Consider the following 576,716-nt stretch of genomic DNA (forward strand, 5'->3'; position numbering starts at 1 on the left):
TGGGTAAGTGTGCTTGGAACATACCCTTGTCTTCTCTTCTTTGGATTCTTGATTGCAACACTCTTCACTGCCTGGATATTCACATGGCCTTATACTCTCTGCCTTCTCTTCTGTATGTCATTCAGTGTTGGGCCCACCTGGATAACCTGAGATGATCTCATCCTGACATCCTTAATTTAATTATATCTGCAAAGAATATTTTCCTAAATAAGGTCATAGGCACAGTTTTGGGGGACTAGAATATGGATATATCTTTTTGGAGACTGTGGTTTAACTCACTATAGGCTAAATTCTCAGCCCTGAAAAGGGTCCTACACAAAGTGAGGGCACTCAATGGAAAGAAGGTCTCTGAGACTTGAGATAGGAACATGTGAACGGAACCTTCAACCCACAGATTCTCCAGGACTGTCTGGTCCAGGAGAAGGGACTCCTCTCTCTCTCAGGTTCAGACCCCCAGGGCCTGGAGATTAGGCAAAGCCTGTGTTTGTTCTTTGCATGAAATTAAGTAGTCTTAGTGGTCCATTGCAGGCGTCTCTATTTGTGATTGACCTTTACTTATTTCTTGCTTTATGTACTTACCTATATGTCAAGCACATCCGTGCAAAGAGACCACCAAACAGGATTCACTTGGGTGCAAGTGGGCTGAGTCCGAACAGAGAGTCAGCAAAGAGAGATGGGGAAGGGGTTGCTTTATAGGAGTTGGGTAGGTAACGGAAAGTTACAGCCAAAAGTGGTTATCTATTGTTAGCAGAGGAGGGGGTTACAGGGTACCTGGTGGGGAGATCATAAGATTCATTGTCCAGAAAAAGAATGGCACAAAGTCGCTTGATCAGGTAAGGTAGGGCAGGGACAAGTCACAATAGTAAAATACTGTAGTATTAGTTAATCAGTTAAGGCAAGAACTGGCTGTTTCACTTCTTTGTAGTTTTCTTCTTTGGCTGTTCCAGACTTCTTGGCTCCTGCAGGCCACCTGGATGTGTATGTGCAGGTCACAGGGGGTTATAATGGCTGAGCTTCAGCTTAGAGACCTGACACTATATTCTCTGTTTTTCTCTTGAATAAGGTAGTTTACTTATTAAATTCTTCCCTAAAGATACAGCTCTTGAATTAAAAAGTACTACTACTACTAGCATTTTGCTTTAGTCACTAAGTTCTGCCTTTATTTTTTTGTCTGTTTTTTATGTTTTTGTCTATATTTTGTTGATATTTTAAAGTTTTTTTCTTGTTTTTATTAATATGATTATTTAAGGCTCTAGAATTTCTTCTGAGTGCAGATCTACCTGGGTCATACAGAAGTTTTCATATGTGGTCAGTTGTTTTACAAATATTCAACGTCTTTCTCTTTGGCCCTTAATGATATAAGAAAACTTTCAAAAACTGTGTTTTATAGCGTTTTGGAGTTTTAATGCTTATTTAACTTCACTGCATTTTAATTAAAGAATAAAAATATATTTTTTAGAAATCATTGAAGTTTTGTGGTCTGAAATGTCTTTTTTATGATCTGTGGAATCTGAAGAAAAAAGCATTCTATATTTATATACAGATATTGATCTATATCTATATATCTATAGATCTATATAGATATAGATCTACAGATCTATATATATATGTATATGTATATATAGTCGCACCAGGCCCCTGGCTGCAACTTTTCGTACCCTATCTATAGATCTGTAGATCTATATCTATAGATATATATAGATATATATTTTGAGGCAGAGTCTTGCTCTGTTGCTCAGGGTGGAGTGCAGTGGTGTGATCTCAGCTCACTGCAAGCTCCGCCCCCCGGGTTCCCGCCATTCTCCTGCCTCAGCCTCCTGAGTAGCTGGGACTACAGGCACCGCAACCATGCCTGGCTACTTTTTTGTATTTTTAGTAGAGACGGAGTTTCACCAGGGTGGTCTTGATCTCCGGACCTTGTGATCCGCCCGCCTCGGCCTCCCAAAGTGCTGGGATTACAGGTGTGAGCCACTGCGCCCAGCTTACTTTTTGTTTTAAGAGCATTGATGTTCTGTTATTTAATCTCTACAGTTCATAACTGGCATATCTTAATTGTGAATCACACACTTAATTTTTCTTTCCTGTTCCTTTTTCTTTCTTCTGTGCTTTTTCTGCCCTGTGTATTAAAGAGAAGAAAATCAGTGATGCCACACAAAACACTCCGTAGTAGTCAGATCACAGCGATGGTTTTAACATTTGTGGTGCTGACATTCTGTTCCTGTTCTTTCACTGAGTTCTCCCACCATCAGGCAGGTTCCATGCTCATCACCAGGCCCCTGGCTGCAGCTTTTCATACCCTATCAACATTTGGTTCACTGATGTTTGTTGTTTGCTAGATTTTTCGAGCAGTTCCATATAAACAATGTTCCCATATCTTTAAACATTCAAAAATCAGTTTGTGTTGCTTTTAGACTTGATTGAAAGAATAGTAGTATAACATCTCTGGGTTGCAGTTTCTTGGTGCAAAATTTCACAGGTCTCAGCTCTTCCAATACTGAATACTGCTACACACTGACCTTGTGATTACAGATTCAAGTTGCCATCAGCCTTGCAAGACACAGACAACTTTAATCGGAGGCCACATTTACTGGACTTTAAAGGAGGACCCAGGCCAGGAGACACAGCTGGTGCCCTGGGGCAGCTCCCTTTGCCCTCTCACCTATCCAGGGCCTATGTGGCTGCCACAAACAAGAGTCAGGGTGCTTGTGGGCCACCTGGATAATCAGAAGCCACAGCCTTGATTTCCCAACAATTTTTTATACTGTTTCTAGACACCAAGCTACAAGCCGCATATTAATTAACAGCCCCTGTTCCAAGGGCAATGGAACATAGGTGATGCGGGAGACATCACACATCTATTTCAAATCTGTCATTTCCAAGTGTGTCTGTTAGCGTCTGTCGAATTAGGAAATTATCCCCACTTTAGTCACTTAAAACAGCAACAGTTTGTTAACCTAAGGATCTGCTGAAGAGTTTCCATGGTCTAGACTGGTTCCCGCTAATCTCGCCCGGGCTTGCTCATGTGTCTGCAGTGCCTTAGCAGATGGCAGAGGGCGACTAGCCCCTCATAGCCTGCCTGTGATCTGGTGGTTGGCCATTTGCCTCTGGCTCAGCATGGTGATTGTTTCAGTATTTTGCATTATTTTGTTGTTGTTTTTTGTTGTGGGTTTTTTTTTTTTTTTTTTTTTTTTGAGACAGGGTTTCACTCTGTCACCCAGACTGGAGTGCAGTACCGTGGTCTCAGCTTACAGCAACCTCTGTCTCTCAGGCTCAAGTAATTCTCCCGCCTCTGCCTCCCAAGTAGCTGGGATTACAGGCAAGTGCCACCACCACCCAGCTAATTTTTGTATTTTTAGTAGAGATGGGGTTTCACCATGTTGCCCCAGGTGGTCTTGAACTCCTGGCCTCAAATGATCCAGCCGCCTCACCTTCCCAAAGTGCTGGGATTACAGGCGTGAGCCACCATGCCTGGCCTGTTGTCGTTAATAATGATAAAATATTTGGTTCAGCTTCTCAATGGCCACATTTTACAGCTTCAGATGCACTTTCTGGACTGGACTGGTGTAACTCTGCTTATTTTGCATTGTTTGAAGGCATTTATAATTAATTCTGATTCCTCATTTCAGACTATGTTTTGTTTTTCCTGAACCGTCTCTTTCCTTGTAGGTAGAGGCAGCATTTCATGGAGGGCCAGGTCCCTGGCTAGGACAAGATAGAGCCACAGAGTCATATTTGGTCTCCAGCAGCCATTATTCTGACCCAGCCTGCCGTTTGGCTGTGGTGGGTTTGGTGGCCCACGTCTACCTCTACCTCTGTTTCTAGACTGTGACCCAGGATCAGGGGAAATTAGTAGCCAGCCCGTGCCTCCAGTGCCACTGTGGCGAGCCCTGTAGGACGGGCCCCTCACACTGGGCTTTCTGGTGTCTGTGGCCTCAGTGTCAGCTCTCGGCTCCTCCCCACGAGCAGCCCTACTCCGTTTGCCCTGGGCTGGCGGGCTTTTTCCTGTCTTGTGGTTTGGTGTTTCACCTCACTGCGTTTTCGTTAAACGTAGACTTCTCCTTTCTGTTTCAAGTTCTGTGGATGATTTTGGGAGAACGTTTTTTTTTTTTTCTTTCTTTCTTTCTTTTAAAATATATATATATATCTGCAAATACGCTGCCTCATTTCCCACCTCAACTTTCATCTTCCACTTTCAATCTTTCTTTTTTTGGAAGGAGGGTGGGATATTTTCAGAGTTGTATTTTCGAAGAATCCTTTCAATTTCTTCATTTTTGCGCTTTATCACTGTGTGTGTGTGTGAGAGACAGACATACAGCATACATATAGAAAGATGTGCAAAATGTAAATGTATATTTCACAAGTGGTTATAAAGCCATATAATGTGCAACAACCACACAGGTGAAGAAATAAAGTCTTACTGAAACCTAATAGTCCCCCAGGTGTTCCTCCTCATGCTCCCACCCCAGTAACCCCAGGAGTCAAACACTTTTCTGCCTTCAGTGTCATCATGTCTTAGCTGTGTTTGTAACTTTACCTCCTATATATGCATTATGAAAGAGCTGCTGCTTCTTGCTATCTTTTTCTTGCTGTAGGTCTTGTATCTTCAGAGATATTAGAAATAGGGTTCCAAATAAAACGTTTTCTGTTTCTGCACTCTCTCCCTTCTTCTGTGTTTCCTTTAATCTGTCAGATTGATTTTGTTCCACTCATATGAAAACTCTCTCCCAAATGCCTCGTGATCTGTGGCTCTGCATTCATGAGTAAGTGTGATGCTCTGAGAGATGACTGGGAGTCTCATGGGAGGGTGTGTATTGGCCAGTGGTCCCCTTAACAGAGTGGGCCTTTGTTGTTGGTCATCACCTGACTCCAGCGTCTCAAGGAGAATTTCCTCCTTGGAGATAACATCTGACCACAGCCTTCTGGGAGTCACAGAAACGGTCTTGTGTCCCTGCATTAGAATGCATGTAATCACTTTATTTCTGAATTTTAGCCTCACTGAGTCCCCCATGGTTGCTTCTTTGCTGACTCCAAGCTATGGAACTTTCTGAGATTCTCTGAGTGAATCACATTTCTTTTCTTCCTAGGTTTCAGCTTTTCTTTATTCTACTAAATCAATACCTACTAGTCTGTTAAACATCAAAGAAATATTAAATTTTATATCTTCTAATACTACTTCTCCCATTATTTTGTCCCAGTAGGCTTATGGATGTTTTAATTTATTTGCTCTCCTCTTAGTTGATTTTCTTTCTTTCTTCTTTCTTTTCTTCTTCTTCTTCCTTTTTTTTTTTTTTTTTTTTTTTCCTTTTTTGAGACAGAGTCTTGCTCTGTTGCCCAGGCTGGAGTGCAGTGGCACGATCTCGGCTCACTGCAACCTCCGCCTCCTGGGTTCAAGTGATTCTCCTGCCTCAGCCTCCTGAGTGGCTGGGATTATAGGCACCCGCCACCACGCCTGGCTAATTTTTGTATTTTTATTAGAGATGGGGTTTCATCATCTTGACCAGGCTGCTCTCGAATTCCTGACCTCAGGAGATCTGCCCTCCTTGGCCTCCCAAAGTTCTGGGATTACAGGTGTGAGCCACCATGCCTGGCCTTAGTTGATTTTCTTAAGGGAGAGCAGATAACGTTTGTGCTTCTACCACATTTAACCAAAATTTCAATCAGGGATAGTTTAAATAAAACTTTATATCAGAGTTTCACATTTCCTCCATTCTCTTTCTAGAAGTTTTTTTTTTTTTTTTTTTTTTTTTTTTTTTTTTTTTTTAGTGTTTTTATTACTTGAAACTGTGTATGTGAGTGCAGAGATATAATATTAAAATTTATCAAGTTTCAGGTTGGTGATATTAATCATTTATTTTAGCAGTGAAATTAAATGTTAACATTCAACTGTAAGGTTGGAAGATTTAGCTAATGCCTTCTCCCCCATTGAATTAATACAGAACGAAAATTTATATTTCTGATACAGACAGGAGACAGGGAAATGCTGGGTAGAAGATGATGGTGCCCTGGCAAAGGCCCCCCCTTCAAGCCTGGAAGCCCACGGCCCTAAGTGGGAACAGGCATTCCTGTTTTCCTGTCCAAAAGTTGCCTTTTCACCTGCCATGCCCCACTATCCTGTACCCATGTAAATCCCAATCCCCAGGCTCCAGAAGCAGGCGAGGAAGTGACCAACAGAAGAGTAGAAGAACAGCCGAACCGTGTGGCAGAGAGAAGAGAAGGAACATCTGAACATTGAGAGTAGTTCAGCTTGGGATGGTTGAAGACAAGATCAGCTGCTGCACAGCCAAACTCTGGGGAAAGATCATCTTCCCACTCCATCCCCCTTCCAGCTCCCCATCCATCTCACTGAGAGCCACCTCCACCACTCAGTAAACCCCCGCATTCATCCTTCAAGTCTGTGTACATCCTGATTCTTCCTGGATTCTGGACAAGGACCTGGGTACTGACAGGGCACTGAGCTGGTTAACACTTAAGCCGTCTGCAGACAGCAAAGCTAAAAGAGTGTGCTGTAACACACACCCACTTGGGCTTTGGGAGTTGTAAGTACCCACCCTTAGATGCTACCGTAGGGCCAGAGCCCAAATCACATTCAGCCTGGCTCCTGCACCTGCATGTGTGCCCCCCTCCCATAGGGGTTTGAGTGTGCAGTGGCAGAACATAGGAGCCACACCCCTGTCACATGTCCTGTGAGGGGGGTCAGGGAACTCTGTTTGGTTTCCACTGGTGGATACGAGATTTTGCAAATGATACACTGTAGATCAGATACTCTCAAAGAAAAAAAAGGCTACAAAGTTGTAGAGTTCAATTACCTTATTCATGAATACTTTTTCCTAACCTAATTAACTCAGTATATTGGCATCACTAGGATTTTGAACTTTACCCAATACTGGTTTCTTTCTTCCTGAAGCATTTGTTTTACTGCCCCATTTTATTGCTTTCAGTTAATGAAATCTGATTCTAAAACCAAGAGTTCCTGAGGTGTTAGCCACCAGCACTATCCTCCCTACCATCACCTTCATTCTGTCTGTTCCACCTATCTTTTGGGGACATCACAAGTTAAGGTTATTAACCTTATATCATGTTCCCTTCTCCCTCCATTTGTACTCATTTTGTTTAGTGTAGGTAATTCAAATGTAAATTGTTTTGGTCACAAACCCCAACTGCTTGCTCACTGAATAGCCTGCAATCTGCCTTTTGCAATGATCACTTCGTCCTGGAGGGTACGTTGGCATCATTGAGTCTGATGGCACCTGCTTCTGCCATGTTAGAACACTGCCTGCAGCCCTTGGATCTGGACTTCAGTCAGACCAGCAACAGATTCGCTTTTTTCTCTTCTTTGTTTGCCTGTTTCTCTGTCATCTGATTGTTTTAAAGGTGAAGGAAAGTAGTAGTACAGAAATAATAACACAAAATTAAAATTAAATTAAAATGTAAAAAATAAGTACAGAACTAATTTTTCTCTGGCTTGATTTTAAAATGTTAGTTCCAAGTGCTTTAGGTTGGAGATGTTTCTGACCTGAGCATGGCTCCCCCCACATAAGCATCCCTTCACACATTCTTTGAAATCAGCTGCTCTGATCCTAAATGTAGGCCTCACCTCTCACCAACTGTATAATCTTGGGAAAGTAGGAAACTCACTTTACTTCTTTATCTCTGGGACAGGGATCCAACCCCCAAGGGTTGTTGAAAGGATTAAATGATATAGTGTACTTAAAGTTCCTGGTAGATAAGAAGCACTCCATAAGTAGTGGCCATTTTTATCATCTGTGTAGATGTTAAAGTTTGCCAGGATATTCTAGGATTATCTACTCTGCAATCCTGTGCTGCTTTCATACATTTCCTCTGATAAAACTACCCTAGGACACTGAGAAAAGATTTTTCAGGGCTGACTGAGCCCTGCTTAAATATTTTCCAGCTGTTCTGGCTCTTAAAAAAAAAATAGATTTTTAAAAGAGAATTAACTCTCTTTTTCTTGCTCTTTATTCTCTGTGTCTGAGGGGAGACCCTACCAACCTCCCATCTATGACTCCCGATAACCACAGGATACATCATTATCTAGGAAGAGAGGGAGAGGGCCACAGGCTTGGCAAAGTCAGAACTTCCAGTCTTCCTGCTTTCCAATATCCCTGGGCTTCTGGCCTTGCACACAGTTAACGTGTTTCCTCTAGTGCTGAGTATTGCATTCTGCCCCTTCAATCAGATCACTTTCACTAAAAGTTTGCATCTCCCAATATCAGCGATGAGGAAACCAAGTGAAATCTATCAATCCGTGTTCAGAATGGAATGAAACTGAAGATCCTGTTTCCCCAGATGGATTATTACAATCATCATAGCATTTGAAGAAGCCAAGATCAACAAAAAAAGAGTTACCAGGTGTGCGTGTGTGTGTGCTATTTGAATATTAGACATAGTAATTTTTCAGAAAAGATTCTCATCTCTAAAAAATGTTTCCTCCCTCAAGATGAAAAGAAGTATAGCTCATTTCATTTTAGGACATAATCTGTCTTTGGGCTTCAGCACTTTAAAATTAGACATATCTTTGATACAATATTCCTTTGATTGTTAACTTCTCCAGAAAAGTTCAGCTCTTTGGAATCAGATTGAGATTTTTTGTTAAATGCTTATATTTGTCTTCAGTGCATTCATGTTTTAAAGCAATATATTGAAAATTTGAAATTGTTTTTGCTTCAAATAACTACATTGTCTTTTTCTAAAATGAGAAGTTGCAGTGTTCCATGTTCTGATTTGATATTTTTCATGATTTCTGTTGGTAGTCTTGGATGTTTTCTGTACTTGTATTTAGAGTATGCACACTTGCCTGAGACAGTTCTATTTCTCACAGTCATCACTGTGCCATATATTGCCTCCCCGTCATATTCAAAAGATTGTGCTAAGGCCAGGCGCGGTGGTTCATGCCTGTAATGCTGACGCTTTGGGAGACCTAGGTGGGTGGATCACGAGGTCAGGAAATGGAGACCATCCTGGCCAACATAGCGAAACTCTGTCTCTACTAAAAATACAAAAAATTAGCCAGGTGTGGTGGTGCTCACCTGTAGTCCCAGGTACTTGGAAGGCTAAGGAAGGAGAATCACTGGAACCCGGGAGGTGGAAGTTGCAGTGAGCTGAGATCACACCACTGCACTGCAGCCTAGGTAACAGCCAGAGACTCCATAAAAAAAAAAAAAAAAAAGTGGGCTAGAGCTTGGCTACACTGTGAGATTTATTGTCTTTGAACTGCCACTTATTCTGAGCTGCTCAGTTCCATTAATCAGCCTGACTTACTGACTCTGGAATTGTGTGCTCATATCAGATAGGCTGTGGCTAAAGTCCATCCATTATATTTCTAGGCCCTCACTTCTCTGTACAACCCCAGTTCAATCATGCTGGCAAGTATGTGGGGCACGCTCAGCCCTGAGGAGTTCTATAAGGGAAAGTTCCACATGGGCTTGGATTATATAGCCAACAATTCAGAGCAAATCTGTGAAAGCTTCATATGTCATTTACAATTTGTAGGCACTGCAGAACCGTAGATTTGAAAGAGAGAAGGCTATGCCTTCTGATGATAGTCTTAAATCATGGAAAGCTAAAACAATAAACAGCTCAAATTCAGTGTATTTTTGCCTTGGAAAAAGGGTTAGACTTCATGGTTGCAATTCACCTCACTCACCTGTGGCTCATGGATTCTGACATCTAATTAAATTGATCAGCCACAGTGATCACAAGGCGATTGTTTGCCAAACACTACTGGCAAGTAAACTTAGCTCATACTTGTGATTTACTTTATGGTTTCTATACGGAATTGGGAACAAATAAGAAATTTGTTTTGACTAGGAAATTGTACACAATTCTAATCATAATTTGGACTGGAATAATAACCACTGTGCATTTGCTTGTTTCTGACTTTGTTAGTCTTCATAATATTCCTTTCAGGAGGTTGGCTGTATTTATAGTTATTTGAATTTTGCCAATGTTTTCTTTCCATAAAGCTTGTTGTATTTAATTGTCTTTAAGAAAAGAAACTAAAAGTATCTGTCAACTTTCAAGCAATAAGCTTTTGTTAAAAATCAATATTTATTAAAGCAAATGTCATTTGAAAATTCAAACTGTGTAACTTGCAAACATTTCATTAAAATAGTTTCAGTAATATATTTTTAGCTTGAGTGGGTCAAGATAATAAGTCAGTATTTTCTCTCAAATTCTGATAATGAGAGGTGGCAATGTGCTAGCAGCCCTCACTCTCCACACCTCCTCAGTCTTGGAGACCACTCTGGCAGCGCTTGAGGAGCCCTTCAGCCTGTCACCGGACTGTGGGAGCCCCTCTCTGGGCTGGCTGAGGCCAGAGCTGCCTCCCTCTGCTTGCAGGGAGGTGTGGAGGGAGAGGCGCCAGTGGGAACCGGGCTGCTCATGGCTGCGCAGGGCGCTCACAGGCCAGTGTGAGTTCTGGCGGGCGTGGGCCCCGGCCGGGCAGTCCCCACAGTCGGAGCGGCCAGCTGGTGCCGCAGGCCCAGGGCATTGAGGGGCTTAGCACCCGGGCCAGCAGCTGCGGAGGTTGAGCTGGGTCCCCCAGCACTGCTGGTGCTGCGCTCAAATTCTTGCCCGGCCTCAGCTGCCTCCCTGCAGGGCAGGGCTCAGGACCTGCAGCCTGCCATCCCCAAGCCCCCCCCATCACCCCCAAGCCCCCCCCGTCACCCCCAAGCCCCCCCCCCACCCCATCCACGCCATGGGCTCCCCGGAGGCCCAAGCCTCCCCGATGGGCACCGCCCCCTGCTCCGGGATGCCGGGTCCTATCCACCGCCCAAGGGCTGAGGAGTGCAGGCCCGGGGCTCGGGACTGGCGGGCAGCTCCACCTGCAGCCCAGGTGAGGGATCTACTGGGTGAAACCAACTAGGATCCTGAGTCTGGTGGGGACTTGGGGGAACTTTTATGTCTAAGGGATCATAAATGCACCAATCAGCACACTGTGTCTAGCTCAGGGTTTGTAAATACACCAACCAGTACTCTTGTGTCTAGCTCAAGGTTTGTAAATACATCAATTAGTACTCTGTATCTAGCTAACCTAGTGGAGACTTGGAGAACTTTACATCTAGCTATAGGATTGTAAATGCACCAATCAGCACCCTGTCAAAACAGTCCAATCAGCTCTCTGTAAAGTGGACCAATCAGCAGGATGTGGGTGGGGCCAGATAAGGAAATAAAAGCAGGCTGCCCGACCTAGCCAGCTGCAATTCGCTCTGGTCCCCTTCAACTATGTGGAAGGTTTCTTCGTTTGCTGTTTGCAATGACTCTGGTTGCTGCTCACTCTTTGAGTCCATGCTGCCTTTATGAGCTGTAACACTCAGGGCAATGGTTTGCAGCTTCACTCTTGAAGCCAGAAAGACCACGAACCCACCAGGAAGAAGAACTCTAGATGTGCTGCCTTTAAGAGCTGTAGCATTCACCAGGAAGGTCTGCAGCTTCACTATCAGTGAGACCACAAACCCACCAGAAGGAAGAAGCTCCAGACACATCTGAAAGTCTCAAAGAACAAACTCTGGGCACAGCATCTTTAAGAACTGTAACACTCACCATGAGGCTCCACGGCTTCATTCTTTAAGTCAGCAAGATCAAGAACCCATCAATTCTGGGTACAATAATGTATGTAGAAAAGTTCTTTGAAACGATAATGAAACTTAAGAAAAAGCAGTCAGTTAAACCTACTGATGAGTCTTTATTTCTTTTTAGGACATAATCAGTTTTTTGACTTCAGCATTTTGAAATTAAAAATACCTTTGATAGGATATTTCTTTCACTGTTAATTTCTCCAACAAAGTTCTGCTCTTTGTAATTAGATTAATGATATTTTTTGTTAAATCCTTGTATTTGTCTTCAGTACATCCTAGTAGACTTAAGTTTAGAAAACAGATCCAAGAGTTAAATTCCAATAATTAGCAGGAATGGAAAATGGAGGATTCTAATTTTTCTTAAGAAAAAATGCGTTCTTATCATTGGCAAAAACAATGAGTTTATTCAGACATTTTTATTCCGTTATTCTGTGAGTAAAGAAAGGAAGAGGAGGCATGTTGAGGTTTTCTTTTCTTAATGATGTTACATTAATTATTGCAGCCAACATACGCTTTTGGATATGATACAAAAACATACCTGCACTAATGATCATAAGAATACTCCTTTTTCCATCCCTCAAAATTGCCTTTGACAAGATGATCTTCTGTGTATCTCATCCTACTGTCTGTATTTCCCTTCTGCTTTGGTGGAGCGGAGTCTTGTTTATGAGACAGAGGGGGAGAGAGAGCACGCGAACAAATGCATAAGCAGCGGCTTTGTGGGTAGAGCAGATAAAATTTCCCAGACAAATTTCATGAGTGAAAGATGGCCAATTTATTTCTTACATAGCTGGATGTCATTTTTATTTTGTGGATTTTTCCATCAAGTAGTGAAAACTCACAAATACTCAGTCTCCTCTGGCCATTTAAGCACCCTCTTTGTCCAGAGTCAAGTCAGATTCTTGGCGGCCCTCCTGGCGCCACCTGTGTGAGGGGAGGAGGAGGTTTCTCGCCCGGCATCGTCTGCTCCGCACACGGGCGCTGTGGAGGTGTCCGCCATTTTGTTTGGTCTCAGCTGCCGGTTGCCAGAGGAATCCTCTCTGCTGGCCGCAGGCCCACTTCATGGTCACACGCCTCCGCCAGCGGCTTCTCCATCCCTCCCTGGCAAGCTGAAGTACTCGCCGGCTTCCCTGGCCCTCTAGGGTTCTCGGGCTACCAGGTACGGGGCTGTGTGAACCTGGCACCTGACGGCTGAGACAGACAAGGCGGACGTTCTGCTCGCTGGTCCCAGGGCCGCGCGGGGTCACAGGGCGCTGCCGCTGTCCTGGAATCTACTCGGGATTCAGGCGCACCCGGTGCTCACGGATCCACCGAACCCGTCGGGTTTCTGCGCACGAGCTGGCAGCACCTCCGCCCTTTGGCGGCGGATAGAGGACTAGAAACGACGGAGGAGACGTGAAGCGGGGGGAAAAGCTGGATGAGAGGAAGCACAGGGAGTGGAAGGCAGCGTCCGGGGGACTCGGCCCCTCATACCATTTTGTCTCAATGAACTGTCTGTGGCGAACCGTTGTCTGCTTGAGAGGAAAAGGGAAGTCACATTTGGTGCCATCCTCTGGACTCCAAGTGTTTTCGTGCCTGGCCATTTTATATATATATATAGAGAGAGAGAGAGAGATGGAGTCTTGCTCTGTCTCCCAGGCTGGGGGGCAGAGGCGCGATCTCGGCTCACTGCAAGCTCCGCCTCCCGGGTTCCCGCCATTCTCCTCCCTCAGCCTCCCGAGTAGCTGAGACTGCAGGCGCCGCCACCACGCCCGGCTAGTTTTTTGTGTTTTGTTTTTTTTTTTTTAGTAGACACGGGGTTTCACCGTGTTAGCCAAGGATGGTCTCTATCTCCTGACCTGGTGATCCTGCCGCCTCAGCCTCCCAAAGTGCTGGGGTTACAGGCGTGAGCCACGGCGTCCCACCTTTTTTCTTTTAAAAGATTGTACCCTTCCAAAAGCAGCCTGTGTAGCCGAGGTAAACCGTGTGTGTGTGTGCACGTGTGTGCACAGGCGTGTACATAGGCATATATGTAAATAAATTAAACTTGTCTTTTTTTTTGAGATAGGGTGTGGTGTGATCATGGCTCACTCCGGCGTCCATCTCCCCCACTCAAGGGATCCTCTCATCTCAGCCTCCTGAGTACCTGGGACTATGGGTGCATGTCACCACACTCACCTAATTTTTTCTGTTTTTTTTTTTTTCTATAGAGATGGGGTCCTACTATGTTGCCCGGGCTGTGTCTCAAACTCCTGGACTCAAGCAATCCTCCCACCTTGGCTTCTCCAATTACTGGGATGACAGGCGTCAGCCAGTGCGCCCAGCTCAAATTAGCTATTTTTAAAGTAATTGATTCTGAAAGGCAAATCAGAATGTATAAAACTCAAATGAACTTTTCTATGTTATACACTGTTTCTGTACTATTCAGTCTTGACTCCTTCCATTCTTCCTGCCCACCCTCAGGCTAGTTCCAATCCAGGTGCCCTGTTTTCAGTTCCTAAACTACACCATGTGATCTCAAGCATCAAGCATTTTTGTCTACAACATTCTTCCTTCCTTCCTACAGCCAGTGCTTTATATAATTAACTTCTATTCCTCATTTTTTTCTCCATTTTGAGTAATAGACTTGGGAAAAGTCTTCCATAAATTCGTAAGTTTAAGTGAAGAAACCCTTACGTGTGTGTCCATAGTATCCCATAGTGCTCGGGACTGTGTTATCATAACACTTGTATCATTGCCTCGTCATTGTCTATTTACTACCAGATTAAGTCCCAGAGGCTTCTTTTTTGTTGTTGTTTGGTTGTTTGAGATGGAGTCTTACAGTGTCACCCAGGCTGGAGTGCAGTAGCGTGACCTCAGCTCACTGCAACCTCCGCCTCCTGGATTCATGTGATTCTCTTACCTCAACCTCCCGAGTAGGTGGGATTACAGGTGCATGCCACCACGCTGGCTAACTTCTTGTATTTTTAGTAGAGATGTGGTTTCACTGTGTTGGCCAGACTGGTCTCAAACTCCTGACCTTGTGATCTGCCTGTCTCAGCTTCCCAAAGTGCTGGGATTACAGGCGTGAGCCACTGTGCACAGCCCCAAGAGGCTTGTTGTAGGTCTTGTCTGTTGTTCTATTCTAGAGCCTTGCACAGTGCTTGAAATATGGAAGAATCTGTAAAAATTCATATTGAGTACAGCTGGCTCTCTGGATCCAGGGGCTCCGTATCCTTGGATTCAACCAACTGTAGATTGAAAATATTCAAAAATTAAAAATAATCGCATCTGTACTGAGCAGGTACAGACTTTTTCTTGTCATTATGTGTAACAACTAATTCATATAGTTACAACTGTATGAATAACATAGTGTAATAACATATCGTGTAACAGCTATTCACATAGCATTTACATTGTATTAGGTATTCTAAGTAATCTAGAGATGGCTAAGGAAAAAGCGAGGATGTGTGTAGCTTGTATACAAATAGTGTGCCCTTTTATATCAGGGACTTGAGCATCTGTAGTTTTTGATGTCTTTGGGGGTCCTAGAGCCACTCCCCTGTGGATACGGAGGGATGAATGTATTGAGGTGGTAAATGACTTGCTCCAGGTCACACTAGTGAGTAAAAGAGCAAGGGATGTGCCCTTGGCCATTCAGTTCTAGAATCTATGCATTTAACCACGATGCATATGGCCAGACACAGAGCTGTTATTCCAGAACACTAAGAATTGGTAACAAGGGCTCTTTCAACTATTGAATCTAATCCCAATTTCAACCAGATTAAATCTATATCATTACTTTTTACAAATGTTGTTTCCTGGGTGAGGCCTTTTTGGAATGATGAAGTTAATTATGAAATAAAAACGGAAAAATTGAATTTCGTCCAAAATACATCTTCTGCAGATATAAATGTCGTGTATATTATATATATATGCATCTGTATATATGCACATCTTTACATAGATATACCCATAAATGTGTATGTTATATACAATGTATTAGGGAGAGTTCTCCAGAGAGAACATATATACACACACACACACATCACATACATATACACACATCCCCCGATATACACACACATCCACACACGCATACATACACACACACACCCTGTCAAGCACCTTGTAATAATGTTTCAGTTAACAGGAGACCACATAGACAATGGTGGTACCATGACATGAGATTCTAGTGGAGCTGGAAAATTCCTATTGCCTGGTGATGCTGTGGCCAGAATAAAGTCATAGTGTGGCACATTACTCATGTGTTTGTGGTGATGCTCATGTAAACAAATCGTGCTGCCGGTCACATAAAAGCATAGCACAGGCTGGGCGTGGTTGCTCACTCCTGTAATCCCAGCACTTCGGGAAGCCAAGGTTAGTGGATTACCTGAGTTCAGGAGTTGGAGACTAGCCTGGCCAACATAGTGGAACCCCACCTCTACTAAAAATACAAAAATTAGCCAGGCGTGGTGGTGGGCGCCTGTTATCCCAGCTACTCTGGAGGCTGCGGCAGGAGAATGGCTTGAACCTGGGATGTGGAGCTTGCAGTGAGCTGAGATCACACCATTGCTCTCCAGCCTGGGCAACAGAGCAAGACCCCATCTAAAAAAAATATGTAACACATGTAATTATGTATCGTACGTATTTGACAATAATAAGTGGCTATTACCTGTTTATGTGTTTACTACATCATATGTTTTATCCTTATGGTAGAGTGTATTTCTACTTATAAAAATAGTATTAACTGTGAAACAGCCTCAGGTACCTCCTTCAGGCGCTCCTCCAGAAGGCATTGCTGTCACAGGAAATGACAGCTTCATGCGTGATTGGCCCCTGAAGCCCTTCCAGTGGGACAAGAGGGAGATGGAAAACAGTGACATTCATGATGCTGACCCTGTGTAGGCCTAGGCTAACGTGTGTTTGTGTATTAGTTTTAAAAACTAAAAATTAATAAGCATAGAGGAAAACTTAGAGATATGAAGAAAGAAAATATTTTTGTGCAGCTGTATAAAACGCCTGTGTTTCAAGCTAAGTGTTATTATAAAGCAGTCAAAAGGTTAAAATTAGAAGTTTATGAAGTGAAAATGTTACATCAGCCAACTTTATTACTGAAGAAAGAGCCTTTCTTTTTTGATGACGTAGTGTAGCCTCTACATAGTTTTCGTGAAGTTTGCAGTTGTTACCCAGGCCTTCATAGGTGCTCACTACTCACTGACTGACTCCCCCAGAGCAGCTTCCAGTCCTGCAAGCTCTATTCATGTGAAGTGAACTACACAGGTGTACCAGTTTTTATATTTTATACGAGAATTTTACCATCCCTTTTCTATGTTTGGGTACATAGATACTATTGTGTTCCCGTTGCATGCAGTATTCAGCACAGCAACCTGCTGTGCAAGTTTGCAGCCTAGAACAATAGGCTATACTACATAGTCCAGGTGTGTAGGAGGCTGTGCCAGCTGGATGTGTGTAATTGCACTCTAGAATGTTCACACAAAGGCAAAATTGCCTAACGACGCATTTCTCAGAATGTATCCCCCCTTGTTAAGTGACACATGACTCCATGTATATATACAGAGAGAGACAGCGCACACATAAGAATGACAGGGAGAGAGAGATTTATTATAGGATTATTATGGGACTTGGCTCCCATAATTCTAAAGACTGAGAGGTCCTATGATCTGCAGAAGAACTAGGAAAGCCGGTGATACAATTCGGTCTGAGTCCAAAGGCCCACAAATTAGGACGACCACACTAGCTGGGTGTGGTGTTGGTGTCTGTAATCCCACCTATTTGTGGGGCTGAAGTGGGAGGATCATTTGAGCCAGGAGTTTGAGACCAGCCTGAGCAACATAGACCCTAGCTCTAAAACAGAAAAAAGAAAATCAGGAGCACCAGTGCTCTAGGGCAGAAGAAGATGGATGTCCTAGCTCAAACAGAGAGAAAATTCTCCCTTTCTCTGTCTTTTTGCTCTATTTGGGCCCTCAGTGGATTGGATGGGATGCGCCCAGCTGCTTAGTGACGGTGATTTTCTCTACTTGGTCTACCAACTCAAAAGCTCATCTTTTCTGGGAACGCACTCACAGACACACAAAAATTATGATTTATCAGTTATCTAGGCATCCTTTAGCCCAGTCAAGTGGACACATAAAGCTAAACATCATGTACATGTATGTCTGAATATATATATGTTCCTTACCCTGGATTTCTCTTTCCTTATCACTCTTATAATTTGTGTGTTTATTTGGGGAAAGAATAGTTATCAAGACTTCTCTAGAGGAAGTCAACTGTCTTCGTAAGCTTCTGAGTTACAACGCCTGACTCTATCCAATCTAAGTTAAATTTAAGAATGAATTTTGAGTACATCTGGTTTGTATATGGTATTCTGGCAGAGCTCATTTTAATTCATCTCTAAAAGCATCCAGTGAGCACATACCAAAGAATGGCCGCATTTCAGGCTTTGGACTGTATAAATAACATACATCCCAAAGTAAGGAAACCAGACGATAAACACAATAGTTTACAGAGAATTTAAAGGAGGATGAGTGTCGTGAGAAGAAAATAGTAAAAGGTAAGGAGGAGAAGGAACTACATCTTTTGGGATCGCAATTTTAAATAGAGTCAAAACTTGAAATAATTTTAGAATGTTGCAAATATATCTAAAATAAGTAGGAAATCTTGTTACGGTCACATAAATCCAGAATTAGAAAAATAGCTAGAGAATAAACGGAAAATTCAAAATTAATATATTAGAAAAATTTTGGAACTTTTAAATTATAGCAAGGTAATTAAAATATTTTCATAAAGGTAACTTTATTTTGTTGTCAGGAATTAGGCAAAGGCTGCTGAAATATTCACAAATACGACCCAACTCTAGAAATGAGGAAGTGGTGCATCTACGGATATCCAGGAGGGAGTGCTGAAAGAACAGCTCATGCGACAGTGCAGGCAGAGGCAGGCTGATGGCAGCAGTGACTCCAGTTTGCTCTCACTCTCTGTGTCCATTCACTTTGGTAGTATCCTGTTACAGACGCTGGGATTGGAAACCAGATTGCTTTGACAAATGAGGCGTTAGCAAATATGAGACATGCAGCAACTTGAGAAGCACCATGCACTGAGGCTGTTTATTGATACACTTAGAGACCCGAGACCACTACGCAAATATGCTCCGACTAGCCCTCTGGAAGATGAGATGACTGCCCCCAACAACTGAGCCAAGCGTAGTTTTGTTTTGTTTTGTTTTTGTTTTCAAATGAAGTCTTGGGTTTTTGCCCAGACAGGAGTGCAGTGGTGAGATCTTGGCTCACTGTAACCTCTGCCTCCCGGGTTCAAGCAATTCTTCTGTCTCGCTCTCCTGAGTAGCTGGGATTACAGGTGCCTGCCACCATGCCCAGCTAATTTTTGTGTTTTTAGTAGAGAGAACGTTTCACCATGTTGGTCAGGCTGGTCTCAAACTCCTAACCTCAGGTGATCCGCCCTCCTTGGCCTCCCAAAGTGCTGGGGTTACAAGTGTGAGCCACTGTACCCAACCCTGAGCCAACCTTGGTTTAACTACCAGTGATCTGAGTGGCCAGGTGGTCTTTGATAATCCACGAGCTGACCAAGGTTATCACAGATGCTCACGTGAGTCTAGCCCAGAGGAGAACAACCAAGCAGAGTGCAGCTGAAATTGCTTTCATAGAATGGTCATCATGTTAAACCAGTAAGGTAAAGTGGTTTGTTACACAGCAAAAGCTAACTGACACAATGTATCTAACTACTTCAATTCTGACAGCCCATCATAGAATATTTTAGGTAAGAACTACTTCATCTAATTTATGGTCCTTTATATTTTTCTCTGTTGGAAGCATTTCATAGAGACAAACTAGTTGCTATTTAAGTAAAATAATGCACCATTATGCATACATTTTGTTACCTATGTAGACGATGAGAAAATAGAATTGTTTTAAATTCCTAGGGACACAGATAAGTTCTAGGTTGACATTTATCAAATTTTCATTATTATGTCTAAGCAGTCTTTCCCTACTACCTCCCAAAAAAACAGTTACCTGCTAGGCACACATCTATCCTATGAATTTGTCAGCACAAAGGAACAAGGACAGCAGTTATGCTTGATTATACAGAACAAATGCAGAGTGTGAAAATTGAAATTAGACACACTTATTATAAAATGTGATGATTATTTCCATTCCAGAACCAAATTGAATTAAAAAAAAAACCTTATTGATCTGGATTGAATTTCAATTTGCTAAGATTTGAGTAAGCCAACTTCTGCCTAGTAATGTTTGAATAGAAAGGCTTATGAGGCCAGTAGTCTGTTCATCACAGGTGATAAAGTTTTTTTTTTTAAGTCAATAAATTGCTTTTTACTACTACAGTAGAAATGTATGCTTTATATGCCAACAAAGAGTTGAAATGCCAGAAGCACTTGAGGACTAAATTACGGAGCACTTATTTCATCCCAACAGAACGCTAATGCCAGTGCTTGATTACAATAAGCCATCCGATTGCGTGAATTTGGGCTGCAAGGCACCCAGGCTTTTATATTCATTAGCAAAGTTATTGATTCTGGAAAGTTACCGCTAATAAAACTACACTATTTTCTCAGGCCCGTTATATGGGCGCAGACAAATTATTTGATCAATGGTATTGAGCAAAAGGAGAAGCACTCATTGTCTCTAATCTCTTTTCCCTCCTCCCTGAATTGTACATGGCGACCAGCAGCAGCATGAAGAGGAGCTGTGGGGCCACATCTGATTTGGTTTCATATAGCTATATAAATATTTGATAATTAAATCACATTGTTTCAATAAAAATATTAAATAAAAACTAAAGTTGAAAATGAAAAAATAGGCCAGGTGCATTGACTCACACCTGTAATCCCAGCACTTTGGCAGGCTGAGGTGGGTGGATCACTTGAGATCAGGAGTTTGAGACCAGCCTGACCAACATGGTGAGACCCCCATCTCTACTAAAAAATACAAAAGTGGTGGCAGGCACCTGTAATCCTGGCTACTTGGGAGGCTGAGGCAGGAGAATCGCTTGAACCCGGGAGATTGAGGTTGCAGTGAGCCTAGACTGCAACATTGCACTTCAGCCTGGGCAACAAAAGCAAAACTCCATCTCATTAAAAAAAAAAAAAAAAAGGCAAAATAGTATAATATTATATTCATAAAAATAATTTTACATGTACACAAAGATGTAATTTACTGTACATTAGCTTCAACAAAAGCATCCATATGTTACTCAATTTCCAGTTATTGGCTGCTTGAACTTTTATGCCCTTTTGCTCTATCTGTTAAAGAATGTATACCTCCATAGAGCTTCCGTAAAATAGTTTTTAATTAATTTAATCAAAGAATATTGTTCAAAGAATACAGTTAATACACTGAATGGAATTTTTATAAGTAAAATTAATAAAGATGGAAATCTGTTACTTAAAAAAATAAGATTCTAGCTATTCTATCATTGTTTGTGTTTCTATTTAAATATTAGAATCACCTTGCCAAATTCCACACAAAAATCCTGCTGATATTTTGATTGGAATTGCATTGAATCTATTACATTAATTTGTGGAAAATTAATATTTAAAAATACTGAGTTTTCCAACCCAATCACAAAGGCAGACCTCACCATTTATGTAGAAATTTAATTTTCTCAGCGATGTTTGTAGTTTTCAGTATGGACATTTTCCACCTATTTTCTTAAATTTATCTCTAAATATGACATATTCTTTTTTTTTTTTCAGACGGAGTCTCGCTCTGTCGCCCAGGCTGGAGTGCGGTGGCACGATCTCGGCTCACTGCAAGCTCCGCCTCCCGGGTTCCCGCCGTTCTCCTGCCTCAGCCTCCCGAGTAGCTGGGACTACAGACGCCGCCACCTCACCCGGCTAATTTTTGTACTTTTAGTAGAGATGGGGTTTCAGCATTTTGGCCAGGATGGTCTCGATCTCCTGACCTCATGATCTGCCCGCCTCGGCCTCCCAAAGTGCTGGGATTACAGGCATGAGCCACCACCTGTGGCCTAAATATGACATATTCTTGATGTTCTTACATAAATATTTAAAGTTCACATTCATAAGAAAATTCAAACCACCAATGGGAGATATTATTTGTAAAACATATGTCTGACAAAGAACTTGTATCCAAAAAGTATAAATAACTTTTGCAATTAAATAATAATATAAAGAAAAATTACAAATATGGAAAAGATTGAGATACATTTGACAATAGAAGATTTATGACCCACAAGCAGATTAAACATCATCAGTTATCAGGAAAATGAAAATTAAAATCACAGCAATTTATCCATTCACACACTAAAATAATTACAATTTAAAACCCAATAGTAATAAGATTTGGCAAAAATATGGGACAGCAAAATTTCTCATATACTGCTGACCAGGTTTATAAAACGTTGCAATCACTTAGGAGAATTGTTTGGCAGTTTCTCAGGCTTAGATATTTGTCCCAAAGAATTGAAACACGGGTTCACAAAAATATTTGCTTAGAAATGGTCACAGCAGCTTGATTCATCATAACCCCAAATGAGAGACAATCCAGATGTCCATCAAATCACAGACATGGGCAAATGAATCAACAACATAGATCTCATGTTCTTTTAGGTAAGTCTCTTCTAAGTAGACAGGTTTTTATTTTCCAATCCAGTAAGACAAATTCTCTAGAAAACTGGACATAGTACCTACCTCACAAGTTCATTGTGAGCATTAAATGAATTGGTTTATTTAACACGTCTCAAACATTGTCTGAAAAATTCAGAGCACTGTATGTTCAGAGCACTATATATATGAGTCTTGGTTATGAGATTACTGAACCTTCTGTGTGTCTTGCTTTTCCTGTATTTCTTGTCCCCTGGTTCCCCTTCCTCATGGCTCCTTTTGAAGAGAGTATTTAATTTACATCTCCATCACTGTTTGGAAGCTATGTCCTTTGTTATACTATTATAATAGTCACTCTTAAAATTTGAATGTGTGTATAAAACGTAAGTCCTAAAGTTGATCAGTGTCTGTACTTTCTTCACCCTCAGATTCAAGGACCTTAGAATGATTTATTTCTTATCATTCCTTGCAAATCACGTTTGCAATTGTTGTATTTTTAAAACTTCTGCCTTGCTTTTATAACCGACAAATTAGACATTGTTTAATATTGAACAAAAGCAAGAGTCAGTCAGATCTACTCTGTGTTCCTTATCTCCCTTCCTTGATACATTTCAGACCTTCCTTATGGGACCCTATTCTTTGTTTTTGAAGCCCAGCCTTTAGAAACTGTTTTATTGAGGGTTATTTAGAAGTAAACGCTTTCAAAATCTGCTCATTTGTCTTTTTTTTGGTCCTCATTCTTGAAGGATACTTTAGCCGTATAAACTATTCATCATTGCCCGTTATTTCTCTGAATACATTGAGGGCGTTCCACTGTGTTCTTGCTTTAATACATTGAGGGCGTTCCACTGTGTTCTTGCTTTGCTCATTGTTTTTGTAGTTCAGCTAGCTGTCAGTCGGAATGTTCCTTCGTAGGATTTGCGCTTGTTTCTTCTCGGTCCCTTTGGGCACTGTAGACGCAGGTCCTCTTTATACTACAATTTTGGCTTGTGTATTGAGGTCCACATAAACAGTATGGTCTGAGGTCTACATAAACAGTATGGACTGAGGTCCACGTAAACAGTATGGACTGAGGTTCCCAACCATGGCAGCCCAGTGGGTACCACATTAGCAGGGGTGAAGTTTTTACTTTTTCTCCATCTTTATGAAAATGGAGACAGGAGTTAGGTAGATTGTTTTTCCATTCTCAGGGGTCTGGCTTTGTGCAGATGGTCTCAGGTCTGAACTCTAGGCCACAGGACACTGGGTGTGGTCCCAGGGAGTCTGGTGGCTTCAATTCTAGCTTTCCTCCTCATGCTGTGGCCCTGCCTAGGTCCTGCCCACATGGACTTCCTTCACCTTCATGCAGGCTCATCCATGCTTTACATGTTATGCAAGCCCATTTGTGTGGCCCAACTTAGCATTTTGATTTGTTACATGAATAAAAATGAGAAGAGATGCAAGATACCTAGTCAGTCATATTTGTGGAAATCGAAACCCAAATTACCCCCACACATTTTTTCATCCATTTGAATTTATCCAGTTTGAGGAAAATGTCTTAACAAATAAGCAAGTTTGGTTAGTCCTAGAAACAGTATCTCTAACTTCTAACTTGGAGCAGAGAAGACATCTAATTTCTCTTTACTTTCTACTGCATGATGTGGTAGAAGGCTTGCTTTTGGCTATGCTGGAAAACATACAGAAAGGAAAACCAAAAAATAAGCTTTAGGATTTAAAATCTCCACTCAAGATGCAGGTGGAAAATTAGAAAGCCACTGTGGTGATCTTAAAAGATATCTTGTATATCTGAAAGTCAGCTGCACAAAGGAGAAAACATCAAAACTAATTGCATTGATTGTGTAGTTTCGGTACCTGTTAAATGCATAATTCCACTGATTTAGTTTGGCAATGGCTGAGCAACTGGTTATAAAGGAAAGGGACCCTAAGATTTAGTATGGCAAACCGAGATAAAGTTAAGAAATCTAGCCCACCTATCTCCTGAAAGCTCTTTGTAGCCAGAATCACCTCTGCCTAAGTTGTTCTTGGCTTGAAGATCTGCTCTGGGAAGAGATACCATGTACATCAATGGAACTACAAAATCTTGAAAACTTATGCCAGAAGGAAGTTGGAAAGCATAAAAGAAATACATTTATTCTTCTTAACTGTTTTTTTCTGCCTTCTCTGCCCTCTGTTGCTATAATTTTGGATTTGTCTATTTTTATTTTCATTTCTATCAAATGTTTTATATATTTTGAAGCTGTTATGTGATGCTTGCGTTTAGGATTCTTGTGTCCTCTTGATGCATTAACACTTTTATGATTATAAAATGGCTTTCTGTACCCTGGCATCCCTCCTTTTCCTGATTTAATTAGATTTCTTATTATTAGAACTTATGTAGTACATTTTTGTTCTTCCTCTTACTTTTAAAGTGAATTTCTTTTAGATGGAATGTTGTGTCTACGAAAAAAAATCTATGTTTTCAAATTTAGTATTTAGAATATTCACCTTTAATGTAATTATGGGCATAGTAGGGTTTAAATCTACCATCTTGCTATTCATTTTCTATTTGTTCCATATTTTTCTTATTTCTTTTGGGTGTCCACCTTTTTTCATGTTAACTGAATACTATTTAATGTTTGTACACTATGGACTTATTAGCTACAGCTCTTTGTTTTATTTTATAAATGTTGTTTTTGGGTTTACAATCTTTAACTCATCACAATATACTTTAAAATAATATTTTACCACTTTGCATGTAAGACCATTAAACAGTGTACTTTCTGTCTCCTGCCCATTTTTAACTTATCACAATGTACCTTCAAATAATATTACCCATTTTGAAAATAATTAAGAAACTTATAAGAGTATGTTTCCTTTTTCTCTTTTTTTGAGAATTACCATGCATTTTATTTCTGCATATGTTATAAATTTCACATTACATTTTTGTCTTGCTTTAACTGTTAATTTTATTTTAAATAATTTTTTTAAAATGATAAAAAAATTACATTTACCCCCAAGGTAGCATTCTTGTGTTCCATCTTTTTTGTATATTGTAAATCCAAGTATCTATTTGATATTATTTTCTTTTATTATAAATAACTTATTTCTGCATTTATTATAGTGTTAAGTCTGCTGTTGACAAATTACCCCAGCTTTATTTTTCTAAAAAGTTTGTTTTATCCTTATTTTTGAATGATGGTGTTGCTGTTTGCTGAATTTACAGTTCTAGGTTGACAGGTTTTAAATTTTTAAAGTAAAATTCTAATCCCTTGTTTTTGCTTCCTTCCTGATAAATTTCAGTCATTCTCATTTTTGTTCCACTGTGAGTAGTATGTTTTTTTTCTTCAGTTGTTTTCAAGCTTTTTCTTCACGACTAGGTTACAGTAGTTTCATTTGGATATAGCTTGTGGTGCTTCTCTTTGTGGTTTGTCCTGATTTTAGTTAGCTGAATTTGTTGGATTGGTGAGTGTATAGCTTTCATTAAACCAGTAAAATGTTTAGCTATTTTCTTTTACGTATCTTCCTACCTCCTTCCTCCCCATCCTACTCTTGCTTTCTCTCAGACTCACTTGCATGTGTGTTAGATTGCTGGCCGTTTTTCCATCGTTCACTGAGTTTGTATTTTATTTTTAGTTTTTTTTTTTTTCTCACTTTGCTTCAGTTTGGATAGTGTCTGTTGCAATATTTTCAAGTACGTCGATCTTTCCTTTCACAGTTTTGAGTATGCTCTTAAATCCAGTGAATTTTTCAATTTAAATATTGTATTCTGGGCTGGGTGCGGTGACTCACACCTGCAATCTCAGTGCTTTGGGAGGCCAACGAGGGCGGATCACCTGAGGTCAGGAGTTAGAGACCAGCCTGACCAACATGGAGAAACCCCGTCTCTACTAAAAATACAAAATGAGTGGTGGCACATGCCTGTAATCCCAGCTTCTCGGGAGGCTGAGGCAGGAGAATCGCTCAAACCCAGGAGGCGGAGGTGGCAGTGAGCCAAGCTCAAGCCATTGCGCTCCAGCCTGGGCAACAAGAGTGAAATTCCATCCCCCTGCAAAAAAAATTGTATTCTTTAGTTCCCAACTATTGATACACGGATAAAGTGTACCACTGCCACCACCATTATCAACATCATCACAACAGTGTTTTATAGCACTTTTAAGACTATAATTGCTTTTATATATATTAACAGATTTTACGCTCACTGACGCTTGGTTATTTCTGTCTTAAAGATACGAAGTGTGAGGCTCAGAAACAAGTCAGTTATTCAAACATACTAGGAAAATAATTGCATGCTAGGACTGAAATCTAAATCTATCCAAGTCAATTTTTATTTGCTGCTTCATGCTGCCCCTATCTATAGTTGATCTTTGACCACACCATGATCTTAGGAGACTAGGAAACAATCAAACCACAAGTAAGAAAATGATTCTTCTATACATTTCAAACCAAATAGCTATCTAAGACAATTTATCCAAATAATGCATGTCAAATGAAAGCATGCTTCCATTCTCTAGATACTATAAGCAAAACTGTGAAAGATAGCTTTGTGCCCCCAGTGAAGAGCAGTCAGGCAACCATGCGGCATACCTAGCGATGCAGTATTTATTATTTCTTGAGCTTTTATTGCTTGGTGTTCAATAGTCCTGTGAGATGGTTCTCATGACGCTTTATTTATACATGAGAAAACTGTCTCACAGAGGTTGCATAACTTGCTCAGAGTCCCATGGATAATAAGTGGCCCAGGCAGCACTTGAGTCGGGGTCAGTCTTGCTTTTTGCTTTTCTTATTCACTGTCCTACCGTGCTTCTATGTTTGTGTCCCTTCTCAGTCCCTTCTGTTGCACTGTTGATTTGTCTTTTTTTAATATACATGTGCTTTATTTACTGCAATTGACAAATAATAATTGTGTCTATTTATGGCATTCAACACAGTGTGTGTTTTTTTCTTTTTTTGTTTTTTTTATTTTGAGACAGAGTATTGCTCTGTCACTGAGGCTGGAGTACAGTGGCATGATCTCAGCTCACGGCAGCCTCTGCCTGCTGGGCTCAAGCAATTCTCCTGTCTTAACCTTCCAAGTAGCTGGGGCCATCCAGGCATCCACCACTGTGTCTGGATAATTTATTTATTTATGTATTTATTTATTTATTTTTTGTAGAGCCCTTTTATAGAAATCTCCCTATATTTCCCAGGCTGGTCTCAAACTCCTGGGTTAAGCAATCCTCCTGCCTTGGCCTCCCAAAAGCCCTGGGATTACAGATTTGAACCACTGCACCTGGCCTAACATGATGTTTTGAAATACATATATATTGTGAAATGGATAAATCTAGCTAAACACATACTTATTTTTTTGTTTGTGGTGAGACCACTTAAAGCCTACTCTTTCGGCAATTTTCAAGTATATCAGCATGGGGTACAACAGAGCTCTTAGACTTGTCCCTATTGTCTGGATGACATGTTGCATCCTTTGACGAACATGCTGATTTATCTTTAACATATTGTATTGCTACCTTGTGGTAGGCAGAGCTTTGGTCCTTGTGATCTCAGCCACCTAGTGTTACATCCTGTTCTGTTACATGGCAAAAAGGCTTTGCAGATGTAATTAATATTACTCCTCAGTTGACTTTAAGATAGGGAGACAAACCTAGATTATCCAGGTGAGCTGGATCTAATCTCATGAGCTCGTTAAACATCAGAAGAGGAGGGTACAAGAGAAAATCAGAGATTATAAGTGAAAAGGTTGGAGATGTCATTACTGGCATTTAAGATACAGGGGGCCAAAAGCCACAGAAAGTGGGTAGTTTCAAAAGCTGAGCCAATAGCTAGCGAAATCATGAGGACACTCACTCCTTTAGCACCATGGAGCTGAATTCTGCCAACAATCTCAATGAGCCTGGAAGCAGGTTGTCCCTCAGACGCTCCAAAGAAGAGTCCAGGCCAGCTGACAGCTTGACTTGCACCTTGTGTGCCCCTATATAGAGAACCCAGTCAAGCCGTGCTGTACTCAGACTTCCCACTCATGGCACCTATGAGATAATAAATAGGTGTTGTGTTAATTTATGATGGCAGCAATAGCAGACTAATATATACTATAGGGACAATTAATTTCAAATTTTTGTGTGTGAACTCTCCTCATTCACTGTCGTGGCACACAAACACATTCACACGCACACTCTTACAGATACTCAAGTTGTATACTTTCAGAAGAGGCTTTCTCTGTTTTTAAAGTTTACGGTTCTCAGCATTCGTACCAAGGCATGCTATTCCTTTCGTGTCACTTTGGACAGCCTTCCCTGCTGTCATCCTCAGCTTTTTCTTGCATTGTCTGTTTTCCCTTTTCCCTGTTTGCACCTCAGTTCTTTTGTTTTCTGTTAATTTTAGAACCTGATTATATACACAGCTAGTCCACAAACACATGTATAGTTTTCTTCACAAAAAATCAAGGGAAGGACTTTGCATTGTGTGAAGTGTTTGCATCTTTATATTTTTATTTGATCCTTACTGCAAAGTGGCATGTGGATGCTTTTCTACTGCTGGATACAAAGGTATCTATTAAGATAGAACTACTTCTCATACACGTGCTGTAGGATTCTTGGACCTGAAGAAAATTTGGCTTCTGAAAAACTGTATTATCATAATCAGAATTATATTTGATAGAGTTCCTAATATTTTATTAACATCAGGAGATTCGATTGAAGTCAACATTTGCAATGGTATTAAGCACTTTGTTTAAAGGCAGAAGAATTATAATGCATCAATCTGTATGTTTATACAAATTTGACAACTATAACACATGCCACTTAAAAAAACTGTATTTACCATGCACAGTCTCATATAAATACAAGCTGTAAGTCTAAGAGCCACCCTAGATTCCATTCTCTCCTTTACCTCCAGTGACTAGTCCGTCCCCAAAGTGAGTTTATTTTTCTTCCTGAATGACCCTAAGGGGTAAAAATAGGTTGGATAGTTGGAGACAATATGATTTACGGTTATACAGAAAAACTTTTAACTATTGACACTATACAAAGGTCTAACTTTTTCTTTGGAGGAAGATATTTTTCTTACTAGAATTTACTAACTAGATATTTAGTGGGAATATCAGGGAATGTACTGGTATCAAATGGTTGGTTGCAGGTCCCTTTCAAAAATGAGCATTTCCAATTCTGCATCAACATCGTTGTTCACCCAGCTGCGGAGAGTACGATCTTCATCGTTGTTCACCCAGCTGCGGAGAGCACGTTCTTCCAGACGTACCTTCAGGCATTTCCGGGCAGCTTCCGGGCTTCCTTTGTTTGGAATCCTAAAGTAAGCAGCTTTTCCCAAAAAGAAAGTCCTCAGGAAATACTTTGGAATAAATTAAATGGCATTTTTAGGCATTTTTATTGATCTGTTGTTTACAGACTATTTTGAATCTATTGACTTATTTTGTGATAAGCAGAACTTTTACAGCATCTCAGTGGAATCTGATTTCTAGATTTACTTGCCACCTTGAAGCGATAATTACATTGTTTTTGAGAAGTAACATCTTTGTTTCCATAACATAAGACCTTCAGTTTATAACACAATGTACAACTGAGGCTTTCTTTTCTAAAAGCGCTGATTTATTTGAAACCTGTCTAAATTCGGCTAGGTTTCATAATTGGAGCAATCATCAATATAGTGTGAATGACCTTATACAATATGATTTTATTAAGTATTTTTATTAAAACTAAATGAAGTCATAAAAATTTGATTTTTTTTCTAAAGAAAAAATCTATTGAAATCCATGGACCTAAAATGTGGCCTATTATTTTAAAAAGCCTATTTAAATATATGTTTGAAATAGATACGTATTTCTAGCATATTTTATTCACCCAGTACTTATTCTTTTATGAGAATTACTCCACAGAAAGTCATCTTGTTTTATAAAAATAACTGAGAAAGTCATTTTTTTCTTCCTGACAACATATAAATGTTGGAAGCCACATCTTTATTAAGTTACATTCAGCTGATTGCATTTATGAAATTAATCTATGAGGTTAAAAAAGAGTGAAATAACTATAGTATTCAAAAGATATCACTAACAAAAATCATTGATAAATTTAAATAAGTTATTAACATATACTAATGTTAAGTAGTTCATTATACTTTAAATATTTCCAGTCTATTATTAGTTAAAAAGTAAATCTGCTAGTATTTTCCCCCCAAATTCATTATTTCACTGAATTCCTCTCATCTGAACATAGCTTAGATGTATTAAGATGTTGCATAAGATGGCTCTCAGTAGCTATTTAATTTATTCTAATTAACAAATGTCTGCATTCTTAATGTGTTAATTATTAGGGCTCCCCAATCTCTTATTCGAATATTTCATTCAACAAGTATTTATTGAATGCTTATTATGGCAAACCCTCTTCTAAATATTGGAATAATAGTGATAACAAATCAAAGTTTATACCCTCAAGGAGCTTATGTTGTAATGAAGGATGTAAACAGTATATACACAGTGCACTGTCAGCTAGTGATAACTCTGGAAAGAATAGTGAAATAACAAACATACAGGGATAGAAAGTGATGGGAAAGCCTTGTCTCCACCGTCCTTCGTCTCCTGTCAGCGCTCCAGCCAAGTACTTTATCCAGAGTCGTGTTAAACACACTTCCTTCTGTTACTAGGCATGTCCTGGTCCCTCTCTCTGAAACACTTTGCTCTTTGCCTAGCTAACTGCTATTCTTCAGTCATAGTCAAATACTGCTCCACAGGCAAGCCTTCCCACTCCCAGCCATGCTCCCAGAGCATGATGAAACTTCCATGAAATTTGACACTGTTTGTATGATTATTTGCTCACTCTATTCTCCTCAGTAGAGCATGGGATTATATATATGTAATACTTTATATATATGTTATTGTATATATATGGCATAAAGTGAATGTTCAATAGAATTAGTTGAACACGTTATTTAAGTATAATATACCAAGAAGTCAGGTTCTAAAGACCGCATATTTTAACCGTTCTATTTATACGGGATGTTTAGAAAAGGCAAATCTATGGAAAAAGAAGGCAGATAAGTGTTTATGTTACCGAAACACCAGGGGTTCGGTCAAGGTCCTGCTACTCGCTGCACAGAAAGCCAGTGATTGAGACCATGGGTATTGCCAAGGAAGAACCTTTAATCAGGTACTGCAGCTGAGGAGATGGAAACTCAGTCTCAAATCCATCTCCCTGGCCCACTAAAACCAGGAGTTTGTATAGCAGGGAAAAAATACAACTGTGTGTAAGGAAACAGGAACTAGGGAGACGCAAGGAAGCCATCAGGGTGAATGCGGGGTCTGGCATCTCGTTGTCTGGATGCGATGATCTGGTGAGTTTTAGTTGTTTGATACTTTTTTTTGACAGACCTGATGATCATTTTCTGAGGGAGGAACTCAGATTAAACAAATATAAGTTTCAAGCTTTAAGATTAGAAGGGTCGATTCCTATATTTATCAAAAAATACCTGTGAGACCCCTGGGTCAGTTTCATTCACCCAGGGCTGAGAGAGGGAGTGGGGATTCACTGCTGACTGGCCTGAGGGAACTTACTGCAAAGATGGAAATGTCCTCAAACTGGATTCTGGTGATGGTTGCAGACTTAGCAAGTTTACTAAAATCATTGAATCATACATTAAAATTAGATGAATTTTATGATATGTAAATTATATCTCAATTAAGGTCTTTTTATTTTATTTTTGTCTTTTTGAGACAGTGTCTTACTCTGTTGCCCAGACTGGAGTGCAGTGGCACGATCTCAGCTCACTGCAACCTCTGCCTCCTGGGTTCAAGCGATTCTCCTGCCTTAGCCTCCCAAGTAGCTGAAACTACAGATGTGCACCACCACGCTTGGCTGATTTTGTATTTTTAGTAGAGATGGGATTTTACCATGTTGGCCAAGCTGGTCTTGATCTCCTGTCCTCAAGTAATCTGCCTGCCACAGTCTCCCAAAGTGCTGGGATTACAGGCGAGAGCCATGATGCCCAGCCTCGATAGAGGTCTTTAAAAAAAAAAAAGATGAAGTGATTGGGGGAAGTGTAAGGATTTTGGGGTGGCCAGGGAAGGTCTCTTTAAAGAGATGCTATTTGAATAGAAAACTGACATGAAGGCGAGAGCCCTGAAGATGTCTTGGGACAGAGGGCTCCTGGCGGGGGAGCAGTGGGGTTCTTAGGTGCCTTGCTATGTGGAAGAACCGTGGGGAGTCCAGGTGGCTGTGGGGTGGTGGAACGGGGGCCACAGGAGGAAGCGGAGGCCGGGAGGAGCCAGTGAGGTCTGTGAGATTTGGTTAATTAGGGTCAGGGTACTGAATCTTATTTTAAATGTGATGAGGAGCTATTGAGGGATTTTAGCAGGAGAGCAACATAAATTGGTTTACATTTTGAAAGAGTCACTTTAGCTGCTGTGTGGAAAAATAGAAGCAGGAAGCCCAGATAAGAAATTGAGTAGCCAGTTGCGAAATGGTGGTGTTATGAATCAGGGTGGTAACGGTGGAGGCAGTGAAAAGTGTAGATAGAAATATGTGAGAAAATCACAGCCTAGTCTAAAGACTGCGAATCACTGAGTGAATATAGTTGGGGAAGTGGGTGGAGCAGAGCAGCCTAAGAAGAGAGTAAAGAAGCGTGCGGGGTCAGATTACATGAGGCCTTATAGGGCGTGGGACAAGAGTTTCGCTTCATTTTAAATCCCGTGAGAAGTCATTGGATAATTTCAGATGTGAAATGACACAGTTGGACTCACTCACATAAAGATTCTTCTGTCTACCATGCGGAGAAGAGATCATTGGGGAAGAAGAGTAGACACCCGAGAGCAAGTTAAGAAACTAATGGCAGAGGTTAGGCAAGAGATGGTGGTGGTGTAGATTGGGATGGTGGCAATGCAGATGGAAAAATCAGCATTTACAAGAGCTCCTTTAGAATTGGAACAGATGGGATAACTGGATATGAGGAAGAGGAAAATAAAGAGTGAAACATTTTTGGTTTGGGTAACTGAGTTACAGTAGTTTTTTTTTTTTTTTTTTTTGAGACTGAGTCTCACTCTGTCACTCAGGCTGGAGTGCAATGGCACCATCTCAGCTCACTGCAACCTCTACCTCCCGGGTTCAAGTGATTCTCCTGCCTCACCCCCCTGAGTAGTTGGGACTACAGGCGTGCACCACCACACACAGCTAATTTTTGTGTTTTTAGTAGAGCCCAGGTTTCACCATGTTGGCCAGAATGGTCTCGATCTCTTGACCTCGTGATCCGCCCACCTTGGCCTCCCACAGTGCTGGGATTACAGACGTGAGCCACCATGTCCGGCCCAGTTACGGTAGTTTACTCCAGAATAATACTACATGTATAAACATAGGTTACATACACACTTAAAAGAACATTAGAATTCTTTTTTGTTTATCTTTGATGTTTGGCTTTGATTTAATGGGATTGTACTATACACATTACTCTTAAGCAAGCCTTTAACACTCAGCACTTTAAGGAGCTTGGTACATAGTAGGCTTAAATAATATTTTATCAAACTGAGCTGGAGAGTTCTTAGATATTGTTCTTACCTCAAATTCAGTCATCCCTGAGTATCTGCTAGGGATTGCTTCCAGGAACCCCTTGCTTTTTAACCAAAATCCACAGATGCTCAAGTCCCTTATACAAAACGGTGTTGTGTTTGCATGTCACTGACACACATACTCCGTGTACTGAAATAATCTCTAGACTCCCTGTAATACCTAACATGATGTAAATGCTACGGGAACCGTTGTTTTACTGTGTTGTTTGGGGAATAACATCAAGTCTGTACATTTTTCAGTAGAGATGCAATGATTACAGGCCTAACTGCCTTTTCAATCTGCACATGGTTGAACGCATGGATGCAGAGCCCATGGGTGCTGATCGCTAACTGTATATCCCTAGTTCAGTAGATCAGCTGTTGAATCAAGGAAAATAGGAGAGTTTGGGTCACAAAGATGCTGAACAATCAAGCTACTGAGATGAAGGACATTGTGGAAGCTCCAAAAACCTTCTGAAACATTTAGTCATGCTCTTCTTTGAAGTCTGTGAATCCTCACAGCTGTCAGCATGAGAACCAAAGGCTGCAGTAGTGCACACAATGTCCTTCATCTCACTAGCTTGATTGTTCAGCATCTTTGTGACCCAGCCTCTCCTATTGTCCTTGATTCAATAGCTGATCTACTGAACTATGTAACTGAATTACAGCTCCTCAAACGCGGTGCTCTCTTCGTTTGGAATGCCCTGCTACTCCTGTTATTATTATGATGACACACTGGTGATTTCCTTCCTATGAGAATCTTCCCTAATTTCCCAGGTTGTAAGTTAGATATCCTCCTGTGTGCGCCCTGAGCCCTGTACATCCCCATCATCACAGTGGTTCCTTGCCTTGTAATTGCTTGTTTGCTTTTATGTTTCTCCCATTGGACAACATATTCCTTCAAGCCAGAGAATTTTCCCTATAATATTATCCTCAGAACTTAATATAGTGCATGTTGTCATATTAAAACTTGATAAATAAAACATACAAAAGTAAAGGAAAATTATTCTTCTATACTAGAGAATACAGTTCCTAGGGAAAGTATGTATTTAGACCACATGACTAAAGCAAGAGGTCTGGGGAACACCCATATTTAAGGAATGGGGAGGAACAAAAGACATAAGAAAAAAGAGAAATGGGATAGCCGTGAAAGCGCCAGAACAATATTCAGAGTATTTATCACGGCTGTCTGGGAAAAATACAATTTCAAGAAATGAATGATCAGTCATGTCAAATGCTTATAAAAGTCAGGAATAATGGCTATGAAATGTCCAATCAACTTGGCAATTAAAAACACACTGATGACTTTATGAAGCAGTTTCAGTATATTGGTGGAGACAGAAGCCAGATGATGGGGTGCCGTGTAATCAATGGCACACCGCGGGTTGATGACAGCACAGCCCTGCTTTAACACGGCAGGAAACACGATGCGTTCTGTGGCATCCTCCTACTCACTGTCTTCTGTGGATTGTGCCTCCTGGTGACTGATGGATGTTTAATTTCCTGAGGGCAAGCAAAGTCATGGCTTTAATATGCCTGAGAATAATGAGGGATGACGCAACTTTGGATAAGCCTGTAGAAGAGACGAGAGAAAGGAACAGGTGTAGAAAAGCTCTGGAGGGGGCTGGGCATGGTGGCTCATGCCTGTAATCCTAGCACTTTGGGAGGTCAAGGTGGGTGGATAGTGAGGTCAGGAGTTCGAGACCAGCCTGACCAACATGGTGAAACCCCATCTCTACTAAAAGTACAAAAATTAGCCGGGCATGGTGGCACGCACCTGTAATCCCAGCTACTGGGGAGGTTGAGGCAGGAGAATTGCCTGAACCTGGGAGGCAAAGGTTGCTGTGAACTGAGATGGCACCACCGCACTCCAGCCTGGATGACAGAGCGAGACTTTGTCTAAAAGAAAAGAAAAGCTCTGAAGGGAGAATTCTTGAGTGTGTGATGTTTGAAAGACTAGACCAACGGGCAGTTCACTGGGACACTGGGTGGGATTTGCAGTGGATACTGCAGAGCAGAGTTTGGGAAGAGAGATTTGGCCCAGAGACTACACCCTGCAGATCTCCACTTACAGAGGAGTTAGTGACCAAGAGCCTGGCCATTGAGCTGAAATCCACCGTGTATTTGTGCTGTAACCACATTCCCATGGGCTGCTTTCCAGTCAATGACTGAGGTGGAAGCAGGGATGCCCGTTCTGGGAGCCATGAGCTCCTCTGATGGCTGAGGTTGACTCATGGACCTCCAGTAGCTTTGCTGAACCTTCCATAGACTGGAAAGCGCCTAAGATGTTTTCTTGCAGACTCCTCTGGCTTCTTCACCATTTTCTTTCACAGTAGTTTTCTTAATAAAATCCTTGCATGTTTAATTCTGTGCTGATATCAGCTTCTCAGAGTCCAGACCAATATAATATCTAATGGGTATTTTTATTTTTGAAGGGAGGTGAATTACTGTGTTGTTAGTATTGTACCCTTCTATCACACATGTTTCTTCAAGATATATTCAGTAAAATACCCATTTCTCACTACTGCTGTTTGGAGTAGGTCTTTTTTTTTTTTTCTTTTTTTGCGGGGGGAGATAGTCTCATTGTATCACCCAGGCTGGAGTGCAGTGGCGCCATCTCAGCTCACTGCAACTTCTGCCTCCTGGGTTCAAGCAATTCTCCTGCCTCGGCCTCCTAAGTAGCTGGGATTACAGGTGCCCGCCACCCCACCTGGCTTATTTTATTTTTATTTTTATTTTTGTATTTTTAGTAGAGTAGGGTTTCCTCATGTTGGCCAGGCTGGTTTTGAACTCCTGGACTCAAGTAATCTGCCCGCCTTAGCCTCCCAAAATGCTAGGATTATAGGCATGAGCCACTGCGCCAGGCCAGGTCTTCTTTCTTGAGGGGAGGGACACAGTGAAATAATGAGAACTGTTCTGCAAAATAGAACAGGGTCCCATGTAGATGATACAGTGATATTAAATAGAACATTCCCCACAGAAGTTTAATGCAATTAGTATCAAGGTGATGCTTATTAAATGGTAATGCAAGCATGCCATTCAGGAGTCTTGCTTTATACCTAAAAAAATGATGTGTTCCTGATTGTGGAATATCTTTACAGGTAGAAGGCAGGTAATAGTTATATAGAAATAAAACAAAAATAACCATGTATAGGATACAGCCTCAAAGATTCCCAGAATATTAGAGCTACAAGGCACGTTAGAGACCACCTCCTAATTTTAAATGCTCTTTTGAATATTTTAGTGAGAGAAGTTGCAGCCTGTTGAGACTCCACAAGATGAAAGATATGAAAAGAGGACATATGCATGAATGCCTGCATGGAGAACCACCCTTGCTGCTGCTCCCACTCTAATGATCATGCCCATTATTAACTGAGGGATGGTTGTGGGCCTTGTCTTTGCATTACACGGACCAAGAACACTTCACAGGACTCAGAGAGGTAAATAAGAGAAACCTATTTTTATAGAGGATGAAAATGAAGCACACAGGGAAGTAAAGTGCCCAGTGTGAAAATCCCATCTGAATTGGCTTTAGAAACCGTATATTTACTTTTTCATATAATTTGTTTATCTAGAGAAAAAAATAACAGATGTGTTTAATGGCTTTGGAAACATTTAAACAGGTGGACCTCAAAATATGGGAAATGAACATATTGCCGTTGTTTATTATAAGTTTCCTTCCTTCTATTTTTGCTTAAAATTCTTCAAGGCCTTTGGATATGTAAAAAAAATGAGCATTTGTTTTATTATGTTGCTTAATAGAAACAATTTTTTAAAGTATTGAATTATGCAGTGACCAAAATACTGATTCTAAACAACAAAACATGCAGCTGTTATGAATCCTGGACGAGCTCTGGAAATGTGTGGTATTATCTTGCAGAGAAGCTGTTTTTGTTCTAGTCAAATATGGAAATTAGTTTAGAAACTTCATTTTAATATATAATTCTGATTTCAGTGTTACCAGTAAATATTAATGTCCTTTTCTAACAGTCTTAATTTCCTTTTCTCAACTCCCTTGAGTGATATATTTTTTTGAAGCATTCATTTACCATCAAGAGAAAAAATAACATAACCATGTGTACTGAAATGTATGGCTTACAGGCCAAAGAGTTACAGAAACTAAACTTGTTCTCCCACTCCTTTACTCGTGCCATGCACTTACAAAGAAAACTTTCGAAGTCTATTGTTCTTACTTTTACAATTTATGATGTAGTTAACCCTATTCACATTGTGTACTGAGGTAGGTCAGAATTTCTTCTCACCCTTTTCCCCTTCTAATGTGACCTGTTCTTTTGCATCATGAGTCATAGAAATGTAAGCTAATACATAAGGTTTCTGAAAAGATGAAGAAAGAGCCAGAGAAATAATAATGCCCTGAGGTTGTGCTTATAAGGTATGTTCTACATTGGCAAGAACTGCTTTGCTTGGTAGATGCGCTCCTATAAGCCCTAAAAGAAAGGGCAGGTGGCTGTCATACTCCCCTTATCCTCCAGACACAATCACCTGAGACCATTCCCTAGGCCTTCCAAGGGGAAGCCCAGGCGAAACTGAAGGACAAGCCTTCTGAGATGGACAGAAAAAGAAAAACGTGAAATCTTATAGTAAGGGTAAAAGGCCAAAGATACTTAGGAACTGTAAGGTAGAGAGGAAAGAATGCTGGAGGCAGAGAGACAGGTCCTCTGTGGCCATGACAGTAGACTTTCAGTGGAGTGATAGAGAACTTGAGGAAACTCAGTAAAGTAATAACAGTATACTTCCGGGGGAATGATAGAGAACATGAGGAAACTCAGTAAAGTAATAACAGTATACTTCCGGGGGAATGATAGAGAACTTGAGGAAACTCAGTAAAGTAATAACAGTATACTTCCGGGGGAATGATAGAGAACATGAGGAAACTCAGTAAAGTAATAACAGTATACTTCCGGGGGAATGATAGAGAACTTGAGGAAACTCAGTAAAGTAATAACAGTATACTTCCGGGGGAATGATAGAGAACATGAGGAAACTCAGTAAAGTAATAACAGTATACTTCCGGGGGAATGATAGAGAACTTGAGGAAACTCAGTAAAGTAATAACAGTATACTTCCGGGGGAATGATAGAGAACATGAGGAAACTCAGTAAAGTAATAACAGTATACTTCCGGGGGAATGATAGAGAACATGAGGAAACTCAGTAAAGGATATTTTGCACCATGGTTTGGACTCCATGCATGTATTGGGTTTATAGTTTTTATTCTTGGTCTGGGTCTCTGTTTTTTTTTCTTCTTCTTCTTCTTATATGTTATAGTGTTGGGATTCACTCAGATGGTGGCGGAAGTATTAAAGGGAAATATTAGGGAAAGTTATAGGGAATAGTCACAAACCTTTTGGAAGGCCGAAATGTTACATAACTTGTAATAATTGAACAGACTGAGGCAGCCAATACTTACCTTAGAGCATTAGGTCATAGGGTAAATATAGGGACAATAGAGGCTTCCCCAGTTAAGTCTGTTTACCCTACATCCATTAACTAACCTTTGAGCCCAATGGCCCTCTTGCGGGGAGGTCAACTAGGGATATTGCCCTGTAATGGTATTTACCTTAGACCTGGGTACCTGAGCTTTAGTCATTCCTAGAACTACTCTCTTAACCATGTTAATTATCCGCAAGTGTGTTGACTCAAAGCTTCTGTTGTTAATTGTATACCAAATAAATGCCTGGAGTGTGAGCTGCTCAGGGCCACAGTAACAAACCTCTCTTGGTGTGCAGACGGTCACACAAGCAGGCCTGGCCAAGCAGAGTATCTGTGTGTCAGTGTACGTTTAATTCATCCATCGTTTGGGTCAGGGTCTGCGGGCCGACCCCCGCAGCTAATGCCCTCAAGTGTGAGGAGCAATACCTCATTATAGACCTAGTTGTGAAAAGGTTTTAAAATTAATGAGACAGTAATCAGGTATTTTAAACAACTGAATTTTATAAAACCTCATAACACTGAGTGGGAAAAAAATTTAGATATCACTGTCAACTCCTTGCTCTTACACATAAACTGATGGTCAAATGTGAAAAGATTTTCCCAAGTTAATATTACACATGATCAGTGGATATGATACTAGAGCCAGTGTTTGATCTCCAATTCCAGTTTTCTTACTATAATAAGAAATGTGAGGGAACCAACCAGATAAAGTAAAGAAAAAAAAAACTACAGTTTCCATAAGGATCCACAAAAACTACAGTTACTATGAGGATCCACCTACTTTCTTGACAACAGAGTAAGAGAAAATGTGGCAAGTGGCCAGTGGGCCCTCCAGGGGTCTTAGAGTGGCTGACATAGTTCCTGAACAAGGGTGGAAATCCAGCCGGGTGCAGTGGCTCCTGCCTGTAATCCCAGCACTTTGGAGGCCAAGGCGGGCAGATCACGAGGTCAGGAGATCAAGACCATCCTGGCTAACACGGTGAAACCCCGTCTTTACTAAAAAATACAAAAAACTAGCCGGCCAGGAGAATGGCGTGAACCCAGGAGGTGGAGCTTGCAGTGAGTAGAGATCGCGCCGCTCACTCCAGCCTGGGCCACAGAGTGACTCTGTCTCAAAAAAAAAAAAAAAGAGTGGAAATCTAGATGGATTCAGGGATAGAGCGTGGTAACAAAAAGAGAGAGGAAAGAGAGAGAAAAGTAAGGAGCACAGAAATAGAAAAAAGCATCTAGCAGTGACATGAGTTGGAATCTGGGCACAGGGGCCCGTGTCCAGGCTTCTTACCGAGCTGTCTGCTTGCAGAGCTCTGCACCCACAGCGGCAGGGCAGTGACTGGTCTGTCGGCGCACCCCCTCCTTCTGTGCTCTTTTCTTTATCACGGGGGACTGGATATCCGCAAGCTACATTTTCCAGACTCCCTTCTGACTGATATTTAATAAGATTTTGATAATGGGAGGCACTGGCAAGAAATGGGAAGGTGGGAGAAAGGGCAAATCCGTATTTTTAGTCATTTTTTTTTTCCTGGTAGTGCCTTTGGCAGCAGTAACCACAGTGATAAGTGGTTGCAAGCCCGGGTTCCCTCTAAGGCGGCACAGTTCCAAGGGCAGCGGCAGCAGCGGCTGCTCTCACAGCTTCATAAGCACCGGCACTGCTGGGCCCTGGCTCTTGCTGTATCAGGAGCGCGAGCTCCCGGCCTCCTGCGAAGTGGCAGCGGCTAGAGCAGGAACTCCAGCATCCTCAGCCCACAGCCGCGTGGACTTAGGGTCACACCATTGCTCTTTGGGGTTGTTTTTGGCTCAAGGAGTGGTTGTGGCATCCTGCAGTTACAAATAGGAGTTCCTCGGGTACCAATCTCTGGGGAGCCTCATCGCCTTCTTGTTCCTGCCTGGCTGCTTTTTTGTAATATTTAAAATCAATGTTCAAATCCAGTGTGTTTGAAATGCTTAGAATTGGCTTTGTTTTCCTAACTGGGCACAAGAGACACAAGCACTACGAGATACTTCTATGTCATGCTGTTAAAAAATACGACCAAGTTTTACATTATTCATCCATTTCTGCTGTTTCCATGAAACTGACAATATAGAAAGACCTGTGTGTGTGTGTGGGGGGGGGGGGGGGCGTCCTGGAATATGTCAGTTTATATTTCTATTGTGTCAGTTTTATTAGGGTATATGGTGAATATAAATATGACTATTCTAATTAAGTGGCTGTGCATTTTCATATTAGAATTCATTATGTTGCCTTCTCAGTACAAGCACTTTCTGTGTAGTGCTTGAGCATGTAGGTAAGTCAGGAGGTCACCTACACAGTGTGATTTGAAGGTGTGAAGGTATCTATCTGCCTCAAATAGCGATTAAATTTAACAGGTGCATATTCTGTGGTGAAAAACACACAGTCAGCCCTCCATATGGTTCTGCATCCATGGATTCAACCAACCAAGGATAAAAATATTTTTTAAAAATTGCATTTGCAAGTTAATTAAAATATAATGCTCAAGAAAATTCACAACATGAATGAAATGTTACAGAAGCTATAAATCTATCGGGTTTATCAGTCGCTCATTTTTGAAAAGGGTCTTTGGATTATAGATTTCCACTTCTTTTGCAAAGAAACATTGAGGTGAGAATTTTGTGGATACTCTAAACAACAGTACATCGGTTTAATATGTATTTTTTTAAGCCTGTAAATAAAATTTTTCTGTATCCACTTTAAAGTGTGTTGGGTATATAAGTGAATTGGACTGTATTTCTAATATGTTTGTAGGTTTAATTTTATATAGTTTTTAAATTGCTCTGTGATTGGCCACTGAAAATGAGCTTTTTAATTGTTGAGATTTTCTTACTGGCCTCATATGGAAGGATTTGTATATCCTCACCATATATATATTTGTATATATATTTATCACCATATATATTTATGCACATATATACACCATATATATTTGTATTTATATATGGTGCATATATGTGCACATATATGGTGTGTATGTATATATGTATTTGATATATTTATGGTGCATATATATTTGGTATACATATGGTATGTGCGTGTATATATACATATACACACCATATATATACCATTTTTTATTTGTGTGGCGAAAAATACTCTTTTTTGGTGTAAAACGTTTATTTTCTTTGCTAACTGTTAGTTTATAAAAAAAGAATTCATTTTTACTGAATATCTATAGACCTTTTTGGTCAACATTCCCTAAACACAGTATAAGAACTATTTACATAGCATTCACATTGTATTAGGTATTATAAGTAATCTAAGGATGATTTAAAATATACAAGGGGATATGCATAGGTTATATGCAAATACTGTGCCGTTTTATATCAGGGTCTTGAGTATCCACGGATTTTGATATTAGCAGGAGGTCCTGGAACAAATCGCACATGGATACAGAGGGACATCTCTCTCTCTATCTTTGATATTGTTATATCATATTATTTATATTATATATTTATATTTATATATTAGTTTAAAGGATTGTTATAAAAGTTGGTTTTAAACCACAACAGCAACCAAAATGATGATGTGATGTCACAGAGGAATATGGTTGCTATCTTTAATAAATATTACGGACATGAGAGAAAGAGAGAATGCTGCTAGGTCACTTAAAAATGGAAACGTGATTTATGGGAATGGTCTTGTCCATATGTAATCAACACATGGAATCTTTATGTGTCAAGAAATTTCCCATTCAGGAGAATTCTGTAGGTGAAGGTTCAGAGGGAGCCATGGCAACATGCTGGGCAGGGGAGGGTTAGACATACCCTCACTGGAGGGATCGTGTTCTGGAAGTGATATCTAACATCCCGCCATTATCCGGAAGTGATATCTAACATCCCCCCATTATCCGGAAGTGATATCTAACATCCTCCATTATCCGGAAGTGATGCCTAACATCACCCCATTATCCGGAAGTGATGCCTAACATCCCCCATTATCCGGAAGTGATGCCTAACATCCCCCATTATCCGGAAGTGATGCCTAACATCCCCCCATTATCCGGAAGTGATGTCTAACATCCCCCATTATCCGGAAGTGAGGTCTAACATCCCCCATTATGCGGAAGTGAGGTCTAACATCCCCCATTATCCGGAAGTGATGTCTAACATCCCCCATTATCCGGAAGTGAGGTCTAACATCCCCCATTATCCGGAAGTGAGGTCTAACATCCCCCATTATCCGGAAGTGAGGTCTAACATCCCCATTATCCGGAAGTGATATCTAACATCCCCCCCCATTATCTGGAAGTGATATCTAACATCCCCCCCATTACCTGGAAGTGATATCTAGCATCCCCCATTATCCGGAAGTGATATCTAACATCTCCCCATTATCCGGAAGTGATATCTAACATCCTCCCATTATCTGGAAGTGATATCTAACATCTCCCCATTATCCCGAAGGGATGTCTAACATTCCCCCATTATCTGGAAGTGATGTCTAACATCCCCCCATTATCTGGAAGTGATATCTAACATCCCCCCATTATCCAGAAGTGATATCTGACATCTTCCCCATTATCTGGAAGTGATAGCTAACATCCTCCCATTATCTGAAAGTGATATCTAACATCTCTCCATTATCTGGAAGTGATAGCTAACATCTCCCCATTATCTGGAAGTGGGTATCTAATTTCCCATCATTATCCAGAAGTGGATATCTAACTTCCCGTTATCTGGAAGTGATAACCAATATCCACCATTAGTGACACGCTTCTGTGTTTCAAGTTATATATTTCAAGAAAGTCCTTGTTAAAATAACAGGGATTTATTAGGGAGAATAGCAATAGCACAATGTCTTCTTTTTTTTTTTTTTATTTGAGACAGAGTTTCGCCCTGTCGCCCAGGCTGGGGTGCAATGGCATGATCTTGGCTCACTACAACCTCCGCTTCCCGGGTTCAAGTGATTCTCCTGCCTCAGCCTCCCGAGTAGCTGGGATTACAGGCATGTGCTACCACGCCTGGCTAATTTTGTATTTTTAGTAGAGACAGGGTTTCTCCATGTTGGTCAGGCTCGTCTCGAACTCCTGACCTCAGGTGATCTACCTGCCTTGGCTCCCGCAAAGTGCTGAGATTACAGGCATGAGCCCCCGTGCCCGGCCACAATGTCTTTATCAATCTACACGTAAGGAATTTTCTGGTAAAACAGTGCTGGGCAGATTGCAAGTGGGAGCTGTTCAACATTGGGTGTTGAACAACAAACTTGAAAGAAAAGAAAGAAAGAAAGAAAAGAAGACATAATCCGTAGGCTGCATTTTTGTCTGTTTTTGGGATGCAATGGGAAGAAAAATGAGGTCCGAGGCATTTCGTTCTTTTCTAGCCTAAGAGTAAGTGCTTTTTGCTCCTGGCTAACTTTAGGAAAGTGAGGCCATTCACAGACAAAGGACAACTGAGCACCAGCTCCAGGGGACCATCAGCAAAACCTTTTCAGAAGTTGTGAAGAGTAGGATATGCAGTCAGGGAACAGAGCAGAGGCCTGCAGATAAGGTACTGAGGACAAGGTAGACTCTGTCACTCGAGGATGAGCAGTGCTGCTGCTAGGTCACTTCAAGATGGAGACGTGATTTATGGGCATGTTATTGTCTACATGTAATCAACACATGGAATCTTTATAACACTTGTCCACATTTCTACGAATTAAAGTTTTTCCTATGGCCTATAGTTAAGTGTGCTTGTGAGGTGTGTGAGCAGGTGCACATATGCTGTACATGGGGGAGGATGCTGGATAAAGAATATTGCCTACACCGTCTAGCAGATCATTCCCAGATGCAGTGGTGGAAACATAACATAGAATATAAGGAGGTTCCTAAAAATATTCACTTGGGACCATACAATTGAGCAAGGTTGCACATTTATGAAGCTCTACAAAGCACAGGTTGGTTTAGCATTATCTGCTGAGCCATTGGGCAATACCCTGTGAGGGGCACAGAGAGATGGGATGAGGCACACAGAGGGCATCTGGGGAGGTAGGAAACAGCATGAGGACAGGAGGGGCCCCTGCAAATAGAAGGAGACTTGTTCAAGGGAAGAAACTGAAAAACAAAACCCAAGGAAGATGAGAGGGAAAATCAGGGGCTCTGTTGAGTTAATCTGTGTGACTCAGCATAAGGAGATGACAGGGAAAATCAGGGGCTCTGCTTAGTTATCTGTGTGACTCAGCATAGGGAAATGACAGGCAAAATCAGGGGCTCTGTTGAGTTAATCTATGCGACTCAGCATAAGGAGATGACAGGGAAAATCAACGGCTCTGCTTAGTTATCTGTGTGACTCAGCATAGGGAGATGACAGGGAAAATCAGGGGCTCTGTTGAGTTAATCTGTGTGACTCAGCATACATGGGTACTGCATGGATAGAAAAGCATGATAAAGTTTTAAAAAGGATTCTTAAGTGTTGATAATGATGATGTTGATGATGATGATTTTGAATGCAAAAATACTTTGATTGTGATGATCTCTACAATTATGATGTTATGCAAAACCAAAAACATAAAAAACAAACTGATGTTCATCATCAGTTTGAGGTTAAGAAAACTCATTATGTTCCCAGCATACCTTTTTGTTGATTGAACAATTGAACAGCAATCGGCAAAAACCTAATTTCTAAATCCCTGACAGCCATAATGATAATTTGAATCTCACTTGGAGAAATTTTCATCCCAAATTGTGTTCCATTACTTCATAGGAGTGTACTGAATCCATTTTAAAGGTCAATGAAAATAATAGCTTTTTTTTTTTTTTTAAATTTCTGAAAACAAAAGGTCCTAGGAGAAAAGTAAACCTGTGTCTCCTGTGAAGTCCCTTCTCCCAGACATGCGTCTCTCATTGAAAGGGTAGGAAAGAATTCGGGTTGGGACCAGCCCGTGTAACCAGCAGTGATAACTACTTACTTTATTCCTAAAAACTCCAGGCTGTGATTACAGAAGCACAGGTGAATGGGGGAAAAGCAAAAGGAATGGAGGAAAAAAAAAATGGAGGAAATACATCCTGCGCTTTCTTCCCCGACCAGTCCAGCTTTCACCCAGGACTGTTCTTCATGGGATGCACGCCTCTTGCCACTGGCATTCTTAGGCAAGTACTGGGAAGACTCGAAAGAAAAGTGTCAGAGGAGCAACAGGCAGCAGGTTTGGGGAGGAATGAAAAGCAGAGATGGACAATCTTATGGTTTTGCCCTGAAAGAGGACAGAGACTTCACTTTACTAAGTCTGTTCAAACATCCGGAATCAAACCGAGAATGGCTGTGATCTAAGCCTTTCTCTAGGCCCCAAGTTTACAGCAGTTTGTACTCCTAGAAAAAGAATAATCACTGCATTTACCCAACTAAATATTTCTGTCCCTTTCTCATGAAAAGTGAGGTTAAAGATTAATGTAAAAACATTGCAGCCCATAAATTTAGGATGACTGTATAATCTTTCCTGCTTTGAACATTGTCATACCTTTTTTACTCATTCAAAATATTTCTAAAAACAATAGAAAGGTCTTGACAACCTTGATGACTGGAATGTGAGCTAAAGGGCGATATATATACACATCACATATACACACACATATATGCACATATATATACACATACATACATATATACACACACGATGTGTGTGTGTGTGTGTATGTGTATATATATTACATCTATTTACATATATATAACATTTCCTTTGATTCGATTTGCAGGCCTCAATCTTATTCTCAGAACCAATGTCACAACATGGTACAAAGCTCTCATAACCATATTTGCCTTCCAAGGTAACCCACAGAATACATCTTCCATTTGTTATTCATATAGTCAGCTCTGGTTGCAATTGCCATTTACCAGTTTCCATCTGTTAGAGGTTTTTCTTGTACCCGATGGCAGTTGAAGCAGATTGAGAATGTAACAGAAAATGTTTTCTTGGCACAGAAAAGGAATATTTGTTTTAATTGACAAGGTGTAACATTTATGAGATAAAAATGAATTTTAGACATCTCATTTATTTTTACGTCAGTCTGTTCAAGACAATTATTGGCTTTTAGGCATACATACAGAAACCTCAGGAAATTAGGGAAAAGACAGAAAAACAACTCTTGAGAATGTCAATTCAAGCTGATCTTAAAGCTTCCAGGGAAATGGCAGGTTTGGAGGTTGGAGATGAGAATTCAGGGGACAGTGCGAAGTCTCAGTGTCTTGTGTGCTACTGTGATTATTTTAGAAAATAAAGGAGTGCTGATTTTTTAAAAAGCAATTTCCTCTGCTCAGCAATGATAAATAAATCATTCTGTTATAAATGAGTCTAGAGTCAATGCTTCAAATGAGAAAAAAATCAATCCACCATTTCTCCTTAAGAACGGTTATATATTTGATGAGTATCTTTCTTCTGATAATGATTTCTAAAATCTTATTTCTTGGTACTCCCATGAGTACTATATTGAACAGTAAAATGTTAAACAGTTTTTGAGACGAAGGCACTGTTTCTATTCAACTTATCACAATTACTGAGTAAACTGAGGGTATCAGGGACGTACTGGATTGTAGTAGCTTAAAGAGACACTAGGACAATGACAAAGTAAAGTTGAAATTAGCTATTCTGATCAGTAAAAAGATAAAATACTTCCCCCAAAGGAAATAAAAGTGTTAGTGACATTCTCTTGAGATAATTTTATCAAATAGAAAAAAAGAATAAAAGGAATCTATGCATTTGTAACCCAGCGATTCTCATTAAATCATTATACCATGCTAACAAGACAAAAAAGTGTCTATAGATGGTACTCCATTTTCAATTGGGAAAATAGCAGGTCTAATTTGAAATAATCCAAGGCTATGGGTGCTATAGGATGGAAGGGGAATTTTTAATTGACACTAAAGGCACACATCAGGTGTCCCCGAGGGCCACGCTATGAGGAAGCACTTATGATATGTTCTAGCTTCTTGTAACGGTGCTACCCTCTGGAAGACTGTTTGCCCAGGGCTGGGAATTTATCTTTGGAGTTGGTTTAGGAGTCAGGGTGAAAAGGAGGAGCAGTAGCAAGTGAGGCTATTGGAAAGCTTCTGTAAAAAGTGGCCCCTTCATTATTATCCCATATTCTGACCAAGCAGATAAATGAACCTGTAGTTTCATTCCACATTTTCAAAAGCAAAATTTCTTCTACTAAAATAACTTGTTATAAAAGGTATGTACTAGTTCAGGGTTTTGTTTTTCTCTGTCAGTTTGATAAATGCTGTTTGGACTCTTATAATCCCCCTAATAATTGACTGGGGTCACAGTGTCTCTAGGGCGACCCTGCACATTTTCAAACCGCTTCACGGGGTGCTGGTATTTAGAGAATGCTCTTGAAGTTCTGCTTCCCATTGACCTTTCAAATCCTGTTAATTGCTTTCACAGTAAGCATTAAAAGTCAGGCCTGGCGAAATCAAGGAAGCTGAAGGGAAGAGATGAAGTTTCCATGCGCAGGAGCACAGCCAGGATGAAACGAGAAGTAACTACCGTGTCCAGTGTGGCCCAGGTGGAGAGTGGGGTGTGTCTGCCACGAGACTGTTTGGTCCAGAGGAAGCCGACTCGATTCGCTTGATCTCGGGGGTAACTGGAGAGATAGCAGCTCTCTCTAGAAGTCCTTTTCTGAAGTTACTGAGACCTCTGACACTTCAAATCCTTAAACACAGGAAAAACTACCGATTGATGAGAATGCCTGTAAGAAGACTGAAATATCAGGTAGTGTTGGACTAGTGGTCATTTGTTTCAGTCTCGAGATTCTATATTTCCTATTCTGAAATTTCTGTTTATTATAAATCTTATAATCTTTAAAATTCTATTTTTACAAGTCTGAGATGTGGCTGAATTTCAGTTTATAAGAAGAAATAAGGCATATATGAATTCCCTTAACAAATAGCACAGTTCAATTTCTGATAGTTGTTACCTGACATTTATAATGTTTCTTTTTATCAATTGATCTTCAATATTCCCTGCCATTAAATGGAAGATTAGTGTAGTTTTTTACTAAATTATTTTGGCCTTAAAGTCTGTTCTGCCAAATTGAAGTACTTGGATAGAACTAACTTTTGCTGTACAAAGTGGACAGTTAGCCATGGAGTGAGCTATTGAGAAGAAAGAATACTTTCTGAGCAGAAAACTCATTCTTCTTTTTCTAATAGCTATATTAGGAGATTGAATTGGGGCCACTGTGCTCTTTCTCTTGGGCAGGAAACATGTACTTTTTTTGCAGTCAGTAATGTTTTCATAGCTGTTATCTGACCCTTACACTGAGCAGAAGAGTTTCTGGGACAGGTTCCTTAAGTGTACAAATAATCAGTAGTGTATAGGCTCAAAAAATAGATAGATTTCTCATCCATATGAATGAATGGAGCAGGTAAATTAGATGAGGGAAACTGGATCATAATCTTGAGAGGAAGCAAGAGGAAAATTCAGAAAACATTTCACCTACACCTAGTTCTGTTAATACCTTGCCATTACCATATTATGTATGCAGACTGAGTACACATTTTCAGAGGTTAGTACTGCAGCCAAGCAAGCAAGCATACTGTTAATCTGATATATATATATATAAAAGGACACACATAACTTACAATATGATAAAGCAAATAGGCTTGAATGGCATTGCAGTTCACACAGACTCTGCCATTATGTTGCTATTCAACTTCTGAAACATAATTTTAGTTTTGTCCTCTTGCCTCTCTTGCCTTGCTATAGTGATTTAGCTTTAAAAATGCAAGCCTGCACCTCAATTTCCCTGCTAAGCATCCTCTATTGGCCCCTATCTCCTTGAGGATACAGACCAAGTCCATTCCAGAACAGCTTCCATGCTCCAGTCCTACCCACTGCATTAATCCTATCACTCTTCTTCTTTTCTGCTCCAACCATAGTAAAATTCTATTGGTTGATCAACATGTGTTTTCTTTTCCTTTCCCCTTTCCCCTTTCCCCTTTCCTTTTCTTTCCTTGAGGGAGTTTTGCTCTTGTTGCCCAGGCTGGAGTGCAATGGCGCCATCTCTGCTCACTGCAACCTCCGCCTCCCAGTTACTCTTAGCCTCCCAAGTAGCTCGGTTTACAGGCATGCACCACCACGCCCAGCTAATTTTTTTGTATTTAGTGGAGATGGGGTTTCACCATGTTAGTCAGGCTGTTTGTGAACTCCTGACCTCAGGTGATCCACCCGCCTTAGCCTCCCAAAGGGCTGGGATTACACGCGTGCGCCACTGGGATTACACGCGTGCGCCGCCTTGCCCGGCCTCAAAATGTCTCTTGATACAAAGATTTCCTCTACACGGTAATGTTCCTCTCATCCTCCCTCTCATAACAGCTACTTGTCCATCGGGTTTCATCTTAGACATTACATTTAGGGAGAATCTTCCCTCACAGAGCAGACACATCAGGTCCCCTGTGCATTCTCTAATGGCAGTCTTGTATTTCTTTGTAACAAAATCGAATTTATTTAATATATGACTTTCCTATCACTGAGCCTTTTACTTGAATGAGGGCAAGTGTTCAGGAAATGTTTCTTGAATAAATAAATGCATGGTAGTTCTTTATCATTTGTTATCATTGGTCTAGTTACAGACTCTGAAGCAGTTGGAGATACCAGTATGACTGAATTTCTCTATTATTATTTTCTTTCAAATACATGCGCGCATACACACACACACAGCTTGCTTGCAGTTTCCCAGAAATACAATTCCAGAGCTATAGGTCCCTCATCTGACAGCTTGTCCCCATGTTCTCATTTGTCCCTCTGATCTTACTTGTCAGCGCTTCCCAGCACCTGGGGATTGTGAAGCAGCACACGCAGGGGCTCCCTGCTCCATGTTTCCCTCCAGGAGCCACTGTGTCACAGTGTAGGCTGCTTCACTTGTGCCTGAGGGAGGACAGACAATTTGCTCATCAGGATTCAGGGAGGAGAATGTGGACGCTCAGACAGAGGAGTGCTGTCGCTGTCTTTGCTTGGTGCTGCTATATCGGAATACCACAGACTGGGTAGTTTATAATAAACAGAAATTTGCTTTCTCACAGTTCCGAAGGCTTAGAGTTCAGGATTTAGGGGCCAGCATCTGGTGAGGGGCTTCTCGCTGCATCCTTCCACGGTGCCAGGCGGCAGTGCAGGAAAGCACATGAGAGACTGCAAGAGAGAGCTGAACTCACTTTTGTAACAAACCCACTCACCCCATAATGAATTTACTCCTGTGTTCAACACATAAACTTTTGGGGACACATTCAAACTATAACATGTACTATTGAAATGTCACTCTGACAGGGGACACCTGTCTGGGTGCCCCAAGCTGGAGATTCTGCTTTGCATCCCCAGTTAATAATTAGTAGATAAAAGAAAGAGACTCTGGGCACTGGGACCTGGGGTCTATGAGTGGTGTTGAAAAGGAAGAGCAAACCATGACATCAGGGCCTGAGTTTCTCACACACCTTTCTCCCTCCCCCAACCAGGCAAAAGTAGATACAACAGAAGGAGGAATTACAGAAGAAGTCACATGACATTATTGCCTACAACTGACTGTTTACCTTGAATACTTGAAGACCAGAATGAAGATTCTTGGGGAGAAGAATTACAGCCTTAGCATGGAGCAGGCCTCGGTGCATCAGCTTTCAGCCAGGCATGCCTGCCAATGTTCTCGCTGTATCAGCTTTCAGTTGGGCACGCCTGCCAGTGTTCTCACTGCATCAGCTTTCAGTTGGGCATACCTGCCAATGTTCATCGTCCTCCTGGGATAAGGAAGGCACCATGATAGACATCTGGATAAGTAAATAGGAAGATGGATATCCAAATCTCTCTCTTCACAATGAGTTTCCAGTTAGATGGAGGAGAGAGTAATACAACGCAGTAAGTGTGGGAAAGATTAAAATGCATGTTGTGATATACCACAGGAAATCAGAGGTTCATTCTAAGGGGAATGGTGGAAATGTCAGTGAGAACATGCCATCTGGGTGGTTTTTGTAAGATGATGTGAAAGAGAAAAGGTAAAGATTGAGTGAAAGAGTGCATGAGCAAAAGATGCAATGTGAGATGGTCTGAACAGTTTAGAAGAATAACCTGGGTCAGGCACGGTGGCTCACGCCTGTAATCCCAGCACTTCGGGAGGTTGAGGTGGGCAGATCATGAGGTCAGATCGAGACCATCCTGGCCAACATGGTGACACCTCTTCTGTACTAAAAATACAAAAAATTAGCCGGGCGTGGTGGCGCATCCCTGTAGTCCCAGCTGCTCAGGAGGCTGAGGCAAGAGAATCGCTTGAACCTGTAGTCCAGCTACTCAGGAGGCAGAGATTGCAGTGAGCCAAGATCACACCACAGCACTCCAGCCTGGGTGACAGAAAGACTCCCTCTCAAAAAAAAAAAAAAAAAAAAAAAAAAAAGAATAAGCCAAGGGAATGAAAGTGCTCTGTGTGGCTGGAGCACAGGATGTCTAGACAGAGGGATTTGGAAAGAAACATAGGATACTAGATTTGGAACAGATCATTCAGGTCCTCAAGACCTTGAAAATAAGGCTAGAATTTTTAATATTATTATACTTCAAGCCATTGATTATACTGCAGGCCATCGAAGATAATGCCCTTGTTTTGTATTGTTTTTATTTTTCGGAAAACACAGTATTAACTTTTTTCAGGTTGTAGGATTCATCAGTTCCATAACCATTTTTGAATGAGTATTATAAGGTCAAGGACTTTTCTAAAAAGATGGATATGGTCTCTTCTGTCATGGGTCTTACATTCTGTGGGAGGAGACAAACAGTAACTACATACAATGAGCACAACAATTGAAGTGATTATATGAGAATTAAAGGGGTGGGCTTCTGGCAACTTCAGACACCATGGTCATCAATGGCCTTTGATTCGTAACACGAGCTAAGATTCCTGTTTTCACAGATCCCTGAGGAGATGTCTACTAAGGGGAATCTTGTGGCCACTGTTACCTTCTTCCGTACTTACCCTGCTTCATGGAGTAAGAATGATTAAATTATTGATTACATAGGGAAAATCACATCTTCAATTGTTACTTTCCTGTTTTTTAATTCTTCATCGCAGCCTGCATGATATTCACATAATCTTTTCTCCTGCTTCCTCCACGCAATAAGCTGCTCAGGCAGCCTTTGCTCTTCCGAGCTTGTTTGTATCCGAGAACGAGGTAAGTCTTTACATTGGTAGTAAGTTTAAGTCATGCTGAAAAGGAGTAGAATGCCTGATTCTCCTAGTCTCAAGACAAGCCATTTATTTGTTTCTTTAAAAAGCAGAAACTTTCATTGCTCTCTCTGATATGAAACTAGATGAGGTCATCTACTCTGAGTGGCCAGGTCTTCTATAATTTGTAATTGAAATGCACGTTACTTGCTCACTGCACGTACAGTCCAGTTAACAATAGGGATATCTGATCCAAAATAAGTGAGTTTATTCCGAAGCTAACTTGAGGGAAGGGGCAAAGCATCCTGCCCTTGAATGTGCCGCTTCTCCTCTGTTACATAAAGTGGGCATTTTCATATGGTAAGGGAGGAAACAAGCAAGGGCAGGGTCCCCCTGCTCTGGTCAGTTACCTACTGTGTCCTGAATTGGTGGGTTCTTGGTCTCACTGATTTCAAGAATGAAACCACGGACCCTCACGGTGAGTGTTACAGTCCTTAAAGATGGTGTGTGTGGAGTTTGTTCCTTCAGACGTTTAAAAGTGTCTGGAGCTTCTTCCTTCTGGTGGGTTCGTGGTCTCGCTGTCAGGAGTGAAGCTGCAGACCTTCGAAATGAGTGCCTCAGGTCTTAAAGGCAGCGCGTCTGGAGTTGTTCGTTCTTCCAGGTGGGTTAGTGGTCTCCCTGGCTTCAGGAATGAAGCTGCAGACCTTCACGGTGAGTGTTGCAGCTCTACAGCTCAGAACAGCAGCATGGACCCAAATATTGAGCAGCAGCAACATTTATTACACAGAGCGAAAGAACAAAGTTTCCACAGTGTGGAAGGGAACTGGAGCAGGTTGCCCTTGGCTGGCTCTGGCAGCCTGCTTTTATTCCCTTATCTGGCCCCACCCACATCCTGCTGATTGGTCCATTTTACAGAGAGCTGATTGGTCCACTTTACAGAGAGCTGATTGGTCCGATTTGACAGAGTGCTGATTGGTATGTTTACAATACTTGAGCTAGACACAGAGAGTGCTAGTTAGCTAGATACAGAGTTAGCTAGATACAGAGTACCAATTGGTGTGTTTACAAACATTGAGCTAGACACAGAGTACTAATTGGGGCATTTACAATCCTTGAGCTAGACACGAAGTCACAGAGTGCTAGTCGTCCAAGTCCCCACTAGGTTAGCTAGATACAGAGTACCAATTGGTGTATTCACAAACCCTGAGCTAGAGACAGAGTGCCGATTGGTCCACTTTACAGAGCTGATTGGTTCGTTTTGACAGAGTGGTGATTGGTGTGTTTACAATCCTTGAGCTAGACACAGAGTCACTGAGTGCTGGCCAGCTAGCTACAGAGTTAGCTAGATACAGAGTACCAATTGGTGTATTCACAAACCTTGAGCTAGACACAGAGTGCTGATTGGTGCATTTACAATCCTCCAGCTAGATATAAAAGTTCTCCAAGTCCCCATCCGGTTCAGGAGTCCAGCTGGCTTCACCCAGTGGATCCTGCACCTGGGCTGCAGGCGGAGCTGCCTGGCAGTCCCAAGCCAGGCCTGCACTCCTCAGCCCCTGGGCTGTGGATGGAACTGGGCACCACGAGCAGGTCACTTGGAGCTCAGGTAGCATGGGAGCCCAATGCTGGGGAAGGAGCTTAGACACTGCAGGCTGCAGGTCCAGAGCCCTGCCCCACAGGGAGGCAGCTAAACCCGGGAGAACTTGAGTGCAGTGCAGGTGGGCTGGCACTGTTGGGGGACCCTGGGCAACCTCCCCAGCTGCTGACCCTGGTGCTAAGCCCTTCACTGCCCTGAGCCCAGGGTGCCTGAAGGCTGCTTAGTGTGCAGGGCCTGCCATGCCTGTGCCCGCTGGAACTCACACCAGCCTGTGACCGTAGTCCGGGTTCCCACCCGCGCCTCTCCCTCCGCACCTCCCCACAAGCAGAGGGAGGAGGGCCTCAGCCAGCTCAGAGAGGGGCTCCCACGGTGCCGTGGCGGGCTGAAGGGCTCCTCAAGCGCCGCCAGAGTGGAAGCCGAGGCTGGAGGCCCTGAGAGTGAGGGCAGCTAACACTTTGTCACCTATCACTACCAGGCAGTTGAGCTGGCACCTTCCTGTGCAGAGTTAAGTTGTAAAACTAGCCAAGTGGGCATGCTTTCGACATGCTGTCCTGGTGGGTGTGAGTTCCTAGGTCACCACTGGAGGATGGCAGTTCCGCGGCACGCCCCTGGAGGTGAGAGTCCCATGGGGGCATGCTTCGGTCTGTAAATCCATCGTCAGCTCTGGAGGAGAGATCTGTCTTAGAGCACGAAGTTACAGGAACTTGCCGTGCAGGCAATGTCCGGTGAGGGAGAGGTGAGAGATTATATTTGCATTTCAGCAGAGCTAAGTAGAAAGCAGAGAGGGAAAAATATAATTAAATCACCTGTAGAAAAATAGGGGTACTTGGGGCCGGATGCAGTGGCTCATGCCTGTAATCCCAGCACTTTGGGAGGCCAAGGTGGGTGGATCATGAGGTCAGGAGTTAGAGAGCAGCCTGGTCAACATGGTGAAACCCTGTCTCTACTAAAAATACAAAAATTAGCTGGGTGTGGTGGCAGGTGCCTGTAATCCCAACTACTCAGGAGGCTGAGGCAGGAGAATCGCTTGAACCCGGGAGGTGGAGGTTGCAGTGAGCTGAGATTGTGCCACTGCACTCCAGCCTGGGCAACAAGAGCAAAACTGTCTCAAAAAAAAAAAAAAAAAAAAAAAAGAAACAGAAAAATGGGGGTAATTGGTTACATTTTAAGAACCTAAAAATCTAGAATTTCATGCAAAACTCTTGATTTTCAACTTGGTAATTAATTTTCAAATGTAAACATACTGTGTTTTGCAAAGAACAATAAGACCAACCAACCAATAAAGGCAAAAATTAAGAAAAAGAATCCACACCAAGAAGCATGAAGACTTGATTAGAGACAAATACAGATAGAACTCTGTTAGTACAGACCTGAAGAAGGGAGATGTGTTCAGTGTTTACTGCCATGTGCCAAGCAGGGGCTGGTGAAGACAATGGCAATGTGAACAGCTAGGAGGAAGGCAATATCCGGTAAATTAGAGCCGACGACATATGAGTCCAAAGGAGAAAAGAGGACACTGAGCCCAAGCTCCATGATTGGGAGAATGGTGGTCCCGTGATTTGCCCCACTGAACCCTAAGAACAGATCTAAGGGATAGTGATCTTTGAGCAAGCTCCTTTCCCTCCCTCACACGTTCCAGGCTGTGTTCACGCCAGGCCCTGGGACTGAATGATACCCGTGGATCGGGTTCACTGGCGCCCCCTGCTGGCACGGAGCAGCACAAAGGCTTCGACACTGGATGGGCTGATACATTCATGAAATCTCAAAAAACTAGACAACGTGGACCTGGCCTGGTGGCTCACGCCTGTAATCCCAGCACTTTGGAAAGCGGAGGCGGGTGGATCACGAGGTCAGGAGATTGAGACCACACTGGTCAACGTAATGAAACCCCATCTCTACTAAAAATACAAAAAATTAACTAGGTGTGGTGGTGGATGCCTGTAGTCCTGGCTACTCGGGAGGCTGAGGCAGGAGAATCACTTTAAGCTGGGAGGTGGAGCTTGCAGTGACCAGAGATCGCACCACTGTACTGCATCCTGGGTGACAGAGCGAGACTGTGGCAAAAAAAAAAAAAACAAAAACTAGAGAACATGTTATTAATAGAAACAAAGAATGCCCATCTGATAAAAGGTACAAAACTGACCTTAAAATGACTTAGCACTGGAAAAAAAAAAAAAAAAAAAAGCAGCAAAGTTTTGGTTACTGAAGTTTTTAAATAAGATTCTATTAAAACGGTGGGTAGATCTCTCCAAAGCAGAACAAGAAAACCACTAGTCTTCCTCCTTACTAAATGATTGTATGATTTTGTGAGTGAGGATTAAGTTCTGCTTTTAAATATAATTGCTGGGTAATATGAAAATAAACCAAATCTGTAAAATTTAAGATAAAAAGATCAATATTCTCAATTCTATAAAATTTGTGTCACCTAATTGTAGATAATAAAATATTTTATGTATTTTTTAAAAGATAATTAATAGGCATAACGACTATTGTCAAATTATCCAGATTTGTGCTCTTAGTTGCCAATTTTCAGTTCTTTATAAAGTGCGGTTATTCTCAGTGAGAAACAGGAGTCTCACAGGATACATTTAAGTCTTCACTTTGATTTACAAGCTCCAGTGTTAATTAAACGAATGCCAAGTATGCTAATAGTCTGGAAATCCTTTGACAAATACGGATAGAAATGACAGGTCTGGCACATACACATATAGACGGAGGCTTGCCTGATTTTTAAGAGGTGTTTAACAGATTTGGCCTTATAATACTTATTCTGTAACTATTCATTTTATCCTGGAAAATGATGTCTATAAAGTTTTGGAGAGAAATTGCTCTATAGAACAAACTGACATTTCACAGGAATAAATCCACTATTGCTAAGAAAAGTGGCACTGGGGATGGAGCCCCAAAGTGGCAGAGGCAAACACAGTCCTATCAACCTCTCCCATCCCCCTATGTACATATTAGTCTACACTTAGTCTGTCTTTAGGAACATTTTTACTGACCTGCTTTCTAACTTGTTGGTCCCTCCTCTTCCCTGGGATCTACATATCAGGGTAGTTTCATAATTCTCTGTTGTCCCAGTTATGTGTTAAAAGTGAGCATGTTCACTGAGTAATGATTTTACTTTTTAAACCTCATCTTTTACCTTACCATCAGTTATATTAGATATGATATTTAAGGTTCTAAAAGTGGAGTTAGAACTAACTACGTACTGAGGAGAAGCCAGCTGGGCTTCTGAGTCGTGTGGGGACTTTGAGGATTATAAACACACCCATCAGCACTCTGTGTCTAGCTAAAGATTTGTAAATGCACCAATCAGCACTCTGTAAAAACGGACCAATCAGCGCTCTGTAAAATGTCCAGTCAGCATGACATGGGTGGGGCCAAATAAGGGAATAAAAGCTGACCACTGGCGCCTGCAGAGGCAACCCTCTGGGGTTCCCTTTCATGGTGTGGAAGCTTTGTTCTTTCACTCTTCACAATAAATATTGCTGCTGCTCACTCTTTGGGTCTGTACTACCTTTATGAGCTGTAACACTCGCCGCCAGGGTCTGCAGCTTCATTCTGGAAGTCAGCGAGATCACGAACCCACCAGGAGGAACAAACAACTCTGGAGGTGCCAACTTTGAGAGCTGTATGACTTGCTGTGAGCGTCCACAGCTTCATTCTTGAAGTCAGCAAGACCAGGAACCCATGGGAAGAAATAAATTCCAGACACATATTGGGTGAATAGATCATGGTATTTAAGTTAGGAAAGCTTGTATTTTATCGTGGATGTGCCATTTACTAAATGCATGATTAGTTCTATTATAGATATATACACATTTTCTGAGACAGAGTCTCACTGTGTCATCCAGGCTGGAGTGCCATGGTGCAGTCTCGGCTTACTACAGCCTCTGCCTCCTGGGTTCAAGCAATTCTCCTGTCTCAGCCTCCTGAGTAACTGGGACTACATATCCAGCTTTTTATTTTTTTATTTTTTTTAATTTTTAGTGGAGACAGGATTTGGCCATGTTGGCCAGGCTGATCTTGAACTCATGCCCTCAGACGATCTGCCTGCCTCAGCCTCCCAAAGTGCTGGGATTACAGGCATAGGCTGCTGCATCTGGCTGTATATTTTAATATGCAAATGTATTTTCAAGATAATAAATTTGAATAAAAACAAAATAGTAAAGTTAAATAAAAAACTTTTTACACAAAGAATTGGTTCTTCAAAAAGGTTAACAAAATTGAGAAATGTTTTGCTAGAATGATTAAGGAAGAAAGAAGACTCAAAAAACTGAAAATCAGAAGTGAAAGAGGAGACATTACTATCAATTTTACAGAAATAAAAAGGATTATAAAAGAGGACTATGAATAATTTTATACAAACAACATCTTCGGTGAGATGGACAAATTCCTAGAAACACACAAATGGCCAAGATTGAATCACGAAGAAACAGAATATCTAAACAGACTTAACAGTAAGGAGATTAACTCTGTAATAATCTCCCAGCAAAGAAAAGCTAAGGGTTAGATGGCTTCACTGGATAATTCTAGCAAACATTTAAAGAACAATTAAAACAAATCCTTCTCAAACTCTTAATAAAAAGCAAAGTGGAGGGAGTACTGCCAAACTCAATCTATGAGACCAGATTTACCCTGATACCAAAATCAGACAAATACACTACAAGAAAAGAAAGTACAGACCAATATCCCTGATTAATACTGATACAGAAATCCTCAATAAAATACTAGTAATCTGAATTCACAAGACATTAAAAAGATTTTACATTATTACAAAGTGGGCTTTAGTCCTGGAATGCAAGAATAGTTCAATATATGAAAATCAAAGTAACACCCTACTTTCACAGAATGAAGAACAAAAACCATGTGATAATCTCAACTGATGCAGAAAAAAAAATTTGACAAGATGCTCTTACTACAAAACACTCAACGAACTAGTAATGGAAGGAAACTTAGTCAACATAGTAAAGGCCAAATATAAACACTCCACAACTAACATCCTACTCAATGGTTAAAGACTGAATGGTCTCCCTCTAAGATTAAGAGGAGCAAGACAAGGATGCCCTCTTTTACCATTTCTATTCTAATTAGTATTAGGACTACAAGTCCTACCTGGAGTAATTAGGTAAGAAAAAGAAATAAAAGTTATCCACATGAGAAAGGAAGAAGTAAATTTATCTCTGTTCACAGATCACATAATCTTATGTGTAGAAAACCGTAACTGTTACATAAAAATGAATTCAGCAAAGTTGCAGAATTCAAAATCAACACACAAAAATCAATTGCATTTATATATATTAATGATGAGTAACTCAAATGAAATTAAGAACAATTCAATTTACAATAGCATTAAAAAGAATAAAATACTTAAGAACAAACTTAACCACTGAGGCAAAAGACTTGTACACTGAAAACTATAAAAGAAAGATATACATAAGTGGAAAAACATCAATATTCATGACTTAGAACAGTTATGTTGTTAAGATGTTAGTCTTCCCCAAAATGATCTACAGATTCAATGCAATCCCTATCAAAATCTCAAACCTGTTTTGCAGACATGGAAAAATTCATTGTTAAATTCAGATGGAAATTAAAGGAATCTATAATAGCCAAAATCATCTTGAAATAGAAAAACAAAGTTTAGAGGTCTCATACTTCTTGATTTAAAAACTCACTGCAAAGCTACAGTAATCAAAACAGTGGTTATTCTCATAAAGACAGGAATATAGAGAAATGAAATGGAATAGAGAGCCTAGAAATAAACTTTCACATACATGGTCAAATGATTTCAACAAGGGTGCCAAGAACATTCAATAGGGAAAAGGCAATCTTTTCAACCACTGGTCCTGAGTAAATGAGGTAATCACATGCAAGAGTTAAGTTGGACCATTACCATAGACCATATACAAAAAATTAACTAAAAATGGATCAAAGACCTAACCCATAAGAGATAACAGTATAAAACTCTTAAACAAAAATATAAGGGGAAAGCTTCGTGACACTGGATTTGGCAATGATTTTTTTTTTGGTATGACAATAAAAGCATAGATAACAAAGAAAAGTAAATTGGACTACACCAAAGTTAAAAACTTCTGTGCAGAACAGGCTATAATCAACGGAGTGAAAAGGCAACCCACAAAATGGGAAACATTTGCAAATAATATAACTGATTAGAGTTAATGTTAAGAATATATAAAGAACTCTTAAAACTCACACACACACAACCCAATTAAATGATAGACAAAAGCCCTGAATAGACATCTTTACGAAGAAGATACACACATAGCTAATAAGCACATGGAGAGATGCTCGATACCACTATTTGTTAGAGAAATGCGAGTCAAAACCGTGACTTGCAAAACACTAAGATACCACTTTATACCCATTAGGATTGCTACTATTAAAAAAAAATCAGAAAATAACAAGCATTGGAAAGGATGTGCATAAACTGGAAAACTTTTGCATTTTTGGTGGGAGATAAAATGGAAAACAGTACGGTGGTTACTCAAAAAATTAAAAATAGAATTACCATATGATTCAGTGATTTCACTCCTGGGTATATATCAAAAATAAAAAGAAGCATTCATGCAGATATTTTTGCACCTATGTTCATAAGCAGCATTACTAACAATAGTCAAAAGGTGGAAGTAAGCCAAGTGTTCGTTGCTGGAGGAATAAACAAAATATGACATTTACTTGCAATAAAATATTTTTCAGCCTTAAAATGGAAGGAAATTCTGATGCATGCTACAACTGTAGGTCATTGTGGTAAGTGAAATAAGCCAGTCATAAAAGGATAAATACTATATGATTCTGAAACAGACCCAGTAGTCCCATATATTTTTTTAAATTTTTCGATGAACATAGAAATTGACCCCTGTTGTATTAAAGTTTGAAATTTGTATTTGTTTTTTCTGAGTTCCTTCTTCAAGAAATGACCTTCAGGCCTCTCAAAAAAAAGTATTAAAGAACTGAAACTCGGCCGGGTGCGGCGGCTCAAGCCTGTAATGCCAGCACTTTGGGAGGCTGAGACGGGCGGATCACGAGGTCAGGAGATCGAGACCATCCTGGCTAACCTGGTGAAACCCCGTCCCTACTAAAAAATACAAAAAAAAAAAAAGCTAGCCGGACGAGGTGACGGTGCCTGTAGTCCCAGCTACATGGGAGGCCGAGGCAGGAGAATGGTGTAAACCCGGGAGGCGGAGCTTGCAGTAAGCCCAGATCGCACCACTGCACTCCAGCCTGGGCGACAGAGCCAGATTCCATCTCAAAAAAAAAGAACTGAAACTCACCCAGTTACCACATCCAGACAATGAGATGCCAGACCCCTCATTCATCATGATCACTTCCTTGCCCCTCACTAGTTCCTGTTTCCTTACACATTGTTGCTTACACATTGTTACATTCCTTCCCTGCTATATAAACTCCCAGTTTCAGTTGGTCAGAGAGGGATTTGAGACTGAGTTCCCATCTCCTTGGCCGCAGCACCCGATTAAAGCCTTCGTCCTTAGCAATACTCATCGTCTCAGTTCTTGGCTTTCTGTGCAGCCAGTAGAAGAACCTAGACTGAACTGGTGTTTGGCTAATCATCCCGCTTACACAGTGTACTTAAGAGTAGTCACATTCATAGAGACAGAAAATAGAATGGGGTTGTCAGCAGCTGGTGGAGAGGCAATGGTGGGTTCTTAAGTTTAATGGTTAGAGTTTCAGTTTTACAAGATTGAAAGGGTTCTGGAGATGGATATTGATGATGGTTGCACAACCATGTAATGTTCACTGAAGTGTACTTTTAAAAATGGTTAGGATGATAACATATATAACTTTATTATTATTATTATTTTTTGAGATGGAGTCTCTGTCACCCAGGCTGGAGTGAAGTGATGTCATCTTGGCTCACTACAACCCCCACCTCGTGGGTCAAGAGATTCTCCTGCCTCAGCTTCCCGAGTGGCATATGCCACCATGCCTGGCGAAGTTTTGTATTTTTAGTTCAAGACGGGGTTTTACCATGTTGGCCAGGCTGATCTTGAACTCCTGATCTCATGATCTGCCTGCCTCAGCCTCCAGAGTGCTGGGATTACAGGCGTGAGGCACTGCGCCCAGCTTATAACTTTGTTTTTTTGTGTTGTTTTTGAAACAGAGTCTCGCTCTGTTGCCTAGACTGTAGTGCGGTGGTGCGATCTTAGCTCACTACAACCTCTGCATCCTAGGTGCAAGCGATTCTCCTGCCTCAGCCTCCTGAGTAGCTGGGACTACAGGCACCTGCCACCATGTATGGCTAATTTTTGTATTTTTAGTAGAGATGAGGTTTCATCATTTTGCCCAGGCTGTTCTCAAACTCCTGACCTCAGATAACCTTACATAACTTTTATATAGGTATATTTTATCACACTTAAAATATTAACACATCTTAAGAAATTCAGCCAACACAAATTGCTGAGACAGCATGGAGGTATGGAAAAGAGCTTTTCAAGCTAGAAAGACCTAAGTTTGAAATGAGACCTAAGTTCTGCTATGTTTTAATGCTATGGCCTCAGAGATGTCAGAGTCACGTTGACACTCAGCTTCCTCATATTATGCGATGACCATTTGTAGAGGTATGATGACGAGGAATTGAGGTTGTGTATTTACAGTCTCCGGCATGGCCTGTGACTCTCCAACAAGTCACTGCAATGAATCTTCCTTTGCAGTTTCCTCAGGTAATAGCAAGGTGTAATTGACTACAAGTAGGTCTCTATGCTTTAAATATAAATATTAATTTCACATAGATGATCAAATTTAGTTTCCACAGTATGCTATGGTTTACACAATCCTTTATATAGTATTTTATTTTCCTAACTTTGGAGGTAAGCATTATGAATCATATTTTAACAATGGATGATCTGAATATAAAAGAGATTACAGGATTTGATTAAGATCATATATTGTGATTCAACACCATATTTTCTTACGTCAATTTCATTGTTATTTATATGGTACAACTAGGAAAGGAAAAAATAATCCAAGCCCTATATTAAACCATACCTGTTGCTGAGTGTCTTCAAAATCATTTTATTTTCCTTCCCAAGATTAAAAAAAAATAATAGAATTCTATGTGCTTGTCTGATGATTCGTAACTTTAAGTCAGGGATTATATTTCCTCTGTTTTTTAGTTTTATTCTATAGCCTATGAGTATATTAAGCATTCAACAGACATTTGTTGAATTAAAATGGTATAAACTATTGATCTGAAATACTGCATTTGAAGCTTGGTACTTCATGCATTTTGTTCATATCATTTATGTACTAAATTAAGTTTTTTTATTTTGAATCCTGATTGTGTTTTCATAAACATTTATTCTAATGCTAAAATTTAATATCAATAAATTATATCTTGGAGAAATAATTTAACAAACTCATATTTGCTTGGCGTGATTATCAAAACTGCAGAATCTTTGGCAATATAACATACTGGGAAAAGAAATTGGACAGAAATCAGAACTAACCTTCATTATAGGTTCCTGGATTAGCTCCGATCTATTCAAGTACCCTTGAGCCAAACGTTTAAATGCTCTCTGCCTTGATTTCTACATTTCCCCAATGGAGATGATAATATTTACATGGCCTATGTTGTGAGCTTCCTTTTTCTAGATCATGATACTCAGTATGACATAGTAGTTCAAATCACTTACTGTTTTCATAACCATAGGCAAATCTCTTCACACTTCCATCTGTAAAGCTGCCTAATAATAGTATCTGTGTTCTAGTTTATCATGAGGATTAAATGAGTTAATATTTATGAAGCATGTGACATTTGGCATATATGCAAATGTCGGTTAAATTTTATGTGCATAAGTGTGGTGTGTGCACACTTTGAAAAGTGTAAAAATACATTTATAATATCAGGTCAATTAGTATTTTTTCTCTCTAAATGCTACTCTAGTTATGTATATGCACTTCAAGTACTTGACTCTTAGTTTTCTCATCTGAAAACCTGCATTATCTTTTATTTAACTTATATTTTTGATCATTAAGTGCTCTTACATACCCCATGCTCAATAAGACAGATAAATAGAGAAATCTAGCATGAAGCTAGAAATTAAGAAGGTATATTGTTTCTATAAAAAAGAACAATTTTGACTAGGAAAGACAGAAAACAAGAAACATACCAATGAGGCCAACTGGTTTATAAGGTGTTGTGACTGAGTCCCAGGTTTTAAGGTGCATGCAGTTCTCACATATGAATTTTCATAGAGGCCCTTGAAGAAGAGAAAAAAGTCTATGAAAATGCAGCCAATAGAAGATCCTCCCCTCCCTTGAACTACAGCCAACCTGACTCCAGATGCAGAGGCTGCCTTTACTTGGGGACGTGTGTGGCCAAGAGGAAAGAGGGGTTTCCCTTGAGTAGAATAAAGCTTATACAGCCAACAGCAGACTCCCCAGATGCTAGTAACTTGCCACCAGTAGTGTACACTGTGTCCAACACGCAGAGGCAGGTTTGAGTGTAATTCCCAGATGGCTTGTGATCAAAGACTGGTCTCCAGTGAAGAAGACTTGGGATGGGTGGATGGATGGGTGGATGGGTGGGTGGAAGAATGGGTGAATTTAACATTGAAGTATAATTTACTTAACAGTAAAATGTTCAGTTTAATAAGTTTAGGCCAATTTATATTAATTTTGATTAATCTTGTTTTGTTATGGAGTGTTATTTTTTAAGACAGCACTAAGTGTAAAGACAAATCTTGAGATCGTTATGCCAAAGACAAATTTACTCCGTAAGATTAGTCCAAATTATCAAGTATATTCCATCATTCTGAATACTCATAAAACATACTTTGACTTTTATTATTTTAAGTGAATATTTGGTGATTTCAAATAAACCCAAATATAAGAACTTTCACCGTGCAGAAATTTCCAAAATCAAAACCAAATAGAGAGTGTGATAAGTTATACTCATTAGACAGCAATAGAGAGGCCCACTGTAATGGAATATGGGGTGACTGTGAGGATGCTGCAGAAAAAATTGCGATGATTTTTTATCTAAAGGTGTGCTTAGTAAAGTAGGAATAGAAAATAAAGACAAATATGCAATTCCAGAAGTTATAAAAATGTATTCAGGATGTATTTTGAAAACAAACCCAACTGCTAAAATTATGTTGAGTCGACCTGGAAAAGAATGAAGCTGAGATACCTCTTAGTGATACTTTCACATCCAGAATTATGCTTAGATTCATGATGCATTACAACTAATAGAAGTATTTAATTATGAGAAAAAGCAGACCAAGGAGCCATTAAGAAAATATAATTAAATGCAGATTAAAGGGGCAGGGCTTCTGGTTTGGCAGACACTTACACTTCAAAGACTGGAACTCTCTTTAATAATACTTCAGTTATCTAATAAAAATGATCATTTGGAAATCATGCTGGTCACTTCTGTCTGGCTCAAGTGTCAATGTTCTGTATACACTGGGTACTTTATTCACACTGAATTGCTTTTATACATCAAGAAAGGTGTTAACTCTTACTCTTCATAAAATGGACTGTGGTAATTAATTCTGATGCCTGGAAGCAAATAAGTAAGTCTTTGAAATATTCATTTTATTTGTACAGACTTAGATATCTACTTTTTAGGAAAATCACACTTAAATATCCCTTTCACTTCTGTACATATTTGACATGGTTTGCTGTCAACTGTTACTCAGATTATATAGAAATGTTTTGTTGCAATGAATTTATCCAGTTTCTTTAAAGGAAGAAGCAACAATGGATTATTTCAAGAAGAATGTTATGTGATAGTCCATGTGAATGAACTTTTAAAAAAATTAGCATAGGCATGTTAATAGCAGTGTAGATTTTGGTAATCAGCTAGCATAATTAGTCCAGAATTATATGGACTTTTTAAGTTAAAAAAAATCCTGGAAATTTAAATGTAATTAATTAAAAGTTTAGTTTAGTTATAAATATGATTAAAGCATTTTTCTCTAATTCATACTTAAATTTGCATTATTTGCAAAACATACCAAAATTTGGACATTTAAGCATCATTTATTCTGAAAAAAGTATAAGGCATAGTAAATAACATACCAATATGGGACATGGGAGATAAAAATTGATCACCCAATAGATAAAGAGAAAAGATCTTTAAGGAAAAAAAGTAACTTTAATTGGCATATAATCAGAATATATACAAGCATTTTTGAGTTCTTGTTTTCCTATTAACTAAGGTGGAATTTTACTGGTTTGTAGACCAAGGCTTCACCTCCATAAATGTGGCCCTGTGATTAAGATGGCTTGGGGTCAGACAGACCCAGTCCTGCTATTTGTCAGTTGTGTAACATCAGACATGCTCAAAACCTCAACTTACTCATTTTGTGGAATAATAATAGTTATTAAGACTGGTGAGGGCCAGGCATGGTGGCTCACGCCTGTAATCCCAGCATTTTGGGAGGCTGAGGCAGGCGGATTATGAGGTCAGGAGATCGAGACCATCCTGGCTAACCCAGTGAAACCCCGTCTCTACTAAAAACACAAAAATCTAGCCGGGCGTGGTGGCGGCGCCTGTGGTCCCAGCTACTGGGGAGGCTGAGGCAGGAGAATGGTGGGAACCCGGGGGGCGGAGCTTGCAGTGAGCTGAGATGGTGCCACTCACTCCAGCCTGGGCGACACAGCGAGATTCCGTCTCAAAAACAAAAACAAAAAAACACAAAAAACTGGTGAGGGTAATAGATATATGTGAACTAAATAAAAATATGTTTTAAATGTCATCACTTGTTTTGTATTTCTTAATAAATGTATCTTTCTCAATTTCATTATTCAGCAGATGCAGACACTTAGACTTTCTGCTGTTTGGAATAATGTAGTATATTTCATCATATGGCAAGTGCTACCAGAGAGAAGTAGGATTATTATTTATTACGTTTTTTGTAAAATCCAGAGGCCCGTGCCAGGAGTTTTATTCAGCACGACTCCTCTTTGATTCATGTCACACCTAGTCACGATGAAGGTGGTTTACAAAAAAGTAGAAGAAATGAAAGAAAAACAAAAACTCTTCTTGCCATGATTTCTAAAGTAATGAAGAAATGATGTCACTTGTAAAAGGGGTTTCTAAGATAACCTATCTGGAACAGAAGAAAGCAAGAGTCCGGCACCCCTAGCAAATCAATTGGTTTAACATGTTTTCCCTTTTAAAGTAAAATAAATACAAATTTTTATACAGTACCATGTTTTAATATAGTATAATTTTTCTACTGGGGATTTTATAGTTTAATAGACTTTCATCATTAGTGTGCTAAGTTTCAAATCCTGGTCCTGCTCTATATTTTTTGATTTGTTTGTTTGGATATTATTACCAAAAACACAAAAACAGGCTTGCAATGGCTGCAGATTCACAGAGATTATTAGAAATAAAAGTTTATTGTTAAATATTTTGTCATAGCAAAATATATTTTTCTTTAAGAGAAAAAAGTTTATCTAAATATTATCAAATTTATTACTTTCGTCACTTACATAAGTTAACTAGTTCATATGCATCTATATGTCTAAGTAGAGACAACCAACTTCAACATTAATGTGTTTTATTTTCTCAAAGTTTGACTTCAGACAAAAATTCTAAAACTGAAAGATAGTAATATTTAAGGATGTCTTCCTAAAATTATCTTAAGTACATCAAATATTTCCAAAAATGTGTTTTTCTTCTGAGGGTTTTGTATGCTGGTAAGAAATATTTTTGGAACAGAATAGAGAAGGATTAAGTGAAAAACAAATGTCCCCTTTTACTCTTATTCCAGTTCTCAGAGGAAACACTTTCTTGCCCGGACTTCCAGTTATTTTCTGTACATAGAAAGTATATTATATATAGCAATATAAAATTTGTCATGAATGAACTACTCTATACACACTCTGACAGTTACTTTTTAAGTTAAACAATATCTCAAATATCTCACATATCTATACTCTAATAAGTATTACATATATATTACATATATACTTGCCTAATTAGTTTTTGGTGACAATATATTGCATTATTATACAAATGCAAAAATGTACCATAATTTTTAATAACAAATCTCTTTGCAAGGGTAGCTCCAGCTTCTATTAGGAGTGAAATCCTGGATAAAAGATAACCAACTTGTCTCCAAAGTCGATTCTCCAAAACTGTTTCAGTTTCCATCCCCACATGGTAATATCAGTACAATAACAAAGTGCCCATTGTCCCACAACCTGTTTAACATGGTCACGCAGCGGGATTCTGACTTTGCCAAATGGCTTACTTCAATAAGCTTCGTGAATGTTTAAATGAATGGATCTTAGTTTATGAATGAGGATTACCATCCTCTCATACACGACTACTGAACGTATCTCACTTTCTGAATGGGGATCATCTTCTCATATACTACCACCTTTTTTTTTGAAACAGGGTCTCACTCTGTTGCCCAGGTTAGAGTGCGATGGCATGATCATAGCTCACTGCAACCAGTCTGGAACTCCTGGGCTCAAGCTACCCTTCCACCTCAGCCTCCTGAGTAGCTGGGACTATAGGTATGAGCCGCCACACCCAGCTAATTGTGTGTGTGTGTGTTTGTTTTAGAGAACACCAGACTGGTCTCAAACTCTTGGGCTCAAGTGATCATCCTGCCTCAGCTTCCCAAAGTGCTGGGAATCGGGCATGAGCCACTGTGCCCATCCTTACACTACATTTTTTTTTTTTTTTTTCCTTTTTTGAGATGGAGTCTCACTTTGTTACCCACGCTGGAGTGCAGTGGTGCAATCTCTGCTCACTGCAACGTCCATCTCCGGGGTTCAAGTGATTCTCCTGCCTCAGCCTCCCGAGTAGGCTGGATTATGGGCGTGCATCGCCATGCCTGGCTAATTTTTGTATTTTTTTATAGTAGAGATGGGGTCTCACCGTGTTGGCCAGGATAGTTTTGAACACCTGACTTCAAATGATCTGCCCGCCTCAGCTTCCCAAAGTGCTGGGATTGCAGATGTGAGCCACCGCGTGTGGCCCCCTTGTACTACCTTTATATGTCTTGCCTGATTTGTTCTTCTGACCAGATTTATAATTAAATAACCTTGTTTTCCTTACTTTCAGGAAATTTTAATTTATCACGAAATTAGTTCTGTTGTTAATATATGTTGTACATATTTACTCTAATTTATCTCTTTTAAAATGTTTTGTTTCTTCACCAGACGCGCTGGCTCATGCCTGTAATCCCAGCAGTTTGGGAGCACCTGAGGTCAGGAGTTCAAGACCACCTGGCCAACATGGTGAAATCCCGTCTCTACAAAAAACAAAAACTAGCCAGGTGTAATGGTGTGTACCTGTAATCCCAGCTACTCAGGAGGCTGAGGCAGAGGAATTGTTTGAACCCGGGAGGTGGAGGTTGCAGTGAGCGGAGACCGCACCACTGCACTCCAGCCTGGGTGACAGAGCAAGAGCCTGTCTCGGAAAAAAAAAAAAAAAAAAAAAAGTTTTATTTTTTAATATATAGATACTTCAGTGGGACGTAGGAATGATCTGGGTCTATTTTTTCTTTCTTTTATTATACTTTAAGTTCTGGGATACATGTGCAAAACGTGCAGGTTTGTTACAAAATAGGTATACACGTACCATGGTGGTTTGCTGCACCCATCAACCCATCATCTACATTAGGTATTTCTCCTAATGCTGTCCCTCCCCTAGCCCCCCACCTTCTGACAGGCCCCAGTGTGGGATGTTCCCCTCTCTATGTCCATGTGTCTCCTTGTTCAACTCCCACTTATGAGTGAGAACATGCGGTGTGTGGTTTTCTGTTCTTGTATTAGTTTGCTGAGAATGATGGTTTCCAGCTTCATCCATGTCCCTTCAAAGGACATGAACTCATCCTTTTTGATGGCTGCATAGTATTCCATGGTGTACATGTGCCACATTTTCTTCATCCAGTCTGTCAGTGATGGGCACAGCAACTTGGGTCGGTTTTCCAGGGACAGGTCTCTCTGCAGATTGCTGCAGCCTCCTTCGGTTTGTGCAGATGGCCCTCAGACAAAATGTCAGCATGTCTCTCAATGAAGCTCTTCAATCCACAGCCTTTTTTTTTTTTTCCAGCTCAGTTTTTTCTGGTCAATGCAAAGCTGACTGCAGTTTTTGTTCTCTTTTCAATTTTGCAATTTTTCTTCTCTGTGCTTGACCTCTGAATTGGGATTTATGTTGAGGTAAAGAATTATAATAACCTGCAGAGTCTCCCTTAAATCCGATACCTCCTCTTTCTCTTTCTCTCTCAGAATGGAGTACTCCAGAGCAATGTTCTCCACTTCTCCCATGGCATCATGACACCCCTAAATCTCTCTTCTAATTAGGATATTCTTCTCTGGGCTCTCAGGTCCCTGGAGGTCTCAGGGACATTGGTGCCATGTTCAGTGTCTAAAAGGTAAGGTTTTTGCTCTTTGTACTTCTTCAGTTTGGCCCAGATGTCCTTGTATTTGTCAGATATTTTTCACAGTGATTCCTACGTTATTTTAAAGTCAGTTCTCTCACCTATTTTAACTTTTTGTCTACATAGGAGATATCAGAGACAGGATATATATAATAGTATTTTATTCTTTCAGGAAGCTATAAATATATTTAGATTATTACAATTTGTACAGACTTCAAGCAGAAATATAATCACACCATTTATGACAGGTTATCTCCATAAATAGATATTTGAATTGGCCTCCAAAATGACCTTAGAGATGTACTTACTTAATGGTGGTGGCCTTGATCCTTCTGTGATTAGATGATAACCCAGCATGTGGCCACAGTAGCAGAAACACAGAGTATGTGCTGGTTAATTGGCTCTACTTGCTTCATGTATTATTACAGCTTATCTGCTGCTTGTGGACTGTCACATGCCGAGCTTCTCAATGATCAGAGAAGAAATCAGGTGCCGGGTGGCAGTGCAGACCCAAGAAGTGTCTGCTTTTCTGTTTTTCCACATGAAGTCATTACTCAGCATTCTTTTCTTCCTTTTCAATAGTGGAGAAGCCCATGGTATGTAAAGCATGAGTAAAGTTCAAATAGGGTCAAATTCCGGAAGGCAGCACAGAACTCTTCCTCCTAGCTCTGTTACTCTGGCCGTACGTGCTTGTATCATCCCATGCAGCAGGGAATGGGGGCTGCCATTTTCATTTTGATCAATCATCCCTCAAAAGGGCATTTAGAGAGTCATTAGAGTCTAGAGTTGTGAAATGAGTAGAATAACAGAAGGTAGCATGTCAGAAGACCGTGGGCAGCCCCCAGGCTGTATTTGCAGTCCCCGCTCTGCATAATGTGTTCATTTGGTATGTAATGATGCACGCACGTAAGAGAACCAAACACTCAAATGTTTTGGCTATCATCAAAATTATACTTTGAGTTTCAATGTACTTATGTCTTCGAAAATGGTATTTTATAGACCAGAAATGTACACAGTGTTCTGTGTTTTCAATGCACAAAAATAAACCTTATGCATGTAAATGTAGGCCTCCCTGCTGGGCTGTATTCATTCCTACCATGGACCCTGCAAATACTGTAGAGCTATCCAAACAACATCTAAACTTCAGATGGAAAATTCCTAACTCCTAATATTACATACATTCAACTATTTTGATATAAAAAATAGGGAGAATGACAATCATTATAAGAGAAAGAAAATATTTTTCTCAATAAACACAGATTCCTTAACACGGACCCTTTTCTGCAGCTTCAGAAGACACCAGCAGTGGAAGGTTGTAGGATTCATCAATGGCTAGGGCTGGTTACAGGAAGATATTATGATGCTTTGAAGGTTGTCCTGGTCATCTTTATAAAATATATGTCAAACACACCTGCTGAGACTTACAGAGCACTGACAGAGGGTAAGAGACTAGAGAAGGAAAAGCTTTGATAAGATAGCTGAAGACATTCAGAAAAGATGGTAACTAATCAAATAAACATCCTCTTCCATGCACAGTGTCAAGAATGCAGCTCTGGAAACAATGCCTTTGTCATAGCGCTGTTGGCCATAGGGTGTGTGCCTTGCTCCTCTTCTGCTTCGGGTTTGGAGAATTTTTGTTTGTTTGTTTGAGACAGAGTTTTGCTCTGTTGCCCAGGCTGGAATGCAGTGGCGCAATCTCGGCTCACTGCAACCTCCACCTCCCGGGTTCAAGCAATTCTCTGCCTCAGCCTCCTGAGGAGCTGGGACTATAGGCGCCCACCACCACGCCTGGCTAATTTTTTTGTATTTTTAGTAGAGATGGGGTTTCACCATCTTGGCCAGGCTGGTCTTGAACTCCTGATCCCATGATCCACCGCCTCTGCCCCCCAAAGTGCTGGAATTTCAGGTGTCAGCCTCCGCGCCCAGCCTGAGAATTTTAAAAAGAAGTAGAAAAGTGCTATTCTTGATTAAGCAGCTGTCATATCCGACACTGGAGAATGTGGGCACAAGCTCACATGGTTCATTTCTGCCCCCTTGCAATCGATACATTATTGTCACCACTCTATGGGGAATCAATGAGAATCGTGGCAGAAAAGTACTCTGCTGAATGGTGAGGCAAATATAAACCTGGCCTAAGTGAATCAGAAAACTCTCCATTTGTAATACACTACTGGCTCCAGGACTGGAAATTTTCAGGAGTAGTATAGGCAAGGACTAAGGATATCGAGGGTTCTTGGGTATGCTTGGATGAACAAATATGTAGTGTGTTGGTCCTGGCTGAGTGCAGAAACAAGTGAACACAATAGGGCTTGACAGCTTAGGAGAAAATGGAGGGAGGCAAGAGGTTGGAGGACTTAGTGGATTCATGGAGAACAAATGGAAATATGGAAGGTAGAAGGAGAATGAGAAGAGGCAAGGCAAAGTAGGTGATGAAATTACCCAAAGTGTGACTCTGGGATTGGGTTGCTGAAGAAGAGATAATAAATTCTTTAAAGTAAGAGTGGTGAATTGCTTATCCCATGTGACTTATTAGAGACAGAATTTGAAATATAATTTGGGTTTACATTATGGAATTTGGTGTATTATGCCATAACAATGCTGTGTCTCTTAATCCATTGTGTTCATTAAGGTGGAACTTTACATGTGTCTCAATATCTGAGTATAATCTTATGCAATAAATAACAGAAGTTGTATTCTCATCACCAATTTGGGGTGTGCTGATTTTGTTTCCAAGTTTATAAAATGAAAGTCTTGATTGTTGTTGGTTAAATATTTGGAAAAATTGCAGTTCAAGAGCAAAGTTATGTTTTTTACTCATCAAATTTTTTGAATGAAAAATTATGTGAATGAGGTAACTTTTGTATGAATTTTTAATTTTTAGTGAAATTACTTGTTATGTTTATTCTCCAAAATATTATCAGTCACATTAAGAAAAATCATAGAAATATGCTTTAAAGATTCTATTCACAAAGGCAGATTGGGGTATCTCACTTGCCTTAGAACCTAATGTCATACTTTAAACTTAAGTTTATTTAGTGCTTAAGACTACTGTCAATTTTTTTTTAAATTATGAAACTAGGAATCATTGTTCTGTTAAAAGTATTTTTCTCTAGCTATTCACAGTAACACTGAACAATGCAGTTTACTTACATCTTTTTCTGTTTGACACAAGACAGTTATTGGTAAGTATAATTATTAGATAAAGTATAGTTATTTTCCATGTTTAAAATATGAAAATATGCAATATAGGTTGGTACTAGGAGGGGAAATCTGCTTCTGATCAAAATTTTATTTTAAATAGCATTTTTATTTCTTTTGTCCTAAGTTATATACTTTTTCTTCTATTACTTATTGTGAAGTTACTTTAAAACAAAACAAAATCAAGGAAAGAAATCAACCAAGATTTAAAAACTAATAATAGCAGAATCTCCTCAGTTCTTTCCTCTTCTCCACATAATAGCAGAATCTCCTCAGTTCTTTCCTCTTCTCCACTCCATCCTGCCTTCACAGATTTTTTGGTTTCCAAGGGTAGTCGAAACATTTTAGATATTTACGCCAAAGGGCATGGATCTGGGATACCATGGGTCCTGCCAACTGAAGGTTTAGCCAAGATAACTTACTATGGAAGGAAAGTAACTCTTCCAATCCATGGTTCTTAAAAGTATAAAATTATACTTTTATACTTTTTAAATTTTAAATGAAACGTCCCGCAGCTTTCAACGCACACCCAGTTCAGAGAACTTGAATCTCATCCAACATGCTTCCACAGTGATCCCAGTCTGAGAGGACTATGTTATTATGGAAATGCATAGCTTGCTTTCTAGGTAACAAATGATAAAACTCTTCATAGAGGAGAATTTGGTCATCGGTGTGTTTCTCTGTGTATTGAAGGTCTGCTGTGAAATCTCTCGGGAATCTCTCAGCTGGTTTGTACCACCGTACCCTACTGGTCTTAGACTTTGTATATTAACTTTCCAGAACTCAGGCTCGCTACAGACTTGCTTTAGGGCCTCTAAATATTTGTTTATTTTTCATGCCAAGAGTTTTATCCTTATTTTTGGAGACAGAAGAGGATGTGAGTGTTGAACTGTATTTCAGAAAAATCAGTCAGGTTACCCTTGGGACATCAAAATGATCAAGGCAGTAGATACAGTGAGTGTCTGCTAAGTATTTGCTGAGACTCTGGTATGATTTGTGTAAGTCTCAGGATAGTTATCTGAACGATATCGCCATGGCAGTGGACTCCTGCACATTCACAGTCCTGGAAGGAGCCTGTCCACATTGGCATTCCGGAAGTCCATAAAAGACAAACGCATATGCAGTCCCCGAGAAAGCATTGTTGTAAACAAATCTGCACTAGATGGAAACTCTTGTTATGCAGTGCTGGCATGCATGGAAGAGTAAGTCCAGAACTACATCTGGAAGTTCTTTTAGCATCACAATTCCTTTTTATTTTATTTATTTCATTTTATTTTATTATACTTTAATTTCTAGGGTACATGTGCACAACATGCAGGTTTGTTACATAGGTATACATGTGCCATGTTGGTTTGCTGCACCCATCAACTCGTCATTTACATTAGGTATTTCTCCTAATGCTATCCCTCCCTCAGCTCCCCACCCCATGACAGGCCCCCATGTGTGATGTTCCCTGCCCTGTGTCCAAGTGTTCTCATTGTTTAATTCCCACCTATGAGTGAGAACATGTGGTGTTTGGTTTCTGTCCTTGCGATAGTTTGCTCAGAATGATGGTTTCCAGCTTCATCCATTTCCCTGCAAAGGACATGAACTCATCCTTTTTTATGGCTGCATAGTATTTCATGGTGTATATGTGCTACATTTTCTTAATCCAGTCTATCTTTGATGGACATTTGGGTTGGTTCCAAATCTTTGCTATTGTGAATAGTGCCAGAATAGTATACGTTTGCATGTGTCTTTATAGTAGCATGATTTATAATCCTTTGGATATATACCCAGTAATGGGATCGCTGGGTCAAGTGGTATTTCTGGTTGTAGATCCTTGAAGAATCGCCACACTGTCTTCTACAGTGGTTGAACTAATTTACACTCCCACTAACAGTGTAAAAGCATTCCTATTTTTCCACATCCTTTCCAGCATCTGTTGTTTCCTGACTTTTTAATGATTGTCATTCTAACTGGCGTGAGATGGTATCTCATTGTGGTTTTGATTTGCGTTTCTCTAATGACCAGTGATGATGAGCATTTTTTCATGTGTCTGTTGGCTGCATAAATTCTTCTTTTGAGAATTGTCTGTTCATATCCTTTGCCCACTTTTTGATGGGGTTGTTTGTTTTTTTCTTGTAAATTTGTTTAAGTTCTTTGTCGATTCTGGATATTACTCCTTTGTCAGATAGGTAGATTGCAAAAATTTTCTCCCATTCCATAGGTTGCCTATTCACTCTGATGGTAGTTTCTTTTGCTGTGCAGAAGCCATTTAGTTTAACTGACCCTGTTTGTCTATTTTGGCTTTTGTTGCCATTGCTTTTGGTGTTTCAGTCTTTGCCCATGCCTATGTCCTGAATGGTATTGTCTAGGTTTTCTTCTAGGGATTTTATAGTTTTAAGTCTTACATTTAAGTCTTTAATCCATCTTGAATTAATTTTTGTATAAGGTGTAAGGAAGGGATCCAGTTTCAGCTTTCTACGTATGTTACGCAGTTTTCCCAGCACCGCTTATTAAATGGGGAATCCTTTCCCCATTTCTTGTTTTTGTCAGGTTTGTCAAAGATCAGATGGTTGTACATGTGTGGTGTTATTTCTGAGGCCTCTGTTCTGTTCCATTGGTCTATATATTTGTTTTCGTACCAGTACCATGCTGTTTTGGTTACTGTAGCCTTGTAGTATAGTTTGAAGTTAGGTAGCACGATAGCATCACAATTCTACACACATTTGCAGGAATGATTTTTTAAAAGACAACCTCAATTCTTAATGATTTTTAAATTTTTGTAAAATAATCAAATGCAACCAGTGGACTGATTGAATAAATCTACTTTTCCCTTTTTGTTGATGGGCCCTAAATTTCCAAGTCTTCTGTGTATAAGGTGGGCTTAATTTTAAGAATAGTCATTTTGAAGTTAAAATAACTTGCTTTCTTTATACCCAATTTTAAAATTCAGAATGCCATATCAGCCACTTTATGGATAATATCTCACATACTTCTTTCTCTGAATATGAGAATTTCTTTAATTTAATGCAAAAATGTTTCGACTTACAATGGCATATTTTAATATAACATCTTTAATTTCCAACTTTTTTCTTTTGGATATACTTTTATAGAAAAGAATGCAGCATTTATTAAACCACTATTTTGCTTCATCTATTGGCAGCGTGTTTAAGGAATTCAGTTTATACCTTGCGGGAATCTTTTTCAGATAAACCGTATATCAAGTAGTTTTGTGGTTTTTGAAAGAACTTTTTGGCATTCAGGGCCATTTCTTGTGCTGTACAAAGCAGCCCTTAGTGCTTTCTGGAGAGCAGACTACTTAAAATTCATATGAACACATTCAATGTAATATGTATGTTTGGAATCACCACTGAAATATTTCTCTATTTAATTGGGGTGGTTCATGCTAATTCACATGGCGGACATTGGCAGCTATTTTCAGTCTACCAATTTTTTCTTTGGGGGACATAGTAAAATCTCTGCTTCCATAAATGTTTCCACTTTCTGAATGCTGCAGTTTTCCTTTCTTCTTCTAGCTCTTTCTTAGTGGGCAGAGAGACCAGGAAATGCTAGTTGTTTCAATGCAAGCCTGGCAGGCGAGCACACCTCTCCTCCCCAGGAACCGAGTAAGCCATGATGCTCAACTCCAATGACTGCTGAATTTTAACAATTGAACCCTTTCTTTTTACCCCTCATGTCACATAGAGCATATGCCCTTGAACAGTCAGGAAATCAAGTATTGCTTCCATTCTGGTCATGGTGCTAGAAATGCAGGGTTGTATCTCTTTACCTCAACCATTTCCGTCTCCTCCCTCTGCTCCTAGGAAGCTGCTGACTCACCCTTTTCTTGACAAGTCCTTTTGGGTAGTCTTCCTGGGTAGCATCTAAAATGAACCCCAAACTGTCACACTTTCTATCTCTTTCTGTCTGCCACATCTAGAATCACAATAAAGAGGACACCACTGGTAAGGACTTCAAATGCATGCCAAATGGTCAGGGTCATGGGCTCTAGGAACAAGTGCCAGCAAGTCACAACAAAGGGTTAAATGAGACCAATCTGCCCACTCCACAGTGGGCACCTCTGGACTCTGGGTGGATCTGAGGACTCTTCTTTGGTCAGAATGTGTTGGAAACTTACTTCTCAGTGCAACAGTTTTGAGGCATGGGACCTTCAAGAGGGCAGAGCCCTCATAAATGGACTAATGTCATTATCGTGGAGACAGATTCATTATCAAGAAAGTAGGTTTGTTATAAAAGCAAGCTCAGGCTCCTCTTGCTTTTGCTCTTGCTCTCTCTTGCCTTTCCGCCTTCCATCATGAGATAATGCAGCATGAAGGCTCCTGTCAGATGCCAGCATCATGCACTGAAACTTCCAGCCTCCAGAACCATGAACCACATAGACTTCTGTTCATCGTAATTTACCCAGTCTGTGGTACTCTGTTACAGCAGCATAAAACAGACTAACACAGACCCATCACCTCCTGACACAGATGTAAAGTGAATCCCTAGCAGGCACCTTTGTCCCTCAGAAAAGTCCTGGAGGCCCAGTAGTGGAACAGCAGCATACCAATATCTTCCCCACAAAAAATCTTTCTAATTTCCTCTCCAGTGTTTCTAAAAGAATGGAGGCAAGTGGTCTTTTAGGGGTCCCCAAATTATTCCCAGCCACCTCCTTGGCAAGGTCTGCTTTGATGGATTCACAGATGGTTCTGCAATATGAGTAGCATTGATGGTTCCTATCCTGGGGCCTCAGTCAAAACTGAGACAGAGAATACTCATTTAACATTCACTCACTTAGGTATCCACAGAAGATACAGTTTTGTTATTCTCTACCATGGGCCTGCTCTTGCCAATGTTTCAGCAGATAGCTGCATAATTTAGAATTTCCAGTTAATAATATTTCAGTTTCAACTGTCTCCTTTCAGTTTAAATACTGAGTGTATTTAAAATAAATACAACTCCCTATTAGATACTAAAGGATTGTTCTGGAACAACTGAGTCTTTTGAGATAAATCTTCAATATTCTACTTTTCTCTCATTTCTCCCTCTCTTTTTTTTTTTTTTTTTTTTTGAAACAGAGTCTCACTCTGTCACCCAGGCTGGAGTTGGAGTGCAATGGTGTAACCTTGGCTCATTGCAACCTCCACTTCTTGGGTTTAAGTGATTCTCGTGCCTCAACCTCCAGAGTAGCTGGGATTACAGGCATGTGCCACTACACCTGGCTAATATTTTTTGGTATTTTTAATAGAGACATGGCCCGCCTTGGCCTCCCGAAGTGCTGAAATTACAGGTGTGAGCCACCGTGCCCAGCCTCACTCTCCTTTACTTCTCCAGATTGGTGGCTGTGTCTATGAGGAGGACCCTTTCTATGTCTGCAATAGGAGGAGAGTGAGTCCTTGCATCCGCACAGCAGCCTGGAGTGTCACTCTGGACACTCTCCTGCCTCAGCCTCCCGAGTAACTGGGACTACAGGCATGTGCCACCACACCCAACTAATTTTTGTATTTTTAGTAGAGATGGGGTTTCACTACGTTGGCCAGGATGGTCTCGATCTCCTGACCTCGTGATCTGCCTGCCTCGGCCTCCCAAGGTGCTAGGATTACAGGTGTGAGCTCACCGCACCCAGCCGATAGTTTCTTATACCGTGAAGAAGCTCTTTAGTTTAATTAGATCCCATTTGTTAATTTGTGCTTTGTTGCAATTGCTTTTGGTGTCTTTGTCATGAAATCTTTGCCACTTCCTATGTTCAGAATGATATTTCCTAGGTTATTTCCCAGGGTTTTTATAGTTTTGGGTTTTATATTTAAGACTTTAATACATTTTGAGTTGATTTTTATGTATGCTGTACAGAAGGAATCCAGTTTCAGTCTTCTGCATACGGCTAGCCAGTCATCCCGGTACCATTTATTGAATAAGAGTTCTTTCCCCCATTGCCTGTTTCTGTCATATTTGTCAAAGGTCAGATGATTTAGGTGTCTGGTCTTATTTCTGGATTATCTATTTGGTTCTATTGGTCTATGTGTCTGTTTTTGTACCAGTATTGTGCTGTTTTAGTTACTGTAGCCTTGTAGTATAGTTTGAAGTCTGGTAATGTGATGCCTCCAACTTTGTCATTTTTGCTTAGGATTGCCTTGGATATGTGAGCTCTTTTTAAAGTGTGTAGTTCAGTAATGTTAAGTATATTCACGTGAATAATCTTGCCAAAGTAAAACTTTATAGTCATTGAACAACAATTCCCACTTTTCAACTTTCCCCAAACCCTGGTAACCACTATTCTAACTTGTGTTTCAATTAATTTTGCTACTTTGAATACCTTATATAAGTGGAATCATATGGTATTTGCCTTTTTGTAAGTGACTTATTTCATTTAGCACAGAGTCTTCGAGGTTCATTTATGTTATAGCATATGAAATAATTTCCTTCGTTTTTAATGTTGAATAATATCACACTGTGTGCCTTTATCACATTTTGTTTATCCACTCATCTGCTGATGAACGTTCAGGTTGCTTCTACCTTTTGGTTGTTGTGAATAGTACAGCTATGAACATAGGTGTGAAATACCTCAAGACCCTGTTTTTAATTGTTTTGGGCATATATTCAGGAGTGAGATTGCTAGATCATATTCAGTTTTTCAAAAACCACTATGGCTTTTGAGCCAATGCTTCAACAGATAGCTGAATAATTTAGAATGTTCAATGAACAATATTACAGTTTCTTCCAGTTTCAACGATCTCCCTTCAGTTTAAATATGGAGTCTACTTAAAATACACCCCCCTTCGATTTTAAATGATTACATTGAAATAACTGAGTCTTGGCCAGGCGCGGTGGCTCCCGCCTGTAATCCCAGCACTTTGAGAGGCCGAGGCGGGTGGATCACGAGGTCAGGAGATCGAGGCCATCCTGGCCAACACGGTGAAACCCCGTCTCTACTAAAAATACAAAAGCTAGCCAGGCGAGGTGGCGGCGCCTGTGGTTCCAGCTACTCGGGAGGCTGAGGCAGGAGAATGGCGGGAACCCAGGGGGCGGAGCTTGCAGTGAGCCAAGATGGCGCCACTCACTCCAGCCTGGGCGACAGAGTGAGATTCCGTCTCAAAAAAAAAAAACAAAAACTGAATCTTTTTACGTAAATCCTCAATACTTCACTTGCCATAGCTATTGCACCGTTTTACAACCCCCACAGTGCACAAGAGTCCCGATTTGTCCACATTCTTGTCAATACTTGTGATTTTACTTATTTATTTTGGTAGTATTCATCTGAATGGGATTAAGGTGACATACCATTGTGGTTTTGATTTGCATTCTCTGATAATTAGTCACTCATTATTACTGAGCATCTTGTACTTCTGTGACAACATGTGGGAATTTTTCTTCATTGTACAACAGACATCAATATACTGGCATAATTCTACACTTTACACGATTTTTTCTAACACTACACCAAAGCAAACACTAAATCCAACTTCAAATTGTCAGGATTACTGGTCCACTCCTCTGCCCACCCATAGGCTGATTATAAATCTTTGAAATTAATTACATCTAAAATTTTTTTTTTCCTGTCAAGTCATTCTTGATGAGTTTCCTCTGCTCACATTGGCAGTCCCTTTCTTTCTCATGATTCTTTAAGTCTTCATTTTGTTAGAGGACAAGTTTTCAATCATGATCTGAAATTATATTGTGTGCTTTTTTCCTGAGTGTTTAATCCCTTAATTTACAAGTGGATGTAGGAACGCACACCCAGGAGGTGAGGTAAAGAATCCCGCTGAGGGAGCACTGGAATCTCAAATCTGTTACTATTTTGGCTGGGGACAACAAACATCCTGTCAGTCTCAACTGCCGTATAATTGAAAAGAGAATAATAACAATTGTCCTACATACGTTATAACTCTCTTTGAATCAATGATAATTAATACATGTGAAAAGCTTTCAAAAACTTTTACAAGGGATTTTTACAAATCCCTCATAATTATATGGTGTTTTACAATTTACAACGAACTTTCACATGCAGATTTCTTTTTTTTTTTTTTTTTGAGACGGAGTCTCTCTCTGTGGCCCAGGCTGGAGTGAGTGGCGCGATCTCGGCTCACTGCAAGCTTCGCCTCCCGGGTTCACGCCATTCTCCTGCCCCAGCCTCCCAAGTAGCTGGGATTACAGGTGCCCGCCACCACGCCCGGCTAATTGTTTGTGTTTTTAGTAGAGACGGGGTTTCACCGTGTTAGCCAGGATGGTCTCGATCTCCTGACCTCGTGATCCGCCCGCCTCGGCCTCCCAAAGTGCTGGGATTACAGGTGCGAGCCACCGCGCCCGGCCCACATGCAGATTTCTCATGTGATTTTTATAATGTTTTGAGTGGGCAGAGTGAGAAATTATATTTATAAAGTATCTTTGTATATGCTGAAAATGATGCATAATATCCCCCACTTTCCATATTTAAAAGACCTTTAAAATTATGACATTTCCTAGATTTCACAGCACATAAGAAAGCCAATACCACTACACAGGTATGTAATTTCTGGTCTTGTGCACTGACCACTTCCTACACCATCTTTTTGTGTGCTTTTTACCTTCTGTAGTTGTTATTTGAGTAGAAGAGTATTGAAAGGTCACGTAAAATATACAGCTTGGTTTGATCCCAGTGATAAAAATCTACATTTAACATACGTGTTAAAATAATTGAGACTGACTAAATTATTTTTGTGTCTTTTCCATTTCACCTGTTATCAACTTTTTTTTTTTTTTTTTTTTTTTTTTTTTTGAGACGGAGTCTCGCTCTGTCGCCCAGGCTGGAGTGCAGTGGCCAGATCTCAGCTCACTGCAAGCTCCGCCTCCCGGGTTTACGCCATTCTCCTGCCTCAGCCTCCGGAGTAGCTGGGACTACAGGCGCCCGCCACCTCGCCCGGCTAGTTTTTTGTATTTTTTTAGTAGAGACGGGGTTTCACCGTGTTAGCCAGGATGGTCTCGATCTCCTGACCTCGTGATCCTCCTGTCTCGGCCTCCCACAGTGCTGGGATTACAGGCTTGAGCCACCGCGCCCGGCCTCAACTTTTTAATTAAGCAATGGGGCCACGGTAGGCAGGATATTCCCTAGAACGTGTGCATATGTTACCCTACATGACAGAAGGGACTTTCAGATGTAATTAAACTTAATGATATTGAGATAGGGAGATGGTCCTGCCAGTGGAATCACAAGGGTCCTTAAAGGTACGGGAAGGAATCAGAGTACAGAGTCAGAAGGAAACGTGCTGATGTGAGAATGGTCAGACAGATACAACAGTCCTGACTTTGAAGATAGAGGAAAGGGGTCTTGAGCCAAGGATCGTTGTTGGCCTTCAGAAACTGAAAATGCAAGAAAATTGACTCTCCCTAAAGCCCCTAGAAGGGAACACAGTCCAACTAATTCATTTATGTTAGCCCAGGAGATCCTTGCTGGGCTTCCGACTTATAGTACTGGAAGATAACACATTTCTGGTGGTTTGTGTCACGAGGTCTGTAGTACTTTGTTCCAGTATCAGTAGAAAACCGGTAAAAGGGGAATTCACATAATATCATTACAAACAGGAATAATTACTTACTATCCTTCTGTTCTCAAATCCTACCTTGTAAACAAAATGAATTTTTATTTTTTGGGGCTTTTGTGATAATTCTTATGAATCCACTAATATTTTGTTTTCTTCTGTTGTCTCCCTCAGGTACCTGAAAGGAAGTAGCGTGTATGACTGGGGACACATTTCCTGGAAGCACACCCCATTAGATAAAGTGTCGCACATTCTTTGATAAAGTAAGGCTCCTGGACGAGATGTTTTACAGGTACCCTGAGCTCAGTGAAATGCTTACGGAAACACACTCAGCAGAGTGGGCACCACAAGGTTAGGAGAAGCAGCTTCTGCTCGTCATAACTTCGGCAAATGTTTACACATCAGTAATGAAAAATATTCTCTTGGCGATTTCAGGCTTGTTACTATGGATGTTGTTTGCTAACATTGACTATTTTTCCTAACTGCTTATAGAAACTCCAGGCTGTCACCCATCTGTTCTCTCATCAGAGTAGTTTTGGGCCAGCAACTATTTCAGACATTTCTACAATTTCAGATGTCTCACTCTGCCTATGACTATATGTTGTACTTGGGGACCGGACGCACAGAGTTCCATGCAAATAGCAAGCATTCAGCTCCAACTCTCCTCCTTGTGGTAACAATATGAAAGAAAGAGATAGTATCGGAATTATTTTAGTTCAATACAGCCATTATAAAATGTGTGTATATTTTAAAACATCATGTGGTACATGATAAATATATACAACTTTTATTTTTCAATAAAAAAATTATAAAATATATGTCATCAAATCTGATTTCTCATATTACTTTTTTGTTAACACTCATCACACGAAAGACTTATTATTTTAAAATGTTATTTTTCATTATTCTCATTAATTTTATAGGTGAGATTTTAACTGTTTTGTCTAAATAGTAGTGTCTAGTACGTGGTAGATAATCAATGTGACTTGAATAAATGAATAAGTCTGTTAATGACATGCTTCTCATCACTGTAACTTATTTTTGATTTAAGACTGATAAAACATTTTTTCTCTTACCCCATATTGCTAAAGATCAAATCCTTCTTCTTTAAGATGCTGCCATCGTTCCATTCATCAGCGCCAAATCACTCCTCATGCCTGAGAGGAGCTGCCATCCTTCACTTCGCCTTTGGGTCACTTCCAACCCTGCTCTCTGCATATCTCATCTGGACTTCCTGGAGAATAGCCCCTCTCATGGTACTCACTTTCTTCCAAATCTTCAGTCTCTGCTTCATAGATAGATTATGCTACTCAATATAGAAACAACATCTTTTTTATTTTTTAACAATAAACATTTTCCCCCTCAACCTTTTAACCTACTAATGCGGGCAATCTAATCTAAAGAATAGCCTGCAAGACCTCCTTCCATCATTTCTCATTTAATCCAGCTTCCTCGCTGAGTGATTTTGCAGAAAGTCCTTTCTCCCATGTCACCAATGGAACTTTCTAGTGGCCTATTCTGAGGAACACATGGCAGTTTACATGCTGTTTGCATTTGATGCTGTTTGTCGCTCCCTCCTTCTGAGGACTCTCTTCTTGGTTGGCTTTTATGATGGTAATCGCTTTCCTACTCCTGAGTTTCTGACCACTGCTTGTCAGACACTTTATTACGCTCCCTTTCCTTTGCCCACACTTGCACAGTTTGATTTCTATATATGGCTTTCCCCTCTTCTTATTCCATGAGATTTATCTAAGTGATTTCATCCATTGCTATGGGTTCAACTACTGCTAACATGTTTTTTACTCCCAATTCTGTTTCTAGAGTTTCACATATTTAACTGCCTTTTAGGGAATCACCAAAAGGCAATTCAATCTTAACATACACAAAACTGAACTTCTGATCCTTAAGTCTGAGGCCAATTCTTTCTTACGCATTTTCTAATTCAATGAGTGATACCATCTCTTATCCTGTTGTCCTGGGCAGAATTGCAGGAGGTAACTGCTTTCTCTACCCTCCCTATAAAAATTACCATTTCTCATTCACCAACCTCCTCATACCCCAATCATTAGTATCTTTTTAAGAAATGATCTTCTCTTTTTAAAAAATTTTTATATGCTATTACCTATAAGCTTTCCCTCCTGAAATGGGATATTGGGTAAGAGGGTACTAGCTGGAGGTCGCATAGAACTACAGATTATTCAAAGAGATATCTACAGAGCAAAGGCAAGATGGAGAACACAGTGCAGCCAAACAGCTATTCAAAGGTCTGAGCAGAGATACAGAAATGACACATGAGATAACAGAAAAAGGGAGACATATCAAGTGCATTTTGAGTGTAGGGCAAAACCACATTTACCTGTAGCTCTGGAGAACCCACTGGCACCGTTTTAAGACTGTTGCAGCCTGCAAGGGAGGGTGGACACTGAGTTCAGACACGCACACCCTCTGACCAGCTCCCGAATGTCTGATGATATTTACAACTTTGCTTCCTGCTTTCCTACCTGGTCTTAGCCTTTTGATACATACCGTCCCACCACTATCAGAGAAAGATTTGAGGTAAGTTTCACGCAACACTGATCATAGCAGTAGACTTTTTAAAGACTTCAATGTCTCACTAATAAGTAGACGTTAGGGCAGAATTTCTGTGTGTGTCCAGCAAGAGGGTCCATCATCTGACACTGCCTTCATTTCTAGTGTATTGGTTTGTCCTAAAATCATGCATGGAACTGTCTCTAGCAATAATAAATACCTCTCTGTGTCCCTCGTGTACTATATTTTCTGTATACTTTTTGCTGTCTCTTCCCCCTCCTTCTGCAATGCTGTTATCACCCTGCTGACCTCGAAGGTCACACTGCTGAGTCAGAAAGGCCCTTATTCTAAAGAAAGCCACCGAGGATACCACCCAGCACACACCCAGCTCCTCCCATGAGCTCTCATCTCTCCTGTGTAACCTGATCTATGCTCTTGCCACTCTGTATGCCATTTGAGGACAGGAATTATATCTTATCATCTATATTCTATCTATCTATCTATCTATCTATCTATCATCTATCTATCATCTATCATTGATGTATCATCTATTATCTGTCATCTATCTATCTTCTATCATCTATCATCTCTCTATGCATCTATCTATGTATCTATGATCTATGTATGTATGTATAATCTATCTATCTATCTATCTATCTATCTATCATCTGTCATCTATCATTTTGTATTTCTACTGCCCTGCATAGTGCCTAGAACACAAGGTTCTCAAAACATGTCTGTAAAATGATAACCAAACATCCTAAACATTTTTTCTGTAAAGTTCCGTCATGGCAAGTTGAGTTTTTGGAAGGCAGGATGGGTCCTTATTAGTGTCTTTTTTATACAGTTTGATGTATGCCATGCGTAAATATTACTAAATAAATAAATCAATAAATGTACAACTAGAATAGCATATCTGTTAAGAGTATAGACTTCAGTGACAGAAGTCAGAATTCAAAAACTCGTTCCAGGCCTTTGACGATGAACTGGAATCATGAATCCCCCTGACATAATTTTCTCCACCCATTTATTTCATCCATACTGGCCTCATCTTGCTTCCTTCCTTACTTCTCTTTCCTAATTATAGTACTTTCTTCTGTTTTGTTGGTTGTTTTCATCCCTTCTTTTGCCCTTCTTTCTCTTGCTCCGAGTGAGTGTGTGTGCAGTTACGTGAGTGTGCCATGCAGGTACGGGAGTGTGCAACTGTGGATGCTTTGCCAACCACAAGACCCTTGAGACCATCTGAGAAAAACTAGACACCCAAGGCTGGGTGCAGTGGCTCACGCCTGTAATCCCAGCACTTTCAGAGGCCAAGGCAGGTGGATCACAAGGTCAAGAAATCGAGACCATCCTGGCCAACATGGTGAAACACCGTCTCTACTAAAAATACAAAAATTAGCCGGGCGTGGTGGGGGGCGCCTGTAGTCCCAGCTACTGAGGAGGCTGAGGCAGGAGAATCACTGGAACCTGGGAGGCAGAGGTTGCAGTGAGCTGAGATCACACCACTGCCCTCTAACCTGGTGACAGAGTGAGACTCCATCTCAAAAAGAAACAAAAGGAGAACTAGACACCCAAACTAAGGAAGCAAATCCAAATACAGACCAACAATGCTAATGTCAATAAAACCATGCAAAACACAAGAACAGTTAGTAGAGTAGCACTAGTGTTGCTATAATTTGACTTTTTCTTCTTTTAATTTTTGTAGATTCTGGCTGTCTTGCTTTATTGTCCCCCCATAGCCCCTGCTCTGTCTTATTCTTTTTCACAAATCCTATTTTCAATGCTAGCTTCATTTATCGTGAACTGTAGGAGGAGAAAGAAAATATGCAAGTAAACCTAGAGTTACAGGTTCTGAAAAGTTACTGTAAAGAAAAACAGAGTGATATAATGAAGAGTTACTGGGGGAATAAGTTTAATATAGGCAGGTGGCCAGGAAAGACTTTGATAGTGAGACACTTGTAAGTTCAGACATTGGGTGAGAGAGTTACACCCACAGGAACTAGGAAAAGATAACTGGGCTTAAGGTGTGGGGGGTGCACAGACCCTGAAGGAAAAGAGTTCCACAGCCTCACAGTGGGTTATTGTGTTTGGAAGCAGTAAGTGAGAAGAAGATCAGTGTTGTCTGAGAATGAAGAGGTGGGCAGGGGTCATTCTTTGGGAAGAAGTTTGGATCATTTCCTAACTGCAGTGGAAAACCATGATATATTAGTCCATCTTCAAACTGCTGATAAACATGTACCTGAGACTGGGCAATTTACAAAAGAAAGAGGTTTATTGGACTTAGAGTTCCACATGGCTGGGTAGGCCTCACAATAATGGCAGAAGGTGAAAGGCACATCTCACATGGCGGTGGACAAGAGAAGAGAGCTTGTGCAGGGAAACTCCCCTTTTTAAAACCATCGGACCTCATGAGATTTATTCGCTATCATGAGAACAGCATGAGAAAGACCTGCCCCCACAATTCAATTACCTCCTGCCGGGTCCCTCCAACAACATGTAAAAATTCAAGATGAGATTTGGGTAACACAGTCAAACCATATCACATGACAAGATTTTAAGCAGATGACTATAATTTGTGGGAAATTTTAGGAAATAGAAAATATAAAGGGAGAATAGAAACTGTTTTTGCAATAGTAGTAAAATTATAAAATACATACAAATCTTACAAGAAATATGTTGAGACTTATATAAAAAATAGCTGATTTTAATAAAAATGCAACTAGTAAAACAAATTGAGAGACACACCATTAAATTATGTGACAATATTTTAAAGATGTAAATTATTTCCAAATTAATATTTATGCAATTCTAATTCATATCTACACTAGATCTTTAAGATGACAAAGTAATCTCAAAATTAAGTGGAAAAAAATAAATAGAGGATAACTGAGAAAAAATGTGGAAAAGATGAATAATAAAAGAAGAATTATAAACCAGTTAGTAGGCTGGGCATGGCGGCTCACACCTGTAATCCCACACTTTGGGAGGCCGAGGAGGGTGGATCACTTGAAATCAGAAGTTAAGAACAGCCTGACCAACATGGTGAAACCTGGTCTCTACTAAAAATACCAAAATTAGTCAGGCAGGGTGGTGTGCACTCAGTACAGGAGGCTGAGACAGGAGAATCACCTGAAGCCAGGAGGTGGAGGTTGCAGTGAGCTGAGATTGTACCACTGCACTCCAGCCTGGGTGACAGAATGAAACTCCATCTCAAAAAACAAAAACAAAAACAAAAAACTTTTAAATATACTTTAAAACCTACAACATTAAAAGTGACATTAGTTGGAGAATAGATAGGTCAATGGAACCTAAGATACATTTTAGAAAAATATTAATATGTATGCCATATGTATAGTGTGCAGGTGGCATTAAAATGTCTAAAGACAAGTGGAAAATGATGACAAATTTAATAAACTGTGAGAGGAAATTGGATAAATATTTAAGATACACACACGTCAGAGTCCCTTTTTTATATCGCATGCAAAACTAAAATAATATTTGAATGGCTTAATCAGTGAAACATTTTTCTAAATTAACTAACATACCAGAAAATATTTGACATCTCAAACTAAATATGTCTTTTTTAATGTATAGGGTTTTTTCTTTTTTGAAAAAATTTCAACTTGCAATTTAGATATAGGAGGTACATAGGCAGATTTGTTGCAATGGACGATTGCATGACGCTGAGGTTTGCAGTGTGGATCCTGTCATCCTGGTGGTGAGCATAGTACCCAGTAGGTGGTTTTTTTTAACCTAATCTCGCTTCCTCTCTTCCTTCCTCCACCATCTAGTAGTCCCCAGTGTCTACTGCTTTTCATATTTATGTCCGTATGTGCTCAACGCTTAGCTTCCATTTATAAGTGAGAACATGTGGTATTTGGTTTTCTGTTTCTGCATTTATTCTCTTAGGTGGCCTCCAGCTCCATCTATGTTGGTGCGAAGAATATGATTGTATTCGTCTTTATGGTGTATGGTATTTCAGGGTGTGTATGTATCACATGTTCTTTGTCCAATTTCCTACTGATGGGCACCTGTGTGGATTCCCTTGTGAATACTGATGCCGTGGACATGGAGTGTACATGTGTTTTTGACAGAATGATTTATTTTCGTTTGAGTGTACACCCAGTAATGGGATTGCTGAGTCGAATGGTGGCTTTGTTTTAAGTTTTGAGAAATCTCCGGACTACTTTTCACAGTGGATTGGACTAATTTACCTTCCCACTAACAGTGTATAGCGTTCCCTTTTCTCTGCAATCTCGGCAGCATCTGTTTCTTTGACTTTTTGTAATAGACATTCTGACTGGTATGAGATGGTGTCTCATTGTGGTTTTGATTTGGATTTCTCTGCTGATTAGCGATGCTGAGCATTTTTTCACGCATTTGATGTATGTCTTCTTTGAGATGTGTCTGTTCATGTCTGCCTGTATTTTAATGGGGTTAATTAGGTTTTGTCTGTTCAACTGTTTAAGTTCCTTATAGATTCTGGATATTAGGCCTTTGTCAGGTGCATACTTTGCAAATATCTCCCTCCATTCCCTAGACTGCCCATTTACTCTGCTGATTTTTACTCTCTGTTTATTTTGCTTTGTAAAAGTTCTTGAGTTTAATTAGGTCCCACTTGTCCATTTTCTGTTTTTGTTGCAAGTGCTTTTGAAGACTTAGCTAAAATTTATTTGCCAAGGCTGATGTCCAGAAGAATGTTTCCTGGGTTGCCTTCCAGAATTTTTACAGTTTGAGGTCTTACATTTAAATCTTTAATGTATTTTGAGTTAATTTTTGTATGAGGTGAAAGGTAGGGGTCCAGTTTCATTCTTCTACATATGGCTAGTCAGTTATCCCAGCTGTGTTTATTGAATAGGGAGTTCTTTCCTGTGGCTTGTTTTTGTTGGTCTTGTCAAAGATCAGATGGTTGTAGGTATGTAGCTTTATTTGCTTGTTTTCTATTCTGTTGCGTTGGTCTATGTGTCTGTTTCTGCAACAGCACCATGCTGTTTTGGTTACTGTGGCTTTATAGTATAGTATGAGGTTGGAAAGAGTGATGCCTCTGGCATTGTTCTTTTTGCTTAGGCTTGCTTTGGCTGTTCAGGCTCTTTTTGGTTCAATTCAAATTTTAGAATAGTTTTCTCATTTTAGTAAATTTTCTAAGTAAATGTTCTAATTCTGTGAAGAATGACGGTAGTTTGATAGGTATAGCATTGAATCTGTAAAGTGTTTTAGGAAATATGGCCATTTTGACAGTAGTGGTTTTGGTACCAGAACACCAGGTGCTCAGTCTAGGTCCTGCTGCTCGCTGCACAGAAAGCCAATGACTGAGACAACGAATATTGCCAGGGAAGAAGCTTTAATCCCGTGCTGCAGCAGAGGAGACGAGAACTCAGTCTCAAATCCATCTCTCTGACCTACTAAAACCAGGGGTTTATATAGCAGGGAAGGAATGTAATATTGTGTAAGAAAACAGGAACTAGGGAGGTGTCAGGAAGCAATCGTGATGAATGAGGGGTCCAGCATCTCATTGTCTGGATGTGATGATCTAGTGAGTTTCAGTTCTTTGATACTTTTTGTGACAGGCCTGACAGTCATTTCCTCAGGAAGGAACTCAGATAAAACAAATATAAGTTTCAAGCTTTAAGCCCAGAAGGGTCAATTACTATGTTTATTAAAAAAAAAAAAAAAAAAAAAAACCTGTTAGACCAGGCATGGTGGCTCACGCCTGTAATCCCAGCACTTTGGGAGGCTGAGGCAGGCAGATCACGAGGTCAAGAGATCAAGACCATCCTGGCCAACATGGTGAAACCCCGTCTCTACTAAAAATACAAAAATGAGCCGGGCATGGTGGCGCATGCCTGTAGTCCCAGATACTTGGGAGGCTGAGGCAGGAGAATCACTTGAACCCGGAAAGCAGAGGTTGCAGTAAGCTGAGCTCGCACCAGTACACTCCAGCCTAGGCGACAGAGACTCCATCTCAAAAAAAATAAAACAACAGCAACAAAAAAACACTGCCTGTAGGACAATTGGGTTAGTGTTAGTTTTTCCAGTCCTTGAGCATGGGATATTTTTCCATTTATTTGTGTCGTCTCCTCCCTTCTTTCTTTCAGCAGTGTTTTGTATTTCTCGTAGAGATCGTTCATCTCCTTGGTTAGTTGTATGTCTATAGGTATTTTATTTTCTTTGTGGCTATTGTAACTGGGGTTATGCTCTTGATTTCACTCTCAGCCTGGATGTTGGTGAAATACGTATTTTTAAAACAGAAAAGCAAAAAAAAAAAAAAAAAAAGACTTGACTAAACATTATTATAAACAAGACTGAGAGTGTCAATATTCTTTTCCATAAGGAGCTCTTACAAACCAGTATAAAGAACTATAATTTCTCCATTTAAAAAAGGAGATAGCATTGCCAATTCACAAATTGTATATAAGTGACCTATAAATGCAAAAACGTTAATTGCATAAGTAATAAAAAAGTCTAAATAAAAAAGTCTAAATAAAGTGATATTATTTTCTACTGATACAATTGATGGGGAGAAAAACCAAACTGAAGTGAACAGAAGAAAATAGGGAACAAGGGAGCCTCTTAGACTGCTAGTGGGAGGGTAACTTTGTATCAACTCTTAGAATACAATTTGTCAATCTGTGTTACAATCAAATTGTTCATTCACTTTGTAACAACAGTTCCATTTCTAGGAAATAGTTATAGATGGGCAACTATTTCTATATAAAGCTTTTCATTACAATGTTGAATATGATACAATTGGGGATAGTCCCAAGTGCTCACTAACAGGAGCATGACTAAATAAACTTTGGTACTGACAGTAAATAGAATACCAGGCATCTATTAGAAATGCCTTTCAGAAAATAAAGTCAATGGCATGTGGATATAGATGTAATTTGTAAAGCAGTGTAACTCAAATTTGTAGAAAGAAATTACAGGACAAAGACTGGTACTGATTCAAAATGGTGCCTGGCTACCACTGGCCTGTGTCCCCAGAATTAAGCCTGGAGAATTGTCCTCTAAGTAAAGCAGGTGCTCTACGTGTAGAAAGCTCCTGGTGCGGATGTTGGACTCTGAGAGAAGGCTGAGCACAGCCTCAGGTAATGCAGAACTTCCTCAAAAGGCAAGAAGGCAAAAATAAAACACGTGAAGAGCAACTCTCTTTGAAGAGGAAATGCACTCAAGCCCTTGGCCCGCAGAGAAAAGTGCTCCTGAAACTGGAAACTCTATGGACGCCCAGCCTGCAGGCTGCCGCTCTTCAGTCAGTCACCCTACAGGCGACACCCCCTGCTCTCCCCACTCATTTTCAGAGAGCTGCTGCCTGGACCCTCATTCTGGGAATGGACTGTGAGGAAGGAGACCTACTCTGTTGTCAAGGAAGCCTGTGCCAGTTACATGTGCCATACATTTCAATCACTTAGTTATCAACGTGACAGGTAGACAGAGAACACCAAATGCTGGAGGAAAACCAGGGGTAGGAAAGAGAAGCATTAAGATTACTTTTTAATGGAAATGGTACATATTCACCTAGGCTACTCTTCTTACCTGAGTTGAAACTGAACAGTATGATCTAAACGTACATTTCACGTGCTGGGAAGAAAAAGCCACTGATAACCCCCTTCCCCTCAGGTTTCCTCTCATTAGTTTGATCACTAACCCCATTCAGGCCCCCAAGCTAGTGCCGTTTTGTGTGCACAAGGCTGGGGCAATTGGATTCATAAGAGGTTTTGTCCATTAGAAATTTTCAATCTAATGTCAAGTAATTGACAATGAAAATGTTTCCTGGTTTCCATCCAGATATTTATTAATACGGCAAAAATGTAGGATTTGCAGGATTTATATATCTTCCAACTGTCTCCACTACTGCAGGACGTAGACACCATCTATAAATCTCGCATTGTAACCACGAACACTTATCTTTGTTATTGTCACCTGGAATCTTCTTTAATGCCAAAATAAGAGTCTCAAAAGAATGAAGCCCTGCAATTTCACTGTCCAACAACAGAGGTTTGACCTGATAAATCCTCTTCTCGTCTGACAGAGCAGGCCACAGAAACATCGCTGACAGCTGTTGCATGATGGAGGGGGAGTAAGGTCACTTCCTGCAAATGTTAGGGTTCTTAAGAATCCCACAGGCGTTGGAGGAATAATTGAACTCAACAGGCAATCAATCACATCTGAAACACGTGACGTACACCTAAGGACCAGAGGTCAGGGTTTAGTGTCCACATTCAACCAGTTATTCACATGGTCTGAAAATGAAAATGTTTCATTTCAGAGAAGTTTATATGGAGCCATTGATGGAATGTTGAATATGAAATAGATTTTTTTCTGTCTTCCTTTGAAAATCTTTGTGGGTAAAGCTTAACATGATGCATTAGAATCTTAGGAGTAAACTGTTCCTCACAAAACTTGATTATCTTATCTGATTAGTTAATGCAGACATATTAAATTTTCAACTAATTTTTTTCTTAAGAATTCTTTCAGAAATGGAAAAGCATGTAGTAACATACTGACTTTAAGGAATCTAATAATTAAGGTAATAATTTTAAGTAGTAAAACTTAAAGTAATAAAAAGGTGATAATAGGATAATTATTATTTGGTATCCTACTAAGATATTTAGTTGGCAATTTAATTTTAAATTACCTAGTTTTCTCTGATATTCACATATTATTAAATGCAATTTTGTTCAAGCTGCTGTACTAAGTGTTAGGGGAATATGAAAATTGAAAATGTGACCTTGTTGTTCAGTAAAGTCATTTTTATTGAATGTGGTAGACTCTCACTTGTCCCTAAGTATTCATTTTCCCTTTCTTTTTTTTTTTTTTTTTAATTGTAGCTTTTCTTTTGAAATATATGTTGCCTCCCAGACATTGCAAAATGGTATAGTGAGTTCTGGTGTATTTTTTTTTTTTTTTTTAAGAAACTGACTTGTTCTGTCTCCCAGGCTGGAGTGCAGTGGTGTGATCATGGCTCACTGTTGCCTCGACCTCCCAGGAACAAGTGATCCTCTAGCCTCAGCCTCCTGAGTAGCTAGAACTACAATCACTCATCACCACGCCCAGCTAATTTTCAATTTTTTTATAGAGATGAGGTCCGCTATGTTGCCCAGGCTGATCTAGAACTCCTGGCCTCAAATGATCCTCCTGCTTCAGTCTCCCAAAGTGCTGGGATTACAAGCATGAGCCACTGTGCCCAGACTTAATTCTGGCGTATTCTTAAGCCAATGTCCCCTAATGGAAATATCTTCCAGGACCTCAGTGCATGGTCCAAATGAGGAAGCTGTTAATAGGTACAATACTATTAACACATGTACATACAGATTTCAACAGCATTTAAGTTCAGTTTTTTCTTTCTGCCTTTTGTTTTGTGTAGATAGTTCTTTTTCTGTCTTCTGTTGAAAATCTTTCTGGATAAAGATGTTTCCACAGATTTCTGTAGATTCGTTCAGCCACCACCACCCGGTCCCAGTTAGAATCGGGGCACAGAACTGCTTTATCAGTCTCAGGAGAAGGTGTGACTGAAAGGAGCAGTACAAAGATGATCCTTTGTCCTTTCAGTCACACCTCCTCCCTGACTCTGACCTTTGGCACCAGTTGCTAGGTCTTCACACTCTAATTTTACACTTTAAGAATGGTATGTAAGGGCTGGGCACAGTGGCTCACGCCTGGAATCCCAGCACTTTGGGAGGCTGAGGCAGGCAGATCACAAGGTCGGGGGATCGAGACCATCCTGGCTAACACAGTCTCTACTAAAAATACAAAAATTAGCCAGGCATGGTGGCGGGCGCCTGTAGTCCCAGCCACTCAGAAGGCAGAGGCAGGAGAATGGTGTGAACCCGAGAGGCAGAGCTTGCAGTGAGCTGAGATCACACCACTGCACTCCAGCCTGGGAGAGAGAGAGAGAGAGAGACTCTGTCTCGGAAAAAAAAAAAAAAAAAAAAAAAAAAAAAAAGGTACATAAGTAGAATAATAAAGGCAGCACCATTCTGAGATTTTTTTTTTTTTCATTCAGCATAAAGCCCTACAAATCCACCTAAGCTGTTGCCTGCATTGATAATTTGTTTTGTTTTGTATCATAGTTTGTCTGTTTATTCACAGGTTGAAGGATGTTTGAGTGGTTTCAAGTTGTGGGCTGCTACAAGTGAAGCAGCAATGAACATCTGTGTTCACATTCCTGTGTGATTGTGTGTTTCACTTCTGTAGCATAAATACCCGGGAGGCCTGGATCGCACTGTAAGTATGTTTTTAACCTTGTAGGAAACAGCCATACCACTTTCCAAAATGGTTATGCTGTTTTCCATTTCCATCAGCAGTGTGTGAGAAAGCCTGCTGCTCTGTGTGCTTGTCAGCACACGGTACTGTCAGTATTTTTATTTTAGCCACTTATTAGTTGTGCATTGATGTCCCATTGTAGCTTTAATTTGCATTTCCCTGATGGCTAATGATGGTGAATATCTTTTTGTGTGCTTATTTGCTATCTCTATACCTTCCTTGATGAGGTGTCAACAGATGTTTGGCCTGTTTTCTTGTTGTTGAGGTTGCAGAATTCTTTATATGGTCTGGATAAAAGTTCTTTCTTAGATATGTGATTTGTAAATATTTCTTCCAAGCAAAGGCTAACTTTTTATCCTCCTAACAAAGCCCTACTTAGAACTGAAGTTTGAAAGTTTGATGAAGTCCGTATTACCAGTTTTTTTTCTTTCAGTGCATTTGGTGTCAAGTCTAAGAACTTTTTGTCTAACTCTCGCACAGGAAGATTTTTTTTCCTGTGTTTTCTTCTAGGAATGTTGTAGTTTCAGATTTTACATTTAGATCTATGATCTATTTTGATTTAATTTTTATAGGAAGTGTGAAGTTTAGGTCTAGCTTTTTGTTTGTGTGTTTTCTTTTTTGGCCTACAGTGTTTAATTTTCCCAGCATCTTTCGTTGCAAATACTAATCTTCCTCTATGGGATTACTTTGCATTTTCGTTTTAAAAAATTCAGTTGACTGCACCTGTGCAGGTCTATTTCCAGTTCCTTTACCTGTGCCATCAATCCGTTCCTCTGCCCAAGCCACACTGTGAGGCTGTCTTCCCAAGCTCCTCCCTTTCTAGGATCTCCCCAGCCAGAGCTTCTCCTTTCCTCATTTTGATCCTCTAGCCAGAAAGCTGGGCTTCTAGTTACTCAGCTCTGCTGTACACATCCTGCAACTGCGGCTGCTCTGAGAAGAAGATACAGAGAAGAGAAGCCAGGCTTTTCCTCACCACCTTAGCAGAAAGAGAGTTCCGCAGGCCTGGAGCTCAGGCTCCCTCCACCTGCTGCGTTCACTGTCCCCACCCTGCAGAACGTGGCTTGAGAGAGGAGAGGAGCGAACGTGGGATGGTGGATGGCCCTCCCAGCTCTGAGCTTTTGGGGCCAGAGCTAGAAGGGCGGCTCCTGTCTCCAAGTTGCCTTCAATCCAAGCCGGAGAATTCTGGAGGCAAACAGGATGCTCTCCTCCACTTTGGTAGTATTTCAAAATCTTGTCTTCTTCCTTAATGCGTCAACTACCGCCCAGTTTTCAGAGCCCTCCAGTCTCTGTTCCCTGCATTTCTTCCTGGAACTGGATCCCTAAGCATTCAGTTTAATCCATACATTGCCTTATCATTTCTTTTTTTCTTTTTCTTTCTTTCTTTTTTTTTTTTTTTTTGAGACAGAGTTTCACTCTGTCTCCCAAGCTGGAGTGCAATGGCGCAATCTTGGCTCACTGCAACCTCAGCCTCCCGAGTTCAAGAGGTTCTCCTGTCTCAGCCTCCCAAGTAACTGGGATTACAGGCACCTGCCACCACACCCAGCTAACTTTTTTTTTTTTTTTAGTGGAGACAGGGTTTTGCCACATGGTGGTGGAATGAAGGGATTGGACAGCGCTGAACTAGGAGACAGAAGGAAAAAAAGAGGGAAGTAAGACAGAAAGACATAGAGAATGTAAAAGAAAATGTGAGGATTTATATTCAAAATATCAAAAAGCTTTCTAATTCCTAGGCTCGCCCCTGGCTAGAGTGGGCTATCTGAGTGAAGAGTTTATACAGATATCCCCATATACACTATCTATTCTGCTTAGATAACATTCTAGAGACGCTATGTCCTGTTTTCTCGAAAGACTCATGCCAATGCTGACATTTCAGATCTGCTAAGGAAGTTTATTTTAGCTTCAAAACAACACGGGGCAGGGTGAAGTATTTTTAGCCTCAAGGAACATTTTAGGCTGGGGACAGTCACTCATACCTGTAATCCCAGCACTTTGGGAGGCCGAGGTGGGTGGATCATGTGGTCAGGAGTTCGACACCAGCCTGGCCAACATAGTGAAACCCTGTCTCTACTAAAAATACAAAAATTAGCCACGTGTGGTGGTGTGCGCCTGTAGTCCCAGCTACTCAGGAGGCTCAGGTGGGAGAATCACTTGAACCCAGGAGGTGGAGATTGCAGTGATCTGAGATTGTGCCACTGTACTCCAGCCTGGGTGACAGAGTGAGACTTTGTCAAAAAAAAAAAAAAAAAAGGAGGATTTTAGTACTTCCGAAACTCCTCTGTGTAGCTCTTTGTTCAAGCAATCCTAACTCAGAAGTAAGAGAAGGATAATATTCTTGAGTGTGCTCTGAAGCTATTTAGTAGCATAGAAAGGCAGAGAATAAGTAGCTTATAAAACATTGACAACTCTTAAAATTGGACTAACAGGAAATCTCCAGGCATTTTTGTTCATAATTTTGGAAGAAATGCAATAACAAACATTTAATAGATCACATCCTGTGAAAAATAATTGATCTAGAATAAATACTATTCTTATTCCTATAGACAATCACACTTAGAGATTTTGGTCAGGTATCAGTTGAATGTTAATTATCAATGTATTTGAAATACATGAAATTTAATAAAGAGGCCGTAAGTCACATTCAAGAAGCAGCAAGAGAAAGCACCACTGCAAAATCTTGGTAAATGTGGAAAATAATAACAAATCTCGTAGTGAAATAAATATTTTATTGGGATTATAAGACCTACTATCCAAAGATCCATTAGGAACTTTACAATAGCTCATTAATTTATATGGGAAATATGACAGAAAACAATTTCTGCTCTTACTTCTTTTCTTCTTTACTTCTTTCCCTTAGTGTGTTTTGCACCTGTGTTTGTGTTTCTTTGAATCGTTGCTTAATCCAATAAGCTTTCAACTGACATCCCATGTCAGATGGGAATGCCGCTGTATCACTTACTGATTTCCACAGTGTTAGTTTACTCCTGGAAACTAAAACCAATAGGTGTTTCTAAAGTGTATGCAGACACACATACACACACACACAGAGTTTGTTAAGGGTCAAGTTTTTATCTTCCTACCTATATTTTTAAGAAGAAGAAAAGAAGGATATACTTATGTACTAGGGACCACCCTCTATTAGAAAAGCACAGGAACAATTCTTAACCTGAATATTTTCAGGAAGTGCCGTGGTGAAAATTACTGAAGTGGTTCTGCAAAATTGCCCTGTCCTATTTTTGAGGACCTGTGGAAAGCCCTTCTACAACTTTTAAATAAATGTAGTAAGTCTGAACATTCTGTACATCATCCAAAATTGTTAGAGAGCTTCAAGTGTAATAGTGAAATCGCCAGCATTGGTTAGTTTGAATGAATAGTCCTTTTAAGACTTTTTAAGATGCTTCCTTCTTCATGGGTCTGAGCTCCTGAGCGTGCTGAGTGGATCACACAAGGTAGCAGACACCTTTCGGAACCCGGGACCCGTGGACGTGAGTGTGACTCTGGTGCTCAGATAAGATCCCTTAGCAGCTGGCCTGGCTCGAGGTGACTGGATGGTCTTCTAAGATTTCCAGGTTGGGTCTGAGTTATGTCAAGTACTAGTTGGAATTGATTTTATTGCTGTCGTGCTCACAAACCAGGAGCATACTTCTAAAGTTGCCAATAGTGTAAAAAAGCAGATAACCAAATTTTGAAGGTGAGTGATTTCCTTCCATTAACTCAAATTGATTTTGTTTTTCCTGATGTTGATAAGTATTATTTTGGAGTAGAATACAGTAGCCCCCTGTTATCCATGGGGATACATCCCAAGACCCTCAGTAATTGTCTGAAATCCCGGATAGTGTTGAATCCTATGTGTACTATCCTTTTTCTCATGCATACATGTCTATGATACAGTTTAATTTACAAATTGGGCACGGGAGGAGACTAACAGTATCTAATAAATTGGATGATTATAAAAAACTGTAATAAAATTATATGAATGTGGTCTCCCTCTCTCAAAGTATACTATTGTACTGTCCTCACCTATTTGTGGCCCGTGCTGACTTCTGGTAACCGAAACCTCAAAAAGCAAAACTTCAGATAAGGGGTTTTATTTGCTCTAATAAAATGAAAATTCTGTAAACATGTTTAGTTGAAAATATCTTAAAGACATACATAATTCAGTGGAAGCTATAGTGATACATTTCAGAAATTCAGAGTCAAGATTTCAGAAATTCAGATTCAAGATTTCAGAAATTCATTTGCAAGGTTCAAGGCTCCTCTGACAATTGAATGACTTAGTTTTTCAAATAAAATCAAGATTCTGCCTTGAATATAAATATATATATAATATATATTAGATTATTATTATTTCTGTATATAACTTATGGAAAAGTTATAAAATTAATATAAACATTTGAAATATTATCTTTCGGCTTACTTTGAAAAGATTTCCAGTTTGCTTCTAAATGAATAACAAATTTGAAAGGCCAAGTGATTTAAAGCAGGTACATCACTACTTAGCAATATGATTTGTTCAAACAGGTGAAAAGTATGCAAGAATCAAAATGCTCTTTGCAAAAGGAGCTTTAATTTTCATCAGCAAAACCCGATTTGTGTCAGAGGGTGAAACTTGCTTGATTAGATCTGTTCACCGAAGCCATTAAACAGCTTCTGATGCTCTTGCTCTCCCCCATTTAGGACACTAAATTTTTATAGAGACAGACTGTTTGAAGCCTTCCTAATTATCCTTTCCATTCCTACCCAAGAAGGATGACTGAAGCTCAGCCTCTACTGTAATTCTTAAAGTTCTCCAATTATTAATATATGGCAACCTAAAGTGCCTTTCTCCGGCTTTAGGACCTGATTACTATTTAGCGTCTCTCTAGTAGTGAACTCGAGGATCACGCAAACCTGGTCTTTGGGAACACCACTGTGTAGCTGAATAATGTGATTTTTAGGAAGCTAGCTCAAATTTATCATCAGTCGTGAAAATGTTTTATCAGTGCTCTACCATAAAGTAGACATTATTTTACTAATTTCAGTTTAGCCCTGACAGAAACCTGATGGGGAATACTATTATTAAGCCATAAATACCTGTTTTAAAATATATTGTCTTATGCTATTTCATTGTATTATATTATTAAGTCATGTACTATTATAACCTTTGGTTTTAGTGTCTTCTGTGTTATAATTAAAATTGAAATAGGCTGGGTGCGGTGGCTCACACCTGTAATCCCAGCACTTTGGGAGGCCGAGGCAGGAGGATCACCTGAGGTCGGGAGTTTGAGACCAGCCTGACCAACATGGAGAAACCCCGTCTCTACTAAAAATACAAAATTAGCCAGGCATGGTGGCTCATGCCTGTAATCCCAGCTACTCCGGAGGCTGAGGCAGGAGAATGGCTCCAACCCGGGAGGCGGAGTTGCAGTGAGATGAGATCACGCGGTTGCACTCCAGCCTGGGCAACAAGAGCGAAACTCCGTCTCAAAAACAAAAACAAAAACAAAAGCAAAGAATTTGGGAAATGTAATGCATATAACATACATCTAAAGTTGAGAGTTAGAATAAACCTACAACTATTTTATGTATTTCTATAGCTCAAATAGTAGAGTTGAACTATAATATTTGGTACACCTATGAAACAAGGTATCTATACATGTATTATTTTAATTTTACCCTCCCTCATTTTCTCTCCCTCTCTCTCTCTCTGTCTCATAAATATGCACAAATTTAACTGCCCAGAAGTGACCTACATTCTCTACACACAATGTCCATGATGCTGAGAGCAGTGTAATTACTAAGGTTTTCCCAGTTCACAACAGTGAAATAAAATGTAGCTATAGACATTCAATCATTAATCTAATATTTATTGAATGTGCATTTGTTAGATCCCATGATATATGGATGAGCAAGTCACTGCGTATTCATGAGGAGCTTATAGCCAAGTGGGTACAAAGACAAGCAAATAATCCTAGTGAGATAAAGTACAAGACAGGGAATCGCTCTGTGTGTTACCAGCACACTCTACCCGCGCTGTATTTTTCAGAAAGGTGTTGTAGATTACCTGATGTCCACGTAGGAGGTGATAGCGTAAGGTCCTGGACGAGAGAGGGTTGTAGATTACCTGATGTCCACGTGGGAGGTGATAGCATAAGGTCCTGGGAGACAGAGGGTGTTCCAGTCAGTGGGAGCCATTGGTTCAGGATGACTGCAACATACATTTAGTCATTCTGATGGAAAATTGAATACAGAGTTAGGCCTTATGCTGAGATGTATAACTGAAGAAGAGTGACAGGATCACCTTTCAATTTACAAAGGTCATCCTAGAGCCAGTATAAAAAATATTTTAGAGACAAGTAATAATGAAATTAGGGAAACCAGTTCAGGTAAAAAATGATATTGTCCTAGATGTTGGAGGTGACTGAAGAGAAAAAATACATAAAATTCACTGAAAGCCCAGCTTATCCTGTTATGGGTATCTGTTTCTAATGGAGATTACAGGTGTGATTTTTAAAATATCTTGTGATTCTGAGGAGGCATCTCCTTATGGATCTAGTTGTATCATTAGTAACAATATGTATTGTGTTTATCTCAAGCACACTTCTCTGCATATTATCTCAACTTCCTGGGTTGTTTGATCTGATAAAACATTTATCCTTGTCTTCTAAAATATGACTAAATACTATCCCCAATCAAAGTCACATAATATTCCATAGTTGTGCAAATGTTTAGTTTTTTGTGTGTGTGTGCTGGAAGATAAGACACAGGCTGGGATATTTGATTTTTCTTTAAAAAAATGATAAAGCAGAAGGAGAGGGGAAGAAACCAAGAAAATAAAATTGTATACAGTGAAACATAGATGTTATCTGAAAAATGGATTAAGAGAGACATAGGTATAAGGGGCATACATGAGAAATACAAGAAGAGAGAAAGAGAAGTGAATAAATAAAATCTAAACTATTTATTGCAATAGCTCAAATAGTAGATTTTAACTATAATATTTGATAGACATGTAAGGTCTCTATACATTCTAATTCTCTCTCTCTATATATAATGAAATGCTATTCCAAAACGCAGTATAACCCAGTGGAAAATTTATTCAGTCAGAAAAAAGAGAAAATAAGGTTCTAATACTGATTTTAGTGCCTCAGGCAAGACACATAACTTTTTGGGCATCAATTTCTATATCTGTAAAATGAAAACACACACCCTACTATGTATATCACATGTAAATGTCTAAAATGAGATAATAGTATTGAAAATAGCTTTGAAAAAAATGTGCAAGGGATGGATTCACTGTAAGGAATGACTTTTTTTTAGAAGTCAAGAAGGGGCAAAGGAAACAAAATTTATTCCAACTAAATGAAAAAGAAAACACTTTACTGAAATGTTAGCCTTTTAAGAATACAACCGTATCTAATTATATATGAGTACAATACCTGAACCCGTGAAACTTCTGTAGAATACATGAATCTGTAAAGTTATGCATTCTAAACATTTGTAGTCAGAACAACTTTCTTCGTATTTTGCACATTCCTGGTACACATATGTGTCACACATGTTCCCTGTTTTACAAACAAGGTCAATGTTTTCATTATATACATTTACATGGTTATTGTAACTGTTTTCCAGGTCTGTCAATAAAATTTAGCCTCACACATTGATACCACATTCTTGCAATTACATTGTAATTCTCACATAGTAATTCTAGCCTTTTGAATATAGAAATCATCTAAATTTATTGTATCACTGCTATGACACTTCATTCACATCTTGAGACCATTTAGGCCAGAAAAGATTAGATTTAGTGTTCAAAGAGTCAAATGTCAATAATTCTGGATTGCTTGTCCAAATGGGGAACTCAGATAACTTGTACAGTTTAAATATGCAAATACTCAAAAGTAATTTTTTTGTTCCCACACCCTCCTGCTACTGAACGTTTCCTTGAGCTGGTGTCAGAAGAGGGTTTACAGTGTTGTGCTCTGTTTCCTGTTTAACCTATTGCCAAGATGTTAATTCAGAGTGAAATAATAAGAACTTAGTGAGAACTGGGGGTGATAAACAAAGTGTCGGCACAGCAGAGAAACTGGAAAATGCGTCCTCGAAAGCATATGAATCGGGTGAGTGTACAATGGGTAACATCAGCATTGGCGTTCTCTCCTCGCTACTGGGTCGGCACTGACCAGCAGAGTCTGGTGGGAGCCAGCGGGACCAGAAACATATCCTCAGTTTGGGTCAATTTAAAGAAGTTGGGAGGCTTCCTAGAGCCCCGTCGTGTCTCTCTGCACTTGCTACAACTCCTCCCTGTTTCTCACAGCCAGAGATTTCACGCAGGATGACATGTCATTCATGACAACATGAATGACATTCATACTGACGTTCAGGATGACAACATGATAGCACACACTCTGCACCAGGAAGGGGTACAAATAAGTTACAAGAAGAGAGGAAGCTGTCAGAGTGGACCACATGTCGTTTTATGGTTTGGTGCTTTGTCTTTCACGATACCAGCTTGCAGTCTAGCAGGGGATATCTAGTGTCTCCTACAAACGTACTGACTATCTGGGAGCATCATAGCACCAAAGAGGCCTCTGCCCGCTTCCGTACCCACACTGTTAAGAAAAAATCTGGTTGCATAAATTACAGCATATTCATTTCCTACTTGGAACATAAAAAGGGGCCAAAACATTGTTAAGGCCCCTCTCTGTGTAAGGATACAGAAAGCAGGCCAAGATATATTTGCAGGTAACTAAAATGCAGATGTGCACAATGCTGTTATGCCCGTAAAAAACAAGGCCAGGTGCGGTGGCTCACACCTGCAATCCCAGTGCCTGTAGAAACAAGTCCGGGCGCGGTGGCTCACGCCTGCAATCCCAGCACTTTGGGAGGCCGAGGTGGGCGGATCACTGGAGGTCAGGAGTTCGAGACCAGCCTGAACAACATGGTGAAACCACGTCTCTACTAAAAATATAAAAAATTAGCCAAGCATGGTAGTGCGTGCCTGTAATCCTAGTTACTCAGGAGGCTGAGGCAGGAGAATTGCTTGAACCCAGGAGGCAGAGGTTGCAGTGAGCCAAGATAGCACCATTGCATCCAGCCTGGGCAACAAGAGCGAAACTCTGTCTTAAAAAAAAAAAAAAAAAAGGTTACTTTTGCCAGACACGGTGGTTCACGCCTGTAATCCCAGCACTTTGGGAGGCCGAGGTGGGTGGATCACTTGAGGTCAGAAGTTCGAGACCAGCCTGGCCAACATGGTGAAACCCCATCTCTACTAAAAACACAAAAAGTAGCCAGATGTGGTGGCGTGCACCTGTAATCCCAGTTACTCGGGAGGCTGAGGCAGGAGAATTGCTTGAGTCCTAGAGGTGGAGGTTGCAGTGAGCCGAGATCAAGACACTGCGCTCCAGGCCCTGAGACAGAGAGAGACCCCGTCTGGAAAAAAAAAAAAAAAGTTATTTTTCACATGGTAGTTCATTAAAATTTTTTAAGTATTAAGCTTTATCAACTGATTATTATTTCTTCCTAATGAAACAAAATTTTCCTTTTTTAAAAAAATTCTCTTTTTACTATTCATATACTGAATATACAGACATTAGCTAGTGAAGGAATGAATACTGAGCTGATAGCCAGGCTTACTTGCTAGCTAGGTGACTATCTCACAGGAGTCTAGCAGGATTCGAGATTTCAATGAGAAATATCAGGGTTGCTGAGAAAAGGTAAAAACAAATGTGTTTATTAATAAGGCCAAGTAATGAATAAAGTAGGTATTAAATGAGGGCCAGGGAACACGTTGTGAGACTGTGTGGGTGTGAGTACTTGCTTCTATCCTGTCATTTCTCAATTATACAGAGTGAACCAGACGTAGAGAGGGAAGAGTTATTGTCAGCAGGATCTGCAGAAATCGCAGTAGTGGTGAGGAGTGGAAGGATGTTGGATCAAATAAGATAGTGCAGATAACACCATAGAATGTTAGAGCCAAAAGGATTTAACACATACTTTTCTTGATAGGAAAAAGGAGACAAATAGAAGTTCAATGATTTGCTGGAGGTCACACTGATATTTAGTGGAAGAACAAAGACCTAGGGCCCTCCAAGAGTAGAAAATGTTATACAAATGTCAACTGCTAAGCTTTGGGGACATTTATCGATCTTTATAATTTAGAGGTAATGGGCTCTGAGCATCAGACCATCTGATAACTTTAGTTCATCAGATTCTCAAAGTGTTCATCACTAGAAGAAGCTAAATAACTGCTTTACTCTGAAAATAAAAAATGAATATTGAGTCTGTTACACATTCTTTGATTTTAGGATGTAAAATTCCTTTTCTACTTCTCACAGGCAGCACCGAGATCTATGTTGCAAAGTAAATTGGGATAGTATTAAAACTATTTACCTCAAGTTTTTTTTTTTAAATAAGTTTCTTGTGATAATGTATGTGAATGCCCCAAGTAGGTGTGACCCATGGGCTGGTCTGTAGGTGGGACCCATTACATCGGTGAATCATGTTAAGCTCTTAGGGACTCATCATAGGGCTCTAAAATAATGGCATGTACAAATTCAAGACACATCTTTCATGAATAGCAAATGCTTACCATACAACAGCAAAATACAGATAGCACCAACTTAACTCTCTATTTTCTGTTTCTATTTAACACCAACTCAGATGTTCATCTTCCCACCTGCTTGAGAGAGGAACATTAAATAAGTAACAATGCTGGGCTGGCTGGTGGTTCTAAGGATCACCTGGAAAATGGAATGCCAGAGATTGTTTAGAAACTGACCTGAGGTACTAGATACGATGAAAATAACAATATAAGCACAGTAGTCTTTGTAACCAAGTCTTACGTGATTCAGAAATCAATAATCTAAATTACAGAGATCAGTAACTATTACAGGAATGAGTCTATACCCTCTGGGGCAGGGTTTTACCTCTGGTGTAGCATCATGTAAGTGGAAAAAAAAGGCTAAATGTCCTTGACCCCCAATTCCCATTCCCTTCAAAGAAAACTAGCTAAATATCTAAATTGCTACTATTAGATCACATTAAATGTTGCTCTTCTGACCTTTCTGGCCTGGTGTGGTAAAAAGCAGTTGGGTTGTGCATATAAGAATGAGGGAAAAGGAGGCTGTCATTGGGACACAACGTATATCATAACAGTATATGAAGCGGGTGGAGCGCTAACCTCAGCGTTTCTGCCAGAGTGCGTCCCTGTCATCCTGCATTTGGACATCATCACCAATTTCTTTCCAAGGACCCTTCTGCCTAAAACAAAACTTCCACACATCAGATAAATGCTGCCAATCCTGAAAAGTAAACATTTAAAACTGTAAAACTTAATTTGAATGTACCTGATCAATGTAATCACATTTATTCTGTTCTCAACTCTATGATGTGCTCTGTCTACCAAAAGGAAGCTCTGTTGCCGCCATTCAATGGTAATACTGCTTGCACTCACCGAGTAGTACTATTCTAAGAGCTTGGTGATATACTACACATTTTCTCTTCTCCTCTCTCCTCTCCTCTCCTCCCCCCTCCCCTCCCCTCCACTCCCCTCTGCTCCCCTCCCCTCCGCTCCCCTCCCATCCTCCCCCCTCCTCTCTTCTCTCCTTTTTTTGATGGAGTCTTGCTCTGTTGCACAGGCTGGAGTGCAGTGGCACCATCTCGGCTCATTGCATCCTCCAACTATCGGGTTCAAGCAATTCTCCTGCCTCAGCCGCCTGAGTAGCTGGGATTATAGGCACACGCCACCATGCCCAGCTAACTTTTGTAGTTTTTTAGTAGAGACCGAGTTTCACCACGTTGGCCAGGCTGGTCTTGAACTACCGACCTTGTGATCTGCCCACCTTGGCCTCCCAAAGTGCTGGGATTACAAGCGTGAGCCACTGTGCATAGCCGATTCTGCAGATTTTCTAAAATGGTATAGCTTATGCTAAAATTTGTCCTAATAGACATTATAAGATTACTTAGACATTATTTTACTTTAAATACTGTGTATGGCTTTCTCATAGCCCCAGGGCCATTACTAGTAAGATGAGATTTTCATGGAAGACATTAAAAATCATGTTACACTTAAATAGTGATATTGTTTCAATCTTTCATCACATTGGGTCATTTCCATTTAGAAAATTTGATATTCATATAGAACTTTTTTGTATCAAAAATTATCTACATGTGCTTCAATTTTAGAACTTAACTACTTTCATGCAAGTAGTTCTTCTTAAGTCAGCTAAGGTAATCACGCATCTTCCTTCATTCTTTAAGACTCCCCTGCCCTAAAATAGCTCCCCTGGAAGTCTGACAGGATTATAGAAGAAGGGATACTATGTCTTATTAAAAAGTTTAATCTCATCATTATTAATAAGTAAATATGTGATATGGTTTGGCTCGTGTCCCCTCCCAAATCTCATCTTGTAGCTCCCATAATTCCATGTGTTGTGGGAGGGACCTGGTGGGAGATGATTGGATCATGGGGCAGGTCTTTCCTGTGCTGTTCTCATGGTAGTGAATGGGTTTCATGAGTTCTGTGGTTTCAAAAATGAGAGTTCCCCTGCACAAGCTCTCTCTTTGCCTGCTGCCATCCATGTAAGATGTGACTTGTTCCTCCTTGTCTTCCACTATGATTGTGAGGCCTCCCCAGCCATGTGGAACTGTAAAGTCAATAAGCTTCTTTCTTTTCAAAATTGCCCAGTCTCAGTTATGTCTTTATCAGCAGTGTGAAAACAGACTAATAAAATATGCATTTTTCTTGAGTATAGAATTAACCTGTTTTATTTTTCCTAACACAGAGGTTTGAAAGAAACACAGAGGTACAATTAATTTATTAGCCAAGTTCTTCAGGATCTCCTAAGACAGAGACAGAGAGAGAGGTAGTGCAGTGAAGATTCCATCTGATGCATGGCCAGTGTGAGGACACATGCCTAGAGGCAGAACCAGGGAACTGGGAAATAGGAACATCTGTATTAATTTTGCTCATGATCTATCCTGAACACATGCTTTACGTTATGGTTTGGCTGTGTCCCCACCCAGATCTCTTCTTGAATTCCCATGTGTTGTGGGAGGGACCTGGTGGGAGGTGATTGAATCATGGGGGCAGGCCTTTCCTATGCTGTTCTCATGATAGTAAGTCTCATGAGATCTGATGGTTTGAAAAGGGGGAGTTTCCTTGCACAAGCTCTCTCTTTGCCTGCTGCCATCCATGTAAGATGTGACTTGCTCCTCCTTGCCTTCATGATTGTGAGGCCTCCCCAACCATGTGGAACTGTGAGTGCATTAAACCTCTTTTTCTTCCCATTTTTGGGTATGTATTTACCAGCAGTGTGAAAATGGTCCAATACAGTATATTGGTACCAGTAGAGTAGGGCACTGCTCAAAAGATACCCAAAAATGTGGAAGCAACTTTGGAACTGGGTAACCGTCTGAGGTTGGAAAAATTTGGAGGGCTCAGAAGAAGACAGGAAAGTGTGGGAAAGTTTGGAACTCCCTAGAGATTGGTTTAATGGCTTTGCCCCAATTGCTGATAGTGATATAGACAATGAAGTCCAGGTCAAAGTGGTCCCAGAAGGAAATGAGGAACCTGTTGGGAACTGGAGCAAAGATGACTCTTGTTATGTTTTAGCAAAGACACTGGTGGCATTTTGCCCCTGCCCTAGAGATTTGTTGAACTTTGAACTTGAGAGAGGTGATATAGGTTATCTGGCAGAAGAAATTTCTAAGCAGCAAAGCATTCAAGAGGTGACTTAGGTGCTGTTGAGGCATTCAGTTTTAAAAGGGAAGCAGAGCATAAAAGTTCAGAAATTTGCAGCCTGACAAAACAATAGAAAAGAAGGCCCTGGCCAGGTGTGGTGGCTTACGCCTGTAGTCTCAGCACTTTGGGAGGCCGAGGTGGATAGATCACAAGGTCAGACATTCAAGACCAGCCTGGCCAACATAATGAAACCCCATCTCTAGTAAAAATACGAAAAATTAGCCAGGCCTGGTGGCAGGTGCCTGCAATCCCAGCTACTCAGGAGGCTGAGGCAGGAGAATTGCTTGAACCTGGAAGGCAGAGGTTGCAGTGAGTCGAGATCGTGCCACTGCACTCCAGCCCAGGCAACAGTGTGAGATTCCATCTCAAAAAAAAAAAAAAACACCACATTTTCTGAGGAGAAATTCAAACTGGCTGCAGAAATTTGCATAAGTAATGAGGAGTCAAATGTTAATCCCTAAGACAATGGGGAAACTGTCTCCAGGGCATGTCAGAGGTCTTCATGGCAGCCCTTCTCATCACTGGCCAGGAGGCCTAGGAGGAAAAAGTGGTTTTCTGGGCTAGAGCCAGGGTCCCTGTGTTGTGCGCAGTGTAGAGACTTGGTGCCCTGCTTCCCAGATGCTCCAGCTGTGAGTAAAAGGGGTCAAGGTACAGCTTGGGCCATGGCTTCATATGGTGCAAGCCCCAAGCCTTGGCATCTTCCACGTGGTGTTGAGCCTGCGGGTGCACAGAAGTCAAGAATTGAGGTTTGGGAACCTCCACCTAGATTTCAAAGCATGTATGGAAATGGCTGGTTGTCCAGGCAGAAGTTTGCAGCAGGGGTGGGGCTCTCATGAAGAACCTTTGCTAGGGCAATGTGAAAGGGCAATGTGGGGTCAGAGCCCCCACAGAGTCCCTACTGGGGCACTGCCTAGTGGAGCTGTGAAAAGAGGGCCACTGTCCTCCAAGCCTCAGAATGGTAGATCCACTGACAGCTTGCACTGTGTGCCTGGAAAAGCCACAGGAACTCAACACCAGCCCATGAAAGGAGCCAGGAGGGAGGCTGTATCCTGCAGAGTCACAGGGGTGGAGCTGCTCAAGGCCAGGGGAACCCACCTCCTGCATCAGCGTGACCTGGATGTGAGAGACAGAGTCAAAGGAGGTCATTTTGGAGCTTAAGGATCTGAGTGCCCTGCTGGATTTTAGACTTGCATGGGGCCTGTAGCCCCTTTATTTTGGCCAATTTCTCCCATTTGGAATGACTGTATTTACCCAATGCCTATACCTCCTTGTATCTAGGAAGTAACTAACCTGCTTTTGATTTTACAGGCTCATGGGTGGAAGGGACTTGCCTTGTCTCGGATGAGCCTTTGGACTGTGGACTTTTGAGTTAATGCTGAAATGAGTTAAGACTTTGGGGGACTGTTGGGAAGGCATGATTGGCTTTGAAATGTGAGGATATGAGATTTGGGAGGGCCCAGAGGCAGAATGACATGGTTTGGCTGTGTCTCCACCTAAATCTCATTTTGAATTCCGATGTGTTGTGGGAGGGACCTGTTGGGAGGTGATGGGATCATGGGGGCAGGTCTTACCTGTGCCCTCTCACGATAGTGAATGAGTCTCTTGAGAGCTGATGGTTTCAAAAGGGGAGTTTCCCTGCACAAGTTCTCTCTTTGCCGGCTACCGTCCACGTAAGATGTGACTTGCTCCTTCTTGTCTGCTGCCATGATTGTGAGGCCTCCCTCGCCATGTGTCACTGAGTCCATTAAACCTCTTTTTCTTCCCAGTTTTGGATATGTCTTTATCAGCAGTGTGAAAACAAGCTAATACACTTTATTACATTTTCCTTCTACAAAACTTACATTTTTCATAACAATGGTTTTCATTTGTATGTCTTTTTAGATGATGAAGATATTTTACAGACATTTATCATTGAACTCTACAATATTAAGTGTTAGAGCAAGTTTTAACTATTTAACAATAAGGAAATGGAGCTTCAGCGACCTGCCATAGTTAACATACATAATAAACAATAACTGAGTAATGTATTCTATGCTATGTTTTCCTGAGTTACGTAGGTATCATGTAAAACAAAACAATCTGTTCTACTATAAAAATATTTTGATACCCTTTGATACGTAAGACTTATTAGTATGGATATTCATCAAATTTTCTTTCAGTATACAACAAAACAAATGTAGTCAAGTAAGAATAATGTAATTCAAATTCCAATAAACAACATTTAATAAATATCTAAAAGTAAGGATCAGAAATACTACTAAAGTTAATACCCACATGCCTACACTCACACATGGCACACATTTTTAAAGATATAAAAACACATAATTGAAAAGTATGTTTTCCAGGGCCAACCATAGTGGCTCACGTCTGTAATCCCAGCACTCTGGGAGGTTGAGGCGGGTGGAAACGGAGACCATCCTGGCTGACACGGTGAAACCCCATCTCTACTAAAAATACAAAAAAATTAGCGGGGTGCGGTGGCCGCGCCTGTGGTCCCAGCTACTCGGGAGGCTGAGGCAGGAGAATGGCGGGAACCCGGGAGGTGGAGCTTGCAGTGAGCTGAGATTGTGCCACTCACTCCAGTCTGGGCGACAGAGCGAGACTCCGTCAAAAAAAAAAAAAAAAAAAAAAGTATGTTTTCCCCTTGTGTCTGGTAGCCAGGTGAACAGTCCAGCCAAACAATTACATCCTAGAGAAGATATTGAGCATGATTTCGTTCTGTTTTCCTTTCTTTTTTTACACAAATGATTTCATCCTACACGTTAGTTTCAGCCTTTCTTTTATCACTTATCTGTTTACACAAAGACGAGCACATGTGCAAGCACATACACTTTTTTCTTCTCTCTTTATTCCACAACAGCACAGAAAAAGTTACCATAGACTTTTAAATGGCTATAAAAATATATCATAAGTGATTTGACCAGTTGAACATTTAAAGAATTTGCAAGTGAATCTTGTGCAGACATCATTTAGAATGTGTGTAGTATATCCGTAGGATAAATTCCTAGAAGCAAAATTATTAGGCAAAAGAAATCATGCATTTTTAATTTTAAGAAATATTCCTAAATTGCCTCAGTGGATAGTATATAAATCTATATTTCCATAGTAATATGTAAGTGCATGCTTTCCTCAAAGTGCCACCAACACACTATATCATCAATATTTGTGAACTGTATTAACCTGATAGATAAAATATGTTATATAATTGAGTTTTAATTTGTAACTTTTCCTTTATAAGTGAGATTGAGGTTTCCTATGTGGTCTTCCTATTTGTTCACCAGACTACTAGTCTTTTCCCAAATGATTCATGAAAGCTGGACACGTTAAGAATATGAACCCCTTAGCTGTAAAAGTTGTAATTTTTTCCAAGTTTTATTTTTTCCTATTGTTTATGGAATTATTTTTATATAGATTTTAATTTTTATGCAATTAAACATGTTTATTTTATATATTGGAGCATTTTGTCATATTACAAAATCCTTCTCCAATTCCAAACTTTAAAATTCTTTTTTCACAATTTCTTTTAGCTTTATATTTTGTATTTAACATCTGTAATTTATTTTAGGGCAAAGTGTGAGGTATGTATCTCACTTTATTTCTTTTCCAGATGGTAATTCGTTTATTACCATCTATCTTATAAAATAAACCATTTCCTCCACTGATTTGAAATGCCACTTTTATTGTATAATAAATTTCTGCACATTAGCAATATTTTACTGTTTATCATAACTACGTCATAATTCCTACTTGTATGTAGCTCTATTGTTCTTTCTAGTTATTGTCAGCCTAATATTTTGAACTGTTCTCTAAAGATACCCATTACAGAAATATAGTCCTGTTTATTTACGTATGCATGTTTGCACTTATTTATGATGTATGTACTATGTAGGAATTGGGGATCAATGCATACCAAAATGAATTTCACTGTTCCTGTCCACATCACAAAAAGTGTTAAGATAGATTAAAAATTTAAAGTATATTTGAAGCTACATATGCCTTTTGAGTAAAAACAAGAAAATTCTTTTTCAAAAAGCAAATAAACGAGTTCATTATTTTAGATTCTTTTATTGTAGTTAATACCTTATTTCGCTCCAAGTTTTCTAATAATGAACGTAAAGACGAAACATGTTGACATTTATTGTGATAAAGAAAGTTCATTTCCTAGTAGTTAATTCTAAGTAGGATGCTGGGCCTATACAAATGGTGATGAATAGCATAAATAAGTTAGCTTTTCCCAAAAATTAAATGTTTAGAAGTATCTTCAGGCCAGGCACGGTGACTCACGCCTGTAATCCCAGCACTTTGGGAGGCCGAGGCGGGTGGATCACGAGGTCAGGGGATCGAGACCATCCTGACTAACACAGCGAAACCCGTCTCTACTAAAAATATAAAAAATTAGCCGGGCGTAGCGGCACCTGCAGTCCCAGCTACTCGGGAGGCTGAGGCAGGAGAATGGCGGGAACCCGGGAGGCGGAGCTTGCAGTGAGCTGAGATCCGGCCACTGCACTCCAGCCTGGGCGACAGAGCGAGACTCCGTCTCAAAAAACAAACAAACAAACAAAAACAAAAAACGAACAAACAAAAGTATCTTCAAATGGACTTTTCAAATGTTTCTTCTTTATATAAGTTGAGCAAGTAACACAGAAGAAGCATCAGTAAAATGTCTTCAGGCCACAACGCAGCATCATGTAGCTATGTCTCTTACTGGAAAGAAGATTATATATCTTTTAGACTCTTTCCAAAATTAAAAAAAAATGCACCTGTCAAATATGAAATACTGATAAAGTTCAAAGAGTCAGTAATGTTTGTGGATGATTAAAAATGTGAAAACTGTGACAGATTCTCAGTCAGAGTAATTTGATTTCTGCAGAGTGGGCTATAGACCTGCCTTCGGGTACTTTCTCAAACATTAACTGAATTTTCTTAAACAAATATTTAATTTGATTACCAGAATATGAAAGAAAAAAATTTTGTCTAATAACTGTTTCTGAAAAGTTTGCCAATAGCTTTCTTTTACTGGCCGATACGGCTTTTCTGAAGCATTTCATTATCAGTTGGGTTTTGTCTTCTTAAGTCAGTTAATGATAGATAACACATAAAATATATTATCATGCAGGTAAATAAAGTGTCCTATTGGAAAACTTAGTATTTCCTATTTAAATTTTGTAAAAATTCAGCTTTTTTGTGGTTGATATTCAATGCACAGGCATTAGAAAAAAGGTCTATTGTGTCTAAGGCTTTTTCCGGTTTTAAGTGATAAAGCCATCTCTGGCATGTAGCATACTTTGTTCTCATTTTCAGTAGAAAGTGGCATGCATCCCCGTTACCCAATAGTTATCCTAAAGCACTCAACTAAAATTAACACATAAAAAATGTAGGTACATTCTTTTGAATGTGATTGAGAATTGGAATTTTATTTGTCAAAATATTTTACATATGCTTATTTTGGCTGCTATATTATGAAGCTTACTGTGCAAAAGCTTTTGTGGTATTGTAACTTTACTGGGATAGTATAGTTTTTTGGTAGTTGATTTCTATTCGTGGACTCAAAGCCTCAATTAAATTATATATGTTAGGAAGGATTTTCCTTATTTTCCTGGAGACATGAAAAATCTATGTAAGTGATTTATCTGCACAGAGATCTGTGTGTTCCTTTATAATATATCATTAATATAGAGATTTAATTTAAATGTTATTATGAGAGTTAACCAATAGTGATATTTTGAGGGAATATTCTATAGACTCATGACTTGGTTATTCTGTGACAGTAGGTTTTCCCCTTTTAAAATAAAAAAACTACACTCACATTCCTCTCCGAAAGAACTTTATATGCCGGGTGTGGAGGCTCACACCTGTAATTCCAGCACTTTGGGAAGCCGAGGTGGGTGGATCATAAGGTCCAGAGATTGAGACCATGCTGGCCAACATAGTGAAACACCACTTCTACTAAAAATACAAAAATTAGCCAGGCGTGGTGGTGGGCACCTGTAGTCCCAGCTCCCTGGGAGGCTGAAGCAGGAGAATCACCTGAACCTGGGAGGCAGACATTGCAGTGAGCTGAGATCACGCCACTGTACTCCAGCCTGGCTATGGGAAAGAAAGAACTCTACTCCATTTCAAAGAAAGAAAACTCTATCTGTGCGGTTAAATCAGAAAAAGAATATGTAGTAAAGTTTGGAGGACTTTTATAGGACAGACCCCCAAATATTCTTGCAGTGCTAGACCTCTTGGGAGATATTGGTAAAATGAAATAATTATTTAAAATCTATGAACTAAATGTAGACCTTTAGGGCAAGTTGAAGCATATAAATAAGTCTTGACTTATAAAAGGAGTAAGATTTGTATGTGAATACGGGATTCAGATTTTTAAAATTTTAATTTAGTCATCTAAATGGTCTCCTGTACTGATTGTCTTCAGCTACTTAAAATGAGTAATTCTACCCGCAAAGGTAGCTAGTCTCTATAATTGACTTAAATGATGTACTTTTAATCAATATTTCAATTTCACTTGATGCCCTTGAAATGATGTGGAAAATAAAAGAGAAACTAGAACATTTAGTCCACATGGAGCAATATAGGGAAAACCAAATAAGATTTCAAATGCCCTTTTATGTCATTAATTGCTTTCAAAGAAGCAAATTCCAAATGTCAGAGATATATAAATGGATATTCAAGATAATGTTTATTTTTGTTTCTATTTTTATGTATTATGAATAGAGGTAAGATTTAAAACAACAAAAGGGGTAAAATTTAAAAATTTAGAAAAATATAGAGTACTGAAGAGTAACTGCCAATGGCATGGCTTATTAATGAGAATTCTTCCCTAGGGGCTTTCAATGTGAGGTGGAGAGAGCAGGAGAAGCGGGCACAGGGCAGCTTCTCTCTAACCTCACATGCTGTAGAGAAACACTGATTTTAAGTTCTCTGTCTCAGATCTCCATCAAGATGGTTAGCTACTAATACTGAGGAGCTTTACTAGGTAGGATTTTCTTTTTCCCTTTTTTTTTCTTTTTTTGAGACAAAGTTTCACTCTTGTTGCCCAGGCTGAAGTGCAGTGGCACAATCTCGGCTCACTGCAACCTCCGCCTCCCAGGTTCAAGTGATTCTCCTGCCTCAGACTCCCTAGAAGCTGGAATTACCAGCGTCGTGCACCACCATGCCCAGGTAATGTTTGTATTTTTAGTAGAGATGGGATTTCTCCATGTTGGCCAGGCTGGTCTCGAACTCCTGACCTCGTGATCAGCCCACAACCACCTCCCAACAGTGCTAGGATTACAGGCATGAGCCACCGCGCCCGGCCTACTAGGCAGGATCTTCTTAGCCATGATACGAAGCATCTTTTCCCTGCTTCCTGGTCACATGCTTCTGTAAGCACAAGGCCGCTGACCTTTCTCCAAAGGTGTGGCTAGTAGCCCCCGCTTGCTGCCAAGTCCATGGGCTCTATTTGACTTCCAGTTAGATCTAATCGTTGAGATTAAGTAAGTAAGCTATTGGAAATCAGTAAAAATATCAACTAGAGGCTGGACACAGTGGCTCACGTATGTATGTGTATATATACGTATATATATCTCAACTGGAAAATAGGGAGATAAGAGAAATGGTAGCTTGGAAGAAACGAACAAACAAAAAAACATAAAAGTAGGCTGGGTGCAGTGGCTCACACCTGTAATGCCAGCACTTTAGGAGCCCGAGGAACACCTGAGGTCAGGAGTTCGAGACCAGCCTGATGAACATGGTGAAACCCCGTCTCTGCTAAAATACAAAAAAAAATTAGCCAGGTGTGGTGCCGCATGCCTGTGGTCCCAGCTACTTGGGAGGCTGAGGCAGGAGAATTGCTTGAACCCAGGAGGCAGAGGTTGCAGTGAGCTGAGACTGCGCCACTGCACTCCAGCCTGGGCGACAGAGTGAGACTGTCTCAAAAAAAAAAAAAAAAGAAAAGAAAAGAAAAGAAAAGAAAATGAAACACCACATATTCTCACTTATAAGTGGGAGCTACATGATGAGAACTTATGAACACAAAGAAGGAAACAACAGACACGGGTCCACTTGATGGGGAAGCGTGGGAGGAGGGAGAGCAGCAGGAAAGATAGCTATTGGGTATTGGGCTTAATACCTGGGTGACGTAATCATATGTACAACAAAGCCCCATTCACGTGTTTATCTATGTAACAAACCTTTACATGTACCCCCAAACCTAAAATAAAAACTATAAAAGAAAAAAAATAAAATCCAGGGAATTTGAGTTGGCAAAGCGCCTGAAGTCTTATATACTGTGCTCTAGTCTGTTTCACTGCACTCCACAGATAAAAATTTAATTTCTAGTACTGGAAAAAGTCATTCATGTAAAGAATAGATGTGTTAGATTTTTAAAATATGCTAAATTAAGTTCTCTTCTTCTTCCAGTTCACATTGCTGTTGTAAATCTACATTTAAATAAAAGTAATCATCAAAAAATATTAACCAAGTTGCCTGAAGTCCACCCCTTAATAATCTGAACTAATTAATCATTCTTCTTGGTCACTTCCTGAAATCTCTATTTCAGGACATGTACATTCTAGATGAAATGTATGAAAAAGACACATAGAAGGGAAATGCTTTGAAAGCAGGTACATTTTGCTTCCCTAGCCTGCAAGATGTCAGAGATGATGTGTCATTTCTATGTATACTTTGTCCTGATGAAAATAAAATTTTATTTGTACCTAGTATTTTATAATTTTAATAAAGGATTATAATCAATATTCTCCTCTCCTTTGCTTTTCTTAGCTGATGATGCTTTTTTCCAACAGTTAATTAAAGAAAGTTTCAATAGCCATCACTTGTTTAATAGCCATCACTTGTTTAATAGCCATCACTTGTTTAATAGCCATCACTAACTTCTGTGCCGTTTCCTTTTCCTGCACCTCAGACATCATCTCCTTCCATTCGTTTCTTCTCAAGTTGCTTACACGAGTGCTCTACAAAATCATCTACGGTCAAATTCCAAAGAAGTAGTAACAAGAGCCATTGTAGACAGGAGGAAGCGCCTTGGGAAACAAGAAGGTAGATTTAGAGCCAGTGTAGACTGCAGCCGGGACCGCATGTTCCTTAGGGCAAGGGAAAGAAGAGGAGATAAATGCTGTACGCAAATTATACAGAAAATTAAAAAACTGTTATACACTGTTTAAATCTCATCAAAAGCATCAAAGAGGATCCCATGAAAAACTCTCTTGAGAGCAGCTGAGTGCTGACGCTTTGCTACTTAGAATGCAGGGCCAAGGGAGATATGAGGTTGGGAGGGTTTAGGTGTGCACCTGAACATTCAGAGTAAAGAGAAGTGAGCATTGGGAAAAGCTAAAAGAAGTCAGCCTGAGGGAGCCAGCAGGAGGCCGGCCGTCCGGGATGGCAGACCACCTTCAGCAGGTCGGCCTTCATCCTGGCGGGCAGATCTAAGGCAGACTTGGGAAAAGGAGAGACACACTCAGTCCCTGCAGATTCTGGAATGGTTTGGTCTCTGGCTCTGAGGTTGGCAGGTGAAACTGAAGCTGCTGCACCCTGCCGTGATGCGGTGTGACGCATGGCCAAGAGCAGAACTTCAGATAGGAGAGGGCTGACTCCGGCTTCTGCTAGTCACAGCCACGGTGTATGGGAAAGTAAAAGAGGCCTCATCATTCTGTAAGAAAAACAAATTTCAGTCATGTAAGGAAAATCAAACTGAGCTTTATGAACTTTCCTTTCCCCTATCTTACTTTGATGTCATTTTGTCTTGTAATCTAAATGTAGATATGTTTAATCCATATTTACCTTTCTAATTAATAAACCGCTAGTTTTACACCGATAAAAGCCTTCACATTTTAATTCAAAGGAGGTTTTCTCAGAGAGCTGATTTTCGTTGTTCATCAGGCAGGCACATCATTTAGTGGAAACCAAGTGAAATTGTATCCGTGAGTCCAAGCATAGTCCTCCAGTGTTTTCTAGGATTCATCTAAAGACTTAAATTTAACATTAACGCAATTCCCTCTAGGATATACAGTTCCTCAATCTCGCAGAATTAGTCCAGTACCTGCTCTTCTGGGTGCCAGGATGCCATAGACACCCTGTAGTTCCTTTATCCAAATCCCATTACTCTTCAGGTTTGGAACTCTAATTATAGTATTTGTATAAACGCTGAGGTCTCAATATGGAAGAAGAAACAGGAAAAGAAGAAACAGGGGGTGGGGAGGAAAAGGAACAGGAGGAGGAGAAGAAGGATTAGGAGGAAGAGGAGAATTAGGAGAAGAATTAGGAGGAATAGGAACAGGGGAATAGGAGAAGGATTAGGAAGAGGAGGAAATTTGCATGTGGCTTTAAGTCCCTTAAGCTTCTGGTTAAGTGGCTCATCTACACAAACCCCATCCCATGATCCCGTGACATAGGAGGTATTTCCTGTAATCACTACTGATTGTCCTTCTTGTTCCCTGTGACTTATTGTTCATGGCCTCATGACCCCATCCCCATCCTCTAAACCCAATCCAGTGGACCTGCACACTCAGCGCCCAGCCCTCTTTGTGATTTCTGAGCTCTTTTGCTGTGGACGGAAGTGGACAGTCATCCGAGGCAGAGTTCCTTCAGAGCATGGTTGAGCCTGAGTTCCACCCCGGCACATCTCAACCTCAATCGACTTCAGAACCTTTCAATCATTTCTGTGACATTTCTGAATTTCCTAACTGATCAGGGCAGGAGGATGACTCTCAGAATCAAATCGAAGATCATTTCATTCTAAAGTTTCTCCTATATTGACACTTCTAGGGAACGATGGCAAACTCAAGGCCTCAGAGGGCCCCAGACTCCATTTCATTAAATACAATTTTTGAATGGGTATCAGGGACCTTGACCTCAGGAAACAAGTTGGGCACTATTTATGTCAACATATGGGTCATCAACGTTGCTATGATGCTTCCTTTGGGTTAATTTAACCCTATTTAACCACATATTTCAATAATAGATTTAAACTCAGAGCAAGGTAGTCAACTGCACTCACGTCTTACGTACCATTTGCGGACTCCAGAAGACCTGTTATCCTCTCTCCACCATTTTGTCTCTTGCCATATTTCTTCAGGTTTATTAGTGATTCATCTCTTTTCATTAAGTATTTTCCTGGTCCAACATTATTTTATAATTCAAATTTTGGGACACAGAAACAAAAAATGTGAGTTTGTATACCCATGAAATACATACGTCTATGTAATATATATATACACATACACTAAAATAGTTTGCGAATGGGTATAGAAATTGGAAGGGGGATAATATAAACGTAAACAGGTTCAGAATTTTGCCAGAAACCAGCCCTGAGCTTAACAATAACCACATCTCAGTAGAAAGAAGAGAGGCTGAGTAAAGGCACGTTTCCTAGGAAATGAGTTCCCAGTGTGAAACTCAGAGTGAGGAGAGAGAACTTTTAGAATTTGCCACACACCTGCTCTCTGATGCATATTAATCACACGGTGCACTTTCCACTGGCTGCTTGAACAGGCACGTCATGTGTGAATGAAGTGGGCCAAGGTCAGAAAAATAGCGATTGCTGGAGTATGTGATAAATGTGATAAGGTGATGCGTACTTGCTGTGAGTCAGTCACGACTCACCCGCAGAAGATTCCTGCCTTATGGGAAGTAAAATCTGTATTGCTGAATCTCACAAATTTCCAGAAAAAACCAGGTTACTATGGGAAATTTCCTAATTTTTAAATGTGAAATTATTCAACCAAACATACTATGAAAAAAAAAAACCTATACAATTTACAGTGACTATGCAATAGAAATACATCTGATGAATGGGTTTGGCTCATGGGCCACCAGCTTATGACTTCTGATCAGTGTTTTGAAATTATCCCTGGGAGACGTGGGCAAGAAAGATTCAGTCTGAAAGGAGCCACCTGCAGTTTTGTAAGACACTTTGCAGACTTCAAACTGACTGAGTCAGAGTATGTACAGAAAACGTGGCCCAAGGGAGAATGGAAATCTAAAATGAAACACGTGAAGGTTAATACTGGCCGGGCGCAGTGGCTCATGTCTGTAATCCCAGCACTTCGGGGGACTGAGTCAGGAGGATTACTTAAGGACAGGTGATGGAGACCAACCTGGGCAGCATCATGAGACCCATTTCTACAAAACAAATGGGAAAATGCTTGCTACCCAGAGGAAGGAAAAGTCACTCATTTGCTATCACACAGGCATACACATGTATGATAGCCGGCTATCAGACTAAATCAGGCAGTCAGAAAGAGAAAACAAAAAGAAAAGAAGCAGGCAAAAATAAAACAGAAAAATATAAAATTTAATCTTTCAATTTCAAACTTTTTATCAGATAAGGACTAGAAACCCAATGAAGATGGCAAAAAAAAAAAAAAAGACAAAATTGCTTTCCTATGTATCCTATAGCAACAGGTGTAATTCTAGTTCTACATTAAACTGCAGGCTTCATACAAGGACTTACCACAACTCTCAGTTTTAATACTGCTGTAATTTATGTTGTGCTTAGACAAATTCCTGAGCTCTCTGTACCTAATTTTTTTTTAATTAGGGAAAAAACACAGAAATAGCTTATGAGCTTGCTTTAAGAAATAGATAAATAGAATATTATATTTTTAAACCTCATTATGCATAAGTATTTACTATCTCCTGGTGATTTTATTCTTGAAGAGCATAGCAGGGGCCTTATGAGAAATGTAAATATGGTCATTGACCTATTGTGCTGGTGACAAAAGAAGATGAGTCTTCTCTAGGAGACTGGATTAGCTTGGCTGAAAATATTCACTGCATACCAAATTCGACTATACATTGTATTTCTGTCACCGAATGTTTTCCTTAGTTGTTTTGTGTGTAAAATAAATTGGATGTATGTTCAATGTGTATAATTCAGGAACCTTATTTCAAAAGTAATTAAGGTCTTACTCACTTGAGACCAGATAATTACAGTTAATGTAATCTTAAAAGAGCCCCCAGGACTATTTACCATTGGTAAACACATAAGAATCGGAGCAAATTGACTTTCATGATCACTGAAGCTTCGTTGGGAGAACTAGGAACAGAGAAAAGAATGGTAAATTAAAAATTAGTCTCCTAAGACTGATGAAGATAACATATATATTCTTTTCATTTACTCTTAGACAACACTTACAAGATTTTTGCCCAGTGAAAGTGGCACGTGGAACACGGAATGATGTTTCATAAAGATAAATCCAGAGATTAGTGCTGAAGTCCCACCCTGCTGGCTCCTCACACAGGCTACCCTAGACCAGCCTGACTAGCTCTACCCTGGGCCTGCAATGAGGCGAGAGCCAGCGCTCCTCAGCCCGGCGGCACCTCATGCAGAAGAAAGTGTGTCTCCAGGCCTCACACTGCGCTGAATGTAAGGACACCGAGATAACCAGGCTTTCCTTCCGACTCAGAGTACAGACGCAGACTCGGTAATGACTGAGCCAAGCCAGACTGACTGTAGTAAGATAAGAAATTAACTACCAGTCAGGAACTAAGTCAGCAGACATGCAAACATGTGGTAAAACTAGAACAGAGTTGGTCTTGGGGAGAAAAAAGGCTTGGGAATTATACCTGGAAAGATATCGCTAATAATGATCAAGAAGAAAAAACAAATCCAGTTTGGAAGTGAGCGATCATTTATGATGTAAAATATTTCTTAGAAATAGAATCTAGATAATGCTTGGAATATGCTTTAAACTACCTATATTTAATTTTTCTCATGATTTCTGTATTGTTTGGTGTAAAATAATCTTAATCTTTCCAGGTGGTGTCCAATTAAGGCACATTCAGTGATATGAGTCATTCTCTAAATATACTATATCTAAAAAAATTTTAAATTTTTGGATCGAATAAAAACTCTCTCAATTATTTTAAAGTTTACTCTTCCAAATTCTAAAATGTATTCAGAAAGTTATATGCAACTATTTTAATGGTCACTGTGGGCCCAACTTATCTATATAAATTTACTTTCTTATTTTACTGGTGCTAATGTTTAAAGATACTTAAGTATGCCTATTTCTTTCCTTCATGTAGAAGTTTGAAATCCATTCCTATGCCCTGAGAGGACCCTTTGAGATTTGAACACATAGAGTATTGTTATGTGCTTTCAAAACTTTGCGTTGTGTTTTAGCTGAATATTTTTCAAGCAGTAAGACTGTCCTATATCACACACGTACCGGGACACCCATGGACAAAATCGTGAGACTCCGTCTTCCTGACAGATTTCCTTTCTTTCCTGGGGAAATCTCTAATAGCGTCACTCTTTTTTTGTGCCCTGTGTGTTTTTTTGTTTTTTCAGTTTCTTCTGTGTGATGTATGTGAGGCGCTCACACTGCAGGGCTGGGCTTTTAAAAAATCTGATTTAGAGTTTGTCCTACTATTATATATTTTGCTTATAAAAACTTTGTGTTTTTTCAAAAATTCCTATCACACTTATTTAGGTCAAGCTGACCTACAATAAACCATACATGGTAAAGTGCACAGTTTGATGAGCTTCGATAAATGCACATATAATGGGTTGAATTACGTCCCTCACGAGATAATGTTAAATCCTGTTTCTCATTTGCGAATAGGGCCTTTATTTGGAATTAGGGTCACTGCAGATGTCATTAGCCAAGATGAGGTTGTAGTGGAGTGGAGTGGGTCCTTCATCCTCTTAACCCTAAATGAGGGGTGTCATCACAAGAAGGACATTCGCAAACAGATACAGACACTGAGGGAAGAAGGCCACGCGACAAGGAGGCGTGATGCTTGGAGTGATGGTGCCACACACCACAATGTGGCCACCAGAGTCAGAAGAGGCAAGGACGGGTTCTCTCACGGAGGCCTCGGACTGGCATTGCCTTGCTCACGACACTGATGGTGGGCTTCCAGCCTCCCGGACTGTAAGACAATACATTTATGTTGTTTTAAGCCAACCAGTTTGCGGTCAAATAGCTCCAGGAAACGGATCCAATCTACAATCATGAAACCATCTGAAAATAAAAATAGCAAACATATCCCTCACCTCAACAAGTTTCCTGAAGGCCCTCCCATCACACCTTCCCAAGTCCCACCTCCATCCTCAGGAAACCACTGAAGTCTTTTTCGTCACTATAGACCGTATTTTGTAGAATTAATATAAATTTTACATAAATTTATATAAATCCCAAAATTATAGAAAATATATTTCCTGTGTACATGTGGTATATACTGGCTGCTTTCAGTATAACTATTTGGAGGTTTATTCATCATGTTCATTCTTTTGAGCATTCATTTTTTTGCTCCTTCTTTTTAGCTAAGTAGTACTCCCTTGCATTGATATATCACAACATGTTGATCCATTCACCTGTTTATGGACATTTTAATTGTTTCCAGTTTTTGGCTATCACAAATGCATCTGCTGTACGTGCATATATACAGGTATGAATATTTGAACAGAGATACACTCTTGTTTCTCTTGGTAGACACCAATTGTGGAACAGCCGAGTCATTTAGCAGGCAAATGTTTAACTTTTGAAGAAACCGCCAAACTGCTTTCTAAAATCAACATACTATCTACAGTCTCACTAGCAGAATATAGGAGTTCCAGTTTCTCCACACCTTCATCAACCATTACTATGATTAGGCTTTTAAATATTTTCCTTTCTAATAGGTATGTCGTGGTATCTCATTGTGGTTTTGATTCACATTTCCCTAATGACTAGTAACACTAAATGTCTTTCATAGGCCTATATGTCATGGCATGCCTCTGGTGTAGCATCTGTTCAGCTCTTTTGTCTATCGTCTAATTTTTGTGTGTTTTATCTTATTAATTTTTGAAGATTATTCTGGATACAATGAATTTATTAGATATATAATTCCTATTTTTCATGGTCTGTGGTTTATCTTTTCTTTCTCTTAACAATATTCTTGAGGAGCAGGTGTTCTTATTTTTATGAAATTTCTTTTATCACTATTTTCTTCTGTGGATTGTGTTTTTCTATTAAGTAACCTTTCTAACCCAAAGTAATAAAGTTTCTGTTATACATTTTCTTCTAGAAGTTTGATAGTTTTAGACTTTACCTTGGGTCTATAGTCCTTTTTGAATTAACTTTCACATGTTGTGTAAGGTATAAAGTCTTCTTTTTGGTTTGTTTGCTTTTGCTTTTGTATATTGGTATCCAATTGTTCTAGTACCAGTTAAAAATATTATTTTTTTAATTAAACTGTCTTTGTACATTCATAAAAGATGAATTGATCATGTATGTGTAGTCTGCTTCTAAACTTTCTCTTCGATTTTATTGATGTATTTGTTGGTCTTGAGGCAAATATCACATTGTCTTGATGATTGTAGCTTTATAATGATTATTGATTGCTATAGGTGCAAGATCTTCAACTTTGTTCTTTTGCAAAGTTGCTGTGACTACCTTAGGACCTTTGCATTTTTCTAGGAACCTGGTTTTGATATAGATTATTTTGAATAGGGAATGTTTTGACTTAAAAATAATATTGAACTTTTATAATGTAAGATTTTTAAATTATAAGTAATATGAAAGGAGAGAAACATCTTCATTCTATTATTCAGCCCCTTTCAGGAACCTCATCCAACCTCACCACTCTAGGCTATCAGAGATAGCACATTATATCTCTATACAGTCATGCCTTCATTAATGATGGGGATAGGTTCTGTGAAATGCATTATTAGGCAATTTTGTTAGTGAACATCATAGAGTGTACTTACACAAATCTAGGTGGTGTAGCCCACTAGTCACCTTGGCAATATGGTATAGACTATTGCTCCTACGTTGCAAACATGTACAGCAGGTTACTGCACTGAGTACCGCAGGGAATTGTAATACAATGGTAAGTATTTGTGTATTTAAATGTAGAAAAGGTACAGTACAAATTGGATATAAAAGATTAAAAATGGAAGACCTGCATAAGCACGTTCCATTACAATCTTATGGGACCAGCAGTGTATATGTAGTCCATCGTGAACTGAAATGTCATTGTGTGGAGCACGACTGTATCTCTATCCATACGGACACACACATGCCTTCTGAAACTCATGCCTACAACCATATTGGTATCTGTATATTGGTGTTTTATAGTTTAAAATATACACTCTTGAGGGCTGAGCCTCAGCAAATACTCATGCTTAGCCACTGTCAGCCTGCTTCTTCCTCTATTCTCCAAAATCAAGTAAGTTCATTGACAGCAGTAGAGATGACTGCATTGCTGGATTTATACTCTATATTATTATTCAAGAAAGGGTTTTTTCCCTCCCAAAAGATGCCCCTATTTCTATTCATCTTTTCTGGCTCACTATTTTTCTTTGATAGGCATAGAGAGCTCTTCCATCTACAGGGAAGTATTCTGCCTATCTGTGAGTATATTAAAAAATGGAAAATGTTGGAGATCAATTTCTTGTGCATTTACTTTTTCTTAAATGCTATTACTGTTTCCTTCCCAATCTTGGACTTCTGAATTCTGAATAAATCTCTCCCCTTTGTGGTTTTCTTGAAGTAGACCTTAATTTGATTTTTGCTCGTTTTTCTTTGACCGAGTCTCACACTGTTGCCCAGGCTGGAGTGCAATGGCACAATCTCAGCTCACTGCAAGCTCCACCTCCCAGGTTCAGGCGATTCTGCTGCCTCAGCCTCTTGAGTAACTGGGATTCAGGCGCCCACCACCACGCCCAGCTAACTTTTTGTATTTTTAGTAGAGACAGGGTTTCGCTATGTTGCCCAGCCTGGTCTGGAACGCCTGTCCTCGTGATCCATCTGCTTCAGCCTCCCGAAGTGCTGGGATTACAGGCCTGAGCCACTGCACCCAGCCAAAATATTTTCCTTTTTTTTCCTTTCTTTTCTTCTTTTTAAAAAAATTCTGTAGCTGAGCCCTGATGACTTTTAACTTGAATAAAATTTTATTTAAAGAAAATGTTTATTCATTGATACGAATCACACAGAGTATAATTTCAAGGCCGTTACCATGAAGATATTTTCCTATGTTTTACTTCTGAATTTTAAATTATTTTATCTTTCAAATTTAGATCTATATTCCAGCTAGAACTTTGCATGTGTGATGTGAAGGTCAAAGTTTATTTTTCTTTTTTTGCATATAAATGTATAATTGATCCAGCACCACTTAATGAAAAGACCGTTCTTTCCAGCCACTCTCAGGCGATACCTATGTCGTGACCCAAGTGACCAAGTATTGAGCTGGTTTTCAACTTCCTACTCAGTTCAGTTGCTCTGTAGTTCCCTCCTTGATGGTTTATATTGTCTGTGAATATTGACAGTTATAGTTCTTACTTTACCATTCTTTTTAGGAATCATTTGAAAAATTCACACATTGGTGAAGCCATATGGACTTAGAGTTTTCTTTGTGGCAAATTTCCTAATGACAGATTTAAACTCTTTAATGGATGCAATCTGTTTCTCCAAATAAATTTTTTTCAATTAGTTTTGGTAAGCTATGTTTTTCTATGAATTTGACAATTTCTTCTAAATTTTGAAATCTATGTCAAAAAATTGTATGTCTTTATCTTTTTAGTATCTGTAATGTCTGTTGTGATGTACCTTTTAAAAAATTCCATGTATTATTCATTTCTCTTTTCTGTCTTTATCCTAGCAATTGTTATAGGGAGTTTATAAACGTTATTAGTCTTTTTAGAGAAATAAATTTTTGCTGTTTAATTTTTCTATTACATGTTTATTACTTCATCAAATTTAAATTTAATTTTTTGAATTAACCTACATTTCCTTCTTCCCACTTTTATTAGGATTAGTTTGTTCTTCTTTTTCCATCTACTTTAGAGGGTTCTTTAGCTTTTATTCTTTGCTAATATGTAGATATACATTTCTCTAAGCAGTTTTATCTGCTTCTCCAAAATTTTGAGATGTATTTTTATTAAATCCAGTTCAAAATATTTTCTGATTTTTCATTGAGTTTTCTTTCTTTACTAGTGGGTTATTTTAAAATACGTTGCTTAATTTTCAAACATATTGACATATTCCAATAACTTTTCATTATTGCTTTGCAGTGTAACTACACCATAGTCAGATAACAGATTCCAAATTATTGTAGTATTTCTAACCTCTTGAGACTTTCTTTATAGCTGAGTTTAAAATACATTTTGGAAAATACTCCGTGTACATTTCAGTAGAATCTGAGTGTGCTTCTGTTCTGTACTACAGAACTTCCCAGGCATCCTTCAGGCCAGGTTTCTCCTCAACCTAACAGATCTTCTGTATGTTTACTGATCTGTATGATTACCGAATTTTTTCTATTTGGTCTATTAATTATGAAAAATGTGTTTTAAAATCTATTGCTATACATATATTCATGTCTCCTTTTACTTTTGTCACTCTGTTTTGTATATACAGTCATGCTCCAAGTAACATTTCTTTCAACAACAGACTGCATACACAACAGTGGCCTCCTAAGGTTACAATGGAGCTGAACAACTCCTGTAGCCTAGTGATGTCTGAGCCTTCACAATGTCACAGTGCACTGCATTTTACCTTTTCTATGTTTAGCTATGATTAGATACACAAATACTTACTGTTGCATTACAATTGCCTAGAGCAGGGGTGTACAATCTTTTGGCTTCCCTGGGCCACGTTGGAAGAAGAATTGTCTTGGGCCACACATAAGATACACAAGCACTAACAACAGTTGATGAACTAAAAAAAAATTGCAAAAAAATTCTAATAATGTTATAAGACAGTTTATGCATTTGTGTTGGGTCGCATTCAAAGTCATCTGAGGGTGGGTAATGGGTTGGAAAAACTTGGCCTAGGGTACTCAACAGAGCAGCATGCTTTCTAGGTTTGTTGCCTAGGAACAATAGACTGTACCCTATAGCCCAGGTGTGTAGTAGGTTATGCCATCATAAGTGCACTCTGACGATGCATCTCACAGAATATATTCCACTGTTAAGCAAAACACCACTATATTTGAAAGTTTTGTTGTTGGGTGTATACAAGTTTAGAATTTTTCTTTCTGGTGAATTGACTCTTTCAGTAGGAAATGCCTCTTTCTATTTCAGATGATGCTTCTTGCCTTAAAGTCTGTCTTGTTCAGTCTTGTCATAAACACACAAAAATTCTTTTGGATAGGGCTTAAACAAAATTTTTCTCATCTTTAGTTTTTAGCACTTTAACTCTTTTCTATGTTTATTTCTAGGATTATTTTACTTCTACTTAAAGAACTCCCTTGTTTAGTATTTATTTTAATGCAGATCTAGTGGTGGCGAATACTCTTTATTTTAATTTTTTAAGGAGTATATTTATTTAACCTTTGCAAAGATCTCACTGAACACAGAATTTTCTATGGGTAATTATGTTGTTTAAAGAAGTCATTACCATTTCTTCCATTTCTGTGAAGAATTCAGCTATCAGTCTTACTGTAAGTCTTTTGGATTGCAGCTGAGAAAACCTGTTGTTATTTATATAATCACTCACTTGACTGCCAAAATATAAGAAAACTACTGAAAAGAAGGAAAAGTTTAAGGTGAGAAGAAAATAAAAGATGAGTAAAATTATATTACAATAAGCTTAGCCACAATTATGGAGAGAAAAACTAGAATATAGCTGATAAGACAAGTAAGTGACACCCAATTTTGGGTAAAGTTAGTAGTCCAACTGAAATCCGATTATTAGCTGACAAAACAGGTCATACTTCTCTGTCACTTAATTTGCCATAATATTTTGGAAAATACCCTATAGTAGAAAGTTACCATTTCATGTTTGCATTAGTTGCCACAGATATGTAAACATGATATTAGGTAAGGCTGCCTAACATCTTCTCCCCTGTATTTTTATGGTAATTATATAATATAGAGCATGTGATGCTTTCTGACCATATATTATGAATGGTTTTTGCTCTTATAGCAGAATTTAAAGCCAGCACAGGGACATATTTGATGTAAGAAATGTAATAAGACTTGTGGTCAAAGTTATGAATATTTAAATGATATTATATATACAAAAAATTATGCTATTATTTGGTTTCAGTAAAATCCAGCATAAAAAATAATTTTCACTCACACCCAAATCCTAAAATGTAAGGAGAACTATTTTTAATAATATCTGTATTTGGGAAAATAATTGATTTATTAATTAATTGGCCAAATATTTATTGTGACAAGTCATTTTCTTTCATTATAGTTTATTTGGTAAACGTTTTCTTAAAGAGACGAAGATGAAGATTTATAATATAACTCAATAAAAATGAACATTAGTTTGTCTCGCAGGGAACATATGACACATACAGATATTACACAGAAATACAAGCCTTAAGGAAATAATGGATTTAGTCTGTCTTGTTCTCTGTGGTATCTCCAGCATTCAGATTAAGGCTTATCTCATAGTTAACATTCAAACATACATGTTAAGTAAATGAATTTTTTTCTAACATTTCTAACAAGCTCCAGAAAAGGATTTTATAACATCTGAAGTATGAGGATTATAGTAATCAGCATTAAAATCTGGTTTGGAGAGACCTGTGTTAGAGGTGTGTAAACACTGGTCTCCTTTATTTGCTATTAACATACATATAGTCAGTGTTGAATTTAAAATAATGTGAATCTTGAGTGTTCACTGAGGTTGACTATCCGTATCTTCAGGAGATTGCCATGTGGTATGATCTGAGATGTCTTCAGACCTACTTTGCTCTAAAAGTTATTTACACTTTGTAATGTTTGTTAAACTACCAAGATCTGTATATTTTCACTGTGTTGGTGAAGACGACAGTTTGAAAATAAGAAGATGAAAAACAATATATTACATATCTATGTTTGGGAGACCAAGATAATCCCAAGTTTAGAAATAGGCCTATGTTTCTCTCCAGTAGTATTTCATGATTGTCTCCAATTCCTGCTTGGTTTGAAGTCCCTTAATGCAGAATAATGTGGTCAGCAGAATGATTTCGTTAGACAGTAATGTCACTCTTACTCCAGACATATTTAATAAATGCCATGCCTTCTACTGTCTTGGAACAATATGAGATTGTATGAGTGGTATAAGGTGCATAAAGTAGTCTGATTTTATGGGGATCACAATTTTGTTTTCTGCAGGAAAAATGAGAGATATTCACACTTGGTTAAAAATGTATTAGAAATCTGACTCTGAAACCGCACAGCAGGATTATGTACTTCGGATCTATATCTTGACCTACTTTCGTAAAAATGTCCAAGTTGGTAAAGCCGGATAGTTCTGTAATCATAAGAGGCTTTCCTGGCCCACTAGTTTTGGGTTCAGAGAACGATATTACTGTTGGAAAAGAGAAGAGTGATATTTTTTTCTTCTTAGAAATTGTTTTTCATTTTATGTGTTAGCTTTGTCTCTCTATTGGGTGAAATATCCCTGAGGACAGTGATAAAGGTTTACTCTGTTTATAAAACCAGTAGTCAGGCAGCTGTGACCATGTGGAACTCTGGACGGGTTATTCACCAGCTTCAGAAGTGGACTTGTCCTCCCACCTGATGATTGACACTGGTTAATCTGTGTCTGTCTGTCTATTGGCCTGTCTATCCATTCATCCACTCCAGGCATTCTACACCATAATAGATTGATACTGGTTAATCTGTATCTCTCTGTCTATTGGCCTATCTATCCATTCATCCACTCCAGACATTCTACACCATAATAGATTGACACTGGTTAATCTGTATCTCTCTGTCTATTGGCCTATCTATCCATTCATCCACTCCAGACATTCTACACTGTAATAGATTGACACTGGTTAATCTGTATCTGTCTGTCTATTGGCCTATCTATCCATTCATCCATTCCAGGCATTCTATACCATAATAGACTGATACTGGTTAATCTGTATCTGTCTGTCTATTGGCCTATCTATCCATTCATCCACTCCAGACATTCTACACCATAATAGATTGACACTGGTTAATCTGTATCTATCTGTCTATTGGTCTATCTATCCATTCATCCATTCCAGGCATTCTATACCATAATATAGATAGATACCATATACTATGTACCATAATGCCATACCATAATATAGATAGAAATTACCATAATATACCGTAATATACATAGAAATGTACTTCAGCATTTCTGGATGTACGGTTAAATTTGGTATGCTATTCCTTGAATACTCTGAACAAATAATAGTAGGTTTTATATAAATAGTATAGGCTCATTATTATAGCTCATTGGATAAATAAACCTTTTGGGTTCTATTATATAATAAGTGCTTCGGTTTCTATTCACAATGATTAATTCATTCAAATAAATTATAAAGAAAAAGATAAGAATTTCTTATACAAACGCAGTTAGAATCAAAATTCAAGTGCTAAGCTGATAACATTCTCATTAACAGCAATAAAGCCTACAACACTTATTCAACCCGAAAAATAATTGACTCATCCCAGAAAGGCTTTTAATTGTAGAGTTTAAATGTCTCTTCTCATAACCAGTAACTTGTACCTCATTTAATTACTCAAATAAAGAGGTTTTCGATTTTCTTTTGTAAAAGAAAACACTAAAGACTATTTAAAACAAACAAGTGGCCAGGCACAGTGGCTCACGCCTGCAATCCCAGCCCTTTGGGAGGCTGAGTTGGGCGGATCACAAGGTCAGGAGTTCGAGACCAGCCTGGCCAGTATGGCGGAACCCCATCTCTACTAAAAATACAAAAATTAGCTGGGCGTGGTGGCACGAACCTGTAGTCCCAGCTACTTGGGAGACTGAGGCAGGAGAATTGCTTCAGCCTAGGAGTTGGAGGTTGCAGTGAGCTGAAATTGTGCCACTGACTCCAGCCTGGAGGACAGAGCAAGACTCTGTCTCAAAAAACAAAACAAAACAAACAAGCACCACCTATATAATACTTTACAGTGAGGATTTCAAGGCAGCCTATGTTCCTAATGACATAGAGTTCCAGAAAAAGAAATAAATCCAAGTTCTTCACATAAAACCATGGAATGAGGATGTGCAAGAGAACACCTGAAAGAAAATCAGATTTCCTATAACTGAAAGCAAACGAAAGCAAAAACAAAAATCCCAGCTTCTCAAATGGCTTAATTCATATCTGGTAAAGAGTAGAGGATGGAAAGGTGCTGATCACAAAACAGTTACTAACACTCCCCTCACCCTCCAAAAAAGGTGGCAATTTATATTTATCAGGCAGTCATGGAAGTTTCTTAAAAAGCAAGGTTATTTTTCCTTGCGTTATTTACACTGCAATATATTTTTTAAAGTTATGGAATGATGAATCTGTTCACAAAAAATGTTTTATCACACATGTAGGATATTTACAGTGAAATGAAAATGAATAAATAATCTTGTTGATAGAATTGAGATGCTAAAGATTTTTTAAAAATCAATACATTTCTAAGTTGGAGTTAATTGTGTGGTTTGTATGATAACATAACCTCTAATTATTCTCATTTTTCTTTTTTTTTTTTTAGACCACTCGATCTCTCACTACTCCTTAAACATATATTTGTATCTACAGTTTTACTGATACAGTACTCTCAGCCTGCATTTTCCACCATGTAGTTTATTCTAATACATACAAGTGTCCAGTGGCTTTTATTACTTCTGTTCCATGTGCCCTCAAATTCAACATGTTTAAAACTGAGCTCGCTCTGCCTCTGGCTATGCTTCCCCAGAAGTGGATGGCAACAGATTCCACCCATTCATCCACACTGGGAACCTGAGATTTACCTTCGATCTCAAATTACACTTGTTTCCCCTCATCCAAGCACTCACCCAGTGTCCATAGATTTTACTTCCTTCGTTTTTCTTAACTTTTCTTTCTTTCCATCATGACTGCTGCCTTGCTGAGACAGGCCCTCACTAAATCTAGCATGGATAATGGGCGGGAAAGTTTCCTCAGTTCTCTTTCTGCCTCTAGTCTTATTTTCTCCAAATCCATTTTCCAAACAAGTCGTATGTATCAATTCAAAGCTCATGATATGACTCTGAAGTGTTTTTTCAATGGCTCTACATTTTCTTCAAAAGTAACTGCAATCTTCCTTACCTCGTGTGTGAGAAGCTGGCACCCCCTCTCCTTATCTGCAAGCACAGGTGGGGACAGGAAGAAGTTTTAACTGTCAATCAAGCAGGAAATTTTGATTATGTTATGTCATTTGAATAACTAACTGAAAGAACTGACTGGGAAAAATCAGGAGGTCCATCTGAGTTTCAGTTAGCAGAGGAAGAACTAGGCCCACCAGGTCAAGGTAAGGACTCATGAGCAGTAAAGAGGCTGTGTGATACGTTCATCCCAAGGGTGGCTGGTTCGATATGCCAGTTACATTTGTGATTCTCTATACTCAATACTGTGGTCTGTACTTCAGATTCACAGGGTCCTGTTTGTGTCGTTTATTCTAATGCTGTCTCCTTAATTTCGAATGTCTTATCTCATTCTCCTGCCTTAATTGGATAATCACTCTTCATCCTTTAACACAGAACTAGTCATCTCACTAGTTCAGATCTTGGTTTGTATTCTGTGTCTTTGTTTGCCTCCTGTCTTTTGATTGACACTTGCCACCTTACTTACAATACTGGATTTTGGTCATGTGCTTTGGTCTGATTGTCCCTTGGTCCAGGAATGCTGTAAACTCAGAGAATGTATCTCATTCATCTTTGTTATTTTCAGAGCTGAGAATTGGGTGTGAAACGTTAGATAATCCGTAAACAAAATGAATGAAATGATGCTGCAGAAGAGAGACAAATGGGATAGTCATCGACAGTAACAGAGAGGTAGTCATGATTATTTTCCAGGGTGGCTGGGGAGCTCCGCCTTGGAAGGTCCATCTGTAATGGCACAAGACTTTTTAACAGAGCTTCCCGAGGACATAAAGAGCTCAATTGTTATTGAACTAGCATGGAAAGTTCAGCAAGTGTAGTATCATCGGAATACTTTGAATTGCACTCTTTCTCTCGATTAGAAGCTGAACTGGGCATCTAGGAGCTACAAAGAACACAAATATGGTTCCTGCGCTTTAGAACGACTGTGTAGCCAGGTATCACTTTTGGGGAATAGTCGTCTTCTGAAGATCTGTTTTATTCCTGAGATACAGAGGTCACAGGGAATTCTCTCAATTGCTTAATAATGGAACTAAAACAAAGTCTTCTTACTCGCAACCAGACTCATTTTGTCTAAGGGAAAGAAAACCTGTCTTTCCCATGCTTCATGTGAGATAAAATAGCACTGAGTGAACTGTTGTATTGATTCAATACACAAATAGAAAACAGAATGATTTGGCTACGGACAATTCAAGTATGAAGATTTCAGTTGCTCTTATAAAGTAAGGTGTCTTGATACTGGTTTTCAGTAATTCTTTTGAGAAAACGCTACAATTTTAATATTAAAAAAAGGAAAACTGCTATATATATAGAATTAGTAGCATATGTTTCTATTTTCTTTTGGAAAGCTACCCTAAGCCAGAAGGTGACATTTAATAACACTGTGGCTGTGTATTTATGCGTGTGTGTATGTATGCACATTTTTCTATCAATGACTATCTCTTTACTTTTCTATTTTCTTATGCTACCCTTTATTTAGTTACTTATTTTGAACTTTATAAGGCTACCTAAGGTTTTAAGAATTTCTTTCATTGAAAAAGTCTGGGTTTATCACCCTAGTTATTCCAATAAAAATGAAGAGGAAAGCAAGGCATCTTAAAAACAGACTATAATAACCATTATATAACCACTAGAAGGCAAATGGAATAAGGAACTATTTCGTAGAATTAACAGTGCTTAACTACTGTTTCGTGTTATACTAAAAGCACTCAATGTAAAATAAAGTTAGATGACTCAACCAGCATAAACATGCCACCGAAGCTGAGTAACAAGGTGTAAGGGTCAGATTCGTTAGGGCTGCCTTGAGTCTTAAGAGTTCATCTCCAAAGCCGTCGTCTCGGCCACCTCCGCTTTGCAATGACATCCCAGTGTGCAGTGCTCACTCACGGCACTGTCATCTCTCTGAGTGATTTATGGCCTCTGAAGTCAGCAGCAAGGAGACTGCAGGAAGCCCCTGCTGAGAACCACACACACTGAAGGAAAACAGCTGCACACATCCGTGCAGATTTCTTTAACACTCATGTGAAACAAGGCATTACGCTGGACATGCCAAGTCTTCGTCTATTTTTTTTAATGGAAATATCCTTATCTGGGTGGGTGAAGGATTGATATGATTTCTTAGGTGAAAAACAAGTGTTTCCGTGGAGCTGCTGAAAAGATTAAAACACACTCATCTACTTTCTCTTCCTCATCAAAAAAATGAGCAACAAAATACTGAATGCGTATGCTCACACATGTACATATATTTGCATATTTAACTTATTTCGTTGAAATCTTTTCTCTTTCTAAAAGCAAAGCTGCCCTGGAAAGGAAGATTACATTTTATAAGCAAAGAAAAGCACTCTTTGAATAACAAATTGTTTTTAACAAAAGAAGAATTCAGGCTAAAATGAGAAGAATAATCAGTTCTGGGGAATTTTCCCTTTTTAAGTTTTTGAGTTTATTTAAATCTTTACTGAACTAGAAAACAAGGTAAATTATTCTTCAGGTTTTCTGCTTAGCATCCCAAGAAGTTCTAGGACACTATTTGAGGACATTTTGACAAACAAAATCATCCCGATATGGAATGAAGTCAATATTCAGTAACGTATAATTGAATTTTATTTTAGTGGATGTTAGAATAATGATATATGTGTGTTAAACCACAAGCTTCTTAAGGGCTTTATAATGTGTGGTTAGAGGACTTTCCAGCTGCCACATATCCTGCCAGACGCTTCAGCATTTTGGTCTGTTCCACAGTTGAGGAATGAAGAAACTTACTCCCCAGAAGTGCTGTCGCCACGTTCTGACGGCTTTCGACAGCTGTGACCTCACATGGGACGTGTCCAGAGGAGCTCTGTCAATCACGCACTTGGGCTTGGGTTTTAAAATACTGATCACGATAACAAAGATTAAAATAGCTACTTTTAGTGACACGAATTAGTACCATTTGGTTGTGTTTTGAGATATTTTTTTTAATATGTCTATTTATATAAAATTGTCTCACACAGTTATCAAACGCATAGGATTAAAAATATAAGACCAAAATAATATTTAAGTAAGATGCAAAACATAGCAAAACCACAAGTTGTAAACTCGTTTCCAAAAGTCATGATAGAATACTGATCTCATTAACTTCAAATGGTGCTAGTTATATAAAGATATTCATGCATGATCAAAGCTTAGGGTCGGGCGCGGAGGCTCACACCTGTAATCCAAGCACTTTGGGAGGCTGAGGTGGGCAGATCACAAGGTCAAGAGATTGAGACCATCCTGGCCAACATGGTGAAACCCCGTCTCTACTAAAAATACAAATTAGCTGGGTGTGGTGGCACGTGTCTGTAATCCCAGCTACTCGGGAGGCTGAGGCAGAAGAATCCCTTGAACCATGGAGTCGGAGGTTGCAGTGAGCATTCCAGCCTGGCAACAGAGCAAGACTCCATCTCAATTAAAAAAAAATAGCTTAGTTATCTCTGCCATGAACATATGTAATCTAAATAATTTTTTTGGCAAATGTGTATACAGGGAATATTTTAAAACTCGTAATACTTGTCAAGAGGAAATTAATTTCTACGTGAACTAAGCCGACACAAAAGTCAAAAATGCCCTTTGGAAATTTAATCACAAAACAAAAGATTGTGCATAAGGAGTAAATCTGCATATAGAAAAATGACCTACAACATGCTCTAAACATTGTCTTAACATAGCCCGGTTGTCTTAACATGGTCTAAACATTGCCCGGGTTAGTAAATAACTTAGCTGTGTGACCTGGGGTAAGTCATTTAGTTGCGGTGTCTTCACATAAATAACTGAGTTGTGAGGGTATATTGAGCCATGCATTTCATAGGACTTTAAATAATAAAGCAAATTTATGATACATGATTTTGAACATGATTATAAATGCTTACATTATATACATGTGCTTTATATATGTATATATAGCTTAGCTGCATATCTAATGATGGTTATACTTTTCTATTTCTACATTAAATATATTTATATGTGTTCTTTTGAAAAGTTCAATTACTAGAAACAACAATATTTCTTAATTTTATGAAAAGGTTCTCACACTAAAGGAAGAAAAATGCCATAACATCTTTCTCTTCAGTAGTAAGAACAAGGGAGAGAATTAATTGTTTTAAAATGACTGTTGAAGAATGATGAGAGGCCCTCTGTACAATAAACAAGCTAAACTCAAATATATGGCGAGAGTTTCTGGTTGTTTCTGCACATACTATGAACTTTTATGTTGGGAAATCAAGCTAGTGATGTCCAAAAATCATTTCTTTTTTAGATTTCCAGAAATTCATGACCAAGAATGGTTTAGCTCATGTGCCTATTACCTTTGGACACCGAACAAGCAAACAAATATAAAAAACCAAGTGAAAAATGTTTGTCCGGCTTTGTTAAATGCTGAAACAGGATACAGTCTTATTTTAAGCACAGAAGAAAATTTGTATTTTATTTCAATTTGCTGAACCAATTTTTGTAGAACCTTATCATAGCAACATTCTTGTGGCAAGTAAAGTCAGCATATTGTTCCTATCAGTAGAGGGGGATCAGTAGAGGGGATTGGACATATTCCAATTTTAAGGGGTTCAGAAAGAAAATTAAAATGAAACTTCAAAGCTGAAGTGCTCAAGACAAAACTAGACTAATAATGCATAAAGTGGAAAATTAAGTAATTCTAAATGTTAGGGGCATGTGGGTATCACTGACTCATCTTTAATTGTATAGAATGATAAAAAATTAGTGTTAAAAGTGATAAGATTAATTCAAGCTGACTGTAAACAACAATGGTTTATCGTTTCATTATTTATGCTTTTGTTTCCCTCTTTTTTCTTTTTGTTAACAAGCTTAGTGCTTGGCAATAATAAATGGGTAGCTCAAATATTATTTTCTCTAGAAAACTTTGTTGCTCTTTTCTAAAAATACTCACGTACTTGGTTTATTCACACTTCTATTATAACCCTTGGATTATGTATCTATTTCTCTGTGGTTTTCTGGAGTGCAAAGACCATGTTCCTTGTTGGATTTTCCTTTTCTACACAAAGTATGGTATTTGGCGTATAAACACGTTAAAAGTGGTGAACGAGCGTTTCACAAAAGAATTAATGAGCGAAGCAGTGAGTTCATAGTAACCCTCAGTTGTTGACAGGATCAACTAGATTATTACAAGCAAATCCTGTTGTTTCTTTCATTCATTCTACAAATATTGATCGAGTTCTTGGTATAAATAAAATAATTGGATCCATAGCTGTCCATCAGCCCTTCATTTAAGGTGTCATCCATGGGAGTAAAGATGAGAGACAAGGAAGTGGTGCCTGGAAGCTCAGCAGTTACGGGATTTGAGGCCATCCTAGGCTCTAAAAACACGGTGGTGACCTTCGCTGCTTAAACTTTCTGGTTATCAGTTTCCTCATTTGTAATACAAAGGGATCGCTTTAATGGTCTTTAAATTCCCTGTAAGCTTAACATTTTATTATGATGATTGATAGTTGTACTGCTCAGGCACAAGCTCTGCAGGGTCCCCATCACAAACGGCTTGAGGTACGAGTATAGAATCATTACAAGGGATATCAGCACCGAGAGATTGTGATTCTGAAGTCATGCTGTTCTCGAAACACAGCAGAGGCGGTACAGAGGCAGAGAGGACTCAGGCGGAGGTGGTGGTGGTGTGTGTGTGTGCGTGTGTGTGTGAGAGAAGAGGACAGAATGAGAGAGAGATGGAGAGAAAGAGAGAGAGAGATGGAGAGCAAGTGTGACTGTTCAGGGGAAGAATTCGTAAAACGTGACACTGAAGCTCAGTTTTTAAGGATGAATTTTGCAGGGGCCCAGCCGGGAAGTGTTATGGGGTTGGCCATTCCAAATGTCAGAAGCAGCATGCACAAAACAATCGGGTTTAGAAACAGTAGGGGCATAAAGAAAACTGGAAGCACTTAGGTTTCGTTGGAGAATAATGTGTATGACACGTTGGAGACTGGAGCTGCAGGTGAGAGGCAGACCTAAAGCCTCCTGGATTCCAGGCCTGAGGGTGCAGACTACAGTCTACACTCAGAGAGAGGTGACAGATGCTAGTTTCAGAAGCTCATGGCTGCTGCTGTGGAAGGCGGAACTCAAGGCAGTAAAACTAGGAGCAATGGGTCTTTTGAGAGCAAAGTGAGGTGAGATCCAGGTGAGAGAGGGAGGCCTAAGAGACAGGTAAGCTGGAGCTGGGGCAGTGGCCTGTAAAAGAGCTCCTAGTGAAGGACATTTAGAAGGAAGAATCCATCGATAGCATTTGGTAATAGACTAGCATCGAACATCAGGGAAGAATAGGAGCTTTTTTAGGTTGTCAAAGTGAGGGGAGATGATTTTCTTCACAGATCACCAGCCACATGGAAACATAAATATGCCTGTGGTAGAAAGATGATGAATTTGGTTTTAAATAGATTGAATTTGAAGTGCCTTTGGGGCATTCAGAAGGAATAGCCCATTGCATTTAGAATAACATCCATAAACCTTACTAGTCTGGCCTTGAAAGCCCACTGCTGGTGCTCAGCCCGCATCTCCTGCCCGGGGCCACTCCACCGTTCCTGCACCCCCTGACCCCCTAAAACTAGCCCACCCCTGAGCTTTTGCACTTGCCGTTTCCTCCACTGGCAACAATTTCTCCTCAAACATCTCCAGGGCTGGTGTCTATGTGTTCAGCCTCAGTTTATGGAGTCTCCGAAGACCATCTTGGCAGAGCCACCTTCTGAGGCCATCCGAAGTCGCATGACCCTGGTCGTTTCTGTCACGCCACGTTTTATTTTCCGCAAAGCTCATACAACTGTTTACAAAGCTCGTGGTTATTTTCGTATTTACTTGACGGAAAAGCTCTGTGCGCACAGAGAAATGGTTTCGCTTGCCGTTGCGAGCCCGCCCCTAGCGCAGAGCCTGATGTGCACTGACCGCGCTGGCGGGTGAGTGACGGCACCTGGCGGCGGACTGTGGAGAGACCCGGCGGATACGCGGGTCCGCAGAGCAGGGCGGGCCGAGGAGCGCAGGGACGTGCTTCCACTGTTCAAGCGCCTTCACGTAGTCAGATAACGCTACAAAATTTACAAAATAAGATACTTCAACCACAATTGGTGTTTTCACTCTGACTTCCCCTCTTCCACCCATCTCATGTTAGTTGATATGAAAAAGTGTGTTTGGAATACAGCTAATGAGACATTGAATTAGAATACGTTCAATTTGGTTTTAATAGGATGTATTTATACAGTTTGCAACATGCAAAACCATAAATGCCAAATTACATACAGAAATGCATATTTATTTAGAATGAGAAGTAATAATAAATTATAGATTTTAAAAAGCTAACAAATACCTAATCTTCACGAAGCCTAGAAAATAATGTGTTTTTATGTTGTTTATGCCGGATATTGTTCCACAATCCTTCTTTTCCTATGTTTTTGGCTGAATAGTATTTAATCTCCTCTTCAATGGCAGCGCTTTTGTAGTGTCACTTTCTATATAAAGGAAAGATAATTCTATTTTTCTACTAGTATGGTTGATTTATTTTAAACGTTGCTTGTTTAGAAAAGTACTTTTAACATTATAACTTGTTAATGAAACATAAAAATTTCAAGGATTGCTTGCAAATTTAGGAAAATTTCATTTTTTCTTTATTGTTGTTGTTGTTGTTTTTGAGACGGAGTCTCGCTCTGTCACCCAGGCTGGAGAGCAGTGGTGTGATCTCGGCTCACTGCAACCTCTGCCTCAGGGGTTTAAGCGATTCTCCTGCCTCAGCCTCCTGAGTAGCTGGGACTATAGGCATGTGCCACCACGCCCAGCTAATTTTTGTATTTTTAGTAGAGACGGGGTTTCACCATGTTGTCCAGGCTGGTCTTGAACTTTTGACCTCAGGTGATCCCCCGCCTCAGCCTCCCAAAGCGCTGAGATTAACAGGTGTGAGCTACTGCACCAGGCTGATCTCGTTTTTTCACACAGGGTTTGTTACTTATATGCTCGCTGTTTGTGGAACTGCTCCAGATTTGTGCCCTACACATGCAGGAATTCTGATAAATTCTAACTTACGAAATCTTCCCCAAAGTTAGATAATGTATTTATTTTTGTATAGGCTTTATTATACCATATATTTCTGAAAAGAGAGAATTTCCATTACTTGAGAGGAAATTTTCAACTCATACTTTATTCGTTCAATACTGGAAGAATTTTTAATTATGTATATTTCAAACTATATTTCTCTTCCATTCCTTGCATGCTTCTGCTGACAGGTCCCCCAGGACACTGTCATATACCACTCAGCACTGGCCTTGCCCCTTTGTCACAATGGAATACAATTCAGCTGAAAGAAGGAGAAAATCCTGTCAGTCACAAAACCATAGATGATCCTGGAGGACATTATTCTAAGAGAAGTAAGCCAGGCATAGAAGCAGAAGTACTGCATGATCCCACTTACATGTGGAATGAAAACAAGTCGAACGCATAGAAGCAGAAAGTAGAATGGCATGGGAATGTGTTGGTGGAAGTGTACAAAGTTAGGAGAAATGTATTCTGGAGACCTATTTGGCGGATGTAGTAACAATAATGTACTGCACCCTTGAAAATTGCTGAAAGTGGGTTTTACATGTTCCCACAACACAAAAATAAGTGTGTGTGATATGTTAATTAGCTTGATTTAATTATTTCAGAATGTACACACATGTCAAAACATCATGTTGTATCCCATAGTATGTACAATAAAAAGTAATTTAAAACAACGACAAAAATCCAGAACACACAAAATACCTGTAAACTATAAATAAAAATATAATAGCCAGGCATGGTGGTGTGCCTGTGATCCCAGCTACTCTGGAGGCTGAGGCAGGAGTTTTGCTTGAGCCCAGGAGTTCAAGGCTGCAGTGAGCTGTGATCATACAACTGCACTCCAGCCTGGGTGACAGAGTAAGGCTCTATCTCAAATATATATAAATATCATATAGTTTTATATATATATATAGCTATAAACTATAAAATATACATTTACAAAATATTGTGTATGTAATTTATACATTTATAAAATACATTTGAGTTCTTGTTGCCCTTTTTTTAATAGCAGCATCTAAAAGATTGGAATTTGTCCAAGTAGAAAATCCTACTTTTGTTAACCATTACCTGGCTGAATGTCAATGAAGGCACATGGTATGAGAACATGGTTGTTTATAAGAGATCATCAACAGATACACATTTATATATATATGTATATTTACCAACAGTTGACCCTTGAACAACATGGGTTTCAATTCCATGGTCCACTCATATGCAGATGTTTTCCATCTCTGCCACCCCTGAGACAGCAAGACCAAGCCCTCTTCTTCCTCCTCGTCTACTGAATGTGAAGAGGATGAGAATTAAGACCCTTGTGATGATCCACTTCCACTTAACAGTAAATGTATTTCCTTTGTCTCTCTCTCTCTCTCTCTTTTTTTTTTTTTTTTTGAGATGGGGTCTCTCAATATTGCTGAGGCTGGCCTCAAACTCCTGGGCTCAAACGATCCTCCTGCCTCAGCCTCCCAAGTAGCTGGGATGTTGAAGCAGGCCACGTGACATCATGCCTGGCTTCCTTGTGATTTTTTAGAATAACACTTTCTTTTCTCTAGTCTCATATTTTTTGTAAGAGTATAGTGAGTATAGTATATAATACATATAACATGCAAAATATGCATTAGTCAGCTATGTTATCAGTAAGGCTACAGGTCAACAGTTGACCATCAGTAGTTAAATTTTTGAGAAGTCAAAAGTTTCAAGTATGTGCTTGTAACCCCCATGTTGTTCAAGGATCAAATGTATATATTTCCACGTGTGTGTGTAGATACATGTATGTGTGTATATATTCATGTGTGTGAGCTTATGTGCATGTAGACTATTCTGTAAAACTCAAAATCAGAGAAAAAATAACCTTTGTGTCAAGCAAAATATATCAATGGCCATAATCAGATATAAATCATAATTCTAATATGTAGTTGACATATAGAAAAAAGCATAAGAATTTGTATTGATATGTTTAAGTTAAATTATAAAATTGCCTAGAGTTAGAAAAAGCAAAATTAGTTTATTATGATTATTATTTTCTCAACTTGATATTAATGAAGTTATTTTTATAATAACGACACATATTGAAAAGCAATTTCACTCTGTCCTTCAGAGCATCTGCTCCACATTGGAGCTATTTTCCCTGTAGATTTTTTTTGTAAGGCTGTAATTCTATCACATGGGCAGATTGTGCTAAAGCAAGCAGAAAGGGTCACAACCTTCTGTCCAACCTTTGCTATTGAGATGGAAGGCCCAGGCTTTCGAGAATGTAAATTGTCCTGGCCTGTTCTCTGGCAAAACAAGAATATATAATTGAAGAATTATTTTTTGTAAAACCAAAATCTGCCTTTTTTCCTCACACTAAGCATTTCTTAAGTATTAAATTTAAAGACAGCTAATTATCAGCTATTCTTTAGAGCACAGGAAAAACAATTTAGTACTCAGTAAAATGAGCATGTGGTCTACCTTATTACTCTTTTTTTTGGTTGATGAATGTGAAGAATTTACACAGTCATGCCAGAGAGGCAACAGTAGTGTTCTCTTAGGAAGACAAAATTATAAGATTGGAGGTTAACACTTGCTCAACGCAGTAAATAAGCATTTGGTAGATATTTCTGATCTTTCTGTGACTGATGAAAAGTGCTGATATTTCTAAGAAACTGGTAGTGAACTTTAAAAAAAAACAACAACCCCGAAACCTAGCATCAGGCATGACATGAACTTTCAAATGACACACTGTGCTACTAATTTTTAGTGACCTTTGCTAAATTAATCTAAAAATGCTCTCACTAAATCCATTTCTGTAGAAATAAAGAAAATATCAGTGATGTGCAAACTCATAGCTGCAAATCTGTGTCTGACTGCAGAAGATACTGCATATTTCATCAAAGCCTCAGGGCTGTCATTATTGATGTTTTCCAGAACGTGGTGTGAAACCCGACACAAACAAATTGCCAAAGGGGAGAAAACCGTGATTGTGAAATTCAACATCATCTCTTGGATGCCTTTTCTTTCTATTTTTGACAGACTTTATATTTTAGACCAGTTTTAGGATTACAGCAAAATTAAGCAGAGGTATAGAGATTTCCTATATATCCTCTGCCCCCCATACAGCCATAGCCTCCCCCATTATCAAAAGCCCCCACAAGAGTGGTAAATGTGTTACAACGGATTGACCTCCATTGACACATCATTCTCACCCCAAATTTGCCTTAGGTGTTAGACATTCTCTGGGCTCGGGAAAATGTATAGTGATGTGTACCCACAATCACAGCATTATACAGGGTAGGGTTCTTGTCCTAAATGTTCTCTGTGCTCCACCTGTTCAGTCTCCTTCTCTCTTAAGCCCGAGCAACCATTGATTATTTTTACTGTCTCCGTAGTTTGCCTTTAAAAAATGTCATACAGTGGCTCGTGCCTGGAATCCCAGCACTTTGGGAGACTGAGACAGGCAGATCAACGAGGTCAGGAGTTCGAGACCATCCTGGTCAACACAGTGAAACCTCGTCTCTGCCAAAAATACAAAAATTAGCTGGGTGTGGTGGTGCATGCTTGTAATCCCAGCTACTTAGAGGGCTGAGCAGGAGACTTGCTTGAACCAGGGAGTCAGTCGGAGGTTACAGTGAACTGAGAATGTGCCATTGCACTCCAGCCTGGCAAGAGAGCGATATTCTGTCTCAAAAAAAAAAAAAAAAAAAAAAGGTAATGTAGTTGGAATCATGTAGTATGTAGCCTTTTCAGATTGGCTTTTTTTTCACTTAGTAATATGCATTTACGTTTCCTCCATATGTTATTATGGCTTGATAGCTTATTTCTTTTTAACGTTGAAAAAATTTCCATTGTCTGGATGTACCACAGTTTATCCATTCACCTACTCTAGGCTCTCTAAATTTCTTCTAAGTTTTACCGATTATGAATAGACTTGCTTTAAGTACAAGTTTTTATGTAGACATGTTTTCATCTTCTTTGGGTAAATACCAAGGAGAGTGATTATTGTATCATATAATAAATGAATGTTTAGTTTGGTAAGCAATGGCCAAACTGTCTTCCAAAGTGACTCTACCATTTTGGATTCCCACCAGCAATGAGAGGGAGTTCTTTGTTCTTTATCCTCACTAGCATTTGGTGTTATGGATATGGAGCTTGGCCATTACAATAGGTGAGTAGTAATATCTCATTGTTTTAATTTGCATTTCCCTGAGGACGTATGATATGGAGCACCTTTCGCATGTTTATTTGCCATCTGTACATTTTCTTTGGTTAGGTGTCTATTTAGGTCTTTGGACCATTTTTTAATTAAGTTGTTTGTTTTTTTATAGTTTAGATCTAAGGATTCTTTCTATATTTTGAATAGCAGTCCCTTATCAGATATGGTCTCCCATCTGTGGTTTCTTTTGTGATTCTTCTAACAGTGCTTCTCATGGAGCAGAACTTTCTGATTATAATGAAGTTCAGTTCTTCAATTATTTCTCTCAGAGATTATGCTTTTGGTATATCTAAAAAGTCATTGCCAAGCTCATGCTAATCTAGATTTTCTCCTATGTTATCTTCTAGGAGTTTTATAATTTTGTGTTAGAATCCATTTTGAGTTAATTTTTGTGAAGAGTATGAGACCTGTGTCTAGGTTTATTTATTTTTGCATGTGGATGTTCAGTTGTTATAGTACTGTTTGTAGAAAAGACTGTTTTTGCTTCATTGTCTTGCCTTTGCTTCTTTGTCAAAGATCAGTTGGCTCTGTGTAGGTCTACTTCTGGGCTCCCCATTCTGTTTCTTTGACACATTTGTCTGTTCTTTTACCAATACGACACTGCCTTGATTACTGCAGCTTTATATTAAGTCTTGAAATCTGGTGGTATCAGTCCTCCAGCTTCGTTATTCTCCTTCCATATCGTGATGGTCATTGTGGGTCTTTGGCCTTTCCGTAGAATCAGTTTGTCAATATACACTGAAATAACTTGCTGGAATTTTGATTGGGGTTGCATTCAATGTATAGATTCAGATGGGAAGAACTGTCAATATTTAGCCTCTCTATCCGTGAACATGAGCTGGCTATCTATTTATTTAGTTCTTTGATTTTTTTTTCATCAGAGTTTTGTCACTTTCCTCCTAAAATCTTGTACATATTTTCTTGGATTTATATCTAAGTATTTCATTTTGGGTGTGCTCATGTAAATGGTATTATGCTTATAATTTAAAATTGTACTTGTTCATGACCGGTATGTAGGAAAGCAATAGGGTTTCGTATATTAACTTTATGTTTTGCAACATTGTGATAAGTTAGTTTCAGGAGGTTTTATTGGTGTTATTAAGTTATTGTTGTTGATTATTTTCGATTTTCTACATAAATAATCATGTCAACTGCAAACAAAGACAGCTTTTTTACTCTATTTGTGTGTTTTATTTATTTATTTATTTTCTCGTTGCATTAGTTAGGGCTTCCAGTATGGTGTTGAAAAGGAGTGGTGAGAGGTAATATCCTTACCTTGTTTTTCATCTTAGCACAAAAGCTTCCACTTTCTCACCATTAAATAAAATGTTAGCTGTATGTTTTTGTAAATATCATTTAGTAGTCTGAAAAGGTTCCCCTATTATTCCTAGTATACTGAGAGTTTTTATTGTGAATGGGTATTTACTTATATCACATGCTTTTTCTGCATCTATTGATATGGTCATGTGATTTTTTGTAGCCTTTTGATGTGGTAGATTACATTAATTGATTTTAAAATATTAAATTATCTTTGCATAACTGGGATAAATCCCAGTTGGTTGTGGTGTGTCATTCTTTTTATGCATTCTTTGATTTGATTTTCTAACATTTTGTTAAAGATTTTGCATCTATGTTAATGAAAGCTATTGATCTGGAGTTTTCTTTTCTTATAATATCTTTGATATTTGTATTAAGATCATGTTAGCCTCACATAATGAGGTAGAGAATACTCCCTCTTCCTCTATATTTTAAAAGACAGCATAAAAAATTGGTATAATTTATTCCTTGTGTTTGGTAGATTTCACCTGTGAAATCTTACTTGGGCCTGATTCTTTTTGTTTTAGAAGGTTACAAATTATTTTTTAAACTTTCTTAATAAATGGTCCTATTCAGGTTCTCTATTTCTTCTTGTGTGAGTTTTGGAAAACTGTGTCTTTGAAGGAATTTGCTCATTTCATCTGGGTTATCAAATGTGTGGACATAGAGTTATTAATATTATTCTACTTTTATCCTTTTACTGACCGTGGGATCTGAAGTGATGTTTCCTCCTTCATTCTTGATGATAGCATTTTGTCTTCTCTCTCTTTTCCTTAGTTAGCTTGGCTAGAGGATTATTACTCTTATTGATTTTTTCCAGAAAATCAGCTTTTGGTTTATTGATTTTCTTTATTGATTTTGTTTTCAATGCCATTGATTTCTACTCTAGTTTATATTCTTTCCTTTTTTCTTCTGCTTACTTTGTGTTTAATTTGCTCTTCTTTTTCTGGTTTCCTAAGGTGAAAGCTGAGATGATTCATTTTGACCTTTATTCTATTTTTTTCTTTTTCTTATAGAAAATATTTATAAAATAAAAAATATTTTAGTTTTTAGAGACAGGGTCTCACTCTGTCACCCAGGCTGGAGTGCAGTGGCATGGTCATAGCTAACTCTAACCTTGAACTCCTGGGCTCAAGCAATTCTCCTGCTGCATCATCCCAAATAGTTAGGGCTATTTTGTAGAGACAGGATCTTGCTATGTTGCCCAGACTGGTCTTGAACTTCTGGCCTCAAGTGATCCTCCCACCTTGGTCTCCCAATACAGGCATCAGCCACCATGTTCTTTTCTAATCCATACATTCAATGCTATCAGTTTCCCTCTGAGTACGGCTTTTGCTGCATCTCACAAATTTTGACAAGTTCTGTTGTCATTTTTATTTAGTTCAAAATATTTTAAAATTTTTCTTGAGAGTCTCTTTTAGCTCATAAGTTATTTAGAAGTGTGTCTTTAATATTTACATATTTGGGGAATTTCTCCATGTATAATATTTTTGTTATTGACTTCTGGTTTAATTTTATTGCAGTCTGAGAGCAGATGTATGATTTCTACTATTTAAAATTTCTGAGGTGTATTTTATGACAGAAGATGATTTATTTTGGTGAATATTTTATGTGAGTTTGAGAAGAGTATATTCTGCTGTTATTAGATGAAATAGTCTATATGTCTATATGTGTATAGATCATTATATACAGTTGATTAATGGTGTTTTAAAATTTAATTATGTGTTTAATAATTTTCTGCCTGCAGGTTCTATACATTTGTGGTAGAGGGACGTTAAAGTCTTCAACTATAATAGTGAATTTACTTATTTCTCTTTACAGTTCTCTCAGTGTTTGCCTCAGAGCTCTAATGTCTGCTGTGAATTCATTTTACCACCCATGCTTTCTCTTGACTAATGTTAGTATGGTGTATTTTTATCTATTTATTTACTTTTAATCTATATGTATCTTTGTATTTAAATTGGATTTCTTGCAAACAATATAGAGTCTTATTTTTTGATCCACTCTGCCAATTTCTGACTTTTCGTTGGTGCATTTAGACCACTGATACTCCAAGCGATTATTGATACAGTTGGATTATTGTCTATAATATTTTTTATTGTTTTCCATTTGTTGCCCTTGTTCTTTGCTTTTAGTTTTGAATTCTACTTTTTTCTGCTTTTTTTGTAGCTTCAGTTTGTTTTTTATTGAACAGAGTGAACAAAAAGTTATTGGTTCCTCAAAATCAATTATTATGTTTATATCAAACTAGAAAATTAAAACTGAACTTTAAATTTTATCAGCTTGTTATTCGACAAGTACTTTTTTTTTCCAGGCACTGCCCTTTACATCCAAGCCAATGGGTTTTCTATCTATCTGTTTCCTATTTTCTAGTTTGGGTATTAATCGTTTTTAAATCTTTGTGGTTATTACTGATATTCTCAACTTTTACTATTAAAATGAGTCATTATTGATAGTAAAGCATATTTTAATGAATTTCTATGGTGATTAAAATTTTTTCTATTTTGTAATATGGTGTTATTTTCACATAGAAAAATACCTGATACTTTTGAGTCCTCAGTTATCTCTCATATAAACTCTCACTAAATTTATCTGTACCCAAGTAATGGTGTTAAGAAGTCTCGCTGTGAAGTGTAGAGGTCAGTCACCCACATGTTGAAGTACAACAGAATGTGTGTGGGTTGCTTCTGGGTTCTTCTGCTTACCAGCTGTGTGTCCTTGCGCAAGTTAACTAAATTATTGCCTGTCAGCTTCTCATCAGTAAACCAGGGAGTATAAAGACAATCCATGGTATTACTGTGGGTGTTAGCTAAAATATTTTAATGCAACTATCAATTAAAATTTTTTGAAATATAATAGATGTCCCAAAATGCTGGCTTGCCATTCATTATTATTTTAATCTTTTCATTTCAGTCTTTCGTTATACTTTCTCCAAAATACAACAGTCTAGAATGGAAATATGGTCTATATTTTTGAATTCCCAAGCATTTTACCTGGCTATTATTCAAGAAGCACTTGTTGAAAGAAAAATAAGCATCTCAAATTGTAAGCACTAGTGTAAACATTTACTTGGCCACTAAGAAAATTTAATAATTAATTAATATATTTAGAATTTGTTTCAAAACTCTTTAAATGTGTATGATAAAACTAAGCTTTCCGGTATTTGGGTTTATTCCTCATAACTTCTTTTCCTACACTGCCTTTGTGAAGTTTTCTCTCTAATAAACCAGTTTAATGTTTGAAACTGCAGAATCACAGAGTGTACACTTGCTGTATACAGTAGAGTCCTTTTGGTTGCACCAAATTCTGTTGAGAGTTTTGCCATTTTAACAGGCATCAGTCAGCATCTGCAAAAACTTTGCACACACATAAAACTGTGCTGAAATCTTTTATTATCTGGAGAAGGAAAAGCACTGATTTTTTCGTGCCATAAAAGTCCTAAAAATAATGCTCTGATGGTAAAATAGCACCCTACATGTAAGTACCATGGTTATAGATTTAATCTAAAATATGAAATAATCAATACTATATAGCCAAAATCAAAAACATATTGATCAATCAATAAAAGAGATGTTGACCAGTAATGATCAAAGCTTACCCATACCACCGAGTCCAGTGTTCATTTGTAGCAGCAGAGCACAACGGTTCCAGATACTTACTTAGTCTTGCTCTCCATATTGTGTGGAGTTACTACCTAATGGATGAAAATTTTCTGTTAAGCAAGATGAATAAATTCTAGACATCTTTTGTACAGCATTCCACCTATAGGAAACCATATTGTATTTTACACTGAAAATTTTGTTAAGAAGATAGATCTTAAAAGCGTTCTTACCACAATTTAAAATAATTTTTAAAATTAGCTAATAAAAAAGATCGTCTAGATACTAATTTCCAAATACAAAGATGGATAATTCAATTGTCTTTAAAATTTAAGCCCCGGTGAAGTGTCAAGAATGTCAGCCTTTATTTCTGTATTGACAAATCAGAACATAAACATAAACAAATCAAAACATCAACTACTGCATTCAGGTCTCCAACTTTAATATCAACTCTCTGTTAATTGATTTTAGGTCCACATATTTGTCCACCATGACACATTTCTAGACCTGTCATCTGGAATTAAAACTACTTACCTTCTCTCTATGCAATTGCCACTTAACGGGAATTTCCTGGTTGTGGTTAGGAATGTGTTCATTCTCATGCATTCTTTGAAGGCTGAATTGCCCAGAGTTCAATCTGGTTTCATATTGTTTACTTCAATCTGATTTCATATTGTGAAGCACAGGGGGAGAGTGTGAAGAGGTAAAGATTCCCTACGCCTTCCCACCCGTCCACCCTGACCCTATCCTCTCCCCACTGTCTGAGACAGTGGCTACATTTGTCCATGGCTCCATCCAGAAAGGTCCACTGTTACTTCAGTTTTAACCAGATAATCCCTGCCCCTGAGCTCTGGTAAATGTCTCTTCTCTTTGCTACTCTAGCCTTGGAGAAATAATTCCTTGCTGGGGTTCCTGATATCTGGGTTTCCTCTCAGTGATTTCACTGGTGTTTCAGCCCTTCCATTACCTTTGCAGCCAGTCCCCAACTTCAAATTATTCTTGTCTAGGGAACTCAAACAACTCAACAAGAAAAAACACAAATAGCCCCATTGAAAAGCGGGCAAATGACATGAACGCACACTTTTCAAAAGAAGACATGCAAGTAGTCAACAAGCATATGAAAAACTGCTAAATAGCACTAATCAGAGAAAAACCAAATTAAAGCCACAATAAGACACTATCTTTTTTTTTTTTTTTCTCATTTTCAGAAATGTTTAATTCCATTACAGGATATTTGGTTGGTTTATAAAATATTTCTTTAAAGACTCCAATATGTTTATAATCTTATTCATGACTAAAAGGGGGAAAAAAAGCCCAAGGACATGACATACTGCCTTGCCAAAGTATGTTTTTGTGCTCACCATCATCTCAGTTGCAAAAAATTTGTAGTTCAGTTACTAATAGGTGGGTAGAAAGATAGATAAACAGATAACCACTGCTTCCATTTTAAAAAGAAAATGTATCAGCTTGTTTAGATGCAATAAATTATCTGTGCACCACAACCACTTCTAAATCAATTTCTGTTCCATACGGTTCTTAATTTAGCAATAACAATGTTTTAACTACAATACTATGCACTCCACTAAAGTTGGTAATTCTGTTATCACTATAAAAACAATTTTACATTTAATGTAGAACTTCTTACTTGGATTTATAAAATTATCCATATATCAACCATTTCAGTGTTGACAGAATGAGCCTCCAAAAACCTGACTTTGACACCATGAATTAGATGAAAACCATTATATTATTAGTTCACTGTTTTTCAGTTTGAAGCACCTGTTTGTTACTGATATAAATCAGGGATCACTTGACCATATGCAAAATTCTTCTGCTTCCAGTGGAGCCAGCACATTAATAGCTAGCGTTTCCCTTTTTTTTTTTTTTAAATTTATTTATTATTATTATACTTTAAGTTGTAGGGTACATGTGCATAACGTGCAGGTTTGTAACATATGTATACTTGTGCCATGTTGGTGTGCTGCACCCATCAACTCGTCATTTACATCAGGTATAACTCCCAAGACACTATCTTACAACATTAAAAAAATATGTTGGTGAGGATGTGGAGACAAGGGAATGCTTTATACACTGTTGGTGGGAGTGTAAATTAGTGCATCCTCTATGGAAAACAGTGTGGAGATTTTTCAAAGAACTAAAAATAGATGTACCATTTGACCCAGTCATCCCAGTACTGGGTATCTACACAAAAGAAAACCATTGCATCAAAATATACCGGCACTTATATGTGTACCACTCAAAACAGCAAAGATGTGGAATCAACCTGAGTGTCCATCAAAGGATGATTGGATAAAGAAAACGTTTTTTATATATATCTTTATATATTTATATATACCATGAGAAACTACTCAGATATAAAAAATAATGAAATTATGTCTTTTTCAGAAACTTAAGTGGAACTGGAGGCCTTTCTTAAGTAAAGTAACTCAGAAATGAAAATCAAATATGGCATGTTCTCACTTATAAGTGGGAATTAAACGATGTGCACACGTGGACATGGAGAGTGGAATAATAGACATTGGAGGCTCAGAAAGGTGGGAGGGCGGAAGTGGGGTGAAGGATGAGGAATTACCTCTTGGGTACAATGTGTACTATTTGGGTGACAATTACACTAAAAGCTCAGGCTTCACCTGCACATAATATATCCATGTAACAAAACTGCACCTGTACCTTCTAATTGTGTAAAAATAAAAATTAATCCTTATTTCAGATGCAGTAGGTGGCTCCTGTTTTTTTGTTTTTGCTTTTTGAGAAGACATATATGCCCTGTATAATGATATCCTAGGAGTCACATTTCTGGATCTACTTTTTCAGGGTCATTTCTAAGCATTGTGGATTATTAATCTGTTTTAGATTGAAAATACTGAATTATGCAGCTTCCATGGTATTTGAGAATGAAATCATATTTTCCCTAAGAAATGATATTTTTTTCTTATAAAAACACAAAACAGTATAACTTTGATAATTAATTCTAATATGGATTGGGAACACATGCACAGGTAGATGGCAAGTTTGATGAAATGCTACCATGTGATATAGGATTTTCATATATATCTCATTTATTCTTGCAGCCACTCAACAGGGATATTGTGTAACATAACTTTCTGTTATGAAATCTGTACAATAGCTACAAACCAAATCCAAGGCTGTCTGAGTCCAAAGCCTAGACCATTTCTACTCTGTAAAACTATTTCTTCTTCAGAGAAAATATTTAAAACAACAGTGACAGCCTATGAATGTTCAATATGTATAATATGGAAATTTGTCTCTTTTTTCTTTATTTTTCTTGCTATATTAGAAAAACTCCTTGCAGCTTTTTAAGATTAATGTTTCCTTTCCCTCTAGGAAAGAGGATAGAGGAAAACATGTTTTGTTTTATTAATGATTTGAGTTCTGGATTTAATAAATTTTAAACATACAATATGAAATTAAAAGAGATGATGTATTTTGGGATGAGGACGAGTTAGAGGTAGAAGGACATAAAGATAACGAAGTGAAGGAATTTTATCAGGTGTGAAACAAAAGCCTGGGGCACGATGATGAGGATGGTTTCCAAGTGGGAGGAGCTACTGATTAGTGAGTCCAGAGGGTAGTTCCCAGGAAGGAGCAATGTAGATCAATAAGGAGGTTCAAAAACAAATTGTCTGTACTTGGTAAGGAGAGAAATACAAATTAACTGGTCTGTGTTAACAATCTTGTTCCTTATCAAAATACAATTTACAGAGAACTTCGTTAATCTGGATATTAGGCAGGCATCATGCTGATTCACCAAATGATGACATCATCTTTGTAAGCCTTGATAAGATAAAGTACAAATAATCCAAAATATCCTGGAAATATACATGCATCATGGAAGATAGTAGGTAAACCTCATGGAGAATCAGGGGCTTGACAAATTGATATCCTTAGAGGACTGAGGTATGCCACAGGTAGGGAAGAAATTGTTGCATGTTGCAGCTCCAGTTACTAAGGCAGAAGCTCAGATCTTCATGGATTTTGGAGGAAGCATTATTTATTGGGTGATATAGTTTGGCTGTGTCCCCACCCAAATCTCATGTTGAATTGTAGCTCCCATAATTCCCATGTGTTGTAGGAGGGACCTATGGGAGGTAATTGAATCATGGGGGCAGTTTTCCCCCACACTGTTCTCATGTAGTGAATAAGTCTCAGGAGATCTGATGGTTTTATAAGGGATTTTCCCTTTCTCTTGTCTCTCATTCTCTCTCGCTTGCTGCCATGTAAGACGTGCCTTTCACCTTCCACCATGATTATGAGGCCTCCCCAGCCACGTGGAAGAGTCCATTAAACCTCTTTTTCTTTATAAAATACCCAGTCTCTGGTATGTCTTTATCAGCAGCATGAAAGCAGACTAATACACTGAGAACTTGGCAACTATCAGTTTTAAGTGGAGTCTAGAGAAACAGAGAGCTCTGTAGCACAATCTGTTCTGCCTCTTAGCCCTCATGTCTCAGTAAATCCAGAGATGCTAGACGTATCTGTAACAGATAATGAAGCTACACGGAGTCTCTGACAAGCCCAAATATAAGGGTTGCAGGACAGACCCATCGGGTTTTAGATAAAAGCCATGCCTTCCTTAGCGTGCAACTATACCCTAACAGACTGAGCACCCTAACGCGGGATAGCAAGTGATTTTCCAATCAGATTTTTTCATCATGAGTTGGATATGTTGAGATCTGTCAATTTATGATACTGAGGGTTTGCAACATCAATATATCATACAATATTTGATGGAAAAGGTATTGTATGAATGTTTATAGTTGTGTAACAAATCACCATAAATTTAGCATCTTAAACAACACACATGTATTATTTCACAGATTCTATGGGTGAAGAGTGTGGGCACAGATTAACCGGGTCCTCTGCTTAGGGTTTCAATGGCTGAGAAATCAAGGTGTTGACTAGACTGTTTTCTCATCTAGAGTTTAGTGGAAAAAATCCACTTCCAAGTTGGAAAAATTCATTTCCTTGCAGTCACAGGGTTAAGGTCTCTAGCTTCTTGCCAGCTGGGACTGGGAGCCATCTTCAGCTTCTGGAGGCTGCCAGTAGTTCTGAGAAGCCACCGGCAATTCCTGCCACATGGTCACTTACACTTCATCAAGCCAACAAGGAGAACCTCTGTGACAAGCCAGCCTGCAAAACAGGGTAACATACTGTAACTATCATGTGAGTGACATCTCATCACATTCACCAAATTCTACTGATTCAAATCAAGTCAAGGTCCCAATGACATTCCAGGGGATGGAATGACACAAGGCATTCAGCACCAAGAGGTGGAGATCGTGGGGGCATCTTAGAGTCTGCCTGCTACAGACAAATTCAGATTTGGGCCTGAAAAGATCCAGAAGACACAAGTAAGTTATAGCCATGAGTAGCCCAGGTGCAATATCATATACCTCTGTAGTGCCAGTGTCTTCTCCTCAGCTAAGGAAGTCATCAGGAGAGACATCTTATGATCAACCTATGGAGGAAGAAACAAATTTGTGGTATTCTGCACGTAGGCTCAGGGCAAAGAGTGCATTTTAGAATAAAGGAGGTGTGGCAACGTGTGTGCACGACCATCAGATGTCCAGGGCTAAGAAGCAACTGCTAGAAAGGTCAAATAGCTGTAATAGGTTTGGCTCATGTGGAACTTGGGACACCGCTCTATATGTTCGAGACTCTCTCCTCCAGAAAACAGAATATTCACTGAGCCAGCAGTCAATGGTGCTGAGACTGACATGTCTAGAAAACACAGGTCTCAGGACACAGGGTGAAAGAGTTGCCCCCTCACCATCACATGTGAGTTTTCACTGGAAGAATCCCTGTGTTTTCCAGTCTCACAACATTAGGCTCTCCTGGATTAGGGATAATGGTTCCCAAGAAGGAACTGCGTCTATAGGGAATATAGAAAGAATTCCACACACCATAAAGTTACTTCAAGTTGGAACTGCCTTCTGATTACCTTGAGTTTCTCATAACAATGTACTCAGAGGCAAAGAAAGAAGCTACTAGGCTAAGGAGGTAATTAGTTCAGGTTATTATGAGAGACAGTGACAAATGTTGTGGTATCCAAAAGACTAACATGTCATCTCCTGTTACTTATCTGCTCAGTGAGAACAATCAACAGGCACTTACAGCAGTGATGGTCCAGTAAGAGGAGGAAAGTATGGGTTCAACTCTTTAGGGGTGATGGTTTGAGTCAACACAACAGACCAGCAACTCAGACCAGACAAAGTGATCTATCGTTCTTCCTGTGAGTGACACCGGAACTGCTCTCGTTAACCGTAGATGGTTCGTCTCTGACTTCCTGTTCCAGACTTTTCTGTTGGCATACTGAGAGTAATGTCATGGTGAGATGCTGTGCGCTCAAGAATGTGCTACCTGGAGGTTTGCGAAGTTAAATTTTTAGAGAAATCTTTTGACCAAAGGAACTTGGGAGAAAATGGATACACATTTTCCTATAGCTTCTCCAGAAAGTCTTGAGACATATTCCATAGACTTCCTTAGGATATCAATGAAACGAAGAAACCAGTTGCCAATAGTTGTGGCTAACTTAAAAATGCATCTTTATATTCATGCTCCCTTCTACCTTGTTTTGTTCTCCTGCCTCCTGGATTCCACTCCTCGATAAAATACTCGCCCTTAAGCCTTTGCCTTAGCTCTGTTGTCTTAGGAATTAAAGCTAAGATACTGCTCATTATGAGAATGTCAACACCCATGCCAAGTCTACTAATTCCAGATGATCCAAAATTTTAAGATACTCAGGGATCCAGTTCACTGGAGGATTCTCCTCAAAGGCATAGAGAAAGGCTTTTGTTCAAACTGCACATCACATTTTGCTAATTAGGCATGGAAGTCACTCTCCTTGTACCCATGGTCTCACACTTGCTCTCCTAACGTGCTTATTAGCATCCAAGCAAAACCACAACCCATCATATACCACTTTAAGCTTCTCTTCCCCCAGTGACATTATTGCTCTGTCCTAATTATATGACAACAACCCCATGGATTTGAATTCACACGGCAGCAAGCGGCCGACATGCCAATTTCTTCATCTACTGATCTGTACTTCTTCTATAGCTTCTCTCCAAATGTTTTCTTCCTCTATTTTAAAGTTATATTTCAGCACATGAATAACTCCATTAAACAGTTAATATGGTAAAGGGAACAAACTCTTTCTTATGTCAATGACATCTTCAATACTTTTTTAAATCATTCCGCTATTTTAAAATCTTATTACATTTTCCTTTTTGAAGGTATTCGTTTCCCATATGTGTACAGAAAATATGCCCATTACCAAAAAAAAAAAGCAAAATGATGGATGAAGATACTAAAACAAAACAAAGAAAATAAAAATCCACAGTGTTCTTGTTTTTGAACCATCTCTCTGAATGGATATTTAGCCTTTGCTATTATGTTATTATTACCTTAACTCCATCACTGAAATTTGCCTGGCTGGGTGGGGTAGCTCACTCTTGTAATTCCGGCACTTTTTGAGGCCAAGGTGGGTGGATCACGAGGTCAGGAGATCGAGACCATCCTGGCTAACACGGTGAAACCCCGTCTCTACTAAACATACAACAAATGAGCCGGGCGTGGCGGCGGCGCCTGTGGTCCCAGCTCCTCGGGAGGCTGAGGCAGGAGAATGGCGGGAACCCGGGGGGCGGAGCTTGCAGGGAGCCAAGATGGCGCCGCTCACTCCAGCCTGGGCGACAGTTAGATTTGTTACATCATAACATTTCAATGTGAGATTGGATTTTCCATTTTGTCTAGTTCAGCCAGCCATCTAATGCTTGAAGTTTTTCTAATCACACCTTCTCAGAGGACATTGACTTCGGCACGAATCCCTCCAGGTTCTGTGAAGTATTTCTCAAGGTTGTCAGTTGTCCATTGCATAACCCTGCAGCTAGGATTTCTCTCCCTGGCTCGCCATCTCTCTCCTCCACCCCATCCCTCACATCAAAAATCTGTATTCTTGGGACTTCCCCCTTTTGATCTAGAATTCCACGTGGAGTCACTACTATTCTACCTGAGAGATCTATAAATATTTTCAAGACAATACTAGTTTCTGTCCTTAGTTTTTTCTCTTCAATGTTAATAATATAAATTCTGAACATGAATATATGTCAAGTTCTCTTTCCATCTTTAACCCTACACGTAAATGTTTTAAGTTTCATGGCTGAGCACAGTGGCTCACGCCTGTAATCCCAGCACTTTGGGAGGCTGAGGTGGGTGGATCACAAGGTCAGGAGTTCGAGACCAGCCTGGCCAAGATGGTGAAACCCCATCTCTACTAAAAACACAAAAATTAGCTGGGTGTGGTGGCGCACACCTGTAACCTCAGCTACTCGGGAGGCTGAGGCAGGAGAATCGCTTGAACCTGGGAGGTAGAGCTTGCAGTGAGCCAAGATCAGGTCACTGCACTCCAGCCTGGAGACAGAGAGAGACTCTGTCTCAAAAAAAAAAAAAAAAAACTTCTTGTTTCTTGATGTCACCTTTAAAGTGTGGTGTTTAGAGTGAAATGCAGAGTGGTCATGCCAGGGAGTGTCTCCACCTCTCTTTCCTCACTCGCAGATGATTTTGGGGAAGCTACATCCCAGTTGTCACTTATATTGAGCTCATGGGCAACCAAAACCCTTCATACAGTTTTTTTTTTTTTTTTTTTTTTTTTTTTTTAAGCTGTGTCTAGACTCTTTTATGCTGAATTCTTGAACTTGGTGTTTTAGACCAAAAACAGTGCCAACTATTTAACTTTGTCACATTTTCTTTCTAGTTAGAGCTGACAGGTTGTTAAATTTAAGAATTTTTTGAATACTGATTCTCTTCGATTTTATATTTCTGGATATGGCCATATCTGTGTCAACTAAAAATGTCCCAAGCCTGCCATTGCTCCCATTCCCTTAGCTATTAATAAAGACATGCAACCAGAAAGGATTGAGGACAGATCTGCTGGGCATCTCCTGTCCAGGTTGACACTGATTATTTGATCAATAATTTTGAAAGATGGATTGTGTACAAGTTACAATATGTTTGATATTTTGTAAAAAAAAAAAAAAAAAAAAGAAAGAAAGAAAAAAAAAGACTGAGAAAGCCCAAGAAACTAAGAAAATTAACACTAAATAACTTTCCCAAATGTTGACATAAGAAAAAAATGTACCTGAGAAAAGCATTATTAATGTATTTTAAAAATAATTTATTTGAAAAAATTATCATGTTTTTCTTACATAACTAGCAATTATCTATAGGCTTTGAGAAAAATGGGTCAACGCAGAACACATACTCACATTGCTATAGATGTTTTAATTCAGCTGTAAACCTTTGGAGGATAATGACCTTGTTTTGCCCTGTGTGCGTGGGACAGAGGGAGGCAGGAACTCAGGCCCGGAAGGAACCCCATGGTGCTGTTGCTTCTTCCTTTTTCCAACAAAAAGTTGGAGATGCATGATCGATAAAATAACCAGCATGTAATTGCATTTGGAGGTAAGTGAGCAGATGCTGTGTTGCTAGGGAATTGTTGAATGAGTATAAAATATGAATTTCCAGAAAGTTGTCATGTAGGTAATATCTGATTTTATTGACAAGGAGATTCTCGGTCCCTGTGAAGTCGTCATTACCAAATTTTGAGAATTTAATAGGGAGTCAATGTATGCTTTGATGTGTTTCTTTCTTCCTTCTATTTCAGGTACTTGTCTCATCTTTTCCCAGAAATGAAGTTGGATCAGACCATCTGGGATTAGAAACAGAGAGTAAAAATGTCTCTTTAGCCTGAGGACACTACAGGAAAGGTCTTTCTTTCCTCTGGGCATTTTCGTCATGATTGCTTTACCCCATACTCATGCTACTGAGCTCCCTCCTTTCCATTTCGTGAATAAACTGGGACTGAAGATAATATTTGAAATAAATGCATACTTATTATCAAAATGAATATTTTATCTTTTGCTAATTATTAGTAATTTGCATTGGTTCTTGAAGGGAGATTATCTAAAAATATAAGGATTTATGAATACTGAAAAACATAAACTATTATTTCTTTTAATGTTTCCCTTTAGCCAACTGTAGGAATACAAGGCTGAGTTGTTTTACCTCCTTTACTTTTTGAGACACGTGATTCCAGCTCTGTTCTGGTTGATGACAGACAGTCACATTCAAATCTCTTGGTATCATATCTAAAAATCCTGATTTGTGGCCAGGTGCAGTGGCTCACGCCTGTAATCCCAGCACTTTGGGAGGCTGAAGTCGGGGGATCACCTGAGATAGGGAGTTCGAGACCAGCCTGACCAATATGGAGAAACCCCATCTCTACTAAAAATACAAAATTAGCCGGGCATGGTGATGCATGCCTGTAGTCCTAGCCACTTGGGAGACTGGGGCAGGAGAATCACTTGAACCCAGGAGGTGGAGGTAATGGAGAGCCGAGATCGCCCCACTCTACTCCAGCCTGGGCAACAGAGCAAAACTCCGTCTCAAAATAAATAAATAAATAAATAAAATCCTGATTTATTAGAGAAAGGTCCAGAGCAAAAGCAGCATTTTGAACTTGGTGTGTGGTTAACTGGACAGGGATATGGATCTGAAGGAGAGCAGGGTGTTTGTACTAGTAAAGTGACAGAAAGGAGAATTTTGGGTATCAAAAAAATAGGTGATTAAAGCTATAGGAAAAAAAACCATAAGGGTATGAATTGCCTTGTAAAGAAACCATTTTGAGAAGGAGAGCAGGAAACAAAATTAGTTAAGAAGGAATGTTTTTAAGACAAAGTAAGTATTCAACAGTAAAAGGAAATAAAAGGTTTATTGAATGTTCCCAACACAAAGAAATGATCAATGTCTGAGTTGATGTATATACTAATGACCCTGATCTAATCACCACACATATGTATTGAAACATCACTATGTACCCCGTAAATATTCACAATTATTTGTTGTCAATTTAAGAATATGTTAAAATCACACAAAACACAATAACAGCCTTATTATGTGACAAATTACTCTAAAATACAGAACTAGTAAGAAATACTATCAACAGACGTGGGTTCAAAGAAATAGAAATTGTTTTATAAAATATAGACTTTGGGCAGTAAAACATTGCAGATTAAGATAAAACATTCTTTTTCCCAAAGAGAAGACCATTTCCACCTAAGATACAGTGTCCATAATGCTTTGTAACAGTTGGGTGCCTCTTATGCTATCAGCAAACTTGATTCCAGTTCGCCCTCCTCACCTTCCACCCAGAGACTTAGAGCACATTGCTGGGGGTCAACCTTGGAAGATCTCTGCATTTGGAGCAATCTACTGTCTCCCTGGGCTGGGCTGCTTTCTCCTTTGAGTGGCTGTAACCCAGCCCAGAGCTGCTTTCGCAGAGGCAATCAAGCTAGGGAAAGCCCTGCTCGTTTTGTGTTTGCGGGGTTGCCTTTGTTTATCTCTAATACTTAAGGGAAAATGCTTCTGTAGGCTCAATGAAACTGAGTGGAAATCGTAGCCGAGCCCTTTACAACTTTTGTAGTTTCTGTGCCGGAGAGACCACAGATCTATTTGGAAAAATAGAAACTGCATTAGATCAAGCTCTAACTTTAATATTTACGAAAAGTTCTAATTGTTGACTCTGTGCAGCTGAATTCTACATTAAACCCTGTAGACAGGGTTTATAAAATATACACGCACAAGTTCACATGATAAGGACTATTTGATAATGCTAAAAAATTAAATAAGTATTCAACTATAAGCATAAAAATATGGCATTTTCTCTTCTACTCTAATTCTACAGTGCCGTACTAATTTGTTTTTATTTCCTTCTGAAAACTTTATGGAAATCCTAATTAACATAAGTCAACTATTCAACATCTAATATTACTGAATACCTTAAGTAGGAATAAAATTAAGCATTTATATTTAAGTACAGTTGATACTTTAAAGAATTCTTATATAAAATCTTCAATTATGATTTGCTTTGTATATACTGGGTTCTGCAATCATAAAGGAAATGACTTAACTTTACCATCTCTAAAAGAAAAGTCAGAGTTGGCATTGTTTCCAGCTTATTTTTCAAAACAACAAGAAAGTAATTTTGGAAAATTAGTTATTTTAGAAAATAAAATATAACATTTTTTAGAACCTGGAGTTCTCCAAATAGTTTGTTCTTTCGAGAATGTGATTGAACTTTCTTTGCCACTCAGGTTCAAAGCACTGGGAAGAAGTGAAAACAATTCAATTATTGGATGAACATTTTTGAAAGGGCCTTATATTGCTAAATTCAGGAGTTGCCATAATTCTATGTTACCTTGCAAGCAAGCTAAACATCAAGAGAGGTGTTGTAACTAGCTAATAATTATAAGTAATGTGTGAATATTGTCTTTTTTTCTGATTCCTGTAAGAAATCCGGAGGAACAATTGCAAGGAAATACGGAATTATGTTCTTCAAATCGTTTGACCCTGAAACACAGGTAAGAGGACTGCTCACACGTAGGGACCAATAGAATGGCAGCTCGCTGCACACAAACATAACAAAGACAGTGAGTGACCTTGGAGCTGTGTTGCCTTCTCCAGCCGAGAGAATTTGCACCCAAGTGTCAAATGACTATTTTTTAGAGGAGTGTAAATGGTGAGTGTGTACAGCGAGGTAGTGGTAAGGTTCAGAAGGAATCTGCAGAGCTAATAAACACCCACTTTCCCAGTAAGGTATGTAGTGTGCTGTGTATTAGAAAGCTTCATAGACTCCAGAAAAATTCAAAGAACTAAACATGAATCCTCCTGTCAGTAAGTCCAAGGCAACCTAGACTATTTCATGTAGAAATACCACATTTATACCAAGTATCATGTATCACTTACAAATTATGTTCTCATTCATTGTCTTGTTTTTAATCTTCAAAACAATCTTGAAAAGAAAATCCTTGAGAGTTGAAGGAAATTTAAGTGACTTGGTAAATTCATATGGAAGATGGTAAAAAGCTTTTGTCAATGTGCTGTGACTTGCTTAATGAATTTCCTAAAAGTTATAGACAGTGTCTATAATACTTGTCCTTTTAAGCTAAGCTCATAAAATCAACCACTAAGATGATAAAATATGTAGCGATGTATCCAAATTTATCAAGCTCTGTAAAATCCTAGGATCAAGCAGTAGCTTGGAGAGATCAGAAAGCCCCTGAGCTTGCACCTTCTTAAGAAGAGGAGAGGAGAGGGGAGGGGAGGGAAAGAAGAGAGGAGAGAAGAGGAGAGGAGAGGCTTTAGCATGAAGCCTCTGGATGCTCAGATTCTGCTGGGAATTTGGGCAGCATTACACAAGGTCCATCACACTCTTGAAGAGAGGCTTTCACTATGTACTAAGCTTGGCTTCGTCTGGACTGGTTCATCTGGACCCGACTCTAGCCAACTCTAGTGTGTCTTATGGTCTGGTGTGGGTTGAGGGCCTCCAGGCCTCCAGAGCCAGCCTCATCCACAGTTTGGTAATATTCCATTGTTTCCTTACAGAGTCAAGATTGCAAACCCCAAAGTGAGAAATGGAAAAAAGTAATGGGGCCTTTCAGCTCTGGCATCCCATGTTCCTGAAGCGCCAGCTGCCTCTGCAGCCACCTCAGGGCCTTCTGCTCTTCTCACGAGGGAGAGAAGCAGAAGGTAAGAATGCACTGGAAATACCTGGGGGGTATGTGTGTGTGTGTAAGATGGACGTTGAGTGAAGGGACATGAGCTCGAATATAGTGTTTTACACAAACAAATGTTTCCCCCCCGCTCTTTTTTTTTTTGAGACGGAATCTTGCTCTGTCACCCAGGCTGGAGTGCAGTGGTGTAATCTCGGCTCACTGTAACTTCTGCCCCCCGTGTTCAAGCGATTCTCCTGCCTCAGCCTCCTGAGTAGCTAGGACTACAGGTGTGCACCACCAAACCCAGCTAATTTTTGTATTTTTAGTAGAGACGGGGTTTCACCATGTTGGCTAGGATGGTCTCGAACTCCTGACCTCAGGTGATCCATCCACCTCAGCCTCCCAAAGTGATGGGATTACAGGCATGAGCCACCGCATCCGGCCCACAAACAAATGTTTTGCGTTAAGTATTGTGTATTAATTAGAAGACTGAATCTTTTTCATAATAGCTTAGAGCTCAATAGAAAATACAAGCAAGAAATGATGAGTACGTTAGTGGCTGCTTATGGCTAGAAGAAGAGGGAGGCGGGATAGAGTGTGACTCCTAATGGGTATGAGATTTTTTTTTTCCTGTCTTTCCTTTTCGAAACAGGATCTTGCTCTGTCACACAGGTTGAAGTGTGTGGTGCGACCATGGCTGAGTGCAGCCTCCGCCTCTTGGGATCAAGTGATCCTCCCATCAGGCCTTTCAAGTAGCTGGGAAAACAGGTGCACACCACTATGCCCAGCTAATTATTTACTGATTTATGTTTTGTAGAGACAATCTCACTATGTTCACCAAGCTGGTCTTAAGCTCCTGTAATCAAGCAATCCTTCCATCTCAGGCCTTTCAAGTAGCTGGGACTACAGGTGCACACCACTATGCCCAGCTAATTGTTTACTGATTTATTTTTTGTAGAGATAGTTTCACTATGTTGTCTAGGCTGGTCTTGAACTCCTGGGATCAAACAATCCTCCTGCCTTGGCCTCCCAAGGTGCTGGGATTATGGGTATGAGCCACTGCAACCAGTCTGGTATGATATTACTTTTGGCAAATATGAAAATGTTCTAAAATTAAGTAATGGATGCACAACTCTGTGTACTAAAAACCCTTGTTTCCCACTTTAAGCTAGTTGCTGTACTTTATGATATATAAAGTTCATCTCAATAAGGCTGTCTTAAACAGCAAGATGATAAGGACTTTTTTTTTTTTTTTTTTTCTGAAGCAAGCCAGGGTAAGGTATTTACAAATTATGTTGTCTTTATCTCTGCAATGCCTTTTAAATCTTGTTCGTTCTTTTCATCCATTATGTCTGTGTCATAGTTCAAACCCTCATCCAGTTTTTGTCCAATACAGACGGTCCCCGAGTTACGATGGTTCAAAGTATGATATTTTGACCTTGTGATGGTGAGAAGGTGATACACGTTAAGTAGAAACCGTACTTCCAGTACCCACACAACCTTTCTGTTTTTCACTTTCAGTGCAATGCTAAATAAGTTACATGAGATATTCAGCACTTTGTTATAACATAGGCTTTGTGTTACCTGATTTTTGTCCAGCGGTAGGCTAAGGTGAGTGTTCTGAGCATGTTTAAGGCAGGCTAGGCTAAGCTATGATGTGGTAGGTTCGTGTATGAAATGAATTTTGAACTTAGTGATATTTTCAAGTTATGTGATAGATTCATCAGGATGTAACCCCATTGTAAGTCAAAGAGCGTCTGTACTCACACATAAATAATAAGTGTTTTTTGGTTGGTTTCTAGTTGGTAAGTTGTAAGGTCTCTTATGCAGACTGCTGCATTTGACTTTAAAATGGTTTTCTTACCCCCGTTCTTTCTCAGGCTTTCCTAAAGCACAGTTCTGATCATGTTATATTCTTACTAAACACTTCACATGGCTCAACATTGCCTACAGGATGAAATGCAAAGTTTTTAACTTGATCTATGGTTCTGTCTTTTTTTGTCTTACTTTTCACATCATGATCTTACTAAGCCACAATTCATTTTTGGCATACAAAACCTCCTGGCGTTGACTTAAAGTATACTCCGTTTTTCCACTTCTCTGCTTTTCGCCCTTCTCCTAAATTCAAGTTGTCAAAATTTCACCCATTCAGCTCAAATGCTTCCTCCTACATAGTCTTCAATCGCACACAGCAGAATTGCAGGCTTAAAAATTACACCCTTCTTTGTATTTTAATTACTTGTCTATGTGCTTGCCTTTCTACTCTGCCTATCTATTCAAAATTATTGTTCAGTTCAATTTTCAAATTAATATTGTATTGTAAGCCTCTTTATTTGTAATCATAGAGAAAATAGATTCTTATAAAAATGATGGGGAGCAAAATTCCATCAGAGTCAATATGGACCTTCGGCGTACAGGGAAGAATAAGCAACAGATTTTCCTTGCCCATCGCAAGACTGATGGCTGAGACCCCAACAACAGGAGACGGATTAACAAGATAAAAACATATAAATTTATTTAATATAAATTTTATATGACACATGAGCCTTCAGAAATGATGCAAATAAACAAGGAGTCTGTGTATTTTCTGGACGATTGTGCAAAATTGAACTGGAGGACAAAGGGAAGGAAGGGTCTAATGGAAATAGATAGGGGAGCTTAGCAAGGCCTGTTTGTTCAGATTCCTCTTGGTGCCCCCATGTCACGTGCTTTCCTCCCAGGTATAGGACAAGCCACCTCTCCCAGGAGGCTCTTCAGAAGAGAAGGGAGGGAGGTCAGAGAGTGACCTTCCTAGACTTCACAGCTGCTGCAGGGAGAAAGGGCGAGGGGAAGGTGAGCAAGGCCTTCCTGCTTCTGTTGTTTTCTCAAACGCCCAGGCACCATGCTTTGGGGTGGCATGTCCTGAACATGGTCTGGCCTCACCTCACTGTAGTAGCATCTTCAGGCTCCTGTTCCTTTTTTTCCTGTTTCCCCTGCCCTCCCTCTAAACATTCTAATTTACCCCAAGCTCTCTTCCCCAGAACTCTCCCTCCCTCGCTCTAAACATTCTAATTTACCCCAAGTTCTCTTCCCCAGAAGTCCCCTGCCCTCCGTCTAAACATTCTAATTTACCTCAAGCTCTCTCTTTCCCAGAACTCTCGTGTCTGATAGAGTTCAAATTCTGTCAACCAGTCTGGTTAGTGCCAGACTCTGACTAAAGAAAAGCCCTTTTTTCTAACTTATCTCCTTCAGGAACAACTCTCAATCCATGACTAATTGTACAGATGGGACACAGGAGGCTGAAATGTCTCCTTGCTGGAAACTGCACAATATGAAGACTCTCAGGGGAATTGCTTTATGGAATCAGACTTCTTCTTTCCTTCGTGTACACCTCCTAGGTGCATTTTTATGGAATCAGACTCCTTCATGTACACCTCCTAGGTGCATTTTCCTGGAGCTCATCTGGAGGCCAGGCCTCAGCTTCTGTTGTACAATGAGGGATGATAATGGCATATACTTAGATACTTTCGAGAAGGCCACCTGAGAAGTGATTGCCAAAAGCAAGTGAGGATGACTGCATGAGAGAATGGTGAATAGCAGTTAAATTTATCCCTACGTTTATTCCTGTGGGACCACGAAATGTGAAACGGATTTCAAACCTTAGCAGTTTACAAGAATCATCCTGCAAAGTCTTTAAAAGTATAGATCTGGCCGGGTGTGGTGGCTTACACCTGTAATCCCAGTACTTTGGGAGGCCAAGGCGGGCGGATCATGAGGTCAGGAGACCGAGACCATCCTGGCTAACATGGTAAAACCCCATTTCTACTAAAAATACAAAAAATTAGCCGGGCATGGTGACGGGCGCCTGTAGTCCCAGCTACTCGGGAGGCTGAGTCAGGAGAATGGTGTGAACCTGGGAGGTGGAGGTTGCAGTGAGCCCAGATCACGCCACCGCACTCCAGCCTGGGCGACAGAGCGAGACTCCATCTCAAAGAAAAAAAAAAGTACAGATCTTTGAGTGATCACTTTTAGAAGGTCCAGGGCTGTGACCATAAGCTAATGTTTTCAAAGCTTCTCAGGTAATTTGGAAGTAACTGGTCCTTAGATTGTCACGTGGGAATTACTGATTCTTCGGCACCTATTTAGTAACACCTAGAATATTCTGATCTACCAGAATATTGTCTAGACTTGAGAGCTTCTTTCCGAAATGTCATGCGAGTGAAACTCTCCTGGAGACAGGCTTTAGATCAATTCCTATGATAGCCTCACAGAAAAGAAAGTAGCTTGATGGAGAGTTTATGGATACTCTACAAGAGACCTTAATCCAGGTGGTATTTTATTTTTTGAGATGGCATCTCAGTCTGTCACCCAGGCTGGAGTGCAGTGATGTGATCTCAGCTCACTGCAACCTCTGCCTCTTGGGTACAAGCGATTCTCCTGCCTCAGTCTCCCAATTAGCTGGGATTACAGGTGCACGCCACCACGCCCAGCTAATTTTTGTACTTTTAGTAGAGACGGGGTTTCACCATGTTGGCCAGGATGGTCTCGATCTCTTGACCTCATGATCTGCTTGCCTCAGCCTCCCAAAGTGCTGAGATTATAAGCATGAGCCACCATGCCCAGGCAATCCAAGTGGCATTTCAAATCTAACCTGAAGAACTTTAAACATTTTTCATGCACTTATTTAATAAATATATATAAATATATACACACATATACACACATTGGCATACATGTATATGTCTACAAGTATATATACATATACACACATACATATATAAATGTGTAAATATATACAATTGCATATAAATGGGTGTGTATATATATTTAATAAATAAGTGCATTTTTCATCCACTTATGTATTAAATATATACACACATATACACATATTTGTGCAAATGTATGTGTATATATATGTATGTAAATCAATCTGCAATTTTAAAAAACAGCACAACTGGAATAAATGTAGTTTAAAGTACTTTGTAATTGTAATTAAATACTTTCTTCAGAAAATTACATTAAAATTTTTTTTTATGGCTGAGTGTGGTGGTTCATGTCTAGAATTCCAGCATACTGGGAGGCTGAGGTTAGAGGATTTCTTGAGCCCAGGTGTATGAGACCAGCCTAGGCAATATAGTGAAACCCATCTCTACAAACATTTATGAATTAGCCTGGCGTGGTGGTGCACACCTGCAGTTCCAGCTACTTGGAAGGCTGAGAGGGGAGGATCACCTGAGCCCAGGAGATCAAGGTTGCAGAGAGCTGTGATCACACTACTGCACTCCAGCCTGGGCAACAGAGTGAGAACGTGTCTCAAAAAATAAAAATAAAAAAATTATCACAATATGAAAGTATTGATAATTTAATGTTGTTCTTTTGTTTTTTCATGGTGAGATAATAATGTGATTTCTAACTTTCCTTACCTTCGTGTCCACTGCTTTAAAGACAGAACATGAGGAGAGAGATTAAAAAAAATAAAGAAAGTGAAATTCATAAATTAAAACATGAAGACATTATATTTGAAGGGCTTCTAGATTGTATAAGTCAATTTTTCCCTAGAATATGAAATTCTTACCTATGAGAATGAATGTTAATATACTTTTCACACTAACTTTCACCTTACCTTTAGATGACCTTATTTCATCAGAAAAGAAATAAAAATCAATTCTTACTCAGAATAGTTTGAACTTACTCTTAATTATCATCTATACATTTAACAGATTTTAAATGATTATTATAATTGGTTTCATGTGTGAGTTTATTTTATAACGAGTAAGAGAAAGAAAATGTACCCCTATTTTATGTCAAATATTTTTATAGTATATAATATCTTCAAATTGTAAATGAATATAGAGGTTTAAAAATGTTAATAACTTCTAAGACCGGGCGCAGTGGCTCAAGTCTGTAATCCCAGCACATTGGGAGGCCGAGGCGGGCGGATCACGAGGTCAGGAGATCGAGACCATCCTGGCTAACACGGTGAAACCCCGTCTCTACTAAAAATACAAAAAACTAGCCGGGCGTGGTGGCGGCGCCTGTGGTCCCAGCTCCTCGGAGGCTGAGGCAGGAGAATGGCGGGAACCCGGGGGGCGGAGCTTACAGTGAGCCAAGATGGCGCTGCTCACTCCAGCCCGGGCCACAGAGCGAGACTCCGTCTCAAAAAAAAAAAATTTAAAAAAAGTTAATAACTTCTGAATCATTATAGTTTCTCAAGTGAGTAAGAATACATTTTTCTTCAAAGCTCTTACAAGGTCTGCCAATACATGATTTAGAATTTCATAGTCAATATTTATTATTCAGAAACCCTAAAAGACTACTTTCATATTTAATTTTTTGTTTCTGTGATTAGTAAATTATTTGCCTTTTTAACTAAAAGAAAAAAGACTTACTCCTTGTTCTTCTAGGTACTCCCAAAAAGCTTTTCTTGGAAGAACACAATGTACACATCCAAACCGTAATCAGCCGTTTTCTCTTGTGCTCGCGGCTTTTCAGGGCTGGATGATTTGACTAAGTCCATGCTGAGGGTTCCGTCAGAGCAACAGAGGTAGAGATGGTTGAGATGGAGAGAGATAGCTACTGCTATCTAGGTGCAGATAGAAATGATGTAGATATAGATATAAGGTGTTCCCTGAAAGGGTCATAAATGCAAAGTGGTCCCTCAAATGCAAGGAACCAAAGAAAGAGCCAGACAAATCCAGTTTGTCCATAAAGGATTTATTCTATTTATTTATTTATTAGAGAGCATAAAGACAGAAGTGTGGTCTTGGGCAACCACAAGACAGGTAGATCTCTGCACTAAAATCCCCAAGAGCCAGAACTTACATCTTGGGGAAGAGTATCTGTGTTCTGGAAGAATGTGCAGGTGGCTGAGAGAATGCTGTGGGCACCACAGCCTATGATGGATGCAGCAATGCCAAGGCTGGTTTTGGAGGAAAGGTGAAACTTCCAGTAAATAGATGCTTCTACATAAAGAGTAATACGTCAACTAAATATCTTGGAGCCATCCCTGGGTTCAGGATTCGTCAGGAGGCACATGGTGGGTTAGCATCTAAAATAGAGTCACTCTTGTCCCCGTACAAGGAATAATTTGATGCTTGATATCACTTAGGTACTCATTGTGAGTAAAATCAGTAATATGGAACTGACTGCATTACATTTGTTTTACAGAGTTGTTTATCTAGATTCGAACTTTGGATAAGAGACAGTATCATCTGTTCTGTTCTTAGAGCCTCTCTGAACCTAACTGGGCCCTGAGTTGGGTGTTTCCATTTCAGAAATTGTGGCCTCAGCATGCTCAACTGTAACATAAACTGGTGAGTTAAAAATACGGTGTCAAAGAATGTTCTTTATGCTTTTAGTCAGTCATACCTCCTGTGATTTTCCTGGAAAAGTAGAAATGCAAAGAGCTCCTTATGCAACTTAATCAGAGGAACACAAATCAGGGTCTTTTAATGAAGATTTAAGCTGAGCTTTGACATGCAAATTAGGAAACATTGCAGTAATATCTAGTATATCTTAAGCTTTGATATTTGAAAGATGATTGTGAAATAATTTTTCTAGTTTCATTTATTCAATACATTCCTAAGCATACCTACTAAACTCTAGGCAAGGGGCTGGAATCAACCAGCAAAAATCAACAAGTTTTGTTTTTAAGCATCTCACAGGCTTGTGTTTCTTTTTTTTTTTTTTTCTCTCTATCAAGCCAAGCTCTATATAAAGGCAATTTTATGATGTTGCAGATTTTATGACGTTGTGCACTTACTTTAAAGAATAGCCTTTAAAACTCTTGAGTACACTCAATTGTATTTCTTATGTCCACTGAAGTTATTAAGTACCTGATAAAAAATAATGTATCAGAGTGGTGGCACCGTCAGAAAGATTTCACCAGTATTAGGCCAATGAACATTAGCTGTCATGTTCTCAGCAGTATGTGGAGAGCTCTGAGTCAGGTGCACACCTCCAAAAAAACCTGGTGTGACTATTTCGGTGTCAGCAATAAAACCACACTTCATGGGTTACACATAAAGGAAGATTTATTACTTTCATATCTTCCTATTAATTTCTTTCTTTCTTACATCAGGTGTAATTCCATACCTCAGCCCTTTGGCCTTAAAGAGTAATTTAATCTATTAGCCCAGAAAACCTTTTAAGTCAATCCTTGACATGGAAGGAAGGCAGACATTTCTTTAAGAGTCTGGTGTACTAGAAGGTCAGTTTCTGTCACAGATCCCAGGAGCTGTGCAGCTAAAAACAAAACCCTTTGGTGCCCCATCTTTTTGCCAGTACATGTGTTTAAAAAAGAAACAAGACAAAAGACACAGATCAAGGCTCATACCTGGGCTTGAGCCTCAGGAAAACGGTTTTAAGAGAAGACACCTGTTAGCCCCGGACAAAAGGCAATCAGTGCTCATTTTGGGGACATCACGTGGTGGGGGCATGTGGACTCCCTTTATCCACGAGCTGAGTAAGAAGGGCTATTGCTCTGTTACTAACAGGGATTCATCTTTAATTATTCACATTTGTATTTTTTCCCCAGTAGGAAAATAATAATGTTTTTCATCCTTTTCTGCATATATTTATTATTTTTATGTAAATGAAGAGTTACACTACAGAGTTTCTCATGAAGAAAAGGAAAATATCTAAAAGATAGTTACGTTACAAAGAAGAAAACACAAATGTAGCTTCCTGAATTTTTCATGAAAACTCACCCAGAAGGCAGTACATATTTCAGAAACAAATAGCACGGGGGCCTTAGGACACATAAACAATATAACTGAATAAAAGAAATTTCAGAAGTCTTACAGTCCTACAGATATTTCTCTTTTTGGAAAAGATTTATTGAAGCAAATAAAATGATAAAAATTATGCATGATTGAAAAATATAGTGGGATGGAGGAATAGAACATTTACGATGATTCTTGATAAAGCCACACCACATAAGGTGTAAAAAGTTTGGTCACTGGCCAGGCGCGGTGGCTCATGCTTGTAATTCCAGCACTTTGGGGTGCTGAGGAGGCGGATCATGAGGTCAGGAGTTCGAAACCAGCCTGGCCAACACAGTGAAGCCCCATCTGTACTAAAAATACAAATATTAGCTGAGTGTGGTGGCGGGCGCCTGTAATCCCAGCTACTCAGGAGACTGAGGCAGGAGAATCAGTTGAACCTGGGAGGTGGAGGTTGCAATGAACTGAGATTGCGCCACTGCACTCCAGCCTGGGCAACAGAGAGAGACTCTGTCTCAAAAGATAAAAAAAGTTTGGTCATCATCCAAGTAAAGAGAAATGAGAACTAAATCAAAGTGGCAGTTGGAGTGGAAAAGGAGAAAGGTTAAAAGGAAGTCATCAGAAAAGGGAAACAGAGTAAAACTAGATGTTGTAAAGAAGAAAAAAAGACAGTGGCATCAATAATTGCTTTTAGGTTTCAAGTTGTGGTTCCTTTAAGAAGTACTGTCTGTGAATAAATATTTTCAAAGCAAGAAGAAAAAACTAATTTAGAGATAAGGGCCATAGAAACGATAAGGTTTGTTTTGGTTATGCTGCTCATATCAAAATATTTAAGTAAAGGTGACAACGCGTAGGTAGAGATATGAGTTTGGAGGTTAAGAGACAGGTCCTGATAGCCAGTCCTGGTGGCGGCGCCTGCAATCCCAGCTACTCAGGAGACTGAGGCAGGAGAATCGCTTGAACCCAGGAGGCGGAGGTTGTAGTGAGCAGACATCGCGTCACTGCACTCCAGCCTGGGCGACCAAGCAAGACTCTGTCTCCACAAAAAAAAAAAAAAAAAAAAAAAAGAGAGAGAGAGAGAGAGAGGGAGAGGTCCTGAGATTATGAAAAAGAAATGAGATCTATTCATGATGTGGCAGCAGCAACAACAGAGAATGTAAGATGTTAGTTGCTATTGGGAACCAAGTGAGGATGATAGCTGTTAGAGCACATTTTAAAATATATAAACTGATGCAGGAACTTCATAAACGATAATGCCCATTCTTATTGCAGAAATTGTGGAATGGTCAAAGTTAAAATGATTGTGCAGAATCAAGAGTCAATTAGGTTCAAGAAACAAGGGGTGTTTACCCGGATCAGATATGAACGAGAAGTCGATCGAAGTGAAGGCTGAGCCAAGGGTTGTAGACTTGGTTATTATCGAGTATTTGTAGTGAAAGTTCCTGTGCAAGAAGTGAAAGAATGATAGGATTTGGGGAAAACATCATAACTACTCTTTCACAAGGTTTAGCAGCAAGAAGACAAGACAAATTGCACCTTGGGAGACCGCCAGTGTGAGGACAGGTTTTGTCAGGAGACCGAAAAAGGAAGGCACATTTGTGGGCAGAGCAAATGTAAGAAGAAAGGCAGAAATATGGACAATGATTAATTAATGAAATGAGTTTTAAAGAACAGGAAAAAAGGGTTAATATCAAAGTCCAGATAGTGAGTTAAGCACTAAAATAGGAAGGCAATCGGTCTGTTTTTATCTTTTCTTTGAGACAGTAAAAAAGAATAAGAGGCTGGATATATGGGATGCCTTTGTATAGAGAAGATTTATACAGTTTATCTGGGATGGTGTTGATACACATGGTCAAATGAAAAAATGAAGATTTCAACCTGAGAAGGAGAAAATAGATTAGAATATAAAGAGAGGAAGGAAACTCTTTTAGAAGGTGAAGTCATATCCCATCAGGAGACACACGGTAGTGGTGCTATAGAAATAGGACTGGACAGTAGGGATCTGTAGTGAATTAGTATGATTTTTCTTACTTACTTTTCTCCAGCAGTGCTAAAATAGTCTGCTAGCTGTGAAGAAAGACCATAATGATCACAGAGTTGGGGTTAATTAGAGTACAGGGAGCAAAAGTCCAACAGGTAAGAGATTTGAGAGCATCAATGAGAAGACAATTAAATAAGCTTAATATGGATCTCACAATCCAAGTTAAGGAGAAAAGGGAAGCCAGACACAGGGTGATAAATCAGAAGTATAAGGCCAGTTCAAGGGAGTAGTCCTCACTGTGAGAGCAAAGCTCAAGTTAGTTGCTAATAAAGGCACAGAAAAGGTGGAAAGTAAGATGATCTATTAAAAAAGAAAATTGAAAAATTCAAAATTGGTAATACTGATCAAGGGCCCATCCTGAGCAAAAGGGCAAGCTTTTATTGATTCAGAATGGCTAAGAATTGAGATATCTGATGAGTTAAGAATGTTAACTTAGAATTAGTGTTTCATATAATGTATATAAAATATATACAATATTATACATTAATATTGATGTAATTACTCTTATAGTTAATTAAGTACATGATATTTTGCCAGGTCAACTGTTATTTTTATTAGTAATAGTCATGGGAATATCTGAAATGTTGGAAATCCCCTATCCCAATTCAATATTAATGAAAGTAACAGAAAGTTACATCTTTCTGTTATTATGTATAGTTACATCTATTCTTATATTTATCTTTCTGTATCCAATATTTATCTCCCTATACAGGTGTATTTTTAATTTGTATCTTTACACATAAATACGAATGCAAACTATTCTGGGTAGACTGCACAGACCTTAGCATATTAAAATCTCTTCTTCAACTGGGCGCGTTGGCTCACTCCTGTAATCCTAGCACTTTGTGGTGGCCTAAGCAGGTGGATCACCTGAGGTCAGGAATTCGAGACCAGCCTGGCCAACATGGTGAAACCCTGTGCTACTAAAAATACAAAAGTTAGGCGTGATGGTGTGTGCCTGTAATCCCAGCTACTCGGGAGGCTGAGGCACAAGAACCCGGGAGGCGGAGGTTGCAGTAAGCTGAGATCAGGCCACGGCACTCCAGCCTGGGCTACAGAGAGAGACTCCATCTCAAAATGAATCAAATAAAATAAAATCTCTTCTCACACACTACCATCTTCCCTAACAGGTATGTTAGGTGCTAGAAGTTTCAAAGAGAGAGGGGTGAATTACTTCTAAATTCACTCAGTTGTATAAACCATACGTCTTCATCCATTTTCTACTACTATACAGAATACTACAAACTGGATAATTTATAAAGAAAAGAAATTTATTTGACTTATGTTTCTAGAGGCTGAGAAGTCCAAGATCATGGCACTAGTATCTGCTCAGCATTTGATTAAGGTGTTCTTACTACCTTACACATGGCAGAAGAGCAAGAGAGACAGAATGTGAGGGTAAGAGAGCAAGAGGAGGCGGAAAGTGACGTTATTTTCAGGAACCAACTCCCATGAGAGCCCAGTTCTGAGATAACAGCATCAACACAGGCATACCTCAGAGATATTTGTGGCCTGGTTCCACACTACCTCAATAAAGTGAATATTGCAGTAAAGTGAGTTACACAAAATTTTTGGTTTCCCAGTATATATAAAAGTTGTGTATACTCTATACTGTAGTCTATTAAGTATTCAGTATCATTACATTAAAAAAATAGATACTTTAGAAAGATCCTGTTAGCTTTATCTCCAGAATATTTTCCAATCTACTCACTTTTCTTTATGCCTATCAGTATCATTACGGTCCAAGCCAACATCATGCTTTCCTCAAACTATGAAAGGAAGCTTTTAACTGGCTCCTCACAGGAGAGCAAAATAAAGAAGAAAAATAACAACAACAACAAAAATAGATACTTTAATTTAAAACTATTTTATTGGTAAAAAACGTTAATCATCTGAACCTTCAGCAAGTCATTTTCATTTTGCTGGAGGAGGATCTTGCCTTGATATTAACAGCTGCTGACTGATTAGTATGATGGCTGCCGAAGGTTAGCCTGGTTCTGGTGGTTCTTGAAACAAGACGACAATGAAGCTCACCACGTCAATTGACTCTTCCTTTCGCGGAAGACTGCGCTGTAGTCTATGATGCTATTTGATAGCATTTTACTCACAGAAGAACGTCTTTCAGAATTGAAGTCAACCCTCTGAAGCCCTGTCACTGCTTTATCAACTAAGTTTATGTAATTTTCTAATTTCCTTGTTGTCATTTCAACCATGTTTATAGCATCTTCACCAGGAGTAGATTCTATCTCAGGAAACCACTCTCTGCTTCTCCGTAAGAAGTAGCTCTTTATCTATTAAAGTGTTATTGTGAGATTGCAGAAATTCAATCACATCTTCAGATTCCAGTTCTAATTCTAGTTCTGTTGCTATTCTTACCAGGTCTGCAGTGATTTTCATTCACAGAAGTCTTAAACTCTTCAAAACCATTAATGACAGTTGGAATTCACTTCTTCCAAACTCTTGTTAATGTTGATATTTTCACTTCCTCCCATGAGTCACGAATGTTCTTAATTGTATCTAGAAAGGTAAATCCCTCTGAGGTTTTCAATTTACTTTGCCCAGATTCATCAGAGGAATGATCCATCACTATCTATGGGAGCTATCATGCTGCAAAAGGCATTTCTTAATAAATCTTGAAATTTAAAACTACTCCTTGATCCACGCACTGCAGAATGGATCAAGAATGGCTGCAGAATGGATGTTGTATTAGCAGGCACGAAAACCACATTAATCTCCTTGTACATCTCCATCAGAGCTCTAGGGTAACAAGGTACAGTGTCGATGAGCAGCAATATTTTGAAACACTTTTTTTTTTTTTTTTTTAAAGCAGTAGTTCTCAAAGGTGGGCTTAAAATATTTAGTAAACTATGCTATAAACAGATGTGCCATCTTGCAGGGTTTGTTACTGTATTTCTAGAGCACAGGCAGGGTAGATTTAATGCACTTTTTAAGGGGCCTCGGGCTTTCAGAATGCTAAATGAGTACTGGCTTCAACTTATGGTCATTCGTTGTATTCGCTCTTAACAAGCGAGTCAGCTTGTTCTTTGAAGCTTTGAAGCCAGGCATTGATTGCTCTTGGTATGAAAGTTCTAGATGGCATTTTCTTCCAATAGAAGGCTGTTTTGTCTCCATTGAAAATCTGTTGTTTAGTGTAGCCACCTTCATTAATTATCTTAGCTAGACCTTCTGGATAACTTGTTGCAGCTTCTCCATCAACACTGCTGCTGCACTTTGCACTTTTATATTATGGAGACAGTATCTTTCCTTAAACTGCACGAACCACCCTCTGCTAGCTTTCGACTTTTCTCCTTCAGCTTCTTCACCTCTCTCAGCCTTCGCAGAATTGAAAAGAGTCGTGCCTTGTGCTGAATTAGGATTTGGTTTAAGGGAATATTATGGCTGGTTTGGTTTTCTTTCCAGACCACTCAAAACTTTCTCCATATCAGCAATAAGGCTGTTTTGCTTTCTTATCATTTGTGTACTCAGTGGAAAAGATTTCCATCAGAAGCTTTTTGTTTACAGTCACAATTTAGCTAACTGCTTGACATAAGGGGTGTAGATTTCAGCCTATCTCAGTTCTCATCCTGCCTTTCTCACTAAGCTTGGTCATTTCTAGACTAAAAACACTTAGTCACTCGAAAACTTAGAGGCCATTGGTCTAATTTCAATATTGTTGCATCTTAGGTAGTAGGAAAGCCTGAGGAGAAGGACAGAGATGGGGAACAGTTGTTTGATGGAGCAGTCAGTACACATACAACACTTAGTAAGTTCAGTGTCTCATATGAGCACAATTCATGGTGCCCTAGAACAATTGCAATAGTGACATCAAAGATCACTCATCACAGATCACCACAACAGATATAAAAGTAAAAAGTTTAAAATATTGCCAGAATTACCAGCACATGACACAGAGACAGATTAAGCACATGCTGTTGGAAAAACGGTGCTGATATATTTACTCAATGCAGGAGCACCATCACTTTCCATTTCTAAAAAATGCATTATCTCAAAAGCTCGACAAAGCAAAATGCAATAAAACAAGGCATGCACATCCTAATCACATCCTAAAGGCCTCACCTCTTAATACTATTGTAATGGCAATTAAGTTTCCAACTTATAAATTTTGGAGGAGGCACACTCAGATCGTAGCACCATATAAATGAATGCAAAGCAAAATGGGCCCAAGTAGGTTGTTGAAAAACTAATGGGTAGAAGGGTCTTCGATGCTCACATTAATTTGGAGGAAGATGAAAAAGAGACAGTAGGATAGTCAATGGCAGTAATAATATTTTTGCCATGGGAAGGTCTAAACTAGATATAAACGAAAATCCAGCTGAATGCAAAGTTCAGGATCAGTCTTTTCCCTTTTTTCCCAAATACACACCATGTTATTTTCTACTTTATGCCTTTGGTACACAAAGTGAAATGTGGCACGGGTTACCAAATTTTGCAAGTAAATAATACACCTTACTGGATAAATACATTCTATCTTTAATGATTCAGAAGGGCCCTCATGATATTTTTGTTTATCTATTTATTTTTTGTGACAGAGTTTCCCTCTTTTGCCCAGGCTGGAGTGCAGTGGTGCAATCTCGGCTCACTGCAACCTCCGTCTTCTGGTTTCAAGCAATTCTCCTGCCTCAGCCTCCTGAGTAGCTGGGACTACAGGCGCCCACCACCACGCCTGGCTAACTTTTGTATTTTTAGTAGAGACGGGGTTTCACCATGTTGGCCAAGCTGCTCTGAAACTCTTGCCCTCATGATCTGCCCGCCTCGGCCTCTCAAAATGCTGAGATTGCAGGTGCGAGCCACCGTGCCCGGCCGTGATGATGGTTATTGATGACAGATTCCTTCTCAGCAATCCAAGGAATTAAATCTAGTCTGTCCTAATCCATGTTTATCAACCTTTATTGTATAATTCAATTAGGCACTTAACATTAGAAACTTATAAAAGCAAAAGAAGCATAATTTTTAGCTGTGTTAAGAAAAATGTGATTTCCACTACTCCTCCTTCACTACAACTCAGAACACTCGTGCCCTTCCCCACGCTGGATGCAATGCTAAAGACATGATGTTGCTTGCTCCTGATGGACCACAACTTGAAGGAATTGCCTGCCCTGCCTCACCTCCAAAATTAAAGTCTTTTGTTTTGACGAAAGTTAATGATAAGGTTTGATGTGCTAATTTCAGCACCTTTACTTCACGTCTACACAGTGGACATATACTTTTTTGTTGTTTCGGGTTTTTTGGTGATGTTTTATTCACTTCCTCTATTATTCTTTACAGCAGGACTTGCTTTAGAGTCATTACTTTCTGTTAAAGTTGTTCCATCAAAAGTTGACAATTACTGGCCAGGCACGGTGGGTCACGCCTGTAATCCCAGCACTTTGGGAGGCTGAGGCGGGTGGATCACTGAGGTCTGGAGTTCGAGACCAGCCTGACCAACATGGAGAAACCCTATCTCCACTGAAAGTATGAAATTAGCCAGGCACGGTGGTGCATGCCTGTAATCCCAGCTACTCAGGAGGCTGAGGCAGGGCAATCACTTGACCTGGGAGGCAAAGGTTGCAGTGAGCCGAGCTCATGCCATTGCACTCAAGCCTGGGCAACAAAGAGCGAAACTCCATCAAAAAAAAAAAAAAAAAAAAAAATTGACAATTACTTTTCATTGGCTTCTTCACACGTAACACCTACCTTTTCACACAATGCAGCAATAAATTGCTATTAGCTAATCTGCTAAATCCACTTAGAAAGATAATTAAGAAAAAGGAAAACATCCTTGTGTCCAAGGCATTTTGATTTGTAAAAATGGTTTGTGTATGTCATTTACTCAAATCAATGCATTTCACCAAAAGTACTCAGAAACATAACCCTAAACATATGTATATTCCATCCCAAAGTTTTTCATGTAGCCACTATTTTTGTATAGTCACCATTATAAAAATACTTTATTTAATAGTTGTTGATATATTAGTATATAGTGTGAGATATTCAGATAATTAAATTTTTTAAAAACTTGCATTCATAAAGTAGCATATCAACATATATTTTCTCCTTTTATTTAAATTAATCTGTGATATCAATATGGGAGCAAGAATTCTATTGAGATTTATATTTTTCCCAGAAAGAAATGAAGTTCTGTGAATGTAATTTGCTCACAACCATCTAGCCAGTATGTCTGTAGAACTGAGATCAAAATCTAGTTCTTCTAACACTTTCTATTTTCAAAGTAGTGATTCCTCCTAATGCCAAACAAGAGTCCCCTGGCTCTGTTATCTATCCTAGGTGGTCATTATCTTAATGGTTTTCTGTTTTAAATTGTATCTTTTTTCATTTTTATGTGCAGAGATTGTAACATATACAAATATAATTCATGGAAACACTCAGGTTGTTCATAATTGGAATTTTGATTATTTTATTGTTTTAAGTACTATGATGTATAGGAGACAAACACTTAGATATACTAACAATATGTAAAGGAATGATTTTAATATTATATTAATTATAATTAATTGACAAATTTGCATAAATTTTACTGAAAGTATGTTGTCAGCCAACAGGATATTAGTAGTCAAGTGTGCACATTGGTGTCAAAATAAGACGACTTCTAGCCTCAAAGGAAGTAGTTAGGAAAGAAAGCATCCTTATATACACAATATCATGTAGTATATAATATTTCTATAGTGCTTACAACTACAAAGCACTTCCCCTCCTTTTCTTCCTACTCAAAATGTTCTTGTGAACTAAGCAGGGCAGAGCTTAATTCTATTGCACAGATAAGGCAGCCCTAGATCAGAATTCATGTCAGACATTCAATCTTCAAACATGTATCGAAAGACTGCCATGTGTCAGCAGTGATTCGGGGGTACTGGGCATGGGAAGCTAACGTAAGTAGGGTGCCTTCCGGGGCTTCCAGAGTAGAGGAGAAGGAGGAAACACCAGCCTTCACTGGGAGGCTGTGGTGACTGCCATACCAGAGGGCAAAGGAGGCAGAAACGGTCTGAAGGCTCAACCGTGAATGATGCGTGTCTTTGAACCATGAACCCAGAGTGTCTGTATTTGATTCCAGTGCCTTTTTCAGGAGCAACTGAGTCACAAGCCATGAGATTCTGATGATAAATGTTACTGGAATTCAGAAAAGGAAAGAGCATTGGGATATGCTGGAACTGTTACAGTAAGTGAGGTTCAGTGTTGGCTTTACAGGATGGGTTAGTGGTTGGATAGCTGCAGGGAAGGGGAAACATTCCAAAGAAGCAAATTACACTTACAAAGCAAGAACTTGGCAAGAGACAATGTGTCTTGCTATGGTGGTTAATTTTGTGTCAACTTAACTGGGTTAAGTGATACACAGTGAGCAGAGAGAGCATAGTTTCTGGGTGAGTTTACTGGGGTAACTCTGGAAGAGGTTAACCTTCGAATCAGTAGATCAATAAAGATTTGCCCTCACCAATGCGGGCAGGCATCATCCCATACATTAAGGGTCCAAATAGACCAAAAAGGCAGAGAAAGGATGAATTCTCTCTTCCCTTCAGCTGGGACAACCATCTTCTGCCTTTGGAGATCAGAGCTCTTGGTTCTTGGGTCTTTCAACTCCAGGATGTACACCAACACATCCCCCACTTCCCCAGCCAGGCTCTGACTCAGACTGGGATTTGCAACCTCAGCCCTCCTACCTTTGGACTCAGAGTCAGACAGTTATGCCACAGGCTTTCTCGGGCCTCCAGCTCGCAGAGGGGATTATGGAAGCTTCCATAATCATGTGAACCAATGCCCATATTAATTAGTGTGTGCATATACATACATGCATACAGATAGATTAGATGGATAGATAGATAGATGGATAGATAGATAGATGGATAGATAGATGCATAGATAGATAGACAGATAGATAGATAGACAGATAGATAGATAGATAGATAGATAGATAGATAGATAGATAGGTGATAGAGTCTCTGGAGAATCTTGACTAATACAGTTGGGAACGAAGTGAGTTGTCAAATCTGACAGAGGTAGTGGATGTAGACTGAGAAAAATTAGAAAATGAAGCTTCACTAGTAGAATGGCACAAAATTATAAGTGACCATTAAGGCTGGGTAAGAGAGTTTGATCTTTATGCAGAAGAAGATAGGGTATGGTAAGCAGAAGGCTGGCATGACAAGAGTAGTGATTTTAGAAAGCGTATCGCAATGAAAGACGGGTTCCAGAAGGAATGGGTAGAGACAGACTTATCAGTGAAAGAGCTGCTGTAATATTCCAGGCATGAAGGACGGAAGTCTGAGCTTCAGCCTCATAGTCAGACGTGAGAAGAAAGGGTAAGTTCGAGAGACACTTCAGAAGGGAAAATGACGCACACAGCGACAGACTGCCTCTAGCGAATTTCAAAATGGCAAGCGTCAAACATTACTTTTCTCTTTGTACTCATTATACTTTTCATCTCATTGTACTTTCCATTAATTCTTTATGACCTGCCATTTGAACAACAATAATTTAAACACTTAAGAAGATGTGTGACTATCATTTTCTGGAAAGTAGAATGAGATGAAAGATGTTAAAAGTACACTGCATATAGTAAGTGCTTAATAAATGTTCATGAAGAAATTAAAATTTAAAATTGCTAAACTATAAATCCTTTCAGGGATGTTTTGGGATCTAGAGTTGTCACACTTGAGTTATACAAAGCATGAAGTCAAGAACAAAGAAATGGGGATTTTAAGTTTGAAGCAGTAAAACATTACCAGAGACTGCTTTGGAAATTCAAAAAAAGAAATTTATACAAACAACTTGAGAGATGATATATTAAAATACAAATGAGAAGTATCCCATCTAATTTTTATACCAGAGGTAAAGTATTGGATCAGCAAAATTATGAAACTTTTATAGATTGGGAGTACTAGAATATACTCAAGGGGGCCCAGAAATGAAAACATATCTGTCTAGTGACAAAAAGCTAAAAATGAAGTTTTATCTGTCATTAATTTGTATATGATAATGACTGTATTATTATGAACAAAAGGTTAATAAAAATAAAGATACTATTAGGTCACTTCATGAAATTAAATTTTTGAATAGCAAATACGTTAATTACAAACACAAATCTTCCAACATTTTTCAATCCAGATTACTCTCACAAAATATAGAGACAAATGTGTTGTGCACCAACTTCACAATTGAGGAATGGAGTCAAAATCACAGCTCAAATGTTAACTATACCATTTTGCTTGTTCAGAATAACTTATATCTCAGTAAAATCTGATATTTATAAGTGTATAAAAATATTCATGGACTTTTTTACGAAGAAAGAAAAGCGTACCCAGTCAATAATATAAAAATATTAATTTTATAAATAAGATTGCCTCTTCTTCAGAAAAATGGTTTTCCCCAGAAAAAATTTTACTTACGTTAAACATCCTAAGCAAACCGTTGAAATTGTTTTGCAACGTACAAAAATTGGGTGAGATGACTCTCTAGTAAACTAGTTTATTCGGAAATTTTCAACCATGTTATTCATATAGATTCTGAAATTAAATACAGGAAAACATCTCCAATGTATGTACAGTGTATGCACTGTTAGGAGGTTTCGTCTTTGCGGGAACACCATAGGGTAGCCTTACACAAACCTAGATGGTGTAGCCTACTACACATCTAGGCTACATGGGATGGCCTCCTGCTTAGGCAATGAGCCTATGCAGAATGTCACTGACAGCATTACCGTTCGGAATACTGCAGCTAATTGTAACACAGTGTAAATATTTGTGTATCTAAACTATCTATTATAATTTTGGGAAACCTCTATTACATAGGAGGTTCATCACTGAAACATTGTTATGGGAAACGTGGCTGTATATTCCCCTGAAATCATTAATATTCTTCATTTACATGCTCAGTTGAACATGATTTTGGAGAGTTGTTCAGATTTAGTTCATGAATGCGTTCATCAGTTGCATCCTACCAAAACCTTTACAGAGATTCATAGCTAGAATTAATCTGATTTTTTTTCTGTAGTACATTTATGTCTTTCACAGCACTTATATAACAGTCTGCTATAGATCAGCCTTCCCTCCTTTACAGCACTTATCCGACAATGTGCTAGATCAGCCTTCCCCGGCATGTGTGAGGAACTCATTCAGTATTTGTTCAATAAGCAATACTTTGATCTTTGAGCACCTCTTCTTTCTTCTCTGGTACCCTGGACATGGAAGGTGCTCAGAAAATTGATTCTAATCTCTTCATATTCTTGCAGCCCTCAGTGATGTTAAATAACATGTTTAAAATGAGATACATAATTTAGGGTTAAACTTTTTTGCACACATTAAAAATATTTTAAAAGATAAAACAGATTCAAATTGCAATCAAATTTACCTTTGTTTTACTAAATGAGAAATGCTAATATTAGGTTTACTATAAAAATATTTTATCAGGAACAACAGTAAGTAAATAACTTTTTTAAAATTTTGATGTCACTTGTCCTAATGTTATATCGGAAATCTTGTCTAATCCGTTTTTTCCCTGCCATTGTTCTCTTAAAGGAATACTTGACATAATGAACTCAAAATACTACTCCACGTTCATTTTTGTCTCCTTCCTCAGTTTTACTTCAGTGCTCAAGTTGTTTTTCTCTATTTTAAAATATTTTCTTTAAATAAAAATGTGTGTACAAATCAAGGTTGAAGCTAGATGCATCTTTCAGTGATCATTGACTTTATCTGTGTCCTTATTAAAAATAAACAGCTAGCTAATGTAAGAACCAGAGTTTAATTTGTGGGCCGGGGTGGGGCGGAGGGGGGGGGGGCTCTGTTTTTTCTTATTAAAAAATCCAACACTGAAGTATCCTCCTGAATACGTACATTGATATATTGTGTATGAAGAGAAAAATGAACATGTAATTTGTCTCCTTATAAAAATTGACATTTTTAGTACAATGACACACACACACACACAGTACAATAAGGCAATTGTCCCAAATGCATTTTCTTTGGGCAGACATATGCAAGATGATTTCACGTGCCTCAATACTTCATTCAGCTTCCTATATTGTCTTTTACTTTCATAAAGCTTTAATTTAATCTATTGTTCCATTGTCTTGCTTGGCTAACAGAGAGAAGTGATGACTGATTTCGATTTGAAGTCTCAGTCTTTTCTCACCCTGGTTTTCTTGTTTCTATTCTCTCACACCAATAAATACGTGAAACCTAATAAGGATAAAAAGATTCTGTTGAGAGCAGAATGATATTTTAAAACCACTAGGTGTGACTTCCGGAGATAGGTAATTTTAGATATATGCATGCTAACTGACTTGTTAGGCTTTTTTTTCTCTCAATTAATCAGTACTAGAATTCTACCAGAGACACATCTTAGAGCCAGCTTAGTGACACTGCTTAACGACGTTCACATGCTTACTGAACTAAGTTTATAATTTTTCATCCGCATAGCACCTTTTATCCTTATTACAACTAAGTATGTCGGAATTGCCTTATTATATATCACACACGAAAAACTAATTCGAAGAGAAGTTCCATCATTTACTTAAGGTGGCAGGATTTCTGTGTCTTAATCGAAATTTAAACTGAAGTTTTCTGATTAAACTCATGTGATAATGGCATTACTCTCTGGGAACTCACCTGTCAGAGGTAACAACATTTTGTAGCTTTCCTAAAGACTTTTTCTCAAAGAGAAACATTTGGGTTTCTAGATGAATAAGAATTGACATCTTAATAACCTTCAAAACATATCACCTGTCTCTAAAAATAAGCCTGTAATTGTCAGACTCCTATCGGTTAATTTCCTTTGCTGGGAAGACTTGATCCCATTTTCATTGCTTCCCCGCTAGCAAAGCCCTGTTCATGTCAAATCATATATATTACAGTGTTTTTGATTTCCTCTACAATTACTCTCTCTTTTTAATGATAGCAGTATGTGCCCATGATAAAACTGTAATCTGCAAAATAGGAAATGGAGTTAAGAACAAGATAAGAAGACTTTTGTTTCCCCTATAATTAGAGCAGTCTAACAATGGAATAGGCTTTCTCCTAAAAGAAATATTGATAGTTGTGCTGAAGCTGGTATTGTATGACTGCAGGTCAGAATGGCAAGAAGAAAAAGCTTGCATTGACTGAGGGGTGGATTTAGATTAGTCTTTCTTAGCATTTTCCTCGTAAGAATCATCTAGAGAGTTCACTAAAATTTATTTTCCCTTGGTCCTGGCTATCTGCGTATCAGCTAGATCCTAGGTAGTTTCTACAATCTGGAGGTTTTGAAAATACTGCCTCAGCAGATCACCAACAGAACTTTCACCTCAGCAAAAGCCTTTGCACTGGGGCTAGGAATGTGATAAGTGAGAGCTTTTGTGTTTTGCGTTTTTTAAATTAATATTATTTTTATTGACAAATTATCTTTATGGGGTACAATTTGATATTTTGATATATGTAACGTGTGAAATGATTAAATCAAGCTAATTAACATATCCATCATCTCATTTACCTATCATTTTTGATGGTGAGACACTTGAAATGTACTCTTTTAGTCATTGTGAAATATAGAGTATACTACAGACTAGAGTTGTTCTGTTGTGCAGCAGGGATAGGGAGCAGGGGGATGGTAAGTTGTTGAACAAGGAGTGCAAAGTGATAGCTACAAGTTGTGATTAAGCTGTGGTTCCCAGTTCGAGGGCTGAAAACAGTTGATGGACTGCAAAGAATATAAGGCATAAAAAAAAGGAAGGAAAGAAGATACAGAAAAAGGAGGAAAGGATTGAAGGGATGGGAGAAGGAAGAAATAAATGAATGTAAGGAGAAGAAAACATGAAGAAAGAAAGAGAGAGAGGGAGAAAAAAGGAAAGAGGGAAGGAAAAGCTGAGCTCAGATGGAAGGGGGGTATTTAATACTCATTGAATGCATGTACCAAATTTCAGGGATAAATTGGACAGAGTAGAAAATAAATTAAATATGACTCAAATCCAGAGTAAAATATAAACTGGATCCCAGGCCAATTTTTTTCTTTTCGTCTACTGTCAGAAAAGTAAAGTTTTTGTAGGCGTGAAATAAGGAACATTTCATTTTTATAAATCTCCTAAAATATTAAGGAATTTTTAAGTTTGAGGTGAACTAGGAAACCAAATGTCAAATATCTATCTCTTTTGTAATTTCTTGGCTGGATCTAAATCTTCTGTCTTCTCTTTTTTAATTAAGGGCATCCTGGGATATTTATGTACTCATATTTGGTCATGATATCTTTGTTTTGATAAAATTATAATTCAAATAATTTAAGTTATCGAAGAATAATTTCCATTTGTAGAGATGCTGAAGACTTTAAGGATGACCATATGTTCCAAGGCAGACATGATCCACATCCAAAAGCATAAATAGCTTATATGAGCAGCTCTTAGAATGACAGCCATATGCAATAATCAACTGGACACCTGTCTCTTTGTACTTGCATACAGCAAAATATACTTAGGTAGCATTTCTGCATCACGATAGGAAGTTTTACTCAGCTTTATTATCCATGAATAATATATCAGAATACAATTTGTATAGTGCCATTCATACCAACTTTACAGTGAATTTTCCTCTTGAGATGACTCAGTCTCAATAAGGGATCATTTGTCCATATGCATATAACCTGCACAGAATGCAATTTTTGTACATAAAAATAAAATTGTTATGATGAGTCATTTTGCTTAACGAACTCAAAACACAGTTAAATATATTATTGTGCCTAAGTATAAGAGTTTTCAGGCTATGCATTAAAAATTTTGAATCAATATAATTTTACTATTTGTATGTTGTTATACAGTTTAAAAGTATGTTTGCTTAGACTATTTAATATGTGGCACTCACAGGCAAATAACAAAACGAAGTCCCTAGAAAACAGCATGATATTAAATGCTTTATCATGAATAAAAACATTTGAATAGTGCTTCACAGAATAATTATCTTTCTCTGGTGTTATAGGTAAAGTCTAAAGATCTTCTGATTCCCCCGGAAAGGAAGATAATAACGGTGTCTTAAGATAGCCTCTAGAATCTTCTCAGAATCACTCAGAATGAAACAGAACTGCTAGAGGGTTCACAAGGAGCATGCTGTTTTGTAAGTTCCCCTCTTCATCCTTACCTCGGTACGGCAGAAAGTTGCTAAGGATTTCTCTCGGTGAAATCTGAGCTTTGACCACATTTTGCAGGCACTCCATATACACCTTTGGAAGAAATGCCAAAGACAACTTTTTGCATAATTTCTTGTATCCATTTGTGTACTGAAAAAGTGATTGAGCAGCTATTTTGCACCAGGATGTGTGCCAGGTATTGAGAAAAAAGAAATGATGATGCCATTAATTATTTTTCTCCGGGAGTTCACAATATTCTACAAAAAAGAGATACTGGGGCAAAACCAGAAACAAAACTAAACATCAGTAACTATATTTTTCCACACTAAAGACATGAATGAGGTAATATGTACATTAAGACTTAAGATTTAAACAGATCCAAGCCCCTCAAGCTTTTTCCCACCCTAGGTTACGCCCTCTGCAAATCGCTCTACAGTTGCTGCGATTTGTTTCCAGTGGAGCTGGGCACCTACAACTGTTGTGAACATTGGGTCTGGCACGCATTGTGTAGGGTCAGGGTCTTGCATGTTCCATTAGCCACACTTTGCACGCCGGTCAGGATGTGCACATACTTGACCAAGCCTGTGCCCGGGGCAGCAGTGTCCTTTGCCTTCTGTGAAGGGCTAACTGGCCTGGATTTGTTCAGTTCAGCCTGTTGGGTGAGAAATCTCTCATGGAGTTTTTCTCATTGGATAACCACAAAGAGATGAACTTAGATTATATTCTCTAAATATAATCCACACTATAAAGGAGGGAACTGGAAAAAGGATGCCGGAGTTGAATTTGCCTTCCATCTTTTTCTACCGAGGTTTCCTTGTGTCAAAACCATTTCTGTCCTCTTATTTCCCTTTCAGATGCTAATTACATTTAAATTTTTTTCACAGAGCACTTTACAGTTTACAAAAGGAATTCAATGTGATTTCATGGAACAGGAAAATAACATGTTGGTGTGAATGAGTCTGAGGCTTTATTCTCACTAAGTACAGGGTACAGATACAGTAAGTGAAGCTGGTGAATAGTCGAGAGAGCAATAGTCCCAGCCACATGGGAGACTGAGGAGGGAGGATTGCTTGAGCGCAGGCATGGAAGGCAATGTGCTAGGATCATGGTGCTGCACTCCAGCTTGGCAACACAGTGAGATTCTGCCTCTAAAACAACTTAAATTTTTAAAAATATGGATATTTTATGATAGTAATAGTAGCAAATTTTTAAAGCATTTATTATTAACCAGGTGTGGTCATAAGTAGGTACATCTATTGTTTTATTTAGTCTTTAGCCTTGAGGTATAAGTATACTTCTCACCCTTCACAGGTGGCAAAAACAAGGCAAAGAGAAAGTAAACAACAATGAAACTAGGAATGTAACCCAAGCTCTCGTGCCAGAGCGTGTCTGCTAGATCCCGGGATCACACCACTTCCCTTGGTAAATTTTCAGGCATTTAGTATTTGTGTGAAGGCAATCATATTGTGAAGAGGAATGACCAGGCTACAAAACATAAAGCGTGGGAGACCGCTTAATGCTAACACTAATTCTGTGGGTGACATTCAGATCTATAACAGATTAAGTGAATAGAGCTGACTTATTGAGAGGTGTTTGTTGTAGTCGACTTAAAACCAATAAAAGACAGACAACACGATGTCTTAAAGTCACTTCAAGATAAATTAATCAACTCATAAACAATATAGCCATTAAGGTCAATTCACTTTACAAAGATTAGAAAATGAGAAAGGGGCATAAAATACAAACTTCCTCTCTGAGAAAACCAGGCCATAGGGCTTTTCTGCTGCAAAATGAAGTAATTGTCCACAGTGTCCACCTGGTAGAACTGTGTTTTCGCACTGTTCTCTTCATAGCTTTTTCTAATACGACAGTCAAAAGAGGAACTAGCTCTTCAGATTCAAGCAATTGAAAACCAGCTCACTGGGTTCCAGGTCAGTGGGTCCTTCTCTACATGTTTATCCCACATAATAATCTTCCTCTTGGGAAAAATATGCTGCAATATCCCTCTGATTTATTGTATTTCTACAAACTGTGAATGCAAGGACTCTGGTATTCAACAAAGAAATTACGGCACATCTGGGTACATAGAATATTCTACTTTCCACAGAAAAGGTCAGGAGAGAAAGGAAAGAGAGAACTGAAATACAAAACCTTCAAACTGAGGTGAAATCTTGCCTTTACCCCTTGGTTGGCATCATCATTAATCAATACTAAGCAACTGCAATTACAAGAGATTAACTGGAACTTAGAGTTGCTAAACAGAAAAAATAGAAAGGAAATAAAGCTGGCTTCCTACAATAGACAAGCAAAATCACATGGCCATTTTCTTCTCGTTGAGTTTTGCTCTCATTAAGATATATTCATTTACTTTCCTTTGAAGCTTGAGGTAAGAATCTTGAAACTAGAATTGTCTTCAATGAACTATTTTGCCTATTACTCTTCTTACACAGAGGTGAATTCCAGATTGGCTTGGGAAAATGACTGTTTATGCTTTAATTAACCATCTCCAAATGCAAATAACTAACAAACCTCTTTATCTCATTCTAGTATTAGGCACTCCAAGTTCTTCAGCAAATATTCACTCTGACGACCATATGGAAAATAAGACATAATTTATGCTTTCTTGTATCTTAAAATCAGGAGAAGATGAAAGCCAAAACACAAGATAAATAGGAAATCCACACAATGACCCCAAAAGTATGTTTTGTGAAAGAAGAATAGAAACACAACAGTGGAGAGAGAGACCTCATTAGGATGTGAGTAGCAAAGGGGGTTCAGTGAAGAAGCAGAGCTTCCATTATGTTTATAAGAGGGATAAGATTTAGAGATAAATCTTAAGATAGAGAAAAAAGAAGCTGATGAACCAAGAAAGAGACGAGGAGAGCACTAGCGTAGTGGTGCAGGGGCTGGAACCAGCACCGTGTGTTTGTGGAAACGAGGAAGACAGGATTATCAGTCAGCTTGTGGAAGGTATGTTGGAAAGGGGTTTCACAAATGGAAAAGATGTTATTGATAAATGGAAAGTATATACACCACATATTCATATATAATGTATTTTTATTAAGCAGTGACCTCTTTAAATGTAAAGAAGCATGCTTTCTGACAAAGATCGAATATTCAGCATCATAAGGAACTTAAACAAATTTATAAGAAACAAAACCCATAAAAAAGTAGGCCAAGGACATGAACAGACACTTTTCAAAACAAGACATGCATGCAACCAACAATCACACGAAAAAAAGGTCAACGTCACTGATCATTACAGAAATGCAAATCAAAACCACAATGAGACACTATCTCACATCAGTCAGAATGGCTGTTACTAAAAAGTCAAAAAATAACAGAGCTGGCGAGATAGTAGAGAAAGAAGAATGCTTATACACTGGGAGTGGGAGCATAAATTAGTTCAGCCATTGTAGAAAACAGTGTGGTGATTCCTCAAAGGCCTAAAGACAGAAATACCATTTGACCCAGCAATCCCATTACTGGGGATATACACAAAGGAATATAAATCATTCTATTATAGAGACACATGCACATGCATGTTCATTGCAGCACTATTCACAACAGCAAAGATGTGGAATCAACCTAAATGCCCATCAATGATAGACTGGATAAACAAAATGCAGTACATATACATCATGGAATACTATGCAGTCATAAAAAAGAACAAGATCACAACCTTTGCAGGGACATGGGTGGAGCTGCAGACGATTATCCTTAGCAAACTAACACAAGAACAGAGAACCAAACACTGCATGTTCTCACTCATAAGTGGGAGCTAATGATGAGAACACACGGACACATAGAGGGGAACAATACACACTGGGGCCTTTCGGAGGGTGGAGGGTGGGAGGAGGGAGAAGATCAAGAACAACAACTAATGAGTACTAGGCTTAAGACTGGGGTGATGAAATAATCTGTACACCAAACCCCCACAAAACAAGTTTACCTACAGGTTTGTAGGTTGTAACAAACCTGTGCTTTTACTCCTAAACTTAAAATAAAAGTTAAAAAAAGAAAAAGAAAAGGTAAATCACATGTGCCCTTAAAAAAAAAGAATTCATGCCTTATGCTTGGTAGAATTTCAGTAATAAATGGTTAAATAGATGATTTTACATGCACAAACATTTTGACAGCTAAATGGGACTAAAAGTTTGAGTTCTATGGCAGCCAGAAAACAATCGTAATTTTACCTTGCAACAATAGGAAAAAAGTTCATCTTAAAGTCCAACTAAGATATTGCTACTTTGTTTTATAGGCAGTTAGACGTGATAATAATCATTCATCTACAGTATTTACTGGGCATCTACTGTGCCCAAGGTACACAGTCTTTATACATCAGAAGCTTAGACAGGTCCTGATAAAAAGACTTTCATACAGACATATGTTTATGACATATACCTATGGCATACATTTATAACATAGATGTAACATAGTTAATAAGAACAATGTTGAAGATATACATAGGTAGAAAAAGGAGGTCCAGTGAATTTAATCTGTATTAGGGGTTGTTAATGATGAAGTATAGTAATTACATTTAGCCAAATGGAAGAGGGATAGAAATTCTGCATAGAAGGCACAACATCAAGCTATAGGGGCAAAAAAAAAAATAGTATTTATGAAACTACAAAGAGTTTGGTATTTTTGGACATAAAGTCGATGGGAGGAAGGATGAGACTCACCTATAGAAAACACAGAGCAGATGATGGAAACCTCCATACACCAGTTGAGAGCTTGACTGTTTGTTGTGGTCTGTGGGTGGCCATTGAGAGGTCTACAAAGGGGAGAATCATGATAATTGTAGGTGGAGAGAGATAACCCCGATGGCTGTAAGAATGTACAGAGGGAGACTATTTGGAAGTTCAGTAATAAGGATGGTCACCCTTAAAGCCATGATCTCCAGTCTCACTGGTCTTGTTCCTCCAACCACCACACCCACCCTGACTTGGTTGTCCTCTTTCTGGGATACTCTTCTCCCATACATACTAGCTCATACATTCTTTAAGTCATTGCTCAGTTATCACTTTGTCAGTGAGGCCTCCACTGACAAGCCCATTTAAAGCTTGGGGTATTTTTATTTGTTTGTTTATTTTGTATTGAGGCAAGATTTCTCCCTTTCACCCAGGCTGAAGTGCAGTGGTGTGATCAAAGCTTATGCCAGCTTCAAATGTCTGAGCTCAAGTGATTCTCCCGTCTCAGCCTCCGAATTACCTGGGGCTACAGGTGCCCACCACCATGCCCAGGCTCCATGTAAAGTTTTAATCTCCTCTACATTCCTAATCCTCCTTACCCTGGTCCATGTATCTTACTCCATCCTGGGTACAGCTTCTGATAGCCAATGTACTATAATCATTGCTTATTTTCTGTCTTCCCCAACTAGAATTAAGCTTGAGAAACGCAGGATTTTGCATTGTTTTCTTGGCCAAATCAAACTCAGCCTTAGGAGTGCTAGCGTATATCAGGCATTCAGTAAACACGAGCTTAATGAATGAAGAAGATGGAGATGAAGGTCCAATTTAAGAAACATTGAGACATGCTGAATTCTTGCATATGGAGGCTCAGAGAAAGAGCCAAGAATTGCTCCATTTTCCAGCATGGGTGACTGGTGGGTTATTATTTCCCTAACGGAGAAAGAGAATGCTGGAGGAGGAGCCGATGTAGAAAGAAGGGGCTAAATTCTCTTTTGAATATGTGGAACTTGTATGCCTGTGGGATGTGCTGGTGCGATGTCCCTTTAGAAGCTCAGAGAAGCAGCCAGGACGGAAAAGAAAAGTTTGGAGTCACCAGTTCCCAAGTGAGGCGAAGACCCTAAAGTGGAGGAGAGGTCGGGGGCCAGGGAGAGTGGTGCCTGAGATGACAGTGTACTAAGGACAGGATTTCAATGAACACCGTGAATAATGACATATGTATGGTGCCATGACCTGCCAATAGTGAAGTTTATCTTCCTATAAGATGACTTGGGAAGCTAACTTGTGGTGATGACGTGACCTGGGGCAATCCCAAGAGGCAAGGGGGTTGGTTGAATTATCACAGTCCTCAGCGCTCCTCAGGCTTCCGTTTGTGTGTCACTAATTATGCTGAAGGATCTGAAAAGATATGCTCTCCCCGCTCCTCTTTAGGCCTAGCATGCGCTCAGTGATTTCTGCAGCAAAGTTGCAAACTTTCATACTCTATATTTGTCAGCAGAAACGAGACCCAAATTCCTAGATGCATTTTTAATTAAACTATTTTGATTCTCAGGTAATTGATATTCAATTAGCAGATATCCCTAAAATGACTGGGACACTGGGGCCGTGTAGCAGTGTTCTGGAACATGACTTTGAAAGCTGTGTTGACTTTAGAACTGGCTGCATTCATTTTGGCTGAAGAAGTTACCTAGAGTATAGGATTAAAAGGAAAGTGCATTTTTAAAGATATCACGGGATATTTAAAAAATACATACTTTAGGTTCAATATTATTTTGTGACTCACACGTGCCATATTTGTGTGAATATTTGTGTGAAAATGAAGAGGCATTCTGAAATCATTCAATTCTTTTATTCTGCCTGAATTTTTTACTTTAAAAAGATTATTATGACATTCCATTAGTGGTTTTGACAGAGAGATATTGGATTCTCAAAATGAAAGATGTATGTGAAATATCAGACTTGTGTCATTTTTGAAATAAAGACAGTGGCCCCTCTCACCTGGAAGAGTGCCCCTCAAACGATTAGATCCTGGCAAACAACAGAGAACAAACGTATTTTGATTAAATTATTTTTCTATTCAATCTGGTGCAGTGTGTAACCTCTATGGCTCTTTGTTTGATCTTTTCACGGAGGTGAGCGATTCTGAAAAAAGTAGGTTTGATACCAAATATTTTATTTACAAAATGGAGGCCAAGAGAGGAAGTTAAAATCTAGAATGATTTGTGTATCTATGGATATGCAAAGGAAGGCTTGAATTAGTCAGAACTACGTTTAGCGCCAATAAACTACTAATGTCTGTCTTTCAGGACCTGTTTGTTGTTATTGTTGTTTGTTTGTTTGTTTTGAGACAGAGTCTTGCTCTGTCGCCCAGGCTGGAGTGCAGTGGTGCGATCTCGGCTCACTGCAACCCCCACCTCCCGGGTTCAAGTGATTCTCCTGCCTCAGTTTCCCGAGTAGCTGGGACTACAGGCGCCGCCACCAGGCCCAGCAAATTTTTGTATTTTTAGTAGAGACGGGGTTTCACCGTGTTGGCCAGGATGGTCTCAATCCCTTGACCTGGTGATTATCCACCTCGGCCTCCCAAAGTGCTGGGATTCCAGGCGTGAGAACCTGTGTTTAAGAGTAGACCACAGTGGATGGTTTATAATGAAGGGATCCATGGTGAGAAGCTATCCCGAGAGGGTTCAGGTTCCCCAAACCAGGGGACTGAGTTTCAGGCTCCTGAGCTCCCAGCGGCAGAAGGTTACCGTGTTGGTGACACATGGGTATGAATGGCCTGTGCAGCCGAGAAAGGTTGAGAAGCCAGTTGGCTACAATTTAAATGGTCATCCATGTAAGTAGAATGATTTGTGCAGTGATGACCACACCTGGAAGAAGCAGTGCTGGGAAAGACAGAGCCAAGAAAAACGCGGCAGAAGGCAAGAGACTCGTGGGGCACCCAGACCAGCAGCTCACAGCGGTTTGCTCTGCGGGGGAGTCAGCACGGGGCCTGGCCCAACATCATGTTCACAGGGCATCGCAGGAACTGTCACCGGAATGTGGGCTACTCGCTCGCCGCATGCACAGCCCAAGTAACAAGAGCGAGGTGTGGGTACAAAGCAAGTGAATTTATTCCGAAGCCAGCCTCGGGCGGGGCCCAGCGTCCTGCCTTTAAATCCTGCACTTCCCCTGTGGAGCAGAAAGCGGTCCTTTCAGAAGGTAGTGGAGGAAGAGAGCAAGAGCAGGGTCCCCCTTGCTAGCTTGGTGCCTTATCTACCAGGCAGTGGAGCTGGCGCCTTCCCGGGCAGAAATAAGTTGTCAAAGTGGCCCAGTGGACGTGCTTTTCGCATGGCTCTTGGTGGATGAAAGTCCCGAGGCAATCCCTGAAGGTGAGAGTTCCGCGGGCTGGGGGCTTTGGTCAGCAAATCCACCGTCAAGTCTCCAGGACAGGTTCCTCTTGGAGCACACAGTTCAACGTGCTCTGTAGGGAATGTCTGCGGGCGCGGGGAGGGGGCCGTGAAAAGTTGTGCTTACATTTCCAAAGGGCTAAGAAACAGGGAAAAGCTGGAAAGGAGAAAAAAGAGAAAACAATGTTTAAAAACTCTCTTAGGACAATGTGGGTACCCGGTTGCAGAACCGCCTGCGGGCATGCATGGGCATTGTGAAGACTGGGTTGCCACTTACTTTCTTTGCTAAGAACTTCCTGTCATCTTCCCATCAGCAGCCAGAGCACTAGGAAAACTTCTTACCACCTCACTGCCCACGAGCCTCACCTCATCCAAACCAACAAATCCAGCCTCAGTTTTCAGAAAGGCCACCTTAGACTTTCCATGACCACAAGTGAAATAATTAAATGACTAAAAGTTGTACTTGTAAAGGTCACAGCCAGATAATCCTTTATTTGCAGTTAACTAAACAGCATGCTACACAGTTGGATGTAAGGAATGAAGGTGACAAATAGCAATTTTCCATCTGTATTATCTGAGACTATGTTATTGGAAAATGGCTGCTCCTAAAAGTAGAAATGAAAAGTTCACAAGGGCAATGATGGGAAGTTGGTTTAATGGGATCCTAAGGTCTGTTTGTACTAAGCAGGAAACAGAAAGTGAAGCAGTTACTATTTTCTTGCTGAACAAGTGAAAGGAAAAAGAGAAATCCACGTTACAGAGAAGACTGAAACAGAATCCCGTAAAAATGTTTCTCAGCATCATTTCTCAGACCAGCCAAATTGTTGTGTTTCTTAAACTGAGAAGTTGCAATACCAGAGAGAGGTCAGAATTCTGCTGGGACGTATTAGAATGGTTGAGGTCTGGCCTATTGGAATTGCACAAATTCTTCTGCCTAAGACCTCTCACGAATGTTTGTAGGTAATAGTCCCTCACCAGAGGATCAGCTTGTCACCTCTGCCTACCGTCAGCAGATGCTTTCCTGATCACACTGTTATTTTAGTCTCAGCCACTTTGCTCTCTCAAGCAGTGGCTTCCAAGGTCTTTGACCACAATCTTCTGAAAGAGACATACTTTATATCTTGAAACATAAATACAGAAATGTATACTCCCAGTAAAAGAGTCACAAGACAATACTGTTTTGGCAGATACTTTGATATTTCCTTTTCTTTGTTTTCTATTCTATTCTATTCTATTCTATTCTATTCTATTCTATTCTATTCTATTTTAATGCTGATCCCAACCTACCAATGTTTGCTCATGGCCAACTTACAGGCTATATGTAATTGCAGTATGAACATCACTGCTTTAAGTTATTTTTTTTTAATTGAAGCAGAATCTACTTATAAGCTTATTTCTTAGAAATGAAACAAAAAAATTAAAAAATTTTGTGGAAATTAAATAAGAATATAGAGCAGTGATAGTTTCTGGTGAATCTTAACTAAGTGTTAAGCTACAGCTTAATGTCCAGTTTATCAACCACCTGATGGATGGCTCACACTGAGATGGATAAATAGGGTCTGCCCAGATTAAAAAATTCTATTACACTGTATCATTTCAGTCTGTGTTTATTTGTTGGTGTATTTATATACAGAATTAATATTTCTAATACAAATTTTCTTATTAATTCTAATTTTACTTTAGGAGACAAGATATATTTTCAAATAAACAAATTCACTCTAATAAATATATCCCCAGATTTATTTTCAAAGAAGTTAATTCTGGAAGGCATTATGGATTTTATCTTTAATCATGGAAACAAATTTTTGTGGAATACCTATCTTTGAGATATAGGAAAACACTTCCTGATAATTTTTAAAAATCTGTTTCAGTTTTTAACACCTACATATTTTTTTTTCTATGTGCAAAACGTCTGATGAAGAAATCAAAATAGTTACTTAAATAATCCAGAAATTATGTTCAGTCAATAATGTCAATTTAAGAAAAACTGGGATTTAGGTCTTGTTTTTATAAGTTTGTTTTTCCTTTTAACTGAATGCAAACAATGATTTGGTCAAGTTGCTTGGATTTGATTTATGCTGGAATATCGGAGACAAAACAAAGCTTGGTCCAAATCACAGAAAGTGGGGTAATTCCCTAGGTGTAACCTGACTGAAAATTTACTCTCATGTACGGAATAACCATTATGGTTTAGGAGAAATAGAAATTATAGGCTAATGAAGATAGAGACTTGGCAATTTACTAAAGAATCCAAGAGTATTTATAGCTTATTTTTTAAACTGATCAAAAATGTGTCAAAATATTACATTCGAAATAAAAGTTTTGATTACATTATTTCATTCACTAGCTTTGAGGCATGGTTAAAGTGAACTAGAGTTCAAATAAAGGGAAGAAATAAGTTGTTAAAAGAATATAACCAATTTTTGATAAATTAAGTCATAGTTAAAAGAGAAAAAGAAAGACAGGTGAAAATAAGATTAGGCTAGAATAGAAGAAAAAAATGAGTAAAGGTCTAACCTCAGTATGTAACTAGAAAGTAAGACTTGAGATTAAATAATTTCATAGGTATGTTCTAGTTCAATTGTACATTTTATGAAATTCTAATTCTAATTTGATGAAAGATAATTCCAGGAAATTTGCATGTTATTATTAGATCACTTTAAGATTTTTCTCCAAATGTGTTATATTAGAGATATATATATGATATATGTAAATTTGTATATATATAAAAATATAGCTCTCTCCTCTGAGGTATCTATGATTTTAGTAAGCGTCTGAAGTCACTAGTTGTCTCTATTTTCTCTGCACTTAAAATGATGCACAGAGTTTAAAAGAGAAGATTGGGTCAGAGCTTGCATCTCTAAAAACAGCTGCCCTTGCCTGGATCATGCTCCTTGAATGTTCTGACCTAAGGCTGAAATCAGATGCATAAGTTATATAGACTCAAGTCAAATATCTCATTTTTGGGTTTAATTGCATATGTATTTTCAATGGCAAATTAAAGTTTATAAAATGGAATATGACAAAAGATAAATATAAAACCAAAGAGAAATTGATACCTTGATATTTTCAGTGAACTTTATCAAAATTCAAAATTAAATATTTATTTAATTATATATAATATAGATATATATGAATATATGGAGATATAGATATCCTTACACATAACATATATATAATATGGATATATAATATTATTGTAATATATCCATATAATATATAAATAAATATATATATATAAATGCAACATAAATATACGACCTCAGACTTCTAAAGCTGAATATAACAATGGAATTAAAAGTTAAAAATGAGAGCTTCTGGGCATGTTAGAATTTTGAAGTTTTTGAATACAGGAAATTTAGCAAGAACTTTAAAACGTTTGAATGGTTTTACCATTGTATTATGTTGGGTTTTATGTTATAGTAATCAAAGTTGTCAGAAAGTCAGAGACTCAGAGAACAGAGCATCAAAAAGCTCACTGACAAGCCTAATGCACATATTGTCTCTTCTTTAAAAAATGAATAAAGATGACAATAAACATTTTGCTTTTTTTCTGTAAGATACAGAATAACCTGTCATCTTTTCTCTTATGAATAGAAAATGCATGACATAAAATAGGAAACAAACAATATAGAAATGTAGAAAATGTTTCATAAAATAGAAAACGGAAAATGTGCCATCTCGTGTACTAAATCTATCTAATGACATCACAAAAGAAATAACTTAGTCACTGAGTTTAACATTTTTATGTCTTATCTAATCATAACCATTGACATATGAAACATATATGTGTTTTCTGTCTATCAAAGTGCATGGTCATGGAAAAAAACGTATTTTTACTAACATTTTTAAAGCAAAGAAGAAAGTCTTATTGTATAATTTATGGTGGATTCTAATTTCATTGCCAAGAATTATATAACTTTCTTAGTCATTTTCACTATTTGTAATCATTTTACTTATTTTTAAAGTTAATAAAGCAATACATGTAATATGTAAAAACATTTTCCATGTAAAATTAAATTTAGAAAGTGTAAAAATTGACGTGTCACTGTTCTCCCTTAATCCACCCTTGCTCCCTCAGTTCTGATTTTCCAGTAGGAATTCCATAAAATAGAATAGCTTATTAGAATTGTAGTTGATATAAAATTAAGTAAAATATTAATTTGAGCACAACACATCTTTATAATCTTGAACCTTCCTCTATTAGTATAGTTTTAACATAGTTTTATTATTAGTTATTAGTATGCTTTTTCATTTATTCAGATCTTACTTCTGTCTCTCAATGTGGTTTTATAGTTTTCTTGATATAAATTCCAAGAATCTAAAATCGTTGCTTTATCACCTTGTGATGCTTTTGAACTTGTGACCTAGGTGAAATTCATTCTGAACTACAGATAAAGGGATACTTGTTATCAGTAATTGTGACTGCCTGAGAGTTCACCATGTTTGCAAGCGAACAGTTTAGCCTGTTCCATTTTCATGACTGTTTCAAGACAGCAGGAGGTTTTGGGTCAGAGACAAAGAACAGTTTATTACTCGAAGCAATAGCCAGTCACTTGACTCGAGCTCCCAGAAGCCTAAGCACAAGGCATTGTGAAGAGAGCCAGGTGACACTTGCCTGCCCAGCAGATTGTGTGACCACACAAACTAAGCTATGGGAACCTCCTTTTCTCATCCTGGGCATTCGACATTCCTGCTCTGCTTTGGGAGGAGGAGCTCTATTTTTCAAGACTGTAAACAAACCTGCTCTTCTCTCTGTAAGATAATGGGACCTGTATCTTCCAAGGCTCTGTGGTATATGAACATCCTAGAAGAGGTTTTTCAGAATAAAATGCAGTTATGGTCTCACAAGATGTTAAGAAATGGGAGTTGAAGTAAAATTTCCGTGATATATGAAGCGATGATATACTAAAACTTTTAGTTTGTATTTTTCATGTGTGAAAAGTATATTGAATTTTTTTCCTGTTTATAAATAGATTGTTTTCTATGTAAAAGTAAATGTTTGGTTTTGGTCATTGCTAAATACCTAGTACCTGTTGTAACACTTGACACACAGTAGACACTCAAATAATAAATAATACTTGCTGGATAAATACATGAACTAAACAAGTAATTCATGTTTTTTTCTTGGTTCCTACTTTTTTCCCATATATATGTAAAAAATATATATACGGTATATATATGATATGTATATATATGGTAAAAAATAATTTCCTTTGAATTATCTATAGATTGGAGGGAAGGTGCTTTTCAGGAGGGCCACGGTGCGAGTTATCTTTCATGCCTTCATTATAAACACATACACATAACTATTTAAAATGTATAATCAGGACAATCAAAACTGGCATGAGGTATTATAGCATCCTTGTAACACTTGTGAAAGGAAAGTAAATCTTGGGGCCCCAAATCACTAAGCTAAAGGGCAAAGTCAAGCTGGGAACTGCTTAGGGCCAACCTGCCTCCCGTTCTCTTCAAAGTCAGCCTCCTGCTCACTGAGATCAATGCATATACCTGACTGCCTCCTTTGGGGAGGCTCATCAGAAACTCAAAAGAATGCAGCCATTTGTCTCTTCTCTGCCTGTGACCCAGAAGCCTCCTCCCCACTTGGGAGTCCTCCCACCTTGGCTTCTAGTTGCCCTGCCCTTGCAGACCAAACCAGTGCTCATCTCACACATGCTAACTGATGTCTCATGTCTCCCTAAAATGAATAAACAAAATTGTGCTCTGACTCCCTCGGGCACCTGTCGTCAGGACCTCCTGAGGCTGTGTCATGGGCGTGTCCTCAACTTTGGCAAAACAAACTTTCTAAATTCACTGAGACCTGTCTCAGATATTTGGGATTCACACGCCTTAATCTCATAGACAGTCCTTAATGAATAAAATGATCTTTGTCAAACAAAAAAAATTATGTTCTCATTGTCTTACTGGAAGTTTTAGATTTTTACCTTTAGGGTAATTTTAAAACACCAGATCATGGGATTCATGGTCTAACCTCCCACGCCAGGATGGTAGTCTATGATACAATTTCACACAACTACTTTTCACTCTTCGAGTGTGATACGTGTTCTCTCTCTCCATCCCCTCTGTGTTTTGTCTCGGATCAGTTTCTATACCTCTGCACCTAACGGTTCATATCTTTATGCAATTCGTTCCTCAAAAAATATTACATGTTTATTCTTCTAGGAAATCTTCCTTGGATACCCATCAAAATGAGTCAAAGGTCCTCACAGTGAGTTCACCTAGCAATCTATGTATTTGGTAATCATGGAACTCATAATACCAAAATTATTGATGTGTTTGTTTAAATTATTTCTGGAATATATATCACTTGGTATCTTTAGCATTTATTTCAATGCTTAGAGCATCAGAAATGGTCAATATAGAAGAAATAAATAACCTCGTGAGTGCTTGGTAATAGCAGGAATACGCATTAACATTTGAGAGCCTCTGTGTGCTTATTCATTGTGATGCCTCTCACTCCAAGAACTTTTACTTGGATTGGCCTTTGGGAGTTCATAATTGTTTTTTCTTTTTTTTCTTAAGAATCTGATGCTATAAAAGTAGCTACCATTTACTTACCACTATTGGAATAATTTTAAGTATAAAATTCCATGAAAGCTGAAAACTGAATAAGAGAGTTGTTTCCCTCAAAGGGGACTGAAGATTAGGGAGTTAGACCTGTACAAGAAAAAAAGACATGGAAATGGGTGAGAAGTAGAGTAAGGGTAGAGAAATTCGTTGCAAGTTTCATTTATATAATAATAAAAAACATGTGTATGATGCCATTAGAATAAGCGGTAAATTCTGTTAAAAAAAGACAACATGACAATTTTAGCATGATTGGAAATTTTTTCTTTAATTTTTACTTTAAGGTCATGGATTTTCTTCTGACTCTTGACCTGCTAAGAAGAGTTCTGTGTTATTTTATGGCACAAATTACAGCTAATGTATTATCCAAAATACTATTCAATGAGAACCTAAAAGCACTTATAGGAATTTGGGTGAAGAACAAATTTCTTCACACTTTTTATGATTCCTTATCCACACCTCCTCCCCACTAATTCTTCAATCTGGCCAACAGAAATGTGATCACAGATATGTTTGTTTCACCTTTAAAATCTTAACAAAGCACTTAATCTAGTCTTAAATACATGCAAGTCGCATCAATTGATATAGTAGTCATAACGTTACAGTAATAAATACACTGCAAACCCAGGTTTGGTAACACATCCACTTATACTAACAATGCCCTGATGCACATTCAATAGTTTTGTCATTTCAACCTCAATAGGTGAAGAGGAGAGAGAGGGAGAGAGAAACACTAAATGTGTTTTATAAGCAAAATGAGCTGTTACATCGTGATGACTGTTAAAGCAGCCTTCTTCATTGATACAATTGCAGAAAGACTATAATGTCCAGTCAGTTGCATTGGCCTAATCCAGAGTATAGGTCTTTTGCTTCTTGAATTTGTGTTTATATATAAATTAGGGTTTTTTAGTTAGTATATGTTGAAAATAATTAGTTGCTTACCATAATACTTTCTCTAACAATCTTCTAATACACAATATCTCTTTTTTTCTGTATTAAGCTTATTAAATTTGTGCCCTAGGTACTAAAAAATGTGACCTATATTCCATATAGCAAACCTACACGATGGATATGAATACCCTCTCATCTGCAGATGAGAAAAATGAGGACAGTTCTGTCAAATAACGTCAGTGGACCCATGGTTTCCCAATACTGTGTTGAGTCTGCGTTGTACGCTCTGCATTTTCGGCTCAACACTACCACCTCCTGAAAAGACTTTTAAGTAGAATTTAGAGGAAAACAAATCAAACACATCAGAAAACATCAAAGCAAATACATTAAATAAGATTATATTGAAATTAGTTGGACACACTGTGGAGACTTCCACTTCTGCCCATGAAGAATTAACAGCTACAGAAATTGCTTTCTCAGAGTGAATGACTAGAAACCTGGAAAAAAAGATATGAAGCAACAGTTTTAGATGACAAACAGCACAAGACTAAAACACCTGACGGGGGAAGAAAACAAAGGAGATAAGATTTGTGTCTGGAGGAATTTTCTATAGCAAAGTGAAGGGAGCCTGAACTAAAGCCCAGAAGTGGATTGGACAAGTTCAGTATTTCAGGAGGCTGAGGTTGAAATCCAGAAGTTGAAAAGTAAAGTACTTTGCTAGAAGAAGATACTTACAGGGAGAACTTTCCAGAGCGACAGAAGAGATTCTTTCAGTGTTGCTTGTTTGTTTTATTGCAAAATAGAGATGAGAGGAAATTCCATGAGACTGGGGAAAGAAAGCCGAAGGCAAAATAATTCTACAGCAACTGCATTAGGAATACTTCATGTCCTATCTGCCAGAATGTAGGGACTGCATAATATACAGGGTTAGTGTAGAATCCAGAAAAGACACAAACCGTAGTAGAAGCGTTAAATTAGCTAATTGTGCTAAACTAGCACAAGAATACGGATGCTCTAGACCCAACCAAACAAAGCTCAACAGGATAAAGTATGATAAAACTGACCCATAAGGTTCTTATCTGTGTGACTAAACAAAAGCCAAAACTTTTTTTTTTTTTTTTTTTTTTTTTGAGACGGAGTCTCGCTCTGTTGCCCAGGCTGGAGTGCAGTGGCACGAACTCGGCTCACTGCAAGCACCGCCTCCCGGGTTCACGCCATTCTCCTGCCTCAGCCTCCCGAGTAGCTGGGACTACAGGTGCCTGTCACCACGCCCGGCTAGTTTTTTGTATTTTTTAGTAGAGACGGGGTTTCACTGGGTTAGCCAGGATGGTCTCCTGACCTCGTGATCCGCCCGTCTCGGCCTCCCAAAGTGCTGGGATTACAGGCTTGAGCCACCGCGCCCGGCCCAAAACTCTTTAAAAAATGTAAAAAAAATTTAGCACAAATAACATAAAATTCACAATGTCTATCACCCAGTAAAAAATTACCAGGCATGCAAAGTAACAACATTTGGCTCATAACCAGGAGAAAAATAAACCCATAGAAACATATGCAGAAATAACAAAGATGATCAAATTAGTAAAAAAGGATTTCAAAGATTATTATAAATCTTATGATTATGCTCAGTGATGTAAGTGAAGATAAACATAATATGGAGAAAAATCAAAGATATAAAAAGACTGAAATGGAACTTCTAGAAATAAAAAGCATATCAAAAATGACAATTACATTGGATTGTAGAAAAAGCATCTAAAAGATCAGCAAACTTGAAAGCTGCCAATCAAAATTATTCAAAATGAAGCACAGAGTTCAAAGAAAACCAGGTTCAGCAGAAAAGAACAATCTTTCATTCAGTTTTAAGACGATATTAAGTGGTCTAACACATTTGCAATTGGAGTTCTAATAAATAAGGTCAAGGGAGAAAAATACCTAAAAATGTACACCCCCAATTTTGCAAATTTATTTGTTTAAATAAAAACAAATTGAGCACATAAACACAAAATATCTGAAAACCAATAACATAGATAATTTTAAAATAAACCAGAAAAAACACATTATATACAGAGTAATAAAAATAAATGCAGCAGAAAATTCTTACTAGAAATCACATCAACCAGAAGTAAATTGCATGGCCTCTGTAATGTGCTAAAAAGTGTTAGCTATGAATTTTATACTCGGTGAAAATATCTTTCAAAAATGAATGTGAAATAAGATTTTTCCTGGTCAACAAAAAGAGTTTTATCAACACTTAAGCACTACAAATGATATCAAAATTGGTTCCTCTCGCAGAAGGAATGATAACAGGTTCTTTTGAGACGGTGTTTTGCTCTGTCACCCAGGCTGGAGTGCAGTGGCGTGATCTCGGTTCACAGCAACCTCTGCCTCTGGGGTTCAGGTGATTCTCCTGCCTTAGCCTCCCAAGTAGCTGGGACTACAGGCGTGTGCCACCATGGCTGGCTAATTTTTGTATTTTTAGTAGAAACAGGGTTTCACCATGTTGGCCAGGATGGTCTCGATTTCCTGACCTCGTGATTTGCCTGCCTCGGTCTTCCAAAGTGCTGGGATTACATACTCGAGCCACCACACCCAGCCTGACATTTTTACCTGTGCGAAGGAATAAAGAGCATCGAAATGGGAAAAGTGTGAGTGAGTAAATATAAAAGACCCTGTTCTTCATTTTTAGCCTCTTTAAAAAGAAAATTGAGACTTCTGGTTCTGTATAAGAAGTTTGAAAGTAATGAGGGAGAGGAAAAGGAAAAATCAGTTAGGTGAACAGTTAAGGCTGGTCCTCAGAGAAGCAGCCTGCCTGAAAAATCACAGCTACGGGCAAAAATAGAGCAGCCTGGGGAAAACTCAGGCTGCACCTGCACAGACTAGCACGCAAGGTCCGGCACAGAAGCCTTTTGTTCTTCGTGTGATTAGCCAGATCCCAGGGAAAAGTTTCCCCTTCTTTTCAGACATGTACACGGTGGGCTCCGTGGGAACTTGCGCAGGGAGGAGGGGCCTTCCCTAAAACAAAACCCACAAGTTTTACAAACAAGAGAAGCGGCGCTTTGTGCTTACCCAGAGTCGTACCCACAGCTGCATAGACAAGGGGGAGTTGTGCAGATAGCTTTTCAGACAAAGAAAAGTTACTCAAACGGTTATAGGGCTGAGAGGAGTTTCTTATACAAACTTTTGGATTCAACTGTAAAAATGGAAAACCACTTGGGTTCCCCTCTCCCCTGCAGAGAGCTTTCTTTTTTGCTCATTAAACTTTCACTCCAACCTCACTGTTTGCACCCACGCTCCTTAATTTTCTCAGTCATGAGACGAGCTGAGATAACACATCAGCCAACGAGTGAGGACAAAGTGTCCTTTTGAAACAGACAACGAGATGCAGAAGCGCATCGGGCTCCTGTCTTTCCAGGGCACAGACAAGCCGGGCTCAGCTGTGTGCAGCTTCTTCACTAAAGGGTTCTGTGAGAAAGGGAAACTCTGCCCCTTCCAGCACGACTGAGGGAAGATGATGGTGGCGTGTAAGCACTTGCTCTGGGGGCTGTTCAAGAAGGGCGACCATTGCACGTTCCTGCACCAGTTGACCTCCCACCATGCCCGAGTGCTGCTTCTACTGCACGTTTGGTCCTCTGTGTAAATATTGCCATGTCCCCAGAATAGTGTGTCCCGATTATTTCATGGCTTCTGCCCTGAGGGACCCAAGTGCCAATTTGCTCATCCCAAGAGGAATCTTTTTTTATTCAACCCGATTTACACGAAGTTATCTCCACCGTGTGCCCTTTGCTGTTCCAGAGCTTTAAGTGATGCCCAAGTTAACACCACTTATGCCCTCGCTGCAGCTCTTTGGATAACCAGAGACAGATGTAGGGATCCAAGAGGCCACTTCTAATGACTGCTGCTGTCTCCTGCCTCTACAGATCATTCTGTTATATTTTTATTTTACAATTTTAGAAATACAGTATTAAGCACAAAAAAGAGGACACTTTGTCCTAACAACTAGTAAATAGCTAAACTGAAAAATCAGCTTTTCTCAGATCCGTTAGAGAAGTGAAGCCACAGGGAAAACGACTGCCCCCAGATTGGAGAGACAGAAAGGCAGATCCAAGAACCACAGTGTGCCAGAGCAGAAAGTCAAGAGCAAGAACGCTTTGGGAATCCGTGGTGGGATAGAAACCTGAACTGGAATTGACAAATTTCTGTAAGGTGGACGTGGACAAGTGTGAGAATTGCAACCCCCAGGAGGACCCAGTCGTGGAGAAGCAGCTGTACATTTACATCCTGTATCTCCAGGAGTTTCACCAGGATCTGACAGTGAAGATTAGAGAAGAATCCCCTTGTACTTCCAGCAGTGGGTGGGGAAAAGGTTTCCCCTCAAGAGAAACTAGCAGAGCCAAACCTGCTGGGATTTTCTTAGGGCCTAAGCGACGTGGGCGAGGGAAGAGTCCCAACTCCAGCTGCTCAAGCGTTCCTGTTTCACGTAAGAAGGGGAGGGGGGCCGGGCGTGGTGGCTCACACCTGTAATCCCAGCACTTTGGGAGGTCGAGGCAGGCGGATCACGAGGCCAGGAGTTTGAGATCAGCCTGGCCAACACGGTGACATTCTAGCTCTACTAAAAATACAAAAATTAGCTGGGTGTGGTGCCGGGCACCTGTAATCCCAGCTACTCAGGAGGCTGAGGCAGGAGAATGGCCTGAACCCAGGAGGTGGAGGTTGCAGTGAGCTGAGATGGTGCCACTGCACTCCAGTCTGAGTGACAGAGCAAGACTTTGTCTCAAAAAAAAAAAAAAAAAAAAAAAAAAAAGAAGGGGAGGGCAGAAGATGAGAAGCATTGTGGCTTCCCAGGGGCATAGACTCACTAAAGACAGAGCTAATCACAGGGCTAAGGACACTTCAAGGCTCACCGTAAAGTTCTGCATTCACAAGAGTGTGGTATTTCTGTAAGGATAAAATACGGAATAAAGGAACAGAATAGAGATGTCAGAAACAGACTTATATGTAGTTATTTTTCAAGATATTGCCAGGTAATTAACAGGAAAGAATAGTTTTTTCAAAAAATGATGCAGGGACTTTGGGTTATTTATATGAAAGACAACTCATTTCAACCCTTATTTTATGCCATTTAAAAATTAAATTTATATGGATTATTAAATTTATGAGCTAAACCTCAATAATTCCTAGGAGAAAACATGACCTTAATTTGGTAAGCATTTCTTAGGACACAAAAAGAACAAATTATAACAGAAAATTGATAAATTGAATTTAGTAAAAATGGGAAAAATTTTTAAATGACTTTTAAGAAAAGGAAAGGTAAACCATCACTAGTTCAAAGAAACTATTGCACAGCAGATATCTGTATCCATTATCCTGGTTCTCATTAAAAAATAAGTAAAAATAAATAAAATAAAAAAGAAATAAAAATAAGCATATTTGGACCAAGATTTAATTAAGTTCACATAGGGGTGTTCTGATACAGCAGAAGGTCTATATCCAGAAACATAATATGTCTTGATTAGAAGAAAATAATCAACTCAATTAAGAAATAGGCGAAATGGGCCGGGTGTGGTGGCTCACGCCTGTAATCCCAGCACTTTGAGAGGCTGAGGCAGGTGGATCACGAGGTCAGGAGGTCAAGACCATCCTGGCCAACATGGTGAAACCTTGTCTCTACTAAAACACAAAAAAGAAAGAAAATTAGCTGGGCATGGTGGCACGCACCTGTGGTCCCAGCTACTCAGGAGGCTGAACAGGGAAATCGCTTGAACCCAGGAGGCGGAGGTTGCAGTGAGCCCAGATCATGCCACTGTACTCCAGCCTGGGTGACAGAGCAAGACTCTGTTTCAAAAAAGAAAAAAAGGAAAAAAAGAAGAAACAGGGCAAATGTTTGACATTTCTCTAAGAAACGTGTATAAATGGCAAATAAACACAAGAAAAGATGTACACTATCATTAATCATTAGGGAAATGCACATTACGACCACCAAGAGTCACCACCACACACATAGAAAGCTTCAACCTTTTAAGACTGACAAACCCCAAATACCTAAGAGGAAGTAAAACAACTTCCATTCTCAGACATTGGTGAAGAGAATCAGAATCATTCAGCCACTGTGGAAAACAGCACACATCATGCTTTACAGAAAGAAATGGTATAGAAATGAGCAGAGGCACTGGGGTCCCTTTATGACCACTATACTCCAAAGTGCCAATTAGTAAAATTATTCTTTAGTTCTACCCAGAAAATCTACTTCTATAATTTAACCTGTAATTCTAATATATGATGTCTTTCAGAACACCCCTATGTGAACTTAATTTAATCTTGGTCCAAACATGCTTATTTTTATTTCTTTTTTATTTTATTTATTTTTACTTATTTTTTAATGAGAACCAGGATAATGGGATATTCCTTCTTTTATAAGAATATGAAGTTTATCTTTCATTTAAAACAGGTCTATTGGCACCTTGTCATATAAAATATTACATAGAATTACATATTCTAAGAACAGTTATCTGGGAAATGTGTAATTTCTTTTTCTTTAGTTTTTTTATGTTTATTCTACTATGATGTATGTAAAGATATATTTCATATGTAATTATGAGATTATAGTTAATTATATTTCCAAAAGTGAAGAAATTTTTGTATTTTTATTTTAAAATATTATCTTCTTAAATTCCCAATTATGTTTCATAACATCTTATTTTTATTTCACTTCTGACGTTTGTGTCTTTTTTCCTTACATCCTTCCTTTCCTTCTCTATTTTCTTGTTTAGATTATTTTTAAGTGGTGCCTCAGCCCTTCCTAAGTATATAGAACTTCTAAAATTATAAGCAGAGAATGGTCTTTGGTTTCCAGAAAACTTAGATTAAAGAGTTAAAAGTTACTCATTATCATATAAAGTTCCTCAGCATGTCATTTTGTAATGAGAGCAGACTCAGTATTATAATATAAATCTCACTGGTCCTGTGTTCTTTACAGCGAACAACCGAAGACCCTTTATGAAGTCTGATGTATTTTAAAACATTCAACATAGTTTTATTTCATGTCCTTTCTATTTTGTAAAGAGGCCTTCATAGTCACATGAGGAGCACTTTGGGGATAATCTACCTGAAATGTACTACTCCGCCCTTTCCGTTCTTCTGCAAGGCAAATCTGAGGAATTTTTTTTATGGTTCATGTTTCCAAGAATTCCTACAAACTGATGTCTTTACTGCCTACAAAGTAGAGGGATTTAAAAAAGTCAGATAACTCTCTTTGCACTGATAGGGCCAAATATTTACAATTTTCAGGTTAATTCTCCACTTTTTAACCTAGATAAATAAATTTTGGATTAGATTTTACAAGATGGGCAATTAAGAATAAATTATAGTTGCCTCTATATATCAAAATCAAGCATGGACACAAAACCATGCTTGCACTCAGTTTTCTCAGAAGAAATCACGTTACTCTTTTTGTTCTTCCTATTTGGTTAATTTTATGAGGAATGAAACCCCATGTTACAAAAAGAATAAAAAATATTCTTCATTTTTAAAAAAAATTTTGCAAATTTATAAATAAATGGGTACAATTGCTTACCAAGTTTCTCATTTTCAGCCCAGGCAGAGACATACTTGCAGAAATCCTACTTATCTCCATTTATCTCCGGAACAAAGAAACCAGCAATGAGAGCTTTCAGCCTAGCAAAAGTCAGAAGACAACCAATAAGGAACTTATGGCATAGCGTTAAAGATAGACGAAGCTGAGATAACAACAGGGATTTTATTCAATATGGATAATCCAGGAAGAAACCACCAGAACAATGGCTTCTAAAACATCCAAACAAATGTAAATTTCTCCTCCCCCTAATCCTTATAAAAAGCAAACAGAAAACATCAAAACCAACTGAGAAACTCCAAGTAGACACAAGCACTTCAAAATTAATACAGAAAAGGCTAAGTTTATAAAATGAGTAAATTTCGATACAGAATTATATTCACATAATGAATCAGAATTATTTTCACCCCATGTATGGTCTTTATCTCGAGAAAGAAGGGATGTAAATAATATTAACCTAAAAATGGCCATTTTCTATTTTAGGTAACAGCATTCTGTGACTCACTAGAATTAGAAAACAGTGACATTAGAATTAGTGACAATTAGAAGGGAAAAGGAAGAAGGGGAAAGCATGGCGTCTTTTACTTGTGATAAAAGCAACAGGAAGGAGGTTGGCATCGGGGAAGATAGGTTTGGACTTCAGCCGATTCTCACTGCTGTAATTATCTACTGTGCCTGGTTTTGATGCTGTTTACTGTTGATACTTGATATCATAATGAACTGTTGACTGCGTTTATGAACATTTGCAAGGTGCTCATTTGCTGCTGTTTTTCAGTTAGAAATGTTGTTTTGTGTACCAAAAATGGCTTGACCAGTTGAAAATAATTCTATATAATTTCAATTTAATAGAGACACACTTTCCTAAATTCAATTTTATGCAGTTTTGTTGCCACTTGCAAAACCACAGGAAAAAGGAAAAAAAAGACATATTATATATATAATTCCCTTCAACCACGTCCTCTGCTTGTCCATTTGTTGCCAGAAACAGTTTTATGATTTGCCATCGGCAACAGCATTTTCAAAAAAAATTTTTTATTCTAAAAGTCATGACAACTTGACCAAAAATATATTTAATTTCTAGTCTCTTCTTCATGCAAATATATTAAAAACTAAAAAGGAATTTGTACTCAAAAAATTTCCGGCCTAGTCTCTCAAGAAAATGTCTAATTGGATAGAATAGGCATGTTCCCATAATTTACTATTATTAAGAAACTACCGGCCGGGCGCGGTGGCTCCGCCTGTAATCCCAGCACTTTGGGAGGCCGAGGCAGGCGGATCACGAGGTCAGGAGATCGAGACCATCCTGGCTAACATGGTGAAACCCCGTCTCTACTAAAAATACAAAAAATGAGCCGGGCGCGGTGGCGGCGCCTGTGGTCCCAGCTCCTCGGGAGGCTGAGGCAGGAGAATGGCGGGAACCCGGGGGGCGGAGCTTGCAGTGAGCTGAATTCATCCACTTCTCAATCTTCCATTTTATCCCTTCTATTAGTTTTTTACTTTATAATTCTAGTGGTTGCTCTTTACAGCATGCAACTCTGACTTAATAGAGTGTACTCTAAATTAGTATAATGGTTTTAGCAATTGTTAAAAATGTATATGGCCTGCGACATTTTAACTCCACTTACAGTCAATATTCTTTTAAAGTTACCTACACAGTTGTCCTTCCAACATTGCTGGGGTTCTGTCCCTCCATCTTGAATCATTTTGCATCAGCGTGGCATATTTCCTGCAGTATTTCTTGGTAATTCAGATCTGACGGTAAACTTTAGATGTTCTCAATTTGCAGTTTCTTAAAAAAGTCGTCATTTGGCCTTCAATTTTGATGGTTATTTTAGCAGGATTTAGACTTTCAGTTTGACAATATATTTTTCTCCTGAACATTACAGATACCATTTCATTCTTTTCTGTTTATTTAATTTGTTCAAGGCAACCATCAATTTTAACGTACTCCTTAAAAGATGATGTGCTTCTTTCCTATGAATGTCTTCACAATTTTTCTCTTTACTTTTGAATTACAGCGGTTTGACTACAGCATGCCTATGTGTGGTTTTATTTGTATTTATCTTGCTTGGGAGTTGCTGAGCTTCATAAGCGCATGTATTTGATTGGTTTTAAGGCCTTTATCTCTGCAAATATTGCTACTGCTTCATTCTCTTGGTCCCGCATCATTAGAACTTCGATGCGCATACATCAGACATTCTGACCACATATTTTATATGTCTGTTATGTGTTGTTTTCTCCTTTTCATTGTTTTATCTCTAAGTTTTGGTATTTTCTACTGACTCACTGTAGAGTTTATTAATGTTGTCTTCTGTTGTGCTCAGTCTGCTGTTAAACCATCCAACGGGTCTTTATATCAATTAATTCAGGCATTGAATGAACATCAGTTATTGTATCTTTTGGTTCTAGTGTATCTATTTTTTTCTTACAGTTCCACTTACACATCATAATTCTTCATTGTTCATTTATTTTGTCTCCTCTATTTAACATATTTATAAAAATCACTATTTATTTTAAAATTCTAGCATAATTCTAATGCTGTTGTCGTCGATGGGCCCAGTGATTTTATTTTTCTTTGAATTATTGGTCACATTTTTCTGCCTCTCTATATGCACGGTAATTGGTTATTTTTAATTTTATACCTCCGACATATATAAAAAACTGCACATTATTTTAACATTCCCCAGAAGGTCTCCTCATTCCTGTGTAAGGAAGATAGGGTGACAAGCTGATCACTACGATGTAATCAAGTCTGTGCTGAGGCAATTACAGCACCCCTCAGTCTATTTCTAGTTTGCTTCTAGTCTGTGAATGTGCCTTTGATGGAATTTTTAAATTGAGAGTCTGGCAATTCCCAATCTCACCCCACCCCACAAAGATGGAAGGATATTCATTATTGTCTTTGGGGGATTTTTCATTTAGCTCTCGAGATTTTATTCATGTGGCTAAAAATCTGACAGCAATCTTGAAGGGAGATTGGCAGCGTGTTTGAGGACATCTCTCCTCCCCGCTTCAAACACTTGGCCGGACTAATCCTGTCAGACTAATCACAGTGCATCTGGTGAGAGTTGATTGTAATTGCGGTTTTATTTTACATTTTCCAGTTGACAAAAGAGTTGGCATTTTAAAAAATCATCCTCTCATTTGTAATCCATCTCTCAGTTGTAATATTCTTATTCTTTTCTTTTACCCATTTTTAAATTACGTTTTCTGTCTTTTCCTTATAGATTTGAGGATCTCTTTATATATTCTGAAAATCATTCATTCATAAATTATATCAAAAGCAATTACATTATTTCCAAGTTCATCTTGTTCTTTTATTCTCTTTATGATATTCATTCATAAATAAAAGTTCTTAATTCAATATACTCGACTTCATTTATTAACTTTATGGTACGTTCTTTCTTTTACATCATGCTTAAAAGAATTTCCTATTTCAAGATTGAAAGGATACTTCCACTTTTATGTCTTTAGTCTCCTTGAAATTGAGTTTTGTGAGTAGCACGAGGCAGGAGTCTAAGCTCTTTATTTGCTCTTCAATTTTCCCTCCCTCTCGCCCTTTCTCCATCTGTGCCTCCCTCCCTCCCTCCCTTCCTTCCTTCCTTCCTTCCTTCTTTCCTTCCTTCCTCCCTCCCTCCCTCTCTCCCTTCCTTCCTTTCTCCCTTCCTTCCTTCCTTCCTTCCTTCCATCTTTCCTTCCTTCCTTCCTCCCTTCCTCCTTCCCTCTCTCCCTTCCTTCTTTCCTTCCTTCTTCCTTCCCTTCCTCTCTTCCTTCCTTCCTCCCTCCCTTCCTTCCTCCCTTCCTTCCTTCTTCCTCCCTCCTTCCTTCCTCCCTCCCTCCCTCCTTCCCTCCCTCCCTCCCTTCCTTCTTCCCTCCTTTCCTCCTTCCTTCCCTCCCTCCCTTCCTTCCTTTCTTCCTTCTTCCCTCCCTTCTTTCCTTTCTTCCTTCCTTCTTTCCTTCCTTCCTTGTTTCCTTCCTTCCTTCCTCCCTCTCTCCCTTCCTTCCTTCTTCCTTCCTTCTTTCCTTCCTCCCTTCCTCCCTCCCTTCCTTCCTTCCTTTCTTTCTTCCTTCCTCTCCTCCATTCTCTTTCGCTCTCCTTTTTACTCCCACATTCTCTTTCTCCCTGTCCTTCCACTTTCTCCCTTTGTCTCTCATGCTTTTCTTTTCTTCTTGTGTCATATCTGTAATTGTATAATCATGATTTATTGGAAGGCTCATTCTTTTTCTATGAATCTGCACAACAACGTCAGTCCTAAATTGTCAATATGAGGTAATTTCTTGGCTCTTTATTCTCTTTTATCATTTGAGTATTAAAGTTTCATTACCACATTGTTATAATTTTTATTTATAATGAATTGACAAGAAATAATTGATAAAGCAACTCCTCTCACCTTGTTAGCATTCTTCAAGAGGATTTTGATAATTCGTGAATGTTTATACTTCTATATACATTACAGATTCAGTTTATAAATTTACACTGAAAGCATATTGGATTTTGAGTGCATTAAATTTATAGATACTGTTAGAGAAGTTTGAAATATTATTCATTAACACTTTCAAATCATGAACCAGCTACATCTTCTCATTTATTGGAAATAGGTCCTTCCTACTATCTTTTAATAAACTTAACTTTTTTATAAGTATCATATCTTTTTAAATACAACCATATTTTCAATTCTATTATAAATGAAGTCTTAAAAATGCATATTTGTTGACTTATAGAATACATTTTTATATTGATATATTTTCACTAGCCTTTCTAAGCCTTATTTTTTCTTTATCAAATCATCTATAGATTCCTTTGGATTTTCTACAGAGACAATTATGTAATATTCAAAGAAAGTTTGTTTCCTTCTTCCTAATCTTTCACACTTTATCTATTTCCTCAAAATTTCAAATGTACCAGTTAAAATTGATTATGTTGGTTGATTGCAATGATGTCTTCATATATAATTATTTATTTTTACTTTCCAGTATTGTTTGTGCTTTCAGCAAACATTTGTTAATCCGCTATTCTTTTCATAGAGCCAGTTTGTATGCCTAGATCAATTGATTCCTGTTATATAGTTTTCCTCTTTTTGTCTCTTTTTCACATTTCTTAAATTGCATATGTAATTATTATCATCTCTTCTTTTATAATATACATTTTATAATACACATTCGATGCTATAAATTTTCCTCTATTGTTTTGGCCACATCACATGTTTTCATATTTAGAATTACAGTCAATTGTACATATTACTTAGCTCAAATACTTTCTAATTTTCATTATAATTTTAATTTTGTGAATTATTTAGAGGTATGTTATCTTTTTGTTATAAAATTGAACCCAATATCATTGGTCTAGAGATAGAAATCGATTGAAAATTGGCAAATTTTGTTTATGAAATCCCTTTTGCCATGTTTCTTAAATGATTCATGAGTGATTAAAAAGAATGTATATTATGCAAATATTAGATGCCATGTTCACTTGATCAGCTAATTATGTTGTTTAAGTATTCTGCATACTCTCTCCTTACTTTCCTCTCTTCCTCTCTTTATCTTGCTCTCGCTCTCTTTTGCTTCATGAAATACTGAAAAGAAAAACCTTATGCCTTTACTGGAGAAAATTTGGAAAACAATGGAAAATGAAATCAGTAGAAAACATTACTGTAATCTCACCATCCAATAAAATTTTAATGTTATTTTTCTAATTAATCAATTGTACCTCTTCTGAAATATGTTACATAGAGATTTCAGATATAAATAGATACAGATAGAGGTGGACATTATAGAAGAAAAGAAATACTTTTCCCTCATCTTATTAGGTTCCTGGCTGAGACCCCTGTAGCAAAAGACAGATTAATGACAGAAACACATACAAATGTAATTGATGCAAGTTTTATATGACACGGAGCTTTCATAAATGAAGATTGAAATAAACAGGTAAATCTGTACATTTTTATGCTTAGGTTTGAAGAAGAGTGAGTAGTTGTAGAGAAACATGATTGGAGGACAAGTGTTTGGGGGAACTTAGCAAGGCCTGTTTGTTCATGTGCTTCTCTGTGTCCTTGTGTCTTCAGAGATAAGGATGCTCTTTTCTCCCAGGTATAGAAGGGCACATTTTGAATGAAAGTTGTACAACCTGCTTTGGAGGAGAAGGGCAGGGGAAGGTCAGAGTGATCTTCTCGCTTCTGCTGTTTTCTCAAATGCCACGATGCCATATTTTGGGGTAGTGTGTTCTGAACCCCCCCAAGATAGAGATGGAGATATACCCTGAAAATCTGCTACCACATCTTTGGGGTTTATTTAGCCAAAAGAAGTCAGGCCTGCCTGTCTCTAAACTTTAGTGTTTTGTCAGTCTACTGTTGGCAATGTTTCTAAAACAGCTATGTGGTGTCACTAATGAAGGCTAGTTCCATGTAGTTTCATACATTTTTTTCTGCCCTGATGATGCCTGGATAATGATGTAAAGTGGAGCCATCGATTTTGGAAAACCCCAGGCATGACTACAAGTAGAAGCCCATTGAATATCAACAGGAAAAGTAATTGCGGTCATAATCCCTTTCTTAGTTTGGGCCCTTTTCCCCAGAGAAATGTACTTTCTTTTTCCATGGGGACCAACTTTGCACATGCTGTAAGAGGGAGCCCTGTTAAAATTCCCTCCCCTAGCAATGGGTTCCCTACTTGTAGATTACATTTGAATAGCTAAGAAGAGAACTCTTCAAGCAATTGCTGCCACTCACTGCCTAAAGCATATTTTCAAAGGAAAACATTTTATTGGCTTGATACTCAAAGAAAGAGTTTTCTTTGTTATTTCAATTGGAAGACAGCTTTTCTATCAAATTCTCATAGTCTTGTAATAAAATAGTATTCCATTGTCTACTACATCTTAAGAATCAGGTTGCTAATAAAATTTAGAATGATAAAGTATTAATTAGTAAGTTGCCTGGATTTTAGAGAAATTTAATGGACTATGTTGATTTCTCTTTAGTAAATTTGTGATAAACCTAGTTAGGTGTGATAGTTTTGTTTGGCATAGGAATTAACGGTTAAGCCAACACTTATCTGAAGTTCAGAATAGTTTAAATAGCATAAATCAATATACAGTACATGTAAAATGTTGGAGGTCAGAAACGGATACCCCGAAATATAGCGCTTTGACAAGTTGAACTGAAATAGAAGCCTCAGGTTTCTCTGAATTCCCCCCACCTTCCCAACTCTCAATCCTCTGTCTCTCCCAAAGCAGAAGATGGAGTATTCTCTGAAGTTTCTTCATTTGCCCAAGGTTTAGATCCACCCAAGAAGAAAACAGTTATCTCTGGTTTCTCCCCTGAGGTCCATTAACTCCGATATTACAGGAAAAAGGGCTGAAGTCTGTCAACACAGATGGACAGAGTTTTGTCACACACCATTGTCTGGTTTCTAGGCCAAACTGACTGTGCCCTGGGCCATTGTATGTTCTCCAAGTCCATTAATTTTCCTCTGAAAATCACTAGCCCTCAAATTTCCATGTTCCTCCTGTCTCCCCTCCCATAAGAAGAAGGGCTAAGAATAGAATCTCCATGCTATGCATGTTAATAAATTTGTATGGCTTTTCTGTTATTAACTTGCCTTCTATGAGTTGATTTTTCAGCAAATCTTCAAAGGGCAAAGAGGAACTTTTCTATTGTCTCCTATAGAAACACTTAAAATTCTATAAAACAATGACAAAATCAAAAGCCATGTAAAGTCTTATGTGTTTGCGGTATTTTTAGCAAAATTTTATTTCATATTTATATAATCCAAAATTCTAATATAATAGTTCTAAATAGCATTTTAGGTCCATGCACTCATCCTTTGCACTTTCGAAGCAGAGGAGGACTGTGACAGAGTCAGAATCTCAGTTTCTGGGTTCCACAGGCTGCTACTCTTCACATGATAGCTGGAGAGTCTTCGACTTTCAGTCCTGTGTATTTATAACACATTTTAACCTGCAGAATGCTGGAAAGTATCTGCTAGTCACTCTTGTATCTTCACCAACATATAAAATCTTTGATGTAGAATTCAGTGTTGCAAAATTAAAAAAAAATAGTTTTGGTAATAATTTTAAATATCATTGGCATTAGAGTCTGACAGACCAAATTAAGTCCTTGTGTTATGATGATTGTGACAACCTCACTGAGTCTTGATTTCTTCATTTAAAGACAATAACATGAACCTAGGTTACAAGTTCATGAAGATTTATTGCAGGATCTGACCAGCAGCCCACAATGCAATGGGGCTCTTTCTTTGTTCCCAGGTGGATCGGCAGGTTGAGAAATAATAGACACACACAAGATAGTGAAAGCTGGGTCCATGGGGGTCACTGCCTTCTACTCCCACGGTGCCACCAATGCACTGGATATACCAACATTTCTTATTAAGTTTAGTGAGGGCGGGGGTAGGTTAGTGAGGGATTTAGGGTCATTTGATTATGAGGTGAGATGGTCACATGGGGATGAAGTAATTCTTTACCATAACATCTGTATGCAGAAGTACAGTATACAGAGATAAGAATTTACGATAGAGTGTGTGCATCTGCTGATTTCTCACAGAGCCTTAAAACAGAAATACAGTCTTTCCATAACCTATGATTAGCAAGATATTAATCAGCAGTAACAGTTGCAGCAAAAACTGGTACAAACAATCCATAGAAATAGGACGTGAAGCTAGACAACCGGTTAGACCACAAATTCTCAGAAGAGACTATGCCTTAACCCTAAAGAGGCCTAGAAAAGCCATGGTGAGATGAGGGCATTTATAGCCCTATCTTATCATATGGACAGGCACCCCCCATACGTCCATTTATAGGGTCTCCACAAAGGTCACATTCCATTCCCAGAGCTATGAACATCTGCTTTTCTGGGACAGGAATCTTGGTGATGTGAAACCTCCCTGACTGCACGTCCGTTCATAGGCTCTCTGCAGGGGGAAGCACATCATGCGCTGTTGGCTCATTCTGGCAGCCCAACCTGGCATTGTCTTTACACAATCCTGCATGCAATTTTGTATTTACAATAATCAGGAGCATTTCATCTTTTATTCCGTAGCAATAATTTCAGGGGGTCTCCCTACAGAGATTAAGGGACATTTTATATATAATGTGCAGAAAATAGGTTTGACGTGTTGTAAGCATTTGATAAATAACATTTATTATAATAATTTTCAGCAACAATAAGAAAGAAAGTCACAGTGTTCCTAAAAGACTTAGAGGTTTAGGTCCTACACTGCAAAAGCTTTAGTATCTGCATTGTTCCAACAGAGGGAGCAGACATATAGAACTCAGTTCCCATTCTTGGATTATTTATTTTGAGTATTCAACAGAAGAAAGGAGGCAATGAAATGTGAAGACCTGTGCAGGCAAACTAACCTTATGTAGAATGTGTCCTCTTATTATAAAATGAGGAGACAACCACTTTTCAGAACTACTACAAAACAATGCCATACCCATCCATTGTTATTACCAGTTATTTCCAACTCTCCCCTGCTATTTCCAGAGTCCACCTTCCTGTGGGGAAAAGTTAACCAATAATAAATGTATTTCCTACACCTGAGAGGCCACACAAGTATTACATTTTACAAGGAGTAATATTTTCTTTTGCAATTTCTCCCCAATGTACTTTATATCCATCTACTCCACAGCAGAAATAGTAAAATTTCCAAATTCAATAAACTAAAAAAAAAAAGGTCTAAAAGCTGGAGCCCTATATAGACAGAAGTATAAATGCACATTATTATACCATTAAGAAATTGTGTTATAACATTTAACATTATTGTAACATGCCTGTGTTGCACAAATTCACATATACTATGAATAAAGTTCCATACATTAAAACATAGAGTATGTTAAATATAGTATTCAGTTTTGTAAAACCAAATTTGTCTGATGTGGTGTTTTTCTGGAAAACACAATAAGAAAGCTTTCCATGTATAAATGACAATGGGTTTTTACATTCATGTCTCCAAACTGGATTCTGCAAATTGCATTCTAAACGAAAAATATCTCTCCAGTAAACAAATCTCATAAGACAGCAATTTATCTCAAATAAATTTTTGGGCAAATGTTTAGTCTGTAGGAGAGAAAAAGTAATATATTTTCCTCACCCATCACAGAGTTCATAGCTGACACCCTTGTAATAAAATACAAATGAACAAGATAAAATATGCAAGTTTATTTCATGTAAGTTTTACATGACATGGGACCTGAAGACCCAGGGACAACTGTGTGTTTTATGGAGAGTCGTGCAGAAGTGTGATTGGAGGACAAACGGGTACGGTCTAATGGTAGTAAACTGGGGGCATCTTATGAAGGCCGGTTTGTTCGGATTCTTGTTAGACTCCCTGTGTGACAGTCCTTCCCTCTGGCTAAACAGCAAGTCACTTGTGTCATGAGAGTCTTCAGGAGAGAAGCAGCAGGGAGAGGTCACAGGGACCTTCCTACTTCTGCTGTTTTTCTTAAGTACTAGAGTTCATATTTGGGGATATCATATTTTGAAACTCAATAAGTCTTTGCCGAAATACAGTATATCTATATTCTTTTATCTTTCACTTTTGTATATTACACAGCATTCTATTTTTCAAATAAAGTGATATGTTTGCTAAAATTGTATGTAAACTATAGCAAAATTTTTATAAATAAAATTATTTCAAAGATCAATCTTACATCCCACAGTTACATGTAAAGAGTAGTGTATCAGAGCTACAGTGTCTAACAGCCTTTCTCTCTGTTAATGTTACAAAACATTGATCATTGGTAGCCCACGCTACTGTCATTTTTATACAAGCCCATAAACTTGAATTTTAAATGAATCACCCAAATGATTTTTCAGGCAGTCATCTTCCAGAAAGATTGGCTGGTAGAATTGAAATTTTATTCAAATTTTCTAACTATCAATAATTAAAATCTGCATCTCAAAAGTGAAACGTCAAGTCAATGAAGCCCGGCAGTTTGGTGGTTTGGTTTCGAAGGCTCCACGTGTTTCACTGTGAATAAGTATAGTCTCACACAGTTAAGAAGCATGTTCCACACTATATATGAATAATAGTCTTCAACCTGCCAGGCTTGAGGCTTGATCAGCATTATAGCACACTGTATATTGAAGACTTTTATTTTATTTTATTTTATGTCACTAGGACAATTACTCCAGTGAGAATTTAGTTTGTTATGTACTTTGTATAGAACTCATGTCTTCTCACATGAATTACTTTGAAGCCATACTTTTTAAAAAGTTGTAATAGAATTAAAGAAAGTTAACTCCTAGAATAATAGCAGAATTGGCAATTCGTATTCCATCTAGAAATGGCTTTCAAATCTTGAGATGACTCTTAAATTCAAAAGTTTGAGAGTTAAGAAGACATATTATAGGACTTTATAATAACAGAAAAAAATTAGTTGTAGGGGTTGTAGGGTAGACTCAGGCTTGTGGACCACATACCATCCATGTTATCACAATTAGAGACAACATCTAAAAATTCTTTTTCCAAGAGTCAGTGCAAACTGAAATTCTAAAGAGAAATTTTAAAAAGTTAAACAATTTATGGATGACAAGTTTAAAATGAGATATTAAGGAAAATTAGGGTATTAATTCATTCATTCATAGTATTTATTTGGTAACTATTAGGTTCTGGGAAATGTGCTAAAATATATTAAGAAACAACACTTTAAAAGTCCATACCTTCATGAAATTTGAGATTATTTGGGGACTAGAAACAAGAAATATTATCAAAAATGATGTTAGTGGTATGATAAAAAGGGCACAAAATTCTATGAAAGTAAATATTAGAAGATAATTCAAATAGAAGTTTCAGGCAATTATTTTAGGGGTGCAAAATAATTAACAGATAACAACCTTAAGTACTGAGAGGAACTGGTTAGATAAAGGAGAGGATGAAAAGAAATGTGTTTCTCAGGGAAAGCCGTATGTGAGAGGAGGCTGTGATCAGACAATGGAAAGAAGCTTTCCAGTCAGGGGCAAGGTTCAAAGTGAGAGAGCTGGCAGAAAAGAGGAACTGAGTCAGGTAGGTAGTATAAAGCATGCCAAGGACTGCAAAATGTAGAGCAATGGGAAACCACTAAGATTTTTATGCTGACATAATTATACTTGCACTTTTGAAATATCAATCTAGTTGTAGAATTCAGTCTGGAATGTAGACTGAGAACTAGCATGCTGTGATGATGGTCAGACCTGAGAGAGTGGGGCAGGGCGGAGGAAAGGTGCATGATTTCAGTAGGGAGAATATGTAGATATTTGAGAGTCATCAGATGAGGTGAGTAACGAAGATGAAAATGTAACCAATGGCAGTTAGGTCCCATACATAAGTGAATGAACAATATTACTTTTTCCTAGAAGATTAAACACTGAAGAGAGACTCGAATGGAGATCAATATAGATTCAGTTTTGGACATGTTTAAATTTTCTATGAGATACATAAATAAATCTCACCCATGGGCCACAATGGGATTGACATATCAGGAAAGACATACAGAAAGACAGGAGATGCATAGAAAACAAACCACAAAATAGTAAACCCATATTCTACCTTATCAGTAGTTATATTAACACACATGAATTGAACACTGCAATTTAAGGACAGACATTAGCAGATAAATTTTTACAAATGATACAACTGTATGCTATCTACAAGAGACACACCTTGGATTAGGAGATAGAAAGCAAAAGGATAGAAAAAGACAAGCAAACAGTAACCAAAATAAACCTGAAGTGACTATATTAAAGTCAGAAAAAATAGTCCATAAGATAAAATTTGTAGCTAGAGACAATGAAGAGAATTTCAAGATGATAAAAGAGTCACTCCATCAGGAAAACATAACAATTATAAACACATATACAAGTTCCAAAATACATGAATCAAAACCTGAAAGAATTGAAGGGAAAATGTACAATTCAACAGCTGGGTCTTTAATATCCATTTCAGCAAAGAATATGGTGATTAGGGAGAAGATCAGAAAGAAACAGAAGATGTTAACAACATTATCAACTAACTAGACCTAACAGACATTGATGGAACACTTTGCTCAACACTAGCAAAATACAGATTCTTCTCAAGGAAGTGCAACGCACATTCTCCAGGACAGACCATCTGTTGGACTGTAAAACAAGCTTCAATAACTCTAAAGAGACTGAAATAACACAAAATATTCTAGGTGCTAAAGGATGTGATGCTTTGCCTCACCCATCATAAGGGTCATGGCCAATACTTCTATAATAAAAGGTGAGTTAACAAGAGATAAGCATGACAACTTTGTTTAATCTAAGCTTTACATGATACAGAAGCCTTCAAAAATAAAGACCTACAGACCCAGGGGAAACTATTTTTACGCTTCGTTTCGATGAAGAATGGACCGCTGTGTAGAGGTGTGATTGGAAAAAAAGGATAAGATCTAATGCTAATAGACGGAGGGAAGAAATCCAGCAAGGCCTTTCTGGAGTGAAAGAATAAAGAAAACAAACATTGAATACAGATTTTGATCCAGTGGCATTTGCACATATTTTTGAGAAGCAATCTTGACAGCAGCTAGGAACAGGAGCTGAATCTCTGTGCTTCAATTGCTTTATCTATTAAATGGGGACAACAGTAGCCACCTTATAGGGATGTCCTAAAAATTAATTGATGTAAAGATTTATAACAGTCCCTCAGCAAACAATCAAACTTTAATGAATTGTAGCCAACATAGTTATAATCACCTCAATTCTTAGGAGCAACCATCCAGTCTTTGCATTCTTATCCACACGTTGCCAGAGGAGACCACGAAAGCATACAAAGACTCGCCTGAAGGCTTGCAGCCACGCCACAACAGCGCCCAGACCTCATCAATACCCTGCACTTTCTGCTAAATCACCTGCCCCACACGTGATTAATGTGCCCCTGACCTCTCGTGTCTCATTTTGTAGTCCTGATTTATGTCTTTCTGTTGTGTTGTGAGTAATATGTTTTCAGAGCGGGAGAAAATTATAATATTGAAGAAAGGGAAAACAGAAGTGAGGCAGTCAGGTATGTGAAAGTTATAGTAAGATTTTTATGTCAATGTAGCTCAACATTTCTGCTATATTCTGTTTTGTAGGCAGAACAAAATCTCTCTTAGTTAGAGGCAGAAATACAAGGGACTTCGATTTATTCCAATTTTCAAGTAGAAGATTTTAAGGGACTTCGATTTATTCCAATTTTCAAGTAGAAGATTTTATTTTACTCAGGTAAACACAGACTGTGTTGTTACATAAATAAATAAATAAAGCAGAAGGTGCGGCACAGATTTAAAAAACGATACTGGGGAAAAATAAAACTAAATAAAATCCTCATCAAAAGTTCTTGTGCACTTTGAAATTCAGATTGCATCATGAGCTCAGATTGCCAATATCCTTCATGCTGTTGCTTTCCAGAGTGATGGTTCTTTCCATTCATTACAGATAGAAAGTGACTATGAAGCTTTAGAAAGTTAAGTGCAGGTGCAAAGCTGTTGATCCCAGCCTAGAAAATATATTTTATACGTCCATGAAGATTGTTCAGAAAACCCCAACTGTGACACCAACTTGTTAGAATAATTTAAGAAAGATTAAGCTAAAGAAGGGAGTTTCATTTTTTGTGTGCTGACAACACTTACAGGGTTTTCAGTTGAACCCAGCCAAGAGGATAAATAGCAAAGTAATTAAGAGGAAGTCTAAACCCAGATTTGTTCAGCTTCCTTCTTAGGATCGTTAATATTAACTGACTTTTACATTCAGATTCACTTAACTTGGCAAATGCCATGAAAAGGAAATCACATAAGCTTTTGTAGCCTAACATTCTTTCTGAAATGGGAAAAGCTGCTCAGCCTAAGAAATATTTCATTTGATTTTAAGGTGTTTCACAGACTATGAAAAATTTAATTTCACAAACAAGTGCCAAACATTTTGTTTGTCTTTGAAAAATAATCATTTCAAGAAGCAATCAATGACTTTAAGAAATAAAATCAGTAGCCATAACAACTCTTCCAGGCATTTTCCCTGAAATGGGTGGGTAGTGACTATTTTAAAGGACATTTTCATTGACTTTGCTGTATTATCTGACACTTTAAGAAATGTCAGAGGATATTGCTTCAGGAACCCTTATTTAAATTCGGGTTAACATTATACACCTGCTTCTCAGGCGCCATCCAGCTTCCTTTGTGACTCGGTTCAATGACAAATAATGATGAACCATTGAACCACAGACATGGATAAAGACAATCCCATGTTTCTATTACAGACCCAATTCAATGGTTTCCCATGTTCTTTAATTGTATGGATTAGAACGTACAGAGAAATGGTACTTTAGACATTAGAGATTTCCCCTCACTTTCCCTACAAAATGTTGACATGATTCTCCCAGAAAAAAAATGAAAAGTAGAAATGGAGATCCCCCTGATTCACAGTGATTATGGAGCAGAGTACATTTCCAGCATCTGCTTGTGTAATCCTGGTAAAGCATGGGCATATGTGGTTCAGGCTCAGAGAGGCATGGAGTTCAGAAAAAACAGTTTAATAGCAAAACATTCACTCTTTGTTTTCATGGCTGGAAAGATTAAAATATATCAATTGCATTGTTCACAACAATTAAAAAAATCCAGCTTCTTTTCTAAGCATTTCTCTCACATCATCAGTTCTAGTCCCAGACTGTGAAGTCTAGGGTTATTCAGGCCAAATTATCTAACATTTGCAGGTGCCAATGATGAGCTAGCCATTTTGCATGACAAGTAATCTGCACTCCAGTTAAAATATCCTCCCTTCTTACAGATGGCTTAGCCAAGGAGGAGAAATGTAACTTGCCCAGATTCACATAGCTGATATGCTATGTGAAATCAAAATGTTTGATTTCAAAACTTACACTTTAATGTTACACTATGCTGACTCTCATTATTCTAAAAGCTGAATTTTGTAATTGAGGAAGAGCTGATTTCAAAATGTCTCAAATCCTCAGCTCAAATTCATGGGCAGTTTTCATTCACTTCTACATAGCATACACACGTAATATATATTATATATAATATCGATTTTATTATGTAAAAATATTTTAAATTGTATATTTTTAAAATAAAAAATGATTTTTTTTCATTATTTCAAGGTTTTTCATGTGCTTAGTTTTAAAAATGAGTTAGCTTCTTTTATCTTTAACTTTTGTCTTTTTTCCAAATGTCTAGTTGAGTCATTCCATTTGAGTTGGTAATTTCTAACTTTCCTTGCTTACTCCTAGAGTCACAAACCCTTATCCTTAAACCTCTGGATTTGGCATTATTTTTCCATGTATACTGAATCTTTATTGTACAGGAGCCAGGATAAAAATAAGAATAACTAAGAGGAAACTATTGAACAGCAGAATGAGAAATTTATGTTTAATGCCATCAATTCTTCAAATTTTTCAATATTATTTTAGAGAGAAACATGGAATTATTTGCTGTAAAATTCTACCCTAAAACAACAATGGAAAGTGAAAAATCTAAATATCACACTTTCAACTGCTTAAATAAAAGAAAATATTAAAAAATTGAGTCAAATGTTTAAAACAATTAGTTTTTGAATGGTCTTAAATTTTAGAAAACATAAATAATTCATTAAAGTTCAAAGAATTTACTTTCTCCATTACGTTAAATCTATGCAACATATTAGTTTACTTTTGAATGAGGAAATAATTCACCAATGTTTGATCTTTATTTTCAGAAGAAATAATTTAATATAACAATGATCAAAAGTTTTTATTATGAATGAAAGACAAAATACTTGTGTAAACATCTGTATCTTATAAGTAAATTTTCTGTTAGCATGCTGTGTTCTGACACCAGTTTGCTGACACTAACTGCATGTCCTGTGATCCAGTTTAATTCTGACAGTTACTGCCTGGAGTTAGCACAGATCCACATAGTAAGAGCAAAGTCGTTCGCAAGACTGTTTCCACTTCAGACACCAGCCACAGCTTTGGCTGTCCCTAAGCTACCACACTTCTGCCCAGCCAGCTACAAATTCAGGGCTTCCCACAATCTCCTTAGATTGAAAAATTTGCTAGAATGGCACACAGTATTCAAGAAAGTGCTATTTAGAATTACCATTTCATTATAAAATTTGCTAGAAAGGCTCACAGTATTCACGAAAGTGCTGCTTAGAATTACCATTTCATTATAAAGGATATACATAAACCACCACATGAAGAGGTAATGGGGCAAGCTCTAGGAGAGTCCTGAGCCCAGGAGCGTTCATGACCCTGGGAAGTCGTGGCATGCCAGCATCCTGGTTCACTTACACGTTCACCAACCAGGAAGGTCCTTTGAGCCTCAATGGCCAGAGCTTTTATTGAGGTTTCATTGCCTAGGGATGACTGAGTAAATCACAGGTCAGGTGATTAAATTCAACCTTCAGCACCCCTGCTTTCCCCAGAGGTCAGGCTGGTCCAGAGTTCCAATTCTTGAAACACAAGTTTGGCCTTTCTGGGGATCAATCCCAATCCTGAAGCCATCTAGGCACCCCCATCCCATCCCCACCAGGGGCTGCCTCATTAACATAACAGAAATTTTCCCATCATGCTGTAAATTCCAAGGGTTTTTGCAGCTCTGTATCAGAAACATGGGACCATGGGATGAAGACTGTATCTATTTTATATTGTATTATAGATGTCCTCTGTGTGTTTATCTAGACTCATAATTGATATGGAGCTTTAAATAGTGTGTTCTGCCATATACATTTCAATGTTCTTCCACTTTGTTGTTTTAAAATTACTTTCCCAGATAATGAATTCCTTGCATAAGGTTCATATTTTCTAAGTGCACACAAATTCTTTTGCACTGGTAGCTTAAAATTGTTTAGTTATGGTGAAGATGGTTTGAGACTGAGATAATCACCCAGAGAAAGATACAGTTTTTCCTTAAAAATTAGGCAAGGCTACACAGCATTAAGATCTTTTACTAGCAGAGCACATTTTCAGATGCCCCAACGTTACATAAATTAGTGCAAAATCAATCCAGAAGAAAAGAAGTAGCCGATAGAATTATAGTGTGGAAGTCAGGCAGTCTTTATACTGACTTATCTTTTAACAATTAAGACTAAGAGAAAGAGAATGTTTTTCCATTTGTGTATCACTTCTGTTAGAAAGCTGAACAAGTCTGATATGGCATAGGCTAGCTAGGCCAATTAGGGATAAATTAGAGAAGAACACAGACCCAATACAGGTGGTTCAGACAAATTCATTCGTTTTTCATCATTTTAAACATTTTTATTGAGTGCCTGTCATTCTAGAATGATAGTAGTTGCAATTCTAGGCATCAAGAATGTAGTCCTTTAGAAACAAATTCCCTGACCTTATGAAATCTACATTCTTCCCTAGGAGTCAGAGAGAAGCAAAGAATGTGAAATACAATGTTAGATAGTAATAAATGTTATGAAGAAAAATAAAAAGAATAAAGGGATAAAGAATGACAGAGGGAGATGGTAATTTAGAAAGGGTGGCTAATGAGGACTTGTCTGAATGGGTAATGTTTGCCAGAGACCTGAATGAGATGAAAGAGTAAACTATATAAATATCTAACAGAAAAACATCTGAGGCAGAAAGAACAGCAAGTACCAAGTTCTTATGGAGGAAATGAGGTTGGTACGTTTAAGGGATAACAGAAACCTGTGGCTAAAATATGGTGAGTATGGTAGAGAACAGTACAAGATGTGGTTTGAGAAATGGCTAGGTACCAGTTGATAGAAGGTCTGCATAGACCAAAATAAACCCCAAAAAAGGAAAAGAAAATTAGAATAGAACAAAGGCCTTGTTTATAATTACCTAAAATGATTCATTTTAACATCAATTTAACACAATTTTAATAAGTAGTATGTTCCAAAGAAAAGAATGCATGGTCAGATTTAGAAAATGCTGGGTTAAAATCATTAAGCCTTTTTTTTTTTATCATAAAGCTTTTTAGAACATTTCATAATTTGATTTGTGTTTGATCTAATACAGAGATTGTAATCAGAATTTTTCAAATTTAGTGTCCTGAATAACTTTTTCTTCTGGTAGATTATCTCCCAGGATTAGGGTTCCACAGAATTCCTTTAGGAATCATTATTAGTTGTCAAACAGTGTAAAAAGATCTGAATGGTGAGAGGTGTGTACTTAACACCAAAACTAGAAATGTAGTTTAGATTTTATGCTATTTATCACTTGCCAAGAAAATATACAGAGAGAAAAGCATTGAAAAAAATAAGTTAGATTACATGGAGCGAAGTTTTGTAAGGAGATACAGCCTTTAGAGGAACTAACTTTCCAAGTTAAAAAAAAGAAAAAGGTATTTAGTTCTTCAAATATTCCTTCTGCCTTGTTTTCCTTTCTCCTTTTTTTTGTGACGGAGTCTTGCACTGTTGCCCAGGCTGGACTGCACTGGCATGATCTCGGCTTACTGCTTCACAGGTTCAGGCAATTCTTCTGCCTCAGTCTCCTGAGTAGCTGGGATTACAGGCCCGTGCCACCATGCCCAGCTAATTTTGTTGTATTTTTAATAGAGACAGTGTTTCACCATGTTGGTGAGGCTGGCCTTGAACTCCTGACCTCAGGTGATCCACCTGCCTCAGCCTCCCAAAATGCTGGGATACAGGCGTGAGCCCCTGTGCCTGGCTCCCTTCTCCTTCTGAGCTTTCGATTTTACTGGTGTTGTCTCACAGATTGTGGGTACTCTGTTTTTGTTTGCTTGTTTGTTCGTTCCCATCTTTTCTACTTGTGTTTCATTTTGCGTAATTTCTACAGACTTTTCAACTTTACTAATTCTTTCTTCAGCTGTTTGGAGTCTACTAATAATCACTTCAGGGTAATCTCTATCTCTATTAGGTTTTTCATTTCTTGTATTTGCATCCGATTTTTTTAAAGTCTTCATCCCTCTGCTGAAATGACCTATCTGGTCTTGCACACTGTCTACTTTTTCTATTACAGCCTTTAACGTATTAATCAAGATTAACACATTTCCAAGGTTTGTGGCACAGCTAAGCCTGGTTTGGCCTGCTTGGGCCCCTGGGAGAGTGTCGTTTTCCTCTTGTTATTTTGTGTGTGTCTGAAGTTTTTTGGGGAAAGTTGGACATCATCTTCAGAAGTGTAAAAATGAAGATTTTTTTTCCTGCTTAGAAATGAGCATGCCTTTCTTTCTTGTAGGTCTTTAGTGTGGAGAGTTGAATTATTAATCTAATTAGGAGTTGAACTAGGCTTAGGTTTGTTGTGCTATGGTCACTTTTAGGTACCACAGGTTTAAACTTCCTCTGGAGATACGTTGGGTTTAGGGTTGTGGCTGCTTTGTCGGGGGCCAGGGGATTTTTTCTGATGTCTCTTTCTTTTGATTTTGGTCTTCCCTGTGACCTATGCACTTATGTCTCAGAGAGGGTCTTTTTCTTTTCTTTTATTTATTTATTTATTTTTTTGAGACAAGGTCTCACTTTGTGCTCTGTGGCCAGGCTGCAGTGTGCAGTGGCATGATCTCAGCTCACTGCAACTTCTGCCTCCCAGGGTCACATGATCATCCCACCTTAGCATCCTGAGTAGCTGGGACCAGGGGCACATGCCACCATGCTCAGCTAATTTTTAATTCTTTTTTTTTTTTAGAGATGGGGTCTCACTATGCTGCCCAGGCTGGTCTCAAAACTCCTGCGCTCAAGTGGTCTTTCTCCTTTGGCTTCCCAAAGCACTGGGATTACAGGCATGAGCAACTGGGCCTGGCTTGTCTCTTTCTTGCAAGTTACATATTGCTAGAGGCTTGCTCATTGGCAATGTGCATGCGTGAGTAGGTGTAATTTCTGCTGTTCTGGATAGGCCTCAGTCCCAGGCAGGCAGCGAACCCCTGGGTGTCGGGGGAGTTTAGCCTTCTCAGTGCCCTACTTTTCCTCCAGCTGTTGTAGGCCTGGGTTCCATGTGAATCCTGCACCACCACTTCCCCATTTCACCATATATACACAGATAAAAACTTTGGTTTCACAAGAGACATGGGAGAAGGATCCTGGTGAAATGCCTCGCTTCTCCTACAGTGGTTACAGTTTTCTTTCCCCAGTCTGTACTACAAAACAAACTTTCTCAAGATTCCTTAATTTTCCTCCGATTCGTGTAGAAAAATTCTGCAAGAGGATATGGCCCTCCCCTGTATACGTGGCCCTTAGTGCTTTACTCTGCCTCAGCAAGGCACACTCAGTCCCCATCAATCGACCAGTCACCTGTGCTAAGCTCTTCGCGCTGGTCTCATCCTGTCCTGGTAAAACACTGCTGGCATTTCATCTCCCCCTGGAGGCTCCTGTCTCTCCTTAGATTTCAGAACCGTTGGTTGTCCTGCTTAGCTTTCTGGTGGGTTCCAGAAAAGTTGTTAACTCACCGTTTATTTAGGGTTTTGCTGTTGTAAGGCTACAACAAGTGACACTCATTTCATCCGTCTTTGTGGAAACCGCTCAACAGGTAAGAAAAAAAGAAGCAACATCACCAAGGTTACTGAGGCTATTACTAGTTTAGTCATGATAGCAAAACAATAGTTTTCTTATATAATTATATCTGAAAGTGATAATGTAATCACTATTGTAAACATCAGGAATAAAGTTATGTTTTTATGGAGCCAGCAGTTTATAGGAATGATGGCTCAAGCCTCCATTTGGCTTGTGGACTAGAATGAGGGAGACAGGCAGCTTTTTGGTTGTTGTAGGGAGCACAACAGGCTTCCCTGCGCCAGCTGCGGACATGATGATGCGCTGGGAATGACAGCAGTGGGAGGTGTCATGTTTGCTTTTACACACTTCTTGCCTCTATAAAAGCCTGCCTTAAAATTTATTTATTTTTTTTAGTAAATAGCTCTCAGTGTATTACAAAAGGTACATTCAGTTATCCACAACTAATTATTTTTTTCTGTTTCTAGTGTGCCAAGAACTAGCGCATTGTAAATGTAAGGGAAGATATCTGATTCCTCACCAAAAATCTCGATACATAAAATTGGGAAAAATGTAAGCAGCATCAACCTGTTTATAAAATCTCTTTGTCTCAGCTTTTTCACCTGTGAGATAGAGCATCCCATATTATTCATTAATGGTATTTTTTTGTGACCAGCAGACTTCTCAGTGGTCAGACACATATACCTCAAGCCTTAAAGGTAGCAACCATCACTCATAGTGGCCAAATTTGCAGAGGCAGCCTCTCTCTTCTGTCCCACAGGAGTATACAGGGTATCCCGGCATCCTCGCTGCCCCCTCCATGAAAATCCCACGTCCTAAATGGATTGTGTGTAATTTCTTTCTCATCCAGACCCCATTCCTCCTTCCTGGTGCCTTCCCTGCCCCATCTTCTCTTTCACCCCTGGCCCAGATCTCTACCTCGTCTGACGCGCGGTGGCACTTGCTTCCTCTACTACATAGTGACACTTGATTATATCTTGTCTTATATCTTTCTCCAAAGATTTCATGGATCATGTCTTTCCAAAATTACTAGATTCCCTAAGGGGGTAGCATGTCAGTCTTACTTTGCATCCTCACGCTCCCTTGCACACCGTCAGACACAGAGCAGGCATGTGACACATGCTAGGTTACAACAAGCCTGAGTTTCTTAATGGAAGAAATTTCGAGAGAGAAAGCGGGGGTGCTTTGGTGAGAGGTGTAATGAGGAAGGAAGCGGCCAGCCGCCATCAATTAAGAACTGGAGAAAATGGGCTGAAATCACTGTACCGTGCTCCACCGGGACTTTCTGCCATTCAGGGCCGCTCTGTTTCCCTGGGGTGGAGGCTGAGCGTCAGGGTCTCTTCCTGTCCTCTCCTCCTCCTCCTTTTGGATCCGGGGCCCTGCGGCCGCACTTCCGCTTCCGATCCCGCATCAGGACCCGCGACCCTGGGACTCCGGGCTGCAGGCGCTGGGCGGGCGCGGCGCCCTCTCGTGGTTGCTTCGCCGGGGACAGCAGGTTTCCCGCCCCGCCGCGTGGGGGCGCACGATCCGCCGTCTGAGTTCAATGGACTCCGGAAGGCCTCGAGGGAGCCGCGCAGGTGGCCAGCTCCTTACACCCTGGCTTTAGCTGGTTTATTGCTCATGGTTCAATCGGGGAATCAGACCGCGTGTCCCCATGACGGCAGACGCGGTGATGGCTCTTGCCTCCCTCCTCGGTGCGCGCGCCCGCTGGAGCGCAGGAGCTTGCTGCAGGTTCAGGCCTGCTCTGGCCTGAGGCTCGGGGCACAGCGGCTCCAAGCTGCCTGCTGAGCACACCACAGACGCAGTCCTTGCCCCGCATGCTTTTCCTGGACGACTGCTGAAATTCCAGCTAATTCCGCAGCCCAAAACGTGGAACACTTTGAGCAAAAACCATTATCCAACACTAGCCTTTTGTTGTTGTTGTTTTGTTTTGGTCAATGATCTTTTGTTATATTAAGAACACAACAAAGCTGGACCTAGCATATACCTGGGTTGAATTTACTGGCCAGAACATTAGCAATTACGTTTTGACCAATAATAATCAAGTCTTTTCAGAATATCTCTGTGGAAAAAACAAACTAAAACAAAATGACAGCAAACAGCCTCCCCATAGCGGCCAGATTCTAAGTCTAGCGCTTTTAACCAAAAGAGGAGAAATTTGGCCAACTAAAACTAGATCATATTCCTATGCAATGAAAAGGAGAAAATAAACATTTCTGGTCAGAAATGTGGATATGATTAATTTTAAATGGAACCTCAATTAAAATGTGACAACTTGAATTTTCAAAAAAATGTCCTTGGCCGGGCGAGGTGGCTCATGCCTGTAATCCCAGCACTTTGGGAGGCCGAGGTGGGTGGATCACCTAAGGTTGGGAGTTGGAGACTAGCCAGACCCACAAGGAGAAAGAAACCCCATCTCTACTAAAAAGACAAAATTAGCCGGGCATAGTGGTGCATGCCTGTAATCCCAACTACTCGGGAGGCTGAGGCAAGAGAATCACTTCAACCTGGGAGGTTCCAGTGAGCCAAGATCACACCATTGCACTCCAGCCTGGTCAACAAGAGCAAAACTCCGTCCCAAAAAAAAAAAAAAGAAGTCCTTTTGTTATGCTATTTTGAATAAAACTTTAAACGCATATTAAAAGTATGGTATACGTCTAAAGCTAACTTTTCTCCTGAAGAAAATATCAGCAAGGAAAATCCTTGAATTCTGTAACATATGGTGTTTTTGAGTAGCTATATTCATTATATAAAAACAATTTATATTTTCCAATAAAGAAATTCAAATTTTACTTATTTGACACTGATACCCACACATAGGAAAGTTCAAATCCAGGGAATAATAAATTATCATGATTCTAGAAACCCTGGTACCACCTTGCTCTACCACAGCCATTGCTGTGGTTTTCATCTTTATGTGTCTTGAGAGCTGAGAGCTGGCCCTGCATCCCAGGCACATTCAGATTCTCTGACAATCAACTTTTGTGGGAGAAGGGAAGAAAATACGATGGGGTAGAGAGAGAAGCTGGACCCTGATGCAATCAACATCAAGCCTCAGCCAACCCCCAGGGCAGTCTGAAACTGGACAGGCCCTTCACAGTTGCCCAGGGTGGCCAAACAGGGAGAGTCTTTATACCCTAGCATATGCTAGTCATGGAGAGACAGGTGCTAGAGGGAGGGGGCCTGGACTTCAGCAAGTGGCTTTCTTCAGTCTGAGGTAAATAGCCGAAAGTCTGGGGAACTGCAGCTGATGGCTCGGTCTCTCTCCCAGCAGTCAGGGAGTCAGTCTTTCAACCTGCAATGGGAGCATGCAGTCATTTGGGGACTTTCACTTTGCAAAGTAAGGAGCGCTTTGCTCTAGGATGGAACTTCTGCTTTTCTTTTTGTTGCTTTTCTTTCTTTCCCTCCCTCCTTCCCTCCCTCTCTCTCTCTCTCACTTTCTTTTTCTCTTTTTCTCTTTCTCTCTTTCTTTCTTTTGCTGGGGAGAACCGTATTCTTAGGCTCTGCTTCTTCCGTGGGTCGCACTGTCTTCAGGAGAGGTCTTCTTGGACAGGGAGCCTCCTTTTCTCAGAGAGCATGTAATGGGGTTTTTGAGGTCACAAGTAATGTCTACCAGACATTCTGTTTGCATACAGAGAAGGGAGACAACTGTCTCCAAAAGTCTCTTTATTAAATCATCCCCTGGTCACCCTATGTCATAGCCCTATATTTTTCCTTTTATGGATTTACCCCAGAGTGGGGCAAACCCACATTTTTCTCTGCTGTCTTGGGCTATGGCCTCACCTTTTCTTTAAAAATCAATCTCATCTCATCTGCTATTTTCCAAGAACTTTTCAAGAATCTAGTCTATTCATAACACCCTTTCTGGTTTTTCTGTGCTATGAGGACTCTCCTTCTTAAACCGACATTTAGATTATTCCATTTTGCTCTTGAGCAGGAAGTCTGTGTATTAAGTTCTGGCCTTGATTGCAAGTGCCAAGTCAGCTCAGTAGAATGGAATGGGTGTTGGTTGTGGCTTCAGGCAGTCACTTCACTCAGGTCTACCACTTACTATGTGACTTAGGGTGAATCACATACTCTTTGTGAGACCCAGGGTCTTTCTAAAGTGGGAATAGCCGGGTGCGGTGGCTCATTCCTGTAATCCCAGTACTTTGGGAGGCTGAGGCAGGCAGATTACTTGAGGTCAGGAGTTCAAGACCAGCCTGGCCAACATGGTGAAACTCCATCTACTAAAAATACAAAAATTAGCCGGGCATGGTGGTGGACACCTGTAATCCCAGCTACTTGGGAGGCTGGGGCAGGAGAATAGCTTGAACCTGGGAGGCGGAGATTGCAGTGAGCTGAGATCACACTACTGCACTCCAGCCTGGGCAATATGGTGAGACTCATTCTCAAAAATAAATAAATAATAAAATAAAGTTGGAATAATAATATGTACTGCATAGGTTAGACATAAGGACATAAAAGTACTTAGCATAATGTTTGGTATAGAACCCACACACAAGCAATGGTTGTCCTCTACTTTCTTTGTATTTGTATCCCTCATAACTTTTTTTTTTTTGAGAAGGAGTCTTGTTCTTGTCACCCAGGCTGGAGTGTGATGGATGATCTAAGCTCACTGCAACCTCCACCTCCTAGGTTCAAGCCATTCTCCTGCCTCAGCCTCCTTAGTAGGTGGAATTACAGGCTCCCGCCACCACACCTGGCTAATTTTTGTAGTTTTAGTAGAGAGGGGGTTTCACCATGTTGGCCAGGCTGGTCCCAAACTCCTGACCTTGTGACCCACCCACCTCGGCCTCCCAAAGTGCTGGGATTACAGGTGTGAGCCATCACACCCAGCCTATATCCCTCATAATATTAATATGCCTTGTGTTCTCATGAAAAAGAAAAACTTTAATACTTTAATAAAATCCAAAATCCATCAGAAAATGAGACAAACAGCCTTAAGGATTCAGCGAGGCTTGGTTTGCTTTCAAAGTAATTGCTTAGGCGATAGTGCTTATAATATCGTCACTGCCAAGTACTGCCTTGAGGTTTCATAGAATGTCATATGTGACAGTGATAGCATTCTACATTATGCCCTCTTGCTTAATGTATTTGTTTTTAATAATTTTATTTCTTTGTAAACTTGACTGATTAAAGTAAAGATAAACTAGTTATTACCTAGAAGCAGGAGGTCAAAGACTAATCTACAGATATATGAAATTCAACTGGAGTCATTTATATGTAATAGTTTATGACATCCAAGAAATATCACAGGACTACGCCTTCTACTTGCCAGATCTGTGACTTTCCTTTGAGCCTGTCACTTTGACCTTTAGTCTCAGGGTCCCAGCAGAAAACCTTCTTAGTATGTCTCCTGTGTTAGTTTCTTAGGGCTGCTGTAACAAAAGTTCCACAAACCTGGTGGTTGAAACGAGAGAAATGTTTTCTCTCACAGTTCTGGCAGATAGATGTTCAAAGTGAAGGTGTGGGCAGGGTTGGTTCCTCCTGGAGACTGACGGAGAATCTGTTCCATGTCTCTCTCTGTTCTGTGGAAGGACTGTATATGGAAAGTGGTCTCCCAATGCCAAAGCAGCTGAGAAACCAAAGAACGAGGCAGACAAATCCAGCGTGTCAGTAGAGGGTGACTTATCGGATAACTTGCAGACAGAAGCATGGTCTTGAGTGGCAGCAAAACAGGTGGATCTCTGCGCCTGTTACCCCCAGACCCAGGGCTCATAGGGAAAAGGTGGATGTCCTCTGTATGAACAACTAAAGGCAGTCCTCCAGAAGAGGCAGGAACACCAGGAATGTCACAGCCTATGATTTGTGCAATAATGCCAAGGTTGACATTTACACAAAGCAAAGTAAGTAAAGTAGGAATCAGGAGGCATTCACGGGACTGGGGTTGATCAGAAGTCACCGTGGCAGACTGACATCAAGGTGAGGTCACTTTTGCTCCCCACTCTCCTGGTTTCTGGCAATGTCCAGCAATCCTTGACGTTCCCGGCTTTCGGTGCATTGCTCCCATCACCACGTCTGTCACCATCCTGCTGTCTTTCCTCTGGGTGTCTCTTCCTATGTTTTTACCTGGCATTCTCCTATGTGTCTGTGTCCTAATTTTCCTCATCTTATTCAAACACCAGACATTAAATTAGGGCCCATCCTAATTCAGTCCAACCTCATCATAACTTGATTACATCGTCAAAGACCTTATTCCCAAATAAGACCACATTCACAGGTCCTGGGGATTAAGATTTCAGCACATCTTTTGGAGAATAAAATTCAACATGTAACATTTCCTAAACGTAGAACATTTTACAGTGGCTATGGTAGTCAAGATATTGTGTGTCATGCATCCAAAACCAAGTAACAAAAGATGAAATATTTTGAGAAGGATTCTGGAACAGCCTGGAATTGAGTTGGAAATTATGAACAAAAGGAAACTGAGGACAGCAATGTTAAAGGGAATTGGGGAAGACTTTTCTTCTCATTCCTGCTCATCTCTGTACCTTTGCTCCATTCTTCTCTCTAGTTGTAAATTAATGTTCTCTGTTTTCTATTTTGTGTGACAGAAAATGGCTACCAACAACGTCCCAGGGCTGAAGAGAAATGTCAACCAGGAAGATACCAATGTGAACCCTTTTTATTTTTATTTTTATTTTTTTTGAGATGGAGTCTTGCTCTGTCACCCAGGCTGGAGTGAGTGGCACAATCTCAGCTCACTGCAAGCTCCGCCTCCCGGGTTCCCGCCATTCTCCTGCCTCAGCCTCCCGAGTAGCTGGGACCACAGGCGCCGCCACCACGGCCGGCTAATGTTTTTGTATCTTGTAGTAGAGACGGGGTTTCGCCGTGTTAGCCAGGATGGTCTCATTCTCCTGATCTCGTGATCCTCCCGCCTGGGCCTCCCAAAGTGCTGGGATTACAGATGTGAGCCACCGTGCCCAGTCGAACCCTTTTTAATAGAGGGAGATGGAGAAGGAGAAGCCTCAGAGACTCGCAGGATCTTTCCTACTGACCTTATTTTCCTCCCAAAAGAGGTGGGTTTATTTTCTGCAAGAAAAGAGGCTTAGATGGCATTTTTAAAAGGAGCCAATATTAAAGTTTTGTGAAAGGTTTTCTAGGGAAGGAGAGTTATTGATGGTAGGATGGTGTGGCACGTGTGGTATAGATGATAGAACTGAGGGTGTGTGAGGGCCCAGCTAAAGGCAGGACACCGTGTGTGTTTAGTGGGCTGACTTTCTCCTTCTTTGCTTTTCATCAGCAATGGTCAGTGACTCCAGAGTGTCAGATGGTTACTAGAGGAGGATGTTAGACAGCTGCTCGGTGAGCCCAGCATCCTTACATGAACAACCCAAGGGGACATTGCAAGTTTATTTAACCTTATCTGCATTACAGTATCTTCACGGCCAAATGGTAGGTTACAAGATGGATATATAAAATTTTAGTAAAATCATGTTTCAGATTTCCTTGTAGATATGTTTAACCCTTAACTTCTAAGGAAAAGCAACATTTAAAAAAAAATAAGTCAGGCCTTCTTAGTAAATGTGTGTCGAATTACTAATTTTATAAATTGAACTCACAAAGAAATAACATTTGATTTCTAAATATGGGTGTGTGTGGTTATTTCATCATTGGGGAAACTTCAGGAGTGGCCCTTTGCTCTTTTATGAATCCTCAGGCAGAGTCACAGGGAGCAGAAAGAAGCCCACACTCTTGCCTCACTAGTTCGTTAGTTTTTAAGCAAGATATTTGAGTATTACTTCTAGCACACTGAAGAGTATGTTTTGCCAAAACTTTAGTTTCTTTCCTTTCTCTTTTTGTTTGTTTGCAATGGGCAGTCTAAATGGAATATCAATTTAAAGAAAGCCAGGGCATGGTAAATTAATTTTTTTATAATCTTATTTTCTATTTCTCCTTTTTCTTATTTTTTCTTTCTTCTCAGATGAAGTACTCTTTTCAATATTTTTAAATTACTTATCCTGATATTTTTAAACTACCATCTCCCTCTCTCCAAGCTTTCCTTATTCTCATTCCCCAAATAATATTAGTCTAAGGAAGCATCTTTCTAAAAGCTTTCCCACAGGTAGGTGATAAAAAGCTGAGGAGTTTTTCTTCTTTCCTTTTGATTGATCGGTGTTGGTGTGATCAGTGACAGAGAAAGCAGTTTCCTTTCAGTGCAGTTCTTGCGAGGGGAGAAGGGGTGGTGTCTGTTTGATGAATAGCTTTCATTGTTTTTTATTTATGTTCCCTAAAGCAGTGTTCTCCGGGCAGAATACCTGATTGTAAAAGCAGGAGACTTGTATTCACCTTCTCGTTTTACATTGATTTTCTGTTTGGCTTGAGGCCTTTGTGTTTATAAATGTAAAAAGAAAAAATTAAGAAAATCTGCCTGTATTTTACATGGCGATTTTGGGCCTGCCTCTTGACTAGGGCATCAGTTGCCTTTTTCATAGGAAAATGTGGAGGTGTAGACTTCACATCCAGTGTATGCACTAACCTTCGCTGGAGGTCATCCGCCTGTGAGTATTAAATGGGGCTGTAATCGTGGCCACTACTGGACTTTATTCCCCTGTGCTCAGAGTTTTCAGAGTTGGCGAGTGATTCAAGCAAGTACGGCCGACTGTGTTACTCGCTATCACACAATGTCCCATATTTCCTTTCTTCTCCCCTTTCTGCCATCCACTGGGCACCAGACCTCTCTGTCCCCTGATTCAGCTATGACTCTCTGAAGCTGCAGGGCATTGTCATGTTAGGGGAGGGTGGGGATGGACCTGCATTTCTCTCGCATTCTGTCAGAGCTCCCCTGGGCAAGGCATCTAGGATGCCAGTGTCACAGAGAGTTTTCAGGGAACAGCTGCCTTAGGGTTCTATTAATAGCATCTGCTTATCCCGTTAGAGCTCTGTATCAGACACCACGCTGTACTCAGGATCTCTACACATTTTCACTTGCTTAAACTTGCTATGACTCTACGGTTTTCATGTCCTTTGGGTGAGTTATGCCCTAGGATGCCTCACGGTTCCCCAAAGTGAGCTTTGTCCAACTTAAGTCAAAACAGACATCTCTCTAATGACTATAGCCTGTACAATGTAGATACTATATTCAGGAAAAAAAAAAATACAAATGTGTATATATATGTGTGTATGTGTGTGTGTATGTGTAACCGCCAATATGTGGTGCCTTATAGATAATGGGAGTGTTTTCTTTGAAAATATCAATCTTATAGAAAGGTTTAAAAATAAGAGAAAATAGAAATATGTTTTATCCATATTCATCTATTTTTGAAGTCTCCAATGATAATAGTGGATTCGTCTATTTCTCCTTGCATTTCGATCAGTTTTTTGCCTCACATATTTTGATGCTCTGTTGTTAGGCTCCTGCCTGTTAAGCATTGTTACATCTTTTTGGAGAAATGAACCATTTATTCTCACGTAATATTCTTCTTTACTCCTGATAACTTTCCTTGTTCTGAAATCTGCTCTGCCTGAAGTTCACAAAGTTATTCCTGCTTTCTTTTGATTAGTGCTAGTATGGTGTATCTTTCTCCACCTATTTACTTTTTTTTTTTTTTTTTTTTTTTTTGAGACAGAGTTTAGCTCTTTGTTGCCCAGGCTGGAGTGCAGTGGCACGATCTTGGCTCACTGCAACCTCCGCCTCCCAGATTCAACCAATTCTCCTGTCTCAGCCTCTGGAGTAGCTGGGATTACAAGTGTCTGACACCATACCCAGCTAATTTTTGTACTTTTAGTAGAGATGTGGTTTCACCCTGTTGGCCAGACTGGTCTTGAACTCCTGACCTCAGGTGATCCACCCACCTCAGCCTCCCAAAGTGCTGGGATTATAGGCATAAGCCACTGTGCCTGGCCCATCTATTTACTTTTAATCTATATGTCTTAAAGTGAGTTTCTTGTAGACATATGCTTGGGTCTTATTTTTTGATCCACTGAGATAATCTTTGTCTTTTAATAGGTACATTTAGACCATTGATGTTCAAGGTAATAACAGGTATAGTTGGATTAATATCAACTGTATTTGTAATACTTTGTTGCCATCTTTTTGTTTTTATTTTTATTATTTTTTTAATTTTTTGAGGCAAGGTTTTTCTTTATTGCCAGATGAGTGCAGTGGTGCAATCACAGCTCACTACAGCCTTGACCTCCTGGGCTCAAGTAATCCTCCCACCTCAGCCTCCCAAGTAGTTGGGACTACAGGCACATGCCACCATGTCTGGCCAATTTTTGTATTTTTTTAGAGACAGGGTTTTGCCATCTACAGAACTGTGCATTCTAAATCAACAGAATGTACATTTTTCTCAGTGCCACATGACATGTATTCTAAAATTGACCACATCATTGGGAAAAAAAAACTCCTTGGCAAATGCAAATGAATGGAAATCATAACGAACAGCCTCTCAGACCACAGTGAAATCAAATTAGAACTCAGATTAAGAAACTCACTCAAAACCACACAAATACATGGAAAACTGAACAGCCTGCTCCTGAATGACTACTGGGTAAATAATGATATTAAGGGAGAAATCAGTAAGTTCTTTGAAACCAATGATAACAAAGAGACAACATATCAAAATCTCTGGGACACAGCTAAAGCAGTGTTAAGAGGGAAATTTATAGCACTAAATGTCCACATCAGAAAGCTGGAAAGATCTCAAGTCAACACCCTAACATCACAATTAAAAGAACTAGAGAAGCAAGAGGAAACAAATTCAAGAGCTAGCAGAAGACAAGAAATAACAAAGATCAGAGCAGACTGAAGGAGATAGAGACACGAAAAAGCCTTCAAAAAATCAATGAATCCAGGAGCTGGTTTTTTTCTGGGGAAAAAAAGGTAGACCACCAGCTAGAATAATGAAGAAGAAAAGGGAGAAGAATCAAATAGACACAATAAAAAATGATCAAGGGGCTATCACCACTGATGCCACAGAAATAGAAACTACCATTAGAGAATATTATAAACACCTGTACTCAAATAAACTAGAAAATCTAGAAGAAATGGATAAATTCCTGGACACATATAACCTCTCAGGACTAAACCAGGAAGAAGTCAAATCCCTGAATAGACCAATAATAAGTTCTGAAATTGAGGGAGTAATTCGTAGCCTACCAACCAAAAACAGCCCTGGACAAGACAGATTCACAGCCGAATTCTACCGAATTCTACCAGAGATACAAAGAAGAGCTGGTATCATTCCTTCTGAAACTATTACAAACAATAAAAAAGAGGGCCTGTTTCCTAACTCATTTTATGAGGCCAGCATCATCTTGTTACCAAAACCTGGCAAAGACACAACAAGGAAAGAAAACTTCAGGCCAATATCCCTGATGAACATTGATGCGAAAATCCTCAATAAAATAGTGGCAAATTGAATCCAGAAACACATCAAAAAGTTTATCCACCAAAATCAAGTCAGCTTCATCCCTGGGAGGCAAGATTAGTTCAACATAGGCAAATAAATTAATGTAATCCATCACATAAACAGAAACAATGTCAAAACCCACATGATTATATGAATAGCTGCAGAAAAGGCCTTCGATAAAATTCAACATCCCTTCATGTTAAAAACTCTCAATAAACTAGGCATTGATGGAACATATCTCTAAATAATAAGAGCTATTTATGACAGACTCACATTCAGTATCATACTGAATGGGCAAAAGCTGGAAGCATTGCCTTTGAAAACCAGCACAAGGCAAGGATGCCCTCTCTCACCACTCTTATTCAACATAGTGTTGGAAGTTATGGCTAGGGCAATCAGGCAAGAGAAAGAAATAAAAGATATCCAAACAGGAAGAGAGGAAGTCAAAATGTCTCTGTTTGCAGATGACATCATTATATATTTAGAAAACCCCATCATCTTAGCCCAAAACGTCCTTAAGCTGATAAAGAACTTTAGCAAAGTCTTAGGATACAAAATCAATGTGCAAAAATCACAAGCATTCCTATACATCAATAATAGACAAAAGGAGAGCCAAGTCATGAGTGAACTCCCATTCACAATTGCTACAAAGAGAATAAAATACCTAGGAATATAACTTACAAGGGATGTGAAGGACCTCCTCAAGGTGAACTACAGACCACTGCTCAAGGAAATAAGAGAGGACACAAACAAATGGAAGAAAAATTCCATGTTCATGGAGAGGAAAAATCAATATGATGAAAATGGCCATACTGCCCAAAGTAATTTATAGATTCAATGCTATTCCCATCAAGCTACCATTGACTTTCTTCACAGAATTAGAAAAAACTACTTGAAATTTCATATGGAACCAAAAAAGAGCCCATATAGCCAAGAAAATCCTAAGCAAAAAGAACGAAGCTGGAAGCATCATGCTACCTGACTTCAAACTATATTACAAGCCTACAGTAACCAAAATAACATGGTACTGGTACCAAAACAGATATATAGACCAATGGAACAGAACAAAGACCTCAGCAATAACACCACACATCATCTACAATCATCTGATCTTTGATAAACCCAACAAAAACAAGCAATGGGGAAAGGATTCCCTATTTAATAAATGGTGCTGGGAAAACTGACTAGCCTTATGCAGAAAACCGAAATGGGACCCCTTCCTTACACCTTATAGAAAAATTAACTCAAGATGGATTAAAGACTTACATGTAAAACCATAAAAACCCTAGAAGAAAACCTAGGCAATTCCATCCAGGACATAGGCATGGGCAAAGTCTTTATGACTAAAACACCAAAAGCAATAGCAACAAAAGCCAAAATTGACAAATGGGATCTAATTAAACTAAAGAGCTTCTGCAGAGCAAAAGAAACTACCATCAGAGTGAAAAGACAACCTACAGAATGGTAGAAAATCTTTGTAATCTACTCATCTGACAAAAGTCTAATATCCAGAATCTACAAGGACTGAAACAAATTTACAAGAAAAAAACAAACAACCCCATCAAAAAGTGGGCAAAGGATATGAACAAACACTTCTCAAAAGAAGACACTTATGCGGCCAACAAATATATGAAAAAAAAGCTCAACATTACTGATCATTAGAGAAATGCAAATCAAAACCACAATGAGACACCATCTCATGCCAGTCAGAATGGCAATTATTAAAAAGTCAGGAAACAACAGATGCTGGTGAGGCTGTGGAGAAATGGGAAAGCTTCTACACTGTTGGTGGGAATGTAAATTAGTTCAACCATTGTGGAAGACAGTGTGGTGATTCCTCAAGGATCTAGAACCAGAAATACCATTTGACCCAGCAATCCCATCACTGGGAATATAGCCAAAGGATTATAAATCATTCCACTATAAAGACACATGCACATGTATGTTTATTGCAGCACTATTTACAATAGCAAAGACTTGGAACCAACCCAAATGCCCATCAATGATAGACTGGATAAAGAAAATGTGGCACATATACACTATGGAATACTATGCAGCCATAAAAAAGGATGAGTTCATGTCCTTTGCAGGGACATGGATGAAGCTGGAAGCCATCATTCTCAGCAAATTAACACAGGAACAGAAAACCAAACACCGCATGTTCTCACTCATAAGTGGGAGTTGAACAATGAGAACACATGGACACAGGGAACATGACACACTGGGGCCTGTCGGGGGTGGGGAAAAGGGGAGAGAGAGCATTAGGACAAATACCTAAAGCATGCGGGGCTTAAAACCTAGATGATGGGTTGACAGGTGCAGCAAACCACCATGGCACATGTATACCTATGTAACAAACCTGCACGTTCTGCACACGTATCCCAGAACCTAAAGCAAATAAATAAATAAATAAAAGGAGAAATGGGGGAAGAAAAATAGAGGAGAGAGGGAGGTTATCCATCTATCCATCTGTTCTTTCATAACATCAAGTACTTCCATTTCTATGTGCTAAATATAGAAATATATGCTATTTATTAAAAAATTGAATTGCCACTGTAACGATATTAGGAGGTGGGACCTTTGAGAGGTGATTAGGCCATGGCTCCACCCTCATGGATGGGACTGGTAGAGTCTAGCCCCTCTTGCCTTCTCCTACCCTCTCCTTGCCCTTCTACTCTTCTGCCATGTTAGGAACAGTGTTCCTCCCCTCTGGAGCATGCAGCATGCAAAGTGTCATCTTGGAATCAGAATTGCCGAATCTGCTGGCACCTTGGACCTTCCAGCCTCCAGAACCATAAATAATAAATTCTATTCCTTATAAATTAAAAAAATACAAAAGAAGCATTTTAACTACTTGGAAATATACTAACCCCGTTGTTTTGGTTGGTGACATGCAGATTTGCTCTTTTTGTTGTGCTTTTTTTCTCTGCTTTCAGTCATTAGATTAAAATAAAAAAAAGAAAGCACTTAGTTCTACTTAACTCTATTGAATGCTGTGTCCACTGACAGCTGAATGTCTCAACAACTATACAGCATTAGATCTTGGCGGCTCCTGTGTTAACTTCTCTCATTGTACACAGTTCCCTGCCCTGTGCAGTGAGCATCATCAAAAAGACTTACCAAGAGAAACAAAAACAAAGCAAAGCCTTTTCTCTGAATATACTAATTTAATGTATTCATGTGAAAGTGCTTCATGTCATAACAATTTTAAGGCCAAAGAGAAGGGACGTAGCAAAAAGTTCTTTAAAGTGTGTGTGTGTGTGTGTGTGTGTGTGTGTGTGTGTCTATGAATAGTTCACCAAGAATCCTAGTTGAATCTCTGAGAGTTAGCACACAAATGCACAGAGGCTTGTACTCTGTATATGGTTGTATTTTAACAAAAGATAATCAGATTTTTCTTAAGCAAAAGCATGAGTTCAATATCTGAATTCAGCACGATGGGGAGGGGAGAACAGAGGCCAAAGCATGTGGTTAACGGTACCAGTTACCCTGAGTGGATACTGCAGTCACTTTCCTGGCATCCGGGAGCAGCAGGGAAGTGTTAGAGCTGCTGGGCTCCCACAACGGCTGGAGAAGCTGGAAAGGGGAGAGGTGCTAAAGATGTTTCTGGACTGGAACAGGGCGGATTCCGTACTTTCTACCTGCCCCCTGTTTTCACACGGGTGGAGCTGCCTCTGTCCTCAGTACTCAGCAGTACCCTGTGTGGTCCAGGAGCTCCATTCACAGTTGTCGGGAAGACGTAAAAGCATGCAGTGAGGCCTCCCAATACAGGGTCGTGTGCTGTTCTCTGAAGCCTCAGTTTCCATTTCCAGGCAACTTGCTTTCTCCTTGCAGAGGTTGCTGAAGGCAAAAGCTGCTCACTCCCAGTTCATTGAGCCTGAGTTCCAGCTACAACTGGGCCTTGAAATTTTTGAAACATTGATATGGAAGATAAAGAAAAATGCAGATTCCTGTCTTATAAGGAACAAAGGTTTGAAGACTACTCTGCAGACTCTGCCTTTGAGGGGTTAGAGGGATGCGTCCGTGACCAGATCTTCAGTTATGCAAATACACCTTAGAGACCACAGTAAGAAAAGCATTGCTCTGAAATGCTCTGGTCCCAAGGAAAATATTGCTCTATGTAATAATGGGAAATGTTGTCTGCGTATCATGCTGAGCTGCATTTTATTTTGTACCCTTGAGAGAGCTTTTATTTTCTTATAAGTAAGGGTTGGAGTTGTTCTGGGTCTGAACACTGTTGCGTATTTTTGAGATGTATATTTTTCTTTTCTGTTGCCTATAAGAGATTGGGAGCTGAGGGCCTGAGGGTGAAGCCTCGTTTGTGTAGGTGACTGTGGGACTCTGGTGTAAGTAATACTGGGCGCACCCTGGTAATGAAGGAAGACCCAGGCCCAGGCAGGGTGGTGGGCTTCATGGCACAGCGGCTAGCCCCCTGGGCACTGACAGTGGCTTTCTCACCAGGGCCACTCCTTGCAGAAACCTCACTGAGCCTGTGCCTGTTGAGCAGCTTCATGAGAAGCGGATATCAGGCAGAGAAAGCCCCAGCAAGAGAGTGACTTCTCACAGGGGGCTTCTGTCTGAAACACGCGTGCCCACAATCCCGGGAGCTGTAGAAATCCTAAGCGGGGAAGCTGAGGGCTTGAAAGAATCATGATGCAGACGTGAATGGGAATGTGACCGTTTGCCACACTGATTAAGGCTGAATTCCCACTTCCTTCTTCATTTGGGGAAATGCTTGAAGGTTTGTTTTGTGAATACTAGGTTAAGGTTTGGCCCAGAGTTCAACAAGTTTATTTTAAAAATTGACATCAGGCTGGGTATAGTGGCACACACCTGTAATCTCAGCACTTTAGAAGGCTGAGGTGAGAGCCCAGAAGCTTGAGACAAGCCTGGGCAACATAGTGAGACCCCATCTCTAAAAATAATTTTTAAAAAATTAGTCGGCATGGTGGCACAGGCCTGTAGTTCCCTCTACCCCAGAGGCTGAGGTGGGAGAATCACTTGGGACTAGGAGGTTGAACCTGCTATGAGCCGGATCGTGCTACTGCACTCCAGCCTGGGTGGCAGAACAGATCCTGATTTAAAAAAAAAAAAAAAAAAGATATCATATCAACATTAGCCACTCAGACATTGTTTTAAAATAGTTTAATCTTTTAGTTGAGTTACAACCTGAGGTAACTCCCAATGAAGGAGATAAATTATATCAAAATTAGAGAACTTAGGGGAAGACTCGGGAAAAATGTGAAAGAATGGAAATGGGGGTGCTTCAGTGGGGAAACGGTCAGTGTGACAAACGGAATGCCTGGAACGGGGAGGGCGCTGGGTGAGGACAGAGCTGCACTGAATATAAATTCCCTTTATAAGCTGTGGTCTCAAACCAGTGAGAAATTTACATCCTCCATTAGTTTTTGAGAAAGGCCCACAAATTTTACCTAAAAACAAATGTAGTAAAAAGATACGAAGTCACCAATCCCCTGTAAACCTTGTAATGTTTCCAGTGAGAACTTAGCCCAAAGTCAGAGACATGGACATTGCCCCCAGAGAGATGGTCCAGGCAAGGAGCAGGCGGGTGCTGACGCTTATGGCAGTCGAGGGGATCTTGATGGGCTATTTGAAAGAGATTGCCTTGCTGGAGCAAATCCCTGCCAGCCATAATTTAAAGGGACAGAAGTCATTAGTTTGCAATGTCGCTCTCTTTGTACCAATAAAACTTGAATTTGCCTTTCTTTGCAAGCCTCATTGCTCTGTAACTCAATGTCAGCAGTGAGTGAGATCTGTCTTAGGAGCAGTGACAACTGCAAATTTCAGCAGCATTAATGTTATACACGTGCATCTGGTCTTCTGAAGGTTAAGTAAGTTGGGCTGTTTCCAAGCTGCACCTTTATTCTGCGTTCTGCCAGGGAAGGAAAAAATACTGCTGATCTTCTATGGTCCAGAAAGTTTGTACCATTTGTTTTCTAATAAAAGCAATAATAAACTTAACTCAAAAGGGAAATTGAAGTTATAGCCTATTGTTTAACTGAATAAATTGTTTGAAATTTAATCACAAAGCAATTGGGCAAGTTGTTCTCTGATTTGTTTGGATGTAATCTAGCAATCTGCTGCTAAATCCTTGTTCTTTGGAAAAGAGGTAAATTCAGCTTGGAACACGCTACTTACAGCCTGTGGACATCTAAAGCTCTCGTCATAATTTATGTGAATTACCACAAATTTACGTTTTCATGGACCATTTTGCCTGACCACTCTTTATTAGTAGTAATATACAGGATCTAGCAATCACTTTTTAATATCTGAATATTTGCATAAAATCTCACTCTCGCCTCCTGTGGCTCATGAAAATGTTTCACACAACCTTAACAGGGCTCTTCCTAAGATGTCCTGAGAAGATGTCTAGGGAAATACACAATTATCACCTTGTTATTTATGGAATATGTCATATTAACTCCGTACTTAATCCTCTACAATTCTTTCTGTGCATGCAATGGAACCTAATTATCATGACCATGCTGTGAGGGAGGAATGATTCCTTTATACAGCTGAGGTGAATTAGGTTTAAGCCATACACAGTTGAAGTCACTGCTTACAAATGCGTATCTAGTGGGGAAACTGGGGCTTGATGTCATGCGTTTGCCCTCCACGTTTTATGCTCTTTTTCTGCATGAATCTGCCTCTCCTGTTACTATGGGTCTCACCCCTGCAGTATGTGGATAATCTGACTATTTCAAGTGTGATGACTCCGTCTCTCATATTATTGTGGGTCTCACCACTGCAGTATGTGAATAATCTGACTATTTCAAGTGTGGTTCCTTAACTGTGACCATTTCAGCTCCCATCAAGAGGTGAAAAATACTTCCCCGTCTCTTAACTTGGAGGGACCTTGTAATTTCCTGTCATCAACTAATCTGTAATATTGCATGCCTTCTAAACCCTGGACTCAGAATACCTGTGGCTTCCAATATTATTTTCTTGGAGTGTTTCTGACACTATGTGAAGAAGCCTAGAATGAAGACCACATGGCGAGAGACTCCTAGCTGTCTCAGTCATTTCAGCCTTGAAACTTAGGCTCAGAAATATGAGAGTCACCCATCAGACCTTCACTTCCAGCCATGCTGCCTGCAGCCTGTGCCACTGGAGTCAGCCCAGGGGAGGTGAGCAGAACAAATGCCCTGTTGACCTACAGACCTAGCAGAAATACAACATGGTGGTTTTGGTGCAGTTTGGTTCACAGCAGTAAATAACCGATACAGCAAGCATTATTAGAAATCACTGCAAGAATGCATAGGCATGTTTAAAATTCAGTACATTAAGAGCAAAAAAAAGGTATCTTACCATGATGTAAAGGAAAGTAAGAGTAGGAAGGGTTATTTCCTAGGTCCAAATATTATTATTTTTATTTCCTGAATGCAGTAGAAGGCATATTGTGGGTCAAAGTTTTAATAAGATTAAAAGCAATATAGTAGTCTGGGTGCAGTGGCTCATGCCTGTAATACCAGCCCTTTGGGAGGCTGAGGTAGGCAGATTGCTTGAGTCTAGGAATTGAAGACTAGCTTTGTCAACATGGGGAAACACCATCCCTACAAAAAATACAAAAATGAGCCTGGTGTGCTGGTGTGCACCTGTAGTCCAGCTACTCTGGAAGTTGAGGCTGGAAGATGGCTTGAACCCAGGAAGTCAAGGTTGCAATCAGATGAGATAGCTCCACTGCACTCCATCCTGGGTGACAGAGTGAAACCCTGTCTCCAATAATAATAATAATAATATATTACTCCATTATTAAAAATCTTAAGAGCTGGGTATGGTGGCTCACGCCTGTAATCCCATCACTTTGGGAGGCTGAGGCAGGCAGACCACCTGAGGTCAGGAGTTCAAGAACAGCCTGGCTAACATGGTGAAACCCCCTCTCTACTAAAAATACAAAAATTAGCCTGTGGTGGTGGGCACCTGTAATCCCAGCTACTCCAGAGGCTGAGGCAGGAGAACGGCTTGAACATGGGAGGTGGAAGTTGCAGTGAGCTGAGATCGCACCACTGCACTCCAGCCTGGGCAACAAGAGTGAAACACCGTCACACACACACACACAAAATTATAAACAAGTTTAGACAGAAATAGGGTTTCAGCTGCATTATAAGAATTTGCTGAGTCTTATGAAATGTTTTTTATTAATTTTTATTAGACCTTACAATAGCAGTTCTATTGGATTGAACAGCACACATTTTTAAAAAAATACATTAAAAATAATAAAGCAGTTGGAAAATGAAAAAAGTTATTTTCCACCAAGCCCCAGCTTTGTGCTTTCAGAACGACCTTGGGGTCAGTCAGACATGGGTTCAGATCATGGCTCAGCTGCACACTGGCTTTTTGATGTTTGGCAAATTGCTTAACCTCTCTGAGGCTTGATTCCCTCAAGTGTAAATTCCTTAGCATAGCTCCAAATTAATGATGAGATTCATTTGTATTTAATGTTTCCCTTATTTTAGAACATCGCATGCCTATGTTTCAAAAATAAAATAGTGCTTGGACGGCTACGGTGGCTCATGCCTGTAATCCCAGCATTTTGGGAGACTGAGGTGGGCAGGTCACTAGGTCAGGAGATCGAGACTATCCTGGCTGACATGGTGAAACCCCATCTCTACTAAATATAAAACATTAGCTGGGCATGGTGTAGTCCCAGCTACTCGGGAGGCTGAGACAGGAGAATGGCGTGAACCGGGGAGGCGGAGCTTGCAGTGAGCAGATATCTTGCCACTGCACTCCAGCCTGGGTGACTGAGCAAGCCTCTGCCTCAAAAAAAAAAATAAATAAATAAAAATAAAATAAAATAAAATAAAGTAGTACCAGAACCCAATTTGGTGGTTACGATGACAATACAGAAAATATATCCTCCCTGGTATACACAAGTTTCCATTAATTCTCTTGGTTTTTCAAAGTAAACAACAATATTATCTTCAAATAATATTAACTTTACTTCCTTTTTTCCAATTGTCATCGTCATTATTTTCTACTCTGTTACTGCCTTATTACCCTGCTTACATAACTCAGGTCTTTTAATGTGTGTTACAATTATGAAAAGAGCTTTGTACCTTGAATATCTAGGGAAAAAGATCTGATTTTTAAAAAATCGAAAAGCTTTGGGCATGATCCTCTCGCTGCTTCCTCAGACTCTTCCCTTCCCTCTTCTACCCTTCCCCCGCCATTCAAAATGTTGTAATGCTAGTGACTGCGAATTACTTCATAGTCACTTTCACACCTTTGCATGTCTGTAATTAATAACTAAAAAAAAAAGTGTTTATAAATTTTAGCACTTTAAATATTATTAGTGACAAATGGTCGATCACATCATTATTGTATGTCACGAGTCAGGACACCCCAGGGTAGAATGCCAGCCTCCTGCCCTCTCCACCCTTCACTGCAGATCGGCCAAGCCTGCCCACTCCGCAGGCTTCCGCTGGGGCTATCGGCTCAATGACTGCAGAGCATTTCTGTCACGCATGCTATGACAGTGAGGCCAACAATTAGTGATGAATGTGACAAATAGACACTTTTTGCCGTGCACTGTGGTGGGTCACTGTTAGTAACACCTAGACAGGAACGTCTAAGGATGCTGTCAACGCAACCAGCAAATGTCTATATTTTTCTGTAAGACAAAACAGTCTAATCCCATGTAAGAAGAGTCCATTCCCCTTGTTAACATGTCTTAGTCCTACGCTAGAGAAAACATAACCTGATTTCATTAAATGAAGGATGAGACTGTGGTTATTGTGATAGTAAGTATATATTTGTTCTCTGCCCCTGTTTCCTGGCACATGGCTCTTAAAACCCTTGGAATCTCCAGAGACACGACAGCGTCCTTTGTATGCTAATGAGATGACTGGTGGTTAAGGACCCCTAACTAACATCAGGATGGGACACAGTCACCAGAAAGATCAAGGACTGATCAGTGGTTGGGATTTTCAGCCCCACCCCAACCTCCAGGTCAGAAAGAGGGTTGAAAGTTGACTTGGTCACCAGTGGCCAATGATACGATCAATCATGTCTATGTAATGAACTTTCCATAAAAACCCAAAGGATTGAGTTCAGAGAGCTTCTGGACAGCTACACACAGGGAGGCATCTGAAGGGTGCTGTGCTCAGAGAGAGCACAGAAGCTCCACACCGCCTCCCGAGTACCTTGCCTATGCATTTTTCCTATCGGACTGTTCTGCAGACTTTGTAATATCCTTTGCAATAAACTGGTAAACATCAGTAATGTGTTTCCCTGAATTCTGTGAGCTGTCCTAGCAAGTTAATTGAACTGAAGACGGGATTGTGGAGACCCCATCTTATAGCCACTCAGTCAGAAGCACAGATCACAACCGGGTGCTTGCAACCATCATTTGAAGTGGAAGACAGTCTTGGGGACTGAGCCCTCCACCTGTGGGATCTGAGGCTAATTTCAGGTAAATAGTGTCAGGATTGAGTTACGTTGTAGGACACCCAGCCAATGTCTGCTGGAGAATTAATTGATTGGTTGTTAATGGGGAAAAATTCACACATTCATTTTGGCGACCAGACATGAAGTATTTAGGATTGCAGGTTGAGTGTAAGAACAGAAAAAATAGTTTGGTTTTTTCTTATAACACTACAGCAGAGAATCCTTCTAAGTCTGTCTAAATTTCCGGGGGTAATTACATTAATTGTAAATAGATTTGTCTGATCCATCTGGAAGAAGGTGCTACTAGCCATAAACTATTTCCACTAGAGAGTGATGGTGTGTGTGTTGGGGATATGGACTGGGGAGTGGAGAGGGGAGTCTCCACCCTCAGACCTACTAGCAGTGCAACATTTGGGGTAAGTAGCGGGAAGGGAACATTCTGATGCCATGACAGGTATCTTTTCACACAGACTTACTGTACTAGTTTTCAAGGTAAACTAGTTTTATCAGCTAAACAGAATTTCTTTAAACATGTGGGTACAATCTGCTCCTCGTGCAGTGCATGTGATAGTGAGATAAAAACCAATCACACAGCATGACTGGAGCACAGAAAAACATTTTATTTTCTTTTTTGAGAATAAATGACTTTGTTAACACAACCAAAACAATTGATCTTTTTATTCGTATTTTATTCCTGGTCACTATTTTGAGGGCTGACTGGAGACTTGGGGCTCTGTTGGGTGGAATTAAAGTTTATAACAGTCCATGTTTTCCATAGGTTATGAAGGAGCCAAGCAAACATGGTCTCTATTAGAAACTCAACAACCTCAGCTCCTAGATTAAAAAAAAAATCACTCAAAAGCAGACACACAAAATGCAGGAAGAAGGAATACTGTCTAGATGAGAGACTGATTTTTCTACATGGGCTAATCTGTAGCTTGCTCGATTATTTGTATCATGAAATTCTCTACTCTACGTTCTCTTCTTCTTTATACAACCGTAGAGCAGTCTTTGTCATCCCCATTTTCCAAACCCCTCACCGTCGAATACTCCCTTCAACTCCATTTATTTGGAAGAAATATTCTGAAGAGTAAAAGGGAATAAGAATCCCAACCATGTCATGGACTTCTTTCTTCAATTTCGCCGTTCAGTGAAGTACGATGTGGGACAGCAAACAAAATCAATGAGCGTAGATGAGAAAGGGAGTCACTTTTCTCAACTCCAGCAGGCTCTCCTTTTGACAGGCATTCTCTGGCTGTGTCAGAAAGTGTCATGCCTGGTAGTCATGGCCCAGACATTGAACTGTCCAGAGTTCTCATGCTGTCCAAGCAAAATGCTTCCATCCTAATTCCAGAATGCACAGCCCAACATTTAAACTAAAAAGGAGAGTCTTCCTGTTCGATGATGGTTTCCTAAAAATCAGGTGGCACTCATATTTTGTTGGATGTAATTTAAAAAGGTCATTCCATGGCCAGGCACCGTAGCTCAGGCCTGTAATCCCAGCACTTTGGGAGGTCAAGGCCGGCGGATCACGGGGTCAGGAGTTTGAGACCAGCCTGGGCAATATGGTGAAACCCCATCTCTAATAAAAATACAAAAATTAGCTGCACGTGGTGGTGTGGTCCTGTAGTCCCAACTACTTGGGAGGTTGAGGCAGGAGAATTGTTTGAACCTGGGAGATGGAGGTTGCAGCGAGCGGAGATCTTGCCACTGTACTCCAGCCTGGGTGACAGAGCCAGATTCCATCTCAAAAAAACGATCATTCCTTCATATATATGTTCATCAAGATAGTAGACAAATTAATACAGAAAAAGATTCTTATTTCATCCATGAAGATGCATGGATACCTGTTCTCCTCACACATACACATATCCAATTTGTTATGTCTGAACAAAATCTGGAATATTAAAACAAAAAGTGGATGAGTAAACTCTCATAACATATCTGCAAGTTGAGAAATGTACACATTATTTAGCCATTAGTGGCTCTACACTTTCATCCAGCTTTCAGAGACTCGATGTTTTTCAGAAGGATCTTATGTGACTAGAAATTTAAGGTAGTGAATCAAACATTTGCCTTACTGTACCTTAATATTTTAATACCTCTAGTACATTAAAAAATAGCATACACATTTAAATTTCATTATATATTAAAATTAAATTTACTTTGGGAATTTTATGATATCTTCAAATCACTGAAGTTAAAACAATGGGGTTCAAACTTATTTTTCTATTATTTATAAAGTAATTTTAATTCATCTCATCTCTTAATCATAAGACATGATAATTTATGTACAAAAATGTTTAACGCAGTGTTATTCATAGTGTTAAAAACTGGAAACAATGTGAATGTGTATTTATGCAAGTATAATTGTGAAAAAACATTTTTAATTTTTTTAGTAAGAAAAGATAAAAATTACCCATAGTCAATGATAACACTTTTGATGGTCATTCTTTTCTGTAAATCTGTTTTTTTAATTTGATTTTTGAAAACATATTCACAAAAATAACTTTTATAAAAATAACATATACATAGATTTGCTTCCGTGTACACTTATCATTGTAAACAGCTTTACCGTTTTTGTTTTTCCTTGTTCAAATTCACACATCCAGGAAGGGGTAGAACCAGAACCAGACCACAAATTTAGAGCCATCTTAATCTAAAGCTACGTTCTTTCTGTTGACTCAGGAACCCTAAGCTGTGGTCTCTAGAAGCTGAGTGACTCTCATACAGTCAGATCAGGCACAGAACCAGGTCTACATACCACAACATCCTTAGAGTTTTCAGCAAGTCCCTCCTGCAAGCAACTGTACTTTAAACAAATAAATAAATAGTTCACTGAAAGGCAAAATTGAATAAAGAAGAAATTTGGAATGGTTAGGATTTGTATTCTCTTTTACTCTTCAAGAATATATATACATATACACACACACACACACACATACATATATATACACATTTGCTGTCTTTTAACTTTCTCCCTTGAGGCACTAAATTTACCAGGTAGCCAGGATTACCAACTTAGTGTGATTCGCTACAGCTTTCTCCATTCCAGTATAGTTACATCCAAAATAGACACACACACACATTTCCTGTTGCTGTTTGCCTTTTAGAAGGGTTCATACATTTTATGCTGACTCCTCGGCGTTTGCTCTTCTCACTTGACAGTGCCTCAGGGAGCCGTCTTTGTCATGAAGTGAAATTCTACCATTCCTTTTTAGTGACTGTATATAATATTTCATGATGTGTATAAACCTCAACTATTTCCCCACTAAAGGGCGTTTCCATTGTTTCTGATTGTTTCAACACCATAAATAATGCTGGATTAAGCACTATTGTATAAAAATCTTTAAAACACGAGACTTAATTTCTATGTCATACATCCCAGGAAGTGAAGATGTAAAGTCAAAGATGTACGTTCTGGCCGGGCGCGGTGGCTCACACCTGTAATCCCAGGATTTGTGGAGGCTGAGGCGGGAGGATCACCTGAGGTCATGAGTTTGAGACCAGCCTAACATGGTGAAATCTCATCTCTACTAAAAATACAAAAATTAGCTGGGCATAGTGATGGGCGCCTGTAATCCCAGCTACTCATTAGGCTGAGGCAGAAGAAGCACTTGAACCTGAGAGGTGGAGCTTGTAATGAGCCAAGATCGACCCATTGCACTCCAGCCTGGGCGACACAGCTAGACTCCATCTCAAAAAAAAAAAAAAAAAAAAAAAGATGTATGTTCTGTAAACAATAATAGACATTGCAAAATAGCTGGTACAATGCACATGCCTCAGAAAAAGAATGCCTTTTCAATAAAAGTAGATGATATATTTCTACTTAATGTTGGCTAATCAAACAAGTGGGGATAATAATGATTACACTTGAGTATCTTTTCTAACTTTACTGCAAATTAGAATTTTCTATTTTGCCAATTCTTATCTTACTGTCATTTACTTATAGAAATTCTGGCTTTGTGTTACAATTTGTAAGACTATCCTCCATTTTAATATGAAATATTTTGAGAAAAATATTTTACTTCTGTATATTCTATATTCTAGAATGTAAAATTGATACATTCAATGAAAGCAGTCGCTAGGCAATAAAATTGTCATTTTAAAATCTGAAAATCTTGCATTGTTCTTGGAAAACTGAATTTAATCCGTGAGCAATTGGAAAACCTTATTAATAGCATATTATTAGTAATGTGAATGACCTTATGGAAATCATGATTTAAGGCATTGTGGAAATTAATTTGGATTGTCCCAAAATGAGACCTAGAACTGGGATAGGAATAAAAGTTTCTGAATGGTTTGTCCTTCTGTATTCGTAACTACAACAGGGCTTAAATATGTTTTTTCCCCCCAAATTGCAAGTCTGGAAACATTTTTCATGATACTTTTAAAGAAGAAAACCTAGATTTTTTTTTTTCTTCCAACAAGCTGAAGTTTGTTGCTTGACTGAATTCTTGGAGATAAAGAATGTGCCTTGGTACACTGAAGGGGAAAATCAGATCACTTGCAACTGACATTACCGCCAAATGCCAGTGAGGCGGCCACAGGCAGCTGGGAGGATTCTACCCTTTAAACATCGTCCATCTTGTACTTGTAGAGCCACTGACTTGTATGAAGACAGTTACTGAGAAATTTCATAGCAGGGATGTGTGGAAACCATGCACGTCAGAAATCGTTTTTATTCCAGGCGTAAGATGTGCTTCGGCACTCCTTCTCCTTAAAGCTCGATTCTTTAAAGAGACTAAAGTGGTATGAGCCCGTATAAAGACATCTGAATAATTCCACGATATCTAGACATTTCTGAATAAATACACTCTTTTTAAAAAAGTAGCAGTGGTTTATCACAATTTTCTAATTTATGATCCCAGATTCACGACTGGTTAAAGTGGTAAATATTTATGGGAACAAACACCCCTGGAATCCACTTGGGGAAAAGAGAAAGGAAGTCACTTCCCCTGTGAAATCAGCGTTACTCTCCCAGCGTCTCGCCGCTGTTTCAGTGTTTCTACAACTGTTTCTGCTTTGGACAATACTGTATTTTTTCTGCAAAAACAACTTAATGATTAATGTTGTAACAGTATGTAGAGTCTAGTAGGTTCTCAATAAATACTTACTGAACGAATAGACTGTCACCTCATTTTATTAAATGTGTTAGGGCCAAATTCCTTTCTTATGGATTAAGCACCAAATTGTGCATAGAACAGGATGCCGGGAAATACAAGCTGTGCCAGGCCTTGTACCCTCAGCAAAACCATTTGAAAAATGACTACTGCATTTTGGATTTTCTTAGCTCACAGCCTCTGTCTTCACTTCACACAACTGGAAATGCCTGATCCTTTAGTCTCTGGATTTTTTTCTTAACTAATAAATTTTGGATATTACATCAGTTATATTTAGAGTATCCTCTTCATTTATTTGTATTTTCCTCATAGATATGCCAGTTTTTATGGTTGGATATCCCAGATTTCACATTCTTATAAAGTTGCATAATTCCCCTAATTTTAAAATATTTACTCAATTGACTGGGCATGGTGGCTCACTCCTGCAAAATTTGGGAGGCCGAGGTGGGCAGATCATGAGGTCAGGAGATCGAGACCATCCTGGCTAACGCAGTGAAACCCCGTCTCTACTAAAAACACAAAAACATTAGCAGGTGTGGTGGTAGGCGCCTATAGTCCTAGCTACTCACGGGGCTGAGGCAGGAGAATGGTGTGTGAACCAGGAAAGCAGAACTTGCAGTGAGCTAAGATGATGCCACTGGACTCCAGCCTGGGCGACGGAGCGAGACTCCATCACAACAAACGAAAAAATAAAACATATGCATACATATTCAATTAACATTGTTGGTGGCATGGTATTTCTTAGATACTAAGGACATAGAAATATTTTATTACATGAAAATAGTATTTACATGATTAATCTCTTTTTAAACTGCCACAGATATATTGTGTACTTTTAATTTTTATATTGAAACACTTTTCATAAATTCTATGAAACATTTTTAAGTATTGTGTCTGGAATTGGAAGATTCTTGGTCTGGCTGACTTCAAGAACGAAGCCGTGGACCCTCCCGGTGTTAACAGTTTTTGAAGGTGGTGTCTCCAGAGTTTGTTCCCTCAGATGTTCAGATGTGTCTGGAGTTTCTACCTTCTGGTGGATTCGTGGTCTTCCTGACTTCTGGAGTGAAACCACATACCTTCATGCTGTTACAGCTCTTAAAGGTGGCCAGGCTGGAATTGTTTGTTCTTTCCTCTGGGTTTTTCATTTCGCTCACTACACAAGTGAAGCTTCAAACCATTGTGATAAATGCCATAGCTCATAAAAATGGTACAAATCCAAAAAGTAAGCAACAGCAAAATTTATTTCAAACACCAAAATAACTACCCTTCGACAAAACGTAACTGAACCTTCCTTATTTGCCACTACGGCTCCAGCAGCCTGCTTTTATTCCCTTATCTGACTCCACCCACATCCTGCTGATTGGTCCATTTTACAGAGAGCTGATTGGTCCGTTTTACAGAAAGCTGATTGGCCCATTTTGACAGCATGCTGATTGGTGCATTTACCATCCTTTAGCTAGACATAAAAGTTCTCCAAGTCCCCACCAGATTAGCTAGCTATAGAGTGCTGATTGGTGCATCCACAAACCCTGAGCTAGACATAGAGTGCTGATTGGTGCATTTACAATTCTCCAGCTGGACATAAAAGTTCTCCAAGTGACTGCTAACCCTGCTGGCTTCCTCTAGCGGATCCGGGGCCAGGTCCGTGGGCAGAGTTACCTGCCAGTCCCCAGTCCCGTGCCTTGGGCCTGCACTCATCAGCCCTTGCCTGGTCGACGGGACTGGGTGCTGAGGAGCAGTGCGTGGAGCCCGGTGGGGAGGTTCGGGCCACATGGGGAACACACAGGTGTGGGAGCTCAGGCATGGCAGGTTGCAGGTCCTGAGCCCTGCCCTGCGGGGAGGCAGCTGAAGCCCCGTGAGAATTCGAGCGCAGGGTGGGTTGGGGGGGGGCGGCCAGCAGTGCTGGGGGACCCTGCGCACCCTCTGCAGCTGCTGGTCCAGGTGCTAAGCCCCTCACTGCCTGAGGCCAGGGGCGCTGGCTGGCTGCTCCGAGTGTGGGGCCCGCGGAGCCACGCCCCACCAAACTCGTGCTGGTCAGTGAGTGCTGGGTGCAGCCCTGCTTCCCATCCACACCTCTCCCTCCACACCTCCCCGCAAGCGGAGGGAGCGGGTCCGGCCTTGGCCAGCCCAGAGAGGGGGTCCTATGGTGCAGGCTCCTCGAGAGTGGCCAGAGTGGGCGCCAAGGCCGAGGAGGCACCAAGAGTGAGGGCTAGTAGCACGTTTTCACTTTTCAGTATCATAGACGTCAGCATATGTTAGTAAGACCCTTGTAAAAACAATGACACCTTTTGCCGTTTTTTAAAAGTAAATCAGCAGCAGAATAATACTAAATAAAATAAGTGTTATAAATTTTGATGCTAATATTTTCAAAATCAATCATTTAATGCAATATTCAAAACGTGCCATGGAATGCAATTTCAGGGAAGCAACCTGGTTATCTTAGGTTTAGGTTTTATCTTAGCCATTTTTGGAAAGCTACAGAAGTCCTTGTAAAAAACCCCACATCTATTGGTTGTTATTTCTACATCTTCAATTTCCCATAGGAATGTTATAATCTAGTTATAAACCATAATCTTTCCTATTCATCTAGTCCTTGAAGACTCAAAGGCAGTCAATTTCAAGCAATTTATAGCCAGGTTTTATTGCACAACTGGCAGCTCAGGATGCCTCCCAGAGGCACGTGAAACTGACTAAAGAAAGTCTCTATGAGCCAAAGTGGAAAGTGGTTTGAATTCATGTACTTAACTTCCCATTTCCTAAGTAAGATTTCCGTAGAGCCCAATTCATAAAGTGAGCTTTGTGACTGAAACAACCAAAATTACGTCAGATCAGTTGTGCTTGGAACCATGCTCACTTACAGAAAGGCAACATGAGAGTTCTGTGCAGTAATTGCCATATTACATGATAAAATTTGCACTTTATTCATTCATATTAACTTACAGTTTATGAAGATTTAAAATATGAGGGTTTAAAGTGATTTCTTAGACTATATAAAAACAAAGTATTTGTGTTTAATAAATTTCCTCTCTAGGACTTTTGAAAAACAGATATTATGAACTAATTTCAGACCAAACACTTTATAATAAAGAAATGAAATTGCCTTGGCAAAGAAGCAAAATTGTTTTCTTATGAAATGACATGTTTGCTTATATGACACTTCAATCAGATGTAATGATTTTAATCTAAAAACTGCAGGTACCTATTTTTCTGTCTTTCTACCTATCTGATTTTGTTTACACATTTTAGAATTATTTTCTCAAGAAAATGTTAAAAAGAAGTGACAAACCCTACTTTGAAATATAAACACCTCAAGAGATTTGCTAAAATAGACTCAAAATGCATTACGTTAGGAAATATTTCCACAGAGAACTAATGATAAGTGGTCAAGTAAAGGTAAACAGCTTAAACATTTTTGTTCGTCTTACTTTTTGGCATGATGGTGTTAAATAAAAGTCTCAGTATTTCTAGAAAATACTTTGAGCAGTATATTCTATTTTTAAACTGTTTCTATTTTAAGTCATAGTAAATGATATGGAGAGATCAGATTTTATGTTGCAAGTGTACTTAAAACAAGACATTCTTAGTCACACATACATTTTAATACACATTAAATTTAAGCTATCTTACTGAACTTTGAAATAATTTAGTGTGGCTAAGGATGGGTTTTAAGTATATCACAACATAAAATATGATTTCTGAAACTCAAGAGACTATTTCCTACCTAGGCACTAAAAATGTCTTAAAAATAACTCAAATGAAAATGATTCTAGGTTCAAATGCAAAAATGATATTAAAGACAAAAAGAACACATAGGTAATAGGAGTAGTGTTTCTTGCCATATAATAGGCAGCAGTTATGATTTCTAAGAAATTGGGGAGGTCGTTTTATAGGAAGAGAACTTGACCTGGGTCTTCCATCGTTCCTGACCTTTTTGAACGTGAATGAAAGTTAGCCAAAACACACTAAGAAAAGTAATTCAGCCTTGTCCTGACTCTTTCCACACAAAACAGTACATATGTAGGAAGTAAATCATTAAGCTTTGACCATGTCTACAGGGCCAAAATGATTGCAGCATCTGCTGTCAAGCCAGGCTGCTCATCCTCATGGGGGTGTACCACACCTTAAAGGTGACTGGGCCAGTATGGTGGCACACACCTGTATTCCCAGTGCCGAAGGGGGAGGATTGCTTGAGGTTGGGAGTTTGACCTGTCTGGACAATGCAAGTGAGATCCCCGTTTTCAACCAAAAGCATTTAAAACTTAGCCAGGCGCGGTGTTGTGCACCTGTCGTCCCAGCTACTTGGAAGGCTGAGGTGGGAGGATCCCTTAGATGGCCAATAATCTATTTAGATGTTGCCTTGTTCATTTCTTCACTTCCTTCTTCTTTCATTTTATTTAAATAGCTGGTATGTTCACATGATGAAAACAATTCAAGGGTTTTACAAGAGAACATGAGGTTTTATCCCTAACCCTCCATTCTTCAATTTTTTCCCCCAGAAACAAAAACTCTTTTCAGTTATTTTTTATCCTTCCATGACTATTTTACACCTGGATGGATAGCTACACATATACATCCTAATTTCTTTACATCTAAATTGCAGCTTATTTTGCATTAGTGTTCTGTACTTTTTTCCCCACTAACAATGTATCTTGGGGAAAAAAATACCATCTTTCTAATGTTACAGAAGTATTGCATTACATATATTCAGCAAGACTGATTGAACTAGTTTAATCATGATTGGTCTGTAAGTGGCTATTAAGCTCCAACAAGTAAAGATACATTATGGGGAGTGGTGACCCAGGCATAGTCATTTTCATGTAGATATATAAATACAGGAGAAAATACATTTCAAGCTGTGGAATTACTGAGCCAAATTCATGTACGTTCCAACTTTTATAGATATTGCCAAATTGTCCTCTTTAGAGGTTGTACTATTTTATATACCCATCAGTAAGGTAACAAAGTGCTGTTCTTCATTTGCTTGAAGGCAAAGTACTAACAAAGTTTTATGTATTTGTTAATCTGACAGGTGAATAATTTTCTCCCATATTTTTACTTTCATTTTATGTTATAATTAATGAGGTTTTGTAGCTTCTTCTTATTTCCATTTGCACTTTCCAGTATTTTATCCAACATCCTGGAACGCACCTGTTTCTCCTCAATCTCCCTCCCAAAAAATAGCTATCAACAGTCCAACTGCGTATATATTTTCTCTTCTTAGCTTTTGTTCTCTAAATAAAATAAATGCATTCACCATTAGGATTTGGTGCAATCGATAATCTTTCCACTTTACATCACTTTATTAATTTGGTTTCTTACTGACCATTTTCTTGTCGAGGCCACAGATCAATCCATTTATTAACAAGTCTAGTAGTAATTGTAGGAAGGGTAGCCATCTCTGTGAAGACATCAAGAACAACTGGAACACAGAGCTCTGGCTTCATTCTTGTCTTTTTCTTTCGAGAACTTTCTGTATAGAGCAGAAATATCAGCACCCATAGTTCATGAATGTTATTAGATTTTACGGATTTTTTTTTTTTTTTTTTTTTTGAGACGGAGTTTTGCTCTGATGCCCAGGCTGGAGTGCAGTGGCTCCATCTCGGCTCACTGCAACCTCCACCTCCCGGGTTCAAGTACTTCTCTGCCTCAGCCTCCTGAGTAGCTGGGATTACAGGTGCATGCCACCACACCCAGCTAATTTTTGTACGTTTAGTAGAAACGGGGTTTCACCATGTTGGCCAGACTGGTATTGAACTCCTGACCTCATGATCCACCCGCCTTGGCCTCCCAAAGTGCTGGGATTACAGGCGTGAGCCACCTCACCTGGCAGGTTTTATGGTTTTAAAATATACTGGTGACTGGTACAAAACCCTGGAAACTCTTCATATACTTCGTTATTTCTGAAAGTTATCTTATTATTTTACCAGTAAATCCCCATTTTCTGTAAGCTAATTAGATTTATTTATTGTCACATTCAAATAATTCTATTATAGAATCAGTAGGTAATGAGTTTATAGGATAAAATTGTTACCATTTCATGTTTTTAAAAACTTCAGGAAATTATTATTATCCCTTTAAAAGTAAGTATTAAAGTATTGTTTCCCCTTTACTTTTAACACAATGAACTATAAGAGTTGGAGGCTACACGCCGGGTGTGGTGGCTCATGCCTGTAATTCCAGCACTTTGGGAGGCCGAGGTGGGCAGATCAGGAGATCGAGACCATCCTGGCCAACACCGTGAAACCCCCATCCTACTGAAAATGCAAAAAATTAGCCGGCCTTGGTGGCAGATACCTGTAGTCCCAGCTACTCAGGAGGCTGAGGCAGGAGAATGGCATGAACCTGGGAGGAAGAGCTTGCAGTGAGCTGAGATGGCGCCACTGCACTCCAGCCTGGGCGATGGAGTGAGACTCCATCTCAAAAAAAAAAAAAAAAAAAAAAAAAAAGAGTTGGAAGCTATAGAGTGTGTTTCCAGTTGCAGCTATAATAAATTCAGATTTATCAGTAGATACTCATCAGAATAATCACTATATTTAACTACAGATAAAATATAATCTTAGCTATATACTTTTGTAAGCTATATAATTAACAGCATGAAGGAATGAAGTATAAAAATAATCTTTCTAGAGTCTACTTTTAATCTAAGTCATGTATTTGACATCACACAGGATGTATTGTTTAAATTTTCTAACCTTGGTTGTAAGTCAGCATAATTTCAGAGGTGCTCAGTGAGGGTACGTTTGAATAAGGTGAGCCCTCTTAGAACAAATCAGGTTTGAACCTGAACCTGGCAAGGGCCTGTGATTTAGAAGGGCATCTTTTATCTATAGCATTTCAGAAAGGTGAAAGAATTTTGTACTAGTATGAGTCATACTAGTAGAACGACCTTAAAAAAATTATATGTCCTACTCATTTTTTTAAAAAAAATGCTTTGTTCCTACAAATTTCCAATAGCCAACCAGTTAATGTAAATATAATAAATAATGTACCAATAATAATAATCAAGCTTCAGAATTGGCAGTTTGCCTTGAAAAAACATATATGGACTTGAGAAAACTGGAATTTTTTTGGACAAAACATTAACCTTCAAACTTCATTTGCTATTGTGGGGCCAAGGGAAAACTTCTCTTTTGCCTTCTGAAGATTTAATGAAATCAATTGACAAAAGACAATGTAATAGGAGAAAAGGCATACAGATTTATTAACACACACAGGAGGCATACAAAATATAAGAACACCAAAAAATATCCAGATAGTTGATGCTTTTATACCATCTGGAGGTTACAGAAAGTATATAAGCTTGGATCTTGGCAAAACAGGTTATGGTAGTAAATCAACTTTAGACGGGACAGGGTATGGGAGGGAGAGGAGAGGAGGCCTGGCCTGCAAAGGTGGTCTTATTATGTAGATGAAACCTCCCAGGCAGCAGGCCTCAGGGAGAATAGATGGGAAATGTCTCTTTCGGATCTTTAAAGGCGTCACACTGCTAATCTTTTCTAGATCTGGACAAGGGAGGGTCTCGGAAAGCCAAGCTGCATGGATGTGGGTTTTCCCGGCAGGTGCAAGCCTCCCCGACAGAAGACCTTTGAGGGCTGCCCACGCTCACAGGCCCTCTGAACATCCATCTCAAAATATGTCACAGAAGGGTATTTTGGGGTAAAATACTTTGGTTTCCATTATTTCAGTCATCTTATATTCTTTTTATCTTGTATATTTGAAGTTCCTACTTTCTTAGTTCTACTTGTTTCTTTTGGTAAAAATAGAACTCTAGTGCTTAGCCTTGAAAATTGCTGCTAGTGAAAAGAATCTCACAGAGATAAGGAGGGAAAACTTTGCTTGCTCTTAACAACTGCCAGTAAAACGTTTCTTACATACTAGAATTTCTTAGAGTTGCCCTAATTCTTCCTTGGTAAGTGCTCAAGCCTGTGGTCATCCAAAACCTGTTATTTTCTTTTATCTTTTCCATAGCTGGTCCTACAGAATACAGCATTGTTTTGATATTAAGAATATGTGGGTGTCAGATTTTATTGAAACACTTATAAACTTGCAAAAGTTTATATCTGTCTATGTGTTAAAAACACAAGGATTAATTTAGGAAAATAGAAAAATATTAAAGTTCATATGCAGTTTTGAAAACTATTACTCTACCATTCAAATTACCAATATGGCATTATTTATAATTATGAGAGTACTCTATGTTAAAATGCCAGTTAAAGAAATAATTTTATTAGTTTTCTTTATAAAGAAGTACTTTTTGTGATAAAAATTTCTTTAGGTTTATAAAGGAGAATCTATTTGTATTAGACTATTCTCGCATTGGTATGAAGAAGTACCCGAGACTGGGTAATTTATAAAGAAAAGAGGTTACATTGGCTCATGGCTTTGCAGGCTGTATGGGAAGCATAGCAGCTTCTGCTTTTGGGGAGGCTTCAGGAAGCTTCCAATCATGGCAGAAGGCAAAGGGGAGGTAAGTGTCTTACATGGTAGGAACAGGAACATGAGAGAGAGGGGAAGGTGCCACCTACTTTTAAGCAACCACATCTCGTGAGAACTTACTATCACTATCAAGGGATGGTACTAAACCTTTTCTGAGAAATTCACCCCCATGATCCAATCACCTCCCACTGGGCCCCACTTCCAACACTGGGAATTACAATTCGATGTGTGATCTGGGTGGGGACACAAATCCAAACCACATCACTATTGTTATCTGTACAAATACTACATTACTAATGTTGTAAACATAACAAAGAGCAAATTAAGGTTTCAGTGCTGTTTGAAGTTGTTTCCTATTAGTTCTGGGGGATGATGGTGTTACAAATTGGCCCCTTTTAATGTCAACATAAATAAATAGTAGCTTTAAAAATTAATCATTTGTTCACAGTTTTACCTCAGATGCAGCCTGATTTTCATTTTTAAATAGTACTTTAGTTTATAGTACCATAATAGAAATTAGCCCAAACAATGTAGCTTGCAAGACCCCAAGGACACATTTACATGCTAACAGAAATGTAAGTATTAGTTTAAAATGAATATTTTCATTTTAAAAATTTAAGTTTATTTACCTAAAGCTATTAATTTGAACATATGTAGAGGTTCAATAGAAGAAAACGTATGGGCCAAGAGGAAAGGTGTCCTTCACCCTCTGAAAGTTCACTAAAAATCAACTTGGAAAAGGCAGATTAATTGGAGAAACACATACAAATTCATTTAATGTGTGTACACAGGAGCCTTCAGAATGAAGACGCATACCGGGGAAATTGTCATTTTATGCTGAGATTTAACAGAGTATGGACAGCCATGTGGAAATATGGGTGGACACAAAGGGTGTGATCTACTGTTAAAGACTGAGTGGGGTCATCCAGCAAGGCCTGTCAGTCTAGACACTTCCTGGCCTCTCTGAGCAGCGTCCTTCCTTCTGGTGTGGGACAGGGCCTCTCTGGAATAGGGATTTTATGTGCTACAATCCAGTAAAACAGGTCAGATAATGTCTATATGGCCAGCTTTTACACAAATAGGCAAAGGGAAAGTTAGAGGGATATGTGTAGGTTTTATGGCTGGATTTGGGGAAAGGGGATCTGGTTCGTTAAAAGAAAAGCCTTTGCCAGATTAAATTTAAGAGAGTTTAAGCAAGCAAAGAATAATACTCAAATCGGGCGGCCTCACAAGCCAGAGCAGTGTCAGAGGCTGGGGCACAGCCGGGTGGTGGAAGAGGGCTTCTGGACAGAAAACAGAAAGAGGAAGTGAGGTACAGGAAGAGAAATACTGGAGACAGCTCCCTGTTTGCTTTATTTGAACACAGTCTGAACAGTTATGCTTCTTGGATTGGCCAAAACTCGGCGATTGGCACAAGAGTAGATTACAGTCTGATCACTCTGTTTACACCTCCTTTAGGTTCTAGTTCACTCTGTGCTACAAAACCTTTAGGTGAAACTTGAAATACGTAAGGAGGCAGCTTTCCGCTGAATTTCATTCAACAGGTTTGTCAACCAAAACTATCTGAGACACATCTCAATCAACTTAGAAGTTTATTTTGTTAAGTTTAAGGACCATGACCCGTGATGCAGCCTTAGGAGGTCCTGAGAACATGTGCCCAAGGTGGTTGGGTGCTCAAGCTTGGCTTTGTATATTTTAGGGAGACAAAATACATCAGTCAATATATGTCAGGTATCCATTCCCTTGGTCCTGAACGACAGAACAATGCAAAGCTGGGGGTGGGGCTTTAGGTCTAGACGGACTCACACATTTCCTGATTGGCAATTGGTTGAAAGGGATAAGCTCTGCCTGAAATGTTGAAGTCAGCTTGAGTTAAGGAAAAGGGAGTTATGAAGCCAAGGCTCGTGTCATAAAGAGGCAGCCTCCAGGTCGCAGGCTTCAGAGAGAATAGATTGAGGCCGGGTGCGGTGATTCATGCCTGTAATCCCAGCACTTTGGGAGGCCGAGGTGGGCGGATCACGAGGTCAGGAGTTTGAGACCAGCCTGGCCAACATGGCGAAACTCCGTCTTTACTAAAAATACAAAAATTAACCGGGTGTGGTGGTGGGTGCCTGTAGTCCCAGCTGCTCAGGTGGCTGAGGCAGGAGAATTGCTTGAGCCTGGGAGGCGGAGGTTGCCGTCAGGCGAGATCGCACAGTTGCACCACTCCAGCCTGGGTGACAGAGTGAAACTCCATCTCAAAACAAACAAACAAACAAACAAACAAAAAAGAAAAAAAGGAGAATAGATGTGAATGTCTCTTACCGAAGGTGTCAGACTCTCTGAAGAGACCTACTAAAGGAAGGAATAGTGTCTGGCACATTATAAGCACTCAGTAAAGATCTGCTGTTCATATTTATGCGATGGTCAAAGAGTTCTCAAAGCAATAGTGAGAACACAGCTTTTCAAATCAACATTATGGTGTATTATATATCAACATTTCACCCTTCCTCAAATGGTGCTTTCCATGTGGGAAAGAAACAGCCGTATTTATTCAATGGTGGATTTTCTTCATTGCATTCCGTTCAGTGTCTTTCAGTCTCCAGGGAAACAGCAGGAATTCTCACACAGGAAAATGCATCACGACCTGTGGATCCAGCATGCCTTGTTGCATTTTCCCAAATGCACCTAATGAAGGAGAATATGATAATGTGACAAACATTTCACACCTTGTAAACATCTGAAAGTGGATTTTACAGGAAAGCCTGCATGTTAAATCAAAGATAGTCTTTTGATTCAGTAACCACTCCGTGAACCATTCTACGCAGAGAAATCTGTTTTGGGGAAGGCTCCACTATGCCTAATGTAAAATACTGATGTAAGAACGAATTATTCTACTGTATGTTTTTTAAAAGGTATTAAAATCGTATTAGGAGGGACGGCTCTTTCTATAGCTGTGGTCAGTGCTGATAGCAACTTGGTGGGCACAGCCAGCTAAGATATGCCACAATGGGGAAGTAATTTATGAGCTATGGAACACGAGCTGAATTTGCTTTCTGAACCTCTTTTAAAAAAAGATATAGCCTTATTGAGATACAATTTACTTACCATGAATTTACTTATGTGCAACTCAATGGATTTTTAGCATAAAGAGTGTGCAATTATCACCATAATATGATGTCAGAACAATTTCATCGCCCCGGAAAGAAATCGCATGCCCACCAGCAGTTGCTTTGCAAACCCAGCTCCTCCCATGTTCTTCTCCTTCAGCTCCCAAATTAGACAATCCCGAATCTGCTTTGCCTCTCTGTGGATGTGAGTAATCTGGTCATTTCAAATAGAGTCACATCATATGTGGCCTTTGGTGACTGACTTCTTTTGCCTGACATAACATTTTCAAGGTTTATCTATGTTGTAGCATGTACCAGTAGTTCCTCACTTTTATGACCAAATATTCCACATTTAGTTTATCTGTTTCTTAGTTGACAGACTTTGGGTTGTTTTCACTTTTTGTCTATTATAAATAATTTTGCTATGAACACCCATGTATGAGTTTCTGTGTGGACACATGTTTTCATTTCTCTTGGGTATATACCCAGGAGTGAAATACTTGGGCCGTATGGTGACTTTATGTTTAGTCATTGGAGGAACCACTAGACTGCATTCCAATGTGACTGTGCTGTTCTATTAGGTTGGAAACGTAGTTGTGGTTTTTGCCATTAGAAGTACTGACAACATCTCATTTACCTTTGCACCAACCTAAGACGTTTGCTCCAGCAGTGAATGAGGGTTTCAGTTTCTTCTCATTCTCTCCAGCACTTGTGTTTATTTTTTTGGTGGTAGCCATTCCCATGGATGTGAAGTGGTATCTTATTGTTAGTTTGAGTTGTAGTACATGTTGAAAAAATAATTATTTTCTCATTGATGTGTCTTTGCCTCTTTGTCAAAGATCAATTAACCGTAAATGTTAGGATTTACTTCTAGAGTTTCCATTCTACTCTAATGGTTTTGTATGTCCATCCTTACGCCAGAATCACTCTGTCTTGACTACCATAGCTTGTAGTGAGTTTTGAAATGGGATGTGTGAGTTTTCCAATTTTGCCCTTGTTTCTCCGGATTGTTTAGCTATTTTTAAATTTAATTTAATTTAGTAATTTTAGTTTTATTTCTAGCAAAGCAATATATAGCCATAGTTTAAGAAGTCCAATATACATAATTACATGTGTTTTTATATTTATGACTTTTAGATATTGTCTATTGTCATCCTTCTAAAGAAACAGCATTTAAATTTATTATATCCATCTAATCATACACACAAATACATTCTTTTGCTTTTTCTTAAGAAATGTAGATTATATATACACAAACCCACATAGACATACATATATATATATACAGTGTGTGTATATAAATATGGATATATATAGCAATCATTTCTGGTCTAATCAGTATTGAAATATTTACATTTTTAGGGCTATTTAAAAATTACTTGTTGCTGAATCATTTTTTGTACAATGTGCATGAGTTTGTTCTTGTGTAACATTTTGTACTTAGAGGTGAACATTGCATTTTTATTCTTAAATTTTCTATGCACATATCAGAAATTTGTCCTCTGATATATTACTCTAAAATATGTGTAATATTTTAATTATGGAAGAATACCTAATTAATTATGATTATTTACTTGTTCATTTTTTTATTATTATAGAGACTTAATTTCCAGAGTCCTCCATGTCTCAGTTATATCTTGAACAGTGTCTCACTAATCTTTCTCTGTCAATCTTGTCATATGATTTAATTCTTTTTCTTCCTGGGCTGTCTCCCCTCTTTCGCAGGCCACAGAAGATTTTCTTTATATTTTACTTTTTATATGTTGGGACAGAGTCTCTCTGTGTCACCCAGGCTGGAGTGTGGAGTGCAGTGGTGCTATCACAGGTTCAACCTCCTGCACTCAAGGGATCCTCCTGCCTCAGCCTCCCAAGCAGCTGGGAGTCCAGGCATACACCACCACACTCAGTTAATTTTTAATTTTGTGTGTGTGTGTGTGTGTGTGTGTGTGTGTAGACAGGTCTCACTTGTTGCCCAGGATGATCTCAAACTCCTAGGCTCAAGTCATACTCGCACCTTGGCCTCCCGAAGTGCTGGGATTACAGGTTTAAGTCACCTCTCCAGGCTTCCAAAATATATTTCTTAATTTAATCTCTCTTGTTGGTAAGGTGCACTGTTTAGTAGCTCCCTGAGTAAGCATGCACCGAAGGCTAATATCTATAGCTCTTGTGTTCTGAAAGATGTCTTCATTCAACTCCCACATTTGGTTGGCAGTTGATTGTGTACAGGATTATGAATCGAAAATTACTTTGTCAGAAGTATGAAGGCTTCACATCATGCTCTAGATTCTTGATACCAGCTTCTCGGCATATAGTATTAGGTTCCATTCTGTCATTCTAACTCCTGATTTGCTATGTGTAACTTGTGTAGCTTTTTTTCTTCCTGAAGATTAGTCCCAGTCCTAGTGATTCCATGCTCTGGTATTGCCAGTTTTTAATTTATTATGACAGGCACTCAGTGGACTTTCCACTTGGAAAATCATGTCCGAGTATATTCTGAAATTTTCTCTTTATTTCTTGAATATTTTTTGCCTTTTCTTCCTCTTTTTTGAGAAAATTTTTGTTTTAGGAATATCAGTACTTTAGATGGATCTTCCCATTTACTTACTTCATCCACTTTTATATTTTGTTTTCTTTCTGTTCAACTCTTCTGAAATTTCCTCAAATGAAACATCTAAATCTCCTACTGATTTTTCTGCTACCGTTGTGTGTATGCATAACTAATTATATGAATTTTTGAAATTTTAAAAATGTAACATCTTGCTTTAATTTCAAAGTACAATATTTTCTTCCAATATTTCTGAGTGCATCAGTTATTTATTTCTAGGCTACTTTCTCTTCTGGAACTATCACTGTTTCCACTAAGTAATTTTTGTTTGTTAACTTATTGGGATTTGGCCTCTGTTTTTCTTATTTGAAACTCTCCTCAAACTCCGGCACGTCTTGTCCCTCAATTTATATTTCAGAATGAGATAGTGAGGAAGCAAAAACAAATAAGAACTTCCAGGCCTAAGGAAGAATGATGGTCTTATAGAATAATGGGCTTCTCTATAGAGTGTTTGGGTAAAATTTAGGCTCTTTCTTTTAGATAATCACATCTAGCAGCATCTCTCTGGACTTTCTCTTATCCTAGTTAACAGAGAAATCCTTTACCTCTGATGGGCCTATCAGTCTGACTTCTGATACTCACTGGTCACAGGATTAATTTAACTAAATCTTCCACAAATCAAAATTTTCTGTGATTTAAACTCTTCAGAAAAACCTTCAACCTTTGGAGCAAGTGATTAACTGCTAATTTTCTGGATTAACTGCTAATTTTCTGGATTAACTGCTAGTTTTCTGGATTAACTGCTAGTTTTCTGGATTAACTGCTCGTTTTCTGGGTTGGAGGGTAGAGATCAAAAGGTCTGACTTCTTTCAAAAACTTTGGATGTGTTCAACTTTTCCAACTCACAAGCACTCTGTGTCTAATGTAGGGTTCTTCTGTTTTCTGAAACCTACTTGGAATCTGCCATTGACGTTGACCAGTGTCCTGGTTTCTGTCTCCCCTTTCCTTTTTTTTTTGAAACAGTCTTGCTCTGTTGCCCAGGCTGGAGTGCAGTGGCGCGATCTCAGCTCACCGTAACCTCCACCTCCCAGGTTCAAGCGATTCTCCTGCCTCAGTCTCCCGAGTAGCTGGGACTCCAGGCTCCCGCTGCCATGCCCTTTATTAGAATTTTAATTTCAAAGAACAATATTTTCTTCTAATATTTCTGAGTGCATCAGTTATTTATTTCTAGGCTACTTTCTCTTCTGGAACTATCACAGTTCCAGAGGTGTGATGGTGGCAGCGCCTGTGGTCCCAGCTACTCGGGAGGCTGAGGCAGGAGAATGGCCTGAACCCGGGAGGCGGAGCTGGCAGTGAGCTGAGATCTGGCCACTGCACTCCAGCCTGGGTGACAGAGCAAGACTCTGTCTCCAAAAAAAAAAAAAAGAAAGAAAAAAAAGAAAAAGAAAAAAAGAAGTAGAATTCCTAGAAAATGTCTTCTAGTCTTCTATTGATACTTCAGGTGAGTGACCCTGTGTAACTCCTTAGTTCCACCAGGGGTTATTAAAAAATAAGAATATTCTTTTAAAGTCTATTTCAATTTTTTTACATTGACCAAGTAAAATCATCTATGTAAAAGCCTTTTGCAATTTATTGAATAATATATGGATGCAATATTTTTAGACTGGAAAAAATCTTTTTTATATAAACAGAGGAAAACTGGGGATTACATATAAAATTATAATTGTGGGTAGAATAAATCACTGGCATTTAGAAGGTAAAAGTCATTAGGTCTTTGCAAGTTCCCACTTCTGTGTATAAACAAATGTTTTTCAGTAAAATGCAAGTTATTAATGTATACTGTTTGAGAAGAAGAAAGGGAAGAGAGTCAAAGGTTATGTTTTGTACATTTAAAGATGGAGACTCTTTTGTAACATCAAGGGAAAATCAAGGTAAGAAACTGGATATGTGATTGTGGAGCTCATGGATAAAATTCAGTTTGCAGGTGCACATTTTGGAATTCATAAATATAGAAGTTATATTAGAAGTGATGAGGTTGGAAGAGATCATCCAGGAAGTGAGTAACAATGCAGGAGGGAAGATGTCAGAGGACAGAAATAGTACATTTAGGAGTTAGGGGGAAAAGATGAACAAGCAAGTAAGATGAAAACTCTAGGTAACCAATAAGGTAAGAGGAAAACCACGAGGTTGTGGATTCCAGAAAGGCAAGTTTGAAAATGATTTAATAGAAGAGATTAATTAACTGCATCAGATGCTGCTGATATGAAAGAGTAATTTGAGGACTGAGAATTGATCACTGATTTTAGCCACAGGAAGGTCACTGGTGCCCCTGACGATGGTTTCAGTGGAGTGGAAAGCATATTCAGCTGATTGCAGTGTCCGCCAAGAGAACAGGAGGAAAGAAGCTGCAGACAGAGAGTATGGCTTTAAGGGGGAATAGAAAAGTGGAAGGTGGAAAGAAGACAAATGGAGACGTGGCAAAAAAAGAAAAAGAACAGTATTTGTTTTCATAATAGGAAATATTTTTCAGGTATTGTATGCGGATGAGAATAATCCAGGAGAGAGGGAAAATACTAACTTTCAGGAGAAGGAGCAATTGCTGGAGGAAATATTTTGAGCAGTTGATAGTTGATGGTCTCGTAGATAACTGAGAAGGTTGACTCAATATGATAGAGTCATAGTGAACACTCTGGGTTCCAAACTCCAGCATGCAAATGTTTTCCTCTGGCCAGTAACTGAACTGGCTCATAGAAGGAAGGAATAATAAGCTTTTGGTGAATTATAAATTATTGTTTCTCTAACTTTATTTGGCTTAAACTCTTAGCAGGTACACACACTGCTCTGTTATCTCAGTGGTCTATGAAGTTTATTAGTAGGCATTAAAAAAACAGCCTGTCACATTTTATTTATCTGTTGCACGTATCTCAGTTGCCAGACGATAACACTGAGAATTTGATTAGGTGACTCAATTACTTTTTAAGATGACTCACCTAATATACGAATATTGAAAAGTTCCAATTTCTTGGCAAACAGTCTCTGAAATCTCAATTTGATCAACTCTATGAGATTGATAAATCTTACCAATTAAAGGATTCATAAGTGTAACATCACAGTTAATATTTATGCATTTCACACAGGATTTCCAAGCCAGAAATTATTTATATTTGATTTATTAAATTCATACAATCGAAAAAATTGTGCTTTTTGAGATAATGCTTTGTAAGATAAATACAATCTCAAACTTCATTTGAGTATAATTTTCAGTTCTCAAAACATATATGAAAATAAAAATGAAGAATTATTAGAGTGACATTATATAAAAAGACATGAATTTAGATGGAAGAAAACCGTTTATCAATTAATAGTACTTGCATTCTGCCTCCAAATTGTTCAGTGCTACATTTATTATTTTAAAACAAGAAAAAAGGCATTCTCCCTTTTCTAGGTACTATTTTTGTAAACCAAATTACCTGCAAGACTTAGTAGCTTAAGGCCGGGTGCAGCGGCTCACTCCTGTAATCCCAGCACTTTGAGAGGCCTAGGCAGGCGGATCACAAGGTCAGGAGTTCGAGACCAACCTGCCCAACATAGTGAAACACCATCTCTACTAAACATACAAAAAATTAGCTGGGCATGGTGGCGGGCGCCTGTAATCCCAGCTGCTTGAGAGACTGAGGCAGGAGAATGGCGTGAACCTGGGAGGCAGAGGTTGCAGTGAGCCGAGATCCCACCATTGCACTCCAGCCTGGGTGACAAAGCAAGACTCTATCTCAAAAAAAGTAGAAATAAAAATGAAGACTTAGTAGCTTAAAACAATGCGCATGTTTATAATATCACATGGATTGTGTACTGCAGGGACTGGGGTGATTCTTCTGCTTACGGCCTCAACTGGGCCATTCAGCTGTACTTAGCTGGTGGGTGGGATGAACATGAGGGCCCACAGTGGCTCCACTCACATGTCAGACACCTTGATAGGGATGGCCAAGATGCTTGGCTTCGAGGGGGTTTCTCCACCAGACCACCCACAATTTGTCAATCCCAGGGCAGTTGGACTTGTCCCAAGATCACTTATGCCCCTCATAGTGAGCGTGCCAGCAGAACTAGGAGGAAGTTACATGGCCCTTTAAACACCCTCAGAAGACCTTTGTGACTTCTGCTGCATTTTATTGGTTGAAGCAAGCACCAGCCCTCTCAGATTCAAGGACAGGGAGATGGACCTCCAGCTCTGAAGGGAGAGAGTTTCAAAGAGTTTGTGGATTTTTGTTGTTGTTGTTTAAACCACCACACACCATCCTCAAAGATTATCAGATACTTACTCAATGTTAAAGCTTGCTATGATTTCAAGCAATTTTTATAAAAAGATGATATGCAAATAAATACAGTTAGTAACCAGTATCTAAAGTTAGCTTCTACCTGCTGGAATAAATCGGAGAATAATTTTGTCAAACAAATGATATTTCTTTGTTTGACAGGAATACTTGGCTGATTCCCAGGACCTCCAAAAGATATTTGATAGTGTTTCTAATGATTACTCTGTGGAAAAGACATGAGATCAATTCTAATAAAATTAAGTAGGTTAGTAAAAAGTTTCACAAGACTTGCTGTCAATTCAGAAGGAGTTCGAACTGCATACAAGCTTGGAATGAATTCTAAAGATGTTGAATGATAGAATCCGAATTCAAGATATATTTGATAAAATAGAGCGTAATTTTCTCTGCAGATACCTGTCCAGCTGGACATACTGTGAATACAAATTTCCATGTTCAATACATGTAGAAATATCATTCTCAGCTTTTGAAGAGTAACAGGGAAAAAAAATCTGTTAATTTAAAGTAAAATATAGTTCTACGCTTTATATTTTTCTGACCATGAGGCTAAATTTTGGTTCTTCTTTTGTAAAATTATTCCCTTCCTAGAGAACAAGCATGCGAGACAGGTTTTGTAAACTTGAAAACTGAACTTAAAAAGATGGAATACTATATAGTTTGGATATTTGTCTTTATCCAAATCTCATGTTGAACTGTAATCTTGGATGCTGGAGACAGGGCCTGATGGGAGGTGTTTGGGCCATGGGTGCGGATTCCTCATGGCTTAGTGCTGTCTTTTCGATAGTGTGTGAGTTCTCATAGGATCTGGTCCTTTAAATATATGTGGCACTTACCCCACACTCACTTGCTCATTTGCTTCTGCTTTTGCCATGTGATGTGCCTGCCCCCTCTTCACCTTCTGCCACAATTGCAAGCTTTCTGAGGCCTCCCCAGAAGCCAAGCAGGTGCCAGCACCATGCTTCCGGTAAAGCCTGCAGAATGCAAGTCAATTAAACATCTTAAAAAAAAAAATACGTTACCCAGTCTCGGGTATTTCTTTTTTTTTTTTTTTTTTTTTAGACGGAGTCTTGCTCTGTCGCCCAGGCTGGAGTGCAGTGGCGCGATCTTGGCTCACTGCAACCTCCGCCTCCTGGGTTCACGCCATTCTCCTGCCTCAGCCTCCCGAGTAGCTGGGACTATAGGCGCTCGCCACTACGCCCGGCTAATTTTTTGTATTCTTTAGTAGAGACGGGGTTTCACTGTGTTAGCCAGGATGGTCTCGATCTCCTAACCTTGTAATCTTCCCTCCTCGACCTCCTAAAGTGCTGGGATTACAGGCATGAGCCACCGCGCCCGGCCTTAGGTATTTCTTTAGAGCATGCAAGAATGACCTTATCCAGAATATCATAATCATAACAACAAATTTAGGAAATGCATGTAGCTTAGCAGAAGTGAAAAAAGATAAACACGTGTTATAAATTTAACACGAGTACCAGGTAGTGAACTAGTTGTCAGAGCACCTGACATTTGTTGCACTTTATTGTCACTGTTAAATCCATTAGAAGACAGTTGAGATCAGTGCTCTACAATACGTCAATGGAAGATTCCTAGAGTAGCTTCATTCTGGTTTCTTCATTATAAAAATGATATTGGCAAAGAGGCTTAAGTTTATAGAAGATCAAATGGCTGATGAGGATATTTAATCCATGCCATTTCAGAAACTTGATAAATATGGAAAAAGTGCCTCAGAAGGGAACTGATTTCCAGTGACAGGAAGTTTTTAGCTATCAGTTGAATGACAGCTATGTCATTGGTCCCAAACCATGGACCTACATATATCAGAGGCATTTATAACATAACATAAAGATTCTGGCTTTACATTTACAGAAGTTGTCTGTACTGTTCCTCCACTTTATCACTTTTGACCTGTTTTTTAATTCTATGCCTTTTTGATTTCAATATAACCAAGTATTACCTCTTGACTCGCTTCATTTTGCGTAAGCCATATTCACATTCTTTCCCTCTTAGTTTGACCCTTAGTACATCACAGAATGACTTTCTGATTTGCCTTTGGGTCCTTTGCACGGCTGCTACTGTAGGAGGCACTCCCATCTCCATCTCTTTCTCCCGGACTGCTAGAAACAACAGCTCTCTCTACTTAGCATTTTCATTGGAACGGGGTTTATTGTGGTTCAAGGATCTGATAGGGGTTTGAAAAGGTTGTTATTGAATGTCTTTACCATTTTACATTAAAAGTGTCTTCGATAGATTGAATGTGACATAGGCACCGCTATCTTCTCTACATCTTCCTCCTTTGAGAAAGATCTGTCTTCCTGATACATCAAAGGTGCTTCCAGTTGACAACAATCTTGAAACCATATATCTGGTTAGGTGTTTTCCAACATGGAAAAGTGTGATCATTGGCAATGATCAGGGAAATAAGACAACTGTAAGTCATATTGCTACATTGACAGAATGATTGATCACTGTTGCTGGAAAGAATCATGGTTCAATGAAGCCCACCAACAACTTCTGATGCCCAGCAGGTCACTGGATGTAGATTTGGTTATGTAACCACCCATTGAGATAAGAAGCATTGGCTATCCATGATAGTGTATGATATGTAATGTGCCTAGTTCCAGGTGGAGAACAAGGGAGAGAACAAAAGCATCTCCCCAGAAGCTGTAATTTCTATGATTTTGACAAAGATAAAGAAAACTTCAGAAGCCTATCCTAGTTGTTGTCACAGAATCACTGACATTAATAACTTTCGAGTGTTATGAAGAGAGTTACATAATTGCTGCATTTACTGTGACTAAAATCCCCAATGAGCCAACTGTCACTGTTATTGATCATAATTTGGACAAAATATTGAGGCCAAAAAAGTGTGTTGATTTTTAAAAAGTGTGTTGGCGTTGATTTGTGACCTTAAACATGACACCTTGATATGTTCACCCATACTGTTGAGGACAAAATATTTAAAATCAAGTCTATAACTAGGTACACCCACTTGGGTGGACAATCCAATGGTTAACCATTTCATCACCATGTTGAAATACAATCCCAAAACGACAAAACCGAGACAAAATGCTGCTTCTTGACTCTGTATAGTTCACAAACCTGTTAAAGTACTCTATCAACATTCAGACCAACATTGAGACACATTTCTTCTATGAAGAAATCTACATTTTGAAGGATTGAAAGCTAACATAAAGACTAGCACCCCAAATCCCATAAAGAAAGCTTTATACCTGACAAGTCATAGAGTCAAGGCAGTATGTGTATTCCCAAGTTCCAGAAATCTTTGCAAGATTCATGCAATAGTAAATAGTTAAACAAGAGTATGAGCCCCAATACATCTGTTGTTGATGGAGCAGTTGAGCAGGAAATCAAGTTGTCGGTGCAGACAGTTGAGATCAGTGCTCTACAATACATTAATGGAAAATTCCTAGAGTAACTTCGTTTTGGTTTCTTCATTATAAAAATGATATTGGCAAAGAGGCTTAAGTTTATAATTTTTAATTATAAGTGAAAAAAAGTCAGGCTTTTCTGTATCTGGACATCACTCATGTTTCCCTTGGTATTAAAATGGATAAGGAGGACATACCTGTTGGGATCAAACATAATGCCCCATTTCCATCAAGAAGGCACAGACCTTATATTCTGACGACCGTTTGAATTTATAAAGATGAGGAAGCAATGGCGAAGGGAAAATCTTAGTTGGAAAGTTTGACATTTGAGGCATTTCTCATGAGCTACATAGCATTCTTTAGATTGAAATCACCTCTGGTGCTAATGCCTGTGGTATCCGTAAGGTGTCTGTGGTGAATCAAAGCATAGGAAACGAAGCAAGAATTGTAGTAACCATTGAAAATGACTGTTTGAGTACAGAATACACTGAGCAGATAGTCAAGGAGACAGAAGGATAGCCAGTAAGGATGAGAGGCAGAGAGACTGAGATGCCTTCCAAGACCTTAATTGAATATTACACATTCAGTGTGAACACCACAGGAGACAATCAAAAACCACAAGCAAAGATCAATGATGAGAATAAGTGAAAGATGTTTGACGAGTGAATTAAATTATCAACTGGCTGGACAAAATTCAGACTTCAGGGAGAATGAATTTGAACATCGGAAGAATGACCTGGTAAAGGTCCTCAAATCATTAAATACCCAGCAGTTTCAAATTCAAGGGATATGTCAGGCAGGATATCTAGCAAGTTCTCAGGGGATAGAGCTACTTCTAGAAACACTTCTCTGCATCCACCATGGATAACGGCCAATCTTGCAGTTAGTAAAAATATTTTGAGAAAACAAATTTTTGCAAATTCATTCATGTCAATTGAACCATATGTAATACATTCACCATGTCTTAAAGCTATTGGGCATTTTCAATACTTTATATACACAGAAAATGTTAGTCACATTGTGCTTTATTAGTGTTTATGTAAACAAACATGCAGAAAATTTAACAGTGCAGGGGGGAGTGGAAATTAGGGAAAGGAAGAGTGGATTTATCCTGCCCTTTAAAAATAGCAGATATTTGTAAAAGTCTTGGAAGAATAAATGTTTTTCTAACAGCACTCCTGCAACATAATTTAACAACATAAATTACTGAGATTATGATCTGAGTTAAAGTAAGCTATAAATCTGTCTGGAAACTATCATGATAAATGAATGTGAAATTTATTCTTTTAAGGTATTAAGTAATATAGAAACATACATAATTTATGTAATAATTACTGATGGCCATCAGGTAATGTGCTATATCTGTATTACTTAATTTGGTCTTCATAACAACCCTAAGAGTGACCTAGAAGTGTTACTACCTTTTTTTTGTTTGGAGACGAAGTCTCGCTCTGTAGCCCAGGCTGGAGTGTAGTGGCGCGATCTCGGCTCACTGCAAGCTCCACCTCCCAGATTCACGCCATTTCCTGCCTCAGCCTCCCGAGTAGCTGGGATTACAGGCATCCACCACCACGCACAGCTAATTTTTTTGTATTGTGCTTTCACATTGTAAAATCACAGAGAAATACATAAATATGTGCTATTCTTCTTGAGTAATGTTAATATTACAATTTAAGTAAAAAAAATAGGATGTATTCATTATGACATTTATGAGATATTGGTAATATTTTAATAATATATGACTTTTATATTTACGATGTTAACATCCTTTGCTTAAAAGGAATATATTCTGATACCCCTGAAAATACCACTTTTGACAAAGTAAAGTTCAATAGCAATACAATAAAATGGCATATTGATATTTAATGGTGTTATTTTAATTTGTAAGGTTATGCTAAAATGAACAAATATGAATAAATAAAAATGAACATTCTATTTCCAAATTTTGCTACTCTTTTAGTATTACCAATTCATATGCATTTTAGAAAAAGTAATATAAAATTTGTTATTTAAAAATTATTTCTTACTGAGGTGAAATTTATGTATCTTATCTGCACAGAGCTTGAGTGTTGATTTTGGTATGTTTTGATAAATATATAAACTCATGTAATCAGCACCTCAATCAAGATTTCGGGTGTTTTCAAGGTCCCAGAAAGCATCTTCATGCCCCTGCTGGTCAACTCCCATGGCCCAAAGGCAACCGCAGCTTATTTCTATCACCGTGCATTTGTTTCACTTGTTTTTACCTGCTTTTCATTAGCATCACCAACTTGAGACAATACTTTGAAAGTCATTCCTGTGGGTGCATTTATCAGGATTCCTGAGTACTGTTCCACCATCTGATCTGCTATTATTTCTAGATACTCTCCTACTTAGATATTTTGGGTCAACCCAATTTTTAAAAAAGTTTATAAATATAGCTGTTATGAACAGTCTCAAACAAGTCTTTTATTTATTTTTGAGACTGAATCTCGCTGTGTCACCTGGCTGGAATGCAGTAGCATGATCTCGGCTCACTGCTACCTCTGCCTCCCGGATTCAAGCAATTCTGCCTCAGCCTCCTGAGTAGCTGGGACTACGGGTGCCCGCCACCACGTCCGGCTACTTTTTTGTATTTTAGTAGAGACGGGGTTTCACCATGTTATACAGGATGGTCTTGATCTTCTGACCTCATGATCTGCCCACCTCAGCCTCCCAAAGTGCTGGGATTACAGACTTGAGCACTCATACCTGGCCTTTTTTTTTTTTTTTTTTTTTTTTTTTTAAGATTAGTACCTAGAAATGGAATTTCAAGTTCATAAGGTAAATATATGTTTAACTTTAGAAGAAACTGCCAGTTTTCTACAGTCATTAGACTAAACTACAATTCCGCCAGCAGGGGCAGAGTTCCTTTTGCTCTGCATTCGCAAAAACTTTTTGGGATTTTAGACTTTTTTCATCCATACTAGTGAGTGTGGAATAGTGTATCTACAGGTAGCTTTTTTGATGGGAAATTATTAGAGAACCTTTCTGAGTTAACATGGCTTAACATAATGGCCAGCTGCTAGCATGTTATCAAGCTGTATTATATCCCATTTGTTTATAAAGTATAAATTTATACATGCATTTCAGAATATGTAATAAATGCTTTATAAATATTTCAAATCAAAACAGTTCAAAAATATACATGAAGAATAAATTTCAAGAAGACATTTCAGAATACACATGCAAAAAGTAATAAAATGAAGTAGAAGCAATCATAATCTGATTTTAAGGATGTTTCTATGAAGTGTGGCTTTCATAGCCCTGAATTGTAGAATAATTCTGAATTAAGTCCAGGCACGGTGGCTCATGCCTGTAACCCCAGCACTTTGGGAGGCCGAAGTGGGTGGATCACTTGAGGTCAGGAGTTTGAGATCAACCTGGCCAATATGGTGAAACCCTGAATCTATTAAAAATACAAAAATTAGCCAGGCCTAGTGGCACACGCCTGTTGTCCCAGCTACCAGGGAAGCTGAGGTGGAAGAATTGCTTGAACCCAGGAGCAGAGGTTGCAGTGGGCTGAGACTGCACCACTGTACTCCAGTCTGGGCAGCACAGCGTGATTCCATCTCAATAAATAAATAAATATTCTGAATTAAGAACAATTTTCCATTTGAAAGAGAAAATTCAAAATCAGCCTATATCTGACAATTCTGCATTCTTAGCAGAACATCCTTAGTCCTGCAGAATTTCCCTGGATGAAAGTTGATGGACACCAAAAATGAAGCATTGACAGATGTAGTGCACTAAACTTGAGGTTGAGATATGAGGTACTATGTCTAGGAGGACTTACGTGAACCACGAGTGCGGCACAGGGCACAAACTAATGCCAATTCTGAGTAACTCACTCCTTTTTCAGGAATGAGTGCAGAGGAAAATAAATGGACTTTTCAGACTTTGCCATCTATTACAGAAAAACAAAAGTAGTATTGTTACTGAAACACAAGGGATTCAGTCTAGGGCCTGCTGCTCGCTTCACAGAAAGCCATTGACTGAGGTCATGAGTATTGGCAAGGAAGGATTTAACCAGGTGCTGCAGCCAAGAAGATGGGAGCTCAGCCTCAAATCCATCTCCATGACCAAGTAAAACTGCAGGCTTATACAGCTGGGAAGATGTGTAAGAAATGTGTAAAAAAACAGGAACTGGGGAGGGGCAGGGAAGCAATCATGAGGAGTGAGAGGCCTGGCATCTCATTGTCTGGATGTGGTGATCTGGTGAGTTTCAGTTCTTTGTTATTTTTTGAGAAGCCTGAAGGTGTTTGCCTGAGGAAGGAAATCAGATAAAACAAATATAAGTTTCCAGCTTTAAGACCAGAGGGTCAATTTCTATGCTTATCCAAAAGAACTTATCTATGGGACTACTGAGTTGGTTTCAGTATTATCTTTAAGATTCAGAAAAGTAACTATATCTAGAATATATTTACTAGAAGAAGAAGTAAAAGAACAAGAAGTGGGGGAAAAGGGAGGACAAGGAAAGAATGAGAAGGGGAGGATAGGAAAGGGGGAAGGGAGAAGGGAGAGGGAGAAAGGTTCAGAAATTACCTGCTCAGAATTCCACAAACTCTAAAAAGAAACATCAAGAGAAACATAAGAGCTATCTGAGATATAACAGTGATTGTTTGACTTGCCAGTTAAAAAAAGAAGGCACCACAGGGGAGAAAAAAAAGGAAAAGTGAAAATAAAAACAATTATTGCACATAGCGAAATAACAGAACTGCTCATGCAAACATTTAGTGGCTTACCAATTCACTCAGAGTAAATGCCAAGATATGCACTATGCCTTTTTTTTTCAGAGTATTTGTACTATTGTATTTATTTATTTATATTATACTTTAAGTTCTAGGGTACATGTGCACAACATGCAGGTTTAATACATAGGTATACATGTGCCATATTGGTTTGCTGCACCCATGAACTCATCATTTACATTAGGTATTTCTCCTGAAGTTATGCCTCCCACAGCCCCCACCCACCAACAGGCCTTAGCGTGTGATGTTCCTCTCCCTGTGCCCATGTGTTTTCATTGTTTAATTCCTACCTATGAGTGAGAACATGCAGTATTTGGTTTTCTGTCTTTGTGATAGTTTGCTGAGAATGATGGTTTCCAGTTTCATCCATGTCCCTGAAAAGGACATCAACTCATCCTTTTTTATGGCTGCATAGTATTCCATGGTGTATATGTGCCACATTTTTCTTAATCCGGTCTATCATTGATGGACATTTGGGTTGGTTCCAAGTCTTTGCTATTGTGAATAGCGCTGCAATAAACATACATGTATATGCACTATGTCTTATTGAAGATTTGGTCCCTTATTACCTCTCTGATCTCATGTCCTAATAATCTACTTTTTCCTAGTTTGCTAAGTAGCTCTTGTCTCAGGGCCTTTGCATGTGCCCTTCACTCTGCCTCAAATGCTGTTTTTGCCAAAACATCCAGCTGCTGGTTTCTTCCCAATTTCCAATCTTTACTCAGAAGCCTTTCTTAATGAAGTGCTTCTTTGTCATCTTTTCTAAAAGTAACAGGCATCCCGTACTCACACCAGCACTTTAAATCTCCTTCTTATATTTTTCTTTCAGTGGTTGCTAATATACATTATGTTTTATATATACTTATATTTTTTATTGTTTGACTCACCTACTGGGCCGCAATCTCGATGACAGTGATTTTTATCTTCAGTCTCTGGAGGAATACCTGGCACACATAGGTCCTCATTAAATAATTATGAATAAATAAATCAATTTTAATATAAGGTACCTCAACATAAATATCAAGAACTAGGGTCAATTAATTTAATCAGTGTAGGGTTTCTAAATTCAGATTTTCCCTTTAACCCACATTCCTTTTTTGTTGACACACATATTATTTTTTAAAGGCTTATTGAGCTGTGTTTCTTATCCAAGATGGTGCCATCCAGCCGCCATCCAGCTGCTCTTACTAGAAGTGGTTTGGTAATAATTCTAAGCAACAAAATTCCTGGGCTCTGATTACCTTCCCTTCACTTTAAAACAGTTCCAGAATCATTGAGAGATCTGTGCACTCTAAAAAAGCTTTGAGAATCTAAATTTAAACCAGGTCCTATGTCTACCATTAAAAGCTCTAAGAATATGTCCTAATTTTCTAATGATATTTTATATTTTAAGACATCAAAAGCTTGGATTTATGGGCAGTATACTAACAATGTTTAGTAGTCAACTATAAAGCAGTTAACTACGTTTGGAATGCATCTTTTCTTCTCTCTTTTATTTTCCTCCCTCAAACCAACTCTGTCGGCTTCCTTTATAAAACAGTGTCATAACTCATAAAAATCTAAAGTGTTTGGCCTAAAGTTGAATGTCCACATTCCAGGGGAAAGAAAGTCAAAGAAAAAGACTGCTTATCAGCCACAACTACTATTTATAAAAACCACTGTTCTCTTTCAGACAGCAGAAATGTATAAGTAGGTAAAAAATTTCTTAAACCAAAGTGTTTACAAAATAATAAAAATAGGTATTATAGTTCAAAAATTTCATTTAAATATCCAGTTATCTAATTATTTGAATTTTTCAAAAGTTATTTTAAGAGCATCATTTGAGTAACTAGCCTCAACTGTTTTATTCCTTAGAATAAGGTTAATTGCTTCTCAGAGAACATAATCTTATAGTTGCAACTCACCATAGTGTTTTTTCTTTCTCGCTCTCTCTCTCACACACATACTTAGACCCACAAACACAAGACACTAGAATAAGTTCTATAGTATTTTCTTAGTGTAAGCCTCAAAACTTATTCTTAAGCAAATATAAAACTATGGTATGTGTCCTTCTGTGTTATATCTCCTAGAAATTATCTAGTGCAAAATTGTTGCTTGTGGTATGTAAGTATCAATTAGGACAGAATCATTTTCAAATACCATAAAGACCTAACATAACATAACTTAAACAATACAGAGAATGTGTTACCTCAGGAAACAAGACAAGACCAGGGGTAGCAGGGGGCTTTATGTATGGATCAACTTGGTCTTCAGCAGCTCAGTTTCTCTGCTATTTTCTTGTCTGATGCACTTTGTTCCAATGACATCTTTTCAGGATGCTTTCCCTAGTGGTGATAAAAGGCTGCAGGGGTTTCAAGCCTTATCCCCTGTATTAGTCCATTTTTACACTGCTATAAAAATATTCCCTTAGACTGGGTAATTTATAAACAAAAAGGTTTAATTAACTCACAGTTCTGCATGGCTGCGGAGGCCTCAGGAAAATTACAATCATGGGGGGAAGGCGAAGGTGAAGGGGAAGCAAGGCACGTCTTCACAAGACAGCAGGGGAGAGAGACAGCAAGAGAGAGCAAGGGGGAGCTGACAAACACTTTTAAACCATCAGATCTCATGACAACTCACTGTCATGAGAGCAGCATGGGGACACTGCCCCCTTGATCCAATCACCTCCCACCAGGCCTCTCCCTCCACATGTGGGGATTTTAACTTGAGATGAGATTTAGGTGGGGACACAGAGCCAAACCACATCACCCTTGCACACCACAGCATTTAGAAGAGAAAGTTTCCTTTCCCTTAACTATCAAAGAAAAATCCTCTATCTTACTCTGATTGGACCATCTGGTTCACATGCCCATTCTGGAACCAGTTATGATCAACAGATCAGGCTATCAGGGGCCCAAATGACTATCACTAAAAGGGAAGGGGTGCAGCAAATGCAAGTTTCTTAATGATTGACAGTCATAAATAAAGCAGATGGAGGGTAATTCAAAGACGTATAGCACAAGTCCCTACCTCCAAAACACCTAAAATCTCGTGTGGTTTCAATTGCAAATGAAAACACACAAAAATTGGAGCAGGCAAAATTCTAAACATTTGGGTATTGTCGTAATGCAAAGAGAGTTTAAAGAAGAGAGAGGTCAGGGTGGACTGCAGCAGGCATAGTATGCTTCTTACTTATTTATTTGTTCGTTTGTTTGTTTTGAGACAGGGTCTCACTCTGTTGCCCAGCCATGGAGTGTAGTGGCACAGCCATGGCTGACTGCAGCCTTGAACTCCTCACCTCAAGAGATCATCTTGCCTCAGCCTCCTGAATAGCCAGGACCACAGGCACATTCCACCCCACCTGGTAAATAGTAAAATAAGTTTTTGTAGAGAAGGAATCTCCTATGTTTTCCAAGCTGGTCTCAAATCCCTGGCCTCGAGTGATTATCCTACCTCTGCCTTCTAAAGCACTGGAATTACCAGCATGGTCAGACTTTGTAAAGAGTAAACATGATTCATATGAAAATAGGGAGTTTTCAGCAGATGGAAACACCGTTCTTGACCACAACATCGAGATGGGAATTAGGAAAGGAAAAGATGAGAAAAGGTGAAGGTGAGAACCACTAGGATAGCAGATCAAGGTGGATAAGCAACAGGGAGGAGCCTGGGCAGATTAAACAGGTCCAGATAATTGAGCATATTGAAAGACTAGCAAAGATGTCAGATTATATACTTGGTGTAAGCAATAGCATCATTGCCAAACGGTCAATAAAATAATGCTATCTCTATTGCTCTTACCTTATGGAAGAATAATTTGGGAATATGCATATTTTGTACAATTTTTTTTAAACAGTGGGTGTATATGTGTGTGTGTATGTATATATGTACATACACACACTTATATTCATTCCAAAACACTGAGAATGCAGTATATTAAATTATTTTTACACAGCTTAAAAGTGTTTATTGATCCAGATAGAAAATTTGTAAGCTACATGCTGAGCATGATGAGTAAGTATCTAAGCCAAATTGTAAATTACTTTTTCCATGAAAATCAAACATATATATATATATATACATGCTGTGTTTTCTTCTAAAATGCATATAAAACAGCTGTTATAATCATAGAACACAGAGTCTTTCATAACCTTTTTTTGCCATGACACATTATAATAAAAGAGTTATATTTCAATTTAGCAAGCTACCTAAAAAACAGTATTTTTTAAGAGTGTCCAAGGCCCATTCCAAACCCTCTGTCATATATGCTGAAATTCGGTTATTAAAAATGGCTTACGTAGACTTCAAGAAGATGCTTGTTTTTTCAAAACAAAATCTGTCTAGACTATTGGAGTTCAGAGAATCGACAGTTTTAAATAGAACTTATAAAATATATACTTCTACACCCTTATTAAGATTAAAAAATTGAGTTGCAGAACAGATGTGTTTGTTAAAAATAGATCAGATAAATACTCAGAACCTACTCTCAAGTTTTAAACTCAAAAGCTCTTTGCTGTTTCTGTGCTACCATTCTGTGCATTGGATAACAAATGTTGATTTAAGTGAATTTCAGTGAGATAAGTAGATACCATCTACTCCAACTTTTACTGAGAAAAAAGTTGTTTTTGACTTAAACATTTTGTACATAATTCCATAAAGCTACAGAACATATGAATTGTGTCTAGAAGTTAAAACACTTAGTAAGAGGGTTGAAATTCAGCATCCAAGACTGGAATAGCTCATTAGGAGACCACACACCGTGAGAATCATTGATGTTTCTTCCTCAAACACCAGGACACAAGCCTGTGGTATTTCCAAAAGTTGTTAGGGAAAATACTACATCCAAATTCAGCTAGTCTTGGTACAGGTAGTTCCACAAATAGTGACAGTCATTTATTAATAATAAACAAAGCAGTGAAAAGACAAAATGTCTTTCTACAAACACCAGATTTTAATCTGAAAAAACACCCCAGAATCAATAGTCAAATTGCCATACAAGCGATATGACCTATAAAGGCTTTAATTTCTTTTTATTATTTGTATTACTTTAGAAATATTCTATACATCTGATAAGAACTCCTTTTGACATAGACATGGAATCAGACACAAAGTATTTTCAGAAACACTCTCTACTAGAATACAGGTTGGAGAAAAATACATATGCGTCCATGCGGAGAGATGACTTTGAGCATAATATAATTCATTTTTATAATGTCTTATTCATAATCAATTGGTTTATATTCCAGTTTATTATAACAATCCTGAAAGATAAACTAAGAATATACAATTGTTCATTGCAGAGATGGAAGAATCTGAGTCTTAAAGTGACTAATTCGTGACACTATTGCTAGAAAATGAAGAACACAGGCATAGAATCCAACTCTTTTGGCTTAAGACTATTTCCAAAATAGTGCATTCCTTCTAACCACAGCCAATGCTCACTTAGATAATTGTATTTAGTCAGAACAGATTTTTAAGCTACAGTTAGAGAAAAATATTGGTGTTCTCTGTGTGATGTTTTAATTTCACTGGTTACTGCATTTGTGTAATTATACATTAAGGAGAAATTAAATTTGAAAAACAAATCTAAAAGCAAGAAACAAATTGAGTGACACAAGAGTTAACAAATAGTATGTGTAAAATTAATGCTTAAAAACCACTTTCCAAGTGATGGTTTATGTTTTGCCTTCTAAAATCTGTTCTAAGTTCATTCCAACTTATTCTCCATTTTGGTTCACAGTTTTTCAGAGAAAACTATTAAAACACCACTGTAAAAGCCAAGGCCATTTTTTCCTCTCATTAGTAATTTCAAATGTTCCTCATGTGAAATTTTTTGTCTGGTCTAAAAAACAAAAGATAAAAAAATCTTGCCTAGTCAGGAACAGAAAGTGTAAAAAGATTCTAATTGTATTGTACTTCTATATAAAACCAATTTAACTTGACGTATTTTAAAATAGGAATTTATTTAATTTTAGTGGTTCAAACCACATTATTTAGAGTGTTGTGTAAATATTAAGGTATCTCTGAAGTCAGTACATTTAAGTCTAGATTTTTGCTTTATACTGCTTCTAAGACATCAAAGTTTAGGTATGTGGATAGTGGTGGTTAGACATTGTGTTTATAGCTAGTCTTAACAGAGTAAAAATAGATTAAATAGCTTAAGATACAAAACATGTCCAGAATCAGTTCAACAGAATCTCCCTATAAATCTATAAATCATAAAAAGTTCTAAATGTTATTATAGATGTGTAAATGTGTATAAAATTCTTCCCTAATATTGATTCTAGTTAGCTGAATCTTCTTTTTAAAGGTATAAACTATATAACTAGCTTAGAAAGCCATTAAAAACAAAGTATTTAACAGAGATTTTCCTTAATATAAATATTAGTGAAATTTTATGTATCAAAAAGAAGTGTTGGCCAGGACTCTGGCTTAATTCCATTTTCATGTTATATACTTAAATAAAAGAAAATCGGCAAAAAGTAATTAAAAGAAACACAATAATTATGTTTTAAATTTTTGACACTATTTTCACCTAAATATATGAAGTCCTTTTGCAAGTTGAACTGGTATAGATAACTCGTTAACTAGTGACCATTTAAAATTAAATCAGATAAAAATACCACTCACATTTTCATTTAGAACGTCTGAAAACCAAATCTGAAAAATCTGGATCCCAGTGACTCAGCAAATATTTTGGTTGAAAGCAAATTTACCTTCAAGACAAAGTTACACATGGTAAATTTGGATCCGTTAAAGTAATTCCCCTTTACCTGCAAGTAAGACAAACATTTATAAGGAAAAAATATGCTTGGCTCAACAAGGTTAAGAAATTAAAATGTCTTATTGCAAAGATTCCATTAAAGAGGAACTGATTGGTTTCCTGATACTCCTATTGGTGAGCAAGAATTAAAATGTTTAAGTAGCTTTTCCATTCTTTAAAACCCTCTAGGTTTCCTTTCGAACAGGAAACACAGGAAATCTGAATATGACAGCATCTTAAAGGTCAGTGAGTACAACTCCTCCATAAAGTGGGAAGTCCTACAGTCTACTAGACAATGATCTGTTTTCCTTTGTTATATATGACAATGGTATAATTTTCTCCCTGAGCTGCTCATTCTCCATATCCCTGTCCTCATTTTTTTCAAAGGTTTGGAGATCTTAGTTACCATTTGTCCAGGTAATCTCTACCTAATTACCCACAATGTTACCAAAACACGAGCAGCACAGTCTAGGTCCTATTGCTCGCTGCACAGAAAGACGACGACTGAGATGATAAGCATCGCCAAGGAAGAAGCTTTAATCTGGTGCTGCAGCCAAGAAGATGGGAGCTCAGGTCTCAAATCCATCTGCCCGATTGACTAAAACTAAGAGTTTACACAGCAGGGAAGAAATGTGACAATGTGTAAGAAAATAGGAACTAGGAAGGGTCAAGGAAGTCATCATAATGAATGAGGGGTCCAGCATCTCATTGTCTGGATGTGGTGATGTGGTGAGTTTCAGTTCTTTGAAACCTTTTTGAGGGTCTGAAGGACATTTCCTGGGGAAGGAACTGAGATAAAACAAGTGTAAGGTTCAAGCTTTGAGATAAGAAGGATCAATTTCTACGTTTATCTAAAACCACTGTCTATGAGACTATAAATCAGATTTAATAACAGCACACAAAACTGAATTCAGTATTTCCAATGTGTTCACATTGTGCACAGGACAGTATTACCACCCTAAAATATCATTTCATATTTTTGTGGCATAGAATCATAATTGTATTTTTAAATAGATATACCTCATCAGAATGGGCTTATCTTTTGTTAATCTCCCCCATCCTATATCTGTTTAGTTAAATTTAAATAAAAGTACAGGGTTATCAATTTATTCTAATTCAAGTTCTTCTTGTTTGTATATCAAATACAGATTTTATAACTACGCTGTCTTTTTCTCATCCAAGTTAAAACAGTCAAGACCGAAAAGGGTACAAACCTGGAGGTTCTGCTCCAGGCTGACATTTATCTCACATTCAGTGTGTATCTTTGATCATTCTTTAATTCATGCGATAAATATTTATTTTGGGTGTACTCTCTGTGAAAAACTTTCATAGCTGTTTTTTGCAGCAACGTAAAAAACAGACTAATAACTTGAGGAGTTTATGGTCTAGTAACGTTAGCGAATAATGCCTCCTCAACTACAACATACATTATTTCTAAAGAATGTGTCATATTTGTCAATATAATAGACACAATCTCTTGTATACCAGATTGCTAATGCTACTAAAGGAGAAGGAGTTTGGTTCAACAGGACACATTCCCACTCAAGGTCAGATCGTGCTCATTTCTGTCGAAAGTTTCTTAAGTTCTCTGATGACATTTTCTAATTTTTTAAAATAAAAAGCAATGTAAATGTTATGTTTACATGTTCTTGGTTTGAGTACTGGGGCATGTCTTGTAACCTCCCACATACATCGACCACCATCAATCTTTCTTTGTGGTCCTGTTAATAGTTACTAATTGCGCTGCTAGATGCTGCCGTGTCACCGTAACTCAGCCTGCGACTTTTGTTGAGAACTCCTATGCGTGCTAGTCATTTCACGCATTCTCTACAGTTGTGGTTTCAGAAGTTCTCTTTTCACTTTTAACCTCACATACCCACCACCTTTGTCTCTCCCAGTGTTTCCGTGGGGATAATAGGGGCCATATAAGTTTTCTTTCTTTTTTGTTTTGAGACAGAGTTTCGCTGTTGTTGCCCAGACTCTAGTGCAATGGCATGATCTTGGCTTACTGCAACCTGCATCTCCCGGGTTCAAGATATTCTCCTGCCTCCGTCTCCCAAGTAGCTGGGATTACAGGCACCCGCTACCACACCTGGCTAATTTTGTATTTTTAGTAGAGACAGAGTTTCTCCATGTTGGTCAGGCTCATGTCAAACTCCCAGCCTCAGGTGATACACCTGCCTCGGCCTCCCAAAGTGCTGGGATTACAGGCATGAGCCACGGGGTCTGGCCAAAGAAAGAAGTTTTTATAACCAACTCTATAAACCTTCCTGAATCCGTGCTCATTGCATCTTCCGTTCTCTCTTATTACAATGGAAGAGGGGTGCTCTCCTCTATTTTACGCCAATTTCCTCACCAGTTCCTGATCCTTTCTTTCCTTTGGGTGACATTGTTCTGCTTTCCTCTTTGTGAGTCCTATATTTTCCATCTTGCTCTGCACACGAATTCTTTTCTTAAACGAGCTCAAGTTGCTCCATGTACATTTTTTTTTGTGAAATCGCTTCTATCTTACCTGTCCTCTCATTGTCACACTGAACTTTCTTTTACTCCCTCTTCTGCAACCCTGGGCAGTCTGACTTCTGTCCACGACTTCATAAAGCTGCCGTACTATGGCCCTTAGTGCCCTCCTTGACATTAAAAAAGTAAACAAGTTCCATTTCCTTTTTTGCTAATAACTCTAATTTGTTCATCTAACAATCTGAACTTTCTTAAACATACTTTACTTTATCATCCAAGCCACAGTGCAGTTTTGGTTTTTGTCCTAATAATGTGTCCCCTTTTCCCAGCCTGCTTGGTGGTGACCCCTTCCTGAACCAAACTGCCGTTAGTGGTGCCCTTAAGCTTCGCTTCCCACTCTGCATCCTCTGTGTACCATCTTTAAAACCTTTATTTCTCGACAGAACATTTATGTCATGAGTTCATCTGTCTCCCCAACACCTTTAGGTGTCATAGCTGACTGCTGGTGGATACTGCCATCTGGAAGTCACATGGCAACTTCAAACTCAGTATGTTCAACACTGAGCTCATTATCTCACCTCTGCTGCTTCCTCTGTCACATGCCCCACACAATTGCTCTACCTCTTTGACTCCAGTGAAAATAGAGTCCGTTTGAAAAATTGGAGCATGTGTAACTCCTGTGCAATTCCCCCATCCAAGCAGGAATTAAATTCCCCATATCCAAACCAGCATTACATTGTGTCCATTTTACATCATAAAATACTTTTTAAATTATATTTAGCAGTTCCAGATCATCAGCTTGTGTCTGGAATTGGTGGGTTCTTGATCTCACTGACTTCAAGAATGGAGCCGTGGACCCTCATGGAGAGTGTTACAGTTCTTAAAGACGGTGTGTCTGGAGTGTGTTCCTTCAGATGTGTCTGCAGTTTCTTCCTTCTTGTGGGTTCATGGTCTCGCTGACTTCAGGAGTGAAGCTGTAGACCTTCACAGTGAGTGTTACAGCTCTTAAAAGCAGCATGAACCCAGAGAGTGAACAGCAGCAAGATTTACTGCAAAGAGCAAAAGAATAAATCCTCCCCAGAGTGTAAGGAGACCTCACTGGTTGCTGCTGCTGGCTCTGGCAGCCTGCTTTTATTCCCTTATCTGACCCCACCCACATCCTGCTGATTGGTCCATTTTACAGAGAGCTGATTGGTCCATTTTGACAGGGTGTCGACTGGTGCATTTACAAACCTTGAGCTAGACATAGAATGCTGATTGGTGCATTTACAATCCTTTAGCTAGACACAAAAGTTCTCCCAGTCCCCACTGGATTAGCTAGACACAGAGCACTGATTGGTGCATTTACAAACCTTGAGCTAGACACAGAGTGCTGATTGGTGCATTTACACTCCTCCAGCTAGACATAAAAGTTCTCCAAGTCCCCACCAGACTCAAGAACCCAGTTGGCTTCACCTAGTGGATCCCGTGCGGGGCTGCAGGTGGAGCTGCCCGCCAGTCCCATGCCATGTGCCCACACTCCTCAGCCCTTGGGTGGTTGATGGTGGAACCAGGCTCCACAGAGCAGGGGGCAGTGCCCATTGGGAAGGCTCAGGCGATGCGGGAGCCCATGGGTTGGGGGGGTGGGATCTCGGGCATGGTGGGCTGCAGGTACCATGTCCTGCCCCATGGGGAGGTGACTGAGGCCCAGTGAGAATTCAAGCATGGCACGGGTGGGCCGGCAGTGCTGGGGGACCCAGCACACCCATGGCAGCTGCTGGCCTGGGTGCTAAGCCCCTCACTGCCTGGGACTGGCAGCTCCAGCTGGCCGCTCTGAGTGTGGGGCCCACCGAGCCCGTGCCCACCCGGAACTCACGCTGGCCCTGGTTCCCACCCACGCCTCTCCCTCCACACCTCCCCACAAGCAGAGGGAGCTGACTCTGGCCTGGGCCAGCCCAGAGAGGGGCTCCCACCATGCAGTGGCGGGCTGACAGGCTCCTCAAGCGCGACCAGAGTGGGTGCCGAGGCTGAGGAGGAACCGAGAATGAGTGCTGCTAGAGCATTACCACCTCTCAAAATCTTACCTATTTTTTTGCAACAACCTTTTAATTAGCCCTTGTACCTCCAATCTTTGTCTTTTTTCTTTCTTTACAATAATGTTGAGGATTTCATAAAATGTGAACCTGATTTTACCAATTGTCTGCCTAAGTTTTCCATGAGTTTCCACTGAGTGGGATAAAATTCAAATTTCCTGATGTGACTTTATAAAACCAAAAATGAGAGGCCAGGCATGGTGGCTCAGCCTGTAATCCCAGCATTTTTGGAGACCAAGGCAGGCAGATCATGAGGTCAAGAGATTGAGACCATCCTGGCTAACATGGTGAAATCCACCTCTACTAAATATACAAAAATTAGCCAGACATAGTGGCAGGTGCCTGTAGTCCCAGCTACTTGGGAGGGTGAGGCCGGAGAATGGCGTGAACCTGGGAGGCAGAGCTTGCAGTGAACCAAGACCGTGCCACTGCATTCCAGCCTGGGCGACAGAGCAAGACTCCATCTCAAAAAATAAAAATAAAAAAATGAAGTAAGAAATATTAGAATTAGTTTAGACAAGGAAATAATGAACTTAGGGAATTCCAAACTTTAAAGAACATTTACCTTTACTTGTCCTCTGACCCCATTATCAAAATAGTCCCACAAAATAATCTTATATTAGTTAATTACACTATGGAATGAATTTACATCAATCTTACAGCTTTCTCAAAGATGATTGCTTTTTAAGCCATCCCTACTCTCATGATGACACGAGGATAAGGGTTTTCTTTCACGTGAAGTCTACCATTGTTCATGCAATCGTGTTACTTTCTTGCAGCTTTGCTTTAGAAATAGAACATAGCTAAACTTTGGACCCTTAAGTGATTGCCTGGAGGCATTACAGGTCTATAATTTCAATAGTGAAAAGCTCTTTAAATCATAAATATCCTAATATATTTGTGGCAAATTATGGAAGCAAAACCTATCCTGCTCTGACATTAAGCTATACTTGCTTTTAATTTATCACACCTAGTTTGAATATTCATACATTTCACTGTATAAATATTAATGTATTTGAATGTGGGGTGCTGACCCAGACATAATACATGATATAAACACACCATTACCTTTCTAAAATATGGAAACCTCCAAAATCGAAAAGGTTTTGGTCTCAAGGGCATTGGATTAGGAATTCTGAGCTTGTACTAAATTTAATATAGCAAATCAAAGACTATCAAACTTCAGATTTGTGAGATTTATTTATCCAAGAAGAAAGTAGGTCTCTCTCTTTTTTTTTTAATTAGACAGAGTCTTGCTCTGTCACCCAGGCTGGAGTGCAGTGGCGCAATCTCAGCTCACTGCAACCTCCACCTCCCGGGTTCAAGTGATTCTCCCGCCTCAGCTTCCCAACTAGCACCTCCATGCCCAGCTAATTTTTGTATTTTTAGTTGAGACAGGGTTTCACCATGCTGGCCAGACTGGTCTTGAACTCCCGACCTCAGGTGATCTGCCCGCCTTGGCCTACCAAAGTGCTGGGATTACAGGCATGAGCCACTATGTCCGGGCAGAAAGTAGATCTCTTGATTTCATATGAGATTCACTGAAAGAATGTGTTTAAAAGTGATTTTACATTTAGACAATAAGTTGATGCACACATTTTCAGAATTTCTATTTTGTCCAGTTGGGCTGACTTTAGTACCTTACAGGATCTAACTCTCTCCCAGTTTGTCTTAGCTTGGCAACGGTGACTCAGACAACTTAATGCCATATTCACTGACTTAGTCAACGAAAACCTTAGAAATCCTAATACAGTTTAATATTGGCACTGGATTCCAGGTGATTCTGAACAATGATCTCTCCAAGTTTCTGGATTACCAAAGAGCAGTTATTTTGCAGCCTGGAAATCTCAGGCTCAGTGAGGGAAATTGATGCAGGTGGGGCAGATGCAGTGTTCCTGGCATGCAGCTGGAATAACAAAGCCTCTGAAAAGTTCACCACTTCTCGACGTGTGTGGTATTTTAGGCATCAACACAGTTGCCTTCACAGTTGCTGCATTTCACTCACTACATATAAAATTGTATATCTTGGACCAACTTTACCCAGCACACACTTATTCTGCTCTGATGTTTACACAGCAGTTAGAAATTCCTGGGGTAATACCTTCTATCTCAAGTTACCATATTACCACCTTCAACCCCATTTTACATTGGCTCTCATTCAGGAGTCTTTGAAACACAGTCATCAGGATGCTCAGGGAGATTAATGGTGTGATCTGGTTTAAATAAGATAATCCTTAGGAAATTATGACCATCAAGTGAATTAGGAATATTGATAAAAATCCATATACACGTTCCTCACAAGATTTTGTTTCAGTTAAATCCTTCCTCTCCTCTCTCCTCTCCTCCCCTCCACTCTCCTCTCCTCCCCTCCCCTCTCCTCTCCTCTCCTCCTCTCCCCTCCCCTCCCCTCTTCTCTCTCTCTCTTCTCTCTCTCTCCTCTTTCTTTTCTTTCCTTCTCTTTCTTTCTTTCTCTCTTTCTCTTTCTTTCTTTCTTTCTTTCTTTCTTTCTTTCTTTCTTTCTTTCTTCTTTCTTTCTTTCTTTCTTTTCTTTCTTTCTTTCTTCTTTTTCTTTCTCTCTCTCTCCTTTCTTTCCCTTCCTCCCTCCCTTCCTCCCTCCCTTCCTTCCTTTCTTCCTTTTCTTTCTTCTTTCCTTCCTTCTTTCCTTCCTTCTTTCCCTCCCTCCTTTCCTGCTTTCCTGCCTTCTTTCTTTCTTTCTCTTTCTTTTCTTGTGTTGGAACTGCAGTCTGCCTATGTTTGCCAGGTGGAACTCGAATTCCAGAGCTCAAGAGAACTCCCTACCTTAGCCTCCCAAACAGTCTCCTACTTCGGCCTCCCAAATAGCCAGAGACTACAGAATTGCACCACCACAACGGTATTCCTGAGAAGCTTCTAAAATCTTCCAATAAAAGTGGTTTTAGGCTTTCATTGTCTTAGGAGGTCTTCTTTAAATATGAAAAAAATAGATAAAAATTAGAAGTTAAAACATGCGTAGTTATGTTTAATGTTTATGCTATAAAAAGAGAAATTCTTACACTACATATATTCAATGAATTTCCCCTAAACATAAACTAATATTCCCCTTAAAACAAATAAACAAATTGAAATGATACAACTGTCTTATTCCTTAAACTACAAAAATAAAACACAAAGCTCTGGTAAAAAACCAACCAACCAAACAAAAAAATCACACACCAAAATGTTGGACTTTCACATATGGAGTCTGAAATTGATTTTTATGACACCCAAAGGCTTATCCATTGTAATTATTTGTAATATTTGTGATACATATTTTTTATATATAAAATTATTTGTGATACATAGCAATGAATGTTTATCGTCATTATTGAAGTAATGTTAATTGATGTTTTAGGTTTTATTTTGCATTTGTTTGGTTTATAAAATCATTCAAACCCTAAAGAAAACTATACTGCTTAAGTAATTGCCAGCTTTATGCTTCATAAAATTGTTTTTATGGCATTAAGAAATATGAAATAAATATTTAAAACTTAAAAGCTTCAAATGGTATAGAATTTCTAATTAGTGAAATGATTTCTGTTGTTAGTGAATGTCTTGGTTGGAACTATTCTTTTTCTCTTATCCCAACTTTTACTCTTAAAAGTTTTAAGACATTTAAACTTAAATAAACTTTAAAATAAAACCTAGACAGATTTGCCTTTAAGCCGGGCAAGGTGCACTCCTGTAGTCTCAGCTACTTGAGAAGTCAACGTCAGAGGATCACTTGAGCCCACGAGTTTGAGATCAATCTTGTTGATACAGAAAGATCTTCCTTGCCTCTTACAAAAAAAAGTAGAAAATAAAGAGGCCTTCTACAACTCTCTTGTAGAATTCACCTTATGTGAACATGCAGTAGACACTCAGTACACTTGTGGACTACTCAGAGACAATGTTGAATCAGTTGCGTTGAGACTCATTTATTTTCACACTTGGAACCAGTTCTTAGCCCACACTAGAATATTTAAAATAATTAAAAAATGAATAAGTAGTTGTGAAAAGAAATATTAAACTGTCTTCTCAGCTTGAAACAGATACAAAAATGCAAATTTAATCATATAAAGCATTCTATAAATATTGCTAGCTTGGGCAATCATACAAATTAAGATCAATTATACATTCATGATAGCTATATGTAAGAACCAAACTCACGGATATAATAAAAATGATGTAGGGCATATGGTTGGGTGTTGCTGAAACCAGATTTCATTTGTCAGTGATACTGATTTGAAAAAAACATAAATTGAAGAAATCCTAATCAATAGGACTAAATAACACAATCAAATTAACATAAAATCTTCATAGAATGTTTTCATTATCAGTGAACATAGTACTCCAGGCTTTCAGGAGCCATATTATAGAGATGATAGAATGTTTGGAAAAAGATTTTAAAGATATTCACATCACTTAATTATAATTTAAGTAAATGTTGATTCACCAAGTAAGAAAAACTCACATTTGTGTTTCTTCCACTTAGCCACACAGAGCTGGGTAGAAGACGGCTTGTCTTTAAAGTATCATTCCTTCATCTAGCGTAGTTGCTGTGGCCATAATAAGTCAAAGACATAGGTTGTGGTCATCCTAAAAAATGAAGCCTGTATTTTGATTACTGTCAACAGCATTGGAAGAAAAATAGTCCCTGTAAGGCTTGAAACAATATATTCTTTATTGTTTATGCATGAGGCATCCTAGGAGAAGCTACATATGTAGCTGCTTACATATGTACACTTTATTACAAATGAAGTGGAGTGGAAAAAATAATAACAGAGAAGACTGTTGTAGAAAAATCCTCAGTTATGAGGCTAAGATGTAAATGCAAAACCTAGGGGCTTTGGCCTTTAAAGCTTTTGGCTTTAAGAATGCTAGTTTATGATATGTGGTTTTAGGAGGAGCCCTTGAGAGAAACTGCAAGGATTTGCAAAGAAAAAAAAGTACACGTGAAGTAAAAGTACCATTGATTAAACACTGAAAGCCAATTTCAATGAGAAATAATTTTTAAAGTTAAGTTATGGGGCCTCCACAGAGAAATAAAGCATAAGAAGGAAGTTTTCTTGTTAGATTTCCCAGGGTTGCTTTTCTGGGTAACAATGGCCACATCTGTAAAATGTAAATAGTCATGAAGATATTTAACTGAATAGAGATTTCCCAAGCAAATATCTCGGGGTTCCTTTCAATGGGAAAGTATGTAAAATAACAGGGTTGTAGAAGCTAGAGTAAAAGGAGAGTTTGGTAAGAAGTGGGTGACCAAGTGTTATTCCTGATTAAAAAATAAAAAGGCAATTAAGATTAGAATGAAATTAGGAAGGGAGCGTCTTCAATTAGCTACACTAAAGGAGAGTTTATGTCTATCAGCCTATCAGAAGGGCTTGCATCCGAGATAGAAATGAGGTTTATCAAAATCAGTGCTACTGATTTTGTAGAAATGGGGTTTGTAGAAATCATGGGTGACTATTAAAGTGAATCACAAACTCAGACTGGAACCCAGAATAAATTTCAATAATGTACTTCTGACTCATTAAAGTAAATTCAATTAGTTTTTAATTTTGTTATTACTGAAAAGAGTTATGTGCACAAGTACATCTATCAGTTCATATGATACAAAATAGCGACAATCAAAGTGCTCAGCAACAAGGCAGCCAGTCATCCCATATGTATTCACCAAGATCTAGGTGTATGCTGGTTATTGACTTTGGTGCGTGCTGGTTATTGACTTGGGTACCAGGGTTCTTGGCCTCAGGGAACCTACAGTCTAGTCAGAGAGAAAGATATCTTCTTTGATGATTTAAGGAAATACATACTTACAAACTTTGATAACTACCTGATGTATAGAAAGACAACAAAAAAACATCGCTTAGCCTAAGCTTCGTTAAAGAAGTACCACTTGTGCTGGGCATGGTGGCTCACGCCTGTAATCCCAGCACTTTGGGAGGCCGAGGTGGGTGGATCACGAGGTCAGGAGTTCGAGACCAGCCTGACCAACATGGCGAAACCCCATCTCTACTAAAAATACAAAAGAATTAGCCTGGTGAAGTGGTGCGTGCCTGTAATCTCAGTTACTCAGGAGGTTGAGGCAGGGGAATCGCTTGAACCCGGGAGGTGGAGACCGCGCCACTGCACTCCAGCCTGGGCAACAGAGCGAGACTCCATCTCAAAAAAAAAAAAAAAAAGAAATACCACTTGCATTGAAATATAGACTACAGGATTATGCCTAAGGTTCATTCCATGATCAAGGACCATCCCGTGAGACAGAGGAGAAGGAGAGTATGATTTTTGAAGAATCTAAAAGATCAGTTTGCTGAAAAACAGAGTGAAGACAGAGTGCTACTAGACCTTAAGAATACTATAGGCCTGGTGCAGTGGCTCATGCCTGTGATCCCAGCACTTTGGGAGGCCGAGGCGGGTGGATCACGACGTCAGGAGATTGAGAGCATCCTGGCTAACACAGTGAAACCCCATTTCTACTAAAAATACAAAAAATTAGCCAGCCATGGTGGCAGGCGCCTGTAGTCCCAGCTACTCGGGAGGCTGAGGCAGGAGAATGGCGTGAACCCGGGAGGCGGAGCTTGCAGTGAGCCGAGATCGCACCACTGCACTCCAGCCTGGCAACAGAGCGAGACTCCATCTCAAAAAAAATAATAAAACAAGAATACTATAGAGAAATTATATTGAAAATACTATTAAAAATATAACATAACCTTAAATTAAAATTTTATATATTTTTATTCATAGTTTAAGTTATGCATTTTTGTCTGTAAAGACTGGAAGAACATATAGCAAAATGAAGAGCTGTATGAGTATTGTGAAATTATGAATCCCACCTCCTCTCTTTTAAAAGTATATATCTTAGTGAACATGCTTTGTTGACTTGTGTCCTAAAACTGGAAAAGCACAGAAACATCGTTCCAATGTTTAACAAGATTAACATGCAGAAGAATGGCACACACATTTTTGAAGTGTTTCAGATTTTGGATTGATATTATTAGAAAAGTACCACTTGCCAGTCATCATAAGACAAACTGATTCAAGGAAAAATTATGAAAAGATGACTTTGCCAGTGAAAGTTTGAGGAATAATAGGGTATTTATGTCATCTCAGAGTGTCTCCTCATAATATGCTTACTAATAAGAAAGAACAAAGTGGTGACTTCGCAATGTGCAGACCTGGCAGGGGTCCACCATCTTCATGAAGTGATCTAAGTTAACATCACAAGTAATGAGACAAATCAATACTTAGTGTCTCTTGATAGGAGGCACTGAGAAGAACATAAAATCATAGTGATAATTCTGACCCAATAAGACATCATCTAAATTCTGGGTCATATATCATGATGGACTATCAGACAAACCCAAATTGAGAGACGTTCTACAAAATACCTGGTCTTTAGTCTTCAAAATGACATTGTCATGAAGCACACAGAAAGGCTGAAGAACCGTTCCAGATAATAGGAGACTGTAGAGGAATGACGACACCTGGGAGCGAAGGTGCTTGGTAGTCACAGCTGCACTGGCATTGTGGAAACTCCATGAGAGACTGTCTAGGTGTGACTGTCTCTCTGGCCCTCACACAATTCCATGGCAGAGACAGTATATCTTTAAAATATACCGTTCTTTCATCCTAGACACAGAAGACAAGATTTCCCAGCCTCTATTGTAGTTGGATTGTGGACAAATTCTAACAAAATTTAGGTGGAATTGATATAGACCATACTCAGGGCTGGAACTTCAGAGCACTGGGTATGGTGCTCTTGCCCTCTCTTAGGGAAGCTTGGAGGCCACAGGCTCCAGATGGCATAGCTGCAGGTGTAAGGTAGTCACTTGGCCCTATTAAACTGATGTGTGCAAAAACTAACTAGTTATTGCTTTCAGATTTGGGGGGATTGTTTGTTGTAGCAGCTAGCATTGTTTACCCTAACTAAAACGTCTTAATATCTTTTAATTAATACTCCTTTGCTTGAAGGAACTATAACAGAGAGTAATGGCTAAACTTTTATCCTGACTGATAGTTTAAATTATTCAATAGGTATTTTAGTAAAATGTTTATGTTATTACTGGTAATAGCTAACAATTATTGTGTCATCTGTGTGCCAGGCACTATGGCAAACATTTTACAGATATCTTCCTTTTTCTACATTTAGAAAAATTTAAGTAACATTCTAATCCTGAAGCTCAGAAAGGTTAAATAACTTGGTTAGGGCAAGCCAGTTGTGAATTCAGGTCTATCTGGTCCCCAAATTCATGCCTTTTGTCAATATACAACGAATATCTTACTTGTCTTCCTGTGTACGAATTACAAGTTCATTTGCATTTATCCCACATTCTACAGCTAGTAATTGCCTCTCACCCTCCCACCATCATTGCCCTTTTAACAAGATTTTGTGTACCTCCCAACTTTTTTTTTTAATTTTTTTTTTTTCTTAAAATTTTGAGAAGATCTCAGCCTCCAAGAGAGGCTGACTGGAGGAGCTCAGTTTTTCGGGCACAAGCATAAGGTGACTTTCCTATTGTCTGTTCTGACTTTGGTGACTTCTCAGCAGCCTGGTCACACACAACCACCCTCCCCCTTAGAGGTGTCTTCTGATAACTAATTTCCTCAGAAATAGGATTCTGTGCTCTAATTTTCACAAATTTCGGGTTTCTCTTTTGAATTTAGCAACCCTACACTCTTGTCCTGTATATTACACCATGGGGCACATCTCTCATTCTGCTTACTACACCTGCCTTGCCAGGGGCATTCTCCTGAACCCCAGTCTTCTGCAAGCTAACAAAAATGCCTGTCGTACCTGCTGACAGACCTCCAGGATCTGAATCACTCACCTGGATACTGTGGCCAACTGCTGAGCTTGTGGATATCCAGTAATCAGATGGTTTATGCCATGATTCGGAGCCCCCAATATCGTTTCCCATTGATGTGTTCATCTCCCCAACTAACACAACTTTATAGGTTCATCCACACATGCCATGTCTTTAACTGCACCCCAGTAATCACTAAATCTGAAGTTCTTCTTATAATACAATTTTGTGTTTTCAAGTGGAATCCACTTTGCTAATGAATATTTCTCAGAAAAGATGGCATTTAATGTTCTGAATATTATTTTCCATTATTCTAAATTTAAATTGCAGTTAGGCCTGCCCATCAAGATTTTGAAATAAAAAATAAAAATGAAGTGCCTGGTAACATCAAGTCCTATAGATGTATTGATTGGGACATTAAAACTTAGTTAATGATCAATTTGAATCAATACAAAAAAACATATAATAACAAATTTGTTTCAGCTTACATGTCTCCATAACAAAATCTCTGTGGGTTAAAATACTAAATAATGCTTTCAAAATGAATATATTGTTTAAGAGGCATTACTTAAGTTTGTTTTTACCCCCAATGTGGGATACACTGACTGAGGCTTACTTACGTCTCCGCCTCTAGGCTCTCCTTTGATATCGAACAGGGAAGCTTTGGAGCAAAGTTCCTCAACTGTGCTGAGCCAACAGTGGTTCCAGTGGATACAGCAATGTGAGTTAGGATAAGGATCTGAAGATAAAAGAGGTCACCAATACCTGTCTGTCCATGCCTGACATCCTGTGGCAGACACGGGATTTTGTCTATGACCATCAAGCAGCCTCATGGAATTGCCCACTTTCATGCTGTAGTCCTAGCAGTTTGGAATGTTCTAAAACAGTCTTTGCAATGTTTTCCCTTTTCCAGCCTTTGCAAGCTTTTCTCCCATGCATATATTCAACAGGAATTCATACAGATATGCATCAAAGACATGTACAAGAATGTTAGACACAGTGTTATTTGTTACAGTTCAAAATAATGAATCAAATACCATTAAATGTATAATGGATAAACGGTGATATATTCATGCAATGAAATATTATACAACAGTAAAAAAATGAGCTGCATATCCAACAGTTGTGTACATTACTATTACTGTGTGTTAAATATTTTAAATTCAAAATACATAAAATGGCTTTTTTGATGAAATTTTGGCTGGTACTTATTAGCACATTGTCTTGAGTAAACTCTTGTATAATTAGGCTAGCAATTTTAAGTATGCTCCCAAAAGAGTGGGTCTGTTAAGTTCTGTGTGGGTAGGAACACTTGAAAAGTGGCAGGAGAGAGTTTCCCAGCGGCCACAGCATAATCACACTAGGCAAGTAGAAGACAGAGCATGAGAGAGGAGTATGTAAGGGCTTACAATGAGTGGGAGAGATACTGAAACCAATACTTATGTAGAAACTCTCTAGAGCAAAAACCCCACATATACATGGTCATGTGATTGATGATAAGGGAATGAGACCAGTATAATGCAGAGAGGACAGATAATCTTTTAAAACAGTAGCAATGGATCACTGTATATTCCAACAGGGAGAAAACGAATGTCAACTCTTACTTCATACCATACACAGAAATCAGTTCCAGATGGATTGTAGACCATCTGGACCTATTTTAAAGTTAAAATAATAAAACTCTAGAAGATAACATAAAATAATACTTGTGTGACCTTGAGACAGCAAAATTGTATAAACATCTCACTAATGTGCAAACACAAAAGATTGAAACATTGATTTTTGTTAAAGCTACAAACATATTTTTACCATAAGATACCTTGAGAGAGTGGAAAGCAATTCGCAGAGTGAGAAAAGATGTTTGTCATCCAGATTTCTGACAAAGAACTCACATGCGCCATCTACAAAGAGCTCATGCATTGACTTCAAAAGGAGATGATCCATTACAAGAATGACAACAAGACTTAAATGGGTGCTTCACAAAAGAGTATTCTCCCCAACACTTTGGGAGGCTGAGGCAGGTGGATCACCAAGTCAGGAATTTGAGACCATCCCGGCCAATATGGTGAAACCCAATCTCTACTAAAAAAAACAAAAAACAAAAAAAAAAATGCAAAGATTAGCTAGGCATGGTAGCAGGCACCTGTAGTCCACGCTACTTGGGAGGCTGAGGCAGAAGAATTGCATGAACCCGGGACGCAGAGGTTGCAGTGAGCCAAGATCATGCCATTGCACTCCAGCCTGGGTGACAGTGAGATTCTGTCTCAGAAAAAAAAAAAAGAATATTCTCTAAAGCCAGTAAAAACATGAAAAGCTGCACAACAATATCAGTAAACAAGAATATGCAAATGAAATTCAAAATGGAGATATGACCAGCCACAATCAGAATGCGAGGAGAATCGGCCTAGTAATACTAACAAGTATTGGCAAGTATTTGGGCCAACAGGGAGTCATCCATCACTGGTAGGGGCTTAAGTTGATAAAACCAGTTTGACACATGGGAAAACTGTCAGTGTGTACCAAAACTAAACATATATACCAAAACAAATATAAAGGCTTTGATTCGAGGGCTTTTCTCCCATGTATATATGTAACAGAAATGCATAAAGATATGCATCAAAGACATGTATAAGAAAGTTAGTAACAGCATTATTTAGAATAGTTCAAAATCATAAATAAATCAAATATCATTAAATGTGTACTGGATAAACAGTGATTTATTCATATAACAAAATATTATACAGCAATAAAATACACAAATTAAGTTGGTTCCTTACTGTTTTTTCCTTTGATACATTTTCATTAAGAATTCTAGTATATTGGAGCAAGATGGCCGAATAGGAACAGCTCCAGTCTCCAGCTCCCAGCGGGAGCGACACAGAAGACGGGTGATTTCTGCATTTTCAACTGAGGTACCAGGTTCATCTCACTAGGGAGTGTTGGACAATCGGTGCTGATCAGCCAACCAGTGAGAGCTGAAGCAGGGCGAGGCATCGCCTCACCTGGGAAGTGCAAGGGGGAAGGGAATCCCTCAGTTCCTCAGGGGAACTGAGACACACAACACCTGGAAAATCAGGTAACTCCCACCCCAATACTGTGTTTTACCAAGGGTCTTAGCAAACGGCACACTAGGATATTATATCCCACACATGGCTGGGAGGGTCCCATGACCGGGGAGCTGCCCTCATTGCTAGCACAGCAGTCTGTGATCTAACGGCAAGGCAGCAGCGAGGCTGTGGGAGGGGCACCCACCATTGCTGAGGCTTAAGTAGGTAAACAAAGCCATGGGAAACTCAAAATGGGTGGAGCCCACAGCAGCTCAAGGAGGCCTGCTTGTCTTTGTAGACTCCACCTCTGGGGACAGGGCACAGCTAAACAACATAAAAAAAAAAGCAGCAGAAACCTCTGCAGATGCAAACGACCCTGTCTGACAGCTTTGAAGAGAGCAGTGGATCTCCCAACATGGAGGTAGAGATCTGAGAACAGACAGACTGCCTGCTCAAGTGGGTCCCTGACCTCTGAGTAGCCTAACTGGGAGACATCTCCCACTAGGGACAGACCAACACTGCACACCTCCCATGGCGGGGTACACCCCTGAGACGAAGCTTCCAAAGCAAGAATCAGACAGGTACACTTGCTGTTCAGCAATATTCTATCTTCTGCAGCCTCTGCTGCTGATACCCAGGCAAACAGGGTCTGGAGTGGACCTCAAGCAATCTCCAACAGACCTACAGCTGAGGGTCCTGACTGTTAGAAGGAAAACTAACAAACAGGAAGGACACCCACACCAAAACCCCATCAGTACATCACCATCATCAAAGACCAAAGGCAGATAAAACCACAAAGATGGGGAAAAAGCAGGGCAGAAAAGCTGGAAATTCAAAAAATAAGAGCACATCTTCTCCTCCAAAGGAACGCAGCTCATCACCAGCAATGGTTCAAAGCTGGATGGAGAATGACTTTGACGAGTTGAGAGAAGAAGGCTTCAGTCCATCAAACTTCTCAGAGCTAAAGGTGGAATTACATACCCAGTGCAAAGAAACTAAAAATCTTGAAAAAATAATGGAAGAATGGATAACTAGAATAATCAATGCAGAGAAGGCCATAAACGAACTGACAGAGATAAAAACCGTGACACGAGAAATATGTGACAAATGCACAAGCTTCAGCAACTGACTCGATCAACTGGAAGAAAGAGTATCACCGATTGAGGATCAAATGAATGAAATGAAGCAAGAAGAGAAGTCTAAAGAAAAAAGAGGAAAAAGAAATGAACAAAACCTGCAAGAAGTATGGGATTATGTAGAAAGACCAAATCTGCATCTGATTGGAGTGCCTGAAAGTGAGGTGGAAAATGGAACCAAGTTGGAAAACACTCTTCAGGATATCATCCAGGAGAACTTCCCCAACCTAGTAGGGCAGGCCAACGTTCAAATTCAGGAAATACAGAGAACGCCACAAAGATACTCCTCGAGAAGAGCAACTCCAAGACACATAATTGTCAGATTCACCAAAGTTGAAATGAAGGAAAAACTGTTAAGGGCAGCCAGAGAGAAAAGTCAGGTTACTTACAAAGGGAAGCCCATCAGACTAACAGCAGATCTCTCGGCAGAAACTCTCCAAGCCAGAAGAGAGTGGGGGCCAATATTCAACATTCTTAAAGAAAAGAATTTTAAACCCAGAATTTCATATCCAGCCAAACTAAGTTTCATAAGTGAAGGAGAAATAAAATCCTTTACAGATAAGCAAATGCTTAGAGATCTTGTCACCACCAGGCCTGCCTTACAAGAGACCCTGAAGGAAGCACGAAACATTGAAAGGAACAGCCGGTACCAGCCATTGCAAAAACATGCCAAAATGTAAAGACCATTGATGCTAGGAAGAAACTGCATCAACTAACGAGCAAAATAACCAGTTGATATCATAATGACAGGATCAAGTTCACACATAACAATATTAACCTTAAGTGTAAATGGACTAAATGGTCCAATTAAAAGACACAGACTGGCAAACTGGATAAAGAGTCAAGACCCATCAGTCTGCTGTATTCAGGAGACCCATCTCACATGCAGAGACACACATAGGCTCAAAATAAAGGGATGGAGGAAGATCTACCAAGCAAAAGGAGAACAACAACAACAAAAAAAAACAGCGGTTGCAATACTAGTCTCTGATAAAACAGACTTTAAACCATCAAAGATCAAAAGAGACAAAGAAGGCCATTACATAATGGTAAAGGGATCAATTCAACAGGAAGAGCTAACTATCCTAAATATATATGAACCCAATACAGGAGCACCCAGATTCATAAAGCAAGTCCTTAGAGACTTACAAAGAGACTTAGACTCCCATACAATAATAACGGGAGATGTCAACACCCCACTGTCAACATTAGACAGATCAATGAGACAGAAAGTTAACAAGGATATCCAGGAATTGAACTCATCTCTGCACCAAGCGGACCTAATAGACATCTACAGAACTCTCCACCCCAAATCAACAGAATATACATTCTTCTCAGCACCACATCACACTTATTCCAAAATTGACCACATAATTGGAAGTAAAGCACTCCTCAGCAAATGTACACTAACAGAAATTATTAAAAAACTGTCTCTCAGACCACAGTGCAATCAAACTAGAACTCAGCACTAAGAAACTCAATCAAAACCACTCAACTACATGGAAACTGAACAACCTGCTCCTGAATGACTACTGGGTACATAACGAAATGAAGGCAGAAATAAAGATGTTCTTTGAAACAAATGAGAACAAAGATACAACATACCAGAATCTCTGGGACACATTTAAAGCAGTGTGTAGAGGGAAATTTATAGCACTAAATGCCCACAAGAGAAAGCTGGAAAGATCTAAAATTGACACTCTAACATCACAATTAAAAGAACTAGAGAAGCAAGAGCAAACACATTCGAAAGCTAGCAGAAGGCAAGAAATAACTAAGATCAGAGCAGAACTGAAGGAGATAGAGACACAAAAAACTCTCCAAAAAATCAATGAATCCAGGAGTTGGTTTTTTGAAAAGACCAACAAAATTGATAGACCGCTAGCAAGACTAATAAAGAAGAAAAGAGAGAAGAATCAAATAGATGCAATAAAAAAATGATACAGAGGATATCACCATTGACCCCACAGAAATACAAATTACCACCAAAGAATACTATAAACACCTCTATGCAAATAAACTAGAAAATCTAGAAGAAATGGATAATTTCCTGGACACTTACACTCTCCCAAGACTAAACCAGGAAGAAGTTGAATCCCTGAATAGACCAATAGTAGGCTCTGAAATTGAGGCAATAATTAATAGCCTACCAACGAAAAAAAGTCCAGGACCAGATGGATACACAGCTGAATTCTATCAGAGGTACAAGGAGGAGCTGGTACCATTCCTTCTGAAACTATTCCAATCAATAGAAAAAGAGGAAATTCCCTCTAACTCATTTTATGAGGCCAACATTATCCCGACACCAAAACCTGGCAGAGATACAACAAAAAAAGAGAATTTTAGACCAATATCCCTGATGAACATCGATGCAAAAGTCCTCAATAAAATACTGGCAAACTGAATCCAGCAGCACATCAAAAAGCTTATCCACCATGATCAAGTTGGCTTCATCCCTGGGATGCAAGGCTGGTTCAACACACGCAAATCAATAAATGTAATCCAGCATATAAACAAAACCAAAGACAAAAACCACATGATTATCTCAATAGATGTAGAAAAGGCCTTTGACAAAATTCAACAGCCCTTCATGCTAAGAACTCTCAATAAATTCGGTATTGATGGAATGTATCTCAAAATAATAAGAGCTATTTATGACAAACCCACAGCCAATATCATACTGAATGGGCAAAAACTGGAAGCATTCCCTTTGAAAACTGGCACAAGACAGGGATGCCCTCTCTCACCACTCCTATTGAACATAGTGTTGGAAGTTCTGGCTAGGGCAATCAGGCAAGAGAAAGAAATCAAGGGGATTCAGTTAGGAAAAGAAGAAGTCAAATTGTCCCTGTTTGCAGATGACATGATTGTATGTTTAGAAAACCCCATCATCTCAGCCCAAAATCTCCTTAAGCTGATAAGCAACTTCAGCAAAGTCTCAGGATAAAAAATTAATGTGCAAAAATCACAAGCATTCTTAAACACCAGTAACAGACAAACAGAATGCCAAATCAGGAATGAACTTCCATTCACAATTGCTTCAAAGAGAATAAAATACCTAGGAATCCAACTTACAAGGGATGTAAAGGACCTCTTCAAGGAGAACTACAAACCACTGCTCAGTGAAATAAAAGAGGACACAAACAAATGGAAGAACATACCATGCCCATGGATAGGAAGAATCAATATCATGAAAATGGCCTTACTGCTCAAGGTAATTTATAGATTCAATGCCATCTCCATCAAGCTACCAATGACTTTCTTCACAGGATTGGAAAAAACTGCTTTAAAGTTCATATGGAACCAAAAAAGAGCCCGCATTGCCAAGACAATCCTAAGTCAAAAGAATAAAGCTGGAGGGATCATGCTACCTGACTTCAAACTATACTACAAGGCTTCAGTAACCAAAACAGCATGGTACTGGTACCAAAACAGAGATATAGACCAATGGAACAGAACAGAGTCCTCAGAAGTAATACCACATATCTACAGCCATCTGATCTTTGACAAACCTGAGAAAAACAAGAACTGGGAAAAGGATTCCCTATTTAATAAATGGTGCTGGGAAAATTGGCTAGCCATAAGTAGAAAGCTGAAACTGGATCCTCTCCTTCTTATACGAAAATTAATTCAAAATGGATTAGAGACTTAAATGTTAGACGTAATACCATAAAAACCCTAGAAGAAAACCTAGGTGATACCATTCAGGACATAGGCACGGGCAAGGACTTCATGTCTAAAACACCAAAAGCAATGGCAACAAAAGCCAAAATTGACAAATGGGATCTAATTAAACTAAAGAGCTTCTGCACAGCAAAAGAAACTACCATCAGAGTGAACAGGCAACCTACAGAATGGGAGAAAATTTTTGCAATCTACTCATCTGACAAAGGGTTAATATCCAGAACCTACAAAGAACTCAAACAAACTTACAAGAAAGCAACAACCCCATCAAGAAGTGGGCAAAGGATATGAACAGACATTTAGCACAAGAAGACATGCATACAGCCAACAGACACAAGAAAAAATGCTCGTCATCACTGGCCATCAAAGAAATGTAAATCAAAACCACAATGAGATACCATCTCACACCAGTTAGAATGACAATCATTAAAAAGTCAGGAAACAACAGGTGCTGGAGAGGATGTGGAGAAATAGGAACACTTTTACACTGTTGGTGGGATTGTAAACTAGTTCAACCACTATGGAAAACAGTATGGCGATCCCTCAAGGATCTAGAACTAGATGTACCATATGACCCAGCCATCCCATTACTGGGTATATACCCAAAGGATTATAAATCATGCTGCTATAAAGACACATGCACACGTATGTTCATTGCGGCACTATTCACAATAGCAAAGACTTGGAATCAACCCAAATGTCCATCATTGACAGACTGGATTAAGAAAATGTGGCACTTATACCCCATGGAATACTATGCAGTCATAAAAAAGGATGAGTTTGTGTCCTTTGTAGGGACATGGATACAGCTGGAAACCATCATTCTCAGCAAACTATCACAAGAACAGAAAACCAAACACCGCATGTTCTCACTCATAGGTGGGAACTGAACAATGAGATCACTTGGACTCAGGAAGGGGAACATCACACACTGGGGCCTAAATGGGGAGCGGGGAGGGGGGAGGGATTGCATTGGGAGTTATACCTGATGTAAATGACGAGTTGATGGGTGCTCACGAGTTGATGGGTGCAGCACACCAACATGGCACAAGTATACATATGTAACAAACCTGCACATTATGCACATGTACCCTAGAACTTAAAGTATAATAATAATAATAATGAAAAAAGAATTCTAGTATATTTTGGTTTCTAGGTTTTCCTGTCTTGTTTACTCTAACTAAATCTTTGCCACAATTTTCCTACTTAATAACAATTCCAAATTTGAAATATATGATGGGCAAATTAGTGTTGGGAATGAAAACAATTAGCATTAAAGAATAATGTAAATAAGTATTGTTTATTATTTTGCACATTTCATTTAAATGTGTTTAGGGGGTACACGGGCAGGTTCCTTACATACACATATTGTTCAGTCATGAAGTCTGGGCTTTTAATGTGCCCATCACCCAAATATTAACATTGTACCCAATGAATAGTTTGTCAACCCTTCCCCTCTTTCCTCCCTCCCACCTTTTATGTCTCCAATGTCTATTATTCCAGTCTCTATATACATGTGCATGCATTGTTTACCTCCTATTTATAAGTGAGAATATGCAGCATTTGACTGCCTGTCTTTGAGGTGGTTCACTGAAGAGAATGGCCTCCAGTTCCATCCATGTTGCTGCATATTATGAAAAAATTTAATAAACTCATTTGGACATGCTGGTTAATGCTCACAGTCATTGCTTACATAATGAAACCTATAACTCAACAATGCCATTTTAATTAAAATGTACTCTTTGTTCGTTGATGACAGTAGTTATCCTGCCAGTGTATCTCACAAGAGAACCATCTATTCATTTGTTTTCCATATATCCACAAATAATCATTTCATGCCTGCATTTTCAGTACTGGTAACACAGTGAAAAACAAAAGAGAGCCCCTTGCTCATGGAATTTATAAATTAGCTAAGTGGTTGGACAATAAACAGTAGAACAATAATAATATTTGAACTGGAACTAAATGATGGTCTTCTGTGTATGTGGCTTGGAAGAAGTAGAAAGAATAGCGGACAGTCCCAGGAGCAGAAAAATGGTGGGCACATGGGGGAAAGAAAAAACAACAACAACAACTCAGTGTAGCTGCAAGAGAGAAAGCCAGGATAGCATGGTGTGAGATGGTACTAGGTAGGTAGCAGGAAATGCCCATTCCAGACCTTTCAAGCCATGGTGAAAGTTTGGCTTTTATTTTGGATGCAGTGGAAAATCATTTGAAAATTATGTTCAAAGAAGTAACAATATCCCTTTTTATGCTTTTTATTTTATATTTTTAACAATTATTTTAGGTTTGGGGGCACATGTGAAGGTTTGTTACCTGGATAAACATGTGTCATGGGGTTTGTTGTACATATTATTACATCACCCAGGTATTAAGCCCAGTACCCAATAGCTACCTTTTCTGCTCTTCTCCCTCCTCCCACCCTCCCCACTGAAATAGACCCCAGTGTCTGTTGTTTCTTTCTTTGTGTTAATAAGTTCTTATCACTTAGTTGCCACTTATAAGTGAGAACATGCAGTATTTGGTTTTCTGCTCTTGTGTTAATTTGCTAAGGATGATAGCCTCCAGCTCCATCCATTCTCACAAAAGACACGATCTCATTGTTTTTTTATGGCTGCATAATATTCCATGCTGTATATATATCACATTTTCTTTATTTAGTCTATCACTGAGGGGCATTTTTTTTGATTCCATGTCTTTTCTATTGTGAAAAGTGCGGCAATAAACTTTTGAGTGCACATGTCTTTATGGTAGAATGCCTTATATTCCTCTGGGTATATATCCAGAAATGGAATTGCTAGGTTGAATGGTAGTTATAATTTTAGCTCTTTGAGGAATCGCCATACTAGTTTCCACAATGGTTAAACTGATATACACTCCCACAAACAATGTATAAGGGTTCTCTTTTCTCCACAACTTTGCCAGCATCTGTTATTTTTTGATGTTTTAATAGTAGCCATTCTGGCTGGTGTGAGATGGTATCTCACTGTGGTTTTGATTTGCATTTCTCTAATGATCAGTAATATTGATTTTTTTATATGCTTAGTGGTTACATGCATGTTTTCTTTTGAGAAGTGTCTGTTCATGCCCTTTGACCCCTTTTTAATGCGGTTGTTGGTTTTTCTTGTAAATTTTTTTAAGTTCCTTGTGGATGCTGGATATTAGACTTTTATCGGATGCATAGGTTGCAATAATTTTCTCCAGTTTTGTAGGTTGTCTGCCTACTCTGTTGATAGTTTCTTTTGCTGTGCAGAGGCTGTTAAGTTTTATTGTCAATTTTTGCTTTTGTTGTGATTGCCTTTGGTATCTTTGTCATGAAGTCTTTGCCCATTCCTACGTCCAGGATGGTACTGCCTTCCAGGGTTTTTATAGTTTTTGGTTTTATATTTAAGTCTTTAATCCATCTTAAGTTAATTTTTGTATACGGTGTAAGGAAGGGGTCCAGCTTCAATCTTCTTCCTATGCTTAGCCAGTTATCCTAGCACCATTTATTGAATAGGGAGTCTTTTCCCTGCTGCTTGTTTTTGTCAGCTTTTTTAAAGATCACATGGTAATAGATGTCTGGCCTTATTTCTGGCCTCTCTACTCTGTTCCATTAGACTGTGTGCCTGTATTTGTAGTAGTACCATGCTCTTTTGGTCACTGTAGCCTTGTAGTATAGTTTGAAGTTGGGAAATGTGATTTCTTCTGCTCAGTTCTTTTTTTTTCAGAATTGCCTTGGCTAGTTGGGCTCTTTTTTCATTTCATACACATTTAAAAATAATTTTTTCTAGTTCTGTGAAGAATACCATTCATAGTTTGATAGGAATAGCATTGAATCTTCAAATTTATTTGGGCAGTATAGCCTTTTTAGTGATATTGATTCTTCCTATCCATGAGCATGGGATGTTTTTCTATTCTTTTGTGTCTTCTGTGATTTCTTTTTCTTTTTCTTTTTTTTTTTTTTTTTTTTTTGAGACAGAATCTCGCTCTGTCGCCCAGGCTGGAGTGCAGTGGCACGGTCTCAGCTCACTGCAATCTCCACCTCCCAGGTGCTCCTGCCTCAGCCTCCCGAGTAGCTGGGACTACAGGGGCATGCCACCACGCCCAGCTAATTTTTGCATTTTTAGAGATTCTTGGTTTCACCATGTTGGCCAGGATGATCTCAATCTCCTGACCTCTTGATCCGCTCACCTCAACCTCTCAAAGTGTTGGGATTACAGGGCTGAGGCACTATGCCCAGCCCTTCTGTGATTTCTTTGAGAAGTGTTTTGTAATTCTCATTGTAGGGGTTTTTCACCTTCCCGGATGCTGTATTTCTAGGTATTTTATTTTTTGTGGCAATTGTGAATGGGATTGCCTTTCTAATTTGGCTCTCAGTTTGGTCGCTGTTGGTGTATAAGAATGCTAGTCATTTTTACACATTTACATTTGTACGCTGATTTTGTATCCTGCAACTTTCCTGAAGTTGTTTATCAGCTGAAGGAACTTTTGGGCAAAGACTATGGGGTTTTCTCAATGTAGAATTATGTCATCTGCATACAGAGATAGTTTGAGTTCCCCTCTTCCTATTTGGATTGGCTTTATTTCTTTCTCTTGCCTGATTGCTCTGGCTAGGACTTCCAATACTACGATGAGTAGGAGTGGTGAGAGAAGGCATCCTTGTCTTATGTTGGTTTTCAAGGGGAATGCTTCCAGCTTATATCTATTCAGTATAATATTGGCTGTGGGTTTGTCATAGATGGCTGTTATTATTTTGTAGTATGTTCCTTCAATACCTAGTTTACTGAGAGTTTTTAACATGAAGGGATGTTGAATTTTATTAAAAGTCTTTTCTGCATCTCTTAAGATAATCATGTGGTTTTGGTCTTTAGTTCTGTTTATGTGATGAATCACATTTATTGATTTTTGTATGTTGAACCAACCTTGCATCCTGGGGATGAAGTCTACTTGATCATGGTGGATAAGCCTTTTGATGTGCTGCTGGATTTAGTTTGCCAGTATTTTGTTGATGTTTTTTGCATCGATGTTCATCAAAGATATCGGCCTGAAGTTTTCTTTTTTTGTCATGTCTCTGCCAGGTTTTGGTATCAAGATGTTGCTGGCCTCATAATTCGAGTTGGGGAGAAGTTCCTCCTCCTTAATTTTTAGGAACAGTTTCAGTAGAAATGGTACCAGCTCTTCTTTGTATATCTGGTAGAATTAGGCTGTGAATCCATCACGTCCGACTGTATCTTATTTATATTTTACAAAGGCTACTCTGGATGTTGTATGAAAAAGTAGATTGTAGGATGCAACATCTGAAGCAGGCAGATCCACCCTCTACAATTTCTCTACTCCACGTATTTCTGGCATCTGCTCAATTCAGATTTTTCTCTTCTGTCACCCACTGAAACTGCATGGTTACAGTCGTCTGCGACTTCCAGTTTGCAAAATTCAATGACCATTTCTCATCCCAACCCAGCTGGACTCTTGACAACAGCAATTAACTTAGTTAATGACTTTCTCTTTCTAGGGGCCAATTCTTCAATTGATTCTAGGTTATTTTTTCTATGTATACACTCATTTCTTAATGATCTCAAAATTTCCATTTTAAATAACCATCTGCATGGTAGTTACTCTGGATTTATGCCTCGACCCTATGTTTCTCTCACTCCTTCAAACTCCAGGCTTAAACTTCCAAGATCCAACCAAATATCTCCTCTCGCATTTTAAGATGCGTTATAGGCATTCAAAACTTGACATGCACTTGACATCTACTTCCTTCCTAAATGTCCTTCTCCCACAGACTTACACACTTCAAGTGATGAAGTCTCCAGTTCCTCCATCTAAAATCTTAAACAGCTGTTCTTTCTTTCTCATCTACCATCCAATATATCAACAAATCAATTATCTGACAACATCTTTACTTTTGAATTAGTACCACCATAACCAAAGGCACCACGATCTCACTTGAATTAAGGGGACAACTTCCCTGAAAAAGCTTCCTACTTCTCTCCTTTATCCATATTAGTTTATACTTGGAACAACCAGAAAGATTCTGTTAAAAGGTGATTTGAATCGCATCACGTCTCTGAAACTCATCTAAGTTGTTTCATCTTACTTAGAGTAGGAGTCAAAGTCATTACATTGTCTTTCATGGCCCTGCCCATTCTGGCCTCACCACATTTCTGTAGCCGACTATCCTCTCTCTAACTGATCTTGCTCCAGTCAAATCAGAATTTCTGTTTTTAAACACAGGCAGCAAGTCTTGGAACCTGTTGTTTCTTCTACTTGGCGTGTGCTTTCCCCTCATCTTTTAGGTCTTTGCACAAATAATACTTGGTAAGGGAAGGACATTTTGTGATCACACTATTTAAATTTTCCCACTTCTGACATGCACTATGCATGTTCCGTGTTGTAGTTTTCTCTGTCGTGTGCTAATGCACTCAACAGAATACTCAACAGAATACATACTTCTGTTAGTAAGTTGGCTGTATTTTTTCCTTGTTATTTGCATCTCTCAACAAGAATGGGAGTTTTAAGGTGAAGAAGGAATTTTTCTTTATTGTATTCTCTATTGTATTCCCAGCACTTTGAAGAACGTCGGGAAAACAGGAAGTTATCAAAATGTATTTGTTGAATAAATAATCGGAAAATACGATTTATACAGCAAAGAAACTAATGATAGGACGCTAGGTGACAACCATGGTCATGGGGTCTTATAGAAGATATAGGGGTTGAAACAGCAGTGGAACAACTGGCTTCTGATATTAGTATTCTTTGGTTAAGTAGAAGGAAAGGCAGATCTGATGCCCAAAGTAGGTATATCTGTTGTTTTGGGTATAAAGATGAGAAACTTTTATTCAGATTGTTCCCATTTCTCAGGGAAACATATGGCAAGGTCATCAACTGAGAGGAATTATTTATAAAACTTTAAAAATCATAGGCATGTTGGCTGGGCATGGTGGCAGATCATGAGGTCAGGAGATCGAGACCATCCTGACTAACACGGTGAAACCTCATCTCTTCTAAAAACACACACACACACAAAATAGCCAGGTGTGGGGGCGGGCACCTGTAGTCCCAGCTACTCACGAGGCTGAGGCTGAGGCAGAAGAACCCTGTAAACCCAGGTGGCGAACCTTGTAGTGAGCCAAGATTGGGCTACTGCACTGCAGACTGGGTGAAAGAGCGAGACTGCATCTCGGAAAAAAAAAAAAAAAAAAAAAAAAAAAAGAATATTCTCTAAAGCCAGTAAAAACACGAAAAGCTAAACGACAATATCAGTAATCAAGGATATGCAAATGAAATTCAAAATGGAGATATGACCAGCCACAATCAGAATGCGAGAAGAATCAGCCTGCTAATACTAACAAGTATTGGCAAGTATTTGGGCCAACAGGGAGTCATCCATCACTGGTAGGGGCTTAAGTTGATAAAACCAGTTTGACACATGGGAAAACTGTCAGTGTGTACCAAAACTAAATATATATACCAAAACAAATATAAAGGCTTTGATTCGAGGGCTTTTCTCCCATGTGTATATGTAACAGAAATGCATACAGATATGCATCAAAGACATGCACAAGAAAGTTAGCGGCAGCATTATTTAAAATAGTTCAAAATCATAAATAAATCAAATATCATTAAGAAGAATCAGCCTGCTAATACTAACAAGTATTGGCAAGTATTTGGGCCAGCAGGGAGTAATCCTTCACTGGCAGGGGCTTAAGTTGCTAAAACCAGTCTCAAAAAAAGAAATCATAGGTATATAACAAGAAATGGGAAAAATTTAAATCAGCGGGGAAAATAAATTTTCAAGTGACAAGGTAAAATTATGTATGAAGTAGAGGAAAGTATTTCAGATTTTAGTGAGGCAAATGTATAATGCAGAGACATTGCAAAGAAATTTGCCTTGAGCTACCAACATAGAAGTTACAGAAAAGAATGAAGGAAATGAAACATTTCTAGAACAATATCATTTAGGAATAATATTAATTTATAATTACTTTTAGTGAATGGTACATGTCTTAGTCTTCTCGGGTTTACATGACAAAATACCATTGGCTAGGTGGCTAAAACAACAGAAGTTTGTTTTTCCTAGTTCTGGGGGCTGGGAAGTCCAAGATCAAGGTTCCAACTGCTTTGGTTCCAAGTGAGAGCTCTCTTTCTGGCTTGCAGATGCTGTCTTCTTGCTGTATCCTGGCCTTTCCTCTGTGCTTTCACAGAATGATAGTGGAAGAGAGCTCTGTAGTGTCCCTTCTTATAAGGACACTCATCTTATCTCGCCAGGCTCCTCCTCTCATAATCTCATCTAGTAATTACCTCCCAAAACCCCAACTTCAAATATCATCCCACTGGAAGTTAGGACTTCAACATATGAATCTGGTGGGGGTGGGGGGGCTGCATTCAGTCCATAACAGCATACTCTATATTTTCTTTTCCTTCTTTTTTTTTTTTTTTTTTTTTTGAGACAGAGTCTCACTCTGTCGCCCAGGCTGGAGTGCAGTGGCGTGATCTCGGCTCACTGCAAGCTCCACATCCTGGGTCTCAGCCTCCTGAGTAGCTGGGACTACAGGCGACCGCCACCACGCCTGGCTAATTTTTTGTATATTTAGTAGAGATGGGGTTTCACCGTGTTAGCCAGGATGGTCTTGATCTCCTGACCTCGTGATCTGCCTGCCTTAGCCTCCCAAAGTGCTGGGATTATAGGCATGAGCCACCACGCCAGCATATGCTTTCTTAAAAATGTGGGGACAACTTATACACATAGATATACTGTAAAGAGGGTAATCAGGAAATAAAAAGAGGAAAAGAGAAGACAAATTACTGTTACCAGGAAGCATGCATTGAGTTGATTATTTCAGGTGCTGATGTTAGCACTGTTTTCCTAGAACCTACAACACAAGGGAAGACAAGTTGAGATAGAAGGAGGAGGAGGACAAGAAGGATTAGAATGAGAAATAAGAGAAGGAAAAAGAGGAGGAATCTATCAATCAATTTTTACAAACAAACTTTTAATACTGCCATTGAATTTAAAGAAGCAATTATTGAAAAGCAAGGACTTACATGTGAGGTATTGGGAAAAAATAAATAACAAGTTACAGGCTAAAAATAAATGGTTAAAATCACCACTTCTCATAGCAACTCTCACTAATTTGCGTGTTTGGTATTACTTTAAATCGTAATTCAAAGTAACCTCTTTTCAGCATCTAAGAAGATGTGGTGTAAGTATGTTGTTTTGTGATGACAACACAAGATCAGACCTTAGAGAATCTAAAGATGAGTTTAAATAAATTGTTTATTTGACAGATTCTCACATATCATAGGATTCAAATGGTCTTTAGCATAATTTCTCATCATGTTGTGAAAATTTGAGACCTAAAATTGTGGAATTACCTGGATCAGTCTGTTTATTTCTAGAATTGGCCACAAAGCACATCAAAATTAAGCCTTCAAAGAAAATATAAAAACATTGTCAGCTGGGCATGGTGGCTCATGCCTGTAATCCCAACATTTTGGGAGGCTGAAGCTGGCAGATCACTTGAGGTCAGGAGTCTGAGACTAGCCTGATCAACACGATGAAGCCCCGTCTCTACAAAAAATACAAAAAAATTAGCCAGGCATGGTGATGAGTGCCTGTAATCCCAGCTACTCAGGAGGCTGAGGCAGGGGAATCGCTTGAACCCAGGAGGCGGACGTTTCAGTGAGCAGAGATCGCACCACTGCACTCCAGCCTGGGAGACAGAGTGAGACTCCTCAAACAAAAAAAAAAAAAAAAAAAAGAAAGAAAGAAAACAAAATTGTCAAGCAATTGGGGGAATTTTTTGCTTGAAATCCTTGAGAAAATTGCCATTTAGCATAAAATTGACATATTTAGTCTAAATTTTTAAAAATTTAGTCAAAAAAGAAATGCACGACCTCTGTAAAATTTTTTAATGGACTTTCCGTCAATTGTCAGCTGTGAATTGAATAAAGATAGAGATTACTTACTGAAGATCTGCCACTTAGGAAATTCTTTCTATATGTCATCTCATTCTGTCATCACAATCACCTAAGACCGATGTAGCTTTACTACTAACACTTTACGGACGAGGAAACCGAGGCTTATAATGGAAAGTAGCTTGATGAGAGTGGTACATAGTTAATGGCAAGCTAGATTTGCAGTACAGATATAATTTTCACACTATAATGTAGTATCGATTTATGGAACACAATGAATTTCTAATAGTTACTTAGTGTTACACATATAACTGAGGGGGTGCATTTTCAAAATACAATGATTTTATATCAATGTAATTGAGAATACTTTATATCTTTGACAGTAATCAATCACTTGTTTCAGAGATTTCTTCATTCTCTTCTTCTTTATGAACAACAAAACAACATTAATGACATCAACAAAGATATTTTTTTCTTGTTTGGTACATCAATATATTGATACCTCTTCTATGTTGATATATTGATATATTTGTATATCTGATATATTTGGTTAGCCTTATATACTGATTAATAGCTGTCTTAAATTGTTTTATATAAGTTTTTTTTTTTGAAAAGTAGAGCCAGAAAATTTTTATTTTAGGTGTAATATATCATTTAAAAGAAGATCTGTAAGAACTTTGGTCAACTTGGATTTTCATAGGAGCATTATAACACAGATTTGGAGTATTAATAGGAACTGTATCTACAATCTAAATGTCTATACTTAAATAATTGATAATGGAAAGTAAATGCTGTGAAAAATTTATTTTGATCTTATGAGAATATTTTTCTTTGAAAAATGTATCACATTTAACTTTTCAAAGAAACTCTTCTTAGGGAATATTGAGTCAGTTAGTTAAAAAATCTCCCTACCTCACAAAGATTACATATATATTTTATAAGTGAGTGTAAAGTATGATAACCCCCAATGAGATACAGAAATTCAGTTATAAGAGATCAGATAGCCTCAAAGTAGTAAAATCATTAGATCTTATGGAAATGACTCAGAATCCTAATAGGTCAGAGAAGTCTTTTTAGAGCTTCATTCTTGAGTGAAATATTTTCTTTAGTTTTCAAGGGAATATCAGTTGTAATAGGATATTTTGAAAGCAAAATTCTGGCAAAAAGTATAATCTTTGATAGATAATACCAGTTCCCCAGTGAGGTTTATTGTAATCATAATCATAGTTTTGCTTTGCTTTATAAACTCATTATATATTACTTTATTAAGTATTTAGTTGACTCTAAGTGTTTCATTGGAGGTATTTTCTCAACAATTTTGCCAGGAATTTGGCTTCAAGGTAATATTTATCAAACCAAGTCATAGACTGTCAAGTCTTCCACAGGAATCCAGGCTGCTTTCATATTGTCTAAAGTCTGTTGATAGGAGGTTAAATAATTTTTTTTCTGCAAAAGAAAGTGAATAGTGTTGTACATTCTTTAGACCTCAGAGGTTGATACTGAAATTGGCCAATTATTTTATCCATATGAAGAGATATTTTCCTATAACCCAAAGATTAAAATTAAGATGCTGTGTATAAAATACTTCGAAATAATAATGTTGAGGGTCAGAATGAGATTTGTATTGTAAGATTTTTTAAATGAAATATTTTAATTAGAAAAGTGGAGAAAAGAATATGAAACATATATCACAAAATTTAACAAATGTGAGAGCCTTGACATATAAGTTTTAGTTGTTTTTTCATAAACAACTCAGACACAGTTCAAATCTTTTTAAAATTCCTCTCTTATTATATTTCTTCTCTTTCACACATTTTTAAAACTATTTTTTTTCCAGTTGTTTTAATAATACATTTTCTTATGTAGCTCCTTTGGAGGCTTTCAAGTTGTTAAATTTCATTTTAAATTATTTGATTTTATTGACATTGACAAAATTGCCTATATTTATGTATACAACATGATGGTTTGATATATGTATACATTGTAAACTGGCTAAAAATAAAGATAATTAACATATGCATTACCTCACATACTTATTTTTTGTGCTGAGAATACATAAAATCCGCAGTAAGCAATTTTAAAGTATGCAGTATATTGTTATGAACTATAGTCACTGGGATGTGCGTGCAGTAGGTGTCTTTAATATATTACTCTTATCTAACTGAATTTTGTGTCCTTTGACAAACATCTTCCCCAATATCCCCATTCCCCAGCCTCCGGTGACCACCGTTCTTCTCTCTGCTTCTGTAAGTTCAACGTTTCTGTTCCACATGTAAGTGAGATCACACAGCGTGTGTCTTTCTGTGCCTGGCATATTTCACTCAATGTAATGTCTTCCAGATTTATCCACGTTGTTGTTAATAACAGGGCTCCTCATCTTTTTAAGGCTGAATAGTATTCCATTGTACCCGTACCACATTGTCTCTTTCTTTTTCTGATTTCAATGGTTTGCTTATTTATTTATTTATTTCCTCTGTAACTTTTAGTTTGGTTTCAAGGGGTACATGTGCAGATTTGCTACGTGGGTCAGTTGTGTGTCACAGAGGTTTGGTGCACCTGTCACCCAGGTAATCAACATAATACCCAATAGGTAACTTTTCAGTCCTCACCCTCCTCCCCACTTCCAGCCATCAGTGATGCCCTGGTGTTTATTGCTCCCTTCTCTGTGTCCATGTGTATTCAATGTTTAGTTTCCACTTATAAGTGAAAACATGCAGTGTTTGTTTTTCTGCTCCTGTATTAGTTTGTTTAGGATAATGGCCTCCAGTTCCATCCATGTTGCCATAAAGGACATAATCCTGTTCTTTTTATGGCTCTAGAGTATTCCATGGTGTATATATACCACATTTTCCTCTTCCAGTGCAATGTTGATGGCTGTCCAGGTTGAGTCTTTGCTACTATGAATGCTGCTGCAGGGAAGGTAGGGATGCATGTGTCTTCATGGTAGAACAACTTATATTCCTTTGGGTACATACACAGTAATGGGATTGCTGGGTCAAATGATAGTATTATTTTAAGTTCTTCTAGAAATCTCCCAACTGCTTTCCTCAGTGGCTGAACTAATTTACACTCCCATCAGCAGTGTGTACGTGTTCTTTTTATTCCACAATCTTGCCAGCATCTGTTCTTTCTTGACTTTTTGATAATAGCCATTCGGACTGGTGTGAGATAGAATCTCATTGTGGTTTTGATGTGTATTTCCCTAACAATTAGTGATATTCAGCATTTTTTCATATGCTTGTTGGCTGTATGTATCTCCTCTTTTGAGGAGTGTCTGTCCATGTCCTTTGCCCACTGTCTAATGGGGTTTTTGTTTTTTTGCTTGTTGATTTAAGTTCCTTATAGATTCTGGATATAAGACCTTTGTCGTATGCAAAGTTTGCAAATATTTTCTTCCATTTTGTAGGTTGTCTATTTACTCTATTGATAGTTTCTTTTGCTGTGCAGCAGCTTGTTAGTTTAATTAGGTCTCATGTGTCCATTTTTTGTTGTTGTAATTGCTTTTGGAATCTTCATTATGAAGTCTGCCAGGACCATTGTCCAGAATGGTATTTCTAAGGTTTTCTTTTATGGTTTTTATAGTGTTAGATTTTACATATAAGTCTTGAATGCACCTTGAGTTGATTTTTGTATACAGTGAAAAGTAGGGGCCCAGTTTCAATCTTCTGCATATGACTGGTCCGTTATCCTTGCACCATTTATTTAATAAGGAGTCCTTTTCCCATTGCTTGTTTTTGTTGACTTTGTTGAAGATCAGATGATAGTAAGTGTGTGACTTTATTTCTGGGTTCTCTAACCTGTTCCATTGGTCTATGTGTCAGCTTTTATATCAGTAATATACTAGTTTAGTTACTATATCCTTGTAGTATATTCAGACTTTTTGGTTACAAATGAATTTTAGAATAGCTGTTTTCTAATTCTGTGAAAAAATGTCATTGGTAGTTTGATAGGAATAAACAGCACTAAAGCTGTAGATTGCTTTGGCATGTATGGACATTTTAACAATATTGATTTTTCCTATTCATTAGCATGGAATGATTTTTAATTTGTTTATGTCATCTCTGATTTCTTTCAGCAGTGTTTTGTAATACTCAACGTAGAGATATTTCACCTTCAAGAGAGTCTGCTGGAGACAGGAGCTCCGGTGCTTCCTCTCTGGCACCAACACTGCTTTTGCACAGAGCCCAGACACTTCCCCAGCAGTTCCCAGTCAGCAACTGAAATAGCCAAGGGTGCTACTGTGCACCAGTCTGGAGCTGCTCTCCAGTGGGCCATTTTTGTTTGGGGATCCCCAGTTGGCCTGCGTAAGACTGTCTTAGAGATACTCTGCAGTCTAAGACTTTTCCTCACTAATCACTCCTTCCCTCTTTCCTTTCACAGGTGCCAACCCTCCTTCTTGGCTGTGAAGTTCTCTCTGCCTATTCCTGCTCCTTCCCTCTTTGTCTTTCACAGTCTTATCCCCATAAACTTTTCACCAGTCTTACTCTGCTTGGTATTTGCTTTTCAGAAGAATGAACAAATACATCAGATTTTTGCTTCTGTGTAACATGATTTGAAAGTAAGGAAAACAAACAAACATAGTTCTTGTTGAGACATCTAATGGACAAACTATTATTAATACTATAATAGCCAATTGTAATATTTAAGTATCTTAGCATAATTAATGAAGATTTTAGAAACACATTGCTTGGTAAATTGTAAAGTGTCCTAGAGATCTGAGAAATCAATATCCGTATTTTAATGAAAATATGGTCATTTGTAAAAACAAAAATGATTAGGTATTACTCTTTTGTTGCTTTCTATTTTACTTATTTACTTATTTTTACTGGCAAGTTACAATTGTATACATTTATGGGGTACATGTGATATATATATATACACACACACACATACAAGCAAGGTGGCATGATTAAATTGAGTTAATTATCATTCATAACTTCACTAACCTATCATGGGGAGTCATCTGAAACTTTATGATGAGACATTTGAAATTTTCTTTTAATTATTTTTAAATATTTAATACATTATTTACTATAGTAACTTTGCTGTGCAATAAATCTCAAAATCTATCACTCTTGTCTACATATAACTTTGTACCTTCTGATAAGCACACTCCATTTCCTCTTTCCACCGCTATCATCTAGTAACCATCACTCTAGTTCTATGAGTTCAACTTTATTAGATTCCACATATAAGTAAGATCATACAATATATGTCTTTCTGTGTCTAGCTTATTTCATTTAGTACAATGTTGTTCAAATTCATCAATTTTGTTGCAAACAATGGGACACTCTGCAATTTTCAAGGCTGAATAATATTGCTTTGTGTACATATGCCACATTTTCTATATCCATTCGTGCATTGATGGACACTTAGGTAGTTTCCATATTTTTTTATACTTTAAGTTCTGGGGTACATGTGCAGAATGCGCAGGTTTGTTACATAGGTATACACGTGCCATGGTGGTTTGCTGCACCCATCAATCTGTCATCTGCATTAGGTATTTCTCCTAATGTTATCCCTCCCAAAGCCCCCAACCCCCCAACAGGCCTTGTGTGATGTCCCCCTCCCTGTGTCCATGTGTTTTTATTGTTCTACTCTCACTTATGAGTGAGAACAGGCGACATTTGGTTTTCTGTTCCTGTGTTAGTTTGCTGACAATGATGGTGTCCAGCGTCATCCATGTCCCTTCAAAGGACATGAACTCATCCATTTTTTATGGCTGCATAGTATTCCATGGTGTATATGTGCCACATTTTCTTTATCCAGTCTATCATTGATGGGCATTTATGTTGGCTCCAAGTCTTTGTTATTGTGAACAGTGCCACAATAAACATGTGTGTGCATGAGTCTTTATAGTAGAATGATTTATGATGCTTTGGGTATATATCCAGCAATGGGATTGCTGGGTCAAGTGGTATTTCTGGTTCTATATCCCTGAGGAATTGTTACACTATCTTCCACAATGTTTGAACTAATTTACACTCCCACCAACTATGTACAAGCATTCCTATTTCTCCTGTTGTGAATAGTGCTGTAATGAACAAGAGAGTGCAGATATCCCTTGGACATATTAATGTGAAGAAAAGGTTAACAAATCACACCTCTTATAAGGGATTAAAGGGTGCTGTGCCAGGTGCCTTTAGTCTCAGTTACTTGGGATACTGAGGCAGGGGGATCCCTGGAGCCCAGCTTGAGTTAAAGTCTAGCTTAGACATCATAGCAAGGCATCATCTATTCTTTAAAAAGTATATATATATACACACACACACATATACACAACTATGTATATATACACGCATATATATATATACACACACACACACAACTCAATAGCAAGAAAAAAATAAACAGATTAAAGAATGGGCCAAGGACCGAAACAGTCACTTCTCAAAAGAAGACATACAAACGGCCAAAAGGTACAAGAAAAAATGCTTAGCACACTATTCATTAGGGCAACACAAATTAAAACCGCAATGAGATATCACTTCACACCTGTTAAAGTAGATTTTATTAAAAAGATGAAATACAACAGTGATGAAGAGGAAGCTGAAAAAACAGAACTCTTTTACACCATTGGTGAGAATGTAAGTTAGTATGTCCATTATGGCAAATAGTTGGAAGTTCCTCAAAAAACTAAAAACAAAACTACTGTGTGACCCAGTTATCAATCGTGCTTCTGAGTATATCCCCAGGATTTAACCCCTTAATGTAATTTACTTCTTCTAAAAACTGTTTATCTCTTGGTAACTTGAGGATGTATGAAGATCAAACGAAATAGTATGAAGCAGAGATCAGATTCTCCTGGAATCAGGAGAGTGGTGTCTTGGCAATGACGTTCCTCTGGGCTTTGAAAACATGTCAAGTCATCCATCAAATTAAAGCCTCAGTGAGGGCGGCAGTTCAGAAGCTGTCTTCGTGGCCTTCGAGTCACCAGATTTCAGAAATCAATGCTTAGTGTCTAGGTGCTAACCATGCTCATCCTCATGCCATGCGAGTATTCAGACCCATCTTCATGAGGGAGACCTAGAATACATACTACAAACAAGATTCAGACAAGACGTCACAAAAATAAAAAGAGAGTCACCTCACTTAGTTCCAGGAATGCAGAAAGTAAATGTTGCTACTTCAGGAACTGTTCCTTTCTTTCATAATATAAATTTATGTATATAAAATGGAGGATGGATTATTTGTTATGTCATGTCACACTGCCGTTCCTTATTCATCCCTCATTCCTTGGAAGTAATATTATTTGCACCCCCTATATATCTAAATTACTACTACTTAGTAGTAGTAAAATATTATTTGCTCCCCTTACACAACTGAAATATTGTTTGCTATTTGCTCCAAAATTACTACTACTTAGACACTAAGCAGGATTGGTTTCATGGTCTTTGAAATGGCAACCTTGTGTAGAATTCATTTGGTCAAGTTTACTGAGTAGGGCTACAATTCAGGATGGAAAAGAAAAGCCACGAGAAACATGCCTGCAACTAACGATGCTCTGTCAGCTTCTCCAAATATTACAGCAAATGAGTTACAAAGGAAAAAATACTTTATAAAAATAGCAAGTTACTCATTCGGCATCTAAATTAGTGTACCGCAAAGGAGTTCATGCAACTTTCTGAGTTTATTTGGTAAGTATAAAGTAATTTTGGATGACAGACATCTATTTGCCTTGATATATCACTACAATTATGAGGTTACATTTTAAAGTATATGGCAGTGAATTTTGAAAAACACATAAAATTTATAGAAAGAGACCTAGTGAGAAGTCATAGGGGACATTTATTTTACTGTCATTGAGACTAATGTAAAAATTACAGTAACATACAGAAAAAAATTCTGCTTACTCTTTCATTATTATAACGGATAAAATTTTAATTGCCTGTTTTCCTTGAAATGTAAATATTTATGAAATATGAAATACTCTGTAAAGAAATTTTAGCTTAACAAATATTAAAAATGAATTATTTACACAAGTAATTTTGTTCTTAAACATAGCCTAAGCATTTGCATAACTGAAAAATAAGATTTAAATCTCCATGTACAGATGAGTTTATATGTATATATGTAATTAAAATAAACTCAGAAATTATACTAACATCATAATTCAAAAAATAAAGTAATCTACCATGATGACTGAAGAATAATAATTTTGGAAAACATTATTTTATATTAAAACATTATTAGTAAGATTAACTCAAAAATTCTTTCTGCTTTCCCTTAGGCTCTATATTCTTTTTAAACTCCATTAATGTAAATTCCCAAAATTGTAAAGAAGAAAATGAATTTCATAAAATGCTATTTATCTCTCTCTAGAGTAATGGTAAAAGTCCAAATAAATGAGTTAATAAGATTATATACAATTTCTTTCTAAAAACACAGATGTAGTTTTAAATAACTTTTAACCATGTGTTCAAACTATATAATTCTTGTTTATTCATCTACCCAATGTATAATTATAGCAAGTAAACATAGTGACTTCAATTAATTGTGACTAATTTTGAGGAAGAAAAAAAATGTGTCTTTTATGAATTTTACATTAAACTCACAAGTCAATGTTATTTTAACTAAATAAAAACCAGCAATAAATGTACCCTAAATTCTGGTTTGTTAAGTTCAAAAAAAGTAATATATTGACAAATATTGTAAGCTTAATATACATTGGGTGCATTTAACTAGAGTAATATTTTTAACAAAGAGAGAAGAGGTTGTCCACAATGTTTATTTTATGAATGGTCCCCTAGGATGATGGCGTTATAAATATGTATGTGAGAGAGAGCGAGAGAGAGAGGTAACTTTTAGGCAAAATTCACTTCAAAAATTGCTTGCATTGAAATGTAAACACTTTACTTATTAAAGAACTCATTTTTCTTTCATTTGGATCGTACTCTTATTTTAAAATTATTTCAAACAAACATAGTAAAATGCTGTCCCACCTTCAATACATTTAAAAGCTCATTTCAGAAGAAAACTAGCAAGGCAAATAGATAAAAGGTAGATAGATAGATAGGCAGATAGACAGACAGACATAGATCGTGTCTTTGTGCATTGTCATAGAATAGCACAGACTGGGTAATTACAAAGAATAGAAATGTATTTCTCATTGTTCTGGAGGCTGAAAAGTCCAAGATCCAGGCACCGGCATCTGGTGAGGACTTTCTTGCTGAATTCTTACATGGCGAAAGGCAAATGGACAACAAGGAGATGGATGCTGTGTCTCCATATGGCAGAGGAGCAGAATAGCTCTTTTTTTAGTGGAATGACTCCATTCATGAGGGCAGTGTCTCATGACTGAATCACTTCCCATTAAACTCCATGTCCCAACACTGTTGCATGGAAAACTAAATTTCCAACACATGAATTTCGGGGTACACATTCAGACCATAACAGATATACATTCCCATTTATATATGGAGAGAGATACAGAGATAGAGAGAGAGGGAGAGAGGGAGAGAGACTGACAAAACAAAAAATGGCAGTGACCTGATTAGCAGGTCTCAAAGCATTGCAAAAGGCAGTCACCAGATCTGAAAAGTCATAAATGTTCGGAAAAATCACAGATGTTTAGAAAAATCGATGTTTGGATTCACTTAGTATGAATTCATCAATATCACTAATAATTCAGCATTGTATAAAGATGATGTTAACATAATGGATCTGAATAACAATGTACGTGTTGTGTAATAAGTTTAGACAATTTAGAAAGCTTTTCTCTACCCTAAATATCATATTCTTAACTATCCCAAAGATTAAGAATTTTTGAAAAGTGAAGGCCTCTCACTGAGTGAGAAATTAGATTGATTTTGAGAATACTAATCAAGATTAAGGAAGACGTGCGAAGGTCATGAAAATGACGGGCTGTCACACTTGGCCACACTTCTGTGCTTGGTGCAGTGGTGACTTTGACATGTGCCCTCACTGAGCTACTCTTGTATCCAGCCCTGCAACTGTGTTCCTTTTTCTCATTAATTCTAGGGGATAGAGTCCCCTCAGCATTGAATACAACTATTTATTAAGATCTCAAACAGTATCATGTTCATTCCAGTAATTGAAACTATTTACTCAAGAATTTGTGGTTATTTTGGTTCTTTTTCCCCCTCATTTGAGTCTACTCAGTGCCACAATCAGAACTCTTTATCTCTTCAATAGCTAACTAGTCACAACCAACCACAACTGTCGAACCTAAATCACCTTTTTCGCCCAAGTAAGTGGGGACCTCTATTAGCTCCTTTGTTTCTTTTTGATTTTGCTTTTTCCTTTTGTTTTGTTGTTTTTCTTTTAATAGCTTAGCTTCATTCCTTAAGTATGTACCCCCATTCTAAAAGTCCTTTTTATAAATTCTTCTCGAAGATTTTGGGGCCCTCATGCAGAGTTCTTTGTGCCTTATTCTCCAGAAACAGAACTTCAGCATCTAGAGATTTCAAGGTGAGTGCATTGATTCCCTTCAGCACACTTTCTATAATATATGTAGATTTCAAATGTGGTGTGAAGCACTTAAATTACTTTAGTAGCTACTTATCATTCTTTCTTTTTCTCAGGTCTTTTTTAAAAAAAGAATGAATTCTGAGGTGATGAGTGCAGATGACATTGGAGTAGCAAAATAAGGCTGGATTTATCCATCTAAAAAAATAGAAAAGAAAAACATTAGGCCTAACAGTAAAATTTGAAGTTGAGTAAGAGGATAATGGGATTAGAGTGACAGTCGAAGAAGCTAAAATGTGTTTACATGGAAGAGAGAATCGAGAGATTTAAAGTCATTCTAAAAGGGTGAGGATATTTGTAAAGAAGAGAAAAGGCCAGGGACACTGCGATGTTTTGGTTTAACGTTTGATGTGCCTCCTGCGTTTCTTCTCACCATGAAATCCTTGGGAAATAAATGTATATTCTTATCAATGCTGTAGGAGTTGGATTTATATTTCTTCTTTTGTGAACGATATTCTCACAATTACATTGTCATCTCTAAAAACAAGGTCCTAGTTTTATAATACATATCTAATGCAAATAAAACCTCCTTTCTTTCTGAGGAGCTCCATCAACTACTTTATGGCTACCAGATTCGTTTCCACAGAGTGGGCGCTCTCAGTTTCACCTACAACTTATGTTTCTTAATGGCTCTGTTGATTATTTGTCTTCTAATACTTCAGTCCACCGTCTCCTCTACCTCTCTATTACAAAACCTAGGTTCTGTGAGGTCCTTTTATTAAACATCTCTTGCACAAGCTTTCAGAATCCAAAACAACTCTCTTCATTTTTTTATCCTTTATATGAGACTGCATACAGTTTTTCAGTTGCCAAAAGTGTCCACTGAATTACATGCACATTCAACACTCATTCCTTCAATAGTTTTTCCTCTTTTAGTTTTCTTATTTCAATAAGTTTTTGGGGAACAGGTGGTGTTTGGTTACACAAATAAGTTCTTTAGTGGTGATTTCTGAGATTTTGGTGTATCCATCACTCGAGCAATGTACACTGTACCCAATGTGTAGTCTTTTTTTTTTTTTTTGAGACGGAGTCTCACTCTGTCATCCAGGCTGGAGTGCACTGGCACGATCTCGGCTCACTGCCAGCTCTGCCTCCCAGGCTCACGCCATTCTCCTGCTTCAGCCTCCCGAGTAGCTGGGACTACAGGTGCCCGCCATCACGCCCGTCTAAATTTTTGTATTTTTAGTAGAGGTGGGGTTTCACCCTGTTAGCCAGGATGATCTCGATCTCCTGACCTTGTGATGCACCTGCTTTGGCCTCCCAAAGTGCTGGGATTACAGGCGTGAGTCACCGTACCTGGCAGGAAATTCCTATTTTTAAAACCATCAGACCTTGTGAGACTTCTTCACTATTAGGAGAACAGCACGGGAAAGATCTGCCCCCATGATTAAATTACCTGCCACTGGGTTCCTCCCATGAAATGTGGGAATTGTGGGAGTTACAATTCAAGATAAGACTTGGGTGGGGACATCACCAAACCACATCATGGCCATTCTTGCAGGAGTGAGGTGGTATCACATTGTAGTTTTGATTTGCATTTCTCTGATAATTAGTGACATCCAGCATTTTTTCATATGTTTGTTGGCTATTTGTATATCTTCTTTTGAGAATTGTCTACCCATGTCCATAGCTTGCTTTTTGATAGGATTATTTGTTTTTTCTTGCTGATTTGAGTTCCTTGTATATTCTGGATATTCATCTTTGTCAGATGTATAGATGAAAATGATTTCCTCCTACTCTATGGGTTGTCTGTTTCCTCTGCTGATTATTTCTTTTGCTGTGCAGAGCTTTTTAGTTTAATTAAGTCCCATCTATTTATCTTTTTTATTGTTGCACTTGCTTTTGGGTTCTTTGTCAGGGAGTTTTTGCCTAAGCCAATGTCTGGAAGGGTTTTTTCCAATGTTATCTCCTAGAATTTCTATGGTTTGGGGTACTAGATTTAAGTCTTTGATCCAACTTGAGTTGATTTTTTTGTACAGGGTGAGAGATGAGGATCTAGTTTCATTCTCCATGTGGCTTGCCAATTATCCTGGCACCATTTGTTAAATAGGGTGTCATTTCCCCACTTTATGCTTTTGTTTGCTTTGTCAAAGTCAGTTGCCTGTAAGTATTTGGCTTTACTTCTGGATTCTCTATTCTGTTCCATTGGTCTAAATGCCTATTTTTATACCAGCACCATGCTGTTTTGGAGACTGTGGCCTTATAATATAGTTTGATGTCAGGTAATGTAATGCCTCCAAATTTGTTCTTTTTGCTTAGTCTTGCTGTGACTATGTAGGCTGTTATCTGGTTCCATATGAATTTTAGGATTGCTTTTTCTAGTTCTATGAAGAATGATCGTAGTATTTTGATGGAAATTGTGTTGAATTTGAATTTGTATTGAATATTGCCAATATGGTCATTTTCACAAAGTTGATTCTACTCATCCATGAATATGGAATGTGTTTCATTCGTTTGTGTCATCTATGATTTCTTTCAGCAGTGTTTTGTAGTTTTTCTTGTAGTAGTCCTTCACCTTGTTTAAGTATATTGGTATTTTTTTTTTTCCAGCTATTGTAAAAGGGGCTGAGTTCTTGATTTGATTCTCAGCTTGGTAGCTGTTGGTGTATAGCAGGACTACTGACGTGTGCACATTAATTTTGTATCCTGGAAACATTACTGAATTCATTTACCAGTTCTAGGAATTTTTTGAGTCTTCAGGGATTTCTAGGTATACAATCATGTCGTTAGAAAACAGTAACAGTTTGACTTCCTCTATACTGATTTGGATGCCCTTTATTTCTTTCTTTTGTATGATTATTCTGGCTAGGACTTTCAGTACTATGTTGAATAGAAGTGGTGAAAGTGGGCATCCTTGTCTTGTTCCAGTATATCTTGTTCCCATTCAGCATAATGTTGGCTGATGGCTTTTATTTCCTTAAGGTATGCTCCTTCTCTTCTGATTTTGCCAAGGGTTTTAATCATAAAGGGATGCTGGGTTTTGTCATATATTTTTTTCTGCATCTATTGAGATAATCATGTCATTTTTGTTCTTAATGGTATATATAATGTATCACATTTATTGACTTGTGAATGTTAAACCATCTCTGCATCCCTGGTATGAAACCCACTTGATCATGGTGAATTATGTTTTTGATATGCTGTTGAATTCTGTTAGCTAGGATTTTGTTGAGGATTTTTGCATCTATGTTCATCAGGGATATTGGTCTATAGTTTTCTTTTTTTGTTATGACCTTTCCTGGTTTTGGTATTAGGGCGATACAGGCTTCATAGAATGATTTAACGATTCCTTCTTTCTCTCTCTTTTGGAATAGTGTCAATATGATTGGTATGAGTTCCTCTTTGAATGTCTGATAGAATTCAGCTGTGATTTCATCTGGTCCTGGACTTCTTTTGGTGACAATTTTAAAATTACCATTTCAATCTCACCACTTGTTATTGGTCTGTTTAAAGTCTCTATTTCTTTCTGGTTGAATCTAGGAAGCTTGCATATTTCCAGGAATTTATCTGTTTCCTCTATTTTTTCTAGTATATGCACATAAAGGTGTTCATAGTAGCCTTGAATGATCTTTTGTTTTTCTGTGGTATTGATTGTAGTATCTCCCATTCTATTTCTAATTGAACTTATTTGGATCTTCTCTATTCTTTTATTGGTAAATCTCTCTAATGGTTTATCTGTTTTATTTAACTTTTCAAAGAACCAGTTTTTTGTTTAATTTATCTTTTTTTGTTTGTTTGTTTCAAAAAAGAAAAGAAAGATGGATGTGTGAGATTAAGAGAAGAATTAATTCTTAGTTTGGATGACCAGGAAAGGCCATCATGGGAAGACCACGCTTCCTTAGGCTCTTTTTTAATCTTTTAAAATATTCATACTAACAATCACAATTTGAAATTGTATATTTATTTGTTTATATATTTATTTCAAGAAATGTAGGGAAGTGCAAAAACGGCAAAAATCTCTAAACTACAATACATGTTTTGCAAGCTCAGTTGATTACTTCTTAGTCATATCATGAATTTTGATTATACAATTTTCTTCCATTCCTTTTGAGTTCTTCAGAAAATATTTACAGTTTTCTTTACTATACTTTTTGAATGAATTTACATTTTTTTCCTATTAATGGTAGCATAGCATGTTTTAAAGTTCTATTTTTGCTGGGGGCAGAGTCTTATTTAGCTTGAGGCTTATTTGAGCATTTTTATTAGCAGCAGTTTTGTTATCTATGATTAGATTTCACCTGTGCCAATTCATTTCTCTCACCTTCCACACTTCAGAGTAGGTAAATAAACTTAAAAATAGTCAAAGGGATAATTTAGGGCATAGATTACAAAATAAATCCAACCTCTAAGTAATAACCAGCAGAAAATGAAATATATATTTTTTTATTTTGGTGCATTAAATGAAAAATACAAGAAAATACGTAACTATATGTTATGGATAGAATTTGCAGGTCATAAACTTAAGAGAGGCCAGGTGCGGTGGCTCACACTTGTAATCCTAGCACTTTGGGAGGCCAAGGTGGGCAGATCACTTGAGGTCAGGAGTTTGAGAACAGCCTGGCCAACATGGTGAAACCCTGTCTCTACTAAAAATGCAAAACTTAGCCCGCCATGGTAGCAGGTGCCTGTAATACCAGCTACTTGGAAGGCTAAGGCAGGAGAATCGCTGGAATGCAGGAGACGGAGGTTGCAGTGAGCAGAGATTGTGCCACTGCGCTCTAGTCTGGGTGACAGAGCGAGACTCCATCTGGAAAAAAAAAAAATTAAGTACAATAAATAAACTTAACGGAAAGTTAAGCAAACACAGGCTTCCCATATGAACTAATTAGCATTATGCAAAGAGGGAACATGGCATTAATTAAAGGATCCTAGACTTAGGATCTCCACTACTCCATTTAAAATTGGATCATTTTGAATTCACAGCAGGTTTTCCTTAGGAAACAATGTCACACATGATGGCGTAGTGTGTTCGTCAATCCAGGGAAACTGATTTAATCCATAATATGACATTTGGGATAATACTGCACTAGACCAACATATATCGGGACCATCATATGTATATATATACACACACATACACATATATATACATACATATATATACACACAATGCTTATTAAAAAGATGCCTATTTAAGAGAAATTCTTGAAAAATGAAAAATAATAGCATGGTGAGCAAACAATATACTCTAACACTCAGAAATCCAAAAGAAACCAAACAACCCAAACCAGATTGAACAAATAGGTGTGAAGCATTAGATGGGAAAGAATAGTGAGAAATGCCGCTGTTGGTTTCTGACTTAAAGTCGCACTGATTTTTTTCTACAAGCACCATGTAAGTATTGGAAAGCCTCTTCAAACTAAGTTGTGCTAACTTGATCGGGCTGCTTTATAAACTCTTTGCAAAATTTGATTCATGCTTTATTAAAATTACATTCGGGAGTCAAGTCCCTAGGACCTGAGACAAACTGCAGCATTCACCTGCAAGGGTGTTTTGCAAATCAGCAGACTTTGGAGCCATTGGTAAAGGCTACTTCCAGTTAGAAAGTGAAAAGATAGAAGCAGCTTGTGCTGTAGACTGGGGTAGTATCTTCGAGTTCTGCCACTGGCACCTCTCAGTGGCTGAAAGATTCTGGGTTCAAGTCTTCAAATACGCTTCCAGCTTCAAATAATATGCTTCCAGCATAGTGTATTATGCATGAAAAGACCTCTCCTGTGACTTCGTTTTGGTAAAAGATTACCTCAATACTCCTTACGGGCTGGATGACAGTGTGTGAAGTGGCTGAAACCTACATCAAATGCTTTAATAACAGGTCAGCAAAAAGGGCAATGGGCTCAACTTTTACATTCCAACTGGCACAGTCACAGGAGTGGGTTATTTGCCAAAGACATTGAACCAAGCCTTGGAGAAGTAGAAACAGCTCAACCAGGGTCATTCAGCAGAGAATTGTGGTTAAAATATATTAAACCTGGATTCCTCAAATTCTATTGGTAAAGTTAATTGGGACAGGGTAACACTCAGCATCCTTATGCTGTGACTGGATCTCTCATGGGAATGAAATCTTAGCTTTAATTGTTAGCATTTAATCAAAGCTTCACAAGTATGAATATAAAAGTACTTGTTATTGTTGTCACCTATTTTCTTTAGTGATGACAAGTAACATCTTATTTGTGCTAACATGAGGAATCCATATGATAAATACAGATTTGAAATATATCAATGTGTAAGGTCTTATTTTTTCACCTTAACGTTGGCACCTATGTAATTCAGCTGAAATGTTTTTAGAATTCGAGTGAGCTGTGCACGCCTCTGGGGAAATCTTGCTGGCTAGCTTTCCAGCGTTCCCATACAGGGATATTCACTCTTTAGCTGAGCCTTTGTCTAATTGTATTATTTTAGATGATGGGTTGCCTTGTGAGTAAATGATGGAAAGATGGAAGCTAAAATATAGAGTAGCACACACCAGCCCTGTGGAAAACAAATAGCTAACTTTAAAAGAATGTTGTTCCCAAAAGTCAAGGGCAATTTTAAAGAAGTAGTGGGCCGGGCGCGGTGGCTCACGCCTGTAATCTCAGCACTTTGGGAGGCTGAGGTGGGTGAATCACAAGGTCAGGAGATAGAGACCATCCTGGCTAACACGGTGAAACCCTGTCTCTACGAAAAATACAAAAATTAGCCCGGCGTGGTGGCAGTGCCTGTAATCCCAGCTACTCGGGAGGCTGAGGCAGGAGAAGCGCTTGAACCCAGGAGCCGGAGCTTGCAGTGAGCCAAGATCACACCACTGCACTCCAGCCTGGGCCACAGAGCGAGACTCCATCTGGAAAAAAAAAAAAAAAAAAAAAAAAGAGAAGCAGTGAGGAGGCCAACTCAGTAACGAGTAGTGGTGGTGTCCTCATCGCTCATTGCTCCTTAGAGGCTCGCACACGTTCTGGGGGGCGGTGTGTGTGGGGCCCAGCCTGGAGACTGAGAGACAACATTCTTCACCTAGTGAGGATGGTCTAAAAACATATACATTTTAAGAAACTAAAACCTAATAATATCTTGGCCAAGTTATGCGTGTGTTATAAAAGCGAAGCTAAAAAAGGTGAGTTAATGAATGAAAATTAGAAATACAAGTTCTGCAATACCCGTGTCATTCATAGCAGTGCTGGATTAATTTATTTAAAATTGCACCCACTGGCAGATGCAAAAAAAAAAGCAGAACATTATCTGTACATTATCCTGTACTTCTTGCCCTCAGGGGCAACATTTTTACTTATTTAGAGATCAACCCAGCACTTTTCACTGCCGACCACAAATTGCTTTATAAACTTCCATGGTGATTTTAACTGGATTGCAGATTTGCCTCACAGCTTGAAGCAAATCACATCCCATAGTATCTGATAAGAACTTGTAAAATAGTGGTACATGTTTCACTTAAGGGAAAGAATAGTTGCCTCCGACACCGTCTGGTCTGTTAATTAGGTGACTGGATGGAGTTGCGAGAAACGCACTATGGACGGACCCTTCTATGCCGAACGGAACACTGGCCCCAATGTGTTTTGGGAAAATAATCCTTCAGGAATGAGCATATTAGTTCCAGATATCAAACTTTAGTAGCAGAGAAATTGCATCTATTATTAAACGCCAACTTTACATTTTAGGTCTACGGGATGCATATTTTTCTTTCAAAAGTTGTGCTTTTTTCAGGATGAGGGTGAAACTGTATCACCACCCAATTCTAGGATACTTTTACTTCTACAGTAGTGAAAAAAAAATTCCATACAGTTTTTTTGTAAGTTGTAAAAGCATACATGTTCACATATACCTGCCCCTTCTTCTAAAATTGTTAAAGAAAATGTTTGTGTCTTATTTACAGCTCCCTGAAGAATAACGTTATTAAAAATAAACGTGTTTAATCAAGTAGACACCGGGTTTAACTACCCATGAGAGACTGCAGTGCTGTGGCTCCATATCAGATATGACTGCCCAGGAGAGGTCACAGTGCTGTGATCCAGTATGGCCAACGACAGTGCCTACTATGTGCCTTACTGAATTAGAAAAAGGAGCTGTTAATTTTATTTATTGGTCTTTAAAAGTTTGTTGTTTATATTCAGTAAAGAAATATTGAAAAAATGTTTTTGCCACAAATTAATATTATAACATCAGAAGAGAAAAATCTCTAAGATATTTTAAGGAGAATTAAAGATAGTAATATCAAGTAAATCAGCCAGCATTTATACGTTCACATCATAAAGAATGAAAACTCACTGTTTCTTGTGCATATTCAAATGAATAACAAGATGAGTGTAAAATCCTTCAATTCTTCAGTCTATTGAAAAGCCTGTGAAAAAACTAGAATCTGTATTCCAGGAACTCCAGAGTATAGTAATGAAAATACTTATATTAAAAACAGAGAGGAGAGCCAGGCACAGTGGCCCATGCCTGCAATCCCGATAGTTTGGGAGGCCGAGGCGGGCGGATCACGAGGTCAGGAGATCGAGACCATCCTGGCTAACACGGTGAAACCCCGTCTCTACTAAACATACAAAAAACTAGCCGGGCGTGGTGGTGGCGCCTGTGGTCCCAGCTACTCGGGAGGCTGAGGCAGGAAAATGGCGGGAACCCGGGGGCGGAGCTTGCAGTGAGCCAAGATGGCGCCGCTCACTCCAGTCTGGGCCACAGAGCGAGACTCCGTCTCAAAAAAAAAAAAAAAAAAACAGAGAGGATATGACATTGCTTTTCTTTGAAAAGTGAGCAGTTAGAAATTACCAATTTGATATGTAATTATATACAAAATGCAAATGATAGATATATTTTCTAGGAGCCAGTCGCACCATGGCTGCACTAGCCCTAAGCCTGTGCTTCAGACTGCTGTGAATTAGAAGGTTCTGCTTCTCAAGAGGTGGCCTCAAGGCTGAGAGTGAAGAGGCTGCCAGTCCACGCATGAGAGCCAGGGGTCAGCTCTCAGCTGGAAGGAAGGGATCAGCCCAGGAAATACTTTACAGCCACAAAGAAGTTTGACCTTCTCCACTCTTCTCTTTTTCCTATTTCGCCTTCTCCAGCCCCCTCCTCTAGCTCATTCCAATAATAGAATAAAATCAACGCATCCTGCATATTTACTAAGTGCTACATACCTTGTGAACCATTTCACTTGCAGTATCCCTAATACAGTTTCAATAATAAACCATGACTAGTCAAGTAATGAGCGTTGTTTGAAAGAAAAAAATAGCCAAATACACTTCTTGTCAGACACACAAAGAGCTTTTCTTTTGTACATATCTATGGTAAATTGCTTTGCGTGACAGCACAGGACCTAACCACAGTGGACGTTCTCTGCTCTGATTGTCTGAACAAAGAAAAAGTCTACATTTTAAATTTCTTTCTTTAATGAAGTATACTCTATGAGAGATAACTTCTTATTAAGGCATATTTGAACTTCTATCAAACCTATTATTGATCTCTTCATCTTTTTCCCGCTGCTCTTCCAGGAAATGGGAGCTGCTGAAACCACAGGATCTGCTCGCGGCTTCCAAACACTCTGTGCGGACAATATGACCACGTCCATGTCCTCCTCCGACTCCTGTGAGACCCTTTTCATGGAGCCCAGGCCCTTCCCTGTTTCTCCCAGAGGAGGAAGTCCAAGGCAGGGTCTGCATCTCCCTTGTCTTTGCAAAAACCCCACAACAGCTCTCCTGGATGGTGTCTAAAGTAAAACTTCTTGGTTGTTTAGTTTGGTTATACGTGTTGCAAATTCCCTAATTCCTGTGGGGTTCACAGAGAGCTACAAAATTATAATAAAACTGCAATGGAAATCTCTGACTCTATTTTTCGACTATTACCAAATCTTCTAAGGTTCTAAGACCCTTTGCTCTAAAGACAGATAGAGAACCACTCGAATACAAAACAGCGTTGGTTCTTCTCTCTCAAAGGGAATTGGTACTGTTCGGAAAGTCCTGGAAATTTGCTATATACTTTAAAAATCTAGAATGCCTTCCCAACTGGCACACTCAGGATATGAGGAAGCAATGTCATTGCAAATCACTCCTGACCTACATTTAAACTGAGTTACTTTGTTTAGGTTGAGTTTTCTCTGCGTGCCCTCAGCATCCTCAGAACTCTTGTCATCAAGGCTTAGGTAGAAACCTCTGCTCTTCAAATCGTGCCTTCCTTTCGGATCTAGTTAATTCTAGTCAGGATTCTAGGAAGGCCTCCTTCTGAAGACAATGCAAAAATAAAAAGAGCGACAGACCTTCCTTTTGTTGACAGCTTTCCATCATTTTCAAAATCAACTGTGATTCAAACTTAAAAAAAACCCAAGTTAGTGCCTGATGACTCCCTAGACTCTGGGGCATCAGGTAGTGCCAAATTGAGATTCCCCTAACAATTTCTGAGGACAAAGATCTTCAAGGAGGGCAGCTCTAGGGAGAGTTGAGTCAGATCTGAAGTTGTGTCTCACAGACGCAGCATCCACTGACTCCTGACTTTCAGTTTGTATTTTAGAACTGTTCCCAGGGGATGGAGACAAGGAGCATCCACTGACCCCTGACTTTCAGTTCATATTTTAGAACTGTTCCCAGGGGATGCAGACAAGGCAGTGATCAATCAGGAAATAGTCAAACACGTGCAGATGGTTGAGAACAGCTCTCCTTGAATCCCAGTCATGGGAGGTAAGGAATGATCATTCTTCTACATAGTTCTATTAAAAAAAGTGAAATAAAATTTGTTCTATTTTGTTAGAGTTGCAGAAATAAGATGACAAACACATCCTCAATTGGGTTAAAAACCACACAGCTCTGTCAGCAATGTTAACATCATTTACATCAAGTTCCTTGGCTAAATGAGCAATTTCCATATGTCTAGTTTACATGAGCTCAATTGTAAGTGTGGTAGAACTGGCATCAAATAAATGGCGTGTGTTCAGATCTGGTTTTGATTACCAAGATTTCTAGAGTATGTTTTTGTGTTTAACTCTTTTTTGTAACTTTGCCAGTGAATGTTTGTCTAACTTCTGCCTCATGAGCACTCATTTTCAACTCCCTGACATATGTCTATGCTTGCAATTTGTATCTTGTAGTCTTTGCCGGAGTCCCGCTGCTCAGGAACACATGCCCTGAGGCAGCATGCCTGCACAACTAGCTTCCATCTGAATGCTTCAGACATGTGCTGCACTCAGGCAAGACTCCTTTGGATCTTCCCAATTAGAGCAAAGTCGCTAGTATTTAACTTCTAATTTTACAAGTAACAGGGATTTGCAATTAGTAACAGACATCAAGACGACTTGTGACCAGCATTATATATGCTATTAATTTCCACCCATCTATAATTAATTTTACAATGGCATTTAGCTAAATGCTTATTATAGGAAAATCTGTCATTGAGAACCAGAATTAGTACCTTTACAAATATATTATTTTCTCTGTAAGAGAATTCTGACTACTTTCACCAGAAGTACATTTTTAAAGTTAGTATTTTGTATTCGTATAACTAGATTAAATAATATCCTGTCGGGTGAAGGACATTTTAAGATTACAATCTGAATTGCTTCTGATGGCTTTCTAAATTCATACCTGTTCTGCAGCAGAATATTTAAAAATTTAAGTATTGAAAATAGTCTAAGCAAAGAAAATTGCTACTTGTTAACTTTGGAAGACTTGAAGACATAAAATTTCACCAAGTGACAGAATTATAAAAATTTATTTTTGGAGGAGTTTTCAAGTATTGTGAAACTGTTACTGAAAACAAAACATTAAAATATTAGCACTTGGTTTAAAGAGCAGGTAGACAATCACCACTGTAAGAAACACAGAGCTAATTATTATGTGTCCTAGAGAATGCTGTCGCAATCAGTCAACTGATAGAAGCATGATTTTCTTTTTATTCAAGTTGACCCTTTGCAAAGGATCCCTTTGGAGATTATTTCTGTGAATAAATAATTCACTGTCTTCTTCATATTCAAAGATATGCTTTTGAGATATATGTATATATGACTCTTCAATATAACTTAAATAATTTCTTTCTCCAGCAATGGCTGTAAGAATGCACAGACTACAAGAGACAATAGTGAGAAAGCTGGTGATCCACACCCTTTCCATGGGAAACCTACAGGGAACTTTCCCTTTGGGTCCCCTGTGGTCAGCCTCAGAGTGACTAACACTTCCTAATTCAAGAAACCAACCCTTGGCCAATGCACAGTGAGAACCAAGATGAATCGATTAATGCACAGTGAAAACTATAATTCTCACAAAGACAAAATCTTGTCAGCAGGTATCTCTGTCCACCATAGCCTGGTTTTTAGCGAACAAAATATTTGAAATTCAGTGACGACAACCTCTGCTCCTCAGGCCAGTATCTGGGTGTTATTGTCCGTGTTCAGGTACGTCCATCTCAAAGGATGTAGAGCCACACACCTTCTCTCATCTTATATCATTTATTTTGTTATTTCCTATTCAGGGCAGGGACTTCTCTTGGACAGATACTTCTCGGACTTCTCTTATCCGAGAAGTATCGGATAAAGATGACCTGCATATGCTGGAAAATAATCTGTGGTTTGTATGTAGGCAGATGGAAGCAAACCAGGGTAACATACATTTAGAGGCAGAGGACTCTCACAATATCTTCTTCAAAAAACATTAGGATGAAAAGAGTTGCAGAACATTTCTGGTAAAATATGTCATTAAAACTCTTAGGCTAACTTAACTCTTTCCACCTACACACTTTAGTAATTTACAAATCAATAGCGTTTAAGCATGTATTTCATTTAAAACAGAGTCCACATGATTGAAATAGCTATGCAACTCTTAGAGACTCTCAGTAGAACTTTTAGCTGCTTATTATTATCTCCTAAGGAAACAACTTAACTACCCTCCTCTCATTAAAAAGTAAATAAAAACAGTCTTCATGATATTAGAAAGATCTAATAATACTTCCTTCGACTTGTAGGAACAAAAGAAGAATTTGTAGTTCACAGTCACGTGAGATAGTCGAGTGTTAAAAGGGAAAAAAGAACTATCAAAGCCAGGAAGCCAAATGCCTTCAGAGATAAAAGGTTATTGGTGGCTGAGTGAAAAAAAAAAAAAAAAAAAGATAATGAGCAGAAAATAATTTATATTACAAAGTCTTTAGACATCATTTACTTGGTAAGACATTATAAATATATTTCTGGTCGTTCATTTGCTTTAAAATCCACTAATTAAAACGTGACTTCACAGTTTTAAAATGACATACTAACATAATCTATATGGTACTACACTGATAATCTCATCTGATCTTTCGCTATGCTGTGACCAAATCTGTTAAAAGTCTAATTTTCCTATTGAGTGTATCAACACTTGATGCCCATATTATCTTTAAGCTGCTATAAAATTATCAAAAATTATGCTAGAAGAAAACATATCTTTCTTGAGATATAGCTCTTGACATTTCAGTCTTTTTGAACTGTGGTTTTAGAACGTTTACCTCTAGAATAAGAAAACTGAATTTTTTATTTATTTATTTATTTTTTTTTTTGAGACAGATTCTCACTCTGTTGCCCAGGCTGGAGTGCAGTGGTGCGATCTCGGCTCACTGCAACCTCCACCTCCCGTGTTCAAGCCATTCTCCTGCCTCAGCCTCCTGAGTAGCTGGGACTACAGGCGCCACCACCACGCCCGGCTAATTTTTTTGTATTTTTATTAGAGATGGGGTTTCACCATGTTGGCTAGGCTGGTTTTGATCTGCTGACCCTGTGATCTGCCCACCTTGGCCTCCCAAAGTGTTGGAAGTACAGACATGAGCCACTGAGCTGGGCCAGAAAAAAATTCTTATGCTATTTTTAACTGAATATGTCCATATAATAAAGTGGTTCTAATTAATTAACACTTTTTCAAACATTGGCAAATATTATTTATTCTCTGAAAATACCTACAAGTTCTCTCCACACACCTATGCATCCTTCTTATTCTATAGATGGACGGGAATTTTAAAATTGTAAAAGCATCTCTGCATTGCTATGTTAGCTCCTATTGCTGCCATAACAAATTACCATAAATGCAGTTTATTAAAACAACACAGACATTATTTTACCATCTGGAGGACGGAAATCCAAAATGGGTCATCAGGGCTGCATTACCTCTGGAGGCTCTAAGAGAGAGTCTGTGTCCTTTCGATCTCCAGCTTCTAGAGGCTCCTGCCTTCCATGGCTAGTGACCTTCCATCACTACAGCCTCTGCTTCCATCATCGCACCTCCTCCTGCCTCCTCGTTGTCCTTATAGGACCTCTGATTATCTTGGGCCCACCTTGTAATGTACGATAAATTCCCATCTTAAGATCCTTGGTGGGGCGCAATGGCTCACGCCTGTAATCCCAGCACTTCGGGAGGCCAAGGCGGGAGGATCATGAGGTCAGGAGATCGTGGCTCATCCTGGCTAACATGGTGAAACCCCATCTCTACTAAAAAACAAAAAAATCCTTTATCACTGCAAGGGCTGTTTTGCCATGTAACATGTTCAAGGATTCCATGTACCAGGACGTGGACATCTTTGCAGGATCATTATCCTGCCTGCTACAGCTGCCTAGTGTTCAGTGTCCACTAAAACACTTTATTTCTCTGCTAATATTTTGTTGAGGATTTTGTGTCTTTGTTCAGGAGGAATCTGTATTGCTTTGTAATTTTCTTTCCTTCTGACATCTTTTTCTGGTTTTGCCATGAGGCCTAAGTTGGTCTCAAAAACTAATACAGTAAATATGCTTTTCTATCTTCTGCTAGTGTCTATATAAAATTGAGATGACTTCTTCCTTCAACGTTTGATAGAATTCATACTTACATTTGAAGTGCTTGAGGAAATGTTTTAGTTATAAATTCAATTTCCTTAATTTCTCTTTTTGGTAATTTGCAAATTTGGGAACTTTTCACATCCTCCAAGCTTCAAATTTATGGAAATGTAGTTATTGGTGCTTTTTTTTTTTTTTTAAATTATCTATTGGATACATAGTAATGTCCCTCCATTCTAATTTTTGATGTGTCTACTTAGTAGATTATCAATTTTTGTTTGTTCAGAGAACAAGCTTTTTGGTTTATATTCATGTTTCCTTATTGCTTTTGTCCATTTATTATTTCACTGGTTTCAGCAGCATAATTTCCTACTTATTCTTCATTAGTTTTAATTTTCTCTTTTTCTTCTAATTTCTTAAGGCAAAATCTTACATCACTGATTTTATGACTTTCTCGTGTATGAATATCTGCACTGAAAGTTCTAAATTTCCCTCTAACATTGTTTGCTTGGCATCCCTCAACCTTTAGCATTTTGATTCATTCATTATCATTCAATTTAAAATATTTTCTAATTTTATTTGTAACTTTTTTTCATGAACTCATGGGTTATTTGGAAGTATATAGTAAGGATGCTGTAGGAAAATCAGCTTGAGTATTTCTCACAAATATGAAGTTGGTTTAATATTAAAAATCAGTGTAATATACCATATCAATAAAATAATAAAATTTATGTTAATCTCTACAAATGAAAAAGTATTCACAAAATTCAACATCCATTCATGATGAAAAATTATCACAACACGAGGAATAGAAAGGAATTTGTATAACTGTACAAAGGACCTCTTCCAAGAAACTGAATCTATCATCCTTATGGTAGAATATTTTCTTCCCTAAGATGAGGAACAAGGTAGGAATGTCCGCTATTACTTCTTTCCTGTATTGTATTGGAGGTCCTCCCAGAGTTAGATGGCACTTGGCAATGAATAAATAAAAAAAAAATGTATACCAATTTGAAAGGAAGAAGAAACATTTTTAGGTGACAGTTGTGTACATGGAAAAGCCTAAGGAATCTACCAAAATGCTACCAGAACTCATATTTCTATGTATTACCAATGAACAATTGGAAATCACAGTTTAAGAGTAAATACCAGATATTTTAAATTTTATTTTAGGTTCAAGGGTACATGTGCAGTATGTGCAGGTTTGTTACAGAGGCAAAGGTGTGCCATGGGGATTTGTTGTAGAGATTATTTCATCACCCAGGTATGAAGCTGGTACCCATTAGTTATTTTTCCTGATCCTCTCCCACCTCCTACCTTCCACCCTCCAATAGGCCCCAGTGTGTGTTGTTCCCCTCTATGTGTCTGTATGTTCTCATCATTTAACTCCCATATAAATGAGAACATACTGTATGGTTTTCTGTTCCTGCATTACTTTGCTAACAACAACGGCCTCCAGCTTCACCCATGTCCCTGCCAAGGATGTGATCTCATTCTTTTTTATGGCTGCATAGTATTCCGTGGTGTATATGTACCACATTTTCTTTATCCAGTCTATCGTTGATGGGCATTGTGGTTGATTCCATGTCTTTGCTGTTGTGAACAGTGCTGTGGGGAATGAACACATGCATGTGTCTTTATAAGAAAATGATTTCTATTCCTCTGGGCACACACCCAGTAATGGGGTTGCTGGGTGAATGGTATAAATACCATTTTCAATTTTATTTTATTTTTATGTATTTATTTTTTTGAGACAGAGTCTTGCTCTGTTGCCCAGGCTGGAGTGCAGTGGTGCGATCTCGGCTCACTGCAAGCTCCGCCTCCTGGGTTCATGCCATTCTCCTGCCTCAGCCTCCCGAGTAGCTGGGACTACAGGTGCCCACTACCATGCCTGGCTAATTTTTTGTATTTTTAGTAGAGACGGGGTTTCGCCATGTTAGCCGGGATGGTTTGATCTCCTGACCTCGTGATCCACCCACCTCGGCCTCCCAAAGTGCTGAGATTACAGGTGTGAGCCACCGCACCTGGCCATTTTCTTAGCTTTATTATCAGATGTTTTATTACTAAAGAAATAAAATTGAGTTTTTACAATCTTGTAATCTGTGACATTGCTAAAATCATGCATTATAAAATTATAATTTTATAATTCCCTAAGATTTTCTATATACAATAATGTTTTCTATGAATAATGACACTTTTACTTATTACTTAACATATTATTTCAAAGAAAGAACTAAAATATTTTAAAATTTCTTTTTAAAAAGTGTATTCAAAAATCTTTTATGAATAGTATTTTACATTTGTTGCATATAAATTGCATATTTCCTTTCAACATCTTAATTAATATGGTTCAATTAATGGAAACCTGGCACTTAAGAGGTATACATATGGACACAGGAGTACTTATTGTGCCATCCAGAGGTTACTTCCTGGATTATAGAAGCTGTTCCAGGATTATAGAAGCTGTTCAGTTTCTGTTAATGACTGAAATTCACTAGACTGTGTGAGTCTCCCAAGCTGTCAGCAGTGATCATATGGATGGCTATCAAAACCTTGAACATACTGTAGGCAACAGTAGCTACTCAAGTATTAGTTGAATGAGTTTATTTCTGACTCCTCTCCATCCTCAGATCAGTTTGTCTTCCTAAAAGGACATTAAAGAAGAGGCATAAAGTTCGAACTTGATTAAGGCTCTCATCTCTCTGCAGTCGGGATAGGTAGATATAAAACCTTTTACTACATCTTAGACTTATCTACTGTGAATTAGATTCATTTACATGCAAACACATACACATACACACAAGAAAAAAACTCAATGTAAACATAAACAAAAATTCTTTTAAACACCATTTCCAGAGGAAAATAACAGGAACAAAAGATTATTTTCCTGTGAATCCTTTCAGAGAAGTTAAGGATTCAGAGAAGTTAAGCACTCACAGGTAAAATCCTTTCTTTAGAAAAAAAGTCACATGCTTTTTTTTCTACTTCTGTCCTAATTCCTAAAGTTCCTCTGAGAATGGATTGTATAATCTGAAAGCGTTTTAGACAGATGTATTACGTCTCTGTTTTTGAATGCCTAAGATACTGGAGGAATTTAAGAATTATCTTTTATCTAAAAGATAAAATATGGCTTCATTTCCCAAAAGTCAGAGGACTGCCTTGTGGTGTCCAATTCTGAGTTTGGATCAGTCATCTCACTCAACTTGAGATATTATTACTCTTAGTCTAAAAATTCTTTTTGCTCCCCTGTATATAGCCTCCCCTCACTTCTTCCTTAAGAGATTGAGGATTTTTCAAGCCCACTCATATCAATGTGATATTGTAGATTCAAGATTAAATGTGATGTTCACTCTTTTTCGAATTGAAAAGGCATGACTCCTCATGTACAAGATGATTCTACATTTTTGAATTTCAGAGTAAACCTGTTTCAATGTTGTGTAAGATTGATGATGTCTACCCTGATAAATATGTTTTTCCAAAAGAACTATAAATGGTCTTAATATGACTGCCAATTAAATTACATTTAGAAAACTAGATCCTATTGTTTTTGCATATATTAAAAGTCAACGTTCACTGATTTTCTGATAAGCTATACTTCATATATATTCTTTTATAAAACCACTGTATATTCAAATTGGATGCTTGCTATTAGCATGAAGGGCCTCTTTATTAACTGATTTTGTACATTATCTAGTATAAGGAGGAAACCACAAAGAACATATCATATTTTCCAAATGCAGGTAGAATCTCATACGAGTTTTCACTAGAAAGGGAAATTAAATTTTCTTTTTACAGCTTTTGGCATGGTCCAAATATAGGATATTTTGTGAGACAAGGATATGAGAAGAAAGAAAGGAATGATGTGCTTCTATTATCCTTGTGAGTAAATCTAGCACTAAAGATTTATCACTGAGCTGAGGTCTTGTTGTTCACCAATCAATGTAATAGAAATGGCAGTTAAGAAACAGATATTCATGCCAAAACTAGAGGTTGCATTCAAGCCTGTATTCAGAGAAGTTAAAAGTTCTAAAAACAAAACAAAATAGAAACTAGAGCTAAATTAACCTTGGAGGATTAAAAGTAGACTAAAGACAGACAGAAAGGAAGGCAGATTCTAGAAGGCTATTTTCAGCCTCAAGGTTGGCCTATTATGAATGAAAACCTGAATGTGCTTTCTCCAAAAATAGAGAGGAAAATTCCTTTGTGTGAGACCTCAAGTCTTTAAGGAGGTGTAGGATGGAGTTTTATAGACTAAAATTATCAAGTTCAAATGAGCAAGTATTACATTTTCAGGAAAGAAAGAGCTGGATCACGTCAAGGGTTGATGTTGGGAAACACATATGAAACCTGGAGGTCACATTGGTTCCAGAGGTGCTGACATGAGAGACGAAACGTGCTAGTGAATCCAAACGACCAGTTTGGATTCATTTCTTCAGCTTAAACAGAGAGCAGAATTTCCTCTGGGTCATCGTCCGCTCTTGAAAAGTGGAGAATATGCTCATTAATCTGACAGTCTATCCTCCAACAAACATTACTGTCATAAGGCAGAATATTAGTAAATAAAGGAAAGCAATATCTCCTGTTTCCAACCAATGACTGATCTAGGTGATTCCCTCTTATACAATAAATGAAGGATATTAAATATGTATATTTGTACATATACATGTGTGTATATGTGTGTATACATATATATATGTTTGACCTTCATCATACATTTTAAAAATTAAATTGTACTATTTATTGATGCTTTCCTGATCTTTGCTAGAAATAATTGCTCTTTATTATACTTTTGGAAGAATATATTCGTGTAATCCTCTTTTAAGAGTTGACTATGTAGAATTCTCACAGAACAAAGGATCTCACCAAAAACATTTTTTATTGCACTTTTAGTCTCTGGGTTCTGGTATAATATACATGCTTAGTTTTAGCACATTTTTAGTAAATTTGCTTTGCTTTAAGCTATTAATTAGAATTACATATAGACAATTAGTCATGCATTACGTTTTACCTGTTGAGAGAACTGAACACTATTTTAAAATAAGAATAACTCGAGTTGCAAGAAACTGAAACCACCCACAGAGCACTGTCATAGCCAATTGGCGCTTCATTACATCTTTACACAGTTACTTATAATTTGTTGGATGAAACATTTGCCACAAATCATTGCTAATGCAGCATCTTAAATAACCTCAAGATGAGCTAGTACTTTTCTATTAAACGGCGTTAATGAACAATTTAAGAAGTAAAATACTCCACTGTGTTATAATGCTTTCTTTCTCCCTCTTCACATGTTATTTATGCTGTTGATTATTTTTTAATACTGATTTTCACAATTAGGAGAATTGCTGATAATAGAAAAATTTCACCAGAGAATTCTGGTCCCCCAAGATCCCATTGGCCAGTGCAAGATTTTTGTGGGTACTTTTATACAGTAAACTATTCTCTCCGTTTCAAATGTCTTCAGCACTTTTTTAGGACTGCTGATTGTTTGCTGAATTATAGTAGAGATGTTTAATTCTATTCACGGTGCTCAGTGACCTAAAGAAAAGATGGAAAAGGAGCCATGTGAAGAGCCGCAGAGCTCGGTGATATTTTAGGTTTTGCTGATGTTTTATATTTTCTCTTAAAATTGTGTTTCCAGTATAATGATCTTTCTAGTTAAGTAAAAAGAAGAACAAAGCACTCTGGAGGAAGAATGGTGCTACCAGCATGCCTCCTTGGGTTTGGCAGCCTGGCTAGGTAGTTTTGCAGAGTTCTTGGGTAGAGGTAAGCCAGTTGACATAAAGAATCCAGCAAATTTCCAGGGGAGCCCCAGGCCTCTTGCTCGCCTGAAGCATAAATATGACACCCATACCGAGAATTGATGGGAGATGGCCTTGCTCTGTCACTGTCGAATAGAAAGGTAAAGGTCAAGAAGACCCTTAAATAAACCTGCAATGAATGGAAAGAGCCAAGGCCCGTAGGGGCTTGGCCAACCACGAGATGGGCCATTGTGCTGGTGTGGAAGGGGGTGCACTGTCTGCTGGCTGTGGTTTGGGGACAGAGAAGAGGTGAGTGACTCAGGATCAGGGCAGTTGCTCATGCCACAACGATTGTGGCCTAGCTTTCAGGCGAAGAATTGTGCTCATCTGAAAAAGCACTTTCAGTAGATAAAAGGACAAAGGACCTTGAATTCCTTACCCATTTGGTGTGGTAGTGTCTCATTTGGATGAATCTATCTTACCTTCAGCCATTCCCTTGATGCTGCAATTGTCTGTCCGTAATCCTCTAGCAGGAACATCACTGAAGATGCCTTTTATAAAGTGCCAGAGAGGGGCTAAGTCCCAAAGTAGCTCAGTCTATGTCTGGAGTCCCACCGGGGTCCTGTGAAAAAAGTTACATACATTCTTACCTAGTATAGTTTGGATATATCTTCCCCCCAGATCTCACACTGAACTGTGATCCCCTGTGTTGGAGGTGGGGCCTGGCGGGAGGTGTTTGGGTCATAGGGCAGATTCCTCAGGAAGGGCTTGGTGCCACCCTTGTGATAATGAGTGACCTCTTGCTCTATTAGTTTTCCTGACATTGATTGTTGAAAGCATCCCAGTACCTCTCTTCTCTCTCTCCCTCTCTGTCTTGCAACCTCTCTTGCTATGTGATGCCTACTTTTCTTCACCCTCCGTCATGATCGGAAACTTCCTCAACCCCTCACCAGAAGCATATTTAACACTGATGACTAGTACCGTGCTTCCCAAACATTTTTTTAGTGATATTTTCTTGACACTTCTTACATCACTGAGCTTCTCAAGTCTTTCTTTAACTATGAATGTTGGCCACAGCTCTATCTTTAGACTCCTAATGTTTTCACTTGGCCACAATGGCCACTTAACTGTTGAAGATTCCAAAATCTATACCTCTAGCCTAGTACATTTTGCTGAAATCCAGACCCTCATACCCAAATGTCCCCAGGTCATATTGATGTGCACATCCCACAGGTTGCTCAGATTTAGGACTTCTGGCCCATTTTTGACTCTGTCTCTTCATAGTCACATCCACATGTCCCGTCTATGTAACCAACTTCCAAAAAGTTCTCTCTCTCCACATTCCCCTTACCTTCACCACTCATTAAAACAATGGCCAAATCGCACTAACCAATTTTATTGCATCTGGTATGACACCTCCCCTTCACCTTCCCAGTTGCTGACAGACAGGTCCATGCAGTGAGATGCAACGTCTGTGAAGTGAGGAGCAGCGTCCGTGAAGTGAGGATGCAGGGTCTGTGAAGTGAGGTGCAGGGTCTTGAAGTGAGGTGCAGCGTCTGTGTTTCTACAATACAAATCTGTGAAGTGAGGTGCAGGGTCTTGAAGTGAGGTGCAGCATCTGTGTTTCTACAATACAAATCTGTATCAGTCAGTTTTCTTCACGGGAAACTCCTGCCTTCTTGAAGGCAGCCTAAATTTGCTCAGACCTCTCCACTGTTATCTCCTTTCACACCCTCCACATGGATGCTTTCTCCAGCAAAATAGAGTTTCCTGCCAGTCTGCACGTTTTGGCACGATTTCTGCCTCTGAGTGTTCACAGAGACCGCTTGGTGTCCACTCGTACCTATTCTCAGATCACTTCATCTAACAAGTTCTTACCTTCCTTCAAACTCAGTTCTAGAGTCAAGACCATGCAAAGACTTCTCTGCATGTATCCACCTCGGTTTTCACCTCCTCTTACATGGCACCCTCTACACAGTGCTATCGTTACACTACTTTCTCCTGAGAGTGAAACTATGGTTTCACGATACAGGTAACACATAGGACTTTACCTAAGACTCACAAGTAACCTTATAAGAAGAGGCCCTTATGATTGTGCTCTCTTTACAGATCAATAAAATGAGGGATAGAAAATCGAAAACAAAAACAGCCAAGGCTACACACTAAGTGGCAGAGACAGAATTTAAAAACAAGAAATCTGACTCCAAGACACACGCCCTTAACTAATCAAGTATTTGACATTATATTCCTATTATACAGTGTTGGCTACACAGTATACACTCCATAAATGTTGATTAAAGAATGAATGGATTTTCAGTAGCATCCTTTATCTCAAATAGACATTACAATAAAGATACTATCCAAGAACTACAATCAGTAAAACTCAGTGGCCTCAAACAATACCTAGGACATATAAATATTCATTAAATAAATTCATTAAGGATCTACTCTGTTCTTCCTTTACTTTGTGGCTTATGTAAAAGGCCCTCATTATTCCTGAGCTTTAGGGTGGCTCAGATCTCCTCTGTAACACTGCAGGCATACCCTGCTGCATTGTTCTTCACTGCACTACACTTCACAGACGCTGCTTCTCACTTCACAGACGCTGCATCTCCCTGCACGGACACTGCACCTTACTTCACAGACGCTGCACCTCACATCACAGACCCTGCTTCTCACTGCACAGACGCTGTATCTCACTGCACAGACGCTGCATCTCACTGCACAGACGCTGCATCTCACTGCACAGACGCTGCATCTCACTTCACAGACGCTGCATCTCCCTGCACGGACACTGCACCTTACTTCACAGACGCTGCACCTCACATCACAGACCCTGCTTCTCACTGCACAGACGCTGTATCTCACTGCACAGACGCTGCATCTCACTGCACAGACGCTGCATCTCACTGCACAGACGCTGCATCTCACTTCACAGATGCTGCATCTCACTGCACAGATGCTGCTTCTCATTTCGCAGATGCTGCTTCTCACTTTGCAGATGCTGCATCTCACATCACAGATGCTGCATCTCATTTCATGGATGCTGAACCTCACTGCATTGATGCTGCACCTCAATGCATGGACGCTGCACCTCACTTCACAGACACTGCATCTCACTGCACCGACGCTGTATCTCCCTTCACAGACGCTGCATCTCCCTTCACAGATGCTGCTCCTCACTTCATGGACGCTGCTCCTCACATCACGGACGCTGCTCCTCACTTCACAGATTCACAGACGCTGCACCACATTTCATGGACGCTGCACCGCATTTCATGGATGCTGCACCGCATTTCATGGACGCTGCACCGCATTTCATGGACGCTGCACCGCTGTTCACAGATGCTACATGCTTTACGCAGTGAAGGTTTACGGCAATTGTGTGCTGAGTAAGTCCCACTGGCACAGTTGTTGTTGTCTTTAACATGTGTTCACTTTCTGTCTCTGTGTCATACTTTGGTAATTCTCTCCATACTTCAAACTGGTTTTGTTATTATTACATCTGTTATGATGATCCGTGATGAGCGATTTTTGCTGTGACTTTTCTAATTGTTTTGGGGCACTGCAAACCATGCACACATGAGATGGCAAACTTCACTGGTAAATGCTGCGTGTGTTCTGACTGCTCCAGTGACCGGCATTCCTCAGCCTCCCTCCCTCTCCGCAGGCCCTTTTGTTCCCTGACACACAGTCATATTAAAATCAGGCCAATTAATAATCTCACAAAGGCCACTAAATGTTTAAATAAAAGGAAGAGTTGCACATCTGATTTTCAAATCAGAAGCTAGAAATGATGAAGCTTAGTGAGGAAGGCATGTTGAAAGCTGAAACAGACCAGAAGCTGGGCCTCTTGTACCAAACTGTTAGCCAAGTTGTGAATGGAAAGGAAAAGTTCTTTAAGGAAATTAAAAGTGCTACTCCAACGAACTCATGAATGATAAGAAAGCAAAACATCCTGGCTGGGCACAGTGGCTCACGCCTGTAATCCCAGAACTTTGGGAGGCTGAGGCAGGTGGATCGCCTGAGGTCAGGAGTTCAAGACCAACCAGCCTGGCCAACATGGCGAAACCTGGTCTCTACCGAAAATACAAAAAATATCTGGGTATGGTGGCAGACACCCATAGTCCCAGCCACTGGGGAGGCTGAGGGAGGAGAATCCCTTGAACCAGGGAGACAGAGGTTGCAGTGAGCTGAGATCGCACCACTGCCTTCGAACCTGGGCAACAGGGTGAGATTCCAAACATCCTATTGCTGATATGGAGAAAGTTTGAGTGATCTCAAGAGCAGATTAAGCCAGTCACAGTTTTACCGTAAGGCAAAGCCTAATCCAGGGCAAGGCTCTAATTCTCTTCAATTCTATGAAGACTGAGAGAGGTGAGGAATCTGCAGAGGAAAAGTTCCAGTATAGCAGAGGTTGGTTCCTGGGGTTTAAGGAAGTAAGCAACCTTCACAACATAAAATGCAAGGTGAAGTGGCAGGTGATGATGTAGAAGGCACAGCAAGCTACCCAGAAGATTTGGCTAAGATTATTGTGGAAGATGGCCACACTAAACAAGGTTTTCAGTGTAGATAACTCAAACAGCCTTCTAAAACAGCCTTCTACTGGAAGAAGATACCATCTAGGATTCTCAGAGGTAGGGAGGAAAACTCAACGCCTGACTCAAAGCTTCAAAGAGCAGGCTGACTTTCTTGTTAGGAGTTAACACAGCTGGCAACTTTACATTGAAGCAGTGCTAATTTACTCTTCCAAAAATCCTAAGGCCCTCATGAATTGCGCAAAGATCTTCTCTACTGATGCTCCATAAATGAAACAGCAAAGCCCAAGTGACAGCACTCCTGTTTACAGCATGGTTTATTGAATATTTTAAGTCCACTCTTGAGACCTACTTCTCAGAAAAAAGATATTTAAAAAAATATTACTACTCATTGACAATGCACCAAGTCACCCAACAGCCATGACGGCCCCATGGAGCTGTATTAGGAGATTAATGTTCTCACGCCTGCTAACACAACATACATTCTGCAGCCCATGGATCAAGGAGTAATTTCAAATTTCAAGTCTTGTTATTCAAGAAACACATTTCATAAGGCTATAGCTGTCACAGATAGTGATTTCTTTGATGGATCTGGGCAAAGTAAATTGAAAACCTTACAGAAAGAATTCGCCATTCTAGATGCCATTAAGAACATTCGTGATTCATGGAATCATGGAAGGAGGTCAAAATGTAGACATTAAAAGGAGTTTAGAAGAAGTTAATTTCAACCCTCGCAGATGATTTTGAGGGGTTAAGACTTCTGTGGAGGAAATAATGCACGTGTGGTAGAAATAGCAAGAGAACTAGATTTCTCAGTGGAGCCTAAAGATGTGACTGAAATTTGCAATCTCATGAGAAAACGTGAGCAGATAAGGAGTTACTTCTTATAAGTGAGTAAAGAAAGTGGTTGCTTGAGATAGAATCTCCCCCTGGCGAAGATGCTGTGAACATTGTTGAAATGACAACAAAGGATTTAGAATATTCCACACACTGAGTGGATAAAGCAGTGACAAGGTTTGAGAAGATTGCTCCAATTTTGAAGGAAATTCTACAACGGGGAAAATGCTTTCTAATAGCATCACATGCTACAGAGAAATCATTCAGGAAAGAAGAGTCATCCAGCGTGGCAAATTGTATTGTTGTCTTATTTTAAGGAATTGCTACAGTCACCCCCACCTTCAGCAACCATCAACCCGATCAGTCAGCAGGCATCAATAATGAGAAAAGACTCTCCCTCTGATAGCAAAAAGATTATGACTCTCTAAAGGCCCAGGTGATGATTAGCACTTTCTAGCAAGAAAGCATTTTTAAATTAACATATGTACATTTTTTAGACATAATGTTTCGCACACTTCATAGACTACAGTGTAATATAACTATGATATTTATACACATTGAAAAACCAAAAACATTGTATGACTTGCTTTATTGTGATATTTGTTTACTGCAGTGGTCTGGAACAAGACTCACAGTATCTCAGGGATGCATGTATTCTTCTGTGGAAAAACTCTTTCAGGATTTTTGGTCTCTGGTTAGAGGGCACATAACATGTATTACATGCCTTTTTCTCTATTTGAATAGGCTAACAGGGCCATAATGCTCTCACAACAACCTGCTCTTGCAGAAAATGAGAAGTGTTCTAAGAAAATCACTTCTTATTTTTGTGTCTTAACTTTTTCAATTGAGAAATGAATGAAGAAAGATTTAGGAGAGAAACATTTTTCTAACATTTTGGAAGAGCTTTGGGGATAGTGGATAATGAAATAAAGACTTCTAGAACACTAGCAGATTTGAAGACAAAAGTTGCTGGGAGATGCAAAGATAGTAAGAATTTTAGGCAAACAGCCCATTTAATAGCCATTTACAAGAGTGGTCTAATTCTAAGAAGTGCATAAAGAAGTGCTTTGATTTAGCTCTTAAAGTCCAAGTGATTATTTTAGGCCTTTAAAAAATGCCAACTTAGGTAGAAAACAACAAAACAACTCGTAAATATGTCACCCTTGCTAAAAATCAAATTCTGTTTCCTAAATTTAAAATGTAGTAAGATTGGTTACTCTGTAAGCAAGCAAACAAAAAGTGCCAAGGAAAGCAGAAATCAGCATGTTTCCTAACAACAGAAATGTATTTATAGAATCATAAAAATAAGATCCTGAAGCTCATTCCATTTTCCAGATAGTTCAATATAACTTTTAGGTACCAGATAAAATAGGAGTAGGAGATCTCTGTTTATATGTTAAGTATTGTAAAAGAAAATATAGTAATTATAAACATATGTAAAAATATCCCTTGTTTATCATATAAGTAAAATATTACATTGACCCACATTGCATGTATACACAGAAGTGAATTGCCTTTTAAAAATCTACATAGATTTTTCTGACTATTCTTTAGGAACTTAATTATGGCTTGAATGAAGCTCTGTTTACAGAGTATAATCTTTACTCAAATTAAAAGATAGCTTTTTACTTATGTTATCTTCAATTAAGACCTATTATCAAGTAAATAATCTTTAGTTTTATTTTATTTTATTTTGTTTTTTTGAGACAGTCTCCTCTGTAGCCCAGGCTGGAGTGCAGTGACCCAATCTCAGCTCACTGCAAGCTCCGCCTCCCGGGTTCCCGCCATTCTCCTGCCTCAGCCTCCCGAGTAACTGGGACCACAGGCGCCACCACCACGCCCGGCTAGTTTTTTGTATTTTCAGTAGAGATGGGAGGAGAGTAGAGTAGAGGAGGGTCTCGATCTCCTGACCTCATGATCCACCCGCCTCGGCCTCCCAAAGTGCTGGGATTACAGGCATGGGCCACCGCGCCCAGTCAGTTTTATTTTCTTTCCAATGCATTTTGGTTACCTACATCCATACTCAGGAAAAGGCAAACTTTCTTATTTTCAAAATACAACCTTTCATTTTAAAATAATGTAAGACCCAAAATAAGCCACACAAATAATACAGAGTTCCTATGTGTCTTGTACACAACTTCCTCTGGTTACAATTTTTCTCATATCAAACAACATGACAGTTAATGCCAGGAAATTAACACTGATGTGTACACACAATGTATGTATACATATTCATAAGCTAGATGTAATATATAGAAGCCAGACAAATATGCAAAACAAAATAGAAGTCATTTCTGGTAATAAAGAAAAATGTACAGTGTATGCACCCGTGCTGTAAAATACAAAACCAAATAGCTTGTGTAGCAAGAGAGCAAGCAAGAATTAGTCTTGGGCAGAGGCCTCTGAGCCAGGTTCTCTGGGATATGTGTATATAAATATATATATCTCCTACAAATACAAATATATGATTATATATATATACACACACACACTGTGTACACACATACAAGTGTGTGTATATATACACAATTACATACACAATTGTGTACACACACGAGTGTCTATACACTATATATGTATACATATATATAAAATTGTGTGTGTATGTGTGTATATATATATTATTTATTTATTTATTTATTGAGATGGAGTCTTGCTCTGTTGCACAGGATGGAGTGCAATCTCGGCTCACTACAGTCTCCGCCTCTCGGGTTCAAGCAGTTGTCCTGCCTCAGCCTCCTGAGTAGCTGGGGATATAGGCACCCACCACCACTCCCAGCTAATTTTTTTTTGAGACAAGGTCTTGCTCTCTCTCCCAGGCTGGAGTGCAGTGGCACGATCTTGGCTTACTGCAAGCTCTGCCTCCCGGGTTCAAGAGATTCTCCTGCCTCAGCCTCCTGAGTAGCTGGGATTAAAGGCAACTGCCACCACACCTGGCTACTTTTTGTATTTTTAGTAGATATGGGGTTTCACCATGTTGGCCAGGGTGGTCTCTGCCTCAGTCTCCCAAAGTGCTGGTATTATAGGTGTGAGCCACTGTGCCTGACCTTATACATTTTTGTTCAGATGTGATTCTTTCTCCCTTGAGATAAAGATAGATGGAAGGACAGGTAACAAATTACTTGAATTCACATGAAAATAGGTAAATTTGATCTTTCTTTTACCATGTAAGTCCCTTAACCTTCTGCTATGCAGTTTATTTCACTTACCCACTGCAGAAACACTATTCTTATCACTATTAATCACGTTATTTTTGGCCATAACCCAGACACCTTTCTTCCCTTTCAAATTCTTGCTGCATGTTCACACCCTCTTTTCTGTCACACTCAGCCAGCATTCAGTCAGTACCTGGCTCAGGGGCCTCTCCGGCAAGACTTAATTCCTGCCTGTCCTCTCCTCTTGCTACTGAAACTATTCGTTTGGTTTTGTGTTTTATAGCACTGATGCATAAGTTGTACATTTTTCCTTATTACTAAAAATAAGTTCTATTATTTTTTGCATGTTTGTCTGATTTCTTGCAGTAGATTATACATTACAAAAATGTAGGAACCATTTCTTCTACCTTTTTTGAATTCTCCTAAGAGCACAACCAATTATGCATATGGTGAAGCCTAAAAATGCTTGTTGAATATAGGCCGACTTTTGGCATTGAATGTAAATAGGGCAATTATAGAAGGACATATTTGCTTTTGAAGCCATTTCAAGAAACTTATTTAGTGAAAGTTTCTGGAACAATCCACATTTATTTAAAAAATATTACTTTGGCATAGACTTGAGAGTAAATAAAAAGAGAAAGTCGAGGGAAAATAGAATTAAAATGATCTAAAAAATTGAATCTACAGCTTAAGACCAAGATACTAAAGAAAGTTAAAGTCCAAAATGCATGTATCATAAAAATAGCAGGGAAAGTATAATAATCTGTTGGTAAAATGCAAAAACAAGAATAAAAATCCCAAACCCAAATTTTGGAATATTCTTCCTGGGACCCCTGAGGACTGACATGTAAGAAGTCCAACTACAAGAATGCCCTTTGCTGGGGTCCCATGTCAGTGTTCGGGTGGATTGTCCCACCTGAGCCCTGCCTTTCAGCCCTCCTGTGAAGACCTCTGACCTCTGACAAGCAAACAGTGCTGTGCTGGACCCTCCCGAGGAGGCCACACTTGCTGAAGATCCCAGGGCCATCCTGATCAACACCACGGGACAAGGATTGCTTTGTCAGGCCTTGTTCAAAATCCTGCTCACGATATTGTGAAAATAAAACACTTGTAGTTTTAAGCCACTAAAATATGAGAAATAGTGGATATCAATTTTAGCGTAAGGTAGCAATGCAGTCCTTACATTAATAAACCATATTAAAAAGAATTTTGTGATTGTTGTTGCATTACAGTAAAGACTGGGATATGAATATGTGTGTATATATATATGCATCATACATATGCATTTTTATTTTGCAGAAAATATTTAAAATAGTGCATAAAATCAGAAACTCTTAGTTGAGTGATTTGCTGTTCACTGTATTAAAATCAGGCAGTGATAGTGATAGTGAAACAGCCTCTAAAAGATAAAATTAGTGTTCATTGAACCTAGAAAAGAAAATCAGGAAATTGTTCATCAATGTTGACAAATAGGCACTGTGTGAAGGAACTTTAGACTGACTCCCTAAAAGCCCACCAATATTGAGCATAAAGGACCATGGATTTTTATATCCATGCCAAACTCACACTCACATTTATGCTTATTTTATGTATTTATGTATTTATTTTTGAGACAGGGTCTCACTCAGTCATCCAGGCTGGAGTGCAGTGGTGCAATCTCAGCTCACTGCAACTTTTGTCTCCCAGGCTCAAGGAATCCTCCCATCTCAGCCTCCCTAGTAGCTGGGACTACAGATGTGCACCAGCATGCTTGGCTAATTTTTGTATATTTTGTAGAGATGGAGTTTCCCTATGTTGCCCAGGATGGTCTTGAACTTTCTTGGCTCAAGCGATCTGCCCACGTCGACCTCCCAACGTGTTGGGATCACAGGTGTGAGCCACTGCGCCCAGCCTATACTTATTTTAACAGACATTTTTCATTTCAATTCATTTCTCATTTGGCTTGCAAGATAACAACTCTATTTTTCTTAATTCAAAAATATCACTACTACAATCAGCATTAATATTTAGTCATTTTTATTTTGTATCATGTTATCAATTAGGTACTTGAATTTGAATGTGACAGCATGGCAGTGACAGCAAAGACCATATGTTCATATAGATGGCGAGCAAAGAACCAGAAAGACCACGGGATTTGTCGTGTCAAAGATCAAACAATTATCATTCCGGAAGGCGTAGTCCAATGTTTAATTTAATATTTAAAATTTAAATTATAAAGTGGTTTCTACATTTATAATAGTACAGAAAAGAATATAAATAAATCAATTGCTGAGTTGTTTAATAGGAGATAACTGTCCATTTTTTTCATAACTCTACCTTTAAGGAGAAAAAAAAGAGGAAGAGAAAGAACACTCATTTTCAGCTCGTTCTTGTTCGTCACACTGCTGCCTGTCTCACAGCCTGGAACTGCTGCTGATTTTCACTTTTGTAAAAGGTTAATAGTAAGTTTACTTCTTAAAGGGCTTTCATCTGTTAGCACATTTGATTATCCCCATATACTTGGGAGACAGTCAGGGCATCTATTACAATCTGTATTTTATAAACCAGTGAGGCATAAAAATGTTAACATATATGCCTAAGATGTCAAAGTGATTCAAAGAGAACGCGCCGACCTCTGACGGCCAACCTGCGTGAGCCCTGCTGTGCCCTGCTGCAGAAGTCAGAAAGTCGTAGCTTAATATCTGAATATGAGAACACTATCGGGAGAAACACGTTTTGAATCACAGTTTCAACTCCAATGTTTTAAAGAATTTAAATTTGTCAATAATTCTCCATGACGAGAATTGCAAACTCATCTAGAAAATTTTAACATTTTCAGAGTGTTAAAAACTATTGAATGTTTCTCTTTAAATGTAAGTTTATCCCTTTCCGAGTCCGTTCACATAGTGTCTTTATATAATCACTCCAATCCCACAAAGCAGGAATCTGCGAGTGACTCTTTTACCAACGAGAAAGTGGAACAGCTGAAAATTCATGTTGATAGTAGCTTACACCAGTTCTCCCTGGTCATTGCTGCACACTAGAATTATCTAGGGAGTGTCTAAGATTCTTAGGCTCTACGCACATTGTATACCAAAAATATCAGAATGTCTGGGAGTCAGTTCCAGGCGTCGTTTTAAAGAGCCTCAGGTAATTCCAGATTTCTAGTTTGAGAAGCATTATCTTACGCAGCCGCTCCACTGCAGTTACTCGGTCCTCCTCGTGCAGTGTTTCTTCCTCTACAAAATGAAAGCGCATCACAGATGATCCTTTATCTTTTCTTGGGATATCAACTACAAGCAATTAAGAAGCTATTTTACGTTTAAGAAACTCTTTGCCCCTAATTTGGATTATTCTGTTCAGGTGCGGTTAGAAAGAGATCCTTATGTAATGCAGTCACCATGGCAGTTTTGACTCTACATCAAATTGCAGGTGAAATGCCAGGGTAGCCACCTGAGGCGCTGGTCGTGAATAGCTTCAGTTCTGGATTAGCTCTCCTTGTTCATGGCTTATGAATTTGTTTTCGTTATGACAAAGAACCAAAACTTCTCTCTTTTAAATTTGGAGTTTAAATCAAATGAAGAAACTTGGGACTCCCTCTGTACTTAAAGGACGGAAACAGGAAAGTTGTGAACCAAAATGATAAACCTTGCTTTATCTACAAGCCACACGTGCCAACGGAGTCTCAGATGGATCCCGGAGATCACAATACCTTCAGTTGCTGTGCTCTGATGTGTCCTGGGAGGTACATCATTGTCACCTGGGGCCCAGCTGGGGATTTTTCTTATTAACAGTTTCCTGAGAAACCTCAGCTCATGTGGCTCTCTCATTCATGGATCATGAAGAGTGACTGGGAACCATGTAACCTGGACATTGTGTGTAAGAGACTGGATCATCATCACTACCATACAAATATTCACACACTAGGAATTGCACAACCCACTTTCAGAAACAGGGACACGCCATGCTCCCTTAATGTGGAACAAGAAATTGCAAGATCTCTGCTCTAGGCCTGCACCTCCTCAGAGAAGATGGATTTAGAAATGAGAAGCTGCTGAATTTGAACACCTTTATTTTCTACGATGACTCAGGGTCTCTGGTAGTAAACAAAGAAATTATAAATCTATATTATGCATAACTCAATCTCTCAAGAAGCTTCCTAGATTGCAGTGGCTTGATAAGGAAGGTAATATGTCGTACCAATACAAATACATCATTTTTCTCTAAGCAATTCCAGAATAATTTGCCCAATTTTGCCACTTGACATCTTTTGGCTATTACATATTAGCAGGCTTCCCTTTCCTCATAATGCAAATATCATTAAAATCATCATGCACCTCATTGACCTTCGTATTTCTATGTTGGAGAAGTCATTTAGATATAACTAGCACTGAATTAATTTGCTACTCAGACTAACAGTAAAGTTATTGAAAAGTGCTTTAAATGATTTAACAGTGCAAAGAAATGGATCCCCTAATTTTGATACCACAAATCTTATGTATTTTAATCAATCTAACATTTTCATGAGTCAAATATTCTTCAATAGGAGAAAATTTTAACTGGCATTCATAAATAATTGTACTATATAATGAAACTGCTTCCAATGTCTTCCTTGATACAAGCTCACTTCTCAAATACCAGTGTGTAGACAAATGTTGTACATAAATAATAATTAAGTTTAAAATAAAATAAAGGTTTTCTGCATGGTATTTAATGTTCAAATTCCTTTCTATGAAACTCACTTTGCCACCTGCTCCTCAAATGCCCCATATTAAGTGGGCACATATACAATGTTCAGAGACCTTTTATTTTTCTCTCTCTTTGTTTTCATAGTATTTAGTAAAAGATAAAAGATCTCTGGTTTCAAAATGCTATTTTAGGTCCAGTGCAGTGTCTTGTAATCCCAGCACTTTGGGAGGCTGGGGCGGGTAGATCACTTGAAGTCAGGAGTCTGAGATCAGCCTGGCCAAATTGGTGAAGCCCCTCTCTACTAAAAATTCAAAAATTAGCCAGGCATGATAGCTGTCGCCTGTAATCCCAGCTACTCAGAAGGCTGAGGCAGGAGAATTGTTTGAACCAGGAGGTAGAGTTTGCAATGACCCAAGATCTGGCCACTGCACTCCAGCCTGGGTGACAGAGTGAGACTCTGTCTCAATTAAAAATAAAAATAAATAAGTAAATAAAATGTTATATTACAAGGTTACTATACTAATCTGTGATATCAAGATTACTATCCTAATAAGCTGGTTTGTAAACTAATTAATACTTTGGATTAAGATAAAGTCATATATCTCCTTGCCTCACATTCCACAATATGACAAAAAAGATAAGTTTTAATATGGCAAATCCAGTGCAGAGTGGGAAAACAATAAACAGTGTCATTAAGGCATAGACATCTTATAGGGTCTTTGAAAGGTAGAAAATGCACAGGGATCAAATGTAGGTAGAAATAAAATCAGAAGTAATAAGTATCTAAAACGAGTGCTGAAGAAAGCTATTTTTATTGTTTGTTTGTTTATTTATTTATTTATTTATTTTTGAGACGGAGTCTGGCTCTGTGGCCCAGGCTGGAGTGAGTTGCGCGATCTCAGCTCACTGCAAGCTCCGCCTCCCGGGTTCCCGCCATTCTCCTGCCTCAGCCTCCCGAGTAGCTGGGACTACAGGCGCCGCCACCTCGCCCGGCTAGTTTTTTGTATTTTTTAGTAGAGACGGGGTTTCACCGTGTTAGCCAGGATGGTCTCGATCTCCTGACCTCGTGACACACCCGCCTCGGCCTCCCAAAGTGCTGGGATTACAGGCGTGAGCCATGGCGCCCAGCAGAAGAAAGCTATTTTTAAAGCTAGTGCTGGTGTGTAAGTGACTGAAGGTCCAGAATCCATGGCTGAAAGTAGTGGGAAGGAGCACGGGAAATGTATCTTGATTAAGGGGGAGCTAAATTTAGAGAACTTGGGTCATCTGACTTACATGGAAAAGGATACAAGTGAGCACTAAGAGCATTCATGCCAAGCAGCCAATAGCAGTGCAGTCACCCTCTGGTTATAACACACACGCAGAACTGGAGTCACCCTCTGGTTGTAACACACACGCGGAGCTGGAGTCACCCTCTGGTTATAACACACATGCAGAACTGGAGTCACCCTCTGGTTATAACACACACGCAGAACTGGAGTCACCCTCTGGTTGTAACACACACGCAGAACTGGAGTCACCCTCTGGTTGTAACACACACGCAGAACTGGAGTCACCCTCTGGTTATAACACACACGTAGAGCTGGAGTCACCCTCTGGTTATAACACACGCGGAGCTGGAGTCACCCTCTGGTTATAACACGCGCGAAGCTGGAGTCACCCTCTGGTTGTAACACACACGCGGAGCTGGAGTCACCCTCTGGTTATAACACACACGTAGAGCTGGAGTCACCCTCTGGTTATAACACACGCGGAGCTGGAGTCACCCTCTGGTTATAACACACGCGCGAAGCTGGAGTCACCCTCTGGTTGTAACACACACGCAGAACTGGAGTCACCCTCTGGTTATAACACACGCGGAGCTGGAGTCACCCTCTGGTTGTAACACACGCGCAGAACTGGAGTCACCCTCTGGTTATAACACACACGTGGAGCTGGAGTCACCCTCTGGATGTAACACACAGGCAGAACTGGAGTCACCTTCTGGTTATAACACACACGCGGAGCTGGAGTCACCCTCTGGTTATAACACACACGTGGAGCTGGAGTCACCCTCTGGTTATAACACACACGCGGAACTGGAGTCACCCTCTGGTTATAACACACACGCGGAGCTGGAGTCACCCTCTGGTTATAACACACACGCGGAGCTGGAGTCACCCTCTGGTTATAACACACACGCGGAACTGGAGTCACCCTCTGGTTATAACACACACGCGGAGCTGGAGTCACCCTCTGGTTATAACACACACGCGGAGCTGGAGTCACCCTCTGGTTATAACACACACGCGGAGCTGGAGTCACCCTCTGGTTATAACACACACGCGGAGCTGGAGTCACCCTCTGGTTATAACACACGCGGAGCTGGAGTCACCCTCTGGTTATAACACACACGTGGAGCTGGAGTCACCCTCTGGTTATAACACACGTGCAGAACTGGAGTCACCCTCTGGTTATAACACACACGCAGAGCTGGAGTCACCCTCTGGTTATAACACACACGCGGAGCTGGAGTCACCCTCTGGTTATAACACACACGCAGAGCTGGAGTCACCCTCTGGTTATAACACACACGCGGAGCTGGAGTCACCCTCTGGTTATAACACACGCGGAGCTGGAGTCACCCTCTGGTTATAACACACACGCGGAACTGGAGTCACCTTCTGGTTATAACACACACGTGGAGCTGGAGTCACCCTCTGGTTATAACACACACGCGGAGCTGGAGTCACCCTCTGGTTATAACACACGCGGAGCTGGAGTCACCCTCTGGTTATAACACACACGTGGAGCTGGAGTCACCCTCTGGTTATAACACACGTGCAGAACTGGAGTCACCCTCTGGTTATAACACACACGCAGAGCTGGAGTCACCCTCTGGTTATAACACACACGCGGAGCTGGAGTCACCCTCTGGTTATAACACACACGCAGAGCTGGAGTCACCCTCTGGTTATAACACACACGCGGAGCTGGAGTCACCCTCTGGTTATAACACACGCGGAGCTGGAGTCACCCTCTGGTTATAACACACACGCGGAACTGGAGTCACCTTCTGGTTATAACACACACGTGGAGCTGGAGTCACCCTCTGGTTATAACACACACGCGGAACTGGAGTCACCCTCTGGTTATAACACACACGTGGAGCTGGAGTCACCCTCTGGTTATAACACATGCGCAGAACTGGAGTCACCCTCTGGTTGTAACACACACGTGGAGCTGGAGTCACCCTCTGGATGTAACACACAGGCAGAACTGGAGTCACCCTCTGGTTATAACACACACGCGGAACTGGAGTCACCCTCTGGTTATAACACACACGCGGAGCTGGAGTCACCCTCTGGTTATAACACACATGCAGAACTGGAGTCACCCTCTGGTTATAACACACACGCGGAGCTGGAGTCACCCTCTGGTTATAACACACGCGGAGCTGGAGTCACCCTCTGGTTATAACACACACGCGGAGCTGGAGTCACCCTCTGGTTATAACACACGCGGAGCTGGAGTCACCCTCTGGTTATAACACACACGCGGAGCTGGAGTCACCCTCTGGTTATAACACACGCGGAGCTGGAGTCACCCTCTGGTTATAACACACACGCGGAGCTGGAGTCACCCTCTGGTTATAACACACGCGGAGCTGGAGTCACCCTCTGGTTATAACACACACGCAGAACTGGAGTCACCCTCTGGTTATAACACACGCGCAGAACTGGAGTCACCCTCTGGTTATAACACACACGCAGAGCTGGAGTCACCCTCTGGTTATAACACACACGCGGAGCTGGAGTCACCCTCTGGTTATAACACACACGCAGAGCTGGAGTCACCCTCTGGTTATAACACACACGCGGAGCTGGAGTCACCCTCTGGTTATAACACACGCGGAGCTGGAGTCACCCTCTGGTTATAACACACACGCGGAACTGGAGTCACCTTCTGGTTATAACACACACGTGGAGCTGGAGTCACCCTCTGGTTATAACACACACGCGGAGCTGGAGTCACCCTCTGGTTATAACACACACGCGGAGCTGGAGTCACCCTCTGGTTATAACACACGCGGAGCTGGAGTCACCCTCTGGTTATAACACACACGTGGAGCTGGAGTCACCCTCTGGTTATAACACACACGCGGAACTGGAGTCACCTTCTGGTTATAACACACACGTGGAGCTGGAGTCACCCTCTGGTTATAACACACACGCGGAGCTGGAGTCACCCTCTGGTTATAACACACACGCGGAACTGGAGTCACCCTCTGGTTATAACACACACGTGGAGCTGGAGTCACCCTCTGGTTATAACACACACGTGGAGCTGGAGTCACCCTCTGGTTATAACACACGCGCAGAGCTGGAGTCACCCTCTGGTTATAACACACACGTGGAGCTGGAGTCACCCTCTGGTTATAACACACACGTGGAGCTGGAGTCACCCTCTGGCTATAACACACACGCGGAGCTGGAGTCACCCTCTGGTTATAACACACACGTGGAGCTGGAGTCACCCTCTGGTTATAACACACACGTGGAGCTGGAGTCACCCTCTGGTTATAACACACACGTGGAGCTGGAGTCACCCTCTGGTTATAACACACACGTGGAGCTGGAGTCACCCTCTGGTTATAACACACGCGCAGAGCTGGAGTCACCTTCTGGTTGTAACACACACGTGGAGCTGGAGTCACCCTCTGGTTATAACACACACGCGGAGCTGGAGTCACCCTCTGGTTATAACACACACGTGGAGCTGGAGTCACCCTCTGGTTATAACACACACGGGGAGCTGGAGTCACCCTCTGGTTATAACACAGACGCAGAACTGGAGTCACCCTCTGGTTATAACACACACGCAGAACTGGAGTCACCCTCTGGTTATAACACACACGCGGAGCTGGAGTCACCCTCTGGTTATAACACACACGCGGAGCTGGAGTCACCCTCTGGTTGTAACACACACGTAGAGCTGGAGTCACCCTCTGGTTGTAACACACACGTAGAGCTGGAGTCACCCTCTGGTTGTAACACACACCCAGAACTGGAGCAGAGACCACGATGATTCCCCAGGTAATTACTGGTCACAGAAAGGGCAGGATCTCTCCGGCACAGGACCTGAGTCTCATCTTTCAGTTACCAGTTTAGACTTAAGTAAACGTAATAGAAAGATGTAAGGAACTTGTCAGATACAAATATGAGTAGACAACCCCAAATACACAACATTGGAAGAAAATCAACACCACTTGAGGTGATGGATACTCCATGTGCCCTCGTGTGATTATTATGCCTTATCAAAATACCTCATGTACACCATAAATATATGCACCTACTATGTACCCACAAAAATAAAAATTAAAAACAAAACGACAACAAAAAAGCAAACCAATAGCACAAAAAAGTTGCCCATCTCAAGGACTAAGAAGGACTAAGACCCAATGAAACAAGTAAAGTCAATAGGGCCTTGAGAAAAAGTATCAATAAGTGCTGTGTGTCTTCAAGGATATAAAACAGTATGTGTTCCCCAGAATGAAGAAGCCATCACGTAATTTGGAAATTAAAATCTTTATTTTTTAAAGTCCAACAGATGCAGTAAATACTAGAATGGACAATCCGGAAGAGAAGATTAGTCAGACAAAAGGATTAAATTTAAGAATTTTGTTAGGTAAAAGGTGAAAGAAAAGAGGCACGTAAGGGATAAAGGACATAAAAGCTATATCCAGAAAGCTGACAATTTCTGTAATTGAAGTTTGGGAAAGGAACGCTGAAAGAATATGGGAGATGTGCAGGAAATATAAGAGAGAGAAATACAGAATCCAAGTCCTTTGCTTTTTTCCTTTTAGTACATTTAAAAAATCATCTCCTCTCTATCTACATCTTCAGTATAGTTTGAAAACTGCAAATAATATTTGTTTATACTCCTGATTATTCTAGTTTTATGAAACAGTATAATGAACACAGTGGTAAAGCTGATATTTAGTTAAATTTCAGCAGTTCAATCTGCCTTCAGTTGACATTGTTATCTTGCTCTCAAAGGGCTGAATGTAGAATAATAAGCTCTCTTTAGCCAACACAGAGACTTTCATAAATTTCTCCAAATATAATCACAAACTTAAGCTTTCAGGCAGATAAAATTATGATAGAAGGAAGAGAATGACTTAGAGTCCATCAATCAAACATAACCAACGCGCTGGGTAGAGAAATGTGCATGCTGTAAGGAGTGAAGTCATTCATATCTTAACATACTCTTCTCTTTCTGCATCATGTAGTTTCATATTTTCATAAAATTAACAGAATTAGCTTTTGCCAAAGGTAGGCAAGCTTTCTTTAAGACTCTTGAACCTGTTCTAAATATCTGTAAATAATAGGCCTCAATTTGTTTCTCCTGTGTCAATGATAAATAACTTCTGCTTTCTTCTTCTTACTGAAATCATGCTTACTATTTGATAGACTCTATGGCAAATACTCCATATGGCAGCGAAGATCCATTCCTGCATTTGTGTTGTTAAGACTGGAAATGCCATTTCAAGTGTGCATACTAAGGTTTATAGCACAATCAAGATTTATTAAAACCACTCCGCAGAGCCACGTTGTACAGAATTTATGAACTGTAAAACTGCTATAAAGGTCACTTACGATGCAGAAGTTTAATTTGGAATATCATGTTGTGGTACAGAATTGCCGCATTCAATGCTTGTTAATATAAATGGTTTAAGGATATTTGTCTCAGTCTGTGAAGTTTATGAACGTCAACAAAAATAATTTCATATTTTGTAATATTTTACATAGATTTGATTTCTTTAAGGTTTTTTCACAAATCCATAACTCATCTCATGTGTAAAATAGTGAAGAAAATAGATACAAATTGGATCTTTCAAAATTCACTGTTGTTTCATAGAGCATATTCCTTATCATTACTTAGCCAACTTCTGACATTTACCATTTAATACCATCCTTCATTCATTGTTTTTCTGATACCAAGAGCCTAAGGAATGAATAGCTTCTCAAGAGATATCACAAAAATGAACAAGATATTGAGCATTTATAACAGGAACATTGGGGAAGGCATTGCTAAAAGAGATTATGAATTATAATAGTGTCTGAACTCGTGATATTATATTTGTATATAGACAGATACAAAGTTACATCAACTCAAGTGAATACAATCTAAGAAAATATTAATTATGGACAATTATAATTCTGTAGTAGGATGAATATCATGCAATAAAAGTGTAATAAAATGAAAAGACAACATAGACAATAGTGAGTGAGCATTTTATGTCTTTTATGTGAACAAATTATGTCTTCCAGCAATTTTTTTGGTGTAAAACAGTATAAACTGATTTTTCTGTTTTGTTATGAATAAGAAGCAATACTTTTTAATCAAAGATCAAGAATGTACAAGCAGAATACTGCGGAATGGATGTGAAACTTCTGAATAATACAAGAACACAGCATAGCCATTCCCATGGCATTTACGTTGTAAATGTTAAACTATAAAATATTGTGCTTATCTATCAATTACAAAATTTGAAAATCATAGTTTCATTTAATGTTAACCACAAAAGGATCATGGTATCATGTAATTCTATTCCTCCATTTTTTATATAAGGATGTTAGAGATGCTATGTCCCGAAAATGTACAGGACTAGAACTTTCTGCCCACCATGAAAAAGGTGGAGCTAACATGCTCTGCATACTTATGATTTACTGAGCATTTTATTAAATAATTCTTTGGATTTTTTTTCTTTCAACAACACTTTGTCAGAGATATGATTATTATTCATATCTTTAAAATGGGAAAAACTGAATCTTGGGGGTTTAAGTAATGTGCGTAAGGGGACGCAGGCACACAATGGTGGAGCTGACACTCAAACCACTGAATGAACCACAAAGTTTATGTTCTTAACAATGCATGATCCTCTATTTTACTGCTTTTATGCTAGGACCAATAAGAGCAGTCCATGAGGATACATCTAGGCAAAACAAAGACAGGTTATTATGGAAAATACAAATGTTTCAACTGGAGAATTTTCTGTTCCCAAATATTCCAGACATGAATCTATCTGAAGTTGTAGATAATGTACAAAAGAATGGCAGAGTTCAGTTCATTCCTCCAGTTCTAGTGTTCACTGCACATTGTCTCCCTCTCACACAGCCCCGTGCACGCAAACAGTGTCTTCATGCTTTGGCAGATCTATCTTCTTTGGTTTCCTATTCCAGGATCACGTTTCTTCATCAAACACAACCAACCCAGCAATACTTACCTTTCCGTTTGGAGAAACTCAGAATATATATAATATATGTGTATACACACGTGTGTGTGTGTGTGTGGGGGGGATAGATAGATACACTAAGAGTTCTATGACTCAGGTCACAAACCCATCAGGCTCATACCAACGCTGCTTCCAGAGAATGTGCCGCACACGACATCACTATGGGTCTCCACTGACCCCTACCCGTACCCAGAGTTACCACCCTCTGAGATCTGACCCTATCTAATATCAGTACTGATTTCTGGAAGATAGTTTTTGCTCCTCTTTGAAATGCAAAATTTCATTAAATATTTTCTCGCTAAAGCGTGAAACAATATCCACAGACATTTGTAAATGGAGTATATTTTTGTGCCCTCTTTGTATGCTCATTCTCACCAACCTTGCCTGTGGCATAAAAGCAGGGTGACATAGGAGAACTAACCCAATCATGACCGCATGAGAAGTTCTTCTCTGGCTTCTACCAAGTAACACTCCACCCTCATCCTAGAGAGATGGAAGTCCAGGCTATGCTAGCTGTATTGCTTTTATCATGTACAATTAGTAGTGTCTCTAGAATTTTACTTATGACATACTGTAAAGGTAACTATACTTATTCTCTGATTATAAATACATTTATTTTCAACTGGTCTTTAAGTAATATTTTTAAGGTCTGGATTTAAAAGTAAAACGTTAAAGTGTATTATGGTGAGGCACCAAATTTCCAGGAGCTAATCAATGATTTTGAAATGTGTCTGGTGTTGGCTTTGTTGACAGCAACACTCTGTGGATGGGTGGTTTGTAGAGGAATTCTGACTTGAGAGTATGACAGCACTCAGCAATAAATCATATTAGTTTCAATCAACTCTAGAGGCAGAACAGACTTAAGAACCAGCATAGCAACTCCCGAGTGCTGCTGGAGGCCCTCATGATAGAGACAGACCAGTAGGATTGTTTCGAGCAAACTCCTGTTTCTATATCCTGTCTGTATGTCTGTATAAATAAGTCACTATCAAATGTATTTCTCAACACAAATTTCGTGCTTTCTTTTGTTTTTAAAACAGAGCTGCTGTAACTATTTAATTTACACAACTTTAAAGCCTCTATGCAGCTATTATTGCGACGGAATACACAGGCAAAAGACACAGTGGGCTCAAAAGAATCAAAATCCAAAGGAGAAGAGTGTTTCTTAGACTATTAATTTTAGATGAGAGTCTTAATTCATCCTTTTATTGCAGAAATAATTTAGTAGGTTTAAGAAAAATGATACTAAAGGTTACCTTCTATCAAGAACTATGCAGAGCATAAAAATTATATTTCTTGACCTGAAATCATAGAAAGATTAATAACCTAAAATTTCATATATAATACCATAACGTGCGTGCAATCCTGCAAACAGCTCTTTCCTCCTGCCTGAGAGCAACTTGCCATACTGAGTTTCCGATACATTTTTTCAAGTGGTAAATTTATTTGTGTATGTGTGTATGTACAGAGGTGTGTTTATATAGTTTAGAAATAAAGTTCGCCTATATGGTAAACAATTTCTGCTAAGCCATATAGCTATGACCTAAATTCAAATTAAAAAAAAATCCTTAGGAAAATAGAATACACAATTTGAACTTAGAGTGTTTATATTTTCTCATACTTTCAAAATTTTCAGCATGGCTTATAGGACATTGCAAATTTGGTTTCTGTCTTCTTTTCCAACCACATCTCCTAAAACTCATAGTCCTCCACCCTTCATACATTCTATACAGGTAGGTTACTTTTCAATTCCTTGAAAAGTGTCAAACACTTTCCTGTCTTAACTGTAGCACACACAATATTGTTTGTGCTCTGAGTAATTTTCAAATCTTTATAATATTCAGATTATATATATAATAAACAATTTTGTTAATATGTGAGGGAATAGGAAAATGTAAAGGATGACCAAAATGATTTATAAAATAATCAACATAACTATTAGAAGTTAAATATACAATCAAAATTTTAAAATAAGAGGAAAGATTTAATAGCAGATGTGACATAGTTCTAGAGAACTTAGTGAATGGAATAACATATACAGAAATCATTCAGAATGCAGAGAAGAAAAACGAACAGATGAAATCTAAAAGAGAGCTTAAGAAACATGGAAGATGTGTGAGAAGATCTAACATACATATAATTGGTGATCCTGTTGGAAAAGAAAAAGGAAGAAAGAAAGAATGGGGCCGAGGATATCTTTGAAATTACAGTGACTAAAAATTTTCAGAAGAAATAAAAAAACACAAAGTTTAAACAATTCCGATATGTACCCAGAAAGACTTTAAAATCTCTACACAAAAAGAGATCATAATGAAGCAGTGAACAAAGAAAGAAAATCTATTAAAATTAGCCAGAATTCGAAGACTGTTTCCATTCAAAGGAGCAACAGCTCACCTAGAAGCTAGCATCTTAGCAGAAGTAATAGAAGTCTGAGAGGAGCCTTCCTTGCACTGCAGAAAGGAACCATTTACCCAGAGCCTCTACCAGGAACAAAACGTCTCCCGCGAAAGAAGTCAAAATAAAGGCATTTGTCAGGAAAACAACCAACCGCTGAAACTTATCACCCGCAGACTCTCTCTAAAGAATATTTCTGAAGCTGTGCTTCAGGCACAAGGAACGTAAATCCATAAGGAAATCTAACAAGAAAAAAATGAAAAGCAATGAAATTAATAGATGTAATTTAAAAATTAGATTATAAATGATACAAACTGCAGCAAAACCATTTTGGGAGATGAGAAAAATGGAATTAAAATATGTGCCAACAATAGCATATTCATTGAGAAAAGGTCGAATAAGTTAAATGCGTTCTATTGTTCAAAACAGTAGAACAAATGTTTATTAAATTTAGATTTTGTTAAGTGAACAACCTATAATCATCAGTATAATAATAAAAGTCTGAAAAATGGAACAGTTAACTTCTGAAATTATAGAGGGAAAAAATAAAATGATAAACAAAAATACCCAATGGTAATTGCAATGTTAAAATAAAACACTTATTTTTGTAATAGGCACTGCTAGAAGAGCTTTATCTACATTAACAAATGCGAGCTTTCACCATTACATTTTAAAAAATATATGAGGAATATTAAAAAGAAAGGCAAGATAGAAAAAAACAAAGCAAGGATAAGTAGGAAAATAGAAATTAAAAGATAGTGAATAGAAATTCAAATATATCTGTAGCAACAAAACTGTAAATGCACCAAATGATTCAACTAAAAAACTAAGATTGTCAGACTAGACTAATGCACAAACAAGAAACTCTGTAATCCAAAATTGTACATTTTACCTGAAACATCTTAAATTAAAAGACACAGAAGGGATTTTACAAAAATAGAAAAATTTATACCTGTAACATTTTTACTAAAACAAAAGTGGCAGAAATACATTATCAGGTAATACAGACTTTAAGAAAAAGGCATGACAAAAATAAATATAAGCATTTCACAATCCCAACATTTAATGTACCAGTAAGGTGTATCAATTTAATGTTGAGCATCTAAAAACAAAGCTGCAAATGTGGAAAACTAAAAACTAAAAGCAGAATTAGTATGATGTACAGAAAGAAAAATTTGAGTAAAATTTTTGAGTGTTACATAAAATAGCCAAAAATCACTAAGAATATAAAAATTCACTAAGATTGTAGAAAGTTTGATAAACAAGACCAAAAAACTTGACTCAATATGTGTAAAATATTGTGCAAAATAACAAAGAATACACATCTTTTAAGCCCATAGGGAACATATAAAATGTGACTGTGGTGGACCATAAAGGAAGCCTCAATGATTTTGGAATTTGAAATCCTGCAGCTCCTATTAAGCTCAAATCAATAACAAAAAGATCACTTAAAAAATCTGTGTCTGTCTGGAAGTTCAGAAGCATACTTTTAAGTCACCCAGATAGTTTTTAAAAAATTATCATTGAAATTAGATTACATTTGAATTATGTAATAATTAAAATATAATTTGATGCTATTAAATTATGATAATCTTACATATGTAATCTTATAGATGTGGCTAATACAATTCACAAAGGAAAATGTCAAGTCGTTAGTGCTAATATTAGATCCTCATAATACACTTTATGTCAAATAGGCTCTCCTGGAGCTGCCTACATTTTTTTTGCAACCCCTAAAATCACAAAAGTAGTTCCTAGAAAGTCATAAAAGTGACCTTAACATGATAGCAATGACAATTCCATTTACGGATTGGATATCATGTGCCATTCAACAAGTGTGGGAGAGATTGCCGTTTGTTCAACTAAATGTCTGTTCTTCCCTCTTGCCTTATTCATAGGACTCTGACTTTTTTTTTTTTTTTTTTTTTTTTTTGCAATAGGTTTTCAGTATAAAGACTATTTTCCACCACCGCTTGCCGTATGTTTGGACCCTGTACTTAAGTTGAGGCCGATGGGTTGTGAAAGTATTGAGAAGGAGCTTGTGGAAAGCCTTAAAAAAGAAATCTCAGCTGGTGTGTACCCTCTACATGTCTAAGTAATGCTGATTTAACTGCTGGAGCTGCTCTCTTGACCTAAGGCCGTGAAAGTTATTTCTAGGGATAGCAGAGCGGTGAGCTGGAAGGAACCTGGGACCTAGAAACTTTTCAAGCCACCATGCTCTGTGCGCTTACATCTGTATACATTTGTATAAGAGAGAAATAGGCTTCTGTCATAATTAGTTTAAAAAATTAAATATTTTTTGGTTTTCTGTAAATGTAGTCAAATCTAATGGATATATTATGCTCTGTGCTTCACATATTTTATTTAGTCTTTATGCATGCTCATGAGGTAGGAATTATTATGCTTATTATGTTTATTTTACAAATAGGAAATAGATATTTCAATTTTCATTTTAATTTCCTAGAGTTAGTAAGTAGAGAAGCTGAGTTTTGAATCTAGGTCTGTCTGGCTCCTGCCTTATGTTTTCATGGGCTAATCTATGAGGTTTTGTATGATCATGCATTCTGGGGACCTTATGAGGGCCTGAAACACTGCCTAGCTCTCTGTATACGACCTTATATGCAGTGGATTTTAATAGTTATTTGTTATTAAAGTCATCTACGGCCATGGGTTGACAGGGCTTAGACCGAGGGACAAGGGTAGCTGTGGGGAAAGGCAGTGTGGAGCAGGCAGGTATCACTGCCTCTCGTCTCACGATAACAGGGCTCCCTAAACATGTGATGTCAATTCACCTAGGTACAAAATCATGGCAAAATTACAACGACAATGGTTGGATGAAAAAGAAGGATAAAGAAATGACAGCACAATAAGGGAAAAAATGCCCTGACAAATGAATTAAAGCTGCCAAGTTCTTCTTGTACCCGTAGAATATTTGTCTTTTTAAGAAAAATTTAACTCTTGGCTGATTTTCAACTTCCAAAAAATTAGATCTTTTTAAAAGTACTTTGTTGTTTACTTAAAACTTCAAAAATAATACTCTAGATAAACATGTCTGTGTAATCTCTATCTCTAGTAAAAGGCTAGAAGAAAAAAATTAACCCACACAATGAGAGTGCGAGAAGTGACAACAGCAAAAAAATTATTTCAATAAAACTGCAGAACATGGAAAACAGGAAGAACAATGTTTTCTCACTTATCAGAAGAGAGGAACTTTCAACTGTTTCTTGGAAGGAGGGTGCTGACAAGGCCCAACCCTCCACTCTGGAGAAGCCCTGGGGTCTCAGGCTCCCAGCGTCAGGGACACTGCAAACAGAGGCTCAGAGGCAAAGGAAGCTGGAGGAAAGGTAAAAAAAAAAAGCCACTGAAACAGAAAGAATTGAAAAATAGAGAAAAAGGACAGAGAGCAAGAAAATGCTTTAAAATAAAATATGAACAATTTGTACTCTATTTTTTTAATTAATTTTTTTTTTTTTGAGATGGAGTCTCGCTCTGTCGCCCAGACTGGAGTGAGTGGCCATCTTGGCTCACTGCAAGCTCCGCCCCCCGGGTTCCCGCCATTCTCCTGCCTCAGCCTCCCGAGTAGCTGGGACCTACAGGCGCCGCCACCGTGCCCGGGTAATTGTATTTTCAGTAGAGACGGGGTTTCACCGTGTTGGCCAGGATGGTCCCGATCTCCTGACCTCGTGATCCACCTGCCTTGGCCTCCCAAAGTGCTGAGATTGCAGGCGTGAGCCACCGCGCCTGGCCCATTGGTACTTTAAAAAGTCAATATCCATGACATATAGTGCCTGTCCATTATGTCCTCTAGAGAAAAATAGAAGAACTGAAATATAGAAATTATTCAGAAAAACACACAAATTTCCCATTACCTAAAAATCTCCAGATTGAAAGGATGCAGAGCGCCCAGGACGATAAAATAAAGACTGTCTCAGGAACACGTCCTGGGATTTCAAAACACTTGTGATGAATTTAAGATCCTGTAAGTTTGCAAGCACTGGCGGTTTTGGGGGCGGGGTGCATTCCAGAACAAAGGCCTGCAGAATGACGTCCGAATCTGCACCAGCGTAACTGGATTCCAAAACGGTGGAGCCAAGTCTTCAATCCCTAGGGAAAAGTACTTTTAGTCGAGAATTCCACATGCATCCACACCATCATTTCAGTGTAATGACAGAGTAGAACTCTTTTCAAATATCCTAGGGTTAAAATGCATACAACTCTTATGTTATTGTAGGCTATGCTTTAGAACAATTATTAAGGCAAGTAGACTTTGGGAAAGAGAATATCCACCAGAGAAACTGGCCCAATATTAGAATAGATGAGTCAGATGGGAACAGTGGGTACAAGAGGGAGGTCTCCAGGAAATGAAAAATTCATCAACAGATTAGTGATATGAAAAAAATTGAGAGTAGATTGATGGTGACTTATGAGGTGAATAGTGATAAGTATGTAGAAAATGAAGTGGATGGAAAAACATTAAACATTTAATTTAATTTAATAAAATGAAAAGTAAAATGATGGTCTATGAAAGAATATTTATAGTTTATATTAATGAAAACACTGTTTCTTGCTTAAACCAAAATGTTACGATTTTATAATACTGAGCTGTGTGAAGAAGTTGTGGGATGGCATCAAAAAGAAGCAAATTTTCAAAAAGAAGTTAATAGATGATGTTTAAACTGATAATTTGTTCCATAGGCCCGTGATTTTAAAATATGGAGTCACCACACCTTGAATATTCAAAACTTTTTAAATTGTTTTGTTAAAAATGTGCAAGACTTACTGTACTACAGTTCAGCATGGTAAATGGTTTTGCAAAAAGCAATCAATTCTGATTCATTTTCTCATTTGTATGAGTGCCAGTGCATTTTCTTTCTCCCCTTGAATCACCACTCAGTGATACCATTGACTCTCAGAGAAAACCATTTCATGAAACTTTTCATCGAGTCAATTCTTTGCTAATAATGAATGAACATATTGTCATGAGCCAGGCATTCATGCTTTGCCAAAGTACTTCCCTCCATCATATAGGTCTTAGTTATCCAGGACACAAAAATGATTTCCTAGTAGAGTCTAATAATTTCATTCTACTGACTCATTCCTACAGTCAGTAACCAAAGACAGTTTTACAAACACAACAGTTACCCGCTGAGAAGGCACAATACACAGCTCTTTTTCCCAAGAGTTTGGCTAATGAATGTAACTGTAACATAATTTTACTTAATTATGATAATTTAGACATGACCCATAAGAAAACTACTAATTTAAGCAAAGCATTAATTTAATTTAGTAATATATAAAAATGTATGTTGATGAGATATGAGCTTTATGTGTAACACACCTAACCTGAAAGGAAACTGTTCAAACATTATCATTTGATATGTTTGTCAGTATTTTTCCTATGTTGAAAGATCAGAATTTGAAGAAATGTAAATGAGAAACTACATTGCCTTCAACATTTATTTCAGTGCTGAGATAATTTAATTTTCAGTTTCAACTATAACAAGTGCTGGTAAAAAGAAAATTTTATAAATTTTCCTATAAACCCTTGCTATATTATTTTCTATCATTTAGTTTAAAATGATGCAATCAGAAAAGGAAGGTGCTTCTCTAATTGCCTCTTATTATTTTTTGGAGCCAAATTTTAAGGAAACAGTTTTGTTTCTCTCTCATCTTGACTTTTATATTTATTTAAACACATTCATGGTGTATTTCTTCCATTGCACAGAGCATGGATATCTCCTTTTAGAAGATTTCTTTCACATGAGAAATATCTACTTTATAAAAGTTAAGGTCACACACCTGTGTGGCTGGAATGAAATGGATAGGTAAGTGTGGCAGGGAGGTACATGAAAGAAGGACAAAAGAATCGCCAATTACTTTACTCTTCATTTAAATTATTTTATAACAATGATATGGTTTTGCTTTGTTTTAGGCATTGGTTAGAGTTTTTCCCCTTGAAAGTGATGACCTATACCGGCAATGAAAATAAATTGTTAAAATCAGACACATATGAGAAGCACTAATAGAGAGCTTTATTTCTTAATGCCCACTAGTGACTTATAACAAATGTGAAATTGCATATTTAAAGAAATAAGCATCATATTTGTAAAATGAGAGCCATTATGTGCTGTCTGGGTTCCATAGCTGTGGTTAATAATGTTCTTTAGTCTTTATCTTAATAGAAGAAAGCAATAGAATTCTAGAACACACAAACTAGTTTAGAGGGGTATTAGTGAATTAAAAGAAATCATTCACAAAAGTATATCAGACGTGTTTGGAGTCTTTGATTCTTTCCAGGTTTAGATCGACTACAAAGCTTGTGATCAACGTTTCCCTTAGCTGGGTCGTCCTTGTTGTGATCTCTTCCCAAGGAGGTATAAGAAGAGTTATGTTTAGTGGCTTTTGAAGGGTAGGGTAGTGAGAATGGTTAGACCAAGTCTGGCCAGTAAGGGGTGAATTGTGTGAAGGTTATTTAAAATAAGTAGCACCTGCTAAGAGCCAGCCAGCTTCCTTGCATCATCACGCACCGGCAATGCTCAACAATGCCGGCAACAATGCAGTCCTACCTGCAAAGCAGATGCTCCTCACTGCCCTGCCCCTACACAATCAAGTGACAAATAATTGAAAAAACAATACCAGAGTTGAACTATCTATATGGATTTTAACATCAGAGTCCTTTTCAAGTTCCATAAAAGCCTGCCTCTAGATTCTCACTTATTAGCCACTCAACAAAAATCTGATGGACTACTATGCCCAGCATTGTCCTCAACACTGCAGACGCAAATATAAACCAAAGCTCCTGGTCTTATTTATTTTTATAAGGCAGAGGGAGACAAAAAAAAGAAGTAAACAAGTAAATATGTAGTGTTGGAAGATGATGTTTAACTTAAGAAAAGCAAAGTAGGGTAATGGCATAGAAAATACTCTAATAATAATGTGTACAAAGCAATTTCTGAAGAAATCGACAATGATAGGCAATTGATAGACAATGGTCATGAAAGATCTGGGACCACGGATAAGAGGACTTTTTAAAAAAATTATTATACTTTAAGTTCTAGGGTACATGTGCACAACGTGCAGGTTTGTTACATATGTATATATGTGCCATGTTGGTGTGCTGCACCCATTAACTCGTCATTTACATTAGGTATATCTCCCAATGCTATCCCTCCCCCGTCCCCACTCCCCACAACAGGCCCCGGTGTGTGATGTTCCCCTTCTTGTGTCCAAGTGATCTCATTGTTCAATTCCCACCTATGAGTGAGAACATGCGGTATTTGGTTTTCTGTTCTTGCAATAGTTTGCTGAGAATGATGGTTTCCACCTACATCAATGTCCCTACAAAGGACACAAACTCATCCTTTTTTATGGCTGCAGAGTATTCCACGGTATATATGTGCCATGGTATATATGTGCCACAGTATATATGTGCCACGGTATATATTTGCTTGGACTTTTAAGCAAAGACCTGAAAGAAATGTGCAATCATGTGGCTGTCTGTATCAGGCAAAAGGGATTTCCAGCCAGAGGGAAGTGCAGGAGCATGGTGTTGACACGTGGGTGTTGACACGTGGGCATTTCAAGTGTGTTTCAGGGAGAGGAAGGAGAAGTGTGTGCCGAGCCGAGCCAGCAAGTGAAGGAACTGGGGGACCAGGTCACAGAGTCGGCAGCAGAGCTGTGAGCGAGGCCTCATGTCAAGTTCCTCACTCTGGCTGTTATTCAGGAAGGCATCAGACGCCACCGAAGGGTTTTGAGGAAAGGAGTGACATCATGTGGCTTCTGTTTTATAAGGGTCAGTTGTATACGTGTTTTATAGGTTTTATAAGAATTCTGGCTAGTGTATCAAGTATAAATTTTAGGAGGCAAGGGTAGAAGGCCATAGGGAACGATTGTTTGGAGCTGGGCTGCCCGTTTTGGGAGCCCCTAGCCACGTGTCACTCTTGAGCACATAAAACGTCACATGTCTGAATTGAGATGGGCTCTCTGTGTGAAATTCACACCAGATTTCCAAGACTTAATATGAAAAAAGGAAGTAAAAGACCTCAATAATTTTTAAAATTTAGTAAATGATGAAATAATATTTCGAATACTCTGAGGTAAAATACATTATTAAAAGTAACTTGGCCTGTGTCATCTTTTCTTTTTAATGTGGCTACTTGGCAATTGTATGTTACACACCTGGCTTGCGTTATATTTCCAGTGAGAAGTGACCAGGCTCTGGATATATTTAGAACGAACAGCCAAGAGAATGAATTAAAATGAAGTTTGAAAGCATAGAGCCAAGGATGAATACAAGGTTTTTGTCTGAGCAACTTGGAGGCTGAAGTTGACATTTTAAGATCAAGATGAGAAGATTAAAGGACCAGATATAGGGAGAAAAATCAGAAGTTAAGTTTTGAACCTGTGAAGTCAAAAACTTTCATGAGTGAAAAATCGGAAACGACACGGCTGTATTTTATGCTCACTTCGTCGTCACCCTTGGCCTCCACTTTTACATCAGAGAACCTTCACATCCCCTCGCGGTCCTCCCGAGGTGGACCTTGTTGCAGAGGTGGCAAGTTACTCTCTCAACTGCAAACGCCGTCCCTGCACTCTGAGCCGTCACTGCCGAGGGTGCCACAGTCGGTGGAACTGAGACAACAGTGTGGCGTTATGTGTGCCAGAGCCCCACGGTGGTTTCTATAAAAACCCTCCGTAGGATACAGTCCGCATTTTTCTATTACTGGAGCTCGAAGGCGATCTATTAGGAAGTCAGGGCAACAGTGTGCTACGTTATGGTATGTGAAGGTCAGTCTGGTGCGGCCACAGTAGAGGACATGCAGAGAGGTGCAAGGAAACCCAGATTATCACACAGGCCCTGCGGTCAGGAGGCACAACAGGCCACAGGGTCACTTGGGGAAGCCTCAGGGTGGTCAGGAGACAGAAAGTAGGAACAAGAGGAGAACCTGGGCCTGTACTGGTGATTTTGCAAGAAAGGCAAGACAGGGCAGGAGTGGTCCCTGGTAGCCTGGTACCCGGCTCTGGGATGATTAAAGGCAAAGGAATGTGGCCTCCTGGGGTGGAAGGGCCTGGGGCGCGGAGGCAGGGCTCTGGATGGGTCAGTGTGCTCGGGAAAGGCACACTCCACTCTGAGGGCTGGGACATCTCTGCAATCGCCTAGCCCTGGAAGGGGCATCGCTCTGAAGCCAGAAAGGTCTTCTTGAGATGTGAAAAACATCATAAGATACAGAAAATAAAAATAAATGCAAAACGCAGATATATTACCATCTTGCTGTTTGCCTTAGGGATGCCCAAGTGTCCATGAACAGAATTATAACTGTTCTTCCAGCAAGACCAAGTATATCAAAAAACGCACACGCACATACACGCAAATACACAGACAAGGAAGTACACACACCGAAAGAATTACAAGGACAAGAGGCTACGCAAAAGAAAGCACACATCAAAGGAAGCAGATGACAAGCACACACAGGGATGCACACACAGGAGGCACACACACAGGAGGCACACACACAGGAAAGCATAGACAGAAAAGGACACACACAGGAATACACACACAGGGATGCACACAAAGAGGGAAACAGACACAGGGATGCACACACACACAGAAACACAAAAGGCAGCACACATGGAGGAATGCACACACAAGAATGCACACATACGCAGAGACACACACACAGCAAATAACACACAAAGGGACGCGCACACACAGAGACACACACGCAGGAAGCACAGACAGGGATGCACACACACAGGGAAGCACACACAGAGGGAAGCACAACACAGGGAAGCACGCACACAGGGATGCACACACACAGCATCACACACACACAGGGATGCACACACACAGCATCACACACACACAGGGATGCACACACACAGGGATGCACACACACAGCATCGCACACACATAGGGATGCACACACACAGCATCGCACACACAGAGGGAAGCACACACATAGCATCGCACACACATAGGGATGCACACACACAGCATCGCACACACAGAGGGAAGCACACACATAGCATCGCACACACACAGGGATGCACACACACAGCATCGCACACACAGAGGGAAGCACACACACAGCATCGCACACACACAGCATCGCACACACACGGAAGCACACACACAGGGATGCACACACACAGGGAAGCACACACACAGGGATGCACACACACAGCATCGCACACACACGGAAGCACACACACAGGGATGCACACACACAGGGAAGCACACACACAGGGAAGCACACACACAGCATCGCACACACACACGGATGCACATACAGCATCGCACACACACAGGGATGCACACACACAGCATCGCACACACACAGGGAAGCACACACATAGCATCACACACACACAGGGAAGCACACACAGAGGGAAGCACAACACAGGGAAGCACACACACAGCATCGCACACACACAGGGGTGCACACACACAGCATCACACACACACAGGGAAGCACACACATAGCATCGCACACACACAGGGAAGCACACACATAGCATCACACACACACAGGGAAGCACACACAGAGGGAAGCACAACACAGGGAAGCACACACACAGCATCGCACACACATAGGGATGCACACACACAGCATCACACACACACAGGGAAGCACACACATAGCATCGCACACACACAGGGAAGCACACACATAGCATCACACACACACAGGGAAGCACACACAGAGGGAAGCACAACACAGGGAAGCACACACACAGCATCGCACACACACAGGGATGCACACACACAGGGATGCACACACACAGCATCGCACACACAGAGGGAAGCACACACACAGCATCGCACACACACAGGGAAGCACGCACACAGCATCGCACACACACACGGATGCACATACAGCATCGCACACACACAGGGATGCACACACACAGCATCACACACACACAGGGATGCACACACACAGCATCGCACACACACAGGGAAGCACACACAGAGGGAAGCACAACACAGGGAAGCACACACACAGGGATGCACACACACAGCATCGCACACACATAGGGATGCACACACACAGCATCGCACACACAGAGGGAAGCACACACATAGCATCGCACACACATAGGGATGCACACACACAGCATCGCACACACACAGGGATGCACACACACAGCATCGCACACACAGAGGGAAGCACACACATAGCATCGCACACACATAGGGATGCACACACACAGCATCGCACACACACAGGGATGCACACACACAGCATCGCACACACACAGGGATGCACACACACAGCATCGCACACACAGAGGGAAGCACACACAGAGGGAAGCACACACATAGCATCGCACACACATAGGGATGCACACACATAGCATCGCACACACAGAGGGATGCACACACATAGCATCGCACACACATAGGGATGCACACACACAGCATCGCACACACACAGGGATGCACACACACAGCATCGCACACACACAGGGATGCACACACACAGCATCGCACACACAGAGGGAAGCACACACACAGCATCGCACACACACACGGATGCACATACAGCATCGCACACACACAGGGATGCACACACACAGCATCACACACACACAGGGATGCACACACACAGCATCGCACACACACAGGGAAGCACACACAGAGGGAAGCACAACACAGGGAAGCACACACACAGCATCGCACACACACACGGATGCACATACAGCATCGCACACACACAGGGATGCACACACACAGCATCGCACACACACAGGGAAGCACACACAGAGGGAAGCACAACACAGGGAAGCACACACACAGGGATGCACACACACAGCATCGCACACACATAGGGATGCACACACACAGCATCGCACACACAGAGGGAAGCACACACATAGCATCGCACACACATAGGGATGCACACACACAGCATCGCACACACAGAGGGAAGCACACACACAGCATCGCACACACACAGGGATGCACACACACAGCATCGCACACACAGAGGGAAGCACACACATAGCATCGCACACACATAGGGATGCACACACACAGCATCGCACACACACAGGGATGCACACACACAGCATCGCACACACAGAGGGATGCACACACACAGCATCGCACACACAGAGGGATGCACACACATAGCATCGCACACACATAGGGATGCACACACATAGCATCGCACACACAGAGGGATGCACACACACAGCATCGCACACACACAGGGATGCACACACACAGCATCGCACACACACAGGGATGCACACACACAGCATCGCACACACAGAGGGAAGCACACACACAGCATCGCACACACACACGGATGCACATACAGCATCGCACACACACAGGGATGCACACACACAGCATCACACACACACAGGGATGCACACACACAGCATCGCACACACACAGGGAAGCACACACAGAGGGAAGCACAACACAGGGAAGCACACACACAGGGATGCACACACACAGCATCGCACACACATAGGGATGCACACACACAGCATCGCACACACAGAGGGAAGCACACACACAGCATCGCACACACATAGGGATGCACACACACAGCATCGCACACACATAGGGATGCACACACACAGCATCGCACACACAGAGGGAAGCACACACATAGCATCGCACACACATAGGGATGCACACACACAGCATCGCACACACACAGGGATGCACACACACAGCATCGCACACACAGAGGGAAGCACACACATAGCATCGCACACACATAGGGATGCACACACACAGCATCGCACACACATAGGGATGCACACACACAGCATCGCACACACATAGGGATGCACACACACAGCATCGCACACACAGAGGGATGCACACACACAGCATCGCACACACACAGGGATGCACACACACAGCATCGCACACACACAGGGATGCACACACACAGCATCGCACACACACAGGGATGCACACACACAGCATCGCACACACATAGGGATGCACACACACAGCATCGCACACACATAGGGATGCACACACACAGCATCGCACACACAGAGGGATGCACACACACAGCATCGCACACACACAGGGATGCACACACACAGCATCGCACACACATAGGGATGCACACACACAGCATCGCACACACAGAGGGAAGCACACACATAGCATCGCACACACATAGGGATGCACACACACAGCATCGCACACACACAGGGATGCACACACACAGCATCGCACACACAGAGGGAAGCACACACATAGCATCGCACACACATAGGGATGCACACACACAGCATCGCACACACACAGGGATGCACACACACAGCATCGCACACACACAGGGATGCACACACACAGCATCGCACACACAGAGGGATGCACACACACAGCATCGCACACACAGAGGGAAGCACACACAGAGGGAAGCACAACACAGGGAAGCACACACACAGGGATGCACACACACAGCATCGCACACACACAGCATCACACACACACAGGGATGCACACACACAGCATCGCACACACACAGGGAAGCACACACAGAGGGAAGCACAACACAGGGAAGCACACACACAGGGATGCACACACACAGCATCGCACACACAGAGGGAAGCACACACATAGCATCGCACACACACAGGGATGCACACACACAGCATCGCACACACACAGCATCGCACACACACGGAAGCACACACACAGGGATGCACACACACAGGGAAGCACACACACAGGGAAGCACGCACACAGCATCGCACACACACACGGATGCACATACAGCATCGCACACACACAGGGATGCACACACACAGCATCACACACACACAGGGATGCACACACACAGCATCGCACACACACAGGGATGCACACACACAGCATCGCACACACACACGGATGCACACACACAGCATCGCACACACACAGGGAAGCACACACAGAGGGAAGCACAACACAGGGAAGCACACACACAGCATCGCACACACACAGGGAAGCACACACAGAGGGAAGCACAACACAGGGAAGCACACACACAGGGATGCACACACACAGCATCGCACACACAGAGGGAAGCACACACATAGCATCGCACACACATAGGGATGCACACACACAGCATCGCACACACAGAGGGATGCACACACACAGCATCGCACACACACAGGGATGCACACACACAGCATCGCACACACACAGGGATGCACACACACAGCATCGCACACACAGAGGGAAGCACACACATAGCATCGCACACACATAGGGATGCACACACACAGCATCGCACACACACAGGGATGCACACACACAGCATCGCACACACAGAGGGAAGCACACACACAGCATCGCACACACATAGGGATGCACACACACAGCATCGCACACACACAGGGATGCACACACACAGCATCGCACACACACAGGGATGCACACACACAGCATCGCACACACAGAGGGATGCACACACACAGCATCGCACACACATAGGGATGCACACACATAGCATCGCACACACAGAGGGATGCACACACACAGCATCGCACACACACAGGGAAGCACACACACAGCATCGCACACACAGAGGGAAGCACACACACAGCATCGCACACACACAGGGATGCACACACACAGCATCACACACACACAGGGATGCACACACACAGCATCGCACACACAGAGGGAAGCACACACAGAGGGAAGCACAACACAGGGAAGCACACACACAGGGATGCACACACACAGCATCGCACACACACAGCATCACACACACACAGGGATGCACACACACAGCATCGCACACACACAGGGAAGCACACACAGAGGGAAGCACAACACAGGGAAGCACACACACAGGGATGCACACACACAGCATCGCACACACAGAGGGAAGCACACACATAGCATCGCACACACACAGGGATGCACACACACAGCATCGCACACACACAGCATCGCACACACACGGAAGCACACACACAGGGATGCACACACACAGGGAAGCACACACACAGGGAAGCACGCACACAGCATCGCACACACACACGGATGCACATACAGCATCGCACACACACAGGGATGCACACACACAGCATCACACACACACAGGGATGCACACACACAGCATCGCACACACACAGGGATGCACACACACAGCATCGCACACACACACGGATGCACACACACAGCATCGCACACACACAGGGAAGCACACACAGAGGGAAGCACAACACAGGGAAGCACACACACAGCATCGCACACACACAGGGAAGCACACACAGAGGGAAGCACAACACAGGGAAGCACACACACAGGGATGCACACACACAGCATCGCACACACATAGGGATGCACACACACAGCATCGCACACACAGAGGGAAGCACACACATAGCATCGCACACACATAGGGATGCACACACACAGCATCGCACACACAGAGGGATGCACACACACAGCATCGCACACACACAGGGATGCACACACACAGCATCGCACACACACAGGGATGCACACACACAGCATCGCACACACAGAGGGAAGCACACACATAGCATCGCACACACATAGGGATGCACACACACAGCATCGCACACACATAGGGATGCACACACACAGCATCGCACACACAGAGGGAAGCACACACACAGCATCGCACACACACAGGGAAGCACACACACAGCATCGCACACACACAGGGAAGCACACACAGCATCGCACACACACAGGGATGCACACACACAGCATCGCACACACACAGGGATGCACACACACATAGCATCGCACACACATAGGGATGCACACACACAGCATCGCACACACAGAGGGAAGCACACACAGGGACGCACAGTGATGGGCACATCGTATGGGTCCCAAACTCTTCAGCAAAGCCCCGACTTTAAATGGTAATAAACAGCTCCACTGAAATCCTTTGCTGCATTTGATCAAAATATTTATTTTTCTGTATTTCCTCATCCTCCTCTCCTGGTAGTTTTGTCTTCAGCAGAGGTGTTCCCTCCTGTTTTCTATGCTCTGATGCCACAGAGGGTGAACCCTACATCACATGCCACTGATTCTGTAAAGTAAGTGTGAGGCTGAGAATTTGTAAAGCTACTTCCAAAGCTTCTGATGATGCAAATATGTAACCTCCTTTCAAAATATATATAGATAACCCTCCATTTGGATTTTTAATATATTCTCTTAATTTCCATTTTTGTTAAGAGCAGCAAAAAATATTTGTGACTATCACGAATGGTTTACATCACAAGACTTTAGTAACTAAAATATATGAGCTATATTTCCATTTATGTGTCTCAGACTTTAAATGTGGCAAAATGTGTTGTAATTGAAGCTCCGATTTTGCCTCCTTGTCAACCGTGATTTAACAGTAAGGGACGTGCTAGCTGTGGGTTAGCATGGAAATTAACTCACCTTGCAGGCACTTTCCAGTGAAAAGAATTAAAATGCAAATAGTAGGCTGAATATTTAGTTCATTAGGAGCAATACTGTTTGAAATTCCTATTATTTTTCATGACGACTTGACTTATTTAAAATATAGTTTAAGAAAAGTTGACAAAAATATTTTAATTTTTTCAATTCACTTAATTCGTGTTAATCTTACAGCAAACAAACCCCTTGATTCCTGGAGCAATTATTTGCTCATTACAAATATTTGAGTAGATCTTAGATTATAGTTGGTATTTAAATTTTTTAATTTAATAGACTTCTTTCTTAAAACAACATTGAAAGTAGAGAGATTTCCAGTATAGCCCCTGCCACCAGACATGCATAGACCCTCCCTTTATCCCCGTCCCCCCACCACAGTAGTACCGTTGTTACAATTGATGAACCTAGTTTGACACGTTATTTTCACTCAAAGACCATAGTTGACATTAGGTTCCGTTGTTGGTGTCAGACATTCTATAGGTTTGGAAAAATGTGTAAAGACTCATTTCCACCCTTAGAACATAAAAGTACAGGCAAACCTCATTTTATGGCACTGTACTTTACTGTACTTCTCCGACATGATGCTATTTTACGTGTTGCAGGTTTGTGGCAAGACCACACTGAGAAAGCCAAAGGCGACCTTTTCCCCCAGCATGTGCCCACTTTGCGTCTCTGTTTCGTATTTTGGTAATTTTTGCAAATATTTCAAACATTTTCATTGTTATTGTATCTGTCACGGTGATCTGTGTTCCATGATCTTCGATGTTGCTACTGCCATTTTTTGGAAGTGCCACAAACTGCATCCATATAAAATAACAGAATTAATGAAAACATACTGAGTGTGTTTCAAATTCTCCACCATCCAGCTCTTTCCCATCTTGTTCCCTCTCCTCCAGCCTCCCAATTCACTGTGACACAGAAGTATTGACATTAGGCCAGTTAATAACCCTCCCGTGGTCTCTAAAGTGTTCAAGTGAAAGGAAGAGTCACACATCTTTCACTCTAAATCAAAAGCTAGAAAATGATTAAGCTTAGTGAGAAAGACGTTTTGAAAACTGAGATAGGCTGAAAGCTAGGCTTCTTGTGTCAAACAGCCAAGTTATGAATGCACATAAAAAATTCTTGTAGCAAATTAAAAGTGCCACTCCAGAGAGAAAGTCAAACAGCCTTATTGCTGATATGGACAAAGCTAATGCTCCGGATAGGAGATTAAAATAGCCCGAATCTTCCCTTACATTAAACCTAATCCAGAACAAGGCTCTAGATCTCTTACATTCTATGAAGTCAGAGAGGTTAGAAAGCTGAAGAAGAAAAATCTGAATCTAGCAGAGGTTGGTTCATGAGATTTAAGGAAAGAAGCCATTTTTTGTCACATAAAAGTGTGAGGCGAAGCAGCAAATGCTGATGTAGGAGCTGCAGCAGGTTGTCCAGAAGATCGAGCTCAGATCATTGATCAGGTGGCTGCGCTAAACAACAGATCTTCAGTGTAGACCAAATGACTTTCTATTGGAAAAAAGATGTCATCTAGGATGTGAAGAACTACAAAGGAAAAGTCAGTGTCTGGCTTCGAAGTTTCAAATGACATGTTGACTCTCTTGTTAGGAGTTAATGCAGATATTGATCTTAAAGTGAGGTCAGTGCTAATTTACCCTTCTAACACTCCCAAGGCCCTCAAGGATTATGCTAAATCTACTTATCCTTTGCTCTGGAATTGAAACAACAAAGCCCAAATGACAGCATTACTGTTTGCAGGACGATTTACTGAGTATTTTTAGCCCACCAATGAGACCTATTGCTCAGAAAAAAAAATTCAAAGGATTACTGCTCAATGACAATGCACCAAGTCATTCAATAGCCCTGACAGCCCAGTGAAGATGTATTAGGAGATTAATGTTATTTTCATGCCTGCTAACACAAAATATCTCCTGCTGTCCATGGATCAGAGAGTAATTTCAAATCTTAATATTTAAGAAATATATTTCATAAGGTTACAGTTGTCACAGTGATTTCCTTGGTGGATGTGAGTGAAATAAATTGTAAATCTTGTGGAACAGGCTCACCTCTAGACACCATGAACACTTGTGATTCAAAGGAGGAGGTCAAAATATCAACATTGATGGGAGTTTGGGAGAAGTTAATTTCAACTCTTATGGATGACTTTGAGGGGTTTAGGTCTTCAGTGGAGGAAATAACTTCACATATGGTAGAAATAGGAAGAGAACTAGATTTAGAAGTGGAGCCTGAAGATGTGACCAAACTGTTGCAATCTCATTAGAAAACCTGAACAGAAAAAGAGTTGTTGCTCATGGATGAGCAAAGAAAATGGTGTCTTGAGATGGAATCTCCTCCTGGTGAAGATGCTGTGAGCATCCCTTTGAAATGACAGCAAATGATTTAGAATATTGCAGAAGCTTAGTTGATAAAACAACATCAGGGTTTAAGAGGAATGACTCCAATTTTGAAAGAAGTTCTACTGTGAGTTAAATGCTCTCTAGCAGCATGGCATATTACAAGGAAAGCTTTCGTGGAAGAAAGAGTCAATTGATACGGTACATTTCAATGTTGCCTTATTTTAAGAAATTGCCTATAGCCACCCCAGCCTTCAGCAATCATCACCCTGACTAGTTAGTAGGCATCTATATCAAAGAGTTGCTTCTTATGGGTGAGCAGATGAAGTGGTTTCTTGAGATAGAATCTACTCCTGATGAAGATGCTATGACTCTTCACAGGCAAAAAAGTATGACAGTGAAGGCTCAGATGATCATTAGCATTTTTAAGCAATAAAGTATTTTTAAATTGTAGCATGTAGAGTGTTTTCCAGACATAATGACATTGCACACTTAATGGACTACAGCATAGTGTAAACATCACTTTTATATGTACTGGGAAAGCAGAAAATTTGTGTGACTCATTTGATAGCAATATTTGCTATATTGCAGTTAACCTGAAACTGAGTCCATGATATATTCAAGGAATGTCTGTAGCTCCATTGTCCTAAAAATCTTCTGCACACGCTGCACATCACTGATTCATCCCTTCATTCTCACTATTTCCTTGGCGCCTACTTATCGTGTGTGTGTGTGTGTGTGTGTGTGTAAGAGAGGGGGGAAAGAAAGAGAGCGAGAGGAAGAGCACTGTGTCTTTCTATATGTGATGTCTTAGTAAACTCCCTGAAATCTCCAGATAAAAGACTAGGAGATTGGAAAATAGGAATTGAATGGTGTGAAGTTGAAAGTAGAGAATGTCAGTGGATGATCAGGAGTTACCTCAAAAAGAAAGTGAAAATGGGAAAAACCTTACTTTGATTACGTTGAAGCACAGTGGGAGAAATCATTAAATCAGGACAGAAATAAATGGGTCTTAAGAGATGTTTTGAATGCTTGATTTTCGTGATGGAACAATTTCAAGTGAAATAAAAATTAGCACAAGCAAATGTGTCAATGAAATTGTATTGGGGGAAAAAAAAGCACTAATTACCAACTCGAGATCCTCCACAAGGGCTAACCCGAGAATAAAATACTAAATACTTTGCTGTGCTTCACACTCCCTACCTCACAACCAGAAAGGGCAATGTTTTAAAGTGACCTCCTTTGTACCACACAGCTGAGCTTTCCTTCTGCGACGAGGGAACTGCTTGAGCTGATCTGAGTAGGAGATCAAACATGAAGCTAATAAATTGATTGGAAGCTGAAAACAAAACAAAACAACAGCAGCAGCAAGGAAACAGTCTAACTGACTTGGCATTTACATACCTGGGGTTCAGCTATACAGGTTCCTAAGGATGGGATGCTTAATAATAACAAAATGATGTGACTACATTTCACAACAGGAATTATAATCTGAAGCGTTGACACACTAATCAAACAGATATAAGAAAAAATTTTTACTATTCTAGTGAATGGAAAAATCTTTAATAGGGGAAAAGAGGCACAAATAGCACACAGGACAAGGATGTAACTTAAATTGATCTGCTGTAGGACACAGGGGTAGACTGTTCTCAAGGAGACAGACATTGAAAATACATCTCAAAGTCAAGACAGGTGGAATTTGGTTAAGATAAATGAGATAAAATTGTAGAAATTTAGGTTAATTATAAATAAAATGGGCCGGGTGCGGTAGCTCACACCTGTAATCCCAGCACTTTGGGAGGCTGAGGCGGGCGGATCACGAGGTCAGGAGATCGAGACTATCCTGGCTAATACGGTGAAACCCCGTCTCTACTAAAAATACAAAAAACTAGCCGGGCGTGGTGGCGGCGCCTGTGGTCCCAGCTCCTCGGGAGGCTGAGGCAGGAGAATGGCGGGAACCCGGGGGGCGGAGCTTGCAGTGAGCCAAGATGGCGCCACTGCACTGCGGCCTGGACCACAGAGAGAGACTCCGTCTCAAAAAAAAAATAATAATAAATAAAATTAAAGGTTAAATAAAATGACTGAAGAGACCTATCTGAACACAGGATTAATGAATATGACCCCTCAAAAATAAGAAGTGATTTTCACAGACTAAATACAACAAAATCGGTAATAAAATTTGTATTCTAATATGTGATATACGATTTTATGTTAACGATAACGTAGTGAGATTAGAAATTGAGAGAGCTCACAGTAACCCTTATAAACAGAAATAAAAACCTTTCCTGGTAAAATCATTAAGTTCAAAGGAAAACCTTCAATAAATGTGGTTACTTTTCTTTTTATTATTTACTTTAAAATTACAAAGTTAATGTATTTTCACAGGAAAAAAACTCGAACATCAAAAACAGATACTTATCTTCTTTCTACCCCCAAATCTCTATTTGTCTCCTCAAAGGTAATTACTGTTGGCAACATCTTTGGTATGTTTCTAGGATTTGCCTATGAATTTTAAAACACAGATACATGAAGAGGGAAAATACTGTGATAAAGTAATGGAAGCTTTCTTTTTCCCTCCATTTAAAAAAATGTTCAATATTTTAACAATCATCATTCATTTCTTCAGAGGAAGGATAATACAGACTGAAGAAAAATACCAATGTTCTTTCTAACGACAAAAATATTCGAGCCCTCGCCGTGCTCCAGAGTAGAAACTACTCCGTTTCGTTCAGTCTCACCAACGTTTTCTAGGTGTGAAACCCGAATTCCAGTGGACAGAGAGTATCCCCGCCTGCGTGTAGAAGGGAGTGTGGTAGAGCTGGTTACTGGTCCTTGAAACCTGTGCCCCGTGGGCTTCTCTGATATGGACTCGATTCCATCTAAGTTTTGGCCATTGGCCCAGGGAAGGGCCACAGCTATTTTCTCCTTCATAAGACCACTGGCCACCTCCTGGCCTTTGAGATCTCTGGTCCAAGTCTCTCCTCTCAAAAATGCACAGGGCACTATCCCTCCATTTCTCATATCCAGCTAGCATGTAGGCACCCTAAGGAGAAGTCCCAGGCCCCTCTACCTGGACACGTGATTCTTTCAGAACCAGCACCTTGCTGGCAGCTGCATGATCCTGAATTCTCTGATAATTTCTTGGAAGAAGGAAGAAAGTTCTCATCTTTGAATTTCCAAACCTACAGGTTAGCTGTAGGTATGTCAAATATCATCATAATTTTTATTTGTCTGTCTGGCTATTTCTGCCTGTATTTATTCACCTGAATATTAATATGCATCCTTCCATTTCATAAAGGAATTCATACTTTAGATACTCTTCTGAAACTAGTAATAACTATACTTTGGACAGCTTTTTATAAAAAATTCCATTATAGCAATGTACCACAATTGATTAAATCAGTTTCCAATTGTTGTATATTAGTTTTTCATCACTTTTTATTTAATATTATAATAAATAAACATGTACATCTACGTCTGACACTTTTAAAAGTATATACTATATTTGTAAGATAGACTGCTTGAAGTAGAATTGCTTCATAAGAAGGGATTCAAATTTCAAAATGAGATGAAACCTAGACATTTTTATTGATGTTCAAAATATTTCATGTATGTATATGCACACACATATGCATATGCACATACATTATACACACATGTATAAATGTATATATGTGCTAAACCTATATATCTGAAAACAGATAAGAAAGCATTATACATGTTGAATGACTGTACTGCTAATTTCTCCCCCCAATTCTATCTATTTTCGCTTTAGTAATAAAACTCCTAAGTTTGGCTGGATACTTAATGGCCCAAACTCTTTCCAAATAAAGGTGATTATATTTTAGACAATAGCATGCAAATGGATACCAATACCAGTTTGTGACTGTATTTTTATAAGGAAGCTGTGTATCTTTCTGTCTCATTTTCCCCTTTCCACTAATTTCAAAATGATAAATAATAGTAATAACAATAAAAACAGGAGGAGTTGCCTTGCATCTCACCATGAAAACCACAATCAAAGGGTGAAAGAATCACCCTACTAGCTTGAATCCGTGGATTATCTTGTGGAGCAGAGGAGTCCACCAACTCTAGACTATTCACTTAAGACTTGAGATTTGAAAAAAAAAGATGTTTTTTAATTTAAGCCATATAAAATATCATGTTATAGCAATTTATCCTATATTGCAAATAGACTTGTTTTTCCTTTTTTAGTTTGTTTTTCCTCTTTTATCACAATCTCACTTTACATCAGCCTCTCTCTCCAAGACCTCTCTTCCAAAGAATGCATGCTAATAACCTTGTACTTATCTTTTAAACGCAGATTCAGTCATGCAAAGACTTGTATATGCAAATATAAACATATATGTACACATATGCATTTTTCATTTTTTTCTACAATGGAATTACATTTTGTATACCTGTCTGCATCTTACATTTCCGATTCAAGAACACAAAGTGACAATTCCTCTGAGTTGACTGATACAATTTTGTTTCTTTCTTAACATGATTCTTGATTTAAATGTAAAATATTTCATTTAATCGTTTTTCTAATGATTTCGTCACATTTTTCCAGTTAATTTTTTTGCCACTGTAAACATATTACAATAAATATTTTTATCTCCTTAAACATGTTAATACACTGTATTATTAGAAAAAATATAAACACATATTTTTATTGAAATTAGTTTTGCTGGTGTGATTTTCACAAAGATTACAATGCTGAACATTTTCACGAGCAATGTCTGACAGTGTTCCTTTCATCACAGCCTCAACAACAGAAAATTCTGTTGAATTCTTATTTTTACCAGTGTGACGAACATAAAGAAGTATCTTATTGTTACCTTAACTATTATATCTTATTCACAAATAAATTTAAACATATTTTCCTGTGTTTCACTATTTCAGTTTGTGCCTTTATAAACTGAAAATGTATATATATGTTAACCCTTTTTCTGTTGAAAAATTTTTATTTCTAGTGACACATGATATAAACTTTTCATATATACATATACATACATACATGCGTGCATGTGTGTACACTTTTTGCCTGTCTTGGTCTTTGTGTTATATTCTTCCCAAATAATAATGTTGGTCCATTTACTATGCATATGGTATCTTTGAAATGTTCGGTTAGAAAACATTTTGTGAAATGTCTATCATTTCTTTCATACTTTCTGAGGTTTTAGAATTGCTCAAGTGGATCGCCATTAAAATGTTCATGTGATCACTTAGATTATCTTGAAATAAGTTATTTATTTTCACATTAAAAATTTCATATATGTGAATTCTGTTTTCCTTTATGACATAAAATGAATATCCATTTTTATTTCCTTCCAAAATTGCAGGCTGTCCTTCAGCATTTATTAAATAATAATTTTTGCCCCAAATTTATGGAACTACTATCTTTATATGTGCAAAATTCTCATATACAATGTGATTCGTATTTGAGTTCTCTATTCTTTTCCACTGATACATTTTTTTCTAATTTCTACACTTACGGTAATTTTCTAAACTATATACATCAACATCAAGTACTAAAATACTCGTTTTTCATGTCTTTTATGCCTTTACATTTGTCACTCACACACACAGAAAATGTAACCAACAATGGGGTGGAATATTGTGTTATGGCTAAGTGGCCTCAGAAACGGAAACATAAATTCTGTTGCTAAACCCCCTCCCCAACAAAATCGAACAACTACGACAACAAAGACAACCAACACTGTGAAAGCACAGCAGTGCTAGTAGAAAAAGGAAAAGAAAAACACACACACACAGAAAGAAAGATGCAATCTCTGTGGAAGAGACACAAAGAAAGAAAAACACACACACACAGAAAGAAAGATGCAATCTCTGTGGAAGAGACACAAAGGAGGCACACGTTGTAAAGAATCCGTGTAAACATTACAGCAGTCGGAAGGACTTTGGTGGCAATCACACCTGGGAATATTCCCTTGTAACTATGGGCTCTGTTTTCTATGGCCACAGATGCACAAGAAGTAAGCTCTTGAGGGCATTTAAGAAGAAAGTTGGAAAATAACACAAAAAGTGCCCTTGGATCAGTGATACACTTGGGGTGATTGACTCACCAGCTAAGAGAAAGTCACCTGGAGGCAAGAGTTACTCCCCGAAGGTTGCGTGGGGTTTTCACAGCACTAGAAGAGGCCACACACAGGAGGCCAAGGTGAGGTGGTGTTAGGCCCTGCTGTAACAAACTCATATGAATGTTTTCCAAAGCATACCAAAAGCTGTTCATTTATTTTATGAGGAAAATATGAAACTAATTCATATTTATCATGATTTTTCTAAGTATTTTCTGTTTATTCTTTTTGTTGTTATTCTAAATGGAATTATTTTCCCAATTTCCTTTTTGATCATTCATTGCTAATGTATAGAAATGCAACTATATTTTTCACGTTGCATTATTTTGTTCTGCCTTTTTGCTGAATTCATTTATAAACACTAACAGTTTTTTGATGTATATGAATTATTTAGGATTTGCTGTATATAAGATCATGTTATGTAAGAATAGTGCTAGTTTCACTTTGTTTCCAATTTGGATGCCTTTTATTTCATTTTCTTGCCTAATTGCTTTGGCTAAAATGTCCAGTATAATGTTAAACACTAGTGATGAAACAGAACATTCTTGTCTTGTTACCACTCTCAGAGAGAAAATAGCCAGTCTTTCTCCCTTGAATATGATGTTAGCTGTGGATTTTTCATAAATATCCTTTATTATGTTGAGGAAGCTCCTTTCTATTTGTAGGCTTCTTTGTGCTTTTATCAAAAAAGAGTATTGGATTTTGTCAAATGCTTTTTCTGCAACTGAGATGATCCCATGGTTTTTTCACCTTTGTTTTATTAACGTGACATTAATTACATTATTAATTTTAGTATATTGTAGAGATAAATGTTTGATCCTATTTTTATGACATTCTTGAAATGACAAAATTACAGAAATATAGAAAAGATTACCGGCTGCCAGGGATTAATGAGGGAGTTGGTGTGGGAAGGAAGAGGTGATGGCTATCATAGGGCAGCATGAGGAATGCTTGTGATGATGATAGAGATGCTTTGTATCTAAACTGGGTAAAGGGTGTACTGGATTTCTGTATGATTTTACATTCTCATGTGAATTTACAATTGTCTCACATAAAGGTTTTTTAAGAAATGTAAATTTTTGTTAAGAAAAAGTTAAGTGTGAACAAAGAACAGAAAAGCTTCATGAAAATGTTTTTGATTTACCTATCCTCAGTGCCTAGCACACAGTAGTTGCTCAATAAATGAAAATGTAAGTGATAGAATTATCTTTCCATTGCTTTAATGTACACACCTAAAAACATTGGTTCTCAATCCTCATGAAGATGTGTGCTGAAAATACTATTTAGAGTTAATGCCAATGCAAATTTGTAGAGTCCTATAGATATGTAATTTGACAGTGAAAATAAGATTTGGAGCGATAATTTTGCCTTCATTTTCTTAATTCTTAATGTTATTTTAGTCTCTATTATAGTTATATTTTAAAATTTAATTATGTAAATATTCAGCACAGTTTAACAAAAACTTGCCATTCTAGTTTTATTTTAATGAAATAAATTGTGCAATATATTCAAACTATTAGGTCCTCTGTTATTTGCTCTAGTTATCAGCAATTTTTTGATTAAATAAATTTACTAAAGTGCTTTCTTCTACAAATAATATTCCAACTCTTGGGAAAACACAAATGAATAAAAAAATACTATTCCAGTATCTGTTGAATGAAGACATTTTCTTTGGAAAGAAAACTTTTCAAACCTCAAATGGAAACCACCTTCCTTACACATTTGTCCTCCAGGTTACAGCCTTACATTTGATTAATTTAGACTTCAAAAGGATAAACTTCATAAACGTATGTTTTCAACTCTAATGGATGGCATTTAGCATTTATTAAACTAATATTTTAAGATTGCCCTATTATACAGATTATACAGCTGGGGCTGCAACTGCATCAGCACCCAGCAGGCAGATACCAGCCAGAGCAACATCAAATCTCCTTTGATGGCCATGCATTTCTAAACCTAGTTGCTATATAGGGAGTTACTGAATTAACGTGAATTAAAACCCTGCTCCGTAGAGTATAAAGTCTGCTGAAGAATAAATGTTCTATATTAAGAAAAAACTGTGTGATCATTGTAGGAAAGATATTATGAATCATTCGTCAGATATGTGTCTGGTAGTATTATAAATAGGAAAGAACTCTGACCTCAAAAGCCAAACCCTTGGGGAAGTGAGAAAATTCGTGATTCTGAAAAAGCAATCATAATTGCCACTTTATATCACAGTATACTTCTTTCAAAATTGTTCTCTTCCTCAATGAGTCTGTCAAATGAAGGGAATACCTAAGTGATTTCAGAATTGTACAAGAATGATTTTTTTAATCTCATAAATAAATTGGAAGGAATTGAATTTATATCACATAACATTTAGGTATTAATGTACAAGTGACTAAATATTTTCCTTGGCTTAAAAATCATTAAATTCATAATGATTAATTAAATAGAATTATTTGTATTAAGTATTATTTGTATTACAAATGTTCATGATATGAATTTTATGTATATGTAGATATATACTTTTTTATATATGCATTTCAGACCCCATGAGCATAAAATGTAGCATCTGGGTTTGACTGTGTGCATTCACTTCAAGGAAATAGGGAATAGAGTCAATTATGTAAGAAATTCAAGCCAAAATACATTTGTGATTTATTTATTCAACTATTTTTATATTCAATGTTGCATTTCATAAACTATTGCTTTATTTTTCCCAGGATAGAAATGAACAACCTGGATTAAAACTCTGAAGCAATCAGATTATGTTTTTCTCCTGACATTTACTTTCAAAAGTGGCATTTAATTTTTTAAAAATAAATAAAAATAATAAAAGTGGTTAGATTTGTTATAATAACTTAGGCTCCTATACAATCTTGAGAGAAAGATAGAGGTAAAATGTGAGAGAAACAAAGAAGAAAATCTTATTTTTTACAAAACAAAGGACATACCATCCTGGCTAACCCCGTCTCTACTAAAAAATACAAAAAACTAGCCAGGCGAGGTGGCGGGCGCCTGTAGTCCCAGCTACTCGGGAGGCTGAGGCAGGAGAATGGCGTGAACCCAGGAGGCAGAGCTTGCAGTGAGCTGAGATCCGGCCACTGCACTCCAGCCTGGGAGACAGAGCGGGACTCCGTCTCAAAACAAACAAACAAACAAACAACAACAGCAACAACAAGAAACAAAGGACATTAGGACACAGAATCCCTGAAACAACGACAAGCTGGGGATATGGGAAGGGTCTCTTGCTCCATAGAATTGGTTTGATGTTGAAGGTGGAAGTGCTTGTTTCAAACGCTAACAAATGAAGGCAAAGAACTCAGCTATGTCAGTGTGCTTCAAGGAAGAATTCGTTCTCTTTCAGCCTGTGTCCCACGTGGAAAGTGAAATGTGAGTACGAAGTTTGTATGGTACACACTCTTGTCGTGTTGTTTGAATAATTGTTTGGGTTTTTCTCTTTTTGGTAAGGAAAAAGGAATGGATAGAGTGACTTATACCTCAAACTTTTCCTGGCACTTCTCACCTTCTTGCCATTCAAAAATTTTGATATATTTTAACTCTAGTGATGTTATGATCTGTTGGAGAAAACAATCACTTTTCCTTCAAACTTCTTCATAATAGAGGATGATGATGTGTGAGTACTGACCAGCCTTTCTGAGAGAGGGCTCTGCAAATTTCTAATGTACCAAATGTATCTTGAAAATACTGAGCCATCAACCTGCAGTTTGGTAAATCTAGTTTAATAAATACCAAAATGAGCAGACCAAGCCATCTGTGTTCTCTCTGCTTGTAATAAAAAAGGCATTTGTCTGATGATGACATGTTTTTCAGAGTGCACCAAGTACTTTATTTTATGACGGTATTTGTGAAGCTTCCTCTAAATGAAATAATGCAAGATGTTTATTATTTCAGCATCTGCTCCCATATTCTCTTAGCCACTTCACCAGTGACTCACATTTCTTTGACAAAAAATATATATATATATATCATTAGATTGTTTCATCTGATAATTACACAGGTAGGTCTGTTTTCTTTTTGGCATATTGCTCACTTTCAATCCAACAAGTGCTATCAAAGAGAAATATTAATTTTATGAATTAAGGGAAAGAGAAAAATTGAAATGGATAGTAACAAAAAGTAGTTATAAACAAGTTCTGATCCTTCTTAAATTGTTATTGATACCTTTATTGATACCTCTCCTTGTTTGGAAGGATTTAATATGGTTGCCCTGTATTATATTTTGAATTCCTCTCATGTGACCAAAAACAAGATTTTTAAAAACCGCAAATGTTCACAATTGTTGTTACTATCGTTATTACTGTTTCATTCTCAGAACTAAGGTTCAACTGCTTTACCTGTATTTACATACTAGAGAAGTAAACAGTGACAAGTGTTAAGTATTTACTTGAAGATCCTGCTCCAGAATATCTGCTTGGTTGTCTTTTCACTGTGCTAAATTCTGACAATTAATGCACTTACCTTAAACACAATCTCCAATGTGTCTCATGCATTTGTACTTCCGTATATACTATGAGACTTCAGGAAAGTCACCTCTAATTTCCTGAATCAAATAGTGTACACTGATTACAGAGCTGTAGGGGAATACATGATTTACTTAATATAACTGCAATTAACAGGAGTAGGAAAGATGTTTACATTTAGTAGCCTAATTTTAAAAACAAACAAAAACAAAAGAAGACAACAGAGAGCTCATCTGAGCACAGGACATAAACATAGCTCTTGAGTTGGAATGTTGAGCTAACACTCAGGTGCAGACCACACTGGAGTGTGAGGCCATCTCAGTGCAGTCTGGCCTCTCCTGAGTGCCCTTGTTGCAAGTTACTGTTAAAATTCTGGGTATTGCCTTGGCTTATCAGGTATTGTTACATCCTGAGAAAAATCATAGACCATAATAAATAAACCAAATAAGATCATGCATTACATGATTACCCCAAAGTTTCACCTTTCCTTTTTTATTAATGTAGACTATTCCATGTTAATTGGATAGTACTATCTTCCCAAATATTTTACCTAGAAGACGTTGTTACCAAGGAAGATGGTACAGAACTTGGTGTTTGAATGGAAAGGAGAGATGTGGAGGCTGGAGGTTTTCAATATTAGAAGAGGGTTAACGTGGGGTGAATTGAGATAAAACGTTGGGTTTTGGTCATGTTGAGATTCAGATTAGTGATAAGGCTAGTTTTGTCACTGGTTAAGCCAATGAATTACATTCACAAATGTATTAAATATTCTCAACTGTAGTGACTGTGACTTTCATGTAATCAGAAACAATGACTAGTTTTTATTGACTAAAACATACAACCTACTTTTAACACTCTGCTATGGGTATAAAAGAAGGGGAAATGACCACACTCTCACTGTCATAGCCCATTCATCACACAGGCATAACTGGCGTAATTGGCATACAGTGTCTAAACCGAGTACCCAAATTCATCCTATTGGAAATGAGACAGTGGCTCAAGTGAGTACCCCTTGATTGTCCATAGAGCGTAAGAACCACATCAGGGTCCAAAACAGAGCAAGCCAAAACTCGAAGCCTGTGACCAGAACGCTCCCTAACTCTGTGAGGCCAGAGAGATGTGCTGCAATTTACAACGGGCTTTGCTCGTTCCCAGAGTTCACTAATACGAGGTTCCTTGCTCACAGTGTATGAGCCAAGCTTATTCAAATGGTTAGGAACACATTAAAACTAGCTGACAGGAGTTTCCAGTGGCCCTTGGAGATATTCTAAAATATGAAACCAAAGATGGCCCCTGGAGATATTCTAAAATATGAAACCAAAGAAAATAAAGAGATCTAATTTAGAAAACAGAGTAAGTCCATCCAAACTCATAAACGGTGTGCTTATGTTCTTACTCCATTTTGTTAATGGAAAAAAGACTTGGGGCAAATACACAAGGTTAATGCATGTTTCCTTCTTTAAGCTTAGAGCTGCTGTCCTCACTTAACCCCTCCACCCACATCAACTTAAACTTGACAAATCAATTATTTTTCTTTCAGGAAAAAAAAATCACTATTATTGTAATCCATAAAAGCCATTAACCTCCGAGAAAGAAACCATCAAAATTATGATTTTAAGATCTCATTTCAAAAAACTTTCCTGAAATAATAAGCCCACACATCTTAAGTATAATTGGAGGATTAATTCTAAGAAATCCTCTTTCCAGTTTCCCCAGAAGTCTTTAGAGCTGTGATACAGTGTGAGCTCTCAAAAGTTATTAAAACAAAGAAAAATGTGGTAGCAAAAAATATGAAAATTTAAAAAAAGATTTTTTTTCTAATTTTGTATCTGTTTCATATATGCATATTCAGCAATTTTGCAAGTGAAGGAACAATTTTTTTACATTTCAGTACAGACCCATGAAATAAAAGGCCATTTTTAGTGACAAGTTAAAATTCACTATAACCTACAATTAGTTTAGCAGTGTGATGATGTGCACTACTTATGTCTACCTTCTAATAATCTTAAATTACAACAAAAGCTGCTACTTTAGGTAAGTTACCCCCTGCTCCTCATGCTAGGGAGGAGAAAAGCAAAATGTGTTTAGAATCCCTGGCATTTTGGAAGTGTTGATTTCAATCCTCATTGAGAAGACAATGTAAGATGTTTGACTCAAATTCATGTATTTCAGTTGCCATGTTTTAAACTTTAGTAATTGAAGGAATTCTTTTCAAAAACTCATTAAAATCTCGAGAGATCAGGAAAAACTACTATACTATAGTTTTGTAATATCTGCCAAGGGATAAAGGAAGTAGTTTATCCCATTTGTAATTAAAATGCTCCAACAGAGAGCACCTTGCTTCATTATGAGGACACTTTGTAAGCCTGAATTTGACACTAATGTGTGTTTACTGTTTTAAATTATGACGTTCTAACAAATGTTCTAAGGGTGCATAGGTTAGATCTAAGAATAATTATGGTCTGTAAGTTTTAATGACTGTTTCTCACAATCATTAATGGAAACAATTTTTTTGTTGTTTTCCTATTAACTCCCTTTTTCTATTTTCACAAATATCTATTTGTGATATTTCTGTTGGTTATTTAGGAGTGCAGTTGTAATCATCTCTCACTAAACAACTATTAAGTTTGTTCATCATGTTTTACCGAAGCTAATTTGCAAAAGCTTTTTTAATGTTCACTAAAGGTCTCTTCTGCATTAAAAAAATAAAAGCTCAGTCATGCTATTTTATGGGACAGGTAAAGAATTCATTAGACATTTTTCGAATTAATTAACCATTTTCCAAACATATGGATAAATAATGCACTAAGGCCCTATTGGCACGTATTACGGTTTAATTTTAGAATCCTCTTTTTACACGTAGTAGGCCTAAGTCAGGGCAGGATGCTCTGCTGTGCTCACGGCGTGTCTCGTTTTCAGCAGCTGCACCCTGTCTTTATACGTGGGCTTCATGATCTCTTTTACCACATGGTATCATGTCTTCCTCATTGCTTTGTGTTTTCCAATAAATGTCTACTTATTCTTGCCTGTTTGCTTCTGTCGATAAACTTTAGAACCATTTTGTAACTCTGTGTGTGTGTGTGTGTGTGTGTGTGTGTGTGTGTGTGTGTGTGTGTCAGAGTCTCGCTCTGTTGCCCAGGCTGGAGTGCAGTGGCACAATCTCAGCTCACTGCAACCTCTGCCTCCCGGGTTCAAGCCATTCTCCTGCCTCAGCCTCCCAAGTAGCTGGGACTACAAGCATGTGCCACCACGCCTGGCTAATTTTTGTATTTTTAGCAGAGATGGGGTTTCACCATGTTGGCCAGGATGGTCTTGATCTCTTGACCTCATGATCCTCCTGCCTATGCCTCCCAAAGTGCTGAGATTACAGGCGTGAGCCACTGCACCTGGCCATAACATTTTTTAAAGCACCCAAAAGGAATGTAATTGGGTTTGTATTTTATTTACAGGTTCACTTGAGACAAATAGAATGTTTCCCAATATATATTACTCACATTCACAGTGATGTTATACAGCTCCATTAAAAACTAGTAATAATTTCAGATTTATAAAAATTTCAAACATAAAATTCATATAAAGAACGTGTGTATGCCTTTCATCAAGTTTGAAATATTAACGTTTTATTCCATTTGCATTGTATTTTGCCCGTGTTCTCTGTGAATTTTTTTTCTCTGAACTATTCCAGTGTAACACATCATGGCCCTTTACCCAGGACTCCTTCAGTTTACATTATATTACCTAGGAACAGGGATCGGCTTCATCAGTTTCTAGTTCATAGAATACATTTAATTTCTTATTCATATTCATTTTATTCTATTTGACTTAATAATGTTCTTTATACCATTTCCCCCCTTCAGAATTGGGTCCAGTTGGGGTCAAGAATTACATTCAGTTGCTACACGTCTTTAACTTCCTTTAATCTAGACCATATCCACACATTTCTTTATCTTGCATTATGTTGATTTTTAAAAATCCCTCTATTTTAACAGAACGCTCCTCATTTGGAATGTGTTGGTTAGTCCAGTTATTATAATTACACTGAAATGATGTATTCCTGGTCCAAATATGAAATACTTAGCATTACACTCTTCACAGTGTAGCACATCCGGAGGCCCATCACTGCCATGTGTTCTTCCACTGGTGATGTTAATTTCATCACCTGGTCAAAGTGTTGCCAAATTTCTCCATTGTGTAATTACTATTTGCATTTTCTCCCTTCCAACTAATTGCAGATTGAGGGGAGATTCTTTAAGGCAATGCAAATACCCTGTTCTTCATAAAAACTCTCCCTAGATTTAGCACCCATCCATAAGCCTTGCCTAACACACTGTTGGCCCTGGTGTTTGCCAAAGGATGATCATTCACCCAGCACTTCTTTCCCTTCTTGAAGTCACCCTTAACCATTCTACTGCAACAAAGAGCCCCCCTTTAACCCTATTTATTATTAATATGGACTCAGTGTATTTTTTAATGGCGTATCATTCAGATGCACTCATTGGAACACTGTGGTGGGAAGCTACTCAAGTTGGCTCCCACAATAGACCCCATCATTTTTTAAGCACTTCCTTTTTGGCAGAACTAGAGACTTGGCTCATCTTGTATTGTCTTGTCCCAGCCCTGTAATGAGCCATTTTTCTGAGGAACTCTGGTTTCCAGATCTTGGCATTTGGTATGTCCATTGTTACTGGAGTGCATTTACATCATGGTCCTTCCAGAGACTAAACCTAGGAAATACATGCACACACACACACACACACACACACGTATGTCCATACACACATAAACAGTCATGAACATACACATACACACATGTATTTTAGGAATCATGAGCTCACGGCAATACTTCCAATTCCAATCCTACCAACAGGGTTTTCTTTGCTCTCCTCCATTCCATAGTTAGATGCCCTTTTATCAACATGGCCAGCCTGAGCTCCCCACCACATCAACACATTGATCTATGTGTTCAATCCTGGAATACATCTCAAAAGTTTTAGTATTGCTCTACCAATATCTCTACAATAACCTACCTCAAAATAACTTATTTTCAACTGCTTTTGCTGTACTCTAACTTTTCTCTAAGACTGAGTATAATAAACCATTGTATTTATAAGTTAATAGGATTAGTTTTCTCTGAGCTACTTGGCCCTGTATCTCTCTGCCTTTCTACTTCAGGGTGCTTGTGATAGTCACTTGAAATAAAGTCAAGTTAATTTTTAAAAGTTTACTTATATTTTAGAGTTTTCTTTTGTTCCTTTCTCATTTTGATTGATTTAAATATATTTTAAATATATGTAGTATTAACATGCTATCTGCTGTGGTGTGAATATGTGGTGTGAATATTTTGTCCTCACCAAAACTCATGTTGAAATGTGATCCCTGATATGGCAGTGTTCCAAGGTAGGGCACAGATTAATGTCCTCCCACTGGGGTGAGTGAGCTCTCCTAAGAACAGGGATTAGGTTCCCAGAGAGGAGACGGTTAAAAAAAAAAAAAAGGCTGGTTTTCTTGGTTTCACTGTCCAGTTTCCTTGGTCACCATGCAATCTCTTTGTATGTACTGGCTCCCCTTCCACTTTCCACCATAAGTGAAAGCAGCCCGAGGTCCTCAACAGATGCAGTTGCCCCTTCCGGGATTTTCCAGCCACCAAAATCACATGCCAAATAAGTCTTTCGTTGTTTATAGATTATGCAATCTCAGCTATTCTGTTACAGCAAAGCAAAATAGACCAAGACACTATCCAAAGTCGAAATGCACAAAAACGTATACTCACAGAAGGCCCACCCCAACCCTGTCCTTTCCCATTCATACTCCTCTCCAACTCTTCAAACAACTTCATCGTTTTCTGATTTATCTGCTTCTTTTTGTAGCAATAAGCAGATATATGCATGTTTTCCTCTTTGTCACACAAAAGTTAGGATATTTGATACGGCATTCTTTTATGTTTTGATTTTTTCATCTGGTAATATCTCCTACAAAGAACTCCCTGTCAATTCATAGAAAACTTCCTCATCCTTTTTTACAGAAGCACAGTGTTCTGCTGTATGTGTGTGCTGAAGTATATACAATGCATCTCCCATGGTTAGGTATTCTGGTAGTTTCCAATATATTTCCAATTACAAATAATACTGCAATGACTAACATTGAGTATGTGCATTTTTATATTGTTGGAGGTTTACCTGTGGAATCAATTCTTAAGTGTGAGATTTCTAAGTGGAATGGTAAATGCATATATAATTTTGTTGTACAGATGCAAATTCCCCTCCACAGGAATTCCACTTTGCGTTTCCAGCAGCAATGTTGAGAGTGGCTTTCCACATTCTCAATACAGAGCGTATTGTTAAGCTTTTCAATTTCTGTCAATCTGATCGGAGATGGGTAAAAAAAGGTACCTGAGTATTATTTTAATTTGCATTTTTGTTATTATGAAGTTGTGTATATTTTTATATACATATAAAGGGTCTTTAACATCTTTTTGAAAATTATATTTTTGTCCATTCTTATATAAAATTTCAAATTTTAAAATTTCTATAACATTTTTGCTAGTTTGCCTCCTAAATTATAGAAAAGCTTTTTAAAGAATAAGTGAGGGGTGTTAGCCTTTAATCTGTGATATATCTTGCAGATATCTTCCCCAGAGTATCATTTGTCTTTTGACATTACTTACGTTGTTTTAGCCATGTAACTTCTTATATTTATGGACATTAATTGATTAATCGTATATTTTATTGCAGCTGGATTTATTATCATAGTTAGAAAGTCATGTTTTGTAGCTAGATGATAAAAATATTTTCACATGTTTTCTTGTAGGATTTTTGTACCTAATCATCTAAATTTAAAACTCTTATCCCCTTGGGGGTTATATACAGGGTAGTGATTGGATCTAAATTTACCCTTTCCAAATGGCTGTCTAGTTGTCCATCTCCATTTATTATGAAGACTACATTTTGTCCCTATGACTGATAAATCACTATAATACACCGGATTTCTGATTGTAGTTGAATCTACTCATGGAGGTTGTATTCTATTCCATTTAATTATCTTTTTATTGAGATACCAGCATAACACGTTATTACTTATGGAGGTATTGTGGCATTTTTAAATTGTTAAAAACACAACACATAAGATTTATCATGTCAACTATTTTTAAGTCTATAGTAGTGTTAACTATATGCACACTAATGTGCAACGTATCTGTATAACTTTTCATCTTGCAAAATGGGAACTCTAGATCCATAACTCCCTGTGTCCTCCCTTTAGATCAAGCTTGTCCAACCTGTGCAGCCCAGAATGGCTTTGAATGCAGCCCAACACAAATTCGTAAACTTTCTTAAAACATTATGAGATTTATTATTTATGCATGGACCTTTTTTTTAAAGCTCACCCGCTATTGTTAGTGTTACTTTATTTGTGGACCAAGACAATTCTTCTTTCAATGTTGCCCAGGGGAACCAAAAGATTGGATACCCCTGCTTCAGATTCTGATGACCATCATTCTGCTTTCTGTTTCTATGAGCTTCACTACTTTAGATACCTCAAATAAGTGAAATGATGCATTTGTCTTTTGGTGACCGACTTAATTTACTTAGCATAATATCCTCAAGACTCCTCCAAGTTGTCAATATGGCAAGATTTCCTTCCTTTAAAACTGAATAGTACTCCTTGTATGTATATGTTATAGTTTATTCATTCATGTCTTGAAGGGCATTCATGTTGCTTCTACTTTTCGACTATTGCAATTATTGCTGCAGTGGACATGGATATGCGAATATCTCTTTGAGAACTTTATTTCAATTCTTGTGGATATACACTCAACACTGGGATTAATTTTTTTTTAATTGACATACTTATGTCCATAGAGTTGCACAATGTTACTTTCCTGCCGACAATACCCAAGTGTTTCAGTTTCTCCACATTCTTTACCAACACTGGTTATTTGCTTAAAAATTACTTATTAATTTTTATTGACACATAATAACTGTAGATTTATGGAGTACAAGTGACCTTTTGATACATGCATACAACGTGCAACAATTAAATCAGAGTATTTACAATATCCACCACTATGAACATTTATCATTTATTTTTGCTGGAAACATTTCATATCTCTTCTAGCTATTTTTAAATATACAGTAAATTATTGTTAACTATACTCACCCTAAACTATCTCACACAAGAACTTTTTTTTTTTCTATTTAATTGTATGTTTTTACCCTTTAACCAAACCCTTTTCTTTGCCCCCTATGCCAAACACACACTCCATTTCCCAGCCTGTGGTAACTATCATTCTACTCTCTACTTCCATGTGATCAACGTTTTTAGCTTCTGCATGTGTGTACAAACATGTAATATTTGTCCTTCTGTACCTCGCTTTGTTCACTTAACACACTGTTCTCCAGTTCCATCCCTGTTGCTGCAAATGACTGGATTTCATTCTTTTTTATGGCTAAATACTATTGCAATTTTTATATATACCACATTTTCTTTATTTATGCATTCATTGATAGACACTTAATTTGATTCTTTATCTTTGCTATTGTGAATAGCACTTCAGTAAATCTGAGGATGCAGTTATCCCTTTGATACACTGATTTATTTTCTCTGGGATAAATGTTCAGTAGTGTGATTGCTGGATCATAAAGTAGGTCTATTTTTTGTTTTTTGAGAAACCTTCATACTTTTTTCTACAATAGCTGTACTAAATTACTTTGCCATTAATAGTGTTTCAGAGTTCTCCTTTCTTTGTATCCTCACAATTTATTTTTTGTCTTGAAAATAGCTGTTCTTTTTGTTTTAGAGACCTTGCTTCTTGCCCAGGCTGGAGTGCAATAGCACCATCTCAGCTCACTGCAATCTCTGCCTCCCAGGTTCAAGCAATTCTCTTGCCTCAGCCTCCCTAGTAGCTTGGATTACAGGCATGCACCACCACACCTGGCTAATTTTGTATATTTAGTAGAGACAGGGCTTCTCCCTGTTGGTCAGGCTAATCTCTCACTCCCAACCTAAAGTGAGCCTCCTGCCTCAGCCTCCCAAAGTGCAGGGATTACAGACATGAGCCACTGCGCCTGGCCTGAAAATAGCTGTTCTAACTGGAGTGAGATGATATCTTGTTGTACTTTTGATTTGCATTTCCCTGGTGATTAGTGTCAGTATTTTATCATATACTTGTTGACCATTTATATGTCTCCTTTCGAGAAATGTCTGTTCAGACCTTTTGCCCACTTTTTCATGTTATTACTATTTTTTTCCCATTGAGTTATTCATGTTAATTACATATTTTGGATATTAGTCTCTGATCAGATGAATAGTTTGCAAATATTTTCTCCCATTCCACAGGTTGTCTCTTCCCTCTGTTGATTGTTTCTTTCGTGTACAGCAGGATTTAGTTTAATGCAGTTCCATTTGCCGATTTTTTTTGTTTTGGTGTCTGTTTTTTTCAAGTCTTAGCTATAAAAATCTTTGCCTAGACCAATGTCCTGAAGCATTTCCCCCATGCTTTCTTCTAGTAGTTTTACAGTTTCACGTCATGTTCAAGTCTTTTATCGATTTTGATTTTATTTTTTCTTTTGTATTTGGTAAGAGCTAAGAAACTAGTTTCCATTAATCTAGTTTTCATTTTTCTGCATATGGATACCCAGTTTTCTCAGCACCACTTACTGAAGCAACTGTCCTTTCCTCAATGAATGTTCTTGGTACTTTGTTAAAAGTAATTTTGCTATAAATAAGTGGATTGGATTTATTTCTGTGTTCTTTATTGTGTTGTGTTTGGCTTTATACTAATGCCATGCTGTTTTGATTACTATAGCTTTGTAGTATATTTTAAAGTCAAGGTAGTGTTATGCTCCAGCTTTGTTCTTTTTGTTTGGTATAGTTTTGGTTATTTGGGGTATTTTTTGGTTTCACATAAATTTTAGATTTTTTTTCTGTGAAGAATGATGTTGATATTTAGATGGGGATTGCAATATATATGCAGATCCCCTTTTGTAATGTAGCTATTTTAATAATCTTAATTGTTCTGACACCTGAGCATGGGATATCTTTCCATTTGTTTGTGTCCTTTTTATTTGCCTTCATCAATGTTTTGCAGTTTTTATTGTAGAAGTAGTTCACCTCGTCAGCTAAATTTATTCCTAGGTATTCCATTTTATTTTTTGTAGTTATTTTAATGAGATTATCTTCTTGATTTCCTTTTCAGCTAGTTTGTTATTGATGTATTAAAAAGATACTGATTTTTGTATGCTGATTTTGAATCCTGCAAATTTACTAAAATTGTTTATCCATACTAAGAGTTTTTTGGAAGAATCTTTAGGTTTTCCCATATCTAAGACTACATCATCTGAAAAAAACAGACAATTTGACATGCTCTTTTCCTACTTGAATGCCTTTTATTACTTTCTCTTGCCTGGTTGCTCCAACTAGGATTTTCAGTACTATTTTTGAATAAATGTGATAAAAGTGGGCATACTTCTCTTTTTCCAGTTGTGGAGGAAAGGCGTTCCACACTGCCCCATTCAGTATAATGTTAGCTGTGGGTTTATCATATGTGGCCTTTATTATGTTGAACTATGTTCATTCTATGCCTAATGTTTTTAGTGTTTTTAACCTCAAAGAACCATAAATTTTACCAAATGCTTTTTCTATGTCTACTGAGATTATCATATGGTTTTGTCCTTTAGTCTAATGATGTGATATAACACATTTATTGATTTATGTATGATGAAGCTAAATTTTTTCTGTAGGTGTTTATTGCTATAAACTTCTCTTTGTATCATGCCACTGGGTTGTATTAATTAGTTCTAATAGGCTTTGTTGTTATCTTTAGGATTTTCTGTATATAAGATATGCCACCTGCAAACAGATAATTTTACTCCTTTCTTTCCTATCTCAATGACTTTTATTCTATTTCTCGCCTTATTGTTCTGTTTAGCACTTCCAGCACTATGTTGAATAGAAGTGGCAGGAGTGGGCACCTTTAGTCGTTTCTCTATTAGAGGAAAAGGTTTTAGTTGGTAAGCATTGCATATGATACAGATTGTGCATTTTTCATATATGGTTTTTATTATGATGTAGTTTCCCTGAAATCCTAATTTGCTGAGTGTTTAATCATGAAATAGTGTTGAATCTAGTCAAATTTTTTGCTTCAAGTGAGATGATAATTTGCTTTTTTATCTTTATTCTGTTAATGCAATATATCTCATTGGTTGATCTTCATATTTTGAAACAACCTTGCATTCCAGGAATAAACACCACTTGGTCATGATGCATCATTCTTTTTATGTGTTATTGAATTAACTTTGCTATTTTTTTTTAGGATCACTTTTGGATCAACATTTATTAGGGAAATGGTTTGTAATTTTCTTTGCTTGGAGAATATTTCTTTGATTTTGGTATTGGGTGAGGCTGGCTTCATAGAGCAAGTTTGGAAGTGTTCATTTGTCAAATTTTTTGGAAGAGTTTGAGCAGGATTAGTGTTAGCTCTTCTTTACATGTTTGATAGAATTCTCCAGTGATGCCAAGCTGGTCCTGGAATGATTTTGATTACTGGTTTAACCTCTTTACTAGTTATACACCTATTCAGATTTTTTATTTCTTCATGATTTAGTTGTGGTAGGTTATAAGACACTAGAAATTTACTCATTTCTTATAGCTTATCCATTTGTTGGCATATTCTTTTTCAGAGTCATCTCTTACGATACCTTTTATTTATGTGGCAGTATCTGTAATGTCTGCCTTTTCTGATTGTTGTTATTTGGGTCTTTTTCTTTAGTGTAGCTAAGTCATATTCTCCATTAACACGTGACACTGTGTCATTAAACTCAGCTGCTTAAAACTCATCCTCAAATATCACAAGCAGCTATACGAAATTACAGATATAGACCAAGGATGCTGAACATACCATAATAGCAATTTCATTTGGTTAAATCTAATATTTATATCAATGGTAAATTATCAAATTATCAGTCACATTAGCATAATCTCTCAAGTCATTTTCTACATTCATGTAAGGCATAAATTCTATACGTAAACTATTTTAAGACAAGACATGTAGGTTCTGGGATCTGTAACCTGTAAATAAAGAGTTATGATCTTTGAAAGTATGTATTTTTTATATTCCCAGCTTCTATAAGAGATACTGTATGTAAATTTAATAGTTTCCTAATAACTGAAGTGGTACATTAAGCTTCATTTTTTTACTTTTCCTCCACAAAACTCAGAAAACTAATGAGGTTGCCTGTAGTTCAATGTTAATCAAGTTGATTATCTCAAGAATTATTCTCATTTTGTGACATAATATATTATCCATTGTTGTTTAATTCCCAGCCAAATACAGACCTTTTGAAAATAATTTTCACTGACTTTTTGGAATTCAAGTGACTTTCACAAATGAAATAATTTTACTATCTTGCTGTTATTAATCTGCACATTGACTAATCTGACTTTACATCATCAAGCTGACTATACTTTATTTGAATGAGCATGAACTCATAAAAGCTTTAGAATTCCTGTCTTACTCAAGAGACATTTATATAGTATAAAACAGTACTCAAATTACCATGAGCATTTGTTCATTCATTACAACCTCATTGTAAAACTATCATGTTGTATAGTTCAGTATAAAGCTGGTCAAGGGATCTTTGTAACTGAGTGGTCAGATTATTGTCATATTTTGAAAGTCACCAAAGGGCTTTTCCAAGGGACAAGACCTTAGAACAGTTTTATGTTGAGGTGAGGCCCCAGTGTGCCTATAATAGCTTTATTGAGATAGAACTGACATACAAGAAACCATACGTAAAGTATATAATTTGATACGTTTTCATCTATTTATAAGCCTGTGAAACAACCACCACAATCAAGATAGTGAATATGATTTATTTTAATCTTATTTGCTTTCGAAATAAACACAGCTATGTTTTCAGAAAATCCAATTTTTCCTTAAATCTGCAAGTTTTATGGTTCCATTTCATTTAAAAATTGTCATTTTTCAAAAATGATAGTGTGCACAGATTAAAGTAATTACCATCACCATCATCGCAACAAAAGCAGCAACTACAAAAACCCAGCAGATCATTTTTAATAGATGCTTTTTTCTCACCTACATAAAACATGAGCATCTTTACAGTACAGGTTACAGCAAGACGGCCCATGATTGTTAATGCAATCGCATCACTGTCATTGCCTCAACAGACATTCCTGGGTGCGCATTTACCACCAGAAGTATTTTCCTTCTCAGAATTCTTACCTACTTTGTTCTCTTCCCCCATGCTCTGCTTCCTGTTTTCTCATCTATACTTTTGGGATAATTTTGATATAAAAATATGCCCAAAGTGTTAGATTGGAAATTAAATGTCCCTCATAATTCAGTAACTAGACATCTGGATAAAACAGAATTTCTAATAAGCTTAGGGTTTGCTGGAATAACTCTTTTAATAAAATACTGATTTATTGAATGCTTAAATGAATTTTTTGTACTAAGAAAATGAGTTAGAAAAATTGAAATACAGGCCATAGAAGTATGTATTTTTAATTACAGGGCTTTGAATAAAAAATGAAATCAATTAAAACTTGGAGGTCAGTAATTCCCTGTGTAAATTAGGATTAATTAATACTGATACATATGGATTTTCAAAATATTTTCATGGATTTTCAAAATATTTTCTTATATTTTAAAATATAATATTATAAATCATAATAAATTTCCATTTTGATATTAGGACAACCATGGAAGGATATATGGCTGATTGCCTAGACCATGACTTTGAGACATATTCAGACAAGGATGTTATACAGAAATAATAAAATAGACCTCTTTACATTTAAATACATATATTTATACATATATATATTTATGTCTAACCTAATGGATATTTTTGTACCAGATAATGTGAAATTGTTCAAGAATACTGAAAAACTCATAAAGAACAGTAGGAGCCAGTTTTACTGGACGGTAAGTTAGAATTACCTTACCAGCTGTCTCCAGTAACTACAACAATACTAGATTGTAGTAAACACTCAACAGATAGTTGTTTAATGAGCGAGTCACTAAGAAAAAAGAATAGATCTCAGGTTAACTGTTCTTAGTGCACCAGAATATTTTTTGTAAAGAAAGAAAATATTTTATACTAGTTTTCTCTGGCTACTGTATACAGTAACACACTTTCCAATTTGTGGAGTATATTTAAAAATATACATTAGCAATTTCTGAGAGGAGGGAAGTTTCATTAGTAGAACGATAAAAAATAGTAGTGATTTATTAAAATTTTCAAATATATTAATTATAAATGGATATATATATACACACACACACACACACCAAAACAGGAACACATGGAAAGCAGGAGTTTTAAATTTCAATTTCACCACATTTTCTTAATTAGAATATAATTTAAATCTAGCTCTTCCCCAAAAGGAGATTTTCCCTTGTAAATATCTTACTCATTTCCTTTCACTTTTTCTCTTTCTCTTCTTTCTCTTTTAGTTTGCCTTCAGTCTTTTCCTGTTTATTTCCAAAGATGTTTTTATACTCAGTGAGTTTTAATCATGGCAGTATTCTCCACAACGTATTCATGGAGTTTCAACTTAAATTTTTCTCTTCTCTGCTCCTCTCCTTATCCTGGCTGTACTTCACTGCCTGGCAGTTTTCTGGGAGGCTCCTATCACTTGGTCTCCAGAGACATAGATACCAGAGTAGAAGATCAAAATTGTTCCAGAAGTGAATTCAGAAAGAAGACAGAGGGCAATTAATTCAAGATTTATTTTTCTATATAAATTGCAGAAGGAAGGTAGTTTTGTGGAAAATCTCATGCATAAAATGGTGGAAATTATATTTATTGAGAGCTATTTGCTTGGCATTTATTCCTTCTTATGCTATTTCTTATATTCTTTCAAAAACTTGGGAACCATATGCGTTGCTCAAGCCATACACAATCAGTAAGCAATAGATGGCAAAATCCAGAGTCTTATCATTAAACACTTCAGTTTTTTATAGAACATTATAGTTTTATAATGCTTAATTAATGTATTGGTTTTCTAGAGTTTTTGGTGTTTTGTTTTTTTTTGACACAGAGTCTCGCTCTGCCACCCAGGCTGGAGTGCAGTGGCGCGATTTCGGCTCAGTGCAAGCTCCGCCTCCCGGGTTCAAGCCATTCTCCTGGCTCAGCCTCTCAAGTAGCTGGGACACTCAGGCGCCCGCACCACGCCTGGCTGATTTTTTTTTTTTTTTTTTTTTGTATTTTTAGTAGACACGGGATTTCACTGTGTTAGCCAGGATGGTCTCGATCTCCTGACCTCCTGATCCACCTGCCTTCCAAAGTTCTGGGACTACAGGCGTGAGCCACCGCACCCGACCTTTTCTAGGTAGTTATTATACTCAACTCACTCTTTTAGATGATTAAAATTTTATAAAGATGTACAGGGTTCGAGCGCAGTGGCTCACACCTGTAATCCCAGCACTTTGGGAGGCTGAGGCAGGTGGATCACGAGATCAGGAGATCAAGACCATCCTGGCTAATACCTTCATACCCGAGCGGAGTGATCGCGCCTCTGCGCTGCAGCCTGGGCAACAGAGCGAGACTCCGTTTTTTTTTTTTTTTTAAAAAGGAGTTGTAACTGTGATTCAAAACATGTTTCTCCTGACAGTGTCCTCATATTCGGATATTAAGCTATGACTTTATGACTTACGCAGCAGGGCGCAGCAGGGCTCACGCAGGTTGGCCGTCAGAGATCGGTCGGTGCTCTTTGAATCACTTTGACATCTTAGGCAAATCTGTTAACATTTTTATGCCTCACTGGTTTTATACAACACAGATTGTAATAGATGCCCTGTCTCCCAAGTATATGGGGATAATCAAATGTGCTAACAGATGAAAACTCTTTAAGAAGTAAACTTACTATTAACCTTTTATAAAAGTAAAAATCAGCAATAATTTCGAGCTGAAAGACAGGCAGCACTGTGCTGAAAAGAATATTGAGCTGAAAAATGAGTATTTTCTCTTTCTTTTTTCTCCTTACAGGTAGAGATCTGAAACAAATCGACGATTATCTCCTATTAAACACCTCCCCGTACTACTACAAATGCACAAAGCACTTGATAATTTAAAATTTAAAAATTAAATTAAAGCCAGGCACAGTGTCTCACGCCTGTAATCCCAGCACTTTGGGAGGCCGAGGTGGGTGGATCATGAGGTCAGGGGATCAAGACACGGTGAAACCCTGTCTCTACCAAAAATTCAAAAAATTAGTCAGGGGTGGTGGCGGCGCCTGTAGTCCCAGCTACTCGCGAGACTGAAGCAGGAGAATGGCTTGAACCTGAGAGGCGGAGCTTGCAGTGAGCCGATATCGCGCCATTGCACTCCAGCCTGAACGACAGAGCGAGACTCCGTCTCAAAAAAAAAAAAAAAAAAAAAGGTACACAGTGAGCCCGCCCTGAGTTATATATTATCATTTTTTTCTCTGAGATTTGGAATTTATCACAGTAATTAATAAATACATTATTAAAATAATTGGAATATTTCTATCCAAGAATTCAAAATATTTGACTGGTAATCAGGTAAATTCAACTGTGCAATACGGTAGCTAGAACGCTGTGGGCTTTGAAATCACACAAACATGAATTTTAAAATGATTCCTCCATGTGAGTTATCACAGTCAATTGAATCAATTATGATTCTTCAGTTCATTACTCTACAAAAAAGGGAAAAGAAGAATAACTACCTTGTAATGCAATCATAAAGGTTACTTTATGCAACAAAGAAAACATCACCCACCCTAGTGTGTCCGGAATTGGTTCCTTCCAGTGGGTTCTTGGTCTCGCTGACTTCAAGAATGAAGCTGTAGACCCTCGCACTGAGTGTTACAGTTCATAAAGTTGGTGTGTCCGGAGTTTGTTTCTTCAGATGTTCAGATGTGTCCAGAGTTTGTTTCTTCCGCTGGGTTCGTGGTCTTTCTGACTTCAGGAGTGAAGCCGCAGATCTTGCAGTGAGTGTCACAACTCTTAAAGGTAGCGTGTATGGAGTCCTTTCTTCCTCCTGGTGGGTTCATGGTCTCTCTGGCTTCAGGAGTGAAAATGCAGAGCTTCTCGGTGACTGTTACAGCTCATAAAGACACTGCAAACCCAAAAAGTAATCAGCAACAATTTATCGCCAGCCAATGAACAAAGCTTCCACGCCGGCAAGCAGACCTCACCAGGTTACTGCTGCTGGCATCAGTAGCCTGCTTTTATTCCCTTATGTGGCCCCACCCACATCCTGCTGATTGGTCCATTTTACAGAAAGCTGATTGGTCCATCTTACAGAGTGCTGATTGGTCTGTTTTTACAGAGTGCTGATTGGTCTGTTTTTACAGAGTGTTGATTGGTGCATTTACAATCTTTCCCCTAGACTTAGTTCTCCAAGTCCCCAGCCGACCCAGAAGCCCCATGGACTTCACCTCTCAATAGTACCAGCTCATCATAAAGATTTCAGACTGAATGGTCACTGTTGTCAGTTTGGTTAGACTCATGGTTAAAAGTGCAGCTCTGGAAGTCTGTCATTGGGATGGGTGGGTCAGCCCCTACTCCCAGGCTGCAGTGCAGTGGTGAGATCACGGATAACTGCAACCTCCACATCCTAGGCAAAAGTAATCCTCCCACCTCAGGCTCCCAAGTAGCTAGAACTATACTATAGGCACATGCTACCACACATAGCTAATTTTTAATTTTTTGTGGAGTCAAGGTCTTGCCTATGTGGCCTCAGCAGGTCTTGAGCCCCAGCTCCTGGTCTCAAGTGACCCTGCAGTCTTGGCTTCCCAAGGGCTGGGATTACAGGCAAGAGCACTATGTCCAGTCTAAAATTTCCTCTTAATTTTTTTTAATCTGCATTGCAAAAAGGTGATTTCCTGAAAGTGTACAAATGACAAATTCCCAGCTAGACTGATAAAAAAATACAGTGAGATGCAAATAGCAGATATCAAGAATGAAAGAAAAATTAAGACTAGATTTGATAGAAATAAAGTAATATTAAGAAAATATTAAGAAAACTTTATCCCACTAATTTTGAAAACTGAGATAAATGAATAAATTCTTTGAAAAATACAACTTAAACTGTAAGCAAAAATGTAAAAAGAGACACTAAGATAAAATGTAAATGTGTTAAATAATTTCATTAATTACATTTTTATTAAATTCATTTTTAAGATTATTAAATTTTTGGTAAATTTATAATTAATAATTTAATTATCAGTGTAGCCAATACTTTTATTAATCTACTTAGCAATTTAATTAATAAATTTATTAATTTATTTAATCAAATTTTTAAAAATGTATTAAATCAATTAAATATTTGCTTATTTATTTATTTTTTAGTATATATGCTGCCCAAGTGAGCACTATTTATTTATTTTTATTATGCTTTAAGTCCTGGGATACATGTGCAGAATGTGCAGGGTTGTTAACACAGTTATATATGTACCATGGTGGTTTGCTGTACCTGTCAACCCATCAACTACGTTAGCTATTTCTCCTAATTCTATCCCTCTCCTTGTCCCCCACCCCCAACAGGCCCTGGTGTGTGATGTTCCCTTCCCTGTACCCACATGTCCTCATTGTTCAACTCCCAGTTATAAGTGAGAACATGCAGTGTTTGGTTTTCTGTTCCTGTGTTTGTTTGCTGAGAATGATGGTTTCCAGTTTCATCCGTGTCCCTGCAAAGGACAATAATTCATCCTTTTTTATGGCTGAATTGTATTCCATGGCATATAAGTGCCACATTTTCTTTATCTAGTCTATCATTGATGGGCATTTGGATTGGCTCCAAATCTTTGCTATTGTGAATGGTGTTGCAATAAACATACATGTACATGTCTCTTTATAGTAGAACGATTTATAATCCTTTGGGTATATACCCAGTAATATCTTTGAAGAATTGCCAAATTGTCTGCCACAATGCTTGAACTAATTTACACTGCCACTAACAATGAAAAAACATTCCTATTTTTTCCACATCCTCTCCAGCATCTGTTTTTTCCTGACTTTTTAATGATCACCATTCTAACTGGCGAGAGATGGTATCTCATTGTGGTTTTGATTTGCATTTCTCTAACAAGCAATGATGATGAGCTTTTTTCCATATGTTTCTTGGCCTCATAAATGGCTTCTTTTGAAAAGTGTCGTTCATATCCTTCACCCACTTTTTGATGGGGTTGTTTTTTTCTTGTAAATCTGTTTTTTTCCCTACATTTTAATGTTTTTCACTGTATACAGGTATGCCTTAAGTTTGTTTTTTTTTTTTCCAAGCCTAATTGTTTTAATTCAAACATATTTTCGTTTACAACAGTGCTGATTGCTTTGACCCTGGCTGAGTAACTTATTTAAAACTAACATTTTTAAGTACAAAAGTAATTTGACCTAAACTGATTAATTTCTTATTGCTGTCTTTGCTACTGAAAAATAGCTTATCTTTATTTTATTTATTTTTTTATTATACTTTAAGTTCTAGGGTACATGTGCACAACATGCAGGTTTGTTACATATGTATACTTGTACCATGTTGGTGTGCTGCACCTATCAACTCATCCGCACCCATCAACTCGTCATTTACATGAGGTATAACTCCCAATGCCATCCCTTCCCTCTCCACCCTCCCCATAATAGGCCCCAGTGTGTGAATTTGTTTCAGTTCCTTGTAGATTCTGGATATTAGCCTTTGTCAGATGGATAGATTGCAAAAATTTTCTCCCATTCTGTAGGTTGCCTGTTCACTATAATGATAGTTTCTTTTGCTGTGCAGAAGCTCTTTAGTTTAATTAGATCTCCTTTGTAAACCTTGGTTTTTGTTGCCATTGCTTTTGGTGTTTTAGTCAAGAAGTCTTTGCCCTTGCCTATATCCTGAATTGTATTGCCTAGGTTTTCTTGTAGGGTTTTTATGGTTTTAGGTCTTACATTTAAGTCTTTAGTCCAACTTGAGTTAATTTTTGTATGAAGTGTAAGGAAGGGGTCCAGTTTCAGTTTTCTGCATATGGTTAGCCAGTTTTCCCAACACCATTTATTAAATAGGGAGTCCTTTCCCCATTGTTTGTTTTTGTCAGGTTGGTCAAAGATCATATGGTTGTAGATGTGTGGTGGTAATTCTGAGGCCTCTGTTCCATTGGTCTATATATCTGTTTTGGTACCAGTACTATACTGTTTTGGTTAATGTAGCCTTGTAGTATAGTTTGAAGTCATGTAGTGTGGTGTCTCCAACTATGTTCTTTTTGCTTAGGATTGTCTTGGATATACAGGCTCTTTTTTGGTTCCATATGAAGTTTAAAGTAGTTTTTTTTCCTAATTCTGTGAAGAAAGGCAATGGTAGCTTGATTGGGATAGCATTGAGTCTATAAATAACTTTGGGCAGTGTGGCCATTTTCACGATATTGGTTATTCCTATCCATAAGCATGGAATATTTTTCCATTTGTTTGTTTCCTCTCTTATTTCCTTGAGCAGTGGTTTGTAGTTCTTCTTGAAGAGATCCTTCACATCCCTCATAAGTTGTATTCCTGTGTATTTTATTCTCTTCGTAGTAATTGTGAATGGAAGTTCACTCATGATTTGACTCTCTATTATTAGTGTATGGAAATGCTTGTGAGGTTTGCAACACTGATTTTCTATCCTGAGACTTTGCTGAAGTTGCTTTTCAGCTTAGGAAGATGTCGGGCTGAGACGATGGGGTTTTCTAAATATGCAATGTCATCTGCAAACAGAGATAATTTCACTTCCTCTCTTTCTTTTTGAGTACCCTTTATTTCTTTCTGTTACCAGATTGCTGTGGCCAGAACTTCCAATACTGTGTTGAACAGGAGTGGTGAGAGAGGGCATCCTTGTCCATAGGGGTTTTCAAAGGGAATGCTTCCAGATTTTGCCCATTCAGTATATTGGCTGTGGGTTTGTCATAAAGAGCTCTTATTATTTCAAGATATATTCCATCAATACCTAGTTTATGGAGAGTGTATAGCATGAAGGGGTGTTGAATTTTATTGAAGGTCTTTTCTGCATCTACTGAGATAATCATGTGGTTTTTATCATTGGTTCTGTTTATGTGATGGATTATGTTTATTGATTTGCATGTGTTGAACTAGCCTTGCATCCCAGGGATGAAGCTGACTTGATTGTGGTGGATAAGCTTTTTGATGTGCTGCCGGATTTAGTTTGCCAGTATTTTATTGAGGATTTTTGCATCAATGTTCATCAGGGATATTGGCCTGAAATTTTATTTTCTGGTTGTGTCTCTTCCAGGTTTTGGTATCAGGATGATGCTGGCCTAATACAATGAGCTAGGGAGGAGTTCCTCATTTTGAATTGTTTGCAAGAGTTTCAGAAGGAATGGTACCAGCTCCTCTTTATACCTCTGGTAGAATTCAGCTGTGAATCCAGATGGGCTTTCTTCCGTTGGTAGCCTGTTAATTACTGTCTCAATTTCAGAATTTGTTATTGGTCTATTCAGGAATTTGACTTCATCCTGATTTAGTCTTGGGAGGGTGTATGTGTCCAGGAATTTATTCATTTCTTCTAGATTTTCTAGTTTATTTGCATAGAGCTGTTTATACTATTCTCTGATGGTAGTTTGTTTTTCGGTGAGATCAGTGGTGAAATTCCCTTTATCATTTTTTTTACTGTGTCTATTTGATTCTTCTCTCTTTTTTCTTTATTAGTCTGACTAGAAGTCTACTTTGTTAATCTTTTCAAAAAACCAGTTCCCGGATTCAACGACTTTTTGAAGGGTTTTTCGTGTTTCTATCTCCATCAGTTCTGTTTTGATCTTAGTTATTTCTTGTCTTCTGCTATCTTTTGAATTTGTTTGCTCTTGCTTCTCTAGTTCTTTTAATTGTGATGTTAGGGTGTCAATTTTAGATCTCTCCCACTTTCTCCTGTGGATATTTAATGCAATAAACTTCCCTCTAAACACTGCTTTAGCTGTGTCCCAGATATTCTGGTACATTGTGTCTTTGTTCTCACTGCTGTCAAAGAACTTATTTATTTCTGCCTTAATTTTGTTATTTACCTAGTAGTCATTCAGGAGCAGGTTGTTCAGTTTCCATGTAGCTGTGCGGTTTTGAGTGAGTTTCTTAATCCTCAGTTCTAATTAGATTGCATTGTGGTCTGAAAGACTATATGTTATGATTTCTGTTCTTTTGCATTTGCTGAGGAGTGTTTTATTTCCAATTATGTGGTTGATTTTAGAATAAGTGCTTTGTGGTGCTGAGAAGAATATATATTCTGTTGATTTGGGGTGGAGAGTTCTGTAGATGTCTATTAGGTCCGCTTGGCCCAGAGCTGAGTTCAAATCCTGAATATCCTTGTTAATTTTCTGTCTCATTAATCTGTCTAACATTGACAGTGGGATGTTAAAGTCTCCCACTATTATTGTGTGGGAGTTTAAGTCTTTTTGTAGGTCTCTAAGAACTTGCTTTATGAACCTGGATGCTCCTGTATTGGATGAGTATATATTTAGGATAGTTAGCTCTTCTTGTTGCATTGATCCCTTTACCATTAGGTAATGCCCTTCTTTTTACTAAGACTGCAACTCCTGCTTCTTTCTGCTTTCCATTTGCTTGAAAAATATTCCTCCATCCCTTTACTTTGAGCCTATGTGTGTCTTTGCACATGAGATGGGTCTCCTGAATACAGCACACCAATGGGTCTTGACGCTTCATCCGATTTGCCAGTCTGGGTCTTTTAATTAGGGCATTTAGCCTGTTTACGTTTAAGGTTAATATTGTTATGTGTGAATTTGATCCTGTCATTATGATGCTAGTTGGTTATTTTTCCCGTTAGTTGATGCAGTTTCTTCATAGTGTTGATGGTCTTTACATTTTGGTATGTTTTTGCAGTGGCTGGTACTGGTTTTTCCTTTCCATGTTTAGTGCTTCCTTCAGGAGCTCTTTTAAGGCACATCTTGTGGTGACAAAATCCCTCAGCATTTGCTTGTCTGTAAAAGATTTTATTTCTCCTTCGCTCATGAAGCTTACTTTGGCTGGATATGAAATTCTGGGTTGAAAATTCTTTTCTTTAAGAGTGAATATTGGCCCCCCCTCTCTTCTGGCTCCCACATATGGCTAGCTAGTTTTCCCAACACTGTGTATTAAATAGGGAATACTTTCCCCATTGCTTGTTTTTGTCAGGTCTATTGAAGATCAGCTGGTTGTAGATAGATATGTGGTGTTTCTTCTGAGGTCTCTGTTCTGTTCCATTGGTCTATATATCTGTTTTGGTACCATTACCATGCTATTTTTGTTTGTGGCATTTATATAAAAAGTAACTTAATTTGACACATATCTAGTTTAATTAAAACCAGTGCTATGTTCATTATATTGCCCTTGTGTTTGATCTGAACCTTATTAATTTTTGTATGTTAGTATATTATGAAAATTCTACAAAAAGAAGACTACAGAGAAGTATTAAACCAGTAAACAGGTAAACAATATTAAATAAGAAGAATACCAATGTTAGGATTATTTAGTTCTGGCAAGAATAAAAGCATGTCAGTAAACTCGAACTCAGTCAAGACACTGAGCTGAAAGGACAATCAACCAGTTGTTCTCTGTTTTAGGATAAGACACTTAGAAGGCATGGGCTTAAATTTCAGCATAAAGGTGCGTACTGTATTCAGTGTGAAGATTATCTGAATAGAACTAATAAAGATAGGGTAAGAGATTTGCTAATTAAAATTTGAGAATTTCTAACTTTGAGATTTAGTTAGAAATAATATTGTTTAAGTATCTTATAGGTATGTTAGGTGTAGGCTTTACCAGGTAATAAGTGAGAAAGAGTAAAAATCAATGTATTTCTAGATCTCAAGGAACTTTTAAAATTTAGAATAATGCATTTTCAAAATTTTGAGGTGCTACATAGGTTACATTTTCATGTACACATAAATTAGATACACATCTAAAACCAATTTATTTTCGAGATTGGAGTTATGAGCAAATTTGATGTAAATGATTAACATAAACATTAGCTATCAACCACTTTTGAAATGGTATTCATTAGGAGGTTATTCTCCAGCTAACATAAAATTTCTTAAATCATTTTTCTATATACAGAGTAGAGAAATTCAAGCTATAATAATAGTTGCTATTTAAGATAGTCCAGCTCTGCTATTTGTTTTTATTTTTTATTTTTAGTAGAGATGGGGTTTGACTATGTTAACCAGGATGGTCTCAATCTCCTGGCCTCGTGACCCACCCACCTCAGCCTCCCAAAGTGCTGGGATTATAGGGGTGAGCCACTTTGCCTAGCCCAGCTCCGCTATTTTGTGGAAAAAAAATTATAATAATTCAAGAAATAACACATATACAAATATCAACATTCTGTGAAATTTAGAGACCAGATTTTATAATGTTCATCTTAAATCATCATAATAAGAAATAGTTTAGATCCAGATTTATCTCTTATTAAGAATTCCAATCAATTATAACCAGATTTCATATCAGTTTTGATTCATTTTTTTAGTTATCCACTGTGCTATGGTTTAAATGTGTCCCCCAAATTTTATGTGATGCAGTCTTAATCCCTAAATGTATATGTTGATTGGAGGTGGAGCCTTTAGGAAGTAATTAGGATTAATAAGTTCCTGAGGGTGGAGCTCCCACAATGGGACTGGAGGCTTTATAAGAAGAGAAAGAAAGAGCTGAGTTGACATGCATGCTCTTGCCCTCTCGCCATGTGATGCCCTCCACCATATTATGACGCAGCAATAAGGCCCGTGCAGGATGTCAGCTCCGTGCTCTTGGACTTCCCAGCCTCCAAAACCATAAAGTAAATAAATTTACTTTCTTTAAAATTACTCAGTCTCAGGTATTCTGTTATAGCTGCAGAAAACAGACTAAGACAAACCCAATCTGATGACACGTGTCAACTGGTAGGCACAGGTAACTTCTTTAGCTGAGTCAATATGGTTCACCAGATGTAGAATATAGCAAAACTTACAGTCAAAGGGTAGGGCCCCAACTGCTATCTATTTGGTCCTCCAAGTCATTTTTACTAATAGAAAGAGTAAAGATTCTAGAGCTTAGAAGAGCGCTTTAGGACCTATTACTGCCTAAGAAACACCATCCACTAATCTGAGGGTATAGCTTCTGCCTAAGTTTGGCTTAGATTTGTATTCTGATTGTTGAAATCTCTTGTCACTTCACTCTTTTTACATTCACAATTAGAACTGGAGACCAACTTTCCATTTTTCTGGCTAGGTTGTGGTACCTATCAAACATAGTTTGGAGCCAAGAGGAAGAAACTGCAGAAATATACACACTACCTTTAAAATATACTCCCCAAATATTACAACTCAATGTTCCAGTGTCACAAAGGCCAAGAAAGGTATATAGTTGACCCTTGACATGGGCTTGAACTGCATGGGTTCACTGATTTGTGAGTTTTCTTCTGCTTCTGCCAGCCCTGAGACAGCAAGACGAAACCTTCCTCTTCCTCCTCCTCAGCCTACTCAAGGTGATGAAGACAAGGATGAAAACCTTTATGGTGATCGACTTCCACATCATAAATAGTAAATACATTCTCTCTTCCTTATCAGTTTCTTGAAAATGTTTTATTTTCTCTTGCTTACTTTATTGGAAGATAGTATCTAATACATATAACCTAGAAAATGTGTGTTAATTGACTGCTTATGTTATCTGTAAGGCTTCCAGTTAACAGTAGGCTATTAGCAATTAAGTTTTTGAGAAATCAAAAGGTATACAAAGATTTTAGGGTGTGTGAGGGGTCAGTGACCCTAACCCCTGCATTGTTCAAGGGTAAACTGTATATCTGTAAAAAATGAAATCACATTTATGTTTACAAAATCTGTGTATCTGTTTGTGTTCTGATAGTCAACATTGTAAACTTTGAATGCACTAATTAAACTATGAACTATTAAACAATGGACACCACCTTGTGGAGCGATCTCCTACACTGTATTATACTGTGCCCCCTTGCCCAGCTCTTCAGCTCTGTGTAGTTTCCCTCTCCAGATCATGGTGCTGTTTTCGTAACCTCCAAGCATCTATAAAGATGTTATCAATGAGAGACAAATCTTTAATACTGGGCTCCAAACAGAATTTCACAAAATGTCAGCTCCTGTATTTTCTCTTATTTGTTCTCCAAATCATCTTATTCTCCTACTTTAGAAATAATCCACCCCAAAATACCTTTAAAGAGTCAAATATGTTAGAAAGCAAAATGTAGAAGTATTATAAGAAAATACAGGCAAATGGTTGTGATATTTGGAAATTGGTAAGACTTTCTTAAGCAACATATAAAATGCAAAAGCCATAGAGGCACACATTAAGATAATTAGTAATGTGCAAATGAAGTTTTTAATTGGTAGAAGATAGTATAAACAATATCAGAAAATAATTGCTTAACCATGAGAAATTGTTTTCTATGTATATAAAATAAAAACTTTTCTAGAATTAGTGCTAAGATCTCTCCAACAACATTTATATTAAATAACATCATGGTAACTTAACTGTAATGTCATTTCTCTAGTCTAAAGCCAGTCTCATCCTGTTAGTCAAGGCTACTGGTCAGGCATATTTTTTATGGTCCCGACTTAATTCTTCTCCTTAGTTTCTCTCAAATTGCAATGGTCCATCGAGTGTTATATTTAACTTATTGACTAAAGAGTGTATCACTTCATTACAAATTACAAATACTAAACTTCACGAAGATTAACCAGAGTTCTATAAATGCCATGCAGATATTATTTTGAAAATATAATGCAAAAAAAGTTATACAATGCGTTATTAGAATCTAGAATCCTTTACAAATCTGTGTTCGTGATAAACATGGTAACTAAATACATAATTATACATATGGGGATTCTTCATGACTAAAAGACAAAACAAATGAAGCCACTTTAAATGTACCAATATTGTTATTATTTTATACTGGAAGCACATTTCTCAGGTATCTTTAAATCCCATGTCAAGCCGCAAAATGTTCTCAAGGAGGACCATGAACACGTACACTTAGATTCTCTGGCAAAATTTTTCTCCCTGTTTAGTTTCTACATATGTAAATTACAAGAATGACTCTAACTACCTGCGCATTAGAAAAGTTATGAAAATAAACACAGAAACATGGCTAAGTAGAGAAATTAATAAATGGAACGTAATGTGTGTTATTTGTATTGTGCTTCAGCAAGAATGCATTCTTGTTCCTGCATGTTGCATGGTATTCTGGGAATTTGGACACAAAAAAGTTTAAACAAAGAACAGAAAACACAAATCTTGAGAAATAGTAAGTCCAATTAGGACAATTAAATGCATTTAATGTGTTTTTTTAAGAGTATTTTAAATACATCTTACATGGGTGATATTTGATACTGTAGACATTGTACAATGTGACTATTCCTTTGACAGAAGCAGGAAGTGCTGTCTCTCTGGGCTGAGTTCAAGATCATTCTATGTGTCTTTTTTCTCTGTCCAAGATCCTTTTTATGGTTACAGATTCTACTGTAGCTTATGCAGCTCCATGGAATGTATACATTTATATTTTCGGCATGACTGCCTCATTGTAAAGATGACTTGGCAAAAATGAAGAAGGAAGGATTGAGAGGAGACGATTTGTGAATTGTCAACTAGTCTTTTTGTTCTTTTGGAAAGGGATTTGCATTATGAAAATTATAATACTAAAGTGATATATTTTCATAGTAAGTTTAACATATATTCTATAATTGACCTCTATATTTGACTTTTTATTATGGAAAATTTCAAATCCATACAAAAGTAAGCAGAATTGAAAATGAACCTCACGTACCCATCACCCAGCCTTAACAGCTACAACTCACAGCAAATATGGTTTGTTTGATATTTCTGCTCAGTCCTTACTCCCAGGCATGGCGGCACTTTGTCAATAGATATTTTATGTGCATTTTTAAAAAGATAAAAACTTTTTAAAAAACATAAACACAATGCCACTCTCACACTGAAAAAGGATTAAAATGATTTCTGATAAAGTAAATATCTAATAAATATTCACATTCCAAATTGGTTTCATATTTTATTGTATGAACATTCCCTTCACACAGACAAAATGTTCAATCCCTTTGAATCCAAATGCAACTAAAGTCCACCCATTCAATCAGTCTAAAGGCTCTCTCTGTCTTTCTCTCCACATACCCTCCACTACTGCACAAACACCTGTAATTTATCTGTTGAAGACACTGAGTCTTTTGTTTTGCAATTTTAGTCTGATTTTTTTCTGATTACATTCACATGCTTTTATTTTTTTTATTTAAAACATATTCCTCTGTCCTCTGTATTCTGTGTAAATTGGTAATTTGATCTGGAAGCTCTTTCCACATTTATTTTAGGGGTTATTTTAAAAAATACACTTTTGAACGATTTGTTCATTTTCCTTGCAATGCATATCTTTGTGCTTGGAGTATCTTTTTTCTGCCATATTCTTTTAGACCAGCAGTCCCAACCTTTTTGGCACCAGGGATGGATTTTATGAAAGACAACATTTCCGTGGTAGGGGCGGGGGGAATGTGGGATGGTTTCTAGATGAAACTGTTTCATCTCAGATCATCAGGCAATAGATTCTCGTGAGGAATTTGCAGCCTACATCCCTCGCATGCGCAGTGCACAGTAGGGTTTGTGTTCCCATGAGAATCGAATGCCGTGATCTGGCAGGAGAAGGAGCTGAGGCAGTAATGCTGGCTCACCTGCTGCTCACCTCCTGCTGTGCAGACAGGTTCCTAACAGGACACAGTCCAGCACTGGTTCACAGCCAGGCGGTGGGGAGCCCTGCTTTAGACCCTTTCACCTAAGTACCAAAAAAGACACAGTAATTTTGTTTAAGGAGTCCTGAATTTATTACAATATTAGAAGATAATATTTTAGATACTAATTATTAATGCCATTATTTCCACAGATTATTTTAATTTTTGCTCTGATGCTTATATTTGTAACCATTACATTAACTGAAATATGTATAGCATTGTATCTCAGAAAGAGAAAAATATTAATAGAAATAATGAGACAACAGATCATGCATTATCTATTAAAAAATAGATTTGTGTCAAGAAAATACATTGATCTCAAAAAGGACTTTCTAAGGTTAATTTTTTTTGCTACTTAAAAAAATAATATTGTGAAAGAAAGAAATGGTATTGTTGGGGTTGGGAAGAATTGTAAGTTTGGATCATAGATCTTTGGATAAGTTACTAACATGAGTAAAGTTTAGGTTGGGTGCCTCGGAACTGTCCTTTTTTTTTTTTTTTTTTTTTTTTAGTTTTGAGAGGTAGTCTCGCTCTGTGGCCCAGGCTGGAGTGCCGTGGCACCATATCTCAGCTCACTGAAGTCACCACCTCCTGGGTTCAAGCGATTCTCCTGCCTCAGCCTCCCGAGTAGTTGGGATTACAGGGGCCCTCCGCCATGCCCGGCTAATTTTTTTGTATTTTTAGTGGAGATGGGGTTTCACCGTGTTGACCAGGCTGATCTCGAATTCCTGGCCTCAAATGATCCACCTGCTTTAGCCTCCGAAGTGCTGGGATTAGAGGCGCGAGCCACCGCACCTGGCCTGCAACTGTCCTTTTGTCCTTTGGGGAAATCTTTATCCTTTCCTGTGCAGTGTCACCCCATCTTCACCCAGACCCAAGGCCCATCCTTTCCTGTGCAGCCTCACCCCATCTTCACCCAGACCCAAGGCCCATCCTTTCCTGTGCAACATCACCCCATCTTCTCCTTTCCTGTGCAATGTCACCCCATCTTCACCCAGACCCAAGGCCTAGCCTCCTTTCGCTCCTCTCCACTCTCCATCACTCCATTCAGATTTCCGTTTGTGTGACAACTCATCCTACAAGCTTTTTGCCACTGTCTTTTTCATAGAAAAATTCATGCTCTTGTTCCTTATTTCATATTTATCTTTCTACTTACATAAGATTGTACAATCATTTCCTGAAGTCAGGCCCTTAACAAAGGAGTAACTAAAAATGACTTTCAGACCCTGGAAATACCAGAGAACGCTTTTTGCCTTTTGCTTTTTTTTTTTTTTTCTTTATATCAGCCTATCTAGGAATGTCCTGAAGGAATATAAATGGCCAGCATTGTTCAAGTATTCCAAAATTCCATTCACGCTTATAGATCTGATATTTGGAGTTAAAATCCCACTTTTCCCCCAGTCACTTGATCTGTAAAAGGTGAGAGGAAACTTCAAAGTGATTGCACTGAGCTTCTTTGGCTCTTACACAGATATTAGAGGAAGCTGATTAAAGGGTGATAAGTACTTTCAAAGTTTCAAATGTGATTTCTATTCTAAGCCCATATTAATAAGTCATTTTAATATACTGAACGAAACTACAGATGTGGCTAGAACAAAGAAACATTTTAGACCAAAGCTCATGTGTTTATCCAAGTGCCAGTTCCCTTTGGCCTGACTACTTGTCTTTCACAATGCCTGTGATAAAGACCAGAGTGTTTAGAATAGGACATTTATGTGACAAGTCTTTCACAGTTAATTTTAGCTTAGCCACAGCAAACATAAACCATAATAGTATTCCTGGAAAGGAAATGTATAACCATCACACATACCAGAGTTTTTAAGACAAAATAGTTTAATCATAGTCAGGGTATCAAAAACACAGAGAGAAACGTTGAAAAATTCCCCAGGGATTTAAAAACAATTTGTTCATTTGGCCTGCAAAAAAAAAAAAAAAAAAAAAAAAAAAATGCACTTGTTCTGAAATTCATACATGCCAACATTATGCCTAAAATACAGAAGAGATAGAAGAAATGAACTGAAATCCATCGACTCTGTAAAAATTGAGATGACACTGGCTGGATTGACTGTTAAATATAAGATTTTGGTACTTATCAGAGATGGCGGTGAGATTAGGACTAAAATTAGACATTAGAAATATTATGGGGAAATGTTATATTACCTGAAGCTCTGAAATAAAAACATTTTGGAGAACATTAATCTGGCACAAAATTTTATGCGTGTTAATGATAAAATGACTTTTCAACGTTAACCTACTGGAAAATAAAACATTCTGTTTGTGAATCAGTGGTTAACCGGGGTCATGAGGGAGCAGTTCACCTCTAGCAGATAGGCTGCAGGTGATCTGAATGCAAGCAAATCCCATCTAGATTGTGCAGAAAGCGGGGTAGTGGAAGGAATAGCACCATAGAATTCAATGGTAAATGCTTGGAAAACTAAATAAGACAATAATTCTTATAAGCTACTTGCAGGTGAGAATCCAATTCTGATACCATTATTATGAATACATTTTCCTTTTATTACATGGAAATAATTGTAACGAAGCAGTGCCTTTCATTTTAAGCCTCGTCGTGCAGCATTGTGCGAAGCAGCCTGTGGGTGTCAATAATCAGGAACTGAACATGACTATGTTCTTGAAGGCCAATGAGATCATCTATGGAAAGAAAAGGCAGAATGTTAGAAGTGATCATTTTATGATAATGATTAAAATGATAACTTTTAATTATCCACACTTCCTGCCTATTTAAGAAGCTAATTCCTTTCAAGAATTTGGCCTTGGGCCACAACGGAATAAAATATAAAGCTCAATTTGCTTTTTCTAGTCAATTACCATTGACTAGAATGTAATATAAGCCGATATTTTTTAAAAATCAGTTATGTTGTCTTTCTGCAGACCTTCCAATCAATCACAGAGAAATAGCATGTATTCTTCTCCATCTGATTCCATTGAGCTCTCAATAGTTTTAAAGGCATTTACATTAGATCTTCAGGGTTCCATACAAGTTTAAACAACTTATTCGCTGCCACAAAAAAATAATTTCATAGATATTCTAAGAAAATCTCCATGTTTAAACAGTTTCACATTTTTCTCTTTTTCAATGACTCTAATTCTTGGAGAAAACATATTTCTCTTCACAAATTCATTTATGCATTCACAAAAATTCAAATATAAAGTTAAAGTTTAGGATATTTTAAATTTTTCTATATCTTATAATTCAGGGCAGACATTACAGAAAGTATGGAAATAAGCACTTTAGCCAACAAATTCTCCAAAGCAGCCATTCTACTCTGTGTATTTTCACCGGAGCCTGTGGGGAGTTCCAGATCAGAAAACCCAATTTATCTGTCATTGCTGTTGTCTTGGGGAACCACGATCTTTTGCAAATTTAAGACCCAATGAATTTCTTACATTTCCCCAAAGAAATAAGATTGAATTTTATGTAAATATACATTCGATGACATTTAAGCTTACCTCATGTGCCATAAAAATTATAAACTAGGGTCAAACACAGATATTACTTTTTAAAAAGGGATACATATTCAAAACGAAGCAATACTTTTTTCTCAGAAAAACAGCTATTGCAGGAGAATTCTAACAAAAAAAGATAAGGTCTTTCTTATTTCTTAAAACATTAACATTTAGACTAAGAAGCATCCAAGGACACGTCAGAGACTAGGCCAGCTCACCTGAAAGGTCATTCTATTGCCAAGTTTTGATTGCAATTGAATTCAGCTTCTGACCCCAGAAATGAAGATAAATGGTGGACTCTCTGCATGCTGTTGACTTATATTTTTAAAGAAAGTCTTGTTATTCTTTTAAACTTTGTTCTGTATAGTGCACTGGCTCCTTTAGCATGTATCTTAAATTAGCTTGTTTATAATATTCTTTCTCTCTCTTTCCCTCTCTTCCTATTAAGATGGAAGCAAAGTACTCTGAAAAATTAGAATGAACTACAGTCTCATTAATGTATATGTATGTGCACATTGCATCTGTGAATGAAAATTTGTAATGAAAATTAATTGAGAATTTAAGATGAATACTCAGTTCATTATTACTTTGATTTTAGCTTTTTTTTCTAGAATCTCCATTTGTAGACATAATTTTCTTTTTACAGGATACAGTCTGATTTCTACCATTCTCTTGCTCTAAAAAAATTATTCTCTCAAAGGTCAATAATGACATTTTAATTACCATATGTAGTGACTCTTATTTTCATTGATTTCCCTATTATTTTCATTGATTACTTGCAACATTTGAAACACTTGCTTTCATTCCTTTTTGAAACATGTCTTTCTCTCTTTTCTTTCTCCTCCTTCTCCTTCCTTCCTTCCTTCCTTCCTTCCTTCCTTCCTTCCTTCTTCTTCTTTCCTTACTGCCTGTCTTTAGCTTACTAAGGGCTTAGAGATTTGAAGTCCAGCAAACCAACAGTGATACCTACATGCCAGCTGTACGAGCTTGAGCAACTTGCTGCCTAACCTGTCTCATCAGTGTGATGTCAGCTTGTGATGTCAAGATTGAGCTTAAATGCTTAGCTTAAATGCTTCTGTCAATTGAAAAAAAATGATATAAAGAAAATGATAATAAGTGCAATAAAATCATGAGCGTTCAAGCCCTAGCCACTCTTGAGAGGTTCTCAAACTCGGTAGATGGTGGGAGGACTGGACACATCACCACAAGCCAGGTTGAGGTATGGATGGGTCTCAGCCCTTTCTCTCTCCTGGACTCAGCGGCTGATTTTCCAAATCGATATCATCTTGTGAAGGTGTTGCTACCATTGCAGATGCAAAAACAGTCATGAACTCAGGCCGAGCACAGTGGCTTATGACTGTAATCCCAGCATTTTGGGAGGCTGAGGTGGGTGGATCACTTGAGGCCAGGAGTTCGAGACCAGCCTGGCCAACACGGTAAAATCCCATCTCTACTAAAAATACAAAAATTAGCCAGGTGTGGTGGGCACTTGCAATCCCAGCTACTCCGGAAGCTGAGAGAGGAGAATCACTTGAACCTGGGAGGTGGAGGTTGCAGTTTGCCAGGATTGTGCCACTGCACTCCAGGGTGACAGAGCCTCCATCTCAAAAACAGAAACCAAGAAAAGCCATGAAATCAGTTTTCTCATCTCTTCGTGCTGGGGACTTGAGAGCTCTCCTTCCCTCTTCCTTGCTTTCCATGTGGAATGTCACAAAATCTCGCCCTTCTAGCTGCCCTGTGTGCCCCTCTGTAATCTTCTGCCACAACTCTCCCTATAGGGCTTGCTCTCTTTTGCCACAGCTATTGTGGTGGCTTCCGTAGGTTCCTTGAACCCAACCTCTTTGTGGTTGCCAGGTGTCAAGAAACAAAACTCCATTTAGGTTGTTCCCCTACAAATCCCACCCCCACCTGCCACCATGGGCACTGCTTTAGTGATCACTTCTGCCTAGCATACCACCTTTCTTTCCTTTTTTTTTTTTTTTTTTTTTTTTTTTTTTTTGAGATGGAGTCTCACTCTGTCACCAGGCTGGAGTGCAGTAAGTAGCATGATATCGGCTCATGGCAACCTCTGCCTCCCGGGTTCAAGCGATTCTCCTGCCTCAGCCTCCTGAGGAGCTGGGACTACAAGTGCGCACCACTAAGCCCAGTTAATTTTTGTACTTTTAGTAGAGATGGGTTTTCACCATATTGGCCAGGATGGTCTCCATCTCTTGACCTTGTAATCCACCTGTCTTGGCCTCCCAAAGGGCTGGGATTACAGGTGTGAGCCACTGCACCCCGTCGCATACCATTTTTCTATGCTATGGCCCTAACCTGTTTTTGCGTCTTATCTACTTAGTCACTTATTTATTTCATTTAATATCATATACATATGTGCTGAGGGCCTGTTGCGTTGTCTATAGTTATAGTAGTGACGCACGTACGAGCTCCCACTTCCATTTCACGTACATTACAAAAAGGACGGGTTGATGACAAAGAGCTAAACAAATAACAAAACAGGGTGATACAACAGAGGACGAATGAGGAGAGATGGATCCATTTCAGATAGTTAGCCGGAGATGGCCTTTCTCCAGAACAGACATCTGAGCAAATATCTGAATGTAAACAGGAAGCCAACCATGCTAAGTTTCAGGGAAGAGGCTTCTGGGCAGAAGGGAGGTAGAAACAAAACCGCAGTACAAGCCAACATCAACGCACTGTATATGCTCAGGCTCAAACTGGATTTCTGGCTGATTCGTGACTCTTCCTTTGCAGTTTGTCTACATGGATGCAATTGTTCATGATGGTTCCTCTATTCTAACCCTTTTTGTTAAAATAAAATCCATTCGTCAAGTCCTGATTCAAATGCAACCCTCAAGTTTCCCTTTTTCATCAAAATTACATGGATTCTTCCTATCTGTTGAGACTTGTCTCATTCTTGGCGTTTTATATTCCCTCACTATGTACTTATCTGTGTACTCAGCTCATGCTCCCAGCAAAGTGTATGTTACCGGAGGACAAGATTTAAAATAAATTATTGTTTTTTGTTCTGTACGGAGTCTGATATAATGTTTTAAGTACAAGAATTTTTTGAAAAGTATTTATGGAATTTGAGAAAATGTGCACATTTATTTAAACATCAGACTACAGTTTACTAACCTTTTGTCTGCATTGATCATGGCTTCCAATTACCCTCTAGAAAATGTCCAAAGTGCCTCACAACGATGCAGGGCTTTTGTGATCTGGCCTCCACCTTCACGTTGCAGCTTCAAACTTGTTTACGCTGGGCTTTATTTCCCTGTTATCCAGCTATGTTTAGCTATTTTTATTTCTCATAATGGAGCATGCTATCTGTCCGTGTTCACCTTCGCACATGCCACTGAGTCGGCTTGGACTCACCGTCCACTCCCTCCCACCACACCTCCACCTTCTCCATTGCTCCCGCCTGGACGGTAGCCTAGGACTTCCTATGCCAGCTTCAGCACCAGATCCCCCAGAAAGCATTTCTTTTCCTGTCTCGGCCCACATGTGGATTAGCGGCCCATCTTGTGTGTTTCCCAAAAACCTCATATTTTTCCCTATCATAACATTGAAGAAAGTGTGGTGATCTACTCATTTATTGACTTCTCCTAATGCACTACGAGCTTCTGGAGGTAGGAAGTTAACTAAAATCTCCCTGTCATTCCCAGTGATAGCACGGTTCCCAGCATATGGTGAGTGTTTAATAAGCATCTTTGAAAGAGTGAATGAGCCAATTAATCATGAATTCTGCAAGAGCATCTTCCATAGGCCACTGCGTCCTCGCTACCTGGAACAGTGCCTGGGTATGTGGTCAGCACTCAAGAAACATTTCGTAAATAGAGGAATAAAATGTTACAATTATGACTGTCTATTTTCCTCTATTTTTTCAAACTTGTGATGTGTATTTAAGGGGACTGACTAGGCTGAGGTGAATAGACTAGAATGCCTTCTCTCCAGGAACTTAGGATCTTGTTGAGATAAAATACTTCAAATACGACAAGCTGATAATGTCACCTGTTTATAGATAACTCATAACTCTAATTGACTTGAAAACTATGTAGTGGAAACAGCATAGATCATGAATTAAAACAAAACTGGATTTAGTTATGGTATGATTGTCTAATTACATTTTACGCTTCTCACCTTTGGTCTCAGCCAATGTAACTGAGGATATTAACTTATTTTGGATTTGGAGGATGATGTGCCTGGAAATATGTTAAGGCACTTTGGCATCTATTCTCTAGTCTTCAGGGGTAACAATAAAATATTAAATGTTCTTTCCAAAATTCAAATGTTTTTATTTGTAACATTTATTCCTGATGCTGTGTATAAAGTATAATGCTAATTAAACTACAGTCCCTGTTCTCGAGTGAGCATTTTCGTTTTGGGTTATAATTGGAATGATCTGTTTTTTATATAAACTATGTGGATTTATCCAGTGAAACTTCTTTCAGAAATTATATAAGGCTATTAGGATGTAGCACCAGTATCACTTCTTCCCTAAACATGAATTACCATTTACATTTACTTCTTAAACAGTGTCTTTTTTTTTTTGAGACGGAGTCTCGCCCTGTGGCCCAGGCTGGAGTGAGCGGTGCCATCTTGGCTCACTGCAAGCTCCGCCTCCCGGGTTCCCGCCATTCTCCTGCCTCAGCCTCCCGAGCAGCTGGGACCACAGGTGCCGCCACCGCGCCTGGCTAATTTTTGTAATTTTAGTATTTTGTATTTTTAGTAGAGACGGAGTTTCACTGTGTTAGCCAGGATGGTCTCGATCTCCTGACCTTGTGACCCGCCGGCCTGAGCCTCCCAAAGTGCTGGGATTCCAGGCGTGAGCCACTGTGCCTGGCCCATGCCAAGCTAGATTTCTATACCTTGTAGTGTCAAGCCTTGGGGATTTTGACAAAATTAAGAATATTGTAGGTGTTCTTCCAAGACATATTCTACCCACCTCACAAGATGAATAACATAGTTCCTTTGTCCTAAGACAGTCACACAACTTGCTCCAGTAGAAAAGGTGGTGGGCAAGAGCCCCTGAAGGACATGGTGAAATTCATGTGGCAAGTGCTGCCTGCAGGAACGAGGGTTCAATCGACATTTTTTCTTAAGGACAGCGGGAAAACAGTGTGCACCCTAAGATCAGAGCCAGGAGAAAATTAGGCTGATTGCACGACAGGCAAATGTCACAGGAGCTCAGGGGAGGAGGAGCAGCTGTTGCCAGAGGAGATACTGCCTGTGACCCTCAGTGCCAGCCAGGAGACAGGCACCAAGGACAATCGTGCTGCCTCCACTGAGGAGCTGTGATCTACGTTCCTGGGTGATGGCACCAAGTCAGACCTACTGCTGCTCCTCCCTGCCGGCCCCAGCCCTGGGCTCACTCCGTAGGATCTGCCACAGCAGCTACGTGTGCCGGTCACACAGCCTGCCTTTTCACCACTCACAGCTTCACACCTGCCAACATAGGAAGTACGCATATTTACATGTGATTTTCTTTTCCACTTACTGTGTTTACTTGGAAAGGAGGAATGCCTTGAAAACACCCTGACTGTGGTACTGCCAAGCATCATTAATGTACTTCATCTCAGTGCCATTTTATTACTCAGATTTGAGGAACACTCTGAACGATTTACCGGAATAAGATGTGTTTTTGCCGTCATGAAGCATCCAGAGAGTCTGCCAAAGAGAGTGTACACACGAAACTCATGAAACTTAAACCATGTCATAGTGAAGTGTGTGGTTAAATCATAACATAATAACATAGGACTTCCACACCGCCTGCTCCCGTTGTCTAATGTACACAAAGCGACGGATGAAAAGGAAGTGAAAATCAAAGACAGAACGCATATAATGTCGCTTGAGACACGTTTCCAGTGTCAAGGACTGTGTAAACCATCTGCCTCCTCTTAAGGCGTTAGATTTAATCCAGTACTTTCAGGTTATCTTTCCACAATGGTTTTGGATACACCGATGCCATTCGGCGATTCTTTATCCATGTGACATAGGCCGTTTTCACTCCTCAAGTCCCTGTAAGCATTAAGAAGGCCGGGCGCGGTGGCTCAGGCCCCTGGTCCCAGCACTTTGGGAGGCCGAGGCAGGTGGATCACTTGAAGCCAGGAGTTCAAGACCAGCCTGGCCAACATGGTGAAACTCCTTCTCTACTAAAAATACAAAAAAAAAAAAAAAAAAAAAAATTAGCCGGGCGAGGTGGCGGCGCCTGTGGTCCCAGCTACTTGGGAGGCTGAGGCAGGAGAATGGCGGGAACCTGGGAGGCAGCGGAGCTTGCAGTGAGCCGAGATGGCGCCATTGCACTCCAGCCTGGGCGACAGAGCAAGACTCCATCTCAAAAAAAAAAAAAAGAAGAAGAAGAAATCTAGGTTGGCACCAAAGAACTAATTTCTAACCATTACTTTGCCATATATAAAAATTGGGCACAATTACAGTACTTTTCAATATTTTATGTGAGAATAAGCCATTTACATATAAAGGACTTAGCGTAATGCTTTATATGACTAATATAGGACAACACATGTAGTTACTATGATTGTTGTAAAATATTAAATAACTATTAACAATAGAAATTCCAGGTAAAGAGATAGCAGGTGGGGCCTATACTTAGTGTTACCCTCCGAGATTGGACTAGGAAAGCAGAGAAACCTTGCATTGTGTGTTCCTCAGGACAGATCCAATACAGATCTGTGGTCCCAGCATAATTATCAGTTAATAGCACTCCTTTGACTCTCAAGTCTCAACGTTTAGATGATAAATTTAAAGTTTTTTCTCCTCCTGGTGCTAAGAGAAAGGGACCAGGAAATCTGATAACAAAGACAATATTTAGTTATCCTCATGGCTATTCAAGCCAAAGCAAACTGGGCTGTCTCCATCAGCAAAGTGATTAGAAATGAGCCTGTGATCATTTCAGGGGTCTGGATGTCCCGCATAGCATGTGTGTCTGTAGGTAATCGCCCTAAGGAATGGTGATGGGGTCTGGAACAGAACTGTAGTCTACACCTTAGAGAAAGACCAGGCCACAAAAGCAAGGCACAGGCAGGCTTCCTAAGGGCAAGATCTCTAGGTATCCATTAGGTCAGAGACAAAGCACAGAACACTCAGAAGGTGTTTAATTTAAGTGTGTTAACTTCTTCCATTCTCTAACCTGGAACTTGGCATCAGTCTTAAGTTCCAGTCCTGTTTCTGTTACGTACATCTATGTCACCTTGCCCAGGCATTTTACTTCATCATAACTAAGGCTCTGGGTTTTTAAAATAGGAACAAGAATACCTGCCTCACTGGGTGATTGTGCAGATAAGATGAAAAAAGACAATCTACATGCAGACTCACATGGAACTTAGCGAATAGGAAGAACTCATTAATGTTATTATTATGATGATGACTATGAAAACTGTAATTTGAAATGGGGTTTCATTTCAGGAGCAAAGCTAAAGTCCAGCTCCCCTCACCGGGATTCAAGTCTGTCAATCGTTTTCGTGGTCCTAAGCCACCTAATCTGGAGCCTTTTAAATTGCTCATGCTAATATGAGATGTGTAAGGTGGGGTTAAGCTTGTGCAGAGAGAAATAGGTGCTTGAGGTACGGGTTAAAAAGAGACGTAGAAGGGAGAAAATAAATAGTTCTAATCACTCTGACACACGCCATTGACAGCATTTGTCTCCAGGGAATCTGGTCTATTCACAGGATAGGCGCGTTATGCTAAATTGTCAGGTTTGCAAGAGAGCTGAGGCATAAACAAGGGCATCTTTAAACATTCTAGAATGGCTACTTTCTTTCCCAGAAGCATAATCTGTGTGTAATGTGACAAATTTAGCTATTTCAGTAATATGACTAATTTAGCTATTAAGTGCACTTAATGAAATTAATAGTATCATCTCGAGTTTTCGAAAAAACGTTTTCACTTCCTAGAGAAAGTACAAATAATGTGAATCTGGAAAGAATATCTTTCTGATACAGAATTTACTTCAGTATATGTACTGGCTTCACAGATTAAATTCTTGCCATTAAGAAGTTTAGTTAAATCTCATTTTCCTCTGCAATGGCCAAGCTGGTGATAAGTCAACAATAAAATAAAATGGAGCAGCAGTGGTTGACTGGTCGCCAACAGACTCATAAAACATCCATTAGTTTTTGCCTATTGCCTGGAAAATCTAGTGAGATCTTTAAAGCCATGGTTCCAAAGACTTAAATAAAGACACAAGGAGAGAATTAATTATCTTTAGAGTTAAGTACTTCGCAAATACACCGTAACATTCAGTGTTGCTTTGGATCAATCAGTGTTGTTTCAGATCAATCAGGGAAGTCATACACCACCACTTTGAGACAGGCCAGTTACTCCATTCTTTTTCTTCTGAACAGTAAATTCCTTCAAGACTATATATTTAAGCTTTATACTAAATGTAAAAATCTTTGAACCCAAATTTGAATTTGGAGCAGAATTGGTTTAACAGTCCTTATCAATGACCGAAATAGAGCTATTCGGTCAATAAAATCCAGTATTGACCAAACACTCATAGCTACTGTGGTCTGTGCCCAGCTCACTCCCTCATTTCTGGGTACTGGCTTGAATTTCCTTAGTGTATTTACATGTTACAATAACAGGAGTCATGTTTTTAAATGATGACCTTCTCTCTCTGGTCACAAGCAATTTGCCCAGGGATGGACACCTGATTCAAATTAGTTCTTTCCATAAAAATGTTACATTGGAGCCAAGAAAGATTTTATTGAGTGTCTTTCCAGAAGACTGAACAAGAACATGTTAACTTGGAATGATTGCAGCCATGTTTCCAGTCATGTGGACCAAGAAAAAGATTCCTCCAAGCTTGGGCACACACAAGAAAACAGAGATGTAAGATGACGATACAACCTCCTTCTTTAGTCTCTGCTGTGTTCACTTTATTCCTGATACTCTGCGGCTTCCCTCCCCTTCATTTTCACATAAAGCTCATGTAATCTTTTACTAAATGTTCTTAAAGTTGTTGGACTGGATTCACGTTTCTTGCAACCAGAAGAGTCCTCACTAACGCATTCTGTGATTATGTTGAGTACTTGGAAAAAATCATTACAAACATTTGCCTTTGACAAAGACCTTTAATGATCTTTTACCTCTATTTCTAAGGGATATTAAATGAAAAAAGATGGTGTGTCATTAAATAGGATTTAAAAAATCTGAGTTGAAGAAAGGTAAACTTTTTGTTTTTTTGCTATACTTAGTGCTTTAAAATGCCTGTGCATTGTAAATTTCTAAGAGCTCAGTGTATTGTATAGCATTTTGCACCTTTATGTAATCATAGAACTATTTTTCTGAGGAACATCTTCAGAATAATATTTCATGAAAAATCCGCTGGAATATGCTGATTATCCCAACTGGCTAAAAAAGAAACGAAGGCCACGTAATTTCGTTCCCCCTAACCCACCTCATAGATGAGAATCTGGACTAAAATCTAGATTTCCAGGTTTTCTTTTTCATTGTTTCTCACCCTTTACCGTATGTCGACTTTGATCATAGCCAACACGCATGGGAAAGTGATATGGTTTGCCTGTGTCCCCACTCAAAGCTCGATTTGAATTGTAGTTCCCATAATCCCCACATGTTGTTGGGGAAGTCGATGGGAGGTAATTGAATCGTGGGGGTGGTTACTCTCATGCTGTTCTCGTGATAGTGAGTGAGTTCTCACAAGATCTGATGGTTTTATAAGGGGCTTTCCCCTCTTTTGCTCGGCGCTTCTCCTTGCTGCTGCCATGTGAAGAAGGATGTGTTTGCTTCCCCTTCCGCCATGATTGTAAGTTTCCTGTGTCCTCCCCAGCCCTGCTGAACTTTGAGCCAATTAAACCTCTTTTCTTTATAAATTACCAAGTCTTTGGTATGTCTTTATTAGCAGTGTGAGAATGGAGTAATACAGAAAGTAAACCATGTAGAAATTGCTTTCAGTACACACACACCCCTGTACCTATTGCAGTGACTTTCCACACACAGGAACAGTCCCTGTGAGTCTCTGCAGGGAGAGCCCTGTGAGGGGAGCAGAGTGAAGACTCGGGGGGCAGCATGTCCAGATTATAATGCTTGTTTGGCTTTCTTTTTTTTTTTTAATTTATTTTTATTTTTATTTATTTATTTTTGAGATGGAGTCTCACTCTGTCACCCAGGCTGGAGTGCAGTGGTGCCATCTCGGCTCACTGCAAGCTCCACCTCTCGAGTTCAAATGATTTTGCTGCCTCAGCCTCCCGAGTAACTGGGACTACAAGGGCCCACCACCACGCCCAGCTAATTTTTTATATTTTTAGTAGAGATGGGGTTTCACTGTGTTAGCCAGGATGGTCTCAATCTCATGACCTCGTGATCCACCTATTTCAGCCTCCCAAAGTGTTGGGATTACAGGCGTGAGCCACCACGCCAGCCTTGGCTTTCTTTTAGTTGTGTGATCCTCCATAGGGACGTGACCTGGCTTGCCTTGGTGTCCTCTTCTGTAAAATGGGAATCCTACCAGTATCTCTTCTGGTGGCAGTGATGAGTAGTGATGAGTAGATGGTTTAGTGAGCATGCAGCAGACTCTGAAGAGCTGTTCAGGTACAGCCAAACCTTAGGGGCCTTCCTCACTAAGACCACGTGGGAGCAGACTCTGAGGAGCTGTTCAGGTACAGCCAAACCTTAGGGGCCTTCCTCACTAAGACCACGTGGGAGCAGACTCTGAGGAGCTGTTCAGGTACAGCCAAACCTTAGGGGCCTTCCTCACTAAGACCACGTGGCAGCAGACTCTGAGGAGCTGTTCAGGAACAGCCAAACCTTAGGGGCCTTCCTCACTAAGACCACGTGGCAGCAGACTCTGAGGAGCTGTTCAGGTACAGCCAAATCTTAGGGGCCTTCCTTACTAAGACCACGTGGGCAGTGCTGCACTTCTCAAATCTGCTGCCACTGAGGTTCTGAATATCATTTTAAGTAGAAAAATCTGATCAATGCCGTCTTTTGAAGCTTGGATTTGAAACTGAGCTGTGTGGGAAAAGAGGCAAGGAGCAGATCACACAATTCCCACACACACATTTTGTGAGAGACAGAGTGACGGTGGAGTTGGCCAAGCAACCAGCAGCTTCTCACTCCAGCAGGGGCTTCTGAGAGTGAAGAGTACAGTGGTCCTCGTGGAGACATCCATCGGGGTACATCTGGGAGTTCCCAAAAGCAAAGTCTACATTCTGTGTTTTCAGTCCTCCCAGTGACTCTGCAATCCACTTTATACTGATAAAGAAACTCTTTCTTAAACTGGCCATATGGATTACATTTTTGAAAAAAAAAATATGATTCAAAAAACTAAAAACATGTTCTGAGAATATTACAGAAATAAAAGTTACAAAGCCCTTATATCATTTGATCTCTTATGATTATTCTTTGGTTGACTGTCCTGCAGCAATATCCTGGGTGTGACTAGGATGCACTAACTGCCACTGTAGTGTCCCAAAGCAATTAACATGCCTCCCTAAGTGAAAGATTGTGACAAGGAAGAATATGTATCACACAAGGAATAGAAGTATGTGCTTGATCTTGACATCTCTTTATTAATGGAGCTGTAATTTCTTTGTAGTTAAGTTGCTTTATCTAACATCAGGCACAGAAACACAGAGATGGAGACTGACACAGAGGAAAGATGGCCTTGGGGCTCATAGAGGGGTCAGCATGATTCCATAATATGTCTTTTTAAATTTCTGCAGCAGAACCTAAACTGAATCTTACCAGTTACTTAGTAGTACAAGAACAACCTCAAGGAAGCAAATTATATATATCATCTAGAAACAAGAAGGAAACCTCTTTATGGAAATGAAATCACTTTTGACTGCTGGCCTTTAACTTGTATTAGGGTTTGACTGTCGTGTGTCTGTAGCCACCAGATAACACTAAAAATCAGCTCTAAAATCCTTCTTTTCTTCAATAATATGCTTTGCAATTGAAAAAGTATAAAATTTAAAATGTTTAATTGGAGAGTAGACAACTGTTTCAGGCTTATAGAACAGTCGACAAATACTTCCATGCCTTTTCTTTCTTCTTTCTTCCTCCTATTCTCCATAAAACCATACGTTGTTTTTCGAATCCTCCAAACATAGACAGTCATCACAAGGTTCATATGATTGCTTGATATTACCAAGCATTACAAACAAGTTAATATGAAAGCTTCAGGCAAAAAGGACAGGTGCCTAAAAGGAATTACAGAACATGGGACATGAATTTTAATAAATACTAATAAATGATAGATTTATGTAGATTGATGCCTTTAGTCACTTTTAGTCTTCAGAAGAAACTTATGAGGAATGTAATCATTGTGGATGCTGCCATGGGAGCTTATTTGCAGTGTCACAGTTTTAAAATAACTACTGAATCTGATGTTCCAATTGACCACAGAAAGGGCAGTCCAGCTCAGCAAATCACACAGGCTGCCTCTGGGATCTCATGTTTCGGACACCACTTCTTGATTTTATACTGTCCAGTAACCCACTCCACAGACTCTATTCTACACTATTGCTCTAGTGAAAACGTATTCTAGCATAGAATAATTCTACACAAACTGCTCTAGTTAGAACCGGATCATCTCTCAGCCAAGACTCTTTGAGATTCCTTTCTTTCCCTTTAATCTTTCTACCCTATCACCAAAGGAATTGTGGTTTTTAATCTTTGTCATATTGTGACAACCAGAATAGGCACACAGTAATCTTTAATTTTTCTTGTTATGCTTGTTGAATGATTAGTATAAGCCAGGCACTGTGCTAAACCCCTTAACACACATTATTCCATGTAATTGTCACAATAATTCTGAATTAGGTACCCTTATTCACACATAGCAAACATTAGAGCCAGAATCTCAAACAAATTCTGTGCCGTTCTGGAAGCAAGTAGCCTGTTGGTAAATATTTGATGAAGATCCAGTGTCTTTACTATGAGCTCACTAGTGTCCTAACTACTCTTGATTAATAAAATGAGGGGAGAGGAAGGGATTTTCCAGGTAATATCCAACCCCAAAGTTTACTTTTCATCTAATATCTTTATAAAGAGTCAAAGGAACAATGTTGTAGATTGTAGAGTAGTTTAAAAAATAGAAAGAAAAATATATCCTAAACACCGGTTAAAGGCAATAATTTTAAGAGGCATGCCATCAGAACAATCAATGTGAGAACACAGACAGTAAAACACTGCCTTCATGCATCTCCGCACTCTCAACAGAACAGGCCATCATATGAGTCATCGTCAATGTCGAATTTATTTTGCATAACACTTTGCATAAATCGATGCCACGTACTGGTCAGGCTGTGTCTGAATCCAAGCAGAAGCACAGAGGCCACCAGAGACTGTATGTTCTCTGAGAGCAGTGACTGCGCTGTACACGTGGTGTGATTCCTACGATCCTCACAGCAGAACCGGCCAGTGGACTTGTGTGGGCGACTAGTGCCACATAATATTTACAAGTATTTAGAGGATTAGAAAAATGACTTGGTGTTGAAAGAAGTCTCGGAAACAATGGGTGTATCAATTGGAACAGGAGTCCTCACACATTTGCACTGGTTATGCCTGTTGTATGTTGTATCCTGTCCATATGCATTGTTATAATAGGGTGAAGAGATCTGCGGCACCTTCGTCCTTGGGGTGCCTGAGCAGGGTTGTGACACAAGAGACAGATATGATCAGCCTCATTTATATAGCCCAGAGTGCTGAACAAATTGTTTTACGTGAGTCCAGGATGCGGAAAAGGCTGGGAAAGCATTGAGTTAGGTTTTTTGGTTACAGGAAATAAACACTGTCCCTTGATAAACTAATGTTTTAAAAAGTGAAGTCATAGCTGATAGTTCCAATAAACCTACACAGGGCTGGCGCCATTTTCAAAGGGCATTAGGGCTCTTTTAAAAGGGATAGAGTCCAGTTGGTCATAAGTATCCATATAGGTACTACTCTGATCAAATAAAGTTAAATAGGATTTTAGGATATTGTCTGTAAATGTTTCCTTCTGCTTTAATTTGATCAGGCTTGTTTATTTTACTTAATTCTCAGAACTTTTAGTCTGTATTATAAGCCATCCAAGAAACATATGTGAATTTCCTGTATATGATCAAAAGCAATGGCTACCTGACCACTGAGACTTTGTTCACATTTCAATTCTAGGAACTAATGTGCTATGAAGCACATTTTTGATAAACTTGCTTCATAATTAAATTTTCTGAAAAGATTTGTTGTTACACATTTCAAATGTGTCTAAATAAAATAAAAATCAGAGAGATGTAAAAGAACCAAGATAATTTTGACAAGCAGTTGTAGATTATCAAGACTTTAGTTGGTAGTTAATACAACTTCACTTTTGTATTAGTTTAGTTTTAAAAAAAAAAATGGGTGAGAAATTGGAGTGAAAATGAAAAGAAATGAAAAGTGTAGGTGTTTTTGCTCTAAGCACCTAATGGTGGGTGCTCAACAAATCAAATGGTTTCCATTCTTTAATTATGTGAATGACTACTGAACTCAGAGTCTGCCTGAAACAACCTACTGCTTTCAACATGCATGCAAAATAGTAAGCAAACACTGGTGAGGTGACAACTAATTAACACTGGCTTACGGTCCTCCCTGATTTCCCTAGCTGCACCTGCGTGACTGTTAGCACTGTTCTCCAAGCTGATCAACTGGGCGGCTGCTTCTGGGATATGCTTACTCCCCCAAATCAGTCCAAAATCTAGTTCTGGGTTCATTCCACCACCAATGACACCTTAAATGTATCCAATTTCTTCTATTCCCACTCACCATCCTAGCTCCAGTCATCATCATCTGTCCTGCCCATGTGTGGTGGTTCAATCACTAGTCTCCCATTGCATTTCATCTTCTGTTAAAGTAAGCTCCAGACAGCAGTCAAAAAAAAAAAAAAAAAAAAAAAAGCAAATAATAAGCTTAAACATTTTCTTATTGTAAAGCTTTCAATCCTATTCCAATAAGATTTTTAAAAATTAGGGGCCGCGTGCCATGGCTCAGGGCTGGGCATGGTGGCTCATGCCTGTAATACCAGCACTTTGGGAGGGCAAGGCAGGCAAATCACTAGAGGTCAGGAGATCGAAACCATCTTGGCCAACATGGTGAAACCGTCCCTACTGAAAAAAAAGGAAAAAAAATTAGCCAGGCATAGTGGCAGGCACCTGTAGTCCCAGCTACTTGGGAAGCTGAGGCAGGAGAATCGCTTGACCCAGGAGGTGGAGCTTGCAGTGGGCCGAGATCACGCCACTGCACTCCAGCCTGGGTGACAGAGTGAGACTCCATCCGAAAAAATAAAATAAAATAAAATAAAATCTCGACTTCTTCCCATGACCTGCAATACCTTCTGTTCCTTGCTGTAACTCTCTAGCCTTCACCTACTGTTCTCTTCCCAGAATCCACAAGCTTATTCCCACCTTAGGGCTTTTGCACATGCTCATTATACATTTAGAATGCTTTTCACCTGTTTGCAGATCTTGCCACTTTGCAGCTCTCAGGTCTTATCCTTAGTTACTTTTCCTTTGAGAGTCTTGACCATGAGTCAAAACAAGTGTTTCCAGCCCTGCAGGCTCCCATATTCTCTCTCAAAGCACCTAGTCTGTCTTCTTCATAGAGTTTCAGATTCCTCCAATAAATGCTTTGCTTACTTGTTCATGAATTGTTTCGCACAGCAGACACTGTATCTGCTTTACTCACATCATTGTATCCAGCACCTGATCCCCCATCTTGTCCTTGTCCCCCATCTTCCAGGCGTTAGTACATATTTGCTAAATAAATGAAAGAATGATAGTTGGGTCCCTGCTGTCCTCTTCTTTGTTTTTCAAAGGAGAGAGGTTATCTCTTATAAGAGATAAGAGAGAGGTTATCTCTTATGCTTCCAGTATCCTGAAAAACAATGGGAGATCCTGAGAAATGCCTGTTCTGATGGTTTCAAATGAAGGCAAAGAGAATTTCTAGCTAGATGTCACCCTGCTAAGGGAGATGGGCTGTGGATTCCATGCCATGTTATTTGGTCCTAAGGAAGGCAGCAAGCACTCTGGTGCTGTGTGGATTTCACTCTTAGAGTTCACTTCTAATACTGAGCGGTCTAGAGAATTATCCATCTGTCCTTTCAGGTCATAAAAATGCTGTTTCAGCTACTTTAAAATGTCTTACAGGAAAACTTATAATAAAAAAACAGGACTTTTCTCTTTTCTGCCTTGGAGAAATGTTGACTTTTGTGCAATGACAGTAGGTTCCTGCAGTTTTCCTAACAGCTTAGCACCGCTCTGTGGAGAAACTGTCCCAGCTGACATAGCCAATAAGTGCTTGAATATTTTCTAAACTTGAAAAAAAATATTTCCCTAGCCAATGGCCTCTAGGTTTCTCAATATTGCAGTTTAAATGTGAGTTTTGTTTCATAGCCTTGAGGTTAGCAAAATAAACAGAATGCACATTTTTAAGAAGCATACTTTTCCCAAAAGAGTGTGCAGAAAAAAAAAAGAATATATCTTGGGATTCCTTGGTAATCATTTTTTAAATGCTTATATTTAAATCCATATTTTGGAAGGCAGATATAAAAAACATTCAGTTAACTTTGGTTATAAATATACATTTGAATTAATGAGTTGTTATTAAAAATACAGAATATCATTTCTATATCCATTAGAAAATCATAACAGAGCATTGATGTTTTAGATAAATTTGATGCTAGAGATATTTCTTTCTACATAGGGATAAAACATAATAATATAAGAATGTTGAAACACGGAACATCTTGAAATTGTCCATTAGCACTAAATGGCTAACCTTGATGATTTTGCAATATTAAATGACTGTCTATAGTATTTTATGAAATTCAAAGATTTGAATCATCCAGTGACCAGCAGTAAAACTACTCCAACAGGTGAAGATTTGCTGACACCTTCTCATCTACTTTACTAAGGCTGCCCTGACACGGTGAAATAAAATGAGTGGCTTAAATGATAGAAACATACTATCTCACAGGTCTGGATTCTGGAAGTCCAACACCAAGGTGTCAGCAGGGTTGGCCTTTTCTGAGGGCTGTGCAGGAGACTCTCTTCCAGGCCCCTCTCCCTGCTTTCGGAGGTTTGCCAGCAATCCTTTGCACTCCTTGGCTCGCAGAGGCATCACCCTCACCTCTGTCATGCTCACGTGGTCCTCTCCTGTGTGCCTTGCTCTGTGTCCAGGTTTCCCTTTTTTCAGAAAGATACAAATTATATTGAACTAGGGTCCATCGTAATGACCACATCTTAACTATATCTTCTGCAAAGACCCTGTTTTTAAATAAGATCACATTCTTCTGGGGTTAGGGCTTTAACACAGATATGTTTTCAGGAACACAATTTAACCCATGGCATTTGCTATATGTTTGGCATCTGCTAAAGGGACTTGGGAGAAGCTCGTTTAATGCCTGTAGCAGCCCCATGACGGGTGTCATTATTCCCACTTTAGAATGGAGAAAATAGAGACTTCCATACTTTAAGTAAATTACCCAGAGTTACGCAAGTGCCCAATGCCAGATCCAAGAGTCAAACCAGAGGTCACTGACCTCAAGCCCATGCTCTTAGAATGACATTTTGAAACTTCTAAACAAAATATTACTTTGAAGCAAGTTTCATCATGATAGGTCTGAAAGTAGCAACATTTATTCTCAAAAAGTTATTATTTAAACTGTAGTACAATAGGAAAACATAAACCAAAATGGGATAAAAGAGGAGGACAGACTAAGCCCGAGCTGGAGAGATGGCATGTACATATTTAAAAACAATTTCTATGTATTCCTCATGGTGTTTTCTGATGGTTTCTCTGCTGCATAGGGATAAGTAGTAAATGGAAAGTAATATCTACATTTGGTTTTCCTAAGTCATAACTCAAAAGAAGCCCACCAAACAAAGACACAGGCTTACAAATGATCAGGCCGAATAACTCCTCACCTCCAATCCTGGTCCTGGTGGCTCTTCTGTCATGTCATCTTTCAAATTTGGACCAGATAATTTATTCCTCTAGAATCACATTTCAGATATGGGAATACATATAACATTACATCTCATTAAAACGGCCTTTCAAGGCTTTAACATCTATTACAACGATGTAATCTTCAAATCTTACAAACATGTATAACTTTGATATGATCATATTATATATGTATGCATACATAGATTTGATTTTGGTGGGTCAGAAGTTTGCTGGCAATATCTTGATAACTATTACATTTACCTGTCCAAAACGTTTTACTCATCTTTTAGTTTTTAAGAATCCAAATTGGTAACCTAACTTGAGAATGTTTGCTCAACATCATGGCTTAGAAGAAAACAGCCTATGTTAAAAGCTACTGAAAACAGGCTGGATGTGGTGACTCACGCCTATAATCCCAGCACTGTGGGAGGCCGAGGCGGGTGGATCACTTGAGGCCGGGAGTTCCAGACCAGCCTGGCCAACATGGAGAAATCCTCTCTCTACTAAAAATACAAAAATTAGCCAGGCGTGGGGGCGGGCACCTGTAGACTCAGCTATTCAGGAGGTTGGAGGGGGAGAATCTTTTGAACCTGGGAGGCAGAGGTCGCAGTGAGCCAAGATTGCACCACTGCGTTCCAGCCTGGGCGACAGAGTGAGACCTGTCTCCAAAAAGTAAAAAGTAAATAAAACTAAAAACTACTGAAAACAAGAAAACTTAACCAGTTGCTCCAAGAAATAGTTGCTCTTCAGAAATAAGATGGAGCCAATCAAAATAGCTTTTACTCATCAAGACTAGTGACTGGAACCAATCAAAATAGCTTTTACTCATCAAGACTAGTGGCTGGAACCAATCAAAATAGCTTTTACTCATCAAGACTAGTGGAGTGGCTGGAACCAATCGAAATAGCTTTTACTCATCAAGACTAGCAGCTGGAACCAATCAAAATAGCTTTTACTTATCAAGACTATGGCTTGCTCGTCACATCTCACGTCCACGTCCTCTCTTGGCCATGCCCACAGTCTAAAGCTATTGTTTCACTATCTCTGTCCATCCCAGAAATATTTTGAGCCTTTTAAGAACCACCTTAAGAATCACACATCCCAGACCCTGGGACAATATATTAATAAATATCTTTTCCTGACATCACTCTTCAGCTAAACAGTACTAATATTATGTCAAAGTAGTGCTCTCTTTTACCTCAGTCAGCGTAAGGAAGGAACGTAGCTTTTCTAGTAATAATTTTTTCTGGTCGTATTTGGAAGAGTCGGTGGTCAGCAGTTGAGCATGCAGCGTCTGGACATATGTCTACTTCTATTTGTAATAATGGCGGTGGTAGCAATAGTAGCTATGGTTGTAGCTGACGTGGTTAGAAGCCACTTTGACAACAGCAAGTACTTCACATGCTTTCCTGTTAAATTAGGAGTATGGGACTCACATGATTCATGCAATTAAAAAAATTATTGACTCATATGTTTTCAGATTCTCAAAATATAATACATCAAAAGAATTTTCTTCTGGACTCACAAGAAACTGTTACTAAGAAAATACTAAACATGCATGTGGATTCTTAAAATATACAAAGAGCTTATGTTATTCTTTCAAAATAACATAATAATAATAATGTGAGAATAATGTTTTCTTTATTCTTCTACTGTCTAGGATTTTTAGGGCTGGGTACTGCAGCTTACACCTGTAATCTCAGTACTTGGAAAGACTGAGGCAGGAGAACTGCACGAGTCCAAGAGTTCAAGACCAGCCTGAGCAACATAGTAAGACATCATGCCTCCAAAAAGTTAAAAAATAAGCCATGCATGGTGTCACATCCCTGTAGTCCCAGCTACTCAGGAGGCTGAGGCAGGAGGATCCCTTGAGCCCAGGAGTCTGAGGCTGCAGTGAGCTATGATTGTGCCACTGCACTTCAATCTGGCTGACAGAGCGAGACTCTGTCTTTAAAAAATAAGATTTTTAGAGAAAAAAATGATGAGAGAGTGAAATTATGGAAACTCAAAAGAAGAATTAAAGTTCGCTTAGCTACTATATAAATGAAATGCTCCATATTTTAAAGCTCATGCTCACTATTCCAAGACAGACTGTCCTTTCAATACAACTTCGAAGCAGTAATTTACTGAAATGACTATAGTAGTTTTTATAAAATAACACTATCACCTTTGTACCTTTCATTCTATCTTAAAATAAATGTACTGTTTTCAACATTTTTGTTACTACTTATTTCATGGTGAGAGCATGTGTTTGTATGTTTGTTTCCTGAAGTTCTCTCCGTGGATAGATAGTAAGAGTCATTCACTTTTGTGTCTTTCACTGAATGATGTCTGGACTACAAGGACTGTATAGACTTACACTTATTTGTTGAATACATGGATGAATGAATGAATGAGAGTCCTGAAAAACTGAGAGCTTAATTACATAGCTCATTTGTTACTTAAAAAGCTATCCTTAAACATTTTGTAAATAAAACATCTGTTGCAAACACATTTTCTTTCATAGTTAAATGTTTTCATGTTAGTTTTCTTACAGTGGGCACTTATATTTCCTTCACCTTTCTCATGCAATAGCATTTTTTTATACACATTCTACTTGAAAACTAGGCCCAAGCAGGGGGTCAGAAGAACAACTACGTTCTTTACTACAATAGAAGGGGGAGAAATAATTCCTAGTTCTGTTTTCTGCTAGAACCTTCAGGGCAGAGTAAAATTCCTCCCGTTAATTTGTGAACCGAGCATAATAAAGCACATAATTCATGATGGTTCTAAAATTATTTTGCTTGTGAAACAAACATATCAACTTTTGTACATTTCATGTGAACATTACAGCATGGCCCAGGACAGGGTCTACAGCGCTAAACAGCTGACACTAGAGTCAGGAGAAATATCATGTGTCCCTGCCGGAAAATAACCAGCACATTGCAACTGTGGCCAAACCTGGCCTGAATCTCTGTTGTACGATTAGTCTGCCCACCAATAGCAGGCCCAAACAGTTTCATTGAACCTAACCTCAGTAAACCAGTCTTATTGTTAAACTACTCCAGTTACTTGCCCTCTTTGGCTTCCTTCCCTGCAAAGAGCCTGCTCTGGGACTCCGGTGACCTCTGAGGCCTGTAAAGCACTTCCTTGCTTAGTGGTCCATAATGATACACGCTTGCGTTTCTGTATCTCCTGGGTTCAATAAGGAGACCAGAACTTTTCTTAACCTTTAACTAGTACTTATAAATTTGCCTTGCCAAGGTCTGCTTGTTGAATCCTTAAGCAAACTGGTGGTCTTGCCTAAGGCAGTGTCAGCGTCCTCCATGGGGCCAGCTTTCTGTGGGAGTGAACACCTTGTGTGAGAAATGGTTACAATTGATTTAGGCCACCCTGTGTCATGAGTGCGCTCACGGTGCCCGAGTGAAAGATTTAAGGCAATTGACAAAATGCTTCAGTGGCACCTTAGTGTCCTAAAAGCACGAATAAGCCCAGTCTCTTTATATCTCTTAATGCACTCTGGAACATTTCGTACCTCTCTTGCTTCTCACACACAACAATCTCACAAGACTCGAGAGATAGATTATTATTTCAGAAATGAGGACACGGAGGCCTTTTCCCCATTTGTAGCCTCACAGACAGTGTGCCTTTGGTTTATTTTTTAGAACATTTTTATGATTATAAAATTATTGTGCAGTCATTTTAAAAGGGTACAAAAAAAGAGTAAAGATTAGAATAAAATTCTCCTTAACCTAACAAAAGATAAAGAGTTAACACTTTCATACTTGAATAGATTTGTACATTTTTTCTTATGAATTTGTGGTTACATATTTTATTCACTTAATGTGCCTTGAGCAATTTCTGGAATTTCTGAAATTCAAACCCAGTTTTGAGAACCTGATGAAATAGTTAATGACGTAACACACCACTGCCTAATTCAAGCAATCCACTTTTAACCGACTGGCTGCAGCCATATTTTGTAAAGGACTCTTTCCTTAACTATGACTATTTCTTCATAACACATTTCAGGAAGTAGAGATAATGGGTTAAAAGCTTGTACGTGTTTAAGAGTCTTGATGTTAAATGCCATATTGCCCTTGTAGTGACTGGACAAATTACACTCCCACTCCAACCATATGAAAATGCCTGTCACCTCCCATGCTGCCAACCCTGAATGACTTCATTGTTTTGAATCTTTACCAATTTGGGATATAAAAATGACAGCAAATTGTTTAAATTTGTGCATTTTTGATGATCTGTGAGAATGATTTTACTAAATGGCCTATATATGTTTAGGTGTGTTTCTAAACATTCTGCTGTTTCACACATTTTCTGTTAATTCTTACATCATAAACAATTATTTATAACTATCATAATTTAAAAATATAATATAGAATATTTGTCTTCATTCTATTTACTCAACATTTGCTCTATTCTTCTACTCCACTTGTTTCTTGTGAATTTGGAATCATTTTATAATATTGAAGAACCATTTTATAATCATTTTATAATATTAAAGAAGGGTCCTTGGAATTTTTAAGCCATGTTTACAATTTTGAGGGTATTAACAGCTATATATTTTGTACTTGTAAACTCAGGAAGACAAATTAATTCTACAATTACTCTAATAATTTTAGGAAGACAAATTAATTCTACAATTACTCTAATGTTTTTATTATTAATCCCATAGTAAAGTAAAATTTTAAAAATTTATTTTGTAACTTTTTCCTGTTTCTTATGATTGTACTTAAGTGCACCTTAAGTTCATCCAGTCTGTAGTTTTAGATACTAGTAACAGTTTGAAAATGTTTGAATTTATATCTTAGGACTCAACCTTTCTACTGATTGCTGATTCATATTCTTTGGTTTACCTAACGTTATTACTTGAACATCAAATGTTCACTAAATTTAAAACAAGATGAAAACCTGATTCTCTTTTCTGCACAAATAATGTCATTTATTTAGGATGTCCTCCTTGGCCAAACTAGAATACTCCTTCCACTCCACCCAACCCATTGCTATTGACTTTTACTCAGTTATTTGGCCTTGATTTTCTTCACAGTAATTTGATTACCCAACACATATGATTTATCCATGTATTAACTGTCTCCTCTATACACATCCTTGAATACATACTACTTAAGGATAGGAATTTTGCCCTTCACGTTTGTTGCTACAGCTCTTATAATGGTGCTTCAAATACAGTTGTTACTCTCTCTATGTATATGTATATAAAAATGGTCAAAAACTTAGGAATCCTATTTATCTTCCCGTTATTTCTAAACAATTGTTTTCCTGACTTTTAAATTTAAACTCTTATGTCAATTTAAAATGTTAATGTCTATTCTGTTTAAATTTTTAATATTTCACTCTGTTGTCATTTCTTCTTTAAGGCTGTCATCTCTGATCCCCAGCCCTTACTCAAGAAGAGTCAGCTCTCATTTTCTTGCATCTCTATTAGATTCTATTTCTATTTGCATCACATACATTTGTGCATGACTGTATTCCTTTTTCAATAAATAAGTTATTTTCATACATATATATGTGTACCAATGAATAAATAAAAGACATCATGTTAGGGTTCTCTAGAGGAACAGAACTAATAGGATATACATATCCTATTGGCTCTATGTAAACATAGATGTATATATGAGTTGATTAAGTATTAACTTACACGATCACAAGGTCCCACAATACACAATAGGCCATCTCTACAAGCTCAGGAGCAAGGAGAGCCAGTCCAAATCCCAAAACCGAAGAACTTGGAGTTTGATGTTCTAGGGCAGGAAGCATCCACCACGGAAGAAAGGGAGAAAGATGTGGGAGGCTGGGAGGCTAGGCCAGTCTCACTTTTCACATTTTTCTGCCTGCTTTATATTTGCAAGCCCCTGATTAGGTGGTGCCCACCCGATTAAAGGTGGGTCTGTCTTCCCCAGATCATTGACTCAGATGGTAATCTCCTTTGTCAACACCCTCACAGACACACCCAGGATCAATACTTTGCATCCTTCAATCCAATCAAGTTGACACTTAGTATTAAGCATCACAGACATAAATTAGAAAAGAGAAAAAAATAAAGGAATTGATTATGGTTGATAATAAATCAGTAAAACATTGGAAATATTTAATCTGGGAGAGAAAGAAAAGCACAAACATCCAACATCAAATAAAAAAACAAAACTGTAAAAGATTGGCTACCGGTTTAAGAGAAAGACATTTATTCATTTACTCAGTAGATATTTACTGAATATACACTATATATCTAGCACACTTCCCTGAAATCAGAACTCAAAAATATAAAGAAAGAGTATATTCCCTTTAACTCTTTTTTTTTAATTTAAGTTTTATTTTTAAAAAATCTCTGTGATATTTGTCCATTTGTGTGGTATGCATGTGGTATTTTGCTATATGCATAGAATGTGTAATGATCACGCCAGGGTACTTAGGGTGTATATCACCTTGAATATTTATCATTTCCATGTGTTGGGAACATTTCAAATCCTCTTTTCTGGCTATTTTGAAATACACAGTACATTGTTGTTATTGATAATCATTCTACTATGCTATCAAACATTGGAACTTATTTCTTCTATTCAACTGTAGATTTATACCCATTAACCAAACCCTCTTCATCTCCCTTCCCTCAACACAACCCTTCCAAGCCTCTGGTAACTATAGTTGCATTCTCTACTTCCATGAGATCAACTTTTTAAGCTCCCATATGAGTGAGAACATGTGATATTTGTCTTTCTGTGCCCAGCTTATTTCACTTCACATAATGTCCTCTAGTTCCATCCATGTTGTTGCAAATGACAGAATTTCATTTTTTTTTATGGCCAGGTAGTAGTCCATTGTGTATGTATATAGCATATTTCCTTATCCATTCATCTGTTGATTCTGTATCTTTGCTATTGTGAATAATGCTTCTATAAACATGAGGGTGCAGGTGTTTCTTTGACATAATTTCCTTTTCTGTGGATAAATACCCAGTACTAGAATTGCTGTATCATATAGTAGTTCTATTTTTAGATTTTTGAGAAATCTCTATCCTGTTTTCTATAGTGGCTATACTAGTTTACATTCCCACCAACAGCATATAAGGGTTTTGTCTGCATCCTTGCAAGCATCTGGTATTTTTTGTTTATTGATACATAATAGATGCTCATAGTCTCAGGATACATTTAGTAATTTAATGCAGTCATATAATTTGTAAAACTCAAATCAGTGTAATCAGGATATCTATCATCTTAAATATTTGTCTTTTCTTTAGGCTAGAAACATTGAAATTATTCTCTTCTAGCTATTTTGAAATTCTCAGTAGATTATTGTAAACTATCGCCTACTGATCTACCAAACTCCAGGTCTTATCTTGTCTACCGACCTGTATATTTTTACCTGTTAATCATCCTCTTTTGACCCTCCCTCCATACTTCTATTCTTGGCCTCTCATAACAGCCAATCTACAGTCTACACTCTGTATTTATGAGATCCATTTATTTAGCTTCCATACACGGGTGAGAACATGTAATATTTGTTTTCATGTTCTTGGCTTTTTTCACTTAAAATAGTGACCACCAGTTTCACCCATGTTGTTGCAAATAGCAGGATTTTATTTTTTAATGGCTGAATAGTATTCCAGTGCTTATATACACACCACATTTTCTTTATCCATTCATCCACCAAAAAACACTTAGGTGGATTCCACATCTTGGCTATTGTGAAAAGTGCTGGAACAAACAGGGGAGTGCAGACACAGATATGGCTTTGATATATTGGTTTGCTTTCTTTTGGGTATATATACTTAGTAGTGGGATTGTTGACTTGTATGTTAGGTCTATTTTTAGTTTGTTGGAAAAAGAATCCATGTACAATTTTCCATAGTGGCTACATTACAGCCCCAGCAACACTGTATGAGGGTTCCCCTTTCTCCACATCCTCACCAACATGTTATTGCCTCTCTTTTTGATTTAAGTCATTTTAACTGGGGTGAGATGACATATCTATGGTTTTGATTTGCATTTCTCTGATAATTAGTGATGGTGAACATTTTTTTTTTCATTTACTTGGCCATTTGTATGTCTTTTTTAAAGGAAGATCTATTCAGGTCTTTTGCCCATTTAAAAAAAATCAGATTATTTAATTTTTTGCTACTGAGTTGTTTGAGCTCCTTTTATATTCTGTTTATTAATTCCTCGTAAGATGTATAGTTTCCAAATATTTTCTTTCTTTCTGCGAGTTGTAACTTCACTTTGTTGATTGTTTACTTTACTGTGCTGAAGCTTTTTAAATTGATGAGATGCCATTTGTTATTTTTGCTTTGGTTGCCTATGCTTTTGAGGACTTACACGAAAAATATTTTCCCAGACCAATGTCCTGGAACATTTCCCCATCCTTTCTGCTGGTAGTGTCATGTTTCAGATTTAAGTCTTTAATCCATTTTCATTTGATTTTTGTGTATGGTGAGAGAGGATCTAGTTTCATGTTCTGAATATAGTTGTCCAGTTTTCCCACCACCATTTATTGAAGAGGCTGTCCTTTCCTCTATTCTATGTGTTTGGTGACTTTGTCAAAAATAAGTTTGCTGTAAATGTGTGGATTTATATCTGGGTCCTCTATTCTATTCCACTAGACTATGCATCTGTTTTTATGTCTGTACCATGCTGATTTAGTTACTATAGCTTTGTAGTATATTTTGAAATCAGGCAGTGTAGTGCCTTCAGCTTTATTCTTTTTGCTCAGGATTGCTTTGACTCTTCAGGGTCTTTTGAGGTTCCATATAAATTTTAGGATTTTAAAAATCTCTTTCTGAGAAGAATGTCATTGGTAATGTGATAGGGATTGTACTGACTCTATAAGCTGCCTTGGGTAGTATTATTTTAACAATACTAATTCTTCAAATCCATGAGCATAAAATATTTTCAATTCTTTTTTGTTTTTCCAATTTCTTTCATCAGTGTTTTACAGCTTTCCTTGTGTAGATCTGTTGCTTTAGTTAAATTGACTCCTGGTGATTTGCAGTGATTAGAAATGGGATTACTTTCTTGATTTCTTTTAGATTGTTCCCTGTTGGCATACATAAATGCTATTCATTATTGTTATGTTGAATTTGTATCCTGCAACTTTGAATTTTTGCATTTGTCATAATCAGCGTTTTTTGTTTTTTTTTTTTTTTTGTGAAGTCTTTAGGTTTTTCTAAATGTAAAGCCATGTCAATTGTGAACAAAGCTAATTTGACTTCTTCCTTTCCAATCTGAATGCATTTATTTCTTTCTCTTTCCTAACTGCTGTGTCCAGGACTTCCAGTAGTATGCTGAATAAAAGTGGTGAAAATGGGCATCCTTGTTTAGTTCCAAATCTTAAAGGAAAAGCTTTCAGTTTTTCATTATTCAGTGTGATGTTCAGTGTGGCTTTGTCATACAAGGCCTTTATTATTCTAAGGTATGCTTCTTCTATATGCAGTTTGTTGAAGGTTTGTATCATAAAGGGAAGTTAAATATTATTAAGTGTTTTTTCAGCATATACTGAAATGATCATAGTGTTTTTTCTTGGCTCTGTTAATGTGATCTATAATGTTTATTGATTTGCATATGTTGCGACACACTTGCATCCCTGGGATGAAACTCACTTGGTCTTGGCGAATGATCTTTTTAATGTGTTGTTGAATTTGGTTTGCTGGTATTTTGTTGAGGATTTTTGCATCTATGTTCATCAGAGATATAGTCCTGTAGTTTTCTTTTTTTGTTATTTCCTTGTCTGGGTTTGGTATTGGGTAATGCTAGCCTTATAGAAAGAATGAGTTAGAAAAAAAAATCAGATGCCAGCTTAAGATGAAAGCATTTATTCTTTTATCTAGTGAGTATTTACTAGAATATATATTAGATTCCCAGTAATGAGCTGAATTTGAACTTTAAGAATATAAATTACAAACCACAGTTTATTTGCTTTAACTCTTTAATAAGTTAAAAGAAAATATTTTGGACAAGAGTTGTATTTTACTCAATTTCATGATCCTAATACTTAACCTAATTGCTCACATGTAGAAAAACCCTGAATGCTACACAGTATCGGTTCAAAAAGCAATGATTTGCCCTACTGACTTGGATTACCAAAATAATACATTAAAATAATATAGGCATGTCTATAACAAATTTACTATTACTAACACAGCATGATGGCTATCATGAGTTGGGATTTGTTGTAATTTCATGGTGAGTAAATATACTTTTGGATTTTCTTTAAGATTTTTAATTTTGAAACGTATTTTTAAAATACTGCTATATTCTATGTAATGTATTTTACACACATCGTAGCAAATGGCTATAAATTACATAAATGCTTTATGGTAGTCCCTCAGGGTCTCTTAGAATGAGCTTCTAAATATTTCCTGGCCAGATTGCCTTTGCTTTTTACCCCAAGTTTATCTTATATTTAATCTTGTCATTTTTTTTCTTCAAATAATGTTAATGTCTCAGTATTTTCTGATGTATGTTTAAAGATCTGTTTATAATTTTTTAATTAATAGAAAACTTATCCAGAATGTTCAACATCAACATTTTGACCCAGTTCAGTTTATAATACAGAAGTTAAATAGTAGATCTAATAAAATATTTTCAACCATTTTTAAAATATGATTTTTGACCTAAGTGCCTCTGAAACACAAGTCAGTAAAAACAACTGTAACTCAGTAAGTAAAGACAGTGGTTACAGATTACACTACTTATGGACCATTGAAGCTAGCTCATCCAGTTATGATGAAGTATTGATTCCTTACTATTGTGGCAAATAGAAGCTGGAACATGTATTGTCTAGGTGTTAAAACTATTTTTAGTTTATCTGTCTTTAGGACTAAGTCAATTGAAAAGTTATGAGACCCAACTAGTTTAAGTCACTTTTTCTGTAGAGTTATAGGAAAGAGACTGGGCACTGTGGCTCACGCCTGTAATCCCAGCACTTTAGGAGGCTGAGGCAGGTGGATCACTTGAGGTCAGGAGTTTGAAATCAGCCTGGCCCACATGGTGAAACACTGTCTGTACTAAAAATACAAAATAGCCGGGTGTGGTGGCATGCACCTGTAATCCCAGCTACTTGGGAGGCTGAGGCAGGAGAACTGCTTGAACCCGGGAGGTGGAGGTTGCAATGAACTGAGATCGTGCCACTGCACTCCAACCTCGTCGACAGAGGAAGATTCCATCTCAAAAAAAAAAAAAAAGTATAGGAGGGAGTTATTTTTGGCACCATCAGACATGAAGCTAAACTAGTAAAATTCTAACATATGTCACTTTGTTGTTGGATAGCTTTTATATAACAAAATAACTTGTAGTTATAAAATACTGCTTTTAGAACAAAAACATGAATAACTCATTATCAAACTACTCCTATTTTTTCCTTTGTAAACATGGTTTTTAGATATTTCTGTAATGATATTTTCCTGCCTCAGTTCCTAGCACTATAATTTTCCTTTTCCCCTGTTTTTATGTCATCACAAGCTCCATATCTTTTTCTCCAAATTTATTACCTTTATATTCCATCCATCCAAAAAAAAAAAAAAAAAAAAAACACTCAAGGGAAGATTATTTTCCCTTCTTGATTTTGCTCTTTTCCAGAATGGATTTTTCATCTTTATTTGACCATACTTTTTCCTTTCTTTAACTCATTCCTCATGGAATTTTTGTCTGCTTCTCACTTCATTTCATTTCTTAAGTGTTTAATGTGGAGAGCTCTTGTATTTTGTATGAACATAGTGTGAATAAAGCTTCCTTTATTTCATGTATTTTACTTCTATTTTTTCTATCTGATCTGAGAATTATATTTCTTTTTCTTATTTTGATATACATAGTGTGTTCTTTTCACTTAAGAATATGTATCTAGAGGGTTCCAGTGTCCAAAGTAAAGAGCACACCAGGGATTCCCGGGTCTGATTTGACTGCCTCTGGTTCTTGTCATTGTCATGGGCTAGGAGCATGGCAGGCAGTCCACTAGAGTTAGGAGACACATGGGCTATACTGGGTGACTTAGATTCTTGGTCTTTTTGTCTTTTACTTCTTTGGCCGCACTTTTAAACACATTTTATGAGATTTAACTATTTATTTTAGTTATTATTGGCATTTTTCTTACTTATAAAAAATTAATTTCCCCCAAATTTATTATATTTTAGGGAAGGAGGGATTTTTATTTGACTTAACTTCACTGTCTTAACCAGTAAGTCTCTGTTATTTCTGTTGAAAAGCGATTAAACATGTGTAAAAATAATTTAGCAAGAGCAATTAATTGGTCTGGTGAGAAAGGAATATTGTGCTGTGCAATGAGGTAGAAAAGATAGCTATCATATTATTTTTTATTTTTTAAAACAAGTTATTGGCTCTGTCACCCAGGCTGGAGTACAATGGCACTATCATTGCTTACTGCAGCCTCGACCTCCTGGGCTCGGGTGATCCTCCTACCTCAGCCTATGGGTAGCTGTGATTACAGGTGTGCACCATGCCCAGCTAATTTTTTTTTTTTTTTTTTAAGAGACGTAATCTTACTATGTTACCCAGGCTGGTGTCAAACTCCTGTGCTCAAGCAATTATCTTGCTTCAGCCTCCAAAAGTGCTGTGATTGCAAGTGTGAGGCACTGTGCCCAGCCCACCATATTATGTTTAAATTTATCTGCTCTCTACTGATGGTTCTTCAGACCATGACATATATGTCTTTGAAGTAGTATTGTTTGAACACTGGCATAAGAATGAACATTAAGTGTCTTTTAAATTAAATAGAACCTTAAAAGCAATTAGCAATTGAGGAAGTATCTCCAAAAAATATGAAAATCAAAGGATTAGAATCTTTAATATATGATGAGTACACTCCAGTGAATGAGATAACATCAAAGGCGATGGACAGACAATTTGGGAATGAGGGAAAAGTGAAAGCCTGTGAGTAGAGTGGTACTGGGTAGGTTCAAACTCACTAAACACTCAAAAAAGGTATGACATTCATCTAGTCAACTAGCAAAATAATACAATCATAAAAACATAAAAATCAAAATGAAAAAATCTAAATAACACAATTTTCAACCTAAGAAATTTAAACTGAAATTGATATTCCCAGCCACTGCAAGGCAGAGTGGGAAAATTTTCCGTTTCGGAGAAATCTATTTGGTAAAATCTGCCACTACCACCTGCTGGGCACCAAGGAAGGTCAGAAAAGAAGACACACACTTCCCAGGAGACTGCTGGGATGACAGAAAACGAGGCTATTGTTAAAATGGGGGACATTTACTGCAGGTGAGAGAGATGTAATCTAGCCTTTAAAAGTGTTCAGATACTTTCACATAGCAATTATACTTACAGGGATTTATTACATGGAAAACCTGCAAACAAAGTTTTATGCATTAAGGGCTTTTATCGCACAAATATGTTAATTATTCATACAGTGAAAAATTATGAACAGATGAAACATTCAACATTTGGAATAACTGCCAACTAAGCTGCAGTGCAGCTCTACAGAACAGCAAGATATAACCATTAGAAACAACATATATGAAAAAGCAGTAAAATGGAGTCATCCACATGCTAGAAGGTAAATAATAACAACAAAGTTTCAACCATAAGGTTAGCTAATCACTTAAAATGTACATAAACTGAACAAAATAACTGAACTAATATAAAGAATGGTAAAATGATCTTTTTATATGTTTGCATGTATAAGATTCTTTTTTTACAACAAAATCCAAATAAAATTTAAAACATACATAAAATTATAGGCAACTACTTTTTATCTTTATGATTCAGTTAAATTTTCCTGTTTTTAAAAAATAGATACATTTGAGACGATGCATAATTTAAAAAATACAAGCCAGTATAAATAAACCTCCCTCCCCTCTAGCATCCAGCCACTTCATTTCTTTTTACTTTGGAGAAAAATGCACTCCCCTGCTTCATCAGTTACTTGTGTAACCTTTCAGAGATCATCTTTGCATATTTAAGCATCTATCCCTAATATATGCTAATAATATGTACATATTGGTTAGATATTTGAGCCTGCAGATTTCTTGTAAGAGGACTCAGTGAAGTGCCAAGAGGGATAGACGTGGACTGAGAAAACGGAGTTGTTTTAGTTCTTCCACTTAGGATAGTCACCAGAATTGCAGATTCCTTCAGCTTTCAGATCCCTTCCATGCAAATGAGGGCACAAGCCTCTCACCTGCTGGTCTCACAGTACTGACAGATCAACTGAGATCAGAGAAGGTGCTCTGGAGCTGTCCTGCTTGGATTTGCTGGCCTCTACACATTTCCATATGCTGAATAGTTAATGAAGATTAATGTGTTTAATTTCCAAATGTTGAAGGATTTTTTTCTGTCATGCTGAAAAAATCCTAGATTGACCTTTTTTCATCCCCCCAGCACTGGGAACATGTTGCTCTGTCTTTTTCTGGCTTAAATGGTTTCTGATGAAGCAACTACTACTATTTTAAAATCTTTCTTCCTTCTTATCTATAATTTCAAGATTTTGTCTTTATATCTGTATTCCCAGCAATTTTTCACATAATCTTTGGTGTGGTTTTACTTGTGTTTATACTCAACAACATTCCATGGACTTCTTGGACCTGTGGCTTTATACCATTATCAAATGTGTAAATATTTCTATATATCTTAAATATTTTTTCTAATTTGTATATTCTTCTGTGCATTTTCTCAAGTATTTTTATCTCCTTCTGGAACTTCAGTTATCATAAGTTGCTAATATTAAACTACGGGTCATTCAGGTTTGGCACATTTTTGTTCAGTCGTTTTTGTCTCTCTGTGCCTTATTTTGCACTGTTTCTATTAATGTATCAACATGCCACGACCTTCTTTCTTCCTGCAGTATCTATGTGGTATTAACTTATGTAAACGTTTTCTTTCAACTATGATACTTTTCATCCCGGCAGATCTCATGATACTTTTTACATCGCCTTTTAACCATGTGTTCGTGTTTTCCTTTAAGTCTTTAAAAATGAGTTTTAGAAAAATTCTTGTTGACTCATTCCTCATCTTGTCATTTCAAGATTTGTCTCTATTAAATATTTTTGAAAAGGTAGCCATATTGTCCTGTTTACCTGGATGACTCATAATTATTGGCTGGACACTAGACATTATGGAATTTACATTGTTGAGTGGTTCTTGCGTTTTTAAAAAGTTTTGGAAAAGTTATCAAGATGTAAGTTACTTGCATCTTTATACCCAGGCGTGGATTACCTAGGCTGTTTTATCATTTTGTTTTGTAATGTTTTGTTTTTAATTGAAGACTACGTCTGGGATCGTCTCTAGAACTAAGTCACCTCCACAGCTAAAACGTGATGTGTCTAGGGTCTCCACGTCAGCAGGAGACTTTCAACAGGGCACCTTTCCAGCAGGTGAGAAATGCAATGATTCCCAGTCCGATGTGAGTCTTCGCAATGGTTCATCTTCAGCTTCTAGGTAATTGTACTTACTCTTGCAGAAGCTTTTTATTTTTTTCAAATTTCGTTGGGTTTTATCGCAAAAGGCTGTACAGATTGATATTCAGGTAACCAATCAAAGACGTGAGAGACCCCCGTAGAGTGATCTAGGACTCTTTCTCTATTCAGCTTTCTTCCTTTTGTTTTCTGGTACTAGGCCCATACATTTTAGCCACTTTGGACCACTTAGCACAAATCACTGCCTCTGTAATTTAGCAAATCTGTTGGACTATTCTTGAAATGACCCTCCCTATGCTACAATCTGGAAATAGCATCCAGGCAAAAAAGCTTGCTTGATGGTTGAGACCACCTTGCTTGCTTTCCTTCAATTATACAGTAGCCTTCTGCTGCCCATTGTCCAAAGTCTAAAAACTGTTGTTTTATAGATTTTGTCCAGTTCTATGTGCTGTTAGTCTTTTTCCTAATAAGAGAGAAAATTTTACAACAATTGCTTCTTTAAGGGCAACTCCTATTGTCTGAATTTAAACCCTGACTTTGCCATTTAGTAAATGCATGGCCTGGGACAAAGTATTTAACATCTCGCCTCCATTTCCTCATCTATAAACTGGGATACATAATAATGCTTACCTGACAGGATCATTGTGTTGTTTAAATGAGATAATAGATGCAAATTACTTATACAATGTCTTGCATATTGCAAGCTCTGTGAGAGACAATAATTGAAGCTTCAATGGTGAAACAAACACAGACACTGTGAAAACCAACATGGAACACAGAGGCTGGGGAGATAAAGACGTGAATTACATAGTTGTATAAACAAACTGCCGGTGTGGACAGTGCTATCGAGAAGTACCTTACGCTATTAATGATCATTGTTTAAAAAGTGTCCCTAATGAATTGATACTTGAGGTGAAATTCCTGACAAATTGACAATTTTTGAGGTAAAATTTGATATAACAAATTACCTTGATTCTCCCATTCTTTAAAATAAGTTACTATAAATCACATTGTCGGTATTAGATTTCAGTGAGCTATTCCCTGCAGTGTGAGAATTACTTTAAGTTTAATAAAATATAAAATATAAAGTTTTCTCATTAAAATGTATGCTTCCTCAACACCCTGGGATTACATGAATGGTGAAATATCTACATTCAAACAGTAGTCAAAGCTTCAGGGTTTTTTTTTTTTTTTTTTTGGTCTAAAAACCTCAACCTGACAGTTACATTGTGTACTTTCAATCCTATGGACATTTACATTAAAATAGAAAGCTCTTAAGGTCCCTTGGAAAAAATAATTTGGTATTTTTGTTCCAAACTGAAGGGTACTTTCACACGGGTGGTTGATAACATGATCAGTCTTTGTAAAAGGCTCTGTGCCCTGCCTCGGACTTTCGAAATGCTGCGAATTGTTGGCGTTTGTTCCTGACAAGGTAAACATGGAGTTGGTGATCATTTTTATGATCCAACTTTGTTTTGAAAACTTTTCTACTTGTATGTACACTAAGCCACTCAATTTTCACCAGTACAAACAATGTTACAATATGTGTTCTCTTAACCATAGAGTTCCTGTAAGGAAAACTCTGGAAATAGAATTGTTAGATTACTACTGGAATGGTAGGATATAAACATTTTTACTTTAACACAAATGTCTGGATTCCTCTCCAAAGGTTTTATGTCAACTTATGCTTCCACCAACAGGTTGCGATTTCTTTTTTCTCCATACACTTGGTGTCACTTGTCAATATTTGCCAACCTACTGGTTATGAAGTCATATGTCATTTTAGATTGATACTTCTGTCGATTGTCTGGATACTAATATTTGCTATTTGTAAAAGCGGCAAATATGTTCTACCAAAGAAAGCCCTTCTTCTTTTCATTTGTGAAAATGAAACATACTGAATTTTACTTATAATTTTTGCTTTTGGAGTACTTTTAAAGATATTCATTTCTACCCAGGATCACAAAAATACTCTTCCACATTTTTCTCTAAAATGTTTGCAATGTCACATCTCACATTTGCTTCTTTAATCTACATGGAATTGGTTTTACATTACGGCCCAGCATGAATCTGATTTTATTTTTCACTGCATGACTAAATATGCCAAAGCAATTGCTTGTCCAATCTCAGTGTCATCGCTATTGCTTCATGTTACCATAAACACTCCCTTTCTGTTCCATTAATAATTTGTTTATCCTTGTGCAAATACCACACTGAAAAAAATTACAGCTGCATTTTAATGTCTTAGCATCAAGGTAGAAAGAGAAAGCTATTATTTCAAAATTGTCTTAATTATGTTTGATCCTCCACTTTCCATTTGATCTTAAGATCATCTTGGAATGTATATGTGTGAATATATATAAAATAGTATATTACATTAGTGAAATTAACATATTTTCCATGTTAGTCTTCATGTTTATGAGTGTGGAAAATCTGTAGACTTTTTCAGGTCTTATTTGTAGTCTTCAATATGCTTAAAATATTTTCCATAAAGACATTATCCATTTGTGTCAGACTTTTTCCTAGGCTTGTTATTTGTATGACTAAAAAGATGCTTTTTCCATTATAGTTTCTAATTACATTCTCTAACAGTATATGGAAATATCACTAATTCTCATATATTAATCATATCTGTCAGTACATTCTTATAATTTCTAATGTTTATCTGATTATTCTACTGTCAATGTTTGAGTAAAAAATATATACATTTTGATTGATTTTTAAGTACAGAAAGTTTGATTATTCACATGAAAATATTACAATCAAAAAAGTTGTCTCTCCCTTTCCATTAAGTATTATTTGTTTCTTTTCCTCATTATAATACATTAGTAACTATCTGGTAGCTATCTACCTCTTGTAAAATGTTGAATGGAAGACATAATACTCTTTTTCCAAATTAAATAGAAAAGCTTTTAAAGGAATTTCCTTTGTTTCCTGGTTAGCTAGGTGTATTTATTATCTTTTGACATGATCATATGCCTTTTTCTCTCACTTAAAAATTTTAATGTGAAATATTACTTTGATATATTTTTCTGATGTTTAGTTATTCTTATGTTTCTGAAATACAGTCTACTTAATCAGGGTATTCTTTCTTACATTCTTGAGTTATAGATACTAACAGTTTGGCTCTTAAATGAGACTTACTTATAAATTGTTCTTCAATTGCTTTTCCCTAGTTTTAATACAGAAACTTAGTCTGATAACATTTTTATTCTTTAACAATTTTTAAGATATAAGGATTATACTTTGTTTAAATTGAGGAAAAAACTGTAAGTTTTTTTTACGGAATAGGAGTTAAATCACTGTTTTGTTTTAATGAGAGTTGTTTCCTTATTTAGGTTTCCTGTTTTTATAAATCAATTAGGGAAATTGATGTTTTCTAGAAAGTGTTCTTGTTGACTGAAATTTTAAAGTTTACTGGCATCTGCATTCATATTTTCTTATGGTTTAAAAAATCTATCATTTGTGGTTTTTATATTCTGATTCAAATTATCCGTGTCTTTTTTTTTCCTTAGGCAGTCTTTGTAGAAGTTTGTCTACTTTACAAGCAATTCCAAAGACACAGGGGTACTTCTGTTAATTTTCACCTTTAATGAACAGCATACATTGATGATAGACACTATGTATGCCAAGATAATTTAATAATGGAGGAGGTACTAAGATGTCTATTTATTCATATTTTATGCTCTCCTTTATAATTAAAGGAAATTATATTACTTTTATGTATTGGCGAAATTGATTTGTTGTTATAAATTAGGTCTAAAATCAATTCTAAAAGATGAATTATGGTGGCATTCCTATAATAAATGATTGTGTAAGTCACAGTGATCACTGTGAAGGGAAGTACTCACATAGCTTCATTACTTTATCACTACCGAGCATGTATAGACCCAGAATGCAGTGCCTGTTGGAAAGAAGACTGATTGATTGATGATTGACTAATGCATTTTAGAAACTGAGAAACTGTTATTTAAAAGTGAACCATTAATTTTTAGTCTTTGGATGTGGAATGGCAATTAACATGTCACAGTGTCCCTGAGGTTTTGAGAAAGAGCCTGACTGCCTCCTGCTGATCATCTGATCTACTGATCCTAATTTTCCAGGGAAGAGTAAATATGAAGAGAGTGAGAGTGGGAGACGGAGGGCAGAGGAGAAAGCTGTTATCTGTGAGTGAAGCAGGTATCTATGTGCATTATCCAATGTTCCTAGGACTGTGCAGTCGAAATTCATGTGAAAGCATGTTGGAAGGACTCAAAACGGCTCGGTGGCTGGAAGGAGTCAGGAAGACTCTCAGGTACAGGTACTGAACATGACAGATTCAAACACCGGGCACCCGGAGGGGAGGACTGGGGAGGTTCTAACATGAGTTGAAAAAGTTAAGCCCTAAAGGGCTTAATTTGGAAGACAGATGGCAATGTTGTAGTTGGGCAGCCTAACTAGGAAGGTTTTGGTGCCAACAGACCTTCAGACTGGATAGATGCTCCTGGGATTATTTAGCCTAGGGGAGGAAACAGAAAGATAGGGGTTCAAAGATTTTACTTCCTGCTACTATGGCAACGTGGGATTTTAAGAGTCACTGTCATGCAGTGTCACGTGAATAGGGTGAGACGGTGGCCCTTGCTGGGCCAGCCCCAGCCCCTCTGCCCTTCTGCTGCTGTGAGTTGGCTGCGGGACCCTCTGGACTGGGGGACCCTCTGGACTGGGGGACCCTCTGGGCTGCGGGATCCTCTGGGCTGCAGGACCCTCTGGGCTGCAGAACCCTCTAGATTGGGGGACCCTCTGGACTGGGGGACCCTCTGGACTGTGGGACCCTCTGGGCTGGGAGACCCTCTGGACTGGGGGATCCTCTGGACTGGGGGATCCTCTGGACTGGGAGATCCTCTGGACTGGGGGACCCTCTGGGCTGCGAGACCCTCTGGACTGGGGACCCTCTGGACTGGGGGACCCTCTGGACTGGGGACCCTCTGGGCTGCGGGACCCTCTGGACTTGGGGACCCTCTGGACTGGGGGACCCTCTGGGCTGCGGGACCCTCTGGGCTGCAAGACCCTCTGGACTGGGGACCCTCTGGACTGGGGGACCCTCTGGACTGGGGACCCTCTGAACTGGGGGCCCTCTGAACTGGGGGACCCTCTGGACTGGGGACCCTCTGAACTGGGGGACCCTCTGGACTGGGTACCCTCTGAACTGGGGGACCCTCTGGACTGGGGACCCTCTGGACTGGGGGATCCTCTGGGCTGCGGGACCCTCTGGCCTGAGGACCCCTCACCCACACCCACCCTTTTCTGCCCCATCCGCCCTCAGCGCATAACCCAGGGGTACAACAGGCTCGGCCCGTGGCTTCAGTTGTGCGTCCGTGTCCCGGGGGCTTCCAGCTGGGCCCGGCAGGAGCTGAGACACTCTCCCTGCTTAGCTTTCATCCTCCGGGCATGTCCTGCTGCTTCTTCAGTCCTGCGCTCGCTCCCTCTCTGTCTCCCAGGCTGGAGTGCAGCCGCCATCTGGGCTCCCTGCAGCCTCCACTCCCTGGCCTCAAGCCTCCCACTCCAGCCTCCCAAGTGGCTGGGATTACAAGTGCGTGTCACTCAACTAATTTTTGTATTTTCTTTTAGAGACGGGGTCTTGTTATGTTGCCCAGGCTGGCCTGGATCTCTGCGGTTCAAGCCGTCGGCCAGTCTCTGCCTCCCAAAGTACTGGAATAGAGGCATGAGCCACCTTCCCTGCCTACTTTTTGTATTTTTTTGCAGAGAACTCCTGGGCTCAAGCAATTCTCCTGCCTCGATCATTTGTTTTTAAATGAGCCTGTATTGCCTGTATTGCTGTGTAATTTTCGAGACAGTATAGAACTTACAGAAAAAGTACGAAAAGTGCAAGTGTTTATTTAGATAGCAACTACTGCTTAGCACTCAACGTATTTCCTTTATTCCGTCTTCCCTTCGCACTGCCTTTCCTCCTTCCTCCCTCCTTCCCTCCCTTTCTTCCTTTTTTCAAATTAACCTTTAGGCCAGTTACTGATACTTGGCTATGGGTAACTTGGCTAGTTTGCATAACTAGCTTGCCTTGTAACTGTACATGTAATCAGCATCCATCACTTTGATGGAAGTTTCCTAATTTAGAAACACCTATCTCTGGATTATAATGAAACAACACAGAGGCTAAATAATAAAACCTCGGGGAATCAAGACATGTAAAGCCCAGAATTTTAAATAAATAAGGTTTATGGAACATTAAAAACAAATATATTGGACTTTCCATGGGGAATACTTTATTGTTGGTTATACTGAAGATAAATATTAACAACACAAATAACATGCAAATACACACTCTTAGTATGCAAAACATTGCTTTTATTTGGCTTGCAGCATTGATGTTGTAATGTTAGCATTCACTGACATTTAATTTGTGATATAATATTGTCCCAACTGCTGCTTGCCTTTACACTATATAATACAAACAGTGGTCAAAAGTGTCTTTGAGATGCCTTATGGGGCATTTGTTAAATTTATTGCATTTATAGAAAACAGAGCCTGGTGAAGACAAAACAAATGTAACTTATTTTTGTGTTCTTAAGCAAAACAGCTTAGCTGGACTTTCAGAAACTTTCTTATGCTCCTCATTCCACCACACGTTTCTTCTAGAAAGGTTTCTAGCCATCCTTCCCACTTCCCACCACAGACAAGGCTCTTCCTAAGAGAACTCCTTAAAAATTACTATTATTACTTTTACTTTTAATAATTTCAATTTTCAGTTTTTCTTTGCTTACAGTAACCTTAAAATAGCAAATACCACGAGGAGTAAAGAGAAAGACTTTGGAAGAAGGGAAGATGCTTTATATCTTAGTGCCAATCACACTGTGTCTCATACAATTCTTTAAATGTACTAGTTACTAAAATTTAGTTCACTAATTTCAAGACAAATTCCAAAAAGAAGTTATTTTTTAAGAACCAGTGAAGTTCGCTATTTCAAGGGAAACATTGCCTAGCAGCCTACTTCTATTTCTTGCCCAATTTGTCTTTATACATCTATATCATAATCTATATATTTATGAATGAGGTCTGCTTAAAGTAAGGTAAATGTATATTGTGATTCAGCAGTTATTGAAATTAAATTACACAAAGCGCCTTTTTACCTGATGGAAACTTTATTATGCATTTAAGCACATGCAAATCATTAAGCTAATTATATGACTTTAATTTAAATCACTGAGCTTATCTGTATTTTGATTTAATTTAATTAATTTATTTTTTAGAGACAGGATCTCACTCTGTTACCTAGGCTGGAGTTCAGTGGCACGATCATGGCTCACTACAGCCTAGACCACCTGGGCTCAAGTGATCCTTCCACATCAGTCCTCAGAGTATCTGGGACTAAAGGCACGTGCCACCAGGCCTAGCTAATTTTTAATTTTTATTTTTTGTGGTAGAGATGGGGTCTTGCTTTGTTTGCTGAGTCTGATCTTGAACTTCTAGCCTCAAACAATCTTCCTGCCTGGGCCACCCGAAGTCCTGGGATTACAGGTGTGAGCTACCCTGCTCCACCTGATTTAACTTTAGAGACTAAAGGGAACTTCAATATTGTCTAGTCTGGAATCTTTTGGAGATAGTTTTGGCCCTTACTATTCCAGGTAGTAAAGAAAATGATGTCAAATATATGCTATATTTAATACAGAAAAATATCATAATGTATACACAAGTCATATAAAAGTTATAAGATAATATATATTAAGTATAAAAATTAAAACTGAATCATGCATTGTAGACATTTAACAAGTTTGACATTAGGAATCTTAAAATGGGTATTTTTTGTTTTCAAGCATGAAGTGTATCCTTTAAAGATATCTCTGTGTCCAAAGAGAACAGCTGATGACACTATAGACCCATATTAATGTAAGAAATAGCTGAGTTGTTATATTGAGCTTTTACTTTAATTTCTATATCTTACCATTAGCAAGGTAGCAAGGTTGAATAATTTTTTGGCTTAAGTTTGTATTTCCTTTTTTAAAATTCCCTATTTGTATCTGTGATGCTTAATTTTGTGTGTCGACTGACTAGGCAATGGCACCCAGTTACGGGGTCAAATGCGGTCTAGATGTTGCTGTGAGGGTGTCTGTAAGATGAAATTGACATTTAAATCCGTAGAATTTGAGTAAAGCTGATTACCTTCCATAATGTGAGCGGACCTCATCCAATCCCTTGAAAAGGCCCTTTATAGAAAACACTGAGGTTTTCCAAAGAAGGGGTGATTCTGCTTCAAAACTGCAGCCCTGCCTGAGTTTCCAGCCTGCAAACACCAGATTCGGAGCTGCAGCACCAACTCCTCCCTGAGTCTTCAGCCTGCCAGGCTGCTCCACAGATTTCAGATTTGTCAGCCCCTACAATTCTGTAAATCACTTCCTTAAAATAAACATTTCTCTCTATATTTATGCAAACGGATAAATGACAGATAGCTGTAGATTTCACTTCATAGATACAGATACGTAGATCGTGGAGATCTATCTCATACTGGTTCAATAAATCTATTGGTTTTGTTTCTTTGCTGAGCCCTAAATGATATTCTTTGCTTAGTTTTTAAAATTTGTATGTTCACCTATTTCTTAGTGATAAAATTTACTTAATAAAATGATTAACCCTTTAAATGTCTCATGATGCAATTTTGTTTTCTCATTGTGTGTGGTTTGCTTTTCTGTTTTCCAACAATAGAAGTTTTACATTTTTAGAAAGCATTTTATTTCTTTTGGATTTGTTCCTGTACAGCTATTCCCCATTACAAGATAAAAACATATTTCTCTGTGTATTTTCTTCTAAGTATTGTTTTATTTGTTACATTAAATTTAGTAATCTATGTGGAATTTACTTTGATATATGATAGAAGATAAAACTATATACTGTTACTTACATAGTTTATCAATTGCTTCAGCACCATTAAAAAAATAACCTACAGATATGAAATGGTTATTTTAGCTAGGGCTGCCAAATTTAGCTAATAAAAAGAAAGGATGCTCTGTTAAATTTGTGAAATTTTAAATTCACATAAAATAAATTTAACATGCATTTGTGAATTTTGAATTTTATATTAAAATGAATATTTTTAGTATGTCCCATGCAATATTTGGGGCATACTTATACTAAAAAATTATTTGGTGTTTATTAGAAATTTATGTTTAGGGCCAGGCATGGTGGCTCATGACTGTAATCCCAGCACTTTGAGAGGCCAAGGTGGGCGAATCACTTGAGGACAGGAGTTGTTAGAATGCAGTAATAACCAGTATGTAATGCACGCTGCAATATCACCCACATGGGGGTTGGATATTTCACAGAAACCTGCCATAATGATAATTACAATCGATAATTTTTTTTAAATGCTCTCATTTTACTAAGTTACAATTTCTTACCTAAGTGGATTTATATCCTCTCTTTCTTTCTCAATACACTGCAAATGATTTGTAATTATCACAAATCATAATTTTAAAATTCTATGGGAGACTGTGTTTTCAAAAGCCTGCTGCAAGAATATCTGCCATCCGACATACTCTTTTGTAATGTGACTTGCCAGTAACCCATGGAAAGATTCAGTCTGCCTCTGTACTACCTCGCATCTGTGTGGAGTCTGTGACTGCAATGGTGCAGCGGACGTGCTGTCGTGTGACTTCTGAGGATACATCTTAAGGAGTCAAATCCTCGTATCTTCTCTCTGGACTGCTCACCCTGGGGAAACTCTGCTTGGAACATGGTGCCCTTGCCACGAGAGGCCCAACCCACATGGAGAAGTCATCTGTAGGTGCTCTAGTCCATGCCCCCAGGAGAGTTCTGCAATCTCAGCCAGTGCCAACTGCCCGTGGTGTGAGCACACCTGCCTGGACTGAGGCAGGCTTTGGATGACTACGTCTTGGCGGACCTCCATCTGCACCTGCATTTGAAACTTCAAATGAGAACTGCAGCCAACCCAGATAACGATGAGAGATGATAATAAACTGTTCAAGTATAACAAAAGTCGGGATGGTTTGTTAGCCACAACAGATAGCTGAAATAGATGCTTACCGTGGCTTCGAAGACAGTCCGGGAACATGCATAGTTGACTCACCCTTTTCAGTGTCACCTTCTCCCACTCCCCAGTCCCACTCCCTGAACATGGCGTTGCCCCTGAAGAAGTGGATTGAACAATTTCAGGTCATTTCTTGTGTATCACCTTTTTTTCATTTCATGTCCTCTGTCAGTATTATTGGAATGAATGATTTTATTTCTAACTTGTGAATACATAGGGGTCAACTGTGTAAGCACTCCATTGTTTCCTGACTCCCCGTTTTCCAGCACAGCAGTAACACCCAGAGGAAGGCTTGGTCTTCCTGGGAACAGGATCATGCTGCTCTGCTTAGCTGTGTTCCTAGCTTGGATTAGGACAAAGAAACAAACATAAAACACCTGGGGGTCCCTGGGCGATCCAGAGAACTTTTCTGACATTGCTCTCCCTGTCTTGAAACTAGAAGACACAGAAACTAAGTTTTTCTTCTGTAGATTCTCCAAAGAACGCTTGGCAGCCATTTTGCTGTGGGAAGAGTCAATGTGGAAAATCTTTTAATCGCACATAAGCTTTAGAGCGTATTGGAAAGTTGCTACCTTAATAGCCTGCCCTTTTCTCCTAGAAGTTCTTTCAGTGTAGCATGATTGTAAATTAGAAAAGTTAAGTGAAATAATTCATATATCTATTTTATCACAATATAGGAAAGCTGAACATATACAATATCCTCAAGCAAAATGAGAAATAAAAATATATGCTTATCTGAATTATTTATTTGTTAAAATTGAAAGCTTTTAAAATATGTTTTTGTTTTTCATGAATAGTCAACAGTAGCTTGTGTATACTAAATAATAATATTGGCAAGATTCATGGAATGATCTTAAGAAGGAATCCAGGATTCAACAGCAATAACAAACAGACTGGTGACTTCAGGAATATGTGGATTCTTCATGGATATTGAATGAGTAATTGACATTTTGAAATAGTAGGGTTAAATTAAAATATATTTAATACATTTAATTCTAATTTAACAAAACCATGGGATGCTTTGTAATAATTTACACTCACTTTTGAATAGAGAAAAATCCTTTTCATACTCTCACATGTTTTCTTTCATCTTTTTTTTTTTTTGAGACAGAGAATCGCTCTGTCACCGAGGCTGGAGGGCAGTGGTGCGATCTTGGTCACTGCAACCTCCACCTCCTGGGTTCAAGCAGTTCTCCTGCCTCAGCCTCCTGAGTAACTGGGACTACAGGCCCACCACCATGCCCAGCTAAAATTTTTGTATTTTCAGTAGAGACTGGGTTTCACCATGTTGGCCAGGCTAGTCTCGAATTCCTGACCTCAAATGATCCACCCACCTCGACCTCCCAAAGTGCGGGGATTACAGGTGTGAGCTACTGTGCCCGGCCAGACTCTCACTTTTGACAGTGTTGATGATCTCATCTGCACAATTACTGCTGACAAATGCTGGATTCCCTTTTTTCCTTGAGGGAAACATCTTTTTTCTTTTTCTTTTGTTTTAGACAGAGTCTCTCTGTGATGCCCAGGCTGGAGTGCAGTGGCACAATCTCGGTTCACTGCAACCTCTGACACCTGGGTTCAAGCGATTCTCACGCCTCAGCCTCCCAAGTAGCTGGGATTATAGGCATGCACCACCACGCCCAGGTAATTTTTTGTGCTTTTAGTAGAAACAGGGTTTTGCTATGTTAGCCAGGCTGGTCTTGAACTCCTGGGATTACACGTGTAAACCACCACACCCAGCCGGAAGCAAACATCTTAAGAAACCACTTAAAACTATTTCCTGGGATCTAGACAGCACTGTGAAATACTACCCCCATTTTCACAACAACAAAGGAAACAATAAACACAATGAGCTAAGTATTATCACTATTATCGGTGAAAAAAACATAAGACCAAATTCATCACAAGGGAATAAAAATATTTGTCAATGTGAAAGAATCCTAAGGGTTTTGTTTTTCTGCCTCAAGTGTTCAAATTATTTTATTTTGCTACATAAAATAATTCAAAGGTTTCATGGTCATTTGATTGACATACATAAAAGATTATTCCATCAGGCAATCTAATTATTCTTAGGAGAATGTGCTCTTAAAAATCTATTCTCCTATACTGCATTGTAAAAGACAAACTGAATTGACAATAAGATTATGTGCATGTCAAATTTGGTTCATTACCTGACAGAAACATGTTGGCTGACAAAAGTATCAAAAGTCTTACTCAAAATCCCATTTTTAAAAATTATTTGTGAAGACCAAAGTCGAAGGATGTGTCTCATATTAATTTAATCTTTCCTTTTTTGTAAAGATTTTGTAATAAAATATAAAATTAAGCTGAACTGACATACCTTTCTTCAGAAGACCTTTGGCATCAACGGAAATAAATATTATACTCTTTTCTAGAATGTATGGATAAATTGTGAATTGAGCATAATTTATCAGAATATTATTTTCCTTCAAGAAATGAAACAAGGAAACACTGCAATCCATTCACCTTCCATGATGCTATTTGCTTCCGATATTTTCCCACACTATGAGCTCCTACAGGAAAATCACTATCTTTCTTATAAGGAAAAAATGAGGCAAGTCACCGTATCATTACCTATATTTCAAAAAGGTAAATGATTAAAAATATCTGCCCTGGAAGATCACCGTATTTGCACGTCTGTGCTTTCACAAGCACTATTACCCTAACCTATATTTCATTTTTGTAATGCCAAAAAATGAGGTAGAGTAATGTTTACCAGATTTAACCTTGTTCACTTTAGCGGTTGCAATGAGACCTTGAATATGGGCAAAAGAGACGAAAGCGGAAAAGTAACAAAATTAGCAGACCCCATCTAGAGATTTGTGTGTACAGTCAATTGTGTTTACTAGCATAACTTTGAGAGGCTAAAATGTTATGCTTCTTTATAAGAAGCACTGGATGCACAAACAATAGCAGCAGTATATGTATAATGATGACAAATTAGCACAAGGTACATTTGAATTTGAGAGGTAATTCATATTGATCTCGTGGAGTTTGGAGCAAAGCACAGTGAGTTCCAACAGTGCTTTGGCACTGACCTGAGATAACTTAACAGCACACAGCAATCTTATGGCCTCAGCCTCCCAAAGCCCTGGGGTTACAGCATGAGCTTCTGCACTGGGCACATCTCTCAGTTTAAATCAAAAGCCAGAAACAACAAAGCTCAGCGAGGAATGTGTGTGGAAAGTTGAGACAGGCTGAAAGCTAGTCTTCTTTCACCAAACAGCTCAGTTGTGAATTTTCAAAGGAAAAGTTTTGGGCTTGGTGTGGTGACTCATGCCTGAAATCCCAGCACTCTGCGAGGCTGAGGCAGGTGAATCACTTGAGGTCAGGAGTTGGAGACCAGCCTGGCCACCATGTTGAAACCCTGTGTCTACTAAAAATACAAAAATTAGTTGAGCATGGTGGTGCATGCCTGTAATCCCAACTACTCAGGAGACGGAGGCAGGAGAATTGCTTGTACCTAGCAGGCAGGGGTTGCAGTGAGCTTAAATTGCACCACTGCACTCCAGCCTGGGTGACAGAGTAAGTACAACTCTGTCTCAAAAAAAAAAAAAAAGTTCTGAAAGGAATTGAAAGTGAGACTCTAATGAGCACACCAATGATAAGAAAGCCAAACAGCCTGATATGGAGAAAGTTTTAGTGTCTGGATAGAAGATCAAATCTGCCAGAATATGCCCTTAAACTGAAGATGAATCTGGAGCAATGTCTTAATTCTTTTCAGTTCCCTGAAGGCTGAGAGAGGTGAGGAAACTGCAGAAGAAAGGCTGCAAGCTAGCAGAAGTTAGCTGCTAAGGCTTAAAGAAAGAAGCAGTCTTCATTCATTAAAAAAAGTGGAAGATGAAGTGTAATTGCTGATATATAAGCTGCAGCAAGTTATCCAGAACATTTAGCTAAGACCTGAAACAACTGATTTTCAATGTAGATGAAACAGCCTTCTACTGGAAAAACATACCATCTAGGGCTTTCATAGCTAGAGAAGAGAAGTCAATGCTTGGCTCCAACTTCAGAGGATGGGTTGACTCTCCCACCAGGGGATAACGCAGCTGGTGACTGTAAGTTGAAGACAATGCTTATCTGCCACTCCAAAAATCCTAGGTCCCTTAAGCGTTATGCTAAATCTCTGCCCATGCTCATGCTCTATAAATGGAAGAACAAAGCCTACATGACAACATATTACAGCATGGTTTGCTCAATATTTTAAGCCCACTGTTGAGATCTACTGCTCAATAAAAAGATTCATTTCAAAATATTACTGCTTCCTGACAATGCCAAGAGCTCTAATGCAGAAGTACAAGGAAATTAATTTTGTTTTCATGTCAGCTAACGCGTGGTCATTTCACAGCCCATGGATAAAGAAGTAATTTCAACTTTCAAGTCTTATTATTTAAGCAATACATTTCATATGGCTATCACTTTCATAGGTAATGATTCCTCTGATGCATCTAGGCAAAGTAAATTGAAAACCTTTTGGAAAGGATTTACCATTACAGATGCCATTAAATACATTTGTATTTCAAGAGAGGTGTTCAAAATATCAATGTTAACAGGAGTTTGGAAGAAGCTGATTTTAACCCTCATGGATGACTTTGAAGGATTCAAGACTTCAGTGGAAGAAGTCACTGCAGATGTGGTGGAAACAGCAAGGGAGCTGAAATTAGAGATGAAGCCTGAAGATGTGACTGAATTGCTACAATTGCATGATAGAACTTGAATGGATGACGACTTGCTTCTTATGGATGAGCAAGAAAAGCGGTGTCTTATGATGGAATCTACTCCTATGAATATGCTGTGAACACTGTTGAAATGGCAACAAAGGATTTATAATATTGCATAACTTAGTTGAAAAAGTAGTGGCAGGGTTTGAGAGGATTGATTTCATTTTTGAAAGAAGGCCTACCATGCTACCTTGGGCAGAATGTAATCAAACAGAATTGGATGTTACAGAGAAATCTTGTGAACTGAACAATCAATGGATGTGGTAAACTTCATTGTTGTCTTATTTTAAGAAATTGCCACAGGAACTCCCGCCTTCAGCCACTACCATCTTGATCAATTGCAGCCATCTACACTGAAGCTAATTCCTCCACCAGCAAAAAGACTATGACTCCCTGAAGTCTCAGGTGATCATTACCACTTTTTAACAATAAAATATTTTTTAATTTATGCACATTTTTAAGACATAATGCTCTTGCAAACTTAATAGAATATACTGTAGTGTAAACATAACTTTCGTATGCACTGGGAAATTCCAAAATTTGTGTGACTCACTTTATGGTGAGATTCACTTTATTTTGGTGGCCTAAAACCAAACCTGCAGTATCTCTGAGGTATGAGTATGGCTGTACTTATCATCTCAGCCTGGGTGGCATGAATGCTGTGCTTTACCACCCGGATTTCTATTTTGGGATGAAGGTATGTTTCCTCCCAGCAATTCAGGTTTTCCAGCAACTGATCTCAGTGGCTGCTCTTTTCCTGGAATTTCTATCATCTGAAGATAGTTGCCTTGCTCAAGAAAACATTCTTCCCCAAAGATAGGCCACCACAGAGGCAGGAACCAAAATGTCTGCTAGGACCCTTTGGGTTTCAAAATGGATGTATTTTGTAACTGGGAATAGTGATCCAGTCACATAGCGGGTGATGTAAATGCTATCAACATTAGGTGGAGCCTAGAGCAGGGAAGGTCCAGGTTAAGATGTAAGTGTCCCTGTATCTTGGGTTATACGACTTTTTTATTCTGTCCATCAGCAGTGGGAAAAGATGCTCTGTGATGTTTCTGATAAGGCCCAATGAGAGAATCACAAGGCAGACCCCTAGGCTTCTGAAGCAAGGTCATGCCTTCTTCAGGAGAGTATTCTAAACTGACTGAAAAAGGAAGTAGCTGAAGCCTAGTTCAGGTAGGTTGGCTCAGTGTTGCTCTGCTTGTAAGTGTCTTGAAAGAGAATGAGGAGAGTAAACTCCGCAGTTTAGCAGAATTTTGGGTGCTGTATCAGTTACTTTGTGTAGAAAAAGTAGTGTCCTTTGGTTAGGATAGACACTGACACATGTGTACGGGTGGGAGGTCAGGATATTTAACTGGAGGCAGGATGGATGGCTAGGGAATGGTCAGTTGATGGACTTATGGAAGTAGGTACCGACTGACTGCTATTGTCCTTTCATGGAATTCCCAACAGAAAGGAGCATCACTAAACAACCTAGACAGAATTTCATGGACAGTTGATGTATGCCAGCTTTGTCATTACCCACTCCAGTGCCAACGTAGGGCACAAGTATGGAGTTGGTGGGGAGCAGCAATGGAGGCTGTGTGTGGGCCTACAGGAGAGGCTCCTTCTCATTAAGCCTGATCTATCTACTGCTGCTGATGAATGTCCCATGTGTCAGCAGGAAGTTAACCCTGAGCTTCCAAAAGAGCACCTCCCTCAAGAAGAGGAGCCGGATACTTGAAACTGACTACATTGTCCCTTTCTAATATTCACAGTAATTTTCACATTCTGAACAGGGGTTCTTCTTCCTTCACACCTGGGCTTCAGTCAACACTATTATTTAAGGTGTTCAATAGTTTCTGGTTCAAAAATTATGAATCTACATGTCATCAATCCAAAGAATGTACTTTGTAACAAAGGAAATACAGCAATTGTTAAAGGATGGGATGTATGGGACCTAACATGTACTGCACCATCCAGAAACTGCTGACCTAATAGAGTGATAGAAGAGGGACTGAAAGTTCAGCAAATGCACAAGGGAGCACTGTCCTTGAGGTAAATATACTTGATATGGTTTGGTTGTGTCCCCACCCAAATCTCATTTTCAATAACCACGTGTTGTGGAGGGACCCGGTGGGAGGTAATTGAATCATGGAAGCAGGTCTTTCCTGTACTGTTCCTGTGATAGTGAGTAAGTCTCATGAGATCTGATCGTTATTATAATGGGGAATTTTCCTGCACAAGCTCCCTCTTTGCCTACTGCCATCCACGTAAGACCTGACTTGCTCCTAATCACCTTCCACCATGACTGTGAGGCTTCCCCAGCCACCTGGAACTGTAAGTCCTATTAAACCTCTTTCTTTTGTAAGTTGCCCAGTCTCAGATATGTCTTTATCAGCAGCATTAAATTGAACTAATACAGTAAATTGATACCAGTAGAGTGAGGTGTTGCTGAAAAGATAACAAAAAAAGTGGAAGTGACTTAACTGGGTAACAGGCAGACATTGTAACAGTTTGGAGAGCTCAGAAGAAGACAGGAAAATGTGAGAAAGTTCAGAACTTCCTAGAGACTCCTTGAATGGTTTTGACAAAAAGCCTGTTAGCAATATGGACAATAAAGTCCAGGCTGAGGTGGTCTCAGATGCAGAGGAGGAACCTGTTGGAAACTGGAGCAAAGGTGACTTTTGTTATGTTTTAGCAAAGAGACTGGCAGCATTTGCCCCTGCCCTAGAGATCTGTGGAACTTTTAACTTGGGAGAGATGATTGAGGGTATCTGGTGGAAGAAATTTCTAAGCAGCAAAGCATTCAAGATGTGACTTGGGTGCTGTTAAAGGCATTCAGTTTTATAAGGGAAGCAGAGCATAAAAATTTGGAAAATTTGCAGCCTGACAATGTGAAAGAAAAGAAAAATCCATTTTCTGAGGAGAAATTGAAGCTGGCTGCAGAAATTTGCATAAGTAATGAGGACCTGAATGTTAATCCCCAAGACAATGGGGAAAACGTCTCCAGAGCATGTCAGAGGTCTTAACGGCAGCCCCTACCATCATAGGCCTGAAGGCCTAGAAGAAAATGGTTTTGTGGGCCAGGCCCAGGGTCCCTGTGCTGTGTGCAGTTTAGGTACTTGGTGCCTAGCCACTCCAGATGTGACTAAAAGGGGCCAAGGTACAGCTGAGGCTGTTGCTTCAGAGGGTGCAAGCCCCAAGCCTTGGCAGCTTCCATGTGGTGTTGAGCCTGTGGGTTCACAGAAGTCAAGAATTAAGGTTTGGGAACCTCCACCTAGTTTTCAGAAAATGCATGGAAATGTCTGGATGCTCAGGCAAAAGTTTGCTGCAGGGGTGGGGCCCTCATGGAGAACCTCTGCTAGGGCAGTGCAGAAGGGAAATGTGGGGTCAGAGCCCCCACACAGAGTCCCTACTAGGGCACCAGCTAGTGGAGCTGTGAAAAGAGGGCCACTGTCCTCCAGACCTCAGAATGGTAGACCCACTGACAGCTTGCACCGTGCACCGGGAAAAGCCACAGACACTCAACACCAGACCATGAAAGCCGCCAGGAGGGAGGCTGTACCCTGCAAAGCCACAGGGGCAAATCTGGCCAAGACCACAGGAACCCATCTCTTGCATCAGTGTGACTTGGATGTGAGACATGGTGTCAAAAGACATTATTTTGAAGCTTTAAGATTTGACTGCCCCACTGGATTTCAGACTTGCACGGAACCTGTAACCCCTTTGTTTGGGCCAATGTCTCTCATTTGGAATGGCTGTATTTATCCAATGCCTGTACTGTCAGTGTACAGAGGAAGTAACTAACTTGCTTTTGATTTTACAGGCTCATAGGTGGAAGGGACTTGCCTTTCTTGGATGAGATTTTGGACTGTGGATTTTTGAGTTAATACTGAAATGAGTTAAGACTTTGGGGGACTGTTGGGAAGGCATGACTGGGTTTGAAATGTGAGGACATGAGATTTGGGAGGGGCCAGGGTTGGAATTATATGGTTTGGCTGTGTCCCCACCCAAATCTCATCTTGAATTCCCACATGTCATGGGAGAGACCCAGTGGGAGGTAAATGAGTCACAGGGGCAGGTCTTTCCCATGCTGTTCTCATGATAGTGAGTAAGTCTCATGAGATTTGATGGTTTTTATAACGGGGAGTTTTCCTGCACAAGCTCTCTTTTTGCCTGCTGCCATCCATGTAAGACATGACTTGCGCCTCTTTGCCTTCTGCCATGATTGTGAAGCTTCCTCAGCCATGTGGAGCTGTAAGTCCAATTAAACCTCCTTCTTTCGTAAATTGCCAGTCTTGGGTGTATCTTTATCAGCAGCGTGAAAATGACTAATACAATACTCATTAAACACAAATCATAACATGAACTGGGTTTTTGTTGGAATTGGGGTGTTGATATTTGAAACTATAAAAGTTATGGTAATTCATTCTGGTTTATTATCAGAATGATTTCTTTAAAAATAGATGTGTCCAAGACATTCAATGCCAAACTTTTTACTTAAAAGTAGAAACACAAAAACAAAGTGCAGTTTGTGGCACATTTTAAATTCCCTATATGCAATTTCTATCGCACCTTCTCTGTGAACGTAATCTGGTCCATTCGGAAATAAATCCTCCACGAAATTTCCTATGTACTTATGAAGGTCAATGATCTAACGGTCAAGATTTGGGGTTTTCAGTCCAAACATTTCTAACTCTACTTTCTATAATCTACTCAAATCATGATTAGGCCAGCAGGTGGTTTGTAAAAATAACAAGAGATATTCGATTTTCTCTTCGATAGGTGAAATTTAAGAATATACCAAATTGAGCAAATAAAACAGTCTATCTTGGAAAGACCAGACTAATTGATTTAAATAACTCAAGAAATATTTGTCAGAAATGTAAAACCAACCTAAAAAAATAGGATAAAATGGAAACAGCAGTTCATGATGAATAGCTCCAGGAAAAAAAAAGTAAAAAATAAAAATAATAAAATGGAAACCAATATAGAATATTAATGATAAAAGGTTTGGTTTTGAACAACTGTCTGCACTATACCATGCTAACTTTGCTCTTTGTAACTTCATCAATCCTCTATTTATTCAAACCTAAAATGGTGCTAATGGGTCCACAAACGAACTAGATTTGGCCCTGAGCAAGTTTTTGAATTTTTCTCATGTGTAAAATAGAAATATTAAATAAATGATTTTTAGTCCAGTGTCATAGAAATCCAACATTTGTCTTTCCTAACTTACAGTCTTGGTTTAAAAATTACATGAATAATAGATATAAAATTATTTAGAAATAGTAAATACTACACAAAGTAAGTTATTGATAAATATGTGTAAACTGTTCTTTTAATCTACAAATAAATGATTGAATAAAATAAGGCAATAAAAGAATGATAATCCAGTCCTATAAAAAATAACTGCTAAGTAAAAATCTATTACCATTCTTAGAAAAAACACTCCATGACAATATAAAACATAACTACCACACAAGAAACAAAAACAGAAATTAAATAAACAGGTCCTACTACCTGTGCCTTTCTTGTAATAACACAGAGAACAATTGTTCACATGAAGTTGACTTCAGGCTGGGAAGCAGATAATACAGGTAAGATATTTTTTAAAGACCTGGGCCTGGTGCCGTGGCTCACACCTGTAATCCCAGCACTTTGGGAGGCCAAAGCGGCTGGATCACCAGAGGTCAGGAGTTGGAGACCAGCTTGACCAACATGGTGAAACCCCATCTCTACTAAAAAAAAAAAAAAAAAATTAGCTAGGCATGGTGGTGGGTGCCTGTAATCCAGCTACTTAGGAGGCTGAGGCAGGAGAATTGCTTCAACCCGAGAGGCAGAGGTTGCAGTGAGCTGAGATCGTGCCATTGCACTCCAGCCTAGGCAACAAGAGGAAAACTACGTCTCAAACAAAACAAAAACAAGAACAAAAAAACCTACATATTGCGCAATTTCTACTAAGAATTCCTTAATTGAAAACTAGTATGCTCACTTCATTTCTTTCCTTAATTGTTAATAATATGAATCTTAGTTCTACTTGAGAATATTAAACAAAACTGATTTACATGAGCAACTTTATTCTCAAGTAGAAGGCTGCACATGAGGAAGGGAGAAATCCATCTAGGCATTTTCTTCTTCTTATTTTCAGCTTCCCATAATTTATTTCAGCACTGTTGGTCAGTATTCTATTTTGACATACTTTGCTAGCTACTGTTCTGATTTCTTCTACAAGGAGACAAAGAGAATTTGTAAAATCCTACATTGATGTAGCGAGCAACTTCCTCTTAGGAATAACTATCTCAAAGAGAATAAAATGAAGGCAACCTTATTCCCCAAAATAGTGTCTGCTGCTGACACGGCAGCCATCAGTGAATAATGGGGCCTCTGGTCCTCCTCTGAGCCTGCATACCGATCAGCAGGGCAGGAAATTTCTGGAGGCTGACCACGTGCTTGGAAGAAGAAACCAGCAGGATTCAAATCGGCGACAATTAAAAAGGATGTGATTCTACTGGAACAAAGCCCAGATGGAATGCTGTTGTAAGTGTCAAGTTTACTGATGTCCCAAATATAAAGTTTTCCTCTCTTATTCTTCTAAGTGCATAAGGAATTTATTTTTAGAAGGAAGGCAATATATTTTCATAAAAAATGAATTATAATAAGGTGAACAAATATTTTCAAATGTTAAATACTAAGCCTAAGATATTTAAAATCCTTCTGTCATATATTAGTGGATGATTTTTGGGAATCTAAGCTAAGGTTTATATCTTTAAATTTCCTGTAACTTGTCATCATTTCAGTAATTTTCAAAATGTTATACCCTAGAACTAGCAGAAATCAATCATATAAATAATTTCTCCTCATTCTGAAATAGTATCCCTGCAGATGTGAGGTTGCAGAGGTGCTGTATTTTGAATTACATGTTAGACAGGGATCTTGTTTCTTAGTTGTAAATCATTTCAGCATCATGTGTAATATAAGGAAAACAAAGATATATATTGTCTATATCAGTAGCATCCATTGATACAATTGATTCTTTAAAAATTTAAGTTCAGCAGGAGATAAAGGATGTAGTGTAAAAAGTGTACCAAATTCAAAACTAATACATAATGCTGGGAATTACAAAAAGCAGCTCCCATGAAAGGATGACTTAAAAAAGGGGAAAAAACTGACTCCTCAAAAAAGCAGACAAAGAAATAAAGAAACTCCCTTGGACTAGGGTAAAATAAGGTCCCCTTGATAATTTATAAAAAATGTGACTTTCAAGTAGGTTTGGCTACAATTCACAATTTATCCCCTTCCCACAAAAAAAGCAAGATGATAATTAAATTTAAATCTGCCTTGTGTTGGTAATGCAAAATACTGCTTTTGTAGTACCAAAAAACCACAAAGATTCTGTAGACTGGAAGAATCCATTTTAAACTATGTTTCATAAGAGGTGAGTTTGCAATGGGAATTATGCAGCACTTAGATAAATAAATCAACATAGTAAAGGCAAAAGAAAAGATGCAGCAAGTGTGGCTACTGAAATGATAGTAATAAAAATATGAAATGAGTATTTTTAGAAAGCTTAATAAAACAGAAGAGGATATTCAAAGTATAATGAGGTAAGAAACTATGAAACTATATTAGGTAGGTATATAGAGAACCCCTGACATAACTAACTCTATCTCAGAAAATGACTCTATTTTATATTTCACAGGGTAATCTGCCAACAAGGATAAGATGTTTTGTATAATAAACACATAAAACAAATAAAGACTGCTTCCAACCAGGTAAGGACACAAACGAGCACCCTCTTCCATTGTCAGTTCTTACCACAGGACTGACTATCAAAACGAGGTCTTCAGCCCCTCGAAATGACCATCTTAACTGACACTATCTTGCAGTCACTTGTGATAAAAACTTGGCATCTGCCACTGAGGGCCCTGCCTCCTCAAAGACTTCCTTGGAAGGCCCAGACCAGGACACCTTTTGTCTTCTTCACTTCCGCTGGACTGATTGGTTAACCCATTCTGCTATCTCTTTCTCCTCATGATGTTAAACATTATTTGTTGTGAAATGTTTAACCTACACCATTGCTATACTGATAAGTATACTATTATGTTTGGTTTTGGTATTGACTGGCCTGTGGAGTGGCTTGAGCCTGTGTGTTCCTGGCTCTGCCTAGTGAGTGACGGGGAAATAGAATTCCTTCTTGAGAACTCCATGGAGTGAGTGGCTTGTAACTGAAATGGCATCAATAAAAGCCTGACATGGTGAAAGAGACAGATATGTATGGACCTGGTTATTTCTAACCTGGCTCTGTTCGTGACAGTAAGAAACAACAAAACTTGTGTATGAGAAACTAATAGAAAATAATTTAAAAACCCGTCTAAAATAGAAAAATATAATTATTGACAAAAGACATTCTATGAATTTATTAAACAGCAGGTTGATTAAAAATGAATGAGGCAGAAAGACATATATCTGAGGAAGCAACAGGGTGCCGCATAGAAGGATAATTAGGTGAAAAATATGGATGAAGCATGATAGCCTCGGGAAGTAGAGAATAAAGTCTAATATAAGTTACAGGAAATATTTGAAGAGATATTGGCTTGGATGTTTGAAAACTGAAACATAAACACACACACACACACACACACACACTGATAGATCTAGGAAGATCAAAAATCCAAAGTGAGATCAGTGGAAGGAAATGAGCACTTCGTTGCGTCGTAGTAAAGATGTAGAACACAAAACACGGAGGAAAGGTCTTATGATACATCTAAGAGAAAGTTTACCAACACAAAATGACATTTAGGCAAACAGCTTATTTCTCAGCAGCAAAAGTTAAACTGTTAAGCGAGCAGCAGGCTATCTTCAACCGCTTAGACAAAAGTAGTGATCAACTTCATATTCTACAGCCAGCTGAACTCTCTTTCAATATCAAGGAAAACTTTAAAAGATATTAAGATAAGACCAAAACATTTACAAATAACTTATAAAATATAAGTTTCAGGAAGAAAAAATCAGCTGGTATGAAAGGTGCAAAAGGAAATTAGAAGTAGACAATAAAGAAAATGATAAATATGTGGGTAAACCCAGACAAAACTTGATTGTATCCAGTAATTGTGATAATGGGGTATCTATATTTTTTACCATGCATTAGAGACTTAAAGTATCATTAAATACTAGAGATAAGGAAGGGCACTATTAGTACATTTTCAAGTCACCAGGAAAATATAGCAATTCTAAAATTGCATACATCTATTTGAATAATTTCTAAATGGAAAAATATCACCACCTAAAGGAGAAATCTTAGCACATAGTTTGCAGTAATTAAAAATGAAGTAGAAAAAAAAGTATTAATAAAGAAACGAGTTATTTTTGAGGAACATCTGTTAGAGTATATGAAACACTGCGTGCAGAATTGAAGAATACACATTCCTGTCGTGTACACATTTAAAAAATAAGGAGGTCATGGTGGCTCTCACCTGTAATACCAGCACTTTTGAGAGGCCGAGGCGGGTGGATCACGGGGTCAGGAGATCAAGACCATCCTGGCTAACACGTGAAGCCCTGCCTCTACTAAAAATAAAAAATAAAAAATTAGCCGGGCATAGTGGCGGGCACCTGTAGTCTCAGCTACTTGGAAGGCTGAGGCAGGAGAATGGCATGAACCTGAGAGGTGGAGCTTGCAGTGAACTGAGATCACACCACTGCACTCCAGCCTGGGCGACAGAACAAGACTTCGTCTCAAAAAAAAAAATAAAAAAATAAAAATAAAATAAAATAAGGAGGTCACAACTCCTATCTCAGTAAACATTAAATAATTAATATCATACAGAAAATGTTTCATGATGCAAATGAAATTAGGTAAAAACATGAATAACAAAAATACAACAATATATGTATTTTAAAAAGTCATTTAGAATATTACCAAAAAAGAAGCAACTTTGACATCATTTCTGAGAAAATATAATGCTAGAAATATGAAAATACCAAATTAATTATTATTTGAACAGAATAACAATGAAAATGCTAAGATAAAATTAATACATGGAACGCAGTGAATGTTGCATTTAGGGTGAAATATGTAACAAAGTATTATATTAGATAATAAATTCATCAAAATACAAAAATGTAATAAACTCAATAGAAAAAAGAACAAAAAAAAAGAGAAAAATCTCAGAAAAAGATTAAAAAATGGCTGATAAACATAAGAAAATATGTACACTCTCAATATTAAAATCGTAATAAAATGATCATTTTATACCAAAAGTTAAGTTTGGATTCAATGTTATCTCAAGGATTTAAGTTTTAAAATTTGGACCAGATCTATCTTAGAGGAAATTACCAGGATTTATTGGAAGACTTTTAAATATCTGAATAAATGGAGAGACAGTATCATTGTTTTGTAATACGAAATGCTGGCATGCATAGGGAGCGTGAAAAGATCTACACAGTTCCTGCAAGGGTGTAAGTTGCTGTCATTCCTGTGATCCTCTGATTTGCCACTCTGTATGCACTGTGCATTCTTGTCCATCCTTCTCTGAATGCAGCAGAGCTGACTTTAATGTCCTACATTGTGAGTCTGCCTTGCCCTCTGGTATCCAACTGGGTTTGCTAGTGGGAGAACAACAGAAGATCAGAAGGTGGGAACAAAATGGAATCAGATGTTTATTTCCCTGGCCCCCTTTCTGCTAGGCATTGGGGTTTGATCATTTCCCTCTCCGTAAGGCCAGGTAGTTCAATGTTCTAGCTACTTTCTCTAAGTTTTTGTAACTGCTCTCTCCTCCCTTGTCCCTTCCCTACAGACCTAGGCTGAATAACAGCTCCCAGAGGCTCCTAGCCTTTCTTTTCTCTGCCTACAACTTTGTAAAGATGCATTTATTGATTGCCTTCAATTATCACTATTTAACTCTAACATCTGTTTCCTGCTGCTACTTTGATGAAGCCATTTCCAAAAACTGTCATTAAGCAGAAATTAAGGTATTTACTCCCGCAAGTTCACATTTCATCTGCTAGTATCACCTGAGGCACAGTGATAAACCACGAGTAGGTTCAGGCTGCACCTAAGAACTTCTGCACATTGGTCCTGGGAAATGAAGGGCAAGGCCTGGGGCAGTCACAGCCCATGGGTTTGCCACCGCTTACCGTGAGCAGCTACAACTACTTATGCCAAAAATACACAAATATATGTGTTTTAATGCATGGAGACATTGGGGAACCATTCCCCTGAGTAACTCCTTTCACCTTGGGTTAATGCCTACCCCCACTCTGCCCCGATCAGCAGGAGGAAATGAGCGTGGTTTTGCCCTTTCTCCATCTTCATTAGCCAACACCTTAAGACTAAGGTGATATGAAACACAAGGGGAGGGATTGAAAATGCCATTGCAAAATTGTAACTGAGATGGTGAGAAAGATCTGATCTATCCAACTCCATCCTGCTTCTAGGCTCCAACCTGTCCTTACTCGTTCCTGAGCGTGGGCTGCACTAACTTTGGGAGGAACTTGGTTTATAGTGTATAGTTTAAAACAAAGTTGATGGCCGGGCGCGGTGGCTCAAGCCTGTAATCCCAGCACTTTGGGAGGCCGAGACGGGTGGATCACAAGGTCAGGAGATCGAGACCATCCTGGAGAACATGGTGAAACCCCGACTCTACTAAAAAAATACAAAAAACTCGCCGGGCGTGGTGGCGGGGCCTGTAGTCCCAGCTACTCGGGAGGCTGAGGCAGGAGAATGGCGTAAACCCGGGAGGCGGAGCTTGCAGTGAGCTGAGATCCGGCCACTGCACTCCAGCCCGGGCGACAGAGCGAGACTCCGTCTCAAAAAAAAAAAAAAACAAAGTTGATAACAGGCCTTTCCCACGACAAATCTCCTTGTTGCCTGGGGCCTAGACTGCCTTCGTAGGACCAACAAATTAGCCACAAGATTATAAATTATGGGTTAGGAGTCATTCAGCTGAAGCCTACAGGATTCTGACCTGCCTAAACTGCTTCTAAGATCAGTGCTTGAGATATTTTGCACTGGATGGATCAGCTGGCCCCACCCAGACAGATCAACTGTCTCATCGGATCTTGTGGTCCTCACCCAGGAACTGACTCATCCCAAGAAGCCAGCTTCAGATGCCTGTGATTTCATCTCTGACCTGACCAGTTAGAACTCCTGGCCCACTGGCTTCCCCTCAACCACTAAGCTGTCCTTAAAAAATAGGATCCCCAAATGCTTTGGGAGACCGATTTGAGTAATAACAAAACTCTGGTCCCCTGCCAAAAAAGAAAAGAAAAGATCAACTCAAACCATAAGAAAAATGAAATCTGCTATCATGTCTTTCCTTAGTTACTATCCTGCCCTGAAGGAGAAAGAAGCCTGGATAATGCGTTTATAAAAGTTAAGCCCTCAGGTCAAGCAGATCCGCTGCTTTTTCAGAGCTATTCTTTCTGAGTCCAGGCACAGAAAATGCTTTCATTGTACCATATGTTAATGGACTTCACCGTGAAGTCAGTAATCTGCTCAAGAAACAAGTTAAATTGAAATGACTGTCTACTGAACTAAGTTGGTTTCCAAAATACACATTTTTGGCATTTAGCTGACTACTTTGTATCTCTCTTATAAAAAAAATTACACATGTAGGTAAAACTAATCAGAAATTCCTACAATATAAGAGAGTATTGACTGGGTGCGGTGGCTTACGCCTGTAATCCCAGCACTTTGGGAGGCCGAGGCGGGCGGATCACGAGGTCAGGAGATCGAGACCATCCTGGCTAACGTGGTGAAACCCCGTCTCTACTAAAAATACAAAAAAGTAGCCGGGCGTGGTGGCGGCGCCTGTAGTCCCAGCTACTCAGGAGGCTGAGGCAGGAGAATGACGTGAACCCGGGCGGTGGAGCTTGCAATGGGCTGAGATTGTGCCACTGCACTCCAGCCTGGGTGACAGAGGAGACTCCGTCCTAAGAAAAAAAAAAAAAAGAGATAGAGAGAGTATCAGTCTAAACATGTCTCACCTTTGACCATTTTGTCTTAACTGGGCTTCCTACCTACACCCTCTTTTCTAGGAAAACTGTGGCATTTAGGCCTGGAATCTAAATTCTGGGCTGGTGATATGTAATTTTTTTTCCTTAGTTTACAGAAGAGGCATTTCTTTCAAAATGCAAATTTACGATAGAACAATTTTAGATGGTTATTTAAAATGAGATAAATAAAGCAGTCAGTGATGGGGTTAAAACAAAGATTAAATCTTCTAAATGTTGGATAGACCAGAGAAGTCCTCTGCTGACCTCCCAGCACTACAGAGCCTCACTATTTACCTGCTTTGATGAAATATGGTGAGGTAATGAAGAAGAAATAGACTCAGAGTAAACAGTTTTTGGAAAGGATGAATGAGCTCTCAGAAGAATAGATTGTAACTTGTGACAAGGTCTTTGTAGGTGACGTGAAGTCTTCTCTACCGTGATAAAAGCTAATCTTCCCTTTCCCTGATTGCTGAAACTCTCTGGGGAAAGGATTAACAGTTGCATTCCTTTTGGAAGATTAGTATTTAGGCAGATAAGACAAATTCAGAAAGTCCTGTCTTGTTTGTCTTTTAATTAAAAAAATCTTAAAAATATTTTTTGTAGAGATGTGGGTCTTACTATGTTGCCCAGTCTGGGCTTGAACTCCTAGTCTCAAGGGATCCTCCCTCCTTAAACCACCCAAAGTGCAAGGATTACAGGCACGAGCCACTGTGCCCAAGCCATGCCTTGTATTTTGCTATTTTTAAGTGCCTTTGAGCTAAAGCTCAAAGTAGTTAATACACCAAAGCAAGTTATTTTGGGGTGAAAGTTCCTGAATTACTTTAATGGCTAGCTTTATTTAAAAAGCAATGAGTAAATTAGGTGAATGTAAATAGGATAAAAGTTGATAAACTTCTTATAGTTTCAAATATCTTTTTCAGTGGCTTGAGATTTAAAGTTATGTTAAATTAAATAACAGATACTTAGGAAACATCTTGAGTCATTTCTAAGTAAATTAGAATACTGAAACATTAATTGCTAAACATAAGTTTAAGGAATATATACATGTTTGGCATCTTGTTTTTGTATTGTATAAAAAGCTGTATATATTTGAGTCCATTAATAGACATAAAAAGTTGAGAAAACACAGTTCTAGAAATTAGGAGCTGGTGAATGCTCATATAGGATGGTCCACAACGTTTCCTGGGTTTTCACTAGAAGATCAGATAACTAAAAGTTAAGAATTCTAATTATCATATTGTAATTGAAAATAGAAATAAGGGAAAAAACTCTTATTCAGGGAAGACAAGACATGTTTTTGGTATGTAAAACTTATATGAAGGATGTGTTTTTCCTCAAAGAGCCTAATTTGTGTTCTAAAGTACAATGAATAAGTTCCAATATAGGAAAAAGGAAAAGTATTTGACAAACAACTGCAGATATATGAGAAGGTTCTAGAAGTTTTGTGGAAGATGAACCTTGTGAAAGGAATTGTGAGTACAATTGGCTGGGTAAGATTAAAAGAGAATTGTGGGTTTCTTTTTTTAATCAAGCATTAATATCAAAAGTTCACTGAGGCAAAACTAAAATCTGATGCAAAATTTGTTAAGACAACAAGTTTCTCTTACTTACTGCTCTTGTTAGAAAATAGTAAGGATTTTTTTAATTTTTTTTTTTTTTTACCTTTTAGATAATTGGACTAGAAAACCAAGATTCTGTGTTTTATTGAGATGATTTCCTGTGCTTCGTGTTGTCTTTATTAGTCTTTGATTACTTGGGAAAACTGAGTAATCTCCAATGAACCGTCCGGGTTTTTTTGTACATCACTTTCTGTCTTTGTCTTCTGAAATTTTTCAATTTGAAGTTTTAAACCAGAATGATTTCTGGTTAAATTAATAAATATTACTCCACCGTGACCTGTGATCCTATTTTGATTCGGTGTCTTAAACCTTTGATATTTTTGACCAACTTCCCGAAATCAAATTCGAAGTTAAGTCTTTCTTACTTTGAACTAACTTTGGGACAATTCGGAAGGACTTTGAATGTCTGAAGAAACATTTTAAACCAATTAAGCTTATTTGATGTGTTAAATTACAGGACAGGCATTGTCAAATAAGAAACGATGTTTGAGTTATATGTGTACGGATTTGCTGTGAAATTCCTGGAAACCTAATATGTTATCAACCATAATTTCTGTTATTTTGTTAAAATGTGGTATGCCACTGAAATAAACAAATTTCCTTTTCAGTTATAACATTATCATAATGAACTCTCATCAGATCTCTATGACCATTTTAAGTCTTGTCCTCCACAGACTGTGAATTGCTTTAATCCGATGCTTTTCTGAAAGCTTTTTTTTTTCTGGCGACTATGATTCTACAGTGATCCATTTTCAAGGGAATTTACGTAAAAGACTGACAAACACAAGTTTTGGTAACTTTAAGATCATACAAAGTAAGAACAGACAGAGTAAGAATTTTTAGATCTTCAGTAAAGAAACTGATGGGTTTGTGAAATTGTAAACCAAAATCGGGTAGAATAAGAATTAATTACATGGTACTGAGATAATGAAGAATTATAGGCTTTCATGACGTTTTTGAAATTTGAAACATTGCTGGTTCATTTAATGTTTTGTTTTCTGAATTTTAGAAAACTTTTTAAAAGCTTTTTATAGTTACTGAAAATTTGATAAAGTATATTTTTGTAAAAATTGAAATATTCACTTTTTCTTCCTACCTGATCCCTCTAGAATATGGCAACTTGTGAGTATTCTTATTTTTATAAGAATGTTGTTATTTGCATAAGTCCAATAAGAATCTTCTCTTTTTATAATAGGATGCAGTTGGAAATACTGGTTATATTACTAAGGCTTTACTGGGATGCGATATTTGAACATGCACATAGATGTATCTACAGGTACTGCAGATGAAGTCTGAGGTCTGCTGAAGATTGACTTTCTAGTCACGAGGGTTCTAAAAGTCTAATTTGAGATTCCTAATCAAAAGTTCTAGCAAAAGCAAACTTTACAAAGTCCCTGTGTGGTCAGTCACAATTCTTGCTGCACTTACATATCAGGCAAAGTTTAACAAGACTAGACCTGTTTTGCAAACAAATTTGTCTTACTCTGATTATTTTGGGTAGAAAAGGGTACAACTGTAAAAAGAAGAACGTTTATGAAGAAAACTATAGTGCACCTCGCATTATATTTTAGTCCTATTTATTGTTTTTAGCTTTTTATTGTCTACTGGTAGACTGGACTGGGTTCTGAATTCTAGTTTCCTCCAATATCTGGCTACGACTCTCCAAGTGAGAATAAGAATGCTTTGTTCCTGAAGCCCTCTAAGCTGGAGCGGGACAACTTGATGTAAATTTTTTGGAACAAATCTCAAGCCTGATGTGTGGACTACACAGAGAGTTCACCAAATTGCTCCATGCCATTGCCAAGGACCCTCACACTGAAAACCAGGAGAAGCAGCTGACAACTTCATGCTGTGGCAGCTTCCCCAGGACCTGGGAGAACGTCTTCCAGTCACAGTGAGAGCCTGGGCCCCCATTAGTTTCTCCTTGCTGATGCAGAGCTTTTTTCCTGGGCAGGATAATGCTGTAGGTAGAATTGCACGATCAGGAGCTTCTGCTGGTGATTTGATGAAATACTGTATCTGTCAAACCAAACCCAAATCTTTACATGACTTAAGGGGCCCTTTAGTCCACCCAGCGGGTAATGTTAGCAACATCCATAATACAATTGTGTTTAAATTCTCACTGTGTTTAAAATCGGCCCCTTTTATAGAGTAAGATTTCTAGATCGAATTGTTCTCACTCCTACTTTAATTTAACTGAGTCATGGGATAGCAGATGATTGAACTGCTACCGACCAGCTGAGCCAGGAGGACGAGTCTGTGCAGTTGCGGCCACTTCTTGTTGCACATAGATAAATACACTGCGTATCACAGAGACTGCACTGCAGAAATGATTGAACAAGCTCCTTGGTTAAAATGAGTAGATTTGCCATCTGGCTTATTCTTTGGCTTAACTGATTTCAGTTGGTTGGGTTCATGGGAACCCTGACTAAGGGACATACTCCAAAGTTTTAATTTTACCTTCTGAGAGTCATAATGGTAGTCTCCCTGGTGTTCTGTATTCACTTAAAAAGTCTTGAATGTCTACATGCAGCCACCTGCTGAATGCCAAGTGGTCTCTCTCTGGCTGAAATGATGAAACTTCCAAAACTGCATGATAACAAGGACACCAGAACCTATGAATAATGTGCTGACACTAAAAACCAAAACTGGTGGTGAGTGAGAGTAGCGCTGATGCCCTAAGTTTCGGTCACACTCTCAGTGACAGCCGTTTGGGCTAAACTCCTGCTCTAGGCTCAACAAACCAAACCAGAACGGAGTTACTCATACCGACATTGCAGCATCAGCCAGCCAACCCTGAGCTGTTTTTCTGACTTTCCAGGAAAGCAGGAGAGAGATCATCTGAGACAGGTCAGTTTTAGCAAGTCCCCTTAGCTTTAACCCTGACAATGAAGGTAACTTTGAAATGACAAATCCACATTTTGTGTTTTGTTTCTGCTTTCATCAGCCTTTTCCTGTCTGTGAAGCCAAATTCCTCACCCAGCTGATCAGAGCACTCACCGTATTTTGTAGAATGAGGTATTGCCTGATTGCAGAATTGCACATAAAAGCCAGTTAAAATCTTTAAACTAAACCTGTTGTAATTTTCTCTTTTGACCAATGGGTACACAATTCACGACCAGGATGTGGCTATTTCTAGGTCGCTGTAGAAGAATACCATGTGGTAGAGGCCTAAGGGGGCTCCAAGGCTTGTAATGTTCTAATGCGAAAGCTGGATTGTGGGCGTGGGGGTAACTATTTTATTCTACATCAAGCTCAATATGTACATTAAAAATGACCTTATTTTACGTATGATTTATCTTATTATAAAGCTTATTTGTGTTTTACTTAAATTGTGATTATTATCATATGTTTTTAACACAAATGATTCTGTTAAGCGCCGCATGGGCCTGCTTCTGATGTATTCAATATATGTGGCTAGAAAAAAAATTATAGATAATTTTTATAGATACTTTGTTTTTGAGCAGAAATAACCCTAAAGGGATATAAAATTCTGGACAAAATAAAGTACTGAAATTATATACTGATTCATATTTTACCCTTTGCATATTCTAGTACCATTCAAAATGTAATTGGCATAATTAATGAATAGTCTGATAGAAGCAGTATCAGCAGTAAAAGGAAATGGTTTCATGTACTCCCTTAAAGCTCTGGAAACTCTATGAAAGTGCTGCTTGCAGAAAGGAGAGATGAATGACCTCTGACCTTACCTAATGTTTGCGCTTGATTGCTTTATAAAAATTATGCCTTTGAGAAAGGCTTAAGGCAGTCATAAAATTGTAACCAATCCCAAAAAATTCCAAAATTAAAACACAATCCACTCCAGAAGCATAATTAAATTAGCAATAAACCATAGCTATATAAATCTCTACAGGAAGTAGCTTCTGAAGGCCGAATAAAAGAAATCCTGCTGGTAAGTATGTTCTCCTACTTCAAAATTTTACTAGTATAGGCGTCTTCACTTCACCGTTGCAGGAAACAATTTGATTCACGTTAAGGTGAAGAAGTGCTCCACTAGTTAAGGTCTGCCCCTTGGAGATGGGGACTCTGGGGAGAAGGGATGTGTATACAGAAAAAGTAAATGGTGGTAAGTTGCAGTTGTCATATCTTCAAAAAGGAAACTGAAGGAAATCGTAGCTGTTCACCTGCAATTGGTATACATTTTCTGAGCTAAAAGTGAATTATGTCTTCCCCTCTACTCTTATGGAAGTCAAAATTTCTATTATTATAGCTCACTGCAGCCTCAAACCCCTGGGTTCAAGCAATCTTCCCACCTCAGCCTCTCAAGAGGGTGGGACTAAAGGCACATGCCACCGCACCTGGTTGACTTTTGTATTTTTTGTAGAGACAGGTTCCACCATGTTGCCCAGGCTGGTCTTGAACTCCTAAGCTCAAATGATCTACCTGCCTTGGCCTCCTAAAGTGCTAGGATTACAGACGTGAGCCATGGTGCCCAGCCGGAAGTCAACTTTTTTTTAAAAAAGCATCATTATCAGTGGATAGCATTATCAATGCTCATTTCTTTTGAAAAATCCTGGTTCCCAATACTACTATTATTTTATCTTGTGTCTTGGTTGTGCCTTTTCCTAGTTGTGGAACTTTTGGCTATATACTTAACCTCTCTAAATTTGTTTCTTCATCAGACAAATATTAATAATGTCTAATTTACAAGAATTGTATGGTTGCAACATACAGGAAACCATCTGATGCTTCTCAAGTCACACCTGTGGGCAAATTGAGGGAGCTGAGAGTTGAGGTGTTATTATAAATATATGCCTCTGACGTGATTCACTAAATGTTTGAAAGTATTGAGTGGTAGTACACCAAGTGGCTCCGGGGACATGTACAGTCAGAGTTAATGGATCTTAACGCTCTCTCCTTTGAGTGTGACTCAGCTGGTTTCCATGACTTCGTGCACTCATTCTGACTGACTCAGACTCTCAGAGACCCAATTCATAATTCCTAGAAGCTGAGTCTAACTGGAACAGCTTAGTCATAAAAACCGGCAGCTTGGGATCATTTATATAAGCTTAAGTTCCAGATGTTTAAACCTAAGGGTGAGAAGGAAAATGGAAGTGGGATTATGGGCTGAGTACTAAACAATTACTGTAAAGTACGTAGCAGTTGCTCAGAAAATATTTGTTGCTCTCTCACACTTGTGATAATTCACTCAGTGAGTTTCTCAATTTGCACAATAGATATCTATTGCTTTCTGCATTCAATAGAAATTGGAAGGAGTTTACCGAAGTTCCAAATCATATTGGGTCCTTTTACCTAATACGTTGATATTGGGCTAATCTATTGTAGGGTAATATTGTTACTTTCTTGCTAATACTTAGATAACAAGAAGCTCCCTCATATAACATTGTGATGTAAAATGCTTTTTAAAAATATAAAGCAATATTCAAGGTTAGAAGCTACTGTTGTTAGTAATAGATGCTATGGAAAATGTAAAATATAGAAAGGAACATCTCCGATCTATAAGAAGTAAGTAATGAAGTTAAATGAGAATATCCAGGAGTTTAGACTTTCTGTCCAGTGATTTCTCCTAAACGATACTTTCTCAAAATAACTAAAAACTATTAAAATCGTTAAACAAGATTTGCCACGTGATATGTAGGGAAGAAAATATGACTTTCATTTTTAGTTCCTAAATGTCTTCTAATTAAATTATGTATGGATCAGACATTGAAAACTGCTAAAACATTGAGTCATTGAGTAATAACACAGAAAGTAAAGCAGTGTGGTGATACCTAATGCTTCTGATTATGATTGTCTTCAAGTAAATATTTTCAAGTTTTAGTAATAGTTTTCTAAACAATCATTGCCCTGTTTTTGTCTATGATATGACTATATCAAGAATATCTAATGGTTTAATAAGATAAGAGTTGTCATGACTGGCGGTGATATGGTTTGGCTCTGTGTCCCCACCAAATCTCATGTCAAATGTAATCCCCTTGTGTTAGGGGAGGGGCCTGGAGGGAGGTGACTGGATCAAGGGGACAGATTTCCCCTTTGCTGTTCTGGTGATGGTGAGTAAGTTCTCTTGAGAGCTGATATTTTAAAAATGTGTGATACCTCCTCTCTCTCTCTCTCTCTCTCTCTCTCTCTCTCTCTCTCTCTCTCTCTCTTTCTGGCTCTGCCATGGTAAGATGTGCTTGCTTCGCCTTCCACCGTGATTGTAACTTTCCTGAGGCCTCCCAGCCATGCTTCTATACAGCCTATGGAACTGTGAGTCAATTAAGCCTCTTTTCTTCATAAATTACCCAGTCTCATGTAATTCTTTATAGCAGTATGAGAGTGGACTAATATAGAAGGGCTCATAATTTATGGTGAGCAGAATCATAAAGTTTAACATCAATTATATAGATTTTCTAAAACTCTGATACCTATGGATATAATTATATACGTATTTTAAAATGGAATATGAAAAACTTTATCCAGTAAACTGGTATTGCAATGGCTCAACAATAAAAACAAGTGCTTTCTTATCACTTTAAAAAATCAAGTTTCAGATGTTAGGATGAAAACAAACCAAAGGAAAAAGACAATAGGAACACACTCAGGTAAACCAGTAAAATCAGTTACAAGAATCAGCAACATGTTTTAAGTTAAATAGATATTTTCATTCAGCATTTAACCAAGGAAACAAAAGAGAAATCAGCTATGTATTCATTTGTTTTTGATTCAGTTATGATCACCTCTGTGTTAAGTGCTGTATCTGATGTTGGCGATGCAAAAATATAGGCAAACTTTGCGCCTTCTTCCATTATGATAGAAAAGGAAAAAGGAGGAATGAGAATTGGCACTAGTCACTTTATCATCTCCTGCTAAGAAGTTGAATGGTTCAATTTCCCAACTTATTACTTTGTCTAAAATGTTCACTACAATGTAACAGAAGTGGTGAAAGGAGATATTCTTTCATTTTTTCTGCCCTCAGGGGAATAAAACTTCACTCTTGAATTATTAATACTTATCTTTTAGTCATTCTCTTCTGCTCTTAACATAGATATGTGTTTTATCATAAATAGATGTTTTATCATAAATTTTATCATGAGATGTTTTATCATAAGTATATGTTCAATTTGATTCAATGCTTTATTGTTATCTAATGAAATAATCTGAAGATCATATATTCATATGTGTATTGATATGGTGGGTTACACTGATTGATTTTTGAATGTTAGATCAACTTTCATTCATGAATAAACCCTACTGGAATATGCTGTACTGTAATTTCCATATATTACTGGATTTGATTTGCTAACATTTCTTAAGGATTTTTCTTTGTATGTTCACAAGAGATATTGGTCTGTAGTTTTCTGTTTTTGTAATGCCTTTTTCTGATTTTGTATAAGAGTGATACTGGCCTTTTAAAATGACTTGGAGAGAGTTTCTATATGCCGTATTTTCTGAAGGAGATTGTGCAAATACTATTTATTTCAGAGCTTTCCAGAAAAGTCTGGACCCAGACTTTAACGTGTGGAGAGGTTTTGAACTAATAATTTAATTATTTCAATGGATTTATGGTTATTCAAGTTATCTATTATTTTTAAAGTAAACTTTGGTTGTTTGTATATTATCTTTTAAAAAGCCTGTTATTTTCATCTAAGTTATCAACTTTAGTAGCATATAGTTGCTTTCCTAATATTCCCTTATTGTTTTCTAATGTCTATTGGATATGTAGTAATACATGCTGTCTCATTCCTGTTGAAAGCAATGTGCACCTTCTCTCTTTTATTCTTGGTTAATCTAGCTGGAGGTTTCTAATTTTATTGATCTTTTCAAATAACTAGGTTTTGCTTTTGTTGATGTTCTCTATTGCTCTATTTTTTTCCTATTTAAAAATTTTATTGATTTCTGCTCTTATTATTATTTTATTATTGCTGCTTATTTAATTTAATTTGGTCTTTCAAATTTCTTATTATGAATGATTAGATCATTAGTTTGAGTCCTTTCTTCTTTATTAACATACATATTTCATGCTAAAATTACTAAGTATTGCTTTACTTAGCTGAGGCCCGCAAAGTTTGATATGTTTAAGTTATATTCAATTCAAAATGTTTTCCAGTTTTCTTTCTGATTTCTTTTTATCAACAGATTTTAAATATTTATATTTAAAGTGAACTAATTTCAAATATTTGCTGTATTCCAAATACCTTTCTGCTACTGATTTCTAGTTTTAGTTCCATTTGGTTTGAAATCATACCTTGTGTGATATTTAATTATTTTAATTGTATTAAAATTTAACTTATAAAACCATAATGATCTATTTTGGAGAATTTTCTACGTGCGCTTTAAAAGAATCTGCATTCTCTTACTCTAAAACTGATCACACAATTGGAAGTAAAACACTCCTCAGCAAATACAAAGGAACAGAAATTATACAGTCTCTCAGACCACAGGGCAATCACATTAGACTTCAAGATTAAGAAACTCACTCAAAACCACACAACTACACAGAAATTAAAAACCTGCTCCTGAATGACTTCTGGGTAAATGATGAAATTAAGGCAGAAATCCTTAAGTTCTTTGAAATCCATGAGAACAAAGAGACAATGTACTAGAATCTCTGGGGTGCAGCTAAAGCAGTGTTAAGAGGGAAATTTATAGCATAAATGCCCACATCAAAAAGCTAGAAAGATCTCAAATTATCACCCTAACATTACAAGTAAAAGAACTAGAGAACCAATAGCAATTAAACTCCAAAGCTAGCAGAAGACAAGAAATAACCAAGCTCAGAGCAGAACTGAAGAGAGAGAGAGACATGAAAAACCCTTCAAAAAATCAACAAATCCAGCAGGTGGTTTTATGGGGAAAAAAATCAATAAAATAGACCTCTAGCTAGACTAATAAAGAAGTAAAGATAAAAGATTCAAATAAACACAATGAGAAATGATAAGGAGGATACCACCAATGACCTTGCAGAAATACAAACAACCATTGGAAAATACTATAAACACCTCTATACAAATAAACTGGAAAATCTAGAAGAAATGGATAATTTTCTGGAAACATGCACACTCTCAAGACTGAACCAGGAAGAAGTTGAATCCCTGAATAGACAAATAACAAGTTCTAAAATTGAGGCCATAATAAATAGCCTACCAACCAAAAAATTTGTTTTGTTAGGCTAAAACAAATAGCCTACCAAACAAAACAAACCAAAACTTGTTTTGGTAACAACCAAAACAAGTTGAGCTGGATTTACAGCTGAATTCTACCTGAGACAATTTTAGTCCAATATCCCTGATAAACATCAAAACAAAAATCCTTAATAAAATACTGTCAAACAATCCAGCAGCACCTGCCAAACTGAATCCAGCAGCACATCAAAAAGCTTATAGATCATCTTCAAGTTGGCTTCATCCCCAGGAGGCGAGGCTGGTTCAACACACACGAATTAGTAAATGTAATTCATCACATAAACAGAACTGAAGACAAAAACCACGTTTGTCTCAATAGATGCAGAAAAGGCCTTTTATAAGATTCAACATCCCTTCATATTAAAATCTCTCGATAAACTAGGTATTGAAAGAACATAACTCAAAATAATAAGAACCATTTACGACAAACCCACAGCCAACATCATACAGAATGGGCAAAAGCTGGAAGCATTCCTCTTGAAAACAGGCACAAGACAAGGATGCCCTCTCTCATGACTCTTATTCAATATAGTATTGGAATTTCTGACCAGGGCAATCACGCAAGAGAAAGAAATAAAGGATACTTGAATAGGAAGAGAGGAAGTCAAATTGTCTTCGTTTGTAGATGATATGATCCTGTATCTAGAAAACCCCATTGATTCAGCCGAAAAGCTTCTTAAGCTGATAAGTAACTTCAGCAAAGTCTCAGGATACAAGATCAGGCTTATGCTACCTGCCGGGCTGGAGTGCAGTGGCATGATCTCGGCTCACAGCCTTGACCTCCCTCCTCTCCTTGACAATGAGAACACAGGGAGGGGAACAACACACACTGGGGCCTGTTGGGCGAGGGCGGTGGGGAGGAAGAGCATTAGGGGAAAGAGTTAATGCCTACTGGGCTTAATATCTAGGTGATGGGTTTACAGGTGCAGCAAACCATCATGGCACACGTTTACCTAGGTAACAAACCTGCACACGTACCCCAGAACTTAAAAAATTAAAAATAATAAAAGAGAATGTTTATTCTACTCTTGGTTGTATTGGTCCATAGGGTGGTTCTCGTCTTCTCTTTATTTGTTATTTTTTTTCCTCCTGTTCTATCAATATCCAAGAGAGTACTGTTGGTGTATCTAATGATACTGGTGGATTTGCCTATTTCTCCATTCATTTCTTTTAGGATTTTAAGAACTGCATTTTTGAAACTCTGTAATTAAGTTCACCGATTCCTAAGGTTATTAAATCTTATTGGTGAACCAGCCGCTTCTTAGTTATATAATGCCCATCTTTTTTCTTGAACAGCATATTTGTTCTAAGATTGCATTGTTTTATATAAATATAAATATAATCTTTTGATTAAAGATTATATTGTTCATTTTTTCCAACCTTTATTTTTCTTGTCTATATGTCTTTGTATTAAAATCAGTTTCTCATAAACAGGATATTTGCTTTTATGCAGTCTGACAATACCTACACTAAATGGTTGTTTTTAGATTATTTATACTTAACGTAATTATTGACGTTATTGGCTGTCGGTAAATCTACCATCTCATTCTTTTTCACCCACTTCATGCATTTTTTGTCTCTATTTCCCTCTTCTCTGTCCTTTGGAAGTGAGCATTTTTCATTCTCCATTTTATCTTACTGTTTGCTTATTAGTTTCACTTCAGTTGTTGCATTAATGTTTATGGTATGCAGCTTTGACTTATCACACGCACCGTCAACCAACGTTATACTACTTTACATGTAGCATAAGAATATTACAGCAATACATTTCAATTTCCAATCATTCGTTCTGGTCTTTTTGTCATGTATTTTATGTCTACCTGTTACATATTCCCAAAACCTTGTTTTTCTTTCTGTTATTCATAGTCAATTATCTTCTTACATTTACTTTCAATTTTTCTATTTCTTGTGTTCTTCATGTCAATCTAAATTTGTATCATATATCATATTCTTTCTGTCTAAAGAACGTCCTTTAAAATTATTGTATTTTCCGTTTTGAGATGGATTCTCGCTCTGTCACCCAGGCTGGAGTGCAGTGGCGCCATCTCAGCTCGCTGCAACATCCTCCTCCTGGGTTCGAGTGGTTCTCCTGCCTCAGCCTCCCGAGTAGAGGTCCGCCAGCCTCCATGTCCCAACGTGCTGGGATTACAGGCGTGAGCCACTGCGCCTGGTCTGTCGTTTAAATTTCTTGTATTCAGGGCTACCGGCAGTGAGTTCTTACAGCCTGTGTTTGTCTAAAAATGTCTTATTTCACCTTCATTTTCGAAAGGCACTCTCAGTGGATAAGGAGTTCTTGATTTATATTTGTTTTTCTCTCAATACTTTACAGCTATCACTATAGTTTTCTAACATGCAGTTTCTGACAAGAAAGTCTTTGTTCTCTTCGAATATGTCTTCTGCCCAATTCTTTAAGAATTTATGAGAATTGAAGTTTCTTTTGTTTAATCTACTTCAATGGTGGCTGCCCGTTCCTCCCATAGTCTGCCAAATGTGAACCAGTTTGCATTGTCCATCTCTTCTTAAATAAACTTATCACTCTTCAGAATTAAGTTCAGCTGATTATCTTGTGAACTTTGCTATCTAATATGTTCAACAAAAAGTTCTAATTTTGTAGATTATCTAGTATTCTGTCATTGTTAGGGTGGAAAAAATGTTCCTTGCAGCTTTTTACTTCCTTACTATAAGGAAAACTCCAGTTCCTGTTTGATGGCCTTTTAAATCTGCACAATCATAAGTCAAGGATATTGACTATGAGTGAGGAGGTTTCTGATGGCATAAAAAAATTTTAAGAGTTTGAAAAAGCTTGTACATTGCTATTGTAGATATAGAAAGAAAAAGCCTAGAGAAATATAAAATTCTGTCAAACTAAAGCAATGTGTTTGGTGTGAATACTGTAAATTTGCCATGACATTGATCTGGATCTTTTTGAAATTTTCTCCATATCACTCTGTTTTAAAGAGGAAGTAGGTGAATTAAAGTAGTGGGGAGCAAAGGGTTAATTCAGGTATGAAGTTGAGTCCAGTTTTTAGAACAATCAGGTAAAAAAGTTTGAGCATACTGACTGAATTAATGTAATAAAGTATAAACATGCTAAAAAAGGAATTGAAGACAGAAGATAGCTGGTGGTTTGGAGAAAAATATAGCAGTCAAAGAATCAGTGGCAGAAATAAAACGTCCCAAGATCATTAGAGTTTAGGAGGACAAATACCTAGGGCACTAATGTTAGATGAGCTGCCTGTGTGGCTACGTCTACCAGCTAGAATAGGGTGCAAGAGGCAAACGCCTCAGTAAACGAGAACATATGACAAGGGAGTGCACTCAGAATAGTATCTTCATGGGGATGGAAAAGTGGTGGCCTGGTAGTGGCTCAGAATGCATGAAAGACACATGTGCGCTTTCTGAGTTGTGTGCAGAGTGGCAGAATTCGGTGCATACATTGGCTCTCAGTGCAAAGAGGTGGAGGAAACATTCAGTGAGGACACTGAGAGTTCCAGAGTGCTACAAACACAGTCATTAGCCACGTAAAGCAGCAAGCCTGGCTAGTTGATGATCAGGTATCGCCATGTGTGAAAAGCAGCACCAGCATCTTGTGCTTGTGTGGAAATTTCACTTCCCTCGAAGGCAATTGGCTTTTCATGTAGTATTCGAGTGGCAGATAACAGTGACATTTTCCTGGTCTAGGAGCTATTCTCTTTTCTTAAATTGACTTTCCATATTTCAGATATAATTTTAGAATGTTCTGATAATAAATATTAACTATCAAAGCACTATATTATTTCTGCTTTTCAAATACATCCCATACTTGTTTTTACCTTACTGCAATCCCTAATCTAGGTAATTTTCAAAGATTACTTGTTTCTTTATTATGAGAAAAACTCTTCAATTGACATAGTTCATCATATTTTCACTAATTCAATCAAGCATTACCTCTTATATATTTCATATTACATTCAATATAATATGTGATGTAATCAGATTTCTGGGACCCTGGATAACTTTCAGAGCCACATGTGCCTACCACCAAGAGCACTTCCACCGCTGCCAAATGCTAGCGTGTCCCTGATAAGAGTGAGCACAGCTCCAGAGCAAAAAGGGTCTAATATTTTGTTGTTGCTGTTGTTGTTGCTTTAGTTTGTTTGTTTGGTTGGTTTTTAGTTATTGCTATTATTATTATTATTATTATTATTAGATAGGCTTATTCTACCTTCTGGGCTGGAGTGCAGTGGCATGATCTTGGCTCACTTTTATTTTTTATTTATATTTTTTTGTGGCCATGACCTCCCACGCTCAAGCAATCCTCCCTTCTTAGCCTCCCAAGTAGCTGGGATGGGACTACACACATGCATCACCACACCTGGCAGAATTTTTTATCTTTTTGTAGAGATGAGATTTCTCCATGTTGCACAGGTTGGTCTCAAACTCTTGGGCTCATGTGCTTCACCTACCTTGGCCTCCCAAAGTGTTGGTATTACAGACTTGAGCCACAGTGCCTGGTTAAAAGGAGGGTTTCATATGCCTGGAAATACTCTGCATTAAAGCCACTGACAGTGGCATGTGTATCTTTCAGAATGGTGTGTTAGCCTTACATGAAATAAGGATGCGGCACAAGAATTAATCAGCTTCTCAGATCTGGCAGCATTCCACCTCACAGACATAAAGTCACTGCCATTAGATCCTGGGGACCAGGTGTCAACTCTCCCAGATGCCTTTTATGATTCAATAAAATCTTAATCAAAATCTACGGGACCTCTAGTGGAAGAAAAGATAATCTAAAGCTTGTAGAAAATCAATGAAAGAATAGAGGAAAAGGACTTACTCTATCCAATACCGAGACTAGGTTATAAGGCTGCCTTAAAAATAGCCTGCAGAGACAAATAGACCAATGACCTAGGACAGACAATCTGGAAGTATACCTGTACATAAGTGGACATTTGATTTACGATAAAAGTGAAATGGCAGAGCAATGGCGATAGGAAGAACATTACAATAAATTGTTTCATATCAATTGGATACGCCTATTTAAAAAAACCTCCTACTTCATAACATGTAGAAAAATCAAGTCCAGATTGAATGTAGTTTAAGTGTTTTATAATAAAACGTTTAAAAAAACAAACATAGAAAAATATCTTCATAATTTCAGGTTGGAACATTTTTCTTATTCAAAATGTATGTGTTAACCATGAATAAAGTGTTATAATTTGAGCTTTATTATACTCAAGAAACTCTGCATATCCAAAGCACCCTGTTTGTTGAAAATCCTCTTAAAGAAAATCATAGTATAGCCGTTAATATATGATCATTTTATTAAAAAGTGTCATTATTTATAAGCATGAAAGCAAAGAGAACTGAGAAAGGCCGGCCATGGACATGGACCTGGACAAGACATTTCAACACATATAATTTTCAAAGAGTTTGCATTCAAAAATAAAATACCTCCCATACAAATATGTAAATAAAGTTGAATGTATCTAACAGTTGTTTATAATCGAAAATAAAAAGAACACTGAAAGACTGATGGAAATATGTGAATAGATTTACATTAAGTGCTTCCCAATGAAGACATTCAAAAGGGCAATAAACATGAAAAGTGGTCAAATCCATTAGTAATTACAGAAATGAAAATTAAAACCAAATGAGTACTTCTATACAGATACCAAAATGATTGTAATTTTAAAAAGTTAAAAACCAAGTATTGGTAAAAATATTAATTAAGGGTGTGAGCATAAATGTATAAATCCACTTTAGAAAATGAAAGTACAAAACATTCATATCCAATGACCTTGGAATGTCACCCCAAATGTCTGTCCAGTAGAAATATGTATACATGGCACAAAGGACAGATGCAGCACTGTTTTTAATTACAAACATTATATCAAACTTTCCCAATTGGAAACAATGTACTGTCTCTTAATCAGCATTGATAAATAGTTTTATATTTATGCAACATTATATCATTCAGCAATGACAATGAATAAGCTTCCACAACAGGCAGTAACAGAAATATATCTCACAAACATGACAATGGGCAAAAGAAGACAACCAAAAAAGCCCCCAAAAAAGAAAGAAAGAAAATAAAAGAAGGAAAGAGGAATGAACGAAAGGTGAAAAAATAATGGAAGAAAGGAAGGTAAAAAATACATACTGTACGATTCTACCTACGAAAAACTCAAGACAAGTAAAACAAGTCTACCCTAGTAGTTATCTGTAGTTAGGAGAGAGGTGAGGAAAAATAAAGAAAGCTTTGGGGTTGCAGGTAATGTTTTATTTCTTGACCTGGGTGGGGATTAAACAGGTGCATTTAGAATAGAATATGATAAATTATTCAGCTGTACACTTATGAGTTGCAAGCATTTCTTGATTTTATATATCAATAAAATTTTACCTTAAAATAGGATGCATTTCAGAATCATGTACTAAACTCAAATATGTGAAAGTCAGGGTTCACTTTCTGGAGAGCTATATACTACCTAACCCCTAATTACCTACTTCCTTTAGACATAGGTCAGGAGGTTTATTTCTGAGCTTTCATCAATGGTTTTAATTTTGTTCTTTTCTTTCCTGATTGAACGTGGCATCAACTGGCTTCAGTCCAATGAGCAACCCGCTAAGTCTAAAGAGTCTCTGTCCTCAGCATACCTGCTGATTTACAACTCCTCTTATGTTTTTTGAAGTTTGTGATACCTTAGCTTTTTCCAAGTATCAGCATTTTTATTAATTTTTACCAAATTATAAAAGTACGGTATAATATTCTAACCCTAGTGCTTCTATTATTTGTGTAGATAATGCCAGTGACAAATCTGTAACTGGTCACTGGCAACTATAATGTCATTAGCATGTAACAATACAGAGTGGTTGTGTCTCAGCTGTTGCATACACTTTTGCTTATAAAATTTTGCATAACTTATTATAGTATGAGTTATTCAAAAGCAGTAGATGTTAGAATTATGGATGTCTGGTATATCCTAAATCATTTTATAATACATTTTATTTCAAATATCTACATGTCTTAGCTTCATGAGATTCCTGAACCAATGCTTGGTCTATGTATAACAGTTTGTATATTTTGTTCAATTGATTTTTTAAAAAATAGTTTTCTTTGGTCATGATAAATAGGTGTTATTCATGAAGCATAAAGAAAACAGGGTTGTTTTTATTTATATTCCCCTCCTTTCCACAGATTACAACACCTTAACACTTTTTATTCTACTTTTAGAGTACCATGTCCACTTAAAGAAAACTAGACATGTCACCATGTCTCTCAGCACTTTAATCTTCAGGCAGGAGGAACAAGTTAATAAACTGTTTCAAACAATTTCTGATGCGTAGCATTACCCTGTATTTGTCCAAATAAAATAAAACACAATAAAAAATAAGATAAAATAAAACAGCCTGATATAGTAACATCATGAGTTGGTTTTGGGCTCCCTGAGTCTGGAAAATGTTAAAGCTATTAAATGAATGAGTTTCTCATTAATTTTGCTAATTTTTTTTGACTAATAAGACTTTTTCTAGAGTTACATATTTTCATCTGTTTGATTTTTATTTTTTCTTTTGGTTTTATATTTTTAAAAGCCATTATATCCCTCCCACTGGTAACATACACATACACAGACACACATCTATTTCAAATAAATATTTACTACTTTATCATTTTTGGACTTAATTGTACTGTTTAATTTTTTTGTTGGGGTCTATGATGACCTAGGCCAGTGTTTTTTTAACCCCGTTACCCCACAGACTGTTTCAGCAGCAAAGTTTGTGTATCTTCTTCCTGGCTTTAACTTGAAATGCCATGTTCAGGCAACACAGATTCTTCTTTCTGTTTCTAGGATTTTGGATCTATTTTCACCATCTTTTATTTGTGGTCAAGTACTCTACTAATTTTAGTTATTTTTGCTTTGAAATCTACCTTAATATTACATTTTGTCTTTATAAAATGTGAAGCCTTCTGAATTAGTTTTTTCCGCCATTACTTAAATGAGCATTAGAATCATCGGATGTAAGCCTTATAGGATGAATAGGAGCGAAAAGCTGAAGACTGCAGAGTTTCTGCAGGCACAGGGAGCCACAGATGCAAAGACACCAAAGTGAATAGGCAAGGACCTTCTATAAGTCAGAAACAGTATGGTGTGATTGAACTGGATCGTTTAACAAGGTGAGCAGTGCAAGGTGGTACTGGGTAGGCAAGGTGGTACTGGGTAGGTGGCAAGGAGCATGTCATATGCAATTTTCAGGGATGTTATTCTAATGGTAATAAGGGTTTTAAGGCAGGAAGATACACTGACAGATTCATGTTTTGGGGACCCTCACCTTCGTATAGCAGCAGGTGAATCAAGAGGACAGAGACTGAGATGCACCTGTCATCAACATGGAATGGTAAAGACCTGACCTGGGGCAGTAGGGGTTGAGAGAAGCATCTCAATGATTTAAGATTGGGCAAGAAGGCCCAGAGGGTACAAAGGACATGATTTTTATTTATTTATCTATTTAAACAAATAGTTTAAGTATTTTATTTGTTTGCAACTGAGTTTGTTAACACTATATAATGAAAATGTACAAATAATTATGTTGCAGTTTGGGGTTAGATTTAAGTCAAAGACATTCATTAATAAGGAGTCTTCAAACATGAATATTCCAGAAACTTCTCTGTGCCATCTGATCGTAACAACTGTCTCTGAATATTACCTTACTTTGGAAGATATTGGCATACATTTGAATTAAACCCAGGATTTTTCAAAATGAGTAATTTAAAACAACTATTTTGTATTCAAACCAAAACATTATTAATAGAATGCTGCTTTCCAGAAAGAGTAATAAAGGAAACAAGGTGTAGTAGTCTGTTCTCACACTGCTATAAAGAACTACCTGAGACTGGGTCATTTATGAAGAAGAGTTTTAATTGACTCAGAGTTCCACAGACTGTACAGGAAGCATGGCTGAGAGGCCTCAGGAAACTTAGAATCATGGTAAACAGGAAGGGGAAGCAAACCCATGTGACCACAGTGGAGAAGCAGAGAGAGCAAGCGGGGAGTGCTACACACGTTCAAACAACCAGATCTCATGAGAACTCACTCACTAAAGGACAACAGCAAGGGGGAAATCCCCGCCTTGATCCAATCCCCTCCCGCCAGGCCTCTCCCCCAGCGTTGCAAATTACAATTCAATAACAGATTTGGGTGAGGTCATAGAACCAAACCACGTCACAGGGCATTTTGCAAAATGTGGTTCTGAACAAGTCACAGGAAAAAATAAATGTGTTCTCAACGTGCACCTCCTCAGAACAAGGCTGCTGTCTGTTCCTCAGCTGGGAGGTAAAATGAAACCTAGCCCATAGGCAACCTCAGGCAGGGGCTGCCGACACAAAGCTCCAGAAGTGAACACGGACGCCTCAGAATAATTTGGGGAACCTGATCAAAAGAGCCAAGTACTGAGTGTGATAATGAATACAGACATGGAAGCGGCTTCTGCTGTGCAGCTGCCGAGGCCGGCCCAGCCCTGCCCAGGCTCTCCTACGTTAGCCTCCTGGCAAACCCTGGAGTTCTTCCCCCAGGGAGACCTTTTCTCCAGCAGCTCAATGTCAAGGGAGCTCTTTGTGTGAACGAGGTGAGTGCCAGCAACGCCATGTGGCTATTTTAAGCCTTGGTTTGAAAGTGTTTTTCTAACACAGCCAGGCAAGTCCACGTATCAATGGTCTGTCTCCAGGTTGTTCTAATTTTCACCGTGCATCTGTAGACCTAGGATCAGAGACCTTTAGAATATCGTCATAATCACATCTCATGTCTACCCTAATTTATGATTCATATTCAGTGCCTGGAAACAGTCCCTGTATTTAACAATTATGCCTAGACCTAAAATCATCCACCGTTAATAACTTATATGGTTACAAAATATTAATGATTTCCTGTAGACCAAGCAAATATTTTTAACTACACTTGGCAAATGACATGACTTTGCTAAGTCATATGCAAGATAATCGTATGCATTGCTAATCATATGCAAGAAGGGCAAAGAACAGAAGAGTCAAGAATTTCTTCCAAGTTTCCATCTTGAGACAATGCAGAGTCATGTAGCTATTCACCTAAATTAGAGACGGTCAATAGAGAAACATATTTAAGGGGATTTTGAGTTCAAGTTATCCGAAGGGATACTTCTAGTGGGTAGTTATGAATTTGTGTCCAAGTTTCTGTCTTGAGACAATGGGGAGATGTGTAGCTATTAACCTAAATTAGAGATGGTCGATAGAGAAACATATTGAAGGGGATTTTGAATTCAAGTTACCTGATGGGATATGTCCGATCCTATAAATGCGTACAGGGTGTTCCGCAGAACTATCGAGAGTAATGATCTTCATTTAGAGATTAGCCTGTGTAAACTGAGGTCATGGGATTAGCACAGATTACCCAGAGAAATTAGGAAAACGTGACTAGAAACCTGAGGATGAAATCACAGAATTACCAACACAATTGCAATAGTTGAAGAGTGATTGGCAGAAAAATCATGACTAAAGGGAAAAAGGAGTAAATAAAGGGAGTGAGTACCCAGGAAGAATAGCAGGAAAAACAGTGGCCTGAGTTTCCAGCAGGAGAAACAGACACTCACACTTTCAAATGCGGCAGAGCACAGAGAGATGAGAAAAGCAATGCAGCCATTGGGTAGTACTTTGGGGACTTCGTTGACCCCTTTTACATACGACGTCATCTGTTGAATTTTCACAGAAGTGAGAGAAAAGGAATTGGTAATAAATTCCTTTTATTTATTAATAAATAATAATGAATTCCAGTCAATCTTTCACTTGTTCCTTTGCCTTTTTTTTTTTTTTTTTTTTTTTTTTGAGGGCTGCTATGAGCCAAACGCTGTGCTGGGCATGGTCCTATAGCAGTGAACTAATCAAACAAATTCACCGGCCTAATAGAGCCCAGCCACTGATGCGGAAAGAGAGAAAACATAAACATATTTATGTATGGGAGAACACAGAAGGCTTTACCGTGGAGCTTTTGAGGAGGGCCCTGAACTCAGTGAGGGAGAAAGCACTGCAGGCAGATGAGGCAGCGCAGGCTCTCAGCGGGGCCGTGTGGAGTGGGACTGGGGAACAACAAAGGGCCCGAGCAAAGGGGAGCGGGCGGGAAGATGAGGTGTGAGGGGCGGAAAACAGCGGGAGCACATAGGGCTGTGAACGGCACCGGGTAGGGAACTCTGAAGCGTTCTCACTATGTTGGAGAGACTTTGGAGGGTTTTGAACAGTGGCGTGCACTGATCTGAGATTGACTCTTTGGAGAATATATGGTAAAGTGATGGAAGAGAGCAAATGTGAAATTCTTACTCACACAGGTTGGTAGAAGGAAGGAAACAGATGAACACGATCACCAGACTGCAGTGAAGGGAGAATTTTCAGCAGGAGAGAGGAGGATGTTCTGAGTTGTAGAGAAGGAGGGACCCACGGCCAGAGGGCAAGGTGCAGCCGGGAGAGGGAGAGTGGGTTGAGGCAGAAAGGTTTAAGGTAAAGAAGGATCGGATTTCAGCAAGAAAAAGGATAGCTCTTCCACATTCAATCAGAGAAAAAGGAAAAGAAGGAAGCCAACCTAGAGAATTTTATAGTGAACTCAAGATGTTCAAAAAATCTTCACGAATGTCCCCTATTTTTTCCATAACATAGATACCAAGGTCCAGGAAGAACAAGAAAAAAGGCAGGAATCATTTGTGGAAAATGGAAAAGTCAAGAAGATTAGAGACACATGGAATGGTTGCCCTTGATTACTCAGGCCAGGGTCAGAAGGGAGACAATGAATTTGTAATGGCAGAAGGAAAAGCTTCCCACTTTGTGTAACTATTTATTCCAAGTGTGTCTATTCTTATACTGGTCTTCAAACTATTTTCCTAGTAAACATGTTTGGCAGTCATGCCCACAAAACCCTGGGCGTAAGTCATGCTACCATTTTCAGTTAATTTACTGCCTTAAAACTGATATGTTTAAAAGATTATTTTAATGAGACAATGCTAAAAGTTATTATTAGAACAGTGTTTCACTTCTGCCACGGGAAAAATATTATTTATAGAGAAAGATAAATGCCCCATCATTAGATTGCATGTTGAATCTCTTGCTAGAAAATATGTTTATAAATAGTCTCATGATATGTAACCTATAGCTAATAAATTACTATGGATGACTGAACTGTACAGTACACAAGACATTTAAGGACTAATACAAACGTTTTATTGTAAGTGAGAGAATTAAGGTTACACACTGAATGAGTGATTAATATAGTCAGAAATTATCCCAAGATAGCTATAGTTCAAGGGGCCAACAATAAACATATTGGGTGGTGTTTTCATTGAAAAAAACAAAAACATTTATCCTATTACATTAGGTTTTGCCCAGAGAAATAGGTATTGCATTGTAACATTTAATGAAATAATGGCCTTTCATTGAAACACATTTTATTGTGGGAGTATTTTAGACTTGTGGTATATTTTTATTTCTAAGAGTTTGGGAAGCAAGTGTATGTGAAAAGGTCTAGCCTAACAATTTTTACATGTATCATTCCTTTTGCAATATCCTCTCAATTAGCTTAGTGTGGACATTATTTCTGATTGGATACATGGCTGTGCGTCACTCAACCTTAGGGATGTTTTTTCCAAGATACTCATCCCCCAAACAACTGCCACTGGCATGATGATTTCAAGAGCTTTCTCATTCCCAGGTTGTTTGATATGTTTCACGGGTGTGCCCTTGAGCTTCTGTGTAAAGCGAGGGTAGTGGGCTCATCCTTGGAGGAATATAATAACCCACGATGAGGAGATAGTACAAGAGCAGTGTTTCATTTCATAGAAATATCAATGCAGACAGGTCCTCAGGCTTAAGATATGCTCCAGAATACACTGTGTAACTAAGGTTTGGACTTCGCAGTTTGCTCTACCTATCACCCCACGGTCCTCAGCCGCCCTTGCTGCTGCTGGTTTGGCAGCATGTGAAAAAGTGTGGCCACCCAAACGCTAGTTAGGACCACCCAGATGGCCAGGCTGAGTGCGCACCTTCCATATGCTCAAGACTAGAATTAATTGTGAATGTAATGAGTAGAAAGAGATGCCTCAAGCACCCTCGAGAAGACAGATTTACTCCCTCAGAATCCAGGGAATAACAGATGAAAGGAAGACCCAGCTCTGGGTAGGAGATGGAGGGGGCCTCACAAAATATTACTTCACCCTTATTAGCTTCAGTGGTTTCCCTGTGACAGTGTTAGTATGTGTATTCCACCTGAGGACCTTCTGCAAATGCTGTTATCTTCCCCAAACACCTAACCCACCAACGTGTGTCTGCAAGTAAAGGCTGCAGACTCTGGTTGCTGCACACACGTTGATCTGCAGGGAGCTGGGGGCTGTAAGCCTGCGTGCAGTCTTCAGCTGATTCCTGCAACACCCTGGATGCTCTAATTCCACCCAGGTTTTGGCATACCTATCCTCGAACCTAAATTATCCCCTCTTCCCACAAAGTGAACATTTGCAGCTACCTGCTAGTATTCTGATTAAGAAGAGTATAAATAGGCTTCACAATTTTCAGAAATTCTTCTATTGAACGTGATGGGAATCGAAAGAATCTTTGCAGCTCTATTTTATTTACTTACCATTGCCTCCTCTGCCCAGAGGTAAGAGGCGACTGGGCAGTGCTGGCTTTCTTTTCCCTATACTTGCCCCCAGACCCAGCAAGCACAGCAATTAGAAAACCTCAGTGCCGCATCTATCTCTGTTACTTACAGAGATATCTTAACATGTTCATTCAGACTTTACCACTTAACTATAGCAATTCAAAGGGTACAAAGGGAATAGAAGAATAACACCTATTTTTATCACTTTTCCATTTTCAAGTGAAGAGTTACAATATTTCCTTAACATGTAGTTCCTAAACTTCTGCAAATGGAGCAATAAATCTGAAATACTTGTTTTAAAATAATCAACTTGTCTCATATTGAAAGACAAATTATGCGTTAGAAGATTTCCTTCCTTTCTTCTTTCTTCTCTGTTCCTCCTTCCTTTTTTTATTCCCTCTTCCCTTTCTTTTTTCTTTCCATCTTTCAATTATTTCTCCTTTCCTCCCTTCTTTTCTGCCTGTCTTTCCTTTCTTCCTCCCACATTTCATTCCTTTCTTTATTCATCCTTTCTACTGCAGTACATAGTTACTGAAAAGATGAAGTAACTTTTCAGACATAATATTTTCCCACCAAACCCCCATAATACTGAGAAACCCATCAATAACCTAGCTCACAATGTACAGGATGTCATCATTCTCTCTACTTAGAAATGCTAAAAAGAAATGTGTATACCCGCTGAATAAATATGCAAGTCATTTAAAAATGGACACAAGAAATGGTCATAAAAGTCTACTTTCTCTTGTCAAATGCAGGATTGGGTTACACATTGTAGATGCTCCCAATTCTGGCATCGACACCTCCCATTGTGATCCAATCTGAAAATAATGCTAAACTATAAAATAAGAGGAGAAAAGTTGTGATACTGTGATTTCTAATAGGAAACATATATTTTGATCTCTATCCTCAATTCCAGGCACAGAGCTTAAAAAAACCCCTGTTATTTCCTGAGTGATAAGGGTGCTAGGTGCATCTTTGTTCTCGTATTTGGTCTTTGACCCTGGCTCAGGACACAGAGTTCCTAATCCCTTGGAATTTCCTGGATGATAGGAGTGTCTTTTGCTCTAACAAGATGTCCCTTGGTGCTCCTGGATGGGGGCTGGTCACCAGAAAGCCACGATTAGAAAGATGGAACTTTCAGTCTTATGCCTCCATCCTCCGGAAAGGGGAGAAGGGCTGGAGTCTGAACTGACAATCAATCATGCCTACATGATAAAGTCTCCATTAACATCCCTTAACTCTGGGATTCAGAGAACTTCCAGGTGGGCAAACATCCACATGCCAAGAGGGTCGCACACCCCAATGTCACAGGGACAGAAGATCCTGTGTTTGAGGAACCTTCCAGAATTCATCCTATGTATCTCTTCATCTGGCTGTTCAGATGAATCCTTTGCAAATAAGCTAGTAAATGTAAGTAAATTATTTTCCTGAGTTCTGTGAACTGCTCTAGCAAATTAATTGAACAGAGTAGCTAGTTCGTTGGTCAGAAATTCTGGAGGTCCAGACTTGTGAGTGGCAACTGAAGTCGGGGGCAGCCTTGTGAGACTGAGCCCTTAGCTCGTGGGATTTGACTCTTACTCCAAATAGACAGTGTCAGGCTTGCTCTGAATTATAGAACGCCTAATTGGTATCTGCTAGAGAAAAGTATCTGTGCTATGTTGAGTGTAAGAATAGGAAGGCTGGGTGCAGTGGCTCACGTCTGTAATCCTAGCACTTTGGGAGGTCGAGGCAGGTGCATCACAAGGTCAGGAGATCGAGACCATCCTGGCTAACATGGTGAGACCCCGTCTCTACTAAAAATACAAAAAATTAGCCAAGTGTGGGGGCAGGTGCCTGTAATCCCAGCTACTTGGGAGGCTGAGGCAGGAGAATGGCGTGAACCTAGGAGGTGGAGTTTGCAGTGAGCCAAGATTGCACCACTGCACTCCAGCTGGGCAACAGAGCAAGATGCCATCTCAAAAAAAAAAAAAAAAACAAGTAGGAAAAACAATTAGATTTTTCCTATCTTATGTGGTAGCCAACCAGGTTCAGATTTGTCTCATGATGACTATGTTGATGTTCTTTGTAGTTTAGATATAGAAGTTCCTTCAAAAAGATTCTGGGTTTTTTTGTGAATCTTGCACTGCAGGTGCTCAAAGTGTCTGTCTGGTCACTTAACCCTGCTACCGTTCTTTTAACATTACAGGTCACTGGAGGAGGAGTTGGTTTTTACATATGATTCCAGCCTCTTTCCAGTTAAGCGCCTTCTTCGGTGCTCAGCATTATTTTGCAGGTGTTGATGGCACACCTGTAGACTAGTCAGTGCATGTTTATTAAGCATTCCATAAGGGAAACACATTGGGGGATGAAAAAGGCAAAATCAATTTTTTTCTGCTGTTTTAAAAATTTAGTTGCCGCAATGAAGGAGCATAAGGAAAATAAACATATTGCTAACAGTTCAAGTGCTAATAAACCAGGAGAAAAATGGGTGGTTTAGGTGATAACGGCTACAGGATATAAAAGGAGGCTAGAACTTATTCTGAATTCTGCTTGTTATAGAGAAATTCAGACTTGATTCATCTTGAAAGGAAATCAAGATATTATCTAGCCAAAGAAAAAATGGTCAAATGTTCATGGTATGAGTGAAAAAATATGTACATCATATTTGAGGACTGGTGAGTCAGATTAGCTGCAGTGAATGTTTTTAACAGGTAGGTAGTTGGGGATACATTTATTGGGTAGGTTAGCTCACAATCGTAAAGGTCTTCAGAAACACCACCAAGGAATCTGGGATAAATGAGGAATCCCCGCAGTCTTGACCAAGAGCACGGCAGGATTGAAGACGTGTTTCCAGATTGGCCTGGAGGCAACGTGCAGCATGTACCGGAGTTGGGAACCAGGTTATTGTACCACCCTTATTATTTAGCATTGTCTACACTGTCAAGCTTTGGAGCAAGTTGAAAGTTCCCCTTAGATCCCGCTTGGTAGCCTGAGAGCTCCCTATCGCCTGTAGGAGGTGCCGTACTGCTCAGCAGCAGGGACTTCCGGCAGGGGATGTCAGTCACGATGCTTTCCTCAAAGCTCTTCCGCATGTCACAACTCACCCATCTACGGATGCGCAGCCACACCCGGAAGACTAGACAAGTTGTCCAACCAAGAGTGGAGCTTGGCAATTCCAAGCTGCTGTCATTCGGAACTCTGGAGGTGTATGAAGACGTCCTTGATTTATATGAAGGTTTCCTACTATGATCGGCTCCTATCTGAGGTCAGTAGAAGGCCCAGTGTTTATTTTACCCAACGTCTTCAAAAGACATTGCTTTTCACTATGTGTTATGATAAAAGTCAGTCATTTTAAAAGTTTCTCAAATTGATACAACTTGGCTTCATAAATATCAATCAGTTATATGTATCTGTAATGGATAAAGAACAGTTAAAGCCATTATTCTCCTCCCAATCAGGTGGTCTATAATTTTAGGAAGATTCCTGCCTTCTAAGAGCTCATGAACTCAGTGAATTGTGCTACCTATTGTAGGAGATGTTAACTCCTATTTTTAGGGACACAGCTCCACTTATTTTCAAGTCTGCTTTGAAAATAGATGTGGTCATGTAACCAAGTTCAAACTAAAAGAATGATCAGAAGAAGTGCCATCTGGGTCTAGTCCTTAAACTGCACGATGTGACTTCATGTCCTTCACCCTTTATGGCAAGCTGCAATGGAGATAATCCCTAGATTGACTTTAGAAGCCACACATGGTAGATGACAAATATTTATGAACATAAATCCCTAAATGACTGTGAGGAGATGGATCACCCACTGATGTATCCAACTACTAACTAATGTTACCTGAGTAAGACGTCAACTTTTATTGTGTTTGAACCATTATAAATTCTGGAAACTTCTGTTATATAGCAGTTAGTTTACCATGGGTCTTATAGACAGTCAACATTTGGTTTATTCTACCAAGATTAGCCAATAAAAAAGGTTTTAAAAGGAAGTAAATTCATGGAAAGGTAATTTTAAATAATGAATTTTGAGGTCAACAAAGCTTTAAAAATATAGAAATTGAAGAAAATTCAGGTTATGTCATGTTTATAAACATTTGGTGTATACACAAAATAATTAGGCATATGTAGATGATTAATCACTCTCAAGGATTCTTAGTTGTCTGTTTTGTTGAAAAATAATATCTAAAATATTTATGAGTGTTAGTACAAAGTTCAATTTTTAGATTTCTTATCTTTGTATTTTTTTAAACCTATAGAAATTCTGTATGTGAAGAAATTCTTACCATGGTTACAGCAAAAAATATTTTGAAGAAACCTTCTAAATTATGTCTTTCAAATATATTTTCATGATATGAACTGTAGTTCTCACCTTCTTAGGAGGTTAGCTATTTTGTTTAGTTGACCAGGATTGCTTCAAACATATACAAGAAATACACTGTGTGAACCACATCGTTTATTAATTAGTCAAAGCTTTTCCAAATTTGTTAAAAAGAAAAAAATTGTCCAGCATGTTGTAGGAATAGTTAGAACTAGGGTAGATCTCAAAACTACCTCTCCCTCTTTGATGTGGTTTGGCTCTGTGTCCCACCCAGATCTCATCTTGTAGCTGCCATAATTTCCACGTGTGGTGGGAGGGACCTGGTGGGAGATGATTGAATCATGGGGGCAGGTCTTTCCTGTGCTGTTCTCATCATAGTGAATGGGTCTCTTGAGATCTGATGGTTTTGTTTGTTTCTTTGTTTTGAGACAGAGTCTCGCTCTGCTGCCCAGGCTGGAGTGCAGTGGTGTGATCTCGGCTCACTGAAGCTCCACCTTCCAGGTTCACACCATTCTCCTGCCTCAGCCTCCCAAGTAGCTGGGACTACAGGCACCTACCACAACACCCGGCTAATTTTTCATATTTTTAGTAGAGATGGGGTTTCACCATGTTAACCAGGATGGTCTCGATCTCCTGACTTCGTGATCTGCCCGCGTGGGCCTCCCAAAGTGCTGGGATTACAGGCATGATGGTTTTAAAAGTGGGAGTTTCCCTGCACAAGCTCTCTCTTTGCCTGCTGCCATCCACGTAAGATGTGACTTGTTCCTTCTTGCCTTCTGCCATGATTGTGAGGCTTCCCCAGGCACGTGGAACTGTGAGTTCTCCATGAAACCTCTTCCCTTTGTAAATTGCCCAGCCTGAGGTATGTCTTTATCAGCAGCATGAAAACAGACTAACACACTCTTTAAATATTAAGCTAAATAATTAAAGAGCATTACAACATAATGTTAAGTTCTCATGCACAATTTCAGCTAATAAAATTTCGTCGGGCATCTATTTTTTAACTATCATATGGCTCCCTATTTTCTTTTCATAGTGTTTTTGTGGTTTGTAAAATGTATACACAAATGTGTACATATTCTTCTTATCCTTGTCTTTTTCTGTGTGCAGATGATGAACTTGGGGTAGAATGGACCTTTTGTTCAGAGAGACATTTGGTTTTCATAGCCTCTTTGACATTGGAATCTAATAATATCTTTCCTAAGGCATTTTGTTACCCTGAAGGGAATTTTAGTGACAATTCACTTAAAGCAGCTTTTTGATGTTGCAAGTGTTTTTATTTTGTTGTTGTTGTTTGGTTTGGTTCAGAAGTAGAGATCACAGATGATGAATGCAATGATCTGCAATATTTTAAGGTCCTTAATTTGCAAAATAGGTCAGAGATATAAAATTGTATGTTGAAACAGTAGCCAATAAAAATTTTGACATTAATTAGGAGTGCAATAATAGTCTCAACATATGCCTCATTCTAAGATCTTAATAATAAACTATCCTGGAAGTTTGATTGATTGTTTATCTGGTTGTTTCACCTTTATCTCAACAATTTTACCATGGCTTCCCTAACATTTATTTCATCTTGTGTGAAGAATATTTCACATGATTTCCTGGGAAATTTTTCCTTTTCTTGTTATTATATCTTCTTTGTATTAACATTGACTATACATATGATTGAGTTAAATTTAATGAATAATTCTTCCCTAGTTTCTTACATATTGGTGAAGACACATCTGTAACGCATTGTTCCAAATACATTGTAGACTCTAACGGTGAAGGCATCTTACATGTATCATGTGATACTCTTATCCATGTCACTTGCTATTCATCCTGATGGACTCTTTTATGCAGTATCATCAGTATCAAATCTAAACCACTAGTTGATGGCAGATTCTAAAGCAGAAAAAAAATATGTGAACACAGCTAAGCCATGAATCATTCAATCATTGCTGTGATTTCAGCATTCAGTACCTAACAACACAAATGTAGTTGTTCTTCCTCAGCCAGTATTCCTGATAAAAAAATGAATTCCATATTTCATTCCTTCTTTTTCTTTCAAGGTGAAACATTGTTCAGTATTGTCATTAAAAAAGGAAATGCAAAAACTTTGGAATTCTCTGTTGAAGTTTTATATTAAGAGAGATTGTAAATGACAGGTTGGAATAAAATCATCTTGGAAGAATGTAAAATATTTCTGCAACCAAATAAAAGCGTTATTTTGATCATTATAATTTCTACTAATAGTATACAATGTAGATTATGTACTATAAAGAATTTAACCGATAATATTTTTTTCATTTTTATTTTGGATTTCTGAATGTAACATTACTATATGGAATTTATTAGATGCCAGATTTTAAGTTCTTCTGTGTGCATTAGGTATCTTAATTTTTTTGCATACTTGCAACAACCTTCTCAGATAAATAGTATGATTATCTCCATGTTAACGTGAGGAGCCTGAGGCACTTTGTAGATCACATGTTTGAGGTCACACAGCCATTAGATAGCTGAGCTGGGACTGAAACACAGTTTGAGCAAACTTCAGGTTTTACCCTGTGTGCTGTGCTAACTCTTCACATGTTAAAATTGTAATTCTGCCTTAATTATAAATAAATAATCACTATCATCAGCTTTGGTTTCCCTCTCTTTTTTTTTTCTTTTTTCTTTTTTTTTCAAACTGACAGCTTTGTTCCTACTACTTCTTTAAAAACCAAAGCAAGAAAAATCAAAGAAACTTGTCCTTTCACTTCTCACAATCAGACTTGAATTTTCCCTTGGAGTTATTTTGTTTATTTTTTGTTGTTGTTCTTGCTGCTGTTTATTTTTATGCTTGTTTTTTGTTTTCTTTTTAACTTGTGATCAAGCTCCCATAACCTAAAGTTTACCATCTCACCCATCTTCACATGCACATTTCAGTAGTGTTAAGTACATTCTTATTGGGCAACTAATCTCCAGAACTCTTTTCTTTTTGCAAAACTAAAATTCTGTATGCATTAAATTCTATACGCATTAAGCAGCTGCCTAGTATCCTCTCCCCACAGCCCCTGACAACCACCATTCTAGTTTCTGTAGATGAATATGAATACTCTAGGCACCTCATATAAAATTGAAAACAGACTGGGTGCGATGGCTCACACGTATAATCCCAGCACTTTGGGAGATCAAGAAGGGCAGATCACCTGAGGTCAGGAGTTTGAGACCAGTCTGGAAAACATGGTGAAACCCTGTCTTTACTAAAAGTACAAAAAATTAGCTGGGCCTGGTGGCGTGTGCCTGTAATCCCAGTTACTCAGGAGGCTGGGGCAGGAGAATCACTTGTACCTGGGAGATGGAAGTTGCAGTGAGCCAAGATCACGCCATTGCACTCCAGCCTGGGTGACAGAGAGAGACTCTGTCTCAAAAAAAAAAAAAAAAAAAAAGATAGAAAAAGAAATGGAAACACAGTGTTTGCCTTTTTATAACTGGCTTATTCCACTTAGCACAATGTCTTCAAGCCTCAGCCATGTTGTAGTGCATCAGAATTCACTCCTTTTTAAGGCGGATAATATCCATTGTATACATTACATTTTGTTTATCCATTCATCCACGGATGGACACTTACGTTGTTTTCTGTTTATTTGTTTTTAAAAAATGTTTTATTTACATTTCATTTGTCTCAGTTGACACAGAAAAGCTGCCGGAACATAAAATGTTACCACCAATTATATGCCCCCAATCTGGAGTCTCACACCACAGGGGATAATCCGGGATGCTTGAGAATTGAGATTTCTATAATTTACGAACTCTTAATAATGTGTGCTTTAATTTAAGATTTGAAAAAGTCAAGAAAACCATGTCACCTTTAAGATAGGTCAACAATAATGGTTTGATTATAATTGTTCTTCCCAGTTAAACAATCACAAAAACAACCCAGGTAAACCATAAGTAGATTTCCTAGTAGTGGAACCGGACAGAGTAAAAAGAGCTTAGGTTCTCTTCCATAAACTCCCAAGCTAAATGAGTTGGAATAAATATCTGAACCTCTATTTCCCCACTTGTGAAAGAAGGAGGTTGGACTAAAGGTTCATTTAGTTTCTCTCACTTCCTCAGTATCTTTGGCCCTTGTCACAGGCTATTTCTTTGCTCAAAACAAATATAAGTGAAGTTTTGCAGTGTTTCTCACAAGTGCTCAAACTCACCTAACATCTATCCTATTGGAGAACAAATACATTGATTTGGCAAAACAAAGTTATAAATCAAAAAGAACTTCTGCAATAGAAATTTGCATTTAGAAAAGAAATATATGTGAGCAGGAACTATGAGGCAAGGATTAGGAAATAAGTCGCTTTAACGCACCTCAGTATTAAAGGGTATATTCACCAATTTGAAAGAAAAACGTATGTTCAAGTGCAGCCCACAGTTCACTGCCTCCACTTTCTGTCAGCAGTCCTTTCCCAGCTGTATCCACTCTTCAAAGGCCACATATATGTGTTTTGGACACAGGCACTGGGTCATAATTTGCTCTGTAATTCTAGATTTTATTTTCAAAATGGGAATTTTCAAGGGAGCAACTTGCATGCAGTATGCTTTTGGAGAGTTCTAAAGGTTAAGTACAGTATCCAGGAATTTTAAAGCCAAGGGACCTCTGAGTTGTCCCAGAGTATCTATTCATCATGAGCCTATCATTTCACCCCAGGGCTTCAGCTAAATATATTGCATATAAAAAGTAATTTCTTTTTCTAACTCTGTCCTCCTAGGACCTAGTCAAAAATCTGCATGGTATTTCTAAGGAACATACTTCCTTCTCTTATGCCATCCAGTTTCAGATTTTTATTTATGTTACTCCTCGCAGTACGGAGACGATAGCTTCAAAATTGGAATCTCACAAAGCGTTTCTTCTAAAATCCCTGCTTCTTTAGTCCACTTTACACGGAGCTTATGAGAGCAGCCCAACCGGCAAGCGTTCCATGTATGTCAGCATTATTTCCAGCCCACTTGGTTAACCAGGTTAGATCAAATCTGAAAGAATGTCAAGTTGCCTCGGAAGCGAACAATAGGTGTAGCTGATCCCACATCCCTGTGAATCGGACGGCTTCTTTTCTACCTACAAATCTCTACCAAACAATTCCTGGGCATTTAGTGACTAGGTTTGTGTTTTCAAATCAATTTATATGGCTAAATGTACTGTTGAAAGGAAAATATTATTATGCAATATTTTAGTATTGTAGAATGAGAGTTTCGTATCTCAAAGGATAGATTTAATCCCACCAAACCTGACTTTCCGTTGTGCTGCTGCTTCTCTTCTGAATGACTCTTATTTTTTCTTCCTGGTTCTGTGTGGCCCTCTCAGTTTCATAAAATCACCCTTATAAATTGGAAACAATTTTAAATGCATTCTAGGCCCTCATATGCCTATAATCACGCCGTTTTCCTGGATGATTGGCATCATTAAAGAGTCCCCTTTTTCACTGTCTTCTGCCTGGTCAGTTGTCATGTAAGTTACAATGAAATTGTAGCACTGCTTTTATTGGAAGTTAGTATTCCCTCAGCCCACTTACCTTGTGATCCAGCATCTACAATATAACAGAGTTAAACTCTCAAGAAAACATCATCATAACCAACAAGGCAGAATACCTGAGTCATTTTTTCCCAAACCAGCATTTCCTAAGTAGAGCCTGATTTCAACACCATGTCCATGCATGGATATGTGTAGATACCAACCAGGCTACGGAATGTTTGAATGGATAACTTCCAAGTTCACTAAGTGTTTGTCTTTCCAGTGTAGTAGTGAGGAAATTGGTCTTAGCTTGACTCTCCAGATAAAGGATTTTCTGAAGCCATTCTAGGTCTATTTCTGGTGTCTTTACAAATTAAGTCCTATTAAAGTAGTCCTGGGATGATGCAGTACAGATGCTCCTCAACTTACAATATGGTTATGGCCCTGACAAACCCATTATACCTTGAAATTGTCATAAGTCAAAAATGCATTTAATGCATTTAATACACCTAACCTACCGAATATCATAGCTTGGCTTAGCCCACCTTAAGTGTGCTCAGAACACTCACATTAGTCTTCTCCTGGTCAAAATCACCTAACGCAAAGCTTATTTTGTAATAAAGTGTTGAATATTTTATGTAATGTCTTGAATACTGTACTGAAAGTGAAAAACAAAATGGTTGCATGGGTGCTCGAAGCATGGTGTCTACTCAGTGTTTATTACTTTCACACTGTGTAAAGTCAAAAAATCTTAAGTCAAATAATAAAAAAGTCTGTACTTAATTGAACTAAAGAAAGTTTCAGTCAATTAAAGATCTACGTCAGGAAGAGAGACAAAGTAAGACTTCTGTAGAGAAAAAAACGGGGCATTCAAAGAGCTGCAATGCTTACACACATTTTTAAATCATTGTAAAACAAAACAAGATAATTTCTGTGATTGGCCTGGAGGCTAATAAACTGTGTTGGTTTTTGAGGCCTGCCTACAGGTGGGAGTGTTGCTATCACGTAATTCATCAGTAATGATTTGGCCTGTGCAGTATTAGAAATCACTTTGAATATACATTGAGTGGAAGTGCCTTCTGCTAGTCATTGTCATCAGCAAACATTTCCTAAATGCTTACTCAGTGTGTGTGCAATACTGTCCTTGGCTTGCCACTAGCTGTTTCCACCTGCAGCCATTTCCAGGACAAATCCTCATTGACTGATGTACCCAGCAAGAAACAAACATTTTAGTTTCTCTTTTTTTTTGAGACAGAGTCTTGCTCTGTTGCCCAGGCTGGAGTGCAATGGCATGATGTCTGCTCACTGCAACCTCTGCCTCCCAGGTTTAAGCGATACTCCTGCCTCAGCCTCCCAAGTAGCTAGGATGACAGGCACACACCACCATGCCTGGCTAATTTTTGTATTTTTACAGAGACGGTGTTTCACCATGTTAGCCAGGCTGGTCTCAAACTCCTGATCTCAGGTGATCCGCCCACCTTGACCTCCCAAAGTGCTGGGATGACAGGTGTGAGCCACCATGCCTGCCCTAGCTTTTGTTTAAATGCACACTGATATGGTTTGTCTGTGTCCCCACCCAAATCTCATCTTGAATTTCCACGTGTTGTGGGAGGGTCCTGGTAGGAGGTGATTGAATCATGGGGACAGGTCTTTCCTGTGCTGTTCTCGTGATAGTGATTAAATCTCATGAGATCTGATGGTTTTAAAAAGGGGAGTTTCCCTGCACAAGCTCTGTCTCTCTTCGGCTGCTGCCATCCTCATAAGATGTGACTTCTTCCTTCTTGCCTTCTGCCATGATTGTGAGGCTTCCCCAGGCACGTGGAACTGTGAGTTCTCCATGAAACCTCTTTCCTTTGTAAATTGCCCAGTCTCAGGTCTGTCTCTATCAGCAGTGTGGAAACAGACTAACACACAGACACTACGTTTCTACATAGACCCCCAAGTGTCTTCGTTTTGCTATAAGTATGACAAGCATTTTTTTCCCTTCTGAGTAAATATTTAATTCCATCTATAAATGAACAAAAATGAGAGAAAGCTCACTAGCAAATATTATTTAAAATAACTTTTTTATACAAGGCACTTTCTACAAAATTACAGTCATTGTAAAGAACACAGGTTTAACCTTAATATGTTCCTTTGTTTGGTGAGCTAAATTGAGAACCAATGAAGTTTTAAATGCATAGGGGAAAAAAGAAACAATAGGAAACCAAGAGAGCAAATGCTGTTTCAAATTAAATGAGGGTAGAATTCAAGGAATTCTAATACCACAGATACACCTCTAAATTTGATTCCATTGGTTTCAGGTACAACTCTTAATTCCTACTTCACCTCTTTTTATGTTGTGGGGAAAAAAATGATCAAGAGAGAAAAGAAATTGGTAATTTCAAAGCTTTTTTACAGAATATACCCTTGAAAATTTATACAAAGTGCCAGAGTCACTTGAACTTTTAAAGATCTAACTTTCTCTAGCAGTGAGTTGACCAATATTACAGCAATAATCTATTACCCTTTAGTTAAGTTCTAAAGTTGGTACTTGACTGTAATCACAGGAGACTTTAGCAGCCCCCAACCACAGCTAAAAGTCCAGCCCATGCACCAGCACTTTCATATACTCGCTGGAATGGCCGGTAAGGGCTAATGGTGTTACCCGAGAGCCTACTTTACCTTCAGAATACCTTCACACTGTTGCAGTGAAATAAAAGACAGTGACGAATCTCTAAGCAAAAGGTTTTCCTTGAGAATATATATAAAAACAGAATTGCAGTCCAGGGTGTACGCACAGACCATGGTGGTCTTGTATGCCCTAGGAAGAAAGGAAGAGGCTGGAGTTTTCTTGGGAAGGAGAAATGTGATGTAAATTGTTTTCAAAGTGAGTTCACTGGTGCTAGTGAAGACTGTCGGGAGCTGGCAAGTCCCACAGGGTGAGGAATGGTGGCAGGTACAGTTTCACCTGGACGTTCTTAGAGTCAGGGCAAGTCATTTGGGCAGCCTCCGGGCAAGACTGGTCTTAAGGTTCTAACTGCTCTTCTGGTAGCTGGGCTTTCCAGACAGTTCCTGGAGTGGGCGCTTTGTGTCCTGCTTTTTACCAAAACCCCTTCACTCTGATTCTTCGCGTGTGACAGGAATAACTCCAATTCGCATAATCACTTCTCAAGCACTAGCAGGGCCTGCGGTAATGTGGAGAGTCAGGCTCACAGCACTCCCTTAACATCAGTGGGCACATATTTTGGTTTTAGATGAGGCATTGAGACACAAAAAGCAATTTTATTCTTAGATACATGGCAACTTTGATGGTACAGCCAATGGCTAAAATGAGGCTATTAATTGGATTTTAAAAGTAATATTTAGTAACTTTTGGGGTCCCTGTAGATTGACTTTCTTGTACAATTGTTGTTGTTATTGTTAGCATTCTTTGCATTTCGTGGCTTTAACACGGGTAGTTTATTACCATAATGAGAGATATCTTTATTTCTTTCTACCATGTGACTTTTAAAAAATCCTCGAGGATGGATTATTAAATTTAGCTGTTTTTCAGTGAATTTAAATATTGCTGAAGAAAAATATTTTAATTTAACCCAAGTCACTGAAAAATTAAGCAGTTAGAGTAAAAATAAGAAGTCACCACTTCTTTGCTGGAATAATTTCTTTATTGAGGAAGTTAAGAACATGAAGGCATGTAGGCTGGTACTTGCCTTTCACCAACAAAATATAAGAAGGGCTTAGAGTCTGTGCATCTTTTCTTGGTGACATAAACAGAATGGTCTCAGTCATATTTGTTTCATGCCATTTCCCTACTCGTGTGCCCTTCTTACTTTGAGGTTTGGAATCACGGTAAGAATAATACTGGAAAGGATTCCAAATGTAGTTTTGTCTTTAGAAAAGCAAACTATGCTACCTCATTAACGTTTTACTCCAAAGGAGATTTTCAAAATATACTTGGCAGGGTTTAAAAACTGCTGGAGCTGCACTTTAGAAGTGTGGTTTTTGAAACCATCGCATAAATACAGATAAACTTTATATTCATCCTTTGGTGTTTACTAACCATACAGAAAAGGAATATTTAAAGCCCAGCAAGTCTCATATTGCAGTTTCGGATGCCACATTTCTCCAAGTGTAAACAGAAATAATTAAGGTAATTATTGCTCGAGTCCTCTGGCAGGGAAGTCCGTTTATTTTAAGCAATAGATGTTCAAAAAGATGTTTGAAAATGCATGGCTCTACCTGAACCACAATTGCATAAGAGAAAAAAATATATCTGCAGCAAGATTTTTACAAGCCTGCTGCAGCCTTTCTTGCCCATGTAAATAGTTTCACTGCTGAAAAGCTGAGTCATTGCTTTTTCCAACAATGGTTTCTCACTAAGTAAAAGAAAACAATCTCTCTTTTTTTTTTCCCCAGAAGCCAATACACAGAGGCTGTTAATTAGTGTGTCTATGGGTGGCATTTGAGACTCTACCAGGCCAAGCATTCTCCATCGTGGCTAAAGAATCAAATTACCCCCAGCAAGAGGCCTCCTAAAGCCCCTAGCATGCCAGCAACACCCCCAGCCCATTTTGGATTTTGCAGAAAGAGGAATTTGAAGGACTATTAAACACTGTGTAAAATGCTCACAACAGAGCAGCATAAAGCCACACAGTGCAGGTGTTTCTGTAATTGGAACAATGCTCTGTGTTCAGTGGCCCTCACACTCTCTCTCTTCTCCAGCACTGCTTTGGGTTTTACAAAGCGGTTCAGGAAACCGAAGTGCTGACTGGACTTTTCTGAAAATTTAGGCCTCCACGTTTGGTATAAAGTCAAGAGGTGGGTTTTGTTTTTCCACCACCTTTTCTGAAGGAGCTGGCATTCCCATCAGGGAGATGGGCATTTACAGTTCCTTGAATCAGGCTGTTTGAAATCCAATATTCCAGATGCATGACAAGTTGACACATGAGGGATTAAAGAATATGTTGTATGCAGAACATATTGCAAATGGTACAAACCCCTTTATTTCTGGAACTACTTTACAAATTTGAGCTAACAATATTTACAGAGTAATCCTTAAATTAATCCAAATAACGTGATTGCATGCTTTATCTGAATACTTACTGCTTCCACTCGAATGTCTTAGATTGCTAAACACTGCCCCTAATTTCTGTTATGTTTGCAGATAATATGCTGATAGAAATTGTAAAGAACCAATGAAGGAAGATGATCCTTTGGGTGTTTAGCAGGCAGAGTGCTTTCATTTTGCATATTCTCTCCTCAGCTGTGTAACACCTTTGTTCCGTGAGCCATGCTCTCTGATTGCTACAAGAAGCACTTTGTTTTACGTGCTGCCTTTAGCAGAGTCTGCAGTTTGCTACATTGCTAAAAAACTCCCTCTTTTTCCACTTGCAGGTGATGAGTCCATGAAGCAAGGTGTTCTCTTTGTACAATTATCTGGACCCACTGGTGCATTTGAAGGCTGAATACCTTTGTTGTGGGGATGAGCTGCTCTGACAGAGAAATGGCTTTCCTTGAGAAAATGGCTCACTGCTGAAGAAGTCTCTATTATGAAGAGGCTTCTTGTTAAAATAATTATTTGCTTCAGTGCAGGTTGATGACAAATAATAATATAAGGTACAGATCAAAGAATCCAAATATTAGAACATGGGCTACAGAAGATCCATCTCCAAGCTTCCCAACTTTCTTTTCCAGAGATTAGGGAACAAGATAGAAGACCATGCCTATGACTGGTCCCACTGATCATCAAGTTAAAACAGTGGAGAAACTGGAAGTTAGTTTAGCTGAAAAGAAAACTAAAATGAAAATTTAAAAATTTACAAAGTATCAGTTATGAAAGTGACCTTTAAGAGAAGATTGAAAATTAGGCCATTTACACTCAGTATAACCAAAACTAGACAAGACCCCTTCATGAATTCCCAGAGTCATCTCTATAAATTATGGTGTGTAATGAATATCGTCAACAGGACGATAATCTATTTGATGTTGATGTGGAGGCTTCTCATGGAAAGGTCGTCTACTTGCCTTTATGGTGTATTATGGTATGATCACAAGCTCTCCTTGTACTTCATATTTCATTAGTTGAAGTGGTGAAAATTTAATGTAAATGACTAAAATATTATTCAAAACTGGTATCAGCCATTGAACACTTTATCTATCTTGCTCATTTTTATCATTTATACATTATTTCATGTACTGGTTATTTTTCATTTTATATGTATATCATATAAATGTTTCCCATATAAAATTATCTTTCATGAAGACAGAAACTGCCAAATAGAATTATGACTTAATGGGGATATTTTTATAATATGCATGGCGTGGTATGCAGGCCACTTGTCTAATAACTTCGGTCCTGATATATTGAAAGCATATTTACGAATATGTTGCACATCATTGAAGGACAAAAGATTCATTTCCTTGTTATAGATGCCATTAGTTTCATTTTATATGAGTGCATTTCATCAGCCTACTGCCATTTCCTTGAAATCAGCAAACGAATCCTCTTATTTTTAATTGATAAATTGCAGTTTATGTGAGTGTGCTTGCTGAGAGATGACTTGAAATGAATATGTGAGTCTGAGTTCAGATTATAGACCTTCAACTGTGCATCAGAAAATGAAAAGCACCAATGATGATAGAGCAGTTTTTGTTAAAATAAATCAATTTTGAAAGATAATAACATTCAAAACAATTGATCTTCTTAGAGTAACATTTTAAATCGTAATTATGATATGATTTTTTTGAAGGAGAAATGAAAGGATTGGGGTTTTCTGACTTTATCCTTGCAAGTACTTGTATGTTTCATTTGGCACAACAGATGAATTCTTGTGTAGCTGTTTCTGTGTCAGTCCCGGTAATTTATTCCTAAGTTAAATACCTGAAGGAAGATTGCTAACTACAGGAATCTGATAATGAATTGTTTTGTTATTATAGAACATAACTAAAGTCTTCTTGTTAAATGTGGCTTTTTGCTTTAAAATTAATTTTAAGGTGGATTTGAATTGAGTACAATTTTTTAAGTATAATGTTGATGGTTTGCATTAGTGGAAAACCTCAGCCAAATGATGGACAGGACATGGGACATGCAAAACCTCCAATAGTCACAATTGCCTGCAGTCCTTTATTTGCCTCCAAGAGCGATATTGTACACTTTAAAAGTTTGCCCAGGGCCAGTGGCTAACATATTTCTATTTTACAAGCAGTTTTGCCTAACTTCTAGTTACTGGTACTAAAAGCAACATTTAGAAAAATAAGTAGAAATTATAAGCTTTGCCAGCTTAAACACGCAAATGAAGAAGTTATAAATAAGTGAATGTTCCAGACAGGGAAGTGTACCCAGGAGACTGGAGTAGGCCTTTTAACAATGAAAGTGCTTATTTTTTTTCAATTTCAAAACATTTATTCTATCATAAATATGTATACTCATAAGGAAAAATATACAATATGAACCAAAAATGTGTTACAAATAGTTCTTTTATGTGTGATGATACACAAATGTATGTGTTTTTTGTAACTTGTCTACTTTCTTTGTCTATTTTTATTGTGAGATGTTGTTGAAATTTTATTATAACTCTTGCATTATAATTTTTTGAAATATACTGAAATCACACAGACACATAGATGCACATGAAGAAGTATCACTAAAATATAACAGAATAAAGAGTATTAAACATGTGAATCTTCCAAAATAAGGCAGGAAAATGGAAGTAGAACAAAAAATAAATGGGACAAAAAGAAAACATCTTCTAAGGTGGTAAAACCTTAAACCAACACACATCAGTGCATTAACTAAAATACCCTGAGAACAGCCTGTAAAAAGAAATTGTTATTGTAAATGAAAATTAGTCCATGAATGGATGAATTGGAAAACAAACTGTACAGCAAGATGCTGTTTAAAGAAACACACTTGAAATATTAAGAAAGAGACAAACGGAATGTGCATGAGAAGAAACCTGGAGACCAAGAAAGCACTCAGCATAAGGAAACGGGGGTGTCAGTATTATTATTTCAAAAAGGCAGACTTCAACACAATCAGTAAACCACAAATAAAAAGGTGCATGATCATGTAAAGTACAATTAAATGGGAAGCAAAAATAATTTTAAACGCATCTAATAACAGTGTTTCAAAAACTTGTGAGGCCAAAACTGGCAGAAGTAAGGAGAGGAATAGGCAAATAGAGATTTTAATACCTCTCTTTAGTAATTGATAGAAAACAGAGAAAAAATAAGTAATAATATAGAAGATTCAATACACCCTATCAATCAAACTGACCTAATTGACATTTCTAGAACATTACGCCCTAACTTCAGTGTTGCTGGAAGTCAGGGACCCCAATGGAGGGAGCGGCCAAAGCCATGGCAGCAGAACATAAACTGTGAAGATTTCCTGGACATTTACGCCTTCCTATCAATGACACTGTGTGCACAGCAGGACATGGAAGTTCATTAGTGATTCTAGTTTCGCCCTGACCTCCTGCCTTGTGATCTTTTGTCGCCCTTTGAAGCACGTGGTCTCTGTGACCCCCACCCTATTCGTACACTCCCTCCCCTTTGAAAATTGCTGATGAAATCTTGCTGGTTTTACGGCTCAGGGGGCATCACGGAACCTGCCAACATGTGATGTCACCCCGGACACCCAGCTTTAAAATTTCTCTCTTTTGTACTCTTTCCCTTTATTTCTCAGACCAGCCAACACGTAGGGAAATAGAAAAAAACCCACGTTGATTATCGGGGGTGGGTTTTCCCTGAAACTTCAGAACACACATTTTTCAAGGCACATGTAACTTTAATCAAGATAGATGATAGGTTGATCAAGAAATCAAACCTTAATAACCTTTATAGGATCAAAATCCTCTAAAAAGCCTTTGTTCTGATTCTCTTACTACAACAGTATGAAAATAGATACCAAAAATAGTGAAATAGCTAAAAATTCCCAAATACTTTGAAATTAATGAATTTCTGAATTACTTAGGTCAAGGAAGAAAAGCAAGGGAAATTAAAACATTTTATATCAAATTATCTTGAAACAAATATTACAAGAGAAGTCTAAAATAATCATCTCAGCTTATGATTAAAAAGCTATGAAATTAAGAGCAACTTAAACACAGGAGGTAGAAGAAAGGATCCAATAAAAATGAAAGTAGAAATAAATAACATAAAAAAAACCTGACAGTGGAGAAAATCAGCAGAGACAAATCTAGTGCTTTGAAAGAATTGATAAAACTGATGAACACTTGGCAAGATTGATAAAGAAAAAAAAAAATTTGAGTATGAGGGATGAAGGGAGGGAGGTCACTGTATACCCCTCAAATACCAAAATCCTTATGCCAATTAATTCAACTAATTAGATGAAATGGAAAAAAAACTTTTTCAGGACACAAGTTGCTGAAATAGACTCACCAAGATATAGAAAAAAAAATAGGTGTATACATTGGATTCATAATATTAAAAAGGTATTAATGGCTCATTGGTAAATTCTATCAAATATTTTGTGAAGAAATAATATCAGTCTTACAAACTCAGAAAATCGTGAAGGAAGAATATATTCATAACTTGCCTAATAAAACCACCACATAATTGATATTAAAATCTGACCAAGATCTTAGAAAGGAAATTACAAACAATATTCTATCTGTCATGAATATAGACTGAAAAGTCTTAAAAAAAATGTGAGAAGGTGGAATCCAGCAATAGGTCCAAAGTGGGACTCCAGGATCTAAGACTGGTTAAACAACCAAAAATCTATCCGTTCTTCACCACATTAACATAATAAAGGAAAAAGCATATTATTTTTTCAAAAGATGCAGAAAAATAAATTTTCTAAAATTACTAGGTATTTAAGTTTTAAATGCCATGCAGAACATTAAGAATAAAAGGGAAATTTCTTTATGTGATAAAGGACATCTCACAAAACCCTAAAATTATCATACAAAATTATCATAGTAAAATCTGTACACTTAAAATGTATACGACTTACTGTATGTAAGTGAAACTCCAAAAATATGACAAGTTAAATGTTTACATGTTTTGTGTGTACTTTAAAATGAGTGTACTCATGAGTAGTGCAAGCTGTTTTATATGCCTGTTAGGTTAGGCTCATTAATGTGTCTCTGAAATCACACATATGTTTAATAATTTTTTTGAATGATAAATACATGATTTATCAGGAGATGTTTTATGTCTTCTAATTTTATTTTAGAATTTTCTGACTATGATTCTGCCAATATTTGCTTTATTTATTTATTTAATTAAAAAAAAATTTTTTTGAGACGGAGTCTCGCTCTGTCACCCAGGCTGGAGTGCAGTGGTGCAATCTCAGCTCACTGCAACCTCCACCTCCTGGGTTCAAGCAGTTCTCCTGCCTCAGCCTCCCGAGTAGCTGGGATCATAGGCACACACCATCACACCCAGTTAATTTTTCTGTTTTTAGTAGAGACAGGATTTCACCGTATTGACCAGGATGGTCTCAATCTCTTGACCTTGTGTTTTCTATTATTTTAAGGCTGAATTATTAAATGCATTGAGGTTGATTATGAAAGTGGCCATGCAATTTTCCCGTCCCTAAATTTGCGCCTTTCTAATATGCTGTGGCAGGTCCTTCCACCCTTGGATACTTGGAGTCTTGCTCTACCTCCTGAATTTAGCCTTGAGTGTCATTTTGACAGGTGGGATATTAGGAAAAGTGAGAATGGTGGAAACTTGAAAATCACAAGTGTTTTGGTTTTCCCATTTCTTGCTACTCTTGGGATTCCTGTTAACACCGTTATGTGAAGAGGCCATGGACAGACTGCTGGCTCCTAAGAGACAGGCGACCTTGTCCCTCTAGTCACACAAGCTGAAAATCGCCCGCTGAATTGTGAGCTACGTATGTGATTGTTTTAAGTCACAAAGCTTCTGGGTGTTTGTTACATAGCAACACTTTCTGATATAAGACATGAGTTTAAAACTGTAGCAACCTCCTTTTGAATGGGCAATTTCCTAATTATTTAATGACCTACCTTCATGCTACACTCATCCAATATTAATAGGGCTACCTTGCTTTATTTTGGTTAGTATTTGTGTGGTTCATCTTTCACCATAATTTTCTTTTCAGTCTTTCTCTTTTTTCTTAGTGCGTTTCTTGTGAAAATAAGTAAATTTTTGATATTTTTGTTACATTTAATCACAGAAGATAACTTGAATCCTGTGAATTAGATGGTCATTGGCAATGATTGTGGTCTTCATTTTTACTTTTGCTGCCATCTTTTGGTATTCCTTCTATTTGCCGTATTTTCTACGTCATTTTTTGCTTCACTGTATTTTTTCTTCAATTTCATTTTAAATTTAACTTGATTTAAAAGTCACATAGCAAAAATCTATTGTTTTATGTGCTTGAAAGTTTTTATAAGTATCTTTCAAAAATCCAAAATTATTGTTATCCTATATACATCCTCCTCCTGAAAATGTACACATTTTGGAATGCTTTTGGTTCTAATCACCCCCTCAAGCTTACATTTTATTCTTATCCTGATTTTACATACTTATAGATTTTATTCTGTAAATTAAATATTTTTGACATTATATGTGGAAAATATTCTTTTAGGTTTGCCCATGTTTACCAATTTCTTTGCCTATTCCTTTGTGAATCTCAGGTATCACTTCTGAGTTTATTTTTCTTTTCTTGGAATATAAACTTGGAAGTTGCTTTACAATAAGTTCTGTTATAGTCAACTTTCTCAATTCTAATTTATCTGATAATTTATTTTCCTCTTGCAGTTATGTTTTTCAAAGATAACTTGAATAAATACGCATGTCTAAGTTATAAGTTGTATAAATAAATATAAGTTGTATAAATAAATAAAATATAAATATATATATTTTAAATATTTAAAATATATAAAATATAAATATTTTACTGCCTTCTAGCATAGGATATTTGCTATCAAAATTCTGTCAATTTGTCTGTTTTTTAAATAAGTGATTTATTTTCTTTGACTGTTTCTAATACTCTTTCTTTATTATTATTATTTTCTATTTAACAGAGTTAAATGTTGACATATCCACAAAGCAAAAGCAATGGTAAGGAAAGTTTTTTTGCAACTTAGCACCGATCATAATATTTATACCAAACTGCACTAGGAGTCATTACGTTATTTACTACTACACACAAGCAGTAATATATGAAATAAAAGATGATTTTACTGGATGATATATTGATGAAACAGTGAAAATTATTATATTGAATCTCAACCCAAAAGTATATGACTTTTTTTTTAATAGAATTTCATTTTTACATATAACAAGTTAAAATCTTATTTTACTCTTTAAATGCACTGGAATTCTCTTCAGTAATTTTTTTAAGAAAATAAATAAATCTTAACACCAATAAGTTTGAGAACTTCTTAGATGAATCTAAATTAGAAGCAATTTAGACAATTGTATTTTTATTCTGTTTTCCTCTATTTACCTCCCTGTACTTAGGTCTGTATGCTTTTCTCAAAAGGTTTTTATGGATCACTAATTCTCTCTTTAATTGTATCTAATTTTCTCCTTAATTTTTTCATTGAATTTTAATGTCAATCACTTTTTCAATATACAGGCATTTTAGATTTTGTGTCTGATATCTCCATTGTATTTAGTATTATAAGTCTGATAGGCTGTAGTTCCTCATATATTATCATTATTATTATTTTTGTTATTTTAGTGTTAAATAATAAACAGTCTGTCCAAACTTAATTCCTAGAAACTCTGTTAAGTTTGTCTGTCCAAACTCAATTCCTAGGAACTCTGAGGAGCCTGGGTGAGGAATGGCATCCAATAAAGGTATTCCTTTATTCCTGACAGGAGCCAAGAGGGGTCACCCACCTGGGAGCACTTTAAGGTAATGTTTACAGGAGATTTCCCAGATCCTGCACAGATTTAAATTCAAACCCCAGACTATATGAGGAAAGGCCTGCCAATTTTCAGAGGAAAACTTAATCTTAGTTTTAGAAATCACATGGAATGTGCCAAGACAAACCGTTTTCTGGGTTCATACCATTATGAGCAGTGGTCCCCAACCATTTTGGCAAAAGGAACCGGTTTTGTGGAAGACACCTTTTCAATGGGGGACGGTTTTCAGGACCAAACTGTCCCACCTCCGATCATCAGGCATGAATTAGATTTTCTTAAGGAGCCCGCAACCCAGATCCCTCATATGCACAGTTCACAACAGGGTTCGCGCTCCTGTGAGAATCTGATGCCGCCGCTGATCTGACCGGAGCTCGGGCTCCATTGCCGGACACTCGCCTCCCGCGGCGCGCCCAGTTCCCAGCAGACCACAGAGGGTACTGGTCGGCAGCCCAGGGGCCGGGACCCCTGATTTAAATGACAATTTTCAGCCTATGAGCGGTTACTGAGGTTAGGGCACCATTAGTTGTCCTGAATGTATGCAGCAGCCAGAGATTGAGAGTCTCCAGTCTGCCAGGGCTAAGTTCCAGTGTCTCATTTCTATCAAAGCTCTCCGCTCCCGCCAAAGGCGTTTGCATCCAGGACAGCCCCAATCTCTGTATTTATTTACCACTCTGGGATCAGCTTCCTCTTTTGGGGGTGGGGGAAACATAGTAGGAGGCCCTTAGGGATGTCCCTTACCTTTCTGTAAACTCAGCAATGCATTTAAAATTTATGATTGTAATCATCCAGTGTCTATATGTTTTATGCCAGAAAGGGGTTTCAGAGTATCTACCTTGCCATTCTGATGGAAAAATAAATCTGTATCCCAGGGCCCTCAGGTGCTTTCTGAAGTAATTTACACATATACCTAGTTTTGTCCTTGTGTTCGTGTCCTTATATAATTATATATATTAATTATATATAATATAATTACATTTATATTAAATAATATAAGGAATATTATTTCTTACAGTAAATAATACAAATAATTAAGAAATGTTATATAAGGGCCTGAAAACAAGGATATTGCAAAGCATGTGTCTTTTGCTGCATTGAAAAATTTTAATCAAACAGTAACAGTTAACCAAGATTATCTCATTTACAAAGTTACAAAGTTTACAAAGTTATTTCACTTGAGTTAGGCAAACTTGAAAGCTTCCTGGTTTCAGGCAACCAGCGAAGAGAAGAAAATTACTGTTTGAGGAATTTGGGCCCCAGGAAACATGATTCACTGTGTACCTGCTTTACAGAAAAAATAAATATATACAGCTGTGAACAAAACCACCATAATTTTCAAAACTCTCTCATTTTCTGAAGCGTTCCATTTCTAAGTCTGCTCTGAGCCATCTGGCTCATCAGAACAAAACAAACATTGAGGCTCTCCCCTACTGTATTTTAAACTAAGTGATAGGTTGGAAATTATAGTGCTGACAGGCCTGATGGGACTAGAATGCTGACACGCAGATAATCCCACTGTTTCTTTTAGCTCATTCAGCCCATGTGGTTTGATGTAAACAGTGTAATATCACCTGCCTCCCTCTGCATGCCCATTAAAAAATGCAAAGAAATCCTGGCTTACTTTGACTTTAATGGTTATGGTGTCTGCATTTTGTATTCTCTACTATCAGAGCATTGGTCTAATTCCATTCAAAGTTTGGCCTTCTAAAAACTTTAACTTTCTAGAATGCAACTCTTTTTTTTTTTTACATTGCACAACTGGGGTGTTTATCTGGCTTTTAGTCAATGACTATGGTCCATCTACTGCCTGCATTGATTACTTGATTTGTGGTGAAGGAATAACGAAGTAATCCAAAGTCAGAGTATTTCTTTTACAATACTGTTTGCAGAAGCAAACCCTGGAAGTTTGGTGTTTTCTTTTTAATATTATATTTCTGATGAAGTTTGATGAACAAGAAAAAATTGTACTTTGTTTTTTTTCAGATCTGAGGTCTTCCTTTGCCACCCAGTCGGGACAGCAGTGTGATCATAGCTCACTGCAACCTTGAAGTGCTGGGCTCAAGTGATCTTCCCACCCCAGCTGCCCAAGTAGCTATAGGACTACAGGTGTGCATCACACACCTGGGAATTTTGTTTGTTTGTTTTAGAGATGAGGTTTTGCTATGTTGCCCAGGCTTGTCTCAAAATTCCTGGCCTCAAGCAATCCTCATGGCTGAGTCTTTGAAGGCACTGGGATTACAAGCCTGAACTACTATTCCTTGCCTTGAAGTTTTCTTTTTAATGTTATATTTCCAGAGAAATTTGGTGAGTCTGAAAAATTAGAATTTTTTTTTTTTTTTTTGAGATGGGGTCTCGCTCTGTCGCCCAGGCTGGAGTGCAGTGGCGCAGTCTTGGCTCATTGCAATGTCTGCCTCATGGGTTCTAGCAATTCTCTCGGCTCAGCCTCCCAAGCAGCTGGGATTACAGGCACATACGGCCACGCCCAGCTAATTTTTTGTATTTTGGTAGAGACAGGGTTTTACCATGTTGCCCAGGCTAGTCTCAAACTCCTGAGCTCAGGCAATCCACCCGCCTTGGCCTCCCAAAGTGCTAGAATTATAGGTGCGAGCCACTGTGCCTGGCCAAAAATTAGAAATTTTTAATAATGCAAACAATAGGATAAATGAAATAAATAGAATAATTTGGGCTACTGAAATAAAAAGATTCACTCCAATAGTTAAATATTTAGATTTTATATTTAATCTACTTTATAGACAGATCAAAGATGTTTTTCATAAGAGAACACAATATGCCAAATTATGTAATTGTTTGACTAGGAGGTTGGTTCTACTTAATGTCGTATATTTATGTTTGCATATGACAAGAGTCTTTGATTACAAGGATAAAATACCCCGGAAGCCACTTCTGCCCCTCCATGAGCAGAAATACTTCCCCTTCTTCTCCTCAGGACTCCAAGCTGGCTGGTATAGAGACCTTTTGGGACCTTCTGGCCCTTTCTTGTGGACTCAATAATGCATTTTGATGTTTAGAGTTGTAATTTATTTGGCATCTGGGTGTTTTATGGCCGAATCTGTGTTTGGTTATTCCCATGGAAATGTAGCCTGGACCACACGATGTCTAGGTATTTTTCTGAAATCATTTCTAAATGTAATTTAAGGGCATTTATACACACAGCGACTAAATTATGCATGTTTTTTTACCTGTTCTGAGGGCTTGGAGCTTGGTTCCTTGCATGATCAGACAAACCATTACATAGAGCTCATGTACCCCAGAGAATGTTCTGATGATTCTGCAGTGCTGATTCAGGAAGCTGTGCCCTATGGGACTGTTATGCACTGAATTGTATCCCCTCCAATTCATACATTAAAGCCTGAATCCTCAGTGTGAGTGCATTTGAAGACAGGCCTTTACGGAGGTCATTATGTTAAATGAGTCCACAAGGGTGGAGCCATAATTCAATCAGACTGGTGTCCTTTTATTTTTTCTTTTTTTGAGACGGAGTCTTGCTCTGTAGCCCAGGCTGGAGTGCAGTGATATCAGCTCACTGCAGGTTCTGCCTCCCGGGTTCCCACCATTCTCCTGCCTCAGCCTCCCCAGTAGCTGGGACCACAGGCACCGCCACCATGATAATTGTTTGTATTTTTAGTAGAGACGGGGTTTCACCATGTTGGCCAGGATGGTCTCGATCTCCTGACCTCATGATCCGCTGCCTCGGCCTCCCAAAGTGCTGGGATCACAGGCATGAGCCACCGCGCCCGGCCAGGACTGGTGTCCTTGTAAGAAGAGAGACACGAGAAATGAGTGTGCACAGAGAGAAGATGCCCCGTGAGGACACAGGGAAAAGGCGGCCATCTGCAAGCCCAGGGGAACATCTCAGGGGAAACCGAAGCCAGGGGTGCCTAGATCTTGGACTCCCAGCCTTCAGAGCCGCAAGAATGTCCATTGTTTAAACCACCCTGCCCAGTCTGTGGTATGTTTTTTTAATGACAATCCCAGTCAACTAATAAAGGAATGCTGTAGAACAAATAACTATGATGCACAAAGGATATTTTCCAATCATTTATTTCACTGTCTTAACCTAGGTGGCATAAATAGCATAGACGTTCATATAATTGATTTCATTACTAAATGATGATAGATACAACATTATTACTATAATATACTGTACTCCAATGTGCATTATTATTATTTTTTGAGAGGGGGTCTCGCTCTTGTCACCCAGGCTGGACCAGGCTGGATGGAGTGCACTGGCACAATCTTGGCTCACTGTAGCTGCCGCCTCCTGGGTCCAAGGGATTCTCCTGTCTCAGCCTCCTAAGTGACTGGAATTACAGGCACCGGCCACCACGCCCAGCTAATTTTTTGTATTTTAGTAGAGATGGGGTTTCACCTTGTTGCCCTGGCTAGTCTCTGGCTCCTGAGCTCCGGCAATCCGTCTACCTTGGCCTCCCAAAATGCTAGGATTACAGGCGTGAGCCACTGCACCCAGCCCAATGTGCTTCTTTGATGAGGAAGAATTTAGTGAAGTTACCTTTAATAAGAATAATGACAATAGTAATAACTATATATAATAACTATTCACTAACATATAACTAACAAATCTATAAGATTTGGCCTAATATTATAATAACTAGCATTTGATAAGTATTTCTAATGGCAAACCCTGTTCTCATCCCATGCTTTTCTTAATGTACTTAATAATATAATCCTTTTTCCCCATGAGCAAATTCAGAGTTCAGAGATACTAACTAACTTGCAAATGGTCATAAAGTTAATCATTACCTGGGACTCCAGCATGTTCTCAGGAACCACCTGGGCGTGTACTCCACGGGGCAATATCATTCATCATGCATTTCAAGGTAGAATAAAAATTATGCCCAAACATGGACTTGGTCCAAGCCTGTATTTAGCAGATGACTAAGCTAAGTGTCAAGAAAGTTAAAGACATACACTCAAAATTAGACATCTAGTTACAATGAGAGTCAGAACTAAAACCCAGATTGACTGAACAATTATCAAAATCTCTTTCTGCCACTGTGTAAAGTCATACATTTAAAAAATACCATTAAAAAAATTACATGTGATAATGAAATATGAGATCTAATCAAAACAAAAATAAAATGACACAAGTAATAATTTATCATTCACCCTATTTCCAATTTTGATATAGTTACCTCTCGTACAGTTATAAGAACATTCACATTTTTAAGAATATTTATACCATTTATGTTTATGTTTAAAAAACGTAGTCAATGGAGAGGTGATGTTGATGTGAGGCTTAAAAGCAAATTTAAAAACAAATAATAAATTTATTAATAAATTAACTTTTCCATCACACCTCTCAAAAAAATGAGAGTATTTTGTTTATTAAAATACAGATTTGCAAATTCAATTTTGGATTTTCTTTTCTTTTTTGTTTTTTTGAGACGGAGTCTCACTCTGTTGCCCAGGCTGGATTGCAGTGGCACCATCTCGGCTCACTGCAACCTCCGTCTCCAGGTTCAAGCGATTCTCCTGCTTCATCCTCCCCAGTAGCTGGGATTACAGGCACGCACCACCATGCCTGGCTAATTGTTGTATTTTTAGTAGAAACAGGGTTTCACCACGTTGGTCAGGCTGGTCTCGAACTCCTGACATCGTGATCTGCCTGCCTCAGCCTCCCAAAATTTCTGGGATTACAGGCGTGAGCCACTGCACCTGGCCCAATTTTAGATTTTCATTTGAAAATTTAAATCTCTTCATATATCATAAACAGAGAATTTAGGATTGGAGGCATGAAATTGTAAACTTATGTATTAAAGTCACTGGGCATCTCCTGAATTATGGGTTTTGATTTTTCTGATTTAATCTTATAATCGTCTCACCCGTTCTTCACTCCCATTATCTAACTCACATAGAGATTAGAGAAAATAATCTTAGAAAGTCAGTATAGTTGGAATCGTCAAGAAAAAAAAATCTTATGGGTCAATTCTAAAGACAGTCTTGATGGAATGTTTTAATCTTATTTTAAAAGGTCAAATTCAAAAAGAAAATAAAAGACATTGAGAGAAACAGGCTTTGCTTTGTTTGCTGTTGAAAAACCTTTCCTAGATCTGTAATGGTTCCCACATTACAGACATTTTTGTATATGGACATCTTATTAGACAAATGTGAAGTCAGCACCAACCACTCCTGGGGCCAGGGCATCCGGGAATACAGGTGCAATCTCTCAGGCAGCTCCTCTCTGCAGAGCCTCAAGCAGAATAATGTACATTCCTTCGTTTTTCCAGATATCCAATGAAGTCAGGTCGGTAACGTGTATTAAATCATACCTGAAAAACAAATTTAGTTATATTGTCTTCATACAGTGTCCTTCATATAATATGCAAAATAAGTAAAATGCTATTTTACTTATTGATAACAATGAACTAAGTCGCTACTTTTTGCGTATAGGCACATTAATTTCTTAAAGTATAATTTCCACATACATAAATAGACATTCAACTAATAGCTAATTGCTCACTAAAACGTTACTAAGAATGATGTGAAAAATAGCATTGGAAGAGTAATGGCAAAATGTAAATTGTATACAAGATATATACATATTAAAATATTACATATAAAATATAAATTATATAAACAAAGTTATATATAAAAAATGTTCAAACAATGTGTTTTTTACTTTACCTCGGAATTTTTATATTGATGTGAATAACAATGATTAGGTGAAGCCAAAAAGCATGGACTCTGACTTTATGTTTTGTATATTCAAATGTTTGAATATATTACTGAAAAAAATGGATTATCACAAAATACAGCTGCTATAATTGCATTATTAAAGGTATCTTAAATTCTCAGGCAGCAAATGGCTCATTCATCTGGCACTGAAATAACATTCCAACAAACCTGACTCCGCGCTCGTCATCTAAAGGACATAAGAATTGACTTTACCTTGTGTCGGTGGCTGAGGGTTTGTCCTTTCTAAGAGCAAACATTAAATGTAACTACATCAAGTCAATATTAGGTACATCAAAGTCAAGGTGCAGATTTGACCAACAACTCAAATTTTAGCATTTTAATAAGTGGTGACTTCAGAGCATTAAAAACTGAATCATTCCTACTTGTAAAGTTGTTAAATTATGGATTTTTCTTACCTTGTACTTGTGAATTTAAAGATAACATACTATGATTGGTTTTATGTGAGATGGTTTTTGTTTCTAAGGAAACAAAAAAAGTAAGAACTTAATTAATCTAGATTTCATTTGCTAACACTACTAAAAAAATCAATGAATATTTATTTTAAAGAAACACCTCCCTTTCAAAGAAAAACCATGTGTAAGGACAAGAGCAGTTCTTGTAAAATGCAGGGTCACCAGGGTTGAGAAGAATAAGTAGCTGTGAATGTTGAATTTTGTTTAAAGAGGTGAATATTCTTCACATACAGTCATTGCAGAAAGAAGAATATGTAAGTACCTGTTATTCTTTGACCATCTGTTATTTACTGAAAATAGATTTTTTAAACCAGTTCGTTAAGCTCTGATTTGTGAATGTTAAATTTTTTAGAAAGATTTCATCTGTGAAAATAAAATATGTGGAAAGCAAAGATGTGATTTTTAAAGAATTTATTTAAATCTTAATTAATTTAGCTTTCCATGAACACCCACTTGGCTAAAGAGATCACTAGTCAGAAAGACTTGGAAGGACTTAGAAAATATGAAAGAATTATCTGAAGATAAAAAATTCTATGTATATATTCTTAAAATTGCAAATGATTTTAGTTATATAATTCCTCTTGGAGTTCCAAATTGTGAGTCACTTCTTCTGGGGACAGTAGAATTATGCTTTGGAAATTACTCAGCTCTGAGGTGCAGTATAGCTATGCCATATTCTGGCTTGCATAAATTAATATCTTTCCTATTTATTGATGTACTTTTCTGGGGAAGGCAGGACAGCCATTATTATCAGATCATCATTGGAACTAACAGATCACATAATGGCAACCATTAAGTCTTGTCATGCACAGCTTATCTCTTTCAGCTTCTCCACCAGCCCTTTCCCAAATGTAAGTCATAATTTCTCTCCTACGATCATACCTATTACGCCTCTGCCCGCCCTCACCCACTCCCACACTGCACTTAGCTGTATGTACTTGGGATCACAAAGGCCCTTTGCTTTCACTGTTGTAACTCTTTGCCTCTCATGGCTTGGCCAGTTCTCATTTCCCACAAGACATGTTCACATGTATCGAGAGCTTATTTGTGATCTTCAAGAAGATCTTCTAAGTTATTTTTTTCCAAACCTGCCTCATCAGTAATTGTGATATTACAAACTGGGTAGATTTGAAAGTGTTGTAATCAAGCCATTATGAAAAGACTGCCTTAAATGAACATTGCCCCTTCGCTGGTCGGAAAGAGGTGCCTGGGGATTACAGAATGTGGATGCCTTGTGGATGGTGTTAACTGGGACTGACTCAAGCTTGTCTGACAACCTGTTTTTCAAAAAAAAAATAAATAAATAAAATAAATCACTTCCACGACATTGCCTGGTCTAGGTATGCTATTTTTAGTGTATACATAATATGATTTCCCAGAAGGTTTTAGAGAAAAGAGGGAAGGATCGCCTTGTGGCATGCTAAGCATCTTGGAGATCATGAGTTAATGTTGGATAGTACAATCAAGCTGGCAAACACCAACAACAACCTTAATTTCCTGGTTAGAATTCCCTGTAGGTGGGCAAGTCAATCACAGCCATTTAAATCCTCACACCTGTGCATCTTCACAGTTTGGATCAATGACAAATTTAAAAACAAAACAAGCTTCATCCCCAGAAAAACACAATCCTTGAAATGATGAGTGACAAATCCTGCAAAAGAAAGTGCTGTGTTGTGGTGTTCTTATATTTTTTTTAAGAGAGATTCATGTTTACTGTAGGCAGGCGTGCCTGTCTTCGCATACTGATGAGTTCTCAGGTGCAGTGTCATTGAACTTGAGAAAGCAAAGCTTGCAAAATGAAGAAAAGCAGCTAAGTAAAACTGCTGCAGATTGCAACCACCTGCTCTTAGCCTAGATTAGTAAGTGCTGGAAGTCCGTTGCCACATTCTTAGAAAACAGATCGACCACCACTCTTACTGTCACAGAATACTGATGAGTGAAATGGTTCTTAAATTAACTCGAATTTCGCTGTCAATAGCTACTTACAAGAGAATGATCAGTGTGACAGTCCCTTCTGAGAGATTTGGTGGGGACATTGTTTGTGGAACCACTCAGACAACAAGTGAGGTTACAAACCACATTGAAACCCACCTAATAGCCCTACAGAGAGTTCTTTCTGATAAACATAGAAATTGTTCCTTCTGGGTCTTAAAGCTTGAAGCTTACATTGGTTGTATCTGAGTTTCTTCCTCAGGAAATGACCTTCAGGCTGCTCCAAAAAAGCATCAAATAACTGAAACCAGATCACCACACCAGACAATGGGATGCCACCCCTCATTCACCAGGATCCTTTCCTTGCCCCTCCGGAGTTCCTGTTTTCTTACACATTGTTACATTTATTCTCTGCCTTATAAACCCCTAGTTTTAGTTCCTCAGGGAGATGGATTTGAAACTGAGCTCCCATCTCCTGGGATGCACCCAATTAAAGCCTTCTTCTTTTGCGAAACTCTTCTCAATGACTGCGTTTCTGTGCAGTGAGCAGTAGGACTTGGACTGAATCCCTAGTGTTTTGGCAACAATATCATAAATTAACTACTTAAGAAATATGTGCTGAAAACATTTTAACCATATATTACATATGATAGGAGTTATTATTGCTAGATGGTAAGCTCTGTGAAGGTACCTATTTTACTGTTTTTTTTCACTGCTGTATCCTTAGAATGAGAAAAGCCTTCCTCATAGTAAATATTTGCAGAAGAACTGAATATATGTACTCAGCACTTACATAATTATTTATAATTATCTTCTCTTTTATTCATATTCTAGAATGTCTAAGTAGCTTTGTACTCAGTGGCCTATGAAGTTCAAAATAATGTTGCCCATCATATATCAGGTATTTTTACATACAACACATTTCACATTCATACAGGGTCCATTTTCTTATTTTATAAATAAACCAAATGAGACTCAAAAGTTATTCAAAGACTCATCCAAGGTTGTTTAGCTAGTAAGCGCTGGATTTAGGTTTTGAGTGGCTTGATGGTGTTGATATAATTTAGATATCACGTATATTCTAGCTCCCACTTTGATTCTACTGCATTTTGTTCACCTCTTCAAATAAAGGTATGTGTCTACAGCTGTATTTATTCAGTTGGATTTCTTTTCCTATCTTGTACCAATTATTTGCTCATTTACAATGTACGCCCACTCATTTTCACAAGGAAAGAGAAGCAGGGTGCTCCTCACTCTGGAGGCTTCGCCAAAAGACTTCACGGCCCGACTGTGTGTGAAACAGGAGAGGAGCAGCAGCAGCAGGACAAAGGTCCAACAGGTACTTCTCTCTGATCCACTTAGCATGTGACAAAGGAGGGAAGCGAGTCAAACAAAGATGCACTTCATGGAAGCAGGAGAGTGGAGATGCAGTAGGGGGAGAAACACACACACACACGTTAGTAATCGTGAAATTACAAATATGTTAGATTTGAAAAGGGGGACTTGAAATTATTGTAGAAAATTATTCTAATCAAACCATTATGAAAAGACTACCTTAAGTGAACATAGTCTCTTTCACTTGTATTAAAGTGTGTGAGTTATAGCTTGACTTTTTCTATGGCAAAACTGTGTAGAGTTTTCTCATTCACTGTAGAAAAAGAATACACTCAGTTCTAGAGGTAACTTCTTCTTAGTCCACATCCAGTGTACTATGCTAGGCATGCATGGGTGAAAATGAAGAGATCGTCGTCGTTGCTGTTGTTAGAAGATTACATTCACTCTACTGTTATTTCAAGAAAACTGCACTAAGGGCTCTTATTTTATCTACCTAGTATTTTACAAGTACAAATGTTACATCACAACTGCATAAATACTAATACGAATTTCTTAAAATATTTTTTGAGGGTAATATCAGTTTTTATTCATATACTTTTGTATTTTACTATATTAATACATATTTTTGCAAAAAGCATATTAAAGAAATTTGAAGTTTATAAAAATGTATACTAAAAAAAATCCTGAGTAATTATTGTTAACTCTTGGCATACTGTGGACTTCCAAGAAATGTGGAAAAAGTGAGCACATGTGGTATTTGCTTTTTTGTTCCTGCATTAGTTTCCTGAGGAAAATGACCACCAGCTCCATCCGTGGCCCTGCAATGGACATGATCTAGTTCCTTTTTAAGGCTGCATAGTATCCCATGGTGTATATGTACCACATTTTCCTTATCTGGCTTTATCATTGATGGGCTTTTGGGTTGATTCCATGTCTTTGCTGTTATAAATAGTGCTGCAATGAACATATGCATGAATGTGTCTTTATAATAGTACAATTTATATTCCTTTAAAGTATATGCCCAGTAATAGGATTGCAGAGTCCCATGGTATTTCTGCCTCTAGGTCTTTGAGGAATTGCCACACTGTCTTCCACAATGGTTGAACTAATTTACACTACCACCAACAGTGTAAAAGTGTTCCTTTTTCTCTACAATCTCATCAGCATCTGTTGTTTTTTGACTTTTTAGTAATAACCATTCTGACTGGTGTTAAATGGTATTTCATTGTGGTTTTGGTTTGCATTTCTCTAATAATCAGTGATGTTGAGCTTTTTTCATGTTTTTTGGCCGTACATAGGTATTTTTTGAGAAGTGTCTGTTCATGTTTTTTGCCCACTTTTTAATGGGGTTGTTTTTTCTTGTAAATTTAAGTTCCTTATGGATGCTGGATATTAGACTTTTCTCAGATGGATAGATTGCAAAAATTTTCTCCAATTCTGTAGGTTGTCTGTTCACTCTGTTGATAGTTTCTTTTGCTGTGCAGAAACTCTTTAGTTTAATTAGATTCCATTTGTCAATTTTTGCTTTTGTAGAAATTGCTTTTGGTGTCTTCAATATGAAATGAAGACATGAAATGAAGACATGAAATCTTTGCTCGTGCCTACATCCTGAATGGTATTGCTTGGGTTTTCTTCTACGGTTTTTATCATTTTGGGTTTTATATTTAAGTCTTTAATCCATCTTGAGTTGATTTTTCTATATGGTGTAAGGAAGTAGTCCAGTTTCAATTTTCTGCAGATGGCTAGCCAGTTCTCCCAGTACTACTTATTGAATAGGGAATTATTTCCCCATTGCTTGTTTCTGTCAGGTTTGTTGAAGATCAGATGGCTGTAGGTGTGTGGCCTTATTTCTGAATTCTCTGTTATGTTCCATTGGTCTACAAGCCTGTTCTTGTACCAGTACCGTGCTGTTGTAGTTACTGTAGCCCTGTAGTATAGCTTGAAGTCAGGTAGTGTGATTGCGAGGTGACAGTGTGCTGGCAGCCCTCGCAGCCCTCACTCGCTCTCAGCACCTCCTTGGCCTCCGCGCCCACTCTGGCCACACTTGAGGAGCTCTTCAGCCTGCCACTGCACTGTGGAAGCCCCTCTCTGGGCTGGCCAAGGTCGGAGCTGGCTCCCTCTGCTTGTGGGGAGGTGTGTAGGGAGAGGCACAGGCAGGAACCGGGGCTGCACGCAGCACTCATGGGCCAGTGCAAGTTCCAGGTGGGCATGGGCTCAGCAGACCCCTGTACTCAGAGTGGCCAGCTGGTGCTGCCAACCCTGGGCAGTGAGGGGCTTAGTACCCGGGCCAGCAGCTGTAGAGGGTGCACCGGGTCCCCCATCAGTGCCGGCCCACCTGTGCCATGCTCGAATTCTCGCCAGGCCTCAGCTGCCTCCTTGCAGGGCAGGGCTCAGGACCTGCAGTCCCCAATACCTGAGCCTCCCCCTGCCCCTGTTGTGGGCTCCTGTGTAGCCCAAACCTCCCCAACGGGTACTGCGCCCTGCTCTGCAGTGCCCGGTCCCACTGACCGCTCAAAGGCTGAGGAGTACAGGTGTGTGGCACAGGACTGATGGGTGGCTCCACCTGCATCCCCTGTGCAGCATCCACTAGGTGAAGCCAGCTGGGCTCCTGAGTCTAGAAGGGACTTGGAGAACTTTTAGCTAAGGGATTGTAGATACACCAATCAGCACCCTGTGTCTAGCTCAAGGTTTGTAAATATAATGATCAGTGCTCTGTATCTAGCTAATCTAGTGGGGACTTGGAGAACTTTTATGTCTAGCTAGAGGATTGTAAATACACCAATCAGCATTCTGTGTCTAGTTCAGGGATTGTAAATACACCAGTCAGCACCCTGGGTCAAGCTTAAGGTTTGTAAATACACCAATCAGTACTCTGTATCTAGCTAATCTAGTGGGGACTTGGAGAACTTTTCTGTCTAGCACTCTGTGTCTAGCTAAAGGATTGTAAACACCCCAATCCCTATGCTGTCAAAATGGACCAATCAGCTCTCTGTAAAATAGACCAATCAGCTTTCTGTAAAATGGACCAATAAGCAGGATGTGAGTGGGGTCAGATAAGGGAATAAAAGCAGGCTGTCCGAGCCAGCAGTGGCAACGTGCTCTAGTCACCTTCCACGCTGTGGAAGCTTAGTTATTTCACTCTTTACAATAAATTTTGCTGCTGCTCAGTTTTTGGGTCCATGCCGCCTTCATGAGCTGTAACACTCACTGTGAAGGTCTGCAGCTTCACTCCTGAAGCCAGTGAGACCATGAACCCACCGGAAGGAAGAAACTGAGAACCCATCTGAACATCTGAAGGAACAAACTCTGGACACAGTATCTTTATGAACTGTAACATTTGCTGTGAGGGTCCACGGCTTCGTTAAGTCAGTGAGACCAAGAACCCACCAATTCCAGATACATGATGGCTCCAGCTTTGTTCTTTTTGTCTAGGATTGCCTTGGCTATTAAGGCTCTTTTTTTGGTTCCATGTAAATTTTAAAATAGTTAATTTATAATTCAATGAATAATATCAATGATGGGTGAATGAATATAGCATTGAATCTCTACATTGCTTTGGGCAGTATGCTCATTTTCACAATATTGAGTCTCCCTATCCATGAGCAGGGAATGTTTTCCATTTGTATGTGTCATCTATGATTCCTTGAGCAGTGATTTTTAGTTTTCCTTGAAGAGGTCCTTCACTTTTCTTGTTAGCTGTCTTCCTAGGTATTTTGTTTTTTTATTTGAGAATCGTGTTTGGGAATTTATTGATGATTTGGCATGCGGCTTGCCTGTTGTTGGTGTGTAGGACTGCTAGTGAGTTTTGCACATTTATTTTGTATTGTGAGAATTTTCTAAAGTTGCTTATCAGCTCAAGAAGATTTTGGGCTGAGACAATGTTTTTTAGATACAGGATCATGTGTCCTGCAAACAAAGATGGTTTGACTTCCTCCTTCCTCTCTTCCTACTTGAATACTCTTTATTTCTTTCTCTTGCCTGATTGCCCTGGCCACAACTTCCAATACTGTGTCAAATAGGAGTGGTGAGAGATGGCATCCTTGTCTTGTGCCAGTTTTCAAAAGAAATGTTTCCAGCTTTTGTTCATTCAGTATGATATGGGCTATGGGTTTGTCATATATGGCTCTTATTATTTTGAGGTATGTGCTTCCATACCTATTTTATTGAGAGTTTTTAACATGAAGGAATGTTGAATTTCATCAAAGGACTTTTCTGCATATATTGAGAAAAATCATGTGGTTTTTGTCTCTATTTCTGTTTATGTGATGAATCACTTTTATTGATTTGTGTATGTTGAACCAACCTTGCATCCCAGGGATGAAGCCTACTTGATCCTGATGGATAAGCTTTTTAATGTGCTGTTGGATTCAGTTTGCTAGTATTTTGTTGATGATTTTTGCATTGATGTTCATTAGGGGTATTGGCCTGCAGTTTTCTTTTTTTTTTTTTGCTGTTGTATCTCTGCCAGATTTTGGTATCACGATGATGCTGGCCTCATAGAATGAGTTAGGGAGGAGTCCCTCCTTTTCAATTTTTTTGTAATAGTTTCATAGGAATAATACAGCTCTTCTTTGTACATCTGGTAGAATTCAGCTGTAAATCCATCTGATCCTGGGCTTTTCTTGTTGGTAAGCTATTTATTACTGCCTCAATTTCAGAACTTATTATTCAGGGATTTAATTTCTTCCTGGTTCAGTCTTGGGAGGACGTATGTTTCCAGGAATGTATTCATTTCTTCTAGATTTTCTAGTTTATGTGCCTAGAGGTGTTTATAGTATTATCTGATGGTTGTTTGTATTTCTGTCGGATTAGTGGTAATATCCACATTATTTCTGATTGTGATTATTTGATTCTACTCTCTTTATTAGTCTAGCTAGAGGTCTATCTATTTTATTATTAAGAAAAAATGGCTGCTATATTCATTGATTTTTTTGAAGGATTTTTGTGTCTCTTTCTCCTTCAGTTCAGATCTGATCTTGGTTATTTCTTGTCTTCCGCTAGCTTTGGAGTTTGTTTGCTCTTGGGTCCCTAGTTCTTTTAGTTGTGATGTTAGGTTGTTAACTTGAGATCTTTCTAGATGTGGCCATTTAGTGCTGTAAATTTCCATTTTAACTTTAGCTGCATCCCAGAGATTCTTGTACATTGTATCTTTGTTTTCATTACTTTCAAAGAACTTCTTAATTTCTGCTTTAATTTCATTATTTGCCCAAAAGTCATTCGGGAGCAGGTCATTTGATTTCCATGTAGTTGTGTAGTTTTGAGCAAAAGTCTTAATTTTGAGTACTAATTTGATTGTACTATGGTCCAACAGTCTGTTATGATTTCAGTTATTTTGTGTTTGCTGAGGACTGGTTTACTTCCAATTATGTGATCAATCTCAGAGTAAGTGTCGTATTACTGCACTGTGGATATCAGATCCACTTGCTCCAGATTTGAGTTCAGGTCCTGAATATCTTTGTTAATTTTCTGTCTCAGTGATCTGTCTAATATTGTCAGTGAAGTATTAAAGTCTTCCACTATTATTGTGTGGGAATCTAAGTCTCTTTGTAGGTCTCTAAGAACTTGCGTTATGAATCTGGGTGCTTCTGCCTTGGGTGCATATATATTTAGGATAGTTAGCTTTTCTTTTTTTTTTTTGTTTATTTTTGAGACAGAGTTTCATTCTGTTGCCCAGGCTGAAGTACAGTGGTGCAATCTCAGTTCACTGCAACCTCCACCTCCCAGGTTCAAGTTATTCTCCTGCCTCAGCCTCCCAAGTAGCTGGGATTACAGGTGTGTGCAACCACACTTGACCAGTTTTTGTTTTATTAATACAGACAGGGTTTTACCATGTTGGCCTGGCTGATCTTGAACTCCTGACCTCAACTGATCTGCCTGCCTCTGCCTCCCAAAGTGCTAGGATTTCAGGTGTGAGTCACCACACCCAGCCTAGCTTTTCTTATTGAATTGAAACCTTTACCATTATGTAATGCCCTTCTTTGTCTGTTTTGATCTTTGTTGATTTAAAGTCTTTTTTAAACCAACAAAGGATTCCAACCCCTGTTTTTTGTTTGTTTGTTTTCCATTTGCTTGGTAAATTTTCCTCCATCCCTTTATTTTGAGCCTATGTGTGTCTTGCATATGAGATGGGTCTCTTGAAGACAGCATACCAATGGGTCTTGGTTTTTTATCCAGCTTGTCATTCTGTGTCTTTTAATGGGGACATTTAACTTATTTACATTTAATGTTAGTATTGTTATGTGTGGATTTCATCCTGTCGTCATGATGCTAGCTGGTCCTTTTGCAGTCTTATATGGGTTCTTTATAGTGTCACTGTTCTGTGTACTTAAGTGTGTTATTGTAGTGGCTAGTAATAGTTTTTCTTTCCCACATTTGGCACTTTTTTTTCCAGGAGCTCCTGTACGGAAGGTCTGGTGGTAATGAATTCCCTCAGCATTTGCTTGTCTGAAAATGATCTTACTTTTCCTTCTCTTATGAAGCGTAGTTTGGCCAAATATGAAATTCTGAGTTGGATATTCTTTTCTTTAGGAATATTGAATATTGGCCCACAGTCTCTTCTGGCTTGTAGAGTTCCCACTGAGAGTCCATTGTTGGTCTGATGGGCTTCCCTTTGAAGGTGACCTGGCCTTTTCCTCTGGCTGCCCTTAACATTTTTTCTATCATTTTGACCTTGAAGAATCTGATGATTACATGTCTTGGTGATGATCTGCTCATGGGTTATCTTAATGGGGTTCTCTCCATTTCTTGAATTTGAATGTTGCCCTGTCTTGCTAGGTTGAGGAATTTCTCCAGATGATATACTGAAATTTTTTTTTCAAATTGGTCCCATCTCCCCATCTCTTTCAGGTATGCCAATCAATCATAGTCTGGGTCTCTTAACATAATCCCATATTTCTTGGAGGTTGTGTTCATTTCTTTTAATTTTTTTTTCTCTATTCTAGTCTGCCTGTCTTATTTCAGAAAGACAGTTTTCATGTTCTGAGATTCTTTTCTCCACTTGGTCTCTTCTGTTGTTATTACATGTTATTGCATTGTGAAGTTCTTGCCATGTGTTTTTCAGCTGTATCAGGTCTGTTATGTTTCTCTGTATAGTGGTTATTTGACTGTCAGCTGCATTGTTTTATCATGATTCTTACCTTCCTTGCACTGTGTTACAATGTGCTCCTTTAGCTCAGCAAAGTTTGCTTTTTTCCACATTCTGAAGACTACTTCTATGATTTCAGTCCTCTCAGCCTCAGCCCAGTTCTGAGCCTCAGCCCTTCCTTGCTAGAGAAATGTTGCAGTCATTTGGAAAAAAGGGGGCACTCTGGATTTTGAGTTTTCAGCATTTTTGTGCTGATTCTTTCTCATCTTTGTGGGCTTATCGACCTCCAATCTTTGAGGTTGCTGACCTTTGGATGGGGTTTTTGTTGTTTTTCTTTGAATAGTCTGGCCACTCTTCCATAAGGCTTCTGTAGTTTGCTGGTGGTCTTCTCCAGGCTCTAGTCACCTCGATTTTTTCAGTACTTGGAGGTATCACCAGTGAAGCCTGCAAAACAGCAAACATGGCAGCTTCCTCCTTCCTCTGGAAGCTCCGTCCTTGTAGGGTATTGACCTGTTTCCCACCTGAATGCACCTGTAAGAGGTGTCTGGAAACCCTGGTTTGGAGGTCTCAGTCAGATTGGAGGAACAGGATCAGGGACCCACTCAAAGAAGCAGTCTGGCTGTGTTTTAGTAGAGCAGCTGTGCTGTGTTGGGGATCCTTTTAGACTTCAATTGCTTTGGGCTTTCCAAGGCCCACAGGCTGGACTGGCCGAGATGCCCAAATGATACAGGAGTTAAGAAGAAATTATTTAGGCTGACAGTGAGGGTCAGGAAGTCTTCAGTAGAGTGTTTCTTTTAATAAAAAGCAGCTCCCAAATCATTTTCTTTTCTAACAAAGAGCAGTCTATAAAATCAAGCTGCATACACAGACAAGCAAGCTGGAAGCTTACACAGGTGAATGCTGGCAGCTGTGCCAATAGGAAAAGGCTTCCTGTGGGCTGGGCGTGTCCAACATGGCAGTTCCATCTTCCTCTTTTTTTGTCAATCTTTTGCACAGTAAGGAGCAGAGAACTTAGCACTAGCCATGTAGAGACTCCATTTGCATAATAAAAGATTAGGGTGGGGCTGCCAGCTTTCTCACACACTATGTAAATGTCAGACCTGGTCCAACCAATCTTTCGGCCCTGTGTAAATCAGATACCACTTCCTCAAGCCAGTCTGTAAAACCCTGTGCACTCCACTTTGAGCTGGAGGTCCCACTCACGCACCCCTTTCTCTCACTGGAGAGACAGCTGTTCTCCTTTCTCTTTCTTTTGCCTATTAAACCCCTGCTCTTATCCTCACTTCATGTGTGTCCCTGTCCTTGATTTCACTGGCATAAGGCAACGAACCTCAGATATTAACCCCAGGCAATGACGCTGCTTCACAAACAGCAAAGGTGGTGGCCCACCCCACTCCCCAGGCACTCTGCCGCAGGGAGAAATTAGAAGTCTTTCTGCCATAGAACACAGACAGGGGTGGCTGGAGACCCCAGATGGGAGGACCTGCCCAGCAAGGAGGAATGTATCAGAGCCCCATTTAAAGAAGCAGTTTCCCCACACCTCAACCAAACAGCTGTAACATGCTGAGGAGCCGCCTCTGCCTCAGTTGGCTTGGTCTCTCCAAAGCCCGCGGGCTGGAATGGCCGAGGTTTCCAAACAGCAAAATGGTGGCATGCCCCTACCCCGGGCACGTCCTCCCAGGGAGAAATCAGAACTCTGTCTGTAGAATACAAGTGAGGGTGGCTGGAGGCCCTGGGCTGGAGGACCCACCCCACAAGGAGGAGAAAGTAGGTCAGCATCCCAGTTAAAGAAGCAGCCTGGCCACATTCTGGAAAAGCAGCTGTGCTGCTTTGGGGTGACCCTTCCTTCTCCAGACTGTTTGGACTCTCCAACGCCAGCAGGCTGGAACAGCTGAGTTATCCACACAGCACAGATGGCAGCCTGCCCCTCTCCTCCAGGGCTCGGTCCTGTCTCAGGCAGGCTCCACCCTGGTGTCAGTGGCCGACTGGAATTCCACGCCAGGGGGTCTTATTTTGTGAGGTGCTGTGAAAGTGGGGCCTGCATACTGATGCCACTCAGCCCCCTGGATTCAGCTCCGTGTCTAGGAGTAAGTGTGGGCCTCCTGCCTTGCCTGAGTTCCAACACCTTGGTCAGGGAGCCCAGGGCTGGGGTATGTAAAGCTCCTGGGTCTCTGTGCATTCCTGAGCAGCTGCTCTGTCAAGACTCCACGCAGCTCTGTGTGTCAGACCCAAGGCCCTGGAGGTGGGCTCGCAAGGGGCTCTCCTGATCCGAGGGTTGCAAAGTTCTGTGGAAGAGGCGTGGTTTCCCAGGGCTGCACATTCACTCGCTGCTTCCCTTGGCTCTGAAATATTTTAAAACCAGATGTAAGTTTTCCTGGCTCAAAATGGTATTTCATTCTGTAACCACACACTCCAGTATAAGATAGAAATTATAATTAGAAATACTTTTGGCATCATGTATTTATATTAAAGGGTATGCAAATGTTTCTTATGAAATTTACTTTCGATTGTATGTATATAGTCTTTTTGAGGTTTGTCTGGAGCCTTTTTCCCTCCCAAAGCATTCAAATGCAGGCATATCTTGCTTTGTTGTGCTTAGCTTTATTGCACTTAGAGATATTGTGATTTTTACAAATGAAACGTTTGTGGCAACTCTGTGTTGAGCAGTTCTATAGATTTGCACCATTTTTCCGACAACATTTGCTCACTTCCTTTCTCTGTCACATTTTGGTAATTCTCTCAATATTTCGAACTTTTTCATTATTATTATATCTGATTTAGTGATCCATGATCAGTAATGTTTGAGGTTACCATTATAAATCTTTTGGAGCACATGAACTGTGCCTGTAGAAGATGGTGAACTTTAACCGATAAACAGTGTGCATGTTCTCACTGCTCCACTGACCAGCTGTTCCCGTTTCTGTCTCTCCTTGGGCGTTCCCATTCCCCTAGACACAACAGCATCAAAGTGACGACTTACTAACCCTACAGTGCCTCTACGTGTTCAAGTGAAAGGAAAGCACATCTCCCACCTTAAATTAAAAGCTGGATATTGCTAAGCTTAGTGAGGAAGGCGTGTTGAAAGCCAAGATAAGCTGAAAAGGCCTCTAGAACCAAGCAATTAGCCAAGTTGTGAATGCAAAGGAAAAGTTCTTTAAGGAAATTGAAACTGCTAACCTAGTGGACACATGAATGATAAGAAAGTAAAACAGCCTTGCTGCTGATGAGGAGAAAGTTGTACTGGTCTAGATGGATCAAAGCAGCCACAACATTCCATTAAGCCAAAGCCTAATCCAGAGCAAGATCCTAACTCTCTTCAATTCTGTGAAGGCTGAGACAGGTCAGAAAGTTGCAGAAGAAAAGTTGGATGCGAGCAGAGATTGTTGGTCCATGAGGCTTAAGGAAAGAAGCCATCTTTGTAACATAGAAGTGCAAGATGAAGCAGCAAGTACTTGTGTAGAAGCTGTAGCAAGTTATCCAGAAGATCTGGCTAAGATCATTGATAAAGGTGGCTACACTAAACAACAGAATTTCAATGCAGACTAAAGAGCTCTGTGTTGGGAGAAGATGCCATCTAGGACTTTCATAGCTACAGAAGAGAAGTCAAGTCAATGCTTGACTTTAAAGCATCAAAGGACAGGCTGACTCTTTTGTTAGGGACTAATGCAGCTGGTGAGGTTAAGTTGAAGGCAATGCTCACTTGCTCTTCTCAAAATCTTAGGGTCGTAAGATTTATGCTTAATCTACTCTGCCTATGCTCTATGACTAGAACAACAAATCCTTTATGACAGCACATCTGTCTTACTATAAGCTTTACTAAATAGTTGAAGCTGACTGCTCAGAAAAAAGGATTTCTTTCAAAGTATTACTGCTCATTGACAAAGCACCTGTCGCTGAGAGCTCTGATGGGGGTGTACAAGGAAATCAATGTTTTTTTTATGCCTGTTAATACAATATTCATTCTACAGCCCATGGATCAAGAACTAATTTAGATTTCCAATCTTATTATTTGAGAATTACATGGGACAAGAATGTGGCTCACACCTTTTATCCCAGCAATTTGGGAGGCTTAGGCAGGCAGATCACTTGAGGTTAGGAGTTTGAGACCAGCCTGGCCAACATGGTGAAACCCCATCTCTATTAAAAAATATAAAAAGTAGCCAGGCATGGTGGCACCTGTCTGTAATCTCAGCTATTCCAGAGGCTGAGGCAGGAGAATTGTTTGAACCTGGGAGAAGGAGGTTTCAGTGAGCCGAGATCATGCCACTGCACTCCAGCCTAGGTGAGAGAGAGAGACTCCATCTCAAAAAAAAGAAAAGAAAAGAAAAGAAAAACACAAAAAGAAGAAAGAATTACATGTTATGAGCCTGTAGCAGCCATAGATAATGATTCCTCTGATGGATCTGGCCAAAGTAAATTGAAAACCTTCAGTAAAAAAGTCATTATTTTTGATGCCATTGAGAGCATGTCTTTCTAAAGTCTAATCACATAGGCTCATCTTTAATGGGACTGGGACTTTCATGGCCATTAGGGATACAGTCTTCATAATCTTGCAAGTCCATACATGAATTCCAGTTTAAAATCATGGTAATTTATTTGATAATTTTTTTTGAAAAAAAAGCTTAAAATGAAGCAAAAATATTTTTTGTTAGCTTGCAATTCCCCCATTTTCTATTTTACTTTTTTGACATGGACAATTTCATTTTGTTTGTGTAGCTTTTGTTTTTAAATCAGGGATGATTTTTCTTTTCACACACTTAAATATACACTTACCAATTTCAAATTCTCATCTCTTTATTGCAAACCACTAAATGTGATCAAACTCCAATTAGAGTCATATTTAACCCCTAGGTCACTAGGATGAAAACAGTAAAGGGAGAAGAGATGTTGCTTTCCTAGTACAACTGAACTGGTTTGGTGGCTCATTCATCTTATTTGAAATTGGAGATATATATTGTAGTTATAAGTGGGCTTAATCAACATCATTTCACCTTCTTGTAAAGTCTTACCTAGAAAAGGGAATTGGGGCTTTGATGTGACTCAGTGTCAGAGAAGAGGCCAGGGAAAGACGGACGGAGTATTGATGGTGAGTAGGTGACCTCACTGCAGAAGACCCATGGTCCACCCTCACAATGATGACAATCCACCAGCTGTTACACACCAATTTGAAAACAAATTATTATAGACCTTGGAAGCTTTCTCAGCTCAAAGCAGACTTGATATTTAACTGCATGTGAGGACAGCCATAAATCATGTTAGATCAAAAGGTCTACTAGTTAACAACTAAAAAGAAGGATTGTAGTCTTTTTCCTTCATTTTAGTCTAAACTCTCTCTAGAGGATAGGTAGTGTAATAGGAGCAGGCAACTTTGTCCGTGTACAAATTTTCATGTGTTTTACATCTAGACTTTGAAACCTTGCTTACCATTTTCCTTCAGATCCAATTCACAAACCTGACATTTATAAATTTAAGAATCAAATTGCAGATCACTTAAAGCTGGATGTGGAGGCTGAATTGTGAACTCATGACGAAAGGAGCTTGCACTGAGATCGGGAATGTATAGTTTTCATATTGGAGAAAATGCAACTAAACCTTTTGCCACTTAATTCAATAGGAAATAAAATGTTACAGGATTAATTTGAAGATGCAAACTGATTTCAGTGAATATTCATCATTAGTAAAGGCTTAGCTTGGTGATACGATCCAGGGGATTTTAGATGTTTCCTTAAAAGAAAAAACACCTACATGTAATTCAAGACCTGGAATATTTCAGAACACTTTTACTTTGTCTATGTTTCATTCACAGAGGGAGATGGAAAACCAAGGCCATAATGAGGTAATTAATCAAATTAAATACCATTATGCTTTCAATTCCCTGTACCCCTCTGTGCTTGTAGATACAAACATTGTCTGAAAGCACTACAGAAAAATGCTATCATTGTACTTACAATGGAGTGAAACGTTACATACATTGCTTAGAAGTTTGCAAAAGCAGTTTTAGTATTCCTAGGTAATTGATAACATGGGCAATGCCAGAAAATTTTTGATATTTAACATTTTGTCCAGAGGTCCCAAATTAACCTAGAATCAAGTGTGAGGCTCTCTCTAAGGTAAAGGAATCTGGAGTAGAATATATTTAAAATACTCTCAAAATTCTCACTTTTCTGGTAAGAATTTTAATTTGACAGTGTGGATGTCTCTGTAATTTTATCAAATTATTAAAGCAGAAAATTTCTAATTATAGAGAGAGCAGAAAGTTTATCTTTAGGATTCCCATGTGTCAGTCAAACAATGAATGGACAGAGTGTTCAAGGAATCTATTATGACTCTTGTATTCCTTTATAATAACCTAAATGGATTATCTCAAGCTCCCGAAGCCAAATTATAGCAAGAAAACAATATTATCCTACAGATAGTTGTTTAGTAAGTGGACAAGAGAGCCGTGTGCTGCAAGACCAATCTCCTTGAAGGATGTTAGCTGAACTGCAGTGTCGGCAAAGCGTGAGTGGAAAGGTCATTTGAATGATTTCTCACAAGTGAGTTCTACCAACATAGTCTTTGACATTTTAATGTAGTTATTTATTTAAAAATTCGTATGCATTTATAATGCACAGACAGAATTTGGATAATAAAGAGAAAGGGATAGTCCATTCCTCAAGGGAGTAATTGTGTGTGAAAACCTGAGTCAGGACTATAGAGTACATCCCGGCCATGATTAGAAGGTCTCTTTGTTGGAATGGAAGCTTCATTTATAAGAACAATGAAATGCAAATGTTAGAATTTCTGCAACACCACTTAGAGTTGTGGAATTTATCTTAAAGAAGAAAGAGTAAAGATATTTGAGTAAGAGGGTGAGGTGGTGAGAGCAATGATTGCAGATTATCTGGAAACTGTATGCGAATTTTGTTGGAATAGAAAAGACTGGCACCTGGGAGATTAGTGATTCATTTTTGCTAAAATCCGGGAAAGGAAGCATATGGTATTCGTAATGGGAATAAAAAGAATGGATAAATGTGAGAAATACAAGCAGGACTTGACAACACTTAATGACTGGGGTTTAAATTTGAAGTTGATAACTCCAAAATGTTAATTAGCCTCTGTTATTAGAAAAATTATACTACTGTGGACACAACAAGTACATTGTAAGAGATGAAATCATTATAACTAAGCATGTGGGCTCTGATGAAAACCTACTTGGTCAGTATCTCGTCTCAACAGTCTGAAGAACCTTGGGCAAGTCACATACTCTTTAAGAGATTCTTTTCCTTAAACTTACAAAACAGAATAATAACAATGCCTGCCTGTCAGATTTGTTGTGAAGACTAACTAAGACAGCCCATGTAATACAGTGCTTGGCACATCATGTCTCAGTAAGTGTGAGTAACTTGTTATTGCGGTAATGGTGTTGGTTACCATTGTGCTTTTCAAATCAGCCAAACAATCCATGAAGGGAGAAGGAGATCTGGTTGATTTAAGTATATCTGTCCTGTTGAATACTCTGACAGGCTGCTGGAGATACGGGATTCAGACAGTTTCTAGCTTCAGGTACAGAACTGAGAAGTATATTTAATTAAAATGGGGTAAAAGGTCACTTGATGGGAGTGAATGTCTTAGTAGGATGAGGTAACATGAAAACAGAGGAATCAAATATCTAGTTTTCCTTTACTAAGCAACTGGTGAAATCACAATGACACACCAGGGATTCAGCCCGCCAAGTCTTAGGGAAGAGACCTGGAAAGGCACCTGCCAAGGTAGCAGATTTCCTTCCTTAGGGATGCCAGGAGACCA

Source organism: Chlorocebus sabaeus, chromosome 7 (assembly GCF_047675955.1).
Source record: "Chlorocebus sabaeus isolate Y175 chromosome 7, mChlSab1.0.hap1, whole genome shotgun sequence".
Taxonomy (NCBI): domain Eukaryota; kingdom Metazoa; phylum Chordata; class Mammalia; order Primates; family Cercopithecidae; genus Chlorocebus; species Chlorocebus sabaeus.